Source organism: Gymnogyps californianus, chromosome Z, assembly GCF_018139145.2.
Source record: "Gymnogyps californianus isolate 813 chromosome Z, ASM1813914v2, whole genome shotgun sequence".
In the NCBI taxonomy this organism is placed as follows: Eukaryota; Metazoa; Chordata; class Aves; order Accipitriformes; family Cathartidae; genus Gymnogyps; species Gymnogyps californianus.
In genome coordinates this window covers 60410875-60858599 of record NC_059500.1, presented here as the reverse complement: position 1 = coordinate 60858599, position 447725 = coordinate 60410875, and the positions used below count along the sequence as shown (strand labels likewise).

Below are 447725 nucleotides of genomic sequence, written 5' to 3'. Positions count from 1 at the left end.
AGAGCAAAGAGATTGTTTGTATACTTGCTATCTTTGGTACCATTTCACTAATAAAATTAAGTATTTTAGAGGGAAGTTTCTGCTGGTACATACTTATTAAAGGAATATTTCTAGTTTATCTGGTCTTATTCATGCAGCTTCTTTGATTTGAAATGTGGATACCAGTGAAAATATACGTGTGTTATTTATAATATCTTTGAAAAGCTAAGTTTCTCCTTTGGGAGGAGTTAGACTTCTTGCAGTGTATCATGTTTCAGCTGATATTAGTTTGATTTCTTGAGTTTTGTTATCCTGAAATTGCATAGCTCTATTATATATCAGTTACAGAATATGTAAAGGATTGTGTTCAGTTAGCTAAGAAACATGCCTTTGGAAATTAATAGTTAAGGAGGGCAGCCTTACTAGCTATCACATGTGTAAGTCCATATGCAGCACATTGTTATATTGTATGTGATTTAATGGTTCCCTTACAAAAAGTTTTTTTTTTTAAAAAAAGGCAAAAAAACCCCCCAAACAACCAACCACCAAACACACACATTTCCTGCCCACCTCAAGTCATATTTTCTTACAAATGCTGTGTTTTCTGGTTTTACTTTGTAAATACTGTGCAGATTTGTGAGGTAGTTAAGTTCTGTCTGTTCATATTAGGTGTTCTACAGTTCCCCTCTTCCTGAAAAGCCACTACCAGAGAACTGTTATTCTGTAAAATGCCTATCTCTGCAGAGGGTAGCTCATTTTTAAACCGGTAGTGTAGCACAGTAGTGAAGTTCCTGCTTGCTCCAACAGGATTGTGTGCATCATCCATTAAATGTGTCCATCTTCCACTGGAAGTCCTTTGCCTTCATCATTAACAAGTTTGCATGGTGAGCTGCTGTGTCAGATTGCTTGGTTTTGCACTTTATAAATGAGATTAAATTGCGTGGAGGTTTTGAGAACAGTGTAGTTCATGATAACTGTATTGTTTTAAATGTAATTTCATTTGAGTCAGCCTTTATTTGAAAATGATGTGACTCGTAATTGCTTAGAAAAGTGATGATGTGGTGCCATTTTGCTAAGACCATGTAAAGCACATATGCGTAAGCTTCCATTAGTGACCACAGTTATTTCACGGCAGTGTTTCTGGATAACGGATAGGATTTTTCTTTGGATTTTGAAAGAAGAAGGTAGCAGAAGACAACTGGTGGATGAAACAGGATTCCAAGCTCAAAATAGAGGTGGCTGTGACTTGGATAAATTCATTGAAGTCAATAGGTTTACACAGGTGTGAGGGATGAAATTTTGTTTGCAACCACTGATAGTAGTATGGTATGTAAAGAATATTGTTTTTCATATTTCAGAATTAGAACTAAGAGAGGAAAAAAGCACTGCAGTTGGAAACTAGAAACATCTGAAGAATACCTGAGAAATTGGTGAGATGTGGGTTCTGCCTACTCATTAGTCGCCTGCTAATTTTTTTTATGGCAGTTTCAGATAAATACATCTGAACTAGCTTTACATTAGCTGGCTAACAGCAGCAACCTATTCACAGCTTGGATTCTGAAATGAACCATGGCCACCTGAGTATGTTTACTCTGCTGCAAAGAAGGTAAATCCTGTAGTCTGTACCATGATTTGCATTGCTTGCTAGTGTTCTCTGCCCCAGTTACACCTAAGGCAACACCTGAAATTACTTTGAAACTCTGCAAATCTGTTTGTTACATAGTAGCTTCTCTGTGTTGCCCTTAGCTTATACTGGTATTTTCTAATAGTTACTAGATTTAGGAATTCCTGTGATTTTCTTTTGGTCTAAGGGAAAGATAATAAGTAAAGGCTGCTTTGTATGATACAAATTATTGTATACTTCATACCTGTCCTTATTACTATGTTATTTTTTTCATTCACGTGTATGACTGTTGCAAGTAGTAATGCCATAGTGATGTGGCTATCTTCTAATTCTGAAGCATCTCTGCATCGCTGTCTCTTTGTTAGTTTGTAATGAAACAAGGTTAGAGTTCATGTATTTTGGTTTTGCTAGCCATTCACATAGAGGAAAAAAAATCTCAGACAAAAATCATCTTGAATTTTGTAAATGTTAGTGTGAAAATTGCATTATAATGGTAAAACAAATAATCTTAAAGATGTGAATTCTGAACATTGACTTGCAAACTGGGGCATATTATAAGTCCCACCTGCCGCTTGGTGGTGCTTTCAGTTTTATAGCAATTGATTATTGCCTTTGGTGTTATCATAATTTTAAAAGTGAGAATTGGACTTAGTGACACAAATACTGAGATCTGTTAATGGCTAAAATGTAAATCAGTAGGTGCTTAGTTGAGAGAGATGTAGTTTTCTCACCAGAGACTGGAGTGTGGACAGTTGAAATTTGTAGATACTGTTAAGTGTTATTACCTAAAGAAAATCTAAAACTTAATTTTGTTTGCTAATATGTAAACAGAAAAAAAAGTTTTCAGCCTGTACCTTAGGTTTATTTTTATATGTTGAAAAGTGTAATTAAAATAATATTGAAAACTAAAAGCACTGTACAAAAGGGAATTTTTGTGTGTGTAAGAGAAATACACTTTCAATTGTGTTTAATTTTTAACTCTAAAAAATGTCTTTGCATGCAGTGTTTATTTCAAATTCAAGAATGCTTCATTTGTAGGTAAGTCCTGTTGCAGGATCTGAGCACATTAGTATGGGGTTTTCTTCTGTATTCTCTTCAATATAAAACAGCTTAATAAATTTGTCTGACAGTATGTGGAGGCAGCTACTTTCCTCCTCATTTGAGGAGACACAGCTCTAACTTCGATTCTGTATTGTTTAAGTAAATACTACAGTTGAGAAGCTGTTTACGAACTGCAATGTTCACAATGTTTTCTGAAACCGTGAACTCTTACTATCCCAAGAGGGCGAAAAAAGTTTTTTTTTTTTAAATTGCCTGACAGCTTTGTGATTGTTGAGCTTGATACCGGAGAACATGGACAGCAAAAATGAGTTTTTAGCTGTTTATATATTTTCTTTCGGAAAGTTTCATCTTACACTTTTTTTTTTAATTTGTTACAGTTTTTTACGTTAATCTAGTGCCAAATTTGACACAAGACTAGAGATTTTGGTGTATAAAGTATGTTCTATACTAACCTTGTTAATGAAATTATTCTTCTCCCTTGAAAAGGTTACATGTGTCTTTTTTGACTGGAAAGACTTACCAGCAATGGTAAAAGAATAATTTCATCTTCCTTTCCCTCAGTCCTTGATGTCATTAATGAGGCTGCCAGTTAAGTAGCTTTCTTAGAAGAAGAAGTTGTTGCTCAATAAAACCTTCCTTAGTGCAAAGATTTAGAACTACTGCTGCACTGATGAGTAAATCATGGGCCACTTAGAAATTGCTACTTCATACATACATAATTTTCATAATAATTTAATCAAAGGAATGAGTGATCTGCTCTGGAAACACCAAGAGAGTAATTTGACATGCACAGTTCATGTAGTCTGTCAGTAGATCCTTTCTGGTATTTTTCCCACTGATACAGGAGCTATGGCTAATGTGTTATACACAGTACCTGTCACAGTCTGGGTTCAGATATACCGGGGGAACCTAAGCACTACAGCAGCAAAAATATTATTTCCCTTCTCTAAGTTTGATATTTCTGGTAATAAAGTAGGTCTTCTAAGTTTAATAAACATGTACCCAAACTCGTTCCATATTGGTAGAGTATATTTTTGCATTAAAGAAGCAACTGTGAAATGGTACAAGTAAAGAAATGTCAAATGCTGCTATTATGTTGTTGTTATTTTTGTAAATAAACAATGATGTCCCAAAGTTTTAATGGTGTCATAAACTCACTTCCACTAAATTTGAATGATAGAGCAAATGGCTGTGAAGCAATTCTCTCTCCCTCTCCCTCTCTCTCTCTCTCGGCTACATCTGCCCCTGAGAGTCAAGTGCTTTGTAACTGAGTCTGTTGGACTGATACCAACAAGAATATTACAAGAAAGGGGTGGGGGGGTGGGGGGGTGGGGGGGGTGGCAGTAATTGAATGTATCATTACCATTTAGTTACAGAAGAGGCTTCTGAATCCCCTAGCTGAGCAGGGGATTTTCTTCTCCAGAGAAAACTACCATAGTTCCAGCAGGGAGAGCTTGTCGCTTTTAAACAGTAAGTTAATAAATGTGGCTGTATAGAAGTCTGTATAGTAGTGTATGTCAAAATTCCTTTTTGTTTTTTTTTTTTTTAGAAGTAGGACCAGGCGTTCATGCAGAGCTTCTGACATTAACAGTACATGTCAATTTATTGTCATGGATATTTTCATATTAAAATTCACTGTTTTCAGTGCTTTAGCTTCTCTATTGCTTTGTATAATATGTAAGAATCTAAATAAACAGAAATACTTAAGGAGCAAAAGTTTGAGATGTGCTTCTCAATAGACTTCAACTTGCTCAGTAGGGATCTTGTGATTTTTGAGAGCAGTCATGTCTGTAATGAGACTTGTGGCTGGTTTAACTCCTGATCAGCTGATGTAGTCAACACATCTGTGGTCTGGATAACTGCATTTCACCGTGCTGCTCAGATGGTGCAAAAGCAGGTCTGAGAAATACATTGAGATGTCTTAGCAATGGTTCAAAATCATGTATTACCTATTTATATTGTGTACTACCTAATTTCCTTAAGTAATACTCACTAAAAAGAAATTCTTTTTAGAGGAGGTGATTGAAAATTGACTAAAACAGTGACAGTGTTTTAAAATCAAACTTTTTTGTGTACATGGCTTGTTTTGCCTACTTGTTTTAAGGAAACAGGCAGACATGAGTGTTAGTCTATTGTTAAGTGCACTGCTTCAGTATCAGTCCTGGGGAAGACTCTGCTCCTCCTGTTTTTCTCTCTACAAATGTTACATTTCTTTTTAAAGATAGAGCCTAAAGAAAACCTTTAATTTTCATTGAAGTAATATTTTAAAGGGTTGATTCAGATTACCGGATTTAGAAGTTCAAAGCAAACGCATTGGCCCGTATGAAATGTGGACATTAAACAAATGTATAATCATCTGCTTTCATCAGATTTGTGTCTTATTGTGGTGAGGTCACATTTTCCACAATTGCTCCTCTGCTTTGTTCAATTTTAAGGGGATACTCTTCTTATTTTACTAAGACTCGTTTAATAAGTCTTCTGATCTGTTAAATACTTGTCTTTCTACTAGCTTGGTGTTTTCCTCACAAGTATTCAACTCTTATGCATCCCAGTCATCCTGCCCGGTCTCGTCAAGACTAGGTATCTAGTAAGGACTAGACTTGTCTGAACCATGCTGTAAATCATACTAACCCATGTTACAGATCAGCGGCAAGCAAAATGATCAGTATTTCTGAACGAACCATAATACAGAATAAATAGATGTTGTGAAATGGTATATATTAACCAGGAACAAACATGCAGTGCTTTTTGGTTTGTTTTGGTGTGCCCAGTTAAATTCTCCTCTAGCCAGAGGAGATTTTGGGTAGATATGTTATTAAAGAGTTTATTGGGATGCACAGAAGAGGGGCCGACCTCTACAAAAGATGTCAACTGGATATTTATGATGTTAATTGTAAGGTGTTATTTGATCTGTCCAAGTTTCATTTTTGTTAGCAAGGAGATCCTTTGATCCTTTAAAGATTCTTAGAGCTGTGATGTGTTTGTTCTGTTGCTTAATCTCCAAAGAGGATGAAAAGATGACAGCTGTACATTTATGGTGTGAGCCTGGGAGAGCTGGAGACTGCTTTATAGTGCCATTTCTCAGATAATGCGGGACACGCAGTAAGTAACTGGAATACTCTGTTCTTCACTCTTCTAATTTTATAACAGGACTTAGAATACTTGCTTTGTTCAACTGAAGTGTGGCAATGCTGAATTTATTAGTTTAAAGTATAATTCAGGATCTTTTGATGGAAGAAAGTGTTAGACCTGTGTCATTGCATTGTACTGAATGCATTAGAAATGGGCATTTACTGTGCTTTTATGGCTAGATGAAAGATGGTAGGCAAGTATTGCGTAAATTAATTCATTCTAATAAATCAGATTCCCTTTGATCATTTTTACCTGGGGTAATTTGTAGTTGTAAGGACTGTAGTAATTCAGTAGATTATAATAAAACATAGAAATCCTACTTATTTTATTTAAGAACTTCCTTTTCTTCTGTCAGATGTGTAACTCTATTCCAGTAGTAGATCATAACTGCAATTGGAAAGAGTAGTATATCCCTTTTGAAGTGATCATGTTTTATGGCTTCTGTGTCATCCTCTGCCTGTAAGATAAGAAATTTTTGCATTTATGCTCTCTATAGACAGGGATGAATGGAGATCTATAAAAAGCATAAAGGCAAAAATTATTTTAGAGGCTACATCAGCCTTCCAGATCATAGTTCTCAAGCGCTTTATAAAAGCAGTCAAGCATCCTTCCTGGCCCCTGTCTCCCCCAAGTTTAGAAGAGCATAAAGAGGGGAGTAAGTGTCCAAGCCTTGCTGGTTCCACTGTTGATTCATCTTCTGACTTAGAGGTATACACATGAGATGTAAAATGCCTAACATTAGTGATCAGTCATCTCTGGCTGTGATAATATTTTTATTTATACCATGTAAACTGTTGCTGCTGCTTGGTGCTTAGCTACTTGGAAGCTGTGACAACGTTTGGGTGGAGGAGGCGTTTTGGTTTTGGGGGCAGAGGGTGAGAACTGTGTATGATTCAGTCTCCCCATTCCTTTTTGTATTATGAAGGTGTGAACCTGTGTACTATGAACTATGAACTGAGGTAACTTTGAGATGGAGGGGAAGACCAGATATGTAAATCATGAAGGATTAATGGCTGTACTGGTTGAAGAGGACTGCATGCATGGAAGTGGCTTGGTTGCAATGTGAGACAGAGGAATGAAAGTAGTTTGCAATGAGGCCCTGCTGTTAGATGGGTACTTAGGCAGGATGCTGATTTTGGGCTTATACAGAAACTTGGCTTTACCACTGTGATGTGATAACCTTTAACACCAGCTTTCCAGAAAGCTCATGGTGTTCTTGCTTTTGGATCACTGCACTACTATTGACAATATACCCCTTCTAGCACAATACTTTCAATCAATAGATGGAAACCTTCCTTTTTTTAATATGGTTCTGTGTATCACTTACCAAGACTTTGCAAATTGCAGTCTGGGATTTGCTATAGCAATACCTTGTTTTGAAAATGTTGCCCTTTGTTGCTGAGAACACAGGCTGGTTGTATGTCCTGAGAGAGAAATCTCAGAGAAAGGTTCAAGCCACTTAAGGCTTGTTGAGGGAACTACAGTGGAGAAACAGAAATGTTCAAGCCAGAATCTCTCCTGGAATTTCAAAAAGTACAAGTGTAATAGCTGGTGTAGGAAGAGCATCTTCTTCAAGAAGTTACGCTATGCTGCACTCAGTATAAAATTCAGTGCTAGAGCACCCCCTCTTGAGCTATTGCAGTAAGGTTTCAGATATTGTTTGAAATACACATATTTAGACATATAGCGTGCTACAGGCTTTGTTACAAGCCTACTGCAAAGGGCCACTATTTTTAGTACCCTACCACTGCTATTTTAGTACCCTAATGCAGTAGTAATCTGCTAAAATGCACTGGAGTGTGATGTACCTATTTATACATTAATAGGAGATACTCCATATATGGATTACAGGACCTTTTTAGTCGTATCTGAAATAGCTTTATTTTGACTTTGAGGACATGCCCAGTTCATTACCTGGTGCCTTGGACCAACACTAGGGGACTGAGGCTGACGTATGTTGGAGGTTTGCATTTGATTACATGCAGCGAATTAGCTGATGAAATGTATTTGTTTGAATTGTTTCTTGGGGGGAGGCGGGAAGGTAGTTTAAAATGCTTGGGAGCAGGAAGGTGCTTTTATTTAATCTAAATCAAGAGAAAATGAAGTCAATCAGCACTCTAGTCCTTACTCAGTCTATGACTGCAATGAGAGTTTTGCCAGTGTAGAAAAGAGATGGGAACTGTAAGGTTGGATTCTGCTGACATGCCATTAGGCAGAGTACCGTGTGCCAGTATGCAATACTGGGCCTCCCGGGCAGCACGGCTGGTTCCATGTCCAGGACGTATTGGGACTGCTGGAAGGACAGACTATGCAAGTGTAGGTGTATAAGGAAAAATAAAAGTGTATCTTCCATTTTGTTTCTAGTGCTTGGAGCTCTGTCAGTCAACTTGTTCTCTGCATCCAAACCTTCCCTTTTGTTCCTTGAAGCTTTCCAATAACCAACTGGTATTAAAAAAACCCCAAAACACAACTGTCCTTAGAGGCTGAAAAAGTATTCTGTTATGCTTGTAACTGGTTCTCCAGTGTTGCTTCTCCATCTGCTAGGATCTGCACACCTTTTCATCAGATCTGGAGAGCAGAAACTGAGTCACTTACAGTATTACAAACAAAATAGATTGACTATTTGCCAATAAAATATTTGATGGACACAGGATTTAAAGTTCACTGCAACACTGCAACTTCAAATACACAAATATGGAAACAGAGAGGAGAAACCCTGATGCTCAAATAAATGTAAGAGTAAGAAACATTCTTACAGCAAATGGCATCAAAGCAATTGTATAATGGGTTTATGAGCACACACACAACCTTTTTTGGAATTGCAGGCTCCTCAATCATTCCAGTGGACATATGGCCTATATATGGTGAATTTAAGTATACTGTCATAGCTTCACTTTTCTTATTTATGTTTTGTGAAATCCTGAGGGTCTTCTAACCAAGGTTGAATGAACATTGAAATAGGGTGAATAGAATCATGTACCACTGGATTGCATTTTAACTGTTTTTGGAGCTAGGGCTTTTCACAGCATCCACAAAATCTCTTATGTTAGCAGTGGAAATATTTTTATTTTTTCCTAGTGGGATCTTGACTAGCAATGTTAATTTTCATTGAGCCAATGTATTCCATGTAAATTTTATCTTAACTTTTCCACAAATGCTTTATAGCATTGGAAGGACATTTGTACGACCCATATAACTGGAGCTAACAAGTTAGAACTTCAATGTGACTATGTGCTGTCGCTTTTTCAGCTATGAGGTACTAATCCATGCAGTGTTGAGAAGCTAAAATACAGTCTGTGCCTAGATAAATAGCTCGTCTATGTATGTTGTATGGGCATTGGCAATTACAACTGGTTTGACACAGCTGTGATAATTAAAAATTGCAGAAACACAGGTAGCCTCCTTTCCAGAAGCGAGTATGTAGCACTTCATTCTGACACACAGAAGTCACAGTGGCCATGTTCATTTCAAGACGGATGTAACCCACCAAAGCCATCCAGATACTGAACGCACAGCCACAGGTGTCATACCAAAAGGGAATTACTGAGCTTTACGGATCGTAATTCCGGTGATACTCAGTAACCATCCACTTGAAATGAATGCCAGAATGGTTATTTCATTGCAACTCACAAGAAAGGTGAAGGTTCCTGATAGCTGAGTACCTTGGCTTGAACCACTACCAGCAAAGTTCAACAGTAGCAGTTACTGTTTGGGAAAGGTCAGAGAATACCTGTAAGAGCTTTATGGTTCTGCTATCCATTTCCATACTAGCAATCTATCAAAAACTGGCTGCAGCCTACAATTTTTCTGGTAAAATAGCATGTCTACTTCTCTCCAGAGAGAGAGTAGACTCCAGTGTCTCCAGTAAGTACCTGAACCCATTTCATCACAAGTTCCCTGGCAGTGTTGGCTGTTGCTGTGCCTATCATTCCTCAGGATTTTCCTTTGTCCTGCCTGTGTCTACCACTTCAACAAATCCAGATTACTTCCTTGGTGAGTTTGTTTCTGTAAATTTTCTGCCCTGGCCCAGGGAAGGCTTTGTGTGAAGAAGTTAGAGAACAAGTCCTATGAGGATGTGGTAGGTTGACCCTGGCTGGACACCAGGTGCCCACCAAGCCGCTCTATCACTCCCCCTCCTCAACTGGACAGGGGAGAGAGAATAAAATGAAAGGCTCGTGGGTCGAGATAAGGACAGGGAGATCACTCACCAATTACTGTCACAGGCAAAACAGACTCGACTTGGGGAAAAATTAGTCTAATTTATTACTAGTCAAATCAGAGCAGGATAATGAGAAATAAAACCAAATCTTAAAACACCTTCCCCCCACCCCTCCCTTCTTCCTGGGCTTAACTTTACTCCTGATTTTCTCTACCTCCTCCCCGCCGAGTGGCGCAGGGGGACGGGGAATGGGGGTTGCGGTCAGTTCATCACACGTTGTTTCTGCCGCTCCTTCCTCCTCAGGGGGAGGACTCCTCACACTCTTCCCCTGCTCCAGCGTGGGGTCCCTCCCATGGGAGATGGTCCTCCATGAACTTCTCCAGCGTGGGTCCTTCCCACAGGCTACAGTTCTTCACAAACTGCTCCGGTGTGAGTCCCGTCCACGGGGTGCAGTCCTTCAGGAACAGACTGCTCCAGCGTGCGTCCCCTGCGGGGTCACAAGCCCTGCCAGCAAACCTGCTCCAGCGTTGGCTGCTCTCTCCATGGGGCCACGGGTCCGCAGGTCCTGCCAGGAGCCTGCTCCAGCGTGGGCCTCCCATGGGGTCACAGCCTCCTTTGGGCATCCACCTGCTCCAGTGTGGGTTCCTCCACGGGCTGCAGGTGGATATCTGCTCCACCGTGGACCTCCATGGGCTGCAGGGGCACAGCCTGCCTCACCATGGTCTTCACCACGGGCTGCAGGGGAATCTCTGCTCCGGTGCCTGGAGCACCTCCTGCCCCTCCTTCTTCACTGACCTTGGTGTCTGTGGAGTTGTTCCTCTCACATCTTCTCACTCCACTCTGGCTGCAACTGCAACTCCCCTGTAACTTCTTTTCCCTTTCTTAAATACGTTATCACAGAGGCGCTACCACTGTTGCTGGTTGGCTTGGCCTCGGCCAGCGGCAGGTCCGTCTTGGAACCCGCTGGCATTAACTTTATCTGACATAGGGGAAGCTTCTAGCAGCTTCTCACAGAAGCCACCCCTGTAGCCCCCCACCCCGCTACCAAAACCTTGCCACGCAAACCCAATACAGAGGAGCAGCTGAGGGAACTGGGGTTGTTTAGTCTGGAGAAAAGGAGGCTGAGGGGAGACCTTGTCACTCTCTACAGCTACCTGAAAGGAGGTTGTAGCGAGGTGCGTGTTGGTCTCTTTTCCCAGGTAGCAAGTGATAGGACGAGAGGAAATGGCCTCAAGTTGTGCCAGGGGAGGTTTAGATTGGGTATTAGGAAAAGTTTCTTCACCGAAAGGATTATCAAGCGTTGGAACAGGCTGCCCAGGGAAGTGGTTGAGTCACCATCCCTGGAGGTATTTAAAAGACACGTAGATGTAGAGCTTAGGGACATGGTTTAGTGGTGGACTCGGCAGTGTTAGGTTTGCGGTTAGACTCAATGATCTTAAAGGTCTTTTCCAACCTAAATGATTCAATGATTCTATTCTATGATTCTATGAAGCAGTGAAGGGGTCTCTGAGGATGGGCAACGTGAATGACCGTTTCTAGCACGGCAGGTTGTTTTCAGTTTTATTAATCAAACTGGTGCTTCCGCTGTAGAAATAAAATAGATATGGCGATAAGATTATTCCCCCTCATTGGCATGGAGTGATTTGTCTTAAGCAGCAGTCTTCTGTAAACAGTGCTCAGAAGTGACTGGTGTAAGCTGTCCCGAGTTTTATTACCTGCATTTGTACAGATCCTATCAACACAGTACCAGCACACAGTTAACATCATTCAGACAGTAGACACACAGTGCCATCGAGAGAGAGAGAAAAAGGCAAACCAAGAGCCTGTGACACAGAATCAAGAGCTCTGAGACAATTATATTCTGTAAGTAGAGGGCCTTAATGAAGTGCTTCGTTATTTTAAAATTTTTGTAGCAGTAACTGAGGTTGAGTCAGATTGACAGGATGCCCCTGTGCTCTCTGCTTTCAGGAGGACTCTGCTCAAGTGCAGATGCCATTGTGCTGTAAAGGTGGCTTTAAAGGTTGCCAAAGTACCCCAAAGGCTTAGGTTTTTAGGGGGGTTGTAGATATTCTGTAGTTATTCTATTTGGTAGTTAATACAGAGTGAAAAAAACCTGTGGAATGTTGTGGTTCCTGCAGTCTCCTGCTCCAGGCTGAGTAGCTGTTTATCTTGTCTCTGAGTCACTGTGATAATTAGCAGTGCTGTCTAGCTACTGCACTGTAGTCTAACCATAAGTGTTAAAAAAAAAATTAAAAAAAATATCTCTGTGTCCGTACTACATTAAATTATGCAAGAAAAAACATCTACTCTGGATACCAGAAAAAATCAGTATGTACTAACTTTGCTTTGTGCATGTTTTTAGAGGCCGTATTAGAGACTGAATATTACGTTCCTTTCTCTGTGGCAAAACAATGCATTTTAAGTGCCAAGAAAAAACAATGCAAAACCCACAGTGAAATACAAGTTGGTTCCTGCCAGTCCTAACAGACATAGAGAGGTATAAATAAAGAGAGAATGAATGTAAATAAGGAAAGTGAATAAAACAGGTTTTGTTATGGGGCCTCACTAAATCAGTCAAGCGGAGGATATGCAATTTCTTTGAGCTTTTTGTAAGCATGGCTATTCTATAACTCATACTGCCTAATATGCATGGAAATATTTGTGTGAATGTGAATTGTCCTTCACTTTTAATGAGAGAATTTTAAAAGGTGTCCGTCTAAGGAGCCTCCGGTGCTTATGGTACAGTTGATCAATTTCTTTCTCCACAAAATAATTTTAATAAAATGCTCTGTAAACCAGAGATGGCAACAATAAACTGGGTCTCTACAATAACTGCAAACCATTAATGCCTACAGAGTTCATGGGTCAGAAGCTGTTGTAAGCTGGAAAACCAGGTCAGACACCTTGCACTGCGGAGAAACGTGATGGAGTCACATAGAGAGCATATTAAGGAAGACCCTTTTATCCCCTGTATTCCAATGACTCCTTCTCTGTGCAAGCTTTGGAGGGATGACTAACTGAACTATCTATTCAGCTCCTGAAATCCATTCAACAGATATCGTCATTGCATGCAGTGTGAAATCGTAACTGCAACTACATCTCATAACAGAACATGAACAGACTTCTGTCTGTGTAGATAAAAGTAGGAAGAAATAGCCTTAATTTAATGCAAGTAAAAACTGGAGTATTAATGATGATACTTTTTATCATCTTCATTTACACAGCACTATTCCTCTATGATGAATAAAGGTGTAAAGATCTAAGAATTAAAGCACTTAATAGTGCTTTACATAGATGGATAAGCATAATTTTCTATTCCTAAATTCAAGGCTTTTCACTCTCTTGTTTGGCCAGCTTTGACCAGCTGGAGAGCTTCTTTGGAGTGGCAGACACTTTTGCTGGAATTTTTACTGAAGAACTTACTAGATCTGAAAATCAGATCTTAAACTGTTCACAGCGATTAGAGAACTCTGCTGATGACTAGAACAACACTGTGCTTAGAGTGGAAGCCTTGAAATGGCTTCCTGAGTGCCCTGGGACTATGCACCTAGCAAGAGGTACCTTACTGGAAGGTTTTTCATACAGTTCCCTGAAAGTTTTGCCTGTGTGAAGACAGTAGGACTTTCCACAGAATGACTGTGGTGAAATAGTTAATCTAATTATATAATCAATCTATTTCACCAAGGAAGCTTATTGAAGTAGACACTAACTATTGTCACAAGCTCACTGTCCTATATGGTCCTAATGGCTCCATTCAAGTATCAGAGGTTTTGAAACTTGATTTTATGGTATGGGAAATTATGAAGATGCTTCAGTTTGAATTGACTTGTCCCATCAAAGTTGGTCCAGATGGCAAAAATACTACCTGGCTTTGTTTGAGGTAGTCTTGGGGAGCAAACAAAACCTGATGCTCAGTTTGTGCTGGCTTACTGCTTAGTTCCATTTCCAGATGAGGACGAGCAGCTCTTGCAGGCAGCTTCACTGTCAGACTCATCAGGGCTTTCTGGCTGAACTCCATGCTAGTGTAGTCACTCAAGAGTGGTACTGTAATGGAAATTATTCCTTCTTCTTCACTTGTAACTGTGTCTTCAGGGATTTTGTCATGCCTTAGGCTTATGTCTAGGTTATCGCTAGGTTCTTCTGACTGGCAAGTATCACGCTTGCTGTCTTCTCCACCATCTGTAAAGAGGTCTAGCTTCAAAGGAGCCTTTGACTCATGCTCTATGACATAAAGGCTGGTACTATCATTGTCTGACAGGGCCTGAAGCAGTGACCTTGAAACAGGTTTCCAATTAGTCTGCAAGACAAAACAAGGAGAGAGAATTATTTTAGTATCATACTTTTGCAAAGTGCAATTGCAATTTACTGAAATAAATAAGAAAAGAATAAAGCTAGGAGACAGGCAGCCTGATCCTGCCTATATAATATGCTAACGAATCCATTTTATTTCATCTTCATTGGTTTTAGAAACATGAATGAAAATATTTGTTTCCCTAATTCAGAGGATCATCTTCTCCTCTCCCACAGTATTTAAGCAAAGTTTTTTCTTGCTTTTATGTGTGCTTGGGACAAAATGTAGTGGTGATAAAATGTAGGCTTCATGATGTGCTGTTCTGAGATCCACAGCTTTCAAAAAATTTCACACATTTGTTACTATAAAAAGGCAGCACCTTGAATTGAACAGCAGCCAAACAAGCTTTAGCTATCAGCTGCTGCAAGCAGTTTGTTATTCAACGTAATGCTGTGTTGTGATCTAAGTATACGTTGGGTTACAAGTTTTCGCAAATTCTGGGTAATTAAATGGAGAATAGTTTGTAACACCAAGAATCCTTCTTTTCCACTTAGATTGTTCTGTTGGGTTTGCCCACTTTTGCCATAATATTTTTTAAATTATGGCCAGGCTGGTATGTTCTCTGGTATAACTATTAGGGTTTTTTTCCCTTCCCCCCCCTCCTCAGTTGCTTTAAATGTGTTTAAAGTGTTATGGTTGTTTTGCAAGAAATAAATAAGTGTGTTTTGGGTTTTACTTTCTTTCTTAAAATTTGTGTTCTGACTTGGAAATGAGTATGCTGTTCTTTGAAATCTCAGCAATCCTGCATAAAATGTCTCTATTTTTCTCTTGTAATGGGATGAGTAGACACCTCTGCATGGTCAGCTTTTGCCTTGTTTTGAATAAAGACCTGTGTGATGTGTACTTCCATTATCATATTTATTATGAACAACAGCCCACACTCTGCACCTACCAAATCTAAAATAAGCTCTATGTGAGCTTCTGTCTGAAAGAGGCACTAATAGGTGAAGAAGCAGCCTCTTTGAAGAATCTTGTCTAAACACGAAGAACAGGACGCTGATGGGGTGGCTGGCTGACCATGTCAGCCTCCATAGTTCATTTTCCTGGCCTCTGTGTGCTGACTGAATTGAGAGTGTCTCCAGTTCCTCTGGCTGCTCTGTACCATGGGTGCGTCATTGCCTTAGATTGCAATAAAGAATGCTCTGTCTGGATTTAAAGTACAAGTTCTCTTGCCACCTATCTGGACTATATATGTGTTTCTGTCAAGAGCTGCTACATTGCTCAACTAACCTCATGGGGTTCAGTCTTGAAACAACCTACAAATAGAATAAAGGTACAGAATATAGCAAGATTTACTCCTTGCCTCCATTTTACAGTGCTCATTTGGGGAATACCTTTCTCCACATTTCATGAACAGTTCATAATATCAGATTACTTCTAGGCAATATAACTGGTAACTGCTTTATTGTACTGTCTCCTCACATTGAGCTTTTTCTGCTTTCCCCGAAACCCTTGTCTGGTATCTGTTATTTCCTTTTCTGCCATGTTATCAACATTATAGTATTTCTTTACCAAACTTGGCTAATACAGGCTTCATTTCCTTTTATAGTTGCTTTGCCTCTGCAGGAACAGTTAAATGCATTTTGAATAGGTATATTTTGCTTTTGAAGTATTTATGTCAAAGTGGCACTCTGGTTCATAAAACCTATTTGTTCTTTCTATAACGCGCAGCCTCAATGTATTTCACCTGCACTTCTTCACAATGACAAATTATTCTTGGAACCTATTAGGTTATTTTGGCTGGTAGTTCTTACTCCTTCCTTGCTGAACTTCTATCCTGCAATTCAGCTCTACCCAAGCTTATTATTACACTGAAACAGCTTCAGGTCTTGCGCTTTCTTTAAGGCAGAAATTCCCCAAATGCTGAATAGACTAGATTCCTTTTTTGCCTTTGAGGTGTCTCACTTCAAACAAGTATTGAATCTGCAGATCTCCCACTTTCTAAATGCATGGTGGAGAAGAAGCAAGAGGATTAGGTGGAGTTATTTTTACTGGAGTGGTCAGTGAGGGACATCTGAATCCCAGTGCTGAGAACTGGAAGTTGTCTGGTGCTCGTAAGCAGATCAATTTCTTTAACTGAATAAAACAGTGAAACTGCAATCTTCTAACAAACAGCATCACTTTTGGAACTCTGACTTTGTACAGCTGTACATTTGTACATCTGATCATCCTTTGTTCAGCATTAGTTGGCTTTGGCAAAATGACTGACTGACACTACCTCTGAGCTCACCACTTCCTTATCTACCTTTAGGTGGAAGAAAGGAAGAAAGCAAGCAAGGAAGTTCTGATCTGGAATATGAAAGTTCGTACCTGCTCTGTTGAAGGAAGCAATGCTAATGTTCAGCAAAACCTTTGATTACCAGCAGCCTGTCAGGGTCTCCTGAAATTTCATTGCTGATGATATCATTCCGTGTCCTAGATTTGGACAGTGTCTGGCTTGTAGCTACCTTGCAGCTTCTGCTTGATCTTTGACTAAATAGAAGTCTGCTTTGTTAAAGCTCACAAGTTGGCTTGAGAAACTAGATCTACAAGTGCCAAATTAAGTTCAGGTCTGCCAGAAAAATCAAACAGATTTAGAAAGGAAAGCAGTACAAGTTCCCGCTCCAAAAATGTAATGGTTAGCGGTCTGAGACTTGGGAGATGATAAACTGAGGTGTCCTAGAGGAGGACTTAGCATCAGGTGTCAGCAAAACTGGAGCAGAAACTTGTTTAATGCGGGGGGAGGTAAGGAGAGGAAGATGCAAGTAAGTCCACTAATAGGCAAAAGTGAGTAACATGGTGTCCAGCAGCCTCCTTCTAACAGCTGATTTCCAGCCGCTTCTTCAGTCCTGAAATTCAAGTATCCTTACCAAAGCATATAGGAAAGCCGTGGGCAAGATTTGAACGTGCTGCTGAACCTTGGTGCCTGTTGACTAGTAGGTGCTCTTCAGCCAGCTACCAGCTGACCAGCCAGAGCCCCTGGATTGCTCTGGAGGCGGGTGGAGACTGAAGGGTGAGGAGCAGATTTCAGAAACCACCATATACGTGGCCTCCATCATGAGACTTCTGTGGAATTAGGCCACAAGGCGTTCCTTTGTATTTTGAGTAACTTGTACTTAATAATCAGTTCCAGTTGGTTAAAACTGACTGGATACAAAACCTGAATTTCTCTCTTTAGACTCCATCTCCCCCCATTCAACTTTGCTTTGTTCTTTTAACAACCATACCTTTAAATACACTCTGTAATGTTCTCAAAAAAGTCTGAGAACCTTTGTTAAATTAAAGTGTATACAGCCTCTGCATAAACAACAACCCTCCCCCATCCTGTATTTCTAATGTTACCCTTGCTTCCCAACTGTTGATATTAGATATTTACAAGAGTGAAGTGTGAAAGACTAATAACTAGCATTACTGATTAATCAGTAGGAAGGATCTCCCTTGTGTATTTTTTCACATCATCAGAAGAGTACTTGCCATATCTTGGAGTGCACTGCTGTTTCTTGGACTTGGTACACTGGGCCAGCATGATATTTTCAGCCTGCAAAGAAATATTCTAAATTTATTATCAAGTTAAATGACTGACATTTCCTATGCATTTAGATTAACTACCATTTATACATAACATTTTATTGGTATTTTCACGACCATCAAACAAAGACATTCTACAATGACTACTAAGCATAATGCCAATTAAAAACTGAAGACCAAGCTTGGTAGTCTACACCGAAATGCTGAGTTAGTGATGATTAGCATCTTTGTTTAAGGACAAAGGAGCTGTGACAGGAGCTGGTAATGTTGTCTCTTTCTACACATTTAATCATTGTATATTCCTAATTTGCTATAATTTCCACAAAACCTCCACCTTCCTTGAGGACTCTTGAACATGTAGGAGGAAGTTTGTTTTAGTAAGTAGTTGCTCCTGGGCTTCTACTTAGAAGTTTACTTTCCCTCAAACAAAGAGCAAGCTATTGCTGTTTTTAGCTTCTGTGCAATAACACCGGTGGCCTGGAAGAGGCTCTCCCTAGGACCTGCAGACCAGAACAGGGGGGACAACAGAGCTCCTGCTCTTTCCTGATTGTTTTGAGTTTGGCTCTTTCTAGGAGCTATTATATACAGTATCTCACTCTTTCACCTGACATGAACCTAAACACACCTTTACTAAAAACTCACACCAGCTGCTTCTACAGTAGAGGAAGGGGTTTGTAAGGTAGAGCTGAGTTTGCCAATCAAGCTGTTCAAATGGGTTTCAGCTGGCTGCTTGTCCACAGTCCTCTCATCAGAGCCTGTTTTTTCGACCTCCTTCCTTGAACCTGGGGGCTCAGAAACAACAAAACTGGCAACAAGCTCCTATGCTCTCCAGCCTCCCCGGGCCACCCCCACCATGGACACTGCCTCAGGCATTGTCCTCCCTGGCCCTTCCTGAGAGGACAGGCTGTAATGGTGGCCTGCTCATCACTCCTGCCACCCTGGGATGCTGGTGCTGGCCCCCGGCTGGCAGGGGCCATCTGTGATTTCCCTGCAGAGGAGTGGCAGTGGGGTGGGATGGGAATTTCAAAAGGAGTTTCTGCTGAGCTGGCTGATCCCATTGGCATCAGTCACCCCTGACTGCTCATCACTGGGAGACTGTCTCCCGGCATTTTTGAGCTGATCACCTCCCTGTCAGCAGCTGCTCTCAGAGCACCCCACTGTGAGCTTTGGGCAATGACTCGCCTCCATAGAAAAAAACCTCAGCACAGCTGTGAGAGACTGTGGGAGGTTATGTAGCCCGTCACCCTGCCTTAGTGTTGGCTTCAGTGTTGTCTCGTTCTCAGTTAAAATCTAGATTTCATTAGCTGTAAGGTACTTTGCCTCTCTGTAGGTTGTGGTTTGAGGTGAAGCCTGAGGCTATAGAGTTACCAGGTCTCTGCTGATCCTGTGAAGATGGGTGTTTGGCCAGCTGGTGAGTCCTTTTTTTACAAATCAAGCAGGCAATTGATAAAAGGATCCTTGGGACCCTTCATCTCAGTTCCAGGTGTTCAATACTACTACGTATTTAATTGCTATTTTGTAGTGCTACACTGGGGTTCTGTGTGCTGTTTTTCTAGTTTTCCAAAAATTCTTTCCTAATGGGCCCAGACAATGAAGTATGATCTTATGTTTAACACAATGAAGTTTGCTCTAGGTCAAAACTTCTGTGTAGGTCTCAGAAGTTCTTGTCAAAAAGGCAGGATCAGATATAGAGCAACTTAAAGTAAAATCTGAAAAGGAAGGTGCACAGGAGACTTAATGTGGAGTGAGGTCTGTTTCCCAATGGCAAGGGCAGGAATTTAGCCTGATGCATAAGCTAAAGCGAGCTTCGTCATGCCATATGGCTTTCAAGCCACGGATTGTACCATCTGCCTGTTCTGTCCTTTAGCAGCTGTGCTTTCAGCTTCTGAGGCTGGTGCTTTGTAAAAAGGAGAAAAAGGCAGGGTAGTGTTCTAGGACACCAAAATAGTAATATGAATGGTTGTATGCAACTAGGTTTATCAGAAAATTAATATTAGAACCCATTACTATGCAAGCAATTTTTCTTTTACTGGTAGTGTATGCCCCTAACATTGTACCTGAGATTAAATTGAGGGGAGTGTACTTTATTACTGCAGAGAACAATTTCTCCTAAAACAAGAGGACCTCATCTATATCTCACAGGCACCCTTGTTACTCTCTCTTCTTCCTAGTCATCCATCCATTACTCCTTCTCATTATGTGCTTATGTGCATAATTTATACAGTTAATATCCAAATGTGCTTGCAGGAAGCTGCTTAGATGGCAACATCAATTTGTGTATGCTGCTGGAATTTATTTTTGTATTTCAATAGAAGAGACACAATTATCAGTTGGGAATGAAAGAGCAAAATAATCAAATGCATGCTTTTTCCATATATATAATCTATTTTCCACTGTAAGAAATGGTCCTTGCCTTTTCAAGGGTGTTTGAGACAGGAGGTAGTCAGATAACTGTATCAAAAGCAAAAGATTAAAGATTTTTGACAAACTATTTTTATCAGCTTATAGTGGTTTGTAATTGCTCTCACAGTGTAAATGAGTGGGGTGGCTTTTGTGTTGTGTGCTTTTTGAGTTGCATTGCTTTTAATGACAAAAAAGGCCCAGTGCTATGAAACTCAGGGTTAGCAAAACAGAAGTGCTGCTAACAACTTCAGCCTATATTCCCTTCTTACCTTTTAAGCACTAGAGAACAAGTGAGAGGTGCAAAAACCAGAATGAATACCATGCTGAAGCAAAGGCCAGTCACAAAACCTTCAAATTCTCCTTTATCTGATGGGAAATGGAGAGATTGAATCAGACTTATGGTATCAAGTATAGAAAGGCTATATTGCCTCCGCAAGAGAAATATTTCAAACAGAAGTCAAGTCAAACTTTACTCGCGTTCTGCGATTCCTGTAAGTGAAATCTAGTTAAAACAAGACCTGGGATTTCTGGGGGGTCTGAGGCTTTCAGGTTTGTATTTTTCAGATATCTAGATATATGTGCTGAATTCTTAAATCCACCATCCAAAGATAAACATTTTATAATGAAAGAAGTATTCCTCCTCCCCATGCTATTATCTGAGCTCTAGCTTGTTTAATGTATCAGGACCTTGATGTAGGTCTGACTTCATAAGAAACTATTTGAGTGAAAGTGGCTTTTAATCTGTTTCAGGTTTTACTAGTAGGTTTTGGGGGGTTTTTTTGGCAAGATCCTACCTGGTCCTGATAACAATAATATGGTTTGTGTATTTGGTAGGTACCATGCTTCACCTGGTAGGAATATTAAGACAATTTTATCTGCAGGTAGCCATTTGTCAACCCTTGTTGTGAACCTACATCTCCTATTGCCTATGTTAATACCGCTTGAGATACTTCCCACCACCTCCGCACCCCCTGAAGGAGATGAAGTGCTTGAAAGGTTAATGAAGGTTGATAAAGTGCTCAGGCAGTGAGAGCAGTGCCGCTAACACAGGAACCAAAGCAGTCTGTGATGTGAAGAGTGGGTCAGGGCTGAGGTGTTCTTTACAGATAGCTAAATTAAAAGTTTCAGAACAGCGCCAGGGAAGTGTGGTCAGTACATGATTGTGTTGCTGATATGGACAAACCATATTTGCAAAAAGGCCGCTTGCTTTTTCTTTTCCTACCCACCCACCAACAAAATTTGCTTTTTTTAAAATCAAACAGCTACTTTATTTTGCTTAAAAAGGTATTTGAAAAGCTGCAAATTGGTTTGCTGCTGAAAAAGGCTTTTATGACAAAGAAACCTAAGGTTCTTCTAATGGATTAAGTAACCTATGAAATGTTGGGGAGGAGGGGAATAGTAAATGTAATGTTTAAATTCAATGTAATTACTTGAATTTTTACAATGTTGCATTAAATTAACTCTGCATTTTTGTTATTTTCCTGAAAAATTGAATCCTATCCAAATATAGGATCAGTAGGATGCATGGAATAAAGTCCTGCAGAAAAGCTCCAGTGGAGACACTTTAATTTCTTGTGTTGACAGGAGAAAGGATTTTGTTGTGGGGGGGAGGAGGGGACAGAAACCCTGTTGATTTCAAGGAAGATTTTTAATTTCTTTCCTTTTTCTTTCTGCTTCACACTTTTGACTATTCAGGTGTTTGTGTTTATATCTCCTTCACTTAATACAAAAAAGCTGTAGTGGTGAGAAGCCACTTGCATACTTCTGTCTCTGAATTTCACAGGTTACTTTTCCTGTGGCTGATACCATCTTAGCCTGTTCTTTTCTTTTTTTATTTAGAAAGCTTCAATTGAGTGAAGCTGTGGTCAAACCAAAAAAGGGTCTACTGCAGTGTTAGATTTACTTTAACTGATAAGGTGTTAAAAATGTTTGAGACATCTTGTTTAGCCAACCCTATATCATTACAATATATGAGACTTTATAAATGTAACTGTATTGATCTTCTTAGCCTATCCAGGCACCTTTGAAAAAAGCAAAATTTTGCCAGCAAACTATAGGACCTGTTACGTAAAATGTACTTAAATTATTAGAAAACAAAAGATACTTCAACTAGCTGTCACCTGCAACAGGAGCAATTGAAAGAGACTTTTTTTTTTTTTTTTTTTTTACAGTTAATGGCTCGGGGTCTAACTGGAAACTAGTTTTACATGATTGCTCAGGATTTTGCCAAGAGCAAAGACTACTGAACTTAACTAGTCACAGGCAGAATATTTAAACTGCTGAAATCTATGACAGGAATCGGCAATAAATAAAGATATGTGCATACAGCTAGCATAAAAAGGTCAGAAAGTGTTTCAGAGATTAGAAACCCTAGCTAAGTCTTCCCTGTAATGAAACACGGGCAGAGTTGTTCTGTGATGCACACTTTACCTCTAACAAAGGAAAAAATTTGTGTGTTTGCTATCAGTAATTAAGGATTGAATAATAAATCTTGTTCATGAGCACTTTGTTGCTCCTTGAAAAGCAGCAAAGGGTAAAGAATAATGCCATATATAGTGCATAAAGCAAGGATTGATGCTGGGTAACACAGATGCATGGAGCTTCCACAGTACCATATTTTGGAGTGCTGAAAGGTTGTGAAAGAGTTGGAGGTCCTTCGCCAGCATTAGTGAATCCTGAAATCTGCACACGGTAGATAGTTTTTTCCTTCAGTCCGGTAAGACAGTAACTTGTGGTAGAAGAATTGAGGGTAACAGCTGAAACGCAAGAGGGGTTTGGGAAGGAGACTGTTAGATGAACTCTGATGGCCAAGTCTGTATCAGTGTAGCTGACCGGGGAAAAGGCAAAATTTCTGTGCCCTAATCCACACCTGGAGGAAGCCATACTGTGGAGCTGTTCTTTGGATGGGTACAAGATTTCTCCAAAATACTTATGTACATTTTAAATGCAGAGGTAAAAAGCATGAGCTTTTAACACACCAAGGACGTTTAGATGGTGACTGCAGAAGGCTGTGTATACTGCATGACAGGAAAATGCACCTAACATGCTGAATAGTGGTTTTAATGTTGGCTGTAACAGTTAACATAAGGACTAGACCCTGTCACTACAGTAGTCAGTAGTTATTCACCTCGATTAATACCAGTGCTGTTAGTCATCATTCTGTGCAGAAAAAGGGCTGTGCATTCTGCTTCACCTACTTTGTAGGGCTTTCAGCTCATCCTTTCTTTTCTGGTGGTGCAGCGACTTTTCCTCTGGCCAGAATACTGCAACCAACAATGCTGTAGTATGCCTTTACCAGGGCAGAAATTACTTTTCAAGTTTGCCACCCCAAATTTAAGATCTTCATGGAAATGGAAGTGCTGCTGTAGCCTATAGACTTCCTTCCCCCAAATTCTCCAATAAAGTTATTCTTCCTGCCTGGAAAACACAGCAATCAGGTGGTGTGTCACTGTTGTATTGACTGATTAGGGCAGAGGAAAAAAAATAAAAATTAAGTTTAGTCCTGGACATTCCCCTTCTGTCTCCTCTTGTGCTTTCTGATAGGTATTTGGGGTGGAATAAAGCCCCCTGAAGATGGTGCCAAACCTCCTGCTAACGCTGCATACTTGAAGCTTTTGTTACTTTTTATGGTCCTGTAAAGGCATAGGCCAACATGAATTATAGAACCCTTGCTATTCTCCTTTGTGGGGTCTCAGGTGCTATTTGTCTTCCATAGCATGTATTCAATTTTATTTGAAAGTCAGTATGTGCAAAGTTAATGTATTATTATTTATGGCAAGAAGACTTTCCACTGCAGAACAGAAGAAAAATGTTTGTCAAAAGGAGTATGGGGATTTTTTTGAAGACTCAAGTATTTTGAGCTCACAACTATTAATTTATTTCAATGTGTAGAAGTTTCATCCTTTGTAGCTAAACACAAAAGCTATCAATTTAAGAAAATGTTTCTAAAAATGAAATTAATAATAGTGTCTTTGAAAACAGGTAAGAAATGCAAACTGTATTTGCTGTTAACTGAGTTCAAAAAAGAAATATATAATTTCTTAAGTCCTATAGAAAGGCTCAGAATCAAGCTTGGCTGAGTTGCAATGAAATATAAAAGTATTGTGACTGAAATCTTAATACCTCAGAAATACTGAGAGCTTCCTTTCAGTGTTACTAGAGAATTCTGCAGTAGTCTTAGAACTGTAAGTTTTAAGGAAATATTTTCTTATCAATATTTAATTTGAGATGATATCTAGAAAATTCTAGGTATTTGTAGGACCATCTAGAGCATTAAAACTCTAACCAGGAGCTGACCTTTGAGAGTGCTCATTTCCCACAGAAATCTAAGTAACTTAGTGGTGTGCTGCAACACCACTTAATGGTCTGTATGAAGCTTTTCTGTCGTGGCTCTGAGCTGCTGCTTTGTTCTGAGCAATGGTGACTTACCCAGAGACTTCTTCCTCAATGAATCTGCGTAGCTGATCCTGTATCCCTGGAGAAAGCCCAAAGAGTCTTCGGCAGCAATTTGAGTCCACTTCACAAGTGCAGAATGCTTTGTGATATTCAGAATTGTCACATTAGCGGGACCTGTCCTAGGAACTTAAAAATCAGATAATAATTTAAATTCTGCATCAATACTTGTGCAAGTACAAGACATACAAGACTGAAACCTAGCTGCTCCCTAGAGAGCTCCTTGCCTGATTCTAATTGTCATAAATATAACATAAAGGGTGGAAGAGAAAGGAGAAATCCCATAGAGTAAAAAACCCTCATCTTAAGCAACATCAAAATAGGTAGAAACTGTGACTGTCTCATTACAAACACTTTAACCCCAATAGCCACAGCCATACTCATTTCAACTTGCAATATAAGACACTACCAAATTGGGACTGGAAAATCTGACTTCGGCCACAGTTAAATTTGAGCTACACGGAGCAGTAACTTCGAGACCCTCTTCCTGTTGTTTTGGTAATGTCATGTGTAATAATAATATTTCTGTGGACCGGTCGGTAAGGAACAACATTCAGGTCATTCACCGCCAGTGCATAACTGCTAGGACCAAAGGCAATGCTAACTGGTGAATGCTGTTAAGTCACCTGGAAAAGAAACTTTGTGTAGGATCCCTTTTATCGCTGCAGATAGGAAACAAGAAGAAATACAAGGGGTGAGGTTATATAAAGGGGAGGAATACCTCCTTCAACTGAGTAAAAGTGGGTCACTCCAAAAGTCTTTTCATGTCTTGTGAAACTTTCACACTGACACACATCAGATGCATGTACCATTATTTTGTACAACTTATATGGCTGAAAATTGTCTGGAAAACAAATAAAGGTACATCAGGGTTTACTGAAAAGTTATAAATGATAAAGAAGGGGAGGAGAGACAACAACTTTATAGCTTTTCTGTATAGTTCTTACTTTTTGAGACTCAAAGCATAGTATAAGTTTACAGTGCTTTACACTGAGTACAAAATATGTGCATCCTTCTTCATTGTCTCTAGACTCTTAAAACAAACTACTTCAAAAGAAGAACAAGATATAACATGGGTTTGCTTTTAAAAGATGCCAGATCTGCTTATAGTCTCCCTCTGGAAGGCTTGAGCTGCTAAAGGAGAAGTAGGGAACTAAAATGGCTCTAGAGATCTTAGTTTAAGGACAGATATTTCCCCTTCAGCTAGCATATCTAAAAACAAGCAAAACAACTAGAGGTAATGTGGCAGTGCAGATGCTGCAGAAGGATCAAGGAAAACAGTGCATTCATTTATAGAACTCTGAAGCTAAATGTTCTCTACTGTACATAAAAGCCAGTCCTGAATGGCCTTTGGAAGAGTCACCTACATAATTTTAATCAAGATTTTCAATGACTGTCCCGTAAAGTGATCTCTGGCTGCAGATCATCATGCCTAGCTTGGTAAGCAGAATACTGGAGTCGAGAACTTAGGCTTTGACAAGGACAGCCATTGGGATAAAAAAAATAATCTAAGGGAGATTGTAACAGAGCAGTTTATATTTAAAGTTAAGTTTACCTAGGGAAAAGAGAAACTTTTTTTTTAAAAGCCAGTAGTGTATAGGTCTGCCTGGAATGTGGGCAAGGAGAGACATCATACCAGCAACAGCAGCTTAGGTGCATTTCTTGTGCAACTGTGACCAGAAGAATCCAACTGAAAACTCTGCTTTTTATCTGCCTTGGTGTTGCTAAAAATTAGATGATGTCTCAGTGTTGGACAAAGATAAGAGTTGCACTTATCTGGATCTTCAGTTTGCTCTTAAAAACATGCTCTTAAAAATCCTACCCTCCCCAAACAAAAATAACCAATAAATGAAATGATGCCTCCATAAGTAGATGCGGTGGTTGCTGTTACCTAGCGTGAAATTTCCAGTAGCTGTAGTTACTATTTTCATGCGCATATCCTCTTTACCAGTGCCCCAGTCAACCACAAAACATTTTGGATTGTATTCTGGAGTCCAGGTGACAACTGCATTAGTTCCCTGATGTTTGACATGGATTTGGCCAGGCAAGTCTGTGAACAAATATACCTTTAGAGATCAATAAACAGGAAAGCAGTTTTTTTCCTCTCTTGCTTGCTTTCTCTCTTTTGCTCTTTTTTGAAGATTATTCATTAAGTAGTTATTGCAGGTGACCAGTATATAGTATGGTTTACACTAGTACATCAATAAAGGAAACTTAGCATCTAGTACTTTGCAATGGTCTCTGGGACCTCCAGTGTTAATTGCTGTTCACGGCCTTTAACTTCTCACAATCAGAATAGGGGAAATGGCTGTTCCAAGCCTCAAGAAGAGGAAGCCTGACTTTGCTAAATAACCTCCTGTGAGCCCCTATCAACTGCTATACATACAGCAGCTGTGAAATAGTGCTTACCTGGGGGAGGAGGAGAAGGGGCTAATTATAGATAATAGCTATATAATTCCATATTTCATATACTTTGCATTTTCTGCAATGATCTTAAATATTTTGACATTTTTAAAGACAGATTATCAAACTAGGAAAGACCTTCTGACTGAAACTAAGGGGGGAGAAGAGAAACCTGTCATTTTGGGGTAAGAAGTGGGTCTTGTGGCAGACAGACAAAATTCTTCATTTCATCTACTGCCTGAAAACCAATATAATAAAGTCAAATTAAAGAAAATGGCTATACTAGCTGGGGAGAAGTTGTGCATGCTAAGAAGGAATTTTTCTTGGGAACGCATTTAACACAAGTATCTTCCCAGTAATTCATGATAGATACAGAGAACCTGCATAGAAGTACAACCAAATCTGAAACAAGAGTCTGGAGAGAGCCATGAAGAACAGGCTGTCTCCACTGAACCTCTCTTTACTGAGAGGCTCAGTAAACAAGTAGCTGTCAGTCAAAAGATGGTTTGAGGTGGTAGTATATATTTCATCAGAAGAGAGCTAAAGCAGTCAAATATAAAGGCAAAACCAAATTGTTAAGTCTTTGCAGGGCAAAGGAGAAGAGAATGAGGGGAGTGTGAGAAAAACCTGGAGAACTAATTAGTTGTATTTGTCTGGAGATCAACAAGGGTACTTGCACACTTGTTCACTTGTGCATGCTATAGCTGAGTTAGAAAAAATAGATCTTACTTTGGAAGAGAGAGGTTTTTCTTATATTGTAATAATGATACCTCAAGATTATAACAAATGAAAATAGCTTATAAGAAAAACATTTTTAAACAGTTTTATTGTTTAAATGAAAAAACTGTGTATTTAGGCATCACAAAAGCTTACATCTTCATTGGAATATGACATATACATCTTATCTGTTCCTGCTCTCATGTGCCAGTAGGGGTAATACTGAAGTAAAGGACAGTAGCAGGTCTCTTAATAGTTACTTAGATCAAAAACCTTAGATTTGCACATAATTCTGTGAACTTTGTTTAAACTGGTGGCATCTACTTAACTTTTAGTACACTCCAGAAGCCCTTTTGATAGGTAGATCTAGCATAGAGTGATTTCTCTAGCCTGAGAAAACAAGAAGTGCTAAACGGAATGTTGAATTGCTTAGTCTGTTAGTTAACTTCTATTGAAATCTTTTCTTAAGAAACAATACTGACTCTCACTATGCAAAAATATCAGCCTGATAAATATTCAAGAGAAAGCTTAACCCTATCCTGAAGACAAAAGGTAGCCTAGAAATTGCTCATAAAACTTCACCGCTCTAATGAAAGCATGGTAAGGTAAGTACCTGTTGCGGAGAAGTCTGGGACAATGTAGACGGCTTGTGGAGATTCTCCTGCTTTGTTGTAACTGGAAATATTAACTCTATAATAAGCCATAGAGAGATTTAGAAGAACTTTTCTGTCCTTTAGAAAGATGCGATTTGGTGAATCCCTGCAACTGTTGGGTATTCTTTCCACGTTAATGTAATACCCAAGGATTTTTTCACTTTGTGTTACCTAGTAAGAGGAAAAAGATTATTATTGTATAAATGTTATTATGTCCTGTGCAGAAAATTAAGAGGAATTAAATTGTATAAACAAAATATCACCTTTAATGATGGGGATAAAATCATACTGTTTTAATTAGGTTATTGGGAATCAATGAAGTAAAACATTTCCTTAAAATTAAGAGCATGCTTAAATTCAGAGGATTTAAGCACAGGATTAAGTGTTTTGCTTAATTGAGATCTTAGTTATGTGTATCCAGTTAGTAATAACAGCAGTGAAGCAGCTGTAATGTTCTCTACATTTCACTGGAACATACCCCTCATAATTAAGAATGTGAAAGTTAATGAGAGGTGTTTAATTGCCATTTGTGCCTCTGGGAATCTTCACCTACTAGGCTCTGTTAGGCATCTGGTCTCTTTGAGGATAAATGCTAGTAATTATACTACAACTTTGGAACGTTATATATCCGTTGACACAAATTTTTAGGTGGTGATGGTTCACTCGTTATTTTACTGTACTAATCTTCATGAGAGACTGGAAAATGAGTGCACAGAAATGGAAATTACTGCAATCTAGAGAGAAACTGAAATCAATACACGAAGGCCTGTGAATTCCAAAGGACTACTTCTGATATCAAGCTTGTCTGTTATTTCTTGGCACAAAATTAATAGTATGAAGTTACCACAAAGCTGGGAGATCGGGTTATCTTAATGAAATAATTGGATACTTTTGGAGTAACATATGATGACATTCAGTAATTTAAAAGGCAGACACACATGTGTTGAGAGGAATTTCTGGTAAAGCTGGAAGCTCTTAAAATGGAAACATGTTTTTTCCAGGATATGGAGGGGAGAATTGGTGCCATTATTTGAAGCTCTGGTAAAGCTGCTGGGGGAATAGTGTTATGGTTCTCTCACCAGGCTTTGAAATTGGAAAAGGTTTCTGTGTAGGAGAAAAAATTCCTAGGATATGTGAAATACGAGGTCTATTGCACAAGAGGAAACTAGTAGAATTTAGCTTTTTTAGCTTAGCAACATGAGACTGGAAAAGGCTAGGACTGCTCTATCTTGTGCAGTCCTGCAGGAGGTGCTGTGTTATTTCCAGCCATCAAAGCAACACATGTGGCTGGGTGTTCAGAGCTGAAGCCAGGTTGTGCCTGTTGATCGGAACTATGTAGAGGTTACTCACTGAACGTCAGCAAAAGCAGAGAAGCTATGGCTAGCCTCTAACATCTTTAAGCTGTTTTCTTTGTTTCAGATTGGCTTAAATAAGTATGGCAGCAGAGCAGAAGATTTTTTTTTCCCTCTACATTTAACATGTTAATTATTGAGTGCGCTCCTTCCCTTGGCCCCTTTGATGTTTGTTGAAGCCATCTGGACTTGGAACCTTATTTTGTATAATAGACTAGTGTAAGTGTTATCCTGAATGAAGGTCCTAGCCCTGATACTATATTTAATATTGCTTTTTTTTTTTTAACTAAAGCATTTAGATGGAGAATAATTTCTTCTTTTAGCTTAACATTTAAATTGGCATGTACAGTCTATTGCTTTATCACAAAATGAATAATTTACTGTGCAGCTTTGCCGCCTTCTCAGGAGATAAGGGAAAAAGGGGATCTCTCATCCTTATCAGGAGATGAGGTGTCCATTTCCTCTGCCGTCTTTTCTTTCCCTTTACAAAAATGCATGGGGTATGTACAAAACTTTCCACATCTTCTGATATTTCAAAACTCTGCCAGTCTCTGTCCTTTCTGCCAAGAATGTTCCCTACGGCAAACTTCTTGGAGTTTGTAGACGCTCCTTCTCTCAGAATCTAGATAGAATTAATCGGTTTCCATGCACGCACCTCTAGTAATGCCTTGCTCATTGAAATTGCCTGTGGGCCCCTCGACTATACATTCAAGACTGTCAGTTGTCCTTTTCTTACCAAGAGAACTTGAGCTGGTAAAGCTGACTGATCTGCTGTAGTCGGTCAGCAGATAATGACTTCTGCTGCAGAAGAGGCGATGCCTCTGATGTGTAGGTTTGAACTTTAAATGTCATTATGGGAAGCATGCAGCTAGATGCTGTTCTTGTAAGCCAGAGGCTCTTTTTCTGTCCTGATTACCATGTATTTGCACTTCTGAATTAGTAAATTAGTAGATTTACCAAGCTTTTCTAAAATGTTTTGAGCTCTTGAGAATATGAATGCTCCTTAGGAACACATGAAACACAAAGTGTGTCACTTGGATGCACTAAAGACTTACGAGGATCTTTCAAGGAAAGCTTAATTCTAAGAAACAAACTTGAGGCACACTGATTTTTAATGCAAGCTGGAAAGAATCTTTATTCTACTCAATGATTTTGAGCCCAGAGATTGCTGTTTTAATAATGTTTCAAGTTTACAAATTGGTGTGGTTTTTCCTTGCTAGTTTCTAGCACCTAAAACATCACCATACAAATGCAGCGAATCCTGAAGCAAGAGTACAATATTCAATGCCTTTTGCTTATACAGTGCATGCTCAATACAATGAGAAAGTCTATTTTTTCCTATAAAGTAATAAATTAATAGCATGGACATAACAGAAGGTACCTGGACTCAAAGTGAACATTACCTCCCACTTCAGAAGAACACTTCTTCTGCCTGGAGAGATTTCTGTAGTTGCATTATATGATATTCTTGGCTTGTTCGTGAGTCCTGGTAATCATGGAAAAAGATGGAGACGTGCATTCATATGAATCAGTTTGATCTTCATATTTTCAACAGTATCTGACAATGCTATTTCATATGGTACAAGATTTGAAAAGGTTTTTACATTCATGCTTATTCCCAGTAGGACAAAACTATATTTCACTTACTGTGAGGGACCATAATCTCTTTACTCCAAACGCAAACACAGTGGAGACCATCCTTGGCTATGCATCTGAGCTGAACAATGTATGAAGACATAGCATTTAAATTTGAAATGGTGACATTGACAGCATTGCTTTCTACAGGCACCTAAAAACAAATGATGTTTAATTTATGTGGCAGCAATAAAACAGAATCTTATATTAACTGTTTTCTCAGACAAGGACCAGTCTTCTGGCTGCAGCTGAAAGTAGGGATTCCTATCGTCAAAGAGGAATTACTACATATTTTAGCCAATGTCTTTTCATTCTTTCAAGGCAATACCCTCTTTTTCATGAACTCATTCTGCTCAGTCAGGACATATAAGCAACAGTTTAGGTCTAAGTATTGCTTTTAAAATCAATTAGGCATTATGTATACTGAAAAAATAATCACTCACTTAACTCTGAGCCTTGTTGGCATTCTGAAGAACAAGATGTTAAGGCCAAATTAAATATTTTAAAAAAAAGTCCCCCTATTCTCAAATGTTACGGTAAGTCTAAATAGATCCATGTGACTGATGTGGTAAGGACCATGGCTGGACTGAACATGTGGCTGCCTATGCCTTAGCACCACAGAAGTAATGTGCATCTGCAGCTGATGATGGCACTGGAGCTCCAGTGACTGCACAGGGAATGGAGATTGCCTTGAAACCAAGACACCACCTGTGTCTAAGGAAATCCCTGAGCTGAAAACTGTAGGAGAAAATATGATAGAAAACTATTGCTATATGCTTGAACTATTTTACACTCTTCCCCAGATGTCCATTGGTGGCTGCTATCGGAGCACAGTATCCTGCATTAAACGGACCTTTAGTCTGATGAGTTCTAGGTGTTATGATGTTTTTGGTAGAAGTGCTATTGCAGATTGAAATATTTGTTTTAACATTTGTCTGCTGTAGAAGTTTTGTTTTCTTAATTATATATATTTCCTTAAAAAAAAAAAACCAAACCAAAACAAAGCCCCACCCAAATCCCCAACTATTAGGTGACCAGCTCTTGTCTTTGGTTTTCTGCAGTGCTTTCTTTTTTAATTAAAGCTAATTAATTAACTTTGTGTACTTTTGCTAATAAAACTAGCTTGGATACAAAAAAACACCACAACACACAATATTAGAGAAAGACTCCAAATCTCCCACAGAACAAGAGGGAAATGAAATGGATTTAAGACCCAAGTGTTAATTATATTACATGTACGTTAATCCTACCCTTGATAAACGCTATTTCTCAGCTAGCTTTATATATCCTCTGTACTTGTATGCCCACACGCACCCTCTCCCTCCAGTCCCATCTGCAAATGCAGCCTACATTCATGTGATTATGAAGAGTTTACAGCCTAAGTTCACAGGATCAGCTGGGACAGGGGAGATGATAATGAATATTCATGACCTGTAGTCTTTCAGTACTTGGTCATTCTCAGCCCCCAGTGTGGCTGTCTCTACCAGTCCTTCACATTACTAACTTGAATTACTGATTCGACCAGGAGCGCTGCGAACAGAGCAGGCAAGCAGGGCATGGTGCGTCAGGCAGGGCGTGGCACGGGAGGGTGTGCAGGGAGGGCGCCTCTTCAAAGGAGGGACATTCCACTGGCCGAGTGGAGAGGCTCGAAGTACACATAACACAGCAACCGGGCACTATTCTGTGACCATCTGGGCGGGTCAAGGGCACACATCCTACCTGACCCCCAAGGCAGACTGGTGGGCACTTGTCTGAGAGCAAAGGCTGCAGCTCTGGCTGGGGGGTCTGCACCATCTACCCCACCGGTGGCCCATGCCTCCGCCCAGACGGAGCTGCTGAAGGGAGAGGCTGCAGTGCAGAATTCAGACTGCAGGAAGTGCCTAGACCTTTCTCCTGGGGCAGGGACAGGCGGCAGTCCTGCCTGCAAAAGTTGTGCCCAGGTGGAGGACCTCCTGCAGCACGTGGCTGAGCTGCAGGAGGTGGTGAGAAGGCGGCGTAACATCAGGGAGGCAGTCACATAGCTGGTTCCAAGCACAGTCTGCAGTGGACCCACCACCCACGGCCAAATAGCCAAAAACTCCCCCACTGGCACACACAGAAGGGAGGGGGGCCAATAATGCAGAAGAATGGAAGCTTGCAACGGCAACGACCTGCAGGAGGAAAGGACTTGCCCCAGAGCCTGAGGTGCCCGTGCAGAACAGCTTCATGGCTCTGCAGACTGAAGAGGAGAGACCTGTTGCATCAGGAGAGACGCTGGAGCTGAATATGGCAGGCTGATCTGCTCCCCGTATAACAACCAGCGCAACTAAGAAAAGGCAGTGGGTGATAGTAGGCGACTCTCTTCTGAGAGGTACAGAGGCACCCATCTGCTGACCTGACGCACTCTCTAGAGAGGCGTGCTGCTTACCAGGTACTCGTATCAGGGATGTCACCGAGAGACTACCAAGCCTCGTACAGTCCACTGACTATTATCCGCTGCTGTTGTTTCACATGGGCACCAGTAATACAGCCAGGAGCAGTCTGAGGAGTATGAAGAAGGACTACAGAGCCCTGGGAGCGGTGGTAAGGGACTCTGGAGCACAGACAGTTTTTTCATCAATTCTTCCGGTCAAAGGGAAGGGGTCTGAAAGGGCCAGTCGAATCTGGCGAATCAACAAATTGTTACAGGACTGGTGCCACAGACAGGGGTTCAGCTATTTAGACCATGGGACTCACTTTGAGAAACCTGGTCTACTGGGGGCTGACAAGGTCCATCTGTCAGAGAAGGGGAACAGCATCTTTGGTCATAGGCTTGCCAAGCTGGTGAAGAGGGCTTTAAACTAAAGTTGCTGAGGGAGGGGAACCTCAATGCATCCCGCTCCTACCAGTTTGATGCCAGTGCCAGCAATAGATGCCCAGAGCCTGCAGAGGGATCACAGGTCAGCTGGAGAGCACCTGAAGAGCAGCACAAAGGAATTCCAGCCAGTAAGTCAACTTCATTGGGGGCCCAACTTAAATGGCTCTATATAAACGCACATAGCATGGGGAATAAACAAGAGGAGTTAGAGACATGCGCATGCCTTCCGGGCTATGGTCTTATTGGCATCACGGAGACGTGGTGGGATGGAGTGTTGGAATGGAAGGATACAGGCTCTTTAGGAAGGACAGGCAGGGGAGATGAGCAGGGGGTGTCACCCTCTGTGTCAATGACCAGCTGGAGTGCATGGAGTTCCGCCTGGGGGTGGATGAGGAGCTGACCGAGAGCTTATGGGTCAGAATTAAAGGGAGGGCAGGGACAGGTGACATTATAGTGGTGGTCTGCTACAGGCCACCTGACCAGGAAGACCAAGAGGATGAGGCCCTCTATAGACAGATAGGAGCAGCCTCACGTTCACAAGCCCTCGTCCTCACGGGGACTTCAACCACCCTGATAATCTATTGGAGGGACAACATGGCTGGGCATAAGCAATCCAGGAGGTTCCTGGCATGCATTGATCACAACTTCCTTCTCCAAGTGATGGAGGAGCTAACAAGGAGAGGTGCTATGCTGGACCTTGTCCTCACCAACAAGGAGGGGCTGGTGGGGAATGCTCAAGGGCAGCCTTGGCTGCAGTGACCATGAAATGGTGGAGTTCAAGATCCTTAGGGCAGCGAGGAGGGCACACAGCAAGCTCACTACCCTGGACTTCAGAAGAGTAGACTTTGGCCTCTTCAGGGATCTGCTTGGTAGAGTACCATGGGATAAAGTCCTGGAGGGAAGAGGGGCCCAAGAAAGCTGGCTAATATTCAAGGATCACCTCCTTCAAGCTCAGGAGCGATGCATCCCAACAAAGGAAGAAATTTTTTATGATGAGGGTGCTGAAACCCTGGAACAGTTTGCCCAGAGAGGTGGTAGATGCCCCATCCCTGGAAACATTCAAGGTCAGGTTGGACAGGGCTCTGAGCAACCTGATCTAGCTGAAGATGTCCCTGCTCATTACAGGGGAGTTGGACTAGATGACCTTTAAATGTGCCTTCTAACCCAAACCATTCTATGATTCTATGGTTATGAATCTGTTTCTCTGCAGTCAAAGGTGTGATGGCAGCTGCTTCACGTACCAAAATCAACTGAGCTGTGGTTGCATGGAGCTCAGCTTTGGTGCCATGTGGATCAGTAGCAGAATCCATGGGACCTGATGAGATGCATCCATAGGTCCTGAGGGAACCGGCAGATGAATTGGCTAAGCCACTATCCATCGTATTTGAGAAGTTGTGGCAGTTCAGGGAAGTTCCCACTGACTGGAAAAGGGGAAACATAACCCCCATTTTTAAAAAGGAGAAAAAGGAAGACCTGGGGAACTGCAGGCCAGTCAGTCTCACCTCTGTGCCTGGCAAGATCATGGAGTGGATCCTCCTGGAAACTATGCTGAGGTACATGGAAAATAAGGAGGTGATTGGTGACAGCCAACATGGCTTCACTAAGGGCAAATTGTGCCTGACAAATTTGGTGGCCTTCTGCAACGGAGTTACAGCATTGGTGGATAAGGGAAGAGCAACTGACTTCATCTACCTGGACTCATGCAAAGCATTTGACACTGTCCCACACGACATCCTTGTCTTCAAATTCAAGAGACATGGATTTGATGGATGGACGGCTCAGTGGATAAGGAATTGGCTGGATGGTCATACTTAAAGAGTTGCGGTCAACAGCTCAATGTCCAAGTGGAGACCAGTGACGAGTGGTGTTCCTCAGGGGTTGGTATTGGGACCGGCACTGTTTAACATCTTTGTCAGTGACATGGATGGTGGGATTAAGTGCACCCTCAGCAAGTTTGCCAATGACACCAAGCTGAGTGGTGCGGTCAACATACTGGAGGGAAGGGATGCCATCCAGAAGGACCTTGACAGGCTTGAGAGGCGGGCTCATGTGAACCTCATAACGTTCAACAAAGCCAAGTGCAAGGTCCTACACCTGGGTTGGGGCAATCCCAAGCACAAATACAGGCTGGGCAATGAGTGGATTGAGAGCAGCCCCGCGGAGAAGGACTTGGGGGTATCAGTGGATGAAAAACTAAATATGAGCCAGCAAGAGAAATAGAAAAAGTATCATAGGTCTTCTGATTTAAAGGGAAGAACATGGGAGATTCTGGTGGTACAAAAGCATCGAAGAGACTCCTAGAAGAGCAGAGATGCCCAAGAAGTGGGAACAGTTGCTTTTTAGACAGTTTTCTTCTTGGGTTTCTGTTCTACCTGATAAACACATATTCTTCATCCAACTACAGATAACAGCTTGAAAAACAGACAATTTCAGGGACTCAGTGGTACAAATAATGCATATGTGTATGCCTGCTGGTGAAGCCTTTGCATGATATGCTGGATGGCAAGGGGCAGGATAAGCAGCCATTGCTGCTGTATGCAGATCTTACTGAAATTATGACTGTTTTTCCACCTCTTTCTTAGTCCCTTTAGTTTTAGGTACTGTCTTCTTGCTGCACCATATTCTCACTGTTGCATGTCCTAAAATGCATCTGGAACTGACCTTGTATGACAGTGAAATTATTTCCCTTCTTGTCAAAGAACGAAATCAGGAAAAATGATGCAAAAAAAGTGTGTAAGGTATGAATTGTTACCTTAAAAATCACAGCAACCTGATCTGTAATCAGTTTGAAAATTTAATGATACCAGCAAAAAGAGTAATATGTTGCCCATTGTCCTGGTTTCGGCTAGGACAGAGTTAATTTTCTTCCTAGTAGCTGGTAGAGTGCTGTGTTTTGGATTTAGTAGGAAAATAATGTTGATAACACACTGGTGTTTTTAGTTGTTGCTAAGTAGTGTTTATACTAAGTCAAGGATTTTTCAGCTTCTCGTGCCCAGCCAGCAAGAAGGCTGGAGGGGCACAAGAAGCTGGGAGGGGACACTGCCAGGACAGCTGACCCAAACCGGCCAAAGAGCTATTCCATACCATATGACATCATGCCCAGTATATAAACTGGGGGAGCTGGCTGGGAGGGGCGGATTGCGGCTCAGGAAGTAACTGGGCATCGGTCAATGAGTGGTGAGCAATTGCATTGTGCACCACTTGCTTTGTATAGTTTAATTCTTTTAGTATTACTATTGTCATATTCTTATTATCACTTATCATTGTTTTTCATTCCTTTCTGTCCTATTAAACTGTCTTTATCTCAACTCACGAGGTTTTTTTCCTGATTCTCTCCCCCATCCCAGGGGTGGGGGGGCAGTGAGCGAGCGGCTGCGTGGTGCTTAGCTGCTGGCTGGGGTTAAACCACGACACCCATCACTTAAAGTGTAATCAGGATTTGAGTTTGTATGGCATTTCTGGTATCCTCTTCAGCTTTTGCATCACTGATGGTTGTAGCGTCTCATTGATGGGTTAATGAACCAGCTGACATGACGTTCTGTTTTTTTCTGTACAAAACTATTAATCTTTCTTTTCCAAACACCTTAGGATCTGTTAGAACAAAACTAAGAGACCTTTGTGAGATTTGCCTGCAAATTGTCTGCATGCTGTGCCTCCTTGCTATCCATGTTGTGTGTACTCTTCAATAGCATCCTGTTGATGTCCTGCTGTACATGCTATGTGCTGCTGAGCTGATAGTAAGGCACCTCATGTTCTCAAGTGATTGTCATCTGGAAGTACTTACCAGCATCCACTGAGCGGATTCTGTGAGTGCCTCTCTGTATCTCAGCTCATATGGTGTAGGAGTTGCAGGCAGGTCCCACTTTATTATCAACTGGTTTGTGATCTGATGAGCATTTATGTCAGACGGTGTCAAGCACTTCCCTAAATTGGGGAACATGCAGCTGTTGTAAGTGCAAGAGAAGCAGGAAAGCTGTGGTAATTATGTCTGTCAGGTGTGGTTTATAAAAAATAAAAGACTTGGCACAGAACACTGAACACTGAAAGACTTTAAAAAGACTGGAAATAAATAATTACTAAATCTTTATGGTATCAACAAAATAGGGCTGTTCCTCTTGCCTTTCTTTTGTGAATGTTTCTACTGATTTCAGGAAGACCCTTTTTCTAAGCAGGGGCTATTCTGAGTGAGTCTGAAAGGCAAAATCAAAATGTCAGGAGTACCTATAATCGTGAATTGTATAAAAGATTTCCAGAATGTCTTCCAATTTCAGCAACTCTGTTTAGCTACATAATTGTAAGTGCAAATACGTTTTTGTCTTTCCCTCCAATAAACACAAGGTGGCCAACAGCCTCCAGAGGAGGTCATAGTGATAATTTGGGTTGTACTAGTAGTGCCCTCCAGCAGTGAGAAGCACTGTTTTTTCTTGGGCCATGATTACTCTGAGAAGGTGAAGTTTTGGGAAGCTCTTAAAGTTAAGTCAGTGATCAAATACTGTAGGGAATCTTTAAATAAACATCTAAAGGACAGAGTTAATAGGATTTCTTTTTTCATATCTCCCCTGCAGCACTGTGTAATGGGTAAGTGGCCTTTGAAAAGAGTTGAACTTTGAAAAGTTTTCTCAAAATGCTAATGCTCTATGACAAGGTTTCCTTAAGTGTATGGTACTGAGTCAACCTGCTTTTTATAAACCAATAAAGAAGTTCAGAAAACCATCAAAGAGAGCACAGGAAGCTGGTTAAGTACTGTACAAAAATATCACTATATATTTTTCTGGGTATGACTGTTTTATAGTCTAGCAAATGATTTAAAGTGAAATCATTCTCCCTTAAAAGCTGATAGACTTCTGCTATTGACTTCAGTAAAGATTTCATCCAAGAAAGCCAAACTGCAGCTTAGCTCCCTGAATCAGTAAAAATAACAAGTGTATATTGGGAGTTACAATTTTGGAAATAATCTTTAAGAAAATGGTACCACTGCTTCAGCTGGGCATTGAAGTAACACAACTCGTGAAGACGCTGTACCTGCTTTGCTCGGTGTAACTGAGATGTTCTTTCCTTTCACGCAGCTGTCATGGGCATAATTCACTGCTATCCAAATAGATGCAGATCGCTTCATGTAGAGATCCTTTCGTTCTATCGTGATGGAAGATGATGATGTGTTTCGTTGAAAAAGTTTTGGTATTCTGTCCCTTTGGAGAAAAGGAAGCAGATTGAAGAAAAACCAAACATTTTATTGGATTATAGTTACTCTTTCCTCCCTCTGCCCCAGAAAGCATCATTACAGCAATTGATAGTTTTCCAGGTACCTATGTACAAAATTCAGCACCTTGAAATCTTGAAGGTGAGGCCTGAGCAGCTTGAAACAGTAAGTGTAATTCCAGTACCCTAGTAACTCTAGCAAATTTAAACATGCAAATCCTTGTTGTGTGGTGGAGAACTGTTAAATTCCTTAAACTTGCATGGCACAGCATGATACAAGACAAAATCTGTATGGCCTTCTTTTGTACTTACGGTGGGATATAAAGAACATCTAGAAGGTATAAAATTAGGTTAGAAATTACTTCATAAAGTCTACTTGCCACCTACCATAAGGGCACCTAAATTCCTTTTGAACAGCAAAATTTCCCAGTTACCTGAACCTAAATTACCACAAAGGTATGAAAAACCTCTTACGAGTTATATGCCTGTCTTCTGACTTTTGTTCCTGCAAAGCATCAGAGTTTGACAGAAATGTTTAAATGCCACCTCAGACCTATAGACTTCTTATGGTATACCTAATGCACACAGGACAAAACGTCCAAGAGGTTTAAGGCCTTACATAGGAGGCTGTTGCTGTTCTGCCTAGGTTTTTTTTCCCCATCTCTCATTTACTCTGTGCCACACAGAGGACAGATTTTTTTCAAGGTTAAAACTGTGCCAGTTCAATGTTCTTAAAGAAATGGGCTGGCATACTAATTGCCTGCCTACATATTTCAAGTATTAAATGTGCTGATCATGATACAATATTTAATAACTGAACAAAACCACCTGAAGGTTCCCCTGTCTTCTGCTTCAGACTAGTTGTGAATCAGCCATTAATATTTCAAAGCATGATTTCGAATGCTTGGTTGGAACTTCTCTGTGGGAGTGTTTTTCTTTAATCCTTTTCTTCCTGACAACTAAATCATAAGGAACAAGGATAAGGAACAATTTCAATGTCAAACTGACATTACTTGCAGAAAGGGGTGATGTCCTTTTCTAAGCAAGCAAACAGCCCTTTCAACCATTTTTTGTTTTCCTTTTAATCTGATAAAAAAGGAGAAAGGAAGTTTTTCTTTAAGACCACTGGGTTGAAGCCTAGGAGACTGAGGTTCAAGTTCTGGCTCTGGCTTGGGAAAATCAACATCTCTGCGAGGCAGTTGCCTCCCTCCTCCCCCACCCACCTCCTCTTTCACTCTTTTTTCTGCCTTCTCTGTTCATAACATCAACCCTGCAGCCTAGGAACAGCACAGTCTGATTTTGGCTGAGGACTGTACAAGCAACTAGCTTAAAAATACATCAGCTGATAACATCTCTACAGAAGCAGAGCTGTTTCACAGGTACTTCTCCCCTTCCAAGAAATTGGGGCTCCTGGAAGACTCAAGAGGCAAGATAGCAAATGCAGTGGGGTTTGGTGCTTACTGCAAGTTGGCACCTGCTGCTACCTCCAGTGGGAAAACACTGAAGATGATGGGGGGAGTAATCTCAGCCCTGAGGTGGTTGCTTTGCTCCTCTGCAATGTGCAGAAGATCACCCTGGGGAATTTCCCAGTGTAGTGACATTTCCTTAGCTTTAGGAGACGCTCCTAACCACAGCTCTTTTTTAATGCAGAGTGGTGGGTTATGTGGCAAAATAATCAGTAACGAGTATCAGAATTTGACAACAGCATACAGTGTTGTACCCTGTGTACCCCATGATACGGTCTCATGGCAAAGATCATGTCTTCTGATGTCACTTCTCTCTTTCTAAACATATGCTTAATCTCATGGGAGATCCCAAATATATAGCTATAAAATGAGGAAACTCCATTTTGTAATGCAGGTACTGAGACAGAAATCTGTTTAATTTTTTTTTTTTTAGCAAAGCAATAGGCAGATGTTGATTTAATCTGCCTATCTACATTTTACCTGGCTTATTTGTTCTAGCATTCTCAAAAAAAGCGCAACTGAAGATACCCATATTTTAAGGTAATCAGTTTAAGATTAACCATACACGTTCATTCCATCTATTAAACCAATACTTGATAATTCAGAATTGCAAGAAAATACTTAAAGATCTGTTTTTCTTATGATGTGCCACATCCGACATGTCCTTGGATACAAGGTAACATATATAGTGTATAATAAAACACAGCTTAGTGTCTGTTTGTTGCTTTTTTTTTTTTAACTTGGAATGCATTAGTGTTGAATATTCAATGCAAGTCAATAGATGCAAATAAAAGTAATTGATTAAGGTGCTCTTTGGCAATAGTGTTTCAAACAGTGTGTTGTAGGCATGGAAAGATGTATAATGACTCTTTATACTAAGTTTGTGTGGCAAGGTTTTGGCAGCAGGGGGGCTACAGGGGTGGCTTCTGTGAGAAGCTGCTAGAAGCTTCCCCTATGTCCAATAGAGCCAATGCCAGCCGGCTCCAAGACGGACCCACCACTGGCCAAGGCTGAGCCAACCAGCAACAGTGGTAGCGCCTCTGGGATAACATATTTAAGAAGGGGGCAAAAAACCCTGCGCAATTGCAGACAGAGAGAGGAGTGAGAATATGTGAGAGAAACAACTCTGCAGACACCAAGGTCAGTGAAGAAGGAGGGGCAGGAGGTGCTCCAAGCGCCAGAGCAGAGATTCCCCTGCATTCCACGGTGAAGACCATGGTGAGGCAGGCTGTCCCCCTGCAGCCCATGGAGGTCCACGGTGGAGCAGATACCCACCTGCAGCCCGTGGAGGAACCCACGCCAGAGCAGGTGGATGCCCAAAGGAGGCTGTGACCCTGTGGGAAGCCCGCGCTGGAGCAGGCTCCTGGCAGGACCTGTGGACCCCTAGAGGGAGAGGAGCCCACGCTGAAGCAGGTTTGCTGGCAGGACTTGTGACCCCATGGAGGACCCACGCTGGAGCAGTCTGTTCCTGAAGGACTGCACCCTGTGGAAGGGACCCACGCTGGAGCAGTTCATGAAGAACTGTAGCCTGTGGGAAGGACTCATGTTGGAGAAGTTCATGAAGGACTGTCTCCCGTGGGAGGGACCCCACGCTGGAGCAGGGGAAGAGTGTGAGGAGTCCTCCCCCTGAGGAGGAAGGAGCGGCAGAGACAACGTGTGATGAACTGACCGAAACTCACATTCCCCGTCCCCCTCCATGGCTGCAGGGGAGGAGGTAGAGAAAATCAGGAGTAAAGTTAAGTGCGGGAAGAAGGGAGGGGTGGGGGGAAGGTGTTTTTAAGATTTGGTTTTATTTCTCATTATCCTACTCTGATTTGATTGGTAATAAATTAATTTTTTCCCCAAGTCGAGTCTGTTTTGCCTGTGACGGTAATTGGTGAGTAATCTCTCCCTGTCCTTATCTCTACCCATGAGCCTTTCATTTTATTCTCTCTCCCCTGTCCAGTTGAGGTGGGGGAGTGATAGAGCAGCTTGGTGGGCACCTGGTGTCCAGCCAGGGTCAACCCACTACACTCTTACCAAGCTTTTACCAAATCAATAGGTATTGATGAGATGTGAAGAAAGATTTTGACCAGTATTGTGTAACAACCTACAATGTGATGAAATACGTTGGAGCAAATCTCTGGCAGATAGGAATCATGCTGAACAGCAATGACAGCTTTTCATTTTCTGAAATGACTTTTAGACTTACCATTTTAAGAATATGGTATAATTAATCGTATTTGGAGCACTGGGTACTGGCAGCCAGGTACAGGTTAGATCCTCACTTAATTCTTTGTAGCATACCAATTCATTGTCCCAATCTGCAAGATGAAAACATGTAGACTGGAAAAGACACATCACAGGCAACTGTTTACCATTAACCGGTGCGAGGTGACTATGAGAAGCAAAACCAAATACAAAACAGGCTATACCCTTTTGCGCAACAAAATAAGAACTAGATGTGTGAGTCCTTACGCCACATTTACTCTCAAGGCAAGAAGTTCAGTAATGTTTAGAACAAGAGACAGAGACATTTAGAAAGATTAAACCTTATCAGTCCTAGTGTTTCCAAGTAAAACCTAGTTTTCCTACATGAAAGTAGAAAAGGATAAATCTTCCTGTGTTTTATGATGCTGTTACCAGCTGTTACGTACCCAACAACATAGTGCTGAAATGCTTGCTATGGTGTTTCCTACAGCTTTGGTATCATTACAAATTTGAACTGTGTTTCTCTCCTATAATAGTGACATCTTGCTTGCTGCTTGCCTCTGCACTTATTTAAAGCTTAATCCCCCCCCCCCCCCCCCCAATTCTGAATGAAATGTCTTTTACACCTCTGGAAACATTACTGCATTCTTTGGCACAAAAATTGCAGAAACAAATTGCATATATTCAAGGAAGCATTACTAGCTTTTGGCCCTCTACTTCAAGGAAAGCTATTGCAAGGTAGTCTCCTTAAATCAGATGACAACATTACGGTGAACCTCTGCCCTAACAGACCTTAGTTTTTTATCTCCCAGGTCTGCTCTGGTTTCACACCTTTCCCATCTGACAGACAGTGCCTGTCTTGCCACTGTGTTTCTGGAAGCACTCAGTTGTTTGCTGAAATCTGTACAAAGCATTGGCTTCTGGTGGGTTACTCTGGATCTGGGGAGCAAGCCCCTTCCCTGCGGGAGCTGCTGTGACTTGGGAACCCTGGAGAACCAGGAGCACCTGCCTTGCACAGGAGGGAGGCACTGTTCACCCACAGAATTATAAACCAGAGTTGGCAACAGCTCTGCCTTGAGCAGCTTATCGACTGTTAAACACAAATTTATAGACATTTTTGAAAGTACAGGCCAGAACTGACCGCATGTACCCTTGTGAAACATCTTAGAAATGAAAGCCGTGTAATTATGTTGGGGGAGAAAAAGGAGAGAGGGACTGCATTTTAGTGAGTAACACCAAGGGCCAATGGGATGTTTCCATAATTTCCAACTGGCAAGAATTACTGTGGAGTTTCTTGCAAAGCATTATACACTGCAGTGTAGGGCTAATTATCAACAGTAGAACCGATTGACTAGACTCCAGAATTACTCCAAAACCATCAGTCATGTCTATCTGGAGTTCAGAATAATGCATTATTGCTGAAGAAAAACAATATGCTGCTTATACTACCAGCTTCATAAAGATCACATTATAAAGCAGGAGGATCATAAGTTTATGTGCAAAATGACTCGTGCTTAATTTTTGGAAAGAAAAGTATGGGGTTTTTTTTGCAACTGAACATATACATTTTTCAGCTGAAGGGACATTAAACACTGATGACATTCTCAAAGGAACTCATTTTTAGTCTCTAACGGTTAAGCTTATTTCAGTATTTCAAAAATTTCTTATCAGAAACAGTAGTGATAAAATATGACTGTTCTCCTTTTGCTTTGTGTCTTACAGTCTGAACTATTAGTTCAGAAGAACCAGCCACGATGTCTCAAAGTACCACCCACACTTTTAAAAAAAGACTCAAATACTTTTTTTTTCCTCTTCAGAAAAGTAGATAAGGCTCTCAACAGGTACAGGATACTTGGGGTGATAAAAATGAATTTTTGCTGATGAGCAGAGTCACATGTTCTTTATATCTATTAGTTTTAATGAGTTGCCAATAGGCCTATCAATCTTGAATAAGAAATGTTTTGCTATTTGATAAGTAGATATGCATATCTTCGGAGCTGGTGTTACAGCATGGTTATGGTATCTCATAACCTAGGTTATGAGAGAAAAGATCAGTCCTCCTCTTTTCCTCGTTCAGAGCCATTTCTTCCTACAATCTGAGTATTATGGAGTACCCTCGGTATTCTTTTCATCATTCAGATGGCAGCTGTATATTTAAGTTAAAAGTTGATTTGGACCAAAAACTGTGTTGGATGAGTATAGCTCAGACTTTAATACCCTCACCCTATGACACTTACTTTCTCCTACTAAAAGAAATGCGCTTTTCTAATACAGTAGTGCTGCATCAGTTTAGGTGTGTGCAGCTTCCTTTCAGGAATGTGGAGATCAGGTCTTCCTTGTTTCTACAGCAATGTGAATAATTATTGAATTCTTTGCTTTCCTAGTCTGACCACCAAACCAAATCTTGGCCACCTCACCCATGGACAGGGTGCTCTAACAACTGGGGAAAGCAGAAACCACTCTCACATTCTTCTCCTCTTTTACTCTGAATTAAGCCTTTCATTTACTTGGTGTTTCTTTGTTGTTGTTGTTGTTGTTTTAAAGAAACTTCTGAAAACAAAACCTTTTTGGAACTGCTGTAGCACTTCATGTCTATACGTTTGTAACATGCTGCTCCTGAAACTATTTGAAATAACAGTTCTGGAGAGAGTGATGACAAGGAAACAGTTTCACTCTTCTACTAAATTTCTACTAACTTCTTCCCCAAATAATTTCTGTTAACTGAGATCCAAGTGGTGACCACAGTGTTGCAGACCTGTCTCTGCTTACAGAAGAACAGAGGGTTGTATTGTTCCTCATGCTCTCAGTCTTACAAAAAACCTCTGGCTTTATCTATGAGATGATGGTATTAGAACAGACAAAGAAAAAATAGCAGATTTTACGTGTGGAAATAGTGTATTAGCTCAACTAACAGCCCAATGCACCACCCCGCTGCCAGTATACTGAAGTTCTGTGTTGCTTTCTCCAGATGAACATAATGGATGTTACACACTGATTTTTTTCACTGCTCCTATTTGTGGCTATTCGTGTCCACATGCACATTCAATTTTATCCTAGTGCTTTTTTGTTTTACTGTACTGCTTCCCCTTAAAGAACATGCATATTATTAGTTCTTCCCAGACCTAGAATAGTACTAGTCCTGTACCATGGCTGTGCTCCAAGAGCTATGCAAAGAAAGAAAAAAAAATTTCTCTGTTCTAAAGACATCACAATCCAAGTTCTTCTTAAAAAAATAAAAAAAAGCAGCTTAATTTTTTACTCTAGAACTTTTTTTTTTCTTCTTGTGTATCTGGTGTTCTCGGTAATGCTTTAGTAGAATTTAGTGTGATTGGCTAATAGCAAGGACTAGAAAATTATCTGTGGCTAATTTCAGAAAAATATAGTCCTCCTGATGATGTCTTATCCAGCGCCACCGTGTACTCAAAAGCCTGTCTTCTCTGCTGCGGCCCTTAGCAAGTAGGATATTTCTGCCTACAGTGAATTCAGCATGAAGTACCTCAGATGACCACCAGCTGCACGTAAAGCATAAATCACTGTCACACGTAAACACGACAGATTCTATTGTCTTTTGAAATCATGGTAATTTGCCCAGAGACTACACACTAGAGAGGGTTTGTTGACAGCTTGTTGACTACCTCTGCGTAGCCGTAAGTGCTCTGCCGTCACACGGACACGTCAGCCTGGGTTGTCGCGGGCGGCTTTTCCCTTCAGAGGACGGCAGGCGTTTCTTCCGAGACAAAACCTCTCCTGCCTAGCGCTGGCAGGCAGCGCGCGGTGGTCCCGGCAGCTCCACGGGAAGGGAGCGGCGAGAGGCGCGGGGGAGCCCGCGGCTGGGCGGCGCTCGGCGGCCGCCAGGCGGCGCCTGGGCACCGGGCGCGGGGCGGCGGGGCGCGGGGCGGCGGGGGCCCGCAGCGGCTGGGCGCCAAGGACCCCCCGCGCCAGTGCTTCGCACCGAAGTCCTTTCGGCTGGCGGGTTTCCTTCGACAATGACGTGCGTCTTTGCGATTAAGTAGGTATTGCGTGAGAAGTATTTACCCACCTGGGAGCTGCTGGCAAGATGGAAAATCCCGGTTTAGGGAGTTGCAGGAATCTGGGGAATAAAAAGGAATCGTTTAACAAGACAACTGTAAAAGAAATAGGGAAAAATGTTACTGACTGTTGCTTCTCCTAGCCACAGAACTCGATTCTGTCATGATTTTGGTCGTACAGCCTTGCCTTTGAGTAACATCAAGAATTTTTACTATTTATAAACAGTAGTAAGTTATGCAGCAAATGAAAACTCACCTGTTGCAAATAAAAAGATAGCTGCAAGCAGAGAGTTCTTCATCTTCTCTGTAAAGAAGCATAATGATTACCATCAACATTACACTGTCTTCAGTCTATTTTTTCACACTTCCTCTTCAAACTTCCTATTCATTCCACTACCTGTACTGTTACTGGCTGAACACAAGTAATAGGTTTATTAATGACAATGTGAGGGACACTTGAGCTCTAAGTTATTAATTATACTTATGAAATCCTAACAACCCTTCTGAAAAACAGAAACTTTCCCCCTGGTGTTTGTAAGAAGTCACAGTGAGATTTGTTAACGGTGAGAGATCAGCAATGCAAACTGAATTAAGCTTATACAGGTACTTCAAACTCCTTTGAAAATCCTAGGCTAAATGTCAATGTGAATTAGAGATATTGGTATCAATAATAAGTGTTTGGCTTACTCTAATATGAATGCTGGGATGCTGTAGAAATAATAGCAGCAGAAGACCCTGCCTGTCTTCACTTTCTGACCTCTTCCCCCATTCAAAGTAATTTCACCACTGCAAAGATGCTGTATCTACATTGTTGGTACCAACACTGGGAGCCCTAATGTAGACAAAAATCACCGTAGCTGTAAATCAGGTGCGACTATAAACTCCACATCCATTAAGTCTGGTCAGAGAACATTTAAAATAACTCTGGGCGCAGAAGGCTTAGAGCCACAATAGCTGTTGCTGCTGAAGGGGTAAAGGGAAATTTTCAGAAAATTTCACTACTGTGGGAAATTTCCCTTCTGGGCTTAGATAGCTGCAATCAGAGACTGGATTCAGACCTACCTGGTGATAGGCAAATTATTAACTTATCGTGGCAACCATGGTATATTTCAGGTTGAGTATTGAATAGCAAAAATTTCTGTTTAAAATGAATCACTTTCTTAAAGAGAGAGAGTTACGGGCATGCTTCTGAGCCTGGTCTACAGTAGGAGTGGGTGACTAATGCACCAACTATATCTTATCAGATTTTCTGAAGGGCACAGTCATGAAATGCAAGCAAACAAGGAATTCTACTGAGTGTTACAGGGGGTTTCCTAGTGATGAAATTGTTTAGGCTTGGGAGTAAGGTCCAAAATGCTGAAGGGTGGTGGATACAGTGTATGCATGCAGGTTCAAAACCCCTCTTATCTGAGTGACCCAAGAATCAGCCTTGACAATGCTTCCCACAAAGAATAGCCAAGAGGACAGTGTTAATTTATGAGCAGTAAGGAAAAACTGACAAAGAGAAAATGCAAGTCATACATCAGAGAGATTTTGACAGTGGGGGCTGAAGAGTTAGAGACTCAGAGTAGCATAGAAGTCAAGAGATGGAGAACACTATCTGAACTGTATGTATTGGTTTGACATGATCAGGATAATCACATTTAAAATAACCTATCCCAAATGAAAACCATGTAAGTAACTCAATGCAAGAGCAGGAAACTGGATTCAGCGTGCACAGAATTAGGACAGAGCATACTGGAGAGAAATAAACCCAATGAGGCAAGTCCATATTATCTTTAGTGGAGCTCTAGGTCTCAGTATGTATGTTACTGTCATTTAAAGAAAAAAGTCAATTGTAACAAGTACAGAAAATACATTGCCAATCAAAACAGCAGAGGAGACAGAATCTCGAAAACTGGAATTTGTCACAGCAATAAGAACCCTTTTTTAATTATAGCTCAGCTATCAAGTTGCCATAGTAACCTTTTAATGTACAACAAAAGCTGAATTATTAATTTTGAGCTAAATTTTGCATAGAACCACTTTTTCAAATGTTTAATATTTCAGCTCTTTCACCGCTATGGACTTGTATCAGAATTGTAAATGCCTTAAGTTTTCCTGTTATTCAGATGAGGATAAATTATGCCATCTTCTGTGATAGGCTCAAAAGTGCAGAACGACTGGAGGATACCACCAATTTTGCTTAATTTGTGACCTAAATGGTTTCTCAGACCTAGGTTTATGCATTATCATAGATGTGATTTTCTCTGAATGTTTTTCCTTGTCACTTGCTTATTTAAGTTCTGCAGTAAAAGACACAGCAGGCTCTTGGTCTCCCCAGAATGCAATCTTGAAATAAATTAACTCTTCTATTTAGACTGGATTACACCATGTAAATTAATAGAAAACCCACAGCATCCTTCTCTGTTCCTTGCCCCAACTTTGTCTGTTAACTGTTACTTCAAAGGAAAAATAATCTCTGAAGACAGGCGGGCACAGTGAGGAACATGCTGCCGGCCCCCTCGTCCTGCTCCATGCCTGTGGAGCTCCATCTGTTGTAGCCTTGCGCATCACAGGAGGACTGGTCAGACCATGAGCTTGTGAGTCCATTTTTTGCAGGTGACCCTTGTGCCCATGAATGCTAATGAACCGGAAGGGGTCTGAAATCTTGTTTGCTCAGAGTCCTAAATATGTCCCAAGACAGTTTGGGTTATGTGGGACCAGCAGCCTTGTTAAAGCGCACTCAGAGCCTGTTGGGTAGCTGAAGCAGAAAGTAGACTGCAGAGATAAGGCATTAGGAAAGGAATATTCTATTTGAAGTCATACCTTGTCTGAAGTGCACATAGGTGAGGTCTTCATTTTCTCCTGGTTGAATCTGTGTGTATTTTTGCTAGCTCGCTGTTTCTCTGGTGAAAAGTTCAGTTCCAATTGACTACAGTTGATCTGTTTCAGGCATATTGTAACAAATTCAATACTGTAGCAAATTCAAATTCGATTTTGGCCTGTTAGTAGTACAGGCTGAAGTCCTGTATCTTTCCTCTATGGATCTAAAGCGGAGCTGCACTATTTTTCACAAGTTATTTCTCATGTGACGCTGCTTCCGATAAGCAGACCTCCAGGTCTGTAAAAGATCTGACAGATTCTTACAGAGTGTTTTTTTGCCAGAGAAATACATGAGTGTCTGAATTCAAAGAGCAATTCTCACATGGTCTTTGGGAAAAAAAACATCCCACTCGGCCCTCAGCCACACCCCCTGGGGGAAATAAACTGTGATAGGGACAGTCTCCACCACAGACTTTTTCATCCTTTCTGAGTTCAAGTTATATCGTGAAACAGCTTATCATTCAAACAGTTCTGTGCTATCTTAATGAAAATCACAATCTTCACCCTAACACACTGGCTGAGCAGAGACCAGCAAAAAGTTTATATAAGAGATCTGCCCTGGAAGTTTAAAAAAATCCAATTACAGATGAAGCAGAAATGAATAAACTAGACAGCCAACACAGAATGCAGAAGAACCAGAGATTTATATGTTTGGGTGAAGATTTCTTTGAAGAAAAAAAATGGAGGAAACTAAATTGATTTCATTAAGACCAAATGTGGACTAAATTCTAGAGTAGATCTGGGGTCTCACCACTGACAGTGATGTGATGCTAGATCTCCCTAAGTGTGGATGCAGAGTTTTGCCTAGTGTGTCAGCTAGAATATTTGTAAGAGTTGAGGCAGTATGAATAGATGAGACAGGCAACTTCTCTGTACTGCAGCACCACAGTTAGTGCTACAGGCTTGTTTGTGGGACAATGAGAGGAAATTCTCCCTGGGGTAGCTCAGACCGCTGGTTTGAAAACAGAGTTCAACAGACACACATTGGCTGAGCTGTGTGCAGAACCAGAGTCTTAAGTATTGTGGTTTGAATTGGAAACAAGATCTTTACCTCTGCTAGATCACCTTTGAGCACATCTTACCAGCTTTACAAAGTTGTAGTCTCTGGCTGCTCTGAAAATATAATGTAAGAGTCTGCTTAGATTTGTGTTCATTATGTCTTCCTGTGCAGCCAAGAGAAGAGTCAAGGATCATCCTTAACTTTCTCCATCACATTTAAGACTTTATTAAAGGGAACTTCGTGCTTTTAATAAACAAGGAGATGAGCAAGAAAATAAGCCTTCTTCCTTGTCGTCCTGTTTGGCTTACCCAGTGGGCCTGCATCTGCTACAAGGAGTTATTTGGGGATATGTGGTGTGGAAACAAAGAGAATTTGACAAAAGCTTGTCTCTGCTCTCCCCATACACACTTGTGGGAGTAACCTTTACCTTTTTTTAATTGTTTTTTTGATGCCTGTTTTTTTTATCCCTGAAGCAAGTAGGAGGAGATATAAATATCTGAGTCACCTTTTTTTTTTCCCTCTTTTTTTTCTTCTTGGGATTGCTCCTGGACAAAGAAGTGCTTTCTAGTGAAACACAACTACTGTGGAAAGCATGTTTGGAGAAAGCCCAAGAAAGCAGTATGAAGAATCTTGCTTAGTACAAGGCAGAAGGTGAACTTTTTTAACATATAGTTCTGTGTTCATGCTATATTATCCTGCCCTTTCAACTTCAGTAACAGTACATGTGTTTGTCCTGTTAGTGTAACTCTTTCACAGTCAGCTGTTCTCCATGGTAATTTTTCTCTTAGAATTTTATGCAGCGTAACTGGGCTGCCAAAGTTATTACCTTTTCTTAATTCAAATCTTTTCAAGCGTCTTTCCTGTCTTGGAACAAAGTGATTTAAAAATAGTAATTATGGTTAACTGAGTCATCAGGGTTTGTATACGTGCTCACTTGTGGCTTTATTAGTCTTGGCCATTTTCTTTTTCCTTCCCCTATTATTACCCAATAGATAACCTGGGGGAAGTATTTTTTTGAGAGATCATTTAATTAGCTTTATCAAAGTTACTTCAGTCATCTTAAAATAGTTCACAAATAGCTCTTTGACATTCCTGTGTAGAACAGAAAGCCAGGGAGGGGCTAGATTTGACAAACTGGAGTAACAGTGTCGTGATTTTCATTATCCCCTGTATCATCCAGAGTTCAGTGACTGGAATGATTGCTCAGAAGGTGGGATCAGTTAAACTTACTTTGACTGCATGAGGGCTTTGCATATGGGACTAACCACCATGCTTTAAGACATCCTGGCATGGCCTATTTTGAATCTCCCCTTCAAGATTATTCTGCTTTATATCAATAATTATTCACAAAAATCCCTTGAGCAAGAATCAGCATCTAGTGAGTCATATCCCATTTAAGCATTTTAACCGTTAACATAGAGAATCACATTACAGCAAGAGTGACTAAAGAGTGCCCCTACCCAAAATACGTAGCTATCCTGGTAGTTAGGGTATTCTTCTGACAGCTGAGAAATCCAGATTTCTTGTATGCCTGGATAAGAATACAGATCTGAACCAAACATTTTTGCAAATTTTGTTTTTGATTTGACTGCCAATAGATTACTCGCACAGCCCTGATTATGGCCCTTTTGGAGCAAAAGCATGTCTATCCATAAAATCTGTGAACTTGTGGATTTCTTGGCTTTTTTTATAACACAGTGTGAATATTCACACTCACTCTTAGCCTCCAGCTTAGATTTCCTGCTAGGAACACAGAAGTACCAAGGGTGTCATGGCTGCCTGAAGTTTCTGCCCTGCTATCAAGGGTAACAACTTCTCACAGTTTCTGTTGTGAACTGAACTAGTTCCATCTTAAGAGTAGTGGGTTTTTTTGTCCTCACGCCTCACACTGGAGGCTGTTCCTGAATTTAGCAATACCTGGTGAGACTTCCTTCTAGCTTCCAGCTTTATATTTATTCCTGGCTGGATTATATTTCTAAGTTTTTGTGCCTACTTTACTCTAAATATTTTCTTTCATCCCCCTTTCATACTGATTATCAGCCTGTGTTTTGCTAGGTTTAAACAAGTCATTCTTTTTTAGTCTATTATTACATGAAAAAGATTCCATTTTCCCAGTTATCTCATTAGTCTTTCTCTGCACAATCTGATTCTCTGAGATTTTGCTGCTAATGAAATAGTACCGAAGGAAAATCACTTGCTTAAGCTGTTGCTGCTGTTGCCCCTATTTTATCTCCCTTTGGCTAGGGGTGCTGTCAATGTGAAGTCTCTTCCTGCTGACCACTAAGCGTCATGCTTTCATTTCTGGGTTGGTGAAGTGTGGTTCAGTGGTCAGCCAAGGAGTGTGACAGCCTGGGTCCGAACTGGCAGGCTTTTATTTTAAAAATTTTGTGACATCCTATCACAAAGAGGCTGATTTGGATGCTGGAGAGTGGAATGTCACCGAAAGGTCATAATTTGGGCTTCTCTGCAAGTGTGTGGCAAGAACACGGGGAGGAGAGAGGGCTTGCATGGTCATGGGGCATTTTGCAGCGTAAGCATCCTCCACTTGCAAGCCAAGAACGTGGAGCAGTATGATGCACCTCTGTGGTGCAGTTGCAGAAGGAATCCTAACACAGCAGTGCAGGCATGGCCCTGCTGTTTAACAAATGTATATAAAATGCATTGTGATTAAAAAAATAAGAAGCATAATGATAAAAATCTTAAGAGATATCTTTGATAAAAAAGAAACATTTCAAGCAAAGCTAGCGACGATTCCTTATGATACAGTAATGCCAAACTGCCCTCTGTAAATTTCCCTCTCCTGTTTTGAAGAATGCAAAACCTACTTAGCTCTCTCCAGTTAAAAAAGCTTACTTCAAAAATTTCATAGGATTTTCTTCTGTTTTCTGCGGCAAAAAAGATGAATTTAGATCTGTCAAATGGTGGTGGGTTTACCTAATGAGTTCTCAGCAAGAACCCTAAAGCGATGTGATAGGGGACATGAGGTGAAAGTGGCTGCATGAGACAGTGAAAGTCTGCGTAATTACCATGATTGCAAGCTCCTTTTTTCATAAAGGGAGGGGAAGGCCATGGAGGGAGCATGACAGGAAAACAGGAATCATATTAAGAGTGAAATGACATGCCAAAGAGTAAAACTGAACTGAAGAGGTACAAGCAACCCTGAAATTGGGGAAGTTTGGATCTAATCTTTGTGGCTTTTTCTCATTTACGTAATGAATTGACATCAATGATTTAGTGCCCAGTTTCCTCCTGAGGCACTGGTTCTTGGCAACAAAACAGTATCTGGTCAATATGTAGACTCCAGCGCTCAGCTGAGAAGGATATGAGAAATAGGTGAAGGATAGGCTTTCCAGGTTACAGAAAGGGTTACTGCAAGATGAGGTGGAACTGCACTCAAGAGAAAATGCTTATTCATAGTTTGCAACTCCCAGACCTGGACTATTGGCAAAGTAAGAGCTAGAGTGAGCAGTGAGCTGGACTGTCTGTGGGTCGCTTACTTGATCTTTCCATTCTTTCTGACTGCCTAGAGGTAGATGGTTATAAAACATGAAGTCTAAGCACACAGAAAAGAGATATATTTTCCCTGTAAAACAATGCAACTATTAAAGGATCCAATTCTCTGTCGTGTATGGATATATACACAGGCAAAGCAAGTGCTGCCACTCTGGAATAATACACTTTGCAGGGGTTCAGGGCAAGGGACAATCATACTTGAGATATATTTGTTTGAGAGGTTTGCTTTGGCTGTGTGGTTATAAGAGGATGTGAATGCAATCTGATATCTCTATATACCACCCTGTTTTTCAGAAAAGCAAGGCCTGGATGAACAGGGGAGTGTGCCTGATAGCTCGGAAAAGCAGTTGCTGACCATCAGTTAGCGTAGGGTCATGTAAACAGCCCTGTGGTGTCCTGCCCCACCTAACACAGGAGTTTATGCTGCCGTGGGAAGGAGACACGTCAATGCTGAATGGCGGAAAGCTAGAGATTATTTATGAAAGCTACCTCGCTTTGCTTCTAATAGAGAAAAGCTGTGGCCTGGCTTGTTTGACCCAACTTGCTGTGAGAATCACTTCAGTAGTAAAAGAAGCTGGAGAACTAATTCCATGCTTAGCCATAAATTCAGCTTTCTAGAAGTGAAACAAAGTGAAAAAGCTCTCTCTTACAGGAAGAAACAACACTGCAACAAACAGAGAACAATTTTTATTTCATTTATCCCTTCTGCCTCAGGCTTTTAAATGAAAGAAGGGAGCTTCTGAGTCACCAGTTCCAGTCCTGTTGAAGGCATTTGCAGTCCGCGTGTTAGTAAATTGGTCAGGCTCCAACTTAAAATCGGTTGTTTCTGATGCCTATTTCTCCTCATGGAAAGCTATTCCAGAACCGTGCATCTCTCAGAGCTATTTGGGAGAAAGCATCTGAGTGTCTAGTTTGTTTTCCCTTTCGGAATAATTTGGAGGCAGAATTATAAAGGAATACTACAAATCACCTTTTGTTCTTCCTTTCTAGTATTCATTAGAGGGGAATACAATCTTGCAAGACACTGCTATATTTAATCCCTTGTCTTTGGAGTCATTGTGGCAATGGCCCTCTAGTTCCGTGTTTAATGGCAGCTTGGAGGTTAGCAATATTCTCTTCAAACACAACAGCCTCTCTACATGATAAAAACAACTTGAAGCATTGTTTGATGCAATCATTCTGTCACACAGCTCAATAAAGAAGGTTTGGATTTCCTTAATTTTATTATACTACATTACAAGTGGCATCACAAATGCATAGCACAAGAGGCATTCACAATTCAATAATTTTTACTAGGTGTAATGGTCTTTAATGATACCTCTCTGTCAGTAAGCATGGATAGGTAGTGAAATGCAAAATCTAACTTATGTCCATATATATGTCCAATATTTCATACCAGCTCTTGCTGTCTCTCTGTTCACTGTTTTCCTCAGTCCCTCCCAATCTGCGGTTATTGAAGTACCTAGAATTTTCCACTGACTAGGGAATCATTAGCATTAAAACTAAACATGACTCAAGCAACGCCCATGGTCCTGTGTAAGCCACAGTGAATGGGATGGAGTATTGTCAGCTGGGTCTAAAAACCCATGCTCTGAGCACCACACATGGGCTAATTGTGGAGCTGGAGCTGTTGCTGACAGGCTGAAGGTTGAATAATCATGTGGCTGTCAGCCCTTCTGCAGTGCTGCCTGCTTCGGTGGAAAGTAGAAGACCTTGTCCATCTATCTTCCCCTTCACTGATTTTTTCCATTTAAAACCTGGCTATGAGTTCTGTGAAGACTGCTTAAAATTGGCAGTGCCTCATGGTGACACAAATCAGTAATGCCTTTTTTCTTAACTGAGTTTCTGAGTCATGAAGAGTAAGAAAAAAATAACACACACATCACAGATCTGAAACTTCGATAAGTTTCTGAGTAGTGTTGTGTAGGCTTTGTACATCTTTGTACATCAAGTTCTCACTCATGGTACTGAATAAGCTTAGCACAAGAAAAGAAGCAGTTAATAGAGGGAAAAATCCAAGAAAGGTCACATTTCTTTACATTACTTTCTTACAACTTATTTAAAGGAGAGGGTTTTTTCATTAAAAGTAATTTAAAAAGTGAAAATTACAGTGCAGGCCAGAAGCAATTAATGTGCATCCTGTACTAGTTAATCTGCTCACCTCAAGGAAGTTTATCTTCAGAGATCGAAAGACAAAAGTGAGACTCAGAAACATGTTCTCTCACGTCACCTTCCATGCTTTAAAGAGCAAAACTTAAATTTGAAGGAGATTCTGATGCTCGTATTGAAATATCTCTTTAGAGGCTCTAGGCAGTTTGATGGAGCCAGCATTGTCTTTGTGAAAGTAGAGGTACAGGGTGCAAGAGTTGAAATTCACTGTAGCTTCAAATGTGCAAATCATACCAAGAAAGTTTTCCTGTTTATTATTAACCAGTGACAAAAGGGCAAAATCTACTGAGCCATTTCTTAGTTACTGACAAACCCCAGAAATTTGTTGTTTGAGAACGCCTTTTCAGACAGTACTGCACAATGAATTTCCATGATTTCAACTGCTGCCGGCAAATAAAGGCACTTGACTCCCATTGCATGTAACAGACCATAGTTCACAGCAACCGTTATAGGAACAAGCAGCGTTTTGAATTGTCAAGTTATAGTTTAAACACCTTGTGCTGATCTGAAATTGTTTTATCTGCAAAAGTCTTGTTTGTGTAACCGTTATGTCCACATAGTGCTGTTGGTCTGGACAGACTGTGTAGGTTCAAGAGCTGCTTAGCAGTAGTTCTTTTTTGATAGAAAAAAATTACATTAAGCTTCTCTTTCCATAACATCTACTAGAAAATAATTTCTTGAAATAGAATGAAATAACCCCCTAGACTTTTCTAACACATACTTCCTTAAATAAAAACATATTTGCACTTTAAGTAGAGATGAATGGGAAATTTATATTCACAGAAATGTTCCCTTTTTTTTAATAACCAGTACAAAACAAAGAGCGTTTGAAAGTTCTTATGAAAAACTGAAAATGAGAGAACACTCCAGCCCAGAGAAGCTTTATGGTCCTGGCACTCTGAAAAGCGACAGCCAAGAGCTGGAGTCAAGTGTGGTTTGGAGTAGAGAGCAGGTCACACAGAGCCCAGCAGAGTGCCCTCCTCATCAGCTTTTGGATACTCTTAGTTTTTGTGCTCCTGTACTCCTTCACTCCCTTCTAAAGGAACGTTAGGCAAAGCTGGTATAGTTCCGCAAAATGTTCTTAAGTGTTAACATTTTTCAGAGAAAAAGTGCTGTCAAAAATTCCTCATCCATTTCTATATCTAATTCTACTTGTGGTTTATATTGTATAACAATAATGTAATAATTTACATAATTGAATCACTCGTAAAGGCTATTATGACTGAATTTCCCAGACGCATAGATATTGAATTGTTATAACAGCAAAAACATAAAACCACTACAGAGATTAATAAAGCTATCAAACCTGAGCTGAAGTTCTACAGCCAACCGAATTTTTCAATTTGGCCGCAATAAAACATGAAATGATGCTGACATTTTCGAATTTGGCTTCCTGACCCCAGGCACCCAGTCCTTAGGTGGACAGCTATAGAGTCACAGCCTTGAATGACTTATTACTTTGGAAAATCAGTCCTACAGTTGTCAAATTAAGGACTTCATGACACTGCAGAAACCCAAGCTTGAAAATGTAGGCTCTGCTACTGAAGTCTGCAAGAATTCATCCTGCATAGGGCTTTAGGTATTTCACACTCAAAAGTAGGTGCTCCATTGCTGATGAATTCTGAGTGGCCCCCTCCACGCATGCCGCCCAGCTCATGGAGCTGCTGGAGGGTGGGGCCATGGCCTAGATGGGGCAAACCCTAGGAGCCTCCTCCACCAGGCACTGGATAAGGCCTATGGCTGCCTCTTCCCAGCCACTTTTTTGGCAGCCTGTGGTGTGTGTCGGGGTGAGGAACCAGCCAGGGTTCCTCAGCCAGAGGGTGCTGAGCCAACGGGCCCTTTTTCTGGCCAGGCTAGAGGCGTCCTGTGTCCCACCCAGCTCCCCACACCTCAGTGAGGGGCTTGGATTCTGTGTTTATTACCTCACAGTGACACCTGCTGGAAAAGGACCTTCATTTAGGCAGGGAAGATATATTTTTAGCATTAATTAAACGTTAACTGGATACCAGAAACAGGACATTATGTGTGGCAAGGATCACAGAAGAGGCTAGTGTGAGTGAAAAATACCAGAAGAGTATTAAAAAACTTTATGAGAACCACCGCAACCCTGTAAAGCAGCCTGTTGTGTATTCCTGAAGACATGTAATGATTGACTGCAGTTTTACATCCAAAGTCTGGCACCACTTGGGTCCTAGACGAGCCCTCAGAGGAATGCACTGTGTTTCTCTGCACAGTGATTTCTGAGGATGCTGAAGTCCTCTCCCAGACATCTGGGGGGTCTGATCTATGGATGCAACAACCTTTTTTCTCCCATTTCCATATATTACGAAACTGTTCTTTCATTTATAAAGTGTGTAGTTCTTACTGGCAGTCCTTGTGGACTCTCTCAGCTTCCTGTTGGATACAGAAAGCGGAGGGAAGGTGGGGAGGAAATCAGCCACAGGGCGTTCAAAGGAGCTATTCCTCTAACATAGGTGTCTTAACATTTAATTAATTAAGACTGAATGGGCTTTTCCTACTCAAGAAAATACCACTAGGTGTCACTACATGTCAGGGATTAGCAGTACTGGTCTCATAGGACGTACATGAAAGCGATAACACCATGCATATTTCATAGATAGACCTGGTTTATAACTATGGCATTTTGCAATGGCCAAAGTGTGAGGTCATTTTAGCTTTTAGCAAGATTTGCATTTGTTTTGGGAAATACCTCTGGCTTTCAAGTAGTACACATAAACACTCAACTTTCTAATTTTAATGGAAAGATCTTATTTTATGTACAACGTGGGTGAAATAATCTTGGTCTGTAGAAGCTGTTAAATTATACATGTTTGCATTTGAGAGGAGCTACTTTGGTCTCAGGATTAAAATAATGGTGACGTTTCACACACAGCTTTCCTGCCATGTGTATTCACTGAGGTTGCACTCAGTGGAACTCTCCTCATCATCTCATGTAGACAAAGTAAAAGCTGTCCCAACTGGATTTGCTTTTAGAATATTTTTGTACGTGCACATTCAGCCTGTATACAAGTGTTAGAACCAAGATTGGCAATGTAGCATCATATGCACCATTTTTTTTCAAGTGTGGTTTCTGTCTCAGGCCGAGTTGTCTTTTCCTTTGGGGGCGTAGGAGGGCACAGGGAGGAAGAAGGTTTTGAGTACAGTGGCTGAGCTGATTTTGAGAGGTGGATCAGAGGTCTTCGAGCAACCTCTTAAAGCAAACTCTGCTCCCTTCACTGCCCCAGTGTCTGGTCTTTCTTCAGAAAGGAAGGATGAAGAGTCAGGACATGATCGTGCACGCCCAGAGAGAAGGACTAGGGGTTGTTCTGCACCACAGCACGCATACAGTCACAGAGTATGTGCTACCTCTGCCTCTAGCATCTGCAAAGTGTCTCAAGTGACAGGGGTCTGTGCTGGAGCTACTGATGCTGGGCTCTGACCCGTGGCCCCAGGCGTAGCTCCATAAGAAAGAGATTCCTTAAGTCCCCAGGCAGTGCTGAGGACTTCCTGGGAAAACCCCTGAAGATATTTGTATTTCTTCAGTCGAATATTTGGCACCAAAGTCAGATGGAATTGTATGCTGGAGAAGGAAATAACAAAGTGAATACTAAATAACCATTCCTTCTACTGAAGGAACAGAAGCTCTGCAGAATAAAAAATAGCATTTGTGCCAACTGGTAATGACTGCTTCATAATGCATGCAAGGAAACTGCACTGAGACTACCTGCTCAAGTTTTGTTCTTTGTGACATGACAGGAATATACTCTGAATTTTTCCTTTGCCAAATGTACACTCCTATTAATAGTTCTTTCAATATATATTCAGTTCAACCTCTCCTCCTCTGAGGAAAAAAATCCCCCCTCTAGCACCCCAGATTTTATAATTACAATTTTCACTGGCAGGGAATAATAAAAATAAGCCTCTCATTGCTCTGATTGTTTAGCTTGCCTGTACTTCTCTTCCCCACTCAGACAAACTGTTGCTAATTTTGATCTTTGATGCAGTCTTCTCATGCACAGAGCAGTAAAATTCTCTCTGGCACAGTTTTTTCCACATAAAAAATGAAGATGACCTTTTCTTATGTACCTCACGAGAATGTTTTAAGGTTTAATACATGCATGTTTGCAGAACATATTGAAGATGAAAAGCAATATGTGATAAACATTACTTTATACTACTTTGATCGTAAAATGCGCATTAGTGCTTTTCCTCATCTCTCAAATAAGCAGCAATGCTATCCTTTCCTAGACATCCATCAAAAATATATCTATAAAACAGGAACAAAAATAATTATAAGATAAAAAAGATAAAGAATTCTAAATAAACAAATACAGAAGTAATTTATTTTAGGATGAAAATTGGAATCTCTCTCACTTGGTTCTTTTGATCTCCTTGAGGCTCATTAAATTGTGGATGACAGACCCTGCTTCCATGTTTGAGAAAGAAGCTAGAGTGCTGCTTAAGCGCAAGCAAAAGTTTCAAAGGTAATGAGGCTTGGGACCTATGGACCGGAAAGTATAGGTTGATTTGCATGCATTTTCCACCTCCTCTGCTGCTTATTTGCATTGTTCTTCATTTTCCAGCCAGCTCAGAAATCCTCAGCTGATTTGTTAATATTTGCACAGTGCCCATAAACATTACCAATACTCTTCAGGTAGGCAGGGAGGAAAAGCACTGTCCCAGTGAGCTTCCAATCAAATTACTTGAGTTGTGACACTCCCACTTTCATCTGCTACCTATTCTGGAGGAGCATCAAGGATTTTCCCTAGCAACTGTGAATGATAAGTTCACAAAAATGGGTTCTAAATTGAAAGCCTATAATTGAAAGGAAAGGGTGAAAAACCATTTCCTTGGGTTCCACCTGTAAGGGATATAGGCATACTCTATTTTTTTGTGTATACTCTGTTTTATTTTTCTTTCTGTTGGTTTTGGTGTTGTGGCTGTTTTTTCTTTATGTTCCTTTGCTAGTTAGGGTTGAGGTATGCTGCAAAACAAAGATCTGTGTAAGGCGTGATATGGAACTGTCTCAGCAGAGATGTTAAGAGCAAAATAGCTCTTTGGCTCCCGATTGACTGCCTTTGCCCAGCTTGTGCCACACACTGTGCTAGTTAGCTCTGTAGGCCAGTGCTGCACGTAGGCACAGAGGGAAGTGAGACCCTCTGCACCTGGAATGGACTCCCATGGCAGGGAAGGCTTGCAAACTTGAGCCCTGTATTATGGAGAAGAAGTAGTGTCCTAATGACCTACAAAAACAATGAAAGTGCAGCATCATAAATGGGGAAGAAAAGAGTTTCAAACATCTATGTAAGGTAAAACAGACAAGCAAATTCTGAACCCATAAGCAGCCTACATTGCAACCAAGTTTATTACCGAAGTGCTCTGTAATAGGTTCTTCCCTTTGTTCTGATGCTTAACAGTTCTCCTTTTTCATGTCAGTTGACTTACTTAGACAAGGATACCCCAGAATAGTATGCTGAGGTCATAAATAATGAAAAAAAGTTTTTTTTTCATAAAACTTGAAAGATTAAAAGAGCTGTAGAAGCATGCCTGTACATCTAATGATTGCTACTGAATGTCCGTGACGTCTTCAAGCATAGTGTGAGAACTTGCTACTGCAGTGAGCACCCATGCCCGTGTCAGCCTGCTCCACTGTGTGGCATCAGGATGGCTCACTGCTCCCAGGTACACAGCAAGAGCCTGTGCATACTGCAACCTCAGATGAATTCTCACCATGCTGCTTTGTTACTTCGGCATAGTAAAGAGACCAAGAAATGTGGCAATGGAGATAAATTTAGTGCTTGTTTTTATTGTGAGTGACCTTTCACGCACAGTTGAAAGTCTCTGAAGGAGTTTTAAAGGCAGAGGGAGTTATAGCAAGACAGAAAAGGGTGAAGAGAGCTGTTCACCCCTACATGGCAATACTAGTATGGAAGCTTTCTGTGTAAACTGCATCATCTCTTTGTATATAAGCCCCTGCTGAGACTGAATCCTAACTGGGACAAAAGCACAGAACAAGGAAGCTGATACTGCTTAAATATGTGCTAGATTACTTTCTCCCTCTTTCCTGTGTGGTTTAAGGAGTGAACAGCAAGCATATCATGTTCCCAGTATGCAGCACTTCTATAATGCAAACAAATTTCCTTAAAAACTACAAAGGAGCTCCTGAGCATATGTTGTTAGCAACAAAGTTTTTGACAATAGACAAGAATAAAATACAAAACACATTTTTGAGTAGCACTCCTATAGGTTCATTGAAGGATGATTGTGAAACTACAGTACCTCTTATTAAGCCAAATCACAAGGAAACCATGAAATCAAAGGCACAGCTATGAAACATATAATCAGCTGTTAAAATAGAAAAAGTAAATCATGCTTGGAGAAGAAGATTTTGCACTATAAAGGCACCAACCAGCAGCTACAAATAAGGAAGCAAAAAGGCATTCTCTTCTGTTTCCAAACAATACTTGTGCACAGGGACCTGAGATCTGAAAAGATTTACAGCTTCCCTTTCTATGTTAAAACTACTATGTTTTGACACAAAGTACAGATTAAAAATAGTATGCAGATAATGGCTGGAAGAGTTTAACAGTGAGATGTGACCGCTTCCTAACCTCCTTGACAGTAGCTGTTCCTAGAGAGGAGAGCATGGTTTGCTGAATGACACTGTGGGATGTCAGCTAGTTTTGTCTTCAGCGTTAGCCACCTCAGTGATGAGCCGGAGCAATCAGAAGCCTGTTTGAACAGAGGAAAAGAAGAATATCCAAAGGCAGATAGGAATTGGTGTTCAAATGAATACTGTGAAATCTCAAAGTGATATTACCAGGGTAATGATAACACAGTCATCTCAAAAAGAAGGCTGTTATTTTAAGAAATGGAATTTCACCAAAAAAGAGAAAAGAGAATAAAGAGATCAGCACCACTGAAACTGTGACTGTCAGATGAAAGGTAAATCTTTAATATGAAACACTTCTTTACCTACTGTCATGACATTGGAAAATATGTTTATATTACAGATTTTTATCTTTACCCAAACCATAATACACTAAAATAAACAGAATCACAATTTTATGTTTTCCCCAGAATCTGAGATAAAGACACCAAAGGGAATTTTTTGATTAATAATGTTACTTAATGATAATTTTAGATTTATCCTTGCAGACTAAAAACTACAAGAAGCATGTATTGTAACTAAGCAAGATGGCTGGTTTACCATCTTTGTTATTTGGTTGTAAAAAGATGTGAGTACTTATTTGTATTTATTTTGAGTAAGATGCTATCTATTCTTCTGTGGTTTGCAACAAAGGCTAAATGGCTCTGGAGGGAGAGTGAAAGAACAAACACGAGTGGCATTATTGCCTAATGCAACATGTCTGAGGCTTCTCGGACTCTATGAAGGTGACCAGAACATAAGAACCTGTATGGAACCAAAATGTATGGAACTAATCTGTCATATTCCTTTGCCACAATGTTGATACCATGCTGTTTTACAGTCAAAACTGACAAGCCAATAAGATTGCTATCTTTTGTATAGGTCTCTCTAATTTCACCTTTCTTACACACAATGTAAGTGTGCTTTTAGTTGTCCTCAATTTTTTTTTTTTTTTGGTAGATGATTAACTTTGAAAAGACCTTTGTGCATCAATTTTAGTTTTTGGTGGAAAATGGGAGGCTGCTTTTGAATATTCAGTGGTGAGTGAACCCCAATGAATTCCTTAAATTCCGGGGGAGAGCTGGGCATTGACTACACCTGCCAGCAGGCACAGTCACATGCTGGCTGCATGGGAATACGTGTGTGCAGTGTTAGTTTTTTTGTTTTTCATGAGAGAAAACGCTGAATCTTGTGATGCCTTGTAGGGCTGTGCTGATCCATGGACCACAGCTTGACTAATACTGTCTTAGAGATTGCCAGGGGTCAGAACAGTGGGATATAGAAAAAATAATTTATTTGTTTGTTTGTTTGTCTTAAATGATGCATATGTCTGTTAGATGACATTCAATAAATGTTTTTATGCATTGAAGTAAAATCAGCCCCAGAAAGAGCTAGTGCTGAGTTGCAGGCAGGCTGTGGAGTTTACTTCGGAAGGAATCCCCCTGCTCTCTCTACCACTCCCCACCCCGCTCTGTTTGAATAGACGAGCCTGTGCACTCGCTCCTGCTCTCAGAACCAGACACACAGTCGTGTTTTGCCAAACCCAGAGAAACATAGTTTTCCGACAGGATTCTTTGTTTTTCTAAGCATCACTTGGTTGTCAGTGTTCTTACTCCAGTGGAAAACTCAGCCTTTTTTCTGTTCTAACCAGTTTCTTTTACTGAAAGAACAAAAAAGACCAACATTTTTGCTCCTTCTGAAGCTGCCCTTAGAGCAAAATGCCACCTCCCACTTCACAAGCAGAACATCTGACAAGCTTCCCCCATTGATGTTAGTGCAGAAAGCACATCGCCATGACGAGATGAGCTGTCTCAGACTGACACGTGTTCCTGCTTCTGCCTGCAATTTATTCCCTGTTTATCCAGAGGGATATTCCATATCAGCATCGATGCCTTTTCTGGCTCACATGGTACCTTCCTGCTCCGCAACAAAGACATCTCTGCTGTAGCACTCCATTCCTGACAGGTGACACATCTGCCTGAAGAACCTGACCCATCAGACTGCTGTATGCCTGAACTGTGCAAATTCCAAGGCTAGATAAGATATGGGTAAGATCCTAATTTATTCTAAAAAAGGAAATTCATGTGTCCTCCCTGCTGCAAGTCCCTCTACCTCTTTATGCCTCAGATGTTGTTTGTCCTCTTTCCCCTGCCTACATCCTACCCATATCCTACCTTCCTGAACAACACAGCATATTGCAAACAAAACGCAGGGTGATTTCTGCGCACCACTGAAAGAGCTGAATGTCTGCCCTTGCCTTGCTCTGCAAGAAGGAAACATTTTCTGTGGAAATCCTCCAGCCCTCATAGACTATCTTATGTTGCATTTGGTAGATGAGAAGGTGGTAATAGATATGTAACTGTAAAGAAAGGTAAATGAAAGGGCACTAGTTACAAAACCATAATGATTTCACTATTTTAATTGCAAACATCTTGATGAGGTGCTCACAGAATTCAGGAATTGGTTCTTCACCATGTTTACCAGCAGACTGTTGAAGACCAGCTCACTGCATGAGCATGTGTATGTTTTGGGCTTTTTTCTACCCAAAGCGTGCAGCTGTGCATCCCCTCACCTGCTGCAGGAGGGCAGCAGTTCACAGGCCATGGGCTGAGCAGCGCAGAGAAGGACACAGCTCAGAGTGATACGATCTTGAGGAAGTGGCCAATTTGTGTGCATTTCTGTGCCGAATGACTCTCTCACTCGTACAAATAGATGGAATATTTTGAACTTGTAGTCATAATGTCTCAGTTTTCGTTATCTTGTTGCTGCCTGTGGATTATTGCTGTGGATATGGCCAGTGTCTTTTGTATCTTCGCATATTTGCATGCCAGCAAGCGCCTGTACCTTAGCAAATACAGATGAAAAGAAGCTGTTGAAACAAGTAAAGGAGCCTTCATATATTACTGCTATTGACAGTTTTGTTCAATGTACAAAGTTAGTGTGCAAAATCCGCATTCTGAAAAACACTGCCAAGGAAGTACCCTGACGAAATGATTTGAATGGATCAGCTCTCCTTGCTCCTGCGAGCTGATCCAGCTGACAGAAGCAAATGGACTGAAAACCCAACTTTGTAATGCAGCCAGGATATCAACAATTGCTTGAATAAAACAAGGGAGATTCTGCAATCATTAGACTTTCAGAAAGATGCAGCTAATTTGCATCACAGTTAGTGAATATTAGTCTTGCCTTCTTCATGTAGTATTAAATCAACAGCTTGCTCAGAAATAATAGCTGAGACAGGGAATAAGTAAGACCCTTGTGTGCACCCAGTGCTGGTTACCTGAGTGATCCTTGGGTTAATGCATATCTCATGGTACAGAACATTTTGTCTTTTTGGCAGAAGACAAACAAGTGTCTTCATGTTAATCCTTTGGGGTCTGTCCTGGTTTCAGCTGGGATAGAGTTAATTTTCTTCTTAGTAGCTGGTACAGTGTGTTTTGGATTTAGTGTGGGAATAATGTTGATAACACACTGATGTTTTAGTTGTTGCTAAGTAGCGCTTAAGTCAAGGATTTTTCAGTTTCCCATGCTCTGCCAGCAAGCAGGTGTGCAAGAAGCTGGGAGGGAGCATAGCCAGGAGAGCTGACCCGAACTAGCCAAAGGGATATTCCATACCATAGAACATCATGCCCAGTATATAAACAGGGGGGAGTTGGCCAGGAGGAGCAGATTGCTGCTTAGGCATCGGTCCACGGGTGGTGAGCAATTACATTGTGCATCACTTGTCTTTTCTTGGGTGTTATTTCTTTTCTTTTTTTTTTTTGTTATATTGCTTTTCATTACTATTATTATTATTATATTTATATTATTATTAGTTAGTAGTGTATTTGATTTTACTTTAGTTATTAAACTGTTCTTATCTCAACCCACAAGTTTTACCTTTTCTTTTTTCCCTCTCCTCCCCATCCCACTGGGAGGGGGAAGGGGTGAGCGGCTGCATGGTGCTTAGTTGCTGCCTGGGGTTAAACCATGACACGGTCATAGTTTTTTTTGCCTGACTTTCATCCAGTCAGAGAAGTATGGTTAATAGTCAGATCTATTAATTTAAATCAGATTAATCAGATTAATAACTTATTGTCTAACTTCTCTATATTCTGTAAAGATCATTATTATTTTTTGTAGTGCAAACAGTCCTGGAGGGTTACTTTGCCCTATGTGACTTCACTTGTAACTTTGACAAAACTTGCAGTGCCATCTAAATAAATAAATGGTATTAGACCTCTCTGGCTGCATTTGCTTTTAAAAACCCCCATGTCTTTGCAAAACATCACTATATGATAGATTATCCTGATAAACTGCTACACCTGCTTTGGAAATTTTAAAATATATCTTTGATCTGCTGTGGCTGATCCATGTACTTTTCACAGGGTACTTGGCAACAGAGCAAAGCAATTTGTAATAAGGAACCACTGCAATATTTGTACAGAGACACATATTAGGAAAACATCATAAAGCATGTAACAGATAGGCTTCAGTCACTAATTCTTAATTGCTACTTAGGGGGAAAAAAATCAAATTTTTGTAAAGTTTCAGTAAACCTGCAGTCTAACATCTGAATTTTAATTAAATAAGTTGCATGAGCAAATGAGTGCACCAGAAATGCTGATGATTTTAAATCCTTCTTCTGTACTGCCTGTATTAGGAAGTGCCAGTGCTGAAACATACTGCACTCGCCATCTTAGAAAAGATTTAGCCCTGCTGAGCCACCCTTCCAGGGAGACACAGTCCTGCAGCTCTAATCTCACAGCAGTATCTCACCCGTGAGATTTCCTCAGGTAAACAACTGTTACCAGTTGTCATTGTCATGCCATACTCTGCCTTTGGAGGTTTCACACTGCTAACAACTCTGAGCCACATTCTGTGGACTTAACGTGATCAGAAACAGGAGGGCTGGCCACAGCTCAGGAGACACATAAGCATGTGCTCAGGTCCTTCTGGAGTCAGTAGAGCCTCAATGCTTGTTAAAGTGCTTTGCAGAAGAGGTATGGAATTAGTTCTGCACTTAAAGTTCATTACTGAATTATTAAAGGAGCCTCTGTAAGCAGACTATTTACTTTAACTGGAAGCTGAGGTAGCCTTGGCAGCAAAATTTGCATAGGGATGATTAGAATCATAGAATCATAGAATTGTTTGGGTTGGAAGGGGCCTTGGACATCATGTAGTTCCAACTCCCCTGCCATGGGCAGGGACACCCTCCACTAGATTAGGTTGCTCAAAGCCCCATCCAGCCTGGCCTTGAACACTTCCAGGGAGGGGGCATCCACAACCTCTCTGGGCAACCTGTTCCAGTGCCTCACCACCCTCACAGTAAAGAATGTCTTCCTAATATCCAATCTAAATCTACCCTCTTTCAGTTTAAAACCGTTACCCCTTGTCCTGTTACTACACTCCCTGATAGAGTCCCTCCCCATCTTTCCCATAGGACACCTTTAAGTACTGGAAGGCCGCTATAAGGTCTCCCTGGAGCCTTCTCTTCTCCAGGCTGAACAACCCCAACTCTCTCAGCCTTTCCTCATGGGAGAGGTGTTCCATCCCCCTGATCTTTTTTGTGGCCCTTTTCTGGACCCGCTCCAACAGGTCCATGTCTTTCCTGTGCTGAGGACTCCAGAGCTGGACGCAGTACTCCAGGTGGGGTCTCACGAGAGCGGAGTAGAGGGGCAGAATCCCCTCCCTCAGCCTGCTGGCCATGCTTCTTTTGATGTAGCCCAGGACATGGTTGGCTTTCTGGGTTGCGAGCACACATTGCCGGCTCGTGTCTAGCTTTTCATCCACCAGTACACCCAAGTCCTTCTCGGCAGGGCTGCTCTCAATCCCTTCATCCCCCAGCCTGTATTGATACCGGGGGTTGCCCTGACCCAGGTGCAGGGCCTTGCACTTGGCCTTGTTGAACCTTGTGAGGTTCACATGGGCCCACTTCTCAAGCTTGTCCAGGTCCCTCTGGATGGCATCCCATCCCTCAGGCGTGTCAACTGCACCACTCAGCTTGGTGTCATCTGCAAACTTGCTGAGGGTGCACTCGATCCCACTGTCTATGATGTCATCGACAAAGATATTAAACAGTACTGGTCCCAAGACCAATAACAAGACAGGAAAGCTCTGTAACGGTAGATACAACTGTATCAAATAATTCCTGGCTACTTCTACTAAATGAGTTTGGAAGATTCTTCTAGTGGCATGTCCCTTAGTTTACATCTCAAAAGATAAAAATGTCAGTGGACTCCATAATATTTACTCTATGTAACTAGGCTAATATCTGCCCTTCTGGAGAAGGAAGAGAGGTCACTCTATGAGTGTCTGCCAGTGTGATGGTATCCCGTTTGATCTCCTCAGAAGTGATTCTAGGTGAGCAAGATTACATGAAAATCATGCTTTAGCACTGCTGCTAATTTAGTGACGCTCAAAGATGCCCCAAGCCTGCCTGTTTGTTGCTACCAGCCTTTCTTTAACTTTCAAACAACGATTATTCTGTTTAGCAAATTCTCAAGTGTAAGTAGCATTTGTCTTATCTCTAATTTACGTGCACATGGCATAATCCCTTTTTCTTTCTTTCCCTTGAATGGATTTCCCTAACTGATCCTGTGGAGCAGAGATTACTCCATAGTAGACCTCTCCTTCACCATTGTCATTAATAAATTGAAGGGAATGACTGGGATACTCTGCTGATTACCAATGAAGGAAAGGAGTTTTATTGGCAAATCTAATTTTGAAAGCCATGTCTTCTAAGAGCAGAATATTCAACAGGATAGATTTTTACATAAATAATGTGTTGAATTCATTATATATATTCTTTCAGAGAGCCATAGGGGATTGCCCACTTAGAATCACAATGCAAGTTACAAGATATTGAGAGCTGCACTATGCTAGCATTTCTGTTTGGAAGATCCTATTTTCCAGGGCTCTGCAGTGTGAGCTGATGCAGATTCTGTATGTATTATTATATATTAGTCTTCAGCTGCAAAAATAAAACCTTGTCTTCCAGCACTTATCCTGGAGCTTGCTATGTTAGTTAATTTTGAAAATGGGTTGAAGTAGGAAATTACATACCAGAAATTACATACCAAGGAGATAGAATAGCTTGTATATGACTCACAACGTGGAAAAAACCAAGCCCATTGTAACAAGCAGGTGTACATATATTTTCAAGGATAGATTTTGTAAAAAGATAGTTTTGATTTGGTTGTTTTTAACAAAGAAATCCACATGCCTCTCTTAGATCTGTTCAAAAAAAAGGCCTTTCATTGCAAATGTTATTGCTGTGCACATGTGTGAATCAACATCCCCTTGTTTTCAGTGATCTTTACTTTTCATAAAGGTGGTAATAAGGTTGTGACTGCTTCTGTTCTTAGCCGCTACTTCCACAACCCTCCTGATGGTAGGGTCCATCCTTGACTTGGGCTCCTCTGTGCTTCTGCCATACTAGTAATTTCCAACGTGACACTGAAGCAGCAGTTGTGGGAGCTTTTTAGGTCTGTGTTGCTTATTCAAACCCATCAACTGCAGTTTTACATTTCCTTTCCAAGCAGAGGAGTTCTGCATTCTTGCCAAGGCTCGCTACAGCTGTGTTTCCCATGACCAGACAAGGATAACAAGACACTTGCAATGGCATTCTCCATGTCTAATACACACAAATGCTCTTTGAAAGAGATTGCTCACCTAGTAGTTGGCTATCTGACCCTCTTCTGCTAAGAGAAATATAGCCAATAGCTCGAGCCTTCCTGTTCAAAAGCCTGTTTTCTCTCTGAATCCAGGTACAGGGTAAATAACTGCATAAAGTGCTCATGAACTGTGTAGGTTTGTGCATCAGAACAGTGAATAGTGTTTTGTGCAGAGCAGTGTTCAAGTACCCAAATCCCTATGATGCCAGGACTATGGAATATAACCCCCCCCCCAAACAAAACAAATGATGGCTAAGTAATGTGAACTATCTCCAGGGTGGAAGCAGAAGTGACATTATCTCCAGGTAAAAATAGCTCTTTCATTTGTTAGTAGTGCCATTTTGCTAAACCTTTTGCTTCAGGCTGTGTAGCATCATCTCACAACTATTTTTTTACTCCAGTAATTTGCCAGCATCCTTTACCCATATGCAGTCAGTTGCACAATGTGTTCAAGTGACCTGCAAGGCTTTTAAAGGTAATGACCTGCTTTGCATTAAAGAAAGATGAAAGTACAGTCTTGAGAGCATTAGGGAAAGACCATCAGATGGACAGGAAACTGCAGCACAGATGCATGAGGTGAAAAAAGGAGTTTAAGCACATGTGTAACTGGGACGGCAAGAACTGCTAATGCTGACACAAGTTGTCTGGGGAGGACTTAGTACGTCTTCTACTAAATCTGTCTTCTGTGGTATTAGTATCATGGATGGTCTGCAACAAGAGCTGGAGTTGACCAAGAGATTGCAAGATTGATAAGTGACTGTATGGTGAATACATTTTGTAGTATTTAATGTATGAAATACTGCGACAACCTTGAAAATACTGCCATCCCCAGAGAGTCTGTGTAATCTGGAAATACAGAATATGGTAGAACTGCAATCTCAGAAAAGCCCTTAGGAAGAGCTAAGGACCCTACTAGCCACAGCTGCATTTTGTAACTCAACCCAGCAGGGTTGAGCAGGGGGGAAGCACACAGGCGGAAGAAGCTGAATTTCAGAAAGCAAGGGAAGAAGAGTGAGTTTTCATAGCTACATTTGGTAAAAGAGCTTCCTATTCCTAAGGCAGAGGGCCATGGACAGAGGAACAAGTTGCTGCATGCCCATTTTAGCATTGAAAGTGATTAAAAGCCTTTGAGACTGCATTTCCACAGAGCTAGAAAAAATTTGGGGGCTGATATTGTCAAGTGCTAGGACAAGGGGGAAATCTTATTAAACTGGTGTCCTGTTGGCAAGTGCTGAGCAGTGCAGAGCCAGCTCATGAATTTTGGAAGCCCTATTTTGTCACAATAAGTTAAAACTTGATGTTTAATAATATTGTATAGAATTCTGTAGTCGTCAGCAGCAGCATGAACATGCATAAAATTGCACAACTGTTTAGGGGAACTATAATCCTGATCTGTTTGTAATATAGCAAGACAGAGATGTAGGATTTAACTGCTACATATCCACACCTCACAAGACCAGGCCAGTTGCATACAGCTGATGCAAGGTCTGTAGTTGCTTCTGTGACTGTATTACAGCACAGACATACCCAAGACAGCTTTAAATTAATGCATTTGGGAAGTGCTAGCAATATCGCTAATTATCCAGGTACTTCTCTGATTTCATAGGTAGGTTTTATATACTTTGCTGAGCTCTCTGCTACAAGAACCTGAATTATCTGCTACAAAACTGATTTAGATATGACTGTACTATGTGGTAGTTACTGTGGTGCAGCCTTATTCAAAACATCACTGCTTAGAGAAGCTTTTTAAACTGATGCAGCTGAGAAATTGTTCCTCCTCTCAGGCTGTGTTTGCACAGTGAGGAAGCATCAATTCATTTACCTGCTCTAAGAGCAACACTACAGCTTTCTTGAATTGATGTGTACTTCATATCACTTTGTTATGCCAGTTTATGGTTAATAATGACATTCGTATAGCTTTGCCCTTGTTTGAAAGAACTATTCAGTAGTCCAACCACATATCCCAGTACACAGCCAGCAGGGTCTGGCCGTTCCCTGCTCCTTTTTAAGCCTGCTCTTCCCCTTACGTCACCCTTAGCACAGGCGTCCTGTAGCAAAGGCTGTATATTTGAAGCTGAAATTGCATTTTCTTTTTAGTGTGGGGTGGTCAGTGATTTTGGAGGAGTCTAATGCGCTTGTGTTTCCCACAGCCATTTTATACAACTCAGTGATTAGATCCAGACTGGACTAGGGTTAGATATAGCAACTGCTGTCAAGGCAACAGAATTAAGACTATGAAACACTAAAGATAGATGAGACTGTGATCAGTGTCTACTTTAAAAGTCAGGATATTAGAAAATGCCACTACAAAATGAAGTTCAGGACAGAGAATGAGACATGATGGGAACAAATCTGATTTGGAGAGCTTGGACATATTTAGGAGGAAGGAGCAAGAGTCGGGAGCAACAGTGAGTGGTGAAGTGAACAGCACAGAGCAGCTTCTAGTTGTTGGAGGCTACTTCAGATACCCATCAACTCAGTCAAATGCCAGTCAGGTTCACTAGTCAACCCTTGGCTCTCCCCAGCTTGATGAGATGAGGAAACCACTGTTCCCACAGCCTGGCTGGCTGCAGGGGCTCCTGCTGATGCTGCTCGCTGTGCCGGGCGGCTGGCAGAGGGCAGAGGAGGTGAGGGCAGCGCCTATACAGCTGGACAGGTTGCAAATGGCCACAGAGCGGCCGAAGTGACCTGTTCCAAAAGACAGAGGGTGAACCAGGGAGATACGCAGCACTACCATTCAGGGTCTTCCCAAGTGGCATAGGAAGAGAAGGAAATAGCAGCCACCACGGCAGTCCTGAGTACATTGCTTTGCTATACAAGTTCAGGCTAGAATTAAAAGCCTCTTTTTGCTCCAATTTCTTTCATGTAATACTTATAAATCAGCATAAAGAGAGCCGCAAAATTAGTTGCATTCTGTAGCAATTGTTACAGAGGTGAGTACGCAATCATGTCTTAAAAGAGCCATGATTTCTGGCACGTCTCCATAGCCTGATTTGACCCATTTATTTCTTGAAATCTCAACTTTAGGGAAGGTTGAGTGCACTCTCAAAGCTGTAAGTTAGGGTATCTTTTCTATCAGTCTTTTTTTTTAAGCTTTCTGTACCTGAAGGCAAAATGCACAATGTGTGTCTCTGTGTAGAGGTATAAAGATCTGATTGCATTTTATTTTTTAACCCATCTGGTGCCAGCATTTTATAGTGTATGGAGCCTGCTGAAGTGAGAAAGGACAGCAAGCTGAGAGTAACCCAGGAAGGAGCTGCTTGACAAGAGCAGGCAATGCCCATGGGATTTCACAGTACAGAGAAATTCAGTGAAGAAATTCCTATACCAGCTGTGTTATGTGAAGAGAGGTCAGTGACATTCAGGCAGAGAGAAACTCAGCTCTGCCATATTTAGATTAGGACAACCCAGTCCATGCCCCTCCTTCCCTCCTTGTTTTGTAATATGATGCATGACACTGTCCTCCACAGCAGAGCTGGTGTGGCTATTTTCGTAGGGTTTTAGAGCAAGATCCAGATCTCTGGGCTGTAAATTTGTTGGTTCTTCCAATGACTCCCCTTCTGGTGAAACCCCGTGAAACATTTGAAGTGAGAAATTGAGTTCCTGGGGGAAAAGTGTTGAGTGTGATATATTTTCCCATGTCTCTTCTCCCACTAAGGCTGAATATGAAGTACACAATAAAGGCCAGGTCCTCCGTCAGGCAATATGGGGAGCCAAAATGGCCATTACTGAAAGGAGAACTGGCTGCCCACCGTGATTAGACAGGTGACATCCAGTCAGGATAACTCCACAACCAAGAATCAATCCAATTAAAAACAACCTGAACATGGACAAAGGACACTTTTCAAGTAAATTAACTACTACTGTAGCCTGGTACCATCCCATGCAGACTGGCTTAGGTGATCTCACTGGCCCTGGCTAGCAAACAGACGTAGAACTGTCCTTCTGTTTCTTAAAAGTGTCTTTTCAAAATCGTTAGCCCTAAGTGTTCTGTCACAACACTCCTGTGTTATTTTTCCTAAATGTTGTTCTCCAGTCCCACATCCAGTGAGATTTTTTTCGATATTCATTTCTAAGTATGGAAGCTGTTGAGCAATCTTTCCAAGATGTTACATCAGCTGATGTATATCAAATACTGCTGAGGTTAGGATGCCACCATAGTTATATCCTAGACCCACAATTTGCCTCAGATAATCTAGTTCCATTTCATATGACTGCTTTTATTCCAGCAGCCCATGCACTAAAAGGAAGCATCTCTCCAGCCCTGAAATGGGATATGATACTTTCACCTGGATGAAAATGTACCTGCAAAATGCTAGCTAGAGTAAGGCTCTAACTCACACAGGTTTAAAAGAAGAAATACTCTGTAGGGTGCGATGCTGCCTTTTTCCTTCAGTTCGTCAGGTCTCTGCTCTGGCTGATTTCAGGAAAAGCAAGGAAACTACACTGCATATAAGAACATTGATTGGTCTGATGATTTTTTTTATATTATGCTTAAGAGCTGCTGACATTCAAAAACATTTTACTAGGTGTGATCAGGAAGGAAATTGTCCCTGCCCTCCAGCATGGTCCAGCAATTACCTCCAATAGCAAAAACTGTAAGTTAATCACAGTATTTGCAAACTCAATCTCATTGTTCATATGCTGAATCTTTTCCAGTAGTGTGTTATCCATTGAAATTGAGAGTTTACAGGATGTTCATTTGAGGCAGGCGTCTCTTACTGGTAAGAATACTCTAATTATTATTTTCTAATTAAATTAGGCTTTTTAAAAAGGTTAACCATGACATTTTAATAGCTTCAGCTCACATTGATATTCTAAGGACACACTTCAGCTCAGCCACTTGTGACTGAAAAGGATGTTTTTCCAATTAAGAAATCTCTTTTTAAGGGCTTCTCCTAAATGACATCTATTTAACAGAGGGATGTGGACTAGAATATAATTTGTTTCCCTAGCTGCACAATCTCATAGTTCAGCAGATAGCCCTTTCAAATCTTTTTATTACAAAATTTTAACTTTAATGTCACAACAACTTTATAGAGTCCAACACACAAAAATAAAGAATTAAAAAAAATATTATTAACAGTTAGTTGTAGTCAATCCATGCAATTTTTTTTCTAATGCATTAGGGCAAATCCTAAAGAAACCCACAGAAAATTTATAGACATAATGGATTCATTAAGCAGTGTATCTGATACTTCAAACTATTCCATGCTGTAGTGGGTTGACCCTGTCTGGATGCCGGGTGCCCACCAAAGCCGCTCTATCACTCCCCCTCCTCAACTGGACAGGGGAGAAAAAATAAAACGAAAGGCTCGTGGGTTGAGATAAGGACAGGGAGATCACTCACCAGTTACCGTCACGGGCAAAACAGACTCGACTTGGGGAAAGATTAGTCTAATTTATTACTAGTCAAATCAGAGCAGGATAATGAGAAATAAAACCAAATCTTAGAACACATTCCCCTGCTCCAGCGTGGGGTCCCTCCCACGGAAGACAGTCCTTCATGAACTTCTCCAACATGAGTCCTTCCCACGGGCTACAGTTCTTCATGAACTGCTCCATGGGGTGCAGTCCTTCAGGAACAGACTGCTCCAGCGTGGGTCCCCCGCAGCATCACAAGTCCTGCCAGCAAACCTGCTTCAGCATGGGCTCCTCTCTCCATGGGGCCATGGGTCCGCAAGTCCTGCCAGGAGCCTGCTCCAGCGCGGGCTTCCCACGGGGTCACAGTGTCCTTCGGGCATCTGCCTGCTCCGGCGTGGGGTCCTCCATGGGCAGCAGGTGGATATCTGCTCCACCATGGACCTCCATGGGCTGCAGGGCACAGCCTGCCTCACCATGGTCTTCACCACGGGCTGCAGGGGAATCTCTGCTCCGGTGCCTGGAGCACCTCCTCCCCCTCCTTCTTCACTGACCTTGGTGTCTGCAGAGTTGTTCCTCTCACATCTTCTCACTCCGCTCTCTCTGGCTGCAACTGCTACTCCCCTGTAACTTCTTTTCCCTTTCTTAAATATGTTATCACAGAGGCGCTACCACTGTTGCTGGTTGGCTCGGCCTTGGCCAGCGGCAGGTCCGTCTTGGAACCCGCTGGCATTAACTTTATCTGACACAGGGGAAGCTTCTAGCAGCTTCTCACAGAAGCCACCCCTGTAGCCCCCCACCCCGCTACCAAAACCTTGCCAAGCAAACCCAATACACACGCAGCAAGTGTGGTGCTGCTGGATCACAGTTAGAGTTTTCTTTCATTCTGTCCTTACTCTACAAATTGTAGATGGGGACCCCTACATGGATTTGCACTTCATTTTGTTAGGTATTGCCCAGACAAAAGAAAAAAGACAGGAACTATCCCAGTAGTCCTACAAATAAATACATGTCAAAACTGTGTATTAATACAGCCAGATAAGGGGGTAAAAAAAAAGTAAACAATATTGGTCAGATTGATAGCCAGCGATATCAACACAAAAAAAGCCAAATAATTCTTTCATTCTTTGAAAGTTTTCCAGCGAGTTTGAAGAAGGAATCTGAATGGGAATGATTTGGTACTTCTGCAAATGTTTCCAGTGAATTCCTATCAAGTACAAGGAACATAAAAAGAGAAGGAAGAAAAGACTGGGAGGACAATGTGGACCATTTGGCCAAGGGAGCTAGCTCCTCAACACAGAATGCTAATAGGGTTGTGATTGTCCATGAGGGGACTTGAAGATGAGGATAAATAGTTTATCTTTGTTGAAATAGAGAAAAAGTATTGGAGAAATGCAGAGCAAGGCGTGATGTTAACAAGTATTAGACCAAAAATAAAAAGAAGATCTTGTGGCTGTATTTCATTCTTCACTTGGTATTTGGTGGCAATTATCAGGCCAAAATTAAATTGAATAATATTGATTCCAAACACATTTTGAAAGGTCAAAATCAGAAAGAAGCATTTTGATTGCACTGAATGTTTCTGTCTGAAGCTGTGTTTATTAGTTTGATTTTGTAATACACCTTGAAGATAGCTGCCATTACTGAAACTTAGTGGGACAAATCCCATGACTGGAGTGCGGCTATCGATGGCTACAGGCTGTTCAGAAGGGACACGCGAAGAAGGAGGGGCAGAGGCGTTGTCCTCTACATCAAGAAATGGATAGAGTGTGAAGAGCTGCCTCTGAAGAATAGCCATGAGCAGGTTGAAAGCTTATGGGTAAGAGTTAGAGACTGAGGCAACAAAGGGAACCTTGTGGTTGGTGTCTGCTACTAGCTGGCTGCCTAATCAAGGAGAGCCTATTGATGAAGACTTTTTACTCCAGCTACAGGAGGCATCATGCTTGCAGGCTCTTGTCTTGCTGGGGGACTTCAGCCACCCCAACATCTGCTGGAAAAGTAGCATGGCGAGCTGTAGGCAATCCAGGAGACTCCTGGAATGCGTTGAGGATAACTTCTTAAGCCAGGTAATAGACAGCCCTACCAGAAGGGATGCGATACTGGATGTGTTCGTCGCCAGCACAAGTGAGCTAATTGGTGACGTCAAGATTGGAGGCAGCCTAGGCTGCAGTGATCATGCACTGGTGGAGTTCACAGTCCCGAGGGATATGGGTGAGGTGAAGAGTAAAGTCAGGACCCTGAATTTTAGGAAAGCAAAATTCCAGCTGTTCAAGGAGTTAGTCAAGAGGACCCCCTGGGAAACTGCCCTCAGGGACAAGGGACCAGAACGGAGCTGGCAGATCTTTAAGGACGCTTTCCATAGAGCGCAGGGGCTCTTGATCCCCAGGCGTGAGAAATCAGCAAAGGAAGGCAAGGGACTGGCATGGCTGAGTCAAGACCTGCTGGTCAAACTAAAGGGCAAGAAGGAAATGCAAAGGCAGTGGAAGCAGGGACAGGTATCCTAGGAAGAGTATAGGGATGTTGCCTGGTTGTGTAGGGATGGGGGCAGGAAGGCCAAGGCAGGGCTGGAGCTGAACTTGGCAAAGGATGCAAAGAATAATAAGAAGGGCTTCTACAGGTATGTCAGGCAGAAAAGGAAGGTCAAAGAAAGCGTACCCCCATGATGAGCAAGACTGGGAAACTGGTAACAACGGATGAGGAGAAGGCTGAGGTACTCAACTACTTTTTTGTCTCAGTCTTCACTGGTCATCTCTCTTCCCACACCTCTCGAGTGGATGGGCTGCAAGATGGGGACTGAGGGAGCAAAGTCCCTCCCACTGTAAGAGAAGATCAGGTTGTGACCACCTGAGGAACGTGAACATACATGTCTATGGGACCTGAGGAGATGCATCCCAGAGTCCTGAGGGAATTGGCTGATGTAGTTGCCAAGCCACTCTCTGTGATATCTGAAAAGTCATGGCAGTCAGGTGAAGTCCCTGGTGACTGGAAAAAGGGAAACATTGCACCCATTTTTAAAAAGGGTAGAAAGGAGGATCCTGGGAACTACCAACCTGTTAGCCTCACCTCTGTTCCTGGGAAGATGATGGAACAGATCCTCCTAGAAGCTATGCTAAGGCACGTGGAGGTGATTTGACACAGCCAGCATGGCTTCACCAAGGGCAAGTCCTGCCTGACCAACCTAGTGGTTTTCTGTGATGGAGTGACTACATCAGTGGACAAGGGGACAGCTACAGATGTCGTCTATCTGGACTTCTGTCAGGCTTTTGACATGGTCCCCCACAACATCCTTCTCTCTAAATTGGAGAGAGATGGATTTGATGGATGGACTGTTCAGTGGATAAGGAATTGGCTGGATCATTGTATCCAGAGATTAGTGGTCAGTGGCTCAATGTCTGGATGGAGACCGGTGATGAGTGGTGTCCCTCAGGGGTCTGTACTGGGACCAGTATTGTTTAATATCTTCATCAATGACATAGACAGTGGGATTGAGTGCACGCTCAGCAAGTTTGCAGATGACACCAAGCTGAGTGGTGCAGTTGACACGCCTGAGGGATGGGATGCCATCCAGAGGGACCTGGACAAGCTTGAGAAGTGGGCCCATGTGAACCTCATGAGGTTCAACAAGGCCAAGTGCAAGGTCCTGCACCTGGGTTGGGGCAACCCGTGGTATCAGTACAAACTAGGGGATGAAGGGATTGAAAGCAGCCCTGCTGAGAAGGATTTGGTGGATGAAAAGTTGGACATGAGCCGGCAATGTGCGCTTGCAACCCAGAAAGCCAACCGTGTCCTGGGCTACATCAAAAGAAGCGTGGCCAGCAAGTTGAGGGAGGGGATTCTGCCCCTCTACTCCGCTCTCGTGAGACCCCACCTGGAGTACTGCGTCCAGCTCTGGAGTCCTCAGCACAGGAAAGACATGGACCTGTTGGAGCGGGTGCAGAGGAGGGCCACAAAAAAGATCAGAGGGATGGAGCGCCTCTCCTATGAGGAAAGGCTGAGAGAGTTGGGGTTGTTCAGCCTGGAGAAGAGAAGGCTCCAGGGAGACCTTACTGCAGCCCTTCCATACTTAAAGGGGGCTTATAAGAAAGATGGGGACAGACTTTTTAGTAGGGCCTCCTGTGATAGGACAAGGGCTAATGGTTTTAAACTAAAGGAAAGTAGATTCAGACTAGATATAAGGAAGACATTTTTTACGATGAGGGTGGTGAAACACAGGAACAGGTTGCACAGAGAGGTGGTAGATGCCCCATCCCTGGAAACATTCAAGGTCAGGTTGGACGGGACTCTGAGCAACCTGATCTAGTTGAAGATGTCCCTACTCATTGCAGGGGGGTTGGACTAAATGACCTTTAAAGGTCCCTTCCAATCCAAACTATTCTGTAATTTTATGATTCTATGATTCTATGATTTTTGTCTTCATTCTAGTTCACAGCAAAAATGAGTGTCAACTTATGACTTAGGTTCCCTGTACAACAGAAATACCAGCCATGAGCATGAATGAGCAAAGCACCATCCTTACATTTAGATAACAAAAAACTTTAAGGACAGTGTCTTATCCTAGGACTAGGCAAAGGGCTTCCCTATCTAAAATGGTACTCCAGAACAGACCTGTAACGCACTACTAGACAGCACGGGGAGCTTGGACTGTGACTACCAACGTTGTATACCTGTCGCTTGGGAAATTTTCTTGAATGCTGCCTTTGATAGGAAAAAACAAATTACTCCAATCACTTACATTAAGTACCCTAACTTAACTATAAACCACAATATAACTTTTAAGAACCATTTGTTTGTTTAACCAAGCTTAAGGAGAATGGATATTGTATTTACATGAATTTGTCTTACATTTTAAAAGGTTTTAAATAACAAATTGTTCCATATCGAAATATTCTATGACACTACTGTACTTTGGAAGGAAATGTTTTGAGAGACATTAGCTAGTATAAGGAACAACAAACCAGCTGAGAATTTTATTTCATTGTATCTGTGTGTGATTTGGTTTTGTACCACTGCTCAAACTGTGTTTCAGTAGAAAGGGAAGAGGAAGGAGGAACTCTTTGACAGGACAAAGGAGAAAAAAATGCTGTCCAAGAGTCTCCATTAACCTAAAAAGCATAAAATGATCAGAATCATGAGATATTTGTTAGCTGACTTTGGAATCACCAGTGCCTGGAGCTGATTATTTCTGGCTCTGTCAGAAGGTCTAGCTGTAGTGAACTGTATTACCGTAGATGGTTCAAGGGATAAGGAAAGATAAATGAGCCAAACAAAAAAGGCCTTCAGAAAATTAAATGAAAACACAGACTATGTGTTCTAATGTGTTCTAATACGAGATCACTGCTCAAACTGACTGCAAAGGAAATAATGAATTCGTTAGAACAAATACAAGGGCACTAAATGTTATTGCATTCAAATAATGTTTACATAATTTTCTTCGATAGAATAAAAAGAGGTGGCGATACCATACATACAAACTACGTTCCTGTTTCAACTTTGAAGGGTATTTAATCTTCAGTTCTGCTAATCAGACAAGATTTAAGCAATTGCACATCATACTGCAAAGACAGTCATGCAGTGATCTCTGAATTATGTAGTTGTTTATTACTTTTTGTAATAAAGGATGTCAATTTGCTTTGCTAGTTTGTGCTAACTAACAGAAAATCTCTGCATACATATTCCTGTAAAGGATGGAAGTAATTTTGTTGAAAATACTGGCAATAAATGGCAGAAATTGCAAATTCAAGACAATATATGCATGAAAAGAATACTAGGAATAGAAGACCCACAAGCTCAAAATAAACTGTAAAAATGGTAAAGAACACATGAGCCAGAGCATGTAAAGCATATTATCTAACCATCTGGTATAAAATCCATATAAAAGAGTTGGAGGTCAAAATATCTAATTTAACTAAGCCTTCTGCAACCTGGCAGTATGAGATGAACAGTGAGAAGAGAGCTTGGTGACACCCTGGTCTCTTAATTTAAAGTAACGGTTTTACTCAGTACCTTATAATCTCTTTTTGGAGCTCACTGTTTAGTCTCACAGGCAGTTAGGCACCCCAGACTTTATATAGTATTCATTAACTTGCTTACCAATGGGTCAGCTTTTATTGGCAATAAAAATATGTATAAACATATTTATGAACTTTGCACTCTTCTTACTCAGTCCTCCGGCATTCAGTGTGCCCCAGTGCCTGAAGGGAAAAGGGAGGATTTCACAGGTAACATCAAGGTGATAGGAATAATCTATGGAGCTGACTCCCTTTCCCTCTCCCACCTGGCTGACACCCAGCTGTCTGCACTGTACAGAGGACACAGATCAAAGACAATTTTAAGTTACGTGAGATAGGAGGGATGAATAAATGTATCTTCTTTTTCATAATTTTAAGTAACATGTAACAAACAAATCTGTCGCCCCAAGAATGTTGGGTTTTTTTTCTCTCTCCTGTTTCTTTGGCTTAAAGCAGCAAGTAATGTGGGGATCCAATCCAGGACTTTGGACAAGATGACCCACAGAGGTCCCCTCCAGCCCCAGGGGTTCTGGATGTCTGTGACTTTCTCTACCAGGGAGGAACTGCAGCTTTGTGTTACGGTCCCAGGCAGAGGGATAGAAGAAAGAGAAAATTACATGAGTGGGTGTCACATCTGGTGTGCGAAGTCTGATTTACCTCAGGTGCTGGTGGTACAGAAGTGTTCCAGGTCTGGGAACTGTATAGCACTCATCTGCACCTACTCTACATCTCTTGCCAGCTGGATATAGATAGCTCCTCCATCTAGTTTGAGGAGAGAGCAGTTAATCTCACGTAATAAATATATGATGAGAAATATATCCAGTGTCAGAAAAGATTTTGGAATTTGGGAGATGTGGGTGAAGGGAAGGAAAAGACAAATACTGAGAATAAACTAGTTTTCCCTTAGAGTTTCTGCACCTACAAGAGTCCTTTTTCAGTTTCTTTCAAAAACTGTGTCTTTACACTGCTGTGATTTAAAAGGCAAAATGGGCATAATTTTTTTCTTATGCTAGGCCACAGGAAAAGTAAAATTAATTGTCCAAATCTGCCACAGGCATCCTCTGTCTTCTACCAGGCATAAAGCAGTCTCTTGCATTCAACACTTTAACATATTGCTCTTTTTCTGTGAATAATTGAGGGAAGGAGCGATTAGGATCTCTTGGTGAAATTGTGATGATGATAAATGATGATCACTAATTATGATGGGGCTTTCCATGAGCAGATCTATTAATGCTAATATGACTTCCCTCTATTTCCAGCAAAGGAAATCCATCTCCTTCTATCAAAAAGTCATCTGCTAATTTCCTATATCAGGAGCCTAACAAGAGCCTGCTGTTCCTCCCCTTAGTGTATGTATGAGGGAGTTATTCTGACCCTTAACATTGCTCAGTTGATTAACTGGAAAACAAAAGAAGGGGATGGACTCCTAAATGTCTAATTAGCTTACCCTCCTCAGCAATTTTGAACAAGTCTATTTGTAGCACATTTAGCTTATAGCAGCTGTTGTTCAAAGATGTTTGTTTGAATGTGTCAAGCAAGTCTATACATCATTCACTTGTTTTGTGAGGTGGTTTTTCTTGTAAGTGTTGCCAGGATCTCTGAGCATTTGCATGATTCCCATTGTAGTGTTGAGGGTTATAGAAATCTCTTAGATAAAGGGGTTTTTATTTTTTGTGGGCTGATTCTCCTGTGTTATTTTCTTTTTTCTCAAACCACTCTTTGAACTGAAGTAGATGAAGTAGCTGGAGGTGTGGGAACAGCTGTAAGTTTGCTATTTGAAAATAAAGTTGTCTGTTCCTTTTCTCCAAATAAACAGCAACTACAGACACAAACACCTAAATAAAAGAGACACCTTTCAATGAGTTAAACTCCATCTGAGATCACATTTCTCTAAATTTAGGAATCATATCTGTTGAAGAAAAATGATTGGGGATTTGATTTTTGGAAAAGCTGAGCATTTCCAGGTCCAGAAAGAGAGGGAATGAGATTTAGCAATACTGAGGTTGCCTGTAGCACTGAGCAGTTATGTTAACCAGCCTCTGACTGCCTAAAAAGCAGGCATTTCTGTGCAGAGTGGCTCTCTGATTCTCCATTGCTCTGAGGAGGAGTGGGGAAGGCACCACTGTCAGGGCTTGTTCTGGTTATTGCTTCCTGTCAGGGCTGGTGGCAGACGGGATCTATAGCTTGCCGTTGCAGTCGGAGTCAGATTAAATTTTAATGTCAGTGCAGGAGTGCTTCCCCGAACCACAGGCTCTGTGAGCTCCCAGGAGGGAGCTGGGTTCTTTCCCAGCCCTGGTGGAACTGGTGACTCCATAGCAGGTCACATCTGGCATCTTTGGTCACCTCTGCAGCCAGCAGATAACCACAACCCTTTTTGTGATGCGGAGCTGTGGTGGGTTGACCCTGTCTGGATGCCAGGTGCCTCCCAAAGCTGCTCTATCACTCACCCTCCTCAACTGGACAGGGGAGAGAGAATAAAACGAAAGGCTCGTGGGTTGAGATAAGGACAGGGAGATCACTCACCAATTACCGTCACGGGCAAAACAGACTCGACTTGGGGAAAGATTAGTCTAATTTATTACTAGTCAAATCAGAGCAGGATAATGAGAAATAAAACCAAATCTTAAAACACCTTCCCCCCACCCCTCCCTTCTTCCCGCACTTAACTTTACTCCTGATTTTCTCTACCTCCTCCCCCCCGAGCAGCACAGGGGGACGGGGAATGGGGGTTTGGGTCAGTTCATCACACGTTATTTCTGCTGCTCCTTCCTCCTCAGGGGGAGGACTCCTCACACTCTTCCCCTGCTCCAGCGTGGGGTCCCTCCCACGGGAGACAGTCCTTCATGAACTTCTCCAACATGAGTCCTTCCCACGGGCTACAGTTCTTCATGAACTGCTCCAGCGTGGGTCCCGTCCACGGGGTGCAGTCCTTCAGGAACAGACTGCTCCAGCGTGGGTCCCCCGCAGCATCACAAGCCCTGCCAGCAAACCTGCTTCAGCATGGGCTCCTCTCTCCACGGGGCCACGGCTCCGCAGGTCCTGCCAGGAGCCTGCTCCAGCGCGGGCTTCCCACGGGGTCACAGTGTCCTTCGGGCATCTGCCTGCTCCGGCGTGGGGTCCTCCATGGGCAGCAGGTGGATATCTGCTCCACCGTGGACCTCCATGGGCTGCAGGGGCACAGCCTGCCTCACCATGGTCTTCACCACGGGCTGCAGGGGAATCTCTCTGCTCCGGTGCCTGGAGCACCTCCTCCCCCTCCTTCTTCACTGACCTTGGTGTCTGTGGAGTTGTTCCTCTCACATCTTCTCACTCCGCTCTCTCTGGCTGCAACTGCAACTCCCCTGTAACTTCTTTTCGCTTTCTTAAATACGTTATCCCAGAGGCGCTACCACTGTTGCTGATGGGCTCGGCCTTGGCCAGCGGCAGGTCCGTCTTGAAACCTGCTGGCATTAACTTTATCTGACACAGGGGAAGCTTCTAGCAGCTTCTCACAGAAGCCACCCCTGTAGCCCCCCACCCCGCTACCAAAACCTTGCCACGCAAACCCAATACAGGAGCAAAGTCCTTAAATTCTCTTACTCTGTTAGAGATTTAGCTCCCTGCTGCATCAGAATTGCTGCACCTTCCCCATTTTGAGACAGCCGTTCCAAAGGGTCTTCAAAGGCAGCTGGTGCGTATACTGAAGGGAAATGATGGATGAGCTTCCTGGACAAGCCTTCCTGATGGGACTCTACTAGTATGAGAAGAGAGTGTCAGTGGCTGGGCATGCATGGGGCTGTGAGGGAGGCTCAATAAGGGAGCTAAACAAAACACTTTGACACTGGCCTTGGGAGTTCCTTCAAAGGCAGTGTAGACATATCGTGTCTTCCTGGAGACCTGTATTGAATTCTTGAGGACAAATATCCTCAAAGGCCATTTGATTGTTTGTTGCTGTTTTAAAGTGTTGCAGAAAAGTATGTGTCTTATCCCTACAATTTAGCAAGGTCATAAAAGTGCTGTAGTCTCAGGGGATCTCCAAAAATGAAAGGAATGAGAGCATGCTTATTAGATTTGCTGATGACACTGATCTGCAAGGGACTGTGAGTATGCTGGAGGACAGGATTAGAATTTAAAGTGATCTTGACAAATTGAAGGTATGGTCTGAAATAAATAGGATGCTGTTCACTGGGGATAGATATAAGGAACTGCATTTAGGCAGGACTAATCAGCTGCACAAATAAAAGAGGGGAACAACTATTTAAGTAGCAGATCCTTATTTGTAGGTTTTATGGCTCACAAACTAAGGGCAAGTCAACAACATTGTGTCCTGCCTTACTCCTCTGCCAAACAAACCCAAGAACAGATATCCTGCAGTGAATAATGTAAACTTCAGCCTGTGGGGATGTGCAAAGTTATACTCCATTTTCCCTTGGGGCCAGCAATGCCTCTGCTGGACTGCTGTACCCCACTGGAGTATTGCCTCAGTCCAATAAAATGTTTGAAGTGAGGGTACAGAGGATTCAAAAGGATTCAAATGTTGGATGGTTTAGAAAATGTTACTGAAGAGGAAATAAGTTAAATTAATTGTGTTTAGTCTTCACATATGTCAAAATCTGCCATGTGGATTGCCTTGAAATTATTTGTGACAAGTAATTAAGAAAAGCAAGGTGTGGTGTGTGGTTTCATTTGACTAGATCCTGCACCTGCAATCGGAAATGTCTAAAGGTATTTTTGCAAGGAAAAGGGTTAAAACCACCGAGTTAGAGACTGGAAGCTGTTTGTAATGGTTAGGAGCAGGCCACCTGGGAATGATGTGCAGTCTCTATCTGGGGACATCTTAAAGGGCAAGTTAGATGAATATCTGCTGGGAATGACACAGACACAGATGTAGCTGATCTTTTTTCAGGTAGAGGGGTGATTTGGATGGTTTCCTGAGGTCTCTTCCAGCTCCAGCATGAGCCATGCCTTTGGGAGATGAAGGCAGGAAAAGAACTCTGAGATAGCGAAGAGCAACTGAGCTGCTGGTTCTGGACGTTGCTTCTGAATATATTGCTTTTGAAGGGATTTCTTTCCCACTTTTCTTACACAGTTCCTTCTGCATCTTCCCTCTTTCCATTAGTCTTTTTTCCCTGTCCTTTTTATAATTTCCATCTATGCCTTCTTTCTTCCCTTTTTCTCTCCTCCCTCAATATACAGGAGCAAATGAGGTTGTCCCTCAGCTAAGAATAAATTCAAAATGATGACTTCACTGATGCTCTAGCAGGTATTGTATTGACCCACACCTTGACCCTTCTTTAACTACTGGCTCTTCAGGGATGCTTCACCATGCTGCTCAGTGTGTTCTCATCTCAGTGTTTGAGGAGATATGCAAATACTTTGGCTGTACAGGCAAATCAATTGGAGATTGATCGTAGATAAACCATTTTGACCTGATGCAGAATTTATCTGAATATTCAATTACAAAATACTGTCACTGTTAATAAAACACTACATACAGTTCAGAAAGACACAGGCTGAAGAACAACAGTGTGCAGCTGCACACATGCAGCTCTTTTTGCCAGAGATTGAATTTTGCACAGAAAAAATCAGAGTTGAGTTGCACACAAAATTGGGAGTGCAGGCAAGAGCAAACCCCCATTAGACAAATTCAGGGATTAGCACCTGGTGCAGAATCATGGCATTTATTCAAAAGAGACACCTTCCCCTACACTGTCACACAAACAGAAGGCCCATCACTTAGCTAGGCCAGGGATCTTGAGTCAGTTTGGAGCTTTAACACTTAATTGATGTATGCCCTTGGACAAATTTCTTCTTCACTTTAACCTTTCCAGACTTCTGTTTCTCTTATTTATGCTGCAAATGCTTTGATTTTGACAAAGCCCCATATTATATGCTTACACTGCATCTATTGGAATGGAATCTCATCAATAACTCTGCATAACTCTAATTGTACTGATGGGAAGAGAATTTGAGGTTTGATACCTTTTGCCAGCTCACTAATTATGGGGAAAAATGGTGTGTTTCAAAGTCAATAAATGTTTGCACAGAGCATTTCTTATAGAACATTTCTCTAGTTGCTACTTTGGTCTGATATTTAGGACCCAGGAATTTTAGTGAGCTCACTGAAAGACCAAATCACTCTTTTAGGGATATATCTGATATATAGATTAAATATATACTGGTGGCACATGTGCTTAGTATTATTTATGTATGTATTTTTTGCAAAGAAAAATCCCATTTGACACAGCCTTAATTATGATGATTCAAATCTCTGGTTTTGTTAGCAATACTACTGCAAGCTGTATTAGCAGAAAATGCCACCTACAGCACTGGGGATTGTAGCCAGAAACAATATACTCCATCTTCATTTTATCTTTCAGCACTGAGTCCTTTTTAAATTATTCAGCTGTGCAAACTGTAGGCAAGAAAAGGAAAACCAACACCTGCCCTCTTGAGAAATAAACCCCAAACCCTCTAGGTAGGGATATAGCTGACATTTACCCAGATGGAGATGGTGCATGGTAGCTCAAGATATTTCTTTTATTTATCTGCTTATGAAAAAACAGTGCAAGGGGATTTCAGTGGGGAAGATTCACTTAATACACAAAAATTATTTTAATAGACATTACTTTATACTAAAGTGTGTAATTTCAGTACATATGAACATGTAGGTGTCCTAAATGCATCCTCCCTTAAATATGAAGAATAGATAGAAAAAATTCCAAGGCAGAAGCCATGGTAGACAAAGAGAAGCGGGATGCATTATTTAAACATACTTGTTGTGAGTATGAGTTGGATAGTGAGCTAATTAGATTTCAGTGTTGAGCAATACTTTGGAGCTTTTTTTCATAAACTTCCCACTCCACTAACTATGATGAAGGAAAAAAAAAGTGCCAATTAATTGCAGATTAGTCTAAAAATTAGCATAAATTTTTTTTAATTAATCTAAAAATTGCAGATTAATTTAATACTGTGCAGACAATGAGGAAAACCTGTACTTGAAGGGCTGGCGAACCTAGCTGGTCCTTCAGAGCACTCTTCCCTCCAACATGCAATTTTCCTTTGTATACCTGTCTAGGACAGTTGTTAACTGAGGATGAATAAAAGAGTTTTTTACTCTGCTAATATGCAGGAATTTCTTTCCAGTACATCTATGCTTGGAGTTCAGCCCCAGGTCTTTTATGTAGTGTCCTTTGTTGCTGGCATAGATATCAACATGTTTATACTGCTTTAATGATATGTCTGGCAGGTTTAGATCTGCTGTCTCTCTTATGGCCTCTCAATACATAGAGTGGAAGCATGGCTTGGAAACAGTCTGAAAAAATCAATGCAAAAATAAACCAAAATTGTGGGAGAAAAGGGGTTATATAAATATTCAGCAAGCTACCAAAAGCTTCTTGCGTGCGTACTTAAGGCATGAGGATATGAGTACATTCACGTGCCTTCTCTGCACTCCACTTGTAAGTTTTCTGCCAACAAGTACATTTTTTTCCTGGTGAAGTGCTATTTGCAGGTGTTTGCTGAAATGAACCCTGGTAGTGACCTACATAATAAAGAGCTCTTTTCACTGATAGCTGACTCAGGTTATCATCAGCACTGTGTCTCAACTGATGCATAGCCTTTGATGAAGATAGAGCAGTCTAGTCTGCAATGTTATTAGTGCTACTGGTAACATAGATGATAATGCTACACCTCTTGACATTTACAAGTGAAACAAAGTATTATGTCCTTCATTTATGACTGTGAGGACAATGAGACTTAAAATAGGATATGGAACAGAGCCAAAAATGGTTTAGATGTCAGTGCAGAGGAATTAGAGTTGATCTTGTACAGTAAGCTGCAAAAAGCATAAATGTTGATCCACCTTGACTTAAAACTGCAATCTTTGCAACTAATAGACCTATTTATGCAGGTGTCTAGAGATTCTTACTGTGGTTAGTAAACAAGTGCTTAAAGCTTTAGAATGTGGGAAAGCTGTATGGATACTAGTATACCGACTCAAACTTCAGACCTTTCAAATAATAGACTGATATTGTGAGAAAAGTCCTTGCAAACAGATCTAGAAAACTAATGTGTTGCTCATACATGTGAGGTTGTTGTTAGAGATGGGGAAATGGTGATAAAATGAAATCACATAGGCTATTTCTACATTGTGATAGCATAAGTTTTGGACTTTTCTCTCCTGCCTTTAGATATCCACAATGAAGACACTGACATGTGGTGGGCCACCTATTTCTGATTATAGAAAAGGGAGAAAAATAGGGAGTTTAAGTCTTGATTCATCTGACCTAGTTTAGATGCCTACTTTAGGACTAGATGAATCATGCCCTAGAAATGCCGCTGGGGTAAGGTGAATTGCAGTCTCAGTATTCTGTCCCAGTCCTCCAAGGATGCATTTTTGTAAAAATGTAAGAAGCTAGACGCTTGTGACATTGGCTTTGAGGGATGAAACAGCTAGCTTCAGGAGACATAATGTATGGATTTAAAAAAAAATAAATAAAAATTAAAAAAAAATTGAGGGCAAGTAAAGATGTCTGCCACACACTAAATCCACAAAAACTCTCATCTAAGTCCTTTGGGCTGAATGCTCAATAGTTGGCTTTGAGTTCCTGAGTTGTTTGGTTTTGTTTCTGAAAGTAATTTGGGTTGGGCTTTGCTTTCATGTCTATTGCTATCCTATTTCCAGCTGAACTCAAAGGTTAGCAAGCTGAGTCTTTTAGACTGTCAAAGCTGACCACCAAAGTTTCAGGAATGGTCAGTTTTGATGTCTTTATTCTTGGTTTGAAGCATTTCCAATGGGACTTCCAGAGAACAATGACCTTCTCCCTGGCCCCCCATCAGCTCTTGTCACGCAAACTGGTTGGGCATTGATATGATCAGGCTTTTCTGACAATTATAAAGAAATCTTAAATTTGCATATCTCAGTACAGGTAGAAGCACAAGTCTGATGATAATACAAAATGAATGCTTATGTGGAGCACATTATCTTGAAGGCAGCTGCTGAATGATAGAGTTCACAAAAGCATAAACACGAGAATGCAATACGTAACCAAACACAGATCAGCAGGAGGATATGCATTTTCTCTGATTTGCTAAAGTATTGTAACTGCTGCCAATTACGTCCTGACTAATCCTGGTCCTGTACCTCATATAACTGATGGAGCCGTAACAAGTTGTTTGGTATGAATAATTGTTTACTAGAGAATATGTCAGACAGCTCAATTACTTTTTTGTTTTACCTCATTTTGAGCCTCCTTCAAAACTTGAAGCTGGTGTCTGGTAACACTGCAGTGCCTGCCATCTGTTTTAACTGGGCAAAAATTCAGCTTTTTCTATATTTTTGAAGTAATTTTGATAAATCTGTTGCAAATCTGTTACACTATGAAATTTTATCTATTAAACCCATATGTTACCTCTCTAGTAGATCTTCCTCTCCTGCATTTATCCTGCTCATCCCACTTGCCCCCTTGGACTCTTGGCACAACATTATCATTCTTTCAATCTTCTGGAATTTCCTAGGTAGCCCAGGATTTAATAAGTATTAAGATAAGTGAGCCAGAGAGTTCCTCAAATGGTGCTTTTAGGAATTAGATGCAAGTTTTGCCAGCCTGTTCATTTAAAAATTATTAAATGCAGTAGATGTTTAATGTCCTTTGTCACGAATAGCCTAGGAAGTACTTCATCATGTAAGAATCGTCCTTCTGTGATCTCTTTTGATTTCAAATGCAGCATGGAAATGTTTCATAAACACTTCCACTTCTGCACTATTGTGAATAAATCTACCACCTCTGTTGAGCAATGAGCCTATACCATTGTTAGAATTTCACTTGTTCAAAATAGACTTCAAAGACAACTTTTCATTGGACTCAGTCCTGCCATCCACAGAGTCTTCTGTTATCTTTAGCTTCCCTTATCAGTTTTTTACATTTTAAACCTTCTGCTATGTATTGTTTACTATCTATTTTTCTTTTCCTTCCCAATTTGCAATATTTTTTTCATTTAACAGAAGTTAAAGCCTTTGCAACTCAAACATCTCTGCTACTCATAGAGGCACGCCAAGTGCTTCAGATTCCCAAGGCACTGTGCAGTCTAGAGAAAATAAAAACAAATTGTGAGGGTACGCAGCTCCTTTGTGGGAAGAGAATCACAATCCATTGCAAGGATTTCACCCAGTCAGGCTTTGCATTTTGTTTTGCACCAATTATATGCGATACTTTCAGTAAGCTATTAGTTGAATTTCCTTTAGTGGCAGGAAAACAGTCTTTGTGGACCAAGGGCATGCACACATACCGTACCTTGATTTTAGAAAGACTTTTGGCATTCTCCAATGACAACGTTATATGCTAGCTAAAGAAACATTGTGACTTGTGTGAATCTAGATCCAGAACTGGTTTGAAAACAATCCTGAAAGAGTATTTATCAATGGGTCACTGTCAAAATAGAAGGGTTCATAGAGTAGGATCTGTTTCTAATCCATATGCTGTTCAATAGTTTCATTAATAACTGGGATGATGGAGTACAGAGTACGGTTATCAAATTTGCAGATGGAGCCAAGCTGGGGATGAATATACTGAGAATGGTATAACAATTCAAAGTGATCTTGACAAATTGGAGATATGATCTGAAAATAATCAGATACTATTCAATGGGGATACACACATTAGGCAGGAGTTGTCTATTTTGTAGACAGGATGGATAAAAGTAATTTAAAGAGCAGTTCTGCAGGAAAGGACATAGGGGTTAAAGCTGGCCATACAGTGGACTAGCTCAACATGATTCAACAATGTCATATTGATGAAAAAAAGACCAGAGCTCTTTGGGATCAAATGGAATTTATAACCCCAAGTGTAGCCTGCAAGACATGAAGGAATTATTCCTATTGATTCAGCATTTAAAGGCTTCACTCAGAGCAATTTTCCAATTATATGTGGACCAGTTGGAGAGAATTCAGTAGAGAAAAATGAGAATGTTCAGGAGTCTAAAAATGTGACCTATGAAAAACGATTGAACAAATTGGGTTATTTAACCTGGAAAGGAGAGGACTGCAGGAACAAAACAATCTTGAAATACATAAAAGGTGGTTGGAAAGAGAGGGAATAATCCATTCTTCATGTTCTATGCCTAGAAATAATGGTTACAAACTGCAGCTTAATTGGTAGGAGAGTGAAGCACTGGAATAAATTGCCTAGAGAATTGGTAGAATCTCCACCTTTTAAAGTCCTTAAGAACCAACTTGTGAAATATCTGTTAGAAATGACACTGGTATAATTGTTCTTTCTGGAGCAAAGCAATAATACACTTAATTGACATCTTGAGGTTCCCTCCAGTCCTGTGCCTCCAGAGAGTTATTGGATACAAAATACATCTTGATGGAGGGATGTGAAAAATGCTACAGTTCTGATTTCAGTAACTGAAGAACTAGAAAATCAAGTCTACTAACTCTAATTGTGAGAGGTGAACTTACACTAAACTTCCTGGTCCTCATTCTTAAATATTGCTTAACCTTTGTGGATTGTAGTTTATCCATTCATAATATGAAATACAAGATGTGGAGGTAGTACTTAATATCATAACAGAACTCCAGTTGTAAAATTACTAAAAATCAAAGCCCTGTCATTTGTTGCAAAATATTTAAATACAGCATCTGGCCATAATATTTTAACGGATTTCTAAATAATCCACAAAAAATATTCTGAATTTGCTTAAATGAAGCAAAACTGAATAGTACGCTTTATGTGATTTAGTGATTACAGAGTATTTTTCCCCGAAGAATAACATGCAGTGAAAAAACAACAAAGTAGAACAATCCCTCAATATGTTTTATCAACTTAGCCTAAAGAGGATCCTGCTTTGCATAAGCAGTGGAAGCAGTAACATGAAAAAGTAAGATCTTGACAATGAGGGAACAACCATGGAATTCAGCAGACTTTTCTTAAGTAAAATGATGGTAAAGTTTGAAGCATTCGGTCTCTTGTGCTTCAGTGTTTACAAGAATAAATGGAAATAAAACAGAAAACAATTTGTAAGTGGTATAGATGGTTGTGAAAGAATTTCGTTCCATACTTGGGCAGTCATGAGATAAAAAAGGTCAATCAATCTGACTGGGTGAAGAATAGCTAATTCAAAGTGAGTAGAAGCACAAGGACAGGTTTCATTAAAATCAAGGTAGTGGAGCAGAGAAACAAAGCCTGATGGAATGGATACATAGCAAGGTTGTCCGCAATGGACTTGTGTTTTCTGATAAGGAGAAATAACTGTTTTCTTAGCTAAGCCCGAGCTACTCTACAGGAACAGAAACATTTTCATTCAGGAAAAAAAACCCAACAAACAAAGAAACAAATCTAAATCTAAAGCATCTGCAGATCATATTCTCCAACAAGAATTAAGACTCAGCAGCAGAAATATGGTTACTTTTTAGTGATGTGTTATAAGATTTGGAATTTGTATTTTCAACGCAGAAAAAAATTACTCATTTTCCTGTTTATTGAGACTGAAGAAATGTTTCTGTTATAGAGGCTTAGATTATCAAGCTAGAATGGATCACTCTGTGGTTATTTAGCTTGAGTTCTACAGCACAAGCTGTAAGACTAAATAAACAAATTCTTGTTTAACTACAGTGTCTTTCCCAGAAAAACACTGAAGCTTTAATTGGAAGTTGTCAGTGATAGATCGTATCACAACACAATCTTTGCAATCATTCTTTAATTACTAATTCCTCATTTAAAACAATAATAACATTTTATTACCAGTTTGAACTGCCTCACTTCAGCTTCCAGCTACTGGATCTTGTCATATGTTTGCCTGATGGACTGACAAGCTCTCAATTATCCTGTTGCTGTGGTGCATGCAAGTGCTTACACAGTACAATCAAGTTGCCCGTGAGCCTTTTCTGTGTTTACTTAAAATGAATCGACACATTACAATCTATCAAAATACGCCAAGTTTTTCAATATTTAATGCTTCTCATTGGCTATCGGAACTCTCAGTCAATTATTGGTACCCAAACCATATTTCTCTAGATACTGCACACCTATGTTCTTTGGGTTTAGACTTACTATTACATGCTTCCCAGGAGGAGGAGTAGGAATAGTGCCTATTACAATACTGCAAGCAAAGGCTCAATTAATTGCTGAATGTCACCAGAATATTTTTCTTCTTATACAGATTGCTTATAAAATGTGAAAATGCATTTCCTTGCATTGCTAACTCTTGAATCAACTCACAAACCTAGATGGAAATGCTGGAGCCATGTTTTATGGTGTAAGATACTACAACGTATGTAACATCACAGTCCGAGAAATCGAATGTCTGAGTATTCAGTGAGTATTCAGTAGATACCATGGAAATGCCCTTAGCTTCAGCCATGCTAAGGAGAGAGCAAATTCAAGTATTCATTTGTGAAATCCCTGACAGATGATTCAATTACAGGTATCGGAAATAGGACAGCCATACAATCTCTGCTTATTCTAAGGCCAAATTGTTCTCTCCTATTTTGTGTCTGGCAAACAGTGTAACCTGACCACATGACAAGGGACTCCCCTTTTGTACAGTCCCAACACCAACAGGTTAAGGAAACTAAAACTATAGGGAAACTATACACAATCAGCCTTGCTTTGGATAACTGATCATTTCACATCCTAATTGATTGGCCAGGCACTGATGTCTCCCAGCATGACCTTAACGTGACCTGTTAATGACTGCCCCCAGATAAATCACTGCTTGAGCTCTTTCTAGCTGAGTAGCCTTGTATTGCAGTTCTGCATAAAGCCTTTTCACTTGCTGAATCTATAGGACTTAGAAAACCTGTCTTCTGTCAGTCACACCTTCCATAACTATATGAATGCATATGGCTCAATACTGGCTGTTGTTTGCAACACAAAAATGATAGCAAGTAATCATGTTGGGGTGCTAATGGGCACAGAGGAGATCAACCATCAGTCATCACTTGGACATTGTGTGACTTTACATTTAGCTTTATTAAATGCACTGTCTGTTCCTAGCTTCCAGGCATTAAAATTACATGGGGTTAAGGACCTGTTCTCTTATTTGGCCTTCCATCAGTCTTTGTGACCATTGGAAATGTTATCTATAATGACTTTGTTTTTTTCCAAGTCATTGATTAAAAAATATGACCTGTCCTAGGGCCATAGGTTCCCTGGGGAACTGTATTAGTAACTTGTCTATTTGGTGATGGTTCCCCAGCTGCATGCTGAGAGACAGCCGAAAGCTCCATGCCTATCAATGAATATGGTCTGGACCTGGACATGAGTATGGATAGCTCAGCCTAAATGTTATACCCTTGCTAAGGTTAAACCGTTGTTATAGTCTTCCAAGGCCAATGGGCTTTGAAAGTAATGTGCCCTAATGGCTCCAAACTTCTGGGGAATTGCTGCTCAGTCAACAATCCCCTCTGCTAATCATTTACAAGGCAACAACAATACTTCAGTTATAGATATTGACACACTGCCATGTCAATCCTCTGGTGCCTCAGCAGCCATCATGATTTATTTGTGATTGATGAAGCAGTGAAAGAAGAAGCTAGAGCACTACTGTCAAAAGACCGCTGAATTTGATTAATTTCAGCATAGAACATGTTTATTTTCCTGTGTGATGGCAATGAAAAAAGGTGAAGAAGTCAAGCCTACAACAATATTTCTTCTGTTTGAAAATCCCTTGAGGTATTTTTGAACCCCAGGATATGGAGATAGGGTAAATACTTGTGAAAATGGTGGTAAAATGAAAAGTGTCTCCATGGTTTTCAACAGAGCTACAGTAAGTGAGGATAAAATGTGACATGTTGGGGCTGATCCTGAAAAAGGTGAAAATTAAGTAAGGTGAATAACATGATTCTTCCGAGGAAGATACTAGATGATGTGAAGGGACTACTCCTGTTAATCCAATTAAATATTTTTAGGATCAAGCATTTGACGTAGACATAAGTGCAAAAGCTATTAATATGTTTGGTTTTGTTAGATTTCATATTAAGTGATTTTGATCAATTATATGAAAGTTTGCATTTTTAGATGGTAGATTTCAGTAGAAAATAATCTAAATATTCCAGCTGTCCTTTGAAGCTGAAGACACGTTGACATTTTAGAGCTGTTAGACTGCTAGTTATGTGTCCAACCATATATTTATGTATCTTTTCTGGCAGCAAAGCTTGAAAAAGGCTTAAGACCTCATTTTGGGTGACCAGATTAAATGATTAATGGCACCAAATGATTTTTTTAATAGAAAGAATGGAGGATCAAGAAAGACCTTTCTTGTGTTTATTCAGTTATTTACACACTCACGTACATGACATAACCTCAGCAATACTGCAGCTGGAGTTATTTGACTAAGGATGGTGGCGAAAAGGCACAAGCCAGCTTTATAAACCCTTTCAAGCTCCTCACCCATGGGATTTTGAACACAAGCAGCCAACACATTGTCATTTAGAATCTGAAAGCATACTATGGCTTAGGTTATTTATTTAACCTGCATTATTTTGTGTTGTGCAAGCTATTCCTGTGTTTTATATATTTACATCACAAACTTATTAAGAGATTGTTATCGGTGTTGACAACTCATACTCAAAAGATAGAAAAGCTAGAGTTAAGCTTGCTAGTGGGGAACATGGTGTGTGATTGGGTAATTAAAGAGTACATATGCCTTAGGAGACACAATAATTTTGAACAAACAACCATAATTATAGAATTTCCTTGGTTTTCTGCTAGATAACTTCTGTGTTAAACCATATTTGCTTGTTTTTTTGGTAGTTTCATCAACAGTTCCTGAAAATGTACCATTTGTCTTGAGGATGATTGACTGGGCCTAAAATGCTTATTTTAGTGGTAAATGCGCTGTGCACAACATGTAATTTAGTTCATATATATGACAGATACATCAAGTGCCTTTTGAAATCATGATGAAAAGATCTAATAAAAAATATCTTTATCAATCAGATTCAGTTTTTGAATAAAGTTTAAGGTCAGATTTGACTGAAGCCTGTAGTAGAGTATTAAGAAAAGCATGCCTTATTGCCTGTTGCAAAGTTACTGTCCCCCTCAGCTCACAAACCGTGCTCTATGCTTCTGTCTTTAAACTCAGCTGTTGTCCCCAAACACATCTTCATTTAATTTTTTGGCAAGAGTGGTGGAGGATTCTGATACAAAGTACTTAACTTGTCAATAGTCACATTTCAAACCACTGAAGGGGTAATTCTGTTCTCTTCCCATCATATTTTAGAAATTATCTTTGCTTTCCATATCCAATAACACTGAGTTAAAGTAAGCACTCAGTTCTCATCACCAGGTACTGGTTATATACTTTGAGTTTATGGTACTGCTGGTGATCATTAGTTGCTGTGTTTAAAGTAGCCCAAGTAAAACTGTATTGCATGAAAGAATTAATTCCCACCCTGCTCCATAGTAACATAAGCTTGGGGAGAGGAAAGGAGAAAAAGTTTTCAAAGAAGAAAGTGTGAAGTCTCAAAAATACATTTCTAGACATCCTGAAATTTGATTCCTCTAGATATATCTTATAAAAATACTGGAAGGAGTACTACAGTCCTTTTATCTGTCACATCAAGCATAGCACTTTTGATTTATGGTGCTTACAGATTTATTTGATTTTTAATGTTGCGTTTATCCAAACCAGTGAACAGTGAACTCCAGATGGGTTTTTGTACACTCAATTTACATCTGCACACTTTAAATCCCATCCTGGTAATTAGCCATGGACAGTCAGGTCTAAGCCACTTAAGTTGTTCTGAGTGCTACTCTACTCTAAATGGCTTTGTGCAGGTTTGAGGGTTTTATTAGTCAGCATCTAAGGGAGACAGCACCCAACTTTGGTCTTAGCTCCAGCAAAAACGTACTGGGTTTTGTGGTATTTGAGGCAACAAGTCATAGAATGATGGTTCCTGCACAAATGTAATCAGTGTCCCACTGAGCTTGCAGTCCAAAAAGACACAGTAAGAAGAGCTATAAGGATACAGAATGGTAGGATGGATTATTGGGGTCTTTTTTAAGTGGGAGTATTAGTTAAATTCTCAGAGAAGGTTACAAAAAAAGGAGGAAGACGAGGCTGGGGACAGAAGGGAATGAAGGGAAAGGGATTGTTGCAAACAGTATGAAGGCTGAGATGGGGAGGGTGCCAGCTGAGTTGCTGGCACCACTATTTGATGCAAACAGCCAATCAGAAGAAAAACTTGGTAAAATTTATCACCACAGAGAGTTAACTGAGTTTTTGCAAGAGTCTGTAAGTACGAACTTGAATCAGAAACCTAATCAAACTGAGTTCCTAAGGGAAAAAAGAGAGCTAATCTGCAAACAGAGCAAACCAAATTTTTAGCCAGCTTTCCTGTTTGAACGGAAATCTCTGAATACCCCAGAAACTGGTCTACAGTGAGATTATGTGAGTTTATGTGTTGGTGCACAAGCAGAGATACTTCAGTACCTGCAGATATGTGTGTGCATACATCACATTAGTTTGAAAAAAGTGGTTTGTATCAGTAGCTCCTCCTGCAAACTAGAAAATTTTCCACTTGTGTGTTCACTTTCAATTCAATTAAGCTAAAATGATGTTTGTGCAGTTAGGCTACTTTTATCATCAGTTTTGTTTGCAGTCCAGCCTGTATTTCAGTCTCATCTTTTGCAGGGATCACAGCAAACCTACAGGCTCAATGAGAGGCTGCTTTTGCATTTTCATTGCTCCCAAAATGAGAACACTGAAACTTGGATTGGTTGTTACAAATTTTTATCAGTTAGGAACTTTACACAGTTGGAAGAATAAATCAAGCTTATAACTAGAGCTTTCCTATAACCTCCTGAAAATGAAAATTTTTATTTATCTGAAAAAAGAATGCTAAAATGGTCTTATAATAGATATTGTGCAGAGGCAGAAACATCTGGCTCCTAATGAAATAACAAAAAACTTATCAGCATATGGTGCTGATTCATGTTCATGCCTCTGTAATTTCACCTGATTAAAATTACTGAGAATCGTATTAATCAACCTGCCCTTTCTGCAATCAATTACACCTGGGTAAAGTGTAGGTAAAATGCCATTATTCAGATTTGACAATATTATATCCCCATTTTGCTACTGTTTAAAAGATTACACAAAGTGCAGGACCATGTTAGGTCCCTGTGTGTTTAGAGGAAGAGGTCTCAGAGGGTCATTTCAGGGCAACCAACACTACAGGGAAAAGAGAGCTTTCGTGTCTTCTCTGGTATCTTCAGGCAGGAATAATATTTAACATCTTCGTGCCAGTCTGTTTTTTGGAGAAGTAGCAGATGAGCATCCATATTCTATCTCCATCCACTACAAAATGATAAATACATTTTACATTCAGAAAGGAGAAGCACGTACCTTCAACATGGTTTTTATTAAAAATTTAAAGACGGCACTAAAGGAGATGCTGGGTGAAAGAGCACAGTGTGTGTCTCCTATGTAAGCTACATCATTGCAACTGCATCCAAATACCACGCAGCCTGCTTTTCAGACAGCTCTTTCTTGTTCTTAGGAAATGTATAGGGCTAGTGGGGAAGAAGGGAAGCAGTTTCTTTGAAGTGGGATGCTTTATTTTGGATATTTACTTGGCATAACCCTTTAAGTTGCTTGTCACTATTTGGGGGGTAGGGCAGCACTGGCGGAGTGCCACAGCCTGCTGGGCTATGCTGCATCTGCCTAACGAGCCTCACAAGCTTTCATTAATGTGACATAGAACAGCGGATATGAAGGTGCTGTGGAGGGTCTGTCAGAGCTGGCACATGCCTCGGGGGAAGTGATGTGCAAAACAAACTTCATATAAGGGAGCCAAATTTGGGGTATCTTTCCAAATTCTTCAAATGCACTATGAAAAGTGCATGTGTTTATGGTATTAGCTACTTCAGTGCTAGAACCTTACTGTGTCAGAGAGAAGGGAATGCAAAGAAGAGGTCATGGTCTGTCTGTATGGGAGATTTTTTATATAAGCTCTTATGTCTGTGTAGGATTTTTAAAACAGAGGACAGTAGGTATGGCTTTATAGAAATGCTTGGCTGCAAGAGAATTGAAAAGCCTCCAAACTGGTCGTTCACCAGCAACAAAAATCTTTCTTTCCTAATAGTGTGGATGCACAGATTGGCAAATATTGAGCAAACAGCACAAAATGGAGGAACTGTAGTGCTTTGAATAAATGGCTAGGGAGGTTTATACCAAACCCTTTTGCTCTTGGTCCAGTACAAACATGTGCACAGTTGCTGTTTGCATCGGTCTTGCTCTTGGTGGCTCCATGGAAATTTTTGGGTTTTGAATGGCACCAGCCAGTGTTTGCACATGAAGCATCAAAGGCCTCCACAACCCGCTATATCTGCTGCTGTGCAGGAAGGAGCTGCGGCTGGTCGTTCTTGCATGTGTCCCACAGCTCTCAAGATAGGGAGTCTCTCTAGTCTCTCTAGATGCAAGGGGTCCAACGTTTGAGCCAGATGAGACCTCAGAGGAATGCAATGGTGAGGAAAGAGAAAGATTAAGATAATATATTTTTACATAATAACATTTGCCTGTTTTGTCCATTTGCTACCCCTGAGCACTCCTGTCATCCCCAGGCCACAGCAAGGCTGAGCTCTGCCATAGCCTTCTCTTTGGGCCTTTGACTTCATTTCCATACTGCCTGCTTTCAGTCTCAGGCCAGTCATGCTTTGGCAGGAGCACAGCAGAGCTGGTAAGTTATGCCATCTGCCTCTGCACCTCTTTATACCAAGCACTTCTTGCAAATATGTCTACTTCAAGTCGTTATGCATTAAGCACAACCTAAGACTTTCCAGGATGAGGTATGAATGGAAAAGGCTTGCCTTTCTTAGGTCAATTAGCATGCAGCACACTGAACTTGCTCGACAGCTGTGTTGCTTCCTTCTTGCTGCTGGTGAGATGCGCAGAGTGTGAGCAGGCCCAAGAAAATACGTTTAGATCTTCCTGTGCAAACTGTACCAAGTCAGGTACTCTGGAGGATGGAGGGCCAAGTGGTTCTTCTGTCCCCCCATTTGATTCTTGGCACCAGAAGGGCTGCCGAAAGATGGGACTCCAAACATACAGCATATTACATATATCATGGTGGTTACATCTGACTGGTCACAGTTGTGTTCCTTCTGTCTTTCAGGGATTTTCAGGACTGGAGAACAGAGATCAGCATCTCCTCGTGTGACTTCACCATCCTTAGCATGTGGAGCAACCAGCAGTGGGTTCCCCTGCAAAGGTGAGTCTTGCTGCTCTGGAAGGTCAGGGGAAACCTCAGGTCCCAGGATTTCAGTGTCCATGTCCCAGTTCCACAGCAGGGACCAGGAAGCTCAGAGGAATGAAGCTGGGGAATCTTAGGTCAGGAACGAGATGTCATTCCTGTAGGCATGAGCACACCTGTGGTCATATGTAGCTACTTCAAGTGACACTGACAATGTGACCTAACCAATACAACCCGTCACAGTGCCAGAGAGCCCTTAATCTTCCTTGGGATTACAGTCTGATTGCACTGACACCTGTATTATTTTGTCTGGACTGCTGTTGTGTGGGTTTGCAAACACCGTTGCAAAAGAAAAGCATTTAAAGATAGGTATAGATAAGATTTAATGACAAGATCTTTCCTACCTGCACCAGTGACTAAACTTAGGTAACTGTCAGTTTAGTCCTCGGCTGTTAGGGCTGACCTCTCCTAAATCAGCTGCAGTGTACACATCTCCTCTGTCCCTTTGTTAGCAATGGCTCCCTTTAGGGCTGCTGAGTTTTGCCTGCTCTCTCTCATTTCTCCTCGTCAAATGTTCCTTCCTGTTCTTACTTGGATTTAGATCTCTCTGGCCTAAACCTCCTTTCCCTCCCCACTACCCAGAGCTGGATTTAAAAAGTGCACGTGTCTGTAAGAAGCTTTAATTTCTCTCTTCCCTTCCTTCCAATGCCCTTTAGCTTCTGTTTGTGTCCACTTCCACTGCATTTTTCAGTTAATACTTCTCTTGTATTTTTCATGTTTTATAACAGTAAAATATGATGAAACACTGAAGTACATAGAATTCATTGGACTCAGCTATTCTAAACTGTGATCTCTCTGTATAAACTAAAGAATGTCTATTACCAATACAAATGTGAACTCAGGCTCTGTCATGGTTTAACCCCAGCCAGCAACTAAGCACCACACAGCTGCTCGCTCACTCCCCCTCGGTGGGATGGGGGAGAGAATCGGAAAAGTAAAAGCGAGAAAACTCGTGGGTTGAGATAAAGACAGTTTAATAGATAAAGCAAAAGCCGTGTGTGCAAGCGAAATAAGGAATTCATTCACCACTTCCCATCGGCAGGCAGGTGTTCAGCCATCTCCAGGAAAGCAGGGCTCCATCACGCATAATGGTTACTTGGGAAGACAAACGCCATCACTCTGAATGTCCCCCCCTCCCTTCTTCTTCCCCCAGCTTTATATGCTGAGCACGGTGCCATATGGTACGGAATATCCCTTTGGTCAGTTGGGGTCAGCTGTCCCAGCTGTGTCCCCTCCCAGCTTCTTGTGCACCCCCAGCCTACTCACTGGCGGAGTGATGTGAGAAGCAGAAAAGGCCTTGACTCTGTGTAAGCACTGCTCAGCAATAACGAAAACGTCCCTGTATTATCAACACTGTTTTCAGCACAAATCCAAAACATAGCCCCATACTAGCTACTATGCAGAAAATTAACTTTACCCCAGCCAAAACCAGCACAGGCTCAAAAGTGCTTTTTCCAGGTCACTATTCCCTCTATTGCATTCTCCCAGTGCTAGGGAGCTGGCTGGCACAAGGGCTTCCCACTTTCTTTTTTTCCCTCACTGAAGCACAGCAACTTCCCTGCCAGTCCTTGGTCACGAATCTTGCAGCAAGAGAGTGAGGAGCTGGGGTATTGCACTGCAAACGTGTGAAATACAGGGCTGCCTGGGAGACAATAATGCTTTAAAAGCCTGTTGTGCTTCTCCTTCTCAATTTGCAAGAACTTGACAAGTTTGCTCTGTGGATGACTAAGAAGACTAGATTCCTATCAGAAGGTATAGGCAGTGCATAATTTTGAATAAGTAAGAAAGAGTTGTATCTGTGTTGAGACTACCCTCTACGCTCAGTGATATAGCTGGAGCTAAGGGCCCCATATATTCCCCTCCTTCCTTGCTGAGCCCCAGGGGCATCCTCAGTGCTCTCTGGAACACAGAAGTTACAGCCCTTGTCACAAGGGTTATTATTTAAAACCAAGTGTGCAACAGCATTTAGTAAATCGGCCGTGCCTTTATCTAAAAAGTCTCTTGCTATGAGAATTGATCAGCTATCTCAGGCAGTGATGAGTTTCCAACTACCGTCAAAGCTAGCAGGGCCCCCTCAGGGCTGGTAAGGCTTTCTGAGTACTGAGTCTTTTTGCTTTGAATAGCTGGTCCTGTAGCATATATATCCAAATTTCCCTCTGGCTATTTAAGGAGGAGATCAATAGTTCTTAAAAATGCCTCAGCTTTTTTACTTCAAAATATACTTTTTAAAAAGTTACCATTGGCTGGACTGTATCTCCTTGCTCCTGGGTACTGGCACTTCAGTATTTATTTTATCCCTGCTTTGGAACTAAATAAGTACTGTCAGTTCACATTGACAGTAAAACAGAAAAAAAAACCTCAAACAAAAGAAACCAAATGTATTTTGCTTTTAAATAAGTTGATGGTCAAGTTCCTAAGCATCAGACCACCTATTATTATTACGAGCACTGAAATGAATGCGTGTCATTTGAACACAGAGGTAATGTGTTCTCCTTAATAATATCCAGCTACTGGAACCTCACGATATTGCCTGTCAAAGCTTTCACAATGCAAAAAGAAAAGCAGAATATATTCTTAGTTATGAGTTAGGTGAATTAAAATAAAATCAATTTCAGTGCATCAATGTATATAATTCATTTTCCTCTAAAGGCTTATCAAATGGCATTTAGCCTGAATAAGTCTAGTAAGGCCAGGTGCTCAGCTGTGACATACTCTAGTAACTGAATTGCAGTAGGTGCTTGAGATCCTATTTTCAAGAGAAAAATGGCCTGGTTAAAAGGATAATTACTATGCTAAATATTAATTATCTTTCTGCTTTCTGCAAACAAAGCTGGGTAGCAAAGTGATTGGTGTATAAAACGTGTCCGCATATGAGAAGACAGAACTGAAACATTGGTGATAGGTAAGCTTCGTGTTCAGCATGTACTGTGAAAAGACATTAAAATATTGCAAATCGAAATGCTCAGCTAAGACGCTGTCTTTCACTTTACGAAGAGCCATAGTACATTAGTCAGCTTTGCAGGGAATTACAAATGTGATTTAAAAGTTACACACTTCATCAGTACATAATAAGGTTTAAAAGTCAAAATATACCTTCTTTTTTTCTTCCCATTTTACCGTGAACTCCCTACACTGGCAGTTTTCCTTCCCAAAACTTTCCAGTTGACCTTCTTTAAGGTTAAACATTCTCCAGCATTCATATGTGGACTAGGAGGAATCTGCTCTGAGGAGTTTAAAGAATTTCCAGCATTGTTATTGCTTTATTATGGATCAGCTGAGATGGATGAAAACTATGTTGAAATTACTTGTGAAGATCCGTTAAAGCTCAGCCTGAAGAGAAATCGTGATCACTGCTAAATCAGGCATACACAGATGTGGACGGCTAGTTCATCTGCCCAGGCTCATTAAGCCTCACAATGATTGCAGATAGTTAGCAGGTTGTAGTACGATATTTGGAGCACCTGTCCTAGCACAGAAGAGAGTCTGTATTCAAGTAAATTGGCTGGGTCTGACATACAGCTAAGGTGGACATCACTGCATGGGCAGTCAGGATCTCTATCCTCAGGAAACAGAATAGGTCTGATCCCTCTAAATGGCATTAACTTCAAGGTTCCTTGGAGTCACACAGGCATTCAGCAATCAAGTCCCATATGACACATTTTGTTTATTGGAGCAATATGTTAACATTTTTACTATTTATTGAATCTCATCTGTAACTAAGTATGTCTGCATAATAAAACCCTCCTGCAATAAGTTGTTAACATGCAGAAGCAAGCCTTTCAATATGTTATAGGTAACCTTTACCTACAGTGCTTCATGCTGTTGAAAATAACAGCTGGAACATGGATTAAATCACACCAAAAATGACCCATGCATCTTGCAATTATTCATGAACCATTTATGATACCAGAGAGAAAATGGTCACTAAATACTAGAGGTCTAGTTTTGGGTAAGCCTATTCCACGAGGAGAAAGAGACTGTACGGCTGCTCAGATCTTTCATGCTTATCTGTAACTTTCATGCCTTTCTTTCTGCCACACTGCTTTAAATACTACTGACCAGATTCTGGCTGCTTATGCTCAATGAGACAAGAGCGCAGGGGACAGTTGGATTCCTGATGCTTGTATTGTCCTGAAACAGTTCCAAGCAGCAAACATTTGGGTAAGAAGTAGAGGAGTCACATTTTAGCCTGTTGATTCCAGGGTCAAAAGAGCCTTCTGCTGATCTTTTCTCTGCCATGCTTCCAGTCCCTGCTACCAGCAAAATGCTTTTTTGCGTATTTTCTCCAGAGAGATGCAGTATAAGAACTACTCCTTCATGCAGCTGACCAGTAATCTGATTTCCATAGTTTTGTTGGCATTGATGACTACTGATCTCTGGGAGTTGTTAAACAAAAAAGTTGGGTTACATTTACTAAAAAAAGTCTACAGAACTTTCAACACAGTTGAGTTTGATAAGCAACAATGACTTGACTCTGCCTTAAATTGCTGCAGAATGAGTCATTTGTCTTTGATGATTTAGAGTTTCTGAGATGCTTCCTTCTTTGCCTAATGTTTCATTTGGGCAATATGCTTAATCAATATTTGCTGATGTTTATGGTCTAATGCGTACTGACAGCAGGTGCAGAAAAAGTAAATCCCCATCTGCATAAAAATCTTGCTGAAATTCAGACACATGCTGTTTCACTGTAATTTTTGTAGACAGGTGATTTTTCATGGTACCTCCAGAAGATTCCTCCCAACTCCCTGCTGTTACCTCTATTTTCCTACCTGCTGCTATCACAAGTTACAGCTTTGTTTATAGCCCTACATGAGGTGCCATTTTTAAGTATATCTATTTGTTTTGTTTGGTGGACTCTCCTTTGGATTCAGTTCAGGTATGTGCTTAGGGTCCATGGTTTGCATCATGACTTTGAGTGTTCTGGTAGACGAATGGCCTCCTTTGAAATGCTCTTGCTGTTCACTAGGACAAGGGGATGTCATGCTTAAGGCTTTAAAGCAGGGGTGGAGATCCTGTGTCCTGGGGACCAGACTCTCTAACTGTTTCGTCTGGTTTCTGGCAAGATATGGTGAATGGTGTTACCTTTTGGGGAGAATTTTTTTTTTCTTTTCATTGCTATTTCATAGCAGTATATTAATGAGATACAGTTAGGCAAACTTCTCTATGCTACTGCCAAAAGCTTTTGTTCTAAAACTTGGATCAGTGGCTTGAAGATTAAGGACAAGGAAAAATTATAACAACTTGTCTCTAAAACTGGGAAAGTCTGTGTAGTTCCTTATTTTACTGGTTTTTAAGGGTCAGCATTACTCTCCTGTCTCTTTTAATATACCCTCAGGAGATGGGATGGCTTCCTTGCTTTGCTTTGCCTTGCTTTTTGTCTGGCGAAACAGAAAATGACATGGTTTGTATGAGCCAATTTATGGTCACAAACTGCTAGAATATGTCTTAATCTTCCTGCTAAATTATTCTGAATAATTTGCGTTAGTGTTCTTAGAGGTCGCCGAAGATCTGAGCTGCATTATACAAGTACATAATCTTCCCTCAAAATTTTTAACCTAAAGGGAAAAGAAAAAGGAAAATAAAAGGCACAGTCTTATCCACTGTGACAAAGCACTACTGGAATCAGGAATAGAAAACTTGATTCCTCGCCAGGTACAATACACTGGACCATGTTATCACCTAATAGTCTAGTTCTTAAAATTAAATAACCAAATACCCTTCAAGAAGGACCAGAAAAAGCAAAATATAAGGCGATATCAAAAAATGGCTTAACAGGAAAACTACATAGGGTCATACTTACAGATGTATTAAACAAAGTAATGTGATATTGTACCAGATGAGATATGGGGGAAAATGTCTATATAGAGCAGGAAAGCTCCAAATTCCATGTTAAAAAACAAAACAAAACAAAAACCCCACCAAAACACAAAGCAAAAACAATGACAAAATGGTACATTTCAAAACTAAATAGAATGTGAGAAAGAACAATTACTGGTTAGTGGATTTTTTTTGTTTGGTTGGCTGCTTAGGGGATTTTTTTTGTTTGGTTGGCTGAAGGGCTGGTTTTTTTAATAACATAACTGTATAATTCCATATACAGTTTTGAAAATCTTGAGCTATTTTATCTGATTTTCAGGTAAAAAAGCTAGGGAAAATTAGATAAGTTGAGCTACTGGTTTAAAGACATAAAATGAAAATCAGAAAATAATTAAACCAAGCCACGTGAGAATAATCTCAAAGCAAGCTGAAGCTAAGCCAATAGTAACTCAGGCTCAGCTGTGCCTATACAACAAAGGCAAAATGCAATACAGCGGGGAAAAGCTGTGGGAAGAAATGCATTAGAACATTATCCATTACAGTATGCCAGAGAAAAATGAGACCCTGTGCTACTAGATTTCTCAGAAAAGCTTTTGGGTAAAAATCTGTAACTAGCAAAAGCAAATGCCTTGCTATTATTTTTCTGCAACTGTTTCAAAGACATTGGTAACTAGAAGATGTCCACGAGAAATGTGGGATTGAATGCCAGCTCTAACTGAGGCTTCCCTTGTAAATTAACAGTCTTTGTCAGGACTCCAGTTAAAGAAAAGAAATGGAAAGGTTATATTGCTAAGCAAGCTGGAGAGAAGACATTGAATAGCTGGGATTCTTTAAATGTTATGAGAGTTGTCTCAGAGCAGTCATAAAATACTGGATGCTGATACATGGAAATTAAAGGAAATGTGAGTATAAAGTGTTTCCAGTCCTTTTGCACAAGCACCCAGAAAATTGTCCCACTTAGCAAGAAAGCAGAGGGCTGCAGAGGGTGAAGACAATCACTAAGCTGGACAAAATTAAAATTAGATGTATCTCTAAAAATAAATATTATGAAAGATATTAGGAGAAACAGATTGACAAGACAAAACTACTGTTAATAATTGATCGGTCTGTTGATTATACCTCAAAATGTGGAGGACTTTCTGACAGCATAATAAACAAGACTATTTGTTACACTACAAACAGATTTTGTAGTCTTAGCCAGGGAGCTGGAAGCCAGAATTTGTCTCAAAGAGTATTAGTCTGGGAGTTCTACACAAGGTTTCATTTTTCTCATTTAACTTGCAAGGGAATGAGGTAATTTTTTATGATGAAAGCTTATTCTATTCTAAACATCAGGATTACAAAATCTTACTAATTATATGACACAGGTCAGAATTTCCTGACTCCAGTTGCCACTATTAAGGTGATCACATGCATAAAACTCTGCAAAAGAATGAAAATTAGAAATCAGAGGCATTCAGTATAGTTCTCTCCTTCAGTTTGTTTTTAATACAAGTAAGTTTTAAGGGAAACAGTCTTGCACAACTGAAAACATTATCTACATCTGTTATATCTAAACATCTAGCCTAAATATTTCATAAGTGGCATTTCTTTCAACATATCCTACTATTACCCTTGTTAGTTTCTCCTTTTATCTTTACTGTCAATATTGTTGATGTTAAAAGTTTTCTTGGTCCCATTCTCATTATTCTGGAATCATTAAATATTATGCTTGTGACATAATGGACTTTTCCACAGCAATCAACTGTGATGTCATAAAGCAAAAATGTTATGATTTTGAATAAAGAATAAGTGATAGGAAAATGAAAATTCAGGTTCCCTAAATAATGTAAGCTAAGAAGAATATTAAAAACATTTTTTTTTTTTAGCTGTGATATTTTTGTTTTTCTATGTCATTTCCATTAAATTAAATGCCAATACTGGTGGCATATTATTCACACAGTCATTTTGGGAAAAATGGGGCACAGCAGTGCGAGAGCAAATATGAGGAAGAATTTCTGTTAAGCTGTTTGTAACTAAAAGCACAAAATGTGCCAGTACAGATGAAGAGCTGCTATTTTGTTGTTTGATTCTTATTAAGCAAGAAGTCTGACAGAGTCAATGGTTTTGCTAGAAGACACCCACTGAAATTCTCAAAAGACCTCGCTTCAATACAGCAGCATGTAAGAAACTCTCTCTAGTGCAACTCTTGTAAGCTACAAGTTTTGAGATTTCATGCTTGCAAAGGCATCTCTCTGAATGTGAACTGAAAATGGGTGCCCTGCATCGTGGCATAAGGCAGCCTGCACCTTGACCTTTCTCTGCAATCTCTTCTAATCTTCTGAATTGCTCCAGGTTACAGAACACTGGGGATCAACCACACACGCTCCAGCAGATCTAGCTCCTCCAGGTACATGCATTTCTTCCTTTTAGGGTCTTGTAAGCACTCACAAGGGACACACAAACAACTTTCTCTGTTCAAAATATGACTTCATTTTAATGAGAAAAGAGGCTAACAGAAAATGGGCTTGTCGAGTTAATTTAATAATTTTTCCTTTTATTGTCAGTCAGTATTGATCTTTTACTCTAGCTATAAACTCTGTGTGTCTTGCATTTTATTTGTCTTACATGTCTGTGCAGTTGACCTTTTGGCACCATCTATTAAAGGTGCTGAAATCTTGTTCTGCTGTGGTTTCTGAAGCTGGGTTAAACCAGTTTGGGTAGTTCAGCAGAATCAACATGTGTTACACCAAAGTCAATGGTCCTGAATGTTTGCTGACAGCCTGATACTTCTGCAATTGTTCCTTCCTGTCTTCATTTCCTGACGAATCAGCAGCTGAAGTAATTAAAATGCACACGGTAAACAGCTTAGTAAAAATAAAATAGAATACATATTATTTAATTATTGAAAATTATTTCAAATCAGACCTCTCTCTCTCTCATACAGTTATACATGTCATCTTCTGTCACCTTCCCAAGAAACATTGTCAGAGTGAATTAACAGGATATGGTTAATTTTGCTGCTTGCAGTTAATTGCTTCCTAGAAAAAGTGATCAAAATGAGGTGTTGGAACAAGCTTTACAAAGCTGCTGCTTCATTAGTGGGTACCACTGGTTTGTTTGTGCGCATGGAGCAGTGAGGGGGAAGGAGAGAGTAGAGCCAGTTATGCATTTGGGAATTCATCCTTTTGATAATCACAGTCTGATACTGAAAAAGCCACGAGCTGAGAAGTGGTAGGAAGTAGAACTTTTCAGGAGGAATTGCCTCTGACTTTGGCCATTCCTTTTTGACCCCCAGGTATTTTTAACATGTATCTCTAGTTACCACTGCTCTGTAACTGGTAACTTACTCAAGGCTTGTTTAGGGGTTCCTCACCTGTGTAGAGATAATGACTGGTCAGTCCAACCTGTTTCAGTTATATAGATTACGTTTGTATATGAAAGACGTGCATGACTGGTATTCTGGTTGTGGCTCTTTATGCATATAAATTCAGTTCATCTTATACCTGAGGTTTAAGTGTAAATAATTCAATAAAACCTTGTGTACAGAAGGATCTTGCTGAAAAGTCGATGCTGCTTGTGACCTGAATAAGGCAACCAACGTATATTTTCTTCCTCTTGGCTACAAACCTAATAACTGAATATATAATACGCTTAGGTTTCCTCAGTCCAGAAAAACCCAGAATTTCCTTGTTCAAGATTCTGGTATCAATTCTTTCCTAGTCCACAGTTATTTAACTGTTACCAGAAAACTATTGATATCAGGTAACAGTGATCTATTATCAATCACATGTAATGTTGGAAGTATCCACAAAAGGTCTTATCCCTTTTGTGTTACATACGATATACAAACATAGCATATCAACTGCATTGTAAATGCAAGGCTGAGGCTTTACATAAATCTAATCTCATTCTGTTTCTAAAGGGCTGTAAATCCTGTTGAGGTGACTTTCAGAGAAGGCCATGGAGAAAATTTAGACCCTGACTATCCCTTAGCATGCAGCAGAGCAGTAATGTACTTGCAAGTGCTATCAAGGATCCTACCTGTCCTTGCCCACACGGCTCCTGAACTTTCCTGCCATAAGGGTAGATTGGATTTGTTGGTAGCCTGATCTCAAGGTGCCTTTATAGTAGATGGATGCTGGTAGCTAAGCCAGAGGCACATTACAGCAGCAATAGGTGCATGTGTTCGTGCATGTATACATGTGTATAGAGCCGAGCTTCAAGGTGCCAGATTTTAGCCCGTTTCCTCAAGATACTGCATAAATATAACATGATCTAGTGAGCTTTCAGTCCAGCTTCTTGATGAGAGATGTCAGACAGACCCGGCAGGTGGTGCTGAGATAACTTCTGAGTGTGCAAGAAGGGGCCACATGTTCTTTTTTTAGTATATTGAAAACATGACAGAGATGGATTTTAAAGTCTATGTTAAACAAAATGGTGATCTCAGTTTAGTTCCTTGTGGCCAAAGCTATCCATCAGAACCAGCAGTTTTGTTTGTAATTCCAGAAGTGAAATGGAGACCTAAAAGGAAATGACACTTTGGGGATTAGAGTTAAATAACATTCGTTCATCAGCTTACACTTATGCTATATGTCCTGTGGATAGTGGTTATGTACTTTTTTGGATAGTCAATCTAATGCAGTTAGCAAACATTAATTCAGTGTTTGAACAATGTTGTCAAAGAATAAGGATCACATATTTACCCTGGGCTAGTGCCAAAGATGTTGAGATTTGAAAGGTAGGTGTTACAGTGCCTTGCATCTTTGTCTTACTAAACCCTCTACTATACCGCACTAGTTTCAAAAGGAGAGGATGAAAAGCTACTGGCCAGTCTGGCGGTGAAAGAAAAATACACATCTGAAATATTGTGCACTGAAGTGCAATCTGTGTTGCACAAATTGCACTAACCTGTGTTCTGCTGATTTAGATGTGTTGCTTTCCCATACGATGCCTAGTAAAGTAAGACACTTCCCATAAACACTTCCTCGGTGCAAAGGAAACTCAATAAAGGTAGCCAGTAACTAGCTGACAACCAGGCATGTTTTCACTCTGTCTCTTCTACAGATGTAGAGGCAGTAAGCAGGAAACCGTTACCATTTGAGACCTACAGCCCAAAGCTGCCCTCAAGAAGGGGCCAGAGAAGTGGGGCTCACTTTCCTCTTTCTAACCTGTTTTTCCTGAAGCATATCTGTTTCTGTCACTCAGGAGAAGCCCCTTCTCTTGAAAGTCTGCCTCTATACAATAAAGCTAATGTCTAGGGCACTTCCCATGGAAGGAAGAAATTTGTATGCTAACTCTTGATCTGTGTCTAAGTTATGCCTGAAGAAAGTTTAAAGCAAAATGGCCATTGGAGTGGCCGAAAGCTGCATCTTCCTTGTCTTGTTAGGGTGCTCTAAATAGCTGGCTGTGGAGCTAGGCTGCTTCTTTCTCTTCCTCACACTTCTCATGAGCCTTGAACTCCTTGTTAGTTAACAGCACAGCTTCAGCCACAGAGGTGAGGTGTGCCTCACTGACAGCAGGCAGCAGGAGACATTGTTGGGACACGTACATTTTTCTCCCATCTGATTGAGGTGGTAGTCTTGCTTTCTTGATTCCTGAACGAATGCTTTAGCCTTCCAGCTGTTTTATCAAAGAATCAGGGGAGAGGAGAAGCACTGCTGCTGCATTGGGAAAGACAGCTGCAATAACTGCATTCTATGGGAGCCTGAGCCTACCTGCACACTAAATAAGCTGAGAAAACATCTACCAAATTCAGTTCTCCAGAAGACATAAGCTCGTTTTAAAATTCCAGTCAGGTTCATTTGAGAGAGGTGGAGGAACCAGTACTCATGTAGAAACTCTACATCCAAAAGCAAGATTCTTTGTTCACCTAAGCTCTTTACGCGCTGCCCTACTCAGCTTGGTGCCAAGCCCCCCATTCTGTAACACGTGCTTAAAACTTGCAATGCAAAAGCTGCCTGCCACTTAGTCAAGCAGCAAATTCATAAAAAACTGCCATTGTCAATAGTTGCTGCGTGCTACTTTGTCTTGCAGAAAACTAAGATTGTTCTTGCACGCTATGGAACGTGGATAATTTGTAAGCTTGAACTGTAGCTACTACCCACCGCAGGTATAATTCAGCCTGCCATGCATAAAGCAAGGAAGTTGAATAATTATTGATCACACTTTATTTCAGAATTCAAATAGGCAGTGTAGGAACTACATATCACAGTGTTTCATTTCTACTAAAAACCGTGTACTGTACCAGCATTTCTAGTGCCGTATGATTCCATAGGCAAAAGTAAGTGCATATTTCAAGATAAACACCATCTCAATGCTTCTGACACAATTTCTCATTACAGAATTATACACTTACTATAGATGTGCATCTGGTGGGTGATACTTCATTTTCCACAGTGAAGATGTTATCTTGCCTAGCTGGGCTTTGACTTCAGAAGAAATGAAGCACCGCATGGAGAGGTAATGTACCTGGAAAAGACAGGGCCACAGACATATCTCTATCTCAGCAGTTAGGCTAGGAAAGTGCTTACCCACCTCTGCAGTTCTAGACAGTCTCACACAGAGTAAAATTCAGCACTTCTTAGTGATGGCATTGAATCAGCTTGCTCCAGTTATGCTTTGGTGTAAGTGTCAAATTATGAGAGAAGCCAAAAAGTTCCACATTTGTCACAGTTCTTTGGAGTTAACTATGAACAATTAGTTATGCCCCACAAGTCAGTAAGTATTCTAGTGATTGTGATTTCTAGAAAGTGGTTTCTGTAAATTCTTTGCATTCTTCTTTTTGAAGAGACTGAATAACTTAGGATTTTGATTGTTCTTTCATATTTTTGACAGTTTAAATGCTCCTTATGGAAGAAGAGTTTACTTCCCTGCAGTAGGTACACCATGTTTCTGCTGAGCCTGCTGTGAATCAAACTAAACTCTGTGTACTACATAGTCTGAACTAGTAATCTTCACTGCTTCATCTTCATATGGTCCTTCAATTCTTTTTGGCACAGAGGTTATTAAAGTGCAGGACTACACGTATTTTGCCCCTTTGCATGATGACAAGTGTAAACACCTAGTACAGTCTGTCATGAAATGGATGGATATTCATTTTCTGTCTAGAGAAGCATGTGGGCTTATTGTAACAAATTTTGAAATATATTGCGGAAGAGAGCCACTCTGCCCTCTTCCAGTTATCACACTTTCTCACTAGCACTGTCAAAACACACAAATGACTTATTAGAGCTAAAAATTACTTTCATAAATATAAAGTGAGCTAGAAAGACATGCACACTACAACAACCTGATCTAATAGCTCAAAACTTTTTACTATTTCACTTGTCCCAGTTCTCTTGTCTGCCTTTTAAGCTTCTGGAAGCTGTATTGCATTGTAAGGATGCCACATCATAGTACAATAAAAGCACCATTTATGCCAGTAAAGCTGGTGAAATGAATTACAGTAACAGAAATAAATCAAAAAAGCCATGAAATTATGTTTAAAAGTATACTTTTTTCAGCTTAAAACAAAGATTTTTGGCCAAGGGTTTATTCGGAAAGCAGCCTACTCCTCTGCCTTTCTACACAGTCTCTTTTATGCACAGCACTTATTTCTAAATGGTTTGAAACCAAAGTAGCAGGAAAAAGCCCTTGGATTCTTCCTCTAAACCCAGGTGTAAAGATACAAAAATAAAATCTTACCACTGTACTAAGCACTGAGTTGGCCAGAATGCCTCTCTCTTAGCAAGTCAGTCATGTTCATACATCACAAAAATCTGCAAACTCAAAGTGTTTGTCAAAACATTTTTATTGGTTACATCTGCTCATGTTGAAGAAAAATAACATAAAATTCTATGAACCTCAGTAGAAAAAGGGGCCATTTCTAAAATAACAACATTGAGCAGAGTGTCTGATTTGTGTTTGGATGTAAATAAGTTTGACTCAGAAGCCCTTGCCTGGAAAACTGTTATTACTGAAAAAGAGAGAATAGAAACTGGCAAGATTTAGGTGATAATTCTAGGTTTCTGTGGATGCAACTGTAGGACATATTTGGAAGAGACAGACAATTTAGTGCTGTATGTTTCTCAAAATATGAATGGCAACTTGCTGAAAGTAGTAAAATTTCATTTTTTTTCTTCTGCCGTGCTTGTTGCGTGCAAAGAAGAGGAAAGGTGCTGCCACTGGTTAGAAATGCTGTTTTGCAAAGAAATGTTTTCTGATCTGCATGCCTTAGAGAAATCCTACACATTAAAAAACCAAACATTGCTGAAAAATAGGTAAACTTCTTTCTCTGGATTCACTGTGGTTCATTTTAGCTAGGTTGGATGCGTAACTGCCTTTCACTTGAGGAGTTTGCCATAAATACCAGGTGGCAAGGTTCCTATGCTAGGATCACACTTTAAAACTGAGATGTTGCTATGCAATTTTCAGTATGAAATAACATGACAACTGTGAGCCTTCACTCCTTGTTTTCTCTTAGTCATTAGTAGTGCTAAAGTTAGTGGTGTTAAAAATACTGCTTTGATACTATTGCAACTCCCAGCCTTTAGCTGAGGGTTGCTTGGGGGTTAGGCTATGTTTTGAAGTGTTACGCACTGTCTGTTACCACTTGATCTGCCTCTAGGGTGCCTTGAGGTTGTGAAGTGACAGCAGGAATCGCTTGTGTTCTTGCAAAGCAGCCCACTGAAATGAGAAGCTGTATGGCTTAAGCCTGATTCTGTGATGTTCAGCTTTTGCACCTTGGTTGTGGTTCTCAGCCCTTCCATGACACAAGCAGACACAGGTATCAAGATATCCCGTTCTTTTTTTCGAGGACATACCTGAAGTTAACCCTGTGGTTCACTATAATTTTGCCCGAGTTTGACTGGCCACAATGAATGACAGATTAAAAAGAGATATTGCCAGGAAGTAAATGCCGTGACGTTTACTTGAACAGATAGAAAAAAGTTGATACTTGAGACACCTGAGTCTTTGAAAATAAGGGGGCTCATAGCCGTGTTGCTTTCCAATGGGCTATGGATAGTCTAGATGGAGTGGTAACCTCGTGCAACAGCACAGCAACAACAAGGAAATGGTCAGTATGTGCGGGAATTTCAGAAGATTCTTCTTATTTCTGGTTTTCTTATCCCCTTCTTCTTCCTTGTTCTGTTTCTTTTCCTTTTCTTGACTCCTGTGCTATATCTGCAGTTACTTTCTTGATGCAAATGCAAAACTGGATGATTTCTAAGCATAATGTATTGAAATTCCTTATACAAATGCATATGCGTATATAACATTTCTGACACCCGTTTGGCTTCCTACCATGGAAACAATGCCAAAATAGACTCTTTTAAACATGAGTAAGGCAGATATGAGACCCAATCTGAAACATGGTCTGGCTACAGACACTCTGTCTCTGCAAATTTGTACCAAAATGGCCTGAAGAGACCTAGCTTCCATAGATACAACATAGCACTCAACCTCCAGGTCTCTTTCCAGTTTATGAGGAAAGCCACACTGAATCCTTGAACTCTTTTTCTAGGATATCAGAAATTACTAGTTCTGTCACTCCTTGCTTACAACACTGAGACATGCGCAGAACCCAGCAAGAAATAAATGAAGAAAGTTTGCAAACTTTATAAAGATTTATGACATATATGCATACTTTAATGTCATTGTACTTATTGTATGCAACATACTTAAAATTCTAGTTTTTGTATTTTTCCTAAAGAACTTAATATTGCAGGAAAGTTGAACTGTCCACTCTTTTCAGTGACTATGCTAGCATCTCTTCTATCTGTCTAACATATTGCATGGAAATAGAGCCTATATCCATGGCAGTCCTTAGGTGTAATTGTGGTATTAAGGCCACTGTGGGAGCTGATAGCAGTTGCCAGTTCCCAGGTCCAGGTATGTGCCCTGGCCCTGTCCCAGCTGTATGTTTGGGTGAGATCACTGTGTACACCCTTGCTTCTTCACACCCCAGAAACCTGTCACAGTTTCTACTGGAAGGAATCCTGGGCACCTGGTCCTAAAAGAAGCTGGAGTGCAGTCATCCAAGTTCACAGACTGGACAGTTGGAGAACCGAGACCCTGAACCTAACACTCAGCTTAGATTTAGCTATTTAGAAATGCAGAGAATAAATCCTGTTCTTCTCTGAGGCCTTGAGACCTGACAGCCAGCCAAAGAAAGGCATGCTTTTTTCCAGATGGTTGACTGCCTTCCAGTCCTCTCCTGGACTTAGGCACTTTAACCTTTCATTTTTAATTTTGTTTCTTTTTTAAGAACCCCTTAGTCAACTTGCGTTGTGTGGCAGAGTAAGTCATAATTTGTTTGAGATTTGTGTTTTCAAGTCGTACTATTTATTAATGTGATATGACATTGCATACTTAAAAATCACTGGTCTAATATATACATTTTACAGTATTCAGAACTGAATGTTGTCCCAAAAGATATGTTAATATTTAAATGTACATATTCTCCATAAAACATAAAGAAATACAAACTACAAGCTTAGTGCACATTCAGATCTCTTGATTATATTTACGCATTTTAAATATCACACTGGCTCATTTACATAGCCAAAATAGTTTCGCAAATCAAAATGGAACAATTATTTCAAGTTAGAAAAATGGTAATTACACATATTTTAGTGTATTTACTCAGCTACAGATCTGGATAAATATTGTGACCGTCGAAAGAACATTTGTCACCTAAAAAATTGTTGTTCCACTGGAAGCAATTATTTCGTAGATAAAAACACTGATTATGCATCAAGAGTGGTTTGGTTTGGTTTTGCTTGTTTGGTTTTTTTTTTTACAGACATGCATAAATATTTCTATGAGCCTTCATAGATGGCAAAGTCTGTCACAGCAGGTATACCTATGTATGTATCTCACTTCCTCATGCTTGCAGGGAGACTTGTCACAGGGGACAGAGGTGCCGTATCACAGCTGGCCAGCCCGAGTTCCTGCCGAAATCCTCCCACGGTACCAGCCTCCTGCACGCAGTCAGTGAAGGGCAGAAACTCTCCACTGCTACCGACCCTCTGGTCCCCAATAAACTTTCTGACCTCAGTTTTCTACATGTTAGAAAAGTTAAAGGATTACTTTACATTACTTGTTTTACTTTAAATTTGTATTCATTTAATGAATTATGCTTTAGTTATACAACACTATAGAGTGTTTGCATTAACTGTGCTACATAAAATTTAATGGTGGGTTAATAGCAGGATAATTTCCCTATGGAAAATAATTATGGCTTTGACCCTCCTGGAGTCAGAATAAAATGCTGCAGGGATAAGAAAACTTATTATTGTTAACTCCCTAAATCCTACCATAACAGCTGAACTGAAAAATAGCTTATGTACTTTGGGTAAATTTTTCATTTAACAAATTGTCATGACACAGAGTTGAGAGATATGTACATATTATCCTTTCCAAGACTTCTTTAGCTTTTATGTCATTGACAATATATGTATATATTTTTTTTGACTGGATCAAGTATTTAATCCTTTGATTTGTCTGGAATCTCATTTTAGAAGTCATTACTAAATCCGTCAGGACCTAGGGCTGTGCTAAAGTGATTTAATATCCTTATAAAGTTCCCCTATATTTGCCAGCAGTTCTAATTATCACGTTAAATGCACTGCAATGACAGAAAAAAATGTAACACATCAAAATGATTATAAATGGTTTTGAAAACTTGAAAACATTCTTTTTGAAAGAAGAAAGTGTGGCTGTTGAAAGAGCCTTTTAAACTGCTATTTAAGAAGTCATCAAACCTCTTTTTGCTCAATTGCTGTTTGCATTATTGAAAATAATTGCTTATTTTCATTTTAAAGGGATGGCTAAGAGAGTTTACTCACCTTAGCGTCTCATGAGTTGACTTCAGAATTTTTTGTGTTGTATATCTACAATACTAAAAGGACTTTAAAATCACTAAATAAGCTAATTAATTTTGAATAGGTCAGAATCAAGGTTTCCTGGGTAACTGTACACAATCAGATGCATGATTATAGTACTAAAAAACAGATTCGTGTTATAGGTTACATGTCAAGTACTTGTTGAGGGGCTATCTTTTTCATATTTCTTTATATTCTCTTGCCTCATGGGTGACCTCAGGCCTGACATACCTCATAAATCCCAGTCCTTATGATGAACATAGAATTATTAATTTTTGCCTGGTGTTTTCTGTGACATTCATTGCTGTAATACAAGACTGTTTTGTAAATTAATTAATTTCTTATTGCAACAGGTCTGAGAGTGAAGTAGATTTTATCTTTATTCAGGGTGAACGGGAGTTTCAACTGCTAGAGACAAACTGATTGGGTGAGCTTGGCTGAAGATGCAACAGGCCAATTTTTCAAAGTGCTCTGTAAGACTTATTTAAAAATTTCCAATGGATTTTTCCAATTCAATTTCTTTTTATCAGTTTTGATTGGAACTAAACTTTGTCTTTGAGAAAGAAATAAAAGAGAAAAAGAAAGAATAGCCTTAAATTTCTCCAGGATATTCTGATTCAATTTTTATTTTTGCAATTATTTTGTTTCAGGTATCTTTATAAAGTTGTATTTGAACAGTTTTGAAATAACTTCATGTAGTAAAGCATAGTGATAAAGCAAAGTATAGATTTTTATTGTTTAAGTAACACAAAGCAGTCAAGGAACACAAAGCAAAATGTATTTGTATTTTAATTGCTGCATGGGAATTTCTGTTCTTTTCCCCCAGTACAACTGCTGTTGTTGCCTGGCTCTAAGAGTTTTGATTAGAGAGCCTCAAGGCCTGCCTGCTCTCTCTCTGGCGCACTGTTTCGCAGCCCCCTTATCATGCAGGACACATTTTCCAGCTTCTGCCACAAATGGGAGAAGACGCACCTCTGCAGCTGGGGCAGGGGTGGCTGCCAGCCAGGCCAACCCACCACAAGCACAAGCCTGTTACCTTTTATGTGAATGAACCACCAGCACGGAAGAAATGCACTCCTTACACAGAGGACTTGCCACGGCTGTTTGTTCTCAACCCAATCGTAAGGTTTCACCCCAGTTGTTTTACAGAAGCATGAACAAAGAGTGTGAGATTTTGGAATCACCTGCAGATGCCAGCGCAGGTTATACCCAAGGGGGTCTCGACTCCCCTGTCCCAGTCTCCTATGGCCTGTAGCATTTTTGGCCCTGTACTTCTCTGTCTTCTTCCCCGAGATCCTGCTCTTCCTTCTTTCCAGTAGTTTCTGCACATACTTATTGCACCTGCCACACTTCCATGTTCTTGCTCCGACCCACCTTCTGCTCTTCTTCCCGTCTCTGGTGTCTAATCTCCATTCTTCCCGTGGTCCTGCTCCTTTCACTTCCCTCCAGTTTGGATCTTCGTGCCCTTTGCTACACGGATTGAGCAGCAAAGGCAAGGAAAGCACAGGAAAGACAACCCACAACAATTTTCAGCATTTTGAAAAGCGGTGTCATTAAAAGCCTCTCTCGGGCTTTGTGACTCTCTCTTATACATGGGTGAGTATCAGGCTCATTTCAGATAAAATTTTGGTGATTTATCTGTTATACACAAAGATGTTTCTACTGGTCCTATATGAACTAAGATAGGTCTATCATCAAATTAGGCTAGATTCTCATAAGGATGGTAAAATCACATCCCTGACAGCAAGGTGATCCTCCCACCAAATTTTGGTTCTGGTTCTAAAGCATAAAAGCACAGGAGCTTTGTACTGAATGGCTGTAAGAATTTTATATTATTAGACAGTGTATTTATTTCCTCTGATACATTCTTGGAAATGGCTGAATTGTTCCGGCTGAAAATTCCACAAATGAAAAAAAGAAAAAATAGCCACAACAGTAACAACAGAAAAAACATACGGTTGACCACAACCTCAACTGTATTCTCGTCATAGAAAACTTCACCTTGAATGAGTGCAATTTTCCATAATTATAAGCAGCCCAAGACAGACTCTTATGATACTGAAAGCACTGGGTGACACTGCTACCACATCGCAGTCTGACATGAAAAGTGGATCATTCTTTCAAGACATGTCTCTAATTTTGATATACTGCTTAAATTTTTTGTGTTGGCAAAACTTAGGCTGGGACAGTGATTCATACAGGTAGCTTTTCTATTAATGTGTGCAATTATATTTTTCAATCTGAATATTTTTACCGTATCTCTGAGGTCTGGGAATCAGTGCATCCCCTATCATACTCATTAGTTAAACAGAGAAAAGCTATCACTGGAGAAGCATAATCTCTCTATACTTAATAAATGAAGACAAGTTTGCTTAAGTTCTTCAAGTTTATTACATAAACAGGCTAGAAAGATGAAAAGTCACATACACACAGATAATTTGGAGCACAAAAAACAATATTTAGAGAGAGTTGCTTGGAAAAGAAAAGAGAGAATAACATTGAGAAAGTGTAAATTTGCTCTGTGCTGTTGACATCAAAACCGCTGAATTATTAAATCAACTGCAGAAAATTGCATTTATACATAAAAATATTGCATTACTTCAAAATACTTTATTATTATAAAAATACATTATTATTATTATTAATCTCATTTTGAAGCTCTTAGTAATTTTTGCCTGGGAGAAAAACTTGTTTCCTTAATACATTTGACAGTTTGGGTGGGTTTCCAGAATCTAGAATGATCTCCTTGGCTAGGAAGCCGTCTGGCACTTGCCCTTAATCTTTTCCACAATTCATATCGGCCAGATGAGCAACAATGTCTATTATTTTCACAGCCAGCCTCAAATTTGCTCCCTACATAAAATTAACCTGGTTTCAGATTTGTAAGTGGCCTTCAAGGGTCCTTTGAACATGTTTAGGAATCTGACTTTAGGCATTTACTTTTTTAGATGTTGACCACTACTTCCAATCTGAAACATAAAAATGAAACGTTTGAATTTTAAACATGCAATGTTTGGATAAGTTGAGAGTCTCCTACATCTCTGTTAAGTGGAGTTTTTCTTTTAAACTGGCAGTTACTGGTATAAATAGCACTGAAATTTTGGCAGTAAGTGAATCTAAGAATATGGATTTGTCAACTTCATCTCCCAAAACACTACTGTAAAATACTTATTTTTAGACCTAACTGTCCCAGTATGAAACTGCCAATCAGACAAATACAACATAGAATAAAAGTTGAAAACCATATGCTTTAGGTAATATTTTCAGCAAAGTATACCAATGGTCACAGAATAGTACTATTGATGTGATTAGTCTATGAAGCCACAGATGAAATAAAGATCAAATTTTGATGTAGAATCCACTGAGTTTGTAATTACCCCTTATCTCATGCCATGCATAAAGCCTGGGCAAAGATATGTAAGATCTGGAGGCCAAGCATCCCTCTTGACAGGAACAAGCTTCCAGTGCAGAAAAGGTAAACGGACAACTCAGTCATCTTTAGGAAACCTTCCTCTCACGTAAGTGCTTATATCATAGTGAGGATGATGGTTACAACAATGAATTTCCTCCCTATTCAGTCTCCCCCTGGAAATATAGAACTCAGTCTTGATACATGGTAGGACACAAATACAGTCAATGAAAACTAATAGTAATAGCATAAAGAAAACTAAATCCCTATGTCATATGATTTTACTTTGAAAATGGGAAGTAGGCCACAAAAGATGTCATTTTTGCTCTTAAAATCTTACAGCAAAAAAAAAAGTAAAGCAATACTTTGAAGAAAAAACTGTTTTCTAATTCTTGTAGACAGAGCAAGTAAAAATTAGCTTTCAAATATTTTACTTTACGTATAAGGTATATACACTAAAAATCGAATGCATCTTCTTAAGCATGTAATGTCTTCCTAGCTTTAAAGTCATGATATTTTGAGTTTGGGAGAAGACTACCCTAGTTATTAATGGGAGAGAGATCAGAACAGAGTGAAACTCAGAATATTAATCCTATTTGTACATGTACAATGGAGACATGTACAACTTGTGCAGCAAGAATGTCTGCACAAACAAAACTACAGCAGGTACATACTGTGGCACCGTTTTTAGGACTCCCCCACAATAGTTGATTTCTCAGAGAAAATCACAGCTTTTCGTCCAACACTGTGCCTGCTCTATTTAGGAACTGTGAGGCCTGGGATGAGGGCAGGCAGAGCTTACAGAAACCTCGTGGGCTGCCTCAAACCTGTTTCTGCCTCAGTTGTTGCCATGGAGCTTTGGAGAGTTTGACAATTCAGGGCAATCACTGGATCTCATATTCGCTCCCCATTTTCATGTTGTTTTTCAGAGAGGCTCTGGCTAACGTTTGCCAAGGAGGATTTCTCTCCACAAACTTTGCAGCCCATACTAACACTGTCAACTAGGGCCTTAACATTTAGGGAAAGGATGCTGTGTAGACAATTGTGGGCACCTAAACTTGTCCAGGAAAGTCCACTACCCCCTGGAGCCTGGAAATCCAGCATCTCTCATGGTGCAGGTCTAAATTAGATTTACTTTCTCTCTGTTGAAACATGGTTTGGGCATGCTAAAAATAGTGACCAGAACACACCACAGGATGCAGCCATGCAGGTCTAGATTATATCTGGCAGTCCATAGCTGACTATGCCTCGCAGCTAGACCATGAGGCTGGCTACATAACCACAGTGCAGGAAGAGTCTCAGAGCTCCTCTCTTCTCCCCACTCTATCTGCAGCTGGAGCTTTGGTTATCTCCAATTTCCATACCGAGTCTGGACCATCTCTTCCTGTCTATCTGTTCTTTGTATGAGCTCATGACTGGGCACTAGGATACTGCACGGTCAAATGAGAAATTATCATCTCCTTCCTACTTCTCCGGTTACAGCACTGTGAAGGAACAGTGATAACCTTTGTTAAAATGTGTTGTGAGAAGCAACAGTTTTTCCATAATTTTATGAGAGTCATAACGTTGACTTTGAATTTTTCATAAAAAACAGACCTCATAAAGCAGAATGTGAATTTGGGAAAAGAGCTCTCAGAATGAGTAACGTTCCTGTTGTATGCCAGTTGGTAAGAGGCCTGTGCCAAGCTCACACTGCTCTTCCCTGCTGCCAGCGCGTTGCTGTATGTGCCGGATACACAGATGTTGTGAAGGTGAGGCAGAATTTGTGGAAGGCTCCTTGCTCAAGGGTTATCCATCAAGAAACCTAGCACCTCTGTCAGCAGATTTGTGCAAAAACTCTGCACAATGTGCTGGCAGTACACTTCTGTGTCTGAAGTCAAATTAAGATGGTATCACTTCTACTTGTCCCTGCCAGCACACAGCCTCACAACCTCCCTGAATCTGCCTGGAACTGAGGGCAGGGGTTTCTGATGTTTAGTCACAGTGGTATAACCCCACAGCAATGCCTTGAGGGAGACCTGAAAAGGGGATCAGTGGGTTATGCTTCCCCCTCTTCCTGTACAACCTCCTGATGCTCTGTGATACATAAAGGCCTGAAGAGTGCTGGGCAGAATTCTTGTTTTCTACCCTGAAGGTATTAGAAATGTAAATGTCAGAGTGTAAACATTTGCCTGAGGTTTCCTCTAAGCGTGATTTTCTGCAGGTCTCCTGACAGTGATTCATGCAGTGTTCATGCAGCTCCTCAAGTGCCAGTCATCAGGAAAAGCGTCTTTAGCAATTATGCTGTTTAGTCCTGATCACATCATCTCTACCTGACAAGATGGTGGCACTACTTGGAGTTGATAAAAGCACCTGCAGCAGGTGGAGGCCTGTGCTAGCTGTTTTTCCTCCCCTGGCAGAGACACCTTACATCTGGTAACATGTTCAATTTATAGATGATATGTTATATTTTTCTCAGGTTTATTACATGTTCCACTGACTTGAATGGGATATTTCTGTTCACACACACACCTATCGTTGCTAGGATTTATAATGTAACATGACCAGCCTGTTAATGCCTTTTGGGATGATCTGAAGCTAATCAGCATGTGCTAATACCCTTGCTTCATGCTCTGCAAGTGCTATGGAAAGTAAATTGTGCTTCACATTCATTGTCAAAAAAGCTCTTTAATGACGAGAGAGAGTCTCAGAATTGATTCTCTTGGGAAGGAATGAAGTGGGTTCTGCTTACTCTCAAGTATGAAATTTATCCTATCCTAAGGTCTAAGGACATCCTCAGAGATAAGAAGAAAGGACCTCCAAACCATGCTGTATGTTCGGTGGTGCCTGCCCCAGCCCAGAGATGAGAGTTGTCACTACGCATTTTTTTACCCACTTCCAACCTACTACTGCAGTTGGCATTAGTGGGTATTCCTGCCACTAACACCAATGGGTTGTACCCCACCAAATAAAAGCTTTTGAATTCCAGATCTTGGACATTGCCTGAGAGCGAGTATGTAGAGATAAAGCACATCAGGTGAAAATTTAAGGTGGTCTTCAAGGCACTGTAATATGTATTTTCAATAAATCCGGATTCCCAAGAACAGAACTCTGATTCCAGATTTTACTGCTAGAGCTGGGCGGAGTACTTAAAAGTACAAGTTCCTGTTTGCCCATTTTCTGCTAGTGCTTCAGGTAGACAGCTTTTTTCCCCAGACGTAAGGCAGAAATATGAGTGAATGAACCACCCCTTACAGAAAGGCGTGCGCTAATGAAACATTTATACACCACCAGTGCAAAAGTCTGGAATTAAAAATTGAAAGGCCTATTCATATTACAATTTGCATTCAGGATTGGCACTAATTGGCAATGCTGTTGGCAGTCTCAACATGGAGGGCAAGACTGTGTAAGCATGGAGACTTATTCATCCAAAGAAGTGGTTCTTCCAGGTCAGGCTTAATGCACATTTACTATGCAGAAAGGGAAGCTGAGCGCTGTTGTTGCCTGTAGTGTAACTGTATTATTTGGAGAGCCTTGCATTTGCCAGCTCTGTCAGTCTTGTCTAGGGATTTTCTCAGGTGCTAACCCCACTCTATCAGTGTGTTTTGAAAACTGCTTCTTGCAGATGTGGACTTCCACCTAAATATGCAGAATCAAAGGGGAAGAAGAATATTCTAAGCAGTATAAAAAAGAATTTGATGGAACACTGCCTAGTTCAAAAAGGCAATGATTTGAAGACAACTAATGTCATAAAACTGATGCAATAGCTACTACAAAACTCTACTTTTTGCATTTGATCCATTAAAGCTATAACATGGGACAGATGTTTGCCCCGCTAAAAGCATTGTTCCACCTCTTTTAATCTTGTCTTGAGCTGCATAGTCTTTCTCTCTGACTTTTCTCTGGTTTATTCAATACACTGCTGCAATGTTCACTTTCTTTGCCTGTCATTTTTACCATGTATCTGCTCCTTTGATTCCTTGCTATCATTTCTTGGTAAAGACCCTGATCCTCATCTTCAAGGCCCCATTACAAAACCAATCATTATCTTCTTCTGTGTCTTTTCATGCTGTCTCATGTATAGCTACGATGTACTGACCATTTTTCTGCACCTCTTCATGCTTTTTTCCAGTGTTTCCCTTATACCTGGTGACCTTGTGCCAAACTTGTCAATAAATGTTAGCCAGTCATTCTTCCAGTCCTTCAAGACCACAAAGAGTGTAAGCCTTTCCCAAGCATTAACAACTGGGTATATAATCGGGGAGTTTTGAGATGCATTTCATTTCATTTCTTGTATTTTGTTTTCAGTTAGCTGACATGAGAGCACTGAGTAGTGCACATAGCGAACAGCTGTACCAAACCATAGGACTATTTTCCTTAATTATAAATTATGCGAAGATTGTGTTTTACTTTCAATTTGTGCAGTGCTGACCACAACTTGTGGAGAGGAGGTATGATCCTGCTGGAAAGAAGGGGAGGAAAGGGACATTTCCTTGCCTGAGGTGCGGAGGCAGGAGAGGGAAAGAGCAGCAGCGGAGTAGGAGTAGCCTGTTGTGGCTGTGCAGTGCAGAGTGGGTGACCGCTGTGCGTACTGCGTGAGGACAGGAAGGGAAAGTTGAGCATATCAAGGGATGGCTGCTTGTAAAGGTACAGGCGGAAAAAGCATGCGAATGGCTGAATGTTCCCAAAGGTGAGCCTGGCTCCTGCTGTAGCTGAGGTTGGACTACTCTGAGCGACACAGTTCTCTCTCTGCTCTCCACCAAATGAATCCAATGCCTGACAGGTGCTCAAAAGCTTATTAAATATGGACATCTTCTTAGAAAATGTTTTCAAAATGAGCTTCTCAAGTCATGCCAGATATTCAGGGTTTTGCCACAAAGTACATCACTGATTTGTGACGGTGAAGTGCAAGCAACAGCGCTTTTCCCAGGATGGAAAATGATGTAAACTTCTATATTTGCTGCTTTTAGCTTTAGCTCCCTTTTAGCAACTACAGGCAGCATAGGACTCCTCTTCTGTTTGTGTAAGATAATGTTAGCAGAGCACGTGATCTGGCATAGTCTATAGGCCAGAGCAGAACAATACTGTCACTTGTCTTCCGTAATTCTGTGGTGATATAATAAATCTTGAGTGCCTTCTCAGATTTCAATTTATGGCATAAATTAGAGCAGTTCAGTGACTATTCTAATATATGCCTTGCTGCCCTCAGATTACAGGGGCTGTTCTGGCAGCTGATAATAACTGAAGTGTAGAGGCGCTTTGGCTAAGCTCTATTTTTTCTAGTCTCATCTCAGGCAGTAAGAGAAAGAAAAGGAAGTGACAAAGATCTGCAGTGTTGCTTTTCACCACCTGGCAATTTTCTTACACATTGCAAATTCCCAGGTAGGAAATTAAGCCAGCTGTTGTGCTATGAGAATGACACTAAACCAGAGGCAGAACCTGATTGGAGGAGGTTTGGTTTTAAAATCCGAGGACTCGGGAATTACGAGTAAGTCCAGGTTTTGAGGAAACAAGAGTTCGTGTGCAGAGCCTGGAGTACTGAGGAGGAACTCTTTTCTCTGATTAGTTAAAATTATTATAGTTAGGTTTGGAGTAGTATATGCATATAATTCATGTAGCCAAAATTAGTTTTTGTGTTTCTGCATACATCTCATGTTTCCTTATCATTAAATGTTGGTATAGGCAAATTTCTAGGTCAAATCCTGTCCCTAGTGACTATTATAATCCTCTTCCCCGATAAATTAACTTCTAGGCATTTTAAGGGCCTGATCTAAGTACTGACAAGAAACCACAGAGAACTATCATCAGCATTGTTACAACCTAATATCCAGCTTTAATAGTTCATTCAGAGCAGAGAACGACTGAGATTTGGAGAATATTATATTGTTATTTTTCCTTCCACTATTAATCTGATAATCCATATAGTCATTATAACATTTAAAAAAAAAAGTTTTTTCCATTTACCATCTGGGAATACTGGATAAACTGGTCAAATTACAAATCTGAAAAAGAGGAGACTTGCATTCTGGTTCCTACATACATTATCTACTAACTGTGTTAATTAGAGCACATCAATAACTGGTCTGTGCTCACATTTCTTTTTCTATGAAATGGAGATGATATCTACTCTGCAGTGATGCTGTGGGACTTTATTCATTATCAAAGCGCTTAATCTGTTTTGATTCCACAATTGGATTAGCCCAGGGGACCTTGGGCTGTACAGGCATAAGCAAGTAAGCCTCTGGTGTATATAGGTATATATTTATATATAATACTAGGACATTAGATTAGGATCTATGTTATCATTATAGACATCTCAGGACAAAAAAAATGGAGAATATTTTCAGGAGAATATTTTAAAAGAATATTTTAAAAATTCACAGGGCAACTAGGTTTAAAAGCCATTTAGGTCCTTAAAGATGAACGAGTTGTCTAGGAGGATTTGTAAAAGCTTTCAGGTGCCTAACTCCTGTGATCTCCTTTGGTCTCAATGCCTCTGAAAGCCTGGCCACAAATTCCAATGTCAATGCCCGTTTCAAAGTCAAATACCCAAAAGGACTTTGTTTGCTGCAAGATCGTAACTAGGCGTCTGTAGCCTTTTGCAAACGATACGAAGCTGGCAAAGCCGCTGCGATAAACTGCCGAGAGCTCCTTTTTAGCGGAAGAGAGAGGTGTAGAAAACCCTATTGTCATGTGAAATACCTGCCCCTACTTAAGCCCGTGGCATCGCCCGGGAGGGGAGCATGGCTCGCTGCGCCCCCGCCCCGCCGGGCGATCCCGGCCGGCCTCGGGCTCTGGCAGAACCCGCTGCCCTCGCCGCACCGCGGGCTGCCGCCGGCCGCCTCCCTCGACCGGGGCAGGCGGCGGGACCGGGCTGCCGGGGGCGGGGACCGCCAGCCCCGGGGCGTCGCGGCTTCGCCCCTACCTCCTGCCTCCGCTCGCGGCGAGGGGCAGCGTGAGGGATCCCCCGTCTTTCGCACCCTCCCCTCGCCCGCAGGCAGACCCAGCCGGCTGCTGCCCGCGCCGCCCTAAAACCGCTCCACCACCGGAGCCGCCGGGTACCCGCGGCGGCCCCTTCCCTTCCCCTCCCTTCCCTTCCCTTCCCTTCCCTTCCCTTCCCTTCCCTTCCCTTCCCCTCCCCGTTACCTGCCTCCCTGCCGCTGCGCTCCGCCGCGCCGCGCCGGGCCGGGCCTGCCCCCCCTGCGCCATTGGCTCCGCCCGGCCCGGCCTGGCCCGGCCCGGCCCCGCCCGCCCGCAGGCACCACCCGCCGCCCGGGAGCGCGGTAGCCGGCCCGGCTCGGGGAGCGCTGCTGCCGCCGCGACGCTGCGCTCTGCGGGGCGGGGGGACCGCGGCTGCCGGCGGTGGGGCATGCGAGCGGCGTGGCTCTGAGCCCCCGGCCATGGCTGAGAAAGTTTCGGCGGCTCCGGAGCGGCCGCGGGCCGCCGGCCACGTCGGCTCCTCTTGCTCCGGCTCCTCCTCCGGCTCAGAAACTCTCTCCGAGGAGGGGAGCCCGGCGGCGGCGGGGTGGCGGCGGCTCCCGGCGGGGCGGCGGCGGCGGGGCGACTGCGGCGGCGGCGGCCGCCAGGCGAGGAGCGGGGGAGCCCCGGCGGGCGGGCCGAGGACGACGCCTCGCTGGAGGAGCAGGATGAGGAGGTGCGTGGGGCCGGGGCGGCGGCGCTTGCTGCTCCCTCCCGGAGGCACCGGGGGCGCGCCAGGAGCTCCCGCTCGGGGCGGCCCGCCCGGAGTGGGAGGCGGAGGTGCCCCCCGCGGCGGGGAGCGGCTTCGTGCCCACCAGGCTGCAGCCCCTTCGCCTCATATCCCCTGCTAAACCCGGGGCGTTCTTGTGTCTGCTCTCCCGGCTCTGGCCCATTCTGGCTGCCGATAGTGAGAGTTGGGGGTTTTTGTACGGATGGGGTGTTTTTTGTTTTAAGAAACCTTGTTTTTTCTAGCGTGTCACCTTTGGATACCGTTGCTCTAAAGCAAACTCTTCAATGTCAGACGGAAGTGATGGGCAAGCCCCTAAACTATACTAATGCTCTTCGGAGAGCTGATGACAGGCTGTGGATTATGGAGGAGCTCTGTGGGTGATAGATCTGTAGCGTGATACGCGGATACGCGTGCTTTTCGCTTCCCGTCCCTCCCCTCCTGATCTAGCTGCAATACCTTCTAACGGCACTCTTAAACAAAACGAAACAAAATCCCCACTATGTTACAGTAAAGTGACCCTTTTGTGTCTGAGACTTTTTTTTTCTTGTTGTTGCATGGTGCACACTCCTTAAAGGTATTTCTTGCCGTGATCCCCAAACCAAGCGCGTTGTTCTGTCTGGCAACTGCTCTGTTTCGCCTCTGTATGTAATCTCTTGTATGCCTTAGTTGGGTGGCTGACTTGCCTTTTGTTGTGGTCAACTTTTTAATTTGCTCTTAGGTGGTTCTCTATTCTGTGCCTTTATGCGGCTGGATCTGCAAAGGTTTTTTTGGGAAACTTTGGCATTTTTAAAGCAATATCTGCAAAGTGCTGGCTGAAGTTATTTGCAACTAGTTAAGCTGTGGTTGCCGGGAATCTTTCCCTCCACAGTAATGGCTGTTTATATAGCTCCTGTTTTCCCCTTCATTCCCTGATGCCTCCTCTGTTGAATTGATAGAACTGTAGGACAGCATGGTGAATTGGATCTAAATATAACTTTCTTTACACCCCCCCCCCCTTTTTTTTTTCCTTTAACTAGTCAAACTTGGACCAGGTTCCTGGTCTGTTTCAAATGCATGAGCCCACAGAGGGTGGAATGTATTTTACAGCGAAGTGCGTTTATGATAGTAGTAGAATGAATGTGGATATAGCCACATAATTTATTTTTTTTTATAGAGATGTGAACTTGCTTTATTCACTGAGCTGAGTAGGAGCTCTGTAGCTGCTGTTAGCATGGTGCTCACTGGTGGGTAATTAATATATCCTTCTTCTCGGCAGGTCTTGTATGTGTGGGCTGGGGGCTGTGCTTACCACAGCTATGTGGTGTCTAGTTGGTTTGATGCTCAGCTGGTAAGCCTGCAAAATACTGTGCAGAAATACACAAAGGCTGTCTGTTTAGTTAGCTGAACTCACAGCTGCTGGCAGACCAATTAGCTCCTGGTTAAGGCTGGTTATTTCTGTGTGTGCTTTGGAGGTAAATTACAGGCACCTTTTGAGTTGAAAGTATAGGGAAGGTAGGCCCAAAAAGAAGTCAACATTGCATTCACTGGAATTTGGAAATTCTGCATGGGCAATCTGATACCTCACTTGCAGTTAGTAATGCTAGAAGATACCAGCATAAACTCATTTTAATATAGTGGGAAAGGTTGCTTAGAGTGTGCAGCCTTCTTCCCTCCCCTTTATTCCCCTCTGCTAGATTCCTTCGTTATCTGAAACCAGTCTTTTTTGTCTGTGTTTTTTGTGCTTTGGTTTTGCCCATCCTTCCATTTCAGTGTAGTCAGTACTTGCAGCTGAATTCCTGCCTACCTGCAGAGCCACCTGACAAATCCACCTGTGTAATCATCATTTTTTTGTCCAAGGACACCACAATGCATTAGAGTGCAGAAATAAATGAATACATGTTAATTTAAAACTGAGAGAGCATCTATGTTACTTGCACACTGAAACCCTTAAGGGTAGTGGAAAAAGGCAAGACTAAAGTCTAAGATGAATGTACAGACGATTTCAGACTTTCTTTATGTGCTACCTGCCAAAAGTGTAACACTGAGAAGTGCTTGCAGATGCATTTTCGCATTGACATCCCATCTAATTACTGTCAAATAATGAAAATTTTGATGTTCTCTGCAATGTTCTGTTTCTGAGTTCTTTTGGTTTTATGGATCCCCAGAGCTTGATCCTGCTCTTCCAGGTTTTGTTTCTCCTCTTGCCCTGTCCTTGTTCCTGTTGCCAACATAGCAGAATTGAATCTGTTGTCATGGCTGTTCAGTATCCTTTAGACAGCAGTGAAGCAGATTGTCCTGATACCTGTCTTGCTGCTACTTTAGCTGTCAGTAAATTCTTCAAAGCCATGACATAAAAAGTATTTCAAACTAAATCTATAAATGGGTAATTAGAAAACATGCATATTTTCCCATACGCATTAGTACTTCATGTGGTATTCTAGTAGAACTATTTATTCTCCGGTGACGTTGTGTAAGACATACTTGACAACTCTGACCTTGTCTCCTCCTAGACCTCTTCTTTAGACTAAACAACCCCAGTGGCTTTAATCTTCCCTAATAGAATATGTTTCCAGACATCTGATCATTCTCATTGCTGTCTTGTGGACTCTTTCCAGCTGGTCACATATGTCTTGAAGCATGACATCAAAAAACAGGATGCCACACTCAGATTTAGGCCTTGCCGGAGCCGACTAGAACAGAAAGGTTATTTCAGAGGTCTCTCAAGTGGTGTTACTGTTTACATAGCTCAGACTGCTCTTTTACAGTTTGTGGTCCGTTATGAGTTTTATGTCTTTTTCTGAAGAATGATGGGAACATTTCTACTCTACCAAAAAGAGTAGAAGTGGAAGCTTGATGACTTGTCTTCTGAGTATCACATCTGAAAGAGTTAATTCCTGGAGGCGAGTGGGCAAGGGATTGTCAAGGTGGGAAGAGAAGGTACATCACTTTTTTTTTTTTCCTGTTATCATTACTTCATCCTACTGTTCCATAAACTTCACCTTAAAAAAAAAAAAAAAAAAAAAATTACAAAGTAGCCAAAGAAAAGCGGTATCTCATTTCATGTAAGCAAGAACAAATGATAGTTTACAACATTACAGCCATCAGTTACTAAAGTGTTTTTGGTGTCTTACTCTGGGATCTTAGACACATGAGAATTAAACATGGCTTTAACTTCATGTGGGAAGTACTTTGCTTCTGGAACATCACTGCATTGAAGTGCTGTGGATAGCAAACACCTCAAACTCCAATGAATTCAAGCAGATTATTTGCTTATGCTCTTGTGAGGCGAGTGGCTAACTGCTGACAGAAGCAGGCAGGATGGGATTGCATGGTGAAGGGCACTCAAGGCAAACACTACATAGAGGATGGCTCACTGCTTTCCTGACGCAGCATGATTGTTTAGTTTTTTAAAGATTATTCTGTATTCTCTTTAGAACTCTTCTTGTTGGAAAGAGTGCTTTACAGACTATCAAGGGAGGAGTTGAGGCTGGGCAACAGCATGTTTTCTGTTGTAATCTGGCTGCTTCTACAGTCTGTGGGTAGTCAATACCAGACCGGGATTATGGTATAAAGGGATAAATGCAAAAAAACCCCAGGATTTTCCCATTTTCCTTTCTGTTGCATTTCTATCTTCTCTACACTAGTCTTCCTTTTGGCAAAAAATGTGACTGTGAGCAGGAAACATGTTTTATGAGGTTTATTGAAGCAAACGGTGCCAAATGTCATTGGCTGCATCAGTTTCTCATTCAAAATGTTTTACAGTCTTTCAGTCCAGCACGGGATATGCTTTTTTTGATGGTGGCTTCCAAATCTTAGGTGTTTTACAGGGCAGGTGAGCGCTCGCTTGGGTTAATCTTGTTTCTTAAAAAGAGGATGAAGGCAAGGTATGGATTCCTTGCCTACATCAGTAATCTCAAGGATCTGAAGGTTAAATTGTGTGTCTTGGAGTGGTCTTTTTCATCTCTCAGCTGACCTACTGAAAGAGTTTATCTTTCTACAAACCTTGTCACAGTAACTGGGAATACGCATTGCTTACCAGAGCAGAGTAGCAAGCCAGGGAGGATCAGTAGTTTTTCAGAGTAATACTTTGTCATATAGCACAGCTGTCTTGGTCTGAAATGGATCCAAAAGCTTCTGAACCTGCCAGTGTCTTCCGAATTACCATAGTGAGTCCTCTTTGTTATTTCAGATGCTTTAAAAAACCCCTCAAACAAAACCACCCACCAAAAAAAGGGGGGGGAAATATGGTATTTTGTTTTCAAATAGGTTCAGTTCTTGCTCTGTAAATTAAATGTTTGGCACTGAAGTGGCTATCAGAGTTGATCCTGTGTTGAAAAGACGATGAGCAACATGAAAAGACAGGATCTATCGTGAAAAATGTCCACTGACCTTTGAAGTTCATTATTCTACATTTTCTCCTACTCTCTAGTTGATGGGTATCATGTATTAGAAAAAGATACTTAACTGCACAGAGTGAGAAGTACAAAAGCTTTTTCTGTTGCTGATAACTCTTTGCCCGAATCTGCCTTCTTGCTGTTTATGTTGCAATCTGTTGTGGCTTCAGGAGGACTGTATGATGAGAATTAATTACCAGGAAGCTAAGATTTTGCCATGAAAGTATTCATAGCAAGGTGAAGAGCATGGTAAAGAAAGTATTGCTCTAAAAGCTGCTCTTTCACACGTTTGTCCTTAAGCACATGTCCACTACAGAGCTACAGTACCTCTAGCGTTACAGGTTGTCTGCCAGATCTTCACCCCAACAAACCTGTAGTACAATTTAGGGGAGGAGTGGAAATCAAAATGCTTTGAGATAAGGTAAGCAAAGAGTGTGTGAAGTGTTGGCAATGTTTACGTGTGCATCCGTGTATAATGGAGATGGTGGTAGTTCTGTCAAAATGTCACTGTGACCTAACTAGTAGTAGTGTTTTTGTTACCTTTCTCTTTCCCCTCCTGCTTGTCCTACTGAAGTACTAATGATGGGACATGCGTAGACCGTGTGGGAGATGCTACAGGTTTTTCTTTTAATTGTTTCAGACTTTCTTGTCTCTGACAGTAATGGATCATTCTCTGTTGTAGCATACCCTGAATGTTACAGCTACCTCAAGATGAATTGCCTAATTGCTAGAGTGTGATCCTTAGATCATACTAAGGAATAGTAATGCAGTCATAAAATGTATACTTCTTAGGGTTAAAATGATTGCAGTAGGATTAAATAAACACTCATCTAGCCTAGAGCAGCCACAAAACTGTTCTTGTGTCACGTGAGCCAGAGAAACAGCATTGCTTTTGTTTTTTAGATATGTTTGTGATAAGTTACCTATAAGGTTAAATACTTTACCCTTTAAGTGTGTAGGGCTGTCTCAACAGTTATGCAAAACACTTTCTTGATTTGCTTTTAGTATAAAAAACCGTATGTTTGTGTCCTACTTTAAACTTCCTGCGTGCAGGATAGGCCTTTAAGGTGCATGCTGATATGCACCCTTATTATCTCAGAAATACACTGGGATGAGGAGAAACACATGGTTGGGTGCTTTATCTAATACAGCTGTGTGCTGTTGCCTGAGGTTTTAGATTACCTGTACAGTAGTAGTGTTTGCAGCTCTCTGGAGCTTCTTTTCAAGACATTTGGTGGGTATAAAAAAGCCTGTAACTAGAGCATCTCCCTTCTCGCTTGGAACAAGTGAAAGCTGAAGAAGCAGATTCATATGTTGAGTTGCATATCTGTTTTCATGTGCCAGAACTACTTAGATACTTAATCTGCCTGGAAGGAGATGGGTGAGGACCTGATAATTACAGTCTTCAAACCAAAATTTGAATGCATTTGCAAAAACGGTTGAGTGGGCCTTTTGCACCCTTTAAATTTTACAGGCAGGAGGACATAGTCCTGAGTAATCTTCAGGATCCCTTAGTATCTGTATGTTCAACTGTGAAATCAAATGTAGAGAAACATCTTTTCTGAAAAGCTGCAGCTCTGTAGGAGGACAGCCTAAGTCCAGTGTAGTCCGCAGCCTTTGACAGCATTTTGGCTAGATGTAAGCTGCTTTGAACTGAATGTCAGTAAACATAACAATGTGGTGTTACTCTAGTACTATGAGGAAGCTCCATATGATGGGGCTGCTTTGCTAGCAGTCACGGCTTGTGTAAAGTTGAGTTTACACAGAGGCATAAGAGTCCTAAATCTTGAGGTATAAAATAAGAGCACTGCCAAGTGCAGTGCAAATGAGAAGATCCTCAAGCTATCAAGCTGAGCAGCTAGATAGCATTTTACTGCAACAATCCATGTAATGGGGTAACTTTCCTCTTGGTTTTGTTGCGTATTATGCACTCTCTCACCCTATCCCCAAAGCACAACTATGGTCTCAAAGATTGCCATACTGAAGCATTAACACATATCAATTACTTGGTTTCTGATCTTGCTGTTTGGGTTACCTGGAGCTGGCAAACATAAACCAGCAATGGGCTTCTGTACAAGGCATGAGAAGAAGATATTTACCCTTATTTTAGAGGCAAAAATCTGAAATGCAGAATTTGGGGACTTACAAAAAAGCGGCGTGATGAATCTGAGAAGATTAGTAATGTGGACAAAGTCTTTCTATTTTCTAAGTTTCTATTAGAAGTTTGAAAAATTCTCTTAGAAGTTTTCTATTAAAGCTTCCTTAGGCAGAATTGCTCTGACATGAGGCTGAAGGTTTTCTCTTATGCCTGATACGGTGAAACAGATGCCTGTTGCTAAGAGCTTCAGTGAGGCAGGGTCTGCCTGTTTTGCTGCTGGGTTGGGAAATGACCTGTTCAGGCTCTGACTCAAGAGTCAGTCACTTTTTAATAGCTTGATAAGTGAAAGAGGAAAGGATGAAGAACAAATATTTTTCGGTTTTTATTTTGTCTCTGTTTTTTTTGTTTTTGTATGGTACCAAGCACAGCGACATTCTAGCTTGTGTTGGGAGCTTCTCAATGTTATGGTATCACAAATAGTACTGTGCATGCTATTGCTAAGCCACTTTAAAAACAGTGATATGGGCTTCAAATACTCTGCAGTCCAACCCCCCCATATTTTTATCATTTGTTGCTTCAGCCTTCAGATTTGTGTGTTTTCAGCTCTTCTCTTGCAGCTGTGGAGGTTAAAATTCTTTTTGAAACAATGTTTTAATAGTTGGGTGGTATTGGGTTTTAAGATGTATGACTGATTAGGGACTTGTGCTTAAAATCATGAAATGCTGGTAGCTCTTTGTGCCATGTGTCCTGGTTTTGGCTGGGATAGAGTTAATTTTCTTCTTAGCAGCTGGTACAGTGCTGTGTTTTGGATTTCGTGTGAGAATAATGTTGATAATACACTGATGTTTTAGTTGTTGCTAAGTAGCACTTAAGTTAAGGATTTTTCAGTTTCCCATGCTCTGCCAGCAAGCAGGTGTGCAAGAAGCTGGGAGGGAGCACAGCCAGGACAGCTGACCCGATCTAGCCAAAGGGATATTCCATACCATAGGCTGTCGTGCTTAGTATATAAACAGGGGGGAGTTGGCCAGGAGGTGCGGATCACTGCTGGGGCATTGGTCAACAGGTGGTGAGCAATTGCATTGTGCATCACTTGTCTTTTCTTGGGTTTTATTTAACTTTTTTGTTATATTCCTTTTCATTACTATTATTATTATATTTTTATTATTATAATTTTTAGTATTATATTTTATTTTACTTCAGTTGTTAAACTGTTCTTATCTCAACCCACAAGTTTTACCTTTTTTTTTTTTCCCTCCTCCCCATCCCACTGGGAGGGGGGAGGGGTGAGCGGCTGCGTGGTGCTTAGTTGCTGCCTGGGGTTAAACCACGACACAGTGGTAGAGGGAAAGGAAAAAAGATGCAGGTACTTTAGGATAAGCTAGCTTAAAAGGTGAAAAACGTTGGGGCAGTGTTGGCAAACAAACTCTGCTTTGAAATCAAGCCAGGAACCTGTCTTAGCTTTTGGTTTACTGAGCCGAGTAAAGTTTTACTTATCCTTTCCTAGCTGAAAGGGATGCTCTCATCAAACTGAAACTCTCATCATCCCAGCTGAAAGACTGTCCTGCTCCAGCCAAGGAGCAGTGGGATGAATACCTTGCTCTCCTGTACAAATGTAACTAAGCTGATGAATTTGTGCTGTTCAGAGGTGAATTATGAGTATGTCAAGGGTTAAAGCTCAAGTGTTCTGCTTTATAAATAGCCTGATAGCCCTTGCCACAGATTTCTTTACTGAGTGCCTCCACATTTCAAGTGGGAACCAGGGATGAATGCAATACTTTTTTCTTTCTTAACTGATATCACCTACAGTCTTGAACTAGAAAAAGAGAAAATTTTTTTGTTTTTCTGATCAAACAGCTCTGGAAGTGACTTTCGGGAGAAGTGAAAAAAGAAAGAAGCCGTGTACAACCTACAAAAACCTCTTCCAAAATTAAGTGTGGATGAAAATAACTGGTTATGGGATGGCAACCTGTATAGCCAAGAAAGTTGAATTCCCTGTTGCCTGTCACAGAAACTTATGTATTAGACGCATTTTGCAATGTTTTATTGTAACTGTGTATATCTCAATATATCCTTTTTATTTTTATTTATTTATTTTTAATTGCTAGAGGGTAGTGCTTGTATACTGAGTGACAAACTTCCTTTGTGAGGCCATGCTGCCATGCTAATAAGACTGTATAATTAATTGCACCTGGACTATTAATGATCCCATTGTTTTTAATAGCCTAGCAATCCTGAGGAAGAGCTGTGGGTGAATGGAGCAGATGAACTCCTGCACTAAACTGCTAACTTGATTTTCATTGTTACCTCAGGAAACTTTTACTAGAATGTAATAATGCTGTAGCTATGGCTCAGTGGATGCTTTCATTGTAAAGCTGTTATTCAGGCCATATAACAAAAATGTCTCGGATGTCTTTCATGCTGTGTTTCAGGTTTTGTGCGTAGTATGTGACAGGGAAGGGCAGGGTGAATTGTGCCTGATACATTTTGTTCTGAGCTAGCTAACAGAATAGATTGTTTACAAAAAGTCACAGGGAAATCCTTTAGCTCAGTTGGGTCTTTATGGTTTTGCTAAGTAGATGGGCTAATGTAAACCTTCTGGATGTGTTTTAACCTGTTATCAGTGGTTCCTTCCCCTTCTGGTTTGTTCAAATACTGGTGATGTTAACACATTACACCACTGGAGGACATGTTCCAAAGTTAAAGATGCCACTGATTTCCTTGGAGCAGCTCTGCATCAAGCAGAGTACTGCGTATTGAATTGGATGTGCATACTTTTAGAAAATGTGGGTCTGAGTTACAGACTGATTAGCTGAAACAGCAAGGAGGTAAACTTGGGCATATCACTTACTGGTCATTGCAGAGTGGTGACAGTCATTGACTTTCTTGAGTTTCACTGAGTTCTTGAGTTTGCTTAACCACAGACTGTGTATTGGAATTATAGTGTGGGCTCAGGATTGCACTGAATTCTGCTGAGGGAGTGTATATGTGCTCACACTGAGTATCTGTTAAGGTAGTTGCATGGCATCTGGTCTTCTCAGAAAGAAGACCTGAGTTAAAGAATATCAATAGTGGTTTACAATGCTATCACTCTATGCTGAGTATTACCTTCCCTCCTGGCACCTGTTCTTGTGGTCTGCCCTGGTTTGCTTCCATCCAAACTCAGCACACTTAGTTTTAAATTCTCACCAGAGGTAATAACTAGCAGCTGAAAATTGAAGCAACTGAAACTTTAAGGGTTACATTCAGACAGCAGTGGTCCTACAGTTAAAGTAGGAGAATTACAGGTAGGGTAAGGATGTGAAAGGAGGAGGAGAGAGGTTTGGTTAAGGTATAATGATGAGTACTAGGGGAAAACCTTCTCCATAGTGTTCAATAACCTTTATGCTTCTAAGTATGTTACTAGTAGCATTGTGTTAACAGGGCCATTAGACACGAAGGAAGAAGTATGTTAAAAATACGTAAAAACTTAAAGCCACACAGTTAGGCACTTCAGGTGTAAGCTTGTTTGAGGGTGAGGACAAGAAGTACGTCTGAACTTCGGTATGTCGGTAACCACTCAAACAGCTGGGATGTGCAAGCCCTGCTGTTACAGCCCTGCGTTACCTCACCTGCATGCTGCCTAAGAGAGCAGCTGTGCCAGGAACTGGGGCATTGTGCCTTGTGCACAACAGAGGAATAGCCTCACAGCTATATGCGCCCTGGTGACTTACAAGCAGGTAGAGACAGGTTTTATAGCTGTAGGAGCTAAAGCACTTTCATTCCAGGTCTGCTTTCCCAATATGACGCTCATAAGCAGTGTTTTTTGGCATGGTAATTAAATTAAGAAAAAAGTAAATTGCAGAAACTGCAGATGACAAATGTAGATATATTAAGTCATGGATCTGTCACTGGAAAACAAAGACAGAATTGGAATTAGTAAGCTAATCACTCTGAGGACCTGGGCTGTTATTCAGGACAAGTTGGGAACATTTTTCGAAGTAAATGTGTGTGCTAGTGTCTCACCTATAGCTAGTTGTTGTTACTGAAATCTTGCATGCTTTTTGAGTTTCTTTAAAACAAACAAAAACCCCTGCTATTATGAACAAATTACTTTAATGCTAGTGGTCTACCCATAATTACATTAATACCTTTCCTTTAATTCTTTTCATTTGGGAGCTTTAAGAGATTGTGTTGCAGGAAAGTTATTTTGACACTAAAACTTCTTGTGTGCAGCTTCTGGAAAAAGGATCCTACAGTTGTCTGATGAACCCGATACGAAGACTTTTCACAGAAATCTTGTTCCTACAAAATGAACAAGGCAGCAGAAAGAGCCTTGCCTACATAAGCAAGTAACACAATGCAAGGGGAATGGATTTGTGGGGTAAAATTGCTGGTGTTGAGGACAGTGTTCACAGTGTATGTGTTTCGGGGGAACTGACTTCAGACCAGCCCTAGTCTGATCCCAAGGGGCGATGACCTTGTATACTGCCAGTTGTACAGGAGCTGGGTATGCTTCAGGGCTTGTCAGAAGGGCAGTAGGAGCCTTGCTGGCTTGGGCACTGATAGTGTTGCCCCCAGATCAGCCCAATTTAGCCACCTGAAGTTCTTGGTTGGTGCCTGGCCAGGTTTTTCTAGTATGTGTTGAGCTTCATGCAGCTGTTGATTCATGGACTGTTTTTTCTGGATGAGCTTAAGTTGAGTGTGTCTGCAAGAGCTGCAGTTGCAGCTTTGGTTATACTGTAAACGTAAAATCATTTCAGTTGAAATTTCTGGCTGGGTGTGGTGGTTTTCATTAGTTGTTAATCCCTCTGTCCTCATTGATTATTGCTGAGGTAATGTGCTTTCATGAGAGAATTAACAGGTGGTTGATGTGTTAATCCTTTCTGTTTAGATTTGAGTTTGGTAATCCACCTTCTAGATGTCTTCCCTGTCTAAGGCTGTGATTTCTGTCTGCCTTAATTTTTTTGAATAGGAACTTTCTTCCTACATGCAGTTACTGCTTGGCAGCTTCTTCCCTATGTTTAGGTATAGTCGCTTCTAAACAGATTTGCCTGTCTCCTAGGAGACAAAGCAGTACCATTGCGCATTATTTTAATCCTTAAAGATGTTATACGTACATAAATAAACATGGAAAAAATACATAGTCTTCCCGATACTTTAGAGGGTGTGGACAAGTAGAATGGCTTGGCCTGTTTTCATCTCTGATGGTACTGCTAACAGATGCCTCCTGCAGTTTGGTATCGATAACTGTGCAGTGTCTGTACTTGTTCAGATAGCATCCAAATAAAGCCAATTAAGCTGCTTAAATAACCTGTGGGCAAAAGACATTCCCATAACAATAGATATTCGTCTGCTCTAAATATAAAGCTAGGTCCCGAGGTTTAAGAACTCCACTGAAACAATGCAGTTTTAGTGCATGTGTATAGGAGATATTTGGTCTTCAGTGGGTTAATGATACTTATGTACCAGAAACCTTCAGAAGAAGCTTCTTGAATTTGTTTTTGATGTTACGGAGCATATATTGACAGAAACTGTACATAGAAATGTATAGCTGTATTAATTTCCTTTAGTGTTAGGATAATTATGACTCTTCCTGCAAGATTTTTATAAGCATAAACAAACACATTTTTTTAAAGATCCAAATAATATAAGTAAAAGTATGGAGGAATTAACTTTGAAGGCTTTTTCGTACAGACATAGCACTTAAAATAATTCTGGTGACTGCATTCGCAGGTGATGTGGTAGGCCTTCTGAAGTCTCCAAGAGGTGTCCTATACATTGCCGATCACTTCAGCGTGGCTCCTGGGTGTTTGGAGTTGTAGCACAGCACTACACAACTAACCACTAAAGCACTTGGAAAGCTTTTATAATCAGACTTTGTCAAAACTATCATTGTCCGTTTTACTGTGTTGTACTCATCATGCATTGCTCAAGTGCTCTTACCCAGTGGCGATTATCCTTTTACGTGTTTTTATGTGGATGTGCAGACATGAAATGTAAGCCCATGTGCAATGTCACGAGTGTTGGATGTAGATAACACAGCTGAGTTAAGCCTTCATTACTAGGCTCTTGGTTACACATAGCTGTAACACTGGTGTTCTTGAGGCTTCGTTGAATCTGGCTGAAGTTGTCCAAAGAAATGAAGTTCTGTTTTTCCTCTCCGTTTCCCTGGCCTGTGCCGTTAGTGACTGAAGGGTGGCTTTGCAGAGTCCGGCCTCGATGGCTGCAGGCCCAGTCTGCTGACAGTGTCTATAAACAAAAATAAAAATCTGTCTCGCCTTGCAAAATGGTGAGCTGTCTGCCTTCCTCGGCTATCTAAAGCTGGAATCCAGGTTTGGGGCTCATGAACACCTGTGTAAATCCATCGTATTGGGTGCAGTTCAGTAAGCGCATCTCTTCTCGGTGAAGTCCTTCTCAGAAGTTCTTGTTTCCCTTCAGCAAGTACGGTTGTACCAGATGTGAGTGGCCAGGCGCTGGCAGCTGGGGGCTGCCGGGGTCTCCTCTGGGAGGAGAGGCCAGGCGTGCCCTGTGCCAGACACAGCTGGCTCCAGTGGACCCACTGCAGGGCACAGCTGAGCCCCTCAGCCAAGATGGTGGCACCTTGGAGAAAGTGTATTTAAAGAAGGGCAAAATGCTGGATGGCAGTGAGGAATGTAGAGGAAAAAAAGTGTGAGAAACAGCCTTGCGAACAGCAGGGTGGGAGAAGGAGGAAGAGAAAGTGAGGAAGGGACAGGTGCTCCAGGTGCCAGAGCAGAGATTCCCCTGGAGGAGACCATGCTGGAACAGATATCCAACCTGCAGCCTGTGGAGGAGACCACAGTGGAGCAGATATACACCCTGCAGCCCATGGAGGACCCCATGCCAGAGTAGGTGAATATTTGCTGAAGGAGAGCCCATGCTGGAGCAGGTTTATCCTGAAGGACTGCAGCGTGTGGAGGGGACCCACACTGGAGCAGTTTGTGAAGGACTACGCTCTGTGGGAAGGACCCACACTGGAGCAGGTGAAAAGTGTGAGGAGGAAGGAGTGGCAGAGAGGAGCTGTTATGGACTGAGTCCAACCTCCATTCCCCATCCCCCTGTGCTGCTTGGGGGGGAAGAAGTAGAGGAGTTAGGAATGAAGGAGTGAAGTTGAGCTTGGGAAAAGGGAAGGGGGAAGGGGTGGTTTTAATTAGTCTTTGTTTCTCACTAGCCAACTCTAATTTTAATTGGCAATAAATTAAATTAATTTTCCCCAAGTTGAGCCTGTTTTGCCCGTGATGGTAATTGGTAAGGGATCTCCCTGTCTTTATCTTGACCCACGAGCTTTTCCATCTTATTTTCTCCCCCACCCTGTTGAGGAGGGGCAGTGAGAGAGCGGCTGGGTGAGTGGCTGGCAGCTGGCCAAGGCCACTACAGTCCTTAATTTATGTATATAATGCATTTCAAAAACTTTCTAAAAGGAAATTGTCTGAAAAATAGCTGTTACTTGTGTTTAGGTAGATGTAGCTCCATGCACTTTTATCTGACACAGATTGGCAGCTGGAACTCTGTTCAGTTTGCAAGTGAATTTTCTTTTTTCTTGAATGCAGCTCTATAAGCTCAAGCTGGGTTTACAGTTAAGTGCATTTAACAATTCAAACATCACCTCTGGTAACTGATGCTGGGCTCTTGGCTTCTCAGCTATAACCTTTTTCTCTAAATGTGCCTGGTGGTCTTGCCATGTAACGATGCCTAGAAATTAATTTAAACTCGTAGTAATATCTGCATACCTTATGAACAGTAAAGTTGAAACGAGGTCTTGCCTTGTCTGCAGAGCTGTTGGAAGTGACCATTGATGTTGGTTTCCAAATGAACCCAGCTCTTCCATCGGAATATGGAGTGGGTCCATAAGTGTTTGGTTATTTGCAATAGGTATGCAATCACGTTGCTGCTCCTTTGGGGAGGATGATTTCTTTATGCAGCAGTATTTTTAGAGGATCAGTTAGGTTATGCGTAAAATGTTTTTCTAGCTTTTTTCCCCCTGAAGTCCCTGACTGTATATAGGCAAGTGGGTGCTGCTGCTGCTGAGGTCTGTAGAGATGAACGTAAGTGGGTTCAGGTATGGAGCTTTAACAGCTATCCCTGTAGCACTACAGGGTATGTATATCTGTCAGTTGTCACCTCATAAGAATAAAAATCTGTCATTTGAGAAGTGGTAAGTGTAAACAGTAACTTTGATACTGATTTTGTAATATAAAGAGTTACCTTTGAACTGTGTGCGTCTCCAAAGTGGGTTTACTGTGTGGAAGGTAAGACTGATTTTATTTAGGGAGAAGATAAAATAAGTCTATGGATAAGATGGAATACTTACATTAAAAGAGAGCTTGAAAAGATTGCATTATCTGACACGATCTACTCTCCCAGTTACTACTGCAGCCTCGCTGCTGCCTGTTTATTCATCTAGGTAGAGATGTAACTTCTTTTTCTACTATGAGGGGACAAGATTAGGTTAGTAAATGACATCAGTTGAGAAGTCTTTAAAAATCAAATCAGTATTTATAGTGTACCCTTTTATTTCAACAAATATTTTTGTAAAAATGTGGAATTTGTCAAAGGTGGGTAAGTATCTTAAGAGTAGGAGTATGTGGCAGGGGAATGTAGCATTAATTAAAACTTTTTTTACAGTATTTTAGCTTTATGAAGAAAGATTGCCAAGAAAAAGCCTTTAATAAGGTAAAAGTTGAGGATTTGTGTGTTCTGACGCTGGATTCACCAGTCTTCTAATTGCCAAGGTTTTAAGACCTTTTGGTCATCTTAAATCAATCAGTCTCTTTAATGAATGGTTGTGTCTTGAGTTTAGGATTTGACTTGCATGGAGGCTGGAATCATGCTGTTATTTTGTATGAAGGATTGAAAATTCTGGGACTAATTGGATTAAGGTATTTTTTTTACCCAAACAGGTGCGCTCTCAGGAAAGGCACAAGAAACCCATCTCTTTTTCCATTGTTCTGTTGATTCTGAAGTGGGCTTTCTGCACAAGGGCAGGGGCAGGTTTGAAAGCATGTTGCACTAGTAAGCTAAGGGATCTGCAGTGCAGGACTGGTGTTGAGGTTATTTGTGGTATGGTGCAGGACGCTGGCCTGAGGTTGTCCAGTTTGGTGGCTCGATTCCATGTTCACGTGGCATGATGAATATATGTGGCCATGCACCTGGAGTTGTGATTTGCTGCCTTAATTTTGTTACTCTGTGTGTGCCTGGCTTCAGCCTCAAGCACTTACTAGCGTGGCTGATTTATCAGCTGTGTTACGACTCTGGTATAGGTTTAAGACTGTACAGAATTGCTTTTCTAGAGATGGCTTTTTTCTCCCCTGTATTTTTAGTTTATTTTCCCTGAACTAGTTGTTGCTCCTTTTCTCTTGTATGGGTGGTGGTTCTTGCCTTAGTTCAGCCACCAATGTGTGTTGCTTTAGAAGAATCATGTAAGGTCTTTTCTAAGCATTAAAATTTTTGTAACATGGCTTTTATTTCAGAGGTGTGTGTTCAGTTGGATGCTAAAGTTGGATGTCTTTGTTTAAAAGATAATGTACAGGTGAAGAGGTTTTGCAAGTAAAGTAAGAGGTAGCCTGACTACTAAAAACAGAGAGGAAAAAGAATAGTTGGCTTGTTTGCATTGGCCTAATTTAATGTTTTCCATGGAACACTGCTACTCTATCTGCAATATCAGTAGCAAGTTCTTACGTACCCATAAAGTAGATCTTTGAGCAGAAGAAACACAGGAGCTAGTAGACATTTTGCTTTCCAACTCTTCAAAGCTGTGTGTCTGTGTCGGTGTGCCAGCGACCTGAAAAAAACAAAGCATGGGAGTCTGAAAAGGGTTGTGAGTTTTGCTTTTTTTGGGGGGTTTTGGCATTTTTTTGTTAATTTTTGGTGCTATCTTGTGCACTGTATAATTACCTTCTAGGATGTGGATTAAGGTAACCCCTCTGTATTAGTCATTTCATCTGCTAAACAGCTGCCATGCATACAAGTCTTTTCATAGTGGCATTACACTTCTAGGGAGACCTTGTTCCTTCTCCTCTAGTCTCACAGTCTGGATTGAAACACTTTCTCCTTTCTGTCTAGCAGTGGTTTTGTGGTGTGTAGACCATGGAGGAATGCATTAATTATGTATATGTACTGTGCTACAAGAGGATGATGGATTTTGAATGCAAGTCAGTCAAGTTTTAGTACTTGGTAACAATACAGATATTGAAATCTATGCTGCTATTTTTTGTCCTCTGACAAGTTATGCTTTCATTGAAAATAGGGCATAGGAGAGCATAGGAAACTACTGATTAAAATTTGCTGGCAGCTGATAACTATTTTTCTTCAGTTAATGCAGTTGAGGAAAGCTCCTGAGGAAGAGTCAGTTGATACTAACGTCTAAATGCAACATCCAGATTTTTTAGTGTACCAGATGGAGTAACCATCTTGTTACTGTAAGGACTAGTGTTCTTGAGAGTAAGAATGACATATGGTAAAAAAGTGTGTGCACTAAAAGTCTACTGCATGAATGGTATTATGCTGAACCTAAATAGTGACTTTGGTGGGCTGCTCCTCCAAGAACCTACTGAAGTAACCTTTGCTACTGCTGAGTACCAGTACTCTGGTACTGCTGCTATTTTGGGTTTCTGTGACTTGACGATTATTTACTATCGTAACCGGTTTTTGACTGCAAGAGTTAAAAAAGGAAGAGGGAAAAATCTGTCCATTTTATGTGACCTAACTGCAGGAATTCCCAGAATTCTCTTGCAAGGATTGCTGGCTGGACATCTGGGCAGTGGCCTCAAGACTGTCACAAGAAAGGGAAAGTAGTTTGATGCACAGTTTCATCTGTTCAAGCTGTTTCTAGTTGAGGAAACACTTTGGTTATTTGAGACATTGGGCATCTGTCAGGCCAAGAGCTGAACTGAAGATTTTTCCAGGAACCTCTCTTTTGCATTGCAAAGAGAATACCTGTAAAGGAAGGAAAAAAAAAAAAAGGCAGCTTATAAAACTTCGGAGTTCTCAGCTTGATTACCTTGCCAAATTTAGTCTCACCATTTGAGAAGATATATTGATGCCCAGTGACTGACTTTGAGCTTTTGCTTTTCTTCCTTGTATGTCTGTTCTCTGTCTGCCCAAATACCTTAGTTGTTTTCTTTTTTAGTTGTCTTTATTCAGTATCCTCAGATTAAGACTTGCCCAGTATGTATGTCACCTGAGGTTTAGGATGGTGGTACTTGTCTCCTTATATGCACACTGAAGGGTAGTGGATGGCTGTGTGTGGAATGCATGTTTCAGCATTGCTGTTCATCTAACAAATGGTAAGTGTGCAAACTTTGCAGTGGGGCCAAACTGGTATTTGTGCAAACTACTGCCATCTGTTCTACACCTAGTGCTAACCTCTTTTCATAAAGCGCTTAGTGATGCACCTAAGCAGATGGAACAGATTCATATGCGTTTATACGCACGGCTGGCTGACAGGACAGTGATACTCCTGGAATAGAACTCTAATCTGTCTGCTTCTGGTGAAATGTGCAAAGTTGTCTCTTGCCTCACCACAGATGAGAATTCTTAAAACGAATGAACATTTGAAGTTAAAAAGCCTTGGGACAGGTTCCTACCCTATCATTACCTGAGAGAGAACTGAGCCAAATTGCAGTGCTGTGGATTTGGCTCAATAATCAGGCCACTTTATCTGACATGTAGTGGTTCAGATTGTCTACCCCTAGGTGAAATACTGATTGATAAGAAAATTGAAGATGGCACTATGTTTCCAGGGTGGGCAGGGTAGCTAGATTCAGAAAAGTGAAAGAAAAAGGAATTTCTTTAATCTCTCCTGTCATTACAACAAACCTGTTGTGAATGCTGCTTAGAAGTTCAGGTTCAGGTTTTGGAGGGCTCATGAATGCATGTGAAAATCGTGGAGCTTGGAAACATGATTAATCTCTGTATATCATCCCACTCTCTCATTTTAAGATTTTGCAGTGTGTATCCTGGTAGACATAACCACTGTAGTGGAGCCTCTCCTGTACAGAGGAAGTTGAACTATGGAGCGAGTTTTGTTAGCATACCCCCTGACAGTAATGGTGGTCGCCCAGCGTGTCCAGGTTGTGACCAGTAATTATAGCCTTAGAGGTGATAACGTCTCTACTGGATGTTCAATTTCCCTCCGTGTGTGTTGGAGAGGTGTGTGATAAACTTGGAGGAACCCACTGCTTCCCACTGGCTTCCAGGATAGCTTTCCAAATGAAGGCAGAAAATATATTACAGGTAGCCTCCTACTGATGTTGTTCATCACAGCCTGCTACAGATATGGCATAGATTTCTGTTCACCTTTCAGGCTTCTAGCTGATTAGAGGTGCCATGATCGGAAACTTCATTCAGACTTGGTAATTTCAAGTCTGGGTGGGAGCATCTTGACTGCATGCTTTAGATCAGGTACAGACAGATTATGCAAGTACAGGCATTAGGATGGTATTGAATCAGTGAAGGAGAAACTGATTTTTAAATGCTGTAAGGGCTTGAAACTAGAAGACTAAACATGCATAGACATGGCTGCTGAAAAGACTCAGTCCCATGTGGCCCTATGAAACAATTTATGCTGACAAGATTTTTAAAGCCATGATTACTTTCCTTTTGTATTGGGGGAGAGGAAGGTCAAGAAAGCGTGGTTAGAATCTGGATTTTCTTAGACAAATGTTAGCAAAATAACTTTTCATATTTGTCCAGCTTAATTGGAATGCCATAGAAAATTGTATAATTTGCTATTCTTAGTTTTCCGTGTCTGTTTTGATGATACAGTACATTAGATTGCTATTAAATATTCTAAGCCATTGTACTTGTTGTCATATTGCATCTGCCTACGAGGAGTTTGTTTGATCATTAAGTCACTGGAGGGGGAAAAGATACAGCTCTGTGTGCTTTTTTTTGCAAGTAAATAATTCTGACGCTGAAGTGTTTTGAGGTATGCTGCTAGTGGCAGGCTTCTCAAACGTAGCAGTGACAGCATTAAAATATTTTTCTTTTAAGCCCTAAGAGCAGGCATCAGCAAGACTTCGGTCTTGCACCTTTAATTACCTGTTTAAACCTTGAATTTCCACAAATGCAAGAAACAGCATTTTTTGGCTTTTTTCCCCTTGCAGTGTTACGCTGTTGCATATTATATTGCAATAAAGTTAAAACTTGATGAAAAGGTTGCCAGATACTTCACTTGAGGATAAGTTGCTTTGAAAAGATGTGTGGTTTTGGGTAGATTTTGGGCACTGAGGAATGGTTTGGTCCAGAGTCTACAGTATATGTGGAATAATCATGCAGGCAGTGTGACCAAATGAAAGTTAACTGGATTGCCTCCATGATGGATTACACTATATGAACAAAGGCAGAAGGTCTGGGAGTTCATGTTAACAGCAAGTATTTAAACTGTATTTTTAAGATGTGCAAATTTTGAGCTGCAACACTTGAAATTGGCTTCTCTTGATCTGACAAGTTGAAGTTCATGCTTTGTTGGTCTCTCTGCAGCAGCACGTGCCATCAGAAATGTCATGACCACTTTGTTAACACATTTATCTTCTTCAGTTTGAAAAAAACATGGATAATGCTAGTGGTGCAGCCACACAAATGAGCTCCCCTTCTTGCTGATTAATGTCAAAAGGTAAATTGGTTATCCTGTTTCTCTTTGCATTGTATATAAGCTCTTAATGATTTGTTAGCTATTACAGAGTTACAATTAATGATTAAATATGTGTGGCACACATACCTGATATTTGATGTTCGGAGACGCTTGGTGTATGTTTTATATAAAACAAAGCCAAATCCACAAATAGAAAGCTGTGTGTATTCAAAGTTAGATTAGGAGATTGTTTCCCCGGTGTCGAAGTAGCATGCGGATATATGTTGTGATTTTTTTTTTTCTTTCGATGATGATTTGTTGATAATCATTATGTGTATTTGTCATCCTAATGATGGGAGGCTTAACAAGGGAGAGAAGAAAATTAGAAAACAACACTACTGTTAAGAAAGAACCTTATTGAGACTTCAGTATGGTAAGACTGAGTATCCAGGAACAAGCAGAAGAAACATTAAAACACCCAAATTTTTGTAAATTAATGCAGCTTAGTTGTCTTAGTGACTTCTAATTTCTTTTGTTTAACCCACACTATTCCACAGACATCTCTGTGCTTCACTGGCCTGGTCGCTGCTCCAAAGCAGTTAAATGTTACGTGCATCTTTCAGTACACTCAAACAGGTTACAAAGGTTAACCGTTTAATTTTTAGGCAAGCTGCAGCTCTACCTTAACAAGCATAGAGCTGTTTTAAATTGAGACATTCTAATACCCTAAAAAATTAATGGTTCCAAATATAGTAGAAAACTCTCGCTTTCTAACCTATCAGTAGCTAGGAACAGGATACTTTGTTTAAAATTATATCCTCTTGACCACTGTCGAGGAGAAAATATGGTCACAAGACAGAAATAGAGAAAATTACTGTGAATGCTTATATATTATGCTGCAAGGCAATAATGGATCAGAAACCTTACAGAAAGTGATCAAGCATAACATGCCTAGGTAATATATGACATAGCTTTTCACTTACAGAATTGTATGTTATAAGTAAGGTAAAGATGAACGCTAGTCAATTTACTCTGAACCCTCTTTGTGGGCCATGTAAGAGTTTGGTTTGTTGGTTGGTTCTTTTTCTTCCAATTTTTGGAGAATCGTGTAAAAAGATAGTAGCAGAAAGCAAAATTTTTACAGAAGGTTTTGACCTGCACTGTCTTTGCTGCTGATCTGGCAGTATAAATGGAAAATAAGCTCTGAGACCTCTCTGCTTTAAATTTATGTAGTCCAACTTGATTTGATTCTCCCCCTCCCCCCAAATGAATTTATGACAGCAGATGTTTAGCCTGGGTCTTCATAATTGAGATGTATTGTCTCACATGCCTTGTGAGTTGTTATTGTAGTAAAAATCTACTGGCACTTGAGTACAGCCTTAATGAAAGTCTTTGTCAGATAGCTTGTTTTACTTCCACTTCCTAAAAAAATTTGAGTTCTCACATCGTGAAGTATTTCAGTATAAATTACTGTTTTTACTGTAATTTTTACAGGGCTTGCAGTCTGATCTATATTGAATTCTGCATTTAGGACACTGCTTTTGGAATAGGGAATCAATGTTGCTTTTTAGATACTTTTAGGATATTCCATTAACACACTTGCATGAGTTGTTAATTAGGAGTATCTGAATCTCTTAGCATAATACTCATGTGGCTTACACTGCTGCTTACATCAATTATAGTTTGCTGTACGAGTTCCATACAGACTGTCTCAAGTGTTATTTAACACCTGAAGCTGTTCCTTTAGTGTGTATCTTACTCCTGAACTTCATTTTGTTCTGTACTGTTCCTCAGACTGGTCTGCGCTTGGTGATCGCGGCTGCCGTGACACTGCAGTGCTTGTGAAGCACAGTGAAGCACACTCTCAGTGCTTCAGGTGCTTGTTACTGACAGTGTGTCAGGACAGAGACATCCATCTCTTCCTCCCTTGTTTTCAATAAGGAGGTGGGAAGAGGTGAGCAAGACTTGTAGAGCTATTAGATGTTTCCAGTTTTCATCTGCTTGGTTGCGCTTGGGATTACGCTGGTTGAATGGAATGTTCCTCTTCTCTCATGGAAAGATGTTGCTCTTGGAAGCAAGCCTGGTGCTTATTAGTGCATGTAATTTCTTGTCATAATGCTAAACCATAAATGACTTTATAAATGACTTTATGAATGTGTCTTCCTGTCTGTATGTATCTTTTTCCAAATGAATGCATACTGGTATCAAAATATGGTAATGGTGTTTTATGTTTCTTCTAACATGTTGTAGTCCTTTTAAAAAGGTAGTACTTTAAGTACTTTCTATCTTGGTAATGAACACTGAAATTAGTATTTATATGCATTAGATAAACTTCATATACCGCTGTCCACTTTAAGCCACTCCATCTTGTTTACAGAATCACAGATCAGAATCTATTCCTGTGCCTGAGGATAGCACTGTCATATTTTGGAGAAAATAATTATTGCAGTGACAGGTCAGATGCAGGAATTTATCTGCTGTGTTGTGCTAAGGAGGTGTAGTTGTCACAAAGTTCTAACTCTCTGAGGTGATACTGCACACTTTACTTAAGTAGAAAGTTCGGCTTGTGCTTTTTGCAATGAAAGAAAGTGATCCAGTTGAGTGTTCACTAAGCCAGACAGAGAAGGACTTCATGTAATGTGGTATTCTGAAGCATTTTGTGCAAGCCTTGAAGGCCTTTAAATATGAAGTTCAATCTTAGTGTAGTTTTTAACATGTAAACTATCATCTTAAATTGTTCAGTGACTGGGAGTTTGTCAAGAAGATTGGACAGCCTGGCAGGGCTGAGGTCGTTGTTTCTGAGATGAGTTTCTCTGCCACTACAAGGGGAGTAGTCTGATCAAGCTGCAAGTGAGAAATGCCATGAGGGCATTTTCTGATGGTGCAAAGGGCAAAGAAATCCTCCTTCTGAAGAACGAGTATAATTTGTGGCTGTGAGAGTGCGGTGTCAAGTCAGAACACAGGGCAATATGGTCTTTGAAGCAGGATTGAAGGCTGTGAATTCCCGCTTTGTAACACTGCTGCTATGGCTTTGTAATGCTATTTCCAGGTAGTAAACATTCAGAAGCTGTACCCCTAAATCTGCAGTGACTCGAAGCTGAGGTTTATAAACTAAAGTCTGTAGTTTACCTCTGCCAATACATGTGCTTGGATTAATTTTAATTTTTTAAAAGTTTGTATATGCATGGGAAGCACTCCCCCCCCCCCCCCCCCCCCCCCCATTTTGGCCACATGCAAAGGCTTAGGAATGCTTCTGCTACTCTTTTTTTCCATGTTGGAATATGGTTGCTCAGTACTAAATAATTGGGGTTGCTCAAAAGGTTTCATCTATATAATCTGCTAATGCCTTGTTTTGCAGGTAATTTGTATTTTATTAAAAAAACTCTCAACCCTGAGTAACATTCATAAATATATTCCTTCTAGCAAGCTGAATTGATCTGTGAACATGTCTCATACCTCTTGCACAACTGAGTTGTGCATGCAGCTTAAAAGCTTATATGTAAAATTAACAGGCGGAATGTTTCACCTCAGGGGTAATTATTTTTTCTGATAATTATGGTGCAGGGCTAAACTTATTATCATTGCGATGCTTTAATCATGTACTGCAGCTCTTACCTAGGCACCTGTAATTTCTAGTAACACTGGAAATATTGAGTAACTTGGGAAAGGCCAAAGAAACTTTTGTTTTTAAATTCTTTATTTAAAAAGCTGAGTGAAATGTAGGATCTTGCTGATGTAAACTTTAAAAAAAAAAAGAAATCTTTTCCTAGCTAGGTTAACTTCCAGGCATCTTTAGTTCTCTTATACAATTCCATTCAGTTATCTTCCTTTTTAATCAAATATTCTGCTTTCAGGCTAAGGGGATGAGATCAAGGGATTGTATCAGAATAGAAGTGTAATCTAGTGATAAAACCTTGTTGGTGTTGTGAATGAAACTGAGCTTCTGGACCCACTTCATACTGTACCTGATTTCTTGTCTCTTAGTAATTTAGATGAAGGCATTCATGGGTAGAACAAGTTGTTCATTTAATGTAACTCTTGGGGGGGGGGGAATCTTACTTGATTCTGAGAATGAAGCTAAGGCTGTGGAGAGGAGTAACTGGCAATTATAGTTACTGCCATCATAGGGTTTCTGGTGCTGTCACTTCCTTCATTTAGACAAATTAAAATTTTGTCAGGAAACCAAGCATTCAGTTCAGTTGTGTCTGTCTCTTCCGTCTGTGAAAAATCCATGTAGAAACAAGCCTGATGGAGCTGGTCAGAAAATTGGTCTCTGGAGATCCATTTGGTCATCACCCGTTGCTGCAGACAACCTGTATAAGCAGTCTCCAATTAGCTTCCCTTGCCCATCAAGATTGGAGCAGACTAAGTTTCGTGAACTAGCTTTTCAAATTTTTAATGAAGTAGATTGTATACAAAATCTAAATCTTAATTGTAGAGGTGTTATATATGAAGTTTCTCAAAGAAGTAGTAAAAGCTGCCTTAGTAAACTTTATGCTGGTATTCAGAGTATTTTCAGGGCAGTTGATGTCTCATCTATAGGACCTAATTAAAAAAACAAAACCTACTATGATTTAATGTTATTCTTCCCTTCACCACAATGTGCCAAAGAAGTTGCCTTTGTAAAATGAGTATTACTTTCAGTTCTTTCTTGCTAGGCAGTGTTTGCCTAGTGCGTGGGAGATGGGGAATGGGAGAAAGAACAGATACTTTGCTGCAATGTGATGCTCTCCCGTCGTGCTTAAAGTGGAATAAGACCAGAGATAGTGCTTCGCATTATCAATGCAAGTTATTTTCTAGCATTAAAGAGAAAATAAGCCCTGAAAATGTTTGGTTTTTCATTTTTTTAAATGAATTCTGTATTGCTGCTAATGAAATGAAAAAGACTTTGATTCCTTCTCTTGGATAAACTTCTTAAAGAAGGAGTGAAGTATTAAGTTTGTAGTAAATTCTTTTAATCTCTTTATTGCTTAATGATTTTTTTAAACAGATACTTATGATTAAGTGTTTCCCTGGAACTGGAGGAAGTCCTGCTTTGATTCTTAAGTTTCTAATGTAGATTTTACTGAAGTTGTCATTCAGATTAGCTCTTGGAAGCTCAACTACATCTAGAAATTCTGGTCAAATTGTTTTGCTGTCTTTATATGTAGTTATAAAATGGTGGTTGCTATAGTAATAAAGATGATTTCCTAATACTGTGAACGTGTAAAAAGGCAAGCAGCGAAGCCTGATATATGTTCAGTGACACTGAAAGGAGAGGCTGCTTTGAATGCCAACAGTGGAAATATGTATGACTGTGCAAAATGCTCCATGCTCTTTTGTGGACATGTAGATGAGAGGGGTCATTTTTCATGAGATACAGCTATGTGAAGGAACCATGAAAGTGTTACTGCTTGTTAGGAGGTAGACCTGGGCTGACCTTGTTAGCTTAGGCCCCTGTAGCTTCAAGGAGGTAAGACTTAGATTCAGTGACTTAAGTTTGACTTAAATATTAATATAGGACGTGAAAATGTTGGAGGTGCTTTGACCTTCTCTTCCCAGTAGCGTTGTCTCTTGCTGTTTTAGTTTGTGTGTTTGGAAAGTGTACATAGTTGAAGAGGAGCAGCGCATGTCCATTATTAAATTTGGGAAGTGGAAAGTGTTTCTATAGGATAACTTCTGTCAGTGGGCAATTTATAAGGTGAAGCAGTTTGTTCTCTATGAAGCTTTTAATGCTTTTCAGGACTTCTATGAATTTGAGTTATTCTATGTTAAATACTTCAGTCTTTTATTTATTTTTATTTTATTTCTAAATAGCAGTCTGTAATAGCAGTCTGATTTTAGGTGAACATGGGGTGTCGGTTCATAGGAGTTATCTACTCTTTCAGTTTTGTCTGATGTTCCAGTGCTGTGTTGGTTACAGAACTGCGTGTTAACTTTAGGTATTGTTTGGTTATCAGTTGTGTAACACTTGAGTTGTGGCTATGATTTTCCTCAGGTGTAGCAGATAAAAGATTTGACGTGTTTTGCTGTACAGACAAATAAAACTGAGTGGTTTGTTTGCTCTTTTGGAAGGAATATTAGTAAAATAGTTAACATCAGTCTCCTGTGTGTTTAGGTGACTTACGATGTATGAAGACTTGGCTGTATCCTCTCCTCTTGCCATTTTTCTGATGTGAAAGAACTCTGAGCCAAGCAAGGATTATCTATTGAATAATTGGATTAATCTTGTAAAAAGGGAGGGGGAGCTAAATGTACTTTTTCGTGAAACATCTTACACCGGAGCACAAACACAGGAGTGGAGTGATTTGGACAGCTGCTTCCATGCGATTTAAGACTGCTGTCTGGTGGGGGGAGTCTGATTTAAGTGCATGCTCTGCTTTGAATGGGGTCTCACCTGTCACCTGCCTCTGTCTTTATTCTTGAGATGAAATTCCGCATCTGTGGGGCACGGAGCTAGTACTGACAGGTCATTAAACTTCACACAAGCAGAATGAGGAAGTGGCCTGCCTGTGTACAACTCCTGATGTAGTGAAGGTGAGCTGCTTTGCAGGTGTTTCTTGGGATGCTTCTCTTGAGTGGTGAGCAAAGATGATGATGGTGAGTGAAGAGAAGGGGGGCTTTTACTGCAGTGCTAGGTGGGGAAGGGAAGAGACCAAAGCTGAAAAGTGAAAGCATCGAACTTGTACTCTAATGGAAAAGGAGAGAAGGAAGATGAGAGAGGCCTCAAGGCTCTTAAAGTCTAAATGCTGAATAAAACTTTAGTACTGAGAGAAAAGCAGAGGCTTGCAAATAGGAATATTTCTATATATTCCCTATGCTGTCTAAACTGGAGAAAAGTGAAAACTTGCAAAAGAATTTTAAACATATGCTTCAATGCTTGTTTAGTTGAAGGAGTAGATGGTAAATGAGATTGCTTCCTCCTTCAAATTGCAAATATAACAACCCAGTAGCCTAGTACATCGCCCAGGTGATATTGTGCCATCCTGATTTGTTATACATTTGATTTAGTTACTGTAAGAATTTCAGAAAGTTTGGAAATCCTTTGCAAAAGGCTTGATGATAGGACTTTATTTTGTGTACTTAAGACACCGCTATGGGCAATGGACATATTTTAATGTTGAGAGCTGTTGAAGTGATGCAGTAAAAAAGTAATTTTCTTTTTTTCTTCCCCTTATCACCACTCTCTCCTCTTAAGCTACTTTTACATAACAGAGCAATTTTGGAATATCTGTCTTTAGTCTGAACATGTTCAGGTGTCTTTAAGTAACTTGCATTTTATGGGCTTCTACAGCTGATTAATTTCTTTTGTTACAGCCTCTTATTCCAGCACTGGCCATAATTTTTTTTTCTTCAGTGATTGACTGAATGGATTTCTAATACTGTCATGTTTTAATATAGCTAGCAAAAAATTAGTCCAAGTTATAACTTCATATTGAATCAAGCAAGACTATTTCTGTGATGCTTAGTTCAGTGCAATAGGTGGTCACATGCCAAAATACTGTTCAGTGCATACTAAGCAGCAGTTAAATGTAACCTTTTAAATTTTCAGCAGAGCTAAGTAACTTACAAGAAGTTCTTGGAGTAAATAATGCAGGATACAGAATTTCTGTAGGAAGATGAAATCACAGGATGATTATTGTGCTCAGTAATAATACTCATCTGGTTTTTACCTGGAAGGCACAATGCTTGTTAAGTTACTGGAACTGAAAAAAACATGCAGCATGTATTTAGGGTTTTCTCCATGTATCCCTCACAGCTTATAAAATTAAGACAAAAGGTACTTGAATGACCAATGTATAATCCATACACAATGACAGAGTTGCAGGAAAACATTTGGTTGCAATTTTGTAAAACAATGATTTGTGCTAGAAAATGATACACTGATTTACACATGTAGATGTAATTTTTTGGCTTTAAAGTGTATTTATGTACATACTCTAAAGGATGGTTACGAGGTTTCCTGGAGTTTTGCAGTTACAGTGAAAATTGCCAAGACTCTTTTAGAAATATTATCCTACATGAGCATTGTAAAAGGCAAAAATTGTAACTCCCCTTCCTATCCCTTCTAAATCTGGGATGTGACTGATGGTAGAAATTAGTCTGCATAAATTCTATTCGCAGTAAAATATTAGTGCTGATTATAGCTGAATAGAGTAATTTCAAAAGGTTAGATACGGGAGTTTGAAGAATTTACTCTCAAAAGACATCCTTTTTTCCTGTTCCTCAAACTCCAGAAATCACATTGTGGATTTCTGAATGGAAAAAGTGGGAGCAGTCTGCTATGGACAGGTCATGCTTTCATTATACTTCCCTTCTCTTCCAAATTCAAAACTCTTCAGCAGAGTGGCTTTTTACCATCAAACCTAATGTGACCTCTGTCTCTCTTGGATTGTAGTCCAAAGATGACTGAGTTTTTCTCCTGTGCTGGAGGATCCATCTAGTCTGAAAGTCAAATGATGCTTCTCTAATTAAATTGCCAAAGTTCAGTTCAAATTAGATGCAGTTTTAGAGCGTGGCCCTCTTCCTGAGGGCACTGCATTGACTCTGTCCTGTCCCTTGCCTCCCCTCCCAGGTTCATATGCTTTTGTGTTTTCCTGTGTCTGCACGGAAGACCTGTAACAGGGATTATAGTGAACAGTGAAGCTTGCCATCTTTTTGGGGGCAGGTAAACTGAGAACAGGCTGGTGGGTAAACCCCTTGAGGTGCTGTGCTTGTGGGGATACATGTTCAGATGGTTATTTTAAATGTGACAGAGATGAAACAGTTTTCTCTTATTTATAAATAACATGGGAAAGGGATTTTTGTTCTGACCAGCAAGTGTCAAATGGGTGTCTTGCACGCAACTTCTTGAGAAAAGTTCATGACTTTCTGAACTGCGTTATTTATTTAAAAACTTCCAATTTAATTGGGAGATGGGGTAGTAACAGAAACCCCTGCCTCCAAGACAGAACTGATGGGCCCTTTTGGGAAATCAGCGGTACCTTCTCCAGAGCTGACCTGTAGGCGTATTCTGTATTTCCTCTTCCTGTCTGACAGCTGAGGCCATCTCCTGAGGACCGCAGCACAAGATCGTTGACTTTTATTTGCAGGGCTACGTTTGGCTGGCAGTTGTAAGTACTGCTCTGTGGATTTGCTGAAGAATTTCACACACGCTTTGTCTCAGTGCTTCTGCTCCCAAGTGCACTAGTGCACGTGTGTAGCTGTGTCCTAACCAAGGCAAAAGTAGTTTGTGCAATCTTTATAAGACTTAGTGCACAAGAATATATTGCAGCATTAGGTTATTGTTATTTCAGTATCGCAAGCAAGCTTGCTGTTTCCCTTAATGGGAGACAGATGTTTTACTTGACAAATCTGTATGAAATTTTTATGAAGAAGTTTGGTTTGGCAACTTTTTGGTATAGTTGCAGATTAAAGCATGAGAAAATGATACCACCTGACCTGCTATGTAACAGAGAATACAGGGCTTTCTTGAATGGTTTTCCTTTTGAGTAACAGTGCATCTTTTTTTGAAAAACAAGGATTTACTTTTTCCAACCTGATTATGTGAAGAATTAAAATCCTGAAAGCTGGTGCTGCATTGGTGCAAAGTGGTCTTTTTTTTTTTTTAAGGCAAAAAATTATTAATCTTAAATAGACCACTGAATGCAGGCTGGCAATTTCTAGAAAATAAATCTCATCCAAATTGTGGAAGAATCAGATTTCAGGTTCTTAATCAAACGAGTTTCTGTGTTTATTCATTGACTAAAAAGTGCTCTTCTGGCACAACCTCCCTATGTCAGTGCTGTCTGGTGGGACATCAGTAACTGCTGCACTCCTGCAAATTGTATCAGTAACTGCTGCACTCCTGCAAATTGTATCCAAGCTGAACTAAAAAAATAAGTAGAAAAGATGCATCTATTAAAAATTTCCTGCTGCTTTAAGTAGAAGATGATGAACGTTTCTCAGAGGAAGTAGGAGAGGAAGAGGAATCTCCTCACAGGATACTTGTTGCTCAAGATAGGAAGCCAATTTAAAGTCTTGAACTTAGACATTCCAACACTTTATCTAATTAAAAATGTTTTCACTTGATATGCAGGAAGGCTGTGCTTCCCTTTCTCCTCCTAATCAGGAGAAATCTTTTTATGAAATAGATGTGAGCATGGAGGATAACTTCTTCAGTGCCTGGGGTAGGTGTTAGTCAAGCATGACTTCATGCCGTGTCTCCTGCCCAGATACTGTCTGGTTGCTTCTGCCACTCTGCAGCGGATGTTTGCTGGGACTGCTGGCAGCTGCTTTGGCTGCCTCTGGTGCCTGGCTGGACCGGCCCTGCATTTTGCTTCCTGTGTGGTAGGGAACTCTCTTAGTGTGGTATGTTCATAATGCTTCATTTTAACACGACTGCTCCCAAGTCTCTCTGGGAAACCAGGTTTTTTTCTGCGTTAGCTGTTCCCTGCAAGGGATTAACTGTGTCTTCCTCTATAGAGCAATCCCTGTCTGCTTTGCCTCTGCTACTAGTCTTTTTACTACTGTTTTCCTGTATATTTTTTTATGAATAGCTAGGAAAAGGCATCTTTCTGCTCACATTGTCATCTAGTACCCAGTGGCATACCTTCTTCTGTGGTGTGGTATGCAGTGTTAACCAAGTGAATTGCTGAGGAACCGTGGTGGCGGCAGCAGGTACTGATGGTGCTGCTGCTCAGGAAGGTGGATTGATGCTCTGAGGATGTGTGGCTGGTGAGGAGATGAACACTAAGTTGATGCATATGCCTGGGTCTCAGGTTTTCTTACCTTAAGTTTTGGATGTGCATTTCTTTGCCTGGGGGACTCTTTCCTTCTAAAGAGTAGGAGAAATTCACACCTTTCTGAGTGTTGGGGGTTAGGATATCGTTGGACCTAAGGAGTGGTCCTTTTGCCACTAACATTCTTTTTTGCATGTTCTTCATGGACTTGTGTGATTTCAGCTGAGGTGGTCCTCACCCAGCAGAGCTGAGATGCCAGCTCCTCTTATCCAGGAGACTTTAGTTTAAAAAATAGAAGTAAAAAAAATTAAATGGTACTGGATGTACCTTGGTCATCTGGCATTTTAGAGCTCAGCTCTGCAACAAAGGCTTGTGTATTTCTGAAAAAAGGCTGGCAGCTGCCAAAGTAGGATGTCTTTTCATCAGCATTTTCGGGTAAATGACGGGTGGCATAAGATTTGGAATAAAACTGAGAGCTTGTAATGCTGACTGCAGTTAATGTGATCGTGCTGGTAACTGGGGTAATAACCTTGTTTAAACATAGGAAAGCTGAAAGAACTGTAGGCATCTTAAGAACATAACATGCAAAAATGTAGGAAAGTAGTTGTCACTTGCTGTTCAAGGATGTGCTTATGCAGATATACTATGTGCTTTGCGCTGTTGGCGTTAAGTGGTTGTGTTCATTGCTGTGTGGCTTCTTGGAGTATCTCCAGCTGGTTCTTGTCTGTCTACTGGGTTAACAGGGAAACAGTTCTTGGTTGCGCAGTTACATATGTGAGCAGAGGTACCTTTAAAAAGTTCTTGCTTACTCTTCAGCTTCTTTAGAAGTCACAGTACAAATTCTTGTGCCTGTAGCCCTTCTAAAAATCTTTAACACTTCAGAGAAGGCAAGTCCCATAATACTGTCATCCTCAAGCTGATTTCTGTAGGCTCCTTAGAGGAAAGCTTCCAGCAGAACTTCAGGTAGATGGTAATAAAAAAAGCAGCAGGGGGGAGAATTCTACAGTGTGTCTTGAAAAACACGAGTTTATCTTCCAGCTACATTGGAAGCCTTTTCTCTTTTTATTTTATCCTGTTCTCAGGGTTTCCTGGTTAATAATTCACATGTACTACAGTTACCAATTAAAGAAAAATTGAATTTGAAACAGCAGTAGGTTCAATTAAATATATTTGGGAATCAGTTATTTCTTCTATTGCTCAGGAACGGAGTTTAATTATTTAAAACGTCCTTTCTTTATACATTTTGCTTTTACATGAGCAAAAAGTACCAATGGCTAATTACCATTCCTGAGGAATTAAACATCTTCAGGCTCTAAAACTTGGGACTTAAAACCAGAAAAAAACCAAGCCAATTCAAGATGAAATGAATGTTACTTAGCTGGTTTGAGTGCGTGCATGAAGCTGATGACAATCCTTACAAAAACACAGTCAAACATTGTCAGAAATCAAATCTTTAGTTTGTGTGATGTAGAATAGCATATTAGATTGTGTGTACAGCAAAATGAAGTAATTAGATATAAATGGAGAGAGTTGGAATTCTTGCTCAGTCACAAAGAATGGAAGGCGAATCTGTTCCTTCTACACTGCCTTGATTTCCCACCCCCCTCCACTCCCCCAGTAGGCACTCCTTACCACTTACACACAAGAAAGTGTGCATGAAGATGAAAAGGTCCTTCATTACATGGTATGCATATTACTGGAGTGGATGGGTTTACTTTTTTTCTAATTGGCTGCATTAGTATGCCATATTAGTCATGTTATGGCTATTTGCCACGAACTATAGGAAAAAAGATACCTGTTTCTGAATGGAAACTTCCAGAATTTCCTGTTTTGGTGAGAAGATACATCTCGTTAACATGCATTGCTGTTTCTGATAGACTTCTCATAAGGCAATTGCTTCTTTTTCCAGAAAAGCTAATACTAAGCAGGGAGTGAACAGTATTAAAAACATTTTATCTGTTTGCTTTTAAAAGGAAATGAGCTTCTCAGCTATGGTGATATAATGTAACAAAACCACGAAGTTGGCTGTGTTAAACCAGCACAAGGAGAGATCTGAAGTTAAACTATATTGATTCTTAGTGGTCTATAACAAGGTTGAGATAATTATTGTTAGCTTTTTCTCCTAAGTCTGGCTTTCCTACTAGTAGGGACCTTTGACTTCTCCTCTCATGAACACAGCTTGATGCCAGCCTCGTTGCGGGGTACCTTTCATAGCAAGAGTGATACTCTGAAGTGTTGCTAGTTGTACAGCAGTGCACAGAGTATAGCTGTCCAACAACAGAAGTCTGCTCGTTAGTCATGGCTTCCTTTGTATTTTAAATAATCTTTGATGCTTCCAGTTGAATGTTTGCTAATTGATTCCATAGGCTGGTGCAAGTAGCTTGATGGCTTGAATAAATCTGTGTGTATGTGGCATGTGCATCTTTGCTATGGTTGGACTATTGTGGTTTGCAATCAGGCTTTTGAATGCCAATACTATATATTCGGGTATCTAAATGTCCCGTTAACTTTCAGCTGGACTGTAAGTAGCCTTCCCCTCCTGCTCCCTTCCTCTGAGCTTATGGATGGTGTCAATCTGACTCAAGGTCCATTTGCATTCTTGGGCAAATAGCTCTGGCGAAGTCCCCCAGGGCAAATTGAGAGATTTGCTCTCAATATTTAGTCATGTATAATAAACTTGCTTTTGCGGACCCAGAGTTCATGTACACTATAGTTTCATAAAATCTAACTGGGGAATACTTCCTTTTTTTGGTAATTAGTGTCTTGATTAATTTGCTAGGGGTTTTTTTTGAGTAAAATTTTAGAAATATGTTAGTCCTAATCCTCCTGGTAAAAAAGAATAATTTCAGGAGATTGAGAAAATTCACACATGTAACTTTTTGAATATTTGAATTTTGCTGCATTGGTGGAAAGGACTACCAAATAAATTATTAAAGTAATATTTACACTTACATTGCTGACAGTTTTTTTTAATTAAAAAAAAAAAAAGAAATTGGCCTTCTGTGTTACAGGGTTGATGGGAAGTTGCAAGAGGGATCAGGATATAACATCAGTGATTTTGGTAAAAAAACTGAAACTTTGCCCTGGAATATTGGCAGAGGACTTGTGCTTGAAATCAGTTTGACTTTCCAAATGTTATGAGAGGGCAAATTCATTTTCAACATTGTGACACCTGCATTTCCATGCAGTTTTCCATGTAATTAAATTGTTTTGATACATGATAGTAAATTAGTTTTTTTAAAGCAAAACTTACACTTTCTCAGGTCACTGCAGGAAGAATGAATTTCTGTGGAATACTGCCTGCATCAAGCATTTAAGGGTAACTCCAAATGTGAAAACAAATCTGTAGCTGTTGTTTTCCCTGGAAATGAGCTAAATGTCATTCCTATCTGAACACACTTAAGGCAATCTTCTCTACATAAGACTCTTACAGTACTCTGAAAGCGTTTTCTTCAGCCCAGCTACCTAATGAATCGCCTCTGTGTGCTAGATCAAGAGTGAAGTCAATAGTTTCATCTTGATGTGCTTTGTGTCCTTTGGACAATTGCACAGTGATTGCTGTATGTTCATATCCCCATGGTAGCTGTCAAATTGTGTACTTGATTAAAAGCAAATATCAGTCGAATCACATACTGTTGATTTGAGATCTCTCAACATAACTTTACGTTCTGATTTTGGCACAGTTTGTTAATAAGTTAAAGAACAGAAACTGCTCTTTCGTTGTGACTGGAGCTCAAGAGACCCAGGAAGCTGCATCTGATAAACTTGCATCATTTGTGTGACATTTTAGTAGCAAATTCAAGGAAAAGTGTAGATTCTGCTACCCAGAGATGCAGACAAGCTAATTGTCTTGTCTGGTATGTTACTGAAGTTACCTGTATGTTTTACAGTGTGCATAAGCTGAACTTTCAGTTGTTGAAATTTAAGATGGATTTTTTTAACAGGATACACTCTGAGTCTATTAAGGAATAAATTCACCTATAAAAATGCAACTGGCTTCAGCTTATTTTTATCACAGTAGGTATTTTTTTATCTTGGCTGCAAACATGTCATGCTTTCTCCATGTCTTAGTTAAGCTTCGCTTTCCATCTGAGGTAACCTTGGTAACTAATATTGTAGTTTTTCTGGAGAAAGTAGTTGTGTGTCTTCAAATAACTCAAATTAGCTGTCATTAAACATGATTGTTGATGGTTGTCTGTATGGAAAACTTTTAGATATTGCATGAAAGGAGAAAAATGCGATTATTGAACATAGCCTCTGTTACCTTTGTACCAGCTTTGCTTAATTTTTAGTGCATTAGTGAGTAAAAGGGGGCTTGCAAAGTCTTTTCCAAGTCCTAATGACCGAATGTGGGCACACTGGTGACTTGAAAAATGTATTTTTGTCATCACTTACATTCTGCATCTCAGTGCTGTAAAATAACAGATTACCTAAGCGTATGCAGTGGGTCACTTGCTAACATCAAAAAGTAACATTCCTTATTAGCCTGAAGCAGCTTGTTTACAAGTAGCTGATATTTGAGTGAATAGTATGTAACCAAAGAGTTTAAAAAGCCTTTAGTTGGAAGGTCATGGTAGCTTTTAGTGCTTTCTTTGGTCAAAGTAGGGAGTTTTTCCCTACTGACAGGCTGACCTTTGCTTTGTGTGGGTTTTTTTATTCCCCTTCCTCCCCCTGTGCCCCCTTCCAAAAAAAGAAAGGAAAAAAAAGAAAAAAGAAAGGAAAAAAGGGCGGGGGGGGAAGCTGAGGTTATTGCAGGTAGCACTTGGTTGACAGGAGCCTGCCGTAAGAGGTAAGTAACTTAAGGTGTTGCCGTAGCTGTTTTAAAAGCCAACTTGGTAAGAAGTTAATAATTGGCAGCTATGAAGGTGTGCTTTCAGTTTCTGACACGAGGCAAATGTTGACATTTTTAGTGGTTATTTCAGATTTGTCATAAATGTGTATTTAGAAGAACTACTTCAAGTTCTAAAACTATCACTGTAAACCAGTCAGAAATGGGGGAGCCTGCCTGGGAAGGTGCTTCTCCATGATGTCTCCTCTCAGCTAAGCTTCAAAACAAAGCATTCATTATGCTGTGGTTTCCTGGTCACCTGCAAACTTTCCAGGATTTATTTGAACTCAGCCCAAGTCTCTGTCCTGAGCCTTGTTTCCCTAGGAGGCAGGGTCTGTGGACAGAGAGGAGTCCCTCAATGCTTCTGAGCGCCCTGGGAAGGTGGGCAGTGGTCGGGGAGCGGGGGCTGGTGTAGTGCCCCCAGCGGGCACAAGGCTTAATTCTGGATGCGCTGCATTGTACACTGGAGAAATTGCCCTTGGGGAAATGGTTCACAGCATCTTCAAAAATTTCTCTGCTCGAGGGGCCGTTTACATGCGCAGTCGCTGTGCAGGCTGGAAAATGGGACAGGCAGTTTTAGTTAAGATTCAGTCTTGAGTGGAGTCTTTGAGAGCTGCCTTTGCTGAGCCATGGTTGAGTGATGGTGGTGATGGTGGGAGCAGGAGGCTGGGCTGGATGACCTGAGAGGTACCTTCTGGCCTGGTGGGTTTTTTTTTTGTCATTTTCTGTTTTCCTGCTGTTCCCACTGCTCTGCTGTCTTCATGGAGCATCAGCCATGCTGCCTTCGCATTTCCTTGACACAGGCAGGAAATGCAGGCTTTCTTATGAGTAATAGGAAGAGGGCAGAGCAGGGGCAAAATAATCCATGCAGAAAGGTTTTGGTCATCTCCCCCCCCCGCCTTTTCTGCTTCTAAAGGTGAGGCAGGAAAAGATGATATTTTCTAGGGACTTCATAATAACTAAAGTAGGACAGTCCTCGCAATACACAAGAACACCTGATATTCTGACCTGTAGTACCTGATCACCATTTAGAAAATGGAAATAAATTCCTTTTAAGTAATACAGCCATCATATGTGATGAATTATATTAATATGAATATTAGTGTGCAACAGTAAAACAGTTCATTTTAAAGCCTAACAGTAAATGTTATTCTTTTGAGGCTGTGGGAAGAAAATGGATTTTGTCCAAAAGATATTTATGATTGTGGTACATACAGACTTTAGAAAACTGAACCATTGTAAGTACATGTAAGGAAGACCTAATTACGTTCTTTGTGGCTGTCACTTAAAAAGTTGGATGTAGTTGCAGTCCTGTTTGTTAGTTAATGATGTAGGTATTTGAAAATCAACCAACAGTTTGTATAAATTATCAAAACATAGGAAAAGCAGTGCACTTCATCCAAAACTGGATGTGCCCGTGGGCATGTAAGGTGTGCTCTGCCATTCCTCTGTTTTGGTGAGTGCATGTAGGCTTGCCGTGTATTGGGACTCATCTGTAAAGCAGGGTTGTATGTCTAGGATTAAACTACACAGAGTTACTTAGCACAACTCATTGTGGTATCTGCTTTGACACCACCTGTGTGTTTTCACTCAGACTGACCCTCCTGCTGCTTCATACCCATTCAGCTGGATTCCTTGTGCTGCCTCTAGGAGAGGTACCACCAGGGTGAATATTGCTGCTTTTACTGAATAGCAGGGTCTCTGATTCGTTCCCTGTTTGCTGCTCAGCTCTTCAGCGTGGTCTGCAGAAAGTCTGCAGAAAGTTTAAGATGAGCTTTCTTCTCCCACAGGATTCTCTTAAAGCTACTTCCGTAGTAGCATTTATAATCTCTGTTTTTTTTCTTGTGGATGCTAGAGAAGACAGACTCTATACTGCTACTCTGTACGGCTGGTCTCTGGGGAATAAGAGGGGATGGGGAGCTGCATGGGGTTTTTTGGTTGGTTTTTAAAGTAACTGTCTGCTATCTAAACAAAAAGTTTCTTGTCATCCCTTCCTGTTGCATTATGTGGCTTGTGCGTTGTGACCCTGTGCTGGGAAAAAGTCTGTTGTGACTGAGGATTGTCATGTGCCTTGTCAGTAGCATCTCTGGGAAGTGGGGGGGCTGCTGTGACTGCATCTCCAGCCCGGACCTGTGCGTGTTCCTGTGTTGGCTTCGGGGCCCTAGCCGCGTTCCTGGAGTGCAAAGCCCTGGGACAATGCATCGAGATCCTTTGTGCAGTGATCCTGTGGTCTCGTTCCCTCTTTTCTTTCCTTGGGCAATGAGTGATCGAGGTGATCGATAGCTGGCACATGGCTTCTAATGTGATTCCTTTCAGCAGCATGAAGTAGAAAAGTACCTTCTGTCATTTGCTGCTCCTGGTGTCCCTTTTGGCTTTGTCTGTTTTTCTGGGAATTTCAGGATTTGCCAGGGTTCAGTTGCTGCTCCTTTGCAGTTTGATACCTCACCACTTAAGCCCTGCATTAGCCCAGGTTTTGGCTGTCTTTTGATCAAGAAAGTTCCTTCTTCCCTGAGCCGATGCTTTGGTTTCAAGCTGCCCTGTGTGAGTCAACAGGGTTTGTCTCTGGAAAGTTGTTCTAGTACTTCATCTCCTTGTTCCTTCTTAGGAGGCTCTGTTACGTCAGATCCAACTTCTTCATGGAGAAAACCAATTCTATGAAGAGTAAGCTTTTAGCTGGGGAAAAGAAGGGGTTGATTTATTTTGGGTAATGAAGTGACTAGGTTATAAGAAAACAGTGAAGTTTGTTCCTTTCCTTGGCGTGAGTGTCCAGATGATAAAATGGAAATCTTGGATCATATTTGGTAAACTTGTGTGTGGATTGATTACGTGGGCAGAAATAGAAATTGCGTATAAATCGGCAAAGACAACTTCATAATTTGTCCATTGTTGTGGAGCTGTTGCTTGGTAGATGTTCGTAGTAGTTTCAATACTCCCCTACTTAACTCTAGTGTCACCAGTCCTGTCAGTGTTGCTGTTGCAGTTTTATCTTTCAGTGTAAGGATTGTTTTTGTAAGCAAATCTGAAAAGAGCATTACTATGGTATATGTGGTTTTTCCTTTCCATAGTTACCAATCCAAGCACATATGTTCCATTGGTGATTTTTTTCTCCCCCTCAGTTTACGCACACAAGACTAAACAGTTTGACACCAGAACTACAGGACTACTTCCTTATTTAAAAAAAACAACATGGCAAGTCATTTTTTGTTCTTCTCTTATTCTTCTGATTTCCAAAATTTTCCCCCAAAAAGGAAAAATAGAGAATAACTTCCTGTCCAGACTTGTGGTCATCCAGTGAAGTTTTTGTATTTCTCTTGTTAGAGAAACTTTTTTAGCCAGAGTGTATTTGTTAATTTTCAATCTCTAGCTTTCTCTGCTGTCTTGCTTTCTAGATACTATGATCAAATCTTAAGTAGAAATAATAAGTCATACATAAAGTTCCCAAAAAGCAGTAAACAAAAAAAAGGCAGCTTTATAAGGTCCCTCTCCATATTTTGGCTCAGTCACATTTTAAATCTTTCAAAATAAATATTCAAAAATTCAGTTTACATAATATCAATTTATATTTCCCATTCAGGAAACTGAGTTCATAGTATATTATCTGCAAAGTAGTAGTTCTGCTTCCAAGTTAACTGTTTAAAAAAAGCTACACATTTGTTAGCTTTAGGCACTTCCACTGTATTTATGCTTAGTTGTCATTTTAAGGACATTGAAGAATGCCAATATCAAGAGCCACCAATTTTATTCAGAGCAAATGGTTCAGTCTTCCTTACCTGTCATCATTAGCTAGTCTTAATTTGTTTGAGAAGGGGCAAAATGGTCCTTATTAATTTGGTCAGTGCTCAGGGTCATGCTTGTCAGCTGAATAAACATGAAAAGGAAAATACATTTTATCTCCTAGTGGCTTTTCTTGGAATTTGAGAGAGGATGCTGCACTACTCATTCCAGAGCAAAATAGGTCATCTTTCTTGAAGTATCCTTTTCTTTCCCACAACTCCCATATTACTAACAAATCACGTATCTGAAAATTGAATTAAGCACTGGATTTCCTATTAGTTGTGCAACAAGCTTAAGTCTGCAAAAATAAAATAAGCTCTACATTCTGAATTTGTCTTGTAATTGGGTACCACTGTTCCAGTTAATGAAAAGTTAAAATACTTCAAAGTGGTAAATTCCTGTGGCTTTTTAAATCTGATCTTACTTGCAGAAGTAAGTAAACCAAGAGATCAAAGAGAACGGTCGTACATTGATCTTTCTTTCTGAGGCTCTGCTTTATAAATCCATAATGTTATGGAATGGCAAATGCAAAGCAAAATGTATCCCCTAGATGCACATTAGCTTCAATTGTGCTAGTAACAGTGATTCGAAACCTGCTCTCTGTGATGCATAGTCTTATGTGATCTGCAAAGGTGTGATTTTTGTAAAATTTTTTTCTTCCTCTTAATCTGTGCTTGCTCAATATGTGTAGATATGTATTTGAGGTGTATACATATATAATTGAAAGCTTCCCTGTCCACCCCCCCTCCTTGTTAACGGAAGAATTAAAAAAAAAAAAAAAATAAAAGGAAACAGCAGAAAAGTGAAATCTGAACCTTCATATTTTTGGTACGTTTGATGAATGTCTGTTTTTATCCAGGATACATATATGAGGGAGTAGGTAATGGGTGACTAACTGTAACTGGATTAATCTGCAAGTGTGGCCATGTTTTCAAATAATGAATAACCTCACCGTTTGCATGATTAAAACTAAGAACAGATGATGTAATAGTAAAGATGTGCTAAAGCTGCTTGGACCTCATGCACAAATCTGGGCCATGTTTAGGGGGGCTTATGATGTAAATTATTATTTTTCTTCAGTGCATATGCAAATTAGCTGCTTTCAGGTGCAGTGTTGCTTCTTTCACTTTGATCTGAAACAAGTAAATATTGGTTAAAGTAGAATAGAAATGTTTTATGAAACTTCTGTGCTTAGTATAATTCTACTTTATGCTGTACACCAACAAAAGGTGTAGTATGGATTCTTTTTGAAGACGTGGGATTTTTTGTTTGGTTGAGGCTTCAATGTCAACTGGATTTTGAGTTTAAGATTATATATTCGCAAGTGTTTAGATCTGTACCAGAATCCTTTCACCTTGGGCATTTCAAGTTTTGTGCATTAGCTCTTAAAGCTTTGAAGGACTAAACTCAAATTTTGAATGATGGTCAAAGAATGCCAGCTCTTTGCAGCATGAAAGGAGAGGGGTTTTGAAGGATGGAAGAAAATTCTGTGTGTGCAAGTTAGAGTCTGATCTTTTTTCACTTTCCACTTTTTTTCATCTGAAGTATTCCAGCCTCTTTTCTTGTAAGGAATGTTCCCCCCCCCCCGCCCCCTTGATGATCTATACCTGTGCAGGTGCTTGCCCTGCCTGATGTAGGTACATGTTTCAGTATATGGGCTGTTAACACAGAAGCCTACGGAAGTAGGAGTCACCATTATAAATCATAAACCACGTCTGTAACCCCAGCAATACTGTATAACCCAGTAACTCTTGCCCTAAGCTCAGGCACTTTCAGGGGACCTGTTGTCCAAGTACGTTGGCATGAGGTCCTGGCATATGATTCTTAGGTATTTCCTTGTCTAATACTGTGACGAAATCAGTCTGAAGCCAAATGGGAAAGCATGGGAAGAACTTTCCCTATTCTGCCAGTGAAGGTCCTAATAATAAATGGGTAGAGGTGTTTTGAGATACTGATGCTTTAATGGCCTGTTCCGAGAGCAGTCTCTGGGCACCGTGTTAAATCATCTGCAGTATGGACTTTTAAATACAAATTCTGGGAGCTCTGTGTCATCTGCACAACGTGGGCTTTCCTCTCTGAGATTTTTGAGCCAGGGTTGATGTGAGCAGGTGACTTTCTGATTCACCTAGAAAGCAAACAGCTTAGGCCTGACTCATGAAAGAGCTTGCAGTTGTTAGCAAAAGAGAGCTTGCAGCTTCTCTGCTTTGCCTTTTAAACAAGCTGCTATTAAAGGTAGGATAGGGACTATTAGGGAATTCATTTTTGGTAATGCAAAAGAATGAGCCATGGAAACCTGCCCCAGAAAGGTTTGACTCTGCATAAATCTAGTGCTTTAAGACTGTAAACAAGTGATCAAACAATTGCAAGGAAAAGTTGAGTCTTAGTATTTACAGTTGATCTGTAAAATTTTTACATTTGCACTTCACAAATATAGGATAGCATACTGGTTTTCAGTCTTCCATGTTTGTGCCATGGCTTATCAACTGTAACTTGTTCTATGCTCATATGCTAACTAACCTTTATTTCTGATTTCTGAATATGTAGGTATAAACCATTGGCACTACGTAAGCTTGTATGAAAGTGGAACTAACACAAGGTCATGTTACTAGACCAGCACACTTGACCAATATATTTTTTCTTTTCTTGACTGTAATGTGAAGTTGTAAAAACTCCTGAAGTCTACTGTACTTTTTCGTTAGTGGTGTCCCTAACAGTAAAGCTTGATCTGTCCAGAAAGTTGTACTTTGTGTGCCTGACAGCAAATCTAAAATTGCTAGCTGAGCTATTTCTTAATGAATGAAGCCCTGAATGTTGTGGTTTTGGAACTGATGTGAACCTAGGAGGGAGACTGACCCCCGAATATGCTCTGTAAATGCCAGGATGTCTTCAGCTAGCGTGGAAGAGTGCGGTGGTTCCTCTTCCCTAGAGGAACTTCAGGGGAGCCCTCATGAAAGTGGGTTGCGGGTAAAAGGCCGGAGAAAAACACATGTAAGAATAAAGTTTAAGAAACAGTTGTTTCTCCCAGCACCTTGCAAACTTTCCCCCAAGGTTTCTTTGGAGTTGGATTTAGGACTCTGGCAATGAGAGGAAGAAGGGAATACCTTCAAGGTACGGGAAAGGAGCCTTGCTGAATTTTAAGGATCTTCTTTTCATGTTCCCAAGGGTACCAAAACCCCCTCATTTCTTTTGATAGTATCCTTAAGTACTACCTTTCTCTTACTGTGATCTCTGGCTTTCCCTGACGCAATCTTCTGAAGACTTTTGGTGAGATGTCTGATCCTGAGGTAGGACCTGACAGCAATACAGGTGTCCCCCTTCTGTTTGCACCACATGCCTTTTCTCTGGGAGGGATGTGGAGATGTCCCACAAAGATCTGGTGGAGCAGACTCTAACATAGTCCAGAGCTTGGGGATGAGAATGTGCCTCTCTCGATCTGGATTTTTGACATGCAGCTTACAGTGTAGATTTCTCCTGAAGTTAAATGTTGGCTTGAAATGAGAAGTGAGTGGATAGGTTGAGCATTTCATCCTTTGTTTCTTTCATTCCTTCAAGTCTTCGCATCTTGAGGGACACAGCTGTCCAGTCAGTGTACTGTTTGGGCTTGGTTTTCCTGCTCTGCTCTCAGAGAATTAGAAGGGAGGGAGGCGTCTGCCTTTCTCCGATAACCTCAATCGTGGTGGGCTGTTGAGTGACTTGGTGAACATGCACAGGCTGAGCAACTAGTAAGATTTCACTCGTGTCCAATCTACCATTTTTCGTGACTTTTATCTTGTCTGGAGAAGCTGGAATGCTTTCCTTCTCTGGAGTCAGATGGCTTTGCAAGACAGCTGCAACTAGAAGAGCATACTACTGTTTCGTCTTTTAGATTAATCAGGCAGAGGATGACTGTCAACTGAGACAGTCTCAGGACTCTAAAGCTTGTGATTCAGCAAAGATTACGGGCCTGAGCTTAATGCAGACACTCTGATCAGGCACTTTGAGATTTTCTGTCAACATTTAATCTCAACAGATGATTGTTTTTCTGACTGGACCATCTGCTGACTTAAAGGACTGTTCTCTCAGTAGTGATGATAACTCCACTTACTGCTGTTGTGAAGACACACATCTATCTGCTGGCTGGTAGGGACTGCAGCCCCACTGTGGTTCGTGTTGAATATCTCAGGGTATCTTTCAGCAGTCTGTTCCTAAATATTTTTAGAACTTTAACTAAATGAGCAGAATGGAAAAGAAATCTGAGATCAGATTTCTACTTTGTGCTTCATTATAAAAATAAATGGTTTACAGGCTGTGCATCAGGAGCTGCATACCCTGAGGTCATTGTTCTGGAGATAAAACACCTGACAGTGCCAGTGGTCTTATGAGAGCAGTAAAGAAAAGTGTATCTGTAATACAAACTAGAGAATAGTGAAGACTCAAATGGTAAGGTGAAAGTGGAAAAAAATGTATTAAACATTATGAGGTTTGCATTGCTTCATTCCTGGTTCTTTGCCTAACACTGGCCTCAAGCTGCTTCCTTTCTTGTACTTAGACCACTTCCACTAAATTAATTTAATTTCTGTAGTCACAGAAAATAGCATCCTCCATGGAAGCACAGCAGGTACTTGTGAAGACATGTGCCAAAGAGCTTAGATGCAATAGAGGATCCTCACAGAAGCTGGGCTGCCTGAAAAGGGAGATAAATGGGCTCGAGTCAAGCAGGCTGGTAGGGACGGAATTGCCTTTTCCTTCCCTTCATTGCTTCCTCTCCACTTCCTCCAGGCACCTGTGCAGTTTCTCCCCTCCCTGCCATGTAGGGGAAGGTGTGAATAAGGGAACTCTGAACCAGGAGCCTGAGCAAAGGTGTTAGGAACTTCTAAAGGTTACTGTTTTTATGAAATGTTGTTGCAGAGAAAATACTTGCATTAGTTTTGGCTTACTGTTGAGTCAGGATTTCTGACAGTGCTGTATTTCTTAACGAGGCTGTAATGTTTGTTTGCAACTACAGCATCGTAGTAGCCTGGAAGAGATTTATGTTCTTTCATGTTCTTCAGCAGTCACTCCCAGAGAGCCCGTTGTTTCATGTTATTCTTGCGTGACCTCCTGGTAGCCAGCAATGTGAGATGTGAAGCTGTAGGAAAGGCAGTTTAATTGACAGCCTTTGTATGGGGCATGAACAAATGTGGCGTGGCACTCTGGGTCTTGCTGCGTGCATATTGTTCTGCACCTTTGCATCTACAAAAATAGATGCAGCAGTGGTGTTACTGGGGAGAGGATGGCTTTGGGAATCTAGGCTATCTGCCTAAATATAAAGGACAATTTAGTGTGGTTACATTTCTTATTAAATAGATATGCTAATTGCGCTAGTTCCTATATAATTTTGTAAAACAAGAGCATGCATGCAAACTGCGTTTCCTTTGGAAAACCTTGCCAAGGTTGCTCATTTTATCATCTTTGGACAGCGTAGTGTGTACTTATTATAGGAAAGAATTCTGGATCCTATATTCCCTGGATGGGCAGGAACTCTAAGCACTGTGGAGGTGGTAGTCCTACAGAGTAGATCCCTAACTGAAATCTGGATTCCTTGGTTTATGGGACAGTTGGGCTTTATAAAAGGGGCCTTGAAGTGTTTGGAGTTCGTTCCTTCCTGGGGAGGAATGTGCTGCAGAAATGTTGTGTGGAGTTCCTCCCTGCTGATTAACTTCCATAGGGTATGCTGCTGATCGATTAGATGCTGGTAGTCTTCAGGAAAACCAAATGTTAAAGCTAAACTCTACCAAGTCTTTATTCTATTGAAATGTCATACTTGAACATTATTTTTTTTTTAACATACAAAATATGGTCTGTCTTTCCCAAATGGGCCTTATATTGGAAACCACTAACTAGTGTGTCTAAGTAAGGAAACATTTAAGTCTTAGACAAAGGAAGCTTAGTGAATTACTGAAGTACAAATAATTGCGGGGTAGCTTTGAGGTTCAAAGTTGATTGCTCTCCTGTCCCTGTGCTACTTACTGAGGCTGACCGTTACCAATCATTTTCTGAAGCTGCTATGCAAATAAAGACGAGGTCACTTAGAAACCAGTTTGCTCTGCTTTTCCTTAGCAACTTTTGCTATATCTTTACTTTAAACTCTAAGAGGGGAGTGCATCTCTCTTAGTGAAACAAGCAATTTTGAAGAATCATTACAGCTACTGATCTTGTCTGTGTGTCGGAGGAGAGGACCCTGTTGGCCGTTTTTACTCTTGGAAGTTTACTGGTAAAACATACAGTACTGCTGGGGTCCTTCTGTGTCCTGCTGTGTTAGGAATGGGGTTTCTGAAAAACTGAATGATTTCTACAGAAAAATCAGCAGATTTAGAAAAAATGCTTTTGGAAAAAATGCTGGAAAAACACTCTTGTTGGGTTGTGTTGGTGGTGTTTTTTTTTTTTTAATAAATATTGCTCCAATAGCCAAATGATAAAACTAGAACTTGAATTTCCTTGTTACTAGCCTTGCCTCTTTTACTTTGTTCTAAGATGAAGCGAGCTTAAATACTCTCTTGATCTAAGTGAATGGTAGGTTTCTGGAGGGATACACTGACTTCAGTGCTGCAGAGTTTTTTCTTGGGGGTTAAACCTTGGCTTTGGCTTAAGATGATTCAATGTTTTTCTTTTTGTGAAATAGTTTTATTAAATAACTTTTACATTCAGTATTAAAAATGTCCAGTTAATAGAGCAGTTGAACATCACTAAAAAAACTAGGTTAACTCCCACAGTGGTATGTAGTCACACAAGTTATAAATTTCAAAGCTTTTAGCACTGCATGTTTTTCCTTGTGGACTCTTGTTAGTATGGCTTAGCAAGATTGTTTTATTTGCAATTTAGGCTATGGTTTCCTGGATTACAGGCTGGTATCTATCAGAATAAAAGAAATCAACTAAAATGAAGTGAAATTGTATTGTAGGCAATACAGATATCCGAACAAGATGCTATTTGTCTATATGGATGAAACTAATGAAGTGTCCCTGACTTCATGTTACATACTTCCAAACTGCTTCTCCATATACTTGAGAGAGCCTGAAAAATTAGATTGTGTAGCTTAAGAAAGAAATTGTCTTGGGCCTTTTTTGTATGTATGATGCATGGTTGATGCCAGCATGTCAACTGTTTGAATGGAAAATGGTTGGTTTCCAGACAACGTTGACCTGAATCTCATTATTTTATTAGACTTCTCATCCCTTACTCTGGTTTTGAGTACTTTTGAATAAAATGTCCATTTTCAAATCTGTGCTGTTATGTCTTCTAGAGACTTTAGATTTCTATAAACTGACAAATTTCTAAACGATAGAAAGGGCAGTATCTTTGCCTCATAATAGCAATAGTTTGTTTTCACCTTTTGAAGTGGTAAAAATACTTCTGTATTTTGAAGCTACCAGTGTGGAATTACTCTAGTCCGTAATCTCTGCCTGTAACTGGACACAGATAAAAGGACTATGTGTGATTTAAAGTTTTCAACATTGACTTAGACAACTTTTGTTTTACGGAAGATGTGGGGTCCCATTATTTTGAATAAGAAAATGTAACCCTGAGAATACAGGATTTGGTATATTGCTCACTTGAAGTGAGGGCACAAAGCTGATTTACAAGCCGATTAAAAGGTATACAGCCCATGCTGCCTTAGACATCAGGAAACCTAGTAGACCCTGATAATGGAGAGGTGTGTGTGTGGTGGCTGTCATGCTTTTGACAGCACTCCCCTTTCACTAGTGGAAAGTGGAAAAAAGTCAAAATAAGACTCTAACACAGTGTGAAACATTATGGGTAGAATTGTACTTTATTTTTTATTAAATCAGTTACTTTAGCAAAATATTATTAGAAAACCCTTTTAATTCAGAGGTTACTTCCATGTTGCAGACATTGGAGTGCTTCTGTGCTAAGGTCTACACTCTAGACATTTTAATGAAACTTGCATTAAATTACTTCTACTAATGAGATTCATAGTGATACCAAAGTAATCAACTGCTACAACTTAGTATACGACTAATCCTTGTAATTTAGAGAGTTCTAAGTCACACTGAACTTTTAAGAAAGTGTGTATAAATCTGAGGGGATATGTTCTATAAATAAAACTCTAAAGGCCATACAAGTTAATCTTGTTTTGCTCTTAATTTTAGGTTTTCTGTACAAGGGTGAAGAAATCAGAGCAGCTCTAAACTGTTTGTAAAGACAAACGCAGTCATCATTTTGATTTGGATGCTTTTTACATGCCTGTCTGTTTTGTGCTCTTCTACACATACATACTGATGTCTGTTCTTGCAGATACAATGTGTGATACATTCTGCTATTGCTTCCCTGCCTAGTGGGACTTAATATAGGGGTTTTTTTAATCTAAGCAGGGATCTTTCCTTCTCCCACCCATCAGTGTCATTGTATTAAATAGCTACCTGTTTAATTGGCAAAGCCTGGACAAAAAGACCATCATGAGTGAGGATAAGTCTACTTACTAAGTGTAGGTTTTACAGTGAGGATATTTAGAATGTGTGGGCAGTTACTTGCTTAGGTTACACAAAGAATTAAATAGAGGGATGGAGTATTTAAAATCATCCCTTATCACCTTTCTGGTTGTGTTGTCACTTGGTCTTCATGGTTTTTCCTAATTGTAATACTTCTTGAAGTCTTCAGGCAAAAAAAAAAACCTTTTTTGAGCCAGATAGTGTTAATAAACACTTCTGGTAATGATAGACCTGGGTAAATTGTCTGAGATTGACAAATGGCAGCTGACAGAAGATGTGAAATGCAGTGGCGGCACTTAAAATGACCGGCATGGTTCTTGATTATTGTCCTTAACTACAAATATCTGCCAAATGCAAATTGGGTTGTGCTCCCCCCTTCCCCAGATACGCTTGTCCTTCTGATATTTTTTTGCTGATTGTGTTGGTGAGACTAAAGGAGAAACATCCCAATCTCTGAATTCTGTGTTAGACATCTAGGGTAAAACGATAAAGCTATCAACTGCCTTACTCTAGTTCACTTTCAAAACAGTTCAGGAAAAGGGTTTTTCATGGCAGCTATTGTTCGATAACTGCGCGTGGTATCTTTCTCAGCACTGAACGGGAAGAAAGAGATCAAAAAGCCCTTGTCTGCAAGGTCTCTTGTGGCGAGGCTGCATTATTTAAAAACTTAGGAATGTGTTAAAGGCAAACTCGGGGAAAACCTGCATTTTCTGGAACTGTATATGTTGCTTGTTAAGGTTAATTAAAAAATATGAGGAGATACCCCTAGTGGTGATTATTACTAATTTGTGCTTAAGTACACACATGCATATCACTGGTACATTGATCAAGTAAAGTGTTTCTTTTCTAAATCAGACTGTAAATTAACAGTGCAACTCCTTCACATAAATAATCTTGCTTTCATCTTGCATTGATTTATGGATCAACTTCAGCTCCATTACATGCTGAGAACCTTTTACTCCAAGCTCATTTCATCATGGGTTTCTCTCTTTTGTTTTGTACCTGCCTTGCATAAATGTGTTGTGATTCCCTTTGATACGTTATTCCTAATGAAAATGATGCTGGATTTGAAGCTTTATATGGCAAAATGGATTATTTAATATTTTAATGGTCTAAATAAGGAATAATAAATTGAGGATAATTTTTTCTTATTGTGTGTAAAGATTGTTTCCTATTCTTAAAATTGAGGTACTTGTGAATTGCTGTAGCTCGAATGCCCGGTTACACTTAGCAGTGCTTGGTAGTGCTTATTAGAAAGCTGCATTACAAATGTGTTTTCCATTAGTCAGAGGAGTAAGTTAATGAGCAGGAATTCTGTAAGTCGCTGAGTAGGTCCCTCAAATGCTGCATTACGGTCAAGAAGCTCTCGCTGCGCTTGGAGTGGCGGTTGTTCGGAGTGGCTTGGTATGGGGAGCTGGTCAGTGGAACGAGGAATGTTTCACCTTGAATTTTTATTTTTAATTTTGCTGTAACTGAGAGAAAAGTGAGACCTAATTGAGCATGGATGGAGCAGATAGACTTGAATAAACAATTAGTTTTCTGAGGCCTCCAATGCGATAGAATAAATGAAACCTTTATAGATAGTCTAGGAGCTCATTGGTGAATGTGAATGGAAATAGATTTTATAAAGAACTAAACTGCTTTCAATTCATTAGTATTCATGGCATAAGAAAAAAAAACCTCTTTCCAGAGATATACATTCTCCTCTGAATTATTTTTTTCATAAGACGAATGATGATGGTGTCAACAGCTGATGAAGATGAATAGATCTCTTTCTTATGTATTTCAATTTTTTTTTTTTTCAATTGAAAGTGACTTTGAAGGTTAGTTTTATTAAATTTTCATCCTCCTAGTTAAAGAGCCAGGAAAAATCTCTCTTAAAAATCTGTGTATGAGCAGCAGCATTGGAAATGTTTGAAGTAAGGTGTGCATGTGGATGCCTGCACATACACGGAGTATAAATACATATTTCCATGCATTTGTCATGGCGTTCTCATGCTGTAAAAAAGATCATTAAAATAATTAAGGGTGAAAATTCTGCCTGTGGTGTCTAGAAATATCAAAGTTCTTTTCCGTTTGCTGTGTAGCTAATTTCTCCTTTCATTGAGAAATTAAAGAAATACTCAGTGTGGCTAGTTTGATATTTTTCTCTACGGCAGAGCATAGTGCATAGCATTGCTAATGCTACTAACAGCTCTGCATATGGTAGTAAGAAAGTGAATACAGCTGTAGAACTTTAAAGAACAAAAATCTTCCAAAAAAGAGGCTTTATGCAAGGGAAAGTAAGAAATTACTACTTTGGGTCATGTAATTTTTTTTAGTGATGCACAATATTGATAACTTTCGTTTAAACTTGTTGACATTTGGTTCCTAGTGTTTCGGCTGAAAACTTGGTTGTCTTTGTTCTCTTCCACTTTTAGGAGTAGATAAATCAGTGAAAACAAAACAACCCCCCTGAAGCGTGTGCTTTGTGTTAGGAAGATGTGATTTTTGGAACGCACTCTGCCATGCCCTGCAAAGCCACGTCTGCGTGGGGACACAGCAGGGGTCAGCCACTGCTGCTCCTCGGCGTCCTTGGACCTGCTGGAAGGAGGAGGCCTGCTGAAGTGCTTGTGCTGATACCTACACCTTAAACCTGGGGTGTCTTGTCATCCCTGAAATGTTGTTGTGTGTATGGGTGTTTTTTCTTCTTTAACACTGCAAGCATGCAGGTTTCCAGTTGTTCTCCCTTTGCCCTGGCAAAGGTGTTTCCCAGACCCTTGCAGCTGCCCACCAGGGTTGGGAGTTTGGTTGTGTCCCTGGTTTCCTCCCTAACTGAAGCAGGAATGTTTGAGCAGCTTTCTGCTGTCGTTCTCTTGCTGCCTCCCAGCTACTCCCTGAGTCTTTTGCAGCAGGCAGATGTGGCAGCAGTTACTGACAGCAAATTTCAACACTATGAAAAAACTTTTTCCTGCTAAGATGGCCAGCAGGACGGGGACAGGAAGGGAGTATCCTTCCTGCTGCATGGCGGTGGCACGCACCGCTGCACATCTGGGCAGCGTAGGGTGGGTTATCTTCTTTTGTCAGATCCCTTTTAAAACTGTGGAAGTGAAGGTGAAACATGAGCGTGCTTCCTGATGCTCAGGCAGTGCTCAGAGGAGCTGTACCCCTACAGAAAGGGGGATTCTTTTCTGGACAGTACACTTAGAGCAGAGCTGAGTGGGTTGGACAGACCCCTCGAACCCTACTCTCTGTTTTCTTGCTTTTTTGGATTAAATTATCAAACAAACTTTCTTACAGAATCTGCTATATTGAGTGGTCCCTCTGTGTCCTTCCTAGTAGGGCTGACCTATTGAGCTGCTGAAGGTTCACCCTGGCTAGCAGCCTGCGTGTGATGCTTTGACTTCTCTTGCTTTTCGAGAGTGTTGGCAGTTTTCCCTAGCTTGGAAATGAAGTGATTTTTTTTTTTTGTCAGAAGTAAAGACCTCCGTACATCAGGTGCGTTCCTGAGAAGATACCTGTATGACTGTCAGATTAAAAAGAAAGTCTTGATGCTGCCAGCAAGTAAAGTGCCCTATGCGATCCCTGTTAACCACAAGTTGAGCTTGTCATGGTTTAACCCTAGCCAGCAACTAAGCACCACGCAGCTGCTTCCCGCTTCCCCCTCCCAGTGGGGTGAGGAGGAGGAAAGAGGGGGGAAAAAAAAAAAGTAAAACTCGTGGGTTGAGATAAGAACAGTTTAATAACTAAAGTAAAATATAATACTAACAATAGTAATAATGAAATATATAATAATAGTAATGAAAAGGAATATAACAAAAAGGAGGGGGAGGAAGGGAAAAAAAAAGAAACCAACCAACCAAACAAAAAACCACCAGTGATGCACAATGCAATTGCTCACCACCTGCTGACCGATGCCCAGTTAGTTCCCGAGCCACGATCCGCGCCGCCCGGCCAACTCCCCCCTGTTTATATACTGGGCATGACGTTCCATGGTATGGAATATCCCTTTGGCTAGTTCAAGTCAGCTGCCCCGGCTATGCTCCCTCCCAGCTTCTTGCACACCTGCTTACTGGCAGAGCATGGGAAACTGGAAAGTCCTTGGCTGAAGATAAGCGCTACTTAGCAACAACTAAAACATCAGAGTGTTATCAACATCATTCTCACACTAAATCCAAAACACAGCACTGTAGCAGCTACTAAGAAGAAAATTAACTCTGTCCCAGCCGAAACCAGGACAAGCTATATCATACATATTTATTTAGAACTATGTTCTGGTTTTTGGCTCTTGTTGTAGGGCCTTACAAGAGATCTGCAGAACATGCTATTTGTTAATCTTTTTCTTAATGTTCATTAAAGCCGGGTGATGAAATCCAGGACGACTTAGGGCAGACTGAGTTGTTGGAAGCAGTGTCTTCAGTACAAATACTGTTGCTTCCTTTGTTCCCTGGAAAGGGAACAGTCTGTCTGTCCGTCTGTGTGTACAGAGCTGGCACACAGGAGGCTTTCAGGAACGGAATGGCTCGATCATATTGTTACAAGACTGTTCGGTCTTAACCAGGGTAAAGTAATAATTGGCTCAGACAGCAGTGTGTATGCATATTTATAGGCCACTTCTTGGCCTTGTAGAATACTGTAAAGGCTATGCTTCATTTTCTGCGCAATCATGTGTAAATATATTTGTGAAAAAGTGTTAGATGCAAGCTGATTTTTTTTTTAACGTAGCTATAGCTGATTCTTGGTATTCCTCTGAGTTGTATTTGTTTAGTTACTTTTAATTGACCAGAGGTCAGATTTGTTTTCAAGAAAAATACAACTGTTTTAAAAGCAAACTTGCATTTCTAGAATGGGTGTGAAGTGGGTAGCAAAATAATGTGGATATATCTCTACTGATCCTTAGCAGAATTCTTAAAATATTTCTGTACTGCCTAGGATATGATAGGTAAGAACATGCTATAGAAAAGCATGATGAGCTTTGTTCGCTGATTCTGTTTATACATCATATATTCAGCATAATAAACTAGACAATTTTGAACAGTGACTTTAGTTTTAAGCATTGTGTTTGTGTGTATATGTAGGATGTAAAATCAGTAAATAAAGTGGTTGGAAGTGATGCTTTGTGAACAGCAGAGCTTTACAATAGGTTTCTCCTCTTTACTGTGGTAAGGACATGTTTGCAGTGTCAGCTGCATGTTGTGTTCATATGTAAATTGAGATTTGCTGTATGAATGATTAGCAAATAATAATCTAACTATAAACAAGACCTTTTCTACCTCTTGCCCTTTTCCTTCAACAGGGAGCCTAGGACCTGACTTACTTTCTGTGTGTGCAGTAGCTGACGGGCTGGGGTCACTGTTCTGACAAGGAAACTGGAGATCATAGAGGGAAGTGAGATACAGTCCAAGGATTGAAGTCTAGAACAGGAATGACAGATGCCATTCAGCTGGAGAACTAGTGAGGTCTCTTAGCCCGAGCTGAGGGAGATCCTTCCTGTGGGGCAGGGGTGGAAGGGCAATGCCGAATTTAAGAAATGTGGGATGAATAGTCATCTTCCTACTTGACCTATGACGGGTGGTAGTGGGGAAAAAGTCTCTGCTTGTTTTTGACAAAGTGTGATAGGAAAGGCGGCAAGAAATGGAATCTTTCCTTGTCCAGTGAAATCCGTGTGGCCTGGTGAGATTTCCTCTGTATCCGCTCTTCGCCTTCATTATCCTTGGCTTCTTGGAAGTGGTGCTAGTTTTTGGAAAAGTGTTTCCTTTTATCTCTGTGCAGAATTAGGTTATTTGTGATTCTCTGCTCTGCAAAGCAGAGGCTGCTCTAAGAGCTGCAAATGCTCAGAATAATTGCACAGCTCTCTAAACCTTACTCAAAACTGAGGTGGGTTAATACTGCTTCTGGGCAAAGGGCATGTAGAATATTCCAACCATCAGCTGATTTAATTGGAACTGCTAACCATCTCGTTCAGCTGTTGGGTTTGATGCAGGTTCGTGGAGACTCCTGTGTACCCTCAGATTGCACCCCCAAGCAGGATCCTTCAAAAGTTGATGTTGTGACCAAACGCAGTGGAGCTGCTCCTCACAGACATGAGTTACGGCAGAGTAACTGTTGGAAATGTGTTTGCATCTCTGCTTGTGTTGGTACTGTGTTGGTACTGTAAGGCAGACCTCTTGGGCATCTACACTACCACATTGTAGTGTCTCCTCTTCAAGTCTAATTTGGTTCTACTGAATTCTCATCAAGCATCTGGAGTAACTAAAGTGCACTCTGCTCTTAATTGGCTACAATGTATTTTTTAACAAATTCTAAGATGCCTTTTGCTTTTGGAAAATATAATGCTATCCATTAATAAGATCATATTCAGTGTTGCTCTCTGTGTCAATGTAGCTAATCAAAACTCATGTATTTCTGTCAAAATTAATTAAGCTTGGGGAGAATATTTAGGTGTTAAGAACATACTTCTCCCCCATACCCCGCTGAAGTAAGTTTGTATAGTTTGCCTCAAAAAAAAGTGCTTTGCTGGGCTATTACATTTCAGCATCTGTGCTTAAAATGCTCTCAAAGGAGCCAGATAGGAGGCAGTGTCCTGAGAGGAACCCAGTGTAAATAATGTGAAGAAACAGATTGATTTACGTTCGTAGCAGTCTGCTTCGCTAGAAAGGGTCAATCGCTGGAACTAGCGGTGGGTCTTAACTGGCATCAGCAGCACGCTTGCTTCTGGCATGGCTTACGCCTGGAGATGCAAGAGACAGGAGGGTTTTTTTAGGTTTGTGAAGCCATGCTCCTCTGAAGTATTTAGCTTTATAAAGATGAGAGTTTTTACTGAAAAATTGAATATCTTTTCACGACCAGGTAGGCTCCTGTACTTTTGTCTGCATGGGACTGGAGCATGATGCTTTCCATTCTCACGTCTTTAAACATCTGGATAGGTATGATGTGATTTGGCATATTTGATGACAACGTATTTATTAGTAGAATTTTATTTTGGGACTTCTGGTTGATAATGAAAAAAACTAAGCAGTAAAAGTATGCTGGATATTTTCTGCTTTCGGTGCACTATATATGAGAGTGTTCAGGTGATATATTTCTTTTGGATTGGTGCCTGACTGGGGGAGGCTTAAAATTGTGACAGCGCACAGCCTTTTTATGGAAACTTTAGGATTTAATGTGCGTATACGACATGACCTGAGGTAGAGTGGAGTTGTGCAGTGTTCAGGAGGAAGAAATGAAAATGCTTAATAGAACATCTTTGTTCATATTTTTAAGACTAAATACTTGACCTGTATTTCCCAGTTTCTGTGGGAAGTAGGAATATTGCCTGTGGAGCGATTAGAGGAGGTTGGGGGTGAAGTATTTGGGACAATAAAACGGTAGTGGGTGTTTCAAGAAAAGGTGGAGCTGAGCAGGTGAGTTCAGTTCTCATTTCAATTTAATTTTTGTTGGAAAAAAACACCCCATATTGCAACAAATCTCAGCAGCTCAGAATAGCTTATTTTCCTTATCCTGGTGTTATCAGTGTGATTGCGTTATCTTAGCTTCATTCACCTTCTTGTACCATGGATTTCCTCTCCTGAAATTCATTATTTTCTTTCTGGCTGCCTCATACCTCATTATGTACTCGGCTCGAATTATACTTCTAAACATTGATGCTAGGTCTTTTTTGAACTGGTTGTCATGTCCTTAATTTTCATAAGGACATGTGGGCTGAAGTGCTTGTTGTGACTACTTGATACAGTTATCAAGCAGAGAATTCATTCTAGCTGTAGAATAAATACACGGTGGTAGGCAGCTGGATTTAATACTACTGAGGTTTTTAAAACCATGAAGGTAATCCTTTCTGAGTAGGTGAGCTGTTAAAAGTCCATAGCTAGTACAGTGTGAGAATAATTTTCTTTAGAGGAATGTAGCTGATTCTATTCACACAGAAAATGAATAGCTTCAAAATATGGGGAAAAAAAAATTTTTTTTTTTGAGGACAAATTGATTCAGTCCTGATTCCCTGGAGGAAATTGCTGTATAACTGGAGGAGACTGTCACTCAAATTCCATCCATGTTTCTATAGGATCTTTAAATCTGCGTGTAGGAGTCTATGGTAAGGATATTGTGGTGATTCTGTTCTATGTAATTTTTAAGCCGTTCTCCTCTAATGATACTGTCTGTTCCTTTCTGTAAGGTTCATGGGAGGGAGTGGGGGGAATAGGTTTTTGTGAAAGCTGTTATCTCCTAAATTTTACAGGGCGTCTGTAGAAATTCATCATACCTACAACATTAACAGGCAGATTTTTAAATGAAATGCATGGAAAAATGGACTGGAAGAAATGAATTTTGTAGAACAGTACATTCTGCATAGCTTGGAGTTTGCCATGTGTTTTCTGTCTTTCAAAGTGCCTTTGTCGAAAAGGAGCTTTTCGGTATTTAATGTTGGGGGAGGGAGAATTTTTACATAAGTTAACTATCCATGCATTGTGAATATTAACAGCAGAGACTGGTGGCGAGATGTGTACTGATTAAAAATCTCCCTCTAAGCAGCCTGTATACACTCAATGACTAACTTAGCTCCCTTTGTACTATAGATATAGGACAATCAAATATACTTGTTTTCATATACTTTGTCTTAGCTGTTATGGGTCTTTGAAGTAGTGACTTTCTGAAGTAACTTCTCAAATTCTTTTATTGCCCTGCCCTGCAATTCCATAGACAAGTCGAAAAACTTCCCTCCATTATCCCATTGCTCCTTAAGTCACTAACATTTCTTTAAAAAGGATGTGAAGAGAAGTGTATGCTTGCAGCCTGAGTGCAGTAATAAGACGGTGGGCAGAGCATGTGATAGCCAAAACCTCAAAGTAAAACATGAATGTCTGTTTGTTGGAAGCTGCCTGCAGGGATACAGCTATTGTATTTCTTGCAACTTGCTGTCAAGCAAGTTTCACCAAAAAAAAGGTGCAGCCAACCAAACCCTGGTTCTCCTGTTGTGCTTGTATGCCATCCGACATTGACACATACCCATATAGCTAGTAAGCATGAAGTAAATACCAATAGAGTGATGATTGTGGCTGGACAAAACTATTTGATGTGCTGAGTAGAAGCAGCTTGAGTAAAATTATTTCAAATATCTCTGGTAGAATTTCAACAACCCTCGTTCCTCAAGATACTTGCTTTGATGTTGTCTTGCAGACAGCAATGTCCAATCTGTATCTGATAAGACACACAACCTGAACTTTAATAGCGTTCAGGTTTCCAGGACGTCTTTCAAATAAGTATTAACAAGTTTGAATACATCTTGCTATTACTTACTTATTTAAACTTGTCATAATCTTCTTAGTGAACGATTGTAGTGTCATTCTGGCTGAATTAACCACTCTGTGATTTGAATATGTACCATGTTACACCTCTTCAGCATCAGCTGTGCGTTCAAGGAAGCAGGACCTAATAAAATGTTTTCTGTTGGTTTCACTAACTTGCACTTGAATGCTCTGCCTGGCAGGAGGGGAAGGCTGTTTCGTTGAGGACAGAAAGCCTCTTCATCTGCTGCATAGGCTTTTGCTTGAAGTGAGGTCTGAATGGGGGCTAGAAAGCCCCTCTGGGTCAAATTGATTCATCTGTCTGTCCGTTCTTTGAGAGTAGCACAAGAAGTTATTCAGGGGGAGCTTGCAAGCCTGGCTACTTTCTGCAGTTCATTGCCCTCATATTTCCCCAGCATCCAGTTGTTATGTCAAGGCTGTTAAAGGGTATATCCTTGTCTGCTCTTCTTGGTCTACTACAACAGCAGTTACAATGTACAGACTCCTTTCAAATACACACTGTACGTGCTATAGATATTTACCCTTTGGAAGCAAAAGCGAGCACTGATGGCTTCCAGAAATGTTTTGTTGATATATATGTAATTGTTTCCATAAAGCGGGAGTTGGCCATCAATATGAAAATGTTAAATCTTGTATTTCCGTACTGTTTCTTTGTAGTGCTAGACCATAGAATGTCTTTTGGTGTAGTTGCTTCAGTTTCTCTACATCCAGCTGAACCCCAGCTGACAGATCTGTGTAAGTTGTGTACTATGTTGAATTGACTATTCCTATATTAAAAAGAACTTCTGCCCCAAGAAACACTTAGTGAAACCTAATATCGCTATGATATTTTGGTCCTTAATTTGTCATATGCAAGAATGCTTATTTTTGTTTTGTTATCTCCATGTGGTAGAATCACGTTCTCCTTCAACAGAATCTTTATTTCACCATGTTGTGTTTAAAAATGCAGAACTTCAGAAACTGCATTTCATTCCCGTGTTTCTCATGTCAGAGGATTGCATATGGACTTTCAAATTGAGGACATCATGTTGAAACGTGTTGATGGGAAGGATGTCTCCCCTCTTTCCCCTCCCTTTCTTTCCTCCCTCCCCAGCCCTCTTCCCAAGAACCTCCACATGTAGGACCTCAGGCATGGCCAGTTCATGTGGGGTCAAAATTACTTCCTCCTGGCTGGTAGCTTCTGTCCCAGTGGCCAAGACCCAGTCCCTGGCTGCACAGGGTCTCCTTCTCCGTTTCCATGTGAGTCCTTGGAGAAGTCTGTATTGTTGAGAACTTGTATGCCCAAGTTGGTGCTGGAATTGTATCAAACAAATTTTAGTTGTGGTAGAGTCACTTAGCAACAAGGAGGTACCTTTGCAAGAGAATGCTGGCAGGGCATTGCTGTTAAAATGATGAGCTAATGGGGGTTGATATTTAAACTGTCTTAGCTTTGAAACATCATACTTTTCTGAAGCTGCCAGTTTGGACAGTGGAAAAGCATCTTAAATATGAATTGAGGACCTGGACAGTACTGTGCTGCTCTGTACTATAGCTGCATCTTAAAGTTTCTTCTGAAAGCTGTGGAAAAGGAGCACAGCTTAATTGGAAATAATTAATTTTGTAATCAGACTGCATGTTGTGGAATGCACAAGTCTGTTCATTGCAGGAGTGACTTGAGCAGCCATAAAGGTTAGATACTTGGTTATAAGGGGAAAAGGTGACAGGGTGGAAGATGCTAATTCTGTTGTGTAGACTTAAGCGCTAATGTGCAGGAAGCTTAGTACACTTGATGATTTTTTTCTTTTTTTTCTTTTTGTTTTTTAAAGTTTTGATGAACCTTACGCCAAGAAGTAGAGATTTAAAATGTGGTTGGTTACTTTGAAGTATGAACCTGTTTTAAGAAAGTGCATTAATTTTTGCGAATAACTCACCTAAAGCCTTGATTGGATCATGTCGTCAGATGCTTGGAGTCATTTGGAGAGCAACATTGAGCAATTCTTGCTGTCCATCAGTCAGTGAGCAGTTCAAGTATCTGCTTATAAACTTATGTGAAAGAGTCTCAAAATAATGTTTTTTAGAAGCCAGCTGTTTTCAGTCACTTCCTTTTTAACGGATTTGTGAATTCACCTTGTGAGGTATCTTAGCACTTGGAAATAGAAATATTTGTGATATACCTGTGTTTGTGAAAGATAAATGGTAACAATGGTTAATTAAATATTCTTTGTGACCCCCAAACCTCCCAATTTAGGAAATTGCTAAAGGCATGGGCTGTGAGTTCATCAGTTACTTCAGTGTCTGTTGTGAACATGAATGAGTCTTAATATGCTGAAGAAGCAGATTAAGAAACCACTGTGTTTCGTGATGCTTTAGAAGTGTATACCTGCAAATACTTCCAATAAGCTGCAGATTTGATTAAAAAAATCCAAAGCACTAACTAACCTGAAATATTAAATACAAAGGAAACTCTAAACATGGGTGTTGTGGTTTAACCCCAGCCAGCAACTAAGCACCATGCAGCCGCTTCCCCCTTCCCCCTCCCAGTGGGATGGGGAGGAGGGGAAAAAAAAGGTAAAACTCATGGGTTGAGATAAGAACGGTTTAATAACTAAAGTAAAATAAAATATACTACTAACTAAGAATAATAGTAATAATACAATAATAATAATTGTAGTGAAAAGGAATATAACAAAAAAAGATAAATAAACCCCAAGAAAAGACAAGTGATGCACAATGCAATTGCTCACCACCCGCTGACCGATGCTGCAGCAGTGATCCGCCCCTCCCGGCCAACTCCCCCCCCCCCGTTTATATACTGAGCATGATGTTTCATGGTATGGAATATCCCTTTGGCTAGTTGGGGTCAGCTGTCCTGGCTATGCTCCCTCCCAGCTTCTTGCACACCTGCTGGCTGGCAGAGCATGGGAAACTGAAAAATCCTTGACTTAGGACAAGTGCTACTTATCAACAACTAAAACATCAGAGTGTTATCAACATTATTCCCACACTAAATCCAAAGCACAGCACTGTACCAGCTACTAAGAAGAAAATTAACCCTGTCCCAGCCAAAACCAGGACAATGGGATTTGAAATGCTTTGTAGGGCATATAGTACTTTGCTGTGGGATTAACTGTGAGCAAAAGCGGGCTTCACTGTGCATCTTCATTGGTGACTATGATGACCTTGACTCCTTCCTTTCAGTGGACAGAGAGGATGAAGCAGTCAGGTGTGCAGGTGATATGTAGAATGTCTGGCTGATAAGTCTCAGTACATGAACAGTAAAAATCTAAAACTTTGTGTTTGGCTTCCTAAAAAATTGTGGTAAGAATCAAGGCTTAAATGTTAGAAAAACATTTGAGTGGTTTGCAAAATAGTGACACTATGCCACTACATCAGTTTAAGGAGGAGGCTTGTAAAATTCTTTCTACTTTGTTTACTTGCATCCCTGCTCTTTCTTCCTTTCCCTGTATTTGCTCACATGCTTTTCGTTTTGTTTTTGTGAATTTAATCAAGTATTGAGATATTAAATGTATTGTCAAAACCAGAGGGCTAAAATGTTGTGTGGGAATGATGACAGGAACAGAATTTGAAGAATGAGGTTCTGTATTTGTGCTTATTTCAAAGTGAGTGTAAATGAATGCCTGTTTTATAAACAGGATAATTTAATTTTTTTTATTTTTTTTTCACTGGCATTGATAAATCTAGTTGTCAGTGTTTACCTAGACTGAGCAGTGGTTTGCATTTTGTTGATAGTACAGTGCCATCTAGTGACTGCTCACATGAAGCTGGGGAGAAATTGCCAAGGAAAAGTGTTGGCAAGAGCAGATCGCATAGGTTGCAAGGTCAGATGGTTCACAGCTGCAAAAACACTGCTTTATGGAAGGTCGAGTAAGCTGAAGTCTGATCCCTTGTACCTTGACACGGGACCACTACAAAAAAATGCTTCTTGGGTGAATGTGATTGGAGGTGGTGTGAGCCGTACAAGAGGAGGATGCCTTTCTTACACAGCCAGCCACAAAGCTGGCATTTGCAAAATTTTTGGTTTCAGTTAGCAATTTAATTACCTTAAGATCTTTGTAAACACTTTTTTTTTTCCCAAATGCTGTCATAATCTTTAGGTAAAGGTGACTTAGATTTTTTTCAATGAAGGTAAGCATTTAAACAGTATATATACATTTCTTTTCCCTCTTTCTTTGCAGCTTGATCACATATTATCCCCTCCACCTATGCCTTCTCGAAAATCCAGCAGTCCTGAAGTCTCTTCTGGCCCTGGAAAGTCTTCTAGATTTAAGAGACAGCTGAGTGAAGATGGGAGACAGCTCAGGAGAGGAAGCCTTGGAGGAGCTCTGACTGGTGAGTTTGGGGTGTGTGTAATGTCACTTGGAGGTTTAGCAGCTGTGGAGCTGATGGCACCTTGACTCCTGGCGTTTGCCTTGTGGCTGAACTCTTTGGAGGAGGTGTGAGCTCCACCTGGAGTTTCCATAAAGTCTCTTCCACATGGGTTCCCTGATTGCCAGTGGGGTGAGCTCATGTTTGAGGCTCTACATCCATGGGGTGCTGACAGGTGGCCAAGCACAGCCTGAAAATGACCCATCGATTGAAGTTTTCAGGAATATGGCATTTGTCTTGCTGACTTAGTTTGGCAGCTTAAGGGTTGTTTGAGGTGTGCTCGCATGCATTCATCCATGGGATCACATATATCTTGTTTCCTCAAGGAGCCACGGTGCACAGATGGCCCCTTTAGACTTGATTTCATTAAAGAAAAAGTAATTTGGCCTCACTTATCTAGTGGAGTCCTTGCAGAGGAGGAAGGGCATTACCAGCTAGCCACTGGCTGTGAACTGCAACTTCTCTGTGGAGCCATGCAGAGGTAGCAGGATGCTTGAGGAGGGCTTAGGCCTTCCCTGCCCTGATAGCGTCTGTGGAAGATGCCAGATGCTGAAATTGTGATTGTGTCCTGGGAGCTGTATGGCTGTGGCGGTCACTGAAGAGTGATTGTTGTTGAGTGTGGAGTGAAATGAATGTGAAAACATTCAGACAGGTTAATTGGCACTTGCTTTGTGTATTTCAAGAAAAATAATTTTTAAATTCACTAGAATTTGGCAATTAAATATATTCCTGCAGTGCACAATTTCTAACAGCTTGAAGAATTTGTTGTGAAGAACAGCATCTTAAGTACTTGGTGAGGGGGACAATAGATTTCAGTGAATTTAGTGGAAGGGATAAATTTGAGACTCAACATCTTGTTTTATCCGTTTAGGTGATGTTGATTGATATCAAAATCAGGTGACATTCAGGTTAGAGAAAGTTGAAATGGCATTTACTGAGATGTGACTGTCTTCTGTCTCTAAATTCTGTACATTGTTCAGAGGCGTTTTTCCTCAGGGACGAAAAATGGTGCCACAGTGGATAGAGCTGACTTCTGCCATAAGTGTCTGGGAAGTGCTTTTAAAGTATTTGCTTTTCTCACTTCCTTCCCACCCCTCTCCCTGTCCGTACGCTGGATAGAAGCTCCAAGAAGCTACTGCAATGCATATATCTGTAATCAGTAGCTTATAATCACCTACACCACTTCTAATGAGTGACAAATAATTTTTTTTTTACCTAAGTAACTTAAAAAATTAAGTTGTCTCATACTTTATGTGAAGGAAAGACAGATACTACTACAGGAATTTCTTGTCACATCAGCACATAATCGCTGCTGCAATTTTTAGTGTCACTAGGGCAAGATTTGCCGTTTCCCTTGCAACTTCATTTTTGTCAAGAGTTGTATTATGATGATTTCAGAAACAATATAAGAGTATTTGTTATCTGTATGGGCTTTTGTGAAAGATAAGTGACACAGCAGTCTGAAGTGTCAATTTTGCTAACCATATCAGTGAACTCTCTGGCTTTCCTGGAGCGTTACTACTCTAAAAAGTTGAAGCGTAGACCAAATGAGTGTTTTACTGAAACTAAAAATTGCCAGCACACTACTTATTATTTCAGCAGGAGTTGATGTGGGTTTTTAATTTTGTTTTTGTTTAACTTTAAAGTAGGATGGTGGTCTTTAAAAATGGAACTTTCCTGTATAAGCGCTCCAGATAAAGAAGGAGAAGGCAGCCTAATCAAAAACAAATGAAGCAAGTGTGCTCTGCTGCTGTAGTCTCTGGTCTTTATCTCTATGCTTGAATTATTGCTTGAGGTCTTTATAAAGAGAAATGGATATGCTTTTTGTCTGCCTGCAATATGTTGTGCAGGGTTTCATGTCAGGATTTGGGAATATAGTGTGCAATGATGTTAAACTGCTTTATTACTAATGCACTTTAAATGAACCTGAATACCCTAAGGCTTTGGTATCTTAAAATAGTTTAAATATCTTAACAGCTTTCATGATACTGATTAAATTAATCAAAGTCATTCTGGTGACAGAAGGTTCTTAATATTCTTTTGGGATTTTTAAAAAACCCCTGATTTTAAAGAAACTGCTGCAGATAGAGAACTATTTCCTAGAATTGTTTCAAATGCTCAGTAATCTGAAGCTAATCATTTCAGTGTTACCTTGGACTTGTATTTACCTACCTCTTTTTACATACTTCAGTTTTGGTGGTGTTTTTTTTTTAGTTTCTTCAATGCTTAAGAGTGGGTCACTGTTCTGGTTTGAAACTACAAGAATCACAGTATCATTTTAAAAAAGAGCAGGAGGTGATGAGAAGGCCTTCCATTAAAATGAATGAGCTGGCACGTCCTTGGTTTGGGTTTACTTCTATGCTCACACATCCCCTCCCTAATTTCTGTTTGAGTCTTAATGTTTCTGAAAAGATACTCACGGTCCATAAGGGGGGAAAAAATATTTGGAGACCTGTCATTTGGAAAAGTACTTATCTTTAATATCACTTTACACTGATTACTGTCTTCCTTTATTCTTACTTCTGTTTTGTTGCTTTTGATACTCTTTTAAGTGCTAGCTTAACAATGGGTATCAGTCCATTGGAAAATAGTACAGAAAGGTATTTTTTGAAATTGTTTAAGGTACAGTCTCTACCTCTGTTGTTCAAAAATGTTACCTTTGCTAAACTCCTAGAAAGTGGGAGTAAGTAAAGCAAGAGAAGACTCCTAGCTTACAAATTTGCCGAGTATTCCTATGCTGATGCTTGTTGCTCACTCCAAATGTTAGAAAATAAGTGAATTGTGCTTTGTGTGTTACTTTGACTTTCCCTTTGCTGTTAAAAACACAGTATTATTGAGCCATAGGGCATAAGTAGTATTAACGATAAAAACAAAAATAAAAATTTAATTTGTTTATATAAAACAGGATAGTTCAAATCCTGCAGGGCTGAATACTAATAGAGGTAAATAGATAGGGTTTTTATCTCTGGGAATAGATCCCAAATAAATGAGTTTATTGGGCTTTACAAGAGGGAATAATGTTATGCATGACATATGAGAAGAAATAAAGTCTATATTGTTGCAATATATTGAATGAGACTTACAAAACCTGAAGGATTACAGTTACTGAGAACCTACTACTCTGAATTGGCTAAAGTAAATTACAAAACTCTTTATATAGAAATATGAGAAAAATTGAGAATGATGTACAAGGTCTTTCCAGTGGGAAATGAACACAAAGGAGAGGAGGTTTAGAAACTTGGCGAGGTGGGATAGAAACTTAACTAACATTCTACACAGCTTCAGGGAAACTGGAACCCAGTTTTTTTTTTCCTGAATTGCCCAGTTTTAAGCAATCTAGCAACCACACGTTTTCAGTGACAAGCAAAGAATGTTCTTCAGAGTTGAAGAAAACTAAATCAATGTTTTTGAGAATAAATCTGCTATTGCTTCCTGTTGAAAACCGCCAGGGAACCACTGATATTAAATAGTTTGGCCAATAAAAAAAAAGAATACTGCTTCCTGGAGACACCATGCTATGATATTTTGGGAAAGTCACTTCAGTCTAATTGTTGTGACAGTATTGCTTTCCTTAATCTTCATCCCCAAGGAGGGGGAGGAGGAAGACACTTGGAGAAAGAGAGACTGAATTTGGAATGAAAAGACTTTATTGGATGTGGCCTGCTATTAGTCTAGCAAATCTACTTTAATGGTTCTTGTTGAAGTGCTAGCAGCACTGCTTAATAGAAAGAAAGGATGAAAAATAGTATTTCATAATGAGGGTTGCTAAACGTAAACATTCGTGAGATAAAAAAACTTCAGCGTAAAAGTATTTGGAAGTAATTTATGACCAGTTCCTCTTTTAATTTAAAGTGTCATGTTTCCAAAGGGTTATAAAGTTTTGGGTAGCAAAACCACTTATACAATAATCAGTGTTTGCCTTTCTCCCCTTCTGCTGCTTCTGCATCTTAACTCCTCTCCTGCTCCAGCTTCCCCCTTCCCTGCATACACGTATTCCCGTAACAGCGCTTGCGACATCCTTTACCTGGGAAGTAAACTGGAGCTTTAGAAGTTCTGCTTGTGCCACAGATGGTGTAAAACACAATCCTTGTGCAGTTTGTTCAACTGTGGAATAAGCCCTGTTGCAAAGCTGAGCTGTAGCTACTCGTTCGATAGGCCTTGGTCAAATACAGAGGGAAAAGATCATTGCTTCAGAAGGACGCTGGTGCCCTCTGGGTGCAGGGGCGTTGGAGGAGTGCTGGACAGACTGAGAGCGAAGTTTGGTCAGGTGAGGTCAGCTCTGTTGTTCTTGGGACAATAGCCTTCTGTGCGTACACATGTATTTAAATGCCTCTTGCCCTAGCCTTAGATTGCCTTCTTAAGGATTCGTAACAGTGCACAGACTGGGGCTTTAAAACTTGTTTCTGATCAGGAGAAAAGATGTTTAATTAAAAAGCTGCTTTTCTGTGGTGTCTGGTTTTCTTGATCTCCACGAACTTCAAAGGGCTGTCTACAGTCAGCGGGTTTTTGGCTTAAATTGTCTACAGATTTTAGTTTGCTCTATTCAGAGATGCTTAAATAGAATTCATGGCAGAAAGTAATGTGAAAGGCTGAGAAATTAAATGAGCTTTTACCGCGGAGGGGGTTAACTTGGCAAATCACTCGGACAAGGACGAGCAAATCGAATTGGCCTTGCTTTCATGTCCCATTGCTGCTCCTCAGTTTGCACCGTGGTGTGCGGTGCAGCTCTGTTCAGTCTCCTCATCTGCTCTGGTGCAGCATTTGGAGATTGCTATCTCCCTTTCTACTTCTGAAAGGTATGAAAGTATATTGCTGGGAAGACTTTGTATTTTGCAGAGCGCTGCAGCTAGCTCAGTTGTCTCTATACTGTACTGATAAGCTCCGCAGTTAGATATAAAGGAAAAAAAATACACTTTGTTGCCTATAGTTTGAACTTCTTATCTTGCTTCCTGTTATCTCATCAATAACTGTGTGGAAACAGACTTCCCGCTAGGCTAATTGTCTCTAATTGTGGTAGGGCTGTTATCTTGCTACCCTTAAATTGATCTTACACAAATACTGGTGACATAACACATACAGATTCCATTTTGTAGAATCTTTAACCCAAAGATCCTAAAGCACTTTACATTAATAAAGTTACCTCATGATCTAGTGAAGAGCTAAAACTAGGAAATCTTGGGATGTATATATTTTTTCTTCTTTAATATTCCTGCTTTGATCAGCTTTCCACCGCTGAGTCATCAGTCATCCAAATATGCTCAGCAATTATTGCTATTCCTGTATAACTAATCTGTGGTTGATTTGAAATGAATTTGGGGATTCTCAGTCTGGTTTTTGCATCAGAGATTCATCACTCTACTAACACTAATTAGCAGAAAGATCAACAGCTTTATGGGCCATGAAGAACAAGCTGTTTTCTTATCCGTGGGTTGGCATGTGCTGGCAGTACTTGGAAGGCGAGGTTTTCCCCGTTCATACAGGGGAGCAGTTGGCAGTGGTAGAAATCCAGAGTTTTCACAAACGTTATGCTGTATAAATTTTTTTCATTAATATTGTTGAAAATGCAGATTAGCTCATTAAGCCTTACGGTGTCAAATATTTGATACAACTTGGTGGATGGGGAAAGCTGGGCATAAAATCACATGATTTGTACCTTGAAACTTCTTTGGAAACGGTACATTCCCATTCTGTACAACTGCTTATTGTAACTATGATGTGACTATTTTAGTGGCAACATTTTGAAAAGATTATTTTTATCAATGATGGCCAATTGGTGTAGATAACGGGAAGTGTTCCCTATTTCCTTTGTACAATATCAAAATTGTTTACTGACTTCTAGTTATGGGATTAATAAATTATGCATGCACCACTCCATAAAAAGCCCTGTGATTTCGTAGCTGTTTCTGGGGATACAGCTTGTTGGGCTCTGTTGGCCCGTCTCCAGCTCCAGAAGCTGGGGTGCTGTAGGATGCGGGGGAAGGATGGCTGCCAGTGCCGAAGCTCAACCAGACATGTTTTTTTGTAGGAAATTTTATTTCCTGCATTTTCTTCCCCTTGCATGTCAGAGCAGAAGTGTGTTTCAAAATTGCTTTCATCTTCGTGATGCATGACAGGACTGGATGTACTCAGTTTAGAAAGTCTTTTCAACCGCAGCTGCCTGAGGGTTCTCCTTGACAGCAGCGGAGGGAGGGTAGCAGCCCAGCACTGGTGCTAATGCCACTTGGTTCCTGGGTACAAAAGGTGCGAAGGTCCAACAGCCAGGTGTGCATGACAACAGGCACAACATGCTGCTTCATTCAGTAGCACTGCCTACCCAGAGCATGTCCTGGAGTCTTTTCACTGCCTTCCTCAAAGGCTTCCTTAAGAGCACCGTACCATGTGTTAAACTTCTTCCAGAATTAGTAGAGATAGAAGCAAGCTATTCTATAATTACACACCTAAGAAAATGTTTTTTTTAAAGCATGCAGTATAAAGCTGTCTTCTACAGATGAAGTAAATATATTCTGCTATGAAATACACATTTTTAAATGGTTCTTGGTGCACTGGTGGTTGAGATGACATTAGGTTATATTTGTCATTGTCAGTTATCTTCATCATTTAAGGCTTCAATCAACCTGCATAGTTGAGTTGATTTTTACTTCCCTGTGTGCCTAGCAAGATAATTTCCATATTCTTTGACATGTCTGGAGTCTGCATCATGTAATAGTTTGAGATGAGAACAGAAGATATTGTATTCCTGTCTCATTATTTTGCCTTTAACTCCTCGATTGCTGCTTAATCGTGCTTGTATCATCAGAGCATGAGAAGTTGATTGTTGTTGAGATCAAAGCAAACTGTAGCAGTAGAGTGCCTAATTAACAGATATGTTTGCAAGTTGCCTGTTTTGAAGGGTGGAGAAATAGAGTTTAACCCTCTTTGGGACGCTTATAAAAGCAGCTTGAAAGTTGTTAAGAGTCATTTGTCATAGTGGAAAAATGAAATGTGGAGAAAATGAATATGCATATTAAATTTCTGAAGTTGGAGTTGTAGCTCCTTAAGAAATACCCCAAGAGCTGTTGAATTAGCTGGCTCAAGTATGCTTAGCAGCGTAACTGTAGAAGCACACATTAAAGAACTTGCCTGGACTTAGTTAAATGTTTGGGTTTAATCAGCTTATTACCTACATCTGAGCTCTGTGAGGCTGCAGTCCTATTGTTGCTAGTACCTGAGCTTGTTAGTGCAAAACTGTCTCTGCAGTGTATCTATGAATAAATTACAATTGCACATCGAGACTGCATTATCTGTACTCCTAGAGGCTTAAGTCTTCCTTTTTCACCTGTAGACTCTCTTGAGTGTATGTTGTGAAGCCAGTGGTCTGAGCACGTGTGGAAGGAAGTTGTGCTTACTTGCTCCAACAAGGATGCTTTAACATAAGTTGAATGTACAGCTTGAGAAATGTTTGAGAAGAGGGAGAAGCACGTTATATGCTTAATCCTTAGAATGAAGGTTGAAGGCTTGAATGGAAAAGTCTACAGATGTTTTCCAGTGAAAACAGGGGCAGGCTTTTCTATTAGGAAACTTCACCTTTTGAAAAATGACTATAAGCATATAGTTACAAATCACTTCTTTATGTGGTGTAGCAACGTATATGTGAAACAAAAATAAGGGTCGTAGTAGGGACTGTAGAGAAAGTAGTGTGACACATCACTTCATGCTTGTCATTTGTAATAGAGTTGCTGGGCACTTTCTTCATAGCACAACGGAAGACGTTTGTTTCATATCTTATAATTTCTATGAAGCAGGCAGCAAAACCCCAAATATTGAGATGGTAGAGAGCTGGGAGCCATGAGTATTGGCAGCTGGCTGAAGTAGCTCTTCATGTAGTGGTTCAGTGGAGCAATAGTGAACTTTCTGAAGTTCTTAAAATTAGAGCAGGTGTATTCTAGGCACAACTTGGTTGCAAGTCTACCGGTATTTACAGTTGCAGATAAGAGCTATCTCTGAGCGCTTCGTCTGCACGATTCTGGTTATTGCAAAATTGACTGTGTATCAGAAGGAGCAATACAACCGTCTCATCATCACTTAAATGTAGTCCAGTTTAATGTGCTTTTGGTAGCACCTTACAGCAGTCTGAACCTTACATTTCTGTTTTTTCTCCTATTATCAGAGTTTCAGCACTGGACCTTCAAATTTTTCTAGAACAGGTGTAAACTGGAAAAAAGGGTGAAAGGGAAGCAGGAATATCTGTGTATTAGGGTTGTGTTGTAGAATGGACCGGCAGTCTGTAAGTTTTGGAGCTACATGTTAGAAGCATGGGAAAAAGGCTCTATTTGTTGGTAAGATAAAGAAAAGGAAGCAGCAGAATGTGCCCATCTCTGAGCTCACTGATAAATAAGATATCTCTAACTAATTATTTTGCTGAGTTGTACAATAGAGTTGGGAGATGTGGAAGTAGAGTTGTAAAGGATAACTTCAGGCTGTAGGGTTTTTTTATCATGTAGATATCAGTGTCACTTGCTGGCTAACACTGCTATTGTGGTAGACATTTTTGGTGTGGAAAACTTAAAAAAACCCCAGACAAACAAAACCAAAACCCCAACACCCAAAACCCAAACACTATCCTCACCTCCTAAATCTAAATAAAACTAGAGAGATTTGCTGGTGATCCCAAATGCCTTTCAGATATTTTATTGCTGTCACAGTACTTCAGTAATAGATTGCAAATCGTCAAAATATAAATGTAACTTCAGTGAGTATCTGTTAGCAGAGGAATTTTGAGTAATTTCTAGATGAACAAAATTCTGTATTGTCTTTTAAGTGTCTTTCAGTGAGAGAAATTTGTTCCAAGCATGGAAATGATATTTATTTCTGGGAGGAAAGCTAACTGTGACTACTTACTCTTGATAATTGACTTACAAACAGTCTTGATTCTGAATCCCTTTGTAGTTAATGGAAGCTAGATTTTTTTTTTACATATTTTTGGATACAGATCTAAACCTGGATCCTACTAGGTTCTGGTCCAAAACTGGTATGTCCTTTTCCAGTTCCAGTTTTGCCAATATTGATGAAATTTTAAGACAAATCTATTGCTTTAAGATCATAATCTCATCCCAAAGTTTTGCCTTTGGTGAGCCACATTTATTTCATGCATGACCAGATACTACTACTTCATCTAATTTTGAGAAGTGAAACCAAGACAGAGGATTGTAAGGAGATTTTGTAGTGCATCAAAAAGTGAAAAATCTATAACGAGTGTAATAGGATTTTTTACAAGGGCTTCTTGTACAGTAACAAAAGAAATTATAATTGAGTTGGTTGTAATTATAGGCTTAACTGGGTAATGTTATGTTTAGTGGACAGATTGGTTGAAAGAAAAATTTCACCTCTTGCATCAGACTGGGAAATTGGCATTGTCCTTTAAGTTCATCCATGTGCAGCTGAGTAATATGCAAAACATGCTAATTTGCTTAAGTTGTGGGCAGTAAATGAGGCATGAATAAAATGGTAACTCTTTTTTGCCTGCTGGTAGTCATTTGAAATTTAAGTAAAGTTTGTTGATGCAGCAACAGTAAAATAAGTAAATATAGCAAAATATAGTAAAATAAGGCAAAATATTGAAAAGTTTCCTAATGATGGCTTTAAAGCCATCCACTATTCTTTTACTTTCCAGTTACTGCTAATGGGAATTAAGAGCTTTAATTCCCTCCCACACTGATGCGAGAATAGACCCTAAAATTTACAGTGTCCACATAATTTCCTACAGCTGGGCTGTCTGCAGCAGTTAAATTTGAAGCAATAAAGCAGAATGCCCTAACCTGATGATAAAATACTAATGTGGGAGGCTCTTCGCCTTTCACCTGGCAGGTTTCTGAAGCTGTAGTGAGGCTTCACGTATCTGTGGGAGTCAAAAGTGATGGTATGTTGCCTCCAGCTTTGGTTTCCACTTCCTGCTGCTCCTGCTGCCCAGGCTGTTTGCACGTGGCCGTGGCTGCTCTGCGATGTGCTGGGGCTGCCACTGCTGCTGGGGAGCCGAGGTGGCAGAGGGGTGGCTTCATTCTTTCTTCCATTTGCAGTGAGACCTGTCAATGAACTGTTCTGTCTGGTTTTTTTGGGAGAAAAGCAGAAGGAGTAGGAAGAGGGAGAAGTACCCAGTTGTGTTTCCTTCCAGTGCATTTCTGTGACCCAGAGCGATCTGCAGTAGGGTCCAGTTTTGTCTTCTACCATGGCTTGTTCCTGTTGCTCGAGGTAGCTCAGCTTATAAGGCTCCCCAAAGAGAGGTGTGGAGTGAGCAACCCACTTGAAACCATGCTTGGTGAATCTGACTTGACCACAGAAGTCAGTTCTTGAGATAAAATCAGTTATTTTTTTACTTCAAAGTGGTGAGGAAGAAGAATCTAGCTTTCTGAATTGTTTTTAAATAATCTGCATTTAAGTCATAAATACGTGTAATTGATTTATTAAAACAATTAAGTGAAATAAGTATTTCTTGGTCCTTGCCTTAAAGTTGTCAGGATGGCAAGAGGCATTTTGAAGGCTGCTCTTTCACAGCAGCTAACACAAATACATTGATGCTTGCTTCAGTTCAGTCTGTGGTATACTGTAATCATATGCACAGCTTCTGCTTTGGACTAATTGTGTCCATAGTTACTGTCGGCCCAAACCCACACGCTTCCGTTTTAGCAAAATACATACCTGTCTTCCATTTACAGTTGTGTAATGGAGAACTGCTTTTAATATTTGCATAAGAAAATACTTCTATCAAAAACTTCCAAGATGCTTCCTCTCTATTTATCTTTGCATTTAGACTAATTACAAAACAGACTTTCCAGCATTGCAGTCTACACTGTCTTAAGTACTTTTGTAAAGGCAAACACTTACTTGGATGCCAGAAGGTTTTCTCCACCATATGCAATTGTTAAAACAGAAGGCTGCTGAAGATTTGAGAGAAGTAATTTCTAAATTATAACTGAAAATGGAGGATTTATAGGTATTAGATGTAAGCTCATCTAGTAATTCTCAGCCATCCCATTGGGATATGGATTTGAGAGGGAGAGAGGAAGGAGAGTAATACTTCAGCAGTAGGATTTTTCTAATTAGAATAAAGCAAAGCCCACCTTCTGTGGCTGATATTTGAGAAAGTGTATGTGGTTTTTCAGTCTCTTTTGGCCTTATGCAGTAAGGCATACAACAAGTATGCACACACTGGATGCAACAGAAGTAAGAAGTAACAAAGATTCCATTTCGACTTTCTACAAATATCCATTATAAAGGAAGCTAGACATATGAGAGGCAATTTCAAGGGGAAGATGGCAGTGAACTCTAGTGATGTATTCCCTATGTCCACCAACAATTATGTAATGCCATTAAATAATGCTAAGTTATTAGCATTACGTAATCAACTCAAGTCATCTTTCATCAAAATGCATTTTGATAAATGTGCTGGACTAATGAGGATTGTATTCAGATGTGGGAAGAGATGTGGTTTGTGACTTTAGGCTGTCTTGATAGTTTCAGGCACAGGAAGGATAGCAGAGATGCCAGCAAACCATCTGCAGAAGGCATGGGAGGAAGTCAAAGGCCATCTTGGAATTGAATGGGACAGCAGTAGGGGACCTGTATCAGTAGATGACTCATGGATCAATAGCTGATGAAAGTAATAAGAAAACTACTACCAGTGTGGCAATGGTCTGTTGTTAGATGGAGATTACCCTGGACACTAGCAGTGTTTGTGCTGTATATGGGCCAAAATGCCGAATTAAGATGGAAGGGATGAGGTGGAGTTGAGGTGAAGTCTTGCTCTCTGTCCTCCACAAGTAAGTTCACTCAAAAAGAAAAGTAGCTGCTTGGGGCATTAAACTTGAAGGCAGAAATGAACGTAGTGTGAAAATCCATAATGCATTTCAGTTCAAGTTTTATGTGTAATACTGATATTTAAATGACTTAACAGTGAGGAAAATTGTGGATATGTGTAAATTCAAGGGGTTATTAAAGAAAATGTAAAAGGGGGAAAATGCATACAATTATGAATGAAATGGTAGCAGGAAAAAGTGTAGGATTACCATAGCAGCAAGAAAAAAGGAGTGGATAGTCTGAGGGCATTACTGACATTTTTTTTTAAATGGAGGAATCCAGGGAGAGTTGCTGACTAACTCATTGTGGGCAGGGACTGTTTTATTGTGTGGTGGTTTAACGCAGTGGCACCCTAATCCCTCAAAGAAAGCAGACTGAGTTTTGGAAGAAATTTTTCTATAAGAAATGTTGATGTTCCATTTGCTTTTGGAAATGAAAAAGCCTCATTGCATTCCTGTAAAGTATGTCCAACTTTTCTTATTTTAAGAAGCACAGTATTAAAAATACAGTTGTTATTTTCTGGATATTGTGTTGCAGTTGGCATTCTTGTTGGTAACTGCTAATCTCCTGGTAGTATCTCTCTGCATAAAGGTTAGTGTTATTCCCAGATAAGAGATTTATCTGTTACCGTCTTTTTGCGTAAGCCATGACTATTTTTGCTTCTATAGAAAGCATATTTATTATATGCCATTTCTGTGTTTAAAAGTATATACGGATGTACTATGAAAAGATCTGGAGTTCTAGACAGTCCGCTACGCTTGCCTTAATTTCAGTATGTTGTGAAATCTGCGGTGCCCTCAAGGCTCCTGTTTGGGGTAAGGACGGGAGGAGAGATTATTCCAGCATCACACATGCTCATGTTTTCATTGGCAATTTTGATCATGTCGACTGCCTAATTAGCTACTCCACAGGCCCTCCAATGTTATTTTAAATATTTCTAGAGGTTAATCATGCAAGAGAAATAATGGAATATTAAGTGAGTTCTTACAGTGCAGACACTGGCCCTGATGCTGAGTTAATCCACTCTGCTTTCTTGTTAGTCAGGCAAAATCTTACAGTTGAAGGAAGAGCTTAGTACAAGACTTCTGTTGTCATGAAGAGTAGGATTGCCTCTTCTCTAGCCTCTGTACCAAAATATCTTAGACTTTCTTTCAGATGTTTGAGCAAGGTAAAAACTGAGTAAAATATAGATACCTGTAAAGGACAAAGAATAAAGGTGGCTATTAGAGATGTTCTGTGTCAGCATAGCCCTGCACATGGTAAGGTACAGTGCTTTACTTTGCTGAGTGACTGACATGAATAGGAATCACAATATTAGCTCTCCATGTTTTGGGTCTGGCTCCCATTTGAAACAAAAAGTAAGTACAAGGATTAGTAATAGCTCTTATTTCCCATAGACCTTTCTCCTCCCAGACTTCACTGACTTGTTATTTAAACCTTTTTGGCTTGGGGTCCAAACCTAAACAAAACTGGATTAATTTGTGGACAAAATACATATGATTACTTTCTATTTTTTTTCTTGGGAAGCTCAGTGGGATTCATCTGAAATGAAAATTAGTGCAGTCTGGGAAAGGCCTAGTGTCTGACAATGGATTTCCAGACTAGTTTCAAACTCCTACTAGAAAGTGCATTGGTTAACCAAAGAGTGATGTTCTTCCCCAGTTTTAGAACAAGCTTTATCAAAACAGACCTATTTATTGCTGGCATTCTCCTTTGTTGTAAAGATCAGAGGCAAACTCTATTGCTTTTCAAGTATTGATTCCCATGATGATAAAATGCACTAAGAGTATGCTACAGTGATCCAGTTGCAAATTGTTTAACGTAATTTTCCTGGTGGCTTCTAGAGTGGGTTAATACAGAATTTCTAAGAGGGATTTGTGTAATGTATGTCTACGTGACAAAATAGGTGTTGCCAAAGCATTTTACTGGTGTTACCATCAGTGACATGATGTCTTGTTTGGAGCTGTCTTGGCTTTGGCGGAATTTTAGGAGCCTTCTTGCAGAGTTTCAGTACAGTGTTTGTAGTCTGCATTCTAGCCTGAGAGATTTTTTATAACTGGGGACCCAGCACTAGGAAATGGCTGGTTTCACCCCGGGAACCTCGTCTTACCATTGACTCTCAGGAGCGGAGTCAAAAAGCAAGTAAAGAAAATGCATAGACCTCTTCTGGTGTGGAAAGCATTAAAGAAATAAAACATACCTGTTTAAATGCAAGGTATGTATAACTTAGTTTTTTCCACTCACTTTTTAATTCTCTTTTGCCTGCCTGGATGAGAAGGAATTAACCTTTTGAGGTGATAGATATAAGCTGTAACTGACTGCATATGTCACTGGTGTATTCCAGGATTGACATCAATGGAATATCAAAGATGTGGACGTTGCAATCAATGCCTTAAGCTTTTTATGGCATCCTTTTAGTTGAGGATGGTGGGAACCTATGTAAAAAGGTAACCAGAATTTGACAGAAACAGACAGAGAGAGCAGATGGGAAATTAAATCAGTTTTTCCAGTTCTGGAAAATGTTATCCTGGATGAGTGGGCAAGAAACCACAGCTTTGTTGTACATTTTTTTTCTGTTAGTCTTGGGCAAGCTGTTAGCAAATTGGGTGAAAAATGTCTGTGGGTTCCGCTTTACCAGTGTAACAAAGAACAATAGCACATTTTGAAGACTAATTGGGAAGCATTAAAAAGACTATCCTGTGCTGCTGCTTGGGAACTCTCTTGCTCCCAAGACAGTTTCTAGAGACCTCAGTAACTCTCTGGATCTGTTGTTAAAAAATAAAGTTATCAAGCTGAGGCCTTTGATTTCCTGGCAAACCTGTGCCCATCTACCAGGGTGCAAATCCTGTGTCAATGGTCATGCACGTACCCACTCCGTAGTTCTCTGAGGTGACAAGATTAATGAGGTGGGAATTGGTAATTTCAGGAAACAAATGTTTAGGATGTGTGGTTTGGAAGACGGTTTTCATTTGAGCTGTTCAATCAAAATCTTGCATGGTGTTTTTGAACCTCGATTTGATTAAAAAAAAATCCTTTGAATTGTCACTTTGCATCAGCTTGTTGGTCTTCTAAGAGAAGTCAGTTGCTTTAATAGTGTGATTGTCTCACTTTTGCATAGTTTTCAGAGATAACTAAGAACTTAAGGTGGACATACTTGCTAAGACCAGTACATAGCCTCTTGTCCTGTTTCTTGACAGTGGCTGAAAGTCAGCAAAAAGAAACAGTATCATTACATGTTTGTCCTCTTAATATAATTCCCTGAGTATTCTCCCTGCTGCTCGTTTGCAGCTCAGGGGCTTCCTGAGCCAGAGATGCTTTCTGCCTAATTAGTACCTGTAGGCAGATGGAGTGGCAGTGCTTTGATGGGGGGTCTGACCTTCCGTTGCACTGGGCCCGAGCTTGCCTGGCCACAACGAAATGACACCGCTAGGCAGTGAGCACAGAAACCACCGAGGAGGGCTATATCAACTGCTCCCCAAGAGCCCGGTGCGAGTGCTCTTGAGGAATGGCTGGCTCGCGCCTCGGTGATCTCCCCTTACTTGGGATACCGGGTAAGGATACTTTCTTGGGAATTGAGTGATACCTTTAGATAGATTATAAGGAATTTTGGAATAGAAGCCGAATAGTACCCAGTCACAGGGTATAACTGTTATCCATGTAGTAAGTGCTTTATTCCAATAAACCTCACTTTGTACCTCCGACTTGGAACCTTACTCCTTCAAGGGGTAGATAGCGGCATGGTTTGGTTTTGGTTTGGTTTTGTTTTTTGGCTAGCCTTCAGAATTTAGGTTTCTTTGGTTCAGATCCACCATTCTGGACATTTGCATCTGTTGTTGCATTAATTGTGTTTCTAGGCAGGAAAAAGGTACAGTTGTGAGAATATTGAAAAAATAAATTTGTCGAAGAGAAGCATAGCTTGTGGAAGGGTGATGTGAAGGGCTAGCCAGTGAATAGTTTTGATGGAATCCCCTCTGGTCAGGGCTACAGTGAAAGAAACAAACGTTTTAGAATGGTAAGAGCATTTGTTACCTTACAGTAAACTCTGTCCATTGCATTGCCTTATCTGCAACATCTAATATTTTAACACGCTCTTTCTTAACTTGACAGGCAAGTATCTGCTTCCTAATGCAACTGGACAGCAGCTGTGGCAACCTGCAGAAACCTCTAATCTTGTTCGCATGCGCTACCAAGCACTTGGGCAGTCAGCACCTTCACTTACTGCTAGTTTGGTGAGTAATTTTTTTCAAAGCTAGGAGTGTACAAAAAAATCTATTGCATCTCTGTATCTGTTGGTGGGGGGGATGGGGATCAAACCAGAGTTTATTTCAAGATCAACCTCTCTTCCTTAAGCTGCATTTTTAAAGTACCTAATGCATTCCTGCATACAACATTACTTAGTATGTTGAGTGCAGCTGAATAACGTTTATGGTAGCAGTAACTCTGAATTGCGTTACTGGATTTTGCATAAAGTCTGAGCTGAATGTTGCATTAATATAGCTTTTGTTTGCATTTAAATGGTTTCTTTCCTAAAAACAAAAGAAAAGGCATGCTTTCTAAGACAGCAGTAGATGGTAACTGTCCTTTCTCCAGGGCATTCTTTTCTATCAATGTCTTTGTTTCCACTTTCTGCAGGACTCTGTCCACAGGAGAACATGGGTGTATTAAGAATAAGCTTAATTAAGTCTTTTGGATAAAGTAAGGGAAGAGAAAGGGGAAGAGATGCCTTATACACTTGAACTTTCAGCTTTTTGTTTTCAAGCATCCATTATGCTGCTTTGTGCTTCTGTATATTAAGATCTTAAGAAGTGTTGCAATTTAATGCAGAACCCTGTATACTAGCCTATACTTTTCTTCAAAGAGTTACTTCAATGAATGTATTTCATGTTGTATAAAAAAGCAGAAAAGTTTTATTAATGTTTTTCCCCCCTGTTCTGCCTTTTCACTGGTTATTAAAACTTTGCTGATCCATGTCTACTTTCTAGGGGAAGCTTTTTTTTACACAACATTCAGGTTAAAGAAGGCTATGATCAGACAATGCTGAACAATATCACCATGCCAGTTTTTCATGTCATATTGGTATGTAGATGGCTGGTTTCTCCATGAATCTACCTGAAATAGTATTTCACTTCAAGTGCAACAAATCTGCGCTGATAAATGTAATCATGGTTTCTGCTCTAGTGGTGGTGTTAATTGTTTGTGGCTCTTTGGGGCAGATGTGGTTTATTGGACTCCATGCTTATTACAAACACTTGATTCTATTGGAAGTTCTACACTTTGAGCCCTAATATTTTCCAGGGAACTAAGTATCAACCTATATATTTTTGTTTTCTAGTTTGTTAGGGGAAACATAATTCATTGTGAAGGAAATATTTGGATTATGTATAGTTGAAATGAAAAGGAAAGCAGATGAATAGTCAAAAATCAATTAATTTACATCAAAACTGTACATTTTTTCCTTCTCTTCTGTAGTTGGGAATTTCTTAGAAGAAAATAATTTCTTCAATGATCTAAATTAACTAAATTTAAAAAGTGCTGTGTTGCTGCTAGATTCTCTGTTTGCACAACTGCTAGGTGTCATGCTACTAGCAATGTTGTGCTTTTGTTTTGGTGTAATGCTTAAACTATAGGAAGATTCAGCAGCATTTTGACAAAAAGTATTTTAAATGGTTATAAAACAACAGACTAATGAAAAATTCAGTAAGCCATGCTTCCTTAAGGGCCTTTCACTCGTCACTTATCGAGTTTTATGGCATATTTGTCTGCCACAGACTTCTTCCTTCCTGTCTCTCCACATCTTTTATCTGTGCCTGACTGCAGCTTCTTTCATGCTGGTGCAAAAGCAGGCAAGAGCCTTCTACGCAGATCCGAGCAGATTGTGCACGGGGTGGAGATGCAGGTTCCTCGGAAGTATTTCTTTCTTATCTGGAACTGCTGATCACACTTGCCTCCTAAGGAGGTTAATGTTACATTTTCACATAGGCAGAGCTCTCCTCAAGTCTCCTTTCACAAATACTTTGCTGTCAGACTTCTGAAAGACTCTGGCCTTTGCTTAAAAGGGGCCATAAGTTAGAGGTCACTCCCCCTCCTCCCCCTTTTTTTTTTGGTCTTGGCTCTGTGCTTTGACAGAGTTGCATTTGGGAGGCCTATTGTTATGTTCTGGTAATGGGAGCTTTTAATTATGTTGAGGGAAGAGTTTGAACTTAATGTAGAAGAGATTTGTATGAAGAATTTCCATGTAGCTGTTCACAGTCTGAGTTGAAATGATTTTAAATGTAATGTCTCACTCATCTGAAAAGTTATTAGCCCGTTATTAGTTCCTCTACTAGGACTGATCATTCTTGCTGGGGCTGATACCCAGCTGATGTGGACCTGACTGTGAGCAGTGATTATGTGCCAGTACAGACAAGAATGACAAGTGAGCAGCTCGAAGATACATACTAGTTTTTAGTGGAATTGCAGACGGGGTACAAAAGACTTACTTTTCCCTTTTTCTGTCAATAATTTGTAAAAACTTCCCTAGATTACTTACTGTGTTACAGATGTAAATCCTTTCTGTGGGAAATTATAGATTAAGTGAGTTATGGAATACTGATTAAAAATGGGCTGCAGGTGTTGCTTTAGATTGAGTTCAATAGCTATGCGTGAATCACTCCTGTATTATAGACAGTTGGACTGTAAATTAAAAATAGTTTCCATATAGAACCACGTAAGTGGGTTGGAAATGTGTATTGGGAAGGCTGATTTTCAGATGAATGGGCAGTGTATTGGATTTGCTGGGGGCTCTTAATTCAGAGATAGCTCAGTGATAGTCTTGTTACTCTTCTACTTCTGGCAGGAGCGTGTTGAGCCATCCATGACAGATTCTGTGGTGGTCACACAGATGATGGGAGTCTGCAGAGAGTATTAACGCGGACTTAGAAACATTAAGAAAATGATACAGAATGTCTTCAACACTAAATAGAAAGGTGAAGCTGAGGTGTGGAGCAGTTCTGCTTTAGGATGTTCTCACAGGTCAGGTGTTGGTCTGGTCAGTCTCTTCCTCTCCATAGTCAGTGGCGAGTAATACATGCTCCTGGAAGGCAATTCAGAGTGTGTGTCTCAGTGCTGAGTTTTGTGGGAGTGTAGGCAAACTGTGGTAGAGCTAGCTTGTCGAACTCTCCTTGCCCTATAGGCTGACAGTCATCTTGCCTGATTTCAGGCATCTATTTCAGGGTAGGATGAATCAGCCCCTCAAAGTGCTTCTTTTCTACTGAAGTGGTTTGGGAGTTAACTTAGAGTTGCTGCCTCATTCAGTGTCCAAAGTTTGGGAGTAATTCTGTTCTCTCCCAGCCCCCCTGCCACTCCACAAGTGTTTACAAATACCATTACTACTTACTGTTTTGACTTGTCCATTTTTGTTACTGCTAGCAGAATTTTGTGAAAATAGTTCACAATAAACTGAAATAAAGCCATTTTTGTTAATATTTCATTGTAATAAGCTGATGTGCTTAAAATTATGATAATGAGTCTGAAACTGAGCAATTACTTACCATTTTATAGGCAGAAAGATATTTTGTCTGAGTGGCATGGATTGAATGAAATTCCCAATTTTAACTTTTTCTGAATAGCTGAATACATAAAAACAGTAGAAATCTGAACATAAGGAGCCTTTATGATACATGATGATAAATGTGCAGATGAAAGGAAAAGAATTTGTGCAAATTGGGTAAGACTTCTGTAGATTTGCTTTGTCTTCACCATGAGTTAATATCAAACTCCTGTTCTGGGTTTTTTGGGGTTTTTTGTTTGTGTGTGGGTTTTTTTAATAAAAAGGTAATCTCCTACTTTAAGGAGCATGAAGTCTTTCATTTTGTTTATCTGTTTTATATAAATGAAAAAAAAAAACCACAACAAAGACTTCTCACAGTCCAGAGAGCTTTTTAAGACAGCATATTTCATGACCACTGAATAGTAACTTGCTCTTTGAAATATCCAATTAATAAAAATACACTATAAACAAGATCCTCAAATGAAACATGTACATTGTAATACACATGGCTTTTAAATTCAGTCAAGACTGGTTGTGTAACTTCAGCTTTATGGCAAGTACTGAGCATAGGTTGGCTCTTCCTTCTGTTATGGAAGATGAATATTCATGGTATGAAGTAAAGCAAACTGAAAGGCATGTTTGTTTCTTCTTGGAAACTTGAAAGTTGTCAGTGAAATGATTAAATTTTTACTTAGTTTAATAATGGAACATCTTTGACTACTTGTAAATAGTATCTAGTAACTTATCAAAACTGGAAAAAGGGTAAAACTGGCCTTTATAAATGGCTTATGCCCTTTCCTAGTAAGCAGTGAAGGGATGTTTTGTCTAGGTATGACTAAAGGCATTTGCTACTTTTTAGCATACTATTTACCTCTTTAGTTTTTTCAAGACTTACCTCTTGATTTTTTTTTTTTGTTCCCAACTTCCGCCCCCCCCAATCCCCCCAAAATATTGTTGCCTTCCCAAAAACCACAGAAGACTGAATTTGCAAGCATCTGTACTTTGGTATACTTGCTTTTTATTGCCACTTTATCAGTGTTAATTTGTAAGAATGGTCTCATGGAAGCTGGAGGGTGGTAATTCTATAAAGTGCTGTTTTAGAAGATGGATTGCTGAAAGGAAACAAAATAAGAAATGTTCAGTGTCTATGAAAAGCAGTTTTACTACTTCAGAAAGGGCTTTGCCTCCTCCTTTCTTTTAAATAGTATAATACTGAAAACGAGTGTGTCTGTTAAATATGCCATTAACTTCAGCTAAATTGACATAATGTTGACAGTTATTATGAGAACTGTTTCAAAACTAATTATGCTAATTAGAATGTAACTACCAGTAATTGCATGTATTCAAACAGCACACCAACACCCTTTTGTGTGTTTTATTCCCCAGATGCAAGACAGCCATTTGTTGCCTGAGAAGCTGCAAAATTATAGTTTAGATAATAAATGATTGCAAACAAATAAAATACATTCTTTAGAAACACTAACTGGTTAGATAAGTGAATGACAGTATCAATTGTGCTTGGGCAAACCACATAATAAATAAAAGGCCTTTATTTAAATGTTTTATGTTAGAATTGTAGGCAATTTTTCAAATCATTGTCTATATTCAGTTTTACCTAATGAGTATCAGGCATAGCTGAATTTATTTTAAAATAAACTTAGAGAGCAAGAAGAACCTGCATCTGAAACTTAGGTTGCTTTAAATTTTAGCTCTTTCTGTCCAGGAATTCAGGTCTGCAATGCCTAAGATTGTTGGTTATGTCTGTAAGCAGCTATTTAATACTCTGCAAGTTAATGAGCATGTACAAGGATGACACTTGTGAGAAACACCAAGAAGATACAATAGAAATTGCCTAAGTAGCTAATCTTGGGTCTGTCTCTAAAATCTCCCCAAGATAGTTAGCTAGATTTAAGAAATACTGAATTTGAACTGAGGAAATTATTTGAATGCTAAGCCATTGTATAGATTTGAATGCCGTACTCTTGTTTGCCCTAAAACCAGCTCAACATCTAAGACTAAGCCCGGAGAATCTTTTTAAAATGGAAAGTATTTATTCCTATGAAATGCTAAAATTGCCGAGTAATGGTAGCAGGTTTTCTGTGCTTCAGTTGCTTCTAGCTTTTAAGACTAGAGAGTTGTTCTCCCTTGTGTATTTTATTTCAGTAACTGTTTACCCATGAAATATGTATTTGCATTCATATTTCTTTGTCTGTATTTGCCTTCTAACAAATTCTTAATTGCAGTTCTAATTCAGTAGTTAGTTCTAATTTAGTAGTAGAGAAAGGGAAATGAACATCCATCTTAAGTACTCGTTTATACTCAATATTTGTACACAGCAAAAGGCTGGAGTAGACCTGGTCCAGACCCATGAAACCGTAGTACTTCCTGACAAACTGATGCAAGAAGCTGATGACTGGGCGCTCTGTTTCACAAATTTAGATATATCTCTATTTGTCTATATCATTTTTTTTAAACTAGTTACTACACATTTGGGTTTAAAACACATTTGTAGATTTAATTGCTTGACAGAGTTCTAGATGTTTGACTCCTTTCCTAAATTGTCTGATTAAAACTAATGGCTTTAATTCTCATGCTTTTCTTGCGCATTCTTGGTGGATGAAATACAGAAGTGGTCATGGCCAGGATTAACTCTCCTCCCATAGAGAGCTTTCGATTTCTCAGAATTTAGAACATATCTCATGCTGCAGAGTATCATTAGTTAAAGTATAATGGGAAAAGTAGGTAAAATAATAATCTCGCATAGAAGACTGACCTAGGTTAAAGAATCTTGCAAGCATGTCTAACGTATCTTCCAAACATACCCACTTTGTGGTGAAGTAGGTCTCCTCCTGTCAGCCTCGGTTAGCTTCCAGCTGACAGGATGTATTTGAGCATATTCTAGAACTGAAAGGAGATGTTAGTCTAAGTACTTTGCACAGTTTATTAGAGCTGAATGTAGGTATAATCCTCTTTTGTATCCTATTAACGGTACAAAATCAGTAGAGATCAAATGTGTGTAGGAGCTAGCAATACATCCCTATTTTGCACATGAACAGCATGCTTCTATTTTCCAGGCATCCCACATAGTGATCTTCCTCCCTCATGAGAGACTTTCCCCAAACAGTGAAAAGGCTCACTAGGACCAGTTTCTACTTCTAGATGATGAAGCTAGGGCTGTTAAAATTGTCTTCCTTAGCCTGTGTTGTCAGCTGAGCATGCCTTATTCTTTTAGATTTTCATTTGGTCTGCAGGACCCGCACAGTCGAGATCAGTAAGCTAGGTTAAATGTAGTGCTTCACCCCTAGAACTGAAGCTTCCGACTGTTAGTAGTTACTCTGAATAAGGGCTTATTCTGCTTGTCTGCTGTGATATTTGAGTACTCTGTGTGTGGTGTTAGTGATGGTTATCTTAAAATGTCATCTAGAATTGTGTTGCCAGTATCTCTTCAAAAGAAAAAAGTGGAAAAAGTGGAAAGTGTTACAGAAGTGAGGCCACGAACTTTCATGCTCGTAAAATTAGCCACATGAGAAACAAGAGAGTTAATGGTGGTTTGGCAACGAACTACACAACCAGAAGAAACTGATGTGTAATCATTTATAGTGTTTGAAGTTTAGATGCCTTTCTGGGAATACAAGCTTTCTCAGCTTGTTGGACTCTGCTTAGAGGATAATGGAATAAAATTTTATGATCTGCGATTAACAAGGAATAAGACTGAGGAATATAGTGATGGACTTTTCTGGCCTTAGATCAAAAGCTTCTGCAACCCCTTAAAGGATTTATAGGGGAGGGGGATAAAGAGGGTAAAAAGGACATGGAGAGCAGGAAGAGAAGAGACTGGAAAAATGACTGGCAAAGGGATGGATTTAGGAAAATTTAGCTAAAATGCTGTCACCTGGTCGCCATCACAAAAAGCAGAAGAAAACTGACTACTGTGATTTCATTGTCTAGTCAGTTAACATGTTAATTCAAACACTGATTCATCTGTAGTTTTTGACATTTAATGAGAAAATATTTAATAACAAGTTGCAAGTAGGTTCTGCTTTGCTTGAGGAGTGTGTGCTGATGTACAAATCTCCTGTTGATGGTCTGATTTCCACTCTCGGAATTATGTGATAAAATTTTAAACAAATGTCACTCACAGCTCTGACTTTAAAATAAATGAGATAAAGTAGGCATGAGGGAATACCATTATAAGTGTAGGAAAATCGTTGTCTGCACTTCTGTCTGCATTCAGGATCTGAAGGCATAGTAAGATGTGTTGATAAGCTCAAAGTGAGTGTTCCCTGTGTTCCCTAGGTGGGTAGCAGTAGGTTAGGGCGTTATTTGGAGTTCCTATGGGGCAGTTACAACCTCTCTGACTGTTCTTAGCAGTCTTAGGAATTTGGTACCTATGCATAATTAGGATGAGATGATTAATTAAAAAAAAAAAATGCTGTAGAGGATAAGGTACTGCTGTACTGATCTGAATTTTAATAGTGAAACTATGTATTGTCAAGAAACTTAATCTTGAGCATTGTAGAAATTTTTTCCTGATGCTGCTTGGGAGTAATTATCACTGTAGAAAACTTGACTTCTGCTGTGGCAGCTTCAGTTATTAGAAATGCAAATACTGGAACTCTTCAAACTTCCTAGTGAAGTCTGGCCTAAAATAGTGGACTTTGCTTGGAAGATGATAAGGTGTATTCCTTTTTGCTCAGTTTTTTGCTGTGGGGCAGTATCCTTATATTAAGGGATAACGAGATAGGGCACGTTTTTAAATTGATGAAGTAACATTTTTGTTTTCCTCTCTGTATGTCAACATGTTCTCATGCCTATGGTACTTGCAAAGTGATTATAACGTAGCAGAGGATGGAAGCAGACAGCGTGGGAACAGTAACTCTGATGCCTCAAGCTGAAGTACTCCCACGGTTCTGATGATGGCTGTAACTTAAAACAAAGAGACTCAAACTGAGTTGAATGACACTGCTGACTTACAGGCACTGGAGCGGGGAGGGGAAATGTAGTATATCAAGATCTCTCTGGTGGGAATGGAAGTTTCTCCTCTTTTGATTTTTCTTAGTTCTGAACAAGCAAAGGTGTATAGCAAGGATTTTTCTGCAGGCATTTTTCGATTTGAGAACATACTACAGAGCCTACTTTTGTGTTGGATGAGGCACTGCTACCTCTAATCCCTTACATTTCCAGGTTTAAAAGCAGATGCAGTTTTACTGACTTAAAACTTTAAGTGGGTTGACTGCCACAGTTCGGCCTCAGCACATGCTGCTGGGTATTTGTACCTATGGGTTTTAGTCAGACTTTCTTGTACATTCATGTGGAATCAGATGTCTTACTGTAAATTGCGCTTCTGTCCTGTGGAAGCAGATGGGAACGTGGACTTCAATATTTTTTTACTTTACGTTACCTACTAATCTTCCTGCAAGCCCTCTCTTGGGCTGATACAACAGTGATTTAAATTGTTCTGACTTCACTGGTGAGATGCAGTCACCATGTTTGTTTCACTCTTATGTATGCTGTCACAGTGGACTGATGACTTTAGCATCAACTCTGTTTTCATCTCAGTAAAGCTAGAAAAAGTTCTACTTGCTTTTTTCTTTTATTACAATATGCACTATTGTGGTGCATATGTCTATATCCAGTTCCATCATATTTTTAGTAAAGCAATAGTACAGTAAGGTCATTGCATCTATTAAGAATTTTCTTTCATCATGTTGTGGAGATTAAGAAACCTAGATAAGTGCTCAAGTCAACCTAGTGTCACTTGAGTAAAAGATGTAATAATCAGCGGGAGATTGGTTAACTGCTACTGTCTCATGAATGCATTTAACCTTTTGATCATTGCTGAATATCTGTAATTATGTGGTGCAGTGGAAGATACTCAGTATGTGGTCAGTTAAATTCAGAAATGATGACTGGCTTTGTAATGCGTGGAATAATTTGATAGTAAGGTACACTTGGCTGATCACGGATTCCTAATTCTCTGTTGTTTATTTTAAAAAGGGTGAAAGTTGGTAGTAAGAAACAAAGTTGAATTATGAGAGTGCCTGCTGTAAATAAGGGAGGAAAGAGAGTGAGCTCAAGTTTACTAAGAAAACTAACCTACAACTAAAGTGGAGTTGGATCTCAGTGTATTTCATTGATTGTGTGACCAGTAAAAGCATATCCTGAACAAACTTCCCTAGCGTGATGCTGCTTTTCTAGAAACCTGTAACTGTGAATAAATGTTTTTTGGTATGTTTGTTATATGTGCTCTTCTTATCAAATATGGGACAAATTAAAACTAGTGATCAGTAGGAGAGCATTCCCTTTTATTTCAAACTTCTGTAGTTTGTCGTAATGGATCTTAGGTCCATGGGGAGTCAAGACTTCGGCCAGGTGAACTACCTGCTGAATTAATTTGAATGTTGAAACGCTTAACTACTGCTCTCTAATGAAGGAGGGTGCTTTTGTGAAGAAGAATGACCATGTAGTGGGAAGTGTTGAATCTTATAGTGGAAGGAACAGCCAAAACACATTAAGAAGAATTATACATCTTTAAGGGAAAGTACGTTAATATGTTATTGAGAAAATATTGCATTATTGCAAGTGTTGAGATTAAATGCTTCTAAAAAGGAAAATGGGGCATCAAAATAAAGGAGACTAGATGCATCATTGTTCAGAGTGATTTAAAAATAAAACAAGAACTTAAACCCTTCCAAAGTTTAATAATTGTGGTTGGAATGCAGCTTGCCTATTACTGTTTTCACATAAGAACCAAACTTCTGAGTATCTACAAGGGATTATTCAGAATGTAATTGCTATTATTGTTTTGCCATGAGAATTTTTTAAGAATTTCCCTCCTTTTCCATATACAGAATCTAAAATATTCTGTTGAGATGATTGTTAGAAAATGTCTCAACTGAGAGGATTCATTTTATTTGTTCTCTGAAAACGTAGCTAGATACATGGAACTGCTAACTTACAGGAGTTATGCCATTTTAAATCTGAATGTTTGTTCTTTGGCAGTCCTCGGGGAAATACTGAGACAAGTAGTTCAGCAACTTTTTTAAAAGGAAGAACATTTTAGTATGTATGTAATTTCTCAGTTCTTGTTGAAAAGAGATCCATGAGAGAAACAGACTGTATTCATGATGTGCCTGTGCTTTCAGAAACAAATTTCTTTTATGCTATTGTATAATTACAGAAAACTTGGAAAATTGGAGGGCTTGCTGTCTTGGTTGGTGATTCATCTATGCTTTTTGCTGCAATAAGAAACACAACATTTGATGCAAAAGGCAAAATCAGTGAAGTTGAAATGTCTGTTTTAACCAATGTTCTCCTATATGTTCTGTCATTGAAAGGGAGGTTGATTACTTACTTAAAACGTATTTAAAAAACAAGTTTGCTTGTGCAACGATTATTTTTCTTCTGATATTTTCATGACTGAGTTACTACCTTTCTAAGCCCTCTGAATGGCTAAACCAGAAATGGGTTGGTGCAAGTAGGATTTTGTCCGGCAGGTGGCATAAAAACCCAGTGTGTACCTACACTGTCCATAGAATGTACATCCTTTTCTCATGGCTACTCTTACATGTATAATTGAGACTGTTGGCAAGGTATATGTGCTTTAGTATGAAAAAACAGTTTATTTTCAAGACCCTTAAGATATAATCAGAAAACCAATAGTATTTTCTTTTTTTTTAAGAAACCACCAGTCAACTGTACTTTATGTGTAAGAAATTGTTGCACCCCTACACTGACCTGTGGCTTGCCAATTCTGTAGATTTATCAGCTCTAGAAGAAGAGAATTAGAATTTTGTTAACTAAGGAATCTTGAATTTCTCCCTGCTCGTGATGTGTATTCTGAGTAATATACAGTGACTCAGAAGAATAGTAAAATCTCTCTTAACACATTGATGGACCTAGTAGCTGGATTGCACTCTCAGATACACAGCAAACCAGCCTGGCTTATCTGAACGTGTTTTTGTGTAATGTGGTGAAGGAGAACACAAATTGAATAGCACTCTCAAGCCATGCAGTGTGTATTGCCCAAAAGTCTTTACTTCTGAAATACAAAAGAGATGTAAAAGGAGCATTGTGCTTTGCTCTGTGTGCAGGGGTAGGATTGTAATACTGAAGGGGGATATAGGAAAATACTGCTAAGAGCTCACAGTTTTGTTGTCAGCCCAGCAATGCCTTCTCAGTGCTGTAGCTGGGGACTCATAGGAAGCAGTGCCTTGAAAACATTTGGCTGGTGAAGCATGTCTGTTTTCTTCTCCTGAGGGGTACTGCTTATCATGTTGAGCCCTGAGAGGGAGCTCTTGGTTTCACATGGAGCATTTATTCCATATTTTTTCTAAGCCCTTAAAAGGGACATTAGGCAAATGTATACAGGGCCATAAATGGCTATGTAGATGAAATACTGTAACTTTTACACTTTTAATATTAAAATGTGTATTGTTTACAGTGTCTAAAATTGTGTATGAGTTATTATGTCTTAGTAGTTAATGATGATGTTATGGATGTTACTTGATTCTGTTAAATAGTTTCTCAGAATTGCAATGTATGTTAATAATTATTAATGAATTGTCTTTATCGATCTCATAATTTTAAACAAGGCACCTTTAGCTCCTAACACTCTAAAATGGGAGAATTGCTTTCCCTTTTTCCTGAAGTAATGTGCAAGTTCATATGATACCACTGCATAGCTTCTATGGGTAAATGAGATCTTGGAAAATAAATCATGAAAACCGAGTGGTGGATTTTCATTACCCTGTTCAGATAGTTTGTGGTAAAACTGGCCTATATTCCCTCACTGATTGAATATCTTAAATATGCTTTCCTATTAATATTGAAACGAACATGCCTGCCTGTGGTTGTATAAGAGGAAATTCTTGCTGCATATATTGTAGAGCTACAGTTCTGTCCGCTAGTCTGTACATACAGACTAAAAAGGTATCTGCTTCTTCAGGTGGATTACAGCTGCCCTTACCTCTGTGACAGCGTAAGTGTGGGTCTGTCAATTTTGGCTGCTAATTTTGATGAAACGTCTCACTTCCAATGCTGTAGCCGATTTCAGTGACGCTTCACAGAGCAACAGAGCTTTCAGAACTTGAAGGAAGAAGAGGCAGATGGATAGTGTGTTTCCATAGCCTTTTATTCCTCAGAAAACATTAAAAGCATTGCATTAAAGAAAACTCTTGGGGAATGTAACAGTAGGTAGTGATACTGTAAGTTTCTGATTTATATAAGATGGCTATGTGTTGATCTGTATAAAATTCTTTAAAGATTATCTTCATTTTGATTCACTTCCACAATGATTTTTCAAACTGATATAAGAAATATGTGTACATCTTCCAGCTCCCAATATAATACATGGCTTTGGCTTTCATGCTTCTGTAACTTCACTTGATGATGATCTGGTATCCATTATGATTTCTAATGAAATCCCTTTGTCCCACAGCATTGTGGAGTGACAGTATGGAAGGTTTGGTGTGGATATGTATGTACAGGAGGGCTGAAAAATTTTGGGTGAGATAGTTGTTTTTACAGATTTTTTTTTTGTGGGGTGTGTCTGTATAGGGTGTTTGAAATTCAGTGTAAAACATTGTGGGTAAATTCCTTTAGGAACGGAAACTATTTTCAGAATGCTACAGAACAGAAATGTGATCTCTGTGTTATGATTTCTTACTGATATGCAGAGTATGATTGTTTTGGTGTGGCATGTAAAGGTGGCTCAATATCTTTTATGACCATTCAGAAAGATAACCTTGGGCTCCTTTGTGGAATTGTAATGTCATCTTCCCTTGGCAGTTTATACTCTAATCTATCCTTAAAAGTAACTTCAAAAGGCTTCAATATACAGTTTTTGTATTTGAAAACTTTGAGACCTATGGTGTGTCTTGAGAAGAAATAATCAAAGTGGGATTGACCTCTGGGAGATGGTCAAAGATGTTGCCAGAATTTGATTCATGTTTCATTCATAGTGGATAGGAAGCTATGCTGCCATAGGCTCTGAAAGGCTTTAGAGGGTCAGCTCTGAAGTATCATTCCTAGAAGACTCGATATTCTTCTGGGTTTGCAAGTCTCCGTGGTTGCATGGATGAAATAAATTTCCTTTGTGATCAAGGACATACATGTGAAAAACTTTTTTTGTTTGAGATGAGGTTTCTGTATGTCTGTGTGTTTTCTGTTTTGTTTTAAACCTGGTGTTTGCCTTTAGATTGCAAGGAGAAAGAGACACTATTTCTTTGGATGGTGAGCAGTTTATAATGAATGCTACTGAATGTATTTCTTGGAGCTACAGTCTGAATCACTACTTGCAGCACCAAATACTCCTGTAGAATAGAAAGCTTTTAGTTATTCCTGTGTGCACTGAGGAAGATGAGCTATTGGGCTACTGAAGCTTGGATATCAGGAATCTCTGCTACTTTTATGTGAGCCTTTGCATTTGTGGTGAGACAGGAACACTATATTTTGAATGGTCCATCATTGCTATGCATTGTATAAACTGTGTTAAGAATCTCCTATGATGTTTTTGCTTCACCGAGATCAGATTAAAAGCCTTTCGCTAAGAAGACAAGCTCATTGAACTTGAAGGCTCTAGGTAGATTTGAACTTGATGGAGCCTTGGGATTTCAGTTTTAAAATAAAAATTGTTTTTGCCATATGCCAGTATGGTTCATACTCTGATGTTTCAGTTTTCCTTTTATTAAATTTCTGTAGCTAGCCTTGTGCAGTTTTCCTTTGTAACTTTTTTAACATGCTCATATTTTGCCTGATTAGGTTAAGCTTGTTGCACTGAGAAACTTGAAAAAGGGAGGTATGGAAATGTATGCAAAGTAAATGTTTAAGAAGCATTTCTGAGTTACAAAAATCATCTTATTTAAGCTTTTTCATTCTAGAATCCAGTCATGTTAAAAGGTATGAAAGCTTTGACATTTGAAACAAGAATAAGCTAGCACTGTGCAGTGTTGCCGAGAGAAACAGTAGTTTAAGTAAACTGCAGTTGAGCCCTCTAGGACAGTAACCCTTAACACTCAGTAAAGCAGCTCAGGTGGTAGCTGCTGTTTGGCAAAAGTAAACCAACAAAAAAGTATGTGTTGGCAATTGTTTGGCTGTTTTTGTGGTGTAGTAAGATAGTTGCTGCCTGGGGGTTCGTGAGATACCAGTTACACGGAATATAAATTTCTTTACTCTGATTTGGTCTCCTTTTCAGTGCTTTCAGGTGGGTTTTTATTGGGGGGTGGGGTGTGAGGGTGAAGAGAACCACGTTTTTCTCCCACCTTTCTTCAGTGCTCTACTTCAGTAGTAACTTTTTTAAAAGCTATCTCCTATATCTTTTTTTTTCTATTAGTCGTGTATTAGCTTTATCTAGCATCATGTGTTGCCACAATTCTGCTGGCAGGAGACCTATAGAAATTGGAAACTAGTTCTTAAAGCTTGAACTTGAATGATTAGAATGATAAAATAGTAATTGTGGATTGACTTGCGGTGATGTGAAGACAACAATATATGGAAAAGACACGGATGAAGATCTTTAACTCGGCTACAGAGGTTTGATGCATGAATTTGTGTGTGTGTGTGCTGTATGCATATATGTGTGGTTGGCAAGCTAACTTGCGCTGCCTCTGTTTGCCATTATCATACATGCAAAAGCAGTGTTTGCATGAGTTTGTCTCAAAACCATTATAACTACAACATCCAGCAGGGCACACACTGGTATGCTCTGGTTGTTTCTCTCTTCTCTAATGTGCTTAGAGAAAGGCTGCATAGGAACTAGTGTTAAACGCTTCCATATTTTTCCACTCCTGTACTTGTAAAAACAGGTATCTGTAGTTATAGTGTGTCCACTTACCTGGACTTCTGAAAATATGGCACTTAAAATATTTTAAGTTTTCTACTAACAGTCACTTGAATAGCTTATGAGTGGTCAAAAACACAATTAAAAGTTCCCTTTTTACCAGTGCTGGGGAAAAACAGTTCCTATTCTTTTAGATTGCAGGTTATCAGAATGTAAGGCAATTATTGCATTGCTTGTTTTCTATTCTAAGCATTAGATTTTTCACATTTGGGAAGAAAATAATTATTTTAAAAACTCAGTGAAGGTGATTTGATGCTGTAGAGTATTTTAGGTATAGGAAATAGCCCTGACAGAGATCAATTTAGAGGGCAGAGTACAAGTGACTTGTTTCATGGTGCATAATAAATACGATTTATCATATGGTGCCACCATGTGTAGTATGAAAGTGGCAGCCACACATGGGATATGTGTATACATTAAATTAAATCTGCATTGTAAAACTGTAGTTATATATTCATATATGTTTTCATATGCTCAGGTTTTATCTTTTAATTGGGTGATTTCAGTAATCACAGTACTTTCTAAATTCTCTTAGTTCTGTCAGTCAATATTCTTTTCTAAGTGAAGCAATATGGTTAGTGCAAAAAAATAACACTTGAAGGAGGAAATAAACTTTCTAAATTTGTGTAATTGTCCTGAAAACTATCTGCTACCACGTTTCTTTTCAGCTTTAAATAAACATATACTTAGGGATATGTATCTAAATTAATTCTGAAACATCCTTCATATTTAATCAGGTCAAATGCTGCATTTATAGGGGAGAAAGATTTTGGAAGAAGTTGAGGTTATCTGTCGTCTGTCTTAAAATAATTTTGCCTTCCCTGACGGGGGGGGGGGGAAACAAGTTTCCTTCTTCATATTCAGTATACATGTGTTATTTTGTGGTGCATGTACAACTGAAGTATGCCTTTCTGCTACAAGTGATGTGAAGGAATCTGTGAGGCAGTCTGCTGTATTTCATACGTACATAAGGATAGTATTGTTAAAATGTTCCAAAGACCATGTTTATGCTTCATGATTTTCCTTCAAAAACACAACTTTTTCAATGCCATGATCTTGTCTGCCATGGTTTTGATAGTTAATATTACCGAAATAATAAGCTGAAAAGTAATGAAAGCCTCCAGACAAAACCAGCAGGCTTTATGCTATTTTAAACACATAGATGCACATTTGGTAATATCTAAAAAGATGCATAGATTGGGAGAAAATTCAGTTGATGGCTTATGTTGTTAGTTGCAAACCTCTGCCTTTCAGTACTTTCTGATACGCCTTTATAAATGGCAGCATAAGCTTAGGAAAATGACGCTTTTAGAATTGGCAGTGAATGCACTTTTCATCGAAAGGTAGTTTTGTACTTTTCTACTTGGGATTAATCTCATCTTCCACTGTGAGGCAGTCTTTTCTCTGTTTCATTCTCCTGCCTTCCAGTGTTATTTAGGTAGCTGTACCAATGATCTTTAGCTTCTTGCAAAACAAATACTTCTACCCTGTTTCTCTGTAGTTGGAAAGTTTCTTCATGCAGGTGACATCTTTGCTTTGCCTGCTTATAATTCTTTCTGTAAATTATCCAGAATTATAACTTTTGTTATAATTATAGACAACTATAACTTCTGTGATACTTGAGGTGGTTTGTTAGGTTGTGGATGTTTTGCATCTGTGCCTGTCAGTGATACATTACTTCGTGGTATGACTTCTTTGTGCTGTTGTTGTTCAATTCATGAATTCATAGAATTTTTGATGCCTTACAGACCTTTCAGCTAGATGGGATAGAACACTTGTAATTCATACATCTACATTAGTCAGTTATGTATAGTTAGATATGCTGAAATGATTGTTGGAGGAAAACCAACTACGCTTCAGTGTTATTTACTTTTAAAGGAACTGATAAATTGTGCATTGGGAGCGTCCTGGTTTTGGCTGGGATAGAGTTAATTTTCTTCTTAGTAGCTGGTACAGTGCTGTGTTTTGGATTTAGTGTGAGAATACTGTTGATAACAGACTGATGTTTTAGTTGTTGCTAAGTAGCACTTATCTTAAGCCAAGGACTTTTCAGTTTCCCATGCTCTGCCAGCAAGCAGGTGTGCAAGAAGCTGGGAGGGAGCATAGCTGGGGCAGCTGACCTGAACTAGCCAGAGATATTCTACACCATAGAACGTCATGCTCAGTATATAAATGGTGGGGAGTTGGCCAGGAGGGGCGGATTGCTGCTTGGGCATCGGTCAGCGGGTGGTGAGCAATTGCATTGTGCATCACTTATCTTTTTCTTGGGTTTTCTTTCTTTTTTTAATATTGCTTTTCATTACCATTATATTATTATTATTTAGTAGTATATTTTATTTTACTTATTAAGCTGTTCTTATCTCAGCCCATGAGTCTTACCTTCCCCCCCCGCCCCCCCCTCCTCCCCACCTCACTGGGAGCAGGGAGGGGGAAGCGGCTATGTGGTGCTTAGCTGCTGGCTGGTGTTAAACGACGACAGGGAGGAGGTATAAACTTGTGTAAATATGTATTTAAATTGTGTATATAAATGCAAACAGCCTTGCAGCTGAAACCTGTGGTGTGTCATGAGAGACAAATAGTAAGGTTTTGACTCTCACTCTTGAAATTTGATGATCTTTGGCTATTGCCTCAAATCTCGTTTTTGCTGTCCTCACTGGAAGCATAACACAGCATTTAAATTGTGATTAATTTGCCTGTGTCTTCTTTGGAAACGGAGAAATACAGAAAAGATAAGATGTGAGAGCACATGGATGTGAATGATTGGGAGAAAGTTTTAAGGTGTTAACAAAGAAAAGATGACATTTTGAAATGGAAATGGGAAAAGAGTATTGGGAGGAACCCAAAGGAGATACCTGTATATCCTTAATGTAACCCTGTTTTCCTTTGTTTCACAAAGGTGAGGGATCTAGTCACTTTTCTGTTTGATTCTGTAAAGTGAAAAAGTTTTCACCAGGTTCAGCATGCTGTTTAAAGAGGTTATACTTCAAAAATAAATTAATTCAGGAGAGTTGAGTAGCCTTTGTTACAGAGGAGGTCAGACTTGATGGTTGCAATGCTCCCTTCTGGCCTACGAATCTATAAATCTATCAGTGTGTTTGATTTTCTTGTCTCCCTCTTGTGGAACTGGAGTTTCGGTCAGTATGAGCTTCTCCTTTCTTTCTGCACTGAAATACAGCTCTGATCCTGTAACTGAAATCGGTAATGGCTAAGTTTAAGCCATTGAGCTGATGTTATGAATGCATTTGGAGCTGCAGACACGGAGAGACAGGGAAGGGGAAACATGTCCAGTTAATGTCACTGTGTAACTGAAAAAAACTGACTTTTAAAAAATAATACAGTCGGAGGTCTCAGAGAAATGTAGCTTAGCGAGAGTGCTGAAATTTTCTTTTATTGTAAAAAGTGTAAAACAATAATGTTAATGCATTTCAGTCATAAGAAGAAAAGTCGGGGGGGACGACGAATACAGCAGCCTTTTCTTTTCCTGTTCTTCAGATAAGCTGTTTCTGCTCAGTGTTATCCCTTCAGCAATCCTTCATTTTTTTGTTCTAAATGCTTTTGCCCCTAGCAGGTTTTACTACTATGGAATGTACACGGATCCCTTCTCAAAATGATGCAATCTGACAGGAAATCAATATTTTTTTCATACTAGATTTGAGGGTGTGATTGTCATAATTCTGATCTTAGACTGTTAATGGGTGAATAGCTAATAGTGTGATGACAGCTTTTGCAAAAAAATGATTTGTTTAATCAGCAGCTTAGCTGATAAGAAAAGTCCAATACCTTTTTCCTCCTTAGAATCTGTGTTTTCAGATGTAACCTTTTTGATTCAGCACCTAGTTTTTGACAGAGAGGCGTTTTCCTTGCCTCAGTCAGGTCAGCTGAGCTGATGCGAAGTGCTTGGGTGACATGCCCAAGGTCACAGCCTGACCTGGTGGCTGCAGTTTTCTGCACCCCTGAGGCAGTCCGTCCTCTCTCTGCGGCTTCTCAGCTGCTTCAAATGGGAAATCCTGTAGGGGTGGTTTCTTATAAAGTGCTATTATAGTATGTTATTACAGTCACATTTTGCAAGTAAATGAAAACTTACTATTCATCTCTTGCCTGCCTTGAATTGAAAGAAAATGAGACGGAGCAAGGTAAACAAGCTGAAACAGACTGTGAAATTACACATGATGAGAATGCTATTTTCTGACTGCTTATCCTCATGCCGTGGGTTAACACTCCGCCTAATGACTGCGTTTAAGCAATTTTTACCTCGGCGTATTTTGGTCCGGTGCTAATGGAGCCGTGAGTGACACCGGCCCGCGACGCGGTGCTCGGGGCGGGCGGGCAGCCTGGCGGTGCCGGCGAGTGGGCCGGGCCCGGCGGCGGCGGGAAGCGGGGGCGGCGCGCTCCGTCCTTTTCTCCTCAGGGACGGGCCGGACCCGGCTGCGGCATGGGGCGACCGGCGGACGCGGCCCCCGCCCCGGGCCGAGGTGGGGCTGGGACACCTCGGCCTCACAGGGTGCACGGTGCCGGGCGAGGGCCGGGGGCGGTGTCGCGGCGAACCGGACCGGTCCCGTCGCGTCGTCGCGTCCCTCCCCGCAGCCCCCGGCCAGGGCCCCGTGCGCGGGGCCGCCCCGTCGGCGCCCGCCGAAGTTGCCGGCGTGCCCAACTCGCCCGGTCACGTGCCCCGGCGGCGCCAATCGGCGCAGCCGTGATGTCAGCGTTCAGCAGCTGCGGGGATGCGGAGCGGCGCGCGGGCTCCGGGCAGTCCGGCATGGCCAGGCGCCGCGCGGCGTGAGGGCGGCGGAGCGGCGCCATGGACGAGCCGGGCATCCTGCGGAGACGGGGGCTGCAGGTAGGGGCGGGCGGGCGGCGCCCGCGGGGGCGGCCCCCGCCTCCCCTCAGTTTCGAAGTTGCCCTCACCTGCCGTGAGGCGCAGAGGCGTGCCGGCGGGCCCGGCGGCGGGGGGACACCTGTGGGCGGGAGGGGCGCGGCGGCGTCTGGGCTTCGAAGCGGCGCGACCGTTGGCCCCAACGGGCAGGCGGCCGGGGCGCGGCGGCGGCTGCCGCTGCCGCCGCGGAGTTCTCGGCTGCGCCGGTGGCGCAGCCCGCGCCCGGGCGCTTCCCGGGGAGCCGGCGAGGCGGGAGCAGCGGTAGCGGTGCGGGCTTGCTCTCCCCGTTGGCAGTGCTGTAAAGGTGGGGAACAGACGGACATTACCTGGGGGAGAAAGTTTCGCCTGCTTGCGGCTTTCTGGGCGTTTGCGGCATACTTTGTAGAACGGCGAGACGGGAGGGCTGCCCTTTTCAGTCAGCTGTTGGCTGACTTTTCCGCTGGCGTTCGTAAACTCAAGAAAATGACGTATCCCAAATGGAGCGTGGGTTATGGTAAAATGTTGGTACCGTATGTTGTTTGAACTCAGGTCTCGAGCCGTATACGCTTTTTGGATGAACGTTCAAATTAATTTTTTTTTTTTTTTTCGGAAGGTGAATTAATAAAGAGCATGTGACAACAATCGAGTATAGGGTGTACTTACTTTTTTACTGTTTCACCAAAATGGAGCACCACCTCAAACTACATCATTCTGGCCCATTGTTTAGAAAGCCCCTTTGCTCAAGTCGGTCTCAGCGATGAATGTACTTCCTTTCTTTTGTTTTCCTTTACATCCGCAATGTTTCAATGGGAGGAGGGTGAAGAGGAAAGCCTCCTTACATTTGGGATCGTTATTCTTAAGTAATGTAAAACCACTTATAATGTTTAAAATGCACTGAACTTGCACAGTTCTGAACTTTTCAGAAAGATGCCCTTTCTGATCAGTGCTTTCAACTTGGTTCTGATCAAGTGTGACAATTTCTGTTAGACAGATGAAGACAAGTAGAATCTATAGCCCGTGTTGTTATGTAGCAGAGAGGAGTCCTGAAACTCTCTGGGGCCTCTTAGTCTTTTAAGAATCCATTAGCTTTTCTTTAACTTTTTGTGTGATAGCATTTGCCTGTGGAGAGTGAATAACTTTCATAAACAGATTCTGAGATTTTGTTTAGTCCTGAAATCCTAAATCTTTTCTATTAATTGATTGTAAAGTGGGAAGGAGAATCTCTGCTGCAGGTTGCGACTGCCGATGACAGCTTTTAAAGGAGAGGATTTTAAAGTTTCAAGAGGTAGATCTTCACAGTGAAACAGGATTTCCTCCTGCTAAACCTGCTGTAATCCATTGAGTAGTGTAAACCGGATTTCTGCCTTTTAACAAGAATTGAACAGCAGTCTGTTCTGATTAAGGGATCACTTAAACCTTAATGTGAAAGCCTATTGTTGAGTTCTGCAAACGTTATTTTTGAGGTGGGTTTTTTGTTTTATATTCTGTAACTTTAAGAAAGTAATTTTGAGTGAATACCAAGAATATTTCACAGAATACTTGCTTACTCCTGCATATGCTTACATGGTCACTTAAGACTATTAAAAGCTATATAGTGAATAATCCCAGTACCAGAAAGACCAATTCACACTTGCAGTGCATGCAGTAATAAATTGTTTTTAAAGATGTGTACTTCATGACTGTCACTAGAATCTGGTCCTAGGGTGGACAAAAATAGCCGATTGTCAAAAGTACTTAAGTTGATATGCTGTCATCCAGAGAAAGATGGAGGGGGAGAAATCCTATTTACGCTAAAGTTGTGTTCATTAGACCCTTAACTGAATCTGTCTTCATACTGTACTCTCGCTCCCCTTACGTTCTTCTATTGCTCTGTTTTTATCTTCATCTGTTGTCCATGCAACTAGCCTAGAGACTATATGATGAATTTGTGAGCTGGAAAGCAGATACGACATGTGACAAGGAGTGTAGCCCCTGTTTAATTCTTGTTACTAAATACTGATTAGATGAAGTCTCCGAGTTGTCTGCTTGACTGACATTTGCTTTTCATAGTACATCCCAAAGTAATGAGTTGGTTATTTTATAGTAGTAGTATATGTTCTTACCATTAAAAAAAAACCTAAATACTTCTCCTGCTGTTATGTTGTTCTGTGGGAGTAATCCATGTATCTTTTGTCCCCTCTTCTTTTTCATGTGTTATTGATACTTTCCTTTAAAGGCTATTGAGAATATTCTGAAATGGATTTTTTTTTTCTTTAAAAAAAAAAAAGGAAAGGCTCTGGGTTAAGACTGTTCTGAAATACCTGTCATCTTCAATGAAAGGTCAGCTAACTTTACTTCATATGACTTTGTCACTTCTTTTGGTTAGAAGTAGAAATTATAAAAGCAGGTAAATCTGCTTAAAAGCTGTGTGCTTTCTTAGGCAGAGGTGCATTTAAATTAAACCAGTTGTGTAATGGGAAACAGCACATGCTTAAATTAAAAGCCAAATTGGTGCAACTGCTGTTTTTTTCTGTTTGTACACAATTTGCTTCAAAGCTTGATTTACAGGACACAAACCATTTCCTTTTAGACGGGAACCTGATGTAGTTGTGTTTAACGCCATGCACCATCATGCTGTGTTTAAAAAAAGCCAGGAAGCAGCTTGAATTGAATCTCAAAATATAAGCCTTAAGTAAATATGTAGACTTGGCTAAAACTTTTTTTGGGTTGATATTTGGAAGGTTTTTCTGGTGCTCAGGCTTCTAAGAGAGAAACTGAGCCTTTAATTTATTGCATCCTGAATAAGTACGCCTATTTCATCTTACTACAGCCTCTTCCTTTATGTCTAGTTACTTATATTGGTTGTATTTGTAGAAAAATAAAAGCTTCTGAATCTGTAGTATGTGCTCCTGTTTGGTGAGCAGATTCTGAAGCTTTAGTTACAAAGAACACATTTTATGTGTAAGAAACATCAGGAGAAAATTGACCATTTCTTTCAACTTCTAAAAATGCTAAGTATAATTTAGTGTGGATTGAAATAGGTATCTCTTGAAAATAAGTTAAAAAAAAAAATGAAAACAGCTAACTACTTCTTGCATATTCTTCATCACGGTTCTTGATTGCATTCTGCTACCAGCCTGTGTTTCATCTTTTTTCCATGAATTTGTCTAGTAGGTGTTCATCTGAGCAGTGTGTTTTATACTGCCTTAAACCAAAGACTCCAAACCCACGTGATGGTGGGTATAGGTAACACGTATTTCCTTCAATCTGTAAGAAGGATATGGGAATGTGGGAGAAATCTTACTGCCAGATGCAGCCAGCTTCAATCATGCTTCCAGAGCTGACGAAGTTTTCTCTTTTGTCGAACAGATGCTTTGGGCTTTCCGTTTTTCCTTTTGCTAATTTCAGTTCTGCCTCTAAGTGGCTGGTAAGCAGTGTCTTGTAAATCTTGGGGTAATTACATGAGCTTTTTTAATTAGACTTGCAGAGGAATTGACCAACAGCAGAGAAATCAGCTATATATGAAACCTCCCGAATGTCAAAGAAAATGCTCTGTTTGTTTGTTTTCTTGTCTCTAGGTATATTTTTTTGTAAATGCTGGAAAATTTTCATAGGAATCTAAGGCTTCTTTAAATTCAGGATGACTACATTGCATTAAGTTTGCTGAGATATGATTATAGCCAACAGGGAAAATTCCATTTGAAAAATCTTTTAATACTGTACTTCACACCTTGATTTGCGGGGGGATGAGGTAAAAAGAATTTAATCACAAAATTCAGACTCATTGCTGTACAAATGGAAACAGGCAGTGTAAATGAAAATATGGTGTAAATGGAGTGTTGCTATTTTGGCGGAACTGAGGAGTCAGTTTATACTAATTCCATATATTTCTAGAAAAGATGGCAAGGGGCACAGTCATTACATAGCCTTGACTACTCCTTTCCTCCACCTCTCGTACAGGAAAATCGTTGGCTTTTGTAGGCAAATGTTTTGAAATTTGGTATATAAAGTGTCCAGACTTTTGCAAAAAGTAAAACCTTACAGATTTTTCCAAGTCCTTGCTTGTTGGCTCACCTAAAAGTGCATTCTGAGAAATCAGACAGAAAGGAAATAATTTCCGAGGAAAAATGGCGTTATCTGTGGCTCCTAAACAGGTGCGATTTCTTTGGAATAGGAGGCTTCATGAAAATAATTCTTTCTGAAATACTGAAAATTGACATGTGAAGTAGAAGGGTCAGCTGGGAAGCCACACTCTATAGGAGAGGAAAGCAAATAGGGAGACAGTAACTGTCTCTTCTGTGGATGGAGTTCATGCTTGGGAATGTGTTCTTGGGGTGGTCTGGTGAGGAAAAGATGATGATAAGAGCTGGAGAATATTAATTAGACTTTGGCCTCTGTTGCAAACTGAAGCAAAAGGGTGGAAAAGTCGGTCTTACAGATGAGCTTGTGGAAAGGTTCTTAATTTTCACTGATTTGAATGCTGTGTACAACAGTGTTCTCCCTCCCAGTAGGCAAGAGGGACCTGATCCATTTTCTCTGCTGGTGTTTCTGTACTGGTGGCAATGGCTTTACAGTATGAAAGAGGAGTCGTGTAGTTGTGAATCAGGTCTGATGTGTGTGTCTGCCTCTCGGTGAGTGTGTGGAAGAAAAAGTCTGTGGAGGGCATGGAACCAGAGAATGATTTAAAAAAAAAAAAAAAAATTTACAATTTGCAGTTTCCAGTAGATTCAGATCAATCGATTGAGAAGAAGACGGGATATCTGTCTTCCAGTGTTGTGTGGAAATAGCTGTGCGACTGCACGCTGCATTCATCCTCTGCTTAGTAGTTATGTCCAGTCCTGTCTAATGTATTATTTCTTCAGGGGCTGCATCTGCAAAGTAATGCTAAGAACTACTTAAATTGTGACACTTGCTCTTTCATTTTATGACGTGTTTGCATGAGCAGCATACATAGATGTGAAATGTAAAAAAACCCCAAATTTGTATATTTGTGGTAAATCATTACATTTTTTTCCCCGATAGAGCTATCTCTATTTTTAAGTCATTCCTAGGCACTGTTATAGGAGACAGGGCATTTTAAATCTGTTTTTGTTTAATGGGAGGGATGTGCAGGTTAGATGTTTTCTTTGCTTAAATAGTGATAGGCAGTGATAGCTGCCTTTAGAAAGCAAAGGACTAGCCTTCTGAGAGAAGAGATGCTGATGTAGAGAGCACTTTTCCTCTCCTCATTAGCTGTCACTTCTGCAGGCCTAATAGAGTGTACAATCTCTTAATCAGTAAATTCACCTCTATTTTCCAGGCATTCATGCATTGTTACATATTTGTCAGGTCCTCTAAAAGGCTTTGTGTCAGATGTATATTTTGCTATTATTAGAGCTGTGAAGGCTTTTCTGAAAGGGTTAACCTTTTCTTCTGTCTTTGCTTCTCTTGGTGTTGTGGTCACTTTATTTCAGGGTCTAAAATTAAAAACAAAAAAAAGAGCCCCCTGCTGCATTCAGAGCTAAACTATTTGGCACGGGGCCAAAGTTGGTGTCTGTAGCCCATATCACACTTCTTACTAATGCCTTCTGATAATTGCAGTAACATTTCTTGATAATGTCTGCAATATGTCACAAAGCTGACTGACTGTTTCGTATTAGGTTTGGAAGGCAAAGCATAAACTTAACGTTCCTTCATGTCAAATCATTTGGTGAGTTCGGCGGTGGAATCTGTAATGATTTGAACTGAGCTTCGTTGTGTTCTAAAAGTCATAAAGAAAACCAGCTTTGGAGTCCTCTGCACTCATTAACTCCTGTTTCTGTGTCGCTTGGCTTATCCTCAGAATCTACCTGTGGGTTTTTTTGTTTGGTTTTTTTTTTCCCCCCTGCTTAGTGATAGCAGGAATAATAGCTGCGTGAAGGATAGTAAATTCTGATTGAAACAGGTTTGTGTTTTTTTCTTTTTTTTTTAATTCCATTGGTAGTTCTTGATTTGACTAGTTTTGTTAGCATTGGTTTTTGCTGACTTTGTCACAACTAATGAAACTAGTAGTTTTCCGTGTTTTCTTTTTGAAATCTTTTTGTAAGATGCTTCATTCAAGTTTGCAGTTTTGACTGTGATGCTGCTTCGTGTGTCATATTTAACATAATGATTTGAGATTTGTTTTCACCTACTGATACACTACATTTGCTTTAAAAGTCTTAAGTTTTTAATTTCTTAAGTTAGGGGGTTTATCAAAATTGCCCACAGGCTTTGAGATGCTATTAATTCCTTTTCCTATTAGATTGAAACAATAAACTTTTTTGCTTATAGCAGTGCCAATTATCCATCTGAACATTGAAATTACATAAAAATCCATAAATAATTGCTATGATCACAAAGCAAAACACTCAACTGCAATTTCATAATCTGTTTTAATTTTGTTTTCTTGGCTTTACTTTTTCCCCATTACATGTAGCACTAACTTCTTCTGCAACCCTAAGTGTATTCTCTATAGGATCCTTGCTTCATCTGATGTAAATCGGAACAACATTGTTTCCTGTCAACAACTCTTGTCCTCTGTAATCTTATTCAATTACTTGGTCTCTGTTTCTACTCTTGTGTTCCTCTTGGATTCCCCCTGCTTCTTCATTCAAGTCCCCCTTGATTTTAGTTCTCAAGTTTAGAACTCCACAGTGGGATGCAGCAACTGGGATTAGTGATAGAAAGGATAATTGCACTCAGTGTCTGTGCCCTTGAGAAGAAGTAAGCTCTTCAGAGACTTCAGATGCTAAACTCCGAATTTCTACAGAGCACATTATGTTTGGAATACTTTGTCCTTCTTGACATTCCTTAGTTTTGTATATATAGTTGGCTTAGTTTCATAGGGATATTAAATACCACTTCTGTGACACCTGGGTATCCTCCCCAACTGAGATACTGTGTCAAAGCAAGGGAACAGTTGCATTGAGAAGTATTAAAAGATGTGGGGTTTTTTAAGCTTTACTGTCAGAAGTAGGAGACCCAGTTTAGCAGCCCTATAGCAAAAATGTCATCCTTGTGTAGGTGCTGTAAAAGAAAAATTTCAAGTGATCAAATTTCAAAAAAATGTTTAATCAAAACCACAGTCTTAAACTAATAGATGGCCCTTCGTTAAAAGATGGAGCTTGTGGCATTATTGGTAACCAGTAGTTCCTGTTGCCAAACAACTTATGTTTTCCTGAATTTCATTTTCAGCTGTCTGGAACCTGGTAGTTTTTTAGAATACCTAGCTTGTACAATTCACTGAAGTGCATTAATATGTTGTGTGGAGATAAATGTCATGTTACAATTCTTGTGATAGTATTTTAGCCCTAGAAAGCTAGAACTGCAAGCGTGCATATGTTTTGTGTATTTGAATATTCTTGGTGTTCTCTACAGATAAATGATGCTATATCAAATACAGAAACATATCTGAAGATGCTTTTCAACTAATGGAGATTCCTCTCCTGTCCTGCAATGTAACTTAAGCTTCCTATGTGAAAAGCAAGGGAGATGTACTAAAAAGTGTATTAAGTGTGTGCTTGCATTAACTTCTGTTTTGAGTTCTTTTGATGTGAAAAGTTTTTTAATGTATCTTATTTCTTTGCTTTAAATTATGCCACAAGAAGGATACCATTTCAGTTGCTCTAAAAAAGCCTAGTTGTACACAAGTTCTGCAGGTACATTAGGGAATTTAGCAGTCAGAATTTGTGTGCAGAAGAACCTGAAAATAATCCCTATCCTCTTATGTTTTCTGAATACAACACTCACGGGCACAGCTGGAAAATTTAGGTTACGAGTGGAAAATTGATTTTAGGACTCCAGTGCCCCTTGTGAACACAGTTCCTAGTTTTCAATTACTTCAAATTTTTCAAGATTTTAGTAAATGTAGAGAAGTCCAAGAAAAGAAGGAGGTAATATAAATGAAAAATTAGGAAGAGCAAATGTTTATGACCAGGATAAAAGCTATATTTTGTGGTACTCCGATCCTTTATTAGTTCGCGTACTGTTTCCTTTTTTGGTTCTTCAAGACATAGTAGTGTGTTTGTGTTGAAATAGAAAAGATTATTGTAGTTTATTTGGTGTAAGTGGAGTAGTGGTCAATTATGTTGTGTTACTAGACTGTATCTGTGACTGTTTGACAAAGATCAGATTTTAACAGTCATGCACGAAGCTGAATAGCATTTTCTTATTTTGTCACTTTTGCCCTGAATATTTGCTCTTGTCTGTAAGCTACAGTTCAAAATTGTTCTTTGGACAAGGTGGCCAAAATCTACACCTTTGGTACAATCTACAACTAGGTAGGGGGTGTTACTGTGTTTGCATGCTTTGCTTCGCAGTAGTGATAAGGGATTGAACTCTAACAAAGCTATTTGTATGAGATGGCTGCAGAGACCTCATTGTGTTGCTCCTTGATCTTCTGAAGATAGCAGTCTCTACCTTAGTTCGAGAATGTGCCTGCTAAACTGGTGTTAACATCTTGATTGACTGTTAACATCGTTTAGTTTGATTTCTCAAATAGCACTTGGTTGACTTTCTTGTCTATGCTCTTAGGACTCTGCTTAGGTCTTCATCTTTCAGCATAGATTTCTTTCATGAGTCTTTGGATTTTGGTGTGTTTATGTTGCTTGCTATTTGCTCTGCTGGTAATGCCAACTTTGTTTTTCTGCTGTTTGTCTTTTGGCTTTCTTACATTCTCTTTAAGCTCACAGCAAAACCTTCCTCTTTTCTGATTGAGATTGCAGCTGAGGGCTTGCTCATTTTTGAGCACCTGTGACAAGATTGTGGAAGAACTGATCTTGGTGTCTCATTTGATAAGGTGTTTTGGGGTTTTAAAATAGAATTACGACAAAACAACCACCTTTTTTGTGTGTGCATTTTATTTTCTTCCCTTCAGTTCCCATGTATTTATTTGTGTGTTCAGGACTGATGTCTTTTTAATGGTTTCTGTAGCACCTTATGCCCCTTGCTTTGTTTTAACAGTAAGAATGCAACATTCCAGTTAGTTTTTTAGCACTGCTGCAAAACATAGTAGCGTCTGTTTTTTGATTGCCTGTTACACCCTAAAGACACCTTAAATTATTTCAATATCATTTCTTTCTGATGTGGAGTCTATCTGGCAAATCAATACTAAGCTCTTCTGATGCTGAGCCCAGTAAAGCTGGTTAGACTTACAGGACTGTGAAGTGTGTGTTCCTGTCTTCAGGCTCTAAGGAGATGCAGGGAGAAGATTCAGGCACTTTTAAATTGGTGCGTTTCCGCAAAGGAGCTGTTCTAGAAAAAAGATCATATTTAAAGCACCTATTTTTCATGTGTGTTCTTTCTAGTATCACTGAGGAAATGCAGTAATCAATGAGAATCCTGTCAGATATTCTTGCCTTTTTCTTCAAAATGGCCCGATGTTCTTTGTTCAAATACTGTAATGATTGTCTGTGTTCAACAGGATGCAGTTAGGGAGAAGAGGGCAGTGTCATAACTAGTAGTGCTAATGGGAGACTAATGTGTTAGACTGCCAAGCAATTGGAGCAAACCTGTTAGTTACACGTTTTTGTTACGCAGATTTTAACATCTATGGCTGTGCTGCAAGAATGGGATACAGGAAGTTACCTCAGACGAATTTTTCCTTTGCCAGCAGTTTCTGTTGCTGGACACATTAATTGGTGCAAGATACAGTCCTGGCCTTTGATTTGTGTTCTCTTTGGGAGATAGCTTTCAAGGGTTTGTTTTCTTACTGTTTAAAATTGAAGCTACACATGTACATGGTTTTTTATTGACTTGATTTCTGGCCTTGGCTATAAGGATTGCCAGATGTACCATAATGCGACATTCTTTGTCAGGTAACTGACAACACATTACTTTTTTTTCTTTTTTAAAAATTCTGTAACTAGATAGAAATCTTTCTTTCTTACTATGCTTTGGCTGTGCTGTGAGATGGCTGTCTAACAGAAAGAGCTTTCCTGATCAGCCTGTAGAGCTTGGCACAGAGCCTAGTTAAGTATTACATTGAAGATCTAAATTTAAGACAGTGGAGATCAGCAATTAATGAACATCTTACTAGTTAAAAAAAACCCAAACCAACCAACCTCTCCCCCCCAATAAACCCCAAAACATTTCACACTTGCTTGAATGTAAAGCTGAGAGGGAAGAACTGTGTGTTAGAATTCGTAACTTGGTCCTGCCTCCACACTTGGCATGCTGAATCGCCTACTGTCTGAAGATCTTGGTCTGTTTCACAAAAATAAGTGATTTGAATTCAGAGTACTTTGAAGTTATGGAGGCTACGATGAGAGAAGATACTACATTGTTTGTTACCTCTCACGCCAGTGCAAGGCTTGCATACATTTTTGTCTTATACCGTATTGTCAGAAAGGTAAGTTCCAAGCTTCTGACCCTCTGCTGAAGTTGTCTGGTTCTGCCTGAATTAATCCTCTTAGTTTTGTCATCAATCTGTTGCATTCTTGCATGTCACCTTCAGTAATTTGATTTTTCCACATTGTATATCCTTTAAGTGTTGGTGAGTTTTCAGTGTCATTTCATGTAAGCGCAGTATGTTTTGCTATCTAGTTTTGTGAAATTTTTTTGGAAACAGAATGCATGCAATCTCCCTCCCTCCCTGCACATCCTAGCTACCTCTTTCTGCCTATGTAGAATCAAATTGTTTTAATGCCTTAAATTAAGCTTTATGGGAAGAAGGCTCCCAGTGCCTGTACGGACAATACTCCTTTTCCCTTTTTCTTAATAGTGAAAAGCTGATTAACCAATCTGCAGCTGTAACACTGAAAACATGAAACTAATTTACCTTTTGAGTCTCCATAGATCTTTCTGTTTTCCTCCTTCCCAGCATCTTGTTATCACTGATAGCATTTCATTATCTCTTTGGTAAGTTGAGGCACAGAGAAATTTATTTGTTCAAGACTGCAAGGCTACTGGTGACCTTGAATTTCCTGGTTGTCTCTCATTACCATGAACTCATAACCTTAGAACAGGCTGTTTTGTTTCATATCAGCTATAACATAATACAGAGATGTCAAAGTTTTGTCTGCTAATACAGTTCAAGAACTTACGGTGCTAAGTATGAAATGACTAATACCTGGACAGACCTTATGTAATCACCAGTTGTCTTTATTAAACATCTGTTTGATAGAGATGGTCTTGGTAGTGTTCAGAGATCTGTTCAACAAGTAACCAATCCCAGGAAGCTGTGCATATGAAGAAATGTTATTGCTGATGTAGTACACTGACTTTCTGAATTGTGTGATATTATTAATAAAATAATAACTGGATAATATGGTGAATTAGTGTTGCAATGATACTATTTAAGTTTTTAGTAATGTGGAATGACTGGGTTGTGTATCCATCCCACAATATTTACTGCTTCCTTTGCTATTTCCTGAAACTATTGAGCTATCAGAAGTTGAATGGTGTCCTTTGATTATTGTGTCTTGGCCCCTGGGAGGCAACAGGGAGAAAAATGAGACCAAACATACCACATTCTAAAACAAGATTTTTGTTTCTACATTTCTTGTTTGCTTTGTCCCTTTGTATTTTCTCTGTGCTTGCAAGGCTGTATTTATGCAGCTCTCCTAAAATGGTGAATGAAAACAGAGTGGAAATCTAACTTTGTGAAGGACTTTGTCTTTTGACTTCTTATTACATTGGAATAAAAGGAAAAAGTTTATGAATCTTTGGAGCATTTAAAAATATGCAATGTTGTGGTTTGATTTTTTTTTTCTTTTTTCTATTTTGTCGCACTAAAGCTTTGTCTTTTTAAATATTATTTGTGTGTTAGCACAGTCCCATGTTTCACTTAGAAAATGTTGAATGGCATTCTTCATGATTTTTTGGAACTGTTTATGGATAAAATTCTGATAAAATTGACTGATTTCACAACCCATTTTTATTTTGATAGACTGACATATTCTGTCAGCATGGTATTTCAAAATGTTACTGACCAGTTATTTTAGCACGAATAATGAAGAATAACAAATCTTTTATCAGAGAGAGAAAAAGGGGAAAGTCTTCGTATTCACTAATTATCTTGGAAAAATAAGACCTACGATGTCATACAGTATCAAAGGGAAAGGCTTTCCCGTAAACTTGATTTTTTTTAAGGAAAATTTGGGCAATTCTATGTCACTGCAAAGTGCCAAGCTGAACTTTCTTTGTGAAATGCTGTTACGATTCCATGTCTGTCTTTACGAAGAAATCAAAGTGTGTTCCCTTTACAGGAGCACTGTAGCCACCTAGAGTATCAGCATGGGTATGAGTTGTGTTGACATCATTTTGAAGCTGGAAATGAGACCTCTGGGACTAAACCCAGAAGTGCAGGTTCTAAGGCACTGGGTTGGAAGCTGTAGTCGGCAGCGAGCTGGGCGTCCTGTGTTTTGGGCCTGAGGGGTGGCGTGTCAGGTATGCTCTTCAGTGACTTGTGTGCATTGGTTGAAGGTCAGTCACCTCAACTGGGGCTTGCATGCCTCTCTCAGCTGGTCTGCCTTCCCTAGGTGGTTTCTCTGACCTTGCAGACATGTCCCACCCCATTCTCCAGCTAGCAGTTAGCTTACAGTTTTGGTATGTGCTTCAGGATGAAGTACAGCTTCACTTCTAGCTGCAATAGCTGTGCAATCTGAATAGAAGCAAAATGTCATGAATACCTCTCAGATATGATTTTCAGTCTAATAGACTAGAACAGATAAGTAACAGTGCAGTTCTTAAGAGGTGCTTCAGAATAAGTGGTGAAGGTGGTAAATGGTGGCTTCTGTAATTTTGAAGTTTAGACTTTCTTCCTTGATACTTCAGTGCTAAAGACTTGCAAAGCTGTCAGGGGCCAGCTGTGGTGTTTGGTGAATTCATCTCCTCTGTATGGAATGACTGCCACTGTTGCTTCTGATCTTGGTCTGGCAGCTAATAAAAATGGAGAGGAAAAAAAGAGAGGACGGTGGCCGCTTCAATCTCAAGGTGGAAATCTTTTCAGATAAGAGCGCATGCTTTGTCACTTGATATTCTCACTTGCCTGTCTCTTCATATTGCTGTTTTCACGAGAATGACTATGCTGTTAATGGCAACTGCTCTTATATGGAAACTGCTTTTGGTATCAATATTAAAGCCTGTACATTGTTGAATTAGCTACCAGCCTATGCAGCCAAAAACATGTTTCCTCCTCACAACTGCTTTCAGGCTTCTGTGCCTTCAGAAATAAACTATGGAACATGTTCAATACCTGATGCCCCTTATCTCTGTTGTGTGTGTTTGTTTGTTTTGTTGGTTTTTTTCCTTTCTTTTGAGATGTCTGTTTTCCACAAGGTTGTTTCTTGGACTGCTCACCTGTTAAATAAGTCTCTGGCTCTTTCTGCTTCCTGGCCAGTTTTCTGCATGCCATCTACCTAAAATACCTTGCCATAGATGAGAATTATTTAGGATCCTTCTGTTTTTCCTTCAGCTGTCCTTGTTGATGTGAATCATGTTGGCCTCTGCAAGGAGCTAGTTTTCTGACTGTCATTTTATTATGTCAACTGATAATTGCAACTGACCTATTCCTCTGGAAAGGACATTCACCCTGCGAGGGTATCATGGATCCACCACATGTGCTTTGCTGTTAATAACTGCAGTTTCTCTGAATGCATAGCCTTTTTAGTGTGTAGATCTTTTTTTTCTTTTTTGCTTTTTAAATGAAAGATAGCTCTGACTCTGAGACACTGACCCTGATCCTAGCCTTTTCTTTTTCTGTGGTTTGTCTGCCCTTATTAGACAGTCCTGTCTGGAGCAGTACATACAGCTGATGTTTGCAGAAGGTTTTTTTTCTTTTTTTTATCAGCTGGAATGCAATACTAAGGGGCATAAGGTTATGATGTAATGAAAAACGTGTATGCATACAGTTTAATGTCTCTGCATACTTCAAATGCTCTATATTGAATTCTTCCACAGTGAAAGAATGGGCTTCTCTTTACTCTCATCTTTATTCTTATCTCTAATTCCAGTTATGTTTTTTGCATGCACTGTCCCCGCAGCTTTTGTTAACCTCTTGCTGATCTTGGTTGCACCTTCAAGGTAGCTCTCTCTTCATATGTTAACATGTCCTGATGATCAACTTTCCTCCCTACTTGGATTTGCCTACTAGGCTTTGCTGGCAGTTCTGTCATAAAGAGCTTTAGCAGCAGTGTGGCATACGGAGTTTCCAGTCCAGCTATTCTCTTCAGTGATCCATTTCACAGCAGCCCAGCTCTGAGTTCATCAGAAAGGCTGACACCAGAATGAGTATGACCCTCCTGCTCCCACAGCAGCTATGTTTAACCTGGATCGTTTCATTGTTGGGGTTTACAGAATAGGACCACACGCAATTGTACAGGTACAGTGGAGGGAGTAGTGAACTCTGGCTTCACAGCAGGAATGAGCTGGTGGGAGGGGGGGGGAGCAGCTCCTGAATCTGGTTACTGCTGAAGTCTTCATGGTGGGAAGCCATGGCATGACTCACATCCAGATTTGTTCCCTGTCCAAACAAGGAGGTGAAGCTTCTGGTACCAAGTGACTAGCAGCACAAAAGTGAGTGGAATGTATTTATGATTAAAAATAGAACTGAAATATCCTTTGTTGTTCACACAGGGGATAATGAATCTGGTAGCCGTCTTGAGTTTTACTGCCTATTAGTATGAAAACTACTATGGATTCTCTGCAATCCAGCAGTGAATCATGTATCTTCTGATTTCGCTCTGCCAAAAGACGGTATTGTATCAAGTCTACCCACCTGATTATTTTGTGCTGATAAAATGAACTGTTTATGTATTCTGATTCAGAACGTTGTACCAACATGGCTGATGTCATTGGAGGCACAGCACACATAAGCATTTTTATAGTCTGAAGACTCTTTCCTTTGTTATAGGAATAATCACATCAGTTTAGGTATACTTTTATGCTTCTGAAATGGTATCTGTGCAGTATTGGGATTTTTTCCAGGTGTAAACTGTGTTTATTGCAGCTCTTAACTGCTCCTGAAATGCATTCTGAAGGGGAGACAGGAAGGAGAAAAAAATTGCCAGTAACAAGGGAAGAATTCCCAGCTTCAGTTTGGTACAATATCTCATGTTACATGGGTTAATAACCTTAATAAGAGAGAAGGTAAGGCCTCTGAAGATCAGCACTCTTGCTAGCTAATGTCAAGATTAGGTTGCCCCTACCATTGGTTCCAAGCTGTGATAGAAAGGAGACCCTTTTCAAGCATCCATTTTTTAACTAAAGTTTATGTTAAATGATAATGGGAAGGGCATTGAGAAATTTAAAAAGAACTTATTAAAGGTTTCAAGAGTATCTCCCAAAAGGAGAAGTGATAAGGTCACCTAGCCCTAGTACTTACTGCTAATTTTAGTCTGTTATACCAGTAATTTAATGAAGCGTTACCAAAAGACATTACCATCAGCAGAAAAGCCTTCTGCAGTTGTAACCAAATGTTTATGCAAGTGTTAGATAACTGCTTTTTCTGTGATGCTGATTCTATTAATTAGGGTTAGTTTGCACTACTCCTAGTATCTTTGGTTTGGTGAATATGATGTAATCTTCCCAAAGTGGCTATAATCTTTGATTATTTCCACCAGATCTTTTTGAGTTACAGAACTGGCTCTGCATGGTGTCTTGTTGAGAGTGGAAGCCTTTTTGTTAAGGAGGGGTAGAAACTACTTTTTGAAAAGCAGAGTCTTGAGATCTTGAGAAATATTTGCGAAGTTGAGTAGAATTGTATTCTCAGTTAAAGAACACTGTGGATATCTTTTCAGAAATACGAGCAAGTCTGTGTTCCATTTGTAAAATGTTCTGATTTTTTTCAGAGAAGACTCCTAGAAGGAATTGTGTACTGGTTCTGAAAGTGAGAAAGAAAGGGAAACAGTCTCATGAATTTTCATCCTCTGCCTCCTGTGATTTGGAGGAGGCTCTTGACCCACATCTTCTCCCCATCAGAGGCATACCTGAAATAGCAGACTGCAGAGTTCATATCCGATACAGCGATGAGGGGCTGTACAAATTGGACAGTTTGTGGAGAGACTGAGATAGAGTATGTAAAGTATCTTGGGGAAGAGTCTAAATGTAGGTCTTCTGTCTCCTGGATATTTAGCAGGTAGAGGATTTTAAACCAGTATCTCTCATATCCTGGAAAAATCTTTTAACTGTTGTGTTGTGTGGGATACAGACAGCATTTGGCAAATACCTTTGGTCGTCTTTTCTTTCTGATTTCAGTAACAGCGCTCATGTTCCATACTAATTAAAACTTTGCTTTCCTCTGTACATACTTAAAAAGTGGTGAAGAGGCACAAAGCCAAAAAAGAAACTCTTAAGGTTAATTCAAGTGCTTTGACCAGGAACAGCACTGTATTTTAAAACCAGCTTAAAAAAAATGCAGTTACAGGCAAACCAAAGATTTACTCCATTTTTGGCTGGTTGACACAATTATTCAGACAACTTAGTGTTTTGAGACTTCTTCCTACACTACCTTGGTTTTTTGTGCGTGCATGTTAGTAGAAAATGCTCTCATTGAATTCTAGCAGAAGCAGCGGTGTGTGGAAGTGTTCCTGTTTATCTGGTTATCACCTGTTAAAGTGTAAGTAGTTCTTAAGATTTTATGGCACTGATGGAAGAACTGGATGGTTTTTTTCTTTGCTCTGATGTATTTTAATATTAGTTATTATGTGTGTGCTTCCTTCCTCCCAAGACTTTTAACAGTCTGCGTAAACAATCCTTGTTTTGTGTCTTAATAGTACTTCTGTAATGTTTGTGAAGTTAATGAGCATGTTAATTCTTGTGGTTGTCCTAGAGTTTCTGGAAGTGGTAGAGTAGATGCTTAATCTTCAGTCCTGTTTGTGACAACTTAAATTATCTCCTGAAAAAGATGCCATATTTGGTAGAATTCATACAAAAAATTAACTTAGAAGCTTTCTTAATTTTGAAAGCAAACAGAGCAAGTGCTATTGTTTCACGTGGTTAAAACATTGCAAGGCTGTTTAATTGAAGGTATGCTGTCAGGAAGTTGGGAGTAAATTGAATCCGTTTCCAGAAAAGCTGTTCATCCTAATACTGTAATTCAGAATATTTCTTAGATGTGTTAGAGTAGCACCTCTTTAGTATGGCTTTATGATGTCTGAAGAGTATCAAGAAGATTTCAGTAAAGGGGAAAGTGTGAATGTGAAAGAGAAACAAAGCTGCTCCAATAATCTGATCTGCTGAAAGCCTGAGAGTCAGGAAGACCAGAAAAAGAAGGAGAAATCTATAGTGTTCTTTCCTTTCATTGTAGGAAAAGGAGATACAAATACTGAGTTCTTCCTTTCTAAAATTTCAGATTATACAGTATAGTTATTCAAAATACATATTTTTGCTTAAACTTTATATTTGTTTCTAGTTTCAATTTTTTATGGTACTTAAGCAGTTTGAGTATGTGGACATAATTTTCTTTTCTTGAAAGGCGGGCAGCTCCATCCGTGTAGGAAGAGGTTAGGGACAGACTAGTCCCTGTTCTAGAGGTTGTTCGGTACCAATTTTAATCAGTGAGAGGGAACCACAAGAAACAGCAAGAATAGACAACCAAATGGTGCACTGTTCAAAGCCTAAGAGGCAGTCCTCCCTTTGCAGCTCCAGCAAATCCAGGTAGTTTTAAGACTGGCTGCAGTGAGGTATTAGCCTAATTAATTTTGCACATGTGATGAAGACTATTGTGCTTCTCTTTCTTCAGTTGAATGCTTTTTCAAATTTCTCTTTCTAAGAGAAAATGCTTATCTTTTACATGTATGAGCCTGCTATTTCTCAGGTTTTCTCAGGAAAAGGTGTTAATCTCTGCTCGGTAAAAATGTCTAAAACATAAGGTGGTTGATAGTCTGTTGAAGCTCTGGATGGAGAATGTGAATCTAAAAAGTTGTTTTTTATTAGAGGAGATGCTGGTCTTTGGGTCAGAGTGTGAAGCCGGCTAGGTGGGATGGCTATTGGGTTGGGTTCTTTTGTGTGTAACTTGAATTGATACAGAAAATGTAAGATAATGTATATACTTGGGAAGAGTGAAATGAATGGTTTTTTAATGTGTGTATCTAGATACGAAGTAGGCATGTGTACATGTGTGTATGTATGTGTATTTATAGTAGACAGCGTCATTAAATGCGTAAGAATAATACATATATAAAGGCCTTATGAGGCTGCTTCTAGCAAAAGCTTCATTTTCTTTCTGATATTTGTACAGTGGTATTATTGAAATTGATTTAATAAAGCTTTTACAAAGTTAGTGAAAATACGGTTCAGTTAAATACTCTCCCTCTCCCTTCTCCAACATCCTCCATTCCATCCCCTCCACGATCCATTTCCCCCTTTTTTCTGTTCTTTTTCCCCATTCTCCATTCACTGTCAGGAAGGGGCGCCTCAGAAGAGTCATTTCAGCTCAGCACGCCACCGTCAGAGACTAGTGGAACCAACAGCTACAAAAGTGAGTGCCTTTATTGAAGGACCATTTTTAAAATGGCATGTTGTGTTAGCAGAGTATTTGTTACTAAAGAGAATCTCTTCTGTGTGCTTGGTGGGAGATTTAGTTATTTTTACTCATCTGCAAGTGATATAATCGCTCTGTCTCTAAAGGTGAACTTCAGCACTGGAGAGATTCATATTCAAGTGCAGCTGTTGTACTTTATTTAAAAAGTTGGGGTGAGATATTTTTGTGTCTGCGAAGTGAAATAGAAACTGTATGAAGTGTTCTACTTTCGTTTTATTACTTTGTGTGATATCTGTTTTCTGAAACGTGCAATTCATTTGTCTCATTCTTAAACAAAAGCCTTTCATTGAATAAAAAAATTGGCAAGGATATGGAAAATAATCTATTATCAAGCAGTGATATGAAGTTTCAGAGTGAAAAAAGACTTTGGCATCAAAAGATGATATTAGCAGATATAACGGCAATACTGGTTAGTTCATAAGATTGTTCCACCTTTTCAGAGACAAGCTTTTTGTTAATAGTACACAAAAAAGCTTGAGATATTTAGTGAGCATGATGTTATTATGGCACTCTTATTCTCTAGGCTAATAAAATGTACTATAACGCATATTTTAGAGCATCAGTAACTGTTCAACTGTATCTATTTTTTGCTACTTTTTGTGTGAGTCCAGTGAAAAGGAAACTCTGTATCCATTACTACCACCTCCCAGAAATCCCATTCTCCACTTTCCTTTAGATTTAGATACTTGCAGAGTTGATCGCAGTATTTACATACAACCTTTGATACAGGTTGAAGTAGATCAATGGTAGTAGTCCTGGTCTTGAAAGAAAAGGCCTGGTTTTATCAAAGAAAAAAAAGTGGACATGTGTTGTCTTGTCTTGCATTCTAAATTATGACTCCAATCACTGTTGTCAGACTGACTCTTTCTGTTGCTAAATATGTTGACTCATTAAGTATTAGTTGTGTTGACTTTCACTGTTGCCATCTTTTATTATTTATTCGTTTTAGCGTGTTACAACATTGTCAATACTAAGCTGTCCTTTTGGGGATCTGGGAAAGGGCATTTTGGGGATTACAGATGCACAAGTGAGTGAAGTATATATGTATTTTTTAAAAAGGAGTAGTTAACTAAGAGCAGAAATTAATTTTGAGTGAGTCTGTACTGTCTCTTGAGCCCATTCTCTTGACGAGCCACTTTCTGTGTGCATTGATGTACACTAGAATCACTCCAGGTAATTCCCTCAGTGTGGAAAGCCAAAGGAAAAATGTATACCAAAGTGCAGTTCTGTGGACATAAGCTGTAGTAGGTTTTGCTCCCTCCTCTTACCTAGTTCTTCAGCAGTTTTCCACCATACCCCAGTGCCCTACTGTACCCCTGGATGCACCTTGTCAAAGGTAGGTGTGCTGTCAAAAGCTCAATCTGGTAGCTGCAGAGCAACCTCCTCAGTATCTGCACTTCTGTTTTGCTTGTGACAGAAGGACCAGAAAGGGTCTTGATTGGTGTTTCCAGGGCCCTTAGCCACTGCACTTTAGTCAGTGTCTTTGCTGCTGGGAGGACATCCTGATGCACTGGGACCAAGTCAGTTGGCAGCTCAGCACTGCTGGATACCAGCCCAGCATCCAGAGGGGGGCTTTTGTCACAGACCACATCATCTTCCACCTGTCTCCCTACAACCATTGTCAGCAGCTTCAGAATGACCACCTGCTTGGAAAAGACTCTTCAGCACACAGTAGGAACATAGCTCTGGTTGAGTGTTTTGTTTTGATTAAAATGTGTCTGTAGGGAAGAGAAAGGAGGCAAACAAGAAGCACTGCTTCAATGCCAGAACTGTGTGGCAGAAGAGAAAAACTGCAAGTTCGTAGTTCCCAGGGGCATGGACCAGTCTGCAGATAACCCACCTAATCTCTTTCCTCACTGTCCATGCAAGAGAATGGTGAAAACCTGGAACAGTAGTCTTCTGAGTCCTGTTCTTTGAGAACATTTCATTCAGTGGGTAGTATTTCCACATGGCAATCCAATAAAAGTAATTCTGACAGGCACCTGCACCCATCTGTACTGACCACCACTGCTTCCTTTCCTCCTCTCCGGTACACGCTTCTCAGTGAAGAATAGCTGCCATGCTTTATGTCCTAGATATATATGCCTTTTTTTTCTTGCCTACCACCCTTGCTATGTTCTTGGAATCAACTGCTACAGCTGAAAGGACTGTACATTCCTGGTCTGATTGAGGTAAGTGGAGATAATTTCTGCATGTTTCCCGCTCCTTCCTATGTGCCTTTCCCTTCTTTTGTGCCTGGATCAAACTCAGGGGCTTGGATTATGTGCTTTTGCCTTACACTTCTCTAGGTCTCAAGTCCGGGAAATGTCATGTTCACCCATGGTCAGAACACACTCAGGCTGACCCAGCTGGTGGAAGGTAGGATCTGGAATAGGCCTTGGCAGCTCAACAGCTGCCTTTCAGCAGGAAGTTTTGGAGTAGGGATGTTGGCTTGTGATTCTGGGACAAGGGGGGCATAGTTTGCCGGTTCACATGGGACAGGCCCTGGAAGCAGTCATGAGAGCAGTGAGAGGTCTGTGTTCAACACCTTTGCTCAGGATTGTTGGGGCTATACTGGACTACTGTTCCATGAACTGAGACTATGCAAGAGAAGGGATGAAGACAAACCTGTCCTGCAGCAGGTGCTACATCTAGTTGTGTGCTGGTGGGATGAGTTAGCCCAAGGTTACCTGAGCAGATTGGCTGGGGAGAAGTGTGGCACACGGTGCTGCGTAACAAGCAAGGGTGATACACTGTGTTCTTCAAAGGCTCATCTATGTTCCAAGAGCATACTTCAGGCAGTGTGAGATTCTCAGTATTTGCCATTCAGATCACTATGAAAGCAGAGTAGAGAAGCGCTCTTAGCACAGAGCCTCTGAGACACAAACTCTCTTTCCCTTGTACTCCTGCTTGCACTTCCTGAACTGCCGTTTTCTGTCACTCACCTGCAGACTGCTGCAAGTCAGTAGGAGTGTCATCAGAGTGCTGTCACCCGTCTTTCTTCGTGTTGTGTGGCGTTAGGGACCCTTACCAGTAGTTGCTGTGACAACCTGACCAGCACTCTGCTTGAAGGAATCCCTTTGCGATGCAGCTGATGAAGAAAACCCACAACTTTCTCTTACAAAGTTGGGAATCCAGCTAGGAAAGTTGGACTCTAGTCATCTCAAAAGGCAACAGCAGTGCAGCCTGTCTCCAAGCCCTACCAAAGACTTAACCTGCATACTCAGTGTACCTCTGCAGACACACCTGCTGCAGTGCCCTCTTGGCAGCCCCCTCCAACACTTGGGCCCACAGGGCATTGATCATCCATTCTTGGGGCTGTGGGGACCAGGGAGACTCTTCTGATCAAGACTAGGAGGACAGGGGTGAGAGTCAGCTGTGCAGGTAGTTCCAGAAGTAGGAAGCTGTAGAAAGGCAACAGGACTGGCAGAGCTTTTCCAGCAGCTTGTTTTATCACACTCCTTGGTCTGAATTTATTGCCTCAGGAAGAGTTGCCAGTTACTTCTGGTGGTAGGGGTAGCTGCACAGAAGCCACCAGTCTCGTGGTCTTGTTGCCATCCTAAAGCAAGAGCTACTTTGCCTTCTGCTTTTAGACTGAAGTGGCAAATTGCCATCAACAAAGCTGACAAGCTTTTCTTTAAGCTTGTTGATTCAGCTCTTTCTAGTTTAAAAAAACACAACAAAACAAAACAAGCCAAACAAAAATACCTCCAAACCAAACAAACTTGTTACTTAGAAATGGTGTGTTGTCTCTTGGCTCTGTAAAGACTGGTGGGATCCCTTTTATTCCTTTTGCCTTCCTGTGCAGCAGCTGTTTGCCCAGGTGGCAGGATGTTATGGAAGCCCAGGCTGCACAGCTTGCAGAGACTGTTGCCTGTATCAGGGACACTGTTCGGAGGTGGGGGAAGACCATCAAAGACCAGGAAAGGAATATTGGTTTTGTGCCTAGGAAAGCATCCTGGTGGGCTTGTAGGGATGTTTTGTTCTGCATGTCTGGTCCTTGGGTTTCCTGCATCTGGCTCCTAACCTCATGGGTATGGGAGAACAACTGCATTTGGGAGACTTGGAAGCAAGGCAGTGTATCTCATGAAAGCAGCAACAGTGATTCAGAGCACACTGAGGTACAGCTTGCCCAGAAGATCCTCCACCTATGGTCAGCTGACTACAGGAGATTCACCTGCATCTTGGCACGCATTCTGCAGATTGTCCTGGACCTGGATGAAGTACATTTGTGGGTTAGTGATTTGGGTGACCCAAAGCAGCAAGGGACATGCTGTGTTGACTTCTGCTGTGGAGACTAATGTTTCCTGAGGGGAGAGGATCTTGGCCTGTCCTGGCTAAAGATAGTAGAGTTGTAAAGATATGGTGCTGTGAACTTGGCCAACTATGAGCTCGTGTCCAACCTTATGATTGGTTGATTGGTTTGATGCAAGTCAGGGAAAGCTTCAAACTATGATGATAAGCCTCTTCTCTATAGATTTCTCTTTGGATCTCAATTTTAGGGCCTACAGCTGGTGGTGGTTCTAGGTTCCTAGGTTAGTCCCATCTGTGAAACCTTGTATCTTCAGTCTTTTTTGGGTCAAGCTTGGAAGTGGTTGAGACTGATACCTGCACCTGAGAGAGAAGGTAATAAAAAAGTTTTGAGAGAGGGGACTCTGTTTTCTCCAGGTATTGGAGGAAGTACTTTCTTCATCCATTCAGTACTGAATTGCCTCGTGTCATGTTTTGGGCCTGAAAGTGACCATTTTGACATCAGAATGAGCAGCAACAGGCAGTGGCAGGAGTATTTAGGATGCTTACCTAACTAATGGTAAACAGCTGCTGAAGATATGAATAGGACTTTTATATATTTGTTGGTGTAATCGTAGGGTGTGGAGAGAGTAGGTAAAATCAAAGAGCGTAGCCAGTAGGTTCAGGGAGGTGATTATTCCCCTCTAATTAACACTTAAGAGATGCATCTGAAATAACTTCATGCAGATTTGGGCCCCTGGTACAAGAAAGATGCTGGAGTTCATGATGTACAGGGAAGGGCTGAGGAGCTAGATTTGTTTAGCGTTGTGAAGGCCGAGATGGTATTTAATGGCTGTCTCTCACTACCTAATAGATGGATATAGAGAGTTGCTCATGGAGGTGCACTGCAGAAAGATGAAACACAGGTTGGCAGAAGGGAAAATCCGTATAGACAGAGTAAATTTTTCTCAATTAAGGTGTTTAAGCATTGGAACAAGTTACTCAGAGGGCTCCATCCTTGAAGGTATTCAAAACTTGACTGGCAAAGGCCTTGAGCAACCTGATCTCACTTTGAAGTTAGCCCTGCTTTGAGTGGAGAGTTGGACCAGATGGCCTCCAGAGGTCCTTTCCAGCCTGAGTTACTCTGTGATCAGAGGGTGTGGTACTTGCTGCATGCTAGTCTCTGCCTGCTCTGTGGTGATGCAAAGCTCTCCAGTGGCCTTTTCAGCATAGCATCTTCTAGCTGATAAGCAGTATAGATGGTACAAAAGATGCTGAAACATTGTGGATTCTAACTAGTCCGCTTTGACACACAGAGTAGGGTTTGTTCTCAGACGCACATAAAACCAGTATAGATGTAGTCTCTACATATCTTTTACTGTATAGATTACATTACTTGGTGGTGCCTTGAAACAGAAGCTTAATTTAAGGGGTTGCTGGGTAATTTGTTTGCTAGAACTTCTTTGTGGGTAACAAATGTGAACACAGGTAGACAACATTAAAGAAAGTGCTGCAGGAGTACTGATCTCTGAAGGATGAAATAAAATGCTCATTGATAAAGCTGAGGAAGGTAACAGTCAAATAAAAATCAAATTGATACGGGAGCATGGAGGCTGAGAAGGAGTTATAAGGGAAAGCATTCACACTATTTTCAAACTCTTACTGTGTTTCAATACATAATAAGAATAAAACTGTATTCCAGATAGGCTGCCAGTATCAATTGGGAACACTTGTAGGTAACAGTTATGAAGATTACTTTGAATTTTGTTAGCGTGGAAAAAACACTGATAGTAGAATGAATCAAATGAAAAACTCCAAGCTGGTTGTGAAGAGAGAGGACATTTCAGCAGAGATAGAGTTTGTTTGTTTTTAAGTCATTCTGGTATGAGTACCTTATCAATTAGTTACAGAGCACGGTAATCTTTCCTCAACTCATTCTGAACAATTTCTGCAGCATCTATAAATAAAGATTTTAAAAACCAGACTTTTTTGCTTATGAAGTCACTTCTGGAGTTACAGTAGTCACTATTGCGCATATTCTACTTTCTAAGCTGATAAAAATTTTCTAGAACTGTTTTCTTCTCTGCCTACCTCAGTGACTCATGACTTGTAAAGAAATAGTTTGCTGTTGAGAATCATGTCTCCACTGCTAAACCTACACTGAAGGTCTTAAATAGGGGGCAAATCTCAGTAAAAATGATTATTTACTTATGGCTATGAATAATAAATGGCTAGATGGATCAGATGCTATTGTATATCTTGCTAGGCTACATCTTAAGTATGTTTTAAAACCACATGCATTCTTAGAATTTTACTGCTTTTTGCCATAAACACAACACAAGTTGAAGAGTCTACTCCAAGAGTAGGATATTACTGTAACTTGTTCATCACAAGATCTGTTCATTTAAAAAATAAATCATCCATTAGGCAGGGGAGTGCAGAGAAAGAAGTACTATCCCCTAGCTCTCCTCTCTGGCAACAGCTGATAGTAGTTTGATTTGATAGCCAATTGATTGCTAGAAAGTTATGTTTACCAAAGGTTGGAAAGTCTGGCAGATGTATAAATAGAAGCAGAAGATAGTTTACAGTCAGATATTACAAATGGATCCTCTCTTTGGCAAGTTAAGGTTGTCTTCCTTACAAAATTAATCTCCTGAACAAGTCAGTCTGTCAGTGGCATAATATTCATTGTACTAGATAGGTTTTATAACCACCTACCCCAAAAGGGAAACAAAATAAATCCACAGTACTCCCTTTTCTCCTTACTAAAACTTTAGTTTTGTAGCAGGTAATACCAAGTTATAATTAGATGTTTGCAGCTGTTACTTCAAATGTGTGGCCTCCACCCCAATGGTGCTTGCATGCCTCCCCATTGATTAAAAATAGAAATAGCTGTGGTAGAAATAGTATTAGAAATTGTTTGGCTAGCATAAATGCTAGTATGTATGCAAAAGAATATTACAGAAATGTAAAGTTAGTCTTAAGATACAGTTAAATTAGTGGACATACATCCTCATTTAGGTGTGGGATGTCTGCATAGTGTGGACACAGAAAAAGGGGTGAAGTGGGACCGAATTGTGGGCTAGAATTAGAAATGTTTACCAAGAAGTGGGATGGCGAGGGAAATCAGTGTTGGGAGGTATTTCAGCCATACTGAGATAAGATTTGTGTCATCAAAAAGACAGGGTTTTTTTTCTCCCCCAGGGAACTCTTTTATTCTGTATGTACTTACCTTCACTAATGAAATTACCATGGAAAATATACTGGTGCTTTCCTTTAGACGAATATCTTGGTGGTGTGACTGCAGGAAAGGTGAAAGCTGCTGGACTAGCCTGCCAGATGACTCATATAAATCAGTATAGGAACTAGGAAGAATTTTTTATACTATTCCCTATTGCAGACTCTGTTTAGGATTGGGTTGTCTCCTGCTGGCTTAAAAACAGCTAGAAAGTATAGAGAAGAAACTATGGTTGGCTACTCTAACTTTTCTTTCATGTTGAATAGATGCATAACTGAAAGTGTTTGTCCTAATCCTTTTTTATCTTTTTTTCTTTTTTTTTTTTTTTTTTTTGGAGGGTCTTTGAGACTAGTCACACAAGAAGTCTCTGTGCCTTTGGAAAGTTCTTCCCATTAATTAGTAGATATTTCACGACAGAAACTTGCAGACAAACATACTAGATAGAGGGATAAATTTAAGTAACCTTCACTTATCCTGTTAGACCTTATTAAGACAGTATAAATAGGATTATCAGTCAAAGGTAAAAGGGAATTTAAAAAATGTAATGTTTGCACAAACTTAATACAGTTGCTGATGTGATTTACTGTAGTTTGGCTTGAAATAATCCATCTGCCATATTGGACAGGGAGGGGGATGAAATTGGCTATAAAATGGCAATAAACCAAAGGATTATCTGGGTCCTAATCTCAATTTACCTAGAATGTTAGTAGTCCAAACAAAAACTATAAAATATGTCTGACTCTATTGCTAGCAGATACAGAGAGATCAAGTAATGATATAAATCGTGGAAAGGGATTTATCACTGTTACATTTTTGCTTTCTGTAGGTAAGAAGGATTGTCTGTCCACTGTGGTTTTTAGCTGAAAACCTTGCCTAGGCTGAAACAGTGATTTATTTCATGTCAAGAGTTCACAAATTCTTATACACAGTGGTCCAGCACTGGTCTAGTAATTTGCATTGTTTTGTCAAGGATTTTTCCAGTGAAATTGTCAGTATTAAGAAGCTGGGGTTGTGCCTCAAGGTGGTCTTTGCTAGACATCAGCTTCCTGCCTCCGTCAGAGTTTTTAGACTAGTGATTGGTGCAGTAGATACATCTGCACATTTTGAGACTTTTGGATGAAAACAAAGATAGCAGACTGCTAATGTTTGTGTTATGATCCCTTTCTGATAAGGAAAGGAATACTTAAAAAGAGCATTCAAATCCCCAAAGAAAAGTGGATACTCAAAATTGAGGTTGCAGCTAATTAGAGAACCTGGATAACATCAGCAGGGAAAGCAGTGTAGTATCAATAAGGATCATGGGATTTCTGCTATATTGTCTTTGGAGAGGTTGAAATCAATTTTTCTTGCTTTGGAGTGTTGACTAGTAATTGAAGATCTGTGCAACAGCTGCTAGTGGGGGTGTCCTCTTGCATACCATATAGGAAGAGGAGTAGCGACAGTAGCCTTTTGCAGTTCAGCAAGTGTGACAAACAAGCAGGAGACAAGGTAGGAAACGTGTTGAGAAGGCCTGTGAAGAGCAGTGTTTAGGTTTATAGTAGTGACAAAGACAAAAGATCATGAGAATGTGGCTTCCTAAGCTAGAATGGGCTCTCCTTTGGGAGTGGCAGACACTAGTGTGGATATTTCAAATTTTTCAGGGCATTTAAAGCCCTGTAGGAAATAATCAAATTTCAGCTTGTTGAGAGAAACATGTGACTACAGTTTTGAAGTGAAAAAATAACGCGTTCATTTTGTCTAAGCCGTTTTCACAAGCGGGGTTAATACTCACCTTGCTGGTCTCCAGACAGTCTCAATTTTTCCAGTGTGACCCTTGCCCTAGAACTTGAACTTTTCTTCCACAGCAGTGGAGTATATTACCAGTAAGCTGTGGGGTTAGCCGAACGGATCAAATTTGAATTTATAAATACTGATTAAAATGTCGTCATTAAGCAAAATCTCTAATTTTGAGACCTTTAATTGCATAAGGGACAGAAAATCTGGAATCCGTAACAGAGCAAATATAAATTAGCCTTTTTCTGCAAAAGAGATATTTCTGTTGTCTACTGAAAGCAAAAAAAGTAGTGTTTTGCCACTGCTCTTCCATGTGATTTTTTTGTGGGAAAAGTGAATTATTTGTGCCCTTTGTTCCTGGCCTGCCAAAAATCTTCTCTTTATCCTTGTGTGTAAAGAGTAGCTGCAGAGCTCAGCTCTGTGGGTCCTAGAGTGGGCACTATGGGCACAAGAGTGCCTTGGCAAGACTCTTGTGACTCAATTCCTCTGGTTAACATGGCTTAAAACTTAGTTCCAGTGTACTTTTCCCTTTCAACATACATGGTCTATTCCAGCCGATGATTGTGAATGTGTCAAGGTAGAGCAAAGCCTGTGCTTTGCTAGTGGTAATCAGTCCCGGAAAAAAGAAAAAACGTGCCTGGACTCTTTTTAGCCCCTTCTATCCTGTGCAAAATGACTAACAAAGACTGTTGCAATCAAAGCCTAAATGTAGGGAAGTCTTCCATGCTGAAGGCAGGCTTGATCATTTTATCTTCTAGTTACTGATTTCAACAAAGTTTAGCAGCAGGTGCTGAACATACTCATTGTATAATACAAAATGTTGTATAATAGACAACATGATCCACAGCTGGGAAAAGGAAGGGAACTAGGTTCCTGTGGGCATAAGGTCCTCCAGCAACTGTATTGTCAAGAAGTGCTGAAGCTGGCCTCTACGTGCTGTGGTGTTGCTTTTCTCTTTTGCTTTTTAATAGTAGGCAAAATCCTGCGTAGGTATGCCCATATAAAACCCACTGCTTTCTGTTTGATGAGAGAACCTAGAGAATCAAACAGAACCTAGAGAAATCCTTGGCTTTAGTCAAAGTGGATTCAGGGTTTTCCAATTCTGGTAAACTGTATCATTGTTTATATTTGTTCAGCTGAACAGTTGTACCAGCAGCTGGCATTTATGTCTTGTGTGATTTTTTTTTTTTTCTTCCTTCTCCTTTTTCCTTAATATATTTGTGTGAACTTGGTAGCTGGAATCTGTTTAGTGTTGGTGTTTCAAACACTTTGCAGTCCATGCGTTTTCTCCATTAGTCATGTGGTGATGTGGTACTTTGCCAAGGGGTGAAATAGACTGTACGACAGCAGGTCAGAATGGAGCATGGATTTTCTAACACTGTGTTAGATGAAATGATTTTGTGTACTTAGAGGTGGAAACTTCATTCAGAATTTTCACGCTTTTTCGTTGAAGAAATATGGTTATTTATTGATTTTTAAAAAGTTGAGCTAAGAATGTAACATGGTAGACAACAAACAAAACCTAAAGTAATATTTTTCTATTATATTTTACTAGGAAGTATTTGAAAGCAATAAAGATCAGACCACTAGAAAATGAATACAAAGATGTACTGAGTCAATGTTGGCAACAAATTGCTGTCTTTCAGAAGGGTTTGTGCTTCTCATTAAAGGGAGTTTTCACCTTTTATCAATTACAGTAGCTACTCTTCAAATAAGTTACACTGCTTTATTGTTGTAAGGAAGTGGAGTTGACGTGTTCTGCCACTGCTGCTTTTGGCTGAAAACTTGAGGTATAGCAGAGGTAATGTTATTAAGCATAGTCTGAATAATTCTTAACTGCATTACTGTTTCTCATTTGACCCAGTAGGTTACTGATGCAGTGTTTGGGGGGTTTTTGGTTGATTTGGTATGTCCCTGAAGCATTGAGTATTTATGGATTCAGTTGGTATAAATTAGACATGCCAATAAGCACTTTTTTTGGTGGATTTTTTTAATTGGCATTTCTCCCCCTCATTTTCTGTGTTGATGAATTTTATTCTCATAAAGGGTATGTTTGTAGCACTTCAGATTTTTTTTTTCTTTCTTTTTTCCTGGCCAAATCAATTTGATTATTATTTTTTCTCTTTCCAAGGTAAATAAAGAGATTAGGCTCAAAACTTCTTCCAGTGATTGACTCTTGTAGTATCCTCTCTTTTCAGAGAATATCTTTGACTACCAGGCATTAATTCATTAATTTAGATTCTTGCTACTGTCTCTGAAGAAACTGTTGTGGTACATTGTCTACTTTAAAAAAAAAAAAAAAAAAAAAAAAGCTAGTTACAGCCTATGCATTCTGGTGTAGGAGTTATTCTTTGATTTCTGTTAATTTGTTTCAAAATTTAGTTGAGAGTGGCATTTGTATTGTATCTCTTAAACGATGTAATTCTTTCTGAGCAAGTTCTTTTGGTTGCTAAATGTTATTACTGATCCCATAATTGGAAAGACTTCAAACTATAGTGTAGTTCGTAGCAAAATCCTTACTGTTAACGCATGGAATCATTCTGAAATGTTTCACCTTCTTCCATAGGGATCAGTGTTTTTAATGCTATAAGAGAGTTTGTAGAAGATGACTAGGCAAAGCAAAACATCTTTAACTGCTGTTTACTTAGTTGAGTCTAGTCTATTATAAATCTTAATGTTGTATCTGGTTCATCTATAGGCAAATACAAATAGATTATTTAAATTGCTTCTGTATTGTACATAAAGCAATTGATTTCTTTTTATTGTATGTTTTTTATATGTAGCCTGTTTGGCATTCTTTTTGATCCAGTTAATTTGCATTTAAATTGATAATGCCTAGCTTTAAGTAGGCACCTGAGTATTCCTTTTACATCACATTTCAGAACCTGTAGAGCTGATGCACAGGCATCTTTCTACTTTGAAAGATACAGTCAGCAGTTCCTGTAACAAAAGCAGGGATGTCAGGAGATAAAAATGGATTGTACAGAACAAGCATATTGAATTAGACAAAATGTGACCTTTTCTGGTTAAATCTGAGCTTAAGTGCCTCTTTACTTTTACAGTATATCCCTTGTTAAAATCTGCAGTAGTTGTTGCTAATTTGTGACTTCAGGTTCATTATTTGCAAGGTTTTTTTAGTGTTTGGGGATGTGAGGGGGGTAAGTTACCATGCAGAATAACATCTTTGTACGTTGAAATGCACAGTTAAAAATGTTTTAAAAAAGCCTTGTGTTTTGTGCTGAGGAGTGTTCTGCAGGTGACACAGGAGAACTGTGAATAGAGTCTTCCCTGAGCAGCAGTAATTACCTTCCAGAGCTTACCAATGCAGAAGTGGCAATTTTTCTTCATGAAAATGCTCGTGAAGAGATGACCTTTGATTTAATTGCTGAGGGTACACACTAAGCAAAAACCCTGGTAAACTGGTGGCTGCATCTGGATGACTAGGAAGAATATGAAAGCCTTCTGCTGAAAGGCAGAACATCAGACTTTACCATAAGGTATTAATAATGCCTCGCTCCTTGGCAGCCAGTGTGGAAAGGGAAAGACAGTGATCTTGACTGGGACTTGTGTTACCAGTGAAGAAGGTATCGGTACAGTTTTCCTGAGAATAGTGAATATAGAATTGCATCTTGGACAAGCCAGTTCAGACTAGGATTGCTGAGAAAGAGGTGGCCCAAATACTGAGTCACTTGAATCATCTGGAAGGGAGAACAAAATTTTATAGTTATACCTGTTTTGTAAGAAATCAGATCTGAGTGGGAACACCTTGACTGACAAAGAAAGAGCTGAACACTGTTCTGCACCCTTTTGAAAATTGATTAATCCTGCCTTGAACTGGAAATTTTAGAGTCAATACCCACTCCTGAAATTCAACCCGTGTTAATAGAAAACTGTTTCTGAGGCAGAGGCTTACTATTCTTGGAACCAGGAAACATTGTAAGTTGTCATAAGAACAAAGGACAACTTTGACAGAAACAAAATTACAGCAGGAGACTCACATTTGGTGTGAGACACTAACACTCCGCATTTGAGGTGGTTGATCTGTCTCCACACTGAGCCCCTTGGTAACGGGCTCTGTGAATCTGAAGAACTGAATGTTGGCAAAGTTGGAAGCAATCAAATAAAAAGCATAACCTGCCACTGCCTCGCCTAGATGGTATTTAGAATGGATTAATACAATGGCTTGATATATTAATCTTATAAAGAGGTCAAGATTAGCTTGTGAAAAGCTCTTGCACAGTGCAACCCCTTTCCCTGATAGATCAAAACAATCCTCTACTATGTTGCTTGCCCTGCTTTTTTTCCTTGTTCCCACATCCAAATGCAAGATCTGCTGTCACCCCCCAGCTTTTCTTCAGCAAAAACATAGTATTTGCTTAAGAAGAAAATCCTTCAAATTCTTCCCTCAAAGCAGTAACTCTTGTTGTCAGTGATTATGGTAAGGAGGTGAATTGTGTACCATTGATTTTTTTTTTTTTTTTCCCTTCCTACTGTTATTAAAGCAGTGTTAATGTTACAATGTTAACCTACTGTTAATGCAGTGTATTAAGATCTAACACGTGTTACCAGAAAGCCCTCAGATGCTTACAGCCTATGACGGATGGGTAGAGCAACAGTGTGAAAAAACGCCTCATATTAATCTTATCACACTTAACACCTTCCCACCTGAAGAATGCATTACTGAAGTTTGTCTTGAAAAGGTTAATTTTTTCAGACTACTTCATGGACAACTGAAAACTCTGAAAGATAAGACTTTCTGAATATTTGCACATTGCAGTTGTTGTTGGAAGATGAAGCAAATTTACTGTGCTTCTAAAATCGACCTGTATTGACAACATTAGCTGCATCTTTAGCAGCTTATGAATGTGTCAGCTTTTTATTGATTCTTTAAAATTGAACCCAGCAACAAGTAATAAGTTAATGGCATCTTTTCTTCCTCCCACATAGGGGAGGAAATGCAATCTTTTGAATTTTCTGTAATTTGCTGGTAATATTTAGAAGAAATGAGATGAAGTTAGTGTTTTCGAAGTCACCTCTGTCGTTTAAACCTTTTTATATAGTTCTGTTATTTAAACCATGTTTCTAGTTAGTCAGGTGAGGGCTTTGACCCAGAATAAAGTTCATTGTGCTTTATTTGGTCAGTGTGGGGTTTTTTATAGGGCTGGATATCTGCACTCTGGTGTATTGACTGAACTTGTCCATACTGAAGTGTCTTATAGAGGTGTAGGACCAGAGGAAGAATCATTATTACCAAAATAATCAAAAAGCATCTGTGCTTGTAAAACCATGTTATTGATAGTAAAATGCACAAGAGTATGGAGTTTGAACTGATTAATGATAGCTGCAATTACATTCAGTACACATGGGTCTTAATGCAACATCACAGCAATTTGGCACAGCTTGCACAGATCTCCTAAACCTGAGGCAAGGTTTATTATGTTTTCAGACCACGGTTTTTGAGACACAAAGAGCCTCAAGGGCAAGAGTCTCTGGTCCATTAAGTCTGCTTTGTGTTATTGCTGTGGAATGAAACGGACCTAAAACCAGCCCGACTCGAACTGGCCAGAGGAGGATTCCACGTAAGGCAAGGGCAAAAGAGCATAGTGTTGTCCTCTGGGGCAGAGCTGGTGCCTGAGAACCATGCAGAGTGGTAGCGAGGGCATCTCTTTCTCTTTTTAATACTTGAGGGGCTTGCCATGTACATGATCTGAAGGTCTTGACACCACTAAGTTTTTACCTTCGCTAGTCCATATGTGTTGGATGCTGTGCAGCAGAACTAGGACAGCCGGGTTTTTGAGCCTGTTTTATTCAGACTTCAGAAAGGAACCAGTGTAATGCCAGAAAACTGTGAAGTCATTACAGGTCATTTGCAGTGTAACTGAGATCTGAGCTGGAGCGTTGCAAGCCTGAAGAACTGAGTGATTTTCAGTATGGTATCTTTCAGTGCTTCCCTGTTTTCAGCGGCTGTGAGTGAAACAGCTGGGAGAAAAGGAGTAAAAAATGGCATCTTTAGCTTTTGAATGGTACTGATGGTTTTTGTGTACCTAGGAAATAAATTATTTCTCTTATCTAAGGTATAGGCTAGCCTCATGTAGACCATATTTACACTTTTCCCACCTACTTTGTGTAGACCCACCTGTGGAGCTCTGCTGTACTATTACAAAGCTAGTGTAATGTTGGTGAGCCTTGTCTGGAGTAGGAAAGTCTGTACTGACACAGCTGATATCTGATAATTTCTTCAGGCTGTGCAAAAATATTTGGCACAGGTGAGTCCTAAATGACGCTAAAAAATCATGTAGGAGCTGTAAAAATTCAGCCTGATTTGACACAGAAAAACAAGCTTCAGTTTACTGTGTCTTTGGGGTTTTTTTTATCTTGGAGATACTCAAGCTGGAGAAGCATGAGAGAAGTGACCTTGCATTTTGACATCAGTGCTGTGATATATAGGACAAATGAGGCTATAGATATTATCCAGAAAGGATATTTGTTTTACTTCATTCCTTGGTTTGTTTGTTTATGTGTATACTGTTTTAAAATCCAGCCTTACAAATGCTTTATTTGCAATGTTTTGTAAATCTTCCTGTATGAATTACATGCCCGAGGTTTTGTTTCATTTTTTACTTTGTATGGCGAGATCTTGGCAGTTCTTAACATCTTTACCAGCAAGTCGTTACAGTGAATCATCTCTTATGGAACCTTATTCTATAAAAGTAGTGCTTCAGGTTGGCATGCAGGAGAATGGGCCAAGAGATTAATGTGACTTCAAGTGTGTACAGAAGGCAGTGTCTGTCATTTGCTATGCTGCTATAAACTATAACAAAACTACTCTAATTAAAACAAGAAAAAAAAACCCTGAGTCATAAGAAACAAATTCACAGTACCTGTTGCAACTCTGTTAAATGGGATGCAAAACCAAGTATGATTTGTGCTGATGCGTTTTGGCAGTTTTTCCATAAGCGTTGTCTGTTACAGTATGACAGTGCCTAGAATTACAAGTAAAGTTTTACGTTAGAAATAGAACACAATGGCATTGTAAATATTAAAGAAAAAAACCAAAGGGAAGTACGTGGGTTCTAAATTGCAGTTACATTTTGTTCATGATGAATGTGACATTTTAAATTTAGGGGAATTACTCAGCTTCAAAATGCAATATTGTATGCAGGTGTAACTGTTCTTTTGTATGTAAGCACATGTTATGCTAAAAGATGTTGTTTTAAATTGCAAATTCTGAACAGTTGCTGGAACTTCCTAGGAAGTGCCAGAATTTGTTACCACGGCCCCTAATTCTGCTCGCTTATGCTTTTGCGTTATGATCTCTAATTACATTGTTTCACACTATTTTTTCCTGCCTCATTCAGTGAACAGGATGGGCGGTGCTCAGGAATTGAGCAGCTACTTGATATTTTAGTCCTTATCATTCAGTTAGCAGCCCAGGCTTTATTTACTGCACACCATTTAAAAGTCTGAAGAATACGTACTTATTCATTCCCTTATGGCCTTTTCTAAGGTGCCTGGCTGAACTATTTTTATCCATTCAATTGTATTTTCATGTGCATTTTCTGGTCAATACCTATAACTTAACTTTATGTGCTGTGTGAAACACATGTGTGCACACATACAAAGCATGCATATATATATTTACTTTTGAAAGAGAATTTTGTGATTATTCCCTTTGATAACTTTTAGAATGGAAACTGAGTATCTATTACATACTTCAAAACAGCCTATCATGAGGATATTGAAAGTAAACATAAAATAATGCAATCGAGTGACTAAAGACATCCGTCCACATAACTTGAATCATTCTCATATGCAACCTTGTCTTTCGTGATGCTCTTCAACTTTCAGTGTATCTGTCTGTATATCATCTAGGTCAGACAAGTTGTCCCTTTGTTTAAATGCAGGCGGTACTCCCTGCTGGACACGACTGCAAAGAAGAATTAACTAATGTAGCATTCAGAATATCAGTTCATGTGAGAAATGGAAAGAAGTGAGGGTAGTTGAACACTGGAACAGATTGCACAGAGAGGTTGTGGAGTCTCCATCTTTGCAGATGTTCAAAACCCAACTGGATGCAGTCTTGAGTAACCTGCTGTAATTGGCCCTGCTTTGGGAAGGCTGGACCAGAGGATCTCCAGAGGTCCCTTCCAGCCTCAGCTATTCTGTGATTTATACAATACAAGATAATCTACTTGTGGGTATATATATTATGCTTATTACTGATGGGCAAAACTTCATGGATCTTGTGGCTTTCTTCTACACTAAAATGCTAGTGAAATGTTTGTCTGCAATTTGCTAGCAGGCTATCTTGTCAGTCCCATAAACAGTAGTTTAACTGTTCTCAGCAAAATTTGTAGAAACGTTTGTACAACAGTGATTCTGTTGTTATGCTATTACTTTGCAGAAGATTGTAATAAATTATTATGATTTATAATTGACCACACTGTTATGTACTTCGTCTTTTTTGGGTTAAAGAACATAGTGTAGAAAGCTTGGTGGTGATGGTCACCTATTTAGGTCTTGATCCTGTTAAAAACTTTTGCAAGTGATGGATGCTGGAAAGAACTTAGTATATCTTCATGGCTGACTCTTGCAGATTTTAATACTGTTACCAGTGCATTATAGCTCTGACTGTAAGGCTTTTCTATAACATTCATCTGTTGTTTGAAATATTTTAATATTGCTGCTACAAAAAGGCCTAGACGTTTCCCATTGCTAATGTTAATATTTCAAATAAGAATGGAAGGCAACAAGTAAATGGTGGTGCATGTAAAAATCTGTATCATCTTTTATTGTAGTCCAAATACACCACTTCTATCTGTCTGCTGCTGGTGGGATGGGAGAACTACAGTACCTGTCTTAAAAAGGCCACTTCCAGTTAAAATGTTTTATTCCTAATACAGTGTAACTTTTCTCTGTTGCAGAAGGAGTTGAGCCTTCCAAGAAGAGGAAGTTTGTAAGTATATGAAGTTTTTTCTACTGTGCTCACAGTGTAGTATGTAGTTTTGACAGTTTTTTTGAGTCGGCTAGTCGTCTTTTCAGGGCAGTTAAAATGAAGGTTAAATGTGGCAGTTGATCTGCTTTAAAATACATACAAAGAAATTAAGATTGTAAATGAAAACCTCTGGGTTGTGCAGTGACCTCTTGTATGCCCATCCCCCTCTTCTAGAGGAGCTATTGTGAGGGATTTTGAAAGTGACAAAAAGTTCTTATGTTGAAGCTTTTGTTTTTATTGAAGATTTCTCTTGTTAAAAATCAAGGAAGAAATTTGGTTTCTTCATGAATGACATAAATGAAACCTGATGCGTAAGTAAAACTGTTTCCTTACGAAATTCGATGATCAGACCTGTGGATGAAGAGGTAGGAACAAAGCATAGATGAGTTCTACTAAATGTATGGGGTTGTTAAGCTACTATTTTGTTTAGTGGAAGTAAAGACTGTGTATTCTTGTATAAATTGTTACTGAGCTAGAATAATGTGAACTCAGATACTGTGGTTTATTTGTGCTTTGCTCAGATTTCTGTACCTTGGCTTTGTTTTTCTAGTTTTTGAGCTGTTTGGTTTTAAAGCTTGTATTTTTATTTGTGTCTGTTTTATTTCTTGTTCTTTATTAGTAATTTATTGAGAAAGTATTGAGATAAGAACATAGCAAAATGTCAAAACTGAAACTGTAATTGCTGCGAAAGTGCAGTTAAGTGCTCTGTTGTTCTGACTTAAATGGCATACCAGAAGTCTGTACTTCGTAGGACATCTGCTAACTTGGAAAGACTTTCTTGTTTTAGCTTCTAACACATGAAAAGTCTTATACTCAACAGTAAGCAAACCCATTATTTAAGAAAAGGCAAGAAAATATAAAACTAATTCCACATCAAGTATTTGGTTATTGCAACGATAGAGAGAAAAATAGTTTAGGAAGAAGATTTTTGGTGCCTTCTTTTGGTGCCTTTGGTGCTTTATATTAAGCTGAAACTGTTGTGTGGGCAAAAGACTGCCTCTGTTGAAGTTAATGGCTAAACTCCTGTTGACTTGATCCAGAACAGAAAGTGGCTCTGGAGGCTCTTTTTTAATCCGTAGCCATGACCTTGTTTACTTTTGGTATGATGTTTGACATTGAACATTATTAGATATTTTTCTCCAAGTTTGAAAAATGGCTGCAAAGCAATCACCTCAGTTGCATTCATGTACATATTTTTATAGCTGATCACTGAGATGTAAGTGCACATGTAATGTTGCTGAGACTTTAATAAAGTATAGTAAAAGAATAGCCCCTTGTCAGCATAATCGTATCTAGTTATTAAAGTGCTTAGGATTCTGCAGATGGTATTTTATAATATCTTTAATACTGCTATCTTAGTTAACAGGACTCATAGTGCTGAGGTTAGCAAGGGCTCTAGCATCAGGGGTTGTGTGTGTGGGCCATGTTGGCTGCTCTATTTGCGTGTTACATGCATGTTGTCATGAAGACTGAATTTCGGAATGTGAGAGGTCCTATGTTTTTATTGCCATAAACATCTAGAGGTCCTGAATGGCTCCAGGTAGGCATATCACTTTGTCTTCTGGAGCTTCAGAGCCAATGGCATGCCAAGGACACAGCTTTAAGCAGGACAGGGAGAGCTGGTTCAGAGGTGATCAAGTAGAGAAGTTTGGAAAGCGAGGTTTGGGTTGATGAATGACTGGTACTGATGCCTGCCCCCCCCCCCCCTTCTTTGAAATGATCTGTTATTCTCTTATATCATACAAGCAGAGGAGGAAAGGAAAGAGGGATGCATGAGGAAAGTTGTGTTGCTTATGGTTCACCATATGTATGTTTCAAAGAGCTAGTGTGCAAAATATTTAAGCTTCCTTTTATATCAGTTGCATTATTTTTTATACCTATTTTAGACTGGCTACCAGCTAGACCATACAGAGTTGTTTTCCATATATATGCAGATAATTTTAAAATACATTTTCTATGACAACATAAGGGAGGCTGCTGATTCTAAGTCTCAGTGGGATGGGATATGGTATATATAACATGATTATCTGGAAAGGTGGGTATTTGGCAGAAAGCATACTGAGTAACAGATCATTTGAAAAGAAGTGGTATTTGACTGATATAGAGTACCAGCCTTTCTCTGCCTATTCTGCTGAACCAACCAGAGCTCTTGGACTTATTTAGCTATGTGCTTAACTTGATGCCAGAAGTGGTACTCAGGTTTCTTTTGTTAAGTTGATCAGATATGCAGTGAAAGAGGACTATGCTGACTTACTGCCAGCAAAACCAACAAGCAGAGGAGTCTGCCTGTGCAGTGGCTGTTATTCTGAGTTCATTAGCTGTGGCATCCATTCCAACACATGGTGTTACCTGCTGCAAGTCAGTGATGCTTGTTTACTTGTTGAACCTCATCTGCCGTTCTTCTGCCAGGGGTGCCTTGATTGTGCCATTGGGCACATATGTTCTTGCCATGTGTGGAGTTACTCCACCTACTGGCTGACCTTGTGATCTAGCTCTGTGGCTGTCAACCTACAAGCTCAACTGGCTTCAGTTAAAAACATGCCCTCTGTTTTCACTGACCTATTTATGTTACCATTGCTCAGTCCAAATACAGAGACTTCTCTGGAAACCAACTGCTTCCCTGCTTTTTGTTACACAAGATTCAGCTGATGTAAGGGCAAGGTAGTGTGAAACTCTGTTTCCAGGTTTTGAAATAGAAGACTAAAGGTTGAGGGCATGGTGGTGACAGAACGCACGAAAAAATGTAGAGGGCTTGGAAGATGAGGCATGCAGAATGTGATGTGCTTTAGCGGGAACTGTGAGAAGGGATTCAGGACATAAAGCGAAGGAAACTTGGAGAGGGAGAGGGCTTAACTTTTCCACTCTTCCCTGGAGTGTCTGTGACTGTGGGGCCTCATTTTGGATCTCATGAAATAAGTTAAGCTTTCTGTAGCCTCCTATAATTAAACCCAGTTCTGATTTTACATAGTTGTTATACAGCAACTCCTAAAGAAAGAACTGGGGACAAAAACACGTTAAAAGGTTAAGTTAACTTTAGCATAGTTGGCATAAACTGAGATAAGCGGTGCTGGTTGAGAAAGAAGTGAGCTTTTCCATCCTCAGAGCACCCCCTGGCTGTGCTGCCACAAGTGCTTGTGTCGACACAGGCAGAACTAACCCAGGTTGCAGCTAGCTTCATGCAGGTTCTTCAGTGTGTTTGACTGCACAGCTGCACAAATGCCTTGCTGGTAGCAGGGTGTGGTGGCAGGGAGGCAGAATGAATGGCTGGGAGCTTTCTTTAGGGCTGTATCCAGCAGCAAAACTGACTTTATATAAGCTTAACGTGATTGTAAATCTCCATGGCTGCTACTATCCCACTTTGCAACTCTGTCAGAAAATTATATCGAACCGTATTTCTGCACACAGCCACTACAGGGATGGATTATTTGTGTTGTTATGATATTTTTATTGATTTGTTTATTTTCACCAAACACTTCCAAATATCAAGGGACACATTTATGCTTAATGTTAAGCCAGACCCAGAAATACAGATTCAATTTGATCAGAGTTAAGTGTTGCTAATGTCTGTGTATGAAGTATGCAGATCCTCTCATGAACCAGAGAATGCCTGACTGCATCTAAAAATCCCTATCCTTTACACATTCAGAGTGTATCTAGCTGGAGTAGGTATCCAGAGAAGACCTGTCAGAGTGTCTTGTGCATTAACCAGGTGAGTTTCCATCACTGAATTTAAGGCGTCAACGTCCTTATCCTCTTTTGTTTCCTTCCCATACCCACAGAGTACAGCAAAATGAGAACTATATAGAGAGGGCACGAACTCAAAGGCTGTGGCACAAAAATTACCCTCAGTTTTAAGTAGGTACATTCTGGTTTAAAATGCCCTTCTCCTAAAAATGAATTAACAATGGGCTTCTGTGGGGTGGAGAGGAGCCTTCAGAAATAGTAATACTTAAAGTATGTGGGTAAGTAGAGGAGGTTCTTCCTTTCTTTAGAGCTTCAGTGGTTAAAGCACCTGCCCTAGAAGTAAAATACCTGGCTTTTCCAGACTAAATCAGTTCTCTTTCCTTTTTCTTTTGTTTAATCTGTCAATTTCAGTTTAATTCAGAGCTAGATAACTTTTATGTATTTATTTTGCTGCATCTGTCCTTCTCTTGACATATCTGAAACTAATTTCAGTAATTACAAAATATATTTCAGTAATTATATGGACTCTAGTTCAGTAGCAGCAATTATATAATCTACTTGCACCTGTGGAAATGTCAAAGTTGGTCACAGAATTTTCATAAAATTCATTTATGCATTGTAGTGAAGCAGCTGATATCCTTGGATAACAGCCACATAAGATCGTGACCAGCCAAGAATTCAAGAGAAACACTAGCTAAAACCACTGCTTGCTTAGGGGCTTAATTAAGTAAGTTTCAAGAAAGTTAATAAGAGTTTTGTAAGGAAGTTTTTATCAATGACAAATACGGACTATCAGTTAACCTCAGGGGAAAAGTGGGAAAGAGAAATTGAGTGGAATTGAATTATGAAATCATGCCAACCATACTTCAAAAAAAAAAAGCTCTGTGGCCGGTGTTTTATAGGTGGACAAAACTGGAATTTGATTGACAGTTTCTGTGTGCACGTATATATGTATGCTTACATATATATACATAGACAGGTTTTTTATAGATATATCTAGGTGACCTGTGATAAGGAGAAGTGTTTAGATTGGATGCCAGAGCACCCAAAGGAAAGCTCAAAAGTGAAATAAATTCATTGTACAAGCCTAACTCTCTCCCAACAGCCGCCTCTGAGTTTTATCTCCCTAACTGCATAAACTTCTTTGTGGCTTGAAGGACACAACTGTCAAAGACAGTCAAGGAAATTAATTTTGAGTAACTGTGAGGAATTGAAAAATAACACAAACAAAAGCCTCCAAGCACCCCAGAACATGTAAGAAAGATTGCTACTTCCTTTGTCTTATGTATGTATGTTTCAGGACCTGTGTGTATGCTTACGCATGCAGCTTTGCAGCTTTTTTTCATTGAACGTATTTTTGCAGAAGAGCACTATTGTGCTGAAAGTGCTCGTGTTGTGGTACCTCATTTGCAAAGCACAGAAATTCAAATTTGATTCATTATAGCTGAAGACAGAAACTTCATTTAAGTTCTGGAAAATAGTGATTAGTTCTGGAAAATATTATATAAACAATTTTAGACAGATCACTATAAATAATACTAGATTTTGGAGAAATAAAATATTTTCCATGTTAATTATAAAAGCTATTCAAAATGCAGTCTTGAGATACCTAAGTTACTGAAAATTTGTATTCCTAATTAAAATAAAAATCTCTGTTTCTCTGTTTATAAAAGTTTTAGGGCTTGCTTGGATTTTTTTTTTTCTCTGAAAGTGCACAGCCTCTGCAATCTGGTGTTCGTTGAGAGAAATGGAGTGCCTTAAGTTACAATAATGTGCAATATCCCATTAAAATTATTACAGGAGAAAAACTAATACTTGAGAGAACTTTCTGCAGAGCACGTATCAACAGTTACAACTAAATCTGAGCAATGAGTTCCTCATGCTGTGAAACAATGTTGAACTGGAAATTTGTATTGCTGTAGCTCTCATCTGTATATACTTTGCTGCTACTGCTGTTTATATTTGTGGAGAGATGAAGTAAACAAGTTGACCTGAGGTGAGTTTTTTGGTAAGTACCATTGTTACACTGAAAGTATAGAGATTTAGATCAGTTTGTTCTTTAGAGTGTCTGCCTCTGTAGCTGTGGCTCACACATCTTCTGTTGGCAGGAATTTTTACTGCAAATTAGTGTGTGCTGATAGAAGACTCCGTCTGATGGCAGCTTAAGGAATTCGATGTGCCTGGACAAGGGATGTGGGGCAAGACTGCCCCCAGGAAAGTCCTTTTTGCATGTCTCTATAGTGTGTTGACCTTTGGCGGGAAGTGGAGGGGGCAAAATAGGTAAGCAAGAAGGCTTGTGAGCCAGGACTGGCAGGAGTTAGCCCTTTTTGTCTCCAGGCTTGGATAGGTTGTGTGGTGCAGTCTGTACTGTGGGTACAGCTTATGCTTAGCTATGAATCCACCTATCTGTAAAGTTCCACTTCCATTACATACTCATCAGACGCTTTTATCGCTCTTTGCCTGTGTGTTAGAGCAATAGACTTAGTTAGCTGATCTAAATTCTATCTAAGAAAGAGTAACTTTCTTCTGTTGGGTTAGTTGCATCCATGTTTAGGGTTTTTCAGGCATAGAAGCAAAAAAAAAAAAGGCTTTTTTGGTGTCACAGTCAAGAGTAACTGTTCTGATATCAGCAAATAACAGTACTATTAAACTGTATGTCAAAGACAGAGGGCTTTTCTGGAAGGAGTGGAAGCTGTGGGTAGAGTTGAGAAGGTCTTAGACTTTAGAGCCCTGAAAGCAGAACCAGCTATTTTTTTTTCCATTTAATGTTCATTTCCATTTTTTCCACTCTTTTTCTTCAGCTTAATCTGAGTTTAAAGTAAGCTGAAGCTCCCCTTCGGACTTTCAAATGATTGTGTCCAATATATTCATCTTATACCTTTGTAATAAACAACAAAGAGTTAATCATGGAAAGAAAACTAGTCACTTTTTGGTCTCAAATTATTTGGGAGATTACCATTATATTAAATTTGGAAAGTGGAGTAGCTTAATTATTGTTGCCAGGTAATGAATCTCTGAATTCTAATGTGGATGGATTGTGCTCAGATGGATACTCCATAGCCCACATTTGATTCTTAAGATGCGTATGCTTTAGTATTAACTGTTACTAGCACTATTCCTGTGTGTGCTTAAACAAGAACATGCTCGTTTAGCTGATTTTCTCCCCCGTGGCAGTATACTGTAGTTGGTATACTGTATGGTGCTCAATAACCTCATTTCTGTCTTTCTGACAAACTAAGTAACTTTCAGGGTTTTTCTACAGCGGTCATTGAGGGGAATTTTTTTTTCCTGCAAGTCTAATTTTGTGATGTTTTGCTCATGCTACAGGTAGATATAAAAATCCCATCTCCCTTCTATAGCTGTGTTACTGTTTCTATCAGCACATTTTGTCACAGCAACACACTGGGAGAACAATGTCTTCTAAGCACCCCTACGTTATTTTTTCTTAGTGGTGGCTTCCTAAGTGCACCGGACACTCTGAAGTTTCTAGATGCTTAACATTGCATTTGTCATTAAAATGTACTTTTGTTTAAAGGAGCACAGATTACCAAGAGATCCAGATCACTTCGTATGTGACAACCTTGTCGTCCTCAATATTTATCATTCTTCAGTGTTTCACCTTTGAACTTTCAGCAGTGGCTTTAAATCTAATTTACTTATCGCTGATGAAAATGGTGAAGAGCATCAAGCCAGACGATAAACTTTTATGAACTTGTAAAAAAAAAAAAAAACTCCTTTGTACAAAGGAGATTCCTTCATTGACAACTTTTTTTAACATCTGTTAGTGAACTCTAAATCTATTTAATGTATGCTTTCTTGAGATTTTCATGCAAATTCTGAACAAGGAATTCAAATACTTCACAAAGTCTGTGTGTCTGGGCAGGTCACTTGTGTATGATGTGGAGGACAAGGGCCACCAGCTGTTGAATCCTCATCACATCTCTTGGGTTCCTTGTGACTGACAATGAAAAACTCATTTTTGGACGCATTTTTTGTATGCTTTAGGAGCCAACAGTTACTGAGGCATGATCTTTTTCCCTCACAATCTTGCTTACTTCAGCCTCCATAAATTTTACGCAAACCTGCTGCCCATTGTCTGTGTTTCCTTGTTTTAAAGTTGTGTTGGGCTAACGGGAAGAGTAATGGCATGTGCTGTGTAGCCTTGTTGCCATCTTCCTGTTGTCAGCGCAGGGTCTTCTGTGGACGAGTCCTTTGTGCTGTGGAGAGCACAGGCCTGGTTTTGATGTAAACAACACATCCTTTGATATTTTATTGCTATTAGTTGTGTCCTTGTCTCAGTGTAGGCCATTCTGTTTAATCTTGTTCCGTTGTTTCTTTCGGTGCTTTCACATGCACGTTTGCATCCCTGCTTCATTTGTACCAATATTAATATTATTACATATCTCTGCATGTTGTCTCTTGACTCATGTTTTACTAGTATATGTGTGGGTTTTACACAGTGACGTCCTCTCTTTATGATTTATCACATCACATGTTAGAGAAAGGAACTATCCGTTTTAATGTAATTCATTATGTCACTTTTCAGTGAAAGATGTATACGCTGCTTGAGGATATTTTAAAGCTTTGTGAAATCTTGTTACTGGTAAATTCATACTTATCTGTGTGTGTGCATGCACCCAATCTTTATGTATACATGCAAAAAAAAGTCAGATAGTGATGACTTCTTTGTGTATTTTAAAACTATTCTTTGTTGTATTAATGGGACATATGTTCATACAGTGTTGTCCATTGTATTCTTTAATCACATAGATATGTTTACAAGGCCCAGAACGTTACAAAATTTATTGAAGTAACATGGCTAGCTGGAGGATTGATGTCCAGAAAATGAGGCGTTCAGGTTTTGAAGTTTAATTGTGTAACGTGATATTTATCTACTGTTGTTCTGTGAGTGCTGTGGTGTCTAAGTAATGTAAATTATCACCTGACCCATGCTTGACCAGGTACCATGCTTCTCCACAGTGCTCTGGGTGTGCTATGCCTGGTTGGAATTTTGTTTTGGCTACTTAGGCAAGGACAGGACAGGGTCAAGAATGAAAGATAATCTGAAGTAATTCTTTATCAAAATTGTGATCAGATTAAGCCACAGGGGAAAAAGCAAAATAAAATCAGCCTCTAGGATCAAGTTGTGGTCCTGTAGGAATGTTGCAGAATTGCAGGATGGGGGAATCGCATGATTCTTGGAGGGAGCAAAGAAAATCATGTATCTGGGTGCCTCCATGCTTTGCTTAAATTAAAAGATGTTTTTGCAGTAGAATAGTTTATATGAAATTTTAAATATTTAAAATATTTGTATACATGCAAATAATTCTTTTATAGCGGATGAAGTTCAACCTAGATGTTTGAGGGCTAGATCTCATGGCTAATGGATTGCTGGCAATCAGGTGCCAAGGTGCTAAAATAATTGAATCTCTACAAAGAAATAGCAGTAGAAAAGTGAACTCATCAGTTCACTACTAAAACTTGAATAGTGAACCTGACAAAATGAGGCAAAAAAGAGTAATGGGATGGAGGTCTGACAAATTGGCTAACCTCCTGTTCTTGCTCTTCCTGTGTGACAGTCTGCTCCCCTGAGCAGCCTTTTCAGCTTGCAGCCTTTTTCACTGAACTGCTCTGTTTCTGTTGGTTCTGCCCTTGTATCCTGCATTACCTGTCGAAGCAGCAGTTTGTGGTGTTTGCGGTGTTTCTATGTGCATAGAAGCAGCAAAGCATATAGTAAGAGCAGAAGGAAAATGCTAGGGGAATTTAATGGTGAGCTGCTGAGGCAAGGGAGTAGTGATCTCTGAGCAGCAGGTTGGGGTCTAGGGGTAACTTAGTTTGTGAGCACAATAATTATGTGATTAAATTCTGACTTTCAGTGGCAAATGTGATAGATGCATGTTGAATAACAAAACTATTTTGGAAAGATACTTGCTATAAGTATTTTTAAATTAGCATTGGCTGTGTCCTCTCATTTGTTCTGTGAATAGAAGTTGCATTGTGAGTGAGTAAAATTATTTCTTTTTGATACTTGTTCTAGTAAAACTCCAAAATTGTATGACACACACAAAAAGAACAAATGACCACGTAACCACCTGTTTTATTCTGCTGCCTGAGAATACTTACCCAGTGAGAAAACTGGCAGAACATCATCATGTGGGTAATCACTGCTATTGAGTGCAGCTTGAATTTCAAATAGCAAACCTCGAAAATCTGACATACTGAAACAGCTTCTTGTTCATTGTTTGTTTTTTCCCAGTGGCATTAATTTTGGGACGTCCAGTTTTCTTCAGTTAAGGAAAATTTGAAGTTTATCAAAAAGAATTGTTTGTCACAAAGGAGCTGTAATGTCCTTCTGAATTGCATAATCCAGGCTGCCCTATGCTGTATTGATGAATTGATTTTTTTTTTTTTTTTGGCACTGATGCTACAAAGATTTGAATAATCTCTTAATCTACAGAGAGAGCTTTCTGAGGCTGTGCAATTTCTAGCTTGCACACATTTCGCCTCTGTAGGATTGGGGTCATGGTGGGGCTCTGGGGAGATTACATGATTGTTTGATGAACCTGTGCTCTGCTTAAAGAATTCTAATGATAGATTTGGGTTTTTGCTGGGTTTTTTTTGGTGGAGATTAAAGGTGAGGTATAACCTAGAGATAAATGTTTGGTTTTATTTTAAGGAAAGAAGCACTCAGGTTTCTGGACAATATATTTTTTCCTCTGGTAGCAATAATATGACTTGTATTTTAAATATCTGCTCTCAGGTAAAAGAGGCAGTTGCTGAACATCAGGGATCTGCCTGCCTTGCATCTTTTGGCAAGTGTTCTGGCATTACAGATTTTCCCCTTGAAGTTTTCAGTATTATTGCCATTCCATTATGTAAAGTATAGGCTGACTTTCTAGAGATGTCAGGATTGTGAAATCCCAGTGAGCCACTTCTGTTTTGTCTTAGAGAAGGGAAGTCTTTTTCCCCCCCTCCCTCTTTCCTGTGAAATGCAAATCTGAACATTTTTTTATTGCTGTCAGTATTCTAAACCAGTACTGTTGCTTATCATAAAGGATATTAATGTATTTGTTATCTGCAGTTTCTTTGTCATTCAGCCAGACTACCACAATGTTACATGCCTTGGCATAAAGCATTTGGGAAACTCCTCTTTATGCAGAATGCTTCATTATCTTCTGAGGAGCAAATGAAACCTGCTGCCATGTGCTGGTTTCCCCCGGAACTCCAAGATCTTCATCCTAGTTGCTGCATAGCTTGGGATAAAAATACTGGGAAGACAACCTGAAAAAGTAGCTGAGTAGATACTTTCTAATACTAGCCTCTTAGTTTGCAGTAGTGTACTGCTACATTTTCTTATACTATACTGTTGTTACATGCACCCTAGAGATTTATTTTGGATGAAGCCAAATGGGAAGATCCTCTGCAGGCTGTTAATCTGATGTACTCCTACCGCTAATGGGGAAGTAAGGGACCAAACAATGAGTCTGTACGGAGCACATGTGTAATAGGAAAATGCTCTTGGACCACTGAGTTCATGTAATGTCCTCGTGTGCTTCCTTTGCTATTTCAAGAGTTGGATGGCATCTGTGCCTTCATATTGGCTGTCATCCATGACCCACAATCCTTCTTGGCTCTCACCTTCCTCTTTCACTAAGCTTTCATATCCACTAGTCTTTTTATACCCAACCAACCTTCTGTGTCAGTCTCCCCATGATGGGCCCCTTTCTGAACCTTTTAGCTCTTCAAGATTGTTTCCCTTTCTTTCCTCTTTTCTTCTTACAACTATCCTTCGCCCTCCTAAAAATGCCAGCCTAGGGCTCTGAGGAATGGATTCTGCTCGTTAACCTGTGCCATGAGAATAATAAAAGCTGCTTCAGTGTCAGTATCAGGAGGTTGCTGCTGGATGTGAGAGGGACTGGCAGTCAGATAAAATTTCAGAAGACGAATGCTTCCTTCTGGAGGGCCAGGGACAACAGCTGGATCTTGGAGGAGCAGCAAAGCAGGCATGTCCTCACCAGCAGAGATCTTGAACGAACTGGGAGATGCTAACAATCCTGATGCATCTTCCTCTGAAGGCTTTACACTATAGTCCTGGGCAGCAACAGGTGAGACAGCTGCAGGAAGAGTTGGAGGAGGAGGAAGGCTCGTTTGATCTTGGGGAGGAATATGTGTCCATCGTCCATAGACAGACTTTTAAGTTTTAAAGCAGCCAGAGTACAGTGCGGCAGCAGGAGGCACCCTGTGCTGACTGTCAGGGCCTCCTTTGTCCATGGCTGGGAGTGGTGCCTGCTCTGTAGTTAGGTCACATTGGCTATTTCTTGTTTGTTAGTCCCTTGTGAACATACTGCATCATGTTTGTGGCTGTGGCCATTTTTGCCTCTACCACCACTTCTCTCTCTGCCTAAAACTTCTGGACCCTGTTGACTTCCATCCTAGTATCTGCCTCCTTCTCCCCATGGGAGTTATGGGTCATGTTTACTGTCTTAGAAAGTTTTGCTGACTGAATGCAATTCTTGACACACTTCTATTTTGCTAGAGGTTTTCCATCCATTTGTATTTTCAGCCTTTGCCTAAAGCTGATTGCCTTCCGTGCAGGTGTGTTCTCTGGGATAGAGCAGTGGAGAGCCGGGGCAGGGATCCTGAGCCAGGTTTAGGCTTGCAGGACTCGCTTTGTGAATATAGTTTTCATATGGGGATAGGCATGCCAAGAACCTGGTTGCCAAGTGCTTTGTGCATGGGAGGATGGGTCGTGGCTCCTGGGACTAAAATGAGGGGCAGGGAGCATGAGCAGTGCTTGGGGAGGGGTAGATGGCTCACTGTGAGACTGGAGGTTGCAGAAACCAAATAGGTTACTTCCGACAAAAGCATGGGCAGCAGGAAGGTGGGTGGCTTCTGTGGCAGCCTGAAAAGGAGAGGGGGAGATGGATGGCAGCAGGACAGAGCTCTTCTCTTGTAGGTTTGGAGAAGGAAAATGCTGCTTTGGTAGGATACTTTTCTGTTTTGCAAGGCTAACCAGTTCTGCCTTTTTAGTCTTTACAAGTCTTTGCTGCCTGAGTTGTGGCAGCAGCTAACCTGGCATTAGCATACTTTCCTGCCATCCATGTAGTGCTCTTCTCTGCCATCTTTTTCCTCTTGTCCTTTCTCCCAAATGTTGTAGTGTTTCTGCTTCTCTGTCACGTTTTTTCCTAGCAAGCCAGTCAAGCTTAGACCTGTCAGGTTACTGAGGTGTGTTGTGATAGCTCTCACAGGCATGTGAAAAGGTCAGAAAGAGTATTGGGGATAAGTGGATCCATAATATTGCCATGCTTGCCTGAAAGGTAACTGCCACAGGGGGAGTGAGTGACAGTCTAAAAGGCTGACACAGGTTTTGGGAGCCTCTTACTTTATATTCATTGTGTGTTGGTTGCCACAGTGCAAAAGGCAGTGTAATTGCATATAATCACATTTCCTCATATCCCAGTGGCTTCAGTCATGAATGTTTAGTGTGGTCATGCCCCTAGGAAGTGAAGGCAAGCATAGCATTTGAGAGAAACATGCTATCCTAGGTGTCCCTAACATGGGGCTGAGCATGTTGCTGGAAACAAACAAGTTCTTGCTGTTCTGGCCCGAATGGAAAAGCTCTCCTGTGCCTTTGTAAAGGTTGTGCAGGGAACATAGATGTTGGGCATGCTTTTTTCCCCTCTGCTACGTGGTACTATTTTGCAGTCAGGCGACTAGACACACATCCCATTTCAACACAGCATGTGATGGAAATGAGATTAAACCAGGCACGTTCTACATCCATGTGTGGGTATGGCCTTGAGACCCAGCCTCAACTATTCTGTGATTCTTCTTAGTATCATTGAGATGCTGCTGAAGATGAGTTTTTGTCGATCATTGTCATATTTTTGCGGATGCTTCTCTCTGAGATTCTGCTAGGAGACACTTAAAATGTTTTCATTTACATTTAAAAATACGGCTGTTTTTATGGTTGAAATGAGTCTGTCAGAAGTACCAAGAATATATCTATATATATCTAAATCCAGAAAGCTTTTAGATTACTGCTCTATAAATCTGAACTTTGTTTTGTTTTTTTAGCTAAGTTTTACCAATAAGCCATACCAGCAAATCTGTCTTGGGAGGGGGAGGGTGTGGGGTGGGGATATTGTCACTTTTGAGAACCTTTTGCTATATTGCATGTAGAGTAGAGACACTAAGCGGGAAATTGCACTGGGCTGCAGGTGTAAGAAGCCTGGATGACTGGCTTTAGTCGTTATTTTTCATTAGTGACCTAGATGATGGAATAGATGGTATTTATTAAGTTTGCAGCAAACAGCAAGCTGGGAAGAATGCAAGTATATTGAAGAACAGTATGGGATTTCAAAATAATTCTGACAACCTGGCGAAAATATACCAAGTAAAATAGGACAAGCTGGAGACTTCTTACTTCAGCAGAAAATACTCAGCTTTTCAGATGCAAGATAGTTGGATAGGCGTCAGTTTGCAGAAGAGGATCTGAGAGGTATAAGGGTTCCACAATGTGATGCTGTTTGTGGGGGGGGGGGGGGGGGGGGGGGGGGGGGGGGGGGGGGGGGGGGGGGGGGGGGGGGAGATGAGGGAAGAGGGTACATCATGCTGGGAAGCTGATATTTTGAGCCGCAAGGCATGCAGCATTGTTCTACCCCACACAGGACTTAGAAGGCCTTAGGCTGGAGTGCTGCATTTAGGTTTGACTGCTGTGTGTTGAGATAGATCAGCTGGAGAACAAATGACAACTGTCAGCTGCTTTGAAAACTTGACATGATCTATGGAAAAATATTTACCAAGCTGAGGTTATTTACTCTAGAGAAGGGAAGGCTGAGGGGTAATAGTGAAAGTCTTCAAGTGTGTGGAACATCTGCCACGAGTAGGAAATAAGTGTTTTCTATGTTATTGGGGTGTAAAGCAAGACATAATGTGTTTAAATTGGTACAAGGGGGATTCAGCTTAGACACCGTTGAAACATTTACTGTCTCTGAATAGCAAAGCAGAGGAGTAGAGTACCTGGGAGTGTTGTGGAATCGCTATTAGCTTTTAAGAACAGATGAGACAAACAGCTGGCTGGAGTGATGGGGTAATATAAATATAATGGACCTCTCTTGAGGAAGGAGGAGATGATCTCTTGACTTCGTTCTAGCTCTCTTCATAATGTATCATTACTTTCATGGGATTAATTGCCAAAACTTTCTGCTGAAACTTGATGCCATATTTTAAGAATCTGCTTTCATGGAAGAAAATACTGTCTCGTAACAGACAACATTATTCATTTGCGCTTGTCTGTAATGACAGAATTCCCTGTGGAAAGGTGTATAGGGCTTTATGTAAGCATAAGACAGATTAAAAAAAGACAATGAAAGTCAAACTTTTTGAGGCTTTTTTTTTGTGAAAGACCACTCTATTTCTGCTGCTCACCTCTGTTCAGAGTGCTTGCCTACCCCTGTTTGTCTAATGACTATCTAGAGAGAACCAAGAGGTGTATTTTTTAAAAAAATTCAGGCATACATGCGGTAGCCTTACAGAGCTGTTGGGGAGAAGCTTCTGCAGGCGCGTATGTATTCGTGTGCATGATGGGGCCTTAATAAGGAATCAGTTATCAATCAATCAGCCAAAACAGAGCTTAGTAACTCTAAGTACATACTAGTTGTTGATAGACAGGTGTAGGGTGTTGGCTGCAGGCTGGATTATAGAATAATGAAATTTCTTATTTGTGCTTTAACTTTTTGAAGAAGATACTCAGATACCATCATGATCTTACAAAACTATTCAATGGAAGATTTTTTATGTTTTCAATGTATTTCTTTTGATGGACTATCAATACCGTAAATACATGGACATAAATACAGTAAAGTTAAATGGCATCAATTAGCACTGAAATATAGCTTAAAGACCAGATAAAAAATGCTCATTAAGAGCCTGGGCTTGGGTTATCCCTGCGTAACAAGGCTCTTGAATTTAAAAAAAAACAACTGTTTAAGCCCTATGTAATGTAGAACGCTTCAAGAATTAGATCTATTTTTGCCTCTGATTTTTTTAATGCTGTTTCTTTTGTATTGAAAGGCAGTGCAGATTGAGACCATAATTATTATTAAACCTTGATTTCTCAAGCCTTTTACAGTTTTGATACTAGCTTGATGTCTGTCGACAAGAGACTTTATTAGTTGAGCTATTTTTATTGCTTTCTAATTTCAGATTAGAATTTTTTTTTTATTCTTATGGTATGTTAAATATGGTGGTAGGTTGTCGAAATCTGAAGTAGCTACTCTGGGATTTTTCCAGAAGAAAAAATTTTGACAAAAGGTGTGCCATTGTATTGGTTGAGCTTTTGATTCTGTATGGAATGTTATTTTGGAGCTTTCACAGGCAGGTGCAAAAATAATGCTGCCTAGTAAAGGGAGATGGGAGACTGTGGTGGAATATGAGGAAGGCTACATAAATGCATTGCATTAGTGGCACCTCTTGCTGTTTTTTTGCTGTCATCTATAACAATGATCCAAATGATATTTAGACAAAGAGAGAGCTTCTCTCTTTCAGTTTTCAGCCAGATACCTGCATTATTTTTATCTGTCTTCTGAGCTCTCAATGTTGCAGGACCAGCCAGCATCAGTCCCACTTTAACTTATAATCATCTGCTTCTGCATATGAGGAAGCTGTTCTGCCTGCAGGGAAAATTTCAGAACTATCTGTTGAAACTCAGCTGTGGAAGAGTGGGAGGGAGTGAGGTTGCGGATAGATTTTGCCAGATCTTGGCTGGTGCATGTTATTGATTCCTTTTGTCTGCAGTGTTTTAGGATCAGTGTTTTTAGTGAAGGTGTTTAATGTCACAACCAGTTGCTGGGTTAACTTACCAGAGGTCTACAGAGCAGTTCTGTTATTTTTAATGGCTAATTAACATTGCTAATAAACATGTTCTTTTGATCTATTCCTTTGTTTATTAATATAAACAATACCATAGAGCTATCAGCAGAATATGCAACTCATTTATAAAAAGTTATTAAAAATACATTTGAATTTAATAGAGTGCTTTTTAAAACTGTAATTTAAAAACAAATCCCTTGCAGAATAGTAAGAATTACAGCTCTAAACAGGCTCTGGCAAAGTGTTTTGTAAGACCACCTGGGCTTTTACTATGTCCTCCAGTGACACAGTAATAAAATGCATTATCGTAAATCGTTCACCGGTGTCAGATTTATGGGCATGCCTGTAAATGTCAATAGGTCCATGATGTTGAGTCTTATAGAATTTAAGGCTGGAAGGGGTCATCTTGTATGCCTTTCTGTCATCAGGTACCAAACAGTCATCCCCCTACCCTGTGAGTTTATAGTGGTATGGGCTGACATATATTGAACACAGATAACCAAGGAACATGCAGGTTCTACCAAAGTCTAACCACTGCCCTGCAGTGACGAGGAATTTATTTTGGCATGCCATGCTGAGCCCATTGTGCAAACTGAGTTCCTGGGGATGGGCAAATGCAAACGCCTCCCGTCATCCTCACCCACTTCTCCTCCCTTCCCTGGGGAAACAAACGGAAGACAGCCCCTCTCCTCTTTCTCATATAATCTGACCAAGATGAAAAATTCCTTGCCGTTGCAAATTGGGCAATTATTTTTGAGTCTGAGCATATGAGTGAAACATGCCAGACAGGGATCTAAGGAAAAGGATTCCTTTCACCATCTGTATTGCTTCCTTAGCTGTGGCGTATCTCAAATACTTCTGGAGAAAGTTATGTTATTTGGAAATAACAAAACAACCCAGAATAAACCGGCCAGTTACACATCGATAAGAAGAATACTTCTTGACCCTTTCCGGCAGATAGCTGAAGCATGAGATTTGTTTTATACACATTGCGTTGGTCCATCTGTTGACTTCAGCCAGAGGTAACAAACTGGTAGATTCATATTTCAGACTACTTTTGTGTCTACTTAATAATGTGCCCAGACATGCTGTGTTGGAAAGAATGCAAAGAAGAGGTTGGGCTTGTTTTTTCACCCAGTTTCTTTAGTGCTGTGTTTTTCTTCTCACTGATGCCGAGAAGCAGTGTTGCACTCAACTGCTTCTGCATCATTCCTGCTAGAACTTCTTTAGAAACTACAGTGTTACCAATGAAGCAGCTGTGAGGATCTTGAATGTTCTCAGATTTATGACTTTGCTTTCCACCTGCTAGAGAATTCTGCAGTGTCTCAGGTTTGAACGTTCAGTCTGATGGTAAGATTACTTACTTGCTCATCTGAGAGAATTTCACAAAGCTAAGTTTTGAATATAGCAGGAGAAAAAGGCAGACAGTTGAACAAGCAGGGGTTGTAGAAGCTGATCCATTGAGAGCGCTGCTGTGGCATCACGGTGAACTGCTGTTTATTTAACAGTAGATCCTGAGTTCTTAAATTTTCCCATTGACATGAGAGGATGCAAAGTTACCGCATGCTGGAGACAGTGCTGCTAAAATATGTACCTACGCACACATCCATATAGAAGTATGTTATATATATATGCATGTATATTTGTACGTATATATATGCATACATTGCTAATTCTTTTCTTATCCTTACAGGTTGTGCAGTACAACACTAAACTGAGGAAAAAATTGTCCCTGAGTAACACTTCTCAGTTACAAATCTGTAACTCATGTAGTGACTTGGATACTTAGTCACTTAGTGTGTGCAGATGACTTTCACAGATGAGTGTTGCTAGTAATTGTGACACAGGTGCATTTGACTTAGTGATTACTTTATTGGGACTATGATTGCAGTTCAGAACTACTAATCACAAGTGCTTGTCTGATAGACTCTCTGGGAAGATGCACACTGGATAGATGGTTATGGGGATGGAATTCAGTGTGCTCTTGAAAACTGGCAAATAGAAGTTTCAACTTTTTAAGTGGAAGAAAACAGCAACTTGACTTAGAAAATGTGGACAAAAGCATTTGTTTCTGTCGTTGTGACTTTTTGAAGGTATTCTTAGGCTTCTCAATCACTTGTGGAATTACAGACTGCAGTATGAAGGCTGCAGTGAACAAAATTATCTCTAAGGTGTACTCATTTTTCTCATCACGAGGAAGAAGGGACCAGAGACCAAGTAGTGACTGTGAGTGCCAGGATGATGAAGGCACCACAATTTCCATTTTCAAAACCATGTTGTAAGAGTTTTACAATCTAATAATTGGAAAAATAAGTCAAGATAAAATATACTAAATAAATTGTCATTCTGAAATTGTTTAGCCCATGCTAAAATTTGAAATCTGTTAAAAAAGTAAATTCAGGCCTTTTCACTGCTTATTATCTGCAAAGCATGGTATACGGCTAAATCTCATAACGTCCCTGTAAGATAGGTAGGCGTTGTCCTTAACTTGCAGGTTGAGAAACCTGACCAACAGAAAATCGTGGACAAATCATAAGTAGCTTTATGCTGATACTACAATTTTGGTAGTCTTTAATCTTGTATTCACTGGATTCTGATGACTTTTTAAAGCAAGGTACATTTTTTTGTGTTATGATTTCAGAACACAGTTCCTGTTTGAAAGGGAAAAAATGAATGCTGTATGTCTACATAAGCATTGCTAAACAGACTGTGTTTGCTGGAAATGCATAAATGTCTGAACTGGTCTGCTAAGCAGATTAGATGATAGAAATTCAGATTAAATGATCTTTGGTTTAAGGACTGTCACAGAAAGAAGGTGTCCGTTGTCATTGTTCTTTGAGAGTTGATTACTAACTCTTGAGTACCTTTGGAACATATTAGCCAAGAGCACATGCTGAACCAAAGGATGCACTGACTTGCTTATTATCTCAGTGTAATTGCTGTTAAATGTTAAAGACTAATGAAAGCCAGAGGCACCTGCCCTCTTAATGGTATTATTGTGTGTTACCATCATTTAAGGGAAAAAGCAAACATGGTCAACAGCTGCTGAACAAGGGGCCTTGAAAGCGTAGAATATTAAACTGCTTAACTGTGGTATGGAAGAAAAGTCTTTCAGGTTTGTGTTTCAAGTAAATAAAACATTCCACTGTGCGTTTTTGCTTTTGCTTGGTTTTAACCAGATATCTGAGATTACTAAACCAGAGAGACCTCAGTAAGGATTTTAAATGACTAACTTGAGACATGTATTTTTAAATTTGGCTTTCATCTCTAGACCTGTCTAAGAGGAGACCAGGGTTTACATTTGCAAAGGAATACAATTCTTGAAGTCCTTCAGTGCTGTTCATGACTTTTTCCAGATTCTTGAGATTCTTTCCAGGTGAGAAATTTTCTCTACAGAAATTGTGTCTATATAGGCAAACTTTGTGAGTATTTTCAGGTTAATCTAGACAAAATGAACACTTGAAATTGCAGAATAGAGTGTGTGATATTAAAAGGGGCATGAACCAGAACAGAGGATACTTGGTGCTGCTGTGGGGATTGGCGTGTCTAGAGGGTGGGGAAAAAACAGAAGATGTTCAAGGGAGCTCTTCAGGAAGTTAAAGTCCTGCTTGATCTAACTAGTTTTTCTCATAGAATAACATTTTCCTTGTTTTGTCATCTTCCTCAGCTGTGTATAGCATTACTTATCCTTTGCTTTGTCTGATACTTCTATACCTCAGAGTGTTAGAAGAATGTGATGTACAAACCTGAAATAGCTGCTGGTTTTTTTTGTTTGTTTGGGGTTTTTTTGTTTGTTTTATGTAACAAAACTTTGTTATATCTAGTACCAAGAGTGAATGTTTCTGGTCTCTGTCATATTGCTAGCAGAGGTACCCTTCTCAAGAAACAAAGCTACTTTTTAACAGGAAAGAGTCAAATTTCTTCCAGTAGCCGTAATCCAATAGAGCCTTGAGGTAAACATCCAAGCATTTTAGCTTGCAGGTGCTGCAGATTGCAGCTTAAAGTCTCATAAGTGGTAAATTAAACCTTTTACTTACCACAGATATTGCATTATTTGTGGTAATTTAATCTTTTATGGTAATAATGCTGTATTAAACTAATGGAATTGGTTTTATCAATAAAGTAGCACTCATGACACCTATTTTAGGGATGATGCCAAAGATGAAAATGCTTTAATCACTGCCTTTGAGACAGTGACCTTACTGTAGCCTTTGCAAGTGTAATGAATGTTACTTATCCTAGGAATAAACTACAGTTACTTTAAGTGAATGAATGAGATTTATGTTTTGTGGTACAATGAGCCTCCTTTTTAACTTCCACTTGCTTCCTCAACTATATGTTGGTGGGGTGATATCTAAGTGGTCTGAAATTAAGAGCAAACAATTGTTTTGATCTAACTGAAGTCAGCTTTCACTTGCAAGGCTTCATCTAATTAAATTGCTGCTGTTTTTTGCTCCCAGATATGTGAAGCAGTTCCCATTTACTCCTGCAAAAATTGTAAGACTGTAATGGTGGTCAGAATTTGATCTCCTGCTATGTATCCATCTCTCTTTTTCAGTAAATCATGATCTTCCAGACTTCTGTGTGGATCAGGCAAAATGCATAGAAGAATTTTCAAAGTCAACCTATAGCTCAGTCTCAGCTTAGAATAATTTACCATTAATGTGATGTGAAGTGCCTGTGTGAATTAGCTCAGGAAGGAGGTTGATTTATCCTGGTCTCAAAATAGCCCTTACATACAGTTGCTTATGTTTAAGCTGCTGTGCCCAATTGCCAGTCCAACTCATTCTCCTTTAGACAAGACAAGCTGGCAGACTTGTCCTCCTGCACGTGAAGTGCACCTACTGCGTAATTGTAATGTTTCACACTAAACCAGTCTTTAGTGACAGACTGATCTTTTGCATGTTTTTCGTTGTTGCACCGCTTCAAGAACAGTGGGGAAAAAAACCGCCTTGATTGTGGACTTGTCTCTTCCGGTCGCCCCAGTTTTAAAATTGGCTGTATGGGAGTCACGTGTAAAATTTGTATTGCGCTTTCGAAGGAAGCACACCTTCTCCTTCCGAGCTAGTCCTTTTGCTGGTTTGTGTACAGAAATAATTGTGGCGCTGTCCTGATTCAGTGGAGCTGGCTGTTCTCCTAGGGCTTTTACGTTGTTTCCTACTCTCTGTGCCTTCGGTGAAAATTTAACAGCTTTATACAACAAAAATTAAGTACTCTGGTGTTACAGGTGTGTGCACATATGTACATAGATAACGGGATGAAGTATCTAACTAAAGGTTAGTAGGCACAAAGTTAAGCCCTTTCAACATTATGTAAGGCTTACATAAATGTGTACGTGTGGTGTGCACACAGTCACAATTTACCTGTTGAAATTTTCTGTGTCCATCAGAAACAGGACTTTTCAGCAACTGAAGAAGTCTTATGTACAAAAGAGATTTTATCAGAGGAGTTTTAAGGGAATAGAGCTTGGTTTGAGAGGTGCTGAGCAACGGGAATAGGGAGCTGCCTGTTCTTGGCAGCTAGGGGAGAGCCAGGGACCTGTGACTGTAGTCGTACCTCACACTCTGCTTCTCTCTTGTTAAATTTCTATTCCTAAATGGTTGTCTCCAAACTCAATCATGAAAAAACCTGTAGGCATGGACAGCTTCACCTGAGAGTTTCAGTGTCAGAGCTGTTTGACTGTTAGACAGTTGATTCTTGTACTATTTTTTCAAGTTTGAGAATATCTTAAAAAAATTGATGTTTTGCTGTGTTCTGAGTAAAATTTGAAGAGGATATTTTGAAAGTGCCAGTCAGAGTTGGGCACCTAACTGATCTGTGTGCCCTTGCAGATCTGTGAATTCACCCATCGCAGTTTGTGATCTTGAATTTAACCCCTTAGATCTAGTCCTTTCTCTTTCTTTCAGGAGGTAGGAGAATTTAGAACTTCCTTTGAAAGATTACTTACAGGATGCTTGGCTTAGTAATGCTTTCTGGGGCCTCAGCTTACTAATGAGAATCCAGATGTCTGTTATGTTTTAGAAATTTGAATGCATAGTTCTGTGTATCCTTCATATATATTTGTTTTCAATATCTGTAAATGAAGACTTTAGGTAATACATAAATTTAAAATACTTTCCAATAGAAATATGTAGGAGAAAGCAAAGAGAGCATTTAATGATTATTTTCTACTGTGTGGCTGAAATAGCAATCTAGTTCACCAAATCCAGTTCAGCAGTTTCCATAACCAGGAGATTTACCTCTGTCTCTGAAACCCATGGCTCTGTACCTGTGAACTTGCTCATTTCTTCCAAAAATGAGCCAGGGACCCAAAAAGCAGCAGCTTCATTTGGTCCTGTGCTTTGACTAGTCTGTAGAAGTTGTCCATGCCGAGAGCAGGGCCAGAGCTCTGGCAAAAAATAAAATCATGTGGTTGACATTATCGTATTGTGCAAGAGGTACAAATTAAGAATTGCACAGGAAAACTATGCGAGTGAGATAAAATATTCTAGCTCTTAAATTACTAAAAATAAGTACTTGCACAGTGCCTTTGCTTTTCATGGTGTTTTATAGAGCATTAAAAAAAATGCTAGTCCTCATGGAACAATTCACAATATTTATTAAAAGGATAACCTCAGACTAAGAAAGTGTACATAAAAAAAGGAATATAATTAAATTAGAACCAGCATCCTACACAGTGGCACTAATCTAAAACTGTCTTTATAAACTGTTGTATACTGGTTTACTTTTAAGTGAAGTTACCTTTAAACCTGAAATTGATCACTTTTGTGCAATTTCTAGGTCTGGCTCTCACCCTTAATAAAAATTCTAGATTATTTCCCTTTAAAATTCAAGTGCAATTACGTCAGAACAGAATGATAACTTTTCCTTTTGTATTAACCTCAGTGTTACAAGAATATATTTGTTCTTCAAATGCCTTGGCAATTAATTTTCCCTGTTAAAGGAGAAGAGCCTGTTTTTCATTCAGCGGTTTGCTGTTCTATTACTGCAGAAACTGCTTGTCTGTTTACCGAGGAAAGGGATAATGTGACTTAAACAAGATGGCTAAATCCTATTTGGCAGGAGCAGAGGGGGTGGTGAATGTTTGACATTTGCCGAGAGAAACTGTCTTAAGCATAGAGGCTTTTTTGCGCTGTGGGCTGGTATAGTGAGAGGGACCTCTCCTTTCTCCGAGGTGCAACGTGTGTGTGTGTGTGTCGGCGCGGCGGCTGCCGCTGCAGAATACCAGGGATGAATTACTTGGTGTGCACAACTGAAGGCGCCGTTCGCTTCACAAAATCGGCGCGGCGTGCGCTGCTGCTAACCTGAGAGAGGCAGCCGGCAGCTCTTTGTGACAGCTAGAGGTGGAAGGACCCAAAGTTGCGGACCTCCCCCCGCCCCCAAGAGATCGTTAGTCCATTCCTTTATAGTGGTTCATTTTGGCTCTCTGTCATCACCAGAATGCTGCCAGTGAACGTGTGTCATGGTTACAATAGAGTGTGGTAACACATAACAGCAATGAAAGCCCAGCGGGAAAGGCTACAAATTCCAGGGCTGACCTTGGAGTAAGTATTGTCTGTCTTTAATATTTTAATGGTTTCTGCATGATGCCGGCTTTCGTGCGACCAGGAGCTGTTTAACATACGTTTGTGCTGGCAGTCTGGGAGCGCTGCAGCTTCAGGTTGAAGGAACACATTTTAAATGCATTGCAGTTGGTTTCAGCAAACGTGCGAGCCCGGAGCCGGGATATTGCAGTATATTTGGAAAGAAAGCATTTCTGCATATGTAAAGTTACTGAATCTCAGTGCATGGAGCATCCTGTCAGCTCGCAGGGGAAGAATCTGTCAGTAGGCCATGGTGTCTGTCTTTCTCTCCAGGTCTCTGTTACTGTTTGTTTATCTCAGTGCTGCCTTTTAGAAAGGCCTCTATCTCTGCTGAATAATAGCACTGCGAGAGATTAAAGCATTATAGAAATGCTGTTCATGAAAATCCATCAGGAACGAGCTGTATTTTACATATGTAACTACACTAATGAAGTGTATTGACATTCTGGAGGATTCCTGATAGTCTCTGCAGTAAGTATGTTTACCTAATTTAGCAGTATGTTTACTTGGTACTTGCTTAAAACTGATTAACTTATTTGTGTGCTTTCAGCTATTTAGAGAGTAACTACATGAAAATATGTAATTTTAATGTATAGTAAGTATAGTCTTTTATTCATAAATGCCAGCATATGTTTACCCAAGATTTGTTAGTCAAAGCCAAATATTTATTTCTATACATACATAACTACAGTCTATGTTGACATGTCAGACATGTATGTATGCGTGTTATAGTCACCTTGAGAACTTGCTAATTTTATCTAGGTAAATAGATATGGTTACGTCAGATCCTTTAGTATTCCCTGGGACTTCCCCATTCTTGCTGGAGAAAAAAACCCTGAATGCTGCAGATGCCTGCGGTAAAGTTATTTAGCTGTGAAAGGTATTATCTCTGACATCTGCCATGTTTTAAAGAGAGGGCTATAGGTAAGTGTGCAGCGTAGCAAATAATTTATTCTAATAATTACATGAAGGTGACAGAGCACTTTATTCCAAGGAACAAGTGCAGATGTTATATTGGGTTCCCCAGAACTACGTTTGTGAAATGTCAGAGAGAAATTCTGCATTTCAGTCTAGCATCTTCTGCTGAGAGCAGTGTGTTAGCTGTGAGCAGACTAAGCTCTAGATATTTTTCTGAAAAAAAATAGCATTGCTAATTTCTCAGGAGTTTTGGAGGAGGGGTCTTATCAGGGAGCTCATTAAAATGGTTTCCATGAATAATTGATAATTATACTCCTTTTGAGATGTGGCAATTTAAATATTTTTAAATCAATTTTCACTGAATTATGTAATCATCATATGAGAATAACATCACTAACTGCAAAGGACAAAAAATGATTCATGTTACTGTTATTTCAACATATGTGTGTGTGTTTGTAATATGAGGTAATAATTTACTGCTTCCTCCTTTTTCATGGTAACCTGACATAATTACACTTGCTTTGCCGTATTTTGACAATATTTAATACTGATAAAATTAATAATTATATTTTAAATTCAGCATTGATCATTGTTTTTGCTAAAACGGTGTCTGGATATATTAATTTTTTCATATATTAGACGTTCTTTTGCCCTCACACTTGCTACTTTCTAAACTTAATTTGCTTGTAGAGAAAAGAAAGTGTCATATTTTGGTTGCTGGCACTTAATGATTCCCATAGAGTCGTTCTCTCATGATTTGTCAGAGTTGAGTCAACGCAGACTTAAGTCATGTCTCCCAAATTCTTATTTTCAGTCATCTATAAAAGCACATATCTTGGGGGGAAAAAATCCAACTTATTCCTTGAAACATTCTTCACACACTGATTCTCATGAATTTTCTTTCAATAAAGTTTAAATGTTGGGACTAGAATTACGTTGTCTCTCTGAGAAATTAGTACTGTCTGTCTACTTTATATTCATTACTTGCAGAAAGCTCTTTCAAAGAATATTAAGAACCCAAAATGAAGCATTCCAAATTTAGTAAATGTAAGAATTAAGGCTGCCTGTCAGCCTCGTGCATATGCACTGTGATAATTTGTTTTAACAGGTTTTTGCATGTAATTTGTAGGTCTTAAAAAAGCAAAGCTGAAAAGCAAGTTCTATAGAAGAACTGGATTGACACTCCAGTGTCATCACTCGGTAGGAATTTATAGATCCATAGTACAAGCACATCTGATATTTGAATGCCCCGAGAGTCTGCTCCGTGACTGAGACTGTAATGTGTTACAGTAATGAAAATGAGGACGAATATGAGTAACTACTAGCGGGTGTAGGATTTCCACCTGCTGTGTATGTGCCATCCACTAGAGGGAGGGAGATGGCACTTTGCCACTGGGTGTCACTAGGATTTGTTCACAGCAAAGGGACTTAGGAATCTCATTCTGGGGTCTGAAGTCAGTATCTTCTCATTCAGTGCCAGACCTGTTTTTTTCCCTCTCCTTTTCACTGCTCTGGCTTTAGTAGGTTCCTTGCCCCCAGTCATTACTCCATAGCAGTCCCCGTGCTCGCTCCCTGCTGTAGCCCTGTGCCTTTTGGCCAGCTGGTGCCAGTTCTCCTTCTCCCTCCATGTGGATTCTCTTTTGATCAATGTCAGCTCCCCTCCCTGCTTCTGATCCTGTTGGAGGTTGGTTGCTGTCTGCATCACCTGCCTTCGTCTTTTCCCTTGCTGTGCACCCCAGAGGAACAGCAGTGTGAGTGCTGGCAGTACAGCACAGGAGAGTTTCCCAGCCTGTAGTCAGCGAGGGCCGCACCAACAGACAAACAGAAGGGGGATGCACAAGCAAACAAACGGGGACAAACTGCCAGCTCTGCTGCAGCAGACTTGCAGTGGAGAATAAGAGACAGTGCAGACAGAGCTTGGAAGTACAAAAAAACCTTTTTACAAGCCTGTACTGATCATATGCAAACAAAGACCTTTCCAGCGCATGTTGCGGCAGGGCAGTGCAGTGCAACAGAGTGCCCCAGTGAAACAGCAGGAATATGAGTCTGTTAATGCACACCTTTCTCCACAGGCCTGCACGGGCTGACTGATGTGAGCCTGGGTTCAATTTAGCCATTTTCAGAGTGATATATTGAGCCGTTGACTCTTAATGGAGCTTACTAGCTCAGACGTACTGTTGTGCTAGCACAGCTAGTCTGCAACTGAAATCAAGCTAGCTCATATCCAGCTTCTGGGCTGTGTTGGCAGCGTGCTCTTCTGTGCACCTAGTTCAGGGATTATGCAGGCACAGCCAGCAGCCAGAGGAACTTGCCCTAACACACTATCCTTATCAGAAGGTAACAGCAGGCCCACTCTTGACTCAGTGTGTGTGTCCTTGCCAAACATTATGTCCTCTCCAAAGCATCTCGAGTAGGAAAGGTTACAAGAATGTACAACGTGAAAAAAATGTCGTCCCTAATCTGTTTTAGAAGTAGTAGTACTATTCCTGCTGAAATGTTCGGAAAAAACTGAATCAAGTGTCCACCTTGAAAGGTTTTGATGGGAATGTTTTAAAATACAGCATCTCCACTGGGGACAGGAGTTGGCTGGCTGCAACGGTCTGGTATGTAGCGGAACAAATCTTTATGAAGGTGATCTGGAAAAAGTTCCCTGTAAGCTTCTGCCTTCTGCACAGAAGGCGGAGCTGTGTGGTTGTTTGGACAGATAACTTCAGCTAATTGCAACAAGAGGCATGCTATTAAACATGTTCTAAAAAAAAGCTTTCTTGCAAGTTTTATGGGGACACGTGCATGTGACTGCATGAGTATATTTTAAAAGAGCATCTGTGAAATCTGTCAGTGGCCTACTGTTTTACTGAGAGACCTTTTGAATGGAGATGCACTTGAGGCAACTTCTTGAAGGCACCTTTGAAGCCAAATGCTCAAATACGGTTTTTTTGGATGAGTTGTTTATATCCATATTTGATTACCTAGATAAAGGACTTGATATTTGTGAGGGAACATTTCATAGTGAAATCGATGTAAATTGATGCTACCTAGCTAGGGCACTTTTAATTTTTAGTAAGTGCACAAATTTTAGGCTCTCAAATTTGAAATCTTTACTACGATCTCCTTATTGCTGATGAAAGCTCATCATCAATTTTAGTTTTCCTTTTGTTTTTAATCTGATTTGCGTATCAAAAATGTAAAAAAAAAAAAACCCTAAGATTTTTTAAAAGAAAAAAATGTCCAAGTTACATATCCCGTTTCATACAGAATGCTTAGAAATCTGAAACAAGTTACCATTTTTTTCCCCTCTCTGTGGACTTTGTACACAGGTATTGTTCCCGGAGGGAGTCTAACATAGTCAAGTGTATGCACCAGCACCAGATTTCATATTTGTTTTTATTTAAATCAATTTCATCTTAAGTCAAAAACTGTGTGGCTACTGTGAATCACTTAATTCAGGAGGACGATAATGTTTTAGTTCTAACTGAAACTCCTTTCGTAACTCCTTCACTAAAACATGTGACTCTTGCTAAACCTTCTGTTCACTAGAGATGACATTATTTTAACTTGCAGTCTCACCCCAAGGAGCCTGAGCCCAACCCCAACAAGCCCCTGCAGTCCATGCAGTCCTCTGTTCGCTTTTCATTTTTGGAGGTAAGACAGTAAACTTCCATTGTTGATGTTTTGTTCTGCATCCAAAACCTGACAATCAAAACATATTGCAAAGGGAAAATTGAAGAAAATGAAATATGTCTCTGCAATCCAAAACGTGTTTTACTTGACCAGCTGTTGTTCTGAAGTTAAGTATTTTATGGAAAAAATACAGTGTAATCCATATTTTGAGACCTAGTACAGAGATTCAAGATCTTGGTGCATAACTCTGCATTGCTCTGACTGTTTGCTTAGGAATATATCTGCTATTGAAATTTTACGGTTTGCTTCCTATGATCATGCCTCAAACTGTATTCTGTTATGTCAGAACTTTAAGGTGAATTCAGAAATTAGGGTGATTGATGAAACACAGGGTTATTTTTTGCTTACCTGAGAGGTAGTAGTGTGCTTAGTGATGTCAGATGTGAGGAAAGTTGAGTATCCAAGATGCATATCCATTTAGAAGAACATAAAGTCATGTATAGTACATTAGTAGGACTGTTTCTTCTTCAGGACTAGGAGGAGTTTAAGCCTTATTTCTAATACAGTAATGTTTTAGATGAGCCCTAAGCAGCCACATACAACATCCTTCTCACTCTCTTTTCTCCTACTCCCAGGTTCATTCAGAAGAATAATTTTTTTGGTACTTGTCAGAAAGGTAGTTATTTTTATGAGATCAGAAAATCATTAGTTGATTAAAAAATACTGTGTAACACTTGCTATTATGGTAAAATTATCATAATAAATAATAATTGAAGGATGTTTCTTATACAGAAAAATGTTTTTTGCCTTCATTATTTTCTTTTTAATGCAGAAAAATAAATTGCAAGCTAGAGATCTCATAGGTGTGAGTTACTGAGGTTCTGCTCCATAGGGAAAGTAGTTTTTAAAATGAGTTACTAATGAGTTATCGATGCCTCATGGATTAAAAAAGCCTTTTAATTTTGATCAAAGGTCTCACTTAGAGAACTACCACCTTGTTAAATAACATCATAAGGTGCATTTGTGCCTCTTTGGTAACACCTCTTGAATGTAGCATGGCAGAGGAGGTAGTTGCTTGGATGTGTTCATCTGCTTCAGCATACTTTAAAGTTAAAAGCAAACTGATGCTGAAGAGTCCCGTCTGTCAAGGCTTCATGTGACACTGAAAAATGAAGCAATAACTTTGTGACTTGCTATGTGTTTCTGAAGAAATACTGTAATTTTTTAGATATACTGTTTTGTTAGGGAAGAGATGGGGTAAGAATCCCTCATTTGTGCATTTTTCAGTATGATTTATATAAACATTTTTTTTTCCTCAGTGAAAACACTTTTGTGATGTTTGTTTAATGAATTATCAGCAAAATCAGTATATTCTATGGAGTTTATCTTGTTGGTAGGGAATGCTTGGTAAAAAGTAGCATTTTCTAATCGGGTCTTTATTTTATACAGCCAGAACAAATCACTTTGTGGGGGAGGAAGTACTCTTTTTCAAAATGTGAATTTTGTGGAATCAAGAAGCTGTGTACGAAGTTTTTAATTTGTGTAACCTGCTGAACTGCATCTCCAGACATATGGATGTCCCGCCATGCAAACTGTGGTATGGACACAGCCCTCAGTGTTTTTATGGTCTTTGGAACCAGGACCCTCAAGGCTTTTGTTTCCCCTTGCTGGGGGGCAGAGGCTCCCAACAGTGCCAAGTTTGAGCTTTCTATCCTATGATGGAGGATGCTGGGAGCAGACTTTTCAGATGCTTTTTGAAGAAACGGAGTGGAAATTACTGATACTGCTTAATGTAAAGCCTCTTCCCCAGATTTTGCTGAAAAATGCCAGAATTCCTAGGGATTTTTCTTGGGTTGTTTTGTCCTGAAATGTATTTGAAGCTCTGCTGGAATGGTTGATTTTTCCCTGGAAAGGAAATTTTAAAAATTTAATTAATTCTGAATCTTTGTGCTGTATGTTGCTATAGCTGTAGAGGACTGCTGGTGTATTGAACAGCAAATGTTTTAGCTATTAGCTACTGTTCAAGCTTGACCTAGGTTAACAGGGAAGAACGTATGTGTTGGTTTTTAGGGTATATAAGTAATTAGCATTTCCTGTTCGTGTTAGCTCAGAGTACTCCCGTATGTGGGAGGAGAGGAATTATTTAGTGCGACTACTTTTGCTCATATTCAGAAGTGTTAGCAGCATGGTAGCCTTACCGGAGTGAATGGATAGGATTTTCCTGTGGTATCAGCTCTCTCTAACATGCTGGCTCATCTCCCTTGTGGCCTTAGACTTGCACAGCTGCTCCTTAGGCAGTTGTTTTTATTGAAGTTCTGCTTATAGCAGTTGTCGCATATGTAGTAGTCTAAAGGGAACCTTTTGCCAGCTACATGATGAAAATCTTTTCAAAATAAACAGTACCATCCTGTGAACAGAAGTACCTGTCGTAGCAGAGTCTGCTAGTACAGCATGAAGCTATCCGTATTTTACTGATGCTTCTCGGAGAGGATGGGGGATGGAGAGGTTTTTCAAATTTCAGGCAGCTAGGCACACATTTCCCATCAACTTTGTATCTGCTGTTTGGGTCATCTGAAAACTTTCGACTTCTGTGGCGGGAAAAAGTATGTACTATTTTAGTCCTAATTAATATAAGCAGCAGATTTGCAAGGAAAGCGAGAAGGTGAAGATAACGTAAATAGCTGAGCACAGCTACGGAGAGATTTAAGATACTGTCGTGGTTTCACCCCAGCCAGCAACTAAGCACCATGCAGCCACTCGCTCACTTCTCCCCCCTCCCAGTGGGATGGGGAGGAGAATTGAAAAAAAAGTAGTAAAACTCGTGGGTTGAGATAAGAACGGTTTAATAACTAAGGTAAAATATAATAACAACAACAACAATAGTAATGAAAAGGAATATGACAAAAAAAAAAGAGAGAGAAATAAAACCCAAGAAAAGACAGGGGATGCACAATGCAATTGCTCACCACCTGCTGACCAATGCCCAAGCAGCGATCCGCCCCTCCCAGCCAACTCCCCCCTGTTTATATACTGGGCATGATGTTCTATGGCATGGAATATCCCTTTGGCTAGTTTGGGTCAGCTGTCCTGGCTATGCTCCCTCCCAGCTTCTTGCACACCTGCTTGCTGGCAGAGCATGGGAAACTGAAAAACCCTTGACTTAGGATAAGTGCTACTTAGCAACAACTAAAACATCAGTGTGTTATCAACATTATTCCCACACTAAATCCAAAACACACTGTACCAGCTACTTAGAAGAAAATTAACTCTATCCTGGCCAAAGCCAGGACAGATACCCATGCTGCTAACATAATTTTAGAGTATGTTTTTCTTTGAGTAATTTGGTGTCCTTTGTGATAGTAATGGGGAATGAAGTGGTGAAAGTATTGGAAGACAACTAGAAGGAAACACTAAGTGTGGGAAGTTGTGGTAGCTTCTAATAAAAAGGAAAAAGAAAGTGGAAATAGTAAATTAAAAAATGTAGAACAGCATGCATTTGAGCTTGATTAATAGAGATGTTGATTGTCAACAAAAGAATTTTTTTGCTCAACCCTTTGCTTTACTGATGCCACTGATACTGGACTGGGGAAAAAAATGCCTGTAAGACTTGGACACGTAATGATGATAGCAGTTTCTGCTGCTGCCTATGTGGAATGGGGGTCCCAGGGGAGAGTTAGCGTTTGCTGCCTTTGAGTGCTCTAGTTCTTCTTCATGACCAATATAGGACTTGTGCTGGATGATGTTTTCTCTCTGCTTGAGTTGTTCATGGTATGTTGATTTAGTTTATGATTCTTTCCTGCTTTGGACATTTACAAAAATGTAAAGGAATTTAATGCTTGTAGGCAGAATTGGAAAAAAGTCCTTCATACAGAGAGCTAATTTAAACTTCTGATCATCCTCATTCTCAGGCAGAAGGTTTCAGCTGATATAAAGATCTTAGTTTCTCAATAAAAAAGATGGTGGTGAAGTTTCCAGAAAACCTTGACTGAGGAGTGTGAGGATTGCATGAGTGTCAGGTGCTGTGCAGACACAAGTGTTACTGACCACCTCAGCCTGGTGAGGGGATTGAAAGGATTCATTCCGAAGCCTTGAAAAAGAAGGTGGCAAGTAAAAAAAGCCCAAGCTTGTATTTTTATTTTTTTATGGTTTTAATTTTTTTATATAGACAGTCCTGTTTCTTTAGGAAAATCCAGTTCAGCTCAGCGTATCTAAAACTGTGAGTTGATAGGAAAGTAAATGAGGATTGTTAACTACACCTTTTGGTAATGTAGTCTGTTCTCCTGGAAAGCTTGTGAGGGTGCCATGTTAAACAGTCCATTTTACATGGGGTCATGTCAGCTGATTACATGTGTGTTACCAAGAGGAGCGGTTAGAAGTATAACTGGCATGGATTAAACCTCATCCTATGGCACTGAATTGAAGGGGGAAAAAAAAAAAAGTCAGTGTCACAGATAGCTTGGAGCTCTTAGCCACTTACTACTATTCAGTATTAGGTTTTTATATCTGGAAATTGCCAAAAAACGTTAACACTCAGATTTTCATTAAAAGTAATCTGAATATATAATGTGAATGAGTAATGAACACAAGCCCAAGGAAGAATTAATATCAGATTTTTTTATAATTTTATTAAAATAAAAAATGAAATATTTAATTTTACGTGAAACTGTTTAAGCTGTTTAAATTCATATACCAAATTGTTGAATACAGAAATCAAAATCCTAGTCAGTGACCTCCTGTTCTTCCACTTTTTCTGCCTGCATCTCTTTTTTTCCCCTGACATTCCTGCATCTCTGCATCAGATAAAGACAGAAAGCTTAAAATAGCTACTTTCTAACAGCTGTATTGGTCTGTTTCATGAAGCCCTCTAGTGAAATGGGTGGATCTTGTAGAAAAATGAGCAGGAAAGTTTCTAGTAATTTTTTATTGTTGTTGTTCTGAAAGTGAGCATGTTTAAAGAGCTTTTAAATGTTTTCTAGCTTTGTATGATGCTGTATGCGCATGTGAGCATATACACCCATGTGAAAAATATAACGGACAGTGGGAATTTAGTTTGCTGTTTGGCTTTTACATTACAGAAGGCAATAGTATCATTTTTAAACTTAACAATATTCCTGTGTTTCAGTGGCGAGGAAAGTGGGGTGGTCAGTCTTCATTTGTTCTGCTGTGTGGTGCGAGATAGCTGGGCTGGTGCACTTGGGGCAGCTGTGGGGTTGGCAGGGGGCAGCTGCAGGGTGGCATTTGCTTATGGCAAAACTGCCCCTGGGGACTCGCACAGCCTATCCAATGATCAAACCCCCTATCAGTCCTGTCCTTGCCCCTGTCGCCACGACCGTGCTCCTACCGTCTTCTGTGTTAGCTCTTGCGATAGCGTGGCTGCACCCTGAGTTGAATCTCCGCTGCAAGTGAGAACAGGCCTGTCTTAGGAGAGGAGTGGGGAGGGAGCAAGGGTGCAGTTTGCAGCATCACGGGAGGCAGTGGCAGTGTGTACTTGGGCTGGCACTCCACTGATGTGAGGGAACCTCCTTTGACAGCGCTTCACTGGATCTCCAAAAGCTACCTGCTCAGACTGAAGTAACAGCCAAGGTGACAGCTGTTGTACATACTGGTTAATGATTAAATCTGGTGTAAGCGTATAGTCTAGATAGATCAGACAGTGAGTACTGTAGACAAGGAAGTATTAGTATTCCCTCTGTGATGGTGAGGGACTTGTGCAGAGGCATGATGTGGTCCTCTCAAGGTAGAGCAAAATTCTTGTAGAAGAGTTAGCAATTAAATTTGGACCTTTCTGGTCTCAGAGTAGTTTCTTTACTTCTGTGTAATCTACTGTGGAACTGCTACTTCTTGGATTAATAAGGTTTTATAAAAGACACAGGAGGAGTATATATCAGAGGATGCCTCCTTTCCCTGTGTCTCAGTGCCATAGCTGCCGTACCCAGGGATGCTCAAGCAAACATTTTTCTTTAAAATTTATTCCCACCTTTGCTTTCTGAGATCAGTACAAAGTACGTTGACCTTAAGGTTATGCTGAAAGATGAAGTTGTTGATTTGTTACCGTGAAACAGGAAGGTCATGAGAAGGGCTGATGTGGATGAGGTAAGGAATCACGTGGCTCCATTTCTTTCCTACATTACTAATTTTTGTTTAAAATGAGGAAAACCTGTTTCATCTCTGAGAATAATCTGATTAGCATTCATGAACACCTACCATAAAGCACGAATTCCTCAACGTGAAATAAATTAATCTTTGGCTTTCTCCTCCAAAAGTAGTTTGTCTACTCTGAATTTGTTGTTGCGTCCTTGCTGTTCTTTAACTCTTTCTGGGAGCATTTATTTAACCATACAAAACACATTTTCCTCAGCTATTTTCCATACTCTCCCATATTAAGACTTGTGACAGGTCAGAGGGAGAGCTGTTGCCGTTGGGACTTCAGAAAATGGAAAATGAAAAACAACTTAATTGCATGTATAAGATTTTTGTGGTGTAGAACTGGGTTTTGAGGAGTGATTAAGTACAAGCAGCCCCTTACTCAGCAGGTGTGATCTCTTGTGTACTTAAACATGCTATATCAACTTCAGCTTTTGAAATACTTTCAAAGATTTCAAGTTTTCTGAGCCCTGTAGAGTCACAGCAGAGGAGAAGCTTTTGTTTCTATTTTTGCTTATGGATCACCAGCATTTTATTGAGTGACAGTCAGTTACATCTGTATAAGCCCATTAGTGTCTTAATGAGGTTGCACAGGTGTAAATGCGGGTCCAATTGAGAACTGCAGGAGCTGCACAGCTGTCATCTGTGAGCAGGGGTCCCCTGGAGAATCTTTACTGTTGGTTTGCCACCCAAGAGGGATATGGAGATGTGAATTTCTGATCCCATGTGGGTTTTTTATGCTGGTGCTAAAGATAGTGCATTTTTACTTGCCGCACACTGATGTGGAATCAGAGAGGCTAAGCCTGTGTTGTTACAGTGATTTTTTTTTTTTTTTTTTTTTTTTTTTTTTTTTTACAGCTTCTGGAGTAGAATAAGAGTAAAAATTGGCTGATATAAAGATTCGGTTTTAAGTACATTTTTAAAAGCTCCCAGGAGAAAACTGCATTCTTGTATATGGTTTTGAAAAAGTTATGTGGAATAAGGCAATTTGATTTGTGGCTTGTGCTATTTGATGTTGTTCAGAACAAAGATGTATTTATATATTTTTTTTAGGTCAAGTAAAGCAAGAACAGCAGCCCCTTCTTCCTACAGCATATTCCAACTTAGAGGGATAGATAACAGAATTTTAGATGGCTTACCAGAAATATAGTTCTCTGCTGTAGTGCTGTGTTTTTCTTTTTTTTTTTTTTTTTTTTTCCCTTTATGTGTAAGGTGCATCTTAGGAAATGAAGGAAAGTTCTTGTGACAGTTATTTCCTGTGGTAGTCTGAAAGCTACTTTTTTCATTTGCAGGAGAGAGCTCGACTGAATCATTTTAAATGCCAATTTGTTGATCTCCTCTCCCTGAACTCTCACAAAAATCCTCCCAAAGCAGTTGTGTGCTAGTTTTATTAAATCTTTTGGCCTTTTGGGCTGTATTTTGTATATACTGTTGAATGTTAAATTTTGAAGTTAGGAGGTTAGGCTTTCTAAGCATTTTGAGGAGGTAGTATGAATTTGAGTTTGCAAATTATAGTAATTGTGGAGTGGTGCTGTAACACGGGAACACTGGGTCTGGAGACAGTAAAGAGTTTATTTTTTATTCAAAATATTGTTTCAAAAAATGTCTAACATCTTTGAAGGCTGTACAGTCATAGGAATGATCTGAATGGAGATTTCTTGAACTGCTTTACTGCTTTCTAAAGCAGAGAATGAAAGTCTTCCAGAAGTATTTTCCACTGAGATATACCCTCTTAATGTTCATTTTTACCGTAATTTGATGTGCTGCTCAGATTACTTAGTTTTGAAGCCTAAAATGTTTTAGTGTTCACTGGCTAATGTGTGAACGTTTTTGCCATACAGGTCTTAAAGACAAATGACCTGGTATAGTCCCCTTTTGAAAGCAAAACCTGGCATTACTTTTTGGACAGATTTTTGTTTACCTTTGAGTCAAATTTTGGTTTCTCTTAACTGTTATAGGTGATACCATAATAAAGAGCTGGTCCAAGCTTTTAATCACATTCCCTATGTCTTGTTTGAAAGATGAAAGAGTGAAATGAAAGCAAGATACGGAGAGAGGAGCTCTGTAGAAAATTTTTTTTCATGTTTTCAGTTAAAAAAAAAAACAGTGAAAGTTTGTAATATTTACAAAAAATATACCATACCTAAACAGAAATTGGAGGACAAGAGGGAGGATGGCATGAAGCTCTGCTTGGGGCCACATAAAGACTAGGTGAGTTGAGTATTCCACGCATGGTGTTAAGAAATCACTCCAAGCCAAGGAGGTGGTTAAAATTTGAATAACTGATTCACATTATATATGTGAAAATAACTCTAGACAGGTCTTGAAATATACTTGAAAGTGGACAGTCTGATCTCTTCCGATGCTGTCATACTAGAGTTTCATGCAAATTACCTGCTAACAGCAATCATTAGTCACTGCGGTGACTGTACCTGTTGACCTAGAGGCTTTGCTTATCAGACAGTGACATATCTATTAGTAATGACTGTAAATGTCCTCAGGCTCAGTTGTCTCAACCTGCATGTAAAATTCAGACTTCTGTAGTATGGCTTCATAACTGGCTTAATCTGATTTAACAGGAAAGCATTTAAAACATCTTGAATTCAGAGTCCATTTATTGTCCAAAATGTGACTACTGTCTGTAGTCTGTTGTCAATCAATTCTTGCAGATATGGAGAAACTGCTAGGTTAGCCTGCCAGTTGTCCTCTACTTTTCTTTGAAAGTTTAGTCTGATAGGGGTGTCAGTGGCTCACTTCTTCCAGGAGGGATAGTTCCTGAGGTAATTCCACTCCTGTTATCCCAAATTCAGAAATTCTGCAGTCTTTATGCAGCACAGTGACCAATTTCAGCTGGTCCTTGTATGAGTTGCCAGAGAAACAATCCTGCAGCTAAATTCTTGAGATGGAAATTCTCAACCTTGCTCCGTGTCAATGCTGCAGCATTATGTTGCATCTGCATCATTTTATCGCACCTTGATAAAAATAGGTACAGAACAGAAACTAGCGCTGCACGCATCAGCCTTCCCTATGACACAATTCCAGTAGAAGAAATGCTTTGAGACTCTCAAAGCTTTAAGTGAGGAATGCAGAAGAAGGTGGTGTGTATCAGCAAGGCACTGCTGTCCCTGCAGTGGCCTTTTTTGAGGGCTTCGTTGTTTCTGCTGTACACAATGCAACTTGTTTTCACTGCTGTGCGGGCTGAATTGCTTTGCAATGGAAGTTAGTGATCCCTTAGGCAAAGTATCTTGCTTTGGTATTAGCTTATTCTTGAATACTATTAAAGTGATAACTTCACAGCTGCAAGTTCTAAAAAACCTTTAAAAATGAACATTTTGGAAACAAAGTGGTAAATAGGAATGAAGAAGCATGAGACCCAGCCCCCCCCCCCCCCAAGTAGAAATCTTCTCAGTCCTTTTGTTTTTCAGGTATCTTGTTGCTCCTTTTGCTTGCCACTAACCGTTTCAGAAGAAAAGTACACATGTAGGTTCCTAGAGGCAGTGCCTTGCAGCTGTAGAAAACTGAAGAATGTCACCAAACTGCTGTATTTGAGACTTAGCAGCCTTTCCCTGGTGTCATTTTTGGCTAGTTTGTCATCTTAATCCACAAGATGTGTTAGTGGTTAGAGCAGGGATGGCCAGTGCGGTGCTCCTGATCCAAAGAGCTATTCAGCAAAATAGTCTCTTGACTTTAAACAGGAGAGCAGTTCCCCTGCATGCTGGGGAAAGGACAGCTTGTGGCGTGGTTCAGGCACCAACTGATCAGCTCTCCCAGTGACTCCATCCTCTGCTATGAGAAGAGATGCAGCTGGCCTGTTGTAAATGCGCAGCACGGTCCCAGAGCCAATGTAGTGAATGTAGTCCGGAGCAGTTCTGAGGAAGTGATTCCACCTACTGCTGGGACACCAGCTTTCTCAGGTGGTCTTGGAAGCTAGTCCTGGGCTAGAGCATAGTGCTGGGAAGCAAAGGGTGTTGAGGAGCCTGATGTTGGAATGACACCAACTTGAATGTGTCCTTGTTTTCATCTCCTGGTAACTCTACTTTCAAACACTAGTGTTGGTAACCATTCCCTGTGGGTGCGTGACAACAATGTCAGTATTCATGTGGTACTGTGTTGTCTTGGGTGTATGTTGTGATGTCTGGCTTTGATGAGCAATATGACTTTCTGAGCTTGTCCTAGAGCAGTCAGGTGCTCAAATCCACAGGGCACTCTGCGGCAGACTGACTGTTAGCTTTGCAGACTGTGGGAGGGAATGACGCAGGCCTGCAAAATTCTTTCCTAGCAGTAAGAAAGCTGCTGTCATAGAGAAGAAGCATGGCTCGTCCTCTCTTTATGCCAGGAGTGATGGAGGCCACTTTTTCTGCTCTTCAGGACCTGCTGCTAGGATCGATCAGCAAGGCCCTCTTCGGGCTAGAAAAGAGGCGGTGGTTTGCAGTTAGTGGCTCGAGCACAGTAACACTTCAGCGGAGCAAAGCCAATGGGAGTTTAGAGCCTCAGGGCTACCTAGCAAAAAGTTAGTGTGTCTTACAGCCAAAACGTGGGCCTCGAAGGAGTTGAGAGGGGGATTGCTCCAAGAGGGGTTCTCGGAAGGGAGATGACATGGTGCTGCTTGGCCATGAAGGCAAATTTGCTATTTGATAGAGAAGTAAACAGTGACCAGAAATGGGCCTAAAACTTTCACACAACAAAAAGACTATAAAAGACATGCCTGTGGGACCCCAAAGTACAGCCACAACAGTCTGGAAGTTCTTCTCATATTTTAGAAGTTGTAGTCTGATTGCTGTAGTTATGTTGGCAGGTATGCTGGGAAACATGCTGTTGAGTTGGGGAAGGTGGTTAATGCTCTGTGACCTCCCAGGCTGATAAAACCTGGAAATACCTCTAAAAATTGCTGTAGTACCTGAGAGGAGGGGATCATGACAAGTGCTGGTGTAGATATATATCAACTGAAGCCAGCCTCTTGCATTATGAGCAGTCTGGTATGTTCCTCCTTCACCTCCATACTGCCGTTTCTTTGCCAGGAAAACATTTAGGCTCTTCACACACTGTCTGCCACTGGACTGATGAAATCTTATTCTCTTCTGCATATGTAGAAGTGTGCAAGCGTGGGTGTTGACAAAAAGCAGGATAGAGAATAGGCTATACCTTTGGTGGAATATGTTGGGATAATCCTTTGCCAATATTAAGTGGGGTTTCTTGTAAATTTCACAGAATTGAAGTGTTGCATAATTTTTGAAAGAACCAATCCCTCTGAAAAAAAAATTAAAAATACCGAGATAAATGAGTATGCTGATTTGAGAGAAACAAACATAACTTTACACACATAATTCAGGCTCATTAAAATCCATGGTAAGCCATGTCCAGACATGACTGGAGATGGTTAAAGGAGAGGCTGATGGAATGGTGAAGGGGTTTTGAGATTGTGGTGGGTTTTTTTTATTGCTGGCATATGAAGAATGTATATTTGCAGTGATAAATGTTTTTAAGTCCCTTTTGTATCAGGATATTGATATTTCCATAAACCAACATCCTCTGCAGTTACATGAATGGAATAATCAGGTTGTCTGGTATCAGTGAATTTAGGACTCTTCGCAGTTTGAGCTGCTACTTGAAAGCTGAGCAGTTAATTCCCTCATTTCCACTATGACTGATAGAGTTTTCCAGGATGCTGGAGGTATAAACAGCTAGCACGGGTTGTGCTGATCCTGCACTCCTTGTTTTACATGGTCTTGACAGAGTGTTGGTAATGACTGAGGTGCCGACTGTAGTTTGTTTGTTACAGAACGCTGACGTCCACTCTCAGTCCTACAAAGCTAGAACGAAATGTGTCTGCCTGTCTTTGGGGGTGGAAGGTGGAAGCCTGTGACTTGTCACGTTGTCCTCTCTGATTCGTGTTATTGTCCCTGATAAGTGTGAGAGAGAGACTTAAGACTGTTTCTTAACTCATCTTGAGTCCCTCTCAACTTCTGTTTGTATGATCTTTGCCTGTAGGGAGGAGGGGATTTTAAAAATCATTCAGTACTTCTGCATCTGTAGAGTGGTCAGCCTGAGGAAGATCTCCCTGCTATTGTCTACTCCTTTTCTTTCCTCCTTTTTTAATATCTGAGCTTTTAATGCAAATGTTTCTGGAATTATCTTCACTGCGCTCCCAAGAAGTAGTAGAGCATTATCTTTGCTTTACAGGTGGAGAACTGAAGCACAGAGATTAAATGACTAGATAACACTAGGTCTTAGACCCTGAGGCACCTTAGCCATGAGATCATTTTTAGTATTTTGTCCTTCATTTTGAGGGTTTTCTCTCACATTTTGACAGGCATAACTAACTAAAATAATCTTTACCTTGGTGCTTGGTTTCCATTTTGTTTCTGTAAAATTACCTTCTTTCTATGTAGTTAACTCGACTACTTCCAGTGCTGCTCTGTTCGGCAACCATATCATCTGCTTGTACAGTTCAGATTATTGAGCTGTGGCACCATCTGAGGGACAGGGTAGTTAACTGTTCAGAAAACCCTACAGACATAAGAGTATGAGCTGAGTGTAATTAGGGTTATTCAGAAATTCAGATTTAAACTGTCGGATGTGCGCTGAAACAGAACTATTATTATTTATTATTTAGCCTTTTGAGTAGGAGAGCGTTAAGGGTGATGTGTAAAGAGATTTAAGGATGTTATCAACTTGCAATGCTGTGTGCTCAGCTCATTGTTTGAAATGCCAAGGGTAATGTTAATGGGCAGTCCACATAATATTCTTTTAAGCATAATGTTTCCCCATTTAACTTCCTATGTCCCTGAGTTCCAATTTGCTGGCTTGCACTGCATGGGGTGCTCCATCTCACACCGTTCTGCTGACAACAGATCCATCACACAGATCAGCTGAAGCATGAAGCCAGATGAGTGCAGGGAAAGCTCAGGAAATGCAACTACTTGGGTGTATATATACTGCAAAGCTCTGAATTCTTAGCACCTGGGTTTTTTTCACTGTGATTTAAAGCAGGATTTGAAAATAAATTGTGTGTTTAAAATACCTGAAATAAACACAGTACTTGGCAGTGTTGGGGAGGAGCATTTAATTTCCTTGCTCTGACAGAGACCTGTAAAATGGATCTGTAGCCATCAGTCTTGTGCTGATCGGGTGATTAATTTAGGACATTCAGTGTGTAAGTATTACAGCTGATGAAGTTTTCTGTCTCACTGAAGACAGCATTTATACTGAATAACTGCTTTTAAATTCAGTATCACCGGAATCGATCTATTTAGACTTTGATTGACAGGCTTGAGTGCTTCACTGTGCTGACCTCCATTAAACCTCCCCCTCACCCCAAAAGGTGTTTTAAAAATGAGAAAAGTTCCAACTCATGATGACAGCTTTCCCAAAACTATCGGTGTTCAGTGCTATCGAACAGGAGCTGAGCTTGATTTCTTTCCCTAGTTCATTTGACTTTTGCATAGAGAATCCCTTAAGTCTGTTACTCTGATTGGTGAGTACGGCAGTGGGGTGGCTGGGGACAGAGCTGAACACAAGGAAATGGTTCTGTATAAGGAGCAGTGTTCCTCTTGTAGGAGTATGTTGTTTGGGATTCCCCAAACCAGAATGCTGTGGTGGCATGACAAAATGTTCTACTTAACTGCCCTTCCCTCTGAAGGTAGTGAGTTTTGGATTTTCTTTTCCATATGTTAACAAGTTATTAAAACAAAACAAAACCACACAAAACTTAAAAATGCCAAACAGTCTTTTTTACAGATGTATTTCAAATTCTATTTTAAGCAATATGTTTCCTCTAGTAAAAAAAGTCTGATATGAATATTTTCATCTTAAAAAGGTATGAAAAGATTATATGCTATATGTAATATTTATACAGTCTACCAGAATTATTTGGATTTAAACTTTAAAGAACACAAATTTAAGTTTACAGTTTAAAAACCCCCAACCTTCTGTTAAAAAAGTTTTTCTACAAATTAAGAATTTTTCTCAAAAAATATGGCTTAGTTGACTGTAGCTGTGATACAGAAAGTATAACAATAGGTAAGTACATACTGTTTTAGAAGAATGATTGTATCCACATTTTCTGACAAAATTATTTAGGAATTTCACCTTGACCCTTAAAGATAATGCCAGTTGCCATATAGGCTATGGCTGTTGATTTAAAAAGATGCTGTACTGGGTTTGTGTGGCAAGGTTTTCGTAGCAGGGGGCCTGCAGGGGTGGCTTCTGTGAGAAGCTGCTAGAAGCTTCCCCTGTGTCTGACAGAGCCAATGCCAGCTGGCTCCAAGTCGGACCTGCTGCTGGCCAAGGCCGAGCCCATCGGTAATGGTGGTAGCGCCTCTGTAATAACATGTTTAAGAAAGGGAAAACAAGTTACGGGCAGTAATAATTGCAGCCGGAGAGAGGAGTGAGAATATGTGAGAGAAACAACCCTGCAGACACCAAGGTCACTGAAGAAGGAGGGGGAGGAGGTGCTCCAGGCACCGGAGCAGAGAGATTCCCCTGCAGCCCGTGGTGAAGACCATGGTGAGGCAGGCTGTGCCCCTGCAGCCTTTGGACGTCCATGGTGGAGCAGATATCCACCTGCAGCCCATGGAGGACCCCACGCTGCAGCAGGTGGATGCCCGAAGGAGGCTGTGACCCTGTGGGAAGCCCGCGCTGGAGCAGGCTCCTGGCAGGACCTGTGGAGAGAGCAGCCAACGCTGGAGCAGGTTTGCTGGCAGGGCTTGTGACCCCTCAGGGGACCCACGCTGGAGCAGTCTGTTCCTGAAGGACTGCACCCCGTGGACAGGACCCATGCTGGAGCAGTTTGTGAACAACTGTAGCCCGTGGGAAGGACTCAAGTTGGAGAAGTTCGTGAAGGACTGTCTCCCGTGGGTGGGACCCCACGCTGGAGCAGGGGAAGAGCATGAGGAGTCCTCCCCCCCCAAGGAGGAAGGAGCGGCAGAAACAACGTGTGATGAACTGACCACAACCCCGATTCCCCGTCCCCCTGTGCTGCTCAGGGTGAGGAGGTAGAGAAAATTGGGAGTAAAGTTAAGCGTGGGAAGAAGGGAGGGGTGGGGGGAAGGTGTTTTTAAGATTTGGTTTTATTTCTCGTTATCCTGCTCTGATTTGATTGGTAATAAATTAATTTTTTTTCCCCAAGTCAGGTCTGGTTTGCCCATGATTGTAATTGGTCAGTGATCTCCCTGTCCTTATCTTGACCCATGAGCCTTTTGTTATATTTTCTCTCCCCCGTTCAGCTGAGGAGGGGGAGTGATAGAGCGGCTTTGGTGGGCGTCCAGCCAGGGTCAGCGCACCACAGATGGATGGTAAAATATGGCTGGATGGAGAAGGTCAGAAGGCCTAAGCACGTAGAGTGGTCTGAGCCAGTGCAATGAAATCAGTCTCTTAAGTGTATGATTGCTTCACGTGAAGGCCCAAAATCATGGAAAACTTCATTACAGCTCTTTACATATCTGTTGGAGAACACATCTACCTTCACATTTATACCAGTGGTACTGCAGCCACAAAAGTGGTTAATTATTGATTTGAAAAAATGGTGTGATGCTCTTAGGATGCTGCTAAGTGCTGGCAAAAAGGCACTTGAAGAAAAACAAAGCAGGATAGGTTAATACTAGCTATGTAATACAGTATTTTTTTCCCCGTGGCATGTGTGATAATGAAGTCAAGGTCCAAGCACCATGGTAGCTGGAAAATGATGACATTTTTATCAGATGTTTTCTGTTTTCTCTCCCTTTCTGGACTTGCTTACCACATAAAGTGGCACTTCTGAACTGTAGTAATGCTTCCTCTACTTGCCAAGATAAATGTGAATTCAGTGATAAAAATGGGAAATAGCTCTTTTGCGCTTTCTCATTAGTCTGCCTGTTTGCTAAATTAGCTCAGAAAGAGAAGCTAATCTCTGGGACAAGAGCAAACAGGTAGCATAGCTGTTGGCATGGTTGGCTCACTCCATTACAGATAGCAAAATTTTGGATTAAAAATAGTGTTGCCTGATGCAGCTTTTGATGCCTGATGCAGATGGCTACACAATATATTTAACTTCCAGTTAATATTGTGCATCTATTTAGAACCTTTCAGAAATGAGAAGAGATGCTGGGACCATTGCTTTTCCTAAATGTGTTTATATTAAATGAGCTATAATAAACTAGAGCAGTGGGAGGTTTATTTGAATTTTGCATGTTACTTCAGAACTGGTTAGAGCAGTAGTGTTTACATGTATTTATAAACAGTTCTAAGTAAACTTAGAAATTTGGCAGATATATGTTGTACACCCACAAAATACTTACTTCCTTTCTGTGATTTCTTCAACTTATTTTTACGCTGTACATCCCACAGTGAAAATAGTGTGAAGTCAGTAGAGGAAGGTAGTAAACATCAGTATCAACCGCTAGAGGGAGCAAGATTTCAATTATTGTAATTAAGAGTAATATAAAAATAATTATCAATTAGTACATTTTAAGGACTGAATAGACCAATAAGATCTTCTAGTTTGACTTCCTATATAAAATAGGCAGTAGAACCTTGTCAACTTTTTTTATCCATCCTCTAACTCTTGTTTGAAGTGTGATTATTTTTTTAGGTAGAAAGGCATATAACATGTAAGATTTACAGTGATGGGAAATCCGCTGTTACAATGGGTAAGGTGAAAGAATTTAAAACTGCTTTTTGTCTTGACTTCTGCAGGTTGAACCCCTAACTCTGTGTGAGGGAGGGACAGGATGGGGTTCACTGTTCTTACAACCTGTCTCCTTCCAAAAATCTCTTCCTGCTGGGGACACACATACTGAACAGCCAAGGTACTCCTTTAGCCTTGGCTAAATGGAATAAATTAAGCTTTTTAAGCTGCACACTACAGTTCAGATTTCATTATAATTTTTTTTCTTGAACTCCTCCTGACTTTTCTGCAACCTTTGGGAAATGCCACAGCTAACTGTACTTTAGTCCCTCAATGCTCAGTTGTATCATCTCCTTACTCCCATGAGAGATTTTCCTGCTTGTAGATCTGAGGGATATTTCTTTTAGCTATACCATCATGTTAAGAGCTCCTATTTAGCTGTTTATCTATGACAGTACCTAAATTCTTTGCATTGTTCCTGCCTTCCAGAATCTTGCTGTATATTATGTCTGTGGGGGTTTTTGTGCTTTGATATGACTTGATGTCTAGCAAGACTAGAATGCATGTTGTTCAAACAAGGCTGCTTTATCCAATAAGAAACTGTCTTGTTGCTGTTGTGTGCTAGAAAGGTTGTCATATTTTTTTCCAAATCACTGATAGCAATATTGAATTGTATTAAACAAAGAACATAACCCTGTATGATCCTCTAGAAACATTTAATGTGCAGTTACTTTTTCAAATCTGTTGGTGAGTTTTAATGTTTCCTGTATCATGCATAAATTTTTGTACTGTGCTAGTTAAGTTATTAAAACATTATGAGGAGATTAGGTTGAATGTTACTGTCAACTGAGATGTTTACTGACCAGACTTGAAATCTCATTTGAAACAAGATCTGTTTGGGCAGACTGTTTTATGTGTAAAACTGTGTTTAGTGGTATTAAGTATGTTAGCATACCTGAATTTATTCCTGACGGCAGCCACTATCCTGTTTGTCCTTGTAAAGGAGTGCTATGGCATGACAGCTTAGTTTCACTGTTGAAGAACTTCCAGATATTCCAAGACACTTTGAAAATAGCAGTAATTGAATGAGCAGATTAGCTAGTTCCTTTGTTAGTCTTTGGATAATAATTATCTGACTAAAAAGGCTCAACTAAACCAAAACAAACTCCTCTCAACCCATCTGCAAACTCAATCCTAATCTAACATCCTTCCAAGATGTTGATGGAACGAGAAGCATTTCTTTGTTGCTAAAAGATGTGATTACATAATCTTCCTTTCCCACGAAAATAAAAAAGATGCATTAAGGCAACCTTTTTTTCATGCTTCACAAACTTACCCTCCTTATTCAGTATGAGGCTTATGCTATTAGGATTTTACTAGTCTTAGCATCTTTAAGGAACTCTCTGTTATTTGTATTGTTGCTGGTGAACTGCATTCAGAGTACATCTTGCTATAAAATTGATAAGCCTTGAGCAGTCTGTAATGCTTTCGGGCAATGACTCCAGAACATTTTCATGTATGTTTTGAAAAATTCTGTTGCATATCAATGTAATTATCAGCATGAAGAAGGTAGGTTAGATAACTTTTGCATTGGAATACTATGCGCAAAATATTGATTTAGTATTGGTATTGCATTTTGGTTTTAAAGATACACTGTTCAACTTCCTGAGTATTTCCTGGTGGTACTTAAAATCAGTAATCAGTGTTATATAATTAAAGTGTTTCTGGGGAAGAATTTTTATTGCTGTTAATTACTGGAAGTAAATGTTAACATTTTGAAATCTTTTTTGCTTATGTATTGAATGAGACTCTTCTAAGGATGCCTTTTATAAGTTTGCTTTTGGAAATGTAATTTTCTTCAAAGCAAGGGTAGATAAGTCACCTTTTCTGACTTGAATGATGTTTTTGTCTTCAAGTGAATATAAAAGGGAAAACTTAATGGTCCTCATCACTTGTTTTGTTATGTGCTACCTTATGTAATGCTTTGTGATAAACTCATCATCCAAGTTACATCTTAAAGCATCTCCTAAGTGATGAAGTTGTCTGAGCTGCTTGTTGTTTTGGGAGTGGCTGTATAGCTGAAAACTTAAGCAACAAATGCTGTTAAGGACATGTTTGCAGGTTCTTAACTGTTGTATTTATTTATTTCTGACAACTACAGAATTCAGTGTTTTTAATTGGATACTGAGGGAGAGTTATTTACAGTTGCTGAACATGTCAATAACATTTGGTTGCAGGGAAATATATCTTAAGTGTCAAGTATGCATTTATCAGTATGCCATAGATCTGTTCCTAATAATTTTGAGTTTACATATTTTGGAACACTATCATCTGCGTTGTTCAATTTTTTTTGTCCAGTTCTACGTGGCAGAGGTGAGTAAATTGCACTGGCTTACAAAACAAGACAAAATCTGGCTGTTGAGCCTGTGTTTGTGGAGGATAAGCAGCACTGTCAGTACTGATAGTGAGAGAGGCTCCAGTTTAAGGGGTAGCTGCTGCCAAAGAAGTGGTTGTGCTGCCCCTACCTCTCTGCCTGACCATTTGCTCTATCTGCTTCCCTTGTGCTGGATCTGGTCCTGGGCTGTCCCTCACTGAGCTGATTCAGCTCACTAAATTGGGTGAGGAGGTGGCCCCTTAGCAGCCGTGTAGTACCCACTTAACTAGCTCGCAAAACCTCACTCTCCCTTGAGATGTTTGTTTTGAAATCAGGCAGTTCTGTGGCATGGAAAGTCACGAACTGCAGGCACCACTTTGGAAGCTACGTTGTTGAGGGACAGGCATTGTGAAGTCTTCACCATCATTTACATGTGCTCTTAAGGATAAGGCCTATGTTTCTTTTTATGAAGCATATTAATTTGTATAAGGTTGTTGTGGGACTATGCTGGACTTCTCACAACTCCTCCCTTCATTTCCATGCCTTCGTCGAAGTCTCTGTAGTACCTTAATATGCGTATGTCCACCAAGCACTTCAGAAAAATAAATACTCCAGTCTCCTTGCTTTCGAGCCCATGTTAGAAACAGCCTGACTAGTTAGCAGGACTGTGTGTACATCTAACTGTGCGCAGAACGCCATAGGGAGCAATTGCTTGTGAGTAGTCTGTGCCAGGTCTAGAGGTGGAATTGCCAGGGGTTTGACCATGAGAAGCCACAGTTTGAAGTGAATGATGTTCAGCATTGAACATAGAACGACACTCTGACATGACTATGATACCCTCTGTTGCTATATAAATGGACAGAAACTTTTACCTAGAATTTCTTCACTCCTTTCTGCTTTTGCAAAAATCCAACTTGTCAGATCGTGAAATGTACATTGCAGTAGCCAGGTCTGTGTAATGGCTTCTGGTTGTACACAGAAGGATTAAACTTCTTTTCCATCAGAATTTGTCTACTTTTTTCAGGTGGGTCTTTGCCCACAGTACAATAGGCTAGTCTTGCTTCATTTTTGAAAGTTTTTAGGGTATGTTTCAGAATTGGAGGCTTCACATCATTGTTGATAAAGTGGTAGAGATTTTCACAAAGAAATCGTGATCTGAATTACAGCCTGGCGTTGCAGGAGAAAAGATTGCTAATTTTTGGTCTTGATATGAAACGAGTTTTGACCTTCATGTTCCATGATCACCCCACATGTGTGTCCTGTTTTCGGTTGGGATAGAGTTAATTTTCTTCCTAGTAGCTGGTATAGTGCTGTGGTTTGGATTTAGTAGGAAAAGAATGTTGATAACACACTGGTGTTTTTAGTTGTTGCTAAGTAGTGTTTATACTAAGTCAAGGATTTTTCAGCTTCTCCTGCCCAGCCAGCAAGAAGGCTGGAGGGGCACAAGAAGCTGGGAGGGGACACAGCCAGGACGGCTGACGCAAACTGGCCAAAGGGATATTCCATACCATGTGACATCATGCCCAGTATATAAACTGGGGGAGTTGGCTGGGAGGAGCGGATGGCTGCTCGGGAACTAACTGGGCATTGGTCAGCAAGTGGTGAGCAATTGCATTGTGCATCACTTGTTTTGTATAATGTAATACTTTTAGTATTATTATTGTCATTATTAGAATCATTATTTTTCCTTCCTTTCTGTCCTGTTAAACTGTCTATCTCAAACCACGAGGTTTTTTTTTTTCGATTCTCTCCCCCATCCCACTGGGTGGGGGGAGCATGCGAGCAGCTGCGTGGTGCTTAGTTGCTGGCCAGGGTTAAACCATGACAATGTAATGTGCTTGGCTGAGTTACAGAAACTGAACTGCTTTTGTTACTCAGGGGGGGAAGGTACTCCTTTAACTGCCTCTTAGGAAGGGTGAGGTAAGGGGAGAATTTGCAGGGCAATGGGGACACTGAAACTTTTCCTGCATGATAGGTGGAAGACTTTGTTGTTATTCTTTAGCCAGTGCTGTTCACAATATCAGATAGGTAAAATTCCCTGGTTTCATGATTATGTACAGTTCTTTCTCCAAACATGTCGATTACAGGCAAAAACTTGTGTACATAGCAGAGAAGATGAGGTAGTGGAGTAGGTGGAGGAGGAGATGTTTCTCAGTGCTTACGTAGAGATTTGGGAATTTCTTTCTTAAGAAGTTTTAAGAAAGGAGGGTTGCCAGCCGTGCTTGCCTTCACATGAACCTTTAAAACTTCACACTCAGTATGGGCAAGCATGCCTCAAAGCAAAAAGAAATGGATGAGAGGTTTTCTGTTACTGGCTACAGTAGATGTGAATACTACTTCTCCTCTTAATGGAGGAGTATAAAAACAGCAGGCATGCAGGCTGGCTGGGAAGCGCCCTTCTGCTGAGCCCTCATGAGGGGCACAGGCTGAGATTGGCCTGAGTATCAGCTTCTGCAGCCATTTCAGCCTTACTTGTACAAGAAAGTCTCACCTGAGACCTAGATGGGGCTGTTTTCCCTTCTCATATGGAACTGGTCTCTTCTAAAATTAAGACACCTTTACAGAAGTGTTAGATGATTCTTGTGTTTGATCAGTGTTAAACTGAATTGTTTACAGTGGCGCGTCAGCAAATGGTGTCTGGGGATTTGTACTAAGGCCTTTGGTGGTAGCTGCTGTGTGAACACCTTATTAAATGCCTGTCTGAACCCATTTCCTGAATGTGATAGTTTGTACCTGTAACTGGTAAAACTATCCCAAGAAAATATTCCTCTGTACCGCAAAAATAAACATGTTTTAGTTTGTTAGAGGACACTAGTGCCTTCCTTGCAATGCATATTTCTGGAGGCTTTTTAAAATGAGGGCTAATACTGCAATGTTCTGTTACATGCTGAGCTGGTATCCTGAGAGCTGTCCCATCCTGAGTGTCATGTGAGCCCTTCCAGCTCTGGTCTGCAGCATTCTGTGCCACAAGTTTTCTTTCACCCAAGTGATAAACTAGTCTGTATTTTCATCAGGTTTTTCTTTGTTTCCCATGATTTTCCTCTTACTGTTGCAGACATCCTTGTGTAATTTAACCACAGTGCTACATAATTTCTCTGAGTGCAGTGCTGCCAGCTATCACAATAGTGTTTTTCTACGGTACAGCTCCTACAATGTTGAGATTATGCAGGAATCTTGCTTTCAGTAAAATAAGTAAACAGTCTCAGCACAAAACTTGCAGCATTCTTTCCATAACCATAAATGTGACCAAGGCCCTTAAATGTGACCCTTAGAGAAACGAGAAGGCAAATGGAAATTTTAAGTATGTTAAACCTCATAATTTTTTGAAGCCACAGTAACTTTTTCTATACCTGACCACCATTGCTTCCAACAGCTCGAGTTTATCATTACTGAATGACAATGCAGTATAGTAGTAATTTTAGAAACACTTTTATTTGTGTACTGCAGAAATGTGAGGAAAAATACTAGTCTGGACAGAGGTGCAGAGGGAGAGACGAGCGGGCTTGAGGGTGGTGCTGGAATTAGGAGTGAAAAGACTGAGGACAGCAGCCAGCACACATGGGGCTAAAATGAGAAGTAAAGCAAAGGTGGAATGATGAGGAGGGAAAAAAAAAAGTCAAGAAAGCAAACCAGCTGAGCTGGGAGGCAGCTGGGGAACGGCAAAGAGAGAAGCAAAGGAAGAAAGTTGGGAGGAGGAAGAGGAGGAAATGACTCAAAGTACCTGAGGGATTAGGTCACTGTTTTGAGTGGAAAAGGTACTCAAAGCCTTTCCGTACCCTTCTTTTGCCAGTCTATGTTTCAGGGTAGCTTTCTCAAAAGAGAGAGCTGGTAATGGAGGTAGGTGTTCCAGCTTTCTGTGGCAAACGCCTAGCGTGTGGAGTGGCAGGTAGCCAATATGAAAAACAGTAATTAAGTACCTGTACGATAAGTTCTCCTGGGATAAGCACGAGGTCATCGTAATGACCTAAGTACACTGTACATTTAAACAGAACGTCAGCGGTCTTTACTTGCTGTTTCCAGCTGAGTAAAGCGTGCCACCTGAGCGCAGCTGGTGGGCTCTGCTGCGGGCAGTTTCATAGCCATCTGCTGCCGGAACCTTCTGGGCGTTGCACTTCTGGGTTTCTCCGTGCGAGGCACTGCCCGTGTTTGCCGTCACTCTGAAGCGGGCCAGGCGCAGCGGCTGCGCGGGCTGGGCCTGCGGCGCTCGCACCTGGCGCCGCCGGTGGACGGAGGCGGCAGCTGCCGGCCCGGTGGCCGCTCCCGCGGCGCCCGCTTCGCGCACCGCCGGGCCGGGGCGAGAGGTCCGCCCGCCGCTCTACCAACCGCCGCCGGGCGGGGGGCGGGCGGGCAGGAGGCGCGGGAGCCGCTGCGGTGGCGAGCGGAGGAGAGAGACGCTCCTGCGGCCCGGCCCCGCCCACGGGCGCGAATGGTGGCTGCCGGGGCGGGGCGGCGCCGGGCGGGGCGGGGCCGGGCCTTGCGGAGCAGCCGCACGGGAAAGTTGCGGTGGGTCCGAGTTGCTCTTAGCTCCTCTCTGCTTCCTCCCGCCCGGCGGCCGGCTGGCGGGCCGGCTCGCTCCCTCTCTCCGCGCTCTCAGTCTCCTGAGAGCGGTCGGGGGCGCTGTCCTTTCCTCCTCCTTGTATTATGGCACTGAGTTTTTAGGGATTCGAAGGCAGGGAAATGGATATGTCGGACCCAAATTTTTGGACGGTCCTTTCCAACTTCACGCTGCCCCACCTGAGAAGCGGCACCCGCCTCCGCCGGACGCAGAGGTAAGGCAGGCTGCGGGGGGCGGCGGGCCGGCGCCCTGGGGGCGCAGAGCGGCGGGCTCCCGCCCGCTGCCAGGTGAGCGGCGCTGGCCCGGGCCGCCGGACTTCCCGGTCCCCGGGCGGGCTGCGCGGGCGGCAGCAGAAGCCCCTGGAAGGGCCTCGGGACTCTCGGCCTCTTGGCTTCTCCTGGTCTTAAACTGCGAGAGCTGCGAGACTCTCCTTGAGAGTCCGTTGGAGTTCTTCTAGTTTGTTTTTTTTTAAACCAAACGCTGTGTATTACTGTGCCTCCTTTTATAAGACGTTGTTTTGTTTTCTCCTGCCCTTCCACCCTCCCCCCCCCTTTTTTTTTCTCTCCTTAAAGACACTTTCAGCTTGCTCTCAAATATCTGACCTTTTATCTGGAGTAGATATACTTTATATGGACAACTCGGGATAGCCTACTTTGTTCGGTGTTCTTAAAGAGACAGGTTTGTGTAACTACTTTTTTAGACAGGCTAGCTGACGTTTGTTAATACAGGAATGACCTTTTTATTTTTGTAGCATTTTCATTATTGCCGGAAGGGAAAAAGGTTTGGAAATAGTAAATGCTAAGTAAAAGTTAAAGGGTTGTGCCATCAGTGGACGGAAGACTGACAAGCTTTGACATCTTGGTCATTTTTGGTGCCGTGGTATCTCTTGCAGTTAAGTATACGCCTCTATCAGAAGGAGTAACAAAAGCTTATAGAAGTTTGTAACTTTGTTCACTGGTACCCAGTGTGCCATTTTGAGACATACTAGTTGTGGTGTTAAATTACGATACGCTCTGTTTGTGAAACTACCTTGAGTATTAGCTTATGTGTTATCTTTGGAGAACGTGTGTGAAATGTTTCTTCTCCTGCTGGCTGAAAAGCTGGCACAAAGCAAGCAGGATAGAGACCTAGCAGAGCTGGCCGTTCCTAAGCCTTAAGTATTTATGTACTGATGTTTTTCAAAAGGAAAAAATGTCTGTCTGTTGAATGACAGAAAGTTAAAATAAGAAAGTCAAGTGGCCTATTTCACGTCAATGCAAAACTCTTCCTTCAGTGTATATCTATTCTTTATGTGTCTAACTTGGGGTATCTGTAAGTGCTGAGTTATTTTATAATTAATTATTATCCCTCTCTTTTAAGTAATTTTTTTACTTTTACGTAGCATCAACTGAATGTCCAAATAGGCCTCATGCATTTTTCTGCTGCAAACGTGTCAATGTTTAAAGAGGGAAGCATGCTGGGGCTTTTTCAAATTGTCTTCGCTTTTCTTACTCAGGTAGCTTTGCACCTATGTGAAGACCTAAAAATAACTTTTATAAAGCGTATGGCTGCATGGCAGGTCGAGGAGAGAGAGTTGGTAGACTTCACAAGAAGCATGAAATACACATGTACCACTTGTTTTTGTGTTGGTTTTTTTTTTTAATATTTGGATGCCTTCCTGCTTTTCAAACACATTTAATACTATACTGGGTTTGTTGAAATATTTAAAAGAATTTTTAAAGCAGCATTGAATACTGTCTCGGCATATCATATATGGCGAATCAGTGAATAGTACATGCCATATGCAGTTGTGTTTTATGTATTACAGGGTTATTCAATATTTAATGCCCTCTCTGTAGCAAAATCAGTATGTCACAGCATTGTGAAACTAAAAAGCCAGCAGTGGAGTTTCAAGGCTGCTTACTCTCAATGGGCCCAGATACTCTCCTTTCTCAGGCTGGTTCTCTCATCTGGATGGGGAGCTCAGCATCTGCTGCATTGCCATCTCCAGGGGAAGGCTGACTGGCCTGCTTCTTCAGCTCTCTTCTTAAAGGTGGACCTGTCCCCTGCACACCTCTACTCATAATTCATCTACTGATGTAAATGATAGATCCCAGAGTGATAAAACTGTCAGAAGCAAAAAAACGCAATAGGGACAGTGCAGATTCTCCTAGTTCTGCTGCAGAAATGGGCTTGGGTTAATTAAGGTATCAGCTGGGTCTACATGTTCTGAGCTGTATCTCATCTGGACTGTCTTCACAGGCTCACAGTCAGCCATAGACCCAACTGTTACATGAAAAGACTGCATGGATAGCTGCTTACTTGCCACAGGATGCCTTCCCTTTCTGAAAGAGTGCTGCTGGGTAGTGATAGCTGCTCATGTTTTGTATAGCTTTCCAGGCATTTTAGAGGACCAAAGAGTAGGCTATGAGTAGGCTTGAAGGGAGTCTAGTTTCTGTGATCTGAATCTTCTGGCTGTGCTTAAGTGAAAGTTTTGGGTCCACTGATTCAAGAGAGTTTTTTTTCTTAATAATAACACTGCCTATGAAACTGTTGTCCAGCTGATGACAAGCCTTGGTGCTTCATGAAAACTTTACAAGGGATGTTCATTGTTCTTTCTGGTTGTATCCACAGTTGGCTTTGGGACTCCTTGCCAATGTGAGAGCATTAATTTTATGTTTTGGTTGGGCATTTTTGCCTCTTAGGTCCTTTTGCCTGTTCGATTACTTTTACCTATACTACCAGGATTCTTGTGGCCTCCTAGGCCCTATCCTTTCTGTGAGCACTATCCTACTTTCTTGACACTTGGGATAATGAGAAAAGTCTGCTAGTACTAAGAATTTTGTTTCTTTGTACAGATTTACTTAATGTAGGCATTTATGTCTCTTTGCGGTTCTAAGAAGTAAAGAATGAAAAGATAGTCCATTCTCCTTCAGGCTGCAGTGTTGAGCCTGGCAGCTAAGTTATAAAATGGACATAAAACTCAGTTTATGGCCTTATTTGCTGACTGAATTCTTTCATTAAGATTTTTTAACTTCTCTTTCCCAACACTAGACTTAGGTGAATTTCAATGGCAGCAGCTCTTTCTGGAAGTGATAGCTGAACAAGAAATAGCGCAGCCTGACTTTCAAGTCATGGAGTGGGTTTTCAGGACTGGTGGGTAGAAAAATTCTCTCCAATTTATAAATTCGAGGCATTTGGTATTCAAATCACTGAGCATATAAATAGCATGGATTATACCATGTGCTTTTACACAGAAGTATGTATACCACCATGTGTTAACTTCTTTTTCTGTTGCTGTAGGTATGTGGACCCTTCATAGTACTAACTCCAAATTCCTGCCTGAAATGGCATCATCTGGAGCAGAGAACTAGAGGCGGGGGTGGTGTCTCTGTCTATGTGTATACATTTATTTATATAGATTGATGTGTAGATTTATGTATGGGTAGATGTGTGCACACACACTTTTTTCATATGGAAAAATCACTAAATAGTTTCTGCTTCATTCTATGCTATGTATGTAGTTCTCTCCTGCCACTTTCTGTCTTCTGTCTGATCTTTGTGTATCTTTTACAAAACTGACAAGCCAGTGATTCTTTCTTTTTTTGTGTGCTTTTCTCTTGCTTCTTTGTGGTAGTTGCACTGAAACAATGTTATTACAATCATTCTTCCTTTGAGTCAGTGTGGGTTGTTTTTGGGTTTTTTGTTTGTTTTTTTTTTTTTTTTCCAAAGGCATGGAATTATGAATGCTTGCCCAATTGCTTCTCAGCCAAAGTAGACTCCTGGATGATTTGTGTTGAAACTTCATGTTATTTGTGTACAGTCACTGAAGTGGTATTTAGACTTTCCTGATACGGGATTAAAATATTCGTTGGTCATCAAGTAATAGTTCATACATTCTAACAGTTCATAACAATTTCTGAAACGTTAAAAACAAAGGAAAATTATAACTTTTAGTGGAAACTCAGAGAATAGAGTTGTCAAACTTTGTTGTAGTTTTATTAGTTTTGGGACAGCATGCTTCCTGGAAAATATTGAGCAGGCTTTTTGAACTTCTCTGAGTTGGTAGTTTGAATAGATGCAGTGATTCTAAAATCATGATGTAAACTCTTGCTATTGGTTCTTGTATAGATCTTCGTTTTGTCCTTTGTCAACATAGTACTATGTCTAAGTATACTATAAATGGATTGTTTTATTTAATAATAGGTGTTAAAGGTGGTCCTGTTGGTGACATAAGAAAACCAAGCACACTTACTAACATAAAAGCAGCCACAGAAATGAAGTATAATTGTGTTGATGCCAGCTGAATCTGTCTGTACTCCAGCTTGAGTTATTTTACTTTTGTTACATAGGTGTAAACATCAGTTAAAAGTTAAAAAAGGGTTGCTTTTTGCTGTATTTGTGTTATTTTTAATGTATGTTTTGGAGTGTGGTGATTTGAAGAGCTTTACCTCTTCCTTACATTCAACCCCCTTCATTCACCTTGATTCCTACATGCAAGAGAGGGAGCTATTATCTTAATAGATGTTGAATAAGTTTAGAGAGATCGTTGTCCCAAAACCGTGGGGAATAAGAAATACATCGGTGCAGGCTATCTGTGCTTTCAGAACATGTTGTCATTGAGTATGTTTTGTTAGAAGTTAACCTGTTGGACTAATGATCCCACTGCTTTCTGTGCTACATAGTGAAGTGTTAATGTATCTTGGTAATTGTATTTCCTTTCATTCACAGTAACGGCTGTGTGTTAGGGGTATAGTCTTACAGTCTCACCATCAAAGTGAATATTTTGTTTTTATTCTGGTTGGTTTACTTGGCCAATCTTTTTGTTCAAGCAGTTAATGTATTTCAAGTTCTGCTTACAATCTGAATGTTGGCAGTGATCAGTTTTCTCCAATGAGCCATCATTGTTTCTTAGCTTCAGCCAGACTGGTGAGGATTCATCTGGTCATATTCCTGTTCTTTGCTTAGTTTTTACTCTGAAAAAATCCCATTTTGTTAGAATTAAGTCGAGATCTTTAGGATTTGACCAAAGGATCTTACTGTAGAAAACTTGAGGAAAGCTGAAATAAGAGCAAAATAAAAAAAGCAGCTTAGGAAAGTGCTGGAACATGCTGAAAGAAGCTGTAATTTTTTTCTTTTTTTTTCCACCGTTGTGGTTAACGTCTGCTGTTACACAGTAGGAGACAGTCTTTGTCTCTCTTACCCAGGGAATCAAAAGGACAGTAATCCGGACATCCCTTCATGAGCTGTGGTGGTTGGGCACATCACATGATGTCGGCACATTACACAGAGATTCAGTCCACCCACTCTGTTGAATTTGACTTACATCTGCTATTGATGTTCTACAGAGCCATTACAGTTCTTGCTGTATTAGAAGTTTACTGATCCTTCTCAAATGTAATTTTTAAGCACACAGGAGCTCACTGAGGCAGTGGTTAATAGTTGCCTCTTCTGCTGCACCTTCTGTCAGAGAGCTTCAAACTTCTGGTAGCAGTAAGCTGTGTACCTGGTTGTGTGGCTGCACATACTGATTGATGGGCTTGCCTCTGGTAGTTCTTTGTCAAAGCTGGAAATGGTGGACGAGTGGATTTCAGGGTAGGTTCACCGTGAATTTGTTACACGTGTCAGTGTACGTGGCTTACAAAGTGGGAGACGTGAGTGGTAATGATTTAGTTAGTTATGAGACATGAAGTCATTCAATATTTTGAGCCACTGTGTTTACAATATGAAGATACTGCTAACTGATTTAGGTTGAACATTTTTAATGAAGCTTATTAAATGTGTCACGCTAATTTAATAATGGTGTAAAACTGTTTAATGTTGCGTGCAGTTCTTCTGTGTATATTGCCACACTATCTGTAGGCTGTAGACCTGGATCAGGATGTCACATTACATGCCATTAGAAAAAGTTTTAGTAGGAGATAGATTCGTTGGAAGGGACACTGTGGTGGCACCAGGGCAGATGCGTATGTGCCATACTGTATTTCCCAAACGGAGGAAAAACAGAAAGTTTACGTACCTTTGATTCAGCCTTATTCAACAAGTGTGTCGCATTCAGTGATGGTTCCTGGATTTTCTCTTGGGAACCTTCCAGAGGATTTTTGCCTCTGAACCTTCGAAAATTCACTAACTGCAGTAATTGAAATTTGAAAACCCTCCACAAGAATATATAGTATTAATACATAAAATTGTGTCTAGGCATAATATGCAAGTGTCATATATTGGACTCTGAATTTCATCTGATGTGGGAGTCTACTGTGTAACACCGTGCGTGGTTACCTGACTTAATTTTTCATGTGGGTTAAATGTACACTGGTAGATGGCATTTAAGGAGATCACTCACACTTAATATACTTGGCATTTTTCTATCCATTTCTGAGACCACATACTTCTCAGCACTAATGTTTCAGTCTTTTTTTTTTTTTTTGGTAGCAGTGCATATTCGATACATATTAGTATTAGTTAGATCTACTTCAGTAAACTCTTCCACCTGAATAAAGCCGAGATAAAAAAAAAAAAAAAAACGCACTTCCAGTGCAGCCTTAAATCTCATGGTAGGTCAGTTCTGTGGTTTTATTTAAAATGCTCAAACGAAATCGAGTAGTAGTGAACTAGAAAACTCTTTTGGCATGGTTCCCAGTAAATACAAACATATCTCAGAAGTACTGTAAACTGGAATAATTCCCAGATTGATCTACCCAATAGAGAGACTTCAGAAATACAAACTGCATGTTACTGGTATTCCTGCCACTGACAGATGAGTACAAAAATATTGGGGTCACGCCAGAATAAATATATTGGCTTTTTCGCCCTTTCAGTTAGCAGTGGTCTTCCCTAGATAATTGTTTAGGAATAAGGAAAACCGTCATGCTCTATTGTTCTTGCAAGATTATAATTATTGTTGTAAGTAGAATCTGTTATTCCCATGAAATACTGGCATGGTCAGTTCGGTGATTAGAAAGTAAAAACTGCTGCAATTTCCTTATCCCACCCATTCTTTTTTCTGCATATGCAGTAATTATGTAGATGTTCTAGCATGTAACAGCCTGCTTTTGATCTCTATCATTTGGCTTTAACATAGGTTTAAAATCATACGTTAAAGAAAAGTTGTTAAAAGGTTACCCATTAGTGGATCTTTTTTTTCCCCCCCTCATAAAAATGTTGAAGATGATGTCAAATGAGGCACTGCTTACTGGTAGGAAAATGGCTATTTATATGGGATCAAAGTGTCTGTCTTTTCTAACTAGACTGGTTTAAAACGTAGTTATTAACTTCCAAATGAATTATGGGGAAATCAAGGATACATATATTCAGTTTTATTAAAAAAAATTAGTTGTGTAAGCATTTACATGTAAGCAATTTTTAAAATCTGTGTTAATGGTGGGTAGATGAAGGTAGTCCTGTGTAAAGTCAAGGGTGTTGATTATTGAAGAAATACCATTCCTAATGCTGCTTAATTGGCTGAAACAAATAATAATGTGAAGTGTTATGTGCTGAAATGATATAGTTTAATAAAAAGGTATATACCCTCAGTCCTCGTAGTGCTTGATTATAGCAATGTATTGCAGAGTTTAAAAAACATTATTTCTCTCAAGGCAATAAGGTGGTTGTAAAACAAACTGTTTCTTCTGTGTGTGTCAGTAAGGGAATACATCAGTCTGAACATTTTTTTATGTGTCTGACAAAATTCCCATTTTTTGTTTTCAGGGGACTTGCGTGAATGTGAGCTTACCTGTTGCAAGGTTGGAGAGGAAATGTTATCAGTATTTTTGTTTATTTTCATATGTATTAATATATATGTATATACATATACAGGCTGTAAAAAAAATATACACACAGAAGGGTGCACAGACACTTGTATACATAAATACTCAAGCAGTAGCTGTAAAATAATACTTGTTGAGAAGCTGAATGAGATTGATACTATGAGGTCAGTTCAACAATCGGAAAAACTTATTTTTCTTACTTGTGCTTTATTCAAAGGCACATCTAGGCATAAATAGGATAGACACTTTTCCATCTACGAGGATGGAAACTATTTATGCTGTTTATAGCGTGCATTCGTACTATAGCTTTTGAAAAGTTCCAAAGTGCAGCCATTTATAATGTTGTTTCTGGGAAATGTGGATTGTCTTCCCAAATTGAACAAGACTCTCAGCTCTGTTCCACCACTGGAAGAAGCTGGTTTATTTCTTTGAAGTTTTTGAACTTGACTAATTCAAACTAGTATAGCATTTACATTGTGAAATACCATGATATCTCTCTCTTTTTCCCTTAAGAAATAGAAGGATTCACTTCATAATAAATTTTTTTTTTTTGAGGTAATTCTATGGATATCGGTTTCATCTGGAGCTCAACTTGAGAGGGCTAATAAATTAAAAGTTACTTTGTTTGAATGCTGGTACTTGTTATCTGTCATTGTTTTAAGTAGCACTCAAGATGTTAATAACTGAAGCAGTAGTGGAGGATAGACTTTTCTTTATTCTCCCCAGCTGTTTTCCTGCCTGCGTTTGGGAACACTGTGTAGTCAGTCTCCCCTCTCTGGGCTGCTGGGCCCCCATCCTGTACGAGATTTGGCACAAGCTTCTGAACAGAATCCCACTTCTCACAAGAGAGATTTGCACATGTGGAACAACTTGCAGTGGTTTTTTGACCCTTTGCTTTTTTCATGTGTACCAGGGAGAGGGGAGTTTATATAATAGTTACTTTTTTTATTAAAGCTATCCATCAGAGATGGATTTCTATAAGAAGCCTTTACTTTGTTTTTGAAATACGTTTAAATATGATGCTTTTATGCATCAGTTTTAAAACCTAAAGTAGTTACAGCGAAGATGGGTACAGTAGTTTGAACTAGCTGAGCTTCCTTTGATAAATCTGAGTATAATGAATCAGCTCCTAATTTAAATTCTTCTTATTCTTAAAATTCTCTTTGGACAACTGGTATTATCACTTTTTGGATGAACTGCTGGAATTCTCTGGAAGGATATTCCTACATAAAAATATACAGAAATCTCAAAAGTAGAAAACAAAAGGAAGGTGGTCCTCAGAATAGCGTATTTTGTAACTATGTACTTCAACCCCGAAACCTCCCCTCCTCAATTCCAAACCAAACTCTAATGGAACGTCAGAACTTGTTGGTGTGCCTGATGGATGCACAGAAGTCTCTGTAACTGAGAGGCAGGACCTTCTTCCAGCCAAGAGGAGGTGGCATTCTGGCTAAATGTCCCAGAGATGGCATTGCAGTGGTTGCAAGAAGCATCTCTTGCACTCTGGATAGCTAAACAAAAGTGAGGGAAGGTGACCCCGAAGGGAGTTTGGAGAGTGAATGGAACATGAGAGAGGAAAATTTTGCAGGAGGGTTGTAGAAGATGCAGTGCTGTGATTCAATGAGAGGACGTGAAACCATAGAAAATGGAGCTTCCCTGGTTCTTCTTTTGACAGAATTATTTGTAACAGACGTGTCGTTTAATTTAACAATATATAGGTTAATATCAATGAGCTTAGCAATCTAGAGTGAAATTCTGCCTTCAGTCATGGATGTTTCCTGTTGATGACAGTCCATGCTGACTGAGAGAAGGCAAAAATCTTTATCAGAATTTTTAGTTGATAAATACATCTGTACAGATGTAATGTAGTTCAAACATAAACTTAATAATGCAGTCCTTGATGAAAGGGAAGTTAAATACTGATTATAAGAATAAATCAGACTTATGTTTCTACCAACAGATGCCTTGGTGTTTACCAGAATTTGTTGTCAGGACATGTTTTCATAGTGTAAATCAACACATGGCTTTTTTTATTCCCTTTTATGGAAACTGGAAGGAGGATGCTTGCACGTTAACTCATTCATCTGACAATGCTGTTCAGTGAGAAGTCGTAATTAACTAATATCCTTTGTGATAATACTGTTAACCCTCTCAGAGTTAACTAATAAAAAGTAGATTGTGTACATTTGTTTTACAAATTTGCTTTTTCAGTGAGTCTAGGCCTGTCTAGCTTGTTCTTATGCATGGGTATGTCAAGGGAATTTCAGTAAGTGCTGTAATAGTAGAAGCAAAGGCGGTCAGACAAGTCCAATATGCTCTATTCACCTTGTCTACGAACACCCCACGCAAAAGGATGATTATGTCAGTTCACTGTACCATCAAGTCTTACCAGAAGATCTTCCTTTTCCTTCCCCCCACATAATGGACAAAGAAAATATGTAACACATTTTGTAAGTAAGCTTGTATTTTATTTTTTTTCTTACTTGAGGCTCGGTGATTTGGCTTCTTCCCTGGCCCTTCTGCCATGTTTTGGTGATGGAACTGTTGTGTTTGGAGGCATCTGCTCCCCATCTGTGACCTATGATTAATGAGAGAACATGAGTTCTGTTGGGAAATACACTTCTATCTCTTTTTTTCCTTTCTGCTTGATTGCGTCTCGTGCTATTCTGTCTTGCCACATGTCAAAATATTATCATCTTTTGCAAGGCTTTGATTTCTTTTGGTGGAAAAAAATTTAAAACCAAAAAAACAAAACTTCTTCCTGTCTTTTTTTAAGTTTGAAAATTAAGTTTCTTCATATTTTTTCTTACATGTCTTCGTCAAATCTTAGAACAGCGAACTGCTTTTTTTTTTTTTCCTTTTCTGTAAAGGAAGTGTTTCAAAGGAAATACAAAACATACTAGAGTGTATGAATATACTAGGTTATTTTATTAAACATGCAAATTGTTTGTGTAGGTCAGACCTAAGCATTCAGTATTATCTATAAATTAATACCTTTTAACCATCATGTGTTTCCTTCTTCTGATTCATAAATTATAAGGCAAGAAGAAACCAGTAGGATCACCTACTCTGGCAGTCTACAGGAAACAAGACACAGAGTAATAGTGTTAGAGATTTAGTAATTTGGCCCTCCCAGTCAAGGTAATGTGTTTGTTTAATCATTGACAAGTTTGAGAAAATCTGAAAGGTTTGCCACTGTTCTGGCCAGCTTTCTTTTGATTCTTGTTGTTCCTTAAGTGAGCTGTGTTTTACCACTACTAATTTATTGCTGATGCTATTGTCTCTCCCACTAACCTTAGTAATGGCCTCAGAGACACTGGGCCGGTCTTTTTATAAACATAAAAAAATGTTCTGTACGTTCTTTGGGACTGTGACTGGCTAAATCCAGTCCAAGGGTCAACAGATGGATATTAATAGAAGCAAACAGTCTGAAGAGAGGTCCAAAGGACTGTCTGCGTTTTCTGCCTCAGTTGGTATGGAAAAATGAATTTTCCCTTCAAGTCCTTCTGAGGGAACAATAACATTGTGTTTTCTAAAAGGCACCTGCCCCAGGAAGCTGGCCTATGGACCAACAGTACGGGGTGGCTTCTGTCCATGCTGGGAGCGCTTGGCCCAGGTCCCAGTGGGAGTGTTGGGCATGTGTAAGAACATGGGTGGGGGGAGTCATGTGCTGCTTTTCTCTCTTGGGTGGGCTAGACTGTCTGTAAAGATGGAAGTGTGTGGGAGTTGTATGAAGGAGCATGTCCTGCTGAGGCGCTGTTGGAAGACTGTAGTGCAGTGGGAGGCAGAAGTGTTGCATTGGTCTTGTTCATATAGACTCTAAGAAATGATCTGTAGAGCTGCTCCCAGGTTTCATTTTGCAGGTAAATAGCTGGATCATTCCAAAACACGGTACAGGAATGAAGTAAAGCGCATGCAGTACAGACAATCAGAAGAGTAGGGTCCAGGAGCTAGAACATCATATGTGGCAGGAACACCCAGTGCATACTAGAAATCCAGCACCCTAATGAAATGAGACCTTGCTGAACATAGTTTTAGTATGGGGGTAGCGCGTGCATGTACAATATTAGACTATCTGCCAAGTTTTAGATGATTTGAAGTCACATTTTAGGCATTATTTTTTTTACACAAAGGTGTTGCTATTCTAATAATACACATATTAAACGTGCGTGTAAGATACAAAATTATGAAAGTCAGTGTAATTACCCTATTTTATGGAAAAACTCATATGAAAAAACATTTTTTAGTTGTGGACATTTGTCCTGTTCATTTCACCTGAACAGTTTGTACTGCCAAAAATAATTTGTTTTTCTTCTCTGCAAGCTTTGTATTTTTACAAAACCGCTTTTCTGATAGATAGCAAGATTCCATAAACATAAAACTCATAAACCATGAGTGGATGACTTCACTTACCACTACATGATAGCCGTCCTGAGGGCAAAGGCAGCAAATATTATCAACACAACTATTCAAGATAAGTAAAGGCAAGTAAGTATAGGACTTCCACTTCAAATACAGTAGAAGTCCAAGTAGTTAAAATATAATTTTTTATAATATGATTTGGAAGGAATGTAGTGCTTTATGTTCTTAGGATAAGAAGTGTGCAGTATCAGATTTTTTGGTTTTAAGGCATTTGGGTTTTAATTGTTATTTTATGAGAGCAACTCCCATTAATGTACTGACTTTTGCATTTATTAGGCAATGGATTCTTATAAGTCCTGTCAAAAGTGAGGGCTACTGTTTTCTCATAAAAATGTTACAGAACAAGGGAAACTGATTTGGAAGGTAAATTTGCTCCTGGCTTTGACTTGGCTATGATTATGAGGGGACTGAAACAGATTTTGGACCAGTCTCACGTTTCTTTCTTTTTCTTGAATCCTCTGACAGTGGTGTTGACAAGGCATAAGACATTTTCCAAACAAAAGCGAAGACTGCAGAAATGGTGGGTTTATCCTTTCTGCACATCACTTCTTCAGGCATACTTCTGCTGTGATGCAAATAGAAACCTTAAATTAGCTAATGGGCTAATGGGCCGGATGAGTAGTGAGGTGATTACTCTTCCTGATGGCCAAAAATTGTAGCACACCCTTTTCTGTCACCTTACTTCATCCACACCCTATTCTAACCTGTTGGAGATGTTTGTCTCATCTGTGTGTTATACCTGGATTTTCAGACTGTGTAAGCTCTTTCCAGCAGAGGCTATGATTTGTTGTGTTCGTACGATGTCTAGAAAAATGAGGACTCGTAGCGCTATTGCATATATAAGCAGTAATAACGCTTCTCATCATTGGGCTCTTTTGCACGTTGGACTGAGTGGTTTTGTTCTTGAGAGTAGAAAATAGGGGGTTTTATCATTTATGACAGATCTTCCCTCAAAACAGTTTTTCTTTAGAAGTCTTGGAACAAAGCTGACCTACTCCAGTTTTCCAAAGTTTCTACAAATTGGCTCCATTGCAGCCTAAAGGAGGAAGGCTACAGTCTGAAATCCTTGTACAGTTTTGAACAACAACAAAAATCCAGTCATTACTTAGTTTTAGATAAAATCTAGAGTAAGAACATCTAAAATAATCATTTATCCCAAAGACTTTTTCAACCAAAAAGCACCATTGTATCTGCCTGTAGTGGCATAGTTGTTTTTTTGGGCTGGGAGGAATACCACATGGCTGTAGGGACATATATAGGAGTACTTACAATTTTCTGTTTTCATATGTCCTTCTAGAAGAAAAGAAGATATGTAGAAAACAAAAGCTGCAGGTTATTTTTTCACAGACTTGCTGCATTTTAATATTGGAATAGAAAATGTGCAACAGCGTTAATGTACTTGGTGAGTTTAGTGGTTACCGAGATTTTCAAGCAAGTGCCTAATGTGTGATTAATTTCTATTGATTTGTTTTGTTTGAAGTGAGCTGAAAGGCACCTTACTGTAACACTCTAAGACAATAGTTTTGCTTGAGGCTTATTGGATATTTTTTCCTTCACTTCTCCCAGTACACTGAGTTTATAAAATGACAATATTGAACTATACTGAGTACTTTTTCTGTTGAAAACAGTTGCGTGTATCTTGAGTGTATGATTTAGTTGCCTGAATGTGAAAATCTGACTTTAATCTGTACTGTGGCCACACACCACCGGTTTGCCTTGGTGTGAACTTCCATGCTTCTCTGCATACTCAGTGGTGATAACCTTCTGAAGAGGTTATCAGTACAATTTACCTACTTTTTATACTTGGCCTGTGATTTGATAAGAATTTGATTTGTTAAACTGGATAATTATGTATTGCTAAATTTAATCTCAAAACATCCTCATTGTATTTTATTGTCAGTCATGATAAGTGCTCTTGAATGACAGAATTGTGTATAGATAGTATGTAATAGACCTGTTTTTGTTAGTTTGGGTAGTTTTCAGTAGCTTGATTCCATCAAAAGGCATGTTGGTTTTAAATCAAGGATTGGTGCAGAAAAGCTTAAAGTAACCAGGGGTTTGCTTAACACAAATATGCTGTCAAAATGATTAAACTTCTTCTTTAGGCTTGTTGAGATCTTGAAGAGCAACCCAGAACTGAAGAAAACACGTTCAGTTGATCTGGCTTTCTGGATGTTCAGTAGTTTTTTTCACAAGCGCATGCTTAACTACCCTTACGCTTACCAAAAGCAGTGTTCTCTAATGATCTCACGTGGTTGGCAGCCCAGATTCATCTGCAAAACAGCACTGTGCCCTGCAGCACCATACTGGGGTGTGTGCTTAGCTCTGACTCAGAGATCATCATCATTTCCTGCAGCAGCTACTTAGCCTAACGTGGCATAGCCTGAGATGTGACAAAATCGCGGCACAAGGTGGTATGGCTACAGGCATTTGGACTATTAAAGCTAGACTTGTAAAGGATATGACGTGTAGCTTTGTATCACATTGCAGCATGATTCTAGTCTCCACTACTGATGAATGACATGTTTCTACTTTTCTATGGTGATAAAGTGTGCTGGGAGGTATTAGTGAATAGGAAGACCAGAATTTGTCCTTTGGAGAGAGTGACTACATTATCTGTTTTAAAGATATGGCTAATATAACATACGAATAGTCAGCATTTAAAAGCGGAGTAGTATTTTCTGGAATTACTACCATAACTTGTTTTTAGAGCTCTGAGTGGATGATGTTTTAATGGCTATCTGCTGAGCTGTAATATCAAACCTATGAGTATCAGTAATGTAATGTTCAGTCCAGCTTCAGTCTTACAGAAACTCTTGGGAGTTTAGCAGATTTTTGCAAAATGGTACTGTACCTCTCCTATGTTAAGTATGTGTGAAGCTGCTATTCTTGTGTTCAAGTTTGTTTACTGGAAAAAGAAAAAAATAATAAAGAAAAATTGAGAGGAAGGTATGCTCTTTCTCTGAAGAATATGAAGAAATAAAGAATCAATCAGTAAACAGTGTCCATAATTGTGTGAAATCTAATGCAACACTTTTGAAGGAAGAGATGATCAGATTACATAGCTATTCACCAAATTGTGGGAGGAAATATGAATTGTTGAATGCCAGTTTACCAATTACAGTCTTGGGGGTGTTTTATTGGTCACTTTTTAAAATTTCATTGTCATTAGTTTCCTGTGTCAGCTAAATTTATGCTAGTCACAATGAGGCAAGAGATTATACATCCCCATAAAAACAAGTCAGAGCTCAGTAATCAATTTAAGCTAGATTGAGAAAACAGTCACTTTTTAATTGGTCACACACCATATGTACGTCAAACTAGTTGTCCAGACCTTCTGAACTTGTGTGCTACTATTACCTGCACAGACTTTCTTGAGGTTTTGAAAGACTGAAAAATCATTCAGACTTAATGTTTAGTTATGCATTTGTAGAAAGGAGATTGTTAAAAAGCATGTGATTATGTTAACATTGATTTATGTGAATACTTTATCATTTAATTTACGTCTTCAAAGGTAAAACCTGTTTATATAGGTAGTGGTAATTTTTGCAGTTACGATTTGAAGAAAGGATAATCCCAACGAATGTCTCTGCTCTTCTATATTCAAGACATTTGGGGAAGTGGCTTTTGCTGACATTATTTTGTCTTTCAGATGTATGCCTACATTTTGCTTTCAAGCTGAACGTAGTCTGTTTGAGGTCATTTGTAATGATTATTTGAAAAGCTGAGCTAGAGCTTATGTTAATAGAAAGTAATGTTTGATTAAACCACTGAACCAAATTACAGGTTTGGGGGCTCTATTTTGCAAAATCCAGGAAACGAAGGATTAATGTTCAAACTATCAGTGTGTTCTTCCTTACTACTGAGAAGGTTAGAAGATCATAGAATGCTATGTGTCGTAGTTCCACTTGAACCTGTCTCCATTACATCAAAAGGACAGTACGTGGAAGTTGTGCCAAAGCAAGTTTTCAGTGGAACAGAAGAGTAGTGTTTTAAAACTACTGAATTCATCTTAAACTGTAGATTCAACTTTCAGTTCTCTTCCTCCACACTGATTAAGATGACTGGCAATCTGTAAGACCGCTTTCTGTGGTGGGATCACTGGTGTGAATCTCAGAATAATAATGATGACAGTGTAGCCTCGTGGCAGTACAGCTTACAGAAAAGTGTGGACGGTCTTGGTTTTAGCTTGTCCGTGTACGAGTTAATTCCTAGCGTAGTAGCATGTCTTAGAGAATTTGAGGAACATAATGTGATGTGGTGGTACTTCAAGACATAGTTGAGGAAGGGGAAATTTGCTCATTATCGATCCCATTGTACTGTTTTAATGACAATTTGAGTGTTTCTTAGGTCTAAATCCAATGTAAGTCATAGGGTCAAATTCTAATTCAAAACAGTTGTGATCTGTGGAAGCAAAAAATTTGAGATTTTTTCTGATTTTTCCTTTAAGTACATTGCTCATGTCTGAGATAACAGCTTTTGTATAATTAACCATTTATAAAAAGTGAAGACTTATTTAAAATCACTTTTTGTAGGAGAGTTCCAGCTGTCCTCATTGACAACTTTGACATGAATTCCCTTTCAGATTTACTGTTTTCACCATCGTGTCTCTTGTCTTGGACATTGCTGCTCCAAGGTGGAATTTTAACTGAAGTTAAAAAGCCAGACGGATCTGTTCTTGCAGGATTATGAAGTCTTGAGATTTTTTTAACTATGTATTACTAGAATTCTTGCAGGGATCGATGTGTGAAGAAGAAAGACTGTACACTGAATTGCACTGTTCAACTTTGTTGTATGCATCCAAGCCAGTGTTCCTTTTTATGTGGAATTCATTACTGCTGTACAGATTTTAACACTTCTTTTCTAATGCAGAAGTGTTCATGAATAGAAGTTAATTTTCGTCTGGTTTTAGATGTTTAGGGTTCATGTTAAATGTCTCCATTGCCAAAATAGGACTTGAAACATGAACTTCCAAGAGAATTGCCAAACAAACCCCAAAGCAAAAACCAAAACCAACAACAACAAAACCCTACCCTCAAACACTGAAAACTTGGAGTTCCCAAGTCATTGTATGAATCCAGAAGCTAGAACTTGAAGAATAAGTGCACGTACTACATCATACAGTTACAACAGTTGACAACACACTCACTTTGGTTTCCTCTCCTTTAGTTTGCCTGCAGTCCTGGTTGTATTGGAGCAGATATTGTTTAAACAGTTAAGTTTTAATACAGATGTATGCCATCCTGTGTTGCGTAGTTTGATAGGCAGTGTTTGCTGTAGCATCTCAGGTTGTTCTTGTTACTGCCAGCAGCACTGCTAGATCTGGCACCTAAAGCTATTGCTGCTGTAGTGTCAGGTAGGTTGTAGGCTTTCATAGCTGTGGACAGTAAGTTAACTATGATCACTGCTTGCTTTTTTGTCACTGCAGTGGATGTTGCTTTACTAGTCGTTTTATGTGATACTTCATTCTTGACACACCAGGGTGAATTAAACAAATCTTTGTTGTGAAATTGTTCCTCTTCACAATATTAGCTCATAGCTATTTGCACACTATAAATCATATCCTTGCACTCATTTTCTTCCTTTTTTTCTTTCTTCTACACTGAGTCACTGGCATTTGCTTTCATGAATCCTCTGTGACCTACTTCTATTTGTGAGCAATTAGTACATTACTTTGGTAGTAAAATACTCCTTTCCTGGTATGGATATTTTTACAGGGCAAAGTATATGCAAAATCTGTTTTCATAACTTGCTTGTATACTCTGTGCTTAGTCTTTTCTCTGTATTCTTGTGGGATATTGTATCATTGTATAGATTTAAGTCTAGTATAGGAAAGTATACGAGGAATAAAAGTTAATTTTAAATTGTCATTTTGCCTTGTTCCTGTGTTCTTGGATTTTCATGAGAAAATAGGGTGTTATTGGCCACTGAAGGGATCAGGAAAACTATAAATGAGAAATCAAGCTTACTTGGTCCTGAAAATTCCAAGTTTCTCTAAAACATTGCTCACAGAAAGAAATCTTGGTAAAGACAAAGTACGGATGGATTCTGTGGACCAGATTCATTCCTACAGGTACATTTCATTTCATTAGAGCTCTACGTGGAGACTTTGTGTTGAATGTGTACTGGGTTTTTTTGCTAGAAAAATACTACTCATTTTCCAGTTTCACTCAGCAGATTTTCATTAGACATAACCACGTGGATAAATTTAAGGTCAGATTGTGTTAGAGTTTTGCTGGGTCACCAGTTGTGGGAAAGAGCTTGAAGTATACCATTGCAGAGAAGAAAAACTCCCCTCTCCCTGGATAATGCATCATCTCTTCTCTGAGCCTGTATGAGAGATTGTAACCCAGCACTATTGTGATTTGGTCTCCAGAAAACCTATCTTAGATAGGCTTAAGGGATTCTAACATTGTACTGTATTTCTGGTTCAGATATTTGGATGCTTGGATCATTAAAGTGACATAGCATGTGGGGGGAAGGGAGCATTTGGTGGCATAACATGAACGCTTTATCAGTACTTACTTGGGATGGCCTAGATAATTTGTTTCTGACCTCACTGTTTGAGTAATCCAGTCACTTGAAATGTATGCCCCTGAATCTTTTTTAATACTGCACCATACTATTTTTAATAGTATAAATGTGCATGTATATATAAGTGCCAGGTCTGTGGCAGCAAACCGAAACATGTAAATCATCTGATCTTTCCTGGCTTGTGTGGTGCTTGATGATTAAGCATTACCAAAAAAAACCCAGAGTGAGTGGATGTCAGAAGCCTTGTGTTGTCATCGCTGCTGCTGACTATGCCTGGAGATGTTTGAATTGCTTCACTGGAGATTATTCAGACGTTTCCAGTTACCTCACTGTGACTTTGCAGCAAAGCAGTATGATCTGCATGTGTAATAGATTGCCTTCCTCAGTAGGTGTACTGCTGTGTGGAGCTGAAGTTTGCTCCCAGACCTAGTCTACACACTGGGTTTTATACGGGTATAATTATTTGAGCTATAGCTAGTCAGTTAATTTTGCTAACGTAGCTTTGTTAGTACACAATTACAGTTGAAAAAGACAGTTTGCCTTCTCATGGTTCATTTTTATTTCCATCTGGGAAAATCTGAACCAGTAAAAAACTTCTACCCTATGGAGTAACTACGTCTGTAGAAGGGAGAATATGCTTGTGTAACTATACTAGTATAGATACACAGCTAACTCTTAAGTGTAGATACTGTATATCTAATAAAAATTTGTGGTGGGAAGAAGTGACTGATGTAGTCTTGTAAATGGTGTCAGCTATGTGCCAGCACGTATTTCAATTTTTTCTGTTAAATTTCTCTTGAAGCTTTTGTTAAATAAAAAATAATAATCAACATAATGTCAGTTACATAAGCTCGGTTTTCATCTGGAAAAAAGAAAGACCAGGCATACAGTTTTTTTTATGTTAGTTATTTGTTGTTTTGCTATTAAAGGGATGTAGCTGTGTTTGGGAACTCCAAGGGCAAAAAGACTGTAATATAGCTCCATATAACTCATGGGGAATGTCACCTTGCTGACTGCATGTATGTGTCCAGTGATGTCTTAACGTTGTGACCATGGAGTGGTCGTTTACATTTCAACATGACTTTGCAGATGGACGGTTCCTACTGAACAAACAGCCTCTTCATGAAAGCCGCCATAGCTGGCATTAATTGATGCCCTCTTCGGCAGGCTCAACAGACACTGACAGCTGAATGGGCATAATGAAAGGATCCCTGCGCTGCCCCCCACTCCCCCCCCCCCCCCCCCCCCCCCGAAAATAATGCTTAATTATGATTTAATTAAAAAACTTTTGGTCAGCTGACGGTGGGAGGGAAGGAGAATATGTGTCTCAGTAAAGAGAGGGGGTCTTTTGTTTGCAAACTAAACTTCTGAACTGCACTCAATGTGTGCACGCTTGAATGTGGGGCACTGATGGTGCTGCCAGAGGTCTTATGGGAACAGACGTAGTTTTCAGGTTGAATGCCTCTCCCTTAATTGTTCATATTCAGGCTCCTAACCAGTAAAGGGCATAGTTTTAAAACACCAGTATTTTGTCCTAAATAGTGATTTTTATTTTTTTTAAAATTGTTTTCTTTATTTCCTTAACTCCAGGGTATTAACTGCTTGAGCACTATTGACTACTTATGGCCAAGCAAAAAACAATACAGAATATTAATTGCAAGGTGGTACAGAATATTAATTGGAAGGTGTGATACTTTAGTTATATAATATTGCCTCTTGCCTTTTTAAAAAGTTCAGCAATAAAAAGGAGCAGGACCATTTTCCTTTTTTTTGAATTAATTCCTTTAAAGAAAGGGTGCAAACTTACCTCATATTGCTTAGTTTAAAATTAGGCATTTATTGCAAATTTTTGGCAACTCCCGTAGGTGTAAGAGGAAAGGAGAGAGAGAGAAACCGCTGCAGTTAATGCTGAAGTGCCATAGAAGGGATGAAGCTCGTTTCCCTCACGTATCAAATGCTCAGTAGGCAACTGTACTTCATTGTTGCAGTGCTTTCCAATCTGTGGATGTGTATCCTCACCTCTGGTTCTCAAGAGGTTAAATAATGGCAGTGCTCAGGACTTTCCACTACTAGTGGGAGAGTGTGTGTCTGCTGGAGGCTAACATCCTTGAATGCTTTTCCCTCTTCTTTTTTTTTTTTTTTTCCTTTTTCCATCCACCCCCCACCCCCTGGGCTGCAACAAAAGGAAACCTGTTTTTGTTGTTGTTTCGGAAACTACTTTCGGAAACTTTCTGCTGAATTAAGTTGCTTAAGGTGGTAGCTCGTGCAGCTGTACTATTTCACCATCATTCCAGCTGGTTTTAAAGATCCTGTGGTTCCAGCAGTTGGGCAGGAGTACGTGGGAGGGGGAGGCTTGAAGATGTCCCTTTACTAGGAAGCATTCTGTGTCCTTGCATCTGTTTGAAAACTGTGAAGCATTTGCTTCTTAAGTGGTGATAGGCCTTATGTATTTAGGTGGGATTAACAGTGATTTTGGTGAATGCAGGTGAACCCTGCTTTTGCTCGTGCATGTGTAAACTGTCATCTCTTTGATAACTATGTGTGTCTCTTGAAGATGTGAAGTTTATAGAAAAGGGAGTTTTGGTGCAAGAGGCATCAAAGTTTGCTGGGTTGGTGTTCATGAACCTTCTTATGCCACAAGTAATTTTTCAGGTGATGGAAGCCGAGACCCTCCAGCTCAGGGGCGCCTGAGGCCTGGCTGTGAAGGGGAGCCGGGCAGTTCCCCTACGCTGAAGAGCAGCCATGGCAATTCCCTGGCAGACAGCTCTCCTGCCGCCTTGTGAGGAGTCCGACAAGGTCCAGAGCAAGTTGGCTGGAACTGTGGACGAGTGTATTTGCTTCCTCCAAGACACTGGAAATATGGTGTGCCCAGTATGCTTATGGCACCTTTTACAGGAGAGATGAAGGGCTTTTTCTGATACACTGGCTGCCATCTCTGCCAGTTGAGGTGGAGGTGTCACCAACTAAGTGTCTCCAAACAGAACAGTGGCATTTGAGAGCTGGACTAGTGTCAAGCCTTCCCAAAATGTTTGTGTTAAAAGTCGCATACACATCTTTCAGGTCTAAGGCAAAGATCCTTCTCTGAGTAACACAATTTGAAACAAACCAGAGTTGAGTCATTTGTTTAAGCTTGTTCTTAAGAGGAAAAGGTGAGGTCAGGATATTTATGAGAGAAGGTGAAGGAAAGGGTTTTTTTATTTTTTCTTATTTTTCCTATGAGTGAGTTTACAGCCTTTAATTTAATATCATGTGATTTCTTTCAATTTTTTGTCCCATTAAGCTCTATTTTGCTTTTCTTCTATTGAGTCCTGGTTGTGTAGTGCCATGAAAAAGTTGCATTGGAGTACTGAATAATGAAATGAGGCTTACACAACATTTTTTAAAAATTTAGTTCAGTGTTCTTTTAGTGTTTCTACTCTAGCATTCTCTTGTTGTAGATCACCTTCTGCCAGAAGGTTAAAGTTATATATGTACAGGCACACACACACCCCACACATGCGGCTTGCTTTTTGGATGTGATTATTTACAGATGAGCTATAATCTTTATCTTTTTTGGTGTGAATTAACTAAAAAGTTAAGTCTGCCAGTTAGGAAGAATCATAACTAGAAAATGGAGAAGTCTCCCAGGAATATGCATCAACAATGAGCTAGGAATAATCAAAATATTTTAAGATCAAATACAAGCTATAATCTGCACAATTGTATTTTTAAAATAGGAGAATGAAGACACATGGCTTGTAGAGGTTTTTAGCAACTTTCTTAATGTCTTAGATCCTTTCTAGCAAGGGAGAGTAAGTTATGTAGCCATTAGTCTGTAAGTATTTTATTTTTCAGTCAGAAAATAAACATTGATATGAAAAAGTAGCCTTTAGCTTTAGGAAACTGTCCAAGTAGGAATAAAAAAATTTAGACTCTCTTGTTCCTAGTAGGTTTGATCTGGGAATGTAGTTTTTCTTCAGTCAGGTGCATTGGTCTGGCATTGTCTTACCCGTTCACCCACTGAGTCTTTGGTAATATTTGCTAAAGGTTTAAAGACAACGCATTTAATCATCATGTGCTCCCTCGTAGTTTTGAGAGATTGAGAGCTACCAAATTTAGCAAGGGAGGAAAGAAGCAGTCCTGCCTGTACTCACTACTCTTTCAAGTAAAAATAAATTGAAAATTGGATTACAGAAGAAAGGAGCCAGGTATAAATATAAATTATTTTAGGGGTTAAACCAGAAGAGAACTACTGGGTTTGAAAGTGAAACCATGTAAAATCTTTCTACTTCAGGCAGCTCCCAATTTCCTACCCTTGAATTTTAGGGTATGATTAATTTAGCTTTACTTCTTCATGATTATTAGGAAAAAGGGGGAGGGGGGAATTTAAAAAAAAAAAGCTCAAAACTGTCCTAAAAATTTGTGAAATAATGTAGGGAAAAATATTTTTAGGAGCTTGTCTTTTAGCGGCTTTTCTCATGGGGAGAGTCTCTGGAGTGCAGTGCAGAGCACACAGTGTTTCATGTGATAAAGGGTACTGTGTAGACTTTTCTTTTAATAAGCCTCTGATTCTTTTTATGTGAAAGTAGCCTTGGCAACATAAATTATTTTGATGGTACAAACAAATTGAGAAGGTTGAAAGGAAGATGAAGCACAACTTTTGTAGCAAGAAGTGGAGCAGACTAAATAATTTCTTCTTTCCTTCCCCCAACTGGGAATGGATCTGTCATTTCTGAGGTGTCTCGTAGACATCTACTGAGGCACCAGACTGTGTAGGCTGGCCGCATGTATGACCACGTAATAATTTCAGACCATGGCAGACTTTAACCCTTTGAGACTTCATTGGGTATTGACACCATGCACACTCTTTTGGCCAAGAGAAGCACTCCCTAAAGCTACTCTCCATGCTATTTGGGGAATGCTTTCAACGCTATGAGGAGGTCTGTCTGGTTTATCATCCTGGCCCACTAATTCCATGATATATGGTGAGTTATGAACAGTGGTGCTCAGAGCTGTGGTTGTTGGGAACAACCACCCGCAAGGAAAAAGCAAAGAAAGCCAAGAGGTGGTAGGTCTAAGTGGAAAACAGAATGAGAAAGCTGGGGAGAAGGTAGACAGGGTTTCACTGTGGTAGGTATCTGGATAAACAGGTCTTCCATCTGTAGTTTGGAGACACTCCTGTGTTTTATCTTAATTCTGAACTATGCCGGCCTCAGTTTCAACTGGAGTTACAGAAAGCTGAGAGTATGTGCTTGGCTCCCTTGCAGTACTGAAATGGCCTGGGGAATTTGCTGTGGTTAGTCCTCGAGTCTGGATGGATGTTGTTCAAAGGAAATATGGCTGGAACAGGACCCGTTTGTTTGTTGGTTTTATTGGGGTTTTTTTGAAGGGCCAGACGGGGTAAAAATTGCCAGTAGATGGGCTGCTCTGTTCAGGGTGAGTGTGGAAAAGGCTCTTGCTTTATACTTTAACTTCAGCTGGGGGTTGAAGGGTGAGGAGGAGATCCACCAGCTACCTCCTTGCCTGAGTCTGACTTCTTGGTGTTGTGAGCAGCAGCCACGGGGCACCAGCCTAGCTCTCAAACTGCAGAGAGAGCCAGCGGCAATCACTGCCTGTGACGGTGTCTGTGCTACAGCCTGGCAGACAGCACTCTAGCCTGAGGTGCAATGGAGGCTCTGGAGGGAGCAGCAGCAGTGAATGGCATCTAGCAGCCCCAACTCACCTCCCTCTGCTCCCCACACTCCCCCAGTTTCTCCCAAGCTGTTAACAACGAGCAAGGGGGCAGAGTGAGAAACATCCTGCCCCCAGCCTGACCACCACAACATGGTAAGAAATGTCTGGCTGCATCCTCTTGTCCCGAGAGATGCACCAGGAGCTTGTAGTCTGGAGTCAAAATCTGGAGTGATCTGGGTTAACGCAGAACTGCTAGGGATGGCCAAGAGCACAGTGAGACCTGTGTGTTAAACCTTCTGTCTGTGCTGCAGCCTTGGTAGGCCTGTGCTCCAGTAAATAGGGTATTTCCTGTCTTAATGCAAATGGTTTCTGCAGGGTTATCTGCTATGCAAGTCAAGGCACTACTTCATTTGGTTAACATTTCCAAACTATTGATGCTTTGATCTTCACATATGTGATGTATGACGCTTTTTTTTTTTTAAGAACGGCTTGTTAAATATTATAAACCCATCACTGTGGCTCCTGGTTATGACTTTTTTTTCCCAGTGAGGTGTTTCTGCCTGTTTTTGCATCTCCTGAATTATGTAGAATAAAGATAATCATGCGTAGCGATTATTTAGGCCAGCCCTGTGTATTTTTCCTCTACTGATTGTACTAGTTTCCTACTTACCTTTCTATTTTGAAAGATTAATATTGTGTGTTGAGGAATTTAGTTAAATATCTCTGTATGATAGCAGACGTGCTGTTCACCTAATAACTTGCTTTATGTCCCTTCCCAGAACACAAATAAGACTAAAAAAGAAATTCAAGAAGCAGTGGGATTTAAATGATCCCATCAGCCTGTTCTCAATAGGTTGTATGATACAAAGATGCATAAACTGCATTTTGTGGATAATGAAGCAGAATTGCGCAGTGGGCTGGTTTGTGATCCTGAGCGTTCTTTTTGTCTACTCTCTGCTGCCTGCCCACTTTGTGTGCATTACAGACTTTATCTTGTATACAGCTATTTTATGAATATTGTACAAGTATGGAGTTAGTAGTTAGCTTAATACTCTTTTTTTTGTTACATAATTAAATATTTATAACAAGTTAAAACTGAATCAGTTGTTTTAGGAAGGAACAGAACAGATAGAAATACACCATTTTAGTTCTGTAGAAGAAATTCAGATTTCTTGAAACACTACTGATTTTCTCCTGTGTGAGAAGAAGAAAAATTATGGATCAAAATTGCTTAGAGTAAAAGTGAGAGCAGTCACTGGAGTTGAATATATTGAACATGTATCTAACTAGCAAGTACAGTTGAGAAGGCTTAATGAAGGATCTGTTTATTTGTTTTGTAATACACTGGAGGAATGGAGATTGAGAGGCCTTCTACAGTGTCAGCAGTCTGTCTTTGCAGAGATCTGGCAGATATTTTTTAAATTCTGTGATTTTTCTTGGCAGATATTTTTGCAATGATGATGTCTTGTGTGCATTTGAACCTTTCAGGCGGTCCATGTAGAGGGTGATCATGCGTCCAATTGGTTGCATTTTAAGTTTTATTTTCCCTGTAGATTTTTTTTTAGAAAGATGAAGAACAAGAATGAGGTCTCCTCTTTTGTATGATTGAGGAAAGGTGAAGTTCTGGTGGCATGGTGGCATGCTGGTAGGTGGTAGTAATGGCAGGGAAAAAGGTGTTGGACACAAATGCGTGAGTACCTAGAGAGGACCCTTAGCTTACTGTGCATGCATACCTGGCCAATAGCCAAAACTGAAATGCTCACTGTAGTGTTGCAAAAATTCAGGACAACTTCTGCCAGCAGCTGCATACTTCATCGTGGTGTGTCGTGTTCATTATGTTTTGACTGCACTCTCATTTCTTTAGACTAAAACTGGCCTCATTTCAGTTGACTAAACCTTAAATACAAAAGAGTAAAACCTGAATCCCTACGTTGCAACTGTCAAAATTTAAATCCCAAGACCCTTTTTTTCCCAGCTTATTAAAGACTGATACGGAATAATTCCTCACAGGGAGTGGGATATATAACAAATAGAATGTTTGGCTATATGCGTAATGTTTTAAATACAGGATTATATATATGTCTTTATATAAATACATGTATATGTTTTATACATGTAAATATAAATGCATATATGTATATGCTTATATATGTATCTATATGCATGCACCAAATTTGGAAAGTGTATATGCAGACATATAGTCTAGTAAAAATATATCAGAAAATAATGCTAGGTGATACTGAATGGGTATGAGTGTGGAACAGTGAAAGCCATTAAAAGAACAAAACGAAAATTCTAGATGTTACTGATGGTATATTTTACTCGCATTCAGATGATTTGCATATTTCTCTCAGTGATTGTAGCACCTTGAGAATTTACCTACTTCAGTCTAGGAAAAATATCTCTCAAAATTGTAAACCTTTGCTTCCTTTCAGTCTCTTAGCTATAGGGTAGAACAGGGCAGCAACAAATAGGACTGAAGGGAGCCTGTGGATTTTGCTCATGTAACCCTAATTCCACAGTATTCAGAGAAGAACATTCTTGGTTGATTAATTTTCTTTTCTAAAGCAATCTAGGTGTGTAACTACCATTAACTGCAGGCCACGTGTTACTTTGACTTTCTGGATCAGGAGATGCTTCATCAAATACAAGTTTAAAGGCTCCTTTTGGCAAGGAAGCTGATGCAGTATCAGTATGTGTCATCTCTTCATGGCAGCTGGTTTTTGCATTCGTTCAAGTTAACACCCCACAGAACTTGCCTGGGTTTTGGAGAGCTTGGAAATACTCACCAAACTGCTTTTTAATGCAAAAGACTTCTTTTTCTTTAAAAACAAAATAGAAACAAAAACCCCCAAACAAGCTAAATTCCTCACTTTAAGTGTTTAAGTTTTTTTAAGTCAGTACTGTGTGCACTGTTGACTCTTCAGTGTTGCTGTTCATGAAGATAATAAATAACTATGAAGTCACAGGTTAGCTTCATAACAAGTTAAATATAACTGAAATATAACTTAAATTTAACTTTCCTGTATAAACAAAGTGGCCACATCTCAAGTCTTGCTAGGCACAGCATGTTCCTCATGAGGTAGTTTTCAGCTATGCAATTTTAACAGCAGAGAAATTATAACCACCTTTTCTGTCCCTAGAGCCTTTATGGGAGTGCTGGTCTTGCATTATTAGTCTCTCTTGTGTCTACATGGTCAGGCTTTGCATTCTGGGTACAGCAATAGCTTAATTTCTCTGCACTTCTATTAGCAAATAAAACATTCTGTTTGCAGCCTCTTTTAAAATAGTAGGAGTTCCCTTTTAATCTTTACCTTCAGCTAAACCACTGTATTACACTGATACCAAAATTAAGAAGCTGTGTTGTGGAGTAGTGCTGTGCTCAGCATAGCCTGTGAAAGGTGGTGAACTGTCATAATAGCTTACAGTCCAAATCCATCTTCATTACAAGTGTAAATATTAATAATTGAGGATGTTGAAATGAAATCATTATAAATGATTAAAGCAGATGCCAAATTTCCCATGAAAAGCATGGCAAGTGGTAATCTCTGTCAATATAGCCTTCTTTCCCTAGTTTCTTGGAAAAAAAAGCAATTAACCTTTACTGCCAGTAATTTGCTCACATATTAGCCCTCATTCTGAGGAAGAAAATTCCATTTCAGTGCATACGTCTCACAATTTTTGCCATTTCTTGATTACTCTATCAGGAAAGCTGCATCTAATATTGCAGCTCTGGGTGAAGTACTGCCTGTCCTAGAACTGGATTTCTGCTTCAACTCTATTCTATTCTGTGTTTCCAAGAGCTTCTGGAGCTGTATTTTAATGGCCATGCTAGTAGTTTTGTCTTGTGCTTTGTTGGTTTCAGTGTAGCAGTTCCCATCATCTCTGCCCAAACGGCTTTTGCCTGATATGGGAAGAATTGTGGCTATTTAAGGAGCAAGGTAATCAAGCGTCATGCAGCTGGATTGTGTCTTTCAGCAGCTGTAGTTCACCCTTGCTTTGTGATTAACGAAGTTGAGCACAAAGCACTTTCTATGGAGTGTCCTCTGTTTGTTTTATCATGAGTACTTCTCATGAGAAGTGTAGATCATCTGTAGCAGCTGGAGGAGAAGTGACTCAGAGGTTAGTGTGTTGGGCCTGGTACTGGAGCTGGGATGAAGGAGGAATTCCCCAGCAGTGAGACCTGGTGAGAAGTCAGGATAGGGAGGAGAGATGTGAGTGGGCAGGAGTGTCAGTGGCAGAGAGCAGGAGGTAAGGCAGAACCTGTCTGGGGGGTATTTGGAAACCAAATAGGAACTTATGAATTGGATTCCAAGATAAGGAACAGTGCCAGTAGTCCAGGGCACTGCTGATACAGTGTAAGGCCAACTACTTCCAGATAGGACTGCCACTTTAAGTTGTGGGCAACAGACTGAAGTCCAGGAAGGATCTTCCTGGGGCAGAGAAGATGACAAAGGGCAAAAAATGTCAACTTTCTGTTCTGTTCACGTTTTGTGTGCACCCCAAAGTTTAAGTATTGTTGAACATGACTGATTTTTTTTTTTTTGGCTTTGTTCACCCCTACTCTCTTCTTATCCTTGGAAAAAGATGTTTTTCTTTTCTGCCTTTTTTTCAGTGCTCTAAACTCTGAGTCGTATCTGCTGCCTGGCTGGCTAGTCTCTTCTCTGTGCCATGCAACCTGATTACAACATGAAATCAAAAGCTTAAGAGAATTGCATTTTGAGGGTGTAGCGCGCTCTGGTTTACCAAGTTTTATGTTTCCCTAAGCTACAATCCCTGTAAACTGTTCTGCGCTGCTATAACTTTCCTGCAGACAAAGAGGCTTTCTTTCAGGGCTGCCTCTTATCAGTTGGTTTATCTTGTCAGATTTGGATAGGAGAAGAATAGTTTTATGAAGACAATAGAAGGGGAAAGTTACTTGATATGTTCAGAGATCTAGGAAAAACTATTTTGTCTGCAGAATGGCTTTAACTTCTGACGTTCTTTTGTATACGGAAGATTGCTGTTTCAAGGCTAAATACAAATACAGTTCAGTAAGTAATGCTTTGATACTTCCTTAGTGTGACCCTGCTTTCCGTTTGCGGTATTCTAGCAGCTTAGATCATCTTTCAGGGTTCCCTGAAGATTATTTTTTTCACCCACAAAAAGCCTGTTCTATAATAGCATTATTCTGGGGAAGGAGTTGTGTTTCACATATTATACAGGATGGATAACATCATTTCAAAATCTTTGTGAAACTGAACTGAAAAAACAAAGCTACAGCGAGAGCTCTAGGGTGGATTTGTCCTTTCAAGCAGTGATTTGCATCTTACCTTACTGGTAAGACAAATAGAGGAGACTTCATATTTTTTATTTTCTATTCCTCAATAGGACATTTCACTTGAGGGTGATAAAAGATAAATTCTCCCTCCATACAGCTGCAGCCATGTCTGAGCAAATTAGTTTTCGCATTACGTAAGATCTGGATGTTGAAGGTAATGCCATCATACTCCGCAGAAATAATTCTTAAAAATAACCCCCCCAAAAATCAAGATAACTTGAATTAGGTATCTTTGATAATGATTTGTGAAAGGTGTTGCACTAACTTCACCTGAAGAATGTGAAGTTTGAATCTTAAGGTAAAAGTGAATACAAGGCAGTTGTTTATTTACATAGGGAATTCTGGCAAAAGTGATAAACTCTCAATTCTACAGATAAGGGCAAATGACACTGATAAACCTGTATCTGGAGTCATCTTTGTGGCAAAATCAGTGAAGGGTGCCTAGAATTTGTTGAAAATAATGTTTGTTTTGCTGAGAACATACCCAGGTATTAGATGCTTAAAATGTATTCCCTCCTTGTGACAGGAGATGTGGTGATCCTTTAGATCCCAAACTTCAGCCATGCAAAGCTGCTTTAAAGTCACGTAATGGGGTCTCTTAACCCCAGCCTGCACCACAGATGCTGTAGTGATATCATCACATCATCGTGGATAGATGCAATCTGTGTGTCCTTTAACAAATGTCTAATGAATACCAAAAGTTTCTACTGGGTTGTTTTAGATTGGAGAATTGCAAAGGAACAGTTATTCAAGCTTTTAAAAAACATTATAAAATGTCTATAATTATGTCTTCATTAGATGTCGTATAGACATTAAATGTCTATAACAAAGCTTATAAAATGAGGCTTGTCATAGTATGATACAAGAAAAGTTACCAAAAATACGGTGATACTGCATGAAGCCAAAAGGAAGAATTTGGACCATTCTTAGATAAGAGAAGAATTGAATATGATTCTTCAGCTGGACATGACTTAGAGATGGGGGAAACAATATGACTTTGAAACTGTTGTCTAATTAAATGGAATATTTGCTCAAGTTCCATCATTTAAAAAGTAGATTAAGTGCTGAGTATATTAAAAATACTTGTAGAATGCTGAGCTTAATCTAAACAGATTCCTAAAAACAATGTATATAATTTCACATCTAAAAATTTCTCCCTGCTTGTTCAGCTTAGAAATGGCAATGTATGTCTTGAATAGGTTTTGACTTTTCCAATGCTCTAAATGTGAATCTTGCAATCATTTTGCGCTTTCTTTTCTTGCATAGATCTGCAGTAACGATAAGTATATACTCACGAGTTAACTCATTGTTTAATTGATTGTAATAATTAAGTGATATGGCAATTCATTGTGCAATTCATGCAAATGAACTTTGCATTTAACCCATTAAACAGTTGGGAATGGCACTCTTGCTGCTTCACAAAATATTTTTCAAGGGGAAACTGGTCTTAGTGTTCTGTGGGGTTTTTTTGGCATATTGCAGGTAGCTTCTGTACTGCTTTCATAGTCAACATTTCCTCTGCCTTTTTCTTTTTTATTTTCCTTGTTTTCAGTATTACTTTGGATTACTTTTGGGTCTGTTTTACTTATCTATTTATGCTATTAAACTCCATCCTTTCTTTTGCATTTTGTTCAACTTACACCTTATACAGACTAATCAGTCTTGCCTTCTGGCTGTTATATAGAGATCATAATGTTACAAAATTCATCTTTGGAGACATCTACAATTATGATCTGAATCTGCTTCTATTGGAACCTACTGTGTTAATGAAATGGTTTTATGTATGATTTTTTCCCCTTTTAGAGGTTTTGAGTTTTTCTAAACCTTTACAGAAAAAAAATCTGATTGCAGTGCTGTGAACATTAGCATATGCACTTAACTTTATACACAGTTACGGTCTCTTTGACTTCAGGATGCTATTTTCCTTGTGCATGATTGTTTGCAGTGTTGGGGATTTATGTTTGTGAGAATATTCATTATCATAGAAAGAGGAAAAAAAGAAAAACACTTCTGCCGACAAATATTTTAAAACTGTATGATGTATTTATGAAAACAGTGTCCTTTCCCAAGTTTAATAGATGCATTAATTTACTATTTATCTTGCCTAATGATCTTGTGATATGGGAAATTAGTGACTTTGAAGATGAGAAATGTATGAGTAAAAAAATGTATTTATCTTAGGCATCATCTGTTCCATTGACAAAAGGCACAGATGTGAAATTTATCTCAATAATTAGATTTATAATTATTGTATCATTCTCAGATAGATAAATCATTGCTCTTCGTGGCATGTGATTTGGAGCTACAGTTCATGCAACAGAAATAGGTTTAATCATTGAATGGTGATTCTAAGCTTGAGGCTGTTTTTCACATTATGCTTGTATATTTTTATATATTACAAAAAGTGTATGGCAGAGAAACAAGCTGCAGTCAGGGAGGAACATTTTGTAAATAACTCTACAGGCGAACGCTGGTCTTAGCACAGAACAGCAAACGTGCAAGCCTGAAGAGTATACATGGTACATTTTCTTTGGAAACTGCTGTCTTTGCCATTATCCAGTATCATCATAGACTCCTGGACATGCCTACAAAAACAACAATAGCTCTGATTTTTAATAGGAGACTGGGAAGTGAAGGAACAAAGTAGCAGAATCTCAAAATGTCCATATGCGGTACATGCTGTATTTCTGATGCTAATGTCTTCTTTCCTCTCTTTTTTCCCCACAGTTGTAGAACGAGCAACAGGAAGAGTTTGATGGGCAGTGGCCAGTCTCCAGCTCTGCCTCGGCCTCATTCACCGCTCTCAGCTCATGCAGGTGATTTTATATCTATGCTACTGCTGCTATTGTTAAATTCTTAAAATGTCTATATGAGGAAACGAAAACAGACAAATTCTCTATCCCACTACTCTTCTTCCCACTGTTATAATAGCAGAAAGTTGCATATCATTCCATCCAAATTTCTGTTATGTTTAGATCCATAAATACTATGTTATGGTGAGAAGCAGTCCAGAAATACCTAACATGGATCACGTATCTATTTTTTTATTTCCCCATCTTGCATTCTTACTTTCTGATGCATTTTCTGCCACCCTCTCCCACCCCTTCCCTTTCTAGGCCTACTTCAGTGTGAAAAGGATATAAAATAGCTTGCATGTGTGGTAAAGGTAGTGGAGTCAGTGAGTAGGGTATTAACAATCTATTCCTAGTGCTTTCGCTGCCTAGGATTTGTGGTGTTAGGCAAGTTGCTGGAAATTTCTGTGCTTCACTTAACGTGGCAATAAACTGATGATCATTTTGTTTTGCTTCTAAAGCACCTGAAGCTCTTAAAGATTGAATGAAAGTCCGTAAATAAATATTTTATTGATAATGATTGTCTTCATTTTAAAAAGGAACATTTTTAGCATCTCAAAACACATTTCCTCAAAAGTTTATTGTCTCTCTCTGTTTTTTGGGCATTGACTAGGAGGGATTACTCCAAGTCAGAGAGGCCTCCTTGACTCCATTGAAACAACCTGGTATATCTCCTGTCCAGCTAGATGATTTTAGGGTCCTTTTTGACTACGTCTGGAAAGTAGCTGGGAATGGTGAGATTCGACTAGAAAAGTTCTCTAAATTGAAAGTGTTTCTTTTGTAGCCTGCACCAGACTTTCTGCCAGGAGCGTGTACTACAAGCTCCAAGTCTCAGAGGGACTGGAGATGACCTTCTTTAACACCTTCACATCTTTCTTATTAGTGTTTGCTGTTGGAGGAGGAAACAATAGAAGCAGAAGAGGGAGAGGGAAACAAAATAGTTTCCAATCCTAGAGGAGGATGGAGCAAGCTAAATATGCAGCAAAGTATCAGTACTTGCATTCGCTGAAAACAGGCTTATTCATTAGACTATCCTTGGCTGAGCCGTGGTAATAACATGCATTTTTGGCAAATATGTCCTAGTAAGATTATGCAGAATGTGGAGGACATTGGAGAGATCCTGCTCTAAAAAAAATTTTCTTGCATGTTGTCAATCTGCCCAGGTGAGTGCAGGTGTGACAGATTAGGCTGCTTGGATGCTAACAGCTAATCTAGCTTCATGTGACGTTGCACAATTGTTTGCCGCTGGGCTGTCAAAGGAAAAGACTGATTCTTGGATCTGCCTTTCAAGAGGCTAACTGGTGATAGAGCTGGGAGCTTGAGCCATTGAGGACTCTTTCAGTCCCACATGTCCTTAGAAACATTTAGCTCCTTCACATCGCACCTTTTGATGAATTATTCTTTTCTCACTCGGTTCTGTGCAGCAGTCCTTCTGACTGTAGGAGAAAGAGAGAGGTTGCAGCAAACCCAGGCTGTCAGCTTTCCTAGCTTCTTCAGTCCTGTTTCATCTTCTCAACATGTTTATACATGCATTGAGAGCTATTCTCTTTCCACTTTTCTTTTCTTTGTTTCTATTGTGTCTGTCTTCGTTACCTTGCTTCTGCGTTTAGAAAAAGCCTAACATGCTTCTGTGAGTCTTCAAAAAAATCAAAAGCGCTAGTGAAGACATGTGGGCTCTGAGAGTTCCACTTTACTATGCTCTAGTCCCCTCTCTTACTTTCCCTGTTCCTTGGGGACCTCAGGGACCGTGTTCAAAACACAGAATTTTCTTCTGGTTCTGGAGTGAGGAGAGGTAGTGCTTTGCAGGTCCTTTGTAGTACTTCAGTAGGAAGGTGAGCTGTTTTGGGCATAGAGAGTCAGAACATGTTCATCTGTCAGCCAGCCGGGTCCTGGCTCAAGTAGAAGTCGTGCTTGTGGTTCTCTTTCAAATGTGATTGGAAATGCAAGTTTAGGACTTATTTTAATATGCTTGGACATAGTGATGTATACTTAATAGCATTTTAGGCCAGAAATTAGGATATTCAATTAGTTCTGTCCATATGCTGCAAGATTACATTTTGCTGTCTTTTGATGTCTTGGAAAGTTAACTGAACTTGGGCTTTGTCAGGCTGGCATCAGATTGCCCTGCCACAGCCTATCTTCTGACATAGTTTTAAGAACAGTCACATCTGCTTCAAGGTGAGAGATTGAAAGGGAGATCTCTGAGGCCACTTTCAAGGTCTGGACATACTCTGAAGTCACTTTGCTTTGGTTTTGAAAAGGAAGTGCCTAGAGGTTCCTTGTTGGGCTCCTTCCTGATTCCATGAAAACAGGAAAAAGGAGGACATAACCTGCTGTGGTTTGAGCACAATGACCCTGATTGCTTGTGCCTTTTTAAAACCATTTTGGCTTCTGGTTTCATACCATCAGTACTTTTCTGCCAGATCTGTTTCTCTTAGGGTATTGTATCCCACTACTGTACTCCCTACTGTCAGGGTACTCCAGCCATCTCTGGGGAGAGCCTGCTGTTGCCCTTACTGAAAATAGTTCCATTAGATGCTCTTATTTTAGTGGACTAGGTTCTTCACTTCATGTTTGTACCATCTTAGTTGGTATTGCAGGTTCTTATCGCTTTATTATAGGGTATTCAAGCTGAAGGGAATCAAGATTGTCAAACTCTCTTCAAAATCTATCCAGGATCAATTTCTATTAATTATTGTCTTGATAATCTTCAGTGTTATCCTGGGCCCTTCTTGTATAGTCCTAAGATTGTTGGCGTTGCTTGGGAATTGAGTGCCTCAGAGGTATCTGAAGTCAGTATTTTCATCCCTTGTGAGGACACCCTTGGATCTACAAACAACCTGTTCCCTTCTACATTAATTCGTTGCTTGTTGGGAGAACAGACAAAATACATGCTTAGTTACCTTTGCTTGCGTCTCATACCTGAGATGAGTTTTATTTAGACCACTCGTTTAAGCTACCTGTTTTTTTTTCCCCCAAGACCTCACACCTCTGAGGGCAAAAAAGTGCTATGCATCCTCTGTGTCAACTGAAGCAAGGTATGTGAAGGCATCAAGGTGGAGCTCTCTTAGTCAGAGTGCACTGCCATTAGCTCTCATGCCAGTATCTGTGGCTTTGCTCAAGAATGTTTTCATCTTTGATATCTGCAGAGCAATCTTTTAGAGGTCTGACTGCACCTTTGGAAACAATGTGCCATTACTTCAGACCACCTGAAGAGCTCAGGTTGCTACTAGGTAATTCTAACAATCTGGACTGGAGTTAGCCAAAACAGATTGGATGTGAGTAGTAGTGCTCTATTCTACAAGAAAAGCTTCTTGGACATAATCATAACTCTTTGAGGTGCATTTTATACCCATGTTCTTCCTTGTAGTCCTGTTTTTCTCCCAGATGCAGTCTGAACTGAAGGCACTGGCTGTTCTCTAGTTTAGATAGACATTCTTTGAGGAGGACCAGTGGCCCAAGTTTAGGATGATGATAATTGTCCCATATGAGAAAGTCATATAGAGGTCTCAGGCAAATTTCTGCCCTCCTCCCCAGTTTTCATTGTTTGCTCTGGGGATAATAGAGGATTGTTCCTACACAGGAGTCTGTTGTTAATCTTTACAGATGCAAGCTGAATTGGACAAACGCTGAATACTTAAGTTTTTAATTGTTAGCCTTACCATCTCAGTCATTCTCAGATTCATGTGGTAGGATGGGAGGGAGAGACAAGTGACACAGCACCACACTGATGAAGTAAGTATATTGTGCAGGGCGCAAATAGTGCATGAGTAGCACCTGTCAAAGAAGGGGCAGATTCATTTGTAAGCAACAGTGACCATGAAGGCTCATGGGCTGTAGTAAAGAGTTACTAGAGCAGTAAGTAGTCCAAGGCTTGGGAGTGCATAGAGAGGTATAATGTCTGAGACTGAGAGTTAAAAAGGGGATAGGAAAAGGACAATGTATACGGCAGATATATAGTATCTCTGTTATATACATTAATTACTAATACAATACATGTAATGCCGTTTTCCTCTGTGCAGGACCTGTAGCTACCTGCAGAGGTAATTTGTGTTGGTGGAAGGTCAGACTTTAGTTTGCAGCTGAAATCTCCCATTATGCCTTATGCATATGTGTAAAGATCATAAAAGATTTCAAGAATAATATCAGCTTTCACTACATAAAGTCTTTCTTATGAAAATAGAACATAAATCTATACCATGTCGTTTCTTTGGGTTCAAAACTTCATCATTACTAGTAACTGTCTTAGGTTAGTTGTTTGGACATCCTTTGCCTTTAGTATCTGGGCTGGAAGCCGTTAAACCTGCTGAAAGATCCTTTTAATTTTTGCATGAACTGTGGGTACATTCAGAATTGTGGGAAGTGAAGGGTTGCAGCATCAGCTTGGACAACATCTGGTGCCCTGGTCATTAATGGGCTTTTCCAGCTGACTGCTTGCTGCTGCGTAGGCAGGTCATCTGCACCACCCAGCCTGCAAAGTGAATGATTATAATCTCAGCAAGTCAGGGCGTTCAGGTGTCCCCACCTCAGCAGTCATAGGAGCTTGTTCCTGTGGGTGATACTAACCCCTAATGATTAATAGTCACATGTGATGCTGTTTAATTGTGTCTGCTGTAGGAACAAGATTTAGCTGTTAGGAGCAATGCTGTAAATCTTACTTGTCTGTATTTTAATAAATGTTTCATGTGGTGCCACTAAGATGACAAGTACTAGGACAAGAATTGCAAGATAAGTAGGAAATTGTTTAAAGGGGAGAAGACGGGGGTTGCGCTAAAATGAGAAATATTATAAAGTGGGAGCGGAGGTTATCGGTAGCGTCCTCAGGTTTTGGTTTTGTGGCCAAATGTTTTTAATCTTCTCATAAGTGATATTGGCATAAAATTACTGTAGCTGATGTAAGTTTGGAAGACGTCCAGTATGAAACAGCATTGGGAAACTGTGTTGAAGTGACTGAATGATCTCAAGAACTGGAATAAAAAAGTATGAAATCACATAGCAACGTGCAGCATTTTGTGCTGGAGGACCAGTAACAGCAATGTCTAGTGTAAGCTGTGGGCTCATCTATTTTAAGGAATTTAGGGCAGGACCTGACTGCATTTTCTGGATCAGATTATGTTTGCAAGGACCAGTCTAGTGTAGCTTTGAAAATCAAATCTCCAAAGATGTATAAAGGAAGTAATTTTAAATTGAGTTTGGGAAGATTTCATGCCACCGTACAATGTGCTGGTTAAATTTCATCTGGAATACTGCGTGCTTTTATGGTCATACATGTTCAGATGGGATCACATGGGGAGAAAGGCTGGTGGGAAGGAAAATGAGAGCTTTTTGTGTAAGACTGAAAGACTATTACTTGCTTGCCTTAGCAACAGGAAGGCGGAAAAGCCTGTATTGTCATCTAAATCAGTCAGAGATGTTTTCTTCATGGAATGGGATGAGAAATACATGCTGGCCATATATACCAGAACATGAGGGTTCCTGAAGAATCATCCACGAAGTATGGCAGGGACAAACATGACCTTTCCTGTTGGCTTCAATAAATTCATGAATGGGATTACATGATGCAGTTGCCTAAAGCAAAATGTAAGGCCAAGGAGGTCTTACCTCCACTTGTAATCCTTTTTCTAGGATTTTTTAGGTCTGCTTAGACCTTTCTAGGCAGACACTGTTAGAGTGCTGACTGCTAATATTCTGCTCTCACTACATTAGGACTTACTGCTTGCATCAGATAATTTCATTTGATAGACATACTTTAGCTACATTGAAGTATAGTAACGACCAAACCTGTTTGCACCATATATTTTAGTTGTGTTAGGCTTTGAATCACACTGGAGGCATTTGTTGTGTGCATCAAATTTAGATTTCCTGGATTTTTAACTTTAATCCTGTGATTTTTGTCCGAGGTAGGTGATAATGAGTACTGGCTTACTACAGTGTATTTGAAGCAACGAAGAATCTATCTCATATGCAGCTTCTATGCTGTTCTGCTTTAGCTGCAGTCTGCATTGACTGGATTTTGAGGAAAGGAGGACTAGGTCTGTAAATGAATGAAGCCTTAGTGTGTTTTCATGGTGAAATATGGGAGTGCTGAAAGCTAAAGATTAAAGCAGGGTTCTGAATGTCGTTTTTTAAAAAAACTGTTATTTACAGTAAGGAAAATAATACAATATTTCAATTGTTCTGACTGTTGTCACATGTAGGATAATAGAAATGGTTTTGCTAAAATAAAACTTTTTATTTAGTCTTGCTTTGGAGTAAAGTAAAACTGCTATAGCAATTTCAGAGCATCTTCTACTAGTTCAGGGACAGGAGAGGAAAGTGTAAGTGGTAAGTTACATGCAGATACAACTGAGTTTTAATTTAAATCCCATTCAAACATAGCGCTGCCAGTATTTTAAGTAGTGGTCAGAACATGCGAAGCATCCTGGCAAATGGATTTAAGGAGCATGCAAACCTTCCTTGCTGTTACTGAGGAAAGTCGTTTGCTGGTGTGAAGCATAATTAATCCAGGTTTTGAAATAGCTTGAGCTCCTCACCTCTGAGTGAATCTCAGTGGAAAGCACCTGCAGAAGTATTCAAAATGATTCTGCTGCCCAACTGTGTGTTCTGCTGACTGGCACCATTTGTCATGGTATGAAAGTCAGACCTGTAACTGTTGGTGGATGGTTTCTTGTGTATTGTTCGCTTTGCAGCACGGGTTCACCACCAGGGAAACTGACACAAAGGAACGTATGACCCATTGTTATATTGTGTTACTGGGGTGCTGAGGTACTGTGATTCATTTTAAAAGATGATCAAATAATGACATCAAGACTTCAAGCTGGATTTGTCTTTGATTCATCAGGAATTTGGGCTAACAATTATCATTAATCTGTTATTCCCTCAGTACTAACAGAAAGTCATTGCATGTGAAACTCTTTATTTTGTAAGTAGACAGCTATTAAAAATACCTTAATAATATACAGTGACTGTAACATAGGCCTTATTAAAAGATATAAAACATTATCCCTCTGTGGCAAACACACAGGACTTGAAGCTGCTTACAAAACAATCACAATTTAATTAGTCTCAATACAGTTTTCTTAACAATAGCTGCTCGCAAAATGAGCTACCCTGTGTGTTGTCATGAGGTAGCGTATCGTTTTGGTATGTTGATTGCCTGTTCATTGTGTCTCCCAGAGGATGCTGGGGTTTATTACTTACCTGATGCCTGACCACCAGTCAGGTTTACTTTACCAGATGAGAAACATTGACAGTAATCTCAGCAGCATAGAGATACCCTAGGACTAAAACATATAACAGCCAGCAGATCCCAAAGAACAGCGGGATTTGACTAATAAGCAAGCACTGCACATATGGACAGAGAGTTAACTGGCACTGGTTTTTGTATTCGAAAGTCTCCCAGGTATTGACTTGCAGATGGGTGGATGAATGCTGTGATGGATGAAGGTCACGTATAGGACTCTGCTTCTAACATACCTTGCTTTTCTGGAACACCACACCTTAAGCCCATAATAGCATTAGCTGTTTCTCCACTCATTCAGGGTTTGGATTTTCATTCTCTTTCCAGGCTTGTCTAAGTTCTTAGACTTCTAGATAAATGCGCAGGATTTAGTCTCCAGGTATTATGTGTGTGGCTTTGCCATTTTTGTTTTTTTAAAAGCTCGTTTGCTATGGGAAATAGTGCTTGCAAATTGATTTTTCTAATAACAGGATCTGATGCTCTTCCTGAGTAAGACTTTGACTTCTTCAGGTTTTGTCCGTAAGGAAGTGATCTTTGTTGAGTCTAGTGAGGTAGTTCGCAGCATTGTGTCTCCTCAAATCCACTGCAACAGCTATAAAATTACTGCATTCTTCCACCATGTTTTTTGCCTTCTATGTGAAGTTTACGCATATGTTTTGACTAACTGATGGACAGTTAGGCATGTCCTTGATGTGTGTTAAATACGTGCATATATCCCTATATAACTTTGAAATAGGTATCAGAGGAAAGGAATTTGTTTACAAACCCCCATATGCTGGTTTGTCAAATTATTTCCTGTCAAAAGCTGTTTACGTCTCACTGCAGCAAGCCCAATTCTCTGCTTTTCTGCCAGAGTCTAAGGTACCTTATTTGTCTTTTTTTGCTCTTATCTAAGTCCATGACACACTCCAAATTACAGCTGATTCTTTCTAGTGCAGTAGCTAAAGTTTGTGATCATGTTTTATCTGCACAATGTTACAATTTTATTTTTTTTAGCTTATCTTTATTAAAGAAGCTCTGGTAGCAGCAAAAGAAATCTAGTTAGCCGTTAAATTAAACTAACTGTTGCTTTCAGTAATTTGGTGTTTGCAGGTCATGCAGGACAAGAATAAATTGTGTTGGTCCCCCAATAACAATTGAAATCTGTGCCACATGTGTGGCTTCAGATTCCCTCTGCTTCCCACCCACCCCCTTCAGAGAACGAAAATCCTTGGCACCTTGAAATTATCGAGGCCCTCAGAAGTGTCTGAAGGGTAGTGAAGAAGTTGAGGTCTTGAGGGGGAGGAGGGAATGTCAGAACGACGTAATTCAGCCGTGATAGATAAATGGGCAAAAAAAGGTTGGAGGTATTGGCCAGTGAGAGTGGAATCCTTGTCTCTTGGGGCTGTGGGAAGAGCAGCTGCGAAGATGTGATTTAAGCACAACTCAAAAAGCATCTTGCATCTGCTTCTAGTCAAAAAAAGGTGGGGGGGTCTCTGTGTTTGCTACCTAATGACTCCATGATTATGCTTTCTCGTATAGAATTAATGGGATCTGTTAAGGACATCACTATGATAAATGCAATGTTAATTCAAAAATTTGGGTAGAAATCAAGGCCACTTGAAGTCCTTTTAAGGACTCTCTCTATTGTAGTGGCCTTTTCACTCGTAGGTAGTAATTTTCTCCTCAAAAATTAAATGTTGATTCTAACTGGGTACATAGGAGCTTTTTTTATCTGTTGCTTAATGTTGTGGTCTCATGTCTAAAAATAAAATGCTACAACAAATGCATTACTTTTCTTTAACGTATTGTTGTTGCAGTCTGTTCCCTGTTTAAGGAAGGATTGACTTTTAGATCTATGCCAGTGCTACTTTAAATTGAATCCTTTTAGCTTTTGGTGTGGTTTTGGTTTTTTTCTTTTTCTTTTTTTTCCCCAGGGGTCATCTTTATTTCTTCCTCAGATGCTGTGTCTCCTCTAGTTGTAGGTGCTGAGGGGAGAAGTGGCAGGAGCAGCTCCCAGCAGCTGCCGCCTTTCTGCACTCGTGCTGGTCAGCAGGAGGTCCGGTGCTTTAATATGAGGAAGTAACAGACCCTAAAGTTACAACCTGTTCACAATGTGCAGTTGCTTCTTCTCATCACAGAGGGTGGTCACATTTCCATGCCTCGGTCTAACAGAACTAAGGGAAAAAAAATTTATTCTGTGTGTTTTGTCTGCTTGTTTGTTTTGGAGCTGGGAAAAAAATGAACAATGAAAAAATCACAGTAAAGCTCCTGTGGCAATGCTGTAGAGACTTTGTGTTAGGGCTAAATCACGTGGCTCATGAATTTACTTTATTTCAAATGTTTTGTGTGATTTTAAAAAAACCTTGTTTCTCATGTAAAAATATGTTTCTTTCAAGCCAATATACTGGGGTTTTTTAAGCTTTAATTCTCAGATTAATTTGAGAATTCTCAAAGGGCTAAATAGAGGGTTTTCTATGAGTTAGAAAATCCAATAACTAAAAATCAAATATAAATGAAAAGTGAGTAGAAATAAGATTCTATTTCAGAGTTTATTTTCTCAGAGACTGTGAGAGAAGAAATTCTGAAATTAGTTTCTAACCTGCCTGGAAATGCTTGGATTAGTATGTCTGAATGTTTTTTAGTGGGTTCTTTCCCCCCCCCCCCAATAATTTTTTTTTTTTTGTGTATCCCCACCAACAGGAAACAGTCCTCAAGATAGCCCTAGAAATTTCTCTCCCAGTGCCTCAGCCCACTTTTCTTTTGCACGAAGGTAAGAGGTTGTTTGTAGCATGCAGCATGCATTTTGCATAGAGGAAATGTTGTTGGACCCAGATATTAAAAGATAATTGCAAATATATTTGTCAAGTCTATCACTTAGAATGACAAGTGTTATCTTGCTTATGTAAACTCTCTTAAACCTCAGTTGCAACAAAGTTGTAGTGGATGATTGATACAATGCAATCATACCTTTTTTAATTTAAAAAAAAATAATTGGAATGGATGCAATTCAGACACTATCTCCTCATCCATTGAGATATGGGGAAATTTTAAGCTACATCTAGGTTTTTTCTTATATTTTTTTCTTAACAATGTAAGAAGTGCATCGCTTATAAGAGCACTATTACAGATGTCCTGAGTTCAGGGCCTGATTTTACTGGCAGCAGCAAATACTGTCACCATACCTTTAATACCTGACCTTGACCTATTTCACTATCTGTACCACTGAGACAGTCAGCTCTGTCATAGGAGTGTTGTGAGGATTAATTAATGCTAGTAGAATTTTTGAAGATCTACAGTGAATTTGAAGTGATCTATGAAGTAAGTTATTGTTAAATGAACCATAACCAAAGTTGATAGCATGTCATGGGAGACTGCCTGTTCATGCCAGTGTGGTTCCCTATCACTTAACACCTTGTCAGCCTACCTCAAATAATATGTTCATTAGCTCTAAGCCTGGGAGGGTAGGCAGAGTTTATATGTTGACCCAAGAGTATATACACGAAAAAATGAAATTGGAATGCTGTGGCTTTCTTTGTCATTAAGTAGTGCCAGGCATGTAACTGTTGCATTTGCGATGAGACAGCACTTGCAGCTATAGTTTTACTTCCTTTATTTTGGGAGGTCAGTCAAGTAGCACACGCAAGCTCTCAAAAGTAAGTGCAAGGAAATTACTTAACTCTTTTTAGAAGCTGCAAAGGGGAGAAAACTTGACTTGTGTATTCCTTTTATCTGAATATAATTCATCTGTGACAGCAGATCTAGTCAATCTTCCTAATAGCATGATGTCACTTTTTTAATCAACACTTTAAGAAAGTTGAGTATTTCTTTTGAATCTGCTTCCTCTTGATAGTATCTTTAAGAAAAGGAAAGCTATCTCTTCATAGATTACATTTGTTTGTGAGCATATTTTTAGAAATATTCATTAAATCCACAAATAGCTTATAATGGAAAAAGCAGATGTGAAAGACTGAGCATTACTTAGACTACAGCAAGCAGGAAGTTTTTCCTTTTCCACCCATAATCAACAGAAAGTTTAAATCATTATGTTTTTGCAAACCTTAAAATTCAGGAGGAAAAAATGAATTTGTTTACCAGTGTTTCATTTGGATTTTGACCATTTTTAGAGCTCTGTAATGGGCTCTAAATAAATTCTTTAATTAAGAGAATGCTAACGTAAGAAGTTTCTGTGATTTCAAAATATTTCACCACTTCAGAGGGATTCAAGAAACTTCTTCAGAGCAATTTTCTATGGAAACTGATTTTGTTCTAGGTTTACAGTGAAAATGCTTGATGACACTTAAGTTTAAAACAGTGTTAATGTAAAGTTTTCTTAGAATTTGGTACGTGTGTTGTGGTTGTCTTCATATAGCCTCTGATAAGGATGTGTTTTGATAGTAAAGTGACCTGTGGTTAATGAGAGCAGTCTCAGACTTCTGACTTTATGCCTTTTCTGTTATGTTTTGTAAATTTAATGACAATACAAGGGAAGGGAAGGACAGTTTGTGTGTGTGTGTGATAGAGCAGGTTGAAGGAGCAGAGGTGAGGTGGTATAGGTGTATGGATATTCCTTTTCCATCCACTGCCTTCCAGTCAGTAGGGATACCAAAAAGCTGGGGAAGTGTGAGGAAGGGAGGGAAAGGCAAAGGAAATGGTTTGGAAGCCTCCTGTGGGAAAGGAGGGCTTCCCAGCATAGCTGTTTCTCATCAGCTGCTGACCACGCCATGCAGTGGCAGCAGCAAAGGGAGCTGCAGTGGGAAGGTGGCCCTCTGCCATGCTGCTGGCTGGTGCACCAGGCTGGAGCGGCCTTCCAGAGGCCTCTCAGCAACAAGCAGGAGTGTCACCTTCCTCTGCCCGCATCTGGTGGGATGATCACTGCCCGGGAATAGCCTGTGCCTCTGGTAGACACCACTTAAGCCTCTTCTGCTGGTACATACAAGTCCAGCATCTACAAGCCCATGGGTAGGTGACAAATCCTGCTTTCCAGAGCTGCTGGGAAGTCGGTAGGACCGCTCTGTAGGGCAGGGACAAACGAGTATGAGAGTCCAGGGGAAAATGCTGTAGGGGCTTGCTATCCTTTTCCCCCTTCTTCCCTTATGGATGCCTCCTATCCTCCCACCTTTGCTTCGCAGATAACTTTCCATGATATCCCATCCCCACCCTCGATGGCCTTTCTGTGTGAGAATTGCTGTGTGATGCAGGAACCCTGTTCAATATGAGTTATTCAGTAAGGAGGTACTTTCTGTCTATCGGCTGCAGAATATATGGGTCTCACACATGTTTAAATACCTTCCAAGTTCTTGTTCTTTCAACTGTGAACATATTTAGCTTGCACAGCTGAGCCAAAATGAAAAGAAAGCTCCTTTTGGAATTGTTCATTCATCTGGAGGTAGCTCATGCATACCTGGGGGACGGGGAGAAGGGAGGATAATTAGTGAATTTAAAACAAAATTATGGAGGAGGAGGAAGTTTTTTCCAGAGTTCAGTCTTTGGTACAGTCAGCAGTCCGTGTAGCACATGTTCTGTTTATATTTTAACACTAATTACGTACTGTAGTTTCTTTTCTCACACTGTATGTATTCAAAGTCCCAGAGACTTGGGTTGTAGCTTGTGGATGGATAAATGGCAGTAGGAAAGAAGGCCTTAGAATGGAGAGAAGCGAGGGGTTTTTTAGACAGTTAGCTTGAAGGGTAGGGAAGTTGCATCAAGAGGTTTAAGGTTCCTGATTTGGCATGACTTCAGTTCTCCTTTATGGAATTGTACTTTTTGTGTAAATCAGACTCGAGAGATGATCTTTGTACTGGCTGTAAAACAGAGCTTCAATTCTCCTTTCTCTTTTCCCCCACTATCATACTGTTTGTTAATAAAAACTTGTCCTGTTTTGTTATTTATGTATTATTTTGCTTTTTTTAACATATTTGATACAATTGTACTCCAGTCATGGGCACCGAAATGACAGGTAAATGTTACCTCCTCAAAAATCCAAACACGACTCCCATAGTTGTTTTTTGGTTTGTCACTTTGAATGTTCAAGTTCCATGTTGTCTGTGTGTAGCTCACCTCAAGCAGTGAAGAACAGAAATTGGTTTTGGTTATGATTTTTTTTTTTTTTTTTTTAATTCTGAGTGAGCATGATTTTTGCTGCAAAATCGTTTTTCCTGATTTACATATCTAACATTTAACAAGTTTGTTTTTACCTAGTCATTCTTTGCAGTTACTTGACATTCGCCTGCTAGTTTGCTAGTATCCTGTACTGATGTCACTTAAGAAAGCACTACCCGTGTATTTTAGGCAGACTGTGGTGGTTATTCTGTGGTTCAGAGCATTGTGGTTTGAATTTGTTCAGAAGTTTTTAATTTGCTTCTCATTAATTTTCATCTGATGGACCTGAGAGTTGTGAAGACTCCCTGTGGTCCATTTCTGTGTGTATTAGTGAGACACCAATTCTGTGGACCTGTTCATTCACTTTCTGGTTGTTTCATCTCATAGATTTTTAACTAGAAAAACACACTAAAAAAAAAAGTCTGTAAGCCTGAGTTATCCTTGCTGAATGCTTGTTTATTTTGGTCCCCTGTGAAAGTTTACGCTGTATCATGCTTTTGGAATGCAGTTTTACACAGTAATACTTCCACGGATGTTTCTGTGTTAGGATACTGCAGTGTTCATTTGACTAACCTCAGTTTCACAACAGGACTGATGGTCGCCGCTGGTCTTTGGCTTCTCTCCCTTCTTCTGGCTATGGTACAAATACACCCAGCTCAACTGTTTCTGTAAGTATCCACTCTGCTGTGCTGATAGATTGCCGTTACGTGCCCTATCTTAAATGTAGCGTGGTTCTCTTAGGGGAAGGCAATGTAGATTTTGTTACTGTTGATAGACTTTGAATTAATATGGGATACAAAACTGCTTTACTTCACTGAAATAGAAGAAAACTGTAGGCAATGTGTGCTTTGCTTAGAGATATTTTGTGGCAGTGAGTAGTGTTTAACTGCCGTCTTTTGATCTGTGGGGCAGTAGGAAGGGAGACATACTGCCTTATTTTAACCATGTAGTAGTTAGGTATCAAGTCTTAAGTGAGGCTGCCTTGATAACGAAAAGAAAGAGAAACCACTCTGTGACATGATTCATCCATTCTAGGTTAGACTGCTATCTTAAGATGGGATGAATCACACATTTGCCTGTCTTTTTTTTCTTTGGCAATAGTGAGATGTTAGTGCATGATAATAGGTTAGATATTTAGCATTTTAGATGGCTATAGTTAGAAGAATCCTTTGGGATACTTTGGATCTAATAGGATAAATATAAGTCTAATTAGTTAATTTTTGCCTGTTAGAGCAATCCTTTTGATGTGATCTTGTATCAGCCCCCCTGCCATGCATGTACCATCTGACTTGTGACATACACCATGGCAGTGCATGAGATCCTGCTTCAATACTTAGGAGCTAGGCAGTGGGAGAAGTATGAATCTGTACTTTTGCACATCTTGCACACCTCTATACTAGAGAGGAAGTACTGGGTCATGTTACAACCTGGAACTAAGCTGTCTGTTGTGATAGTCACACCTGAGAAACTGGGGAGATAAAGCTGTTGAGGAAGTCTGCTTTGGAAATAGCAAATAGTTGGCATTTTGATGGTTACATTTTATCTTCTGCAGTAAGGGGCTTGGTCCTTGTAGATCCAACTATGACTCTTCAAAAATTGTTTTGTATCTTTAGCCTTGTTTTTTACTTTTAGGGATGTATCATTAACAAAAGTACTGTTTTACGAATGATACATATTACTGGACACCTGATGTCTGGTTTTTAAAAAATGTTTCTTTTACAATTTAAGTAAGCTTTCTCTTCCCCTGGGTGTGTTCTGTTTCTCTTGTGAAATAGTTGGGTTCCACATCCTGTACACTGATGAAACGTGACCATTTTATGTTATGATCAACTCTTTCTTTTGTCCACAAAGGTTTCTGAAAAGTCAAGTCAATTCTTGCTGACTTTCAAACCAGGTTGAGGGATTTCATGTATCTTAAGAACTGTTCCTCAGCAGCACTGATTTTTGACCTCTGCCTGCCTTCCTGTGTAGATTTTACTTTTGCCAAGCAAATTGCTTGGTTTCACATTAATTCCCTAACCACTTTCCATAGTGCATGTTTGTACACCTCTCATTGGAACTAGATCAAATATGCTGTGCTCTTCACTTAACCTCGTTTACATCAATATATTTTATGTCAGATAATAAGTAATTGCCATAGCAACCCCATCATTCTTATAAGAAACAGGCTTGTGCTAGAACGGAAATGAAAATCTGTGTCAGAAACATATCAAAACACAGTTTTAATTTTCAGTCCATACTCATGTGCTTTTTCTTTGACATCTTCAATTTTAAAATGGTAATTCTAGTTCATATACTTCTTTCCCACATAAGTTTACTGACTACTGTATGCATCCTGGAATGTGGAGCAGTTTTACATTGGTTTTGCATTTCTTATGAAAAAATATAGCACTGTCATTTATGGACGTAGGTATCTTAACTCCCATAACAGACTGTTGTTGAGTTCTCCCTTGATATTTCCTGACTAGGCCACATCGTATAAATATTAAAATAGATGTCTTCCCTAGCATTGAACAAACAGTTTCTGACTTGTGGAAAGAAACCTGTTTTTCCAATAAATAAATTTGAATTTTGTTGAAGAAACCAGCAGTAGAGAATTCATGCCATATATTTCTTATGGTTAGGTTTGGGGGTTTTTTTCCCCAAGAATCCTCTACTGCTGATGAGCCCTGCAAAAGCACTGGGACAACCTCTGAATTTCAAATCTAGCCACTGTTTCTTTACTTCTTAGTAGAGATGCTTTTCACTTTCTTTTTTTACCCACTGAATGATATACGTGAATCAGAAAATGAAAACTGGAAGTGTGCCCGTCTAATGGGTTTCTTGTACTTTTTTAGAATCTGAAATGGCTAGTACTGTGCATCCTCCTCCTCTACATTCTTACAAATTCTTAGAGGCAATGAGAGACCACTTCACACACAATAGCCTAAGTGTACATACAGAATGCTCCCTTTTCAGTGCTGGATAAATAAGATTCACATTAATCCAGAGATGTATCAACTGGAGACCAGAAGCAGTTTTTACGCATCACAATAGAGCACAACTTTGATCTTTACAAGCAACTGAAAGTCAAAGCAGGGGCAGAAGGGTCTGTGGTAGTCACGATTATGCTCAGGTGAGTGTAGATCACCATTTCTTGTTAGCCTATTTTTTCTTTTTTAATACTGAAAGTGAAGAGATTGATGGAATTAGCAATTTAATGGAAGCTCACGGGTTTAGATGTGGTGCAAGTGCCACATATGCCAGTTCTCACAACAAAGTTGAAATTAAATTAAAATATCTCCTGCTAAGATTATTCGATTGAAAAGAAACTCTTCGTGTGTCATATTCTAGCAGAGTTGAATCAGATCTTGCCGGTTATGAGATGCAGTTGAGATGATTGTGTGTCTTCTAGGAGAGCAAGCCTATAGAAATGCTGAAGTGAGAGAATACTCGGTTGCATATTTTTGCCAGTAGATTATATTCGTGGAAGCTTACTTGAATGGGGAAATAGGGTAAGGAGATGAGGAAAGAGACGTTGGGGTTACATTAGCTGGTATCGGCTGCAAATTTGCCTTTCTGTGTTGGAAGAACAATTTGCATTGCCATGATGCACTGTGGTCGTGCATATTAAAAATATGTTAAATCTTACCTGATTTTTTTGGAGCAGCTATTCTAGAATGCCAGGAGAGCTAATTTTTATAAAGAGTTTTGCTATAAGAATTTGGATTTGTACAGAGATCAGAATTCAGACCTCCCAGAAAACGCATTCTGTGCCTGTGATGGCCCTGATATAACTGAGAGTTGTTAGCGAAAGGAAGATTCTCGCTTTAATCTTGTTGGATCTGGACTCTGTGACACCTTATATGAGGAAAAGTGTGGTATGGGTGGTTGTCCTCCTGATCTTCCCAGAATCCCCTGAAGCTGAAGAGGTGGAGATTGATTTTTGTAGAAATAACCATCTGTGATGGTCTGTATTGGGAAGTTTCCCTGTGCTACAGTATCTTTTATCTTATGGAGTGTGGCTGTAGGAAGTAACACCGTGAGGTTAACTGCAACTAGCTGCCATAGTGTGAGATAAGAAAGAACTTATCTATGCTGTGTGCTGAATTATGCATGGTAATGTGCTAAGGCTGAATTTCATAAATGAGTTACTGTGACTCAACAAGTTACTACCTATCATGTGAACTATGGTAAATTCTTGGTGTGCATGCTTCTTAGCCTGCAGCAAAGCAAGGTAATGCAATCTTGCTAACTAACTTGTTCTGATGTGATGCAGCCTTCCCACATAGACCAGTCCTGTGCAAGTTAACCTTTCCCAGCAGTGGGTTTTCTTCTCTTTTGCTTTTAGGAGATTACTTCATGAGATCTAGTGTGATAAGTAATCTTTTCTTGAGTTCCTAGGAATTAGGATATATTCAACCCTTACCATACAAGTTGCCAGGAAATTATGAAGACTCTGTAGTTCCTGTGCTTACTGGCCTGGATATTACCTGCTGACCTCAGCAATGTAGGGCAATGTTTGTACAGTATGAAAGTTCATTGATTTCCCTCGCTAGGGATGATACAGCAAAGAAGTTCTTACTGTGTTGGCCTCCAATAAAAGAGCAGCCAGGTAGGGGCCTTGGTGTCTGTTGTGGTTTAACCTCAGCCAGCAACTAAGCACCACACAGCCACTTGCTCCCCCTTCCCAGTGGGATGGGGGAGAGAATCGGAAGAGTAAAAGTGAGAAGACTCATGGATTGGGATAAAGACAGTTTCATAGGTAAAGCAAAAGCCGCGCACGCAAGCAAAGCAAAACGAGGAATTCATTCACCACTTCCCATCGGCAGGCAGGTGTTCAGCCATCTCCAGGAAAGCAGGGCTCCATCACGCATAATGGTTATTTGAGAAGACAAACACCATCACTGCAAATGTCCCCCGCTTCCTCCTTCTTCTCCCAGCTTTATATGCTGTGCATGACGTCATATGGTATGGAATATCCCTTTGGTCAGTTGGGGTCAGCTGTCCCAGCTGTGTCCCCTCCCAACTTCTTGTGTACCCCCAGTCTACTAGCTGGTGGGGTGGTGAGCAGCAGAAAAGGCCTTGACTCTATGTAAGCACTGCTCAGCAATAACGAAAACATCCCTGTATTATCAACACTGTTTTCAGCACAAATCCAAAACATAGCCTCATACTAGCTACTATGAAGAAAATTAACCCAGCCAAAATCAGCACAGTGTCCTATATGCGAAAACAGATAAGAACAATAATGTGCACGTGAAGATTGACATATAGAAAAAACTAATTTTCCTGAAAAAGCCAGCTGGAGACTGAACAGCTCCAGAAAGATGTACAAGTTTTTGGACTTCTTCCCCTCTGCAGGTAAAATAAAGGGAGTGTCTGCATGGCACCAAGCAGCTTTGTGCAGTCATACAAGGATATTTGTGAACGAGCTATACTGGAAACTAGTTTTGACACCAGAAACAGGAGAGCGTTTCTCTGTCTACACTCAGTCCAGATTAGCAAGGCTGGTTGTTAATGCATTGAACTATGTATATGTTCTTTACAGGGACATCAAATCCAGGCTCAGGGAAGTAGTTTCAAAGTTCTGCCTCCAAACATTTAGTGTGGCTCAGGTAGCTATCTGCGCTGCATAAAAGACAGTAAAATATGATAGTATGATCATCTGCACTACTTTATGTAGTGTGGCTTTATACATGCAATTTTGCAAGGCTAGTTATTGTGGTAGCACTTCCAATTTCATACCTGTCTGTATCTTCCAATTCTGTACTAAGCGGATAGTTTGAGTGTAATGCCTTTCACTTTTGTCAGCTGTAGAACCCATGTTGATAAATGTACTAAGTTCTTTCACTTCATTTTGAATGTGCAGGATTTTATAAGAAAATAGCATATGAATTTTTTCAGCAAGTTTAGATTATATTTCATTTTATTTTAAAAAGCATCAATAATGTCTTAAATATGGATAATGAAGTACCTTCATTATGTAGATTTACAATTTGTGTTGTGGCAGTAAGTTGTACTCTACAGTTATCATACTTACGCTGTCCTACTCAAATAGTGAATTTTCAGCAGGCCTCGTTTTAACTATTCTTATGTATTGGTGGGTGTTACTGACATTAAGTGTCATCTTTGCCTTAGAGGAAATTTGAACTTTTGAAAAGCAGTGGCTCTTTCTTCTGGGACTGAAGTAGGTTTTTTTTATACTTACTCTATATTTAGCTCATTAAGTTGAGACTATTTATTTATTTTCTTCTTTAAATTGATAGTCAGGCATGGGAAACGGTAACTATAATTTTTAAATTAAATGGCTTTATTCATGAGCACTGAATACGGTCTTGAAAATGTTTTTCCACTCTGATAGAAGCTTGTGTTCTGTCCTGCTCTTGTAGTCGTCCTGCTCATCCCAAGAGAAGCTACATCAGTTACCATACCAACCAACACCTGATGAACTACATTTTTTGTCTAAACATTTCTGTACCACTGAGAGCATTGCCAGTGATAACAGGTGCAGGACCACTGCAATGCGCCCTCGGTCCCGAAGTCTCAGGTGAGTCTGTCTATCTGGAAGTAGGGGTTGGACCTAAATTCACATATTCTGGAGCATCATGGTTTTGTACACTGGGAGCATTCACTGTTTTTGAAATTGCTGAAGTATAATATAAGAAGTACGCATCTGAGGTTGAATTATGAATAGTCCTTTTAAATTCTTGCTCCTGGTTTTGGTCATGGCTTACTTCAGTGGTTAACATTGTAAGCTAGGTCTTAATGAAGGCAGCTAACCCACATGAACTGTCTTGATGAGCTAGTCATTATTGATCTGACTGTAGCATTGGTTCTCTTCCAGAGTTCAAACTGTTCACAGAATAAAGTCTTTATTTGCAAAACTAATTCAAAATATATCTATATCGTAGCACTATCTGGAAAGAAATGTGATAAAGAACAAATGGGCGGGTGGGAGAATGTACACTCATTTATTTTCTTTAACCAAGATGAACTTCAGTTTCTTGTTTCCCAAAGTCTAGGCCTCTGCATTTCATTTGCAGTGGCTGTTTGTGTAAGACGTGTTTTATGCAAGATCAGTTCTAAACTGTCAGATTAGTTTAGATTTGGAAAATACAGATGAATTTTATGGATAAGTTTTCAAGACCTGGAAGGGGAAGAAAAGGAAGTACTATATTTCTAATTGTTGTATTGATCCTTTCGAAAGTTCAAAAATAGTTTCACAGGTACACAAATCTTAATGAATGAGTTCTTAGCGCAATATATTTGAACTCTGCTTTTTGATTTATTTTAAAACCTGTGTAGACTATTGTGACAAATGTAGTCACTACCTACATGAAACTGCACAATGATTACTAAGAAAAAAACCCATTTTTTCATTAGAAGATTACAGATTGAAACTGTATTGTATTTATTGCCACATCTTTGATTTTTTTTGAATTTCTGTTATGCTTTTATCACTTAAAAAATTAAAAACTTCCATTTGAACTCACAGAATGTGTACAAATGCTCCAGGGGAAAAAAGAAGAGGCAAGCATTTTCTGAAAGGGGATTATACAGCAGAAGTGTTACGATGAAATTATGTACCTACCCTGTCCTCAGTGGATTTGCCTGTGGATGTCCGTAACAGATTGTCCATATCAGTTAAAGGACCCACCATTGTGATATCTTGGGACAAATTTTAGTGTTCATTTTTGCCCTTTTAGAAAGCCAAAAGCCAGTTCTGCTCATGCAAGAAACCCCTGTGTATGTGCTATGATAAAGTCACTCCTAGAGGATAGCATCCGCTTTGTGGACTCTTTTTCCTACTCCCCATCTTTTAGACCAGACTGAATGGGCCAGTGTCACCAACCTGGGAAAATCAGATGGAGATTTTTCAGAGGAATTTATAACAGACAATGAGGCTCATGATAGCAAAAAGCAGTTTTGTAGGCCATGGGTACCTTTTATGGATTGTTTTCCTGTAAGTCTCATGCTTTTCTTACAGGCACAGTGCCCCCAGCATTGATGGAACTCATGCATGTGTATAGCATTATTTGTAGGAAGGTGCTGCCTTTATCTGCTGGTCAGATGGAAAATAGATTGTTTTGATTTTTTTTTAATGATCTGTTTAAAAAAAAAAAAAAAGGAAAAAAAATGTTCTTCTCAACTTTTTCACTTGCAGCTAACAGAGTTCTTGGTCAGGTCTTGCTATTTTGATTTATGTAACCTTCAAAGGGGCAGGTATAGCCATAATAGTTAAATGTATCTCTGCCCTTCTGAGAAAAAGGTGATGTTCACAAGTGTGGCAAAACTGCCTGTATCCTGAAGCGTAGTTACAACCTAAGAAAATAATATAGTTAGCAGTTAGATGTCAAGCACATGAAATAATCTTTAGGACCTGGTCAGAAGTAGCAGAAAGGAACCAAGTGTACCACTGATGAGAGAATGTACCTTTCTGGTGAAGCCTATGTTGACTTTTTGTTGCAAATAAACTGTACAAAAATGTAATAACTAATTATAGTTCATGCTGAGACAAGTTTAAAGGGATAATTTGCTTTGCTTGCAGCCCTGGACGTTCTCCTGCCTGCTGTGACAATGAAATAATTATGATGAACCATGTCTACAAAGAAAGGTTCCCAAAGGTAATGAATTATATTTAAGATACCCAGTATCTAAACTGATAGGCTATATAGGTTTTAAGTAAGTGGTGTTTTTGTTATGGGAACTAATGATCCAACCCTGTAATGGCTTTCATAAAGCATCACCAAGTTCTTATTGCAAAGATAAAATCACAATAAAGAAAATCCCTGCTGAGAGCTGGACATTCATTTGGCAAAGCTGCTGAACTGGTTTTGAAATGAATCATGCTGGTATTTTATTCTGCTGATTGGAAACTGATGGTACATTCGATTTCAATAGGTGGTGTGTACTTGGGGCAGATGTATACTGAATTAGTAAAGCAAAGATAGTTTCTGTTGCTAAGTCTTTTGCAGCATCTGCTGATATACCTACAAATTCCTTCCTTTAGTGGCATTTATTCCTTTTCCCAAACACTCATTATGTACTTATTTTAATTGTGAAGATAGTACACAGTTGTGGGGGTTTGACTATGAGATACCAAATGAGGACATGTTGCTGTCATGTCCAGACGTCTGAGACACAAATGAGTTCCTAGGTGCAGGTGTGTAGCTCAGAGCACTGTGCTCTTGGTTGCTCCTAGGATTTTGATGACCCCTGGAAAATAAAATAAGGTAAAGCTGATACTGTTCCAAAAAGTGCCTAAAAAATAGAAGAATTTCTTCATAGCAATATGAAGAGAGATTTGTCAGGATTTGCAGGGCGATTGAACAGCAATCTGAAGTGTGGAAAGACCCACTCATTTCAGTGTTTGAGATATGAACTAAGAGGTGTGGGATTACTTTTTAGTAATAAAAATATCTTTAAGGTTTTTTTTAAGCATCTGCAGTTTTGTGAGAACCAGACAGTTGGTTCTGTAAAACAGACACATCTGGCAGGACCTGTGAGCCTGTGGTGCTTTTAATCAGCTAATGTTTATTCAAACTCTGCCCAGTGAAATATTTTCATGGTATGACCTGTACGAAAGGAAGGAAGATATTCTGGTCTGTAGTATCTGCAGTTTTAGGAGAACAAAGTAGACCCCCATGAGTTCTCTTTTCTTTTCTTTTTTTTTTTTTTTTTTTTTTTAAATTATTATTTTGACTTGGACTTAAAGTTTTACAGTCATGAGTGTTCCACTAGTTCTGTTTAATGATTATCACAAGATTAGTTAATTAGTTAATCACCAGTGGCAGACAAAGGGAAGGATCTGCGTAGTAGAACAGTAAGGCTGTTGCTTTTCTGGACTGGTAATGTGGGGAAACATCATCTGTCACTTTGCCTTTCTGTTTGCTTGGTTTTTTTGCTTCAGTCATTTCACACGTTGCAGCTAGGTAACTTCTCAGGCAGCGCAGAAATGTTGCAGAATCAGAAATAAGCTTTGAGGGTGTTAGTTTCATGTAAAACTGATTTAATGTATCATGTATCTATCTGTCTATAGGCCACAGCTCAGATGGAAGAGAGGCTGCGGGAAATTATAACAAATCATTCTCCAGAGAACGTCCTTCCCCTGGCAGATGGAGTGCTCAGTTTTACCCACCATCAGATCACAGAACTGGCTCGAGATTGTTTGGATAAGTCCCACCAGGGCCTCATCACATCACGATACTTCCTTGAATTACAGCAGAAGTTAGACAAATTGCTACAGGAGGTATGAGCCATGAGACTACTGTTACGTTTGCTTGAAAAATTGTTTAAATGTGTTTGCCTAAGAGTTGTATTGAAATAATCATGACTGTTCACTCAAGTAATTGTCAAAGTGGTATTCATAGCAGTTTTAGTCTACATAATGACCACTACGAAGACTATAAGGCATCCTAGTGTACTAGTCTGGAATAGATGGGTTGTAAAGATTTCAGAAACAGCAGCATTTTGTCATGCAGTGCAAGCTATAAATTGCTTACAAAAGTGTGTACATAAGCCCTAAATGAGGAGGCTTGCTATTCCATTTACTGTGGATAAATGAGGAAACATACACACTTTCCACTTTATCAACGCTCCTAATGCCTGCTATGTTGAGAAAGCAGACAGCAACACTTAGCTTTCCATTAGCTAGAAGTTATTTAATTATTTAAATATTAATAATATTCCTTTCATAATTAAACTTTATTAACAGAAATAGTGTCATTTCTAAAAGTGTTGAAACTTCCATAGAATAATCAGCTAAATGAATTAAGAAGAACATGGAACTTGACATAATAAATGCGCTATGATGTAAGTCACTGCAGTTTATGAATGTATCATTTTTAAAACAATGAGTACAGCATGTGATGTACTCAGTTGTTTGTGTGGGATTTGATAGCACATTATGAGCCAAAGTTAATGTGGTAGACCAGCAGATTTGATATTGACTTGAAATTTTCCGACTGAGATGTTAAAATACCATTCCTGTCTTAATTTATGTCTTTTCTTCTGCTTTCTTTTGAATGCAGGAGGAGTTGTGAAAGTTTTTGGTTGATTCCCACCCCACCCCCTGCCCCGCTTTTCCGTTAATTTCTATTTGGTAAATAGGTTTTCTGCAACTACTGTATTTTGAACTTTTTCTCTTCATAAAGCAATGCAAAACTTAAGACATCAGTGATTTATTTCTGGATTATTGAAACGCTGTTTATTAAACAGAGAATGCATAGAGCTGCTTACTAGTCAAAAGGAAGTTTGCACTAGCGACCTTCTTGTGAAATACTAACATTTTTATGATGCCAAAGTGCAGGCAGAGTTGGCCAGTTGACTGGAGATAACTGACTATGAATTATGTTATGCTAGTGATAATGTCAAAATACAAGGAAACATGTCTAAGCTAAGATTCACTGAACCACTGTTAGCACTGTTAATCACTGTTAACAATATATCCCTTAAAATAGCTACACAGTAAGTAGAGTTTAGAGTACATGTTCACTCGTTCACCTACCAACCCCCCCAAACCCACTAAAAAAAACACTCTAGCAAGTTATTCTCCAATCTGCATATAAAGTAGTGCGTTATTTAAAAAACACCACAACACTCATTTTGTCGTGTTCTATGATGCTAATTCTTTATTATGTAAAAATTTCCTGTTCTGCAAAAACATAATGCCTTAAAATATTCAGGCTTAACTTTTGAGTCATCTGCATAATACCTGTTAATAGCATAATATGACAGTAAGAGAACTTCTTCTTGGTTATGGGCACTCAGTTGTGCTTTGGATTCAAGTGATTCATTTGTTGTCAATTCCCAGCTGTGACATTCAGTAGAAAGCTGCATCTCCTACTGCTTCTTGGCACGTTGCCATTACTTTGCATAACCAGGGGAAGACTCCCATGAGGTTTGAGCAGCTTGGTTCACCCAACATTTTTACAATTCTGAGGTCAAGGTTAAGTGGACCTGAATGCTTTCCTGCTTCATCCCTCTAAAATGTAACATGTATTGAGTCTTTTGTTCATGTACGTACCTGAGTGTTCACAAAACTGGACAAAGGTGCTTTAATTTTTTCTGGTGATTAAAATAGGCAGATGTTTTGTTTACAAAAGAGTTTTCTTTGGACTTGGTTGATAGTGTGCAGAACACAAATGCTTGTGTCCAATTAAAGTTCTTCCAAAACGTATTGCAGAGTGCTCGATAGTATTTGTACCTTTTTCTTTTTTCCTTCTTTAAACTTCACAGATTAATTCTTCTCAGATATTTGGTGTTTTTTAAAATTGCAGTGCTTATATGAAAAGCAATATGTAGCTTCATATTTTCATAGGTTTTTTAACGTTAAAAAATATAAGATATATACTATATGAAAAGTACTTATTTGTCCATATTAATCACTTTTTAAATGTTAGTTTCTTAATTCTCTTTGTGGTTTTGAATAAGCAAGAGACGATGAAAAAGTTAAGTCTACGGTTTCTACTATTCAGAACAAAGAAATGCTTTCGTATTTCAGTGAAGGGCTATTAGTATATTTTAATCAGAAGGAGAATGATACAATTTCTTTGCATTCAGTAGTAACCTTAAATTATATAACTTGTTCTTAGAGGGGAACATGTGAAAGAAATTTGAAATACAGTTCAGACCGTTGTGCAAATGTTACCAAACCTTCTAGAAGTACTTTTTCTGTATGTATTCTTTATACCATTTGCCCCCCTTTGTTGTAATCTTTATAGAACTCAATTTTTCGTTGTCTTCCTTTCTACATGCACCTTTATATGGAGCCTCTCTGCAAGTGTGGTTTTTTATATATATATGTCATTGTCATTTTAGTATGACATGTGGCCATAGGAAATCACTATGAATTTGGCATAAATGTTCTTTATGTTTATTAATATTACATAGGTCAGTTTTCATTTCATCCTAGAATTATTAACAAATTGAGACACAACTGTACACGTAGAGAGTTGTATGTTGTATTGAAATGTAGTCCTTTTGCAAAACTGATGGTAATAATACTGTGTAAGTTTAAAAAAAAAAAAAAAGTAGGTATTACGTCCATTGTAGGCACTTTCATTTTTTTGTTATAGTGTTAGAATTGTACAAATGCTGTTACTTCAATTTAAAATTACAGCATTGCTCAAATCCTTGTTATTTCTGCTGGCATCTTGAAATTGACGTGCTGTTTGTCTCAAGCACATGCTTTAAACCCTCAAAGGTGTCCCAAATATCACATATACTTTCCAAGTAGTGCATCAAATGCAGTTTGTTTTATTATCACTTTATTTTTATCTTTTAGGCTCAAGAGCGATCAGAGAGTGGAGAAATGGCATTTATTAAGCAACTAGTCCGAAAAATCCTGATAGTTATTGCCCGTCCTGCTCGCTTACTGGAATGCCTGGTAAGGTCGTGCTTACTGTAAGTAGGTTTTTCACTTGTTAGTGTAGGAAGATTTCTGGCTTAGCATTCAAGGCACTTTACAATCATTTTTTGAAACATGTCAAACAATGGGGTAGGGCTTCATTGTTGGTGGGATCCTTTCTGCTTTTATTTCAGGAACATGGAACTGGCAGGGACCTCTTGCAGGTGTGTTTGGTTCCCTGCTATTGCAAATACTATGTTATAGAATCCCGTTCATCAACTGAGGAAGCTCCAGTTCAAAACCAGTTGGGTTTTTCCCTTGTTTTGTTAGACTTTGCTATTCCTTGGGAAGACTGTTCCAGAATCGTAATTGCTTGGTGGTTTTCCCGTTGTTGTTGTTCTTCTTCTTACAAGTTTCATAATGTTGTTTCACTCAACAGCTGCCAGAGCTATAAGCCCCTTTCAGTCAGCTCTGCAGTACCTGATCTGGGGGGAAGAGCAGCAGAGGGATTAGGGTATCTGGATACACAGATAGTCAGAGAGAGTCTGGGGACAGGAAGGAGCAGAAGAGTTAACTTATTTATGCATGAGCATAGCACTGACGTTGCCAGACTGGGCTAGCTTGTGTGAGGCCATGTGGGTGTGTTTCTGCTTTGCCTGCCCATGCCGTGGGAGCTGGGATGGCTCAGGTGCGGGAAGTTGCTCCTACGCACAGAGCCAGTGTGCTTCAGTTGTTCAGTGGAACTAATAAACCCTTGCAGAACACAGTGTACTCAGGAGGACGGCATAGACACCCAAATACTATGTAAAACCCAGCCTGAGTCCAACAGGCCTGGCAGGCAGCCCGAGCTGTCTTTGTTGAGCCACTCTGCTTGCCAGTACCAGGATCACAGTGTTGATGCTGCATACAGCTATTTGAGGCTGGCAGGGCTTACGTGGGAGCCACTAACCTGCTGCTAGACTCAAGTTATGCCTGAAAGTGTCATAACTGCATTTGCGTGGCACTGAATCTGAGCTAGTCTTTCCAACCTGATTTTGGCTCTGTGCTGTGTCTCTTCATCTGTAGTACAGTTAATCCACAACCTGGCTTGTTCAGCCATGGGCATTTTGAGAGCTGCCTCTGTTTTGTTTTGGAAACACCATGTCTCAGTGTTCCCAGTTGCAGTTTGTTCATGATTTGCAGTTCAGAAGGAATCTAAAATGAGGTATGTGCTCTGAATCAGCATGAAAGAGATGTTTAAAAAAACCAAAAAAAGGGCAGGCTTTAGAGAAGAGGATTCCTTAGCATGTTCTGCCTGTGCCATTGAATCCAAACTTGCATTACTCCTTCACCCTGAACCCTGAAATGCTCATTCCATATCTAGTGTGATCTTCCCTGCTCCAGTCCCAGGGTTCACATAATCTTTCTCCACCTCTTCACCCCATTTCTCATACAATATCTTGTTTTCCCTCTGGTCTGCATCCTTCTCTGTCATCACACATCCAAAAATGCCCTTGGCATTTGCCTTTTGCAAATACATCCTGCGGGCTGACAGACCAAGGCTTCTTTATGGTGCTTTGTCCTTCCCTTCCATGCTTGCTGGTGCTCTCCCACCTGCCCCTGCCCCCAGCATCATCACTGTCTTTTAGCTTTTTAATTCAGGTTCTCTCCTGGTGACCTATTTGCCCATTAGTTCATTCTCTTTAAATGCTAAGTTTTATAGCTAGCTAGTCCAAACCTCCATTCGCTTAGTTCCCAGTTTCTGCCCCTGGGATTTTATCCTAGGCTGCTTGCTCTGCCTTATCATGCTTCAGGCAGAGCTGTTGTGCATCCTGTATCCCTCCTTTTGCTAGGCCTGCTGATGCGAGTGGAAGGACAGTGTTGTGAGGCCAGATGACTGTGTCTCTTAGTTGAGAGTTTCAGAGCAGTGATTGCAGAGAAAGCCAGCACAGCTTCCTTAAAGTGTTCTTACTTCAGAGGGGATCTTTAGGAGATTTAAGCTGGAATGTTAACAACTCTGCACAGTATGTTTCTACAGGGGCAGGTAGCTTGAACAAATTTAGGCATACTGTCACAAAACAATGCATTTCTCATGCAAGAAGGTGTTAAGCCTACTCCATAAATGTCATTGGAATCATGCAGTCTTACAGAAACAATATTGCTGTTTTTCCGTAGCATCCTTATGGAAACTTTTGAATAATATTGGCTGATATTTTAGAATGTCTGCCTGAAATAGATACTAGGTATGGAAAAATTCAGCCTCTGTAAGAAAGTTCATAGCATTGTAGGAAATAAATCCAGCACTTTTATCATGAGACATTTCAGATACCATGCAGTAATGCTTGTCAGTTTTCTGATGGTGATCTTGGCTCAGGTGTTCATGGTATGTGAATTCCTATTATTCACTCGATAATCACATGAAGAAAGCTTTTACAGTTTCACACATGCCAAGAGCTACTGCCAAATATTGAAAGATTTTTCTCTGTTTGTACATGGAAAATGAAACACAGAGTTGGAAGTAAAGATCAGAAAATAAATTTGTTGCTTCTAATTATTCACGCGTGTGTGTGTATATTTAGATAGATACATATATACACACACAGACATTCATATGATTAAAGGTATCTGTTTTGAAATTACGTTGACTTACTAGCAAGTGGAGGAGAAGCTGTATATCTGCCACTGCAGCAGTTAAGGAGATGATGATGTTTTCATGATGAAGGAAGTCTTGGCATACATCATGACGTTGTTATGTTCTTCAGTGCCAAAGAGTAACATGTAAGAGATACAGCTGGGGACAGCATGTTAGATGAGGAGAGTAAAGCTAAAACAGCATGTAATGCTTAGTCACTCTATTCAGATTTTTAGGCAGCAGCATCCTGAGACTTTGAGCTAAATAAGAGATTTTGGGCAGTTCATGGGTTTGTGGTAAATCCTTTGGAGTAGGCTGGAGATGATGAAAATTGTTTCATGACAAATGAAAACCTAAGATTATTTCCACAAGACTGAAAATCCCAAAGACATTTCATTTCAGATGCACTGCAACTCCTCCTGGTAGCTGCAGCAGTTTGGATGCTTCCAAAATGAAACATGATACCTAATTTCTCAAGCTATCTTCCAGGTTGGGATGTTGAGTTCCCAAGTCCTGGGTAGCCTGAGGAGCTAGGACAGGAGCCTTGTGACCCAGCACGCAGACTGAAGCCCCATGGAGTTATGGCAGGCCATGAAATGACTGGCAGGGAAGCTAACTAGCTCAGCAGTCTGCCTGGCTTCCACAGATATTTTTGACAGAACTGACTTACTCCAGCAAAAAGTCTGTTTTGTTACATCAATGTTTCATGACTCTGACTGGCTCTCACACTATTAAGCATTGCACCTGTTGTGATCTATGGTTGGCACAAACATCTTGAAGAATGTAATGGCTAGATGAGAGATGTTTGGGTATGAATTCATACTGGTAGAGAAAGTCTATTTTTAAAAAAAAACAAACCTTTTAATAAACTTCCTTGTTCCATTCAATGCTTTCCTATTTTTATTGTCTATGAAGGTAGTAAAATAAATGTATTTCCAAGGGACTTGGGGGATAGGCAGGGTTTTGAGTTTCTATTTTTTTGTTCCTCTTTGGGACTTGCCTTCTAGGCATGGTATAAATGATAGTTGTAATATAGTTGATTCCCAAAGGAGGATGTTTCGTTTCTAGATTTGGAACAATTGGATCAATGAAGTTCAAATGTTGTTTTCAGCAACTTAGGAATTTGGCTTCGTTCTAAAGTTAGTGATTTATTTAATTGTATTTTCCATAAAACATAGTGCATATATATTGAGTAAAAATATTTCAAAATTTCATTTAGAAGTAAAAGTGGAGCACAATATATTTACATAGTTTCTTTATTTCAGTAGTGGATTTTTATATGCAAGCGACTGCAGGGAGATAGTCTTCTGTATGTGAAATCTTATGACTACTGGTTATAGGTCATTTCGCTCTGAATATTATGGGAAGTTTTGAGGGCAAAGAACTTACTATTCTTATAAAGCAGTGCTCTGAAATAATGGTATGAAATTTCATTGCTTACAGCATGTTACATTGTATAAGAATCGTAACAGAATACTAGTAATAGAATAAAGAGGTATTGTTTTTAATAAGGGAAATGTCAAATATTTGCAATAGAAGCAGCAAAGGAAGTTTTTATGTTAGGCTTTAAGACTTCGCTTTCTACAGAGAGAATGATGGTGATTACTTTTCTTCTAGGAATTTGATCCCGAAGAGTTTTACTATCTTTTGGAAGCAGCTGAAGGCCATGCTAAAGAGGGGCAAGGCATTAAAACAGACATCCCTCGATATATTATTAGCCAGCTGGGCTTAAATAAAGATCCTCTGGAAGGTAAGTGCATCTCCTGGTCTAGCTATAGGCTCCTAGATTCTTCCTTCTCAATGTGTTTAATCATTCTGATAATCTGTGCGTACCTGAAAAGGGTCAAAGTAAAGGTGGTAGCAGACAAGCATTCGCTAACCCTCACAGTACTCTCACAAGCTCAAAGGCACTAAAAAGGCCATCTGAGATTTTTCTGTTGTGAATATCATTCACAAATACACTGTGTCAATGATACTCGATATCTTCTTCCAGCCTGGCAATGCAACTTTCTTACTTCAGCTCTAGCTGAAATTTACTGGTATAATTTGATGGCGACTGTTGTCCAGCCACAGGTATAAATGAAACTGGGCTGAGCTGTTATTTGCCCTTCAGTGCCCCCAGGCTCCCACATCTTAGAGTCCCTGAGAAGAATATCTCCCATTTCTATTAAAACTGCAAAGATTTATTTTTCTGGGTAACTTATGTGTCCATGTTGAGGACTTTTGTAGGGAGAACTTGGGTTCCAATGGAGGTATTGTCATTGCAGAATTTTTGTTTGCTTGATCCTTCTTTTAAGGACAATGTTGGGAAAACTAAAATTACTTCTGTCTCCTAAGCAGAACATCTTCTCTTCCATCCTGAGACCAAGTTCTGTCACTGGTGACAAAAGGAAATTGGTTCATTGCATTCAGTGCTAGTCCTGCAATTTGGAAGAAATTGGCAGAAATGCCATCATGGAAAATGAGTTCAGCTAGTGCCATTTAGCTTGTCTTCTGTGTTATGACCCAGGACAAGGGGGATCTCTAGGAGAGGACTTGGTAACACAAAATAATAGCAAAAAATTATGGTAAAAATTTTTTTTAACTAGTTCTCATGATGTAAGATGACATTTCCTCTAAATCGAAGGAGTAATACATTGTGTGTTAAAAGAAAACTCTTTTTTGTTCAACTTCAGCAGCTTGTGAAGTTCAGCACTGCCGATGTTGTCAGGAATTTGGTTAGATCTAATTCAATTAGATTGCGTATTGTTATAGATGATATTCCTGTTACGTCAACAGATTTAAAGAAAGTCAAGCCTATTATTAGTCTGCTTCCTGTCTTCACAGAAGAACTTCCTCAGCCAGATTTAGTGTTACTTTTATCTGAGATATAGATTAAAGCAGCTTTGACACTTTTTTGCTTGGATTCGGAGTGCAGCAATGGTGCCAGAGAAATTGGGAAAATATACATAAATATCGTTTTCCATGTGGTACTGGAAAATATCAAGTAGCATCTTAATTCTCTGCAAGATAAAGAGGTGTCTGGTGGATTTGGAGAGCTGTTGGTGTGGCCTAGACTGACAATTTATAAATTTTTCACTGATGAAGTATGCAAGGTTTAATTTCGAGTGTGGGTTGAGGGTTTAGTATTATTGACCCTGGTTTTGCCACTTGAACCTTATCTTACTGATGAACTCTTTGTGGCCACTTGGATAAAAGTGTTCCTCAGCATGAGTCAAGAATCTGACCTAGTACCTAAGTTTAATAATATCTTTGAATTTTTTTAAACAGTTTATTGTGAGAGAGGTCTAGAGAGACAAATGCTATATACAAATAAGGGATACTATTTTCTCAGACTAAGTATTTATTTTATGTAAGTGTGCTTCATCTAGGACACTTCTTATAATTACATATCATAAAATGAATATTAATAAATATAACGTAAACTTTGAAGCATTCCAGGATAATTGAAAATTGTTTTTTTTTCCTGAGGGGAAAAAATGGGCTATGTAGTTTGTCAGTAAATACTGAGGGGTGTATGATGTATGGATTACTGATCTTTGGTTCAATTGGAGATTTGGGTGATTGAATTATTTTGTGTATCATTTTAAAGGTTAATGTGTGTGTAGATTTGTGATCAAATAATTCAGGCCACCTGATTCGTGTTAATGCTTTCCTGCCTCCCTACAAAAAGTGATATTTATAAGCAGTATAAATCACTGTGCAATGACTTCCTACATGATCTGGTTTTGGTTTTAAATTGGTGCCTCTATATACAGGAGATTTCCTAAGCAAAAATAAAAGAATGGCACCATGGGTGCCCTGGAATTAATCATTTACGAAGAGAATTATTTGGAAACACTGTATTCATTGCTATAAAAAAAAAATACGTGAAGATCATCCTCCTGAGAGAGCTTTAAATTCCTTGTATGCAAAAATAGAAAATACTGTAAAATATTTAAATCGCAGAAGAACCAAATCTTTCAAAACAAACCCCACTTCAGTAACACCACTTATCCTGAAGCACAGAATTGTATTTTCAACTGTTAAATTGTGTCTGCAATGTTCATAAATGTTCATGCAAAGGATTTTACTTCCTCTGCAGAGAAAAGCAACCTACTTCTTTAGACCTTTCTCTACTTAACTCCTTTGTTTGCTGCCATCGCTGTAGTGTCCTTTCTTTGAGTGAAATAATGCATGCATTACTTGGAGATAATGCTAGGTAAATTTATACTGTACTGAAAGCAATACCACAACAGATTCATCACTTAGCAGAGACTGGTGGCTGCATTTCTGAAGAGTTCTCCAGGGAGAAATTTTTCCCCATGGTTTTTAAATTGCCATCTTTACCTTTTTGAATCATGGGTCTTCAGAAATAGTTTAAATCAATGAAAGAAAAAGGGCAGATGTTTAATGGTATTTAGATTAATTTTAAAAATCTCTTCAGGCATTGCAAAATGGTTCCATAGCTCCCTGTTTCGAAAACTGACTCTTGGTTCCATTCCATTACTACCTACTGCTTGCAAATAATACGTATTTCTCAGATAATGGTTATTTTGCAAAAGTTGTGTTTAAAAATGGCTCATTTTAATTTGCTATTTATGAAAATAATTTAAGTTGAGAAGGCTGTCAAAATATGTTATTCTAGCTTGCTTGGTTCTCACCCGTACAATAAAGGTTTCATCAACACTTCCATTATAAAAACCCCACGTTCACAAAACTGTGACTTTTGCCAGGGAAATCCACTCCAGTTTTGAGTTTGGCCTATATAATTTTAGCTTAGGCTCTCTTTTTTTAATAAGATTTGTTTGTTCTTAGTGGAGATATTTTTCACTGTTTATTGACTTCATATTCAGAATTTTTGGAATGTTTTGAGCTTCTCTAACACTTTAACAATCTGTTTTTTTGAAGTGACACTTTTATTGCTTCTGATTCTTACGCTTTGCAGATGTTTTGTTTTGGATAGTGATTACAAATGAGAGTTATTCCTTAAATCTTTAGTTGTTCCAACAGAAAATTATCTGTGTGGTTAATTTGCTCTTAATGATGACGGTAAGTGTTGTGCAGAATTTCACTTGTAATAGTCACTTATTATATAGAAAAATCCAGTTTAGATATTCTATGTGAATATTGAATTATTTTTCATATTCATAAATTCAGTTAACAGTCCTGAGATAAAAATGCACCTCACAAATTTCAGGTTGTCTTATCTCTGATCCCCAGCACATAATTATGATAAAATGTGCATCTTTGGCTATGTGGAGTATATAATTAACTATGTATATGATTAAAGTAAGACTAAGCTTCCCAGGGTCTTTTAGCTACCAGCTGTCCTGTTTAGCTTTTATTACCCAGATGAATTCTTAGTTACTGGGCCTCTGAAGAACAGGATAGGGTTAGGAGCTCTGCAGCATAGGTTGACCCTGGCAGGGACAACCAGGTCAAGTTGTAGACTCCCAAAATCTTAGTTTCCCAGAGAAGTCGTCTGTATTAGTGACTCCATAAATGATAAGCTTCTAAGAAAATGGCTTTTAGCTTATTCTGTTAGGCATATCAGCATTTCTGTGTAGAAGATGCAAATCATTTGGAGTCCATCTCTGTCTAAATTAGAAGCTTTTTGCTCTAACTGTGAAGGAGCGCAACAAGGATGGGGCCTACTATTAACCCCTCAGGGGCTGAGATCCTCAGGAGTTTTAGCAGATTAGTGCTGTCTTTCCCTTAATGCTCAGATCACACACGTATCTCAGAATTCCCATGTCTCGGCAGTGATAACGGTATCGCTCTTCATTGCTTCATGGCTGTTTGAATTCTTCAGTGGAAGATTACATAGGCATTGAATAGCAGGTCTTAATTTTCTGGGTGGGATTTTTTTATATATGCTTGGAGATGCCCTAAAAGTTATCTGGCAAGTACTACAGATAGGACAGCATGTTTATTAAGTATTCCAGAAAAGTGTCACTTTCCAGGTTTTCTGTGCTTCATTTAGTTTTGTATTTGCTGTAGTTTAAAATGAAATTTCTAATCTTTGTTTCCAGAAATAGCTCAGCTAGCTAACTGTGACAGTGGGACAGCAGAAACTCTGGAAGTGGAAGAATCAATGAATGTAAGTTTTCCTGTTATGTTGCTGCTTTTGCTGAATCTGAGCAAGGAAGAATAGATGTGTTGTGTTCCCCACCCCGGCCCTGCCCCATTTTATTTTCTCCTGGTATGTGTAAACAGATTGAATATAACAGTGGTTAATTCTCAGACTAACGCCATGGTGCTCAGCAGACAGCATGCTCGCAAAAAATATTAGAACAAAACTTTCTACCTGTTTTCCTAGATGTTGCAGTATCTTTAGCTTCCACAATGTTAGTGTTCACCCTGTGGCAATTGTTTTACCACAAAATCCACCACTGCTTCCTTTAGTTCTGTTTAATTAATGTATTTATTTTTCTTTTAGAAGGACTTTTAAACCATTTCATTAAAAATAAAGTATTTTAAACAGATTTTAGAACAGTCCATTTACAGAGGCAGCTAATGATCAAATTGAGAGACTCTGAACAGATCTAGTGAAGAGACAAGGAAGAAATGAGCAAGGTAGCCAATAGCCTGGATTCAGAAAGTTAGTTTGCAATCTGGAAGGTTGTGCATTGTTCTTTTGAATCTGTGTTCGAAAATATATGTCTACAATAATGGGTATCTTACAGTAATGTTTTGTCAGATACTTGTTCAGGTTGGCAAAAGAAAAATGAGTTGAAGCAGTTGGTTGGGCTGAATATTGTGGGCTTAAATGCTCTCAATTTAAATTCTTATTTTTAAAAGTTCTCGTGCCTTGGATTTCAGTCAACAGAGTAGATTTTAAAATACAGACATGGGATATCTGTTAAACTAGTTCTGATATGCTACAGAAAAGACATCATCCTTCGGTACATGTCGTATTATCTTGAGATAATTTCTGACTTTCTGGCAAAATGCCACCTATAAAGGCTTCCAGAGTTCTGACATGAAGGGTGTTTCTTATTCTGCTGCTTTCATTCATCTGCATGTAAAATACTGTGTTAGACCTGAGCAGTATTTAGTGGAAGGATACTGACAAATTGGAGAAAAGACAGAAAGAATAACTAGAAGACTTAAAGGAAGTGCTGAAGTGCTTAGGAAAATCTGAGGTGCGAACTGGCTTGGCAGTAGCTAAGAAATTGCAATTGTAGATTTATTTGTGTTGTGCAAATGTTGAAGAAATACAGGAAGGATAATGCAGTGTAATAAAGGATCATAAGTAGAGGAGGTGATGAAATCAGTAAAGAAAAATATAGGGTGAATATCAGCAACATTTTCTTCAAGTGTAGCTGTGGAATAAACACACATGGGAAGTGACAGGAGGCATAACTTTGAAGTACAGGACCATTCAAAATCATCATAAATACGCAATTAGGAAGAATCCTGTACTGGCAGGCAAGTGGGCTAAACAATTTAATAAATCTCTCTGCTCCTGTGTAGTTCACTATATTAACATATTCCCCGATCTTCTTGCACTGAATTTTTTTAGTAAGCATTTAATTGAAAATGTTCCAACCAGGTCTACTTTTAACCTTAACTATTACCAAACTGCTTGGATAGGGATTGTAGAACTTCTTGGAGATTTGGAAAACATCTTCAAAAGGATCTTGTGGGTTTGGAATACTGCAAGTGGAGTCCCATGCCCTCATCATACCCACTGCACCCCAATTCTAATTCATACTTACATTTTCAAGATTAGTTAAGAATTAAAGCTAGAAAAAAGGTTGTGCAGTACTTGGGACAACTCCATTTTGAAAATGTTCTGGCATACAAGTAGGTGAAAGTGACCTCTGTAATGGTAGAATTAGTGCATTTTTATCTTCCATATTTTTCTCTTTCATTTCGTGTCTCTCTTCCCAGTCTATTCCTAACATTAGTTCGAAATGTGCAAAAGTTTATTTGAATGAACGAGAGCTCATCTATATTTTGTTACTACCAGGCTGTACTACCAGAGTCAGATTTACTAAAATGGGAAGGCAATGGGCGACAAGTGCCTGGTGGGATTCACAGAAGTCCGTAATTCTGGATAGGAATTACCAGTAACTCCTTCATGCCTGTCTGCTGTAACCAGTGCATGTAGATAAGCAGACAGATAGCTGCAGTGTAACAGATACCTTTTTGATGTAAAAGCAGCTTTGCTTCAGGACTCCCTTTGGTCCCTCTCTGTGCTAGCTGTATGGCTAACTGGCCAGAGCTTGTAGCTAGTTCATCGGGGTGTGACAGCCTGGTGATAGTTGGGTTTTGTTTGGTTTTTATTTTTCCCTGATTTTGAAAAAAGTACCGTATTAACTTGTTCTTTCTCCTCTTTTACTTTGAAGAGCTCTAATACCTCACTGAAGCTGCAGAGGAAACCTCGGGAAAGTGATTTTGAAACAATTAAGCTGATTAGTAATGGAGCTTATGGGTGAGTAATCCATGAGTGCAACAACTCTTTTGCATTTTATTTTTGCTTAACTTTCCATTATTTCTTGCTGCAGGGATGTTTATGTGAGGGAATTTGTTTGCACTGCTGCTTTTTTCATTCTGCTTTCCTGTTTTGTTGCTAATATTTGAAGTTCACAAGAAAAACTTTTTGGCAAGCCTGCTAGGCAATAGTGAATTACTGTGTGCTGCAGTAAACTAAAATACTGAATATTACATCACAAAGATTTTTTTCAGAAGTAGGTATGTAACGCCAAAGATGAAATCTGAAAAAATCAAAAGGCAGATTTAAAGCCACCTTTATAATACTGGAAACAGCCTGTGTTTATGCAGATGTGAAACAGAATAAAACTGCATCTGTAGGGAGACAGATTGTTAAAAATGAGTGCTTACTTGACCTAAAATATTGGTGAAGTAGAAACAAATTTCTTTAAGTAGGGCAGCACTATTTTGTTGCTTCTCCGTGGACACTCTTCTATCCTCAAATTTTAACCAGTTAGCTTTTAAGGAATTCCTGTTACTTGGTTAGTTTCTGGGTACTTGGAAAGTGCACAGCGTACTGCCCAGTGGTATGTGAGTCATCTGGACATATCCTAGAAGACCAAGAGAAAATCATGTTAGCCTGGGTCTTAAATGAAGACAAAATGTTTTCTGAAGTACTGTGTAGGGGTTGTGTCTATCAGCAGGCAGAAGTCTGTCTTCAGTCACCTTTTCTGATCAGATACTATCTATTAGACCCTTGATTGGCTCCTCCTCTGCACTGAAATGTATCAAGACAGGAACGGTTGGTCTGCATAACCTGCAGGACCAGGAGGGATGTATTTGTTCAAAAAAGAGGAGTTTCCATCTTGAGGTGAGGAGCCCATTGCCAAATGAGACTGTGTCACAGCCCAGCAGTGGAGAGGTCTGTGCTGCTCTCCAGCACAGACCCCATTAGACTGACTCAACTCTACACTACCTCTGCTTGAGGTAGGAAGCAGCAGTGACCTGATAGGACTGAGCACTCTTTGGAGAGGCCTTGGACATAGAAGAGAAAGCGCCTGCAGTCTACCCACTGGAGCTTTGCATGTCGTTTTAATGGCCTGAGGCTGATGGGCGCAGCAATACTCTCTGATCATAATTAGTTAAAGGTCACCCTGAGCTCTGGGACAGGAGACATTTAGTACTGCCTAGTACTGTTGGTCGTGATAGCTTGTGTGGAGGCTGTTACTTGTGTCCAGACCTGCTTACATAGCTGAGCAAAAAGCCTGAAGGAAATAGCATCATTTGTGTTAAAGTTATGTAAATATCCAAATACAATGTCTCACTAGTCAACCTCTGCACAATTCATTTTCTCAGAATTTCTCCCTAGGCAAACTCATTACTTACCATATGCCAGTTTCTCCCAGTTACCCCAGGAGTTCAAAAGCCTTTCTTCCAGCAGTTAGCAGTAGCTGTTGCTCCCCTCCTTGGCTGCATCCCTTTCTCCTTCCCTTGGCAGATGCTTAGTCCCCTCCATTCCTCCTTTCATCTCCTACCCAATTTCCTCTTTGTCTTACTGGAGGACGATAAGAACCACCATGTGGGGTGGGTCCCTGTCGAAGAAAAGGGTGTCTGATTTACTGGACATGCCCAGCTTCTCAGCAGTTTTAAGATGCTGAGGGATGGAGAGAGGAGGGAGCAGCTGCAGAAGGGCATGGTGCAACCAGCAGCGCGAGGCCAGTCACCTAATTGTCAGAGGTTCAGTAGACCTGTGGCTCTTGCTCCATAGGCATTACAGTCAGAAGGAGCCTTGGTGAGCCATTAAGAAATACAGACTGGAGACAACTGTCCATTTGAAACCAGAGACAAGTAAGGATCTGAAAAGCTGGAAGAGAAAGGATGAAAAGCCATGGCTTTCTATGGCACGTACGATGTAGGCATGTAGGACTTTTTTTCCTTGTGTTTGTGGCAGGGGAAATCAATACTTAATGAAACACCTTTTTAATGCCAATAATATGCAAAATTGGCAATATAAATGTCATAAAAATTGGGTGAGACCCTGATAAATTTGTGAGGAAAAGGAGAGTTGACAGAGGGTGAACAGCTTGGAGTGTATCCGGATTCTGCATGAATCATTATTGTCTTTAGCAAATGTTAAAACAGGAGTAGGCTGGCAGTTTATACTGTGGTAGTATTAGAAGTGGAAATGGAAAATCTCATGAGTTCAGTAGAGCACTATGTCGTGGTTTAGGCCCAGCCAGCAGGAAAGCACCCCGCGACCACTCGCTCACTCCTCCCCCCTGGTGGGATGGGGAGGAGAAAATATGATGAAAGGCTCCTGAGTTGAGACAAGGGCAGGGAGGGATCACTCACCAATTATGGTCACAGGCAAAACAGACTTGACTTGGGGAAAAAAAGGAAATCAATTTAATTTGTTACCAATCAAATCAGAGTAGGATGATGAGAAATAGAACCATATGTTAAAAACACACCTTCCCCCCACCCTTCCCTTCTTCCCTGGCTCAGCTTTGCTCCCAGTTCCTCTACCTCCTCCCCCCCAGCAGCACAGGGGGATGGGAATGGGGGTTGCGGTCAGTTCATCCTGTGCTGTTTCTGCTGCTCCTTCCTTCTCAGGGGGAGGACTCCTCACACTCTTCCCCTGCTCCAGCGTGGGATCCCTCCCCTGGGAGACAGCCCTCCATGAGCTCCTCCAATGTGAGTCCTTCCCATGGGCAGCAGTCCTCTGTAATCTGCTCCAGCGTGGGCTCTCCCTCACAGTCACGGCCTTCTCCGGGCCCAGCCACCTGCTCCAGCGTGGGGTCCTCCACAGGCTGCAGGGGAATCTCTGCTCCGGTGCACCTCCTCCCTCTCCTTCTTCACTGACCTCGGGGTCTGTGTGGTTGTTTCTCTCACATCGCGCTCCTCTCTGCTGCAGGTTTTTTTTTTTTTCCTAGCAGTCTTTTTCCCCTTCTTAAATATCTTATCACAGAGGCATTACCACCATTGCTGACGGGCTCGGCCTTGGCCAGCGGCAGGTCTGACTTGTAGCCGGCTGGCATTGGCTCTGTTGAACATAGGGGAAGCTTCTAGCAGCTTCTCACAGGAGCCCCTGTAGCCCCTCCCCCGCTACCAAAACCCTGCCACACAAACTCAACACATCCTATTACTTCCATCCTTAAGGACACAATAACAAAGTAGATGATGTTGGTTTGGATTTTTGTTTTAAATGGTTACTTCTGAAATGGAAGAAAAATCAAGAATAGGAAAGAAAACAAAGGTACAGCCCCTTACTAATTACTGTAGAGGGAAAGGAACACAGTGAACTGTGAGACAATAAACTTTTAAAAGTATTTACTCACTTCTAAAAGTGATTTTAGCACCTAGTCACTGCCCCCCAATTACTGTCAGTTGAGGAGGCTTGTGCTCCTAAATTCTCTAGGATATCACTTTTTCAAAACTGTCTGTGTGCTTGAAGGTCTCCACTGTGGTATGTCAGATAGGTGAGACCATAATATCGACAGACCATTTTTTGATCTTTATTAAGTGTTTTTTCTGTTGGCACCAATACGATTGGTGGTTAATTTACTCAAAAGTTATGGTCAAGTTTAAAGGGGAACACATCACAATAACATAAATGCTCTTTAACCCATCTACAAAATGGAGTGTAATAAAGCAATAATACCTGTTCCATCTGTGAATTCAAAGCAATAAACTGCCCTGTAGGCATTTATTGCAGTTTATTTACAAGTATAAGCAGCTGAAATAAAAATTATTGTTGTTATGCTACAGGGATTATATTTTTTCCCTTCCATGTTTTTCCAGGCCATTAATTTTTTGAAATAACCTAAATATGTGTGAATTCTGCCTGTGCTTCATTGGTTTATTCTCAAAAATATGTCAGTGGGAATATTTTGTGCTCTGGCTTACTAAAGATTCAGGATGCTATTGTAATATTTTATTTATTTTGAGGCTATAATGCAGGGTTTAATTCTGAACCAATTTAAAAAAAACCCATACATTCTGCTGTCTTTGATTTTGCTGTGATGTTTTTGCCTTCACTAGTGAAATGGAAAGCTTTGACTGCTTGACAGGGTAATTGTTGGTCTTGGCATGCTGTAGCAGAGATTTGTCAGATATGTTAAACTTGATGAGTTTAAATATAAACTTGGTTTTGTGAAGGTTTGAGTAAATATCTTAGCAGTTCTCTGCTTTTAATTGATTGGGTAAACTCATTTGTAGTGCAGTTAAATTACTATAGTAGATGAGGTGTATCAGGCTTTTGGGAATGGCTAGGAATATACAAGAAGTTAAACAAGCTGTGAATCAGTAAACATGTAGGATGCTGGCCAAATCATTAATGGTTTCACAGGCTGTCTATCTGACTTTTTTCAGCCAGCCAAAACTTTCCATACTTCCCAAATTTTAAACTTTCACTGCAATTACACCAACATTTTTTCCATATTCCAGCTTGCAAGAGGTAGCAGGTAGTAGTAGTCCATCTCTTCAAGTTGGCATCAGCCTGGTTTTCTGAACCAGCTCAACAAAATAAAGATTACATTTGATTTCAGGGAAGTGAGTGATGTAGATAACTGAATCCTAGTGGAAAGTTATACAACGACCTACCTGTGACTGGAGAATGCAATTTAGAGAGCTGGGGAAACACAGCCAGCATGTCCCAGTTATTTACTGGACTAGGTAGTCCTTAGAACTTACTGGTTCTTCATCTTTAAATATGGTTGTAATGACCCTGCAGATCCACATGATCTGCAGAGGGGATTTATTAAGATGCTGTAATATGCTGTGGTTAATATGTGTCTTTCAAGAGTTCACCTTGGCACACTGTCCAAATTAAAGCTCTGAGAAAGATCTGCATGCCGAGTCCTCAGTTCATTCATATGACTTTTTTTTTTTTTTTGAAGGATTGTGGCTTCAGGCACCTGAAGGGCTCACTTCTCTACATGCCAGGAGTGTACAAGGGGACTGAAATAGGGAAAAGAAAAGATGAAATTACAGGAGATTAAGAAGCTAAGACTGACTGACAGGAGATAGCAACAAAAGAGAGAGGAAAACCAGAATGTAAGGGAAAGAAAAGCAAAGGAAAAGAGTTGTAATGAAGGAGTGGAGAGAGAAGTGAATATGGGGGGAACAGTGGGAAGATGTGCAGGAGGACAAAAGGCATGAAGCCAGCAGGGAGGAGTACCAGAGCTGAGTAACTCAGTCTTTATTCCAGCTTGGGAGGGGCACAAGGGAGTGAGACTTAGTAGGAGGCATGAAGGGTGGGGTTTGTCTTGGGTTTTGCCCAAGGTGGTTTCCCCCTGCTTTCATAATGGTGTAACGTCTTCTACCTAACCCGTGCTCAGACAATAACAAGGGATTAGCAAAAGCTTTTGGAATCAGTAAGAGAAACTTTCTTGTCTAGAAAAAGTTTTCCTCTACAAAGGAAAGCAGAAACATGTTGGTTTTTTTCAGTGCCGGTAACTTTGGTAGCTGTGGGAAGATCTTCGTAGCAATAGTAAGGCAAGAGTTGCTTTTTGTGTTTAAATAAATAATTGTATGCTGATAATCGGACCTCATGAGGACAACAGATTGAATTTAAAAACTACGTGATTGAGTCCCATTTTTTCCCCCCCTCTGCTTTGTCCTTTTAGTCCTTTCTTTCCATAAACACTACTGTGGTAATTATATACTGGAGATGCTATAAGCATTAAATGCTACAAAGTAGATTTCAAGCAAGGCAAACATTTTCAGGATTTGCCTGAAGGGATTTTGAGAAATGCAGCAGTAATGTCCTGTGTCAGTGTTTCACAGCAGGGTGATTCCTTCTTCTGAGCCTTGAAAGAAAGAAGGCTTGTCCACGTGAGGTTTTCTTTCACTTTGCTTCCCTCACTGCCTTGATCTTACCTAACCAAGCTTACAGGAAACTTTGTACCCAGTACCCCAGTGGAAATTCTGCATGTCAAGATACATCTTAATCCCACATTACCAAGCGGTTAACGCAATGATCTTTGTTTCGGATTACCTACTGGTGACCTACCCCTGATATGGATCAATGCTGATGTCAGGGACTGAACAAGAACAGAAGATTTTGCACCTGGCAATGAGGGAGCCACCCCATCGAGCAACTCTGAGCAACCTTCATAAGAAACCTGTGACATGTTTTTAAATCCCCTGGACGAAGTCTGAGTCATAATTATCTGACAGCACATTTTCAGAATAAGCATTTGTCGGAATCATTTATAACACTGTACCATAGCTGAGTTTTGTATATAATCCTTTGTTGATGGAAACACCCAAAATCTGCCTGAGCTGAGAGCATTTGCTGTATCGGGGGAGGGATGTGTGTATATTTGCTATAGCTTTTGTTTGCTTTCGGGGGTGGGGTGGGGAGTTGTTTGGTTTAGTTTGTGTACTAATTTGTGTTAACTGAGACTCATCCTGGTTGTGAAACAAAATGAGGTTTGTAGCCATTCTCTTATGTGAAAGGCAGGTCAACTACATTAAATTGAAAACAAGTCTCTTATATAATACATATACAGTTTTTAAAAAATACATTTATTTGTAAAAAAAAGTATTTTAAAATACATTTTTAATAGTTATTCAGACTTTTTTGTTTTTCTCTCCCATTTGAACTTCTGCAGTGCGGTTTATTTTGTGAGACACAAAGAAACCAGACAAAGATTTGCCATGAAGAAAATTAACAAGCAGAATCTCATCCTCCGAAACCAGATCCAACAGGCCTTTGTTGAGCGTGATATCCTGACATTTGCAGAAAATCCATTTGTTGTCAGCATGTATTGCTCCTTTGAAACAAGACGTCATTTATGCATGGTCATGGAATATGTAGAAGGTAAAATGTTTGTTCTGTTCTACAGAGGAAGAAGAGAGTTTTCTTACACCAAGAAAGAAAAATAACCCGTATGGTACTTGCATTAGAAAGGCCTCCCATGTGTCCTCTGTACTCTGGCAATACAGGTTTAGGATCTAAATCCAACAGTAAGGTGGCTTTTTTACCAGTCATTATCTCCCAGTGAGAGCTTATAAAACACTTGTGCTCCATCTATAATGGGAAATAACTGCTCTTTGAGTAAGTTCCTCATAGACTGTAATCGTAAGTGTCCTAGCATTCAAAGTTCATGTGGAAATGCCGTTTGCTTTTCTGGAGTTCAAATTGTCATTAACACATGTTGGGGTATTTGTAATAGTTATTTTTACGAACAAAGAGGGAAGAGGAAGCAATTTGGAAAGGTGCTGATGCTGAAGGAGAACAGTGGACAGAGGCAGTGCAAGATGAGATACCCAGGCTATGGTTGTGTGGGCTTTCCCACCCCCCCTCCCCACCTCCGTCCCCCTCCAAGTAGCAGCACAGACTTCATTGGTTTCCAGCTGAACTGTTGTGCTGCTCACTCCCAGCTTCACACTGTGTTTCCAGTACAGTTGCCAGTGTGGTTACATGTTCAATTGAATCATCTGGCTGGAAGATAAACACTTATGACTACAGTTCATGTCTCTTTCTGCAGCATATATGGATTATACTGATACACGTCAGAATTTATAGCGTCATCTGGAACATTTGTCCTGTTTCCACAGGTGGAGACTGTGCTACTTTGATGAAGAATATGGGTCCCTTACCTGTAGACATGGCAAGGATGTACTTTGCAGAGACTGTTCTGGCCTTGGAATACCTTCATAATTATGGAATTGTACACAGGGATTTGAAACCAGACAAGTACGTGTATAGAATATAACCAAAAGGAGACCTTTGAAATTGTTACATAAAATATGAAAGGTGTAAACTTGCTTTGAATGTTTGTGAAATATTTTTTTTATCATGAATGTTACATAGATTCACAATTTCTGCACAATATTTGAATTTTTATTACCTGCAGTTACAGAAAATGTGTTTCTTCCAAAAGAGCTATTTAGAATTTTCTGTCTTTAAGATGGAAGAGGCTATTGGAGTAACTAAAAAAAACCCATACTCTTCTGGCTGAAATGGAGGGAAGTGCATTTTGGTCATTAAGGAAAAGATCTTTCAAAGTATGCTTAAAACACTGTTTAATACAAAGTATGATCAACTTGCAGATATTGGCATATATGAAGACAAGATTGACCAGATTGGGAAATCTTTCCTGTTGCGTGGGTTTTTGTGAGGGTTTTTGGGGTTTTTTTTTCAATATTTAGATACACAATATTGCTCCTATATATGTAAATAACGTTACAGCAAGTAGGTGCAGTAAAAAGTATGGCTGTTGCAGCTCCATTGATCTTCTTCCTGTTTCACATTAAAAAAAAAAGAAAAAAAGAATTGGACTCATGTCTGTTGAGTGACAATACCTTCATAGCGTGATACCTCAGGCCAGTGTAGTATTAGTTACTAACTTAATACCTGAGGTTTTTTCCAAATGAATGACCCAGCTTGTTACAGACAGAAAATGCTCACCTTACTTCAAAAGCAGCATTTATTCTATTCTAGGTCTTTCAGATGGTGACTGTTTCTTTTTCTTCAAAGCTTCTAGCATTCAGCTCTCAACACTTGTATGGCTCTATAAGATATTGTTCAATTGCATATAAAAAGTTTGTTTACATCTGGTAATAATAGTAAGAAATGTAAGACTGTCAGATTTTTAACCTGTTTATTTTGCACCTTGTTAAATTACTTTTTAAGCTGTCTTTATATTTTTGCAGTGCTAATGAAACATTTTCCTTCAAGTATAATAATAATGATGATAAGCACATAATGTTGAATTATATCACAGTAACTTTAGATCATTCTAATTTTCAGTTTATTGGTAACATCCATGGGCCATATAAAGCTTACAGACTTTGGCCTGTCAAAGGTGGGGCTAATGAGTTTGACTACCAATCTGTATGAGGGTCACATTGAGAAGGATGCCAGAGAATTCCTTGACAAACAAGTAAGACAGCCTTTTTCATTTCTACATTGCATATTCAAATGAAGTGATGCTTTGCCAGCAGCATGTAGCATAATACTGTATAAACTGTTGTTATTGCTGCATTGGTGTCCCAATTGTGTATGTCAGTTACTTTTACTGATGCCCTGCAGATTATTCTAGGCTTTTTTCTTTCTACATTAGGATCTATTAGTAAGATGAACAACCTAATTGTGTGCAAGTGAATCTGTGAGAGAGACAAATGGAAAACTGTTTTTATAAGGAATTCAGAAGTCTCAGCAGAGTACTTGTGGAGCTCATGATGCATTGTACAACCAAGAATGCTAAAATCCTTGCTATGGCCCATTTCCCTTTAAGCATGCCTCATTACCATTGCTCACAATCTGTTCACTGTAAAAGTTACTTAAGATAAAACCATCGCAACTTTCATGTAAAGATAAGGATATGTTTAAGTTAAATAAAATATTTGTCATGATGGACTCCCATGTACGAAATGCAAACTGTCCTTTGCATGACAGATATGCAAATGTTGATTATGATGCCTGTAAATGTAGCTAGGTCATTCTAAAAACATTAGCTGTTATGCAAACTCAGCAGACCAAAACCTACTGAGTTCCATTTTTCCATGTTTCCATATTATTTTACATTTCAAGAATTATAAATGATGTGACATAGCTCAATTAGACTCGTTTTACCATCATGCTTATTTTCTTTCTTTTAGGTCTGTGGTACACCTGAATACATAGCTCCTGAAGTGATACTGAGACAGGGTTATGGCAAACCAGTGGACTGGTGGGCTATGGGAATTATCCTTTATGAATTTCTTGTTGGGTGTGTGCCATTCTTTGGAGATACACCAGAAGAGCTGTTTGGACAAGTAATCAGTGGTGAGGATCATCACAAAAAAACCAGATTTCTTAGCTTGCTGTGAAACATTTCTATTTCTGTTAATAGTAAAGATATTTACAACTTTACTGATCGACTAGGTTTTCAAGCTAGTTTTGCTCAAAAAAGCACCATTATCCCAATATTGTAATACTCAATTTGCTGTCAAAGCAATAAGAATAAATTTAGATTAAAAGCTGAACTTACTGGATATTGTTGCTAAGTACAGAAATGCAGTGATGTAGAGTACAATGGTTAGGCTGCACTGTTTGAAAAAGAAAAACAGTATTAGTAGAAAAGTAGTGCCGCTATGGCATGGTGATTTCAGTCTTTAGAAGAAATGGTTAAAATAAATTTGCATAAATGGGAAAAATGGCTCATGGCACAATGAAGAAATTAACAAAGATGTAATAAAACCTTAAAACAAATGTCTCCCAAATAATAAATAATAGAAAGAGATGGAAACAAATTCAATTCACAGATTGTTAATGATTTCATTGGTGATTGTTGTAGTGTAATGTTATTTCTGTAGCAGCTGTTCTTCTTCCATTTAAAATTCAATAACCTTTTAGATCTTAACCTGCAAGCTGACCCTAAGTATTGTTATGTGGCTTGTGGCAAAACTGAATGATAATTAAACAGAATTGTTTACTATTCTACCTGCTGTTTCCATAAATTTCCCAGATGCATAGATATAGACGGCCTCTCTTTATGCCAAAAGTGTAACAGAATGGCACCTCTGTTAGTGAGTACTTCCCAGTCTGTTTTATGGTCTGCTTAAAAGGTCCAGTAGCTAAGACCAAAAAAAAAAAAAAAACCCTAAGCATACAAAAAACCCAACAGAAACAAAACCGCACCTCTGGTTCTTTATTCTCTGAGAAGGCAACAAATCCCCTTTTGTACTTAAGGAGACACTCTGTCATCATCTCGCTTTCCTCCATCTCTGAAGTTGAAAGCCAGACTTGTTCGTAAACTGTAATGAAATAGATTTGTGAGTTGCCTCTAGTATGTGACCTCTTTATACAACATCCTAGCTGTTCGTAGATTTATAACCATGTTGTTTTCTGATGTGATATGCCGAGGCCTGAGTGGCAAGGAGAATCAACTGTTTAATTAACACAAGCAGCAAATGCTGGCTTTGTTCTAGATGCCTCACGGCTGCGATGCATATTCATGCTTTGTTTTCCAAATCAGATTTAAACTCAGTGGAAGCTGTAGGCAGGCAAACATGGAAATAACTCATGGTTTTATTGCATTTCCAGACACATGCACATGTGTTTTTATCTTTATGGTCTCTGACTGGGAGAAGGGGAGGGAATAGTCTAAAATTAATGACAAAATTTGCACTTTAGACTTTATTTCACATGTGGCATTAATTTTACATTTTGTAAAACAAATTGTCATATGTTACAGTCTAGCTGATTCTTACGTAAATAACTTTATCTGTTTGAATGTGTCCATTTATGTTCCAGAAATTATCTGTAGAAGTGTATGTTTGTAAACCTGATCTATTGCCACTCAGACTGCAAGACTGTTGGTCAGCTTAGTTTCTTGTTTTCATGTTGACTTGTCAGTTTCTTCTCTTTTATTTTAAATATCCTTACTTACTGAAATCATTCTTACTGTTAGTATCTGCAGAAGAACTCTTTTGTCGGATAAGTTTCCTGTGCTAAAATATATGGTCCTCTCGTATTCAGCTGTAAAAGCAGTGTTAAAGAACCTAAACTATAGCCTAGACTTTTATTCCAATTTCTGTGGGTGAAATCTACATTCTACTTGAAAATCTACTTCAAAATCTTGCCCCCTCATTTTACCTTGCTCCTTCTTCATTGTAGGTTGCCTTTCCTGCCCCCAAGTTGTATGAGTACAACTGTGGGAGGCCTCAGTGTAAACATAGATGCCTAAAATGATCGGGGTTAAAAATAATGCTGCAGAAACAGGTTACATTTCATGCCTGTTTATTTCAGTACCTTTCCTTAAACTCTGAAATACAAAGATTAAACTTGTGTGTAGCTTCTGATGATTATTTCTCCAATGATGATCATTTTGAAGGAAAAGTCTAGATCATATAATGACAAAAAAATCCTTAACAGCCTTCTGTATTTCCTGAGCTCTTAGCATTCTGTTTCTCTGATGCCAAAATCTTTGTACCTCCCAAGAGACTTCTGCAGAGTTTTGTCTAAATCTGCGGTATATTACATTTGTGGAGGCAGCTTCTGCTAAAAATCAGACAAAACTTGCTGTGTAAGCTGTTATAAAGCTCATGTTCATATTGAAATTTTCCATTGTTTAATTTAAATGAAAGTTTGGCGGAATTTTCATTCAGCCTTACCTGAATACTGCAGGGTTTAATGCCTTGATTGCATGATTTAGGTCCGACTTGCTATGAAGTGCAAAAGCCTGAGTAGTATAAGAGTCAGTAGAGTGAGGTGGTTTTCCCCTAAAGTATGAGACACTCGGAAAAAGGCTCCATTGGCGTGTATCTCTCCAGAGCAGAGTCCGTTACCTTGGCCCTTAGTCATGGGAGTAATGACTTCAGTGAGTCTACTAGCATTAGAGAAGGATTACAGATGTGAGCAGTGACTGCTGGGTCAGGTCAGCTGTGTCCATCTTAACAGCAGTTTCCATGGAACAGAACTAAAAATTAAACCATGATTTGGGGGAGTGCAGGGAGAAGGGACAGAACACAAGTTGTGCTAATGTTTTGCAATAGTTTTCCATGAGCCAAGCATTCCTCTATTCTGTTGTTAAACACTTTTGGGTTAAAGGATGCTTCCAAGGAAAATGGGAACATTTAGCAAGATGTTTATGGAGTCTGTAGAGAGAGTATGAAAATCGGAAGTAATTGGTATGCAACAGAGAGCAACTTGAAAAAGTTGCCTTAACTCTGACTTTACTGCTAGCTCACTACAAGAGCTTTCACACAGTTTCTGCTGAATGTTGGGATCAGACTTCAGTAATAACAAACAACTTTCTGTTTTGCTAGATGAAATCAACTGGCCTGAAAAGGATGAAGCACCACCTCCAGATGCCCAGGATCTGATTACCTTGCTGCTCAGGCAGAATCCTTTGGAAAGACTGGGAACAGGTTAGGAGGCACTATTTTAAATTGTTACTGTTCTAGAAATAGTTTCTATATTCAGCATTCGGAGCTTTTGTTCACCTTTTTGTGTTGCCTAGGAAACATCTGTCAGGGCAAGTAGCATGACAACATGCCATTATAGCACAGGGTATTTTATGGATTCAGACCAGTAATATGAGCTTAACAAGATGATGACTGTCCTTTTTTTGGAGTTTGCGTGTGGTCATTTGCATTTACTGTTCTCAATTTGATAAATAAACCAGAAATTTCTCAAAGACCCAGTTAGCCGTTGGATGGAGTTCCTTCATGTATAAGGTATTAAATAACTAAACACAGAAATAGAGAAGGGGAATCAATACACAACTGATGCTTACTTTTTCAGAAGTATCAGCCTGGCAAATTAGTTCCTCCAGGCATTAGGGTGGGTGATGAGTACTCGAACTAATTGCTCAGAAATGACTGAGGTTGTGTTGTGAAAGGTCTTGTCATTCTCATGCAGCAAGCACTACTGCCTTGCATAAAAAAGAATAAAACCAAAAGTGTGAATGTTAAGGAAGTAAATGGATATCGGTGAGAACACAAGCTGCCAGCGTATTCCACTGTGGTCATTCAGTGCTGTGCTCATTCTATTTCGAGAGAAGAACCTGGCATGTGGTATTAGGAGCAGTGAGCTTGCGTAGGCTAATGAAAGCACTGTGCATTTATGTAATAGAATTTATTTGTTAGTTGATGGAGCAGGATTTATTTGAGAATTTGTGTGAGAGGCAGTAATGAAGAGTATTGCACATGATTTTTAAAGTGTTAATGTATGGGAACCCTAGTCACTGACTGCCATCTCCCTGGGCAAAGCACTATGTAAACACAGCAAAAAAGGCCTCCTACATAAAAGAGTCCAAATAGAAAGGTATAGTATTATTTATAGTGAACACTGTATCCCATGAATATAAATACATTGGGGATGCTAAGGAAACAAAGTGGCAGGTTGAGTCAGCATGAGAGTACTTGGAAAGCTGCTGGCAAAACTGAGTCCAGTGGTCAGATTGTGCTGCATATTTTTAGAGCTAATATAAAAAGGAGCTTTAGGAATCAGTTCATAACTGGCCTTCTCACAGCCACTCAGGGGGAACGTGAGTATAACCCAGACCCCAAGTACTGTTGACATGGTCCCAAATGACAGGTCTTCCTTTGGGACGCGATGACATGACTGAGATGAGTGAACTGCATGTCCCTTGCTCCCTGAGTGTCTCAGATCTGTGTGAACAGCCCTTAGACTTCTCTGTAGCTGATGGTCTGGAGTAAGTGGCATCCAGCAAAGTTTGTTGTTCTCCCTTGCCCCATGTTGAACAAGTTAAGAGTGAGGGAGGTGTCATGCCCTAGTCAGCTTCTTCATTTGCTGCCTACTTCGTCTGCTGCAAAGGGCACCGCTGCCAAAGGCAAAACGAAGAGCCACAATTAGTTCCATTTCCTTAAGTATACTCCTTTCAGGCTTTGTTGCATTGCGAGGATGCTTTTTCCTGGTAAACACAGTGTTAATTCAAGACTGTCACCCTGTGAGGGGCTGGATGAGAAGTAGATTGCAAATTCTGCCTCCTTTGCTACAGCTGCTTGAGAAAGTGAGTTGGCTAGAACGAGACTGGCTTAACTACTCTAATGGTCAGTGCCACCACATGGAGCATCTGTGCAGCTCATTTACAGGCTGATTTCTTTCGACTGTTCATGGTCTCTCAAGAGCTGGCAGTCTGAAGAAGGAAATCAGGCAGCCATTTCTTTGAAGCACAGAGGGGTGTTTAGAAACTGCAACAAAGTTGTTTGGTGGCTTTTTTTTTTTTTTTTAAGTGTCAGAAGCAACTCACAGAAATGGAGGCTGCAGTGTGACAGGTCCCATGGGAGCACTGGAAAATAGCAGAGTTTATCCCAGGCTCCACCATGCATTTCAAATGACAACCCTATCTATTTAATACATATTAACTAGCTGCGTAACACTCCATGAAAATTGTAATTGTGTATTTGCTCAGGAGACCTAGTGGCATAGTGAAGTTGAAGAAAGAGAGATAGATACTATACTTGTTTTGAAGAGGAAAATGACAGGAAAAAAAACCTCTTTGGGTTTGAAGTGTGTGATACCAATCAAGAATTATACAATTCTGACATAATATCCCATTACTGTGCTCAGAGAAATGTTCACTCCTTGGCTAGTGACTTACAATGAGATGTGATTTTGGTTTCCTTTGGGAAGATTTGGCTTTTATGAATTTTTCCCTTGTGCAGTCATAAAACCAAAGAACCCAACCTAGAAATCTTGACACTGACTTAGAGACCAATCGTGGAGACTTCACACTTTTTTTATGGCTCTCTCCTGACTTAGCCTTGACATAGGGAACTTTACATGCTGTGTCAATGTGGTGGGTTGACCTTGGCTGGCCACCAGGTGCCCACCAAGCTGCCCTGTCACTCCTCCTCAACTGGATGGGGGAAGAAAATACGATGAAAGGCTCATGGGTCAAGATAAGGACAGGATATCACTCAGCAGTTACTGTCATGGGCAAAACAGACTCAACTCAGGGCAATTAAATTTATGTATTGCCAATTAACAATGGAGTAGAATAATGAGAAATAAGAACAAATCTAAAAACACCTTCCCCTTACCTGTCCCTTCTTCCTGGGCTCAACTTGACTCCCAATTTCTCTACTTCCTCCCCCTGACTGACGCAGGGGGACGGGGAATGGGGATTGTGGTCAGTTCATTACACATTGTCTCTGCCGCTCCTTCCTCCTCACGCTCTTCCCCTGCTCCAGCGTGGGATCCCTCCCACAGGAGACAGTCCTCCATGAACTTCTCCAACGTGGGTGCTTCCCACAGGCTACAGTTCTTCATGAACTGCTCCAGCATGAGTCCTTTCCGTGGGGTGCAGTCCTTCAGGAACAGACTGCTCCAGCGTGGGTCCCCCGCAGGGTCACAAGTTCTGCCAGCAAACCTGCTCCAGCATGGGCTCCTCTTTCCATGGGTCCACAGGTCCTCCCAGGAGCCTGCTCCAGCGCAGACTCTCCACAGGGTCACAGCCTCCTTTGGGCATCCACCTTCTCTGATGTGGGGTCCTGCAGGGGCTGCAGGTGGATATCTGCTCCACCGTGGACCTCCATGGGCTGCAGGGGCACAGCCTGCCTCACCATGGTCTTCACCACGGGCTGCAGGGGAATCTCTGCTCTGGCGCCTCGAGCACTTCCTCCCCCTCCTTCTTCATTGACTTTGATGTCTGGAGAGTTGTTTCTCCCACATATTCTCACTCCTTTCTCCCAGCTGCTGTTGTGCGGCAGTTTTTTACCCTGTTGTAAACATGTTATCACAGAAGCGCTAGCAACGTCACCAATGGCCTTGGCCTTAGCCTTGACCAGTGGCGGGTCTGCCTTGGAGCCGGCTGGCATTGGCTTTATCAGACATGGGGGAAGCTTCTGGCATCTTCTCGCAGAAGCCACCCCTGCAGCCTCCCCGCTACCAAAACTGTGCCAGATAAACCCAATACGATCAGGTTGGTGGTAACTCTTGCTGGTGCAGGTTACCTGTTCAGTTTTTAGAATTAGATTCATGCTTATTAATAACATCCTTGCCCACCTCACCAGGACGAAAATTCCAGTATTTCATTGTGTTCTTGTAGTTGTTTCTTAACTTGAAACTAGTGTAATTCTTTAACATACATTGTAACAAGAGATAGTAATCGCTAAGAAGGTAAATGATGAGATATTTCCTATAGAATTGTGTATTACTGCCATAAAACACCAAAAGGAGCTCCTGGTCAGCAGTGGTATTTACACTGAGCAACTATTAAGAATCATTCTTCATTACTTTCTAACTTGTACTTACTCATTTAGCGCACATATTTATATTTTTATGACTACTAGTACTACATCTGATGCTTCTGACTAATGTGTAGCTGACAGATAATAATTAGTATATACAGAAAAACAGAAATGTTAAAAGGGGGAAGATGATAAAGCAATGCCAGCACTGTTAAAGAAATGGCAACAACAAAACAGAGACAGGGAGGTGCTCTGACAGGTTTAGGAGATTCTAGTGGAAATGGGTAGTAGATGTTCCTGCCTATAGTCATGACTATGCCTTTCCATGATAATTTGCATTTTTTGCCCAGGGTTTTAGTTGAATTATGTCAGAGGATTTGATATAATTTGCTCAGTGTTTTTCTCTGGCTCCCCCAGGTGGTGCATATGAAGTAAAGCAGCATCAGTTCTTCAGGGGCCTTGACTGGAATAGTCTTCTGAGGCAGAAAGCAGAGTTTATTCCACAATTGGAGTCTGAAGATGACACAAGTTATTTTGACAGTAGGTGTTTGATGGTATTAAAAAAATGTGATGAACACCTTGTGTAAATAACCACTGCCTTTGACTTTTGCTTACTGCTTTGAAAATCTCCTTTATCAGAACCACTGGCAGCTTGCAATATCATTGGTGGTTTGACGTTTCAGCAGAAATAATCTTAAGAATAAAATTACACTTTTAGTTAACACTAAAGCTTGGTACCTGATAAATTCAAATACTTTATTTCCTTTGTCTGTAGCTCGTTCTGAGAAATACCACCATATGGAAACGGAGGAAGAAGATGATACCAATGATGAAGACTTTAATTTGGAGATAAGACAGTTTTCCTCATGTTCACACAGATTTTCAAAAGTAGGTAGAAATTGCTGTAATGTTAGTACATATTGTGTACATAAACATTTTGCTACTTTTATAGAGTTTGGAAATGTTAGATATGGAGGAGATGTATAGGGCATTGTTTCTTCAAGAAATGTTAACTGAAATTGAGCAAGAATGAAATCCATACCATTAAATCAAAACATGGGGAGATTCTGTAGGAAAGTTATTTCTTGAATCCTTAAGAAGGTAACAGAAAATGGTATAAATAGGTTGGTATTTTCTGTGGAAAATTCATGATAGTGTAAAAGAAATTTTAGGAAAACTGTTCTGTTAAATGCTAATGCATGTTCTTTACGTTGGTTTCCTTGTACATAGTTTGTATGTTGCTCCAGTTGTGTCCTCAGTATCTTGCAGGTGATGGCATAACAAAGATTACAGTACTAGCCTATAGTAGCTGTTAATTAAATGACATTAGACTGAAGGGAAAAAGCAAAGTAGTGGTTAGCATGGGATTTGGTCAAAGAGAGATGTGGATTTGAGGGGGTGATTCGAATGCTGTGAATTGAAGGTAAAGCTGAGTGTCCAAACGGTAGTATACTTTAGTAGTTGAGATGAGAGCTAATTATTGCTGGACAAGCGATGCCAGTAGGAGCAGAGTGGACATGCTCAGGAAATACTATGGAGGGTAAATTGGCAGGAAATAATGGAAGTGGAATGCCTAATAAGCATGGTTTTAGTCTTAAAGCATCCAGCAGTGATTTCCAAAAGCTTTCTATTTAAAAAGTTTCTTTAACCTACTTTAGGAACTGTTTAAAGGTATTTGGAAAGTCTGTGTTTGTATCTTGTTTGGCCTGGGTTGTGCTTTAAGGAATTGGAGGATTTTATGCTGGCTCTGCAGCACTACGTATGTATTGTGTCTGTGATAGCATGGAAGAGCAGAGACAGGAATTGTGGATGCAGTTATCCTCATTCTATGTAAACTCCTTATTTTGACTTGGTGGTATGTTTCAAATGCAGATACTGGTAAATAACGCAGTCTCTTTGGAGATAATTTGGACGAGAGGCAGTGGGCCCAAACTGACACACAGGAGGTTCTGTCTGAAGACAAGGAAACACTTTTTTACTGTGAGGGTGATTGAGCACTGACACAGGATGTCCAGAGAGGATGTGGAGTCTCCATCCTTGGAGGTCTTCAAAAGACATCTGGACATAGTCCTGAGCAACCAGCTCTTGGTGACCCTGCTTGTGCAGAAGGGTTGGACAACGTGACCTGCAGAGGTCCCTTCCAACCTCATTCTGTGATTCTGTGAACTTCTTTCCTTTTGAAAGCTCTGTACCACAGTAGTAGTTTGGTTTGTTAATGTCGTTACATCATTGCATCTCTAGCTTTGCCTCTCAGACTGTAAAATATACAGCTGACAATTTCTGTGTGCTGTTTGTCAGCTAAGCAAACAACAGACTTCCAGTGATCAGAGTTTATTTTTTCTAAATCCTGTAGCCAAGTAATTTATTCTTAACTTCAAAGTCAATTCAGATTAATTTTTCTGCTTTCCACACCTGACTGGTAGATACTAAGTCAGTATCTTAGGGTTAGGGCTTTTTTACCTTGATTGGCTTTATGGTTTTGAATTAATCCAAGATGTGCATTAATCCTGTGACCTAGAGACCCCAAGGCTATGGATTTTGTTTGTACTCTCTTGGTTCACACAGAGAAATGGGAGAAAACAGATGAATTCGTAATGAGAAGAGACGTTATTTGTGACCCTGTACGTGAGGAGCCAAGAAAGCAAAATAGGAAAGCATTTTAAGAACACAAATTCTTGGAAATTTAAAAAGGCTCAAGAAGTTTGAAGTTTGCACTCTGAAATACTGTATAAGCATTTAGAACATAGGGAGTACAACCTGAAATGTGCTTTCCTACATATCTTTTTATATCAAATATGTCAGTGATGAGTTGGGTTTTTTGTGGTTTTTTTGTCTGTAATAGGTTTTTAGTAGCATAGATAGAGTCACTCAACTGCAAGGTGAAGAAAAGGAAGACGCAGGAGACAAAACAAAAAGTGTAACATTGCCTTCTGTGGAATCTTTAAGCTGGAGTTCAGAATATTCTGAAATGTAAGTAGAAGGAGGTGCTGGAAGTAGTCCATGTCCTGCTTGCCAGGTAGCAGGCCTCCTCATCTCAATAACTGCATGAGAGTTTGCTTATTTTTAACGCAGACAACAAATATCTACATCCATCTCCTCTGACACTGAGAGTAGCAGGCAGCGACACAGTTCTGGTTTGCTTCCGAAGTTGGCCATATCAGCTGAAGGAGAACAGGATGATTCCACCAGCTTAGTGGGACCCCGGGACGAACCGGAAAAGCCTGCATTTGTGAGTGAGGAAATGGTGCAAGATGAACCTGAAGTAACCACTCCAGCAAGTACGATCAGCAGCTCCACGCTATCAGGTAATTCACAGTGGGTCTCTTGACTGATGACATTAGAAACAGTTGTGGACCTTCTTTGTTTAGCGGTAGCATTCATGGATTTAGAAGTCCTGTATTTCAGAACTGCTTTAAAAAAAAGCCATCCCAAAAGGGGTCTGATCTGGGCTCAGGCTCAAGCTAATAAAATCTCATGAAAACATGTATGGGAAGGTTTCAACATTTTTGAAAATGCCAACATTAGGTGTCGCCCCACTGACTCTGGAGGGCTGCTGGACAAATGAATAAAACAGTGACTTGACCATAGAGCATTTGCAGGATCCTTCTGTGGAGAAAAGGAGTCTTAGATCCCTTGAGCACTCAAAGCAGTATTTTTAGATCTTCCTTTGCTGAAGTTGGTGATCTTTTGATTGGTCATCCTGGAGTCATTCCAGCTGATCTGTATTGCTGTTTTCTAACAGTCTGTGCTGCACCATTATGTGTTTTTAATTAAGACATCTCAATGATGTACACCTTCCCGAATTGGCAGGGTTGTCTTTGACTTGTGGAAGCCACTTTTGTCATTAGGAATCTAGGGGGGAGTGTTATAAACCATTCCCTACTTAAATATGCATCCCTCTTCCAGCTCAAGTATTTGCATGCATTTCAGTAGGATCCAGGGCCCTAGCATCTTGCTGGTTTTGTATAACTGTTGGAAGACCTGGTACTTAACGGAGATCTGGGCCTATATCAGTCTTATGATTGTCCATATATAGGTTCAGTTACCTTCTCTACACATTTACCTGTGTTCAGCTTATTTCTCTTTTGTACCTCACGGAGTTTTCTCAAGATACCCCTTTCAATTCCCATACCCCTGATTTCCCTTGTAGTCTGCATTTTCCTCCCCCTTCCTCCTCTCCATTTCCGGGAAAATAAATTTCCTCAGGCTCATCCAGCTGTACAACCATTTCCGTCTCCTTCCCTTGTCTAAAACCTTGACTGTGCTGTATCCCAAGTCTTGCTCACTCCCCGCAGCCCTGTGTTATGGTGTTGGCATTCACACGGCAGTCACAGTGATAACTCAAAGCATCTGATCCTCTTCGGTCACTTATCAATTACACTTAAGAGTAATTTCATTTTTCTGTGGTCCATTAGCAACAGGATAGTCAGTGACCTTAAAGGAATATTAGGAATTACTGCTATCTCTTTAAACAGGTGACCTAGCCTTGATGCGTGTTTCATAAGGTCATACAACTTTCCTGTGACATCTCTGAATTTTTGAAGAAATCCCATGCGGTTGTTTGCATGACACAAGGCCTTTATGAGTTTTTTTCATTGTTTGAAACATTGTTGTCCTTCCTCCATTCGGTATTGTGGAAGATCATTACCTATGACAGACTAATACCAATGTGGTTGTAATACTGAGTTTAGTGGTGCCAGGTATCTTTCTCCTGTGTGGTAGAAAACCACCCAAAGAATAAAAGCAAAAGATAAGAATTAAAAATAAAATTATAATTAGTGTTTTAATGATTTTGGAAAAGTTGTTAAGCTGATAGCAACTTAAGTAGGATTGGAGCCTTTCATTTACTTTAGGAGGAGTTCACATGAAAAATAAATGTATGATTAAGTTCTCGAAGGTGAGTCCTGCATATTGAGATACCAGACTTACTTCAGCTTTTGTCTCTTACTTTATTCAGTGACTATTAAAAACTGTTACTTCAATTCATTCTGTTAATGTTTATGCATTCTGTAAGTCTGGAAGAATTACTCAGATTTCTGTAATGTTGTTCTACGAACTTGTTAACAGAAAGAAAAATTCTTATCTCACAATTGTACCGTTTCCCCTCCCTGATCCCCAGTTTTCCCTCAATGTGTTTATCCCTTCTTCTTTGTACAGTTGGCAGTTTTTCAGAGCACTTAGATCAGGTAAATGGAAGAAGTGAGAGTGTGGACAGTACAGATAACTCCTCAAAGCCACCCAGTGAAGTTGCATCTCACGTGGCTCGTCAGCGATTAGAAAGCACAGAGAAAAAGAAGATCTCTGGAAAAGTCACAAAGTCCCTTTCTGCAAGTGCTTTGTCTCTCATGATCCCAGGAGGTAGAGATAAATCTTTTTGTTTGAAATGTTATGATTTGTGCATACTTGATGGTTTATGACATAAATGCAAGATTTTGGAGAGTCCAGAATGGATTCTGTCACACTTCTTTTGTTTCTCTTGTTGTTCACATGCGTTACTAGATGGTACAATCTCATCCGCAAGTTACAGTGGTCACATGAAGTGAGGGACCTTCTGTGACAGGCCAAAATGTAGCAAATGTGTTTGACGGTGTGCATGCACAGCAGGATGCAGGCTTCAGTCCTTGGCCCATCCTACAGTAGGAGTGTAGCTTAAGTTTTAAGTAGCTCACTGTGTACAGCTCCAAGAATAGCTGTTTGTTACAGCAGCGCATTCAGCCTGAGTAGTTCTCTCCCATCTCCCATAAGGAAAGGTGATAAGCCAGAGAGAAGTGTCACAAAAGTAGAAATAGCATGTAAGCTTCTGTTTTTACTACATTGACTTAAATGGAGTGCTCAAAATTTGAAGCCAGAAATATTGCCATAATTAAGTGGAAGTATAACTAGTATTGAGTGTTTTCAGATGAAGCATTGGTGCTTTGCTTTTTAATGGTTCAGAATCAAAGTCCAAATTTCCCAAACTTTGAGGGATTTTTTCCAAAAGTGGGATTATGTCTCAGCCTTGCACACTGGCCATATGCTGCTTTTAGACCTTAGGCGTAATATTTAAGTATCTGCTGGTCTGATAACATAACCCTGCACTTGCTCCGTATGTTCAAAGGTGGCTTTGCCAGTTAACTTCAGCAGGTTGCTTTGAGTGCTCAGCCTAGTGGAGAACTGTACGGTGTAGGAGAGTTGGTTCTGGCTCTCCTCTTAGACTTCACCTGTCTTTGGATTGTAAAGTGTATGTGCTCTATGTGCTCCTTAATACCTTAGTGAGCAAACTGTGTGCTATTGTGCATGTATTTTAGAGACCTTGGAGAGGTGAAAGGCCCATCTGATCCCTATTACTGCAGGAATTTCTGATTCACCTCATGTTTTCTACCCTTCTTCACCATACAGTTTAAAGAACAGCATAGGCTTCCTATGCAGTACCTGTAATTCCAGCAGCTAACCATGAGGATATTTTAATGAGATGAGTCAAGAGGAAAATGTTGAGTCTCAGTTAAAGAGGAGTATTTTCCCCCTGCTTGAATGAGGGCAACTAGGTGACAATGAAAAGAATACGTAGCATTTCTGTGATGCTGTCCAAATGCGAATGATCATTCTCACGAAGTGCATGAGAGAGATGAAGATGAGTTTATTTTTACAATGAGAAGGAGAGTGACCGTGTGCTCAGCCTGTTCAGGGCAGTGTTGACACAAATACTGCAAGTGGCTTGCAAACACTCTGGGCTTGTTCCTTGTGTAGACTCTTTCTTTCAAATAATATTTCTCTCCCAAATGTTGTAAGTGTTTTTGTGGTATAGCCCTGTAACAGTTAGCACCGTGGTTATTTTTTCTGCTTGTAGAGGGCCTGTAGTTCATGCTAATTATTAGAGATTGGCTATCACAGGAGCATGATATACACACAGGTAATTACGCAGCCAAGTAACACTCAAGAGTTATTAATCAGTTTGCATTCTAGTAGTTCTTTCACAGCTGCTGAGTAAGAATCGTGAAGTTCAGAGATGATATAGACTGAGTTACTGTGCTCGTTAAACTATGGTTTTCTTCCAGCTTAATCTCAGCATTGTTCTGTAGAATCCAAACTTAGCTTTGCCTACACCTAAAAATGTTGTTATTATATCAACCCAAATCTTATGTTAGCTGTACCTAATACTGTCCAAAAAACGTACCTTATTCATGTTTATCCGTAAAATAAACTACAGCAACAGATGGCCAGTGTTTCTGACCTGAGTCACGTAGCTGAGAGTCACAGGACATGTCCCACACACAGCAGAAAGCAGAGGGCAGTGGACCTGGGCATGTTTCAGAGCGAGAGGGTGACAGTGACAGCCCCCTCGGGGCTTGGCTGTTCTGTGGGATTTCAGCATTAACCCATTGGTACTGATCTCTGGGAGCTTCTGGTGACACGCATCCAGGGAGTAGCGCCTCTGTTGTCAAAGCATATCTGCTCTTGCATGACATGTCTTGGCACGGATGCCAAACCTGGAATCTTTCTGGGCTGCATTCCTTTGCAGAGCTGTCACCCTGTTACAGTCACCAAAGTGTGTTTTATGCTGCTGCAATTGTGTTTACATTTGCACAAGCATAAGCACATAGTGCTTTCAAAACAATTAAATAAAATGAAGCTGTAATTGATATTGTTGTTGCAAGAAAATCTTCTCGTCTTACATGATGTAGCAGAATGTAGAAATGGAGGCTTGGTACAAACATTGAGTTACTGTCCTATGTACCAACTAGATATTGTGGTTTAGTTACAGTAGTCTTTATCTGTATCTGTATGTGACTGAAAGCAAAAACCAGTTAGTGCTTTGTTTAGCACTGCTGGATGATTTGGGGGATGGTTTTGGGTGTACTCATGATAACATCTGCTACCAAACTCTGATTTTCTTCTCATAAGTGTTTGTTAGGAAGAGGCTGAGAATTGTTCTTTCAAAGTTAGCAATGAGTGTATTTCCTATCTAAGAGGAAAAAGCGGTCTATACCTAACAAGTTAATCCTTGCATTAAAAAATACAGTTTACGCTACATGGAAGGAAATTTAGTTCTAAGATCTGGTTGTTGGTTAAACTTCTCATTCACTAAGATACATACCGATTGAGGAGGGGAGAGTGTTTATGCGAAGACAATGGTATATTTTGACGCAAAGGTGTCATAAAACTAAGCAAATGCCCTGTTCTGTGTCTGTATTTGTGTGTGCTCAGAATGTACACTAATAGGCAGACGTTTTTCTTCCAGATGTGTTTGGCGTTTCTCCTTTGGGAAGTCCTATGTCTCCTCATTCCCTATCATCTGATCCTTCATCCTCCCGAGATTCATCTCCCAGCCGTGATTCATCGATTGCTGCTGCAAGTCCTCATCAACCAATAGTAATTCACAGTTCAGGAAAAAAGTATGGCTTCACCATCCGAGCAATCAGGGTTTACGTGGGTGACAGTGATATCTACACTGTGCACCATATTGTTTGGGTAAGATAATACAATTTTTTGCTTATATACAGCCAAAGAAAACTGTAATGATGTATTTGCTTTTGATTTTTGTACCTATGGTATCTGTTGACAGTTACTTTGTAAATCATGATGTTGTGCCAAACAGGTTTCTTAGAATGAAATTCGTGCCTGTACACGAGACCAGTGTTGGCTGTAGGGACAACACAAGCCACCTTTGGCATAAGTGGTACCTACATATGATGTTGAGCTTCTGCATGGGTCACTTTCACTTTTGGCAAGATTGGCAGTTGTGAACAGCCACATCTAAGTTCAGAGTACTGTGGCTTAGAAAACCAAAGGATTGGTGCAGCCCCTCATCGATTGAGGGCAGGATCTGCAAAACTAGGAGATTGTAAACAGAAATTGTTGAAATATACATGGAGTTTATTAAAGTGCGTCAATTAAGGGATTCATGAAAGTCAAGAGTATTTTACTAGACACAAGTAGGCTGATTTCAAGCACTGAGTTTCTTTTGTGAAGAAATGTGCAAATCGTTTGGAATTGTGAATACCTTTGAGGATTCTATGGCACAGGAAAAAGACTGATTGTCTTGAATAAATCATGTATTTTTCATCCTCTGTTCACTACTGATTTGAACAAAGTGGGAGACAGGCTAAAGGAAGAGACAGCAGTTCTTGCATTTCATTGGTTTTCAACCTCCTTAATTGTAAAATAAATATATATTTATGTAAATATATATGTATTTATATTTATTTCATAATTGAGGTTCTATAATATATAATTTATATATTATACATACATAAATACTGTGTGTATAAACTAAAATATTAACTATATAATATTAACTAAAAAAAGTTTAGTTTTTTACTAAAAACTAAAATACTAACTACATAACTAAAACATTGAATCTGGAGAATGGGGTACATTTGATAATGGAATAAATAAAAAAATTGGATTTCTTGCCACTGGTGTAGCATCACATCAGTGAAAGTAAGGGGAAAAAAATGGTACATTGCAGTAAAAGTGAAACCTTGGCTTTTTTTCAAAATACTATAGGTTTGTTGGGGTTTTTTAGCTCTGTAAGCACTGTAGGCTTCAGTAGTGGCTGCATGACTTAAAAGTCTTCAAAAGCTCATTTTAAAATATAATAAATTATTTAAGCCACCTTCAAAATAATTTGCAATTGAGTTTGTTTTGGTCCTTTGTCACCTTTGTGCTGCACTGTTCCTTCTAATGGGCAGCCTGGTGAAGTTGAACCAAATGGAAACAATCGTTAACTATATGGTGGAGTTAATTTTTATCATGGTTAAGGTACTGCATGTGACCGCTGCCTTAATTGCATCAGTATTTCTCAGTGTTGGATGCTAAAAATCTTCATTCAGTTCTGAAATTTTGCCATGGGGATTCATTCGCCTCTTCTGTATCATGCACGAAAACTGCCCTGCTATACAGAGCTTGCTTAATACTTACTGAATACTTGCTTAATACTTAGTGAAACACTGAAGCAGTGTTTTAGTGAGCTTTGAAACCATTCCAGGCCCAGTGTAAGTATAAAGTTTGAGTAAGTAGTTGGTGAAATTGCTGGTCTGATTTTATTTATTTTCTTCCTTTATATAACTTAATATCTGTAAGTTTTCTTCATTGCCAACTGATTTTATAGAAAGAGTTCATTAAACAAAGCCTACTCTTGAAAGTATGAAGGTTAAACAGGAGTCCATTTTGTGTATGTTCTCTTCATCTCTGATTTTGCAGAATGTGGAAGAAGGAGGTGTGGCTTACCAAGCAGGTTTAAAAGCTGGAGACCTGATTACTCATATCAACGGAGAGCCAGTGCATGGTCTTGTTCATACGGAAGTCATTGAGTTGTTGTTAAAGGTAACTCTTGGACAACTGGGATAGAAAAGCGCTTGCTGTTTTCACCAAGGATTGAGGGGTTATGTTTGTTTCCTTCAGAGATCAGTTATCAGATTTTGCCGTTGTTCAAGTACAAACTCTTAAGGTACTGTTCCACAGATCTGGAGAAAGGTCAATGACTTCATATATGCTGCTATGATTTTAGTTTCTCTGCCATAAACTGGCATTGCTGCTGAGATAGCTGAAGTACATTCAAGGCGCTGACACAGAGATGTCTCTGTCTTTCAAAAAATTTGTCATTTTCAAGCACTTTCTTGAATCCCCCTATCTTTATCAGGTAATTCAGCCTTTTGATGATGATGCTACTTCTCGTTTTCTCCTTTTAAAGTGAAATCAATGAGGAAAAGTAGAAACAAAGAATACAAAATATTTTCTTGCCTACTGTACAGGAACTTGCCTTTCATAATCTTGAGGCCCAAAAGGTTTTTGTCTCATATATAGCAAGGCATGTCCCACAGAGCTTCTTTGCTTAATGAAGTTCTGATCCTGCAGTTGGACTTTTATGAATAATCTATCACACTTTTCTGGAGTTTTCTGAGGTCTATCCTATTAGAAAATTATAGTTTTTCCTTAAAAACAAACAAAAAACCTAACTTTTTTTAAGGAATGGTAGTGTCTTAGCTTTTCACTGTAGCTCATCATATTGCAGTTTTTATGTAATCTTTTCAGCATAGACTAACGTAGGTCAGAATTATTTTAGACAGCTGTATATTTATTTCCTATATTATTAATAATTTATGGTGTTACATGCAGAGCTTTGCCTGTCAAAGGGACTAGTCAGTTATAAAAGAAGATTGGAAAGCAATAAAGTAATGGGGAAATACAAAGAGCTGAGGAAAGATGCAAAATACACTTTTCCTTAAGTCTTTATTTTCCTTCTGTGAAACCAGGAGGAACTCGCCAAGTTTTCCAATTTTGCAAGAAATGTATAAGAGAAAATTCTGTAATTTTAGGCAGTTGGGTGTGCAGTTGTTTTCTGTGTCAGATACAGAAAATGAGAAACATGACAACCCTGCACACTACTTACAAGAGTAAACTCAAAACAAGAGATTGTTGTTTATCCAAATATGCTGTATCATAAATTGGATATTCCTTTCAGAAGAAGTTCACTGTGGTGGTATACAGTGCTAGGCAGGAGGTATGGATTGTTAAAACATAATACAGATATTTCCAGTTGGTTTTATTTATTGAGTCATCTGTTCATGCAAACAGTCCTAAAAAGCTTAACTAATTATATTTGTTATCTATTTTGAACAAGATAAAAGGATTGTTTGGGATTGATAATTAAGTTTTCTCCTCCATTTCATCATTGTAACAGTTGGTATCCTGAGACATGAATGACCAGTGAATGGACCACTGCGCAGTGACAGCTGTTCTTTGTGGGAAAATAGGATGTTTCTGCAGAAGCTTTCATCTTGAAAATTGCAGTCTTGGTCAATCCTTGGTCTCCTCCTGTCTAGCTACAATTATTGGAATTTCTCCTTGTCCCAAAGCTGGAATGAGGGAAGTTTAGGAAATCTGGCAGAATTTGAGAATTTTCCAGTCATCATTTAGCTCACACAAATTAGCCTGGCAACGTCTGCATAGGGCTCCCTACACTGCTAGCTCTTACTCTGATGCTGGAGTTCTGTCTCGTTGCATTCGTGCTTGTGGTGTAGCTTCAGTTTAAGGCAAAGTTGTCTTGTATTACTCAGGCCTAAAGGTTCCTCCTCCATTTTGGCAGAGTGGTAACAAAGTCTCGGTAACGACAACCCCTTTTGAAAACACTTCCATCAAGACAGGACCTGCCAGGCGAAACAGCTACAGGAGCCGAATGGTCAGGCGCAGTAAGAAAACCAAGAAAAAAGAGAGTTTAGAGAGGTGAGTAATCCTTTTGTTTCGTGGCAAATATGTTTCCTTGTGTGTGTGTATACGTAATAATTAATTTAAAATATGAAGTTAATACAGTTCTCTCTCTTGTCTTCTACATCTTTTTACCTTCTATGAAATGCTATGGTTGTAACACATCCTTCCAATCCTGTTTTGCCTAAACTAGATCTGTTAACCCCTAAAAACTTTGCAGGGCACACATAGATATGGGGAAGAAAGTGAATAACTGAGGTTGCATCTTAATTTGGTTTAAGTATATCTTTTTGTACTTGTTTAATTAAACTTTCTAGTGCTAAGTTTATGGGCATTTTTAGTTTGATGATAAATATATGTGTATTTTGTAAATACATCACTAGTACTTTATGGATATTCCTTCAGTTTTGGTGGGCTCTTAAATTAAGAAAATGAAGATTTATACTCATAAGGAGCTAGCCATTCTTCTGAAATACAGTGAGTAAATTTTAGTACAAATAGATTTAGTTACAATATCTATCCCACCTATTAGCAAATGAAGATATTTTCTAAACTTCATGCTATGCAGCGTGGTTTGTTTTCATGTAAACATAGATTTAATATTTTCTTTTCTGAGGGTAATGGGAGAGGGAAGCAATGTCAGCTTGCAAGAGTTTTGCCTGTGGTAATAGTATCTTCTGTGCACCTTAACTTCTGATTAATGCTGTGCTCTTCTCACGTTAGGAGAAGATCTCTCTTTAAAAAGCTGGCCAAGCAACCCTCTCCTCTTCTTCACACCAGCAGAAGTTTCTCCTGCCTGAACCGATCACTTTCATCAGGGGAGAGCTTGCCTGGGTCTCCAACCCACAGCTTATCTCCTAGATCACCTACCCCAAGCTACCGCTCTACTCCTGATTTTCCATCTGGTGAGTGTGAAGGAGTGGAAGGCAGAAGAAAAGGACTTGAAGTGTATTCTACTTCTTGTGAGCCCCCCAGATCTGTTATACGCTGCTAACAGTAGTCAGCTCTGACAAGCATAATCACTGAACAGCTAGTTTCTGTCTGGAAAAGGGAAAAAGATTCCTGATGCAAAATCAAAGGTGTTTTCATGGTACAGAAGCGCCTAAAAGGGAACTGTCCGCTAGGTTTGTCCCAGAGTTTAAATCCAAATCCAATGGCTATAAGTTGAGTAATAAACAATCCAAGTTTGGACTAAGAGGTAGAATCTTACCTAGGAGAGGCTGATTGATAAAAGAATGAAACTAAGGAAAAAGTTGCTACATAAAGGAACTAGCATGGGCACTCATGAATGCAGATTTATTGCTGAAAGGATTGGCTGGGTGCTGAAATATGCATCTTTCTGGCTTCTAAAAGCCTGCCTCTTTTTCCTGTTTTACTTCAGTCATGATTTTAGTGTGTACTGAAAGTGACTGCTGTTGTACGATCCCTTGGCAAAGGTAAATTATTTGGAAAGCTTTGATCATTGCTTTGAAGTGGTAGAAAGCATTAGCTATTCTATTTAAATAGAAGGAAGTGAAAACTTAAAGGGGATGAAGGAACAAAGCGGGAAAGGGAGAAGTAGCAACATAATTAGAATGATGAGGAATTTACAGCCCAGTCACTCAGAACCTTCCAAATTTTGGAACATTGTGGCAGCAGGCAGCATGTAGGCCTTTTGGACCGGTGGAAGTTCTGTGTCTCACTGAGCATTTAGAACAAGATTAAAAAAATCATGCTAATCTTATGTTTGTTTGGTTTGTTTGTTTGTTCTTTTTGTAGGTACTAACTCTTCCCAGAGTAGCTCCCCTAGTTCAAGTGCTCCCAATTCTCCGGCTGGTTCAGGACACATAAGACCCAGCACTCTTCATGGCTTGGGTCCAAAGCTTGGTGGGCAAAGATACAGATCGGGAAGACGCAAATCAGCTGGCAGCATTCCTCTCTCCCCTCTTGCACGGACACCTTCTCCAACACCGCAGCCGACATCCCCTCAGCGATCTCCATCACCATTGCTAGGACATTCAATTGGAAATACAAAAATAGCTCAATCTTTTCCTACCAAAATGCACTCACCTCCAACTATTGTAAGGCATATTGTTAGGCCAAAGAGTGCAGAGCCACCAAGATCTCCGCTGTTAAAGAGAGTCCAATCTGAAGAGAAACTTGCACCCTCTTACGGCAGTGATAAGAAACACTTATGTTCACGAAAACACAGTCTGGAAGTGACCCAGGAAGAAGTGAACAGAGAATTGTCCCAAAGGGAAGTAACTCTTCAGAGCTTGGAGGAGAATGTATGTGACGTGCCATCACTCACACGAGTCAGGCCTGCAGAGCAGGGCTGCTTGAAACGACCCGTCTCCCGAAAATTAGGTAGGCAAGAATCCATCGATGAGCTAGACAGAGAGAAACTGAAGGTCAAGATAGTTATGAAAAAGCAAGATTTTGCTGAAAAAGCAAATGCTCCTATACATGAACCTAGCAGTGAACCAGAAAATCCTAATACCTTAAGACTGGAAGAAAAAGACAAAAAAGCATTCCAGAAGCTATTAGAAAGATCAAATCAGTTTGAAACAAAAATTGTTGCTTTGGAGACCCAGTCAGCTGGTGGCATACTCAAAGACACCCTTCAGAAGAATGCAAACTTGAGATCAAATGATGGTATTGCTTTAGATTCACAGCTGTTGTGTCATGGGCCTCCGCCTAATGAACTCAGTCATATTTCTTATGACTTCAAAAGAATTTCCCCTCCATGTACACTGAAAGATGTGCTACCTCAGTCCTCTGACAGGATGCTAAATGGAAAGGGAGAAAACACAGATAAAAATGTACCAACAAAAGAATTTGTCAAATTTGAAAGATTAGATGGTAAACTTGCAAATATTGATTATCTTAGAAAGAAAATGTCTGTTGAAGAAAAAGATGACAGTGTCTGTCCAGTGCTAAAACCCAAATTGACATCAAATGTTCATGAATGCCTTCAACTTAATACAGGCAGACCCATAAACATACAGCAGGACTCCACTGCAGTTGCCGATGGTAGAGCATTTATTGGCAGTGCACATGCTACTCAGATTAACTCGGTTTCTTTTGTTCCTCTGAAGACCTTGAATGGCCGAGCAGACATGGGTGTGGAAAAATCAGCCCTTATTTCTGCTGAGGCTCCTGTCAGAAAAAGTCCATCAGAATATAAACTTGATGGGAGGTCTGTTTCCTGTTTGAAGCCAATAGAAGGCACACTAGACATTGCCTTACTTTCTGGACCACAGGCTTCGAAGACTGAACTGCCTTTGTGCATGCTGCCAGAAGGACAGAGCACCAGCAGTGATGGGGGATCTCCTAAACCCCCAGCACCACAAGGGAGAGGTGGGAAGGCAGAACTGGCCTGTCAGAAAGAGCAGTTGTTAAGCTATTCAAAATCTGGCAAAGTCAATGTATCAGAGCCTCAGGTTCTGCAAACAAGCAAGAGTTCTCCAAATCCACCAGTCATCCCTGTGGCTGCAGAAGTAGTGACAGAGAAAAAGGTTACTAGTCCAGCTACTAAAGGCAATATTTCTGTTATCGAAGCTGTTCAAAAGAAGGACACCTCCCCTTCAAAACAGAAGGACAATTCAATGGAGGCAAAGTCTTGTGTTATTCAAAGTCCAAGTGTTAAAACTACTCAAACATACTCCAAACTTTCTGCTGTCCAAAGCACTCCTGAAAAAGCTGTAGGAAAAGAGAAGCAAATACAAAAGGATTTGCATGCCAAACAGCCAGTAGCCCAGAGAAGTTGTGAGCCTGTCCCTGCAAAGGTGGAGGTGATCAGGGAGTCATCTCTGAAGGTATCTGTCTCAGATGTCCTGATCAAGAGCTACTCTAAAAGCGATGAAAAAAATTGTGCTGATTTTGCCATTCCACCTCAGATGCAAGGAAAAATGCAGACAGGTGGCCCCAAGGCACAACCTAAGAATGGCAGAGAATCACTGAAACAGCTAGGCAAAGATAACAGCAGTGTTGCTAGTAGTTTTGTGGAAGGGGACATAACCAAGCAGAAAGTTCTCAGTGAGTCTAAGAAAGTTATTGCAGAGTCAAAGAGTGAAGCTCTTCCATCCAAATGGGCCATGCAGCCCTCAGTAGATTGTGATCCTAAAAATGAGAAGTCTGCACCAGTTCCCTCTGTGCAGAAGGACAATACCAAAGAATTAGGGAAGAAAGATCAGAAACAGCTCACTGACATAAGGCTTCAAACTACTGAGAGAGTGCAGTCCAGCCAAGTTCCTCGGCAGCAACCTAACGCTTCAGGCTCCCCTGCTGTGAGAGACACTGTAAGCAGAAACTGTGCTGTAGATGTTCACGTAGGTGTTCAAGAACACGTGAAGCCTGCTGCCACCTATGTGGAAAGCAGCAGTAATAAACACAGGCCAGCCTCTGATACGAATTCCTCTAAGTCTAAGTATTTGGATAAACAGACATTGTCACAAAAACCATGCACTTCAACCATAAAAGAAAAAGAAACTATTATTCAGGTGTCTGCCAGCTCCCGGAAAGATGGGAAACATGCCAGTAAAAATGTGCTAGATCCCCTTTCTTCTGTTTCAGGCTCTTTGAGAAAAATGAGCAATGAACACGTGCAGGCTGAAAGGCCTGTCAGTTTGGAGCATGGCTCGGTAGCCACCCTCCAAATGAGCAGCATCACTCCTGACACCAAACCCAAATCCTCTGCTGTCGGCCCAGTACCAGCAGGCTCAGAGAGTTCTAAGCAGATGCAGATGCAAGAACCAGCAGGCTTAGGGGAATCTGCTGATCAAAAGCAACTTCACCTCAGTGAAAAACAAACCATGTCTCCAAAGTTTTCCACTGTGAAAGACTGTCTCTTGCTGAGCAAACAGGCAGACAGAAGTCCTAGTAACGAGATGATCTCTGCAGACAAAAGACACGAAGGAAAAATATGCACTGACGCACTTTATGTTCAGCTTGACAGTGGGAAAGTAGAGCCTACCCTTTGCCTCGCAAACTGCGATGCCAGAGGGAAAGGAGCAGAAAAAGCGACCGCGAGTAGCAAAAGCTCTCAAGATTCAAAAGGGAAAGGACAAGTTAATCAAAAACAGCCAGAGGATGCAAACAAGCAGATTGCAATGAAACATTTGTCAGCTGCCAGCGGGCAGAGTTCTTGTCATGTGGCTGCAACACCAGGAAAGCCGCAGACTGGTTCAGCCAATTTCTCTGAACGTAGACAAGAAGTATCTGGTTTGTCTTCAGCAAGGAGTGATGCATCTTCAGCAAAGGTTAAAGCAGGCTCACCTGAGCTTCCCGCAACCTGCAAGGAACTAAATAAGAAAAGCACCTCTTCTGCAGGGAGCGGTAAGGCAGAAATGACTAAAAGCGTTTCACTGATGGCCTTGCACAGTGCTGCTGTTGTAGTAGAAGCCCACCACCCTGCTTCAAACCTTGGGGGGAAACCTGGAAATCAAGAAAAGTCTTTTTTTGTTAACACTGTGGATGTAAAGGGAAAAGATGCCATTCAGGCTCAGCAGTCTGCTTCAAGAAAACAGAATGTAGGTAAAGATTCATCCAGGTCAGCAACCACACCTGACCGCCCTAACGCGCTTTCTGACGACAAAGACTCAGCTCGGCAGCGGCGAGGAAAGGACGCTTCGCGGAGCAGTCCTCACAAAAAATCCTGTTAACTGTAAAACCTGGCAGGTGTGAATTCAAGACTAACTGAAACAATGTCAATATATTGGACTGCCTTTAAACCAGCACTGTGTCGTGTCTTTGTGCGGCAAAGCTTTCATGTCACTTAAGAAAGATGACAGGGGATATATAAAGAGAGGACTTTTTTTCAAAATGCCTTCCCAATTGTAACCGGTAAAACTGTTACCATATAGTATTTGTACAAAAATACCTTTACAGCTGAGAGCTGTTGAAGAAAAGATTTCCTCTGTAAATACCTAGCAATGTGTTTGGGGATTGAATGTAGCATATATACTTTGCTGCTGATTGCGTTGTTTACTCTCCCCTTTTTTAAGATAGTTGCTTTGCCACTTATTTGCCATACTCGAATATGAAACAGAATTATTAAAACTCAGACCTGGCATGGACATGCACAAGCATTGGTCTGACTGGAAAACAAAACCAGGCCACATTTTTACTTACTAAAAATCCTAGCTAGAGGTTAAAAAAATACTAGTACAGAATAAATACAGTGACTTATTGTGAGTTTTTACAGGTATTTTTAATAATCCGATTTTGATAGTACTGTACCTGGCTGACTGCTTCACCAGATCTAACACAAGACCTAATTGCATCTCCCTACCGCACAAAGCCTGTCTGTTAGCATAGGTGTTGTTAAAGCTATGGGAAGACCACTTGGTTATCAGGGTGTCCCAGCAAGAGTTGTGTTCTCTGGTGAAATGGTGGTTCTCGTCTTGTCTATTGGAAGTGTGTTCTGTGACCTTCACCTCAGGCAAGGCTGAGACTCTGAAGCACATGCCATGTGCTTAGTTTTTGCTGCAATCCTCTCTTGAGTTCCTTGAGCTTTTTTAAATTCAGGCCCTTACAGTGTGAGGCACAAGTATAAGCACATGACTTGCAGTACTAGTATGTTCATCCCTGGTTTTTAATACATTTAGAGAATACATATTATCATGGCATATGGGTCTGCATAATTAGCTTCATACAGCTGTAGCTTTTTTTCTATTTTATGACAAGTAAGGTAAAAAGGAAAAAAGCAGTTTCAGTATCATTTCTTCAAAAAAGTTCAGGACATCTGATACATTTTAATACATAGCTGGGGCCTTAAGTTGTAGACTTAACTTGCTGTTTTTAGCAAGTAATTCTGGGTTTCACATTCATTTCTAAATGCATTGATTAGCTCCATACATTTCATAACATAATCTTTTATTTGTATGCAAAAAAAGTAAATACTGTAATTATAAAAGAAGCATTTTGTAACAAAGGAACCTGTTGGAGCTATTTGGTGCTAGAATGTGACTGTCTTTTTACTTTTGCTAAGCCTTATTTAAATTTTGTATACTGTGGAACATGTAGACTTTGATCATTTTAGCGTGGAGGTATTTAGTTTGTTTTGAAGGATGAAAGGTAAAATTTGAAACATGTACAGAAGCACTACAAAATACCCTTGCAGATGCGTGTTTTTTAATGATGGGGATCAATAGAATGCTGGTTTTGCTTATTTCTGTTATATGTACCCACAGTAGAGCTAGGCTCCTGCCTGTTTCATCAGGGCTTACGGATTGTCTTTCTATCTCAAAAGCTAGAAAATTGTTCATAAAAGCACAGTATAATCTTGACTTGGAGGTTTGTATGACAACTGACAGTGTGCAGAATTCATTTCCCTCTGGTGAAAACTTTATTATACTGATGAGTTGGATTACAGCAAACTTGTCATGGAAAGATATCATCACAAACAAGTCCTGATTTTTCACGTGGCGGTAGAATATTCATACTGCCTTTGATGCATTCACAGAGGAGCTAGTGAGCAATGGATAATATCTTTTGAGCAGTTGTAAAGATAAAATGGTCTCGACATTTACAGTTCATCTGTGCTTTGGCAGTTACTACAAATGAACGCTAATGCACTTCGAAATAACATTTCTGTCTGGGAGATATTTCCTAGTTTACAGTCTTCTGCATTTTTTCAACTATCCTCTTGTTTCCTTTAAAGCACATCTAGCTATTTGTTTACAGTATACCTTTATGTATATTTTTGTATAGTTCATTATCACTTCTGACAAATAAGTTCTTTGCATTTTGGAAGTGTAACAGTGCTTAAGCTTGTGTTAATGTAGTACCTGTTTGTTGGTGTTTACCTTATCAGTGAGCTGGTAGAGATCCTCCTGCCTGTGTTTGACTTGCTCAGTCTTTATGTGATTGTAGATCTGATGTGTTCTTTTGTAGACTTCCTGCTGTAGATTCCTCAGCTTACAAAAAAAAAGAAAAGGAAAAAAAAAAATTGTTAGGGTCTGTGCAATAAAGTGTTTGCAGTCTTATTTTCTCTAAGAAACTCCTTATGGATGTCATAATTGTTGTATATTGAACACGATTATTTATACTTATGCAGTTGCATAACATTGAAATAAAAATTCAGCATGAAACACTGTTGTAGTGGCATTTTTCCTTGAACTCCTTTTGCTCCTGTAACTTAAGGCACATCTGCACTCTACTCAGAGGTTGGCGGTTGTTCTTTTTTTTCCTATGGGACCAACTCAGTGCACCCCTTGAGGCACATGCTGGCTGAGGATTTTGCATGAGGAAATGCAGTTTAGTCTGGAGACGGAGGAGGTCTGCATAGCTGAGTATCTCGTCTCAGGCAGTGGCTGGAACCACTGCTCTGCTGTTGGGTAGGTGGGCACAGGCTGATGGTAGCTAACAACGGCAGTAGGCTGTAATGTGACATCTAAATCTTTCCTCCAAAACATGTATCATTGTTCATTACAATAGGTCAGTATGTTTTTGAGTACCTTCTCAAAATACTCTATTTGGGTTTTTTATTCACGCTAAATTTTCAGCCTTAACAAATTCCTGGAGCATGTGTAAGTGCAACGTTTTCTTCAGTTTTGAAATCTCTACCCCTTGAATGTCATCAAATCTCCCTTTATTCTTTTTTTCTCATAATAGAAGATAAAATACATGCAGTGAACCAGACGGGAGATGGAGCAGAGCCCCTTAGTATCCAGTGGCGTCTTTGATGAAGAAAAATCCTTTTGGCAGGAGGAGCAACAGAGCAGGACTATTGCTCCCCTGATTTTCATCTTTCCACTTCTTGCAGAGGAGCGGCAGCTATTAAAATACATGCATCTTTACTGTTCCATTCCCGGTAGCTCTGCACAGGTGCCCAGCAGGGGGGGTATTTTTGTTCACATTTTACTATTGGATTGTTTTCTCTGTGTTTTTCCTCTGTACAAAACCAAGAGCAGTGGTGTTACAGCATCACTTTTGCTGCTTTGCTCTCTGTTTGAAACCAATAGGTGAGGGGAAGCTGCAGGTCATGCCCAAACTTTCCAACTTGCTGCAACCCAGCAGAAGGCGGATAGTCTGCAAAACTGGTGCACTGGCAGGGGGTGTGATGAGTCGAGGATGGGAGAGCAAGATCCAGCAGCTCAGGGAAAGGAAATGAATAGAGTTGAGGATTGACTCGATCTAACTGCTCTGCCTGCTGTGCCGTCTCTGGCTGTGGACAGCAGCAGTCGCCTCTGCCTGGGGAGGCATAGAAACCTGCATGCCCAGGGTGAGCCTCCATAGTGTTCAGGGCCAGAGGAAGGGGGTGGTGTAAGGGGTTTGCGTTGAGGAAGAAGTCGGGAGAGAAAGGTTACTGGTGGTGTATCTGGCATGGCCTGTCATCCTCACTTCTACTGTTGCAAGAGACTGCACCTCACCCGAGATGGGATTGCTTTCATGGTCTGAAAGGGAAACATGAGCTCCCTTCTCCAGCACTGAACTCCCAGTTTGCTGTGCTCCCTTAGACCCCGTATTTTCCTCTTACATAGTTTGCAAGACTTAGCAGGGATATCAAGCTTGGATTTGGATGGTAGCTGAGATGGTGGCTCAGAAAGAATAAATCACAGGACAGGAAGATACTAGAGGGTATATGGATGCATGTCCCAGTTAATGGTTTGGGTTAGCAACAGTTTTTCTTTCCACTGACAGTAGCGTAGTAGTTGATTAGCACTGACCAGCTCAATCTCCCAGACACCTGCGAAGGATGGATTTGAATGAACTGAGGGTAGGAAGTGATGCTAGAGGTTATGGTTCAAGCTGCGAAGAGTTGGGAGCATCAGGAAGAGTGGAGAAGGCTGCAGCATGAGATGACAGTAACAACGTAGGTAAGTTCTAGCACACAGCAAGCCCTTCAAAATGCAGGTGTGAATTAGATACCAGGGGTAAGAGGATGTCCAGGAGATTTGCTGGAGAAAGATGTTGTCTGCTGCTGGGGGAGAAGAATTTCCATTGTATTTGCCAGATGAGGGGGTATAGTATGAGTGAGTGGTTGGGAAGGGATCTCACCTGCTCTTTTTCCAGGTACAGACAAGACTAGTGAATGAGAGAAAGTTCTTAAAAGATGCATCATCAACATCAGGATATTTTTTTTTAAGTCAACAGATTTAGAAGTTGGCCTCTTCAGCCATCCTGTTTGGAGTAAAATCATCTTTCAAAAATTGACTTGCATGTTACTGATAGTATCTTGTTTAAGCACAGCTGGGGAAGGAAGAACTTGGCTCTGAGTTTTGGTTTGCCCGATTGAAATAAAGATAAGTGCTTACCAGTCCCTGAAATGTGATTCGTTAGCTAAGATGTGCTCAAGTTTCTTCTCTCTGTGAATACTGATAACAAATTCTATTTTGCAGTTTTGTGTTGTACCATGACTTCAGTGACATCTGTAGCCCAGGAGTTCAATCCTGTTAGGCACCATTCACCTCAGGCGATTCCCTTGTTCTCTCTGTGTGCTGGCTCCCCAGCTGTATTTGAAAAAATAAGAGATAAAAGGCCTGACTGGAAACCGAGGACTGCACCAGATCAGAGCTTGACTGAGTAAACAAATTCTATAAAGAATTTATAGAATTCTTTCCATTTATATCCTTGCTAAGTAATCCCAGAAGACTAAATCTTTGGACTTCAAAGTTTTAATATATAATCTGGACATTTTAGTGTATTATAACCATATATAATTCTCCTTCAGAATAATTAGTCCCTGTATTTAGGATTTGTGTATCCTGAAACATAGTGTATGCTGTTCAGCAGTAGCGTTTACATGGTGTCCTATGAATGGCATTTTGCAGGCAAATAAGAAAGCAGAGATGACACTGTAAAGTAAATCAAAGAGAAAATAAAAATGACAACAGATGAAGATATGGTCATCAAAAACAAGTTGTGTAGAGGGAAAGGGATGGGTCGCAGGAAAGTCTGTACTTAATGCTCTGTGTGCAGGTATGCATTGCACAGGAAGACGTTTGCCATTTCGCCTTTTCAGCTGTCTTTGAGTTTTAACCAACTGAAGTCTACACATAAGTCTACGCCATGACACTGGGTAGCGTTTCAGAAACTGGTGGTGTTTAAATCCTGTGTTCTTGTCTCCAAACAAAGAGGCATTTCAGAAAGCATCAGCCCTACATGCAGTTTTCCCCTCAAGTTCCTGGTATTTGTGGATCTCCCGCAGTTACTACCTGATACCTGCAGAATTTTTTTTTTTGCGGCTATCCCAAGCTATGACCTGTGTCATGCTCCCTTTTAACTTCACTATTTGTCTATCACTTTCCTGAACCCACAAATTTAGGAGGGAAACAATGGAAGAAGCAGGTCTGTCTTGGATGGTGCACACACTGGCATTCATGCTGGATTGTTAGTGAACGCCATTATCAGAGTTTGCTCATTTAACCAGTTGGATTTGCACAGGGAGGGGAAAATGCACACGGCTACAAAGGCAGGAGGAGGAGGAGATGTGTGGTAAGGCAGGCGGCATATGTGACATGAAGGCATCTAAAAGCTGCCAGAATCTATGTTGTGTTAGTCTGATCTGCTAACAGACGCTAAAAGGGGCTTTACAAATAAGAGATATTTCTTACTTGAGAAGACCAAGCAGGGATTCTTGTCAGCGGTATCTTCAGAAATAAGCAAAAACTTTCTAGTCCAGCAAGGAACTTTGAAATCTTAGCTAGTCAGTATGTTATGGAGGAAAATGTTGAGGAAATGCCTTTGGGGCAGAAGCTGAAGCTGAATGTGGAGTCCCGCATGGAAAGTGTTGAGAGAGAGCTCACCTTCCACATCTCGGTGAGCAACCACAGCTCCCAGCTTAACACACCGGGGAGCCTTGCTGGGGCAGGGTCAGACTCCAAGTGGTGCATGCTCTGCCGTGGAGACAGAAAGATCATACCCTCCCAAAAGGTTGTGTCTATATGTCAGGGTTAGCCTGTTATTAAAGTACTAGTGCCATAAATCACACTATGGTAACACAGGGCAGATGAGTAGGCGTGGCAAGCTCCCATCAGACCCTTGGTCAAATGCACATACTCTGTCTTGCCACTGGGTTTATTCACATGTGATGGCAGAAAAAGGGATTTGGTTGTTTAGTAAAAGTAAATAATAAGTCTGTCTTTTTTCCTGCCTAGCTGTTGCATATCCCGTCAGAGCGAAGAGACTCTGACTTCACTCCAGGAACGCACGCCAGAAGCAACGTGAAGTGGCTGTCGGCACCAGGAGTGCCCGTGGGATGAGGTTGCTGCTCCCCACTGCGCTGCCCCCTTTGCAGTCTCTGGTTTTCTCTCCTGGGCTGCTGCTGGAGGAAAGAGTCCACTCTGGGCTGGCACAGGAAAGTCTCATAGCTGTTGATGTTGGGTTTTTGCCCTGTGCAAACAAGCGTAGTGCCAAGCACCCGCAGATTCTTGACCAAATCTACAAGTTTTATGGTTAAAGCTGAAACTGTTGCTAGTCCCTGCTTACTATGGAGTCTAGTAAATAGTACAGGAGCAGGGCCTGCCCAGGGGTGAGATGGACAGACAGAGGTTCAATGGCCAGGAACTTTCTAAGGATCAAAAATATTTTAAAGAAATTGGAGAGATGATACAGGCTGTTTCTGTCAGTCCTGCAGGAGTGGGTCTTACGTGACTATGAATGTTGTGCCTGTTCTTCCCAGAAAGTTTTTTTTCTTTTTAGTGGAGCAGGGTACACTACTGCTAGCTCTTAAACAACATTGTTTTTCAAGAGCATTTGATAGAGGGTGGGGGTTTGGTTGGTTTGGTTTTCTTTTTTTGTTGGGGGTGGTGGTGGTGGGTTGGTTTTCTTTTTTTAAGGAGAACAAGGTTTGCGTTTTGGCCCTTGGATCTTCCCTTTACATGTGCATTAGCTGTAGTAGCTGGGGCACTAGGGCTAACATTGAGTTGAACTGGGATTTCTCTGTAAGAGAAGTTATTCGTGTTCAAGGCTTAGGTCATAGTTTATTCTTCCAGTTCTCAAAATTTTTTCATTATTTTTCTAAAAGTTATAATACAAATGGAAAGGGTATTACGAAAGTTAAGAAAATACAGGTCACAAACAAAACCAGTAAGTTGTCTTTCATCTTAATACAACTGCTGTACATCTTTTCTATATCTTCATCATATACTTATATTTGCTGGTAATTTTGCTTGAAATAGCGAGCACCCCAAATGAAGATGGCACCACAGGCTAAAATAGCCAGGACAATTGCAATGATTCCTGCCATGTTGATCCCACAGGAGAGTGAGACGGTGGCCAGCTGAGCCCCAGCTAGCCATTTGGGTTCAGAGCATCTTGTTCCTTCAGGGTCTTCAATTTTATCCAGATTCTGCTTGTACCAAGTGATTAAACCAGTGTTGGAGCAGGTGCAGTCCAGAGGGTTGTAACTTAAGTTGATTACGCAGTGGCCAGTTAGGGACGCTAGCTTGTCACGTGGTACAATATGGATCCTGTTGTGGGCAAAATTGAGATAGATGCTCTTGAGGTTTGAAAATGCATCTGTGCTGAATGCAATAAGTTTGTTGTGGCTCAGATCAACGTGCCGTAACTTCTTGAGGCTGTGAAATGCTTGGTCACCTATTGCTGTCAGTTCACAGGATGATAAAATTAGCACCTCTAAATTGGATAGCTGTTGGAACAGTTTGTCCTTTGGCATGATCCCCGACTCAAAGTTATTTTGACTAAGGTCCAAGAGCATGAGGTTTTCCAGGCCTTGAAAGAGATGCTGAATGCTAGTATTAATGTGGGAGGAGGAAAGATTCAGCACTTGCAAGAGAGGCAAATTTCGGAAAGGACCCTGTGAAGTGTTGATATGAAGAGGAGTGAAAGCTAGGTCCAGGAGCTCCAGGTTAGCACTGTCCTTAATGAGCACATCTTGGAGGTGGAGCTTTATGTTGTGGCTCAGATTCAGGTACCGAAGACTGCTCAAACCGCTCAGTGCTCTGTAACAGCAGTCAAAGCTTTCAATATGACTCTTACTTAAATCAAGATGTTGAAGCTTTGCCAGTTTCTCCAAACAGCCAGAGCCCAGCTGCAGGACCTGTGAGTTCCCCTTGATGTGGAGGTGGGTGAGGGAAGGGAAGGCGGCAGAGCTGATGTTGCAGAGGTGCTCAAAGGAGTTCGCGTTGAGAACTAACTCTGCTAGCGAGCTCATGCTGCTGATGCCGGGAGGCAATGCGCTGATGTGGGTTTGAGTTAGGTCCAGCTTTCGGAGCCTGGTCAAGCACTGAAATGTGTCAGCGTTTAGGTTTCTGAAGTGCCGTAGCTGCAGATAGAGATCCTGGACAGAGATATTACAGAGGCCTTGTAAAACATTCGGGCTTATGTAGGGCTCTTTTTCCACACCATGAAATGTTCCCAGCCAAAGGGTCTGGGCTGTGGAGTTCTGTATCCCCGCCAGGACCCCAGGGATGTCAGTGCAGCCCCCAAAGTCCAAACTGTAGAAATGGGACTGGAAAGCTCCAGGTTCAATGTATATAATGTCATTCCCTTTAAAGATGAGAGTTATATTGCTGGTCTTCTGCAGAACGTGGACATCTTCTGCTGTGATTGCTCTTATGTTGTTCATTTGAAAGTCAAGGTATTTGAGGTTTTGAGTGGGAAAGTTGGGAGGAAGCTGCAGTGAAGAGATGTGGTTGCTGCCCAAGATGAGGGTATCCAAGCTGTCCAGATTTGTCATTGGAATGAAGGACATACTGGTTATTCCCGTCTGTGTTAAGACAAGCTGCTTCAGGGACCGTGGGCCAGCGAACGCCGTGTCAGAGAGAAACATGAGCAGGTTTCCGGTCAGCACAATTGTCTTCAGCTGCCTGTTGCTGTGAAAGGCACCGTCGTACACCCAGTTGATCTGACACCTTGAGAAAGCAACAGAAACCAGCATCAGTGGCCTATCTTGCAAAACTCTCCCGGTATACGTGATAACCCAAAGTACACTTCATATCTGTAAAAACTCATGATCAGTTGCCTTCACCAGGATAAAAGTTTCTGTCTTTTCCAGTGATGCTTGCCTGGTACTTGTAAGTTCACATTTAAATACAGAGTCCTGGTGAGAAGAGAAACCTGCCTGGAAATGATTGGTGTGAGGAAGCATTTGTGGAATTCAGGGAGACATGAGGTTTTTAGTGTCCAGTTCAATAAAATCTCTTTTCCTATAGAAAAAGCTGGGCTTTTCCAAGGACCAAACCTGTCTTTCTCTAGGTTTTAGGGAACAATATCTTTACAGAAAAGTGAATAAAAAAATTGCTATAGTGACTTTGCAGTCACTACTGTCTTAGCAGCAGGAATACCTGGAAAATGCGTATTTCACCCACTGTCCTGCAAATGATTGTCATTGGAGGAGAAGCCTAGATACTGCCCAAGTGGATCAATCTCTGCTTAGCAAAATAGTTCACCAGCTGTCTGCAAGTGCTACTGGTGGTTTCCCTGTGAAGGCAGGGAGATGCTGCTGTGGTGTGCTCCAGAAGCCTCCAGCTCCGGCAGGGGCAGGGGGTTTCACCAATGTGATGTGTAGCAGCGAGGACACTCATCCGTACCTTGTTAAATCCAAGTAGAGAAGAGACTTCAGCTCACAGAAGGTTGAATTCTGGAGGGAAGGGAGCATGTTGAAGCTGAAGTCGAGGATTTCTGTTGTGACAGGTAGTCTTTCAGGAATCTCCCTCAGTCCTAAACCTTCACAGCTATAGCTTTTATTTACTGTAATCTGTGGAAAATATATAGTGAAACTGCAAGAGGTATGTACTGCGAATATAAACAGGAAACTATGGCACTTCAAAAAAAAAACCAAAACAAAAACAAACAGAATTTTGAATTATTAAAAAATGCAGCAGCCAGAACTCTAAGAAGCCTCAGTGCAGGCTTGCAATGCACAACACTGGGGTTTTGTGGATTGTGTTTTTAAAACGAATGCCTTCAATCTCTCTTGTACTAATTTGAAGTGTGTCTCATCTGTAGTACTTTCTTATCAAAGTTAACACATATGAGAATTGCTTACTCTTCTAGATGAATTAGTAATCCCTAAGAAAGAATCTCCACAAAGTAGTTTTTTATTCTGAATTTCATGAGTCTTCTAGCGAAGTTTATTCTAAGAGAAGTCTTAAGACAACTGTGCAGAGAGCAGGTAAAAAAGAGCAGGTCTGGGAATGTTTCTAGAAGGAACATGTCCAAATTAATTGGATCTGAACTGCAGTTACACGCTGCAGCAAGAGGATGGTGGGAAGGTTTAGCTCAAGCTAGACAAAGTTCATATCTGATACGCCGAGTCTTTAAAATTTCTATGAAGGCTTTTCAGTTTAACTGGAAATAAATCAAACTATTATATAGAGAAGTCTACTCTGTGGATACCAGGGAGATTCATTAAACGTGCCTGACCTGCCGTTGCCTGGTGATTGCATGAAAGTCAACCAGAGCCTGGGACTATGGCATACAGGGAAGTGCCACCCCGAAATAGCCTGCCGCGATGCTCAAAACGGTGGAGATGCTCAGACCATCGCACTTGTCCCAGCTGCCAAGCTGCAATGGGGAGCACGGGCACACCCAGCACAGCATCAGCCTCCTCTTCTCCCAGCCCTGCTCCCAGAGGGCAAGTGGATGGCCTGTCCTGGATGGTCACAGGGCCAGCCTGGGAGGGATGGGGTCCCTGGGGCCGCATGAGAGCTGCAACTTTGGCAATAACCTGCCAGGAAGCTCGGAGACGTTCTGCTTGTGGGGAAGTAAACACATGTATTGCACAGCTGCTCAATCTGACTGTCTTAATTAGATTCAAAGCTATTCTATTAGCCGGAAGAAAGCAAGCAACGGCGGCAGTGGGTTGTCCAGAGGGAAATGCACTGGAGTCTGGAGTCCGTGACGAGCCGGGGACAGTGCAGGTGTGTGCCCTGTGGGGTGGGAGCATGTGGCCCACCGGGATTTTGTTGAGGTGCCTGTGCATGGACCCTGGGGAATGGTGCACAGAGTTTGGGTCTTTCTGTTCACGTGGGCCCATGAGTGTTTGAGACCAAACCATGTCTCCGCCTGTCTGTGGCTTAGGAGAGGCAGGCAGGCAGTGATGGCACTCAGTAGCCTCGCTGGAGGTGGAAGAGGAGCAGTGTTTGTTGCAAGCCACAAGCTGGATACGGTGAACACTTTCTTCCTTTCCTTTAAGCACAAATCCTGTGACTGGAGGGTGCCAGGGAGTGCCAGTGGAGTCCCATGGCCCCACGCTGCTGCAGGCAGGGGCAGAGGCATGCTGGCAGCGGCATGGCGGAGCCAGGAGGAAGTGGAAAGGGACTGTCACAACAAAATGCTGTGTGTGGTTAGGGAGTGCGGCTTCTCCACTGTACTGCTCCCCCCGGCGTGCTGGGTCCCGGCTGGAGCTCAGCACTGGGTGGATGGCACAGGGGACGGCACCGGCAGGGAGGGATGAGCCAGCGCTGCCCACGGCTGAGCCCCCCACCTGTGGGCACTTGGCACGACCTGGGAGACAGAAAGCCAGCCCGGTACCTGCCGTGACAACACGCGGCTGTAGCATGGGGACTTGGGTCCGGCCTAGAAGCACTGAAATAATACAGTGCTGGTAACTATAGAAATGGCAAAATACAGACTTAGAAAAGCCAATACTTTCAATATTGATAAGCAAAGAAGAACCTGTGGAGCTGACTGCTGCGACATGTGGTTTAGATAAAAAAATATTTCGCTGTCACCATAAATGAGAACAATGCCTAAGTTTTACCATTCAAATAAAACAGTGAGTAAGCAAGGTCTCTCCATACGCTTTGGGGCATGGAGTGGCTCTCACAGGGAGCTGAGGAGCAACCATCCCCTGGGGGATCCCGCTGTGCAACTCCGAGCGCTTGGGAATTTGTACGTTTCATTCAGTGAGGAATTTGTTATTGGACCCAAATGTGTGCTGCGTAGGGCTGGGTTTCCATGGTGCTTCTTCCCTGAATCAAAATCCTTGCCTTTTTTTTCCTTGTCTCTCACTTAGAAAAGAAAAGAAAAATCTTATGGGTCAGCCTTTTCTCCTGCCCCTGGAAAAATCCTGGTACTTTCTTACTATTCTCATGTGGTATTGCACATCGACCAAACGGCAAATAGAGACACCATCATCTCACCACCATGTACGCATTCCTGTATGGAGAGCGCAGCACAAGAGGCAAAATCCTTATATCTGTCCTCTGTCTAGCTCTAATATCTGCTAAACACCCCTGTGAAACTTTATCATCCTTTGAGCTTTCTGGGAGGTGAAGCGTGGTGCTGGTTTGATGGGCTCCCAAAGTCCCCGGCAGCGGTAGGAGAGAGCATGAGGGTGCACAGATGCGTGGGTGTGAGGAGGAGGAGGAGGGACAGTGACTGATGTCTCTGAGCACATCTCAAGACACCTGCCTTATTTCTTCGATAAAGGCCTTCAGATCCCCCTGAGACAAACCCCTCGGGAACCAAAAACAGTCGGACGTCAGCAGGCAAGTATTCACCAGAGACCGTACGCAGCTCCTGTATCTCGAGAGGGACCGCCGGCTGTCACTCACCTCCGTGCACATTGTCTCTGCCGTGCTGGATGCTTTGCAGCTAATGCAGGCGAGCGCTGTGAAAATCAAAAGGTATAAATCACAGGCCATTACGCAGAAAGGCTGTTGCTAAAATGGATGATCTTGTGCTATCTTCCCTTAATGAAAGCGAGACTGAGCAGCAAAGGTCAGACAAACTGGGTGAGTCGGCTAGAAAGCAGGTCATAAAGAAAAGAAATGCTTGCTGAACCTCCCGGACTCAGTGTGAGCAAAACAGTAGTTTCAGAGTGAAAGAGGAACTTCCCTGCTTTAAATATAGTCAAATTACTGTGCGCTGATAATTTTCTGGGGCAGAACAGATATTTTAAAAATGGAAACTGAGGGAAATTTGTCTTTATGCTTGTGTAGAGTGAACTGTCTCCACTAAGTACAGGGTAAGTCAGCATGAAATAGGAGGTAGAGCAAGAAAAGGGCAGATGAGACTACAGCGTCCCACCAAAGGGGAATTTAATGCAGTGGAAGTTTGAGCTGAACAAAATTTGATATATCGCTTATGAAAGTCACAAGAACTTATAAAACAACTGAAATATAGGCACAAGATCTGTGCCTATATTGCTGCAAAAAGTATCACGATGCTGAAACGTGCTTCTCTCAGTAGAAACAGCAAAGCTGAAAAGCATATTTCAATCTGAAAATGAACTCTTCCTCTTGTATTTAGGTTACAGGTAATGATCAGTTTTCTGGAGGGGAACAACATTTCTAACCATCCTCAGATGAGCACGTGTGTGGCAGCTGCAGGCAGGAGGGGATTCCATGCCAGCAGGACAGGGGTGTCTCGTCCTCGCTGCCCGGGGCAGCGCTGAGCACTGGCTCTAGCCAGACAGCTCAACCTGCCTTTTTTTTTCCTTTCTTAAATGGCTGAGTTATTAGTTTGACAACTTTGTTTCCAGCAGGCTTAAGTGGCACTCTTTTCTTCACCACCTGGTAGAGAAAGGCATGATGAAAACATACTGGGCTCAGCAAACGCGCCCCGGCAAGGTGGGGAGAGGCAGGGTGGGCTGAACCGTGGAGCCCATCCAGCCCCAGTGACTCTATCAGTGAAGCTTCAGGCAATCAAGATGCCATCTGGAGAGCATCAAGCTCGACACCCGGGAACATGGAGACATCTGGGCTTCTCTGGTGCCACGGACACGCACAAAATCAGTGGCTTTGGCTCTGAAATAGTGTAAGAAGGCCACGGCTGCACTGGTAGCTGGAGCTGATGTGTCCATCGGGTTTCACCTGAGCCATGCTGTGCTCATCCCTGCTGGTGGCAGGGGAGAGGGGAGCAGTCAACATGGCAGGAGCAAACCTTAAAATCCAGTGCAGAGCTCACTCCCTTTTGCATCTTTGCCTAAACCTCTCGGGTGGACTGTTGGGGCTGGTGGGTACGAAGAGGCCACAGCACCGGTGCCCTGTTGCTGTATTTGTCTGCTGCCAGGATGCCTCTGTGCCGACCTGATTTGGCTGGGTTTTTTTCCTCCTCCTTAACTTATAAAATACAAAAGAAAATAACTTATCTGAATGACAAGCTGAAAAACTCACTCCTCATCCCACTAACAGCTCTACCTCTTTCCCAGTCAGCTCCGTGTTTGCTGGAAATCCTGCTCGCTCTGCAGCTGGTAGCAAAAAGTTCAGAGGAATTTGTCTGGGATGTTTGCTCCTTGTTTATTTGCCATTTTCCATGCTAATGCTCAAAGGCTAAGGCTTGGTGTGTCCCTATCATCCCTGCTGTGCTTTCCTGGCATGCAGCAGCTTAGACTCACACTTGCACCCTGTGTCTTGTTTCTGGCAGGCTAGAAGCCCTGGCAGAACGGATGCTTCCTCAAAACACCTGTACCAGAAACCTCCAATTTAAGATGAATGTGTTGTTTTGTAAGAAAAGTTCTCTGAATCAGGAGGAGATATCAGCCAAAGCTAATCCTGCCTCTTCCTGCAGTGCAGTGAAACATAATATTATGTGTCGTGGAATTTATGGGTGATGTAACGAAGCAGAAATAACTCTAGAGATTTTTTGGGTTTTTTTTGGCGGGGGGAGGGGGTGGAGTGGTCTTTGAGGAAACAGGAAGCTTTATGATGCAAATAATGGATTCCAGGGCCTGCCTCAATTTCGGCTAATGAAGAATTCATTATGAAATTGGTATTGGGTGACTGAAGTTCCTCTTCTCATCCATGTGCACAAGCAATTGCTGAGCTTAGTAAAAATTACTAATGATTAGAGATGTTTGAATTATTCATTACATGTGGCTATCTGATTAATTTAGCTCTTTGTGCTTGTAAAGCAAAATGGGGAGGGGTAAGAATTTATGGCAGTAGTTACCGGGAGGGGGTTTCAGTGCTGGCAGGGGGCTTTGCTATGGGCACCCGCTGTGGGCTCGGGCTCGGGCAGGCTGCAGCCCCTCTGTGACTGCAGCAGCCAGGGCTGTTGCAGGCTGATTCACCTCCCACGTTAAACAGGGAGCGCTCCTTTTCTGCATGCTGATGTTTGCTGTTCCCAAGTGCTGGGTGGATCCTTTCTCCATCACTATGTTCAGGGGAGCTGTCAGAGCACAGGGGTCACTGGGAGAGTCCCCTCACGAGTATTTTTCTGCTAATAATTTTACTTTGTTTATGCTTGGTTGAAACTCTTCCCGCTCTGATGATGGGAAATTTAAACACATGCAAACACCAGTGGTAATAATTGGCTTTAGCGCGAACGTGCTTGTTGCTGAGCGCTCATGAGATGCTGAACGCTGCTGGGGGCCAAGCACATTACTCCCTCTGCGCTGCCCCTCCAGCGCCATGCCACCCCACAAACAAGTTGCTCTGCCCTGCAATCAAAAAGTCCCTCAGAGAGGGCTGTACATCCCCCAGAGGTTCTCCATTTTAAACTGATTTCTGAGCTAGAGAGGAGGAACGGCTCAAGAAGCTCACCAAAATGCAGTGAGTCACCCACGGCATGTGCCCACGGGTGGTGGCCCTTCCCCCACTTAAAAGCCACCAGCGACATGGTGTCGGTCCTAGCAGGGACCACAAAGGTGAAGTGCTGGCATGTTCCTCAGCCCAGCCAAGTGGCAGGGACGTGGGCATCACGTGGGGTGCTGGCATGATGCTGAAGTCACAGGATGCCAATTCCCACCCCCGCTGCAGAAAGGTGGGTCCTGTTTCTGGGTGGGATCCTGGGTCCTGCAGGAGCCTCTCTGCCCAGGCAGAAGGATGGCTGGTTGGGTTGAGGGGGAATCCTATCTGGTGTCAAATCCGCGCGGCTGGCCCTGCGCCTGGCCTGGCCCTTATGTCAGGAAAGGCTCCCGGTCACAGCATGGAGCGCAGCACCTCCAAAAAGCCTGGCCCCCGAGGGGTGCTGCAGGTGGGATGAACCTGGGAAATTGCTCCTCTTCCAGGGTTGCCTTGGAAAAAATGTGTAATGACTGTAGGAGTAAATGGGAATCAATCTCAGACATGAAAAAAAGAAAAAAAGTGCAACGAGTTTTGTATATATATTAAACAGACTTTAGGACCCTCAGAATTCCTATGAGGTGTTAATTCTCTCTTATTTAAGAGATGAATCATGTCAATCTCTGGGTCTTCCGTAGCTCTGAAGAAGAAGGGATTGGCAACCCAACACAGCAGGGCTTCCAAAATACCTGTCTGTACAGGATCAAAGGATTAAAGTAATTTTCAGTCATTTCCTTGAAGTATGGATTTCAAGATTTTCCTTGTTTGTTGTTTTCTTTGCTACCACAAACAAGAGGTAGGAATCCAAATGATTGCTTTTAATGCTGGATGTTAAGAACCCAGACAGGGATTTGCCTCGAGGCAGTGGGATTTGGGCTGTGACTGTTTCCCCCACTGCGGCTGCGTGGTGCCCTGAGAAGAGACATGGCAGCTGGGGAGGATCGGGACCACCTGCCCTGCCCTGCCCCAAACCCGCGTTTTCCAGCAGGAAAACCTGCAGGGGCTCTGCTGCCAGTGCAGCAGGTGCTGCGTGCTCAGGCTGCACTCCGAGGAAAAGCCTAAAACAAGGTGATGCAGCAAGAGCGTAAATCACCTACAGGGAGAAAAAGCTGCCATAAAAAAAGTCAGACTTTACCAGACTTTATGTGAAACCCCTCTGCTTCATGCTGTAGCAATTGATCTTTCTGAAACCCTAAATGAGGGCAGGAGACAGCAGCCAGATGTGCTCTCCAGCCCATGCTCTCTGTGCACATAAGCAACGTCCCTTCACCTGCCCTCAGGGTGGTGGGGACACAAGGAGGACAAGAGCTGCAGGACTGCGCCTGCGATGTCCTCCGCAGCTGGGCGCCCGCCTGTCCGGTGCATGTTTCAGGCAGCCAGGGACCCGGCTGCAGTATCCCCCCGCTCCAGGGATTCCTCTTCCTCTGCTTTGCCTCTGTTCCTTGGCGGAGGACCAAACCACGAGCTTCTGTCCTCTGGCATTGATGGTTAAGGTTAATGCTGAAAGCATGTCACAGCTTTAATCCAAGATTTCCATGACTTGAGCAAACCACCTGTACAGGTAGCGACCTAGATGCCTCTTGAAAAAGAGAGAGTGTGACCAGGGACGTGATGTGAACACTGTGTATATAGAAATATCCCAAACAAATAAAGTGAGCGCTCCTCTGGCTGCCTCTTCATGGATGGCTTGTTCTCATGTGGATTTTATTTGAGGTAGCTTTCAAAAGGATTGATGGTAAAGATGCTCAGCCAGCAGGCTGCTGCTGCGCCAGGTCCTGGAACCCCTGGCTTCGGGGGGGTATCGGTGCTATTGTTTTAGTAGGCAGGATGAACAAGCTTTCAGCTGATGATCGCAGCTTGCTGGAGGCCAGGGGGACGCCAGGCTTCCTGTCTCCTGCGCCTGCATCCTGCACCCTGCCTGCCGGCCAGGAAGCTGGGTTGGCCACGGCTGGGGCATGTGAAGCTGTGTGAAGTCCTACCAAATGCAGAATGAAAATAGTCAGGACAAAGGCACTATGCGGGAAGGAAATTGCTGACAGGAATTAGCAACTGATTAATTACTGACGTCTTGTACGTCCATGTTTCATCTGCAAAGGGGGACGTCTCCTATACTCTCCCTGCAGATACTGTTTCTGTATAACTGCTGTTGTTGTGTTATCCTCCTTGAGCAGCTTGTGATTTTTCAAAAATTCAGAAGATGTTTTGAGGATCTCAGTGCTGGAGCCCCCTGTTACTCTGTGAAACAGCTGTAAGGCTTTTCCCTATCTCAAAAATGCAGCCTCTGTTCCCTGCTAAGCAAGCAAAATACCCAGTATTCTCACTTCCCATGGGCTGTATCAGTACTATAGAGCCAAGACAAAATGCAGATTTCAATTACTGGTAGCAAGCCGTTCTTCCTCTCTCCAAACAATACAAAATCTGACAAACTGGGCTGTGCAAGTCTTGCACGCTAGATTTTAGACTGACGAGAGAGAAATCTGGTTGCATCTGTAATTCCAACTTGAGTAGCAAGCAAAAAATCAGAATTAAAACCCTCCCGAGCTTCCCCTTTCCTCAGCTGGTCTCTATTGGGTGTAGCTTGGCATGGCTTTGAGGAAAAGGAGCTTCCCAGCCTTGCACGGAGAGGCTGGACTGATCCCTAGGAGTCGCATTTTTGTTGGATTTGGTTTGCTTCGGCTGGCCACAGATATTAACCTTGCAACGGGAGGAAACCGGGCAGAGATAAAGAGCCAAACTGAGGGAGCCAGAGTGAGTTCAGGCTATTTAAAGAACTTTTGGCACAGAGGCTTTGAAATGACAAGAGCATCTTAAAAGGAAGTCCTGTTGCTAAGCGACATTAATTGCCATGTATAGAGCTCCAGGAAGAAGAGAGAGAAACCTCTCCCCCCACTTTCAAGTAAGAAATGCTGGTGAGGAGCACCCGTGACCCAGGTGCCATAGCTGTGTCCAAAGTGGACTGGAAGTGTCCCAAGCCACATACTGGCTGAGAGAAGGTTTCCGTGACCCTTTGGTGCGGGGTGGCCACTGGTGATACTGTGTGGGGAGGTGAGAGCCACCTCTCCTCCACCTGAGGGCTTTGAGGGTGCTGAAACACAGCAGCAGGCTGCACCTCTCATCAGGGTGGGTGAAAATAATGAGAGAAACCCAAAACTGCCATGACAAGGGGAAAAAATGTAGGTCGTGCTCAGCCAGATGGCTTGGGAACCTGAAATGATGTCTCTGTACAGTTTTGACTGCTTCAATTCACTTCTCAAGTTTCTTTCCTCTTTCTCCCCCGTTCATATTAACAAATTCTTATCTGCTCGTTTTGTACTGACGGTCTTTGCCTGATGAGCATCCATGCAGCTGCCAGGTAATAGCCTATGCTGGTTATGACTGCATGTGAGGTAACAAGGTAAAATGCATGCTGCTCCAGTTGGGAATATGTCAATGCCCTAAATATATTTTGCCACAGGGTAACATTTGTTCCTTTGTCCTCGCCACGCTTCAGAGATGTGGCTCTGAAGTCCCTATCCTCGCAGCAATCTTGCCTTTCTTGCCAAGCATGAATTCTTGACCGATCTGGTTTGCTGATGGAAGAACAAACCAACCTCACTGTTAAAATTCAGGGTTTCGTTCTCAGTGCGGCTGCTGGGAGCCAAGGCTGCGGTTGGGTGCTGCTAATGAGCTGTTTCTATCAGATAGTTTTGAAAGGGGAAATTCTTATTACTCAGCAGACTAACGATGTGGAAATGAGGCAAGTGGTCCTGCACCTGCGGAGTGATCCCATGGTGGTCCTTGCTAGAGCCATGCCTCCTGTGCCCGCTGGCCTCGGCAGATACCAATGACCTGGAGCCACACGTCACTTCTTCCATCAGATGCTTGCTCCATAAATCCCACCTGCTCTAACATCTGCTTTCATGGTTTTTTTTTTTTTATATATATCAAATACCTAGTCCCCATTTGCAAAGGTGTGTGCAAGGAGAACTTGCCAAATATTTAGACTTGATGAGTTTGGCAGATCCAGGTCAGAGACAGGCTGATTTACTCCTCAGCACCCTGAAAGATTGCTGGACGAATGTCCTACAGTATTGCCAGTGGTAACTGCAGGTTGGTGATTAGTCTTTTGAAAGTGTTTCACTCGGCAACTCAGTTTTCAGCAAGGTTTCATTGCCATCAGAGAAAGCGCATCAGAGCTTTACACTGCGGCTTGGCTTGGTGTTAATTCTTTGCATATTGCTATCCCTCCAAAATATCAATTGCTTTCATAGTAAAGCCATAAGCAAACAATAGCCTTCTCTTCCTTTTTGCAACAGCTTTAAAAAAAGCAGTGAAATGCTCAAGAGACTGTACCCCGGCGGTCTACACTCTCCTGGGGCAGCTGGGAGCAGCTGAAAAACCACCCCACTGTTAGACCCATAGTGGGGAAGGCCTGGGATGGCTAATCTCCCTAGCCCAAAAGGAAAGGAGCAGCAGTGGGTCACGCAGCTTGTTCCTGCAGCCAGGCTCCATCCTCCCACAGACGATGACGATGAAGTCTCGCTGGGATGCTGTTGGACGATAGTCAGCACTTCCTCTGGCACCAGGACCCGTTGCCTAATCACGCTTGCTGCCAATTATAGGCTTTTTCCTCTTGGTGTAGCTATATTTTCCTTGCTCTAATTCAACTTGTTGCTTATTTTGCTGTTGACTGTTCAGAACAATTGGCCCTTTCCTCTGCCTAACATCCTCCGCAGCATCCACAGGCTGTTGCTGCTGTGGCCCTTGTCCCCTCCGCTGCGTTGCTTCGCCGCCCATTCGGCTCCAGCAGTTGTTGGTCGGGGCTGTCATCTCCAGCTCGTGGAGACAAAACCATGTTTAAAGAAGTGTTCCCAGCAGGTGCGTGAATTGTAGTTTGTCACGCTGCCGTGCTGATCCGAGCTGCACTGCCTAGGGGCAGAGACACACGTCTCTGTCAGTCTGCAGCGCACCACGGGATGTATATTTTCCTTAGATCACAGAAGAGTGGGTCTTTAAAGAAACACAAGGGGTTGGGCACTGGCCCTACATTTTAATAAACAGAGGCAGTTCCTGAAGTTGTGCTGGTGTGGCAGAAATAGCAGTGTCTTTCAATATGCTGCTGTTTGTGAGCAGTAAGCCTGCCCTGGCTAGGGTTTGCCTGGCCTAATTAAATGACACAGGCTAGGGGGGGCAATAGTACTGTATAAATGGTCTTTTTTATATGAGTGGAAATAACTCTTTGGAGGTGGATGGTGGGGTGAACAATGGCAGAAAGTGAAATTCCTGTGATCCAGGTGAGATTTCCAAAATTCGCCTCCCATATTATCCTTTTATTTAGTTTTACCACTTGTCTCTTCCGGTTTTCAGCTGCCTAAGCAGCACGAACAGCAACGTGTGGTTTGCTACTGGACTAAATCTTGTGTTATCTGGTGCGGAGGAGTGATGCCTGGCATTGCGGAGCGAGCAGGGGCTCGGGGAGGTTCTTGCCCAGAGAGAAGAGGACAGAGGGAAGGGGAAGGGGCTGGAGTTTGTAACAGATTTAGTGGGTTATCCACTGCCAGAGGAAAATCGGGCCAGTTACTCCAGGAAGCCTTCCTTTAACCACGACTGTGTCTAGATTTTCAGTTAACAGCATTTTCCATGGCCTTTCTTTTCTAGGTCCCATTTCTAGACTGCTATCAGCCTGGACCTCATCACGGCCAGCGGTATGGGATCTCTGCAGTGCACGCTGCTGTGCCTTTCTGCTGGCATCTCCTGGGAGTGAGCTCCAGCTCTCGTGCCCGTGTGCTGAGTGGGCGCTGTTTGCTAAGGCACTCTGGGATACTCTAAGCACAGCAAGGCAATGCAGAGCTCCCCTGAGGTCCAAGGGGTAATTAATCTTCTTAGCATTATTTATGTGTTCGTGCACCTTGCAGGTGAGTGCAGTTTCACCTGAGGAGATTGTTGCATCTGTGTTCAGTGACCTACTCTGGTGGCTTGTTGATGTCTTGTGCAGTTCATGGGATGTTTGTCAGACCTCTTAAGCCTGAAAGATTTCATATTTTCTTAGATGATGGTAACTGGTGGTAACAGTGCAAAAACAAAAGGACATGTCCTTGATGCTGAAATCCACTTCTTGTCTCCCCTGTCCACCAGGACATGCATTAAATAGACTTGCAAGATAAACTCTGCTATCAAAGGGTAAAACTCAAAGTCTGGATAAACAGGACAATAAATCCAACAGTACATTAGGGAAGAGGGAGTAATTATTATTTTTAAATGTAACCTCATGGATTTAATCCTGTGTACTTGCTTCATACTCATGATTGAAAGTGTTGCTTATCTAAACTGGAAACTCTTTCAAAGACAGGAATCTGTTTGAGCTCTGCAGTACAGATGTTCCTTCTGATTTACAAGTACACGCGCAGGGGTACAGACACTCCTGGAACAAGCTGCAAAACAAGAAGGGGAAACTAGATGACAGAGAGAAGAAAGAAATGCTGAGCAAGGTGCAGATGCAGCTGTAAATTAACCAATGGAGGCAGGGAGTGATGGAGGGAGAAGGAGTCTTTTTGAGAGACGGTCTGAAGCAGAGTTCTGTGTGGCAGAGCTTGAAGCCACCACACAACCCCAAACCTTCCTGTGAGCTCCGAGCATGATCATACGGTAACCATGTAAATATTACAGTTGCATGTCAAAAGTCAGATAAAATATACCATTTCTGTTGGCTTTGCACAAAGATATTTTTCATTTTCTTCAAACCTGCAGTTCAGAGTGAAACTCTGGGAGGGACGGGACTAGCGAAACCCCTGTGGATGGGAACCAAAGCCACTGCTGGCACATGCAGCCAAGGAGCAAGTTGCCAACATTTTCCTACAGCTTTTCTCCCGGTTCGTCGTTGTTTGCCCCCACTTCTGCCGCTGATTTCCACGAGATGGAGCTATTCTAACACGGCTTTGGCAGCAGCCCCTGGAGAACAGTACGCTACTGCATATTTTATTTTATTTCCATGACAATATTTCTGAAGTGGGTAGGCTTTTATGAAAAATCATCAGCCAAAAAAAACCCCAACAGAAACCGCTGGAGCTTGATGCGCATTTTGCTAGGCTGCATCGTGAAAAGGCTTCTTGCAAAAATTGCTCCCAGGGGATGCAGGTTTGTGCAGAGCAGCTTTGCCCCACATTGGGGCAGCTGGTGGGGTATGCATCCAGCCTCACCTCTCTGGAGGGCTTATTTTGCCGTGGCTAAGGAAACCTCCAATGCTGCATGTCCTTGGGGCACCCTGCATGTGCCTGGGGAGGTAGCCCTTTGACACCCACCGGCCCTTGCCCACAGCCCCGGTCTGCACACCTCAGCCCGCTGGAGCAGCTGCCTGCCTTTGCCGAGTTGCGATGACCCCCTCATGCGGCATTTCTGTCCTTTTTAATCTCTGTTTTTAATCTAGTTTTGTCTGCTTCCACATGCCGCCTTCCCCCCGCTGCAGCACCTGCTTTTTCGCTCTCCGCTTTGCCCCCATCAGCCCTGTTTCCCACTGAGTCACACTGCAGACAAATTGTGCAAATGCTGTTGTTCTGTGATATATGTCTGCAAACCTCATGGCATGACCTGGCCTTCAACCGGATCATGTCTGTGGAGCCAAGCTCCTCCTGCACCTGTCGTTCGGGCATGCTTTCCCACTGCAGCCCCTACAAACTGCAGCAGCTCAAGGACAGGCTTTTATCTGGGGAATTTCTACAGGAGTTATCAAAATCAGGGCCAGGTTTATATGCAATATTGGTAATGCTTGAAAAGAGGGTATTCTGAAAACCTCTTGCTCGCTGCTTGCATTGCAAACTGTTTAGGGCATTGTCACGAGAAGCTGGTGTTCTCAGTTTGCACACAGGAGATAAGCAGTATCTCTGTGACGAGGTGTCGCTGGCAACGCGTGCCTGCCCCTGAGCATGCGGCCATGCACGGAGCCGGTGGGCAGAGGTTTCCCTCCCAAGCAAGTGCCTGGCGCTGGGGGCCGGTTCCTCCCCACGCCTGCCACAGCAGAGAGCCGGCTGCCGCTTCTCAGCCACATGGAGTCTGAAATCCTCGCTGCCGCAGGACCCGGCTAAGTGGAAACCACAGCAAGATAAATAAAGGTCAGCTATACAGGGCAGGGAGCTGCCATTGCCGGATCTGGTAACACTGCACCTGTCCAAATTCCCGTGTGAAATCTTAATTTGCAAAGACTGGAGCGTGAATGTGTTTGGTGGTTGTTTTTTGTTGTTTTTTTTCTTTTTCCAGTGTGGTTTAACATCTCTCCTTCCCTGCCCCCAGTCCTGCGCTTTACAGCGGAGGGAGCTTTGGAGGAAATATAAAAACCTCTTGTGAGCTCCTAAGCAGAGGGTTGTCCTCTTTGCAGGCACCCCAGGGGCAGACTGAAACCTCCGATGCACTGTTGGCACACAGGTACTTACCAAGCACTGTCTGTCTCTTGCTTTGCAAGACTGGGACAGAGACAGCATCAGCATAATTTCAGTTTCTTTATTCTGATGACCATTCTCCAGCAGCTGAGGAGTGCAGCTGGGAGGCCCCAAGGAGCAGGCAGCCATCAGCCAGCCCCGCTGCTGAGGAGCGCTTTGCTGTGGTTCCCCTGGCTGAAGTTTGCTCGTCTTTCTTCCCCTCTCCAGCCTACCAGTGTGACCTTCTTTGAAGTGATTCTGCTTGGGCCAATTTGTTGCCACTATCCCACTTGTCCGTTCATGGAGACATTAAAATCCTCAATACAGCTTATTTAAACATAGCCTTAAAGGCCTAATTTTCATAAAAATGTGCATCTATTTGTGCACGGCTAGCACGTAGTTACCGTGCACCTCGTGTGTGTGCATTTGACATGCTGGCCTATCCGGCTCAGGTTTGCACATGTGAGTGGCTGTATGGGTGCATAGACCTGCCATGTGCATGTCCAAATACAAATGGGCATTTGAAATCAGCCAAGAACACATGCAATATGCAATTGCCTGTAGGTGTTCAGGGGTGTAATTCTTGGGGGTGGCAAAGTGTCCACAGCTTCTTATGGATTTCCCTGCTGTGCAAATTCCCCAAGACCTATTAGTCCAGGTCCCAAAGCTCCTGGCTTACTCTGCCTTTGGGAGGGCTGCCCAGATGGAGGGAGGGAGGGAGGGAAAGAGCAGGCTGATTGCAGCCCATGGGAGCATGGCACAGGCAACGCTGATTCCAGGAGGAAGGGGTGAGTGAAAGACTGATGAGCCAAAGTAGACTATTCCCCTTGCATGCAGGTCCCTGCTCTAGGCAGGCAGCCAAGCTGGAGCACAGCAGAGAGGGAGCATCTCGTTTGCCAGCTCCCCTGCAAGCCCACCACCCAGAGCCAGGGAGAGCTGAAAACACCTGGCGAGGGGTGCCTGCTCACGGCCACAAACTGTACACAGAGCAATAA

At 40.4% G+C, this 447725-nt stretch overlaps 3 protein-coding genes across 3 annotated transcripts; 1 reads left to right on the top strand and 2 right to left on the bottom strand.

Annotated features, from left to right (window-relative positions):
* Nucleotides 1-13767: 13767 nt before the first annotated feature.
* Nucleotides 13768-47447, bottom strand: LOC127027850 (interleukin-31 receptor subunit alpha-like). Its single transcript, XM_050913715.1, has 15 exons — nt 47405-47447; nt 47160-47210; nt 43122-43233; nt 39288-39454; nt 38050-38189; nt 31442-31583; nt 31198-31280; nt 28403-28613; nt 26561-26719; nt 25391-25513; nt 24646-24798; nt 22830-22973; nt 20487-20583; nt 17761-17824; nt 13768-14253 (listed from the first exon to the last, which is right to left on the bottom strand). The coding sequence occupies exons 1-15, from the start codon at nt 47445-47447 to the stop codon at nt 13768-13770; spliced, it is 2175 nt and encodes a 724-aa protein (XP_050769672.1).
* An 83611-nt stretch (nt 47448-131058) lies between these two features.
* On the top strand, nt 131059-425011 carry MAST4 (microtubule associated serine/threonine kinase family member 4). Its single transcript, XM_050913748.1, is given in 32 exon segments — nt 131059-131158; nt 131161-131312; nt 192631-192784; nt 208757-208878; nt 247191-247265; nt 265473-265504; nt 350299-350387; nt 360346-360415; nt 363581-363601; nt 364334-364412; nt 370116-370273; nt 372275-372350; nt 373766-373975; nt 377012-377113; nt 381303-381435; nt 385700-385767; nt 388022-388107; nt 394724-394932; nt 395673-395811; nt 396868-397000; nt 397719-397884; nt 400869-400970; nt 405177-405299; nt 405535-405647; nt 407602-407729; nt 407832-408064; nt 409917-410117; nt 412978-413207; nt 414942-415064; nt 416827-416963; nt 417669-417850; nt 418704-425011. Coding segments are annotated over 32 exon segments (7830 nt in total). The 3' UTR covers nt 422588-425011.
* A 5006-nt stretch (nt 425012-430017) lies between these two features.
* Nucleotides 430018-435481, bottom strand: CD180 (CD180 molecule). Its single transcript, XM_050913617.1, has 3 exons — nt 435392-435481; nt 432422-432588; nt 430018-431743 (listed from the first exon to the last, which is right to left on the bottom strand). Exons 1-3 carry the CDS (start codon nt 435479-435481, stop codon nt 430018-430020), a joined length of 1983 nt encoding a protein of 660 aa, XP_050769574.1.
* Nucleotides 435482-447725: the final 12244 nt, after the last annotated feature.

What these genes read in the sequence shown, in the direction of transcription:
- LOC127027850 (XM_050913715.1), bottom strand. Translation starts at nt 47,447, where the DNA reads ATGAAGAACTCTCTGCTTGCAGCTATCTTTTTATTTGCAACAG. An exon ending in AATCCGCTCAGTGGATGCTG is followed by an intron (nt 31,584 to 38,049) that starts GTAAGTACTTCC and finishes ATTTGTTTTTAG; the next exon opens with GTGCCTGTAGAAAGCAATGC. An exon ending in GCAGTGCACTCCAAGATATG is followed by an intron (nt 14,254 to 17,760) that starts GCAAGTACTCTT and finishes TTTGTCTTGCAG; the next exon opens with ACTAATTGGAAACCTGTTTC.
- CD180 (XM_050913617.1), bottom strand. Translation starts at nt 435,481, where the DNA reads ATGGCCTGTGATTTATACCTTTTGATTTTCACAGCGCTCGCCTGCATT. An exon ending in CAGAGACAATGTGCACGGAG is followed by an intron (nt 432,589 to 435,391) that starts GTGAGTGACAGC and finishes TATTTTCCACAG; the next exon opens with ATTACAGTAAATAAAAGCTA. An exon ending in CTCTACTTGGATTTAACAAG is followed by an intron (nt 431,744 to 432,421) that starts GTACGGATGAGT and finishes TGCTTTCTCAAG; the next exon opens with GTGTCAGATCAACTGGGTGT.